Raw genomic sequence first — 576,716 nt, 5'->3', positions numbered from 1 at the left:
ATGAGGGGATGCCCTGGGTGTTCCCTGGCGAGGTAAAGACTGAATTGTTGCAGATGGAAGGTGTATACTGTGGGAGAGGGAATGGGGATGGCTTCTGTTTAAGAGAGTGGAAGATACCAGAGAGGAGAAGCTTATGACTACAGAGAGGGCAAGAACCTCATTAGAACAGTCTGACCAAAAAACCCTCCAAATTTCCTTATATAATGAGCATGTAAAAGGGTTGAAAACTGCAAATTAAAGGATAAGGGACAGAAGGAGGGATATCAACAAGGAATAGAACATCAATTAGGAAGAGTATCTAGAGAATTTAACTGGGTAGTAAGAAATTTAAGTCTACTTTAACTCTCACGCCGGGTGAGGTGGCTCAAGCCTGTAATCCCAGCACTTTGGGAGGCCGAGACGGGCGGATCACGAGGTCAGGAGATCGAGACCATCCTGGCTAACACGGTGAAACCCCGTCTCTACTAAAAAATACCAAAAACTAGCCGGGCGAGGTGGCGGGCGCCTGTAGTCCCGGCTTCTCGGGAGGCTGAGGCAGGAGAATGGCGGGAACCCGGGAGGCGGAGCTTGCAGTGAGCTGAGATCCGGCCACAGCACTCCAGCCTGGGTGACAGAGCGAGACTCCGTCTCAAAAAAAAACAAAAAACAAAAAACTCTCACTGTGGGGAATTTGGACATAGATTGAGTTATGTGGGAGGCTCTTAAGTGTGGGAGGGTTAAAAGCAAATATTTTTTGGCCTTGGCATGTGGGATAGACCAGGCAAAAAGCCCTGCTGGGCCTCCAGCACTCCCGTCCAAGAGTGCGGTGTAGAGTCTAGACTCAGGGATAGAAGTGGGGAAAAGGGGGAGGGAAGAATTGGTGGTCCTGATGGCAGCTGCTCTCAGCATCCCAGTCTCCGTGGCTTCCCCACCACAGATGATGAGAACAGAATCACAGGTTCTGTACTGCCTCAGCCTTGAACAGTTGGCTTGATCATGGCTTTGATGGTCTTTCACTTGTTGGTGAGATTCAGCTGTCTGTTGTGGCAGAAGGAAGGGGCAAGAGGACTCAGGGATGGTTTGAGTTTCTTGAAGCAAATCAGAGGACTTCTCCACCTGATACGGGTATTTCTGGAACAGCTCTGCGTGCTCTAAAAGGATCCTGAGGGTTTCCTCCATTAACATGAGGAGACTGCCCTTTTCTCAGGCCCAAGTTACAATTTAAAAAGCATTTTTGGGGAACAATTAGAAATCTGAGCTCCGAGTTCTCTGTGTTAGTGATTGGGAGACAGCAGGGACTATGCTGAACGTGCCTGGGAAGGGGAGAGCAAAAAGGAGTCCTGCCCTACTCCAGGCTGCCCCACTGTCTCCACCCTCGGGATAATTCTCCATCTTGTGAGGATCACATACAGTCACAGTGTGCAAGTGTTTTGTTGTATGTAAATACTATGCATTGAACATGGAAGGTGCCATTATTATTATATTTTCTTCGCAGTATTTTTATTCGTGTTGGTACTTGTTGGATACTCTTGGGCCTTGGAAGGACAGGTCCTACCAGGCTAGAGGCTAGTTTGGGTTCAGAAAGAATGAAGAAGTGCATTTTGGGGGCATTTGCGGCTATATGTGTAAATAAGCCAAGAAGGAAGCAGATTGAATTTTTGTGTGCTAGCTAATTCTGAATCTTGCAGCTCTCCTTGGTTATCAGGAGCCACCTATGGGATATTTCTGCCTTCATCTCATTAACTGATTTATTTGTATTGTGGGCAGATGCTCTTAAAATGAAACAGTGGATTTTTTTTTCCATATCAAATTCTAATAACTGCTATAGGCCATTCAGGATTGGCATGCATTTGGGAAAGTGGATCATTACTTGTTTTAATGATGAACAACTATGTAGTTTAAAAGGAATTAGTGTGGTGCATGACCCTTGAAGCAAATATCATATGTAAAAATTCATTTTTACATAACATATACATCAGGAATGAGTTTTAAAAAATAAACCATTTCTGGCCGGGCACGGTGGCTCATGCCTGTAATCCCAGTACTTTGGGATGCCGAGGCGGGCAGATCACAAGGTCAGGAGTTCGAGACCAGCCTGACCAACATGGTGAAACCCTGTCTCTACTAAAAATACCAAAATTAGCTGGGTGTGGTGGCGCACTCCTGTAATCCCAGCTACTCAGAAGGCTGAGGCAAGATAATCGCTTGAACCCGGTAGGCAGAGGTGGCAGTGAGTCGAGATCACACTGCTGCATCCCCCGCCTAGGCAACAGAGTGATCCTCTGTCCCCAAAAAAACAAACTCCCATTTCTGAGAGCAGTTTGAGGTTCAGAGCAAAATCGAGCAGAAGGTACAAAGATTTCCCATATGCCCTCTGCCCCACGCATTCATAGCCTCCCCATTGTCAGCATCTACCATCATATTGGTAGACATGATGGTAGATACATTGACACATTGTTATCACTCAAAGTCCATAGTTCACATTAGGGTTCACTCTCATGTACATTCTGTAGATTTGAACAAATGTATAAAAACGTGTCTCCACCATTATAATGTCCGTGTCAGAGTTTCACTGCCCTAAAAATCATCTGTGGTCCACTTATTTATTCCTTCTTCTCCCAGGATGACTCCTTTTACAAAATATCGAATATACCCTACCAATGGTATACCAATATACCCTACCAATGGATTTATAATAGGTTTCCTTTAAATATCATCTCTCAATGCCTTTATTGCTTAATCTGTTTCACATACTCCATTTATTCATCTGGATACTACCAAGCAAGGTGTTTATTTATTTATTTACTTATTGTAATAAGGCCCTTTAAATTTAACACAGCTTTTGTTACTGCTAGTGAAATTTTGGTAAAGGAAATATCACTTCAGAACAAAACAACCCTCCCTAAAATAACCCCTGCCACAAACCTCCAAACCTCTGGTGTAATAAAGAGTTCCAAACTCAGCCCCCATTTTTTAAAATTTAAAGAAATAATGTAATATGCCTACATTTTTCTACTAGAAAAGAATTGGGTATCCTTGAAATTTTACTGTCGTGGGGTTTGACTTGTGAGCCATTTTTTTTCTTGGGACTTTGACAAGGTCACCTTTTTACTCCTGGTTGGCATCTGGCCCTTTTCTGTGTGTTGTGTGCAGGGTACTTGTGTGAGAGCCACTCAGGTCTATGGTGCACTGGTTTTGAAGGCAGTTCCCTTCTCTCCCTGCAAGGGGAGGAGGGAGGGTGGCCTAGGGGATGCCAGGAGCCCAGGGCAGCTCCTCCCTGCCTGAGCAATACAGTCAAACTGTGTTTTGCTGCAAGGGGGCCTTGGTTTCTAATGTGAATTTGAGGTGTGTCCTCTGAATCATTTATGGAGAGGGTCAGCTTGCTCCCGCCACACTCACTACTTCTATGGCTCCAGTCTTTGGGAGGCATTCTGTGCTCTAGGCAAGGCTCCTAGCCACGATTTTTAAGTACAAGGCTTCTTCTGCCTGCCTGAGAACTGTCTTTTCAGCCAGAGACTGGCTGCAAAGCATCCCTGTTTCCCAGGGGGCAGGGCTGGGAATTGCATGCTTGGGGAGCTCAGACGGAGCCCAGGCAGGCCTTGGGCCTCTTGCTGCCAGCCCAGCTTCTGCTTTCTGAATCCTATTACCTGCCGTGCCTACCTGCTTCACTGCCCCTGGGCAGGTGTTACAGGGGCAAATCTAAACAAACCCGTGAGGCAGAAAGAGGGTGTTCTCCGTCCTCCTTTTCCCAAGTTGAAAAACCTTTGTAGCTCCATTTTATGTTGCCTGCAACATTTTAGAAAATGATAGGGTAGTAGAGCTGAATAGGTTGTTAGCAATGACCTATAAATATCCCTCTGTTATTACTGCTTTCGCTGCTGGCAGGGTTTAACCCGGGATCCATGGAATCCCCCTGCTGTCTGCAGACAGACTTCAGGGGCAGGTCAACCTCCTGAAATACTGGGCTGTGTTTGTGTGTATGTGACTGTGAGCATTTCTCAGGCAGGACTGTCATTAGATTCCCAAAAGGAACATTAGATTCTCAGGCAGGAGCATTCATTAGATTCCCAAAAGGGTCCAAGAAATTTAAAAAAAGTGAGAAAAGATGACAAACTACTGAGCAGGTTTAAAACCCCAGTACCCATACACTCACACACTCACACACACACACACACACACACAGAGGTTTACAGATAAGGAAACTGAATCTAGAAGAGGCAGAGTGACCACCAGGGAAGTGCAAGGCTGGGACTAGAACTCCTGTCCCTAACTGGTCCGGTGCAGCGCTGTTCTGTTAGCCTGTGCACAGAAGAGGCCTGTTGGGCTGACTATGGGATGGCAAAACTGCTTTAGAACACGCTCTACAAGTTCTCTGGAACATACATTCTGGATAACTCATTTTGCAGCTTGGGACAATTCTCTCTTTATAAGACCTTTATTCATCTTTCTGCCCATGCTCCCACTGTATTTGTTGAGTGGGTGAACCTCAGTGGAGAGTGCTGTATGGAAGACAGGTTGGTAGCTTTACGTAGCCAGTTATTTGAACTAAAGAATCATGAATCCTTCCTTTTCCTCCCACCTTGTTCCCCTTTCCTCACCCTCGTGACCTCAGATCTTAGGGCAGTTGTTAGCAGCAGGAGGTGACCCAGATCATAAACCACTCCATCCTTGCAAGCTACTTTGGCAGTTCATTAGTGACCCGAAAACTCAAAGCGTAAATGCTTCAGAGCCAAGGTAATTTTTTATAAAATAAGTAATTCTTGTAAGGGTAAAAATTTCTCCTAATTTATCTGATTTTCAAATTTGGATATACATTTTAAATGTTTGAAGACACTTATTTTTAACTGTTGGGAGATCTAGCCCTAATTTGGATTTATCTTCTATTTCGTTAAGATGTTATAGAATGATAGTAGATCCAAATGAGATAGTTGTTGAATGCAGCAACTATCTACGATCTATGATCTCTGATCTGGGCTAGGTCCAGAGAGAGGGGTGGGTAAACGGTTTATATCTGGACCATAGAGTTTGGAAGGCCTACTGATAAGATATTTAAGTAACTTGGCAATGAAAGGAACATCAAAGAAAAGGAAAAAATGTGTCAAATTAAGAGATACTTAAAGGACTTTACTTGTTTAGCGAAATGAAAGATCAATTCAAGGTGTATCTGTCTAGGGATGACTTTCTAAAAGAAGTACATTTGTTCTGTCTTAGGTAGTTTACTGATTGGTAAAGATGAAAATGAAAGCATATTCTAGGAAGAACAATGCAAGAAGCTGGTGTACAAGTAGAAAATGCCAACATTTTATTGTTTTAATTATGCTAGTTTTTCAAAGGAGCTTTTTTAAAGATTGCTATGCAGTGGAGTGTTAGGTGTATTACATGCATTATTTAGTTTAATTCTCATGACACAAGGCCGGAACTATTGTCAACTTCACTTTACCGGCATTATTGTTAACTTCATAAACCAAGGTTTGGAGTATGGAAATATCTTGCTCAGGCTTGCACAGCCAGGGTTCAAATTCAGGGCTGACTGACTCCAAAGCTCTATTGCCACAATGCCATACACTGACCATTAGGAATGGAATGAAGGTGTTGTGTTTATAAGAATAAAGGGAGACAAAACTTTCTGGGATAGTTGGAGGATGTTTAATGCAGACTCTTTAGATAATGGGGAGATAAAACCTGACACAAATGGGGCAGATAAAACTTGACACAATTTTTAAGGGAAGTTGCCATGTATATTCTCTGAACTGGGTGAAGAACATTTATGTTGTGAGGCAGGGGTTCGATCCTTTTAGGAGATTTCTTTCAACTCTGAGATTCTGTGATGTTACCTGAACCCTTTGGCAGAAATATCCTTTAAGTCCGAATAACTATCTCCATCCTTATTGCTGATGTATCACAGCAAGTGATACCAGGAGCCTGTCCTTCTAACAAACTCTTGGCATGTTTCTACAGGTTTAGTGCAGGAGACCGTGTGTTCATAGTGGATGACCGTCTGCGAGCCTCTCTTTATCTAGCTTTAGAGGCTGATGCAAATGAGGCAGCATGCTATAGTAGAAAGTGCCTGGGATTTGGAACTGGCTGAACATGGGATGGAATGTCAGTTTCACCTTTCATCAGCTGTGCATCTCAGGGCAAAATAGCTAAGTATCCTGAGCCCCAGTTTTCTCATCTGTAAATGGGGACATGTTTACCTTATATTAGGAAAACACCCAGCTCATTTTCTGAAAATCTAATATGTCAAGTACTTAGTCCATCAGACAAGTCTAGCACCTAATCCTGTCAACATCATCATCCATGATCATCACCATGATGGTTTTACACTTGTTACAACCTCTCCATACAGTTGGATTGTGAGGCTCAAATACCTCTTTCCTAGGATAAACAAGAAGGAAAAAATTCAGTGAATTTGAAATAAGAGTACCCTAGTTCAAGGTCTCTCAGTAGGGGACAGAGATCTTGGACAATGGACTAAAAGCCAATTTACAGGATTGTCATGAGTATTGAGTGAGGAAAAGGCTATGAAATTACTTTGTAAACCCATAAGGTTTGATTCAAATATTAGACAGAATGGTAAAATGTTGTTATGCCATTGCGTTTTGAAGGAATTAAACTAAAATCCCATAACCCTTGGGTTCACATGAGTAGTACTTTGCTAAAGCGTTTGCAGGATCCAGAAAGGCTTCCTCTTTGAGGCTCACTTTGCTCCTCTCTCTGGTTTTTGGCCTTCAGGACCATAAGGCCCCTCTCCAACTGGCTGGCATTAAAGACGGGCCCACTCTGGCCTGATCCTGGCACCAGCAATGGGATGTTGACCTGTCTGTTGAGTCTTGGAGCCCACCACTGCTAAGGAGACCCAGCTGGAGCTAATTTGCTGGGCTGAGTCATAGCATGTGGTTGGAACTGGTTTCTTTTCCATCACAAGGATCTCCCTGAGCCTACTGAGAGCTCACCACTTTGCTAAATTCCTGGGTGTGGGTGGGTGTTTAGGCATAGTTAGGCTTCTGAGGAGGATCCTTTTCCAGAGGGGAGGTTATGATACACTTGATAACAACTGCGAACGCTTCAAAACTGTCTATCATTAGGGCTAAATGGTTTGTAATATGAGAATTACTGCAAAATCCAAAGTGGGGGGAGTTCAGGGAAAGTTAGCAGAGTTAGAGAACATTTATTATTGGTTATCCAGGGGATGTTCATGAAAACATTCATTAGTGCTGCTCAGAAGAAAGAAAACAGAGTGTCAGCAGAGCGGGCCAACCTGGGCAACTTCCATGGGAAAGCCTGGCCAATCAAAGAGAGCCTTGCCTCGGGATAGAATGGGATTCCAGAGCTTTAGTGGCCAGCACAGCAGATCGGGACTTGACCTTGTAGTTCAGGGAACAAAACTGTAGCTTGGAAATACAGGGACTGTGGGTTTACCTCTTGCATTTGCATGTTGCATTCGGTTATTTATTTCTCTTTTTGTTAACTTAGTTTTGTCTTGAAAGGATCTCTGTCAAACAGTTGCAGAGTAGTCACCATCAGGCAACCAGGAAATTTGTCCTTGGGGAGCTAGTTAGGCAATCAAATGCTGACTTAGATTGTTGTATAATCAGGAAGTCTGGTTCTAATCTTAGCCTTGCCACTGCTCTGCGCCTTGCTGCCCAGAGTGTGGTCTGTGGAGTCACAGCTTTACCTGGGAGCTGATTAAAAATGCAGAATCTTGGGCCTGCTTAGACCTGTGAATCAGAAGCGATGGCTTAGGAGCCCCAGGTAATTCACCTGCACATAAAACTTTGAGCATTGACCTAAGTGGTAAACTCTGGTAGGGCATGGGCATTTTCTAGTTTCTTATTTATTATTTTGTATCTCCAGTGTCTATCTGAAGTTTAACACACAGTAGCTGCAAAATCCTTGAATCTTCCTCTTACCTTGGGCATATTTGAACTTCTGGGATCTTTGTAAGCTTCTAGGGACTTAACTGTAAAGTGGTGTAGGGAGAGGAGTGTTGAGTGGAAAAGGAGCCAGTGATTGAGAAACTGAGGTGACCATAGAAGGACTGGTGTTGTGAGTTTTGTTGTTGTTGTTATTTTTTGTAGAGATGGGGTCTTGCCATGTTGTCCAGGCTGACCTTGAACTCCTAGGCTCAAGCCATTTGCCTACCTCTACCTCCCAAAGTGTGGGAATTACAGGTGTAAGCCACCGCACCTGGCCTAGGTGGTAGTTTTAATATAGATGTTTTTAACCTACTAAGTCAAAGTCTATGAGGGTGGCTCATCAAATTTGTATGTTTTTATTTATTTATGCCTTTACACCACATTCTGAAAGCAAAACTTTTGTGTTTTTGAAAGTTCCTTTCATGTTAAGGAATATTTTTTACAATATTACATATAGTAAAGAAAATGTAAGAGTTCCTCAAGAGGAAATGGATAAATACAATGGAGTAGAATTCAGATGTTTAAATCAATGAAATAGGGCTACATGTATAGACATAAATAAATCTAAAAAATTTTTTTCAATAAAAGAAAATTGCAGAGGATATATGAGATATGGTACCATTTACTTAATGTTTTAAAGAAGCCTATGTATAACAGATACATGCATATGTAGTAAAAGGATAAAGACCTGGATGGGAAAGATAAACACTAAGTCTGGCTAATGGTTAACTTTGAGAACGATGAAGGGAATAATGGGAGCTTTAACAGTCCTTCATGTTTTATTTTTTGAGAAAAAGAAAAAGCAAAAAAAAGATTACAGCAGCAAACATGTAAAAATAAGATTTTTAAATTTTGTATTTAAATTTTTAAAAATTGTATTTATTTATTTTTAAGACAGAGTCTCACTCTGTTACCTAGGCTGGAGTGCAGTGGTGTGATCTCGGCTCACTGCAACCTCTGCCTTCTAGGTTCAAGTGATTCTCCTGCCTCAGCCTCCTGAGTAGCTCGGACTATAGGTGTGCACCACCGGCTAATTTTTGTATTTTTAGTAGAGATGGAGTTTCACCATGTTGGCCAGGCCAGCCTCAAACTCCTGACCTCAGGTGATCCGCCTTCCTTGGCCTCCCAAAGTGCTGGGATTACCGGCAGGAGCCACCAAGCAAGCCTGGCCAATTTTTTTTTTTTGAGACGGAGTCTTGCTCTGTCACCCAGGCTGGAGTGCAGTGGTGTGATCTTGCCTCACTGCAAGCTCCGCCTCCCGGGTTCACGCCATTCTCCTGCCTCAGCCTCCTGAGTATCAGGGGACTACAGGCGCCTGCCACCACACCCAGCTAATTTTTTGTATTTTTAGCAGAGATGGGGTTTCACCATGTTAGCCAGGATGGTCTCAATCTCCTGACCTCGCAATCCGCCCGTCTCGGCCTCCCAATGTACTGGGATTACAGGCGTGAGCCACCATGCCTGGCCTTTTCTTTAAAGACAGGTTCTCACTCCATCGCCTGGGCTGGAGTGCAGTGGTACAATCATGGTTCACTACAGTCTTGACCTACTGGTCTCAAGGAATCTTCCTGCCTCACCCTCTCAAGTAGTGAGGACTACAGGCATGCACCACCATGCCTGGCTAATTTTTGTATTTTTTTGTAAAGACTGTGTCTCATTATGTTGCCCAGGCTGGTTTCAAATTCCTGGGCTCAAGTGATCCTCTTGCCTCAGCCTCCCAAAGTACTGAGATTACAGGCATGAGCCACCTAGCCCTGCCCAGTTTTTTGTTGTTTTTTTTTTTAAAGGAATGACTACATAATTGTTCATAATATGTATAATCTTTCTGAATGCTTAAAATATTTCATTATGAAATGACTAACCCAAATTTCCCTGGTAATCGTGATACAGGCAGTTGGCAAGTGGCCTTAAATACTCCTAAGGACCTTCCAGTTTGAAATGTATTTGTACTCAGACACCTCTCTCCCTGATCCTCTCTCTTGTTCTCATAGACAATCATGACTATTAGGACATACCCAAGTCCTGTAGCTTCCCTGCATTCTGTCCTGATGAAATGCCATGTCCCGTGTTTGTGATGTCAGTGAATTTCACTGTTCTGACTCTTTAGGGACCTAGCCTGCAGGGGCCTTCTCTCTGCTGTTCACTTTGCTTCTTTATTTTTTTATTTTTTATTTTTTTTGAGACTGAGTCTCGCTCTGTCGCCCAGGCTGGAGTGCAGTGGCGCGATCTCGGCTCGCTGCAAGCTCCACCTCCCGGGTTCTCGCCATTCTCCTGCCTCAGCCTCCCTAGTAGCTGGGATTACAGGCAGCTGCCACCACGCCCAGCTATTTCTTTTTTTGTATATTTAGTAGAGACGGGGTTTCACTATGTTGGCCAGGCTGGACTCAAACTCCTGACCTTGTGATCTGCCCACCTTGGCCTCCCAAAGTGCTGGGATTACAGGCATGAGCCAGCACACCTGGCCCTATTTTATATTGTTATTATTATTTCTAATATAGTCAATAGCAATGATTCTAAACCAGGGGTGACTTTTTCACCTACAGACATTTGGGCAGTGTCTGGAAATATTTTTGATTTCACAACTGGGGGAGTGCTACTGGCATCTAGTGGGTGGAGACTGAGAATGCTACTAAATATCCTGCAATGCACAAAACAATGCCCACTCCTGCCCTTCACAACGAATAATCCAGTCCAAAATGTTATTAGTGCCAAGGTTGAGAAACCCTGCTCGGAAGATCCTCATACCATGAATATAGACCCATCAAGGAGGGAGAGTGGACGGGACTGCAGCTCCTTTAGAGTGGGACAGTGTCACAGCGCGTATGGGAATCCCAGGGAATTTATATGGGCTAGTTCTATATTATGTCCAAAGCATGATGGGGACTGGAAAGTTCATGGTATTAGAGATGAAGGATGGGAGGATATTAAGGAAAAACCAGAGAGGAACAAAGTCCAGGCCATGGGGAGACTAGAGAGAAGCCACCTCTAATATTTTTGGGCATGGCACCTTAGTGTAAACTGCACCTTCCTGCTATAGAAATAGAGGATTGCTTATTTAAACATATTAATATTATCAGTGCAAAATGTGGTAGGTCATGACAGCAAGGACCCCCAGTGAATCATGCCTCCCGCACCGTCCACACTCATCTGCATTGTGACTCTGCCATTCCTCTCATCAAGCAGTGGAGTCTGTTTTCCTGCCCCATGGGCGTGAGCTGGCCTTGTCCCTTGCCTTGACCAAAAGAATGTGGAGGGTGTAATGGTACGTGATGTCTGGGGCCACTCAGCTTTGGTTTTTCTCCCTCATGGAAGATTTCTGCCATCATGGGAGGAAGTCCAGCCTGATCTTCCCTTTTGAGAAAGAGGCCCAGGTGTCCAGGGGTCCCAGCCCAGCGCATTCGCAGCCAGCCTTCCCACTAATGTGCTGTGTCAGGGAACCCAGATGAAATCAGCTCACCCATCCAGCCTAACCCACTGAGGAGTGAGAAGTAATATATTAATATTATGGTTACCTTCAGCCACTAAACATTGGGGTGGTTTGCTACACAGCATGTGCTAACTGGACATTGTGTGTGTAGAGGGGACTTCATATCGAGCATGGACGAGGTAATTTGCCTTAGAATATGTGTGTAGGGTAACTATCACATCATGGTTAAGAGAAACTGAGTTCTTCCTCCTTTGTTTCTTGTAGCACTTCTCAGAACTTCTGGATGAGTTTTCCCAGAACGTCTTGGGTCAGCTCCTGAATGACCCTTTCCTCTCAGAGAAGAGTGTGTCAATGGAGGTGGAACCTTCCCCGACGTCCCCGGCGCCTCTCATCCAGGCTGAGCACAGCTACTCCCTGTGCGAGGAGCCTCGGGCCCAGTCGCCCTTCACCCACGTTACCACCAGTGACAGCTTCAATGACGGTAAACTCAGAGGAGGAGGAAGACCTGGACCTTAGCCCCTTTGGTTCTGAGCTCTTGAGGGTGCCGAGTGTGTATTATCTTAAAGAGGGTGTCAGCACCCTTGTTAGTGAGATACCTACAGTGTGTAAGGCCTTGTGCTTGGGCTGTGGGGAAAAGCAAAGAGGCACAGGACCCATTTCTCTACACTGCTCAGGTCCCCTGGGGACTTGCCGTAGCTGAAGGATAGTCATTACTCTCTCGTCCTGTGGCTTCAGCAGCAGAACAGCCTTTTGCAAATCAGCCCGGCCTATCTGGCTGGTCATTCCTGCCAGTACAGTAAGTCCATTGTTTCAAGGGGTCATGCCTTTTTTTTTTTTTTTTTTTTTATGAAAAAGAACCATTCCTCTATAGAAGCTTCTTGGGCATCCTCCTAACCCACTTCCATCATGTTCTATTGACCCCATGTCCCCCACCCCAGATCTTAGTGGACATTCCTAGACTTTCTTGTTGGTTACCCTTTCATGCCCATCATCAATGCCATGAGTGTGGTATTTGTTGAAGGTCTAGTTTTTCTGACCTTGGAGATATTAAGATGTTTTCACCATTACTCTACAGCCCATAATTGGTAAAAACTGTATCTTGTTCCAAACTCTCCAAGGCATATATATATATATCTTTTAAGTGTAATTTTCTTCTTTTCTTTTCTTTCTTCTTCTTTTTCTCTGTCCCTTCCTCCTTGCCTCCCTCTTCCTCCCTCCCTGCCTCCCTTCCCTTCCTCCCTTCCTTCTTTTCTTTTCTTTCTTCTTCTTTTTCTCTCTCCGTTCCTCCTTCCCTCCCCCTCGCTCCCTCCCTGTCTCCCTTCCCCTCCCACCCTTCCTTCCTTCTTCCTTTCCTTTCCTTTCCTTTCCTTTCCTCTCCTCTCCTCTCCTCTCCTCTCCTCTCCTCTCCTTTCCTTTCCTTTCCCTCCCTTCTTTCTTTATTTATTTTCTCTCCTTCCTCACTTTCCTTCCTTCCTCTCTTCCTTCTTTCCTTCTTTCTTTTTTACACAGGGTCTTACTCTGTCATCCAGGCTAGAGTGCAGTGGTATGATCTCAGTTCACTGTAGCCTTGACCTCCCGGGCTCTCATGTAGTCATTCAGCCTCAGCCTCCCAAGTAGCTGGGGCTACAGGCATGTGCCACCACACATGGCTAATTTTTTTATTTTTTATTTTTTTGTAGAAATGGGGGTCTCACTATGTTGCCCAGGCTGGTTTCAAACTCCTGGGCTAAAGTGATTTTTCCTCCACAGCCTCCCCAAGTACTGGGATTACAGGCATGAGCCACCATGCCCAGCTTTAAATTTAATTTTCTATGTTTTGTTTTCTTAGAGGGATAACCAGCTATTTTAGTACTGTAAATTTTTAAAACTACATTTCCTACTGCCAGTCCAGCATATGCCTTCTTCTTTCCAGGAGGATGACATGGTGAGGAATACTCACTAACTTGACCTTCTTGATGTTAGTGTTGACCTCTTGTTCTTATACCACTGTACGTATGGCAGCATCTTTTGAAGATGGCTGCACCTATCAACCCATCCTCTAGGGATCTGTGCTAATGCTGTCCCTCCCCTTGCTCCCCACCCCCCGACAGGGTCTGGTGTGTGATGTTCCCCTCCCTGTGTCCATGTGTTCTCATTGTTCAACTCCCACTTATGAGTGAGAACATCTGGTTAGTGTTCTGTTCCTGTGTTAGTTTGCTGAGGATGATGGTTTTCAACGTCATCCATGTCCCTGCAAAGGACATGAACTCATTCTTTTTTATGGCTGTGTAGTATTCTGTGGTGTATATGTGTTACGTTTTCTTTATCCAATCTAGCATTGATAGGCATTTGGGTTGGTTCCAAGTCTTTGCTATTGTAAATAGTGCTGCAGTAAACATACATGTGCATGTGTCTTTATAGTAGAATGATTTATAATCCTTGTGGGTACATACCCACTAATGGGATTGCAGGTCAAATGGTATTTCTGGTTTTAGATCCTTGAGGAATCGCCACACTATCTTCCACAATGGTTGAACTAATTTACACTCCCACCAACAGTGTAAAAGTGTTCCCGTTTCTCTGCATCCTCACCAGCATCTGTTGTTTCCTGACTTTTTAATGATCGCCATTCTAAATGGCATGAGATGGCCTTTTATTGTGAGGCCAAAGCATTCACCATTCAGTTCCCCCAGCTGGGGCTTTGTTTTCTTTATAGCCCTTAGGCTGTGACAGGCCATGCTGGTAATTTGCTGAGAACAGGCACGGTGGGTCAGATGTATTTTACAAAGGGTTTCTGATCCACAGCTCATCTTTTTTGAAGTACCAATGTCTTCCCTGAGTAAAAGTCACTTTCCTAGGCCAGCAAAAGCACTTTTCTGAGACAGCAAACACGGGATACACTTTGGGAGGCCAAGATGGGCGGATCATGAGGTCAGGAGATTGAGACCATCCTGGCTAACATGGTGAAACCCTGTCTCTAATAAAAATACAAAAGAAATTAGCTGGGCATGGTGGCAGGTGCCTGTAGTCCTAGCTACTCAGGAGGCTTTTTTTGGTCACCAGCTTTTTTGTGAGGATACTAGTCATTTAAGATGTGTGAAATCAGAGTGAAGCAGTGTGGATGAGTGGATGGGGAACTTGCCCAGCAAAGCTTTGTCTGGATCTATTTTTCTGAGTTGTGTGGATGGGCAGATGTTTGGGAACATAATTATTTTATTCATATGAACCCCAGTTTGCATCCCCCTTAAGGTGGCGATCCGTGGGGTGGGGGAATCAATCCACGAGTATTTCTCCCAAATCCAAGTGCTCTGTTAGAGCAGATAACACCCTGATGGAGAAGGATGTTATGTTAGGCAATACATAAATATGTAGCATGTATAGACAGCTGTATACCTTAAATTTAATATTCTTTGTCTGCTGTATGGGGATAATAGCTTAAGCAAAACTAGGAGTCCTTGTGTTCAGTGATGGATGGGGAATTAATATTTCATTATACCTGGGAAAACCAAGGATTCAGCTCTCCCTGTCCAGTTGTACTTAGATTAAATACAGTTCTTCTGCAATTGCTTCTAAGCCTGGAAAAAGAGTGATGACACACAGTTAAGTGGAAACTCCTTCCTAATTTATTAGAGTTTTTCTTCTTTTTTCTCCCTCTGCCTCCTGCTTCCCCTCTCTCCGTCTCCTTCCCACTAGAACTCTTCTCTTTCCCTCTTCCTCCTTTGCCCTTTTTCTCCTAACCTTCCCTTCCTCCCTCCATCCTCCACCTGAACCCCAGGGCAACTAAAAAGGGCACGCGCAGATGTTCTTATCCTATCATTCTATCACGGACCTCAGATGGACTGTGGACCCCTAAAACTGTATATAAAAATTTGGGCTATCTATATTTGTTAATTTTTTGAGAGTTATTGCATCTTTTCTTAGATTCTCAAAAGAGTTTGTGACCAAAAAAGTTAAAAATAACTGTTTCAAGATTCCACAGGAGTCATCTATCTCAGGGGGACTTTGAGTGTGGACTTCTGAAACACTAGAGCTAAGGAACTTCACGTGGCCCAGCAACCACAGGAGCCAACCCTAGAAATGTAGGTGCAGGCTTCAAAACCAGCAGAAAGACATCCTACATCCAACTCAGCCATTTCTCCCTGTGATTAAGGCTGTGAACCAGACGCTAAGCAGGGTTTTCTGTTCTACAAAAAAGGCAACAACAACAACGAAACACCAAAAAAAAAGGAAGAAAGAAAAAGAAAAAAACGTGTAATGAGGTTAAGGGAAAAAAAGCAGAAGCATCCAAGCAAAATATTTGTGATACTTTTATGCTTTGAGAAACAAAAGCTTGCATTTGAATGACCAAGTCTTGTACCTCACCACATGGAGATTGTCTTTATGAGTTACTGTATTTCAGTCATGTTCCTTTGTGTAATTCAATTGGGATGCTAGGTATGCATTTGCATTGTCCTTTAATATTGGTGTTCTTCCTAAAGAAGAAACTCTGTGGTGCTGGATGAGGGCTGTTCAGAGAGAACCAGACATGGCCCCTATCCTCTAAGATGATACAAGAACAGAGCTAAAGATTATATAGACTATCAACAGACCTTAGCATAAAATATGCTAATACAGAAGTGGTCTAATACTACCTTTGCATCACAAATGTAGTTAAGGGTGGAACAAAGGATCGTTAACTATGGCTGTCCCAGGTCTACAGGGACATGGATAAGAATCATCTTCCTCCTGATGAATTTAGTAGGGCTCTCAGTGGCAAGGGATGGCTGGATAGGCTGGTTCACTATGATACCTTAAATTTATGGAGCTGTGTTCTCAGGTGAGAATGAACACAGTAGTCTGTGAGGTAAAGGTGAGCGGACATTGCTGGGGCAAAGTCACATGGGGTAAGTGAGACAGCCTGGAGGAGGGCAAGGACTAGGGTTTGATCTCTGCCTGATGGGAAGCAGGGACTGAGAAACATAGGATGACGTTTTCTGGAGCTTAGAAGAAACACAAAAGATCTCATGGCTGCCATGTGAGAACAGGGAAGGTGTGCACAGATACAGTTATCCAGGGAGAAGAGGAAAGGTATATGTAACGTGATGGCAAAGAAAAAATGGGTTTTGAAATGATTTGATGAAACCTGCAGCAGGAAAAGTACAGGATCGAATATGCTGAGGAAGGGGCAGAGGTGAGTCAGAGGTGACTTAGGTTTTTGCTTTGCAGTGTTGAAGAGATCTTGATGTTGACATGGTCCATGGAAGCGAGACTTGAAAATCACAGAAATGAGGTGCATAGCGGTGTCTTCATCACATGTAGTGTGAGCTGATGACAAGAACATCAGTCTGAATCATCGTAGAGTAGCCAGACTCAGGGGTAGAAGAGGAAGGTGTGTGTATCTACCGAGAGAGTCACCGGGTCCTCTGTCCTGCACGGCCAAAGAGAGAACCTGAACAGTGACTGGGGAGGACAGGCAGAGGACCAGTTGACCTCTTCCGTCTGAAGCTTGGGTTTGTAATACACGCTATTTTGCTGTTCCTCCCCGTTTTTGGTGTTACCTTTTACTTTTTTCCAAACAGATAAAAACAATAATGATGTTTCCCCTTTTTATTTTTTGAAAAATAGTAAAATAATGACTTCTCTACCTAGCCATTGCCATGCTAGATTAGTATAAGAAAGCAATGTTCACATTAATCTAGCCATTACAGTTACTTTGGATATTCATGAATGAGAGTCATAACTTCTTCAATGAAGAAGAAAGGATGTAGTAAATATTTTCTATTTTTACTATTATCACCACCTCTTCATGCCATTCAATAGTGAAAGTTATTTCAGGAACGGGGCCAGGGGGAGATAGTCCTCTAACTTCCATTGGAGCATGTAGTGGGCTGTAGTTTAATATGATTCTGACACATTTAACTGAATTCTTGCCCCTTTCCCCAGCTTCCAGAGCCCAGCCGTTATATTTTTCCTTTAAGAGAATTTTACATTAAAAAATTGGTCAAGATGTGCCAACTCCTTTGAAAATTTTCAAAGGGCAAACAAATGAAATGCTAAAGGATTTAGATGAGGCATATTTATTTAATTTAAACAATTTTCTTTTCACTTTAGATATGTTATGTAAATAGTAAATGGATGTACAGTCAGCCCTCACTGTTCTTGGGTTTTGCATCCTATGAATACTGTATTTTCAATCAATGTTTGTTTAAAAAAAATCTGCTTGTGAGTGGACCCGCACGGTTCAAACCTGTGTTGTTCAAGGACCAACTGCGTATGTGTTTTTCTCATGTAAGTGGTAGTACGTCATCTGATTTCTCTTTTTAAGAATAAATGCCCATTCTCTCTATGTTCACATGTATATAAGTGTGTGTGTGTGTGTGTGTGTGTGTGTGTGTATTGTAAACCGAAAAGTATCTGATACAGGTCTCAATCAATTTAGGAGTTTACTTTGCCAAGGTTAAAGACATACCCAGAACAAATAAACACAGAATCACAGAAATAATCTGTGGTCTGTGCCTTTCTGCAAAGATGACTTTGAGGACTTCAGTATTTAAAGGAAAAGTGGCTGAACAGGAAAGAAGGGAGAGTGTGGTAATCCACATGTTGCAAGAGAGAAAAGGAGCAGGTGGGGAATAGTCCATTACGCATTCATCTCGTGCTCAGTAAATCAACACTTTTCATTAAGATAAGATGAATGTTAAGCTGGGTGCTCATGACTGTGATCCTAGCACTTTGGGTGGCCGAAGCAGGAGGATTACTGGAGCCCAGGAGTTTGAGACCAGCCTGTGCAGCAACACAGTGAGACCTCTTCTCTACAAAAAATAAATTAAAAAAAAATTAGCTGGACGTGGTGACGTATGCCTGTAGTCCCAGCTACTTGGGAGGCTGAGGTGACAGGATCCCTTGGGCCTGGGTGGTCAAGGCTGCAGTGACAGAGCAAGACTGTCTGAAAAAAAGAAAAAAAAAAGGTCAACATGGAGTGTCTACTTGTGGAGATCTTTAACCTTTTATCTATAATTGTGCTTAGGAATAAAAGGAAAGGTAGTTTCTTGCATGACTCAGCTTTCAGCTTGATTTTTCCCTTTGGCATAGTGGATTGGGGTCCTGAGTTTTTATTTTCCTTTCATTATATATCAAGATAATGCCAACTCCCAATTTAGGGTTTTTGGTTGGTTGGTTTGTTTTTTCCTTTCTTTCCTAGGAACCTGTATCCATTCGTGCTTATCTACGTGGCACATATGGAAAGGATGGAACACCTGCATTTTGGTGTTGCTGTTACCTTGGCTTTGAGTTCGTGTCTTTTTCAGTCTCTTTGTCCATCTCGATGATTTGATAACTTGGCATCTAGCCCCATTGATCATGGCTGCTCCGTTTTGTCTTTGGATGTAAAGGACTTGCTTCTCACCACGATGGTGGCTTGTTTTTATTTTTTTGGCGACAGCTAAGTGGTGAAGCTGAGGAAATGTGCCAGTTTGACCTTTGACAGGAAGCTGTTTGAATCAGCTGGTATGGGGGGGCGGGGGTTGTTCTTATTCTTCACACTGTGGACTGCTAAACTTTACCAGGGATGTTTTTCATCTGAAATGACACTTAAAAGACGTATAAACACAATGCAGAAAGAACATTTTTATTTTTTCCACTCGGTATCTCAGCTTCAAGTTTTAGAAATTAGAGGGTGTACAGTGTCTACTGACTCTTACGTTTGTAGTTTAGCCAATAACTAAGACATCCAAGGATAATTCCAGTTCTAAGCCAGGGTAGCCCTACTGTTCTTTTTGCCAATAAAGTAAAACTACAAAAATAAGGTCATGGAGAAACATTGTGTTACATATTCTGCTCCTTCTCCTAGACTCTGTCCTTCCTTAACCCTCACTTCATAGATTACATTTGTCATTTTGTTTTCTGTGATTTGGTATTTATTTCCATTGAGTAAGAAAGTACAAGCCAACCTCCAGTAGTTCAGAATAAAAGCTCTTTTCTTTCATTTCAGCTACCACTGGAATGCTGTTCTCACCAAACTACTTACTGGCTGACTTTCTTCATATGAAGTCATTTCATATTTTATGATGTAACTAGTAGGTCCGATCAGCCAGTCTACAAATATTTATTGATATGATCCATAGTTGATGGTTCAGAGGAATTATTTTGGAAATGAATGTAGTAATTTTATTGTAATAGATTCTAATGTAATGGGTTTCATTTATTTTTCATACATTCGGCTATATTGTATCGGCCAGCTCTGTTGCGGCATAACAAACCACCCCCAAACGCAGTCACTCAGTCATTTATTATGGTAATCCACGTGTCTGTTTCTGCGTGGGGGTCAGCAGAGTTGTTCTGCGAGTTTCAGCTAGATTCACTGGCATCTCTGAGGTCAGCTGACAGTTGGCTAGTCTTGGCTCAGCTCCTCTGGGGGTGACTGTTCTCTGTGGCTGTCATCTTTCTCCTGAGATAACTAGATTATCCCAGCTCATTCTTCTCATGCTGATGGCAAAACTGCAGCAACCTTAGTTCCATCCTGCAAGCACATTCCAAAACTCTGCTTGTATTAAAAAGCTCACATACTATTGGTACATCAAGCCACAGAACCAAGCTGTAGGTGGGGATCAGCCCATGGTAGGAGGGCACTGCAAAATTCTAAGACAAAAGACCTGGAAGGAGGGAGGAGGAAGACCTGGAGCCAGGAATGCAACGTGTTTACATAATAAGGGACTCATTGACTCTTACTGAGTCAAGGGCTTCTAAATGGCCCCTTGGGCAATTGGAGCCTCTATCCAATAATTACCATCCTAAGCCATGAAGTAGAGCAGGCCATGTCCCTGTGTGTTCATCCAAAGACAATAGTGTCCCAAGATTGGAAATCCAGAAGTACTATAAAATTTAAAGAAAAAGTCATGCATGTTCTGAACGATTATCCAGAGATGCTTACTATTTGACATATTTCTTTTGATTCTTCTCTGTCACTTTCTTCTTTAATAGTATATAAATTTATATAGAGAGTTTTTGTCTTAATATTATGTCTTTCCTTTGTAATTAAAAAGGCTGTATACATGTAATATTAATGTCTGCGTAAATATTCCATTGTATGGATGCACCATAATTGACTTAACCTTTCTCTTGCTTTTTAATGTTTTGGTTATTTTCAGTTTTTGGCATTATACACAATGCCGCAGTGAGCATTATTTATGCATAATCTTTATCCACATAGAAAGTTTTCGGGTTAATGGGAAGATTACTGGCCAGAGTGCAGAGATCTGGGTTCTGCCACTAATTTGCCATGTGACCTAGGCCCAGGTGTCATTTTCCTCATCTAGAAATGATAGGCTGGACGTGGTGGTTCATACCTGTAATCCCAGCACTTTGGGAGGCTGAGGCGGGTGGGTCACCTGAGGTCAGGATTTCGAGACCAGCCTAGCCAACATGGTGAAACCCCATCTCTACTAAAAATACAAAAAATACAAAAATTAGCCAGGCATGGTGGCACACACCTGTAATCTCAGCTACTTGGGAGGCTGAGGCAGGAGAACTGCTTGAACCCAGGAGGCAGAGATTGCAGTGAGCTGAGATCGCGCCACTGCACTGCAGCCTGCGTGACACAGCAAGACTCTGTCTAAAAAAAAAAAAAAAAAAAAAGATATTTGAGCTCGATGGCCTTAAATCTCTCTATAACTCAGGATCAAGGACTAAATTGCTATATTGGAGTGGAAGCACGAAAGCAGCGCCAGTTGTTTGTCCTCAAACAAGCTCAGGGGAGAAGAGGCCACTGCATTGGGCTTCTCTCTTGGAAATGTAGTTGTCCTTGAGAGAGAAAGTTTCCTTTTACAGTTCAGGTACCATCGCTTGCCCTGCGGTTTCCATTCCCTGAGGCAACACTGATGATATTTGCACATTTGTAAGGAAGGCTATAGGACACTGGGCATTAAGAATATAAATGGTCTTGACTTGTTTTATGAATGTGCATGCTTTGAGAATGGCTTCGCTAGATTGGAAGAACTGATTCTTCAACCATCTTCATTTTGTCTTATAATTTTTTGTATTCTTTTTTTTTTTTTTTTTTTTTTTAAACTTTTGCCTCTTCTTTTGTTTGCCTTGTGAATTAAGTTTCATCACAGTCGCCTTCACTGCACAGTCAAGGGACCTGGGCTTATCTCACAATTTCCTGGTAATTGTGTGCGACCTTTTTCTCAGGGTTGCTTCCTTACCATCCATTTCAGCCTGTACTGAGGCTATATTTCATCTTACCGTCTTTCTTCCAGCCTCTGCCAGGGATAAATATTGCTCAATGTGGGCAGGCTTTAAGTGTTGACTTCAAAAAGCAAAAGCATGGCTATGCAGGGTGGCTGACACCTGTAATCCCAGCACTTTGGGAGGCCGATCACCTGAGGTCAGGAGTTCAAGACCAGCCTGACCAACATGGCAAAATCCCATCTCTACTAAAAATACAAAAATTAGCTGGGTGTCGTGGTGCACACCTGTAATTCCAGCTATTCAGGAGGCTGAGGCAGGAGAATCTCCTGAATCTGGGAGGCGGAGCTTGAAGCGAGCCAAGATGGCGCCACTGCACTCCAGCCTGGGTGACAGAGCAAGAATGTCTCAAAACAAAACAAAACAAAAAAAGCAAAAGCATCACCATGTCATTGCTGAATGGAAAAAATGAAATCTCTGATGTCTCTGGCTCCCCAACCCTTCTCTGACTGTCCTAAGTGGGTGTTCTTTGCAGCAGACAGTGTCTTCTAGCTCCTAAACTCCTTTGGGGAGAGTCAACAGAATCTTTTGGCTGGTGGTCCAGTTGCTTCTTCTCTGGGCTGAGCTGGGGCACGGTCTGAGTCCGGTACAGAGTGGTCTCCCTCCTCTGGCCGCCATCAGAAGGCCCTTTGTTCCCCCTCCCTCCCCTTCCACCACGATATGGCCCACACCCCATGAAGGATGGAAATCCCCGTCACACCATAGCACTCAGCAGCGCCACTCTAAAAGCAAAACATCATCCTCCACCAGAAGGCCTGCCCATCCCGTCTTTATTTCACCTCGGGAAATAAATTGAGGCTGGGATAATTTATCAATTATAAGCTGGATTTAGGGGGGAAATAATTTTCCTCAAATATGAACCTGTTTTTGCCCTTGAAGGAAGTTGCTTATGAAACACAAGTTTAATAATCTTAGATTTTAGTTCTTAGTTTCTGCATCTACCCTTCCCTTCCTGCTAGCGGTTCTGAATGATTGTACCGTTTCATAAGAAAACTGGAGTCACATTCTTAAATGTAAAATAAATTTATAATGTGAACGACTTGGCTCTCCTAACAGTCATGGGTCACTAAGTATGTGAAATGTGGTGTATGTGTTTAAGCATTTTGGTAAAGGAGCATGTCTTTGCTTAATTTTAGCCTCATTTTAGTAAAACTGGTATCAGCTAAGGAATGTGGCCTTTAGCTTGCTTTGTCTTGTTCTGTGGCTGTTTCCAACCCTCTCGTCTTTCCCTTTCCTTCCCTCCTCCCTGCTTTTCCAGGCAGTGCTGAGGCGCTAGCCCCAAAGTAATTTGTTAAGAAATACAGGGTACCTCTTAGACTCTGAGAAGAGTGTGCATTAAGTGGCGGAGGCACTCTGTCTGTTCTCTAGTCTTGTCTCTCGGTTGTTAGCTATCTCCAGGCCTGGTGATGATCAGGAAAGACCAGACAAGACCCAGACTCACCAAGATGCAGCTGTTTTCTCTGGAAGAGTATTTAGTCCATTTCAGCAAAGGGCAGATGGTTATTGCAAACCAAAGTCTCCCAAAGGGCTGAGCAAAGTCTCTGGAAGTCTAAGTTAAGGTTTAAGGCCTAGGTGGAATCACAGTGAAAACAGAAGGGAACAAAAACAAACAAAAAAAATGGAGTGAGAAGAAAAAATATGAAAAAAACCAAGTATCTTCCCTTTGGGCAGAAGGAGAGAGAGACCTACTCACCATGCTCTCCCATCGTCTCCCCTTGGTTGCCAACCATTTGCTTGCTTCTCTCTCTCTCTCTCTCTCACTCACTGGCTTGCTCTCACTCTCACCCTCACTCTTTTTCCCTCCCCTCCCCTCTCTCTCCCTCTCCCTCCCTCTCCCTTCCCTTTTCCTCTCTCTCTTTCTTGACAGGGTCTCACTCTGTTGCCCAGGCTCTGGAGTACACTGACGTGATCACGGCTCACTGAAGCCTGGCCTTCCTGGCTTAAGCAATCCTCCTGCCTCAGCTTCCCAAGTAGCTGGGACCACAGATGCTCACCCCTGCACCTAGCTAATTAAAAAAATTTTTTTTTTTTGTAGAGACAGGGTCTTGCATTGTAGCCCAGGCTGGTGTTGAACTCATGGGCTCAAGCAATTCTCTTGCCTTGGCTTCCCAAAGTGCTGGGATTATTTGTGTGAGCCACTGTGCCCAGCTGCTTCTTTCTTTAATGTTTTTAAATTTGCTTATTTATCTGTTTTTGATTAGATAACACATTTACATGATTTGACAACCAAAAAGAGTAGCTCATTACATATTCAAAATCCTCCCTCCTATTCTATTCCCCATCAACCCAGGCTTCTTCCTGAGAAACGCAGTTTCTCTTTTCTATGGATTCCTTCCAGAGTTTCTTTAGGCACACTCACATGCAAGTGAATACAAGTATCGATTCTTACTTTACTGTTTACATCTATCGATCTTTTCTCTCACATACTTCATTTTCTTTTATTCCACTCTCAGTAATCCTTCACTGAGCTTTTTTGGGGAGAAAAACCAGTGGTTGTTTGTTTTGCTTATGCCTGATGCCCTGAACAAGTTCACATGTGTGCTTGTCTTTTTCCTGCAGATGAGGTGGAAAGTGAGAAATGGTACCTGTCTACAGACTTCCCTTCAACAACCATCAAGACAGAGCCAATTACAGACGAACCACCCCCAGGACTCGTTCCGTCTGTCACTCTGACGATCACAGCCATCTCCACCCCGTATGAAAAGGAGGAACCTCCTCTGGAAATGAATACTGGGGTATGCTCAGTTTTCTTCTGTATAAACAGGTTGGATTAAAAGATACAGGTAGATCATTCTCCAATAAGGTGTTTAATCTTTTTGGAGTTAGTGGCTGTGTACATTTAAGGACATGCAACTTTGTATGTGTGTATATACATATGTATACATTTAATAAGGGTATGTTGATTTGGTGCCAGCTTCCTTTAAAGCCATTGTTTGGAAAAAGATAGTAGGTAAGCTGATTTCAGTCTGTCTTTGATTACTGTTACAAAATAAAAAACACAGAAAATATCTATGGTAAAAAAAAATTCTCTATGGCACTGATTTTTAAGCAGTGGAAAGGGAGTGATTGAGGTGATGACACAATCTGTGGCTTACAGTGCGTGGCTCCTGGGAATGTGAGCTCCTGTGTAGTATTTTACTTTCCTAGTGAGATGCTGAGTTGTCCTTACTCAAGTCCGGAACCTCCCACCTATTGATTCATATAATAATATGAATATAATAACAATATTAATAACATAATAATATTAATAGTAATAATAACACTTATTATTATGTTACCCGTGGAAAGCATAAGAAATCAGGATTTTTTCCTTACTGGATTCCATGCCTACTGCAAATAGAATTTAATTCTACTCTACCTTCTTTCTGGGTATGTCCAGTGTCCGGCCATGGACCAGCATCATATTTGTACATCTTCTTGCAAGTGTTGGAAGCCTGTCTTAGCTTCCCTTAAGTTCAAAGCCTCGGGTTATAAACAACAACTTCATTAACATTCCTTAAGTCAGATTTCTTTTTTTTTTTTTTTTGAGACGGAGTCTTGCTCTGTCGCCCAGGCTGGAGTGCAGTGGCCTGATCTCAGCTCACTGCAAGCTCCGCCTCCCGGGATCACGCCATTCTCCTGCCTCAGCCTCCCGAGTAGCTGGGACTATAGGCGCCCGCCACCTTGCCTGGCTAGTTTTTTGTATTTTTTAGTAGAGATGGGTTTTCACCGTGTTGGCCAGGATGGTCTCGATCTCCTGACCTCGTGATCCGCCCGTCTCGGCCTCCCAAAGTGCTGGGATTACAGGCTTGAGCCACCGCAACCGGCCTATTTCTTATGAGCAAGATAGAGTGTCTACCTGCAGCTGGGCATGGTGACTCATGCCTACAATCCCAGCACTTTGGGAGGCGGAAGCTGCAGTGAGCCGAGATTGCACCACTGCACTCCAGCCTGGGCGACAGAGCAAGACTTGTCTCAAAAAAAAAAAAAAAGAAAAAAAGATACAATGTCTGCCTCTTCAGAATAAGATAACACTGAATCAGTAGACTCATAAAATGTCACTGCATACTCACTTGTTAGTCCATCTGTGTAAATGATGAAGGGTTATAGACAGAGGCCTCTGCAAGTGTGCTAGGATTCCTTTCTCAGTAACTACCTGAGTCTCTTTATTAGACTAGGCTGTCTGGGTCTCTATTAGTCTCCTTGCTCCACAGGATTTTAGTTATTTTATTTATTACTTTTTTTTTTTTTTTTGAGACAGAAGTCTCACTCTGTCGCCCAAGCTGGAGTGCAGTGGCACGATCTCAGCTCACTGCAACCTTCGCCTCCCGGGTTCAGCGATTCTTGTGCCTCAGCCTCCCGAGTAGCTGGGATTACAGGCACCTGCCACCACCTCTGGCTAATTTTTGTATTTTTAGTAGAGATGGGGTTTTACCATGTTGGCCAGGTTGGTCTCGAACTCCTGACCTCAAGTGATCTGCCCACTTCGGCCTCCCAAAGTGTTGGGATTACAGCCACACGCCTGGGCTAGTTGAATTATTGTAAAGCATGTAACTAGCAAAGCTCGGAGGCATGGCCTTGCTCCCGTGTATGGGCCAGGTAACTTTTCTCCTTTCCCTACCAGGCATTTCATGATTAGATATAATCAGTCATTAAGAAGCCTTAATAATAACATTAATTATTAATATTAATTATATATTATAAACATTATTAATAATCAATATTAATAAAGTTATATAAGAGAAAGGATGTAGTTTGGTGCACAGTCCCTACCCCAGGGCAAGCTGGTGGACGCCTGTGACTTTTTAAAATTTAGTTCCCGTTTTCCATGGTGATTGACTCGATTTAAGTGCATTGTGGCTATATGTAATTTACAGGCTGCTTTACATTGCAGGCAGGGAAAACTCCCAGGCTGGTGTGAGGCTGAACTGGGATAACAGACCCCTGGCCCCTCCTCATTCTGCTAAGGTCACCACCTCTTAGAAGGTCTCTTATTTTCTTTCAGAGATCAAATGCACAGTTATGCTCTACAGCTAAATTCTGCAGTCTTGGGAATCCTGACCCGTATCAACTATTAGTCGCTTTTTAAAGCCCCAAAGTGGAGTGAGGATAGAGGGAGTGGAAGCAATGTTTGGTTCTTCCTTAACCCAAACTGTGTATAAAGAATAAAGTTAGCAGAATGATGCCACACAAAAAAAGTACCAGAATATTTTGTAATAAAATGCCTTTACAGTACTACAAAAACTTAGAAAAGAATATTGATATAGTCTTGGGCTTGAGCATTTAACTTTCAACTTTAGAGTTCTGAGCGTTCTTTTCTTTTTCTTTTTTTTTTTTTTTTTTTTTGAGATAGGATCTCATTCTGTTACCTAGGCTGGAGTGCAATGGTATGATCACAGCTCACTGCAGCCTGAAATTCCCGGGCTCAAGTGATTCTCCTGCCTCAGCCTCCCAAGTAGCTGGAACTACAGGTGCACGCCATCACGACTGGCTAATTTTTATATTTTTGGGGGAGATGGTGTCTCACTATGTTACCCAGGGTGGTCTCAAGTAAGTTCGGAGGGTCCTGTCAGCTGTAATGCCCAGTTTGGCGATGAGAAAAAGGTTAAGAACTAAAATGACTCCCTGTCAGGGAAGCTGCGTACACTCAGCTATTCTCCAGGATAGGCAGGGCTGTCCCGAGAGGAAGACACAGGTGACAAATAGCTCTGCTGCGTGTGTCTTCAAGGCTGTGATTGGTTTTTAAAACTTGTGTTTGAAATTCTTCCTCCAGGTTGATTCCTCGTGCCAGACCATTATTCCTAAAATTAAGCTGGAGCCTCATGAAGTGGATCAGTTTCTAAACTTCTCTCCTAAAGAAGGTCTGTCTGCCCTCCCTGTGTCCCTTTGGGTGTGGAGATGGTCTCTGAGTCTACAGAGAGGGAATATGGTGAGAGAGCTGGGATGAGTTTGTACCACAGATGTAGCTGACTTTATGAAATAGCTCTGTTCTTAAAAAATAAAAATTTTGCTTCCAAATAAAAATTTTGCAAGCTAAATATTATTTTCCCATATATGCACTTAATTAAGTTTCGGCTAAGTGTTACCATATTTTACTTCTAGCCAGGGTGATATTTTTCAAAACCTTTATGGACTGCTACTACAAACACTATCAGACAAGAGAACTGCAGCTCTTACTCATCCAGGTGTGAACCCTGTAGAACCCCACAAATCAACAACCATCTACAAAGGCACCTTGCTTATTTTAAACAACTCTAGTTTCAACTCTTTGTGAAGTAAATTCACAATTAATTATGCGGCCAATTCATTGTTTGTAAACATTGACTTTGGATGACAGCCATTGCAAGGAGCCCCCTCTCTATTTGGTCATGTTCATAGTTTACAGTTGTGCATCTTTTTGGGCTTCTTGACATCCATCCATCTAGAATTAACACGTCCTTGAGAGGTGGTCATACTTTTTTCTTTTTTTTGAGACAGAGTCTCACTCTGTTACCCAGGCTGGAGTGCAATGGCACCATTTCGGCTCACTGCAACCTCTGCCTCCCAGGTTCAAGCGATTCCTGTGCCTCAGCCTCCTGAGAAGCTGGGATTACAGGTGTGCGCCACCACACCCAGCTAATTTTGGTATTTTTAGTAGAGACGAGGTTTTGCCACGTTGGTCAGGCTAGTCTTGAACTCCCAGCCTTAGACAATCTGCTTGCCTCGGCCTCCCAAAGTCCTGGTATTACAGGCATAAGCCACCACGTCTGGCCAAGGTTGTTATATGTCTATATTTTTCTTTCTCTATGTCAGTTTCTTTCTGAGTTTCTCTTTGTTCTCCTGTGAAGCCCATAGCTAGGAACGGATGCAGACCCCTGAGCCTCATAAAGTCTAATGAAACTCTCTCTGCCACCTTGTTTATACAGATTCTCCTGTATAGGTCCTGCTCTTCTCACTTCTGTGCCTTCGGTCATGCCCTCACTTCCCTTTTCATTCCTACTTTTTATTTATTTATTTTTTCTGTGAAACAGGGTCTCATTCTGTTGTCCAGGCTGGAGTGCAGTAGTGCAGTCCTGGCTCGCGGCAACCTCAACCTCATGGGCTCAAGCGATTCTCCCACCTCGGCCTCCCAAGTAGCTGGGACTATAGGCATGCACCACCATGCCAAGCTGAATTTTGTATTTTCTTTAGAGACAGAGTTTCACCGTGTTACCCAGGCTGGTCTGAAACTCCTGAGCTCAAGTGACCCTCCCACCTTGGCCCACCAAAGTGACAGGATTATAGGCATGTGGCACCTCATCCGGTCCCATTCATACTTTCAGTACAAATTTTGAAGTACAGTTCATTACTTTGGTCAACAAATAAGAAATTGGCTTATACAGTTGTCACCAAAAAGGTATATGTGCTACAGTATATAAACGTGAGGATATTTACATATGAGCACTTCTCATGAAAATATCAGCTATCTTCTTTCCATTAGAAACTAACTCAGGATTTGGTTTGTAACAATGTAGTCAGGGCTGGCCCTTTATTTGCCTTTATTATCAATAAAGACATGATTAAATTTTAAAAGTTAACAATACTGAGTAGAATCCATATCGAGACACTATTTCTTTGCACTGAGTGACAGACAGTAGTGCCTTGCAGCTTCATATACTGCTTCAAAGTAATTGCTTTCATTTGTATAACACTAGTTATTACTATCAAATGCATCTTACTCTTTTAATTTTATGCTTCGATGTGGTTCAGAAGTGTCATCACCATAACAATGAATCCCATAGTGGCTTCTGAATCCAGGGTTATTGGAGGAGAAATGTTTCAAGAATAAAGTAAAGGACAGCCCTTCCTTATTATCCTGGATAAACAGAGATAAGGAAATTCTATATCCTTGACTGCAGCAATTTCTAGGCAAAGTAGCTTGTTGTCCCCAGACCTTGCAGTAACCCAAAAGCAGCATTTCAAATGATATTTAGAAATCTGATCCTGAGGTGCCTCTGGCCAGCCCTGTAGCTCTTTCATAGGTAGGAAAGACAAGATTTAAGTTGCTTCACTTGCTTTTCTCATCATTCTCTTTCTGTCTTTTGTGAAGGGCCCTCTGCTTAGACGGAAGAACAGTATTAGAATAATTTGGCCCCTACCAAGTGAAAGGGACAGGGTGGCTTTAGGTACTTTAGGTACATTCTTGGGAATGTAACAGCACAGAGCCCCTATTAGGTTCGTCTGCTTCCTGTTTTGTTTTGTTTTTAAACTATGAAGTGCCATAATATTCATGGCATTCAAGAAACCTTGATTAACACGCTTAGGACTCCTCCTTCTTAGCCAAGCACCTGCATATTTAAGGCATGTGGTTCCCTTCCTGGGCTGCCTGCACCCGTGGCAGGAGTAGTGGGAATAGTGTGACAAGGATTATTTTAGCATATTCTTTAGCTGTAAGAGTGCCCACAGAGACTAAAAACCCCAGGGACCTCTTTGGCAAGACTGGCAGAGAAAAAGGGAAAGAGGAAACATCTAGAGAAAAGCTATATGTGGCAGAAAGAGAAAGAAAGAGTGGGAGAGAGACAGGGAATGGCAATGAGAGAGAGAGAAGAAAAAATAGCATGCCGGGGCCGGGGGACCAGGCATCGCCTGCTGTGGCCTCGGCTATTCAGGTATTCCTGTAGGAGAGAGCTGCTGATTGCTGCTTATCCTCTCTGAGGGCAGTGTATTAGTCCGTTTTCATGCTGCTGATAAAGTACCCGAGACTGGGCAATTTATAAAGAAAAAGAGGTGTAATGGACTCACAGTTCCACATGGATAGGGAGGCCTCACAATCATGGCGGAAAGCGAAAGGCACATTTTACAAGGCGGCAGGCGAGAGAGAAAATGAGAACCAAGTAAAAGGAGTTTCCCCTTATAAAACCATCAGCTCTCATGAGGCTTATTCACTACCACAAGAACAGCATGGGGGAAACTGCCGCCATGATTCAGTGATCTCCCACTGGGTCCCTCCCACCACACAGTGGAGTTGTGGGAGCTACAATTCAAGATGAGATTTGGGTGGGGACACAGCCATACTGTATCAGGCAGCTATGAATGAGGTCATCTTTCTTGGGTCAGTTGTTGTGTCTCAGGAGGGCCCTTCCCGTCCATAGTACGTTGGGTAGTCTCCATTGGAAGAAGGGACGAGGAGGTGATGCGCTGAGGCTTCTCATGGCCTTCAGCAGTTGGTTCCCTGGCCGAGCAGACCTAGCTGTGTGGGCCATGCCCACCGTGGGGCTGCCGTACAGAGGACTCATTGTCCTGGAGGCTCCAGGAATGAAGTGTTTACCTGCAGTTATCTCCCTTGGCTCAGTAGCAGTGGCTGGTACAACAGAAATATGCACTGTTCAGAAAGAACAGTGAGAACCAAGAGTGCTTTCATTTCAAGGAATCCTGGTTGGATTCCTCCTTCAGAAGCCCATCTCTGCTGCCCTGGAGATGCCTGATGGACACTGGCCAAGGCTCCATAGGCCCTGGCAGAGAGGGTGTTGTGCCTCCCTGAGGAAGGGCGGAGACTTTACAGGAGAAAGTCTCCCCACTGAACTCTCACTTACTTTTCCTGTGCCCACTCCCCCATCTGAAGATGGGTTTCATGTTTTCTGAATGAAGAATGCCTGGCGTCTTGCCTGCAGGCATGACCACGCACATTGCTCCAGAAACAATCTGGCTTTTTTCAAAGCAGCCACTGACTTTTTGAGATGGAGTCTCGCTCTGTCACCCAGGCTGGAGTGCAGTGGCGTGATCTTGCCTGGGTTCAAGCAATTCTCCTGCCTCAGCCTCCCAAGTAGCTGGGACTACAGGCTTGTGCCACCACACTCAACTAATTTTTGTACTTTTAGTAGAGATGGAGTTTCACCATGTTGGTCAGGCTGGTCACAAACTCCTGACCTCATTTGATCTGCCCACCCGAGCCTCACAAAGTGCTGGGATTATAGCCATGAGCCACTTCGCCTGGCCCCTGGTTGCACGTTTATTGGTTTCTTGTATACACTTCCAGTGTTTCTTTTTGCCAATACAAGCAAATATGGGGTCCATATCCTCTTTGTCTCTGTTTTCATGCAAAAGGAGGACTCCTGTATCCAGCCTCTGCACTTTGGAGATCTGTCTGTGTCAGCTCATGGAGGCCCCTTGTGCTTTAGTTCACTGTCCCACAGATCAGTTGTATCCTGATTTGTGGCTCTGGGATGGATGAGATGTGCTTCCTTTTTTGCAGCCCCAGTGGACCACCTGCATTTACCGCCCACCCCCCCGAGCAGTCACGGCAGTGACTCAGAGGGCAGCCTGAGTCCCAACCCACGCCTGCACCCCTTCAGTCTGCCTCAGACCCACAGCCCCTCCAGAGCTGCACCCCGGGCCCCCTCCGCCCTCTCCAGCTCCCCTCTTCTCACGGCTCCTCATGTAAGTATGCAGCGGGCGTTCCTGGACCAAAAGGAACCTTCTCCATTCATTCCCATGGGGCTGTATCTAGAGCAGGACCACTCAAGGCTGTTTGTTTTTCACTTTTGTCAAGAAGTTTCTGATTAATGGCCAAAGCGGAGTGATGTCAACCCTAAAGAACACTTTCCAAGAACTGCCTGCACACCTCACCTTTTACTACCACAATTCTCTTCGTTTTCACATGCACACTTCCGGTTTTTATTCGTATGTTTATTTTACAGAGCTATAGGCATGAGGAATAAAGATTTGGGGTTTTTCTCCTCAAAGTTCTATCATAAATATTTGTGTTAATGATCCTCGTGACCTATGTCATAGGAAATACCTTTTATATTTTAAATAAGCAATTTTTGGTGAACTTAAAAATTACTATGAGATTAATGTCTTTGATGCCTAAAGGTCAAAAACAGTTTAAGCCTTTTCTGTGTGTCATATGACTCTTAACCCAGAAACTCAGATCAGACATCAAGACCCATCGTTCATCCCTCACATACATGAGGACACCATAATGAAGAATAGATCATTAACTTCTTATTGTTCTAGGAGTGAATTGATTTCTATGAAATTGTAAAAATTATAATCAGCTATTTTGAATTTACAGTATCACAACTAGAAAATTTAAATGAAATGAGATGTTTAAAAATTCTGTAAGAACCATCCATCCATTAATTAACATAACTTTGAAAGTTTGTATTGATTCCATCCCTGAAAGTTCTTGATCTGTAACCACATTCTTATATTTCACTGTTACTGAGGACAAGGGAATTCACCTTTCCACTCTTTCTTCACCTTTTCAACTGGAACCTGACTTCACTCCTTGGATTAGTAGAATAGCTTGTATCCTATATACCTGTGTGTACTACTGTGATCTGTCCATTCTACATGTTGATGGAGGAACTCTTCCCCATGTCAGATGCTTGCACAACAACTATGTTGTGTTTCCCTATCATCTATTGGCACCAAGCCGTGACACCTTTACTCATTATCAGGTGTCCAACCCTCCGCTGCTTCAAGAACTCCTTACCCACACTAGGCAGAGTGGCTTCTTCAGTGACTTTTCAAAATACTGCCTTTTGCTTAGAATGCACTCCTCTCTCTTATGTAAATCATCCCCTTTCTTTCAGGAGGCCCAATTCAAATCTCATCTCCTGCCCTAAACCTTTCCTGATTACACAGCTCATAGCACTGTTCTCTTACTTCAGATTTTTAGTGCACCTTTAGCTAATGTATTATTTCATTTTCATGCTGCTGATAAAGACATACCCAAGACTGGGCAATTTACAAAAGAAAGAGGTTTAATTGGACTTACGGTTCCATGTGGCTAGAGAAGCCTCACAATCATGGTGGAAGGCAAAGAGGAGCAAGTCAGGTCTTACATGGATGGCAGCAGGGAAAGAGAGAGCTTATACGGTGCAATTCCAGTTTTTTAAAACCATCAGATCTTGTGAGAGTCATTCACTCTCACAAGAACAGCACGGGAAAGACTCACCCCATAATTCAGTCATCTCCCACTGGGTCCCTCCCACAACACGTGGGAATTATGGGAGCAATAAAATGAGATTTGGGTGGGGACACAGAGCCAAACCATATCCGCTAAGAGTACAGTTTAGCATTTAATTACTCTTATCCTTTCATGGGTATCAATTCAGTCTCACAGTCTTGATCACAAGCTACTTGAGAGATAGTCCTCCATGGCATTTAGTATGGAGCTAAAATGCAATAGGGACTCTGATTAATTATAAACACGCCATTCTACTGTGGGGTCCATGAGATGGGCTACTGTTCTTGTCTTCATTGCTGATGGACAGTCTGAGACTGCTAAAGCCAGAGGCTTCTATGGAAAGAGTCTGCAGGTGTGTCCCTGGGTGCTCTGCACCCTTAGCTAAAAGTGGAGAAGTGACTCCTGGTGTGTAGAGAGCACCTTATAAAATTGCATTTTCAGAAGGAGAACAACAAAACTGTTGTACAAAGCAGGGCTGCAAATGAATCCTTCATCACTCCAAGGCCAGGAAATCTCTAGGGTTGTGGGAAATGACTTCTCTACTTTTTCTTTTCATGTTTTAGCGAGCGGGGTGCTTCCTGGGAAATAATGGGTGGAGGTTTCTTTATTCTTTTCCTTGAATTATAACCCCTAGGTTATAACACTCACATGGGAGTGTCTTCCCCATCTTCCCATGCCCTTCAAAATACCCATCTATCATCCAAAGCAGGTGGGGCATCCTTGTCCCAGAGCCTTCTGTAAGACATTGTAACAGATTCTCGTCACCCCATCGGGAGGCTATTCTTCAGTGGTCCCAGTTCTTTTTCTTTGACCCTTTTCTGCTCCTTGGTCTGCACAGAAACTGCAGGGATCAGGCCCTCTGGTCCTGACAGAGGAGGAAAAGAGGACCCTGATCGCTGAGGGCTATCCCATCCCCACCAAATTGCCCCTGTCAAAATCAGAGGAGAAGGCCCTGAAGAAAATTCGGCGGAAGATCAAGAATAAGGTGAGCCTTTCAAATCTAGGCACTTCTAGAGCAGAGACACGAGCAGAATCGAGTCAGCATCCCCTTCCCTGCCTTCCCAATGACCAGCACTACCCCATCCCATGGCAGAGACTCCAAGGCCAAGCCCCTCCCTTCCCTAGGCCCTGGGAGGAGCATCCTCACCACGTGCCCCGCTCTTCCTCCAGCCCATCCCATCCCTCTTGAGGCCAGCAGACTCCCAAATCAGTGTCTACCTCCTTGGTGCCCACGATGATACATTCAGGGGTGGGAGGAAGCTATTAGAATTTCCATGTAGTTTTTCTTTAAAATCTCAGCCTTTTAAATTTTGGGCTTATGATATATACAATAGTTTCCTCTAGTAGACATATATATGTATTATATATATTATATATGTATTATATATGTTATATATTATATATGTATTATATGTTATATATTATATATGTATTACATATTATATATGTATTATATATTATATATGTATTATATATATAAAAATACAGCATATATGTATATTATATATATAATACAGATACATTGAGAGTGCTTGGTTAATTTTTTTTTTCTTGTAGGGTTTAGTGATTACAAAACTTCTGCAGTTTGCTGGTCTGTATTTGGACTCAGTAGTGTCCTACCCCTGGGCCGCTCAGTGCTGAGCAGGGCTGATGAAAACCAGGGGGATGGCTGAGGCACAGGCCTACCGGGAGGGTGGGGGCAAAGAGGGAAGGAAGACAAGAGCTTAGTGTCACTCTATCCGTGCGCAGAACCAGCAGCAAGTTGATGTATGACCAAGCCCCAGCTGTCTTATTTTATAGATGTAGTTCAGCCAGCAGAGGTCCGGGAGTTAAACTCACTTATCTGAGACCACACTGATGGTTTGTGAGCTACATGTTCTGGCCTGGCTCCTTACTCAGTGTCCATTTTTTTCTCTTCTTTTCTTTTCTTTCTTTCTTTTTTTTTTTTTTTTTTTTTTTTTTTGATACAGAGTCTCACTCTGTCACCCAGGCTGGAGTGTAGTGATGTGATCTCAGCTCACTGCAACCTCTGCCTCGCAGGTTCAAGTGATTCTTCTACCTCAGTTTCCCAAGCAGCTGGAACCACAGATGTGCGCCACCATGCCTGGCTAATTTTTTTGTTTTTGTTTTTTGTTTTGAGACGGAGTCTCACTCTGTCACCTAGGCTGGAGTGCAATGGCACAATCTCGGCTCTGTGCAACCTCTGCCTCCCGGGCTCAAGGGATTCTCTTGCCTCAGCCTCCCAAGTAGCTGGGATTACAAGCATGCACCACCGCGCCCAGCTAAATTTTGTATTTTTAGTAGAGATGAGTTTTACCATGTTGCCCAGACTGGTCTTAAACTCCTGACCTCAGGTGATCTACCCGCCTTGGCCTCCCAAAGTGCTGGGATTACAGGCGTGAGCCATTGCGCCCAGCCATTTTTTTGTATTTTTAATGGAGACGGCGTTTCACCATATTGGCCAGGCTGGTCTCGAACTCCTGACCTCAAGTGATGCACCCACCTCAGCCTCCCAAACTGTTGGGATTACAGGCGTGAACCACCGTGCCTGGCCACTCAGTGTCCATTTTACTGGGGGCCTACTTTGTAGGAAAGTAGGTGTGAGTTTGGCAGCTGGAAACCCAGGAGGACAGAATAGGTGACTAGTTGATGAACCAGCAGCTTAAACAAATGGCAAGCAGCTTGCAGAAGTGAGCGGGGCTTTAATGACTTCTACACTAACCACCTCCTGTCTTAACTGGTTTACTCACAGAGCTGGAAGTTAATCATTCTCCTCCCACCCCTCTCTCTCAGATTTCTGCCCAAGAAAGTAGGAGAAAGAAGAAAGAATACATGGACAGCCTGGAGAAAAAGTAAGCCTGCTGGCAAACTGTTGTGTTCATCGGGTAGTACGGGCAATATGCACTGAGAAATGTGGGTGTGTGGAGAATCGGGGAGAAGCAGTTCAATTCCTCTTTCTGGCCACCTTGGAAACCCGGTGGTTTATCAGCTATATTTTGCCTGCCACCTAGTGGTTATTTGGAGGAGATGTCTATAATAAAGCAAGAAAGAAGTAAAAGCACCTTAGTAGGTGCTTGAATCCCACCACTGCCAGCCAGGACCCCGGAGTCCTCAGAGACTTCCTTTCTAACACGTACAAATATTAACATTCCTGCACATTCCTGAAACTCCTAGCAGGAGAAACCCTGTTTTAGCCAAAAGGAGCAGTGCTACTTAATCAGCCCGCATTGGCGAAATTCCCTCACGCTCTAGAGAGGGCACGCAGGGAAAGAAAGATGTCAGGTTGGCGGCCTTTATTTTCCAGCCACTACAATTCATGTTTTTTTGCAAAAACACTTGAAGGCAATCTTTGTTCTTTTAAAAAGTCTATAACATCAGGCGGGCTGTTAGAAAAAGAGGAATTAAATACAGTTTTGTCTTAGCCCTAGAAGTTAGTTCTTCAGCTAACAAACTTAAGACCTTTTTAAGATGGGCATGAGGCCCCAGACCCAGGAATGAACTTCATGTGGATCTGGGGAAGGGAGTGGCTGGTGGTTCCTGGCTGTTTCTCGAAGTTACTATTTAAAGTCTAGTGCTTCTATCACCTGACTTAAGTACTGGTAATGTAGCATTAAGCATAGTCAGCGCTCCATATCTGGGGGTTCCGCGTCCTCAGATTCAACCAACCATGGGTCTAAAATATTCAGAAAAAAACCTCAATAGGCTGGGTGTGATGACTCATTCTTGTAATCCCAGTGCTTTGGGAAGCCAAGGTGAGAGGATTGCTTGAGTTCAGGAGTTCAAGACCAGCCTGGGCAATGTAGCCAGACCCCCTAAAAAATAAAAAAAAAATTAGCCAGGCATGGTGGTGCACATCTGTGGTCCCAGCTACTCAGGAAGCTGAGAGGGGAGAATCCCTTGAGCCCAGGAAGTTGAGGCTGCAGTGAGCTGTGATTGTGCCACTGCACTGTAGCCTTGATGATAGAGTGAGACTCTGTCTCAAAAAACCAAAACCAAACAACTCAATAATAATAAAAAAAAACACTTCAACAAAAATTAATACAACTATAAATGCAAGATAACACATATTTACATAGTATTTATATTGTGTTTGGTATTATAAATAACCTAGAGATGATTAACATATACTGGAGGATATGTAAAGGTTATATACAAATACTACACCATTGTATATCAAGGACTTGAGCATTGGAGATTTTGATATCTATGGGGAGTTCTGGAACTAATCCCCCCCGAATACAATGGGATGACTGTAGTTCCATGCTGTCCCCCGTTTTCTATGGGCATCCAGGGTTAAGATGTTTCTATGAAAATCTCTTTATTGTCTCTTTTGGGCATGTGTGCCCCAGCACCGGGATTCCTTGTCCTGGGCTCTTGTCCTCCCTCTTGTCCTGCCCTTTGCTTAAGTCTCTTCACTTCTTATCAGTCCTGGTAAGAGTGTAGCCGGGAGTGTCCAGATCATTGTAGTATAGAGGGAGAAGTATGATGGGCATTGAGAACACTAGGGAGGAGGTGAGAGGAAAGAGGGTTGTAACACCCTAAAAGAGGGTCATATTTTATACCGTCCCTATTCATCTTGCATTATTCAGGCACTTGTCACTCAGCTCCCTCTTTTTTTTTTTTTTTTGAGACGGAGTCTCACTCTGTGGCCCAGGTTGGAGTACAGTGGCATGATCTTGGCTCACTGCAATCTGCCTCCCAGGTTCAAGTGATTCTTCTGCCTCAGTCTTCCAAGTAGCTGGGATTACAGGCACATACCACCATGCCCAGCTAATTTTTGCATTTTTAGTGAGATGGGGTTTCACCATGTTGGCCAGGCTGGTCTTGAGCTCCTGACCTCAAGTGATCCGCCTGCCTCAGCTTCCCAAAGTGCTGAGATTACAGGCATGAGCCACTATGCCTGGCCCCAGCTCCTTTTCTTCTTTCTTTTCTTTCTCTCTCTCTCTCTCTCTCTCTCTCCCCTTCCTTTCCCTCCCTCCCTCCCTCCCTTCCTTCCTTCCTTCCTCTTTCTTTCCTTTCTTTCTTGTCTCTCTCTGTCACCAGGCTGGAGTGCAGTGGCTATCTTGCCTCACTGCAACCTCCGACTCCCAGGTTCAAGCGATTCTCCTGCCTTAGCCTCCCGAGTAGCTGGGCATGCCACCATGCCCAGCTAATTTTTGTATTTTTAGTAGAGACGGGGTTTCACCGTGTTGGCCAGGATGGTCTTGATCTCCTGACCACATGATCCGCCTGCCTCAGCCTCCCAAAGTGCTGGGATTATAGGCGTGAGCCACCACACCCGGCCTATTTTTTTTTTTCTTAAGTCTCTTCGTCCTTCTTTCCATACTTTCCCACACTTCCATGGAGTAGCAGATCCCCCCAACCCTCATTTTCCTCATCCCCACCTACCCTAGCTCCTGGCTTAGTGTTTGCTCTATGGATAATAATTTTCTTCTTTCTCCCTCTTTTGTAGAGTGGAGTCTTGTTCAACTGAGAACTTGGAGCTTCGGAAGAAGGTAGAGGTTTTAGAGAACACTAACAGGTAAGTGTCACTGGGCTGAGAGCTGATCGTGCTGCCAAATGGAAGGTGGGGAAGAAAGAGGATAGAATCCAGAACCAGGGATGGAAGAAAAGTAAAGGAGGTCACAGTGAAAGTGCAGATGTGCTGAGATGCTCAGCATGGCCAAACTCTACCCACCCGCTCCTGCTACACACACACACATATGCACACACGCATGCACACGTGCTACTCTCTCACACACAAACACATATGCACACATGCTGTCATATTCACATCCTCAATACACATGGACATACTCTCATATGCACACACATGCACACATACATGCATATTCTTTACTTTTCCTAAATGATATAGCATTGAAGAAGAAGGTGATCATGACAAGGACTATTACTAGGGGGTTAAAAAAGAGGCTTAGAGGAGAATAAGATCAACAAGCCTGATTCTCCTGAAAATGACATCAAAATTTAGAGGTGAACAAGGAGGCACTGGCCACTTCGTTATAATCCAATTTTAGTAGCAAATGATACTTACTAGTTTAAAAAAAGAGAAAATCATTGGTGTTTTTTTTTCTTTGTTTTGAGATGGAGTCTCGCTCTGTCACCCAGGCTAGAGTGCAGTGGCATGATCTCGGCTCACTGCAAGCTCTGCCTCCTGGGTTCAAGTGATTCTCCTGCCTCAGCTTCCCAAGCAGCTGGGACTACAGGCATGTGCTACCACGACCGGCTAATTTTTGTATTTTTTTTAGTAGAGATGGGGTTTCACCATGTTGGCCAGGATGGTCTCAATCTCCTGACCTCATGATCCGCCCCCCTTGGCCTCCCAAAATGCTGGAATTACATGTCAGAGCCACTGTGCCCAGCTGAAAATTGTTTTTTAAATTTGTTTTTAAAAATTAACTAGTTTGTTAATTAATTGCATTTCAAACCCATTTTACAAAAATTATAATGGTACCAAGTTGATAAATTCCTCTGGCACTTACTGTGCCAAGTGCTGTTTTAAGCACTTTACAGCTATGAACTCATTTAGCCCTATGAGGTGCCATTATTATCATCCTCACTATATAGAGGAGGTAACTGAAACTCAGAAAGTTTAGGTGATTTGTCCAAGGTCACACAGTAAATGCTAAAGCTGCATTTGAACCCAGGTGATCTGGCTCTGGAGTCTCAGTATAGGAGGAGTATATGGAGGTTTATGTCTGGGTCATACGCAAGAGGAAGGGGTGAAAGTGCAGGGTTAAGAAACTGGCTTTTGGGGAGTTTCATCCAGAATGTATGTGTTCATGTGCACACGTGATACGTACCTGTGCTGTGACAATTATTTCTTAGTCAGAGACTCCTGTCACCCTGAGTGTTAGAGATCCAACAAATTAAGCAGAGAAAAATGAACTTACTGGGTAAACAAAAATTTAATCAGATTAAGGGTCAGCATTAATGCCCAGTAACAGTTGTGCAAATATTAAGGGATCAGTTTAAATCTCTTTGCATGTTATTTGATAATAACAAATGAATTTAATTCCCATTTCCTGATTCTTTATGGTTTGTTGCTCAAAAAGCTGGCTAATATAGACATAAGCTAAAACTACCATCAGTGGGATCCCCCTGAAATTTTCTCTGCATTTCTGGGAACGTGTGCTCAGAGAGCAGTCAGGGACAGTTCACCGCAAGTGCTCTGTAAGACAGACTGCCCGAAGGGAGGAAGCGCCACCAACTTAGCTTGGCATTACCTTGATCTCAGGAGGCAAGGGAGCTGGTTTCACTGCTTGCCTTTGGCCGTTCGTCTCCTGGGGCTTCCTCTCTTTTTATCTCCACTTCCTCTCCCCTGGGGGGATTGCCTGAGGCGGCTCTGGTTCTCTGGATCCTGCCCAGCCAGCATCTGTATCCAAGTTTTTAGCATTCTGAGCAGATATCCCGGCACCCATCCTGGCACTTGCTCCTGCAGCAGTCCCATGTTCCTAAGTGGGTGGGACAAATCCCGGCCAGGAATTCGTGAAAAGGGAAGAGCAATCTGTCAAAGACTTCCTTGGAGTTCGCGTTCAGGTTTCGTCCTCTACAGCCTCAGTGTCAGCTCTTCCCTCGGCCACATGGGGGCAGCAGAGGCACAGCAGGGATGTGCTGGGGGCAAAGTCGGGCTGTGTGAGGGAGAAGGACCGATCCACCACCTTGCCTGGGCAGTCTCTCCTCTCCTCTGCAGGTGGACTGTGCTGCTTGTTCGTTCGTCCCTCCCTCCTCCCTCCCTCCCTTCCTTCCTTCCTCCCTCTTTTCTTTCTCTTTCTTTTTTCTTTTTCTTTTTTCTTCTTTTTCTTCATTTCTTCCTTCCCTTCCTTCCTTTCTTTTTTCCTTCCTTTCCTTTCCTTTCTCTTTCCTTCCTCCCTCCATCCCCCCTCCCTCCTTTCCTCCCTCCTTGCACATTTTCATTTTTGTTTGCTTGTTTGAGTCAGATATCCAAATAAGGGCCATGTGTTCAAACTGTTTGATCCGTCCATTGTATCTTTTTGTCTGTACGTTCTCTTGAATGTCTTTGCTGTTATCTAGTAAAGGCCGAGTCAGTTGTCCTATAGAGTCTTCCGTGGTCTTCGTTTACTTGTAGTATCCTTGCGGTGTCTGTTAGCATAGTCCTACGCCCACTACAGACTCTACTTTGTTTGGTTTCAGTTTTCGGTAAGAATTCGTCATAGGTTCCACTACACGCCTCGATCAGAAGGAACATAAAATTTGCGTATTTGGTTCTCAACAATGTACACTTATTAACTAGAGAGATCAATACATTAGGGGTTTGAAAGTAGCCTTGTAGAATTCTATCGTTTCTCCTCCAGTTATTAGCAGAATATTTTTGTAAAGCGAGACTCTTCATCATTAACGAACATGGGTGCACAGGTAACTCTATAAGATGCTGATTTCATTGTCTTTGGGTATATACCAGCAGAGGGATTGCTGGCTTATATGCGAGTTCTGTTTTTAATATTTTGAGGAACCGGCCGGGCGCGGTGGCTCAAGCCTGTAATCCCAGCACTTTGGGAGGCCGAGACGGGCGGATCACAAGGTCAGGAGATCGAGACCATCCTGGCTAACATGGTGAAACCCCGTCTCTACTAAAAATACAAAAAATTAGCCGGGCGAGGTGGCGGGCGCCTGTAGTCCCAGCTACTCGGGAGGCTGAGGCAGGAGAATGGCGTAAACCCGGGAGGCGGAGCTTGCAGTGAGCTGAGATCCGGCCACTGCACTCCAGCCTGGGCGACAGAGCGAGACTCCGTCTCAAAAAAAAAAAAAAAAAAAAAATATTTTGAGGAACCTCTACACTGTTTTTCATAATGGATTTACTAATTTACATTACCACCAGCAGTGTGGAAGGGTCCTTTTCTCCACACCCTTTCCAACACTGGTCACGCTTTGTCTTTTTTATAATGATTGTACTAACAGATGTGAAGTGATATCATGTAAGGTTTTGATTTGTGTTTCTCTGACGACTAGTGTCAGTGAGCACCTTTTCATATACCAGTTGACCATTTTTATGTTTTCTTTAGAGACGTGTCTATTCAGGTTCTTTGCCCATTTTTAAAAATTGGGTTTTGTTTTTGTTTTTGCTGTTGAGTTGTATGAATTCCTTATATATTTTTAATATTAACCCCTCATGGTTTATATGGTTTGCAAACATTTTCTCCCAATCTGTGGGGTGCCTTTTCATTTTGTTAATTGTTTTTTGTTGTTGTTGTACAGAAGCTTCTTAGTTTGATATAGTTTTACTTGTTTATCATATGTTTCAGACTTAAGGAAGATGCATACATAATATGTGCTCCTTGTAAAAATAATGTAGAAAAAAATAGAATCCTTTCACTCAGAACTGTCTTTATGTTTTGGAATATTTTATGTGTACGTATTTATATTGTGCATACTTCTTTGTTAAGAACTATTTCCATATAACAAAACACTGGACATATTCTCATACATTTCTACAGGATCTTTGACTCACCATTAAAAATAATCTACCTTGGTCAGGTGCAGTGGCTCACCACTGTAATCCCAGCAGTTTGGGAGGCCAAGGCAGGTGGATCACCTGTTGGTCAGAGATCCAACATGGTGAAACCCCATCTTTACTAAAAATACAAAAATTATCCAGGCATGGTGGCAGATGCCTATAATCCCAGCTACTCGGGAGACCGAGGCAGGAGAATCACTTGAACCTGGGAGGCAGAGGTTGCAGTGAGCCGAGATTGTGCCATTGCACTCCAGTCTGGGTGACAGAGCAAGACTCCATCTCAAATAATAATAATAATAATAATAATAATCTGCTTCATGCTATTGGGATCTTTAGCCTTCCCTGATAGGCTGCTGTAACTACATGTGACCAGGGCTAGTTTAGCCACCTGTTAAAGCAGGGAAAGTTTTTTGTTTGTTTATGTGTTGTCAGTGTTATTAAGGTATAATTGACAAAATTGCATATTTTTACAGTATACAATGTAACGAGTTGATGTATGTGTATATTGTGAAATGATTATCACAATCAGGCTAATTAACACATCCATCACTTCACATAGTTACCTTTCTTTTTTCTTTTTGGTGCAAATGCTTAAGAGCTACTCTCTTAGCACATTTCAAGTATATGATATGGCATTTTTAATTCTAGTCACCATGCTGTACAGTAGATCCTCAGAATGTATTTACCTTATAACTGAAACTTTGTACTCTTTGACCAGTTCTCCCACTCCCAGCCCCTGATGACCACCTTTCTATTCTCTTGTTTCTGTGAGTTTGACTTATTTTTTTTTTTTTAGGTGTAAGTGATACTATACAGTATTTGTCTTTGTCTGGCTTACTTTACTTACAAAGCAGGACAAGTGTGTTGATGTTCCTCTTCCCCTTGGCCTCCTTCCCTGTACTCTGTGCCTTCCCTTGACTCTAGGAGTGCAGTGGCTCCGTTTGGCTTCTTCTCCCATTTCTACCTCTTCAAGACTCACCTCTCCTCGTGGACAAAACTTTTATGGTAGTAATGGCTGGCAATGGATTCATCTGTGATCTTCCCACAGATAATTGTAGCAGGGACCTCCTAAGGTCATATAAGACCAGTAGCTTTTAAGGCTGGGCGCGGTGGCTCACGCCTGTAATCCCAGCATTTTGGGAGGCTATGGCTGGTGGATCACCTGAGGTTGGGAGTTCAAGACCAGCCTGATCAACATGGAGAAACCCCGTATCTACTAAAGATACAAAATTAGCTGGGCATAGTGGCGTGTGCCTGTAATCCCAGCTACTCAGGAGTCTGAGGCGGGAGAATCACTTGAACCTGGGAGGCGGAGGTTGCGGTGAGCTGAGATTGCGCCATTGCACTCTAGCCTGGGCAATAAGAGCAAAACTCCATCTCAAAACAAACAGACAAACAAAATCAGTAGCTTTTAATGTATTTTGGCTCGAGAGGGAAGTAAATAAAAGCAGGGCTGCCTCACTCAAACGGGGAATGGACCTAGACTTCCTCTGACTGCTCTTCCCCCTTTCTCTTTGTTTTCTGCCAAGGGCCTCTGTGGTACTCAGAGAACACCACGCTAACCAGAATGACTGATGTAAGCATTGGCAATGCCCTGCCCTAGAGCCAGCCATGGGGAACTGGTGATTGGGGCGCTGGGCAAGGGAAGACGTCGGGACCCCTTTACTCACATCGCCCCATGCAGGTGACCGGTGTTTGAGCTGTGTGCAGGGCTGGGCTGGGGAATGCACACCTGTGTGTGTGTTCCTGTTGGTGCTTCTCATATTATCATCCTTCAGAGGCAGCTGGATGGAAGTAGAACAACTTTGATAAGTGAACAGGATCCTGGGTCACCAGAAATGGGGAGTGGAGAGGCCTTGGGGGCCATTGTTTCATGTGGCGTGGCATGGCATGGCAGGGAAGGGGAGTGGCTGTTTCATCACTGACCAAATGGAAGAAAATGATACCTCTTTACTTTTTTTCCACTCCTATACAATACTCCACAGGGGACTTTCCCATCTACCCAGATGAAAATTTGTGCTCCGATTATGAGTCAATCCTGAGTTAGTTTTTCTTTCTTTTTTTTTTTTTTGTACTGGACTCAGCGGCAGCCACCTAGCCTATTACTGATTTCTAGGTGAAAAGACCTTTTATCTGAGCCATGGGAACTGGAAGAGGACAGGGCTGGGAGAGATGAGGAAGTCCTCTTCATCTTTCTTCGGTTTTTCTCTGGGAGCCTCTCGGAACAGAGCTGAAGTGTGTGAAAGCACCTTCACACTTCCTTTGCTGAGGTGATCCGCTAATTGCATGCTATCAGGAAATGTGTAAGATGGGAGTGAGATGGTTTCCCAGGGGGCCCTCCTTCCTGTGCTCCATCAAGAAATACATTTTCACTTGCCAGTGTCTGGGCAGTGCCCGTGTGTGGCTGCTAGAGAATCCTTCTGGCTTTTCTAAGTGAATGCACCTCTCTAAGCTGCAAGCTCTCTGGATGGCCCCACCCTGGTCTCATCCCTAAGAAATCTTGTCATTTTTTCCCACTGGTATAGTTTTCTTCTGCACGAGTGATGCACATACACTGGCCGGCCCATCACTTGTAGGCGTTTGTGGCTCAGTTTGCTCCATTTATTACTTATTTTTTTATCAGGCTTCTTCAGGGCTGTGAGCCGCAGCCTCTCTCCTTGAGCATGGATTTGTAGAATTGTAGGAGCTTAGACTTGATTTACACCTTAGACATCATTGTATTGAACTGCTAATCACTTTATTTCACAGAAGGAGAAACTGAGGCCTGGTGGGGTTAAAGTCATCTAAACATTTAGAGCTAGAAGGGGGTGAGAACTTGGTCACTTAACTTTTGAACTGGCCCTTACTTCGGTTTCTCTTGCTGCTGTGCCTCTTGCTCCTTCAAGGACCTTGCCCCAGCAAGAGCCAACTTAAGACCTAGACACAAGGGCCCTTGATTTGGACTCAGTGTTCTAGAGGGCCCTGTGCTGGCTGTCCTTTAGCCATGTCCCCCTCCATGGGATGCGTAGTTGGCAGGAACAAAGGGATGCGTCCATCTGGAGTTCTCACCCTAGCCCTCTAGAACTTACCCTACTACCTAGGATCTTGGAATTCCCTGTCCAAAGGTCTTAGCTCATTTCCAGGGCCTATGTGGACTTCTACTCCAAATCTGTTCTCTGAAGGGCAAACCTGGGGACCAGCGGGCACCAATGAAGCCAGTGGGGTAGACAGAGACAGCTCTTTGTGAGGGCTGCATATGGAGTTTGAACCAGGGCTGGTGTGTGCATGACATCCTTCACAATATGTCAGCTCTGGGATTCAATTTAGCCTTATTTGTAGAAGACATGCGATTCCTGGGTCAGAGACAAAGGACTGTATTGCTCAGCAGGCAGTATGAGCGGAAGCGTATATGTATCAGTTCTCCTTGCCCCCAGGAGCCAGGACAGATCCGGGTGGATGCTGTGCTCTCAGTGGGGATTGTGTCACAGCTAAGGAAGCCTGAGCTTGGAGAATCCACTGCTTTTATAGCAAGCAATCAATAAGCCTGCTTCTTGCCCAGAGAGAGACATTACCTCATCTGTTCAGGTTACCAGCTTCATAACAACCTTGAGAGGTGGCCCATCATAAAAGAGCAGTGAGAGCCTTTCCCTCTTGGCATCCCCAGCAGAATGTATAGGAACACAAGAAGACCCAAGAGACTGTCTCTCTCCAATGGAGTGGAGCAGGCTGAGGCCTGGGGTAGTTCTGCTTATACTACCACATTTTGGCAAGCAGCCCTGGGAAGTCCAAGAATTCTAGTTCAAACCTGGCCATAGAGGGAGCCGGAAGGAGCAGGTGTTGGGTTGTTTGGCTTGGAGTAAGGCAAGGAGAAACCTTAAGATGTGTGGCATGGGGACTTCATTTGTACACTTTCCTCGGACCTCACAAGTAAGGGACATGCTTGCCTGACATTTATCTCTATTGTTATCAGAAATAAGAATTCTTTAATCTTTCTCTTTGATCTTCCTCTTAGCTATAGTCTTTAACTCTACTTTTCTTGTTCTTGAAAATCTCTATATGGTTCCTGTTAAAGGTCTTTCCAGCCAAGTTTACTGGGCTTTGACTGGATTCTGGCTCTCCTGGTCTGTTTGTTTAGCCCACACAGCTGTGTCTGTTTGCACTAATTTTGTGTATTTGTTCCCTACACGCTATTACGGTTTTCTGTGTGTGGGTTCATCTCTTCTCTCTTAGACTGACAATAACTGGCTGAACCCACCCCCAGCTGCACACAGAGAAGCTATTTGAGGACTGATAAATGACCCAAGTTCCTCTACTATACACTTTTACCTTGGTTTTAATTCACTTTTCGTTTCTCCATTATCTCTAATTTCTGGTTGTGCGAAGAGTATGAACTTTCTTTTCACGTGGAAATATTTCAAACTTCAAAGGATTATTGGGCACTAAACTATGTTCCCCAGAGAGATGAGAAAGGCGTTTTAGTGTAATTTAGTGTAAAGTTCAAAATTCCACAGCCTCAGGTTTTGTTCCTCGGCCAGTGTTTGTTCCTGGGTCGGTAGGTAATTTAGCATTTCAGAAATGCCCTCTGCTTCCTGCAAAATCAAGAAGCCTCTTGTAATGTAGCAATTAACACAGGAAGAAAAAGGAGAAAATTTATACCCCCTTTTTTTTCTTTTAGGCCAGAGCCCCATGAACAACCTTCAAAACTTAAGTAAAAGACTGTAAACATAGGTATTTACTCAAGGTTTAGGAGTCTGAGCTGATATGGTTGTCTTTTGTGTATGACACACTTTAGTATTTAAAAGTCTTTGAGATTGTTCATGATTTTCCTTACATATCCTTATGAAATGTGTAGAACTTGTAATTATTAACATTGTATCCAGCCACCTCCCTGCCGTCCATCCCTGGACTTTGAGGTAGAGGTTTCAGCTGTTGGACACGCCCTCCTCACCTCAGAATCTCCCAGGCACTAACTGTACATGTGACTCAAGTGGGGTGGGAAGGGATTCAGGGGGGATTTTGCCTCAGAAGGACATGGATGCTCACCTCTTCCATCATTAGGCCACCTGATCGTCGCTTGAGTTTTGTCTTTTTTTGAGATGGAGTCTCACTCTGTCACTCAGGCTGGAGTGCAGTGGCATCATCTTGGCCCACTGCAACCTCCGCCTTCCGGGTTCAAGCGATTCTTGTTCCTCAGACTCCCAGGTAGCTGGGACTACAGGCACACACCACCACGCCTGGCTAATTTTTGTATTTTAGTAGAGACGGGGTTTTGCCATGTTGGCCAGGCTGGTCTCGAATGCCTGACCTCAAGTGATCCGCTCACTTCAGCCTCCCAAAGTGCTGGGATTACAGGCATGAGCCACCATGCCTGGCCAAGTTCTGTGTTTTTTTTTTTTGTTTGTTTGTTTTTTTATTGTGTGCTCTAGATAAGTGACACTCAAGCTTTTTGGATTGTACAATTATTTTAGTTTATGCAGTGTCAATGGTACACCAGACATACCACACGAACATGTGTGTATACACATACACCTCACTAATATGAATGCTGCACAAATCAATAGTTCTTTACGGCATACAGTGCCCTCTGATATTGTGTATTCTGTTTGATTCCATTTCATTAAAAACATATACCAGTCACAACCCAATTGATTTCACAAACTCACGAATGGTTCATGGTTTGGAATTTGGAAGTTATTGCTCTAGGTGCTTCCATAAGGCTGTGAAAAAGTTCCTTCATCTCAGAAGGTGGGTGATATACCCAGGGAATAGTTTACAATATGTGCACCTGCACACACCACTTCCCAGAGAGTTCCATTTCTAAGCTGTGTTACAAGATTTGATGAAAGTATATCTACAGAGAGGGCCTAAGTTGAAGCTCCCAACACAGCAAATAATTGGGAACCACCACTTTTTGTTTTTTTCCCCTGGTCCTGGTTTCTGACTCCAGTGAGAAATTAGGTTCCTGAATGTTCAAAGTCCAACATTCAATACCTGTATGACTGTTCTCATTCTTTCTTTCGTAAATAAGGAAACACATACAAAAAGCAAAATTAAACCAAAGACAAAGAAAACACGAGACTGTTGATGCATTTCCCAGTTATTGTAAGATTGTGTCTCCCACTCTTGGATGCTTCTGAATGTTTTGCCCCATTTCCTTTGATGCCTCCCAAGATATAGGGTGATGGTTTATTTTGGGCAAGGTTGGCAGCTGCTTTCGACTGCTCTTTTGCAAGGAACTGCATGAGGATAGCCACTGAGTTTATTTTTACATCTCACCACAGGACAGAATCCACATTTTCAATCAAGTGTTGGACACTCCAATTTAACAAGTTGTGAAAAATCTGTTGGCCCAGATAAACGTATGCTAAGAGTATTCCTTTCTCTAAATTAAGATTTTGTTCCCGGAAGCCCAAGAATTCATTAAGGCCATAATTAGGCATGATCACTGATGATTTAAAATACAATAATAAAGAGGAAGTTTATGCTGAGCTTCGTAGGCACCATTGGATCTGTCCTGCGGTTGACTTTTTATAGCTGTAGTTTAAAAATAACTTTTCCATTTCATCTGCTGGCTGCCTTTTCTCCACCCAGCCCTTCATGTAAGTAGGGTGGGGGTTGTCATCCAAGCTCCCATTGCCGCAGGCAATGACATCTGTTTCAGTGACATCAGAGAAAGTGCCACATCATCTCAAACCAACATATCAGTTATGAGGTCACAGGCTTTCCCATAAAAAGGGCTGGCCTCATCTGTCATCAGTGAAAAGAGACAGCAAGCACCCTTCAAACATGTATCTGCTTCAGCAAACCCGGAGTTACCCTGGGAGGGGGCATACTCTCATGATTCCATTAGCTGATGTGGTCAAGGGAATTCATCTGAGTAGCTGCCGAAGCTTAGAACTTAACTTGATTAAAGGCACATATCTGTCGTCCTCTGATTGAAACTCAGGTGTCTTTGCTTTAGAGCCAATCCTCCTGTTTTGATCTATATGCATCAGCTTAGCAATTCTAAAGCCATCTCATCAGCTTTTTTGGTGCTTGACAGAGGGACAGATTTTATATTTTCCATTTTTCTAAATAAAGCCCAGGCTTGTCTTCCTGACACCTTAACTAGGCAAGGAGTACCCTTGATTCTTTTATCTATTATCTGCATTTTATCTTTGGTGTACCCAGAGAAAATACCACACAATAGTCATTTGCCTTGATGGGTTCTGTGTCGTTGTTACTGAAATTTTGTTAGTATGCATCTTCTTGCCATTGGAATGGGTTTTATTGTGGCTCTTCCATCTAAGGCTTAGTCTCTTTTAATAGTAATATTTTCATATTTAATGGTGGACATATCTGCCAGTTGGGCTGGTGTCAATATAATGTCACTGGAGTTAAGAAAAATATACTTAAGATATGCTTTATTATTAATTTGAGTAGGTTATTGATTAGGGTACCATGCTGTGCCACGTTGGAATGTACACAAGCTATGGGGTCAGATAGGTTTTGGTTTACATCTTAGGTCCTCTACTTATTAGTTACGTGACTTTGAGATGATTATTTAATATTTTAGTGTATGTAGTTCCTGGAACTCAAGTAGTAGGCACTCAGTACTCTGTCATTGTTCATTTTCTTTTTTATGATGAAAAGGAGTGTTTCTGTTGTATGGATGTGTATGAATTTCCCAAACTTTATTGGATCATCGAAGTCTGTTTGGATTTTGGTTGAATCCAAAATCCAACACTGCATGAAATGCCTCAGTGTTGCTGATTGACGGGGCCTTGCGCATGTTGTCATTTCCACCATCAGTTCCTTTTACTTTCTCCAGCACCAGTAGGAGAACCAATGGCAAACAGTACATTATTAGTCACTGTCGCGCTTTCCACCAACATTTCGCACTAAAAATGTGTATTTTAAACTACATGTTTGCTCATCTTAAAGAGTTAGATTATAAACTGTTAGAAATCAGGGACTATTAAACAACCATTTTCATTTGCAGTGGATTCAGAATATAATCATCTGGAGTTGGGAAAGGATGTGTCTGCGAATGCCCATGAATGCCAACCAAAGTGCTGTGCAGTCAGGAAACACCAGCCCTCCCTGCTCTCTCCAGCCCGTCTTAAAGGGTCCTTCTTCCCAACTTGTAGCACTTCACACCTGTAACTGGGAAAAGGGGGATTCCAATTTGAGCCTAAGATATTCTTTCAGGGGGCTTTGGATATATCTGGCCTGCTGCAAGTCTGTTTTCAGGAGGTACTGGGGAGCCTCCTGGGAGACTGTTCTTCCTAGGGGAAGGGGTACCAGGCCCAGAGATCTCAACCAGAAATTGGAAGGCAGGACTGATTCCAAGTATTGTGTGGATTTTTTTTAAAGCTATTCATGCTCTAAGGACCAGGCAAGGGGTAGGGGATGGGTAGGGAGGAAGTATGGGCTGGCCGCAGGTCAATAGGGATTGTTGGTAAAAAATGGAGTGGTCCTTCCCCTTTCAGAACAGCTTAAGACTTTAGAGCAAAAGTAACGTGCTTCGGTACCATCTGGAAAGGTACTGACTGAAGCCTGGATGGAGAAACGTTAACCCACTCATGCTCAGAGCATAGCTAAACTTCAGCACCTTGAGGCCACCAGCTTACGGGCGGCAGGAGTGCCCAGTGGAAAACTGAGGTGCCAGGAAAAGTGGCAGCCATCACTTAAAGAAGGAGCTCTTGAGCAGGCCAGGGTAACAGGAGACCGCTTTTCATAGCTTAGCAGGAAGGAGAGACCCGCTCCTACGATGGAGAGTGGCCAGCAGTAAGAGGACAGGGTTTGTGCCGTGTGGTCTTATCTGTGGGCTTACCTGTAAATTTACCCGAGGACTTGAAGAGATATCAGCAGGGAGCACCCAGCGAGGGCTTTGGGGCTGGCATTACAGGTGGTAGACGGTCAAATATATGCTCCGACCAGTGAAATCTCACTGTGAGAATGAATGCACACTCGGGCAGTGGCTGTGCAGAAGGAAAAGGCAGCTGTGCTATTGGGTAGAAAGGGAATTTTCTGGGGAAGTCCTGGGAGAACAGAGAAGACGCTTCATGAAGAAGGAAAGGTGCTGCATCGTAGAACCATTTAGCTCAAACTTTCTTTAAGTAGAATTTAAAGTAATTATGCTGTTGAGTATTTCTCAGCATTAAGTAAACATACAAAATGCTTTTAAAGAAAATGGTGCTGGGCGCAAGTGGCTCGTGCCTGTAATTCCAGCACTTTGGGAGGCAGAGGTGAGAGGATCTTTTGAGCTCAGAAGTTCCAGACGAGCTGGGCAACAAAGTGAGACCTGTCTCTACAAAAAATAAAAAAATACAAAAACTTAGCTGGGCATGATGACTCATGCCTGTATTCCCTCCCGGCTACTCAGGAGGCTGAGGCAGGAGGATTGCTAGAGCCCATGAGGTTGAGGCTGCAGTGAGCTGTGATCACTCCGCTGCACTTCAGCCTGTGTGACAGAGCAAGACTTTATCTCCAGAAAAAAAAAAAAGAAAAATTGTACCTGAATACATTTAAATATAAACCAGGTCTAAACTATATTCAGTCATACTTCTATATAATCAGAAACAAACAAAAATGTACAATTAAGTACAAAAAAAATCTTCACATTAAATAGAACTTAATTTAGTGATATTAACTCATAGAATGAATGATCTTTTTGTTGCTTAAATTAAAATCACTATACCTGGGAAAAATGTCATGTAGATGGAACCGTATAGGAGTGGTTTTTTTTTTTTTTTTGAGATGGAGTCTCGCACTGTTGCCTGGGCTGGAGTGCAATGATGCAATCCCAGCTCACTACAGCCTCTGCCTCCTGAGTTCAAGTGATTCTGCCTCAGCTTTCCGAGTAACTGGGATTATAGATGCCTGCCACCATGCCCAGCTAATTTTTTGTATTTTTAGTAGAGATGGGGTTTCACTATGTTGGCCAGGCTGGTCTTGAACTCCTGACCTCGTGATCTGGCCAACTTCGGCCTCCCAAAGTGCTGGGATTACAAGCGTGAGCCACAGCGCCTGTCCCGCAAAGGCGTTTTGAGTCCAGAAAGCTTCTACTCCGTGTGCTGAGGGTTGCTCCAATTCACCCACTACTACTAGCCATTTGAACTGCTGAAAGCAAAACCATTCTTGTGGCCAACCTGTCCTTAATTTGCTTGAATTGGGAGAACTTGTTTCATTGGTACTAGCTGGGGGCGAAGATGCAAGCCCAGGAAAAATCTGCTTGTCCTTCTAGCACCTGAATGCTATTCGGGGGTAGACTGTGATGAGAAGCAAGTTATCTGTGAAAGCCCACAGTGTTCTGTGAATAAATGATTTGATGATGTTTTCCAATGAACTTATGTGGCTGTCTAACATTGTTACATCACAGCATGCATTTTCTGAAAATCCTTGAGACCCAAGAGAGAGCATCTGCTCATCATATCTTTCCACTTTGCCATATGCACTGGGTTTGGGGGTGGGGGATGAGGGTAAGGAGGAGCTTCAACTCTTTACACCACTCACACGGAACTCATCCCGGGTGCTGTAACTCAGGAGGGTGTGTTGTCAGATCCTTTTCTACGCCTTGCAGTGTTCAGAATTTGCAAAGAATTTTACCATCTGCTCTTTCTGTGTGCTGATGTCACACAGAGCAGAGTATATAAGACTGTTCTTATCCCTCAAACTTTGCCTTTTAAGGAGAGGCACAGTTGTCCAATTTTAGGGATAAAATGTCTCCTTTTTTTTTTTTTTTTTTTTTTCCTACTCTTGCTCTCTTGTCTTTTTCCTGGAGAAAGGCTAGAGTCTGTTTCAAAGGATGGTTTTAAAGACCCCTGGCTCTGGGCATGAGGGTCCAGTTGAGCAGGCATCTCTGTTCTTTCATATGTTGGCTTCTTTTCTGACTCTGGAGTTGCTGTGAGCCTTTAAGAACCATAGGCTTGAGCTGCAGGTGGCTGTTTGCCTCTCTGCCCTAAATAGAGCTGTGCTTGTTTTTCCTCTCCTTTCTCTCTCTCTTCCAACCTGCCTCTGAATGCCTCTTACTCTGAATTGGCATTTCCAATTACAGCCCCCCACCCCTGGCCACTCCTTCTGTTATTCTCTGCTGGTCATTTTTTATTTTTCCTTCTCTTTGCCTTTGTCCCTTTTTTATGTTTTTGTCAATGTTTCTCATCTCTTGGTTAAATGAGTTCTTCTTTTAGTCAACATTTTCTTAGTCTGTTCAGGTTGCTATAACAAAATATCATAAACGAGTCACTTATAAACAACAGAAATTGATCTCTTACAGTTCTGGAGGCTGGGAAGTCCAAGATAAAAGTGTTGGGAGATTCAGTGTTGGGCGAGGGCCTGCTTTCTGGTTCACAGGAGGCAGCTTCTTGCTGTGTCCTCTCATAGTGGAAGGGAAGCACTCTAGTCTTTTCAGCTCCTTATAAGGGCACAAATCCCATCAATGAGGCCTCCACTTATAACTTAATCATCTCCCAAAGGTGCTGTGTCCTAATACCATCACATAGGGGACTGGGTTTCAGCATAGGGATTTAGGAGAGACACAACCATTCAGACTTCAGCCACCATCCAATCAGAGTGTTCCTTTTCCTTTGTTCTCAATCGCTGAGAAACAAGCCACAGCCTGTCAGGGGTAATGTGGAGGCAGCTACTTCTAACTCAGGGCAGTGCAAGGACAGGACCTTCAAGTGTGAAGGCTGATTCTGAGCCCCAGTGAGCTCTGTGACAACAGTGCTAGAAGGCACTGGTGTTCGTGTCTTCTTCCAGAGGAAACTGTCCCTTGGGGCTCTGTTGAAATGCAGGCATGAAGCCACGGCAACCTTTCTGGGTCACATGGGGAGATCAAAAAGCATCTCTTCTCTGTCAGACTCCCCTCACGGCTGTTGTTATCATTGGCAGGACTCTCCTTCAGCAACTCCAGAAGCTTCAGACTTTGGTGATGGGCAAGGTTTCTCGAACCTGCAAGTTAGCCGGCACGCAGACTGGCACCTGCCTCATGGTGAGCTTCCCAGCAGGGTGGTGCCGTGACCGCCCCTGGCCTGGCCCGTCTCCCCTCTCCCTCTGCTTACCAAGGCCAAGTGCTGTGCAGCAGGAGAAACCACTCGGAGGAACTCCACTCTGAGGCTGTTCCTCGGTGAGGCCTTCCGGTGATGTTACCCGTGGGTGCAGCCCACCGGCCTGAAGAGGAGCGTCTGTGTCCCTGGCTCTCCCAGGGTATAAAGCTGTGCTGTCCAGGGCCTGGAGTCTGCAGCCCCTCGTGTTCTCTCTCTCCCCACAGGTTGTGGTGCTGTGCTTTGCTGTTGCATTCGGCAGCTTCTTTCAAGGCTACGGGCCCTATCCTTCTGCCACCAAGATGGCTCTGCCCAGCCAGCATTCCCTGCAGGAGCCCTACACAGCCTCCGTGGGTAAGACAGCACGTGGCAACTTGGGCAGGGTCTTGTTTTATTTCCCTGGAGCTGGGTTTCTCAGCCTTCCAAAAGGAATCTTCTGTGAAAGTTCAGTGTTTAAAAAGTGGTAAAAGTGGAGCTTCTCCCTTAGAAGAAGCAAGTGGGGGTTCCCCTGGGGCCCCTCATCCGCTGGACTGAGGCATCACTGGGAATTTTCTAGAGCTGGACAGAGCACAGTTTGCAAACTACTGTTCTAGACTGTGCTCCCTGATCCATTCTGACATCTAATTTTTGAGTTCTGATAAGGGAGAGGGAAGTACATGAGGGACAGAGTCTGTCGCTTTCTGTGACGTTTTAAGAGAACTGCTGTGTTTCTGCCTCCACTGAGTGGGATTGTATGAGTAATGTAATGTAATGTATATGGTAAGGGCTTGTAAAGTGAAGTTAAAGAATCAGCAAGGTCAGGGCCAGGCGTGGTGGCTCACGCCTGTAATCCCAGCACTTTGGGAGGCTGAGGCGGGAAGATCATGAGGTCAGGAGACCAAGACCATCCTAGCTAACATGGTGAAACCCTGCCTCTATTAAAAAATACAAAAAATTAGCCAGGCATGGTGGCGGGTGCCTGTAGTCCCAGCTACTGGGGAGGCTGAGGCAGGAGAATGGTGTGAACCTGGGAGGTAGAGTTTGCAGTGAGCCAAGATCGCACCACTGCACTCCAGCCTGGATGACAGAGCAAGACTCCATCTAAAAAAAAAAAAAAAAAAAGAATCAGCAAGGTCAGGAGTTCAAGACCAACCTGACCAATATGCTGAAACCCCGTCTCTACTAAAAATACAAAAATTAACTGGGCGTGGTGGCGCACGCACCTATAGTCCCAGCTGCTTGGGAGGCTGAGGCAGGAGAATCACTTGAACCCGAGAGACGGAGGTTGCAGTGAGCAGAGATTGCACCACTACACTCCAGCCTGGGCGACAGAGCAAGACTCCATCTCAAACAAAAATAATCAGCCTGCCTTACAAAACCTTAGGCCCAAGATCTAGAGAATTTGGGGACTCAGGTGTCAGATAAGAAGTGTATGGTGTTCTCATCTAGAAATAAAGGGATGGTGAGTAAGGAATACACACACAAATTCATACATACACCTATAGGAAGAAGCGTGGGGTTAGGTGGTACAGTAGGAGGTTTTGCATTCTAAGGTTTCAGTTATCTGTAGCCAGTGAACATACCTGCAGTTCCCTTAAAATAGCTGAATACACTATAATAAGAAACGCTACCTGCAGCCAATAAAAATGCCTGCGGTTCCCTTAAAATAGCTGAATACACTAAATAAGAAACATTACCTGCAGTCAATGAAAATACCTGCAGTTATGTGAAAATAGCTGACTATACCGCAATAAGAAATTTTGAGAGAGAGAGGCCACATTCATGTAACTTTTATTGGAAGATATGGTTAGAGTTGTTCTATTTTATTATTATTGTTGTTAATTGCTTACTGGGCCTAATTTCTAAATCAAACTTTATCATAGGTACATATGTATAGGAAAAGGCATATAAACCCTATATGCTGTATGCCCATATATAAACCCAATATGGCTTTTCCTGTAATATATACCTTATATCATATACATAGGGTTCAGTTCTATCTTCGGTTTCAACCATCCACGGGGGTTCTTGAAACGTATACCCCATGGATAAGGGGCTACTGTATTATATTTGGGATAGGGAAAATTTTGCCATTTGGAAACATCTGTGGCCTTCACCAGGCAGGTGCATCTCTGCCAGGTATGACAGAAGTGCTGGCATTCCAATTAAATAATTTCAGTGGCCTGTTGGGAATTTTTCCCCCTAAGGAACTCTCTCTCTAAATTTAATTGGAAGCATAGTTTCTATGTCGTGGAAAATTGCTACAGAGCCATCTAGCTGTGTGACTGTCCTACAAAACAAAGGAGATTGTCTGTCCTTTGATGTATGGCTTTGGCTTTGTGTCTCTTCTTCACTTTCTAAATGAAATGCCCTGTACCTCATCCCCCTGCCAGACCTACTCACTGGGGATGCTTCTTCTTTTAGCTGGGTCTGGACATCTGCAAGTATTCCATTCCCATTCTCCACGAATCATGTTCCCTAGATGGTTATGGCTGGCAAGGAGGGGAGTTTTATATTTTCAAAGCAGTGGGGGTGGTAGTTTGCCTTGTGTTTATTTGCTTTTCTATTGTTCTTCCAGTACCGTATAATTGGTATAATTTTTCAACGCACAAACTCCAAAGCTCTAAAGTCTTTAGAGAAAGCCAAATCCTGTTGGCACCCATAGTTCTGAGCAACAAGAACCCACACGTTGTCATCTGCCACCAGCCCTTAGTACCTGGTGTGAGGAGATGTGTTGGACCCCCGTAGTCTTTTGCTAACACCTTGTTATTCTGCTCTGTCCTCAGTGAGATCCAGGAACCTGCTGATCTATGAGGAACATTCTCCCCAAGAAGAGCTGTCCAGCCCAGGCTCAGCTGGGGAGCTGGGGGGCTGGGACAGAGGTTCCTCCCTGCTCAGGGTGTCAACGCTGGAGTCCAGGCCGGATGTGGATCTTCCCCATTTCATTATCTCGAATGAGACCAGCCTGGAGAAGTCAGTGCTCTTGGAGCTGCAGCAGCACCTGTGAGTCATAGAGACACAGAGCCAACTCCTCTAGTGCACTGATGGTGGGTTATGAGTCACCAACCTGGAATGTGAGGTCAAGACTCTCCATAGGCCTGGTTCAGTCCCTCAGCTCTCTCAGGACCTATTTCCAGGACCTGGGACTGCGGAGAGTCTGTTGCTGGCCAACAGCTGCCCTGAGTAGAGATGGGGAAAAAACCCAGCATGAGCTCCCCTATGTCTGCTGCATCAGTGGGTAGCTGGCGTGATGGCATCAAGAAGTGGAGGAAGGGCTTGAATCCCTTCCCCCACTGTCTCCACCCTCCCTTCCAAGCCACACAAGTGAATGCACAGCCCAGGTAACCACAATGTGTTTACTGTGCAAATCCAACTTTAAGACATGTTCTGTGGCTTCAACTAGGGAGTAGATATATATTGGGCTATATGTCAATATATGTTTATGATTTATATGTAAATATACATATAATTTAAAGCTATATGTATATTTGTTATATGTGTTAAAGCTATAGCTATTATAGTTTTATACTTATAAATGTATGTTGAGGTACCATTTAAGAGGCGCTGGACATGCATTTCCACATTGAAAACAACCTCTATTTGGCTCCAATTCTACATGAGTTGTTTCTCTTAGGTAGTTTCTGGGAAAAATCCCTTTGTAAACATAAAGGCTTATGCGACGACAAGGTATTGTTATTGTGGTAGGGGAGGTCCCTGGGCTTGCACGCACGCTCCTGGTTACGTGTGGCATGGTTGGTGATTTAGCTGAACTCTGCTCCTGTGCTTCCCAGAAATGAGGCCATTCCAATGTAAATGTGAAAGATTTTGTTTCAGATTCTTCAGCTTTCATCCCCTAATTCTGCAGGGGATGGTTTATAATTAAGTACTTTTATGTGTGTACATTATACATACATATTTAACATTTACTAGCACTTACTATTTTAAGCACTTTATAGATGTGAGGCAGGTTGAGTATCCCTTCTCTGAAATGCCTGGGACCAGCAGTGTTGTAGATTTCAGATTTTGGAATATTTGCATTATACTTAACAGTTAAGCATCCCTGATCCAAAAATCCAAAATGCTTCAGTGAGCATTTCTTTTGAGCATCATGTCAATGCTCAAAAATGTCTAGATTTTAGAGAATTTTAGATTTTAGATTTTTGGATGAGGGCTAACAGTATCATACAAATCCTTTTAGCTATCCCAGGTGGTAAGGCATCATTATTATTCCCGTCATAGAGAAACTTCCCAATGTAGCCACCGCTGGGCTCTCTAGAAGACCCAATTGCCTTCTTACTTGGCTCTGGACACAGTTTCTCTCCTCTTAGCTAAGCTGTTCGAGGCCCCATTCAAATCCCATTTGTTCTGTGATGTCTCCTAGATAACAGAGCCTCCTCGCCTCCTCTGAATGCCTACAGATTTTCCATGTCGTTACACAGTTTAATAATGTATTGATTTTCTGTTATGGATTTATTATTATTTCAAATAGCTCATTGTTAAAAATCTTTGTCTGGATTATTAACTCTTCTAGGCCAAGGATCGGCTCTTATTTTATTTTCTCCTTCCCTGAGTTTAGCATAGGGCTAAACATCCTAAGTAAATAGAATAATTTAATGCATCTCATAACAGGTGATTATCAAGCCACCATGCTTATCCTTAGTAGGACTGGGATGCCTTGGGTGGGGATAAAGGCAAGAATGTGGACCAGTGGAGAGGCTGGTAGCAGGGGACTTTGGAAATAGAGAATTGCTACTAGGAGAGAAGAGGACAAGAAACATGCCCAGGCCATCTCACCAAGTTACAACCCCTGAATGATTGCATCACACTACAAAGCATGAGAATTGTAGCTAACAGCTGGTGACTAATACTTCTTTTTCCTTTTAATGCCTTCACAGGGTCAGCGCCAAACTGGAGGGAAATGAAACACTAAAAGTTGTAGAACTCGACAGAAGAGTGAACACCACTTTCTAAAGAGGCTGCCTGCACCCCGTCCTTTCCCTTAACTCTACTTTTACATCCCCAAACCACCTTTGTCATCAGCTTTTCCTCTTTGCCACCGGATCTTCATGAAGACATGGGCAAGCATTAGTGGCTTCAGATGGGAGGCCAGCCTGGGACTTGCCCTGCAGTGAGAGAGCATCTCCCCCTGGTCCATGCCCCTCCTGTGCAGAAGGAAGCCTGCATCCCTCCCTTCCTTTCTCTTACTGCCATAGGAAATTATTTTAGGGGCTGGAAGTGGGACAAGCAGGCTTGTTTCCACCAACAGTGCCAAAAAGATACTGCCTAATGTGCACCTGTGAGGCGTGATCCGCTCCCGCTTTGGAGACGAGATGGCTCTTGTTCAGTCAAGACCCCAGACTCTGGCCACAAAAATGCCATGATGCCTGTTGGTATTTGGCAAAGCACTGACCCCTGTCCTCCCTTGCTCGCACTGGGGTCTCCCGTGTGAACGTACCCGATGGCAGCCCTCCACCCACTCTGCCCTCTGGGAGCCCTCGCTGGATTGTCTCCTGCACCAGCACTGGCAGACGAGGGCTCCCGTTCATATTCTCAGGCCGCAAGTGCAATGCCTGAGGGGATCAGGCTTTTCTACTCCAGGCAAACCTGCCCCATCTTGTCGCTTTTAGGACCTCCCACAACCTGGTTCCCCACACATCCATAGTTCTGCCTCCCTGGCTTCTCCTCCCCACTTGTAAATAGTATTTATTAGCTTGCCGAGGCTTCCTGCTAGCAACCACACTGAAGAGATCAGTGCCTCCTTTCAAGCTAGCCAAGTTTTCTGCTAGCCTTCAGAGCGAGGAGGGCACCTTAGGCTCTGGGATCCCCTGTCTTTCCAGACAATGTTTTGTTTCCTTTCCTTTTTTTTTTTTTCTTTTAACTGGAATAATAACCATTGAAAAAGAAGTTCCCTTAAGCATGTATATGTCTGCCTCTAGGATGAGCTCAGAGCGAGAGATGGCACCATGCCTCGCTCAGGCCCGGGGCTCCCTGGCCACAAGCTTTTTCTATCCTGTTTTCGTGACAGAGAAGGGAAGCCCTGTTCCTGACAACAGACTTTTCAGACAGCCTTGCTGGCTTGTCTTTCCACACCTGCCTGGCCCCCTCCTCCCTCCACACTTCCACTTTGTCCTCCTCGTCCCCTGCCTGCACAAAGCACGGTGGGGTGGGTGACATTTGTGTATCCACATTCTTACCTTTGATAGTCAGGTTTGGCTACTTTGCAGCTCGCCCAAAGAGATACAACGTAACCCCCAACCTACTTTTAGTTTTTGTTTTTTTTTTTTTTTTTTAATGATTAAAAGTAACTTTTGTAGTTTAAAAAAATCTTTCCTCTTTCATACAAATAAGAAATGGAAATTGCCTTTTTATTGTATAATGTAGAAGACCCTCAAGTGTTTTTTTCCCAGCTTAGGAAAGATTTTGTGTAAGAAATATGCATAGAGTTTGTATTTTATTTTTAGGAGCAGCTGAAATGCCTTTGGTTTTGGCTTCTCTCTCTCTCTCTCACTCGCTCGCTTTCTCTCTCCCCTTCTCTCTCTCTCTCCCCTCCACCACACACACGTCATCTGCATTGTTATTGGAGCCTGTACTTAGAGGGATTAAGCCCACAACCTGGCTTCCATTCCATATCAGGTACAGGATTTGATGTTATTAACATTTGTCATCGTATCTCATAAGCGGGGCCCTGCCTTGTCTGTCTAGGCCCGTTTGGGGCTCCCTGTGAGTGATTCCCCTCTCTCTGCTATGCTGGAGAGGGTTCCAGCCTGGAACGCGGCCAAGTTCATCTTCTCACTGTGAGTGGAAGCTGGACTGGGCCCCTGTAGTCCTGGCAGCCCTGTTGTCTGGAGGGTTCTTGTTGTCCCTCACATTAGCCGGGGTGGAGACTGTCTGGGCTGTGCAGGAGCAGGGTTGCTAGCAGGTTCTGCTTCTGCTTCTCTCTGCTCCACTGTCTGCAGGCCAGATCCTGTTGGGCCTGGCTGGTGTCTGGTAGCCAATGGGCCTCCACTGACCCATCCCTCTCTTTTAAACTGTCAGGTCATTATCAGGCATAGGCAGCCATAGGGCCCAAAGAAGGCAAAAAGATAAGATTTACTTACTTAAGTAGATTTGGGCAATGAGGAAGGAAAGGTTTCAAATTTAAGAGCAGAAGTGAGAGAATGAGCCAGTTCATGTACCTGCTGCAACTGAACCAGAGTGGGTTTTCAAGGCTCCCGGGTGTAGAGTAGAAAACGTGCTCTTCTGAATGAGGAGGGAGAAGGTAAAGGAAACTTCTAGCCTTAGTGCTTTGTGCTTTGTCCTTAGTGCTTTGAGGATTTTATTTTCTCCCTTACCTACCCTTGCTTGACATCACTCTGTCTAGACCTCCAAACAGCGGGACTCTTTCTCTGGGAAACTGTCCTTCCAAAACGAAATCTATGTAGAAACATGGGACATTAGCCAGAGAGCTCAGATGGCCCTTTTAAGGGGGCTCCAAGAACCAACATCACTGCTCTTTTAGATAAACCTCTGCCCTCTACTCCTTGCTTGAGTGAGTTAAAGGAACTAACAATTGTCCCTTTAGGAGGACACAATGGGGTCAAGAGGACGCAGAAGAGTTGTATAGCACCAGATTGGTTCCAAATAATTAATGGATGTGTGCGCATTTTCTGTTCAGGAATTAAGACCAGAATATCAGTGGATTTGTTTTCCCCATCAAGTGGCCTCTTAGACTAGTCATTAACTTATGATTAGCTCTAAAGATTTCAAATAGTGGCAGACATTGGCTCCTGAATGTAAGTTTTGAGAAATACGAGTCTGTCAGAGCGACCATAAGCAATAAAGAGTAAATCTCTTAATTATATTTTTCATCATGTAAACAGGTTTCCCATTTCCCTTTCTTAGATTGCACCAGTGAAAGAGCTATCTTGCAAAGATTCAGAGAACTAATTTTTCACTGGATAAGACCTGCGTAACCCAGACCCCCCCAGTGTGGTTCTTTTCGCAGCTCTCGACTTTGCACTTAAAAAGGGATATTGTAAATGAAAGGCTGCAGTGCCAGTTTTAAGAAAGAATTTCTGTGAAGTGTGAGGACTCTGGAGTCTAGCTCACATAAAGAGAGTGTTATATAAAAATCCGACAGCTGAACTAGGTTGCTCTTTTTTGGCAGGGAGTGGGGATGAGATTTGACACCAATATGGGCAAAATTAGATAACCTTTTGGTTAATATAAATGATTTTGATTTGGAGCCCTGATTTGTAGATTGTGAAAGCAGCTTTTAGTTCAACTTATTCACAAACCCCCTATAATTACCATGTTTTTTTTTTCTTCCTAAATCTCTCGGTTCAGCTTGTGAATCTTACGTGCCCATGAAGTTGGGATGTTGAATTGGCTCTTCTTTATTCTGGCAGGGAGTCAATGTCCAGCATTTTTTCACAAGTGTTTTATTAAAATTGTTTTCCAGCATTTTATGACTCTTCCCTCCCATGTCCTCAGACCCAGCAAAAGCGTAGAGGCAGAATCAGAGGCCTCTCCAGGCCAGCTCCTCTGCACACATGTCATACAAGGTGTGAAACTGAGCACAGTCCAGAAATGGGGACATCCCACCCCCAGTTGAATAATGGCCCATTCATGCTGACCTTGCCAACACAGAGAGGGCAGAGATGCACGAGAAGACCTTCATCCTCCCCTTCATCTGCCCCAAGTCACTACAGTTGGTTCTGTTAAAGCCAGTCTTTAAGAAACCTGGGTTAAATCCACCAGCCCTTCTGCTCGCTGGGCTGGCTGGACCTGTGAAGCCGTGGGCAGGTAGTGCCCTCTTGAGAGTCATTTTGTTTGGCCACCTTCAACTGAGGCTGTCCATAGACACATGCTAGGATAGGCCCCACTGGGAGAGCAGTTACAGGAGGGAGTAAGTGGTGGTGATGTGGGGGCTGTGAAGGATCCGGAGACAAGTCTTAGATGTTTCATTCATTCATTCATTCATTCATTCAGTTACTCCTAAGCCTTTTCAGTTTCATAAGGAAGAGTGTTGCCTGAGGCCCTGGGGAATATCAGGGAATAGAAGGGATTGAGGAAACATTAATAGTTATTCAAAACACCCAAATGCCTATGCTTCTCTCTCCCTCCTTCTCTCTCTGACACACACACACTCACATTCCTCCCTTGCATGCTCATTTGTGCCTTAAATGTGCCTTATATGTAAATCCAGGATGACTGAGGAATCCCTCGTCGCTGGGAGATTTTGTATATATTCTTCCATTACTAGATTGAGGTGGGTGTGGGGGAAAGAATTTTTTCCAAAGGCTGAAAAGTGGTTTCCTAAAAGTGAGCCACTATCAGATTTGCACATCAGGAGAAAAGAAATAGGGTTACATCCATTAGGAAAATCCCAGTTTGCAGGAGTGCAATCACATCAGAAAAACAACCAGCCAGGATTAAAGGTATTATAAATCCTCACAGTGGAACATTTCTCAGGGCAAAGGAACCCGGCCCATTTGAAGATTAATGTTCCATGCCTTTGTGGTCAAAGGGTCGGTACTTAGCACAGGGAAAAACTCGGTGGTGTTTTGTTTTGTTACTTTGGACAACATAAAATTCAGGAATGTTTTATTTAGTCTTGGTTTCTAGAAGGAAGGGAAATAATATTTCTTGAGCATTTACTAAGGTGTTGGGAGCTGTGCTAAGTAAGTGTTAAGTCTTTCAGTTTTATAGATACAGAAAACAAGGGTGACTCTTTACCACAGGATGAATAAAGAACTAAGTAATGTGGGAAATGCAACAATTTCCGGACTAGCTGAGCCGATTCCTTCCTGTTATCACACTGTAAGCTTTCAAGTTCTCTGGGCAGGAATTATAGCACCTGTCCCCTGCAATGGCCCTGCTGTGCAATGCTCATTGCTTCCCTTCATGCTGGAGCAGCCCCCCAGGTGTCCATCTCCTACCTTTTTGTTCCAATCTTCTGTAAGTTCCAGCTAGCAGGCTTTACATCTGGGGAAAGGAAAACCAGGGGTTTTAGCTCTGTTCTCTGCTCCCATCCTTTGCTCACCAGCTGAGTGAGAACATGAACTTTTTGCACCATGTACCCATGGCTTACACTACTTAGAAAATCACCTTTTCGGATAAAACACTTTCTGAGTTCATGGAGAACACCGGCACTCTTTGACAAAACTGTGAGTGACCCTTTTTAAACAATGCTGAGCAGACCCTGGGCTATAATCAACAGTGAGCTTTAATGTCTATGCTGACAGTTAGGTTTTGCTCTTTTTTGTAACAGGTTACGTAGACCAGCAGTGTTTAAATCTAAATAGGTTGTGAGTCTGTTATCTGTCCTATCGCGTTTTTTAAATGACTTTTTATTCTTTATTATAGCTAAGTAAATACCAAAAAAAAAAAAAAAAAAAAAAAAAAAGCTTTGTAGGACACTTGTACTTAGTTTGGGGAAAAAAATAAATTGAAATTGTTATGCTTTTGTATTTCCATTTCTTGCAAATAAATATTTTTTCTTAAATAGTAAGATGTTGCCCAGTCTTTACAATCTTGGTACTATTTTGAAAAGCATTTTTTTTTATGAGCATGGATTTGTGTATGTGTGCCGAACGAACCATTCTTTCCTGGATATCTACTTGGCCTGAAAGAAGAGCCTCAAACCAGCAATCGGCATGTTATATAGGACTGAATCCAAGCCTTAGTTGGAGGACTATTGCGAATGTAATTGTTTTTTTCAGGCAGCCACGGGAAGAAAAACAGTATCCTCTAGCGACTTCTGCAGCCTGACTGTTATTTTTGTTGTCTCCTCTAACCATTCCCTAACTAGATTTCAACTGTCTGTGGATTTGATTTTGCTTTCCCCATCTCTGGTTGCTTGAGAAAGATCCTTTGGACTTGAGCCAGAAAGGAATGATCCTTCTTCCTACGAACAGTTGCAGAGGATGTCTAACAGATTCATGCTCCAGAAATTCTGATGAAATGGTTGATAAAGGTCAATGCACTCAAGCAGAGTAATTTTCATTCCATTACAATGTCTGGATCCAAATGTAGCTTTCTTCACTCAGAGACTGGGGGCTTCGTTTAGTCTCAGACTGACTTGGGATGTTAGAAACTAAGGCCAGGGACTGTGCTCACTTGGAAAAACGAAACAAAATGTGGGATTTTTTGGTTTGTTTCTTTTGTGTGTTGTTTTTTCCTTAGCAGCATGCCCAACCCTGCCCTGGCCTTGAGGGTACATTGATCTGCTCTATCTTGTCCTCACCAGAGCACCTTGGCTTTCTGTTGTCACACAAGGGGGCCTTTCCCTTCAGAGGCTTTGATTATCATGCCCTACTCTTTCTTTTATGGGGAATCTGTTTCTGAAGCCCCCCACCCCCCAATATGCTGATATCTTTTCAGTGGTGTGTGGAGAGGGCAAATACTCACTGATTTGAGAATGTTCTGTGTTAATCATGCCTTTCCATTTTCTAAATTTCTAATGCTTTGACATCTAGGGCCTTGCTGACCCTGGAGGAGCCGCCCCTGCCAGGGCTAGCCCATTCCTAGCTTAGGAGCATGCCTTTCATATACAAACCGACCTGGAGCCCATAGCCCAGCCACCTCCTCTGTGCCCTCTCATACTCTGGGCCACTCTCCTCGTGCCCTAAGTACCCTAGGGCCAGGTACCAGACAACTAGACACAGTCTCTAACCCCGCAGCCTACTGAAATTACTCAAACTAGACAATCCAAAGCCTGTGTACCCTGCCTGGCCTGTTTTTTCCTGTGTAAACCACAATAAAAGCCCTTGCTTGCATTTTCCCTTCGTTCCTCCTGCTTCTTGACCCACCCTGGTGCTTCCCCATGTGGCCTTGCGTGACATCCCCTCTCCTCTTGGGGACTATGAGTAACAAGCTGTCTTTTCAATGGCCTCACCATCCCCAAATAATTGTATCATAAAAATCTGCCGGCCTCGCCATACCCGAATAATCATACCATCAAACCTGCATTTTAAAATGAATATCAAATGAGAGGCTGATCCCAGACTCGTGGGCATCTGGGGCTTCACAGATGGGCCTGCTGTGATTTAGCTTGAGGGAATACAGATCTATTACCTCTTTGCACACTGGTTGTCACTTTTGTTCTGGAGAGGAAAAGTGAGATCTCCAGGGAGTAGTGTGGCTTGTTCATGGGAAGAGAAAGCAGGGTCTAAAACGCTAGTCCTGTGCTCAGGTTCCAAGTTAAGTCATACTTGATATCTCTGACAATGAGTGCCATAGAGGCAAGGGAACACCTGGATACAGTGGGGGGAAGAAACAACTGGGACTCAGAAGATAGAGGTGTATGGGTTATTGCACTAGTTATACCATTAACTTGCTGGCCTGGAAAAGGAGACACTTATTGAGTGCCTACCATGTACCAGGAAGTTCTCATGAATTATCTTGAACTCCTGGGTTCAAGTGATCTTCCCACCTCAGCCTGCCGAAGTGTTGGGATTATAGGCTTGAGCCACTGCACCAGGCCAGTTTTCATGAATTATCTATGATCTTATTTAATTCCTCCAAAATCACCCCCTTCGTGGGGATACATATACCACCTTTAACATAAAGTTGAGGAAACCGGAGTTCCAAAAGAGTGAGAAACTTACTCAAGACCATCCAACAAAGCAGCTGCAGATGAGAGGTTGAGTCCTGGGCTGACACCAAGTCCACAGTCTTCGAACTACATTCCACAAGGTTGTAGGGCATTTAAAAATTATAGGTTAACTTTTCAACATTCAAAGGATTTTCATAAAATTCCAGATTTCCATCTTCTCTTGAAAGACTGGGAGACACAGCAACTTCCAGAGCTGAAAGGTATCGGCTCCCAGGACGGCGTTGTCATTTCTGGTGGCCACATTTCCCCACACCCAAGCTGGTTCACTCATTCATGGTACTTACCTGGTCCTTCTGTCATCTGAATTCACCGCCTCTGGTTTAGATGGTGGCTGAATTCTGGGGAGTGGCGACAGGGAATAAAAGGAAAGATCCTGTGTTGGTGATGGAACTAAGAGGTGAGGAGGGCGGCTAGTTTCACCCTCAGAGGCCTGAGCAGGAAGGCAGCTCGGCTGTGAGCTGTGGGGTAATGTGCACATTGGAGACCTCTCTTCTCACTACCTGAAAGAAAAACTGAAGTTTGTGGTCTGGTCTGGTCTGGTCTTCCTATTCTCAATGATGAATCTTCTTTAACCTCAAAAATTATATCAAATAGATAAACTACATGCGTATGTATAAAACAATTCCCTGACCCATAGATAACTCACATGGATACATTGGTGCGCATTTCCAGACTCCCAATAAAAACATGAATATGAATATAAATGAGTTTTTTCATATTTAGTTTTTGTATAAAAACAAAATCATTTTGGACCTATTGGTTTTATGTCTTATTTTTCTCCACCAAACAGTATATCATAAAATCATTCTATGAGAATCAGTATTAATCTACAGCAACATTTGTATTGTCTGAATACTATATTATTTTATATAAATTATTATAATTTAACTATTAAATAACATTGGGAATTCGGGGTTGCTGTTTCTTTTTTTTATTATAAACATGCTGAAAAGAGAAACACAGTATACTAAAGAATCCTAATGATGTCACATGTCTAGGACCTTGTCCCTTACAGCAAGTCTGTCTACGTGTTCTCTGCTGGACTGGCTGATCTTCCATGGGGAGGGTGGAGCAATCACTGTTGTCCCTGTTGCTCAGCTGAGAAATAGAGGCCGTAGAGATGTGGCTGGCTCCACAGTAGGTCACACAGTGAACGAGTGCAGAGCAGATCAGGAATCGGCTGTCCTGACTTCCATCCTTGTGCCGTTTCCATCAGCCGTGCCTCATCTGGGCAGGGAACACTCGCTGTCCAAGTCATCCATGACCTTCCATGGAGTTTCATTTATCCATGAAGTGAACCTGCTTTGCAAGGTGCCAGTGCCATGCTGTTTTTCTTAGCATCCTCAGGATTGAGTTGTGACCCCGGATTTGAGATACACCCGAAGGAGTCTGTCTCTACAGAGAGGGAAGAAGAAGGAAAGTGGTTCAACTCAGTCATTTCCTGCAAACTAGTCCACGTCACCGTCTGAGAGTCTGATTCCACGTGATCCCTCAAGTTGATGTTGTCTTCCAATGGTCACAGCTGTTGCTAGATAGTTTGGCAATTTTAAAGACAAGTTCTGGCCCCATGAGGAGCCCATGTGTTCTCCTCCTCCCTCTATGCTGTTGTTTTTAGATGGAGGGACAAAAATATCCATTGAGGAATACCATAAAAGCTGCCAGAGAGGCTGTTGTACTGTTCTCTGAGAAGTCTGTTTCAAAATGTTTAATGTTTCTCAAGTGAAAAGAATTTGGGAATTGAGGCTGCCAGTTCATAACTAATGTCCTCCCCAGTATCACTGCAAAACAGATGGCAAGTTCAGCTTCCTAATGGGTACATGACAGCTTCTCTATGCCTGGGCTAGTTCAAAGACAATATCTCCTTGTAAAGGAAAATTCTAAATGTAAAGCAACCTACATAGTATTTAGAGATCGCTGGGACAGGAAAGGGATCCTCAATCCCCCACAGTGTTTCCTTTCTTGGGTTATTTATTGTTTAAATTAAACTTTCAGTGGTTGATACAGCTTTTTATCATGGGTTGAGATAGTTTATATTGTAACTGAACACAGAAAATACAGTTTAGATGGTATTTTTGCTATTGCACAAATAATTTCATGCAACTGCACTCCAGGGGCAATACTTGACTGGGGGATGTACGTTGAATTAGGACAGATGCTGTAGAGATAGTCAGCATTAGAGAGTGCCATTTACGGAATAATCGGAAAATACTGAGGTAGAAACAATGCCATTGGGACCAATGACAAAATTTTCCTGTAATACAACTAAATGAAAAACATCATTATGATATTGTACATAGCTTAAAATATTAGAGAATTAAAAAGCTCTTATTGAAAAACAGAGGTACATTGTTTTATCTCTTTTCCATCCAAAGTCCTACTGCTTGGAAGTAACCAATTTCAATTTCTTTTCACATTGATCTCTATGTTTCTAAGTAACATGTTTATGTTGCTAACAGTTGATATATCAATTTTAGACATTTACTATTAGCTTCTTATCATGGTACATAAAAAGTTGACCACACACACACACACACACACACACACACACACACACACACACACACACATTTCTGTGTCCTATTTTCCCAATAGTGTGTTTGCATTAATATAATGACATAAATGTTGTTCTCTGCTGAGTGATGTATTATTTTATTAGAATTAGGTTGCCTCCCTTGTATACATTTGCATCTTTCCTGGGATTAATAGTTGCCTCATTTTTCCATTTGGTTAGTGTGTATATGGCTCATATTTAATATACAGAAATGATTATTTTTAAAAACTCATTTATCTTATATAAGTATTTATTATATTATATAAATAATATAGTAAATATATACCAGCTATGTCAAGAGTTTTAGTGCTTATTATTATATGTTCTTGATAGTTAAATGAATTAGATAATCTATCAACATTCTTTTTTTTTCCTTTTTGAGAAACTCCTCCAAGAAGTCTCTAGTCACCTGGTTTAATCCATTTGCTTTGTGTCAGATTTTACAGCTGTTATTCTAGGATTCCCCTTCACAACGGTAGTGGGAAAACCCTTTCCCATTTGCCCTGTTGGAGTCCCTGTGTCCTGGATCACATGTCTTGTCTTTTCTTGGTTGCTTCCCTTGTTTAGTCGGAGTATGTTCTGTATTAGCTGTCTACAAAAAGCTTCATTGGTGGTAAATTACTTGATTCTTGCAAGGCTCATAATATCTTATTCATTCTTACATAGTTGATAGTTTGGCTGGGTCTAGCATATTTGGCTGAAAAAATCTTCCTTCAGAATTTTGAAGGAATTGCCCTATAATTTTCTATCTTGCAATGCTCTCATGGAGAAGTCCAATGCTATTTTGATTCTTGTTTCTTATGATTTTTTTTTCTCTATTTCTGTTGTCACAAAATGATGATCTACCTTATGGAGGGTCTTTTTCGTTTGCTGTATTGGATCTCTCATTCTGAAGACTCGTGTCTTCTGGGAACATTTTCGAATAATTTCTTTGATAAATTTCCTTTCCATATTTTTAGAATTACTGAATTGAGCCCTTATATTTCTTATATTTTTCTCCTGATTTTCTATCTATTCTTTTTCTTTTTTAGATTATCATTTCTTCTACTTTAACTACCAGTTTTTTAATTAAAATTTTGTTCTTCATTTGTTTTTAATTTCAAAACTCTTTTTTCTTTCTACAGTTTTTCCCGTTTCTAGCCCTCTGTTCTGAATTTTAGAAGCAATGTCTTTTACCTAAGTGTATTAATTATAATGTATTGAAATTTTTCTGATTCCTGCTTTTTTTGTTGTTGTTTTGTTTTTTTGGGTTTTTTTGTTTGTTTGTTTTTGAGACAGAGTCTCGCTCTGTCACCCAGGCTGGAGTGCAGTGGCATGATCTCAGCTCACTGCAAGCTCTGTCTCCCAGGTTCATGCCATCTTCCTGTGTCAGCCTCCCAAGTAGCTGGGACTACAGGCGCCCGCCACCATGTCTGGTTAATTATTTTGTATTTTTCATAGAGACGGGGTTTCACCGTATTAGCCAGCATGGTCTCAATCTCCTGACCTCATGATCTGCCCGCCTCAGCCTCCCAAAGTGCTGGTACTACAAGTGTGAGCCTCCGCGCCTGGCCGATTCCTGCTTTGTTCTAATTTTATTTCCCTGTTTGTTTGTTTGTTTTGGTCTCTTTATTTTGTATTATCAGTCTTCCTCAAATATCTGAATAGATGGATATTGCTGTCCATTCACAGGCATCAAATAACATTAATGATGCACAATGACTAATTGTCTTAAATTTGTGTCAGGGTAAGTGGATTTTTTTATTCTTTTAGTCTAGTGTTTTTCAAATTGAGGGTCAAAAGGTTGAGAAATCAATTTAGTATGTTTTGAATAACAATTTGAAAAGGAGAAACTAAATGAAATGAGATGGAATGGGATGGGATGGGATGGCCTGGAATTACACAGAATAAATAGAAATACCAGAGTACATCTAAAAGAGGTTAATATTGTTTCATGTAACTTTCATTTCAGTCCTGTATGTGTATGTGTAAATGTTGTTCTGGTTCACAATGTAAAATTTATGTCTTTCTGATGGTCACAATAAAAAGGCTCGAAGTTCTCAAAAAAAAAAAAAATATTAACGAACTGATTGAACTCTCTGTAAAGGGATAGGATGATAAGTTAACTTTTGTTAGGGTTCTCAAATGGTAGTATATGAGTACCTGGGGCCATTTAGTTTTTCAAGAGGAGAATGTTTCATGTCCTAACTGGGGAAGGTGCAGGTATTCTGGGATCACAGTGAGCAATAGAGCCAGGGGGAGTGAGTCTAATCATTCAGTATACAATTTATTTAATCCTATCTTTGTCCCATACTTCACTTTTGCTCTCTTTTGTCTCTGGTGGCCTAAACGCTGTTCATTTTGATTGCCTCCATTAAAGAACCTCCAAGAATTTTCAAGATGATTCAACACTTGCTTTTACCGTTGCCTAGTTGATGTAATCAATGAGGAACACCAAGGACAAGCAGTTATTGAGTCTCCCCTGCTCAAACTCCATCTCCCTTGGACATTACTGAGCCAGCAGTTGTCTTGGATGCTGTTTTCATTGCTGCTCTAGAGGTGCCTGAGTTTTTGCATAAACGAGAGTAAAGTAGCTCTCCATGTCTAAAAGAGCAAATGTTACTAACAAGAGCTAAAATTTTTGTTAAAGTTTTAAAATACAATTTTCAAGCTAGGATCAAAAGTGAATGAGAAGCTGAACATATCCTGGGGTAAAAGGGAGAGATGATAACATGGCAAAAAGAGCCCTCCCAGCAGGACTCCCTGGCACACCTCACATTCCCTTATCCTTTCCTGGATGCCTGATTACAGCAGCTATGCAGCCAAACCTGGGGGTAAAGTGGGTGGTAGCAGATAGACTCAGAGTGTGGGGAATCTCTATATTTAGGTCCAAAACCTTACCTTCCCAATAATAGATTAAGGAAGCTCTGGCTTGGCAATGTATCTGGAAGTTTGTGTTGACATGTTGGAATGTGACTGTCCTCAAGTGACCGCAAACTTAGAATCTGTCTCAAGTCATTGGAAGCAAGAATGTGACCCCACCTTGAATTAATCGATTCCCATATGTGGTATTTCATCCTGTTCTGGGTACCACATTTTAAAATGCATATGATGACATTTCTTAGGTACTGACAAACTCTTATCAAAATGGTTGTATCAATTTACACTTCCACCAGCAATATATGTTCCTATTTCCTAAAACGCACACCAACGTTTGTTGCTGGATTTTAATTCTTGCCAGTTTGATGGGCATAAAATGACATCTGGTGGTTGTCATTTTTATTTAAAGTAAAACCCACTCTTTTTATTCTTTGGAAACACATGATTTTTATCATTTTAATGCATATTCTACTTAAACATCTAAAATTGATCAGTACATCTCCTCCCCTGAATAGCTTAAGGGTCTTAGAATGTTTTAATACTGAGCAACTCTCCCAGTTTCATGCAATTTCTGTGCAATATTTTAGTTGTACAGTTGACCCTCATTATTCACAGATACCTTATTTGTGATCTCATGTAGTCATTAAAACTTACTTATAACCCTAAAATCAATACTGGCAGTGCCGTCATTGAAACTCATGGACATGAACAGAGTGGCAAAAAAATTGAGTTGCCTGACACACATGTTCTCAGCTGAGGTTGAACAAGGTGATGCCTTGGCTTCTTGTTTTAGCTCTTTATAACTGTAAGCAAGTATCCTTTTCATAGTTTATTTAGTTGCCACATTTTTCCCAATTTTGTGCCTTTTGTTGGTGATTTTGTTATTTCGAATGGTTCCCAGGCATAGTGCTGAAGTGTTGTCTAGTGTTTCTAAGTGCAAAATGGCTACAATGTACCTTATGGAGAAAATACGTGTGTTAGAGAAGCTTCCCTCAGGCATGAGTTAGAGTGCTGCTGGCCATGAGTTCAATGCTAATGAATCAAGAGTATGATACATCCAGACAAAGGTATAGGAAATGCCAATCTGTTCCTGAGGCCACTCTGGAAAGTGTTAAAATAACACCTATAGTGAGTGATGAAGCTACAGAAAAATTTTAAAAGTGGCTGTATTTGTGGATTCATGAGATGAAGACTGATTTTTTAAAAAATCGTAATGGACATTATTGTTGTGACACTGAAGGCCAAAACAAAATGTACGGTTATATCACCCAAGGTCAGGAAAATGTCAAAGTCTTCTCAGCTGGCTGACTGCCTCACAAATTTCAAAAGTGATAAGGCAGGAAAAAATGTTAAACTTGCAGGCAAATAAGCTACTTATAGATCAGGAGGCAGCAGAAGAATTTTAAAAATACCTGCCAAGTGTTATACAGGAAAAGGGCTAAGTGAGGGTCTTGTTCTAAGCCTTAATTTGTCTATAATTGTCTTTTATTCTTCCCAGTTCTTAAAAGATAGTTTTGCTGGGTATACAACTGTAAGTTGACAGGTATTCTCACTCAATGCTTTGATTGCACTGTCTTCAGGGTTTCAATTTTGCTGTTGAAAAGGCAGTTTTTCTAGTTCTTAATTATCCGAAGTTAATCTGGCATTTTCTCTGGCGTCCTTATAATCTTTTCTTTGTCTAATAATGGACTCAATGATGTGTTCATTAACCTCTAAAACTTGAGATTCATTGCATTTCCTTAATCTGAGGATTGGTATATTTCATCAATTTTGGAAGCCCTCTGCCATTATCTTTTCCATTATGACTCTCTCCCTTTCCTTCTGTTACACTTATGTAACTCTGATTGCTCTTATTAGGGACCTCATTCTATCAGTAACATCTCTTAACTTTTATATTTGTTTCCCTGTGGGCTATTGCTTTAAATCTATTGAACTGCGAGGAGTATGGTCAACTGACAGGCTGTCAGTTCCTTCAGGCTCTTCTTTAGAAGACACAAGTTGCCTTTATCAAGGTCACTGGAAAAGTTAATATCCTGTTTCTGAGCAATGAGAAGATATAAAGACCCTGACTGTTTCTTCCCTGTGCAGGACAATTCTGCTAGGAAATACTCACTTCAGGTGTCTCTACTGGATTGACCAGAGTTTGTTAGGACTCTATTTCAGTCTGACTGTCTGCCAAATCTTGCTTCTTTCTCTATCCTGCCATAGATTTGAATCCTCAATACACTGTATACACCAGGCTCAAATTCAGCATCTTATTCCAGAGAATGCAACCTGTGTCACAGCAGACTAGACACAATCGTAAGGAGACCTAGCAAATTGGAAACAATCCTATAAATGCAGAGGCAATGCTGGTTGACTTATGAAGCCCTTTCTAGCCCTAACATTCTAAAATCCTAGATATATAAGGGTCCTTCATTATAAGAAACAGATTTGTCTTCAAAAGCAAGAGTAGAAGTCATAGACAGAGATGGAAAAGAGAAAATCTTTAGATCAGTGTAAGGAATCATAGATGAATGAAGTGGTTCCACAGTGGAATTCTGACCTAGAGACATACTACTATTCTAGAGTTTTTAAGGCACAGATCCTGGAGCCAGACGCCTAAAGTTCAAAACTCTGACTTTGCAATGTACTACCTTTATGATCTTAGAAAAGTCTTATCACTTCTCTGCTTCAGTTCCTTCATGTGTAAAATGGTAATAAAAATGATACCTACTTTACAGGGTTATTGTGAGTTTAGAGTGAGTGAATATAAGTAATATGTTAATAATTGGCACATAGTATTTATGACATAAGTGTTAGTTATAATAATTATTATTGTTTGTGTAAAATTTCTAGATAGAAATCCTCATGGAGTAGAAATATACCTATAATTTAAAACTTTCTATGAATCCCACTAATACCACAAAACTTTTACAAATGACCCAACCCACTGCACAGAAATCTCTCCCCTCTGGAAACTACTTTAACACCCATTATTTATATTGCAAGGGCCTTGGGGAACCATGCTACTTCAATATTTGTTCTATTGTTCTATTTTTTATTTATTTTTATTTTTTTGAGATGGAGTCTCACTCTATCACCCAGGCTAGAGTGCAGTGACATGATCACGGCTCACTGCAACCTCCGCCTCCTGGGTTCAAGTGATTCTCCCATCTCAGTCTCCCCAGTAGCTAGGACTACAGGCACACACCACCATGCTCAACTAATTTTTGGATTTTTTGTAGAGGTGAGGTTTCAACATGTTGGCCAGGCTGATCTCAAACTCCTGACCTCAAGTGATCCACCTGTCTTGGCCTCCCAAAGTGCTGGGATTGCAGGCATGAGCCACCAAGCCAGGCCCAGTGCTATTTTATCAGGTTCCTAACACTTCGTGACGGGTACCCAGAGTGTTGGGGCCAGAAGAAACCAATAAGCTTTCATGTCAAAGGTTTTCAGACCTGGCTATACGTTAGAATTATCCAGAATGTTTTTATCAAAACGTTGATGCCTGGGCCCCACTCCAAGAGATTCTAAATAATTTGTTCTGGGGTAAAGTTCAGACATCAGTATTTATGACATGCTTCTGTTGAGACATTCACTCACATTTTTACTCATGTAAGCATTCCCATCCAGCTTAATGGATATGCATGTACACACACACAAAAAAGGCAGGTAGGAAGGAGGAAATGAATTTGTAGATTTTTTTGACATGTAAAAATGGTTAGTTGAATAGACAGGTAGACAGGTATGTAGCAGAAAACAAGTACCAGGAAATAAAAATGGTTCAATAAAATTGTGGGTGGAATGGAGAATGAGAGAGAAACCAGTGAATTCACTAGAGGTTCCAAGAATTCCTCAAAACCAATTATGATTTTTTTCTGCTGTTAGTTTCAAGTAATGCCCTGAATGATTTGGGGACCTCATAAGTTGAGCACAGATTTTAGGCCCCCCAATTTTTCTACTTTTTGCATAAGCCAGTGGACCACTGAAATAACTGTGGCCAAACTTTGGAACTTGGTGGACAGTTAATATAAGATGATACCCAGACTAGGAACTTGGTGAACAGTCCAGATAGCCACACCAGAAACGATGATCCTAGTACTAAAAGCTGCAAAGGAGGCATGCCTTTTAGTCAAGGCCCTGAGACAAACGCCGCCATCTGCGTGGGTGCCTTGAGCAATCAGCTAGCTGAGCTAGTGGACCTTTTCAGAGCAGGGGCTGAAGAGCTTTGCCAACTGGAAGAGAGGCTGCTTGTCTGTGCTTAATCTGGCAGGAACTCTTAGCAGCAGAAGGATATTTGGAGGTCTCCCCTCCTGACCAGACTTTTTGCTGCAGACCCACTGAAGAGAGGAATGACACCTTCCTTACCTTCACTTCTTGACTATCCACATCTGCCTGGGAAGCCCAACAGTCTGACTGCACTGGTGCTTAGGAAATCACAGGCTGGTTGGCCTATGTAGGCGAAGAAACATCACAAGCTATATTAGGAGGCAAGAGATATTAGAAAAGGGGAGCTCAGGTGAAACAATCAGATTAGGTGCTTCTGTGGAAGCAGAACTAATGGAAGAACTGAACACAATGTTAATAAAAATGTAATTGGGGATCAAGAGAAGATGTTTGCTTGAAGAACAAATTAAGAGTTTCTGGAATCAAAAGAAATTCTGAATTAAAAAATTTATTGGAGGATACAGAAAGTTTATTTTCTTTTGCTTTGTCCAATAACAAATCTACTGACATTCCCATAAGATGGTAATTAAGTCAGCCATTAGCTTTTTCCTTTTCAAACTCAAAAAACATCTCTCATTCCTTTCCTTTTCCCCATTTTAATTTTTTTCAGTAATCTTCATTACTTGTCTCTTAACGCTCTTAAATCTCTCCACATCCTTTTTAAAAAAGTAATAATGATTTGAGCAGCACAGGGAAGCCACTGTGTTCCATGTGATTACATGTTCCTACAAGAGGTCAGAGGCTTCCACATCAGCAAATGTCAGAGTAGCATTCAAAACTCAGTCAGCATTCGCAGATACAAAGCAAAATGCAAAGTCATTTTGGCAGCTCCAGTGCTGTGGGGAACAAACACGTCTCCTTTAATGTGAGTTACAACTTTCTGCATAATGTCTTTCCTCCTCTTCCTTCCTACTTTCTTCCCTCTCAACGAACTGAGACAGAGTGATTTTAATAGTATCTTTTCTGCTATTGTTATTTAATGTTTATTCAGTAATGGAGCAGGAAATACATCAATGAGCTCTTGACTATCAGACCACAGTCATCCATTAGCTTTGATGAAGCGATCATTTGGAAGGAGTTCAATGTTCAGATTGGCAAGCACACCCGTGAATTTACTTTCTGTGATGGAAAAACATCAGAAGGATCCATATCTATTCCTGAGAGCAAGGGAACACAATGGTATCTTTAAGAAGTCCTGCCGTTACTCCCTGTGAAAGTGCTCCTGATACCATTGCTTTTCTTCCTTTATGGTAGTCACAACCTGGAGAGAAAAGGGAGGAATAAGAGAAGGAGGGATAACACAGAGAAAGAGAGAGAGAATTTTGTTTGTTTCTCAGGAGAAAAAAATGGAGCAGATGAGTTGTAAGGGCCTCTTTCAGGATGTTTAGGGCAGCAAAGTACATGATAAGGTAGAGTCGGCCTCAAGTCTCCAGTTCCTGCCTCATTCATATTTATTAGATTCTTGGAGCAAGGATGAATCTTGGAGAACCTCTCTTTCAACTTTCATTTTAAAAATAAAAGAACTAAATATTAGAAAATTTAGATGACCTGCTTGAAGCCACACAACTTCTTGGTGATAAAGATAGAGCAGCTAGGGCTCCAAATTCTCATCAGCATCCTTTCCACGACCAAGTCCTTCTGAGATAGATCATTGACTACGACACGTTTGGTTTAGGTTTTCCTGTACTTGCTTTGTTTTATTTTAATTTTTAAAATTTAATTTATTTATTTTGAGACGGAGTCTCACTCTGTCTCCCAGGCTGAAGTGCAATGGCGCCATCTCGGCTCACTGCAACCTCTGCCTCCCAGGTTCCAGTGATTCTCATGCCTCAGCCTCCCCAGAAACTGGGATTATAGACGTGCACCACCACACCCGACCAGTCTCCATTCTCTAGCTCAGGGCTCCAGCAGGAGGTGTGAGTGCTCAGGGGTTATGATCTGAATACTGGTGGCAGCAAATGGAGCACTACTTGTGGTGAGCCGACAGAACCTCCCTTCATGTCTCAAAATGGCCCATATTTGGCCTGAACTCATTTTCTGTAATCTGCAATAATAATATCCTCTCTAAACCAATGAACTGACTGGTGCAGACTCCGAAGTATTAACACTCAGGAAGCCTTAATCAGTCATTCAATTCAGCAACCTCTGAAGCAAGCAATCAATTGATTACTCATAATTTACTATCCTGGGCAGAGCGTTATTGGGTACTGTCGGGGAAGCAATAGAACCGTAAGGCTTCTTGCTCTCAAGGAGCTGACACTCTAACTGTCAGAGACAAATAGAAAGCAATGAAATGTTGTATTTAAGCATTAAATAGATAGTAAGGGCAGCGTGGTATAGAGTAGTGTTCCTCAACCAATCCCAAGAACCTCTGCTATTTCTCTTCAAAATTAAAAGTTTTGTTTTAATTTATATGGTCATTTTAAAATTAATAGAGTAGCGATGTATTCTGTATCACTTAGACTATTCCTTCCAAAAAAATTGCTCTGTGATTTCAGGGGCCACATTTGCGCTGATCACCAAACAGCACTGTTTTGTGACTGCGGGCTAATGAGTAAAGGATAGGAATGGAATTATTATGTAAATGTTGCCTTTGTGCTACGAAAGGCCAAATGACATCATGACAGCCTGTGTGAGCAGAGGCTCCACTGTAATGGCTGCATAGAAATATGACAGGACAACTGAGTGTTCTCACAGCACCTATCTAAAAAGAACCTGCTCTGGGGCAAGCAGGTGAAGGTGGTGATACAATTCAAGGTAAAACAACACTATCTATCATACAACATTAATATCCGGATTTCAAGTGTTTGGGTTATATACTCACGTTGTATTTGAATGTTATTTGGTTTTTATTATTGTATAATTAGGATTGTGACTTTTAGGCTTATTTTTGTAAAACACACTTGATCAAAATTATCATTAAAAGAATTTAAATGAATCTATGAGACTCTGTAAGAATTTCTTTTTCCTTTTAGAGAGTTCGGTGTACGACCGAAGATTGAGAACCAGAGGTATAAAGTATGAATCAAATAAAAGTTCAAATAAATGCAATGAGAGCTGCTTTTGAGTCCTTTGGGCAGCTAAAGCAGTGTTGTAACAGGAAGGTTCAATTACCACAATCCAGTTAAAGACCTGACTCGCTTGAAACAAAGTGGGAAATGTAAATGTTTCCATGTGAGGCTCCCTAATGGTGAGTTGGCCTGGATGAGTATTGCTGATTGCACTGGGCTCACCAGAGCCTCTGAGAATAATAATAATGAAAGCACACCTCTAAGCATTCTGTTTTTGCTACAAGCAAACTCTGGTCCTAAGAGCATGAGCATTTGTCCTCAGAAAACTTTTCTCACTCCAATCAGCATCATCTCAGGGACAGAAAATGGAAAACTCTGGCAAGTAATTCCATCCTGTAATTCTGCATTACCTTTGATTAATGAACAGGGGAGGGCAAGCTCCGATGAAATCTGGTGCAGGGATTGGCATCACAGTGTAGATGACTCCATCAAGAAATTATTTCTTTCCTTGGTTTGCAATTGCTTCTACCTGGCTCTTAGTCAGTTGGGCCCATCTTCTTAGGATAATTTATTTTCCTTGCTCATGGTCTGAGACTTAAAGTCAGAGATGAATTTCAATAATTTGTGGCCTCAGCATAAATTTATTTTCATTATTTCCCATAACATAGTTTTTTACCCTTCTTTCAGAGGTTTTCCACCACTAGTATTCCTTTTTCAAAAATTCTATTGTAGTTAAGAATACATGTAAAATTTACCATCTTAACAATTTCTAATTGTATAATTCAGGAGTAATAAGTATATGCACATTGCTGTACAACCAATCTCCAGAACTTTTTCATTTGCAAAACAGAAACTCTGTACCCATTAAATAACAACTGTTTGTTTCACCTTCCTCTGGTGCCTGGCAACCACCATTCTACTTTCCATTTCCAAGAATTTGACAATTCTAGATATCTCTTATATGTGGAATCATACAGTATTTGTCTTTTTGTGACTGGCTTATTTCACTTAGCATAATGTTTTCAAAAATCATACAACTTGTAGAATGTGTCAGGGTTTTCTTCCTTTTGAAGGCTAATTAATATTGCATTGTATGAATAGATCGCATTTTGCTTATCTGTTCATCCATTAATGGACACTTGGGTTGGTTTTACCTCTTGGCTATTGTGAATAGTGCTGCTATGAATATGAGTATGTAACTATCTCTTTGAAATCTTGCCTTCAATTCTTTTGCATATATATGCAGCAGTGGAATTGTTGGATCGTATAGAAACTGCCACACTGTTTTCCTAGTGTCTGCACCATTTTACGTTCCCAACAGCGCACTAAAGTTCCAATTTCTCCTTATCTTTATTAACTCTTTTCTTTCTTTTTTTCTTTCCTTCTTTCTTTCTTTTTCTTCATTCTTTCTCTCTCTCCTTCCTTCCTTCCTTCCTTACTCTCTCTCTCTCCTTCCTTCCTTCCTTCCTTCCTTCCTTCCTTCCTTCCTTTTTCTTCATTCTAATGGGTGTGAGTGATATCTCATTGTTGGTTTTGATTTGCATTTCCCTAATGATTAACAAAGTTGAATATCTTTTCATATGCTTTTTGGCCATTTATATCTTTTTATATATCACTTTGGAGAAACATCTGTTCAGATTTTTTTTCCATTTTTAAATCAGGCTATTTATTGTGTTATTGTTGAGTTGTAGGAGTTCTTAATATATTCTGGATGTTAATTCCTTATCAGATGTATTTGCAAATATTCTCTTTAATTCCATAGTTTGGCTTTTTACTCTGTTGCTTGTGTCCTCTGATGCATGGAAGTTTTTAAATTTTGATATATTTCAATTTGTCTACTTTTACTTTTGTTGCCTGTGTTTTTGGTGTCATGTCCAGGAAATCTTTCCCAAATTCAATGTCGTAAAACTTTTCCTCTATATTTTCTGGTAAGCGTTTTATAGTTTCAGGTCTTCGGTTTAGATCTTTGATCCATTTTGACTTGATTTTTTTTTTATGTGGTATAAGATAGAGGTCCAAATTCATTCTTTTGCATATGGATGTCCAATTTTCCCAGCATCATTTGTTGAGGAGACACTGTTTCCCCATTGAACAGTTTTGACACTCTTTCCAAAAATCATTTGACCCTGTGTATGAGAGCTGATTTCTGAGCTCTCTTATTCTATTCCATTGGTCTATATGCATGTCTTTATGCCAGCACCACATAGTTTTGATTAATACAGCATTTTAATAAGTTTTGAAATCAGGAAATGTAAAACCTCCATTTTTTTTTTTTGAAGATTGTTTTGGCTATTCAGGGTCCCCTGTGATTTCATATGAATCTGAAGATGAATGTTTCTATTTCTGCAAAAAATGCCACTGATATTTTGATAGGAATTGTGTAAATGTGTAGATTGCTTGGGTAGTATTGACATTTTAACAATATTAAGTCTTTTAACTAATAAACAAAAATGTATTTACATTTATTTGTGTCTTCTTTTATTTCCTTAAACACTGTTTTGTAGATTTCAGTATACAATTTTTTGACCACCTTGGTTAAGTTACTCCTAACTATTTTATTCTTTTTGATGCTATTGTAAATGGGATTGGCTTCTTCTTATTATTTTTTTTGCATTGTTCATTGTTAGTATATAGAAATACACCTGATTTTTTTGTGTTGAGTTTGTATCCTGCAACTTTGCTGAATTTGTTAGTGTGAGTAATTTAAAAAATAATAATTGGTGAAATCTTTAAAGTGTTCTACACTTAAGATTATGTCTGCAGACACAAATAATTTTACCTCTTTCCTTCAGTGTGTAGCCTTTTACTGATTTTTCTTGCCTAATAGTGCTGGCTTGAGCTTCCAGGACTGTGTTGAATAGAAATGGCAAAAGTGGGCATCATTGTCTTGTTTCTGATATTAGAGGAAGAGCTTTCAGTCTTTCACCATTGAGTATGATGTGAGCTGTGAATTTTTCATATATGGCTTTTATTATGTTAGGGTAGTTTCCATCTATCCTTAGTTTATTGAGTTATTTTATTGTATTATTCAAGGTTGTTGAATTTTGTCAGGTTCTTTTTTATATCAATTGAGATGACCAAGTTTTTTCCCTTCATTTTGTTAATGTGATATACTTACTACATTGATTGATTTGTTAATGTGATATATTACATTGATTGATTTTCATGTGTTGAATCATCCTTGCATTCCAGAAATAAATCTCACACAGTCCTTGTGTAGAATCTTTTTAATATGCTGTTGAATTCTGTTTGGTAGCACTTTGTTGAGGATTCTCTGTCAATATTCATCAGAGATACTAGTCTATAGTTTTTTTGAAGTGTTTTTGTCTGGGTTTGGTATAAGGTTAATGCTGGCCTTGTAGAATGAGTCTGGAACTCTTTAATTTTCTGGAAGATTCTGAGGATAATCAGTATTAATTCTTCTTTAAATGTTAAGCAGAATTCCCCAGTGAAACCCTTTTGGTCCTGGGCTTTCTTTGTTTGACAGTTGATTAATAATTCAATCTCATTACTAGTTATAGATCTGATTCATATTTCTATGTCTTTCTGATTCAGCCTTGGTAAGTATGATATATATTCTTAATTCAAGATCACCCTTGCAAAACTTGTATTTGACTACCAAGAGATTTGATGTGCTAGTTATGGAAGTTTTGAGCACCACTTTACGACATACAGATAGGAACAAATTAAATTCTATTGGGTTTTTGTGTTATTTAAATTTGCCTAAAATTTCTAGAGCTACTTATGATTAAACTACTTCAGGATGGTTGGATTTAACTCTTATCCCACCATTTCCCTATTTACAACCAATTTGTTAAAATTTTAAAAATTACACCTCAGCAATATCTTTCAAATATTCATTCCCTTTCCTAGCCCACTGTCACTTCCTTATATCAGGTCCTTAGTATATCTTGCACAGACTACCTCCATAGCCTCATAACTTGTCTTCCTGCTTCTTCCTGTCCAGCTTTGTCCTCCACACCTTGATACATTTCTGACACTTATATATGATTATATCATTTTTCATGCCTAGGAATAATCCATGTATTTTATCTTCCTATTCCACAAAGTTCAAAATCTTCAGAATAGAACACTCTCTCCAAGTGTCTGTAACTTGCCCCACTCTAGCCTCATCTACCTCCACTTCTTCCTTGCCACCTACCCCCATTCCAAATTTGTTCCATCTCAATGTATTCCACATTCTATAGAACACCCGAGTTTTTCATTTTTCTGTACTTTTGCAATGTGCTGTTTCTGGGTGGTAAAGTTTCACTCAAACCTTTAGAGATAAGGCAAAAATCATTTCTTTACTGAGACTTCTCAGATGCCAAATGTTATGTCCTTCAAGGTCATGCCCTAAGGCACTTGTAACTTAGTAGAATGCAAGTACTTATGTCAATATGTCTTAAAATTATTATCCTAATGCTCACCCCATAAAACTCTGACCCTTTAAGGGTAGGATATGTCCCCAAATTATCTTTGTATAGAGTGCCAAACACAGTGTCCAGTATATCCACAGTGTCCAAGCACAGAGTACCTAGTAGCTAGCTACTTAATGAATGCTTTTTTTTTTTTTTTTTTAAATATACAGAGTCTCACTCTGTTGCTCAGGCTGGAGTGCAGTGGCGCAATCTCGGCTCACTGCAAGCTCTGCCTCCTGGGTTCACGCCATTCTCCTGCCTTGGCCTCCTGAGTAGCTGGGACTACAGGCGCCCGCCACTGCGCACAGCTAATTCTTGTATTTTTAGTACAGATGGGGTTTTACCGTGGTCTCTATCTCCTGACCTCATGATCCACCTGCCTCAGCCTCCCAAAGTGCTGGATTACAGGCGTGAGCCACCGCGCCCAGCCATGAATGCTTATTTAATGAATGTTTATTCTGGGGGATGAATAACATTGAAAAAGACCTGAACTTTATTGCTCTTTCTCCACTGACTATTTATGTGACCTTGGGTGAGTCATTTATCTTCTCAAGGTCTGTTTCTTCATTTGTGAGTGAAAGATGATGACAGATAATCTCCAACATCCCTTACAGCTCTGACATCTTATTATTGCCATTTGTATTTATGCAAAAGACAACCTTAATTATTAAAATAACTTCATTGTCCATGACACTCAAGGAAAACAAAACCAAAACCAAATGTCTTTACCTTATTTGACTTTACACTTCACGTTCATTCTTCAGTGGAAGCATTCTAATCTCCATGAGCACGCCCAATTTTACATCTGTATAATTAATTAAAACGTTATATGTCATTTGTCTAAATCTATAGCTCTGTTTAAATTTTTCCAGTGTTCCAAACCATAGGTTTATAATACCTCTGTCCCTGGTGGAGGCACAAGAGAAGATATATTTTTAAATAATACAGTATTTAATAAAATAATATTTATCATTTAAAATGTCTTACAAGTATATAATAACACTATAAATAATTTAAAAATTAAGAGTTATCTTTAAAGTCAACTAATTTCCTGTTTTGTGCTCCTTTTCTTTGTTGATTCAGATTTTATGTAGTTTCAAGGATGGTATCACTTAATGTTATATCCTAGTGTTTTCATTTGGCACATCATCAGCAATTTGTACTATTTCTACTTAGACCCATAACTGTTATTTTGGAAGTCTGCATAAGGTTCCTTCACTGGACATTGAAAAATTTACTTAATTATTTTCCTATTGTTGACCAGTTAGGTCACTTTCTTTTATTTAACATTATAAATGATTCTATAACAAATATCTTTCTATACTTGGAATCTTCTTTACTTGAGATTTTTTTCTTAACATGCATTTCTAGAAATGAGATTATTTGATTAAAGAGTAATATTGCTAATTTTATAGTTAAGTTTGGAAATTATCCACACAAGTATAATTTTAGGGGCAATATAGTCCAAATATCTTATTTTATATAGATTATGAATATTTCAATCAATATATTAATTATTTTTCTGAATTTATTGTGTCATGTAATAAGAATGCATTTGGCTGCAAGTAGAGAAAAAAATAAATCCACTTAACAGTGGCTTATACAGATCAGAGTTTAATTTCCTTACATAATAAAAAGTCTAGCAGTAGGTGGACTGTATTGGGCTGGCAACTGCTCAAAGAAGTCATCAAGGACTAAGGCCTGTTACATTTTCTGACTCTTCCATGCTTAGTGAATGGTTTTCATCTTCATGGTTGCAAGATGGTTATTATACTTGTGGGCACTGAGCTCCTCTCTAAGCACGAAGAAGGAAAAGGGCAAAGGACTGAGAGGGCATATTATCTTTCTGTACTAATAAAACACATCCCTAGAAGAAGCTCCATTTGATTACTTAGGCTTTGATCTCCTTGTTCAGAACCAGGTCACATAGTCACACTTCACTTAAGGGCAGTGGAAAAGAAAGCATTTCATCTTGTACATCTCTATATTCTAGGAAGATGAAGAAAGGGAATGTGAATGACTTTTAAGTTAAAAGGTCATGGCGTTTGCCACTTGACTTTCATTACTCTACGTAAAAAGAAGTGTAGAAGAAAGGAAATGGTTTTCATTTATTACAATTAAATGGTAATCTCTTTCAGGGAAGTTATCTAATTGTATCCATCTTTGAATCCTTAGCATTAGCAGAATGTTCATATAGAAAAGGCTCAAAAAGTTTTGTAATGTGTTGAAACAGTAAATATATGTTCCCTGCAAATCTAAATGGATTAATTAAAAAGTCATATTAGATTAGCATCATTTTCCTTGATAGCATTTCTTGTCTGATAACTTAGGGAAATGCAACAAAAAGAATATTAGGCATAGTTTGCCAACAAAACTTTGTACACAAATACAGGAATGCGGATTCAATGAGAGTCCAGTTGAATGTTTTAATATGGATTTTAATAACTATACACAAAAGTTATTAAATAGTGGAACATTAGAATGTTTAGCACCAAAAGAGTAGGGTCTTTAGTTTTTTCTCACTGAATTACTGGTATTTAGAACAGTATATTACAATTACAAGTAGACATTTACTAACTGCCTGTAAAACAAATGACTGTCAGAATGAATTAGGTTTCTAGGAGTGCATTGCACATTCTGATGCCAACTTTATCCTTTTTGGGAGGAAATTTATTGGTGACTTCATTGAGTTTGTTGCAGATCAGGTCTGCTCTTGATAAGTAACCAAGAAAAATAGTGAATGCAATGAATGACAGACTCTGGATCCCAAATACTTTTGCATGAGAGAGTGAGAGTCAGAACACAGCAAGAGGAAATTTAGTGGGAATGCAAGCTAATTCCTCAATTTGCCCCCCACAAACTAGCTGCTCAAGTACAGAATCATTGTAAATTATATATATGGTTTTTGGTACACCAGCAGTTCGAATGAGGAATAATGATAAAAAAATGGAAAGCACTTTATGACAGAAACTGATGAAAATGACTAGGTTGTCTTAGAAAGTAGTGACTCTTCTGTAACTTCAATTGTTTAAGTCTAAAAAAAAAAAATCACATGAAGAGATGCTGTGGGCGCATCATGCATGAGAGAGGGCTGGACTGGGTAATCTAAAGATCTCTTCCCTCCTAGCAATATAATAGTTCTACTTTTAGTTAAATCTAGCTTAGACACTGCCTGTTGAAATCAATTCCTATCAATAGAACCTAAAATATTTTTCTCCATACTAATTCAGCAAGCTCCCACTGTAGCTTCATATTTTTTATGGCCATGATATAAGTCTGACAATCTTCAACTCTAGGTTTAACACAGGCATAGTTTAACACAGACACAGTTATATGTCAGCTAATGACTGAGAACGGCAGTTTAGGGAGCAAGAGGCTTCTCTGACATGTTGACATGAGAAGTAAGACCTGAATGATAAGAAGAATCAGAGTGTATAAGACACGACTTATGTCCCCAGAATGGCTGGCCTCCATCTATTCTCTCACACCCTTGTGTCTTTGCTTGTTCAATGGCCAGCCCAAGCCACCATTGCCATTGCCATTACCCTGTATCCCATCTGTGCCAGTGACCTCAGCCTCCCCCAGTGACTGGATTCCACTGAGATTGCATTAGAAGGAGACTCACAAGTTTGGTGCTCAGGTGCAATCAGTCTGTATCCTTAGAGGTTCCTCCAATCACTAGGGGATCAAGGTTCCCTAGTAGTTGCCATAAAGAGCCGGTAACACAACCTGGAGGTGAGGGTGAATTAATTAGTTCTCTAAGGGACAAACTTCAACCAGTTTTAACAGGAGACAGGAAGACACTGGCAGGGAATCTCCACTCTCTTCTGTGGACAGAATGTTTCTAGGTATGACGACGTAGGTCCTGTCTGGAAGAAGTGCTGGTGACCAAGAAAGCAGGTATGTTGTTTTGTGATGCTGTAGTCATTCATAACTCACCACCTTGAATTTACTTTCCCCTTCTTTTAAGCCTTGATTCTCTTTTTCCTTCATTCTTGAGTCCTGGAATTACAACTTCACATAAAGCCTTGGCTTGTAAGTTTTGCCTCAGGATCTGTTTTCTAGAAAACTCAGGCAAAAACAAACACAATGCAAAAATATGAACCATAGTTCAGGAACTGTGCTCAGGTTCATGGAGGTGCTCAGGTTTCTGCAGTACATTCCCAGGGGCACCGCAGGATATATTAAAATTTTGAAGGAAACTCAGAGATACTTATTTGTTAGACACCATGCATACTACTGGCTCAATGTAGTTGATAGTTTCAACACTAGATTACACTACATTCTTTCAGTGACATCATTATATTTGCAAAGCTGGGTTTTGGTGGTTGCAATTTAATGTGGTATTAAAGAGCAATACCACATGAAAATTAGTGTGGAACAGGAAATGAAGGTGGTGGTGACTAATATAATCCTAAGATGTGAGAGGTTGTGTCATGCCCATTACTATCCCACTGGTGATTGTGGCTGCTTACAAATGAAATACAAACCTTTTTTCTTTCAATTTATGTTTTTTTCAAATAGTTACTAATGTTGTCAAGAAGTAAATGTTTATTGGATTGTTAGCACCTGAATACTTAATAAACATAAGTGTTAGGTTCATCTTCATAAATCTCAGCCTAGAAGTGCCACGAAAAATAATTACTGAGACATTCAGTAAGGGTGGTGTGAACTCAGAAAGTTTGGGAACCTCTGAGGTGGAGCTTTATGGGGAGGCAGGAATAAGCTTAGCATGTGATATGGTTTGGCTCTGTGTCCCCACCCAAATCTCATCTCGAACTGTAATCCCTATATGTCAAGGGAGGGACGTGGTGGGAAGTTATTGGATCATGGAGTTGGTTCCCCATGCTGTTTTCATGATAGTGAGTTAGTTCTCATGAGATCTGATGGTTTTATGAGGGGCTCTTTCCCCTTCATTCTCTGCTCTCTCTCTCCTACGGCCATGAGAAGAAGGTGTTTGCTTTCCCTTCACCTTCCGCCATGATTGTAAGTTTCCTAAAGGTTCCCCAGCCATGCGGAACTGTGAGTCAATTAAGTCTCTTTCCTTTATAAATTACCCAGTCTCAGGGAGTTCTTTATAGCAGTGTGAAAATGGAATAATACAGCATGTATGAGAAAAGGGATGTTAGGAGAGCTGAGTGAGAAGGTGAGCGACTGCAGGGATGGAGGAGGCACAGGAGAGACCAGGTAGGGCCTTGTAGGCTTTGACAAGGAAGCTCAGTTATCATTTCTGTAAAACATGATACATGCAAGCTTAATTCTGGAAACTACTTCTTCTTTTCTTCCTCAGTGACAACATTTTCAAAAAGCTCTATTATCTTTCCCTGGTTTTATACATAACTGAGGTCTCCAAAGTATGCATATGCATATTTAAATGTGTCACTTGCTTTTTAAAAAACATGACTATGTGTTATTTCTGGAAAATTCCTGAAGTTCCTGAAAACTACATAGATTTAAAAATGTTAGATATAATGTTCTCATTATTATTTGGTCTTGCAGTCTTATCTAGACTTAAGTTTTTTTTCTTCTTTCTTTCAAACTTCACATTGAGGCCCTTTCATCAAGTCTAGCATTTAGGAGACTCAAGTTTGGTATTTAAGACTAGGATGATACCTCTTTTAGATTGAACAGTAATTAATAATAGAAAGGTGAGTTAAGCAGCTCACCAAATGGAGCATGGCTTTGGGCCCAATGATGGAAACATTGTCCATCTGAGGTCTGAGATTATACTTTCAGGTCCAGACACTAGATGTTTCAATACACCCAGAGATGCTCATTTTCTTGGTTATATACTTATGTTACTCAAAATCACATGCAATGCAGTTTCAAAGCACAATGTCAATTTATTTTTGTGATTAGAATGCTTTTGACCCATTTTCAAGGATTCCACTTTTTAGTGTCAAGGAAACTAAGAAGCAGGATGAATAATTACAAGGTTACTTGGCATCACTGAAAAATAGAAAGGAAAATAAATTGTCCAAGAGAATGACTAATATTTTAAGTAACTTCTCAGGAGGCCACCCCACAACAGAATTCATTTGTCTTTTGCTGGAATTATTTGTGCTTCCCAAATGTCTCTCCGTCTTAAGTTAGAGTTAATGTTCAATGTCTGTTTTTTTAAAAACCCAATATTCCTCTGATTAGCAACCCATTAATACACTATTTAAACATACGAATACACACTTGACAGGTCAAGCTGGCTTTTCTGATAGGCTGGGAGACATCCTGTTGGTACGTATTTATTGAATCAGGCAAAACCTCAAGATTCTAGCTAGAGCCATTCAACTGCACTTCACTGTGACCATTTTCTTATGTATCTTTCCAGAAATATTATATTTCTATAGATCTTATTTTCTCCATAAATGATAGCATACTACTAAACACTCTGAGCATGGTTTTTCTTTTTTTGTTAGCATCATATATTCGAGATTGTTTTATCTAATGAATATTAACTTGCCTTATTTATCTTGACAACTCCAGAGAATTCCATCGTTTGGATGAATAACAATTTAGGTGGTTTTCACTCTTAAATTCCTTGTGTATACCTACAAGTATATCAGAGGATGAATTTTCAGAAGCAAAATTGCTTGGTTAATTAGATTATGCATTTCAAAAATGGATAGATACTGTAAAATTTACCATCAGAGAGATTTTACTAGTTAAAGTACATCAACAATTGGAGAAAACATTTGTTTTCATATCCCCCTCATCAATACCATCTATTATCAAACTGTTCTGAAAAATGACATCTTTTCATTATGTTCACAATGATGTATATTTCTTTTCTCAGTCAATAAACACTTCATGATGGTCTATAATATACACACTTATGCTATTATGTTATCTGTTTATTATTATTGAGAATGTAGTGATAAACACATATAGCCTTTATATACATGTGGGAGAAGTGCACACAGGACAGTTGCAGTGGTCCAAGTTTAGTACAATGGTGCAGTGGGAGCTATGGGAGGTACGTCCATCACAATCTAGAAAGGAATCATCAATGGAGGCTTCTAGTGGGGAAAAACATGGGGCGAGACATGTAAACTAAAATCCGATGGAGGTATAGAGTAGTTGGCTTGGCAAATCTTACGAATAGAAGAAGCAAAGAAGAGGAGACAGCAGACTCACACATGCAAAAATGGGAATGGAGAGAGCAGAGAGCGTGTGGGGTTTGCACACAGAACAGTTCAGAATCTCACTGTCATGACAGTATGAAGGGAAAGTGGGCAGTACTCCACCACCCACCAATGTAGCCCTCAAAATCAGTTGAGTTGTTTGAACTTTACCCTAATGGCAATATGACATAATCAGAAGATTTTTAAGTGGAGGCGTGAAAAAGCAGAAGTATCTTGGGGCTCACACTTGAGATTGGATTGGGGAAGATACCGCTGAAAGTAAGTGGGAGTAGTGAGGGGGCTGTCCCAGTAATTGCGTTCAGATGACATTTGCTTGATTTTAGGGATGTGCTAGATATTCATGGATCTTGCTGTTGAAGCACCTAATACACCATATTCCTTTCGAAGACGGGTGCACTAAACCGGGGTGAAGCACAAAGACCACTGAGCAGCCTGGCTTGACTACTGGCTTTGCCAGTTTGTCCTCACACGTGTTCAAACCCTTGAGAGGTGCTGTGAAAACGTAGAGGTGGATGAGGGAAGTGCTTATACAGCACTTACCGTATAAAAAGGAGGGCTTCATACTTGTTAGCTGTTTTTAATTTTTATTACTTTTCCTCGTTGCACACGGAAATGTCTTTACCTTTATCTTACTATAAGGTACATACAAGGAGAATTACAGAACATGGGTGTTAGAAGAGGTTTGACGTATCTGTTCATTTTCCTAATTTTAGCGATGACAAAATAAAGGGAAAGAAAGCAATTTAGATTTTTGCCAGTCTTAAACTTCTTTGTTCATGGGCACACCACGCCAACCTGAAACTGTTCACTGGTCTGGTTCTCTTATCACCACATACGTGTAGGTTTATAGTTTGGTTACGAACACCACCTTGTCTTAACCGTAGATCGTTCCTGTGTTTGCCGACAGCAGCGATTTCTTGTGTGGAAACCCCTAATTTGGGAAACAATCTGTTTTAAACACTGTGTAGCACATCACTCAAACCGCACAGTTTTCGATAATCTTAGAAACAAAAACTGGGGTTGAGGCGGACAGTTAAATTCTGCAGACACCACAGGCTTGGATTCGTTTCAGCAGTCGGTCCTAAGTGGTTTGAAGCCCCTTCTGGGATGCCTCTTCTCCTTATCGGAACACCGCAGCGGCGCCAGGCGCTCGGTTCCTCAGGACTTCTGCCTCCTGGATTTCCTCCGCCTTTCTGCTTCACCGAGGGCCCTGTGATCCGATCCCATCGAATTAACCGCTGTTTAGCGAGCTTCTGCTGCGCGTAAGGCAGGCGCCGGGCGAGGAGCAAGGCGGGGACGCGGTTCCGGGACGCAGGGGTCCCGGCCCCAGTCCTGAGACCGGAGGTGGGCGCTTCGACTTGGCACCCGCCGACGAATTCGCTCTAAGGTTCCCACCGGCGGCGCTCCTGCTACCTCCCCCCTCCTCTAAATGCAGCTCCCGCTACCTTCCCGCGCCCGGGGGCTGCTGCCTGGCCCCAGCTCTGCTCACTGGAGGGCGGCGGTGGAGAGGGTGCCGGCCCAGCGCCGGCAGCCGGGCTCAGGACCAAGGTGGGCGCCCGCCGGTCCTGGTCCTAGCCTCGCGGTGCAGGACACAGGGCGCGGTCACTCGAGTTCCCCGGACCCTCTCCTTCCGGATGCTCGCTGTCCTTGCCCTGGCGTCCCCAGCCCGGGGGCTCAGCCTCTCCTCCTCTCTCTCCCCCTCCGCCGCAGCCCGTCGCCTCTGGGTAGAGTTCAGGTTCAGCTCGGGATTTCGCTCGGGATTTAGGAAGGGGCCAGCGGGGCTGGAGGGCACGGGCCGGCGCGGGAGGGCGCGGGAGGCGGGGAGCGGCGGCCTCTGATTGGCCGGGGCGGGGGAGTGAGCGGAGTTTCCCACAATGCCCCGGTGCGGTGCAGCCGCGGATGGATGCTGCGGGAAGGGGCTGCCATTTGCTGCCCCTGCCAGCGGCGCGCGGACCTGCCCGCGCTCCTGCAGCCGCCGCCGCCGCCAGCGCCGCCAGCCCGCCCGGCCTCTGCAGCGGGGCCGCCTGCGCTCCCTCCGCGGCCGCCGGAGTGGGCGCCATGAACCCCAGCTCCTCGGCGGGAGAGGAGAAGGGGGCGACGGGCGGCAGCAGCAGCAGCGGAAGCGGCGCCGGGAGCTGCTGCCTGGGCGCCGAGGGCGGCGCGGACCCGCGGGGCGCAGGGGCAGCCGCGGCGGCGGGGGCCGCTGCCCTGGACGAGCCCGCGGCCGCCGGCCAGAAGGAGAAGGACGAGGCGCTGGAGGAGAAGCTGAGGAACTTAACTTTCCGGAAGCAGGTCTCGTACAGGTAGGCGCGGGGAGCCGGCAGCCGAGACAGGTGCGCCGCGGCGGGAGACCCACTCTTCCCCCAGCAAGGGGCGCTTCCGCGGAGTTGGGCACCTCTCTGTTTCCAAGCCTCTCTTTCCCCCTTTTCCCCTCTCCTCCCGGGGATGTCTGTCCTCTCCCCATCCTATCATTCCAGGCTGAAGGGAAGCAACGCCGGCTTTGCCCTGTGGCAGGAGAGAAGCACTGGGTCTCTAAGGTCAGAACAACAGAAATTTGTGTGTGTGTGTGTGTGTGTGTGTGTGTATGTGTGTGTGTGTGTATTTCTCTCTCTCTTCCTTTTCTCTCTGTCTCTCTCTCTGTCTCTCTCTCTCTCTCTTTCTCTCTCTGTGTGTGTGTGTGTGTGTGTGAGAGAGAGAGAGAGAGAGATGAGAGAGAGAAAGGGTTGCAGACTCAGTGATGCTTAGTTTCCTTAAGAGAAGTCGTCAAAGTTGCCCCTAAGCAGGTGTCATCTTCAACCACCCTTCCCCCACCTTCCAGATTTCGCTGGATGAACCTTTGGCACTAACTTGATAGCTGAGATCACTCCGACAGGCAGAAAAGAATAGCACTATACTGAAGAGAAATCCTTACGGAAGTTGGACCTGCCTCGAAATCCCTCATGAAGGAAGAGTGGGTTTATGTCTGTAGATGCGCCACTGGTTATGGGGGTTCCATGCCTGCGTGCTCCTTGCTTCTCTCCTGGCTGGAGGAGAGTGTGGGGAGCCCGCTGGCAAGCTAGGGGTGAAGGTGAGAGTAGGGACCATATTTGCACCTAAGGATGAGTGTGGGAGCCCTTTACACAAGGACAGTGTGGGATCAATGGCCTCTAAATTAGGATAAAAGATAACCCCACATTGCATTAGAATCCAACAACGAGGAATTAGGATTTATTAAGGTCTCTCTCCCACCTCCCTCTTGCAGGCAAGAATAAAGATATTGACAGGTCTGGAGAGTTGTCGACACTAACCCTACTGCTTGTTGATGTTAAAGGTCGAGGTGATATGCAAGCACAGGTTTACAAAGATGTACACTTGCTGGAGCTCAGACAGTTTCTGGAAAAGGGGTCAGTGAAAACATTCTTGTAATCCTACTCTCTCTGAGTTTGTGTTCCCTTCCCAAAAACCATATAAAGTATGAAGCCTGTCACACCATGTGTTGTTATGTAAGCAAACGCAGATGACAGAGGTGTGTGGGTTTGGGAGGGTGTGTTTTATTTATGGGGGCAGGTGTGTGAATCATTGGGATCCCCACAGACATTGCCTGGCCTGGAGGCCACAGTCACTAGGGCATGTGCTCTGTGTCTAAGTGTTGACTTCTGATGACTCCTAAAACGCTTTCCTGGTGAGGTTGTTGCTTCTGCGTTGCTCGCATGCATTTTGTTCGCTGTGCGCTGAGGGAGTTCCCCACCTGAGTTGTTCTCTTAGTTACTCACACAGATCAGGTCCAAATTGATCTTTCTTTTTATACTTTGGTTTCTAAAAATAGACAGATGATGGGGAGGGGGTAGCTCTAGGGATGTATGCTAGGACACTGGCAGTTCTACTTCCTAGTTATGATGGCCTGTCTGGCCCTTGGGGGAACAGGGACTACATTCAGCCTAATTTAGGAGCAGGGAGTTGGAAGGGGGTGGTGATTACGTGAAGCACAGTGTGGGCTGCTCCTGGCTCATTGGTATTCATCAGAGTCCTCATTGGGTAGGAATACAAAGCCAGAGTTTGCAAGGGAAATCATTTCAGCTTGCCTCTTGGCAGGGGTCATTCTCTGAGCCTCCTTTTTCAAAATGTATGTTGTGTGGGGTTTCGCTTCCTGAGTTGCATGCTCACACATGCACATGTAAGTGTGTACACACACAAGCATAGACATGGACACAGATGCAGCATGTTTCTATAGAAGAGTAATAACATTGCGTCTGCTTTACAATCCATACATAGAGGTGGATTCTACTTCATGAACATCATTTCCTTTTAAATAAAGCTTTACAGTCTCCAATTCCTGCATCAGTGTCACCTCAGGTGGCTGGTTAAAAGTGCCCACCACCCTAGCCTTACAGAATCAAACTGTCTGTGGGTGGGCATTCTTAACAGGCTCCTCAGGCGGTGTTTATGCAGACTAATATCTGGGGATTGCCACCCTATTTTGCCCCCAAGACTAAACAATTGATCTTTGAACTCATAAACCCTCCCCAGCCAAAGCAGGCCAGTCAGTCTCAAAGTCAGAGGAAAAGATGGTGAAAAGGAGATGCTTCCATCTGGAGCATATTTGTCCCTGGGTAACAGGAAAGTGTGTCCATTTTGATTACTGTTTCTTATTTGTTTTGGAGTCATGGTGAGTGGCCTGCCCACTCATCATGGCGGCCATTGGTGCTGGACTCCTGCAGCTGGGCTGGCTGTTTTACTGTGGGATGGACAAAGGGTGTGTAAAAAACGAGCAACTTTGTCAGGAACTGAGGGTGGGCTCCTCAGTGAGGACCACACCACCTCCCTTCTGGGGGCACCTGAGGACGGTGTCTGGTGGGAGCTTATGGAGAGAAGGCAGGAAGACACACAGAATGGAGTCTGAGTGAAAGGGCTCAGTTAGGGTATGGAGCATGGCTGCTTGTGTAAGGGGGATCATTTGAGGTGGAGGAGTGGAGATTTGCAGGTAGGCAAAAAATATCTTTTGAAGAACATGGATATTTTTGGAATGAAACTTGACAGGCAAAAAGAAGGGGGCTTTGGGAGAGAGGGTGTGTGTGTGTGTGTGTGTGTGTGTGTGTGTGTGTGTGTGTGTGTGTGTAGGGGGGTCTCATCTGCTCCTTCTGTTGCTAAGGAACATATAAGCTAGGGTTTAAAAATAAATGAGGAGTGGGTGGGCATATGCAGTGACTCCTGTCTTTTTAGGAACCAGAGCCCTTTACAAAAAGCCTTTAAATAACCATTTCTGGAGGCAGATTATTCATTTTGCTTGACTTTTACTTTGTTAAGTAAAATAAACTCCTTTCTATACTCCTAGATTTCCCCTCATTATCTTTTCTTTGTTGGCTTTTTTTGAGAACCATTTTTCCCATGAGAATTTTTTCCTTTATTTCAGAATCTGCACCCCTAGAGCAAATAGTCTCTGTCGACTGTAAAGCTGAAGGTTTGAAAAGGCAGTGCAAGTGAGCTGGTACTTTTCTTTTAAAATTACTACTTCGTTTTTCTTTGCAAATTATGGTGCTGCAACAGATACATATGTGTAAATGACTATATAATGTGTAGGAACTGTTTTTTTTTTTTTAACTGCTGTAAGAATTCTCATTTAAGTCAGTAAAATAAAAAGCCTTCAGAAACACATAAGGGAGGGGAAGGAGAAGGTAGCTGAAGTTTATTGTCTTTCATGCAACAGGCACTGGGCTAAGCCTTATTGTATATTCTGTCTTAATTAATCTTCGTGACAGTCCTATGATGTGATTATGACTATTTCCATTTTATTGAAAATGAACTTGAGGCATAGAGCTTGAGCAGGAGGCAGAATTTAAACACAGATGACTCCAAAGGACTTTCTCTTTAGACCGCATCACGCTGCTTCCCTAAACATTTATTTTAGGTTTGAACTCTCTCTCCATGTGTGCATATGTGTATGCACGCATGTGTGCAGTGTGAGTTATCTTCCCCTCATCCATAATACATGACAGCTCATTATCTATTATTATTATTATATATTATTGCATACTTTTTTTGGATTGTGGTCTTTTGCCTATATAATTTTAGGGAACTCTTCTACTACCTCACAAATATAAATGAATATAAGTTCATGATTGCAAATATATTGGTTTTTCTTCTGAGAACAAAACCACCTCCATGCACCTGCTATGAAGATATCCATGTTAGAGGTTTATATGCCTTTAAAAAAATTTACACAGGGTTGTGTAGGTGAACCTAGGTCCAGTGAAGAGCTGGCCCATCGGTACCTCTTTGGGCAGCCCAGAATGAGGGATGAAGTACAATTTTGCTTGTCAGTAGGTCTGGGCAGACCATGACTTATGAGATGTTGATGCCTGTGATTTAGTTTCTCTACTCATAAGCCATGCTGGTAATACCAAACCTTCCTTAAATGGAGTTTTTGGTATGAGATAGAAATAGGAGCAAGGAGTATTAAATGCCTTAGTTTGGGCAACCATGGAAGAAAATGATCTATATTCTTTATAGGTTGATGATTAGAATGTAGTATTTTTGTTTTGTGTTTTGTCCCACAAAGTAAGGTTATGTTATTACAAGAAAGATATCTGAGGAGTTGGAAGCCACGTAGGATAAAATGGATATTGTTCTTCCTTGCATTGTAATCAATAGTGTACGGGGGAACCTTTCTTCTGCTGAATATCAGTATGTAGCATCCTCTTTTGTAAATCCATTTTATTTTGTTTTTATCTGTGCTTTGCACATCTGTTAGATTTTTAAAGACTTTAGGATCAGATTAAAATCTTGGTTCTAATTTAATTCCTTTCTCAGTAATTACTTATGTATTGACTGTTACTTCCTCAGTTAGGATACACACTGGGGAAGATTTCAATTCAACCACTGTCCAGAGTACTTATTCTGTTCTAAGTGATCTTTTAGAGGCTCGGTTTTTACCTGGGAGATTGACACTATTGGGTCCTGTGGAATCTGGGGATAGGGAAGTTGAAGAGAGGTCTTTGCTGGTGTTCAGTTCTGCTGTGGCAACAAACAACAGCATTGCCTCATGGGGCCAAGTTAAATTAGACTAGAGCTAGCTCTTTCCAACACTGCACTTTCTAATCTGAGGAAATGAGGGTTCCCAGTGAGAGCCCAGGGTGTCTACACCCTGTATGTTCATCTGGCCTGGGATCTGAGAACATGTTCCCTCCACAACCCGAAGTTATCCTTGAAGCTGAGTACCTTGAAGTGACACCAGAAGCATCTGGAAGATTGTTGCCTACACGTTGGGCTGTGACATTTGCTTTCTTCCATGGGTATGCGTTGGTAACACTGATCCTGTGGAGACTAATTATTTTTCCTGAGGCCCTATAACTGTAGTTTTGGGACAGTAGTTACTGCAAATAAATGATGGCATGTGAGCTTTTCTTACAGTGGATAACTTTGAAGGAAAGGTCAGAAGTAAAATGAAATCTAAGCCATAAAACTTTTTGTCATTAAAATTTAATTTGCTCAAAATGCCTATAAAAATGGGCTAATTCTAATTGTTGGAACTGATGGAAACCTATTTCAAGGCACAACAAACAATGCAGATAATTGGAGAAATAAAAATACCAAGCTAAGTCTGTTTGCCCATAATGCTTCCACAACTCATTTCTGGCTTGTTCACCAGGAAAGCTCCTCGATTGGTATGAGCTCAAAAGCATCCACTTGGGGTGATAGGTGGCTGGTCTTCCTCTGTCCTCACATGGCACTTTCAAATAGCTTTGTTAGGACTGAAGTGTCATTTTCTGGTCTGGGACTTAGACTAGGGTTTGGACTTGGCATCTTTCTGCTAATCTCAGACAAGCTATGTAACTCCTTTGAGGCTCAGCCAATGTATTTCTAAAATGAGATAATAGTAATACCTAACTTACAGGTTTGTTAGGAAGATTAAATGAGTTACTTTATTTGAAGGACATGGCATAGTGCCCTGCACAGAGTTAACTTGTGTACTTATTACCATTCCCCAAACTAAGTTGTTAGCTCCTTTGAAGGCAGAACTTGCACCTGATCATTTGAATCGATGACTCGGATTTTTCTTGCTCGGTAGGTGTTGGATAAGTATTTATTGAATAAATACATTTCATTGGCATTTTAAAATAAATTATTACTGTTATTCATTCTCGGTTCATCTCAATTGCGAGTTTCTTTTCTACAAAGAAACCTCTGCCTTTTTCTTATTTACACTTTGTCCAGCAGCTCAGGACAGTCTTTCTGTTTACAGCTTCCTGTTTGCATACCTGCATCAGCCATTTAGCCAGCTGTTGGAGGCTGGAGAGGGGTGGCAGAAACTCTTACTTAACCAGCTATTTGCAGCTTGTCAAAGAAAAGGCCTTAATTTGCCTTCTGAGTAGCACTAATTAGCTCTCCGGTTCTCTTTCTGTCTGTCTCATCCCTTTCCAAGGGGCAGCATTGATTTTCTCCTCAGGGAAATTTCTGTTGACTTTTCCTTCAGTGATTAAAACGTAAAAATGCAGAAAAGGGCTACCCAGCATTCCTGGAGTCCTGACCATTGTCCAGCCAGCCGGAGGTCACTCCAGCCACCTCTGTTCTATATTACTTCACTCCCCCTTTCCTTCCAACTCTTCTGATTGACTTTGGTGAAGAAGTTATTTTAGGAAGAGTGCATTCATCTGCTCAGTGACTCTAAGCTTTTGCTTTGTTTTTAACCCACTTAATAAAATCTTTGGAAAAGCACCAGCTACTTTTTATTCATGTACCATACAGAGCACTTGAAGAATGGCTCACGAATGTCCTGACTCCCATAGTGTTTGGGGAGAGGCAGTATGAGCACTGCTTGGGTTACTTTAGAGAAAATTTAATCATCTTGTGTGTGCCTATTAGCTGAAGGAGGGGGCTGTGATTGGGTAGAGGTGGGAAGAAAGGTCTTTGCATATGAATGTTAATGTTCTTTCCTTCCAGCCCTGAGTTTTGTGAGCCTTTGAAATAAAGCAAACAGCTTTTTTTCTTTTCTTTTCTTTTTTTTTTTTTTAAGGCAACAGCTTTCTAACGGGCTTCTGTCATTCTTGCATCCAACCTGAGTTTTGCTGAAATGGAAATTTGCCTTTAGTTTTCTAGACTCATAAATAATGTTCTGATAAAAGAACCAATTCTGGTTTAAGCTGTAATATTTATAGCCTGGCTTTTGTTAGATGTTGGGAATAGCATTCAAAACAGTAATATTTAAACCACAATTAAATTTCATTTTTCTTACCTTTCAATTACTTGAGAGGTAGAGGATAGTAGTGGTGAAGAGCCCTGCCACCTGGGTCTAAAGCTCCACCTCTGCCTGCTGTGTGCCTGCACAAGTTACTTAACCTCTCTGTGTCTTAATTTCCCCATCTACAAAATAGTGATGATAGTGGTACTCATCCTGTAGAATTATTTGACATTTAAATGAGTCACAAAGTACATGCTATATGTGTGTTTGTTAAGGTGGTGTTATCTATACTTAAGTCCGGTTAAGGAGCAGATTTGTGTATTATTCTTCAAAATACAGAACATCAGTCAAATGTCAGCAGCTGGTGATAAAATTATTCAGGTAATATGAAAATGAGAGAGACATAGACTTAAGAAATTTAGCTGACAGGTTTTGGCATTCTTTAAGATATAGAATATGTAATTTTTATTTCGTAACTTATTAAAACACAGTTCATTGTTACTAGGGGATGTGAAAAGGAGAAAGCTGCTTCTTAGTGCTTTGGAAATTGGAGTGGACAGAAGGCAGAGGTCGGAGGAGACAGGCACAGTCAGTGTGCAGAGGAGTCAGGTAGCAGCAACCCGAACTGCCGGCTGGTCATCTGAAAGCAGGAAGCCAGACGTGGAGGGTTGGGTGAGAGGGGTCTCCGAGCTTTGCAGTGTCAGGAATGGATAAGCTGATAAAGACCGAGGTACTAGAAACAGAGTTGTCCCCTGTGATTCCAGGACAGAGGTTATTTCTCTTCTGGCCTGTCTTGATGATGTCTGCTTTGTACACGCAGACAATGGCCGGCTGGCATGCCCTGGCAATCACAGAAAGAAGCTTCGCAGATGCTACCTGCCCTGGATTATTTCAGAAATGGAAGGCGCAGCCTTCTGGGATGTTCCATTAGTTATTTCAACCAGGCCAAACGGCAGAATATATTTTAAAAGATGTAGATGGTTATTAAATATTTGTTAGACAAGTAAAACTGCTCAGGACTGTGAAATAAATGTTAAGGAGGTGAATTCATTTTTGTTTTCCTTAAAAAAGGCAAAGATAAGACAGTTGGACTGCTTTTGTGTATCATGTAGTCTTTCAGGAAATAGCTGGAAAATAGATTCCTTGAAAGGACCAAAGTACATTTTTAAAATGTGTCATTCCTTTGTACATGGGAAAGATGTCAGGTTTGTAGGGAAAAATACATTTTTGCTTTTTAAAAAAAACTTGAAAGCAATTTGTTGAAAGATAAAAAGAGCTTTACATAAGCTTATATGGAAGCGGTGGGAAAGGGTTCCTTGTATTATTTAGAGACAAACTTCTGGAACATTCCTCAGGCTGAAAGGCCTGAGATCTCATCATTGTCCTAATGGATGTGTCAGAGTTTGAGACAATCTCTTTCAGACTGAAAGCATTCTCTTTAAGAGTTTTGAAGGAAGAGCCTGTAATCCCAGCACTTTGGGAGGCTGAGGCGGGCGGATCACAAGGTCAGGAGATCGAGACCATCCTGGCCAACGTGGTGAAACCTTGTCTTTACTAAAATACAAAAAAAATTAGCCGGATATGGTGGCGCATGCTTGTAGTCCCAGCTACTCAGGTGGCTGAGGCAGGGGAATCACTTGAACCTGGGAGGCGGAGGTTGCAGCGAGCTGAGATCAAGCCGCTGCACTCCAGCCTGGCAACAGAGTGAGACCCCGTCTCAAAAAAAAAAAAAAAAAAAAAGGTTTCTCCCTTTTAAATCGGCCCCCTCTCAATGCAAAGACTAAGGTGTGGCATGTTTCTTTTCCTTTGTAATTGAAGCACCGTCCTCAGCATCTGAAGTTACACAGGAAGCTGCCAAGCATGGGCTTCCCTGACAGCGCACAGCCTTGGGACTGCTTGGCTTTCATGGCTGTCTTCATCAGCTTGGGCTGTTGTAACAAAGTCCCATACGGGCGGCTTCTAAACAACAGACATTTCTTTCTCATCGTTCCGGAGGCTGGAAGTCTGAGATCAGGGCACCAACATGGTCAGGTTCTGGGGAGGGCCCTCTTTGGGGCTGCAGACAGATCTCTTCTCATGGTGTCCTCACAGGGTGGAGGTAGTGAGGCTCCTGGGGGCCTCTTTTTAGAGGGGCACTCATCCCATTCATTAGCACCCCACCCTCGTGACTGAATCACCCCCAGTGGCCCCACCTTCTAGAACCATCACACTGGGGGTGAGAATTGAGAATTTCAACACGTGACTTTTGGGAGGACATAAACACCAGCCCCCCCGCCTTTTTCTCACAATATCCCAGGAAGCCACAGGCACCACTCCTCTTGTCCTTCCCAGTGGCCTCTGAAGGCCATTCCCAGAGGCAGCGAAGGCCATCCGTGCACTTCCAAGCTTTTTGTAAGTGCAGCTCAGAGAAGGAAGAAGCTTTTCTTGGTTCAAATACTGACTGCAATGATTAACTTACCTCCCTACCTGTGAATATTAATCATTGTAAGTTACTGATTTTGCCAAATGCTTACACTGTATCAAGAGTTGCTAAATATTTTACATTCGGGATTTCATTGAACCCTCAATCAAGTAGGGACTATTATCATTTCCATTTTACAGAGAAGGACATTGAGGCTTAGCATTTAAGTAACTTGCCTGCAAGTCACAGAGCCAGTTAAGTGGCAGAGTTAAGATCTGTGCCCATATTTGCATATTGCTTATTACTTCCCGATTGCAGCTTTTCTTGTCCTCTTTTCACCCTTTCCCATTACCCTTTCTGTGTGCAAATAGCCATATTTTCACAATCTAGTGGTTTATTAGACCAAACTCTCTTGAGGAGAGAGACCCATATGTTTCATCTTCATGGACCCAGCCAGACCTCACACAGGACATAGAGAAAGGCCTTGACAAAGGTTGATTGACTGAGTGGATGAACATTCTTTTTACGTCTAAGCATAAAACTTAGCTCTGTGAATAATCATGTGCTACTGTCAGTTGTAGGGAGGCCAAGATTGAGCTTTCCATGGTGTTTTTTGTAAAAACTATATGAATTTTCCATTGCACGAGACCCGGGAATAAATCCAGTTTCCTGGGGCCAAGAAATGATTATGGGGATTATAGACTGGTATTGCTCCTTCTAAATTCTACCTTCAGTACAAGACCTTGTGATTTGTTGTAATCATAGTGGAACTTGAAGGGAGGTGATGGTACCATGCGTTGGGGTCCAGTGAAGAAGCTCGGTTTAACTTATGTGCACTTGACATGTCCGAAATGGTGTAGTCAGCCCCATTTGATTTTTACAAAAGATATTCTTAGAAAAGTCTGGTCTTTTACCTTTAGCTCAAGGACCTGTTTGAGCTGCAAGTCTTTGCAATATGAGTTTTTCCATAACAACATCCTTCAGAATTCATAAGTATGTTCATGAGTGCAGTTAGAGACACCTAGAAAGTTCCAAAGGAACATTTTGAAAACCTGAGTCATTCTTTCTCATTTGAAGAAAACTTTCAGAATTTCTTAGGAAAATAAACCTCTACTTCAAAAATAAATGCCCAAGCTATTTAAAGATTAAAACAGAAGCTTTCTATGAGCCAGCGTGGAATTACTTATAACAAAGTCTAAGGGATTTTTTTAAAGACAAATTTCTGGAGATTTCTTAAACTGTTATACTGAGTAAATTTAGGCACTTAATAATAATAAAAATGTGTGCGGTGCTTTCACGGCTTACCATTTATAAACTCCTTTCACATAATCTAACTTTACTCACAAAACAATCTTAGGCAACCCCGTATTGTTTTCATAGGCATTGTACGTTTAAGGAAACAGTCACAGTAGCTAAGCGACTTTCCCAAGGCCACGTGCCATGAGGGACATTGCCAGGTTCAGGCTGGTTTTCGGATCTGAAGTCTCATACTCTTTTCACTGCAGGATGCTGTTTCCACACATGAATCTATGGAAAGATAGCACCATTTCCCTCTCATTAATTTTACTTACTTGAATTAATCTCACTAAATGGACAAAGTTGGCATCAATCACTAGCTGGCATTCTAAATCCATAGCGCATCGACAACGAGGATGACCTCATTGCATTGTCATTACCCTTCCTGTACACATGAAAACATGAAACTGCAAGTGTGATGGTATATGTTTAACACTCCTCTTACTGGAGAAAAAGAAAAAAAACAGGTAGAGGTAGAGTTAGGCTCTTTCTTTGCATTAGTTGCTAAGCAGCAGCCATTTCATTGTAAAGGAGATTCAGTTCAAGTAATGGCACAGGTATTCCAAGAATAGTATTTCATTTTTATAGCAATTGCATTTCAGGCCTCCAGAAAGCATATGCTTCTGTGGCTCAGTGATTTTTAGGGGAAGAAATAGCCACCTTAACATATTTGTTGAACATATGGAGAAAATTCAATATAGCTGATCACCTAATAACCAGACTTCCATGAGGCGCATGCAGTTCACAGGGGCAGCAGGTTCAGGCTACCCGCAGTTTGAAGGATTTGGAAGTCTCCAGAAAATACTGTTGACAAACAAGTACATTTTGAGGTGGTGTTTGACATTCACCAATACTATCTCAATGAAATACGCTGGGTAATTTAGAATTCTAAGGGTATTGAAATAATATGGTATAGAACAAAATTTTGTTGTTGCAGCCAAGGGGTTGGGTGGTGCCAAGATTTCATTGTATTGAGCTTTTGCTGGCAGCTGAAAGCTCTTCAAAATGAAGATAGAAAATACGGTACAAGTCTGTTTTACCAGAGACTAGGATTGCAACCCCTGCCTTTTTTTGTTTTCCATTTGCTTGGTAGATCTTCCTCCATCCCTTTATTTTGAGCCTATGTGTGTCTCTGCATGTGAGATGGATCTCTTGAATACAGCAAACTGATGGGTCTTGACTCTATCCAATTTGCCAGTCTGTGTCTTTTAATTGGAGCATTTAGCCCATTTACATTTAAGGTTAATATTTTTATATGTGAACTTGATCCTGCCATTATGATGTTAGCTGGTTATTTTGCTTGCTAGTTGATGCAGTTTCTTCCTAGCATTGATGGTCTTTACATTTTGGCATGTTTTTGCAGTGGCTGGTACCTGTTGTTCCTTTCCATGTTTAGTGCTTCCTTCAGGGGCTCTTGTAGGGCAGGCCTGGTGGTGACAAAATCTCTCAGCATTTGCTTGTTTGTAAAGGATTTTATTTCTCCTTCAGTTATGAAACTTAGTTTGGCTGGATATGAAAATCTGGGTTGAAAATTCTTTTCTTTAAGAATGTTGAATATTGGCCCCCACTCTCTTCTGGCTTGTAGAGTTTCTGCTGAGAGATCTGCTGTTAGTCTGATGGGCTTCCCTTTGTGGGTAATCCGACCTTTCTCTCTGGCTGCCCTTAATATTTTTTCCTTCATTTCAACTTTGGTAAATCTGACAATTATGTGTCTTGGAGTTGCTCTTCTCGAGGAGTATCTTTGTGGCGTTCTCTGTATTTCCTGAATTTGAATGTTGGCTTGCCTTGCTAGGTTGGGGAAGATCTTCTGGATAATATCCTGCAGAGTGTTTTCTGACTTGGTTCCATTCTCCCCGTCACTTTCAGGTACACCAATCAGACGTAAATGTGGTCTTTTCACATAGTCCCATATTTCTTGGAGGCTTTGTTCGTTTCTTTTTACTCTTTTTTCTCTGAACTTCTCTTCTCACTTCATTTCATTCATTTGATCTTCAATCACTGATACCCTTTCTTCCAGTTGATCGAGTCAGTTACTGAAGCTTGTGTATTTGTCACGTAGTTCTTGTGTCATGGTTTTCATCTCTATAGGTCGTTTAAGGACTTCTCTGCATCGATTATTCTAGTTAGCCATTCATCAAATCTTTTTTCAAGGTTTTTAGTTTCTCTGTGCATGCACACATATGTTTATTATGACACTATTCACAATAGCAAAGACTTGGAACCTACCCAAATGTCCATCAATGACAGACTGGATTAAGAAAATGTGGCACATATACACCACAGAATACTATGCAGTCATAAAAAAGGATGAGTTCATGTCCTTTGTAGAGACATGGATGCAGCTGGAAACCATCATTCTCAGCAAACTATTGCAAGAACAGAAAACCAAACACTGTATGTTCTCACTCATAGGTGGGAATTGAACAATGAGAACACTTGGACACAAGAAGGGGAACATCACACACTGGGGCCTGTTGTGGGGTGGGGGAAGTGGGGAGGGATAGCATTAGGAGATATACCTAATGTAAATGATAAGTTAATGGGTGCAGCACACCGACATGGCATATGTATACATATGTAACAAACCTGCACATTGTGCACATGTATCCTAGAACTTAAAGTATAATAAAAAAGAAAAAAAATTTAAATAATAAAAAAGGAGTAATAATAATAAAAAAGAAAATATGGTGCAAGACGAGCATAATTCATGGAGCTCAGTTTATCAGAAGGATCTGAGTGCAGAGGAGGATGTATAATACTTAATGTCCCAATGGGTACGTGTGTGAAGGGGTGATGTCAACATACAAAGCTGTCAGGTGCTATATTTTTCTGATTGAAATACTACTATTAATTTTGAAGGCAGATTGATCTGTGTGTGGAAGCCTGAAAGCTTGGAAGCCCTTGGCCCTGCCTTTTAAGGCATTTCGGCCATCTCTGTGGTAATTTGCCAAACTATTGTGAAACTTATGTGTATCTATACAAATGTATTTTCTTCAGATAACTGCTTCATGGGAGTTATTAAGGGAGCAAACTTTGTTGTTTTCTAAGAGTGTGCTGCATAATACTCCTCCTCACAATTCCCCTCAAGATATTTGAGAGAAAATGCCCTTTTCCGGGAGCAGCTGGGATGCCTGGAAGCTTGTTTTTAATTTCCAGTAAGTTGCCCTCCCATTTAAGGCAAAGTACTTCTTCCAGGAACTAAAAGAAGTAATACATGGATGAATTCACAAATGGTGAATGGTTATTCCCACTGTGGTGATGAGTTCATTAGTATGGTTGGTTTTAGCATCTCTCAAACAATGAATGCCTCTCGTACATGTTTCATCACGCACTTTTACAATGACTCAAAACAGCTTTAGCAAAACAGCACTTGTGTTATATGAACCCATTATATAGATGGTGAAATCAAGACAAGGAAGGCTGGGGAGGAGAGAGCTAAAACGTTGACTTCCCGGCCTGGTATGAAACCCACAGAAGTGCAAGATCCTAAGTGTCTTTCAGAAAAAGCGTATCTGGGAGGTGCTCGATAATATACCTTCAACATTAATATGAGGTCTTACTTGCCAGGAACTGTGAAGTGCTTTACATGTATGGTTTCAGTTAATTCTTATCACAACTTTATAAGGTAGATGCTTTTACTATCCATAGCTTTACAGAAAAGGAAACTGAGGCACAGGATAATGAAATAATATGTCAGGGCCTCACTACCAGCCAACGGTGGAGCCAGGGTTTGAATTCCAGAACTCCCTATCTAGTGCACTTAACCATTATTCTGTGCTATATTCCTATATGCATCCAACACCCTGTTTTTCCTTTTAGGAATGACCTCTGTCCTCTTGTGTGTAGCCTTGTGGGGCTGTACATCAAGGTGCCTGGCTCTCCACCATGGTAACCAATAAGGTCTTTGGAAGCTGTTGTAGGGGGCTTCCTCTTACCACCCTGATAATACCTTAGGGCAAGTATATGACTTGAGCTTGGACAACCAGCCTCTCTTAGACTTGGACTCTTAAAGGATTGTCAAAGGGATTGCCAATTTGTTCATATCCACTGGCAGTGCCCTGGTAGGACAATTTCTGCTGCTCTGGTTCCTGTCTTTATTCTAAGCATGTGTCGTGATATGGTTTGGCTTTGTGTCCCAACCCAGATCTCATCTTGAATAGTACTCCCGTAATTTCCACATGTTGTGGGAGGGACCCAGTGGGAGGTAATTGAAGTATAAGGATATGTCTTTCCCCTAAGGATCTTGTGATAGTGAATAAGTCTCATGAGATCTGATGGTTTTATCAGGGGGGTTTCCCTGCACAAGTTGCCTGCTGCCATCCATGTAAGACATGATTTGTTCCTCCTTGCCTTCCACCATGACTGTGAGGCCTCCCCAGTCAGGTGAAACTGTAAGTCTAATAAACCTCTTTCTTCTGTAAATTGCCCAGTCTCGGGTATGTCTTTATCAGCAGTATGAAAACAGGCTAATATAGTAAATTGGTACCAGGAGTGGGGTGCTGCTGAAAAGATACCTGAAAATGTGGAAGCAACTTTGGAACTGGGTAACAGGCAGAGGTTGAAACAGTTTGGGGAGCTCAGAGAAGACAGGAAAATGTGGGAAAGTTTGGAACTTCCTAGAGACTTGTTGAATGGCTTTGACAAAAATGCTGATAGTGATATGAACAATAAGATCCAGGCTGAGGTGGTCTCAGATGGAGATGAGGAACTTGTTGGGAACTGGAGCAAAGGTGACTCTTGCTATGTTTTAGCAATGACTAGTGGCATTTTGCCTCTGCCCTAGAGATTTGTGGAACTTTGAACTTGAGAGAGATGATTTATGGTATCTGGTAAAAGAAATTTCTAAGCAGCAAAGCAATCAAGAGGTAACTTGGATGCTGTTAAAGGCATTCAGTTTTATAAGGCAAGCTGAGCATAAAAGTTCAGAAAATTTTCAGCCTGACAATGCAATGGGAAATAAAATCCCATTATTCAAGCTGGCTGCATAAATTTGCATAAGTAATGAGAAGCTGAATGTTAATCACCAAGACAATGGGGAGAATGTCTTCAGGGCATGTCAGAGGTCTTTGTGGCAGCCCTTCCCATCTCAGGTCCAGAGGCCATGTGAAGATGGTTTCATGGGCTGAGCCCAGAGACCTCTTGCTTTGTGCAGCCTATGGACTTGGTGTCCTGTGTCCCAGCCACTCCAGCCATGGCTACAAGGGGCCAAGGTGTATCTTGAGCCATTGCTTCAGAGGGTTCAAGTCTTAAGCCTTGGAAACTTCCACATGGTGTTGAGCCTGCAGGTGCATGGAAGTCAAGAATTGAAGTTTGGAAACTTCCACCTTGATTTCAGAGGATGTATGGAAACACCTGGATGCCCGGGCAGAAGTTCACTACAGGAGCAGGGCCCTCATGGAGAACCTCTGCTAGGGCAATGCAGAAGGGAAATGTGAGGTTGGAGCCCCCACACAGAGTCCCTCCTGGAGCATCACATAGTGGAGCTGTGAGAAGAGGGCCACTGTCCTCCAGACCCCAGAATGGTAGTTCCACCAACAGCTTGCACCATGCACCTGGAAAAGCCACAGACACTCAGTGCCAGCCTGTGGAAGCAGCCAGGAGGGGGGCTATACCCTGCGAAGCCACAAGAGTGGAGCTGCCCAAGACCATGGGAACCCATCTCTTGTATCAGCATGACCTGAATGTGAGACAAGAAGTCAAAGGTGATCATTCTGGAGCTTTAAGATTTGACTGCCCTGTTGAATTTCAGGCTTGTATGGGGCCTGTTGCCCCTCTGTTTTGGCCAGTCTCTCCCATTTGGAATGACTGTATTTACCCAAGGTCTGTATCCCCATTGTACCTAGGAAGTAACTAGCTTACTTTTGATTTTACAGGCTCATAGGCAGAAGGGACTTGCTTTGTCTCAGATGAAACTTTGGACTGTGGACTTTTGAGTTAATGCTGAAATGAGTTCAGACTTTGGGGGGACTCTTGGGAAGGCACAATTGGTTTTGAAATGTGAGGATGTGAGATTTGGCAGGGGCCAGCAGTGGAATGATATAGTTTGGCTCTGTGTCCCTACCCAGTCTCATCTTGAATTGTACTCCCATAACTCCCACATGTTGTGGAATGAGCCCAATAGGAAGTAATTGAATTATGGGGCGGGTCTTTCCTGTGCTGTTCTCATAATAGTAAATAAGTCTCACAAGATCTGATGGTTTTATAAGGGGGAGTTTCCCTACACAAGCTCTCTCTTTGCCTGCTGCCATCCATGTAAGATGTGACTAGTTCCTCCTTGCCTTCTGCCGTGATTGTGAGGCCTCCCCAACCACGTGGAACTATAAGTCCATTAAACTTGTTTTTCTTCCCAGTCCTGGGTATGTCTTTATTAGCAGCATGAAAACGGACTAATACAGATCATCAGTCTTTCTATTCATTGTGAACTATCCAACATCTTCCTGATAAAATTCCTTTTGCTTAAGTTAACTAGGTGGTTTAAAAAAAAGTCTAACTGATAAAATATCATTGGCAAATAGCCCACCAGCCTCTGCTTGTGAATGTCCTCAGTGCCAGAGAGCTCTTGGATACATTAGGGGGATAGTTACACCATTGGTCAGTTCTAATTGTTAGAGAGTTTTTGTTATAGGATAAATGAATATATTATCATTTAGTGAATACTTAGTATGTGTTAGGCGCTTTGTTGCCTCCTTCTTGTCGTTCTCTTGTTTAATTCTCACAACAACTCTGAGTAGTTATCACTATTGTACAGATGAGAAAACTGTGTCTCACAGAGGGGAAATAATTTGTTTTAAGTCAAAGGGCTATTAATTGATGGAGTCAATTAATTTGATTCAGACTCAGTTCTAAGTCACCCAAAGCCCCTATTTTTTCCCATTACATTCTGCTGTCTTCATGTTGAGTCCGAAACTCACTCCTTAATTTTTTTTTTACAATTTTAATATTACATTGTACTTCTGGAGGACATTCAGGATAACACCCTTTCCGTTTCTGTGTAACAGGTCAAATATTTGAAGTCAAATATTACATGCCTCTTTAGCTCTTGTTTCTCTAGACTGAACCATCTCCACTTCCATTCTATCTCTTATACAAAAGTGATTTTCAATCAACTTCATTTTTCTGGCTCTTTCTAATTTGACAGCATCCTGGGTTATCCATGGCTTTCTTCATAAAAATGGAGCACTAAACTAGAAATGTGGTTCAACCAAGGTCACCATTAGCATATATGGTGCCTTTGTTCAAATTAGAAACAGGTTACAAATCTGAGATGCATGAATTTACAAAAGTTCTCCTGCACTCCAGAGCATAGTCAGATCCAGTTAGGACCTCTCCTGTGGTGGGGGGCACTGAGGCTGGGTTTCTGTCCCCATCTGCTCCTCCTTTGGATTCCCTGGTGCAGGATACAGCTATACACCATAGGCATAGCTTTGGGGATGTCATTAGCTTGCTGTGACTGTTGGTTGTGGATATGGATTAGTATGGGTGTGGACCAATTGCTGTGAAATTCATTCCAAAAGTTGAATATCCAGACTTCCAGTTCAACAAGTTGCTGATAGTATTTCCAAAGTTTTGCTTAGGTTGCAACCATTTCACTTAAGACTGGCCGTTTTAACTTGGCTAAATGTTTACTTGGCTTGTTTCCTACTTTTTTCAGATGCCAAGCCCTTCTAGAATGTTCCACATCCATCCCTTCCTCTGTCCATCCATCTGTCCTTCCTTCCTTCTCTTTCTCTCATTTTTCCTAAATAAGAAGGGGCAAGCTGTCTCTTAAGTTCTATTTACTATTATCTCTATTTTTCAGACTTATGCCTGCATCGTCCTCCTTTTGACCCTGCTGCTAGTGGAGAAATGCCTGTGACGAACTCTTCCAAAAACTGGCTTAAGCTATTTGAGAGGTTTTGGCGAACTTTCTTTCAGTGAGTTGACACAAAGCCAATAAAGAAATCCCTGTGGACTTTGGCTAAAATTATATTTGGTGGCCAAGAAGATTACTTATTTTATCCAGAGGACAGCATTTTACTATTTCAAGTACAAAGGCTGTACCATTCAATACAGTAGGCACTAATCCCATGGGCCTACCAAAACTAATTAAGTAAACTAAATTTGAAATCCGGTTCCTCCTTCACACTAATCGCACATTGAGTGCTTAAGGGCCATATGTAGCTAATAGTTGTGGTGCTGGACAGCACAGATAGAGAACATTTTCATCATTGTGGAAAGTTCTATTAAACAGCACAGCATTGTGGGCTTAGTGTCAAGATACTAATTTATCAAAATTACAGAAGCCTCAAGCCAGCCATCCTTGAATGATAACCTTGAATGATAAAGTTCTTGAATTATGAAGTCAAGTTCCCCAAGTTAAGAAGTTGTACTTTCTTTTTTATTCTTTTTTTTTTGTTGTTGTTGTTGAGATGGAGTCTCACTCTGTCGCCCAGGCTGGAGTGCAGTGGCACGATCTTGGCTCACTGCAAGCTCCGCCTCCCAGGTCCACGCCATTCTCCTGCCTCAGCCTCTGGAGGGCTGGGACTACGGGTGCCCATCACCACGCCTGGCTAATTTTTTGTATTTTTTAGTAGAGATGGAGTTTCACTGTGTTAGCCAGGATGGTCTCGATCTCCTGATCTCGTGATCTGCCTGCCTTGGCCTCCCAAAGTGCTGGGATCACAGGCGTGAGCCACCGCGCCCGGCCAGAAATTATACTTTCAGGGTGTAACTAGGAAGGTGAGAGAACTGTAGACAGGAAAGGGAGGGAGAGTCCTCTTTGGTGTTCCCCATCATCCTGCCTGTCCTGTGTTCCCCTCCACACCACAGTGGTGACTGAGGATAAGGGTAAAGACAGAGAGTTTGTCTTCTCTTTCCTTTGCAAACTGCGTCTTTCTCTGCTTTGCCAGACGTATTGAGCATTAGATGTAAGAGAATGTGTTCTGTAGCTTTTGGGTGGCCTAGCTGTTTTGCCATCTAAAATAGTTCATCTTGTGGTGGCTGCACTTGGAGATAGAATAAAGGTTATGGGAAGAGCGTTATGGCTTCTCTAGCAATTAATTCCTAAAATTTGGGTAAGAGGATCATTCAAGATGAAGGATATTAACTTGGAATGTGGACGTGTAGCTTCAAGTTACGTCTGTGTCACAGAAATTGTTTCTTATGCTCTTATATTATTCTTAACATCAGTTCCCATCATGTTCAATAAATATTTATTGTAAATTCACTAGGGAGGCATAGAAGTAAATGCATGGACTTACACTTTTACTGTGGCTCCCCTGGTTCCTAGGGGAGAGACCTTAGGAAGCTGTGAAAAGAGCTTCAAGGACAGAGCAAAAGCCCCAGGAGAATCTGTTTGTGTTTGTGTGGATTCTATCTGGTGCTTTGAACTGCCAATATTGCACACAAGGGTGTTCTAAAAATAACTCAAGTAATGTGCATTCTCTGCTGAAGGGAGTGAGATAATTTGTGAGGATGATGAGAAATGAAAAAAGGAGAGAAGCTTTAGAAGATGAGAAATGAAATACATGCATCTCAATGGTCTCTGAGGCTCTTCCACGCACTGAATGCTTTCGTTGAAGTCTTGGTATTGAAAGCTGGGAAAAAGTACTTTAAAAAAAGGCACCACTGGGAGAACATTGGGGTTTTCTCACCTGTTTTATAGCATGAGAATTCCTCTCGATAAAAACTTACCTATGTTGTAAGAATAGATATGGAATACTAATTTGTTATATGTGCAAAACACTACTTCAAGCCCTTGGTGAGGAATACAAAATTGAATAATAAATGATTTTTACCTTAAAGTTGTTTCAAGTTGCTTATTGGAGAAAGAAATAAAAAAATATATAGCCCACTATGTACCAAATACTATGCTAAGTGCTAGAAATAAAAGAGAAATAAGAATCTCTGTTATCAAGAATTTATGGCTTGGTGATAGAGAGAAGCAAGATACTGACCTGTCTACAGGGTGATAAATACAAAGATAGCAGGCGGTCAGCAGGCAGGATGGGGGAGCTCTGAGAGAGGGCACTTATGTCTGAGTGGAGAGTGGAGGATCTGCAGCCAGTGATGGTTAAATGTGCCTCGAAGGAGGAAGAGAAGATAACCAGATGGAGAGAGGAATTAAAGGACTTGTTCATGTCATTGATTCAATGGAGAAAACATACTCTGGGTTCTAAATGGCAAACAAGAAACAGATTTATAGGACACGGTCCATTTGCTTCTAATCTCTCCTGAAAAGCTCTCAGAGTAGATCATTTGAATATTTGAAGGAATGAAGGGTTTTAACAGGTTCCACTAACTTAGAATTCCACACATAAATGACCTTTACTAGAAGTTATATCTGTTCTGTGCTTTGTAGACATCAGCAGCTTGAACAAAGGTAAAGCAGCAGGCATAGCATGATGCACATGATTGTATCTGGATCTGGGTGATAGGAACACAAAAGTGGGAGAGGTTAGCTCTGTTTGGGAGAAGTTTCCTTGGAGCACTGACTTTAAAGGGTTGGTGGGATTTCAATAGGAGGAGATAGGGATACAAGGAGGGAGAGTATGGAAAGTGTTCCAGGCAGCAGGAATTGTATGAGAAAGGACACAGTGGTAGAAATGTATGACATATTTGTGCAGCAGTGTGAATAGTGATGAAGTAGTTTGGGTTGAACATAAGGATAGAGTGGAAGATAAGGCAGGGAAGGTTAGTTAAATGCTCATTATGGAGGACTTTGAATGCCATCAGAATAATTTGGATTTTGTAGTTAATAGGGAGCCATTGGAGGTTTTCGAGCCTATAAGTGATGCTCCGTACTCAACTGTGGGGAGGTCCTTGTTTTCTCTGAAGCCATTGCTGGTTACCCTGCAGCCAGAGTCGCTGTTATAGCTGCAAATCATTCCTGTGCAAGTGACACCTCTACCCTGCCCTGCCTCCAGACACGCCAGTATAGACAAGAACTTTTCTTTCTCCTCTAGCACATGAAGAAGGAAGGGGGACCCCTGTTCTCTCTGCAGGGGCCATGGTGGCTGAGAACCAGGCTCTTCTCATGCTGTAGGAACAACAGGAAGTAGGGTGAGTTTCTAGTCTCAGATGAGACTAGAGTTTGAACGTGAAACTCATTTTTACATAAAGGAATGTAATAAATGGTGTTTAGATTTGATGCCATTCATTAACACTTTAGCAAAATAACATTGTCCTAAGTTCTATACATGTAAATACACAGAAAATTCTGGAACGTGGCTTGCCTCTGAGCTGGGCACTTTCTAAACTGTTTGCATAGGCCGAGCGCGGTGGCTCAAGCCTGTAATCCCAGCACTTTGGGAGGCCGAGACGGGCGGATCACGAGGTCAGGAGATCAAGACCATCCTGGCTAACACGGTGAAACCCCGTCTCTACTAAAAAATACAAAAAACTAGCCGGGCGAGGCGGCGGGCGCCTGTAGTCCCAGCTACTCGGGAGGCTGAGGCAGGAGAATGGCGTAAACCCGGGAGGTGGGGCTTGCGGTGAGCTGAGATCCGGCCACTGTACTCCAGCCTGGGCGACACAGCGAGACTCCGTCTCAAAAAAAAAAAAAAACAAAAAACAAAACTGTTTGCATAAACCCCCCTGCGTCCCCCTCCCCCCACCAAATCACATCATTGGACTTAAAAAAAAAATGAAGTGGATGGTTTTTTCCCCCCAGATTCCAATACCTAGAAATCATTGAACAAATGAATAGGAGAAATGTGTGTTCTGAATTTATTAGAAAATAGTAGTCAGGCAGCTTAAACATTGTTCACTGTCAGAGGGCTGTGTTACTGTCTAACACTGTTACATGAATAGAGATTGGCTGGACCAGTTAATAGAAATACAGATAATTTTGCAGCTAAGAAAGATTTGCTTTTAGCGGCAAACCACACACTCTTTTCAGACATAATCTTCAGTAAATGGAGTGCAACATTGTGGAGGAAAGTCAGTGTGACCAATTCTGACTGCTGGCTTTCAGGCCTGTTCCAGAAGGATTAGGACGATGGCCGGCTTATTCTCTGCATTATGTACATGCATTGCAATGCCTGAGAGTTGGCTCACCCTCTGTATTTTGGAGAAATCATCTTTTTTTCTCATATAAATGGAAAATAGAGAAACATAGAAGAGAGAGCAACTTTGAGATCAAAGTATTATTAATAGGCAGGAAGAACTAGAGTCTCGGTTTAAGGCCACCCAGAGTGGTCTTAGACCCCCAGGCCCACATGACCTGCCTGACTTGGAGATACAACCTACAAACTGATTTCGTGATTAAGAAGTTAAAAACTTGATTTTTCAACTAAATCCATGGTTGATAATCTGAAGACTACTAAGCAATGTCATAATTCTAGTCAATAATACTAAATTCAAAGATGTAAAACTTCATATTTTTTTCTTGTTACTTGATAAAGGCAGTTTTATTTTAAATGAAAAAAAAAGTGTGTCCCACAATTTTCTTTCTTGATAGCCTTCATTCAAAAAGCTTTAGTTTTCATTGCCCTAGATTGACAAGGACATAAACAAATTCAGAAAACAAGTCTGTTAATGGGTCACCATCCGTCCATGTTAGAAAATACTACTACCTACCACTGAGTGTGTGTGTGCATGTGTATGTGTGTTGTGGGGGGTGCATGCCTGTGTAAATGGGCATTATTCGTGTCACTTGCTAATCCTCGGATAGGTCTCATTCTCTCTGATCCCCAGTGTCCTCATCTGAAAAATGAGGCTAATGATACCTATTTCCCAGCATGGCTGTTGGTGCTGAATGGAATAATGTGTGCACATTGTAAATTTTATAGCCCTATAGTCATACAAGTTATTGCTGTCACCACCACCGTGCTTCATCACATGTATGCCATCTGCCATGGGATAATGTGAAGACCCTATAAACTTCTCAGGGTAATGAAATTTCTTCACACCAGCTCTGGAGCATAGGTTTATAAATGGTACCGATGGTTTTGGAGATGTGCAAGTGCAGTTATGTGAGGGTTGGCCAGCTTTTGGGTTTCATTTTTAAATATAATATTTATTTAGCCAAAGTAATGTATAAGCAAGACTTAAGGCATAGCTCATAGTTAGAACTACAGAGCTTTATTGTGGAAGACAGTGGGGCAATTCCTCAAAGACCTAAAGACAGAAATACCATTCAATCCAGCAATCCCATTACTGGGTATATACTCAGAGGAATATAAATCATTCTGTTATAAAGACACCTGCATGCATATGTTCACTGAAGCACTATTCACAATAGCAAAGACATGGAGTCAACCTAAATGCCCATAAATGATAGACTGGATAAAGAAAATGTGGTGCATATACACCATGGAATACTATGCAGCCATAAAAAAGAATGAGATCATGTCCTTTGCAGGCATGTGGATGAAGCTGGAGGCCATTGTCCTTAGCAAACTAACACAGGAACAGAAAACCAAATACTGCCTGTTCTCACTTATAACTGGGAGCTAAATGATGAAAACACATGGACACGTGGAGGGAAACCACACACACTGGGGCCTTTTGGAGGGTGGTGGTGGGGAGGAGGGAGAGGATCAGGAAAAACAACTAACGGGTACTAGGGTTAATACCTGGGTGAGAAAATAATCTGTACAACAAACCGCCTATGTAACAAACCAGCGCATGTACCCCTGAACTTAAAATAAAAGTAAAAAAGAACATCAGGGCTTTAAATAAAACTCCATAGTTCCATTTTCTCTTTTTTATTTTTATTTATTTATTTTTTTGACAGAGTCTTGCTCTGTCCCCCAGGCTGGAGTGCAGTGGCACCATCTTGGCTCGCGCAACCTCTGCCTCCCGGGTTCAAGCGATTCTCCTGCCTCAGTCCCCCAGGTAGCTGGGATTACAGGCATGTGCCACCACGCCCGGCTAATTTTGTATTTTTAGTAGAGACAGGGTTTCTCCGTGTTGGTCAGGCTGGTCTTGAACTCCTGACCTCAGATGATCCACCTGCCTTGGCCTCCCAAAGTGCTGAGATTACAGGTGTGAGCCACTGTACCCGGCCAGTAGTTCCATTTTCGATGTCTCTCCCATACTCTCATTTCTTCAGAGTTGCTATGATATATTAACTGTTTCTTCTGGATTCTGCGTTTGTATTTATACATCACATGCTACTAGCCACTAAGTGCTGTTTGGTAATTTTTCTTAACTGTCCCTTCTAAGGTGAGGATTTAGTAGTTCTCTTTTTATGCCACCTTTATGTATCTCTTCTTCTATCCTTCCAATACCTTCATATTACAATTTTATTTAAATCGTTAATAAATGCTTATATTATCGTGACTTTGTAAATCTTATCCATAGCTGAATCACCCAATGTGCTATCAAACTTTTTCTTTCTTGTATTATTGGTCTCATTTTAAAACTTATTTTCATATGGACTTACTCATGATTCTTCCACAAAGTTCTTAACAGAATAATAAATGTTTTATTGCATTTAATTGTATCAAATAATGAGTCAGTTTCATGGTTTTTCTTGTAGACTTAGCGCTTCTGGTTCCTTCCATCATCTTGCCCTGTCTGCACTGGTTTTTTACATAGCTTCCGTTCTTCTCCAATACCTTGACATTCTTCTGGCATTTTCCTCAGGCTGATCCTCTGACTTCCAGATTTTCTAAGCTCACCTCTTTTCTGACTTATGCCTTGTTTGATGGAACAAACCATTTTAAGAAGGAGAAGAACAACACCGGCCTCCTCGATGAGGTTTTTCCCCAGGAACTTTCTTCCTATTTTTAGGTGACCAAGTTGGAAAAGTTTTTCAGGATGTGAAACATCCCGCGGGAGCTTCTTTGCAGAGGGTACATGGGAGTTAGATATTTAGAGTCCTTTTATGTCTGAGAATATAGATACATTTTACCTTCACACTTGACTGAGAGTTTTTCAGGTTATGGAGTTCTAGATGGGAAATAATTTTACCTCAGAATTGCGAAAGCATTTCTGTGTTGCTGCTGTGCTTACAGAGCCACAGCTGAGAAAAATTGCATCCTAATTCTCAATAACTTTACATCTTTTTCTTTCTCTCTGGTTTATTTTTAACATTTTTCTCCCTTTATATGTATTGTTTAGGAATTTCAAAACTGGTGTACTTTATATACGTACATCTATTCATGGTTTGGGGACCTTTTTAGATCTCTTTGCTTTAAAATTTTTTAATGCCAAGAAATTTTCTGGTATTTTTTTTGGGGGGGGTTGGGGGAGAATATTTTCCTCCTCCCCAATTTACCAGTTGCTTTTTCCTGGAATTTATATTAAATAGCTAATATATCTATTGAACTATTCCTCTGAATTTTTTTTTTCTATTAAAGTTCTCCTTTACTTTTTATTCTGCTTTCTGGGGGATTTCCTCATTTGTTTGCCATCCTTTCACTGGATTTTTAATTTTTTTGTGATCATACTTTTTATTTCTACAAGCTCTTTCTTGTTTTCTGAGGTTCCTTTTTGTTTTATTTTATTTTTGTTTCATAGCTTTAATATCTTCTTTTATTCATTGAGGGTATTAATAATAATTTTTGGATGTTGTATTCACCCTACATTAACTCTGTTTTCTTCAAAAATTTTCTTCTCTTCATGCTGATAGCTTCTTTTTACATTGGAGACTATTCAAATGTCTGATGATCCAGTAATATTTAAGAGAGAGGCCCCAAAAGGCTGAATGGAAGCTCGGTGTGCATGTCTGTGACTTACGCTTCACTGTGGGGTCCTGGTTTGTTTTATTGAAAAAACCCTAAACTTTAAGCATTTTCTGTTTAGTTTCCTCAGAGAAGAATCCTCCACTTTCCTTATAAGAGTTCTATGTCTAACTATCTTTTTTCTGAGGCTGAATAAAAATTATTATTATTATTATTATTTTGGAGACAGAGTCTTGCTCTGTCCTCCAGGCTGGAGTGCAGGGGCATGAGCTTGGCTCACTGCAACTTTCACCTCCTGGGTTCAAGTGATTCTCCTGCCTCAGCCTCCCAAGTAGCTGGGATTACAGGCACCCACCACCATGCCTGACCAATTTTTGTATTTTTAGTAGAGACAGGGTTTTGCCATGTTGGCCAGGCTGGTCTCGAGCTCCTGACCTCAGGTGATCCACCTCAGCCTCCCAAAGTGCTGGAATTCCAGGTGTGAGCCACTACTCCACGCCCTGAGGCTGAATTATTATTATTCAGTGGATAGACTTTCATCTGGCTCTCTCTGCTTTTAGTGGAGGGTCTCACACTCAAACCCAGCTGTGGTTGTATTTTCTAGTTCTCTCTGGTGTAGCTTTTTTAGAAATTAAATCTCCAGTCTCATAGCTGTGTGTGTTACATGGGAGTAGCCACAGCTGCTCAGAATGGGGGTTGAATTACTCTCTAGAAAGGATTTTTCCTGTTTTTGGCTCCTCCTCACATTGGCACCTTCAGCAGTACCTGATGCCTCCAGTTCCTGAGCTTTTCTGGATCTCTGTGGGGTGAGCCCACCTCTTTTTGTTTGCTGCTCCCTCCTTAACACATTTGATTTCCGGATTTCTCTATTCTGCCTGCGTTCAGCTCACTTCTCCGCTTCCAAAAAGGTTGTCGTCATCTGTCTCTTTTATTGTCATCTCCTGTTTTCTTTCTTTCTTTTTTTTCTGATGTATGTCTTTTATTTCCTTGACTTTCATCTTAGTGGGAGTTTCTGGAGCGAGCTGGGCTAAAAGTATGTGTCCAACTCACCATAGTGACCTGGAAGTTGCTTATTCTGTTTTGCTTTACAGCAATAGAAAAGTTAACATAGTCGTATATTTCTTCAGAATTTTTAAACAGACAATGTTGTTCTTAGTTCCTCTTACTTCTAAAGGATTTTTAAGAGTTTTCTTAGGTATTTCGTCTTTCCCAATTCTCTGTGACCGGGGCGAATTGGTAATTTTACATCTTTTTTTTCAAGCATTCCAAGTAGAGGAGGCACCCCCTGTGACTTCCAGTGGCATTCTGCAGCAATTAAGTTGCATTCATTCAGCTCATCATTTACCTTGCAGTCATCAACTCCTTTCAAAATATCCCTTTGATTGTCAGTAACTACGAAGGTGGAGCCGTTGGTTTCTTCCAGGAACAATGCTCTTCTCTGTAGCCCGTGTTCTCCCAGTTTTCTGGGAAGCCCTGAGACTTGTCATTCTCCTAGCAGCTCAGATGTCATTCTCCTCAAACACCCAGAGTTCATTTAGCACCAACGAGGTGCTCAGTGTGGGGTTTCTGAGGGACTGTCACTGGGGAGAGGCTGTTGCTAATGAGGTGCAAATTGGCAGCAGCTGGGGAGGAGCCGCTCTCTCCCGCTAGGGCTGCGCCCCAGGGGAGGAGGGGAGGGTTGTTCTGACATTTTCAGAGGAGGTTGGTGAGGGGCTGGAACTGGAGACTCCTCACCCTTTAGCAAGGCCTGATGCCTGGCTGGGGGAGGCCCTTGCACCTTGCTGGGAGGCTGGTCTGTTCTCACACAGCCCCACCTCCAGAGTGCTGCCAGCTGGCTAATTTCTTGGCTGGCTTTTCTGGCTGGCTTTACTTGCAAGCAGGAGAGGCCATGATCAGACACTGGGTTTTCCCAGACATTGGAGAGACAGCCAGGAAGACCCACAGCCCCCAGAGACACTGTCCTTGGGATTGGTATGCTAGAAGGTTATGAGGTTGGGGTTTGGTGGTGGAAGAGAGATCACTGTAGCAACTGTTGAAACAAGAACGCCCATCCGTCTCCCCCAAGCATTTGTCCACCTGTTCTGCCTGGAAGAGCCTCTTATGCATTAAACTGTTCACCTGAGTGCTCCCACAAGCCGTGCTTCTCTGCTTCTGCAAGGTGCAGCGCGCTCACAACCATTTTCATCTGCAAGGGTCTCTGCCAGAGCTGTGGCAGAGTTGTCTGTGGGATGAATCAGAAACTATGTTCTGATGGAGAGAAAATGGAGGGCAGTGGGTGGATGTGGAATGTTCAGTAAGTAGTTAAATGGCTTTATGTCTCCTGGTCTGTCTGACAAAGTGTGCTGACTGGGGCCTCCTGCTGTGAGATTCGTTTGGGTGATCTTGAGCAAATCTCTTAATTTCTCTGACTTTAGCATCCTTCATCTTTTTTCTCTTTATCTCATTTTCTCTAACTTTTTAAGGAGCACACTGAGTGCTAGCTTAGATGCAAGGATGAGCGAAATGAATCAAATGCAGTCCCTGTCCTCACAGAACTCACCTTCTGGTGGAAGAAGGTGGACATATAAATAACATAGACTTACACATGATGAGAAATGCACTATGTGAAAGGCATGCAAGAAGTGTCATGGGATGATGAAGGAAGGGGCAGTGATGCTCTCTGAGAGGGTCAGAGAATGCCCTACAGTGGTAGTGACATTTGAACTAGTTGTTGAAGACTGATTCCATAGGGGGACAAAGAATAGTAATGGAGGTTTGAAGAAAACATGGTGTATTCTAGAAAAGGTGAGTTTGTTTGTTGACACTAGCATGCATGTGCAGGATGAACTGGCAGGCTGTGAGGCTGGCAGTGGACGTAGAGTGCTTGCCATACAATGAGTTTGGATCTCACCTTGTTGGGGGTGGGGAGTTGTGCTGGGCTGTGCAGAGAACCATGATCATTTGCTAAATGAGTAGGCTGGGCTATATGATCTTTTAAGATCCCTTGTAGTCTAAAGTTCTTGGATTTTCTGTGTGGGTACAAAGCTGTGGGTCTGGGAACACAGCTTCGTTGAGGAGTGTTATCTGGTGTAACGTCTGTGAGTAGGTGTTTAAATGTGGGCTGTACTCAATAGCTATATTAAGAGGTAGCATCAAGCAGGGAGTGGAGCACCAGGTTCCCAGTTAAGCTGGAGTTTAAATATGCAAGTCTTGTTTCAGCCTTTGATCATGCTTTTGACCATGGCTAAAGCACTTGATCTGTCAAAGAGCCTTAGGATCATCACCTGTAAAATGGAAATTTCCACTTCTGTGCAGTTGGGAGGGCTTTTTGTAGAAGCTTTATTTGATAATGATTTTTCTGTTGCTTAGGTCATTTGAGGGGAAAAACATTATTTTAAAGTTTAACATTATTTCTAATTGTCTTATAAACTATCAACATACATGGAAATAGAAGTTATCTGTGTATTGATTTGTGTGTAATACACTTATGTTGAGTTTTTCCTGAGTTTTTGATCCATAGATGGAGTAGGAATCCGGTGGGAGTAGGAAATATGGGCAAAAAATGGTGGGAGGGCTGGGCGCAGTGGCTAACGCCTGTGATCCCAGCACTTTGGGAGGCTGAGGCAGGTGGATCACCTGAGGTCTAGAGTTCGAGACCAGCTGACCAACATGGTGAAACCCCATCTCTACTAAAAATACAAAAAAATTAGCTGGGCATGGTGGTGCACAGCTACTTGGGAGACTGAGGTAGGAGAATCGCTTAAACCTGGGAGGTGGAGGTTGCAGTGAGGTGAGATTGCGTCATTGCACTCCAGCCTGGGCAAAAAGAACAAAACTCCATTTCAAAAAACAAAAAAAATTTCTGGGAGATAGGAATATGTGCAAAAAACGGTGTCTCAGGAGCTCACTTCATGAATGTACAGATATACAAAGCTTTACTGAATGGTCCACTTGAGCCATCTGAGGGGTACACTTGTGTGGTTAATGACACATTTCTGGACTCCTAAGTATTAGTTGATGCTTATTGAACTTTTGACCTAGAGGATTATTATGGAATGGAGTCATGTGATGAGCAGTTTGGGCCAACTTCAGAGCAATTCTAAATCTCTGAGTTGCCTGTTTGCTTTTGGGTTGGGTATATTTTCTTCAATTTTGTCTTAGAAGGTTTTTAGCTTGGTAGCCTGCCAGCTTCTCAAAATATTCCCAGTTAGCTCATCTTTGTAACCAAATGGAATAAACATTTTCTGTATGATTCTCATGCTGTAAGACAATGTCATTGATAGTGTGTAGCCAAGTAAGGGTGAAGCCAAGAAGAATATTCAAAATATGGAGCAACGGGTAAGGTGTGAGCATGGACACTGGTTGTGGATGACTGATAAATTCATACTAGTACATAGTGTCTGATGTTAGCCCCTGCTGTGGCTAAGAAGGCCTGGGACACACATGCATAGGAGTAAAACAGATGTGACATATTAAAGACAAGGCAAGAAAGGATAAGAAATGCATGGGAAGGTACCTTTTAGCATTGGTCCCACTCAGATACAGTTTGCATTCCCTACATTCATAGGACTCTTATCATTGAAATAATCCACTGGTATCTGCAGGTTGGTTTTCCAGTAGGAGCAATGGTCAGTGTGACCCACCAAATATCTTCACATCTGGTCGGCAAGGGTTTTATTGATCACTAGTGAAATTATGACCTTGGTCTATGACTATAGGACTATATTGGAAGGTGAGTCACAATTTGACGACAACAGTCTTTACTTTGTTCTGTACACATAAGAAAAGTACTCATTGAAGAGTACTTTTTCCTGATTCTGAACTCAAACGTTTTGTTGTTATTGAACGTATGTCGCTTATCACCTTTAGTATTATTTGAGAGTTATATGTATATATATCTTGTGGCCTCTAAACAATTGTTAAATCCTGAGGGCAAAGTAGTTAATTCATTCAATAAATATTTATTAAGCACCCAGTATGTGTCAGGCACCTACTGTGTGTTATGGGCACTGAATACAAATGAATTAGACAGTGAGGCACTTTGAATTGATGACACTTTGAATTGAATTGATGAAAGGGAACTGTTCAGTTGAAGAGGGATGGGAAGGGTCTTCTACAAAGATCAAGAGGTAAGCATAAGCAAAGGTATGGCCATGGGAAATGACCTGGCTGTAAGGGAAATGAAAAGCAAGTTGGTAACCCAGAAATATAATATGATCAATTGGGTCAAGAAGTGAGACTAGAATGATAACAGTGTTTATTACTTAAATTGTCATTTAGTGTTACTATTCAGTGAGGGAGATTTTGTCACAACTCCCAGGATGTTACTGGCATCTAGTGGTTAGAGGTCAGGCTGCTGATAAACATCCTACAATGCACAGGATGGCCCCTCACAACAAATAACTCTCTGGTCTAAAATGTCAGTAGTGCCAAGGTTGAGACTTCCTTCTTCAGATCTTTTTACATTTGGATTGCATCGTTCAGGTCTTAACTCAAAAGTTCCTTCTTCAGCAGCTTCCTTACCCCAATTGTCATATAAAAATTTGCCTCTCCTTCTCTGTCACTCTCTATTACAAAACCATGTTTTTTGTCTTTATACCTTTTGATACCATCTAATGTTATATTATACATTGGTTTATTTTTATTATCTGTCTCTCCTCTTTTAAAATATAAGCACCACAAGGTCTTTGATTGGTTCACTGCTGTATCTCTACAACTTAGAATAGTGTGAGGCACATTGGAAAATGCTTGGAAAAGTTCAATATATGGGTGTTCTAAGTGGAAGAATGACATAGATTCTGAGTTGCTGGAATAATAATAGTAGTTAACATTCATTTTTACCACTGATACTAGGCACTGTTCCAAGTATTTTGCATGTATTAACTCAATCCCCAAAACAACCTCCAGGGGTAGGTATATGATTATTTCCGTTCTACATATGAACCAACTGAGAAAGAGGTTATTTTCCCAAGATGTACAGCTAGCAAGGGGCAGTGTTCAAGAGGGAAAATGCCCAAGATGATCTTGTGTATTTATTCACACATGCTTTTTGTGGCTATTAGTCTGAGAATGCTACGGGGAGTTGGGGGTTAAGGGACTTGAGAATTGGATTTGAGGGGTTTCAAACAATGCATCCCAAAACATAGATGGATGGGAAAAGTAATGAACTAAATGTTGGTCATATCGCACTCAAGGGACTTGTGAGCCATCAAGGTGAAGGCTAACATGAAAAGGATTCTCTCATTCAAGAGAATGGTCTCAGATGAAGTGTGGAATTTGTAATGGGAACTGAAATCATGAGAGCAGACTTGATTATTTAGGGACAAGTTGATGATGGGAAGAGAACCAAGGAACACCCCGACATCACATTAATATGTGAGGGTACCCATAATGAAAATAGGAAGAGCAGTAGAGTCACATTTCAAGTTCTGCTTTGGGCACAAGCTTCTGTGTAAAGTCTCCTTTCTCCCTTGTAGAACTAATCTTTTCTCTCTCTGTTCTACCTACAGTATTTTATATTTTCAATGTGTTAAGTGACATAAGGGAGGTATTAGATAATAGCTAGTGCTGTGAGTCACCTAAGCCCGCAAACTTCCACAGGCCTGGATTTTCATCTTCGTTCACATCCGTGTCCCTAGCATGAACATCCATGGCTGACATCTAGTAGGCTTTCAATATTAATAAATAGATGATATTAAATATGTGAATTAGAAAATGTTTATTGGGAGACTAAATGTATCATTTCATTAGAAAATTTGTATGTAACCCACATCAAAAGAAGAAGAAGAAATTTGTAGAACAGTGAACTTTTCTGTTGTTTTTTCGATTTCAAAATAAACTCAACCCCCAACTTCTTAGACAAGCCATTTAGCTAATTTCTGAAAGGGAGCAGCTAATCCAGCACCAAACCCTGTGCAGAAGCTGGGCCAGCCACTCAAATTCTCATTCTGAGAATGACCAGATGTGTTGGCTGCACATATGGAAGACAACGCTCTTGAATTCTCTCTCCTCTCGGGTGGCACATGGTGTCTTCTCTTTCTAGCTGCTCCAGGACGAAGGAGGGGGGATGAGTTTTTAAAAGATTCAGGGGAAGGAATCCAATTTCTGGAAATATCCAAGAAAAGTAGTAATAAAACCAATAATTCTACTTTTATGAACCAAAGGTCAATATTATTTAGTGCTTTTTTATTTTTTACTGGGAAGCAAAAAGAGAGCCGATCTTTTGGGTAATTATTGGTATTTCCATGTTTGCAGCAGGATTCAAGTTATCCAAGGAGAAGCATAATCTTTCATTCCCCAAACTGGAGATGTCTTGAGTAATCCAGTGGCAGGAATTGCTGCTGAAGGAGTGTATTTTCTTTTAGTTCATCTGCCTTTTTGACCTAAAACCAGTGTACCTTTTTGTTTTGTTTTGTTTTAAAATATATGTGATATACGTGCATGGTTTGTCTACGTCTGGAATATTTATAGGCTCATATTCCTTTCTATACTCATTCTCTGGCAGGGGTGCTTATAACATTTAATAATACCTACAGAGTCTGGGGTGTTTCTTAGTCTCATTTCAAACCTCAATGTTTGTGCCCGGTTGCTTGGAGCAGCTCAAGTCTCTGAGGTTATTTTCCCAAGATGTACATCTGTCAAGGGGCAGTGTTCAAGAGGTATAATACCCAAGGTGATCTTATGTATTTATTCACACATGCCCTTTTTGGCTATTAGTCTGAGAATACTATGGGGGGTGGGGGGTTAGGGGCTTTGGGAATTGGATTTGAGGGGTTTCAAACAATACACCCCCAAATATAGATGGGTGGGAAAAATAATGAACTAAGTGTCAGTAATTTAGTTCATTATTAGCCTCAGAGAAGCCAGAAGCTGTCAGATATTCAAGAGTATGAGAGATTCACCCCTTCGAAGAGAAGGGGAGTGGATGACGGAATTTGAATCCTTTTTTGGCATTTCTCTACTTTATAAGAACACATGACGGTGTTCCATTCCAGTGCAGAGGAGCTGTTCTTAACTCTTAAACAGAAAGCCCTGCTGTTAGAGAACAGGCTTCGTGAAGGCTCCTGTGAGTGGGGTCATCCTGCTCTCTGGGTGGTTTCCTCCCCTCATTCCTCACCTTCACCCATCACTGTACTTGCACATCCATCCCTTCATTCTGCTCTGGAGATCCTTTGGAAAGGGAGAATAGAAAGGGCAAACCATCGATCGATAGAGGCAGTAAAGCTGTCCTTTGGGGTTTCACAGTATGTCCTGTACTATTTTTGTGTTTAGCAAAAATCCATTTTGCCTCATTATGAGCCCGTTTTCCCTTGGGCTTTCACTTCTGAGATTATTTCAAGGGAAATTATGTCTATATATTAGTCTCATTTGCCCACATCTCACTCAATAACTATTAGCATTATTAGATATCCTGAACCAGGAAGTTGCATTTTGCCAGCACTAAATGCAGCTTGAAATTCTAAGATTCAATTTGGAGAAAAATCACTACATTTGAGTGGGTTAGAATCTTGCCAAAAATGCATTTTTCCATCTGTCTCATGGCAAAAGCTCTTTTAGGATTTGAAATTTATAGCTAAGGACTTCCAGTCATCTTTGCAAAGTGGTCTGGAACTAGAGAATATAATCAGACTGGAGGTACTTGGGAGCAATCCTCTGAGGTGGAGGAAGAAGTTGACATCAGTTTCTTTCTGTTTTAAGTTTGTTGAATGGTAGACATCCTCAGTATCGAATACTGTGAAGTCAGCACCCGCACACTTAACACCCAAGGGGGTGGTTCACAAAGTGCATCCACAGCCCTGCCACGCCCAGTGTGACATGACTCGACGTGATGATTATGGTCACTTTCACTCTTTCCTCCTGACCTGAATCTGCCTGGGAATATGAACATTGGGTTCATCCTTACTGACCTAATTTAATATATAGGAAGAAGGCTGTCAGCTTGCCAAACCCAAACAAGAAATCAGAGGCCAAGTCAGGAGCTGGTTTTCAGCCTCTTCATGGATGTGACCTGGGAGAAGTGATGCTCCGGAGAGTGACTGTCTGCACTTTGTCTTAGCAGTGCCGATACCTGTGAGCTTTAGCGCCATCACCAGTGAGCACCGTACCTGGTCCCCCTAAGTCTGTTCCTGTGTGGGTGGACCCTGTCTCTTAGGGTTGTTCTTGGTCTTTACTTTCTTTAAACAGAGGAGCTCCCTTCCTTCTGATTGCATATCAGCTTGTGTCTCTGGCATATTTTCTCAGGGTATTGTTTGGGGCTGTGCTTTATTGACATCTTCACCATTTCTGCTGTTCTTGCAACTGATGCTTACTGTACTTCGGTGCATTGTGCAGTAATGATTTGAGAGGTGCAGTCTTCTCTTTTACACATGTAAGACATCCTGTATTGTTATTGCCTCAAATATGACTGTATGCCTAATATTACACAAAGGTGCAACATAGCTTAGTGGGTAGATCGCAGGCTTTAAAAAGTCAGCCTTCTTGGGTCTAAATATTTACCACTTTCTAGGTCTGCGGAGTCGGGCAAGTGATTTGAAATCTCTTGGCCTCAACTTCCTTCTTTGTAAAATAGATATATTAGTATAATCTGTCACTTTGTTTTATTGTGAGCGATGATTAAATGAATTAATATATGGAAAGGGCTTGGAATACTGCCATTTATGCTTAAAATATCAAATTTTAGTTACAGTGATGATGCTGGGGGCTCAGCATAATGACCTCAAAATTGCTCCTGAAAGAGCAGGGTTTCTTCATCAATCATCCTGCCCTGGCACCTTCCTGTCCACTCAGACTTTAGAGAAATATAAAACAAAACTAATTAAGAGGTTGGGTGTAAGCTTTGCTACAGTTAAATCCCTCCCGTCTTTATAGGATATAGAACCCAGATGACAATGATGATAGTCAACATTTATTGAACAATTGCCATGTACCAGGCCTGTCCTAAGCCAAATATGTAATCATATTTATTCCTCATAAAAACCATACGATGAGAAGCTTATCTCTGTTTTTTAGTTGAGGAAACTGCAACTCAAAGACTTGGAGCTAGATTTACACCCAGGTCTAACTATGAATAATCATTATGAACTTCCTGCTTTACAATAGACTGGTTCCCTTCAAAACAGGGAGCCTGAGGGAATGGAAAGTGAAGGGCATCTCCCTGGGATCTAGTCCTTCTGAGATGTTGGACTTTGAGCAAGCCACGTAACTTCCCCAAAGTTCAGAATTTTAATCTGTAAACTAAGATAACAGTTACTTCACAGGTTGTCGTGAGGGAGACAAAACAAGCTAAAATATATAACAAAGCAGGCAAAGATGTATCCTTCGAGAGTCACTGCCTACCTAGCTTTGTCTGGAGCAATTAGAAATTCTAAATATTCTGTGTTATGTACATAAGTATTTAGCACAGATGATAAAGGTTGGGCAATTCATTCTGAGATTAGGCTGCAGTTCTTCTTCAGTATGGAATCAGAGCTCAATTATCTTTAACCATTGTGATTTGGGGAATAGTTTTGGTCCTAATTGGTTGTACATGATGCCTTTGTCTTCAGAAGTCTGATCAATCAGGGGATGCTGCACCACAACCCTTATACTACGTTTTCGTGTTTCTCAATGTCGAGAGACTTCTGCAACAGATTTCAGTTCTTTCTGATGGCTTTGAAAAATGCTACTAATTCTCTGTCTTTCTAACAGAGTATTTTGTGTTTGTTTTCTCCTGAGGTCAGAAAATTACTTTGGGGAAGTTGACTTTTGTGAGCTGTGAGTATGGTGTGTATGTGTGTGTGTGTGTGTGTGTGTGTGTGTGTGTGTGTGAGAGAGAGAGAGAGAGACAGAGAGAGAGAGAATTAAATCTGTATTGTTAGTTCTTGGTCGGAATAGAGCTTAATGGATCTTCCCATTTGTGAAAACCCCATAACTCTTCCAGTGTAATATCATTAAAGAGCCTCCTGACAGCAGTAGGTAAGGAGTAGCTCTGGGGTGTTACTTTTTAATCACTTTAAGCCCATTTTCGTGTGTTATTACAGAACCATCCCTCTTCTTTATCACTGTATCTTCCAACAGCACGCCATTGCTCCAGGACCAGAATTCAGCAACAATTTTAGTTTTTCTGTTGACAATAAATATGTTAGCCTGTCTGATCAAGGCTGATGCATGAGTTTGATATTTGGGATTATTTCCATTCTACATCCGAGTACGTATGTAGAATGTACTACATAAGATTGAGCCAGCTCTGCCAGCTGTCTGTGGTCATCATAGGTATGCTTCATCAAATATTCTGGCTCATGGTAGGTGTACTTCCTGCCTTTGTATATTTGAGTGGGGCCACCTAACCAGTTCTGGACAAAATGTTGTGATTGGAAGTGATGTGTGTCACTCGTGGGATGGAATGTTTACTTGCCACAAATAAATAACTAAAAAAAAAAAAAAGCTTCTCCAGGGATCTCTTTTCCTTCTGCCACAGTTACAGCTTCTTGATTGTCAGCCTGGGTCCAGAAAGCTGCAGCCAATTCTTTATAGACAGGCAGTGCTAGATAGACATAAACTGTTGTTATTTTAACAAGTGAGATATGTCTTATGTTCCTACAGTATAACCTACTTCATCTCGACTAACACAATGATCCATAGTCAGGGACATGTGCTTTTTGGTGAGCAGTCAAGGTGTGACCTTGATGTCTCTTGTTTTCTCTGCTTTGTCCTTACTGTGAAGTCTGTCTAGCAGTCTGAGAAAATTTAAGACCCTAATAATAGATGTTTTGGGGCAATGAAACTTAGTACCTTTCATAGTTTCATTTTCTTTTCCTTAATTTTTTTTTCTGTGTCTCCTTGTACCAGCCATTAATGTTTTGCCTGGCACATAGCAGCCACTCAATAAGCGAGTGATGAATGAATTTGTACAAAAATCCGTTGATTGGTAGGGAACAATTAGCATTAGCATTTTGGAAGTATTTTGATTCTTCCTGAACTTATTGTTGTCAATTACTCTTTTACTGAATTCGACCCTAAGTCGTACTATTTTCTATTTCCAGGGCTGCCGTGATGAGAGGTGGCTTTGGCCTATCAGTAGGTGCATTGGCCTCTGAGAGATAGCAGCACAGGAGACCTCAGCCTTCTACTGCCTACACTCAGCAAATAGGAAATATATGGGGCTCTTGGAGGTGAAAGCAGAAGAACCTGTTACTCCTGCGCCATTTTATGGCCAAGGCCATAGCAGTCAAACTGCTGCTGACTCTGGAGAATTTTTTCACCTTTTTTTTTTCTTTTTTTATAACTTATGTGGATTTTTTTTTTTTTTTTGCAACTGGGTTTTGCTCTGTTGCTCAGGCTAGAGTGCAGTGGTGCGATCATGGCTCATTGCAGCCTCGACCTCCTCAGCTCAAGTTATCCTCTCACCTCAGCCTCCTGAGTAGCTGGAACCACAGGCACATGTCCTCATGCCTGGCTAATTTTTGTATTTTTTATAGAGACAAGGTTTTGCCATGTTGCCCAGGCTGGTCTTGAACTGAGCTTAAGCAATCTGCCTGCCTTGGCCTCTAAGAATGCTAGGATTACAGGTGTGAGCCACAGCGCCTGGCTTGTAGTTTTAACTAAACTAAAACTTCTCTGACCCTGGAGAATTTCCCTGTCTCTAAACTTACACATATCAGGACATGCCAAAGTGTGTATTTTATGATAAAGTGATAAGAAGGAAAGAGACAAGGGTTAGGACAGCCTGAGACTGCAGGCTGATACCCAGTGGCAAAATACTAGTCTCTTAAACACTAGGCATGTATCCTGCCCAATTAGAGATCTCCCTGGAATCAATTCCTTCTCTCCATTCCTCCTGTCATTGCTTCAGATCAGGCTTTCAAATCTGTTGATTACACTATTAAATTAGAACTGTGTCTGAGACATCAATAAGTATGAGCTATTATTATCTTTATTATTGCTATTCTGCAGCCTCTTGTTCCTGTCTCCAGTTTTTCTTCATTCCAATCCATACTGTGTATCTTTTAAAAATAGATCAGTTTCTGTCATTTCCCTGTTTATAAAGCTCTCTTGCCTTCGCTGCCTAGAGGATAAAGCCCCAAAGTCTGAGCTCATTGTACCTCTTCAGCCGTGTTCTCACCCATGTTAGCTGTATCTGAATCATTAAGGAAGCTTGTCAAACTCTTTATGCCCCAATGCTCTTCTCCAAGAGATTCTGGGAAACTTCTGGGTGATGGGGAAGGGAGATATGACACATTCCTGGGTAGGGGTGTGTGGAGTTTGAGAAAGCTCCCCTGATGATTCTGAAACCACTTCTTCCTTACTTAGCCATCCCCACGTCCACAGCTAGAAGCTCTAATGTTGCCATGTGTAATGTTGGTTCCAGCCACCAGGCTTCTGGACCTCCTTAGTCTCACCATGATCTTTGACATCTTCATGGTTTGCAAGTGTATTCTCATCACCTTTTATGTTCTTCTTCCTTTTTCTGCTCGGGTCTCTCCTATGGTTTTTAAAGATTTCATTTAAATGTTAGTTCTTCGGCCTTTCCTGACATTCCCAGATGACTGTTTTTCTCCTCTCATGGCATGCTGCGTTGACCTACATCATTATCCTTGTTATATTGCAGCCTCATTATTTGTGCCTGCTACTGCCTGGACAGTGGGGGCTAGGGGAGGCAGGTGCCTGGTTCTGTAATCTTCTGCCAGATTTGGACTGAGTTTGGTGCATATTGGGCACTTAATGAGAAGCACACTTTATGAGGCAGCACTGTGTGATGGTTGAGTCTGGGCTTTGGAGCCTTCCCTCCTGCGTTCCTTGTGACAAGTAAATGAAATACTGTAAACAAGGCACTTAGCCTAGTGTCTGGCTCTTAATAAATGCACAATAAACCGCACCTACCATTTTTATGAAATAAATATTTGATGATTAGTAAGTCTGTATAATTATCTCATTTATATGCTGTATTAATTACACTAATTTCCAGGATGTATAGATTTTTCATCCAGATAGTTTATATACCAGCAAAATGGGGAATAACAACACCTGACTTATTTACTGGAAAAATATTGGTTGCTGTGGAGATGATTTACTACGTTGTCCTTGCTCTCAAGGAGATTACAGTTAAAACACACCAATATCAACACGAACAACTATGAAATAGCAATGAGCCAATCACAGCAGAGATCTTAATTGGCTTCGTAACAAAGTGTGGTCTGCAAGCCAATGGGAATGAAGGGGGAATCATTGACTCCCAAGAGACGAGAGTTGCCTTTTTGCGGGACACAGTCATACACACACACATATTCACTCTGGAGGAAAAATGGTGGCAAGAGGGTGTATGATTTGATGAGTGGGGGAAGACACTGGTCAAGGGGAGAGGCAGGCAGGTGAGAGTCTGGGCTGAGTCTGGGTTGGTCCTAGTGTTAGGGCCATGCCACTCAAAGTGTGTTTATGGACAGCAGCAGCAGCAGCACCACCTGGGAGCCTGCTGGAAATGCAGAATCTCAGGCTGGCCCCATTATTTTTTCCAGTTTCTAGTTTCAGGGCTTGCCTTGATAGCCTTGGCCTATCAATAGCTGCAGTGGCTTCTCTGAAAAAGCAGCACAGGGAACGCTGATGGATTATAATCTGCTTTTTAACAGGGTCCCCAGATGATTTGTGAGCACATGAAAGTTTGAGAAGTGCTGGCCCAGGGATGTGCAGTGACTCGGATGGGGCCCCTATGTAGGGCTCTCCTGTGAGCTGCTGGAACAAAATAGAGGGTCCTTAAAAGCATATGCACTTCCACTGTAGGCTTAAAACTGCAGAAACGAGGTAGCTCATGCATAAATGTAATAATTCTTTGTTCCAAATGTACCTAGATGTCATTATGAAAAAACATAAAATCCATTTGGAACTGTTACTGATTCCTAGTAGCTTTTTGCCATTAGACATTTTCCAGGCATCCAAACCTAAAGTAACATGGATCTTGGATGAAGGTTTTTGAAATGCTTTATATTAAAAAGTGCTTGTATTTGAAAACCAGTAAACAAGTATTTGGGAACCAGTATATGTTCTTTTAGTATTGCATATGCAGAATATTTTAGGTCTTCACAGATAGACTTGTGACTCAAAAGTAAAATAAACTGTCTCATAATCACACAGAACAGATCACTGACATATATGGCAAGCCGTTGCAGTGACCCAGGATTGAAAGTTTAGCATAGTTCTTAAATGTGTGCCTCATACTGCGTCAGCTCCTTATTCCTAGGGCTCATAGTGGATGAAGCAATTACCTGGATGGTCCTATTTCTTGCCCTTTCCCTGGTCTTCTGCCATTTAGGTTGGTGGTGATGGTTGGGAAATGGGGGTGGCAAAAGGGCTATCTATGGATTTTATACAGTTCTTATTCGACTTCTTGGTGGGTCACTGGCCTGGATGCTGTCATGCATGGTGGGGAGGTGGGCAGATGAGAAGCCCAGCTCTATTGCCAATCTCAGTCTTGAGCATAGAAGCAAAGGTTCCGTTTCTGATATTTTTTTTCCAATCATGTAGCATTGACACTGGAATCAGCTAGACCTGCATTCAGATCCTGACTCCATCACTTAAGCTGTTGTGTAACTTTGGGCTGGTTACCTCACTAACCTCTCTCAGACCTCTCTGAGTTTCTTCATTTGCAAAGTGGGGAAGCAACACCTGACTTAGATGCAATGCAAGTTGCAAGTTATTCAGCATTTACTCATGATCAGTGAGAGTCACTGATACCTGGGTTGTTCTCATTTCCCCTGCCTTCTAAAGCCATCAGGTGGGGACCTCCATCTACCAAACAGATGCTAAAGAAGGATAGGCACAGTGAGTGGAAAAAGGAGGTTGAACAGTTGTTTTTGCTCCCAAGTGTTTCATAATAAATGAGGTTGAGAAGAGAAAATAAAATACCCTGTCCTCTTGCTCGTGCTCTTATCCGGCTCAAATGCAGCCTGTATTATTTAGCGTCAGAGAAATTATCTTCTCATGCTTTGTTCAGACCACTCCAACGCGTGGCCACAGTTCTGACACTGGTTTAGCCTTGGCTGACCTGTACGAAGTCAAATAAGTTCCTTTGCCTTTCTTAACCTCAGTTTCTTTATCTTGAAAATGAGAGCATGAACCTTTGTGATCTCTAAGGTATTTCCAATTATTCAGTTCTAAGAGATTATGCCCATCTGAGAACAAGTGGAATTAATGTAATGAAGGGAGCCTTCAAAGGAGAAATGCTTGAGATGGGAGTAAGAATAGATGCAAATCATGCCTGTTTTTGAACTCGGGAAAGCTTTCATATGGCAGGGTTTTATATTCATCTGCCTGGTTGCATGCTTATGCACTGCCCTTGTTTGGCCTTGAAGAACATGGTTTTTTCCATTGTTTCTGGTGGAGATAATCACAATGACTATGTCACATCTGCTTGGGAAACCAACCACGGCTGCTTATCTTTGGATTCTTGTCTGGGAAGCTCTCAAACCAGTAGTAGTTTGCCTCAACCATTCAGGGGTAGCTCCTCTCTGGCCAGGACCTTGTTATGCCCTCCCCACAGACAGTGTAAGGGATGGTAGGCATTCTTTCTCCATTCGCTCCCATGCCAGAATCAGCACTGGTGATTGTCAGGCAGGTAAGGAGAACGCTGTCATGCTCAATAGAGATGTCAGACTAACGTGAGTCAGCTCTAGCTTCCCTCAAGCACAGCTGGAAGACAAAGAAACAGATTTACTGGAGATGTGCACAAACTAGTGCCTATTATGTTAAAAAACATAAATAAAACGATGGAGAAGCATACAGAGAGAAATTATCTTTTAAAAACATCTTGGCAAAATAGCACTCAATACACATCAGTACAATAGTGGAGTCATCCATGTGTGTCAACCTGTAGTTCTTAATGACAGGGATGTGTAAACAAGTAGGTAATAAGCAGCCCAGCTGCTTCTGGGGTTTCTCTTAACTTACTTTCTTTGAAAATGAGTTGGTGGAAATACAGCTGAAAACACAGACTCAGAAAATGAATGAGTCATTTAAGTTGAACATAAAAAAGGAGACCTGGATGAGGTTTTAGAAGATCCATTCAACTCCGTAAACCTACGAAGTAAGATTAGACTAAATAGATTGAAATTTTACTCTACCCTCAAAGGATAAACATCATTTTCCATTTCTTTTTGTAGATAGGCAAAGCTCTGCTGTGAATCATGGTTTTAATGCGGACTTCTTTACAGAAAAAGAAATATATCCATTTCCTTTCCTTTCCTGTGCCCACCCAAGCTTGTTATCGAAATGAGTGCCTCTGTACCCTCTGTCAGCTAGAATCAGTGTTTGCACAAACACCAAAAAAGTTTAAATCTTTTTATGTTTCTTCAAAGACTTCAAAACTGCTTTGCCTTTGTTCTTACAGATAATTTATAATAGCTGGTCTAGTTTTATTTATGTTAAATGGAGGCACAGGGTCAAAGACTTATTAAAGGGATAGAATGAGTGAAGGACTTCTCTTCTGAAGAAGAAACAGGGCATCAAGCCAGTAATTAAATCTTATTGAAGCAGAGAAAACTAGCCTATCTGTATATGCCTAGAATGTTCTGAGTGCTTTCTTGTAGGATCTCTTTATAATAACTGTAAAGTGGTAATTTTCTTCATTTTCCTGAAGAGAAAACTGATGCTCAGAGAGGCTAAATAACTGCCCAAGCTCACATATCCAGTAGAGAGTGGGGAAGAGACGGAAGTCCAAAGGCAATGCCACACTGCTTCCTATTTAACAATATCAAACTCAAGCATTAAGCTCCTGCTCTATGCCAGGTGTTTGCTGCGTACTGGAGACGTGAGGATAGAATGGGCCAAGCACTTACTGTTGAGTGCTTCCCATAGCATGCGCTCAGTATTTGCTGGTTGTCACTTATTCTCACAAAGGATGTCCCTCAGTCTAGCCTCGGAGAAGATAATTGTGCAAAGTGGGCATATTTGTTAGCTTATTTTTTCAGACAATGAAAAATGCATGCCGGGACTACCTCACAAAGCTAAGATGATATAGTGAGCGAGTGTTAGGGATGGGACCTGGGTCCTATCCAAATAGGGTGTGCATTTAGCCCTCAAATCCTTGCTGTGTTCTAATGTCCATTTAAAGCTTGTTAAATTCTCCAGGATATTTGATACACACTTACTTAATATGCTACATCTGCAGAAACAGTTGTATTTTAATTGAAGCTCCTGGAGGTGAAACTGCACTTTTGTAAGAAATTCTTAAATAAGTGGAGGAAATCATTGTGCTCAGGAAAAGTTTTCCAGAGACTTCAAAATGACATTATATGTTAAGGCTGTGTCCAGTTAACATGCCTGTCTATAAATGTGAAAGGTGGATTATCTTAGTAGACAACATAAAGAAAAATAACATCAAAAAGAAAGAAAATATACAGGTAACAGGTGATCTGAATAATATACATAACTAAAAATGTGAAATCAGTGGATAGGATTCATATGAGGGTCTTTTTAACATGCTTCCTGATATCAGAATCATAAAATACAGTTCTAGTCTTATTACTTTCTTGTTTGAAAATCTTTTGTGGCTCTTTGTTACTGACTCTGTAATTTGTCTAAACTGTATATTGGAATGTAAGGCCTCTGAAGAGGGATCACAGCCCCCTTTTTCAGACTTACCTCGATCTTCTCTACAACCCAGCAAAACTGGTCTCCTCACTGTGTCCTGAATTTCCTTGTTTTGTCTCACCTGCGTTCTTCTCTCAGCCTGCGCCCCTCCATCCCTTGTCTCCAAATGTAGAAACATTTAATTGCTCACTTATTTCTCTAGGATGCATTTATGGATCTTTCCTTAATGCAAGCGACCTGCCCTGGCCTTTCCTCTCAATTCCCTTTTGTAGTGTTAATATTTGCATAGTGATTCTTACTTTGCTTTTTATTCATTATTTTTAGTGCTTGTCTTATTTTACCTCCTAAACTATAATTTTCTTGAGAGTTTTTCTCATCTTTTTTTATCTTTGTAGCATTTGGCATAGTGCTTCACGCATTGTATTAATGAACCTCAGTAGATATTAGTTAAATAAAACTCAATTAAATAAAGGTCAGAGTAAGATATGCAGTTGGAACAGCCAGGTGTTAGACTTTCTCAGACTCAGAGGTGAACTGCTTCCCAGCAAGGGAAGAGGTTGGAGGAGAGAGGCCGGTAGGAGAGGAAGGCTATCCTATAATTTGGCACTAATAAAAAATTTATTCTGGAAAATCTCAGTTTTTCACAAACAATCTTTCACTTTTCTCATCATGGAGAATATCCCTTTATTAGTCAGGACCTTCTGCAAATTAATGGGCAAATCTCATGTCCTTATAAAGCTATAACCCTACTTATGACATCACAATTGGTTACTTAGTGATGATTATAATTGTCCAAATAGAGGATTGTTATGATTTGAGGTGCAAAACAGCTGGAACAAAGAAAGTCAGCAACAAGTGGACATGATGTAGTAAATTTGCAGCTGGAAAAGAATTATTCCCAGAAAGATATTAAAAATTATTTTAATAGTTTTGGGGGAACAGGTGGTTTTAGGTTACATGGACACATTCTTTAGTAGTGATTTCTGAGATTTTGGTGCACCTGTCACCCAAGCAGTACACTGTACCCAACGTGTAGTCTTTTATCCCTCAGTCCCCTCCCACCCTTCCCCCTGTGTCCCCAAAGTTCATTATATTATTCTTATATCTTTGCCTTCTCATAGCTTAGCTTCCACTTAGAGAACATACAATATTTGGTTTTCTATTCCTGAGTTACTTCACTTAGAATAATGGCCTCCAACTCCATCTGGGTTGCTGCAAATGCCGTTATTTTATTCCTTTTTGTGGCTGAGTAGTATTCCATGCTGTAGTTATACCACATTTTCTTTATCCATTCATTGGTTGTTGGGCATTTAGGCACATTTTATATTTTTGCAATTGCGAATTGTGCTGCTATAAACGTGTGTGCTTGTGTCTTCCAAAAATGCATTTTTTTTTTTTTGCATAAAGTTTTCCACTAAGTGATGGGGAGCACATCCTAAAGTTGAAGCTTTTGCCACGGAGAGAGAGCTGAGGGCTGCAGTTCTTTTGGAGGATGCTTTTCCCAGTCACAAACCCATACTGATTTCTTCCTTTCCTTTTTTTTTTTTTTTTGAGACATCGTCTCGCTCTGTTGCCCAGGCTGGAGTGCAGTGGCCGGATCTCAGCTCACTGCAAGCTCCGCCTCCTGGGTTTACGTCATTCTCCTGCCTCAGCCTCCCGAGTAGCTGGGACTACAGGCGCCTGCCACCTCACCTGGCTAGTTTTTTTGTATTTTTTTTAGTAGAGACGGGGTTTCACCGTGTTAGCCAGGATGGTCTCCATCTCCTGACCTCGTGATCTGCCCGTCTCAGCCTCCCAAAGTGCTGGGATTACAGGCTTGAGCCACCACGCCCAGCCACAAACCCATATTGATTTCTTCCAGAACATTTACTAATCCTCTCTCCCCTGCTGTCACCCCCTTGGGTGCAAGCCTGTGCATATAAACACACTCCCTTCTTTCCCATTCAGGATATGGAATCTTATACATCATAAAAGAGACTAATCTCCATCCTGATTCATAGGACTGTCAGCAGATGGCAGAGAGAGTGATAATGCCACTCACTATCAGGTCATTCAGAACTATTATTTATTCTGTGGAGAGTGAGACTGAAGACTGAAACCTAATGTTTAACTTTTCGAAATCACATGGTTAGAAACAAGAGGGTCCCAAGCTTTCTAGTCCTACATCTAATGAACTTTTGTTGTTTTGTTGTTTATTTTTGCACTATACTTTATGGCCATATAATGATGTAAAGGACACAGTTGTTTTATGAAATCCATTCCCCCTTACTCTTTCCTTTCGAAACCTTGATCTTTTTTTTCTCTTTCTAGCAGCTCCTGAGATTCAGGAAAGCTGATGCTATTTCCAACTCCAGGGAGCAAGAAAGTATAATATTTGACCTTCCAGCCTCTTAGCATCAGCTGGTACTTCCTTCTCTTCTCTTCCTGAGCCATGAGTCATGCCTCATCAAAAGTTTCCCAGGCTCCTGAAGTGGAAATGACAACTCAGTGGATAAGAGTGATTGGAAGAGAAGTACAAGATTTTATTAGACAGTATAGAACAAAACACTTTGCAGAATGAAAAATTGCAGAGTGCTGACACTTGTTCTACAGAAAGGGCATCAGCACTTAGATCACTGCTGAACAACATTCATTTTGGGATGAAGCTCTAGGAGAATATTGTTTAAGGTGAGGCCGAAATATTTGCTTCAAATTCTACAAAATTCTTGCTCTACAGAATGATGAATTATTTAACTACCAAACTTTACTGAGTATGTAGTTATTGAGGATCAACTGGGAGATGCACAATTGGGCATTATGAGCATTGGATGGAGCCTCGGGTGGGGGCAGAAAATGTTAAAGTCATACATGAAATATCAAAGTGCACAACCCAGGAATAGACTTCAATATCAACAAGATTTGGCTCAGCTGAATCTCTGTTTTGCCAGTCTTTTCTGGTCTAGTTTTATACCTGTTAAACATGAACATTCAAACATTTCACTCTCTGTTAGTTCTTGCATTGCTATAAAGAAAACCTGAGACTAGGTAATTTGTAAGAGAAGAGGTTTAATGGGCTCATGGTTCTGAAGCCTGTACAGAAAGCATAGCACTGGCATCTGCTTCCGGTGAGGCCTGAGGAAGCTTCCAGTCATGGCGGAAATCGAAGAGGGAGCAGGTGTCTCACATGGCAGGAGAAGGAGTAAAACTGAGAGTTGGGGGGAGGTAGCACACACTTTTAAACAACCAGATCTCGAGAACTCACTCACTATTCTGAGGACAGCATCAAGCCATGAGGAATCTGTCCCCGTGACCCAAACACCTCCCACCAGGCCCCACCTCCAACACTGGGGATTACATTTCAACAGGATATTTGGGTGGGGACAAATATCGCAACCATATTACACTCCTTGCCTGTAACCAGTGAGAACCCACTTGGCTGGTATATCACTCCAGTTTGTTCTAAGGATGTAGTAGGAATTTGCCAATTCTGTTGAGCAACAATCTCACCTCCAACCTTGCCATATTCTATAGGGGGGAAACTAGAATCCCCAAATCTCTTGGGTACCTGAGATTTCTTATTCTCCTTAAAAGGTCCTGGTTGGCCTAAAGCAACCATGCCTCCTACCCCTGCGACCTCTGGTATTTTCTTCCTGTTTTATTTCTAACAGTTGTCTAGAGAGAACTGTACTGAAAAACAGAATCAGGTGATTTCTAATGCCGTTAAATACTTAAAATTAGCATTGAGCTAATCATTATAGAGGAAAATTTCAAAAACTTCAATATGTGGTTCGTAATCTCATTGAATTAAAAAGCTGGCTAAAGATTCAAAATGGATGCACCTAATGGGACAGCAAACAATATCTAAGTTGTATGGGAGATGTTATAACTAATCTCTCATTTGATCATTCTTTCATTCAAGCATTTCTTTGATTGGCTGGCTTATGTCAGAAACAGATTTTGATCAGTTTTCCTTAGGAAAGCATGTGATTGACTTTTTAACCAATCCAGCCCAAAATGGACGAACTGTAATATCAAAATAATAACTTTTAAAGGAGTAAATTCTAGGTAGAATAACTGTACTCAGTATGTTCTTATGAGGAGTTGGACTGATTTTGTTAATAATGGCATTATGAGATACAATTTATATACCGTAAAATTCATCCTTGTAAAGTGTACACTTTTGTATATTTTAATGTGTTCACAGAGTTGGACTATCATCACTACTTTCTTGGCAATCTTTTAATCATCCTCAGAAGAAATTCTGTACCCCTTAAGAGTCACTTCCCCATTCCCCACAGTCCCTGGCAAACACTAATCTACTTTGTATCTATATATTTGCCTATTCTGGGCATTTCAAATAAGTGGAATTATGCAAATGTGAGTTTTTGTGACTGTCTTCTTTCATTTAACATAATAATTTCAAGGTTCATCTATGTTATCGGATGTATCAGGCCTTCCTTCCTTGTAATTGCTGGATATTATTCAATTGTATGAATATACTACTGTTGTGTTGAATAGAAGTGATGAAAGAAGACACCTTCTTTTCCTTATCTAAGAGAGAAAACGTTAAGTCTTTTACTATTAAGTGTGATGTTGGCAGTGAGTTTTTTTTAAAAAAATAGATGTTCTTTATTAGGTTGAGGAAGTTCCCTTATATTCCTAGTTTTGTTGAGTGTTTTTTAATCATTGACAGATGTTGGGTTTTTAGAAAAATGCTATTTTTATGTCTATTGAGATGATCATGTGGGTTTTGTCACTAAGTCTATTAATATGGTATATTATATCGATTGATTTTACTGGGCTAAACTAACCTTGCACTCCTAGGGTAAAATCTCCTTGATCATAGGTATAATCCTTTTTATATGTTGCTGGGTTGGGTTTGATAATATTTTGTTGAGGATTTTTGCATTGATATAGAGTCTGAACACAGTGGCTCATGCCTATAATCACGGCACTTTGGGAGGCTGAAGTGAGTGGATTGCTTGAGCTTGGGAGTTCGAGACTAGCCTGAGCAACATGATAAAACACCCTCTCTACAAAAAATACAAACATTAGCTAGGCGTGATGGTGCATACCTGTGGCCAGCTACTCAGGAGGCTGAGGTGGGAGGATCACAGGAGCCCAGGAAGTTGAGGCTGTAGTGAGCCATGATTGCGCCAGTGCACTCCAGCCTGGGTGATGGACTGAGATTCTATTGCAAAAAAGAAAAAAAAGCGGATATCAGCCTGCTCTTTTCTTTTTTGTGATGCTTTAGTTTGGTTGTCAGATCGTGATAACACTGGTCACATAGAGTAGGTTGAAAGGTTCTCCTTCCTCTTTCAGTTCTCACAAGACTTTGTGAATGAGTGGTGTGAATGCTTTAGATGGCTGGTAGAATTCCCCGGTGGAGCCATCTGGGTCTGGGCTTTCCATTGTGAGAACTTTTAAAATTACTAATTCAATCTCTTTGCTTATTATAGGTCTCTTCAAATTTTCTATTTTTTTCTTCAGTCAGTCTCAGTCGTTTATGTCTTTATAGGAATTTTTAAATTTAATCTAGGTTATCTAATTAGTTGGCATATAGTTGTTTATAGTATTCCCTCATATTTCAGTAAGATCAGTACTGATGTTCCCCCATTTAGTGATTTGAGTCTTCCTTCTTTTTTTCTTGGTCAGCCTAGCTGAGAGTTTTTCAATTTTATTTATTATACTTTTCAAATAATCAACTTTTGATTTTGCTGATTTTCTCTGTTATTTGACTCCTATTTCATTTATTTAGGCTCTAAGTTTTATTATTTTCTTCCTTCTGTTTGCTTTGGGTTTAGTTTTTCTTCTTCTAGTTTCTTAAGGTGCGAGGATATATTATTTGCTTGAAATCTTTCTTTATATTTTTTCTCCATTCTTTCATTACTGTCTCCTTTGTGTTAAACATGTGTTTCCTAATGTATCATTTTAATTATCTCTTCCATTTATTTTTGAGTTACTTTATTAGTGCTTTTTTCTGCTGATTACATTTGAAATCCTAAAACAATCTAGTTCAGGTTAATATCAACTTAATTTTAATAGTATTCAAAAACTGCTCATATATAGCTCTGTTTCCTTCCTTCTCTTTTGTGTATTGTCATACTAATGACCTCTTTACACATTATAGCTATATCAACTTTATCTTATAATTATTGGTTTATGCTGTTTCTATTTAAATCTGATAGAAGAGTTACAAACAAAACTTATTAATACTGTCCTTCATATTTACCTATGTGGTTACCTTTATTGGTAGTCTTTATTTCTCCATGGATATTCAAGTTACTGTAAAGTGTTCCTTCATTTTAGCAGAAGGGCTCTTTTTAGTATTTCTTGTAGGATGGATCTTCTTATCATGGGTTCTCTCAGTGTTTGATTATCTGGGAATATCTTAATTTCTCATAAAATTTGAAGAATAGTTTTGCTAGATTTGGTCTTCTCGCTGACAGACTCTTTCTACCAGCCTTTTAAATATGTCATTCCTACTGACTCTGGCTTCCATGTTTTAGGATAAGTCAGCTGTTAGTGTTATTGAAGATTGCTTGCATGTCATTTTTCTCTTGCTGATCTCAAGATTCTGTCTGGTTTGGTTTTTGACAGTTAAATGTATAGGTATGAATTTCTGAGTTTATCCTATTTGGAATTCATTGAGCTTCTTAGATGTATAGACTGATACTTTTTATTATTTAGGAAATTTTCAGACTTTATTTTGTCAAATACACTCTGTCCCTTTCTTTCTTTTCTCTCCTTCTGGAACTCTCCTTGCATGTATGTTGGTATGCTGGCTTATGTCCCACAAGTCTCTGAGGCTTTGTTTATTTTTCTTCATTCTTTTATGTTTCTCAAACTGGATGATCTCAATTGCCCTATCTCCAAGTCTGTTAATTCTTTCTTCTGTCTGCACAGTTGTGCTGTTGACCTCCTTCAGTGAATTTTTCATTTATGTTATTTCACTTTTGAACTCTAGAATTTCTATTTGGCTCTTTTTTAAATGATTTCTATTTCTGTTGAAATTGTCTATTTGGTGAGACATCATTCTCATATTTTCCTTTAACTGTCTAGGCAAGATGTACTTTAGTTCTTTGAACATACGTAAAGCTTTTCTTTTGAAATGGATTTTTGCTCTGTCGCCCAGGCTAGAGTGCAGTGGTGCAATCTTGACTCACTACAATCTCCACCTTGCGGGTTCAAGTGATTCTCCTGCCTCAGCCTCCTGAGTAGTGAGGATTACAGGCATCCACCACCACACCCAGCTAATTTTTTGTATCTTTTAGTAGAGATGGGGTTTTGCCATGTTGGCCAGGCTGGTCTTGAACTCCTGACCTCAAGTGACCCACCTGCCTTGGCCTCCCAAAGTGTTGCGATTAAAGGCGTGAGCCACCACACCTGGCCTTAAAGCTTTTTATTTAAAACTTTGTGCCGGGCGTGGTGGCTCAAGCCTGTAATCTCAGCACTTTGGGAGGCCGAGACGGGCGGATCACAAGGTCAGGAGATTGAGACCATCCTGGCTAACATGGTGAAACCCCGTCTCTACTAAAAAATACAAAAAACTAGCCAGGCGAGGTGGTGGGCGCCTGTAGTCCCAGCTACTCGGGATGCTGAAGCAGGAGAATGGCGTAAACCCGGGAGGCGGAGCTTGCAGTGAGCTGGGATCTGGCCACTGCACTCCAGCCCGGGCAACAGAGCGAGACTCCGTCTCAAAAAAAAAAAAATAAAAGTAAAACTTTGTGTAACCCCAATATCTAGGCTTTCTCAGGGGCAGTTTCTATTGGCTGTTTTTCCTCCATGTGTATGGACCATGCTTTCCTATTTTATTATGTATCTTATTTTTTGTTGTTGTTGAAAACTGGACTTTTAAAGTAATATAATAGAGCATCCTTGGAAATCATATCCTTACCTTTTGTTTTCGTTGCTACTCCTTGTAGTAGTAGTTGTTGATTTTGTGTGTTTGTATGTTTTTTAGTGACTTTTAAAATTCTGTAAAGTCTGTGTTCTTTGTTGTGTGCAGCATCTAAAATCTCTACTTGGTTAGCTTCGTGGTCAGCTAATAATTGGACAGACAGTTCCTTAAATTTATTCAACCAATAAGTTTCCCACTACTCTTTTGTGGAACTATATGTGTGAGTTAGAGGATGCAATACTTTGGTAAGTTGATAACTCTACCTTAGCCTTTACTTCCTGCTTTGTCAGCCAAAAGTGAGAGATTGGGGTCTTCTCAGGTCCTTCCTGGGAATACGCACAGCTTGCACATATGCATGACTTTCCAGATTCCCAAGAATATGTCAGAACTTTCCAAAGCTCCTGTGGACCTCTCATTTCCCATAGTTTGATTTTTAAGTTTTTCGATCAGCTTCTTATTTGCCCCAACAGATAGAGTCACCTCAGGCAGCTGTGATGTTAAACAATTCCTGATTCTTTTGGAAAAATCCCCTGGGTACAGGGATTTCCTCACTGAGTAATAGCTGACTTAGGTCGAATAAAGATAATCCCATGTGAATGAGGCTTTCCCAGGGAGCTTCCAGATAATTACAATAGTGATAATTCTCTGAGGATGGGCCTTTTGTGGGAGATCCAAACCTATTCTCCTCTCTCCAATAGCTACTAGACCACTGTTTTCACAGCTACCATGTTTCTAAAGCTGCTGGTTTTCAAGGGTACTGCAGAGATAGGGAAAGGGAGATGGGAATAGGAATAGGGTAGGTTTAAGTATCACAGAGCTCACTGTTCTGCAGAATAAGCCATTTTTATTTCAACCTTTTGATTAATTTTTAGAATTCTGAAAATGTTGATTTTGACAGTTTTTGCAACTGCTCTCATACTTTTAGGGAGCACCATTCTGTCTAGAGTGCTTCTTTTTCCTAGGTAGTTTTCATATCAGGACTGACTTCCTTTGAGACATAAATATCAGACTAAAAAGTTGTTTCGTGAGTACAGAATCAGAAAAATGGAAATGGATGTGTTAAAAAGGATGTAGCTGGATGATGAAGTCTGGTGCTTGTCTCCTCTTTAGGAAGATTGATATCTGTGTCTCCAGGGGGAATGGTATATCTAATATTTCTGTGAACAATAACCACCACTAAATATTTATCTTAAGCCTTGAGATCATGAAATGAGGATGCTGGTGGTATTTGCTGCTGATAAAAGTGGAGATATCTGTCTCAACTTAGAAACCTGATAAAGCCAGCAGAACACAACTGAGGCAATAGAGCTTTGGGATTGACTGGGGACTCTTGAGATACACTTGCTATCCACTTGCTACTTGAAGTATGGCTCAAAAAATACAGCATCAGCATCACCTGAGAACTTGTTAGAAATGTACAATCTCAGGTCCCACTCCAGACTTTAGTTCTTCATTTCAACAAGGTGATTTATGGGCACATTAAAGTTTGATAAATACATGCCTGTAGTATATTTACATCTTTATGTGGTTGTCCTGGGAGGATTCCTGCAATTTGCTAGCTTCATCTATTTAATGTTCATTTGTATCAACTTAAATTTCAGAAGGATCTGCTCCTAAAGTCTTGGAGAATATCAATCTTTGTAGTCTTGTCCTTCTTGTAGCTCTTTATGGTAAAAATAAATAGTTGAGCTTCAATAATATCAGAGAGGGAGAAAATCTGTGCAGGCTGGAATGATTCAAAGGGCATTATTTGAATTGGGCTTTGAGGAAAGGATGGGGAGAAAGTGAATGCATGTCATGCAGATGAAAGAATATGGGCCAGCCTACAGAGGTGGGAATTATTTATCATGTGCGGTAGAGGTCTAAACTGTAATGTTTTTGAGAACATGCATTATGTCTTGCTTATATATATATATATCCTCAGTGACTGGCATTTCATAGATGCTCTATAAATTGTTTTCAAACTGAATAGTAGGAAGATTAGTTTGACTCAAGGTGAGGGTTTATATAAGAGTTATGGGAATTGATACAAATTTATTAGCATATGGCTAGATGATGGTGACCTTGAAAACTTGGTAGGAGTTTGTAAATTTAAATTTGTTGAGTAATCTTCAGTAAGGTATGTGGGAATGGGAGAGGACTAATTTGTGATTATTAGAAAATTATTAACAGATTACATAACTTTGTTCAAACTCCAGAAAATAAAGCCCTTCAAAATCTTCTTGGCTCTTCCAGATATGTGGATCTTTGAATGAGAACATATAGTAAGAATCACATTAAGGAGAAAAAAAAGTTGAAGAAATATGGTAAACATTAGTAGCCCATTTTAATGTTTTAGATAAGTTCTTAAGCAGGGGAATGACATGTGAAAATGGTGTTTGTAAGTGATTAAAATGCAGGCTGGGTGCGGTGGCTCACGCCTGTAATCCCAGCACTTTGGGAGGTCAAGGCGGGTGTTCAAGGTCAAGTCAGGAGTTCAGTACCAGCCTGGTCAACATGGTGAAACCCTGTCTCTACTAAAAATACAAAAATTAGCTAGGCATGGTGGCGTGTGCCTGTGATCCTAGCTGCTCAGGAGGCTGAGGCAGGAGGCTCTCTTGAACGCAGGAGGTGGAGGTTACGTGAGCCGAGATCACACCACTGCACCCCAGCCTGGGTGACAGAGTGAGACTCGGTCTCAAAAAAAAAAAAAAAAAAAAAAAAAAAAAGGCAGCAAAATGCTAGATGGATTGAAAGAGAATGAGTCAAGTAGACCAACTAGGGCTTTTTTTCATTATCTGGGGATGAAGGCAGATGGACAGAGACCAAGGTAATGTCAGGACAGAGGAACATTGCTCCTTGATGTCCCTGGTATTATAAAGGAGAGATGTGTAATTAAGCAGTTTAGCTCTTACCCTAAAAAGAAAAAAGAAAAGAGGAAAGAGATAAACTATCTGATGTAATAGCAATAATAGCAACTATTCTTTACCATCCTCATAAGACAATGGTGAGAATTAAATGAGTAAATACTTTAAGTTGCTATATTAGTCTATTTTGCATTGCTATAAAAATACCTGAGACTGGGTAATTTATAATGAAAAGAGGTTTATTTGGTTCATGGTTCTGCAGGCCATATAAGTATGGCACCAGCCTCTGCTAGGCTTCTGGTGAGGCCCTCAGGGGACTTTTACTCATGGCAGAAGCAAAGGGAGATCACACATGTCACATGGTGAAAGAGGGAGATGCCAAGTTCCTTTAAACAACCAGCTCCCAGGTAAACTAATAGAGTGACAAGTAACTCATCACCAAGGGGATGGCACCAAGCCATTCATGAAGGATCCAGCCCCATGACCCAAACACCTCCTGCCAGGCCCCACCTCCAACAATGAGGATCACATTTCAACATGAGATTTGGAAGGAACAAATATCCAAACCATATTAGTTGCCTAGAAAAATGCCTGGCACATGGCAAGCACTCATAAATGTTAGTGATAAGCTATTGTTACCTGGAAGAAAGAACCTCCTGGTGCTATTGAGCAGCACTTCTGTTTCTCAAAATCAGCACCCAACACAGTGCTTATTTGTAATAGATGCTTAATAAATGTTTAATGAATGGATGAAGGGGAAATAAAATATCCCTCGATGTAGGAATGAAATATGTTGATTATAGGGTCACATTTTGCTGTTGATTTCTATTATACATATAATCCCCCAATGGAGGATTGGGGGAAAGTAGTTATTGATTTCTCATATTCTGTTCTCCAAACTAACTTTATCTCTATTTCATTCTCTTTGTCTCTTTGTCTACGCCCATCCTAAGGGATTTCCATCTCTATGCTCATGATTCCTGGAAGCTAGCTCCCTCATCTGTGTTTCACAGCAGGTGATCAGTCAATATTTGTGTTAATTGTTAAACCAATATATTCTAGACCTATGGCTTATGCCTCAGAGCAGTGCTCTCAGGGAAAAAGACACTCTCTTTTCTCTGCTGTATTTAATTCAGTCGTTTTCAATAGTTCATCCTTTCTGAATGGCCACTGAGATGTTTGTTACAGCCAACTTAATGAGTTGTGGCTAAACTGCTTTATTTCATGTGGCTGAAATGTATTCAACTGCACATGTGTACAGAAGGCTTAATCTCTAGACATTTCATGATAATTTGACAGCATAATTGAAGTGAGGGGGAAAGGATTGAGTGGTTTGTTTTGCTTACATTTCTTCACCCACCACTAAAATAAAATATTCTCTGAAGCAAATGTCAGGAACTTCTTCCACCACTGTCACCATGTGACAGTGAGTTAGGGAATGGAATTAAATTCATTATCTAGCATCTGTTTCCAAAGAGCTAAAAGGTTTTTTTGTTCATTACCAGAGCATCTCTGCAACAGAATAGAGACCTTCTCATATACAGCTGCAGCTGAATTTCATACTAAAGAAATCTTGTAGGATCTGACAAATTTTAAGGGACATAGCTCTGCTTGAAAAAGTCTGTAGAAACCTGAAGTCCTGTTCTTCTAATTGCCTTGGGTCCTTTTATTTAAAGTTGGCTTGCCTTTTGTAATGAAACAAGTCTTTTCTTTAGTGTTTAATAGCAATGAATCTCAGGGGTGGAGAATCATCCTATGTCAGGACCACTGACCCACCAAAATAATTAATCAGGCACATTTAAGAAAGGGCAACCTAATTTGGGTCACTTGCAAGAGAAAGCAAAACCATTAAATAAGTATTCTTCTAGTTCATATGATGGCCAATTGAGGAAGATGAGAGAAGATATAGAGGGGGAGAAATAGAGTAGATAAGAAGGAAAGAGAGAAAAACAGGAGAGGTAGACATACACACATAGAAATCAAGAGGGATAGAGAGGAGGAGATTTGTGAGTACCGAGGTGAGAGTTACTGAGGTGTGGTGCTTGTCACATGCCATTGCTCACTGGGGCTGGTTTCCTTGCTAATGAGTTGCTTAAGCCTTGCTCACAGCTCCTTCTACAGCAGTTTTTCAGGTGAAAAAAATTATCCTTTGGACTGTAGCAACACTGACCCCAGGGGTGCCTCTCTGAGAGAACAGAGAAAATTAAGCCAAATGCTGAAGGTTGCCTAATCCTTTGAGGGGAATGCAACTCATATTAATGGAATTATTATTCTGTGGGAAGTGCTTTTATAGGTTATCTAATTTAATCTTCAACAAATCTAACGACAGGCACTGTTATACCCATTTTCCAGGTGATAATACAGTCATTAAGTGCTTTGTCAGGTAACACCACTAGTTACAGGGAGAGAACGGGATTCAGGCGCCAGCCATCTTCTGAATCCTGCTCTTTCTGTTTCACCAGCTGCATCCACGTCTCTTTCTAGAACTTAAAGAAATTTCAGAAAAATCACCCAAGTTTGCAAATTGGTAGAAATTGCTCCACACCTCAGACTGATAATAATTTGCTTTATTGATTAGTGCGTCATTGGGCCCCATGCCAGACATCTGAGCTTTTTATCTATTTAAAGTAGAGCTAGCAGCCAGTTGGTTGGAAGTATTGTACCTACCCTTCTTTGACAGATGGCTTTCTATTTGGCTTTTGAAATTCTATAAGAAAGAATTTCACAGTTTCTCAGAGTAGCTTATTGCAGTCATATCCAGAGTCAGTCTTCAGATCGTGAATACATTGATCCCTTTTCTCCGGCTTTGAATGCAGCATACTGTCATACGCCTGGGCGAAAGAGTGGTTCCAGTGTGTGTGTGTGTGTGTGTGTGTCGGTAATACACAGTCTGTGACATAGTCAAAGAAGACTATCAATAAAGAGTTGGAAAACTATGGCCCATGGACCAGATCTCGCTGGCTGTTTTTATAAATAAAGTTTTATTGGAACACAGCCATGCTTATTCATTTATGTATTATCTGTGGCTACTTTTGTGCTACAGTGACAGAGTGGAGTAGTTGTGACTGAGACTGTGTGGTCTTCAAAGGCTAAAATATTTATTTTCTTGTTCTTTACTGAGTAAGTTTGCAATCTGTGCTATAGATTAACATATCAACTAGAGAATTCTTGAAAAGAACACAGCATGAATATAGCAAAACTATGGTGTTACCTAGGTAATAGTACTATGAGGAGCTACTACAGATAATATTTTCCAAGTGCCCCTTGTTGTGTTTGGGGGAATACAAAGAGGAGGTTTCTCTTACTTATATGTTGAAAGAACTCCTTAGAATAAGGTTGGAGAGTTTCTGATAGGAATGTTGCTTGTGTATTAAAATATAGAATTGTGCTTCTCCATTCTGACTGTGGTTCTTGTCCAGGCAAGTTTGGAAATTTGTGACTCCTTGAAACCATGCAGGCAGCCAAGTGTTCCAGCTGATGTTTTGTGTTTTTTTTTTTCCTCCTTCATTTAAAAATACACTTTGTGGAATGTTTTCTTTTTTCACTGCTCTCTAAATATTCTGTTTTGAAACATTTAATTACCCTGGTTATTTATATGGAAAGGTTTGATAATGTTTCTATGGGAGTCTGTTATTTATTTCTTTTGCTAAATTTTATCTTATATTAGGGGAAGGGCTGAGGTTGGTTACTATGGCAACATTCTCAAAACTGCAACAATCCCATTACGGATGCTAAAACTATAGTCATTCCAGTGGGAGGGTGGCATTGGGAGTGGGTGGTAGTCTTTTTATTTTTATTTTTATTTTTTTAAAAAAAGCCTCTCCCACTTCCAAATCTTTTGCATTCATTTATTTTAAGCTTTGCAGCTTAGGGTACTAAAATGAGAAACAAAAAGTAAAAAAGAGTGTCATGTCTCTCTCCGTTAAATTTCTGTAGTTCTTTATTAGCTCCTTTTGTGGGGATACCCAGTTTTCTGCCTACTCTTTTTTTTATTTATGCGTTCATTTAATCCCCAAACTTTCAATGAGACCTGTGTTACGGATGAATACGAGAATCCTTGTTCTTGTTTCTCCTTTTAAATTATAAATTCTTTGAAGCCATTAATTCACTTCACTGTAATTCATTTAAACAAATACTTATTGAGCAATTTACTTTGTATCAAGAATCATACTGGCATAAGAAGATAAAAAAGAAAAAGGGGATTTTGTTGAAGATAAACGTTTTGTTTTGCTGGGCAGCACAGGGAAGGGCACATAGTGAAGCACAGAGATGATCGATATAAAATTTGATACATGCTTACACAGAGGCACTTAATCCACTTAACTCCCCAGCCTAGAAAGCATAGAAAAGACTGCAGGGAGGTGATATTTGGGTTACCAGATAGGCATTTTCTGGTTAGGGCCTAGATGTGTGTGTATGTGGCAGGGGGATGGAGGTATATATATATGTGTGTGTGTGTGTGTGTGTGTGTATTTGTGGGTGTGGGTAGGTAGGGCATTCCATCCAATCTAGACCAACAAGAACAGAGATATAGAGGTGAGGAGTCCTTGGCCATGAGCAGGAGAACTTAGAAAACACATGGATGATTGGTAGAAGAACAGTCTGGAGACATAGCCATCAAGAGAAGTCATATCTGGGAGATTGGATTTGGACATTGGGAACCATTGAAAAGTTCAGAAGCAGGAGCAATTGAGTGTTCCAGTTTAGAAGTAGAAGACAGTGGCCGGGCGCGGTGGCTCAAGCCTGTAATCCCAGCACTTTGGGAGGCCGAGACGGGCGGATCATGAGGTCAGGAGATCGAGACCATCCTGGCTAACATGGTGAAACCCCGTCTCTACTAAAAAATACAAAAAACTAGCCGGGCGAGGTGGCGGGCACCTGTAGTCCCAGCTACTCGGGAGGCTGAGGCAGGAGAATGGTGTAAACCCGGGAGGCAGAGCTTGCAGTGAGCTGAGATCGTGCCACTGCACTCCAGCCTGGGCGACAGAGCGAGACTCTGTCTCAAAAAAAAAAAAAAAAAAAAAAAAAAAAGAAGTAGAGGATAGTGAAGGGAAGGGAAGGGGGAAGATGGGATTGGGAAGAGATATGGAGACTTGTAAAAATGTCAAGATTCACCTTGGGACATGATGAGTTTTAGATGAACCCCATCAAGTTGGACTGTCCAATAGGCAACTGGAAATAGGGCTCCAGAACTGACAAGAAGGGTGGATGGGACCCAGAGATCTGGACATGATCAGAGAAGGCTTTGAAGGAGGAGCAGGAACCTGAAGAGAAATTACACATTATCATATCCCTGACATGCTGTCTCACTTTTAGTAAAATATTAATTATTTCTAAAAAGTAGATTCTGAAGTATTGATGTGACCAAAATATTTTTTTAATTTTTAATTTTTTTTATTTCAATAGGTGTTTAGGGAACAGGTGGTGTTTGGTTACATGAATAAGTTCTTTAGGGGTGATTTCTGGGATTTTGATGCACCATCACTTGAGTAGTGCACGCTATACCCAGTGTGTAGTCTTTTATCCCTTGCTACCCCGACAGTTTCCCCCGAGTTCCCAAAGTCCAATGTGTTATTCTTATGCGTTTGTGTCCTCATAGCATAATAGTGTCTAGTTTCATCCAGATTGCTGCAAATGCCATTATTTCATTCCTTTTCATGGCCGAGTAGTGTTCCATCTGTATATATGCCAAACTTTCTTTATCTACATTGATTGATGGGCATTTGGGCTGGTTCCATATTTTTGCTATTGCAAATTGTGCTGCTTAAACATGTGTGTGCAAGTAGTTTTTTCATATAATGACTTCCTCTGAGTAGATACCTAGTAGTGGGATCGCTGGATCAAATGGTAGATCTACTTTTAGTTCTTTAAGGAATCTCCACACTGTTTTCCATAGTGGAACTATGTACTAGTTTACCTTCCCACCAACAGTGTAAAAGTGTTTTCACCGCATCCATGCCAACATCTATTACTTTTTGGTTTTTTGATTATTGGCATTCTTGCAGGAGTAAGGTGGTATCAAAATGCAATTTTGATTTGCATTTCCCTGATCATTAGTGATGTTGAGCATTTTTCCATATGCTTGTTGGTCATTTGTATATCTTTTTTTGAGAATTGTCTATTCATGTCCTTAGCCCACTTTTTGATGGGATTGTTTTTTCTTGCTGATTTGTTTGAGTTCTTTGTAGATTCTGGGTATTAGTCATTTGTCAGATATATAGATTGTGAAGATTTTTTCCCACTCTCTGGGTTGTCTGTTAACTCTGCTAATTATTTCTTTTGCTGTGCAGAAGCTTTTTAGTTTAAGTGCCATCTATTTATCTTTGTTTTAGTTGCATTTGCATTTGAGTTCTTGGTCATGAAGTGTTTGCCTAAGCCAATGTCTAGAAGATTTTCCAGTGTTGTCTTCTATAATCTTTGTGGTTTCAGGTCTTAGATTTAAGTATTTGACCTATCTTGAGTTGATTTTTGTATAAGGTGAGAGATGAGGATCAAGTTTCATTCTTCTACATGTGGCTTGACAATTATCCCAGCACCATTTGTTGAATAGGGTGTCCTCTCCCCTCTTTATGTTTTTGTTTGCTTTGTTGAAGATCAGTTGGCTGTAAGTATTTGGCTTTATTTCTGGGTTCTCTATTCTGCTCCACTGGTCTATGTGCTGATTTTTATACCAGTACCATGCTGTTTTTGTAACTGTGGCCTTATAGTATAGTTCGGAATTGGGTAATGCGGTGCCTCCAGACTTTTTTGTTTGTTTGTTTTTGTTTAGTCTTGCTTTGGCTGTGCAGGCTCTTTTTTTGGTTCCGTATGAATTTTAGGATTGTTTTTTCTAATTCTGTGAAGAATGATGGTGGTATTTTGATGGGAATTGCATTGAATTTGTAGATTGCTTTTGGCAGTGTGGTCATTTTCCCAATATTGATTCTACCCACTCATGAGCATGGGATGTGTTTCCATTTGTTGTGGCACCTATGATTTCTTTCAGCAGTGTTTTGTAGTTTTCTTTGTAGAGGTCTTTCACCTCCTTAGTTAGGTATATTACTAAGCATTTCATTGTTTTGCAGCTATTACAAAAGGGATTGAGTTCTTGATTTGATTCTCAACTTCGTCACTGTTGATGTATAGCAGAGCTACTGATTTGTGTACATTAATTTTGTGTCCTGAAACATTGCTGAATTCATTTACCAGTTCTAGGAGCTTTCTGGATGAGTCTTTAGGATTTTCTAGGTATACAATGATATTATCAGCACACAGCAACAGTTTGACTTCCTCTTTACCAATTTGGATGCCCTTTATTTCTTTCTCTTGTCTGATTGCTCTAGCTAGGACTTCTAGTACTGCGTTTAATACAAATGGTGAAAGTGGACATTCTTGTTTTGTTCCAGTTCTCAGGGGCAATGCTGTCAACTTTTCCCCATTCAGCATAATGTAGGTGGTGGGTTTGTCTTGGATGGCTTTTATTCCCTTAAGTTATGTCCCTTCTCTGCCGATTTTGCTGAGGGTTTTAATCATAAAGCGATGCTGGATTTTGTCAAATGCTTTTTCTGCATCTATTGAGATGATCATGTGATTTTTGTTTTCAATTCTGTTAGTGGTGTATCACACTTGTTGACTCATATATGTTAAACCATCCCTACATCTCTGGTATGAAACACACTTGATCATGTGGATTATCTTTTTGATACACTGTTGGATTCAGTTCACTAGTATTTTGTTGGAGGTTTTTGCATCTATGTTGATCAAGGGTATTGGTCTGTGGTTTTTTGTTTTTTTGAATGTCCTTCCCTGGTTTTGGTATTAGGGTGATACTGACTTCATAAAATGATTTAGGGAGGATTCCTTCTTCCTGTATCTTGTGGAATAGTGTCAGTAGGATTGGTACTAATTTTCTTTGAATGTCTGATATAATTCAGCTATGAATTTGTCTGGTCCTGGACCTTTTTTTGTTGGCAATTTTTAAATTACTATTTCAATCATGCTGCTTGTTATTGGTCTGTTCAGAGATTCTCTATCTTCCTGGTTTAATCTAGGAGGGTTGTATATTTTCAGGAATTTATCCTGAAATTTATCTCCTCTAGGTTTTCTAGTTTATGCATGTGAAGGTGTTCATAGTAACCTTGTATTCCTGTGGTATTAGTTGTAATATCTCCAATTTTGTTTCTAATTGAGCTTATTTGGATCTTCTCTCTTCTTGGTTAATCTCACTAATGGTCTATCAATTTTATTTTTATTTTCAAAGAACCAGCTTTTTGTTTCATTTATGTTTTGTTTTTTCTGTTGTTGTTGTTGTTTCAATTTCATTTAGTTCTGCTCTGATCTTTGCTATTTCTTTTTTCCTGCTGGGTTTGAGTTTGGATTGTTCTTGTTTCTCTAGTTCCACGAGGTGTGTGACCTTAGATCGTCCATTTGTGCTCCTTCAGCCCTGTATCAATGCTATGAATTTTCCTCTCAGCACTGCTTTTGCTGTATCCCAGAGGTTTTGATAGGTTGTATCACTGTTATCAATCAGTTCAAATAAGTTTTTTTAATTTCCATCTTGATTTGTTTACCCAATGATCATTCAGGAACAAGTTATTTAATTTCCATGTGCTTATATGGTTTTGAGAGGTTCTTTTGGAGTTGATTTCCAGTTTTATTCCACTGTGGTCTGGGAGGGTACTTGATATAATTGCTATTTTCTTAAATTTACTGAGTGAGACTTGTTTTGTACCCTATCATATGGTCTATCTTGGAGAGTGTACCATGTGCTGATGAATAGGATGTATATTCTACAGTTGTTGGGTAGAATGTTCTGTAAATATCTGTTAAGTTCATTTGTTATAGGGTATTGTTTAAGTCCATTGTTTCTTTGTTCACTTTCTGTCTTGATGACCTGTCTAGTGCTGTCAGTGGAGTATTAAAGTCCCCCATTATTATTGTGTTGCCATCTATCTCATTTCTTAGGTCTAGTAGTAATTGTTTTATAAATGTGGGAGCTCCAGTGTTAGGTGCATATGTATTTAAAATTGTGATAGTTTCCTGTTGGACTTGTCTTTTCCTCATTGTATAACGTCCCTCTTTGTCTTTTTTAACTGCTGTTGCTTTGAAGTTTGTTTTGCCTGATATAAGAATTGCTACCACTGCTGGATTTTAGTGTTCAGTTGCATGGAATATCTTTTTCCACCCCTTTACCTTAAATTTGTGTGAGTCCTTATGTGTCAGGTGAGTCTCCTGACGACAGCAGAAACTTGGTTGGTGAATTCTTTATCCATTCTGCCATTCTGTGTCTTTTAAGTGGAGCATTTAGGCCATTTACATTCAATGTTAGTATTGAGATATGAAATGCTATTCTATTCTTCATGCTATTTGTTGCCTGAATACCTTGTGTTTTTTTCACTGTGTTATTGTTATATAGGTCCTGTGAGATTTATGATTTAAGAAGGTTCTATTTTGATGTATTTTGAGGATTTGTGTCAAGATTTAGAGCTCCTTTTAGCAGTTCTTGTAGTGCTGACTTGGGAGTGGCAAATTCTCTCAGCATTTGTTTGTCTGGAAAAGACTGTATCTTTCCCTCATTTATGAAGCTTAGTTTCACTGGATACAAAATTCTTGACTGGTAACTGTTTTGCTTAAGGAGGCTAAAAATAGGACCCCAATCCCTTCTAACTTGTAGGGTTTCTGCTGAGAAATCTGCTGTTAATCTGATAGGTTTTTCTTTATAGGTTACCTGCTGCTTTTGCCTCACAGCTCTTAAGACTCTTTCCTTTGTCTGGACTTTGGATAACCTGATGACTATGTGCCTAGGCAATAATCTTTTCACAATGAATTTCACAGGTGTTCTTTGAGCTTCTTGTATTTTAATGTCTAGATCTCTAGCAAGGCCGGGAAGTTTTCCCCCATTATTCCCTCAAATGTATTTTCCAAACTTTTTGATTTCTATTCTTCTTCTGGAACACCAATTATTCTTAGGTTTGGACATTTAACATAGTCTCAAACTTCTTGGAGGCTTTGTTCATTTTTTAAAATTCTTTTTTCTTTGTCTTTGACAGATTGGGTTAATTCGAAAGCCCTGTCTTTGAGCTTTGAAGTTCTTTCTTCTGCTTGTTTGATTCTATTGCTGAGACTGTCTAGTGCATTTTGCATTTCTTTGTGTGTCCTTGATTTCCAGAAGTTGTGATTGTTTCTTATTTGTGCAATCTATTTCACTGAAGAACTTTCCTTTCGTATCCTGTATCACGTTTTTGATTCCTTTAAGTTGGACTGCACCTTTCTCTGGTGCCTCCTTGATTAGCCTACTAATTGGCCTTCTGAATTCTTTTTTTGGCAATTCAGAGATGTCATTTTGGTTTGGATCCATTGCTAGTGAGCTGGCATGATTTTTGGGGGTGTTAAATAATCTTGTTTTGTCATATTACCAGAATTGTTTTTCTGGTTTCTTCTCATTTGGGTAGACTATGTCAGAGGGAAGATCTGGGCTTCAAGGCTGCTGTTTAGATTCATTTGTCCCACGGGATGCTCCCTTGATGTGGTATTCTCCCCTTTCCCCTAGGAATGGGGCTTCCTGAGAGGTGAACTATAGTGATTGTTTTGCTAGCCACCCAGTGGAGCTGCAGAGCTGTGAGCTGGTACTGCAGAGTGTCTGCAACGAGTCCTGTGATGTGATCCATCTTCAGGTTTTTCGGCTGTGGATACCAGCACCTGCTCCGGTGGAAGTGACAGGGGAGTGAAGTGGACTCTGTGAGGGTCCTTGGTTGTGTTTTTGTTTAGTGTGCTGGTTTTGTGTTGGTTGGCCTCCAGCCAGGAGGTGGCGCTTTCAAGAGTGCATCAGTTATGGTCCTATAGGGAGGATGCAAACTTGCCCCAGGGATACTTGGTTAGTATTCAGGTGTCTCAGGTGGTGGACAGGGCCATAGAGCTCCCAAGAGATTATGACCTTTGTCTTTGGCCACCAGACTAGGTAGAGAAAGACAACTAGGTGGGGTCAGGGTGGGGCGTGTCTTAGCTCAGCCTCTCCTTAGGCGGGGCTCACTGTGGCTGCTGTAGGGGATGGGGATGTGGTTCCCAGGCCATTGGAGTTATGTTCCCATGGGGATTATGGCTGCCTCTGCTGAGCCATACAGGTTGTCAGGGATGTGAGGGAAAGCCGTCAGTCACAGGCCTCACCCAGCATCCACACAACCTGCAGCCCTGATGGCTGGTCTCATTCCCATCATGCCCCCATGACAACACCGAGTCTGTTTCCAGGCAGCTAGTGACCAGGGCTGAGAACTTGTACAAGAGCATGAGCCTCCCCATTGAGAAAGCAAGCAGACTCACAGTTTTTTGGTGTCTCAGGGAGCCTGCAGAGGTGATCTAGTTCGTTCCTTCAAAGGGTCTGTGGATTCTCTCAGCTTTCCTGGTATGTTCCTACAGTAGTTCTTGGAGCAAAAGTTCATGATGTGATTCTCCACATGCTGTTCTGTCTGTCTGAGCAGGAGCTGCAGGCTAGTCCTGCCTCCTATCCACCATCTTAATTGACAGTGGTAACCAAAATATTTAGAGCCATTTTGACAGATTGAGAAATCACTGCTATGATTAAAATATAGCACTTGGGATGACCATGCTCAACTCATAGGATGCCATCATCAAACAGCCTTGCTTTCTCCCTCCATTTATTCTTTAAACCTGCACAGTGGGGCATGTCCTTCCCTGGCAATTCTGCTTACTCTTAGGCAATTAAAAAAAAACCAACAAAACATTCATATTCAAAACACATATTCAAAAACATTTCAGGTACAGATAATTCAGTACCTGAAACGTCCAGCATTATGTAATAGCACAAACACTGGAGTTGATTTAGAATTGAGCTTTCTTCCCTCCTCCAACATGGGCCTGCCCCAGCCCTGCAGTCATGGAAGGAGAGTGGTCAGCTTTCCTCTTTCTCCTCAGTATTCCTTCACCCCTTTTCTTCTCTTGGCTAGCCTCAGTCTCAGACCCCATTAAATTGGGTTGAGAGAGAGGAGTGGGGAGGAAATATAAGGGAAACAGTAAAGTGCTTACTTGACTGCGATGAATTGTTAGTCTAGTTTCAGTGCTTTCTGAATCTAGCAGATATGTAAGTTGACTTCTCTGTGGAGTTCTTTTGTGTATTATTTGCACAAAAAGAGCATACCCTCCCCCCATTGCTGAGGGTCTCATATCTGTAGTTCTCTGAGACAAAAACAATGTATTGCTACTGGGCTACACCTTTCCCAACCCTTAGGCTTCTGGCCACACCTCCAGCTAATTTCTGCTATGCCTTTGGGTAGTACCTGAACAATCCTCATATGGCTGTCTTTGGTGCACAGTCCACACCTTGTTCATGGGAGACACTCAAGCATCCTTTGCTCCTGCAGACTCTGGGAGTGCAACCACCTCTCCTAGATCCACCCACAAAACAGCCAGCAAGCCTGGATGCTATCACATGTAGATGTCAGATGTGGTTCAGACACAAATCTACTTGCACCCGAAGTGCACAAACTACTGAGGACAGATGTGAAGCCCTCTGCCTGCCTCTTTAAAGTCCCTCTTTCTTGACTTGAAGTAAAGCAGCAAGCACCACTAACCACTGGCCCTCCTTGGTTGAAGGATTTTTGGCCTCTCAACACATCAATAGCTTCCTTGAACAATCCCTCCTAAAATGTCCAATTCTTGATCCTTTTAAAGAGTTCTGAGTTTTATAAACAGTTTATAGCACCTTTTTTGGTAAATTTTGCAAAAGGTCTAGCTCTTTTTAAAAAATTGTTTCTTGATGCTTCAAAGAAAATATTCACTGAAACATCATGTTACATGAACATCATTTTTCTACCCTCATTTAAAAAAACTTTTCCAACTAGTTACAGAAAGAACTTTGTGACATGGATATAGAATTGCCTGCATCTAGGGATTGATTGAATGGATGACAAAGTGAAACCACGCTTTCTTTATGAAGGTTGTATTTTCAACTTCCTTATAGGCACCATTCCTTTTCCAGAGTGCCCTTAGATGAGCAGCTATGCATCTAACAGGAATTGCTTACAATGATCGATTTCCCCTACGCTCATGACTCCCAAATCTGTCTTTGTAGCCCAGACCTCTTTCTGAGATGCAGATCCATATATCTGATAGCTTACTTTACTTCTCTGATCAAAGTATTACAAGTTTAGCTAACATCATCATTACTCTAAATACCATTCCTCATTCTGAATATCTATTCGCCTCCATGTAATTTATCTTTAGTCTTAAGAAATGGTACTTAGAAACCCTTAGTTGTTTAAATCAGAAACTTGGGAGTCATCTACAGATTCTTGTCAACCATGCGACTTTAGCAATCTGGTGATGTTTATGACCACCTTTCAAAATAGTGTTTGTAAGAATACAGGACTACTATGGAAACCGATGATATGGAAACACAGTTCAGTTGTGAATGACTTGGAATTCACGAATTGTTTTCTTTCTCATCTCTCACATTGATTCAGTATATCATTCACAGATCATCTCCTGAATAACAGTCAAACTCATTTTATTTTCTCTATCTTCACTGATACTTTCTTACTTCAGTCCTTCATCATCTCTTCTGAATGACTGCAGTTTTCATTTAAAAAATAGCTTATACTGATAAATTTCAAATATATACAAAGGACACAAAATAATATAATGTACCTCATATTGCCATTACCTAGTTTTGCTTTCCCACTCCCCACACTATGATAAATGATGAATTTATAGACTTTAAGTAAAACTTATGAACTGTCTTAGTCTGTTTTTATGGCTATAACAGAATACCACAGACTGGGTAATTCTTTTGTCAAATGTCTGTTCAAGTTTTTATTTTTGACTATTTTTAATTGTTTAAAAATGTTTATTAGTAGTTGCAGGAGTTAAAAAAAGTCTGGATACAAATCGTTTATCAGATTCATCGATGGTAAATTGTTTTTGCAATCTGAAGCATACCTATTAATTTTCTTAATGTAATTTTTATAAGCAAAACTTTAAAAAATGATATTATTTTCTGTGTCCTTCTGAGAAATCTTTACTTATCTGCAAGTCACGAAGATCTTCTTCTGTTTTCTTCTAAAAATTTTGTGTCTTAGCTTTCACACTTAGGTCTATGATTCATCTTGAATTAATTTTTATGCTTTCTATAAGATAAGAGGTTGAGGTTCATTCTTTTTTTTCCATATGGACATCTAGCTGTTCCAGCATAATTTGTTGAAATGACTCTCCTTGCTTTATTGAATTTCTTTGGTGACTTTTTCAAAAATCAATTGACTATAGACTTGTACTATTTCTGGACTCTCTATTCTGTTCTGTTAATCTATTTTTCTGTCTTTATGCCAATACTACCCTGTAGGTTTAAAGTAAATTTCAAGTCATGTGGTATAAATTCTCCATCTTTTTTCTGTTTTCAAGATTAACGTATTCTGGATCCTTTACATTTCGAAATAAATTTTAGAATTAACATGTCAATTTTTATTTTCAAAAGCCCTGCTGGGGTTATAATTGGGATTTCATTGACTTAGAAGATTAACTTGTATGTATAGTTTATTTTTTAGTCAGTGATTTGGGAGAGAGATTTATTTGCAGATTTTAGGGCTCACTGCCTTTGTGACTTCTCCCTATTCAACATATTCCCCCTAACTTTCTGTAGTTTTGCCTTCCCCTAAGTTATCTGATACCTTGATCAAGTAAGGAAACTGAGGCTTTCTGTAACCCCAGCTATGTGCAAATTGGGAGTGCTCACAGGCAAATATTTGTAAACTTGCAAATTTCATTCATTGCAGTTTGTCTTTTAATGGTGGTCTCTGCTCCAGATTTTGCCTAACCATGTTCAATTTGTAGTGCCTTTGAGTAGTTTTTTAAAAATTGTCCAGATCTAAAAATTGTTATCTGTGGAACAATTGTTCTGACCTAGCTGCTTTGCTCTTAACAGAAGACAGAGAACCTCCTTCTTGCCGCCTCTTTCATCTCCCTCTGACACACCTGCCCATTGTCCCCTAAGTAATCTTTCAAAAAAGCAAACCCAAGCAAACCATTTTCTGGTAGAAAGCCCATCAATGAGTCTTGGCGTTGCTTTCTCTTTACTTTCTTATCTTCCTTTTTTAGATTCCTCCTCACTTATCCCATGCACTCTCTGGCTTTATTGAACCATTTGGCATTCCCTAGACATACCCTTCCCTTAAAAGTCTCCCCTTCTTGGGCTTATATCATGATCCTGACTAAAATGCCTGTACGTTCTTTGTAGCCTGGCTAACTCCTGCTTCTTCAAAAGTCAGCTCAAAGCACCAACCCATTGGAGAAAACTTCTGGGCTTTATTGAAGTGGGCTACTCATACTTTCATATTTTCCTATTGTTTTTGTTATGTTTTCTTATGTTTTTGTTATGTCTTGTTATGTTTTAGTTCCTATTGTTTTCGTTATGTTTAGAACTCATCAACTTGTATTTAGTTGTTTAATCACTTATTACACTGTGAGCTGTGTATGCCTTGATAGGATCCATGTCTTACCTGTGATTGCCAATTGCCTAGTATTCTTGTTGAGGAAATAAGGGAGGGTGAACGAACTGAATAGTCACAGGATGGTTGCATTTTAGGTGTATTTATGACTAAATTTTAGGTATCTGGTCATTCCTAAATATTTTCCCTTTGTCTTCTCACTCATGGCACTGGATATTTAAATACCAATATGCGATTAACAAGATAAAGTTAGAACCACAGAAATGCCTCAGTTATCCAGAGGAAAGCTTTCCAGGAGCCTCACAAAATGAACCAGGTGAATATTTAAAAACATATTTATATAAATAGAAGAATTCTTTAAAGAGAATAAAAGACATTGATGAGTCAAAAGCAGTGACATAGTAAATAACTAAAGAGTCAGTGATGCAGATATTTCACCTGCTGAGATATGACTTAAAGTTTTATGAACACAAAGGAAAGGGCTGATTCTGATTTCAAAAATGAAGCAGCTCTTGAAGCTTTAATTTGTGTGGCCACAGTATGACACAGAGGAACACTGAGGGAGCTAAACCATAGCCGTCGCTGCTGTGAGACACAGGGAGTCAGAATCCTTTCACATTTTCCTGGACATGTCAGCCTTTCTTTGTTTCTTTTTGACTGCTACATAATGATATAGGCATTGTATACTTTTTATGGAGATTCTTTCTTGGTGGAAACCCAATTTTAATTACTGTTTTCATGTAAGTTATTGTTGCTGAGCAGACAATGCCTTTTCCACTTTTTAAAATAATGCCATAGAATTCCCTATTACTACGATGCATATACACTAAAGTTTCTCCCGCCTCACTCTTTTTTGAAGAGATGGGGGTCTCACTCTGCTGCCTGGGCTGAAGCGCAGTGGCATGATCATAATTTACTGTAGCCTCAAACTCTTTGGCTTAAGCAATCATCTGCTCTTGCCTACTGATTAGCTGGGACTATAGGTACGTGCCACCATGCCCAGCGAATTACAAAAAAAAGGTTTTGTTTTTTTTTTTTTTTTTTTTTTTTTTTTAGAAATAGGGTCTTTCTATGTTGCCTAGGCTGGTTTTGAACTCCTGGCCTCAAGCATTTCTCTTGCCTCAGCCTCCCAAACTGCTGGGTTATAGGCATCAGCCATCATGCCTAGCTTTTTTAAAAGGCCTTTTCTTACAATTATTACCTCATTACTCCTCCTTTTCTCTTGTGTTTTTCTTCTTCTTCAGTCCATTTTTGCTTTGAGCCTCTCCCACATACACCTGCTGCCTCGAATATCTGTCATTTATCACAAGGGCTTTCTCCTACTGTCATGCTTTAAGACACTGATAATCCACTTCTTCCATTAAGTTACCCTATACAAATCATAGATGGCCGATTGCATGGTTGTATGAAATAGATAATATAAAATGAAAAACAGAAGTTTCTTCTTTAAGTACACCTTCCTCAGATATACCTCTTCCCCTACCCTCAGAGGTAACCACACTTAACCATTTTCTGTGTTGTGTAATCCTTCTGTAGTTTTTCTAAGCATCTATGAATAAACACACACACGTGAAGTAAGATGATGGTCAAAATGTTTAACCACTGCATGGTAATGTAAAACTTAGCACTTAAAAATATGTTCTATTCTTTAGGCAGACCAAACTATATATAATTGCCTACCAGGTGATCTATGTTAGAGGTTAAATCATTCATCAAACTATTCCAATAATTTTCAAAGCATTTATTGATTTTTAATGGGTATGATCTTTTGTTTGATGCAGCTGTCGGTAGCTAAGTGATGGCCTTGTATCAACCATGATTTGAAACAGGGAAACACATCAATCTATTCCAATGATTTACTCATTGCATTGTACTGCCACTTGCTTCTTTCATTTAAGAATATACTTTTGGCTGGGTGTGGTGGCTCACGCCTGTAATCCTAGCACTTTGAGAGGCTGAGGTGGGTGGATCACCTAAGGTCAAGAGTTTGCGACCAGCCTGACCGACATGGAGAAACCCCATCCCTACTAAAAATACAAAATTAGCTGAGCGTGGTGGCACATGCCTATAATCCCAGCTACTTGGGAGGCTGAAGCAGGAAAATCACTTGAACCCAGGAGGCGGAGGTTGCAGTGAGCCGAGATCATGCCATTGCACTCCAGCCTGGGCAACAAGAGTAAAACGCCGCCAAAAAAAGAGAAAAAGAAAAAGAATATACTTTTGATATCTTTCCCTGTGAGAATATAATAAGTCTACTTTATTGTATCTAATGATAGGATAGTATCCCATAATATGGATATAAGTTTATCTACCAAGTTCCCTACTGTTTAAATGTTTCCAGTGTTTTGCTATTACACGTAATGTTGCTGAAACATTCTCTTACATCATTGTCTGCTTCGGTGAATACTTTTGTAAGATAGACTTATAGACGAAGAATTGTCGGTTCAAAGTAGATGTGCCAATCAAGAACTTGCCCACTTATAAGTAACTACACACATCCCGTGTGCACATGCACTGACATACATATTATCACCTGAAAATATAAACCCAGATGCAAACACAGATGAGCACTAAATTAATTCTAAAATTCATTTGAGGATTTGGCACCATGAAGTTTTATAGCCACATAACCTCAGGTAGACAAGACAGGGGAATGGCAGAGGTACATTGGTAGAAAGTGAAGGAGAAGAAGAAAGGTTGGTGGTCCAGAGAAGTCAGTATTTCCTTGTCTGGAATGAGTGCCTGCCTATCAAATTTTGATAAAACTTCTTGATTGTCATCCTTGTTTCATTATGGTCCTCCCAGGAATGTTTTGCATTTTTCTAAGAGTTAAAGATCATAGCTTCATGACTTAATCTTTGGACGGGTTTTTCCCACTTATATGAGAAGAACTAATAATGCCACATGGAGCACACCTTTTCAGGACTCCAGGAGTCTAAAAAAAAAGAAAAGAAAAATGAGTCAGAACTTCTGCCTGTGAGTCTGAGTCAGCTTAGTGTGCTAAAAAAAAAAATAATAAAAAAAAAAAAAAAAAGAAAAAGAAAAAAAAAACATGTGAGGAGACCTGCCTGGAAAAACTGCTGAATGGAAAGACTTGAGAACGGCTTATAGATATTGATGGCAGATGAAGAATTTTCATGTCTTTTCAGAAATGGTTAGCAGCCACTCATAACAGTCCTGTGATGTCACAGAAATCTTGACTCCTGCTTCTCCTTCTTGTTCTCCTTTAAGCCCTTCCCTCCTCCTTTTCATATAGGACCTTAACACAAGAGGGTCAGGAAGAGAAGAGAAGGGTTGCTCACAGGAGGAAAGAAGGCAAAGGGTAGCTGTTACTTTACCTGGTGGGCCATGTTTCGCTACGAATCAGGTGGTGTGTTTGGAGGAGATGCCACTCGGTAAGGGAGGCTTCTTGAGCACTCGACGACTCCTGGCAACTTAGAATGTGGGACCGCTGGAAGGAAAAGCACCCCTGGATGGGACGAAGGTTGAGTTCAATTTTATTTTTTACTGTGTGTGTGTGTTGGGGGAGGGTAATGGGAAACGTGTGTTTTGCAGACACATTAACATAAGGAGAATAGTGGGTGCAACTTTATTATCCTCATTCACATAAAGATGGACATTTTAATTTTTTTTTAACAGTAGGAAAAAACCTTCTGAGTTGATTTGGTATAGTGGAAATTGCATGGAAATGTTTAGCTTCCTCTGTTTTCACAAACATGTAACCTTCTAAGAAAATCTCTCTTTGACCTATTTCAAAGTTTGATTTTTTTTTTTTTTAAACAGTTTGGAAAATAGGAAATAACATGAATTTCCCCTTTTCCAACAGTGAAAATGTTTTTAATATACCTTTTCATGTTGCTCTGATTATGATTGTAACTTTTTTATTCAATCCTGAATCTGTTAGATTTTAACATTATATAAAATTATAAAACACTGGCCAAAATTAGTCACCCAGGAAATAGTATAAGGGACCCCGTTAAGAAAGTAAGTTTAAGTGACTGAAAAAGTTTGGTGACATCTCACTGAGGCGGACTTGCTTATTTGTTTGTTAACCTCAGAAGTATTACCATACATAATGTCTATGGGTTTAGATATATGATTTTTCTCGCCTTCTAGACATCCACCTTGTTGTGATAGAAGGAACATGGATTTAGAGTCAGGCAGCCTTGGATCTCAATCACTTTACTCCTTCTGTGGCCCTTAGCAGGCTATATAGCCTCTGTGTGCCTCAGTCTCCTCATCCATAAAATGAAAATAATGTCTACAGGTTAGTATTGTAACAAGGGATCATTCAGATTAACTTTGGAAAAGCTTTCTCCTATGAAGCATTCGGAAAACATTAGTTTCTTTCTTTTCTTTTCTTCTTCTTCTTTTTTTTTTTTTGTAGTTTGGTTTTTATTATTGGCTTGGTTTTCTTTCTAGGCCTTGGGTTCTCCTTCACTTTATGTAGAATATGATCTTCTTGCAGTAGATAGATTTGAATCCTGCCAACAGAATTTTTCTGAATTGGCTTGTTGTCTTTCTTTATTTACCAATAGCTGCCTATTTGGTTCAGCTCCCTGATCCACATCCTGTCTCTCAATTCCTGTGTGCCCTCACAGATCTATTAAAGCATCCTGAGAGGAGGGTCCCTCAGGGTCACCGGGTTTCAGGGCTCCAGCTTTTCCTGGGGATCAGAATACCCCTTCAGGGGCCAACACTCTAAGGCAGTGATATGTTTCTCTGGCCAAGCGCCTGATAGTATCTTCTTGACAAGTTCATTATTTATTCCCCCTTACTGGTGTGAGGGTTTTCCCAAAGTGTTCTGTCTTTGCAGAGTTTTTCCTACCCTTCTGTGCTATAAATGTGGTACTATTTTATGCATTTGTTTTTGCTAATATGAAATAAATCCCATTATAAATAATTCCAAGGATTTTGCAGATGATTTCACGGTTCAGAATAAGAGGACTGTTCCGTGAATCATGGAGCCGCTTTGGTACACAGTTTGTAGAAGTGAAATGTGGTGTAATGTAATTGACCCATGGGTCCCTTCTTGTACAGTGTCACTTGCTGAGAAGTAAGCAGAAAAGGCAGTGGATTCCTGCATCTGGCAATTCACCCCCATCCTGCACCAGTAACTCATAGAGCAGCTTATTCCATTGTGACACTGACTCACCCTTCCTCCCTCCACCCCCATTGTCTAGTTCTGATGTGTTCTGTCCCCACTCATTCTAGGGTCACACTGACTTATACCTTCTTCATCCTAAGTGGGGAAGAAAGCTTGTCTGTGTTGATGAAAGTACGAAAATAGAAATGCCATAACTTTTAATGCAAACAATATATGTTTGTTGAATGTATGAATACAACAATTTGGAATAACTGCTGACAGTGTTTCCAAATATTTTGGGTCTATTTAAGTAAAGAGACATGAATAATTTGAAACTGGCATTCTTTTTCTTCTTCTTTTTTTTATGAATTAGCAATACATGTGATGAAACCTTCAAAACAAATTCTCATAGTTAAGAGTGGTTGCCTTTAGTGAGCAGGATGGGGAACAGATCTGGGGGCTTAGGCCATTCACTGTAAACCATTCTGCAGGCTTTCTTTTTTCTAACCAGATGTATGTATTACTTTAATATTTTCTGATACCTCCCTTAAGTAGGCCCAGTCCAGTTTAAGTGCGATCTCTTGAGTGCCTTGTGTCGGACACTGTGCCGGTCACCCAGGGCTCTGGGGTGAATCAGGAGTGGCTCTTGCATGTGAATTCACAGTCTAGTTGGGGAGACAGGACAGACCAAAAGCAGATGATATTTAAATAATATGATGCTGCCTAAGAGAGAGGTAGCCATGGAGTTAAGTATCTTCCTCTCCATTTTATTCGGCCTTTTGTTTTAAAATTCTACCTTTATGATGTGTGTATTTCAACGGAGTTATGTGTCATAATTTTGGATTTAGTGGAAAAAGAACAGATGAGATTTTCTTGTTACCTTAATTTTCCCAACATGGAAGATTCGGGAATGAAGGAGACTGCAAAGAGTGAGGCCTAAAAACCAGTCATGATTTTTATTTTGCTACTTTCTTTACGGACACGAATGCACACAGTGTAGAGCAGCCTTAACTCTGAATTGGAACAAGGTCGTGTAAGTGCCAGGATGTTATTTCCAGAAGCCCACAGCTGCCAATTCCCACACCCAGTGATTTCCACTGCCTTTTAATGATTCTGGAATTCCCAAGAACAGTGTCATCTTATTAGAAGGTATTTCCCAGTTCGAATTGGAGACAGACCAACCATCCCTCACAGGCTGAGTCCTTCTGGTTTTACTGCCAAAGCTTCCAGACTCACCCAGGGTCTGTTAGACATATTTGAATGAATCTGTCACATTGTTCAGTAGTTAATGAGGCCGTCCATGAAGACCCTAGTGGCATCACTTTGTTTACCAACAATTGTATCAAGTCATGATGATTTTTTTAAATGTCATTGAAACATATCATTAAAATATTGTGGAGATAAAGATGCATGTTTATTGGTATCTGTCTATTCCTTTCTCTTGTTTAAGAGAGAATTTACTTAAATGTGTACAAAACTGCTTTCTGGCATACTTAATTTTATGGGTTTGTGATTTCCACATCATTAAAAGTATCTGGAATACCTATGATGCAATGTGACTCTTGTTTCCACTAACTAGTAGGTAAATGCTGTGTTAGAGATTTTAAGAAAGTTGGCCAGGCACAGTGGCTCATACCCGTAGTCCCAGCACTTTGGGAGGCTGAAGCGGGTGGATCACCTGAGGTCAGGATTTTGAGACCAGCCTGGCCAACATCTGTCTCTATTAAAAATACAAAAATCAGCTGGGCATGGTGGCACACACCTGTGATCCTAGCTACTCAGGAGGCTGAGGCAGGAGAATCACTTGAACCCAAGAGGCGGAGGTTGCAGTGAACTGAGATCGCACCACTGCACTTCAGCTTAGGTGACAGAGGCGAGACTCCATCTCAAAATAAATAAACAAATAAATAAAAATAAATAAATAAAGTATGAATATAATTGCAAAGATAAAACATAAACCCAGATTGGGAATAAGAAGCAGAATTATACCAAAATGGAAGCTGACGATCACGCAGATTCACTCTTTATTTACTCATTCAAGGCTTGCCTCACATACCATAGATAAAGCAGGTAACTCTTTCTGATTTTTTGGTTCACTTCAAGACTATATGATATTGAGATTTTAAATAAATAAGCTAAAAAGGTCCTAAAATGTTTTATTAAAACCCACAGAGTATAATTTATTGATTTTTATAAAACTAATTCTTTTTTTTTTTTTCTATTTTCCTTGTAAGTTCTGGGATACATGTGTCGAATGTACAGGTTTGTTACATATGTATACGTGTGCCATGGTGGTTTGCTGCACCTATCAACCCGTCATTTAGGTTTTAAGCCCCGTATGCATTGTCCTAATACCCTCCCTCCCCTGCCCCCCACTCCCAGACAGGCCCTGGTGTGTGATATTCCCCTCCTTGTGTCCATGTGTTCTCCTTGTTTCACTCCCACTTATGAGTGAGAACATGCAGTGTTTGGTTTTCTGTTCCCGTGTCAGTTTGCTGAGAATGATGGCTTCCAGCTTCCTCCATGTCCCTGCAAAGCACATCTCATTCTTTTTTATGGCTGCATAGTATTCCATGGTATATATGTGCCACATTCTCTTTATCCAGTCTATCACTGATGGGCATTTTGGTTGGTTCTAAGTCTTTGCTATTGTAAATAGTGCTATGGTAAACATATATGTGCATGTGTCTTTATAGAACAATGATTTATAATCCTTTGGGTATATACCCAGTAATGGGATTGCTGGGTCCAATGGTATTTCTGGTTCTAGATCCTTGAGGAATCGCCACACCGTCTTCTACAATGGTTGAACTGATTTATACTCCCACCAGCATTGTAAAAGTGTTCCCATTTCTCCACAGCCTTGCCAGCATCTATTGTTTCCTGACTTTTTAACAATTGCTATTCTGACTGGCATGTGATAGTATCTCATTGTGGTTTTGATTTGCATTTCTCTAATGACCGGTGATGATGAGCTTTTTTTCATGTTTGTTGGCTGCATAAATGTCTTCTTTTGAGAAGTGTCTGTTCATATCCTTTGCCTACTTTTTGATGGGGTTGTTTGTTTTTTTCTTGTAAATTTGTTTAAGTTCCTTGTAGATTCTGGATACTAGACCTTTGTCAAATGAGTAGATTGCAAAAATTTTCTCCCATTCTGTGGGTCGCCTGTACACTCTGATGGTAGTTTCTTTTGCTGTGCAGAAGCTCTTTAGTTTAATTAGATCCATTTGTCAATTTTGGCTTTTGTTGCAATTGCTTTTAGTGACAAAACTAATTCTTAATTGTTATCACTCAGTGAATGGTACTAGTTTGATCTTCCCTTGCTGATTAATCCAGTTCTTTCCCATTCCATTGAAACCCATTTCTTTGACTCAGATAGCTTTCCCTTTAGTTCCAAATTTTCAGGGACATTTAGCACCAAACTCTTCTTACAGAACTTTACCCTCAACCGCCATTGCTGGATCTGCTACAGTCAGAGTTGATCTATCGAGTCTAACATGTCCTGGCTGCTTTTACATTTTCTCCCATGTCTCTCTTGGGTGTCGCAAAAGCGGCAAGGGATTATTATCATGTAGTAGGGCTCCGTAATCAGAATGCGAAATCCCTATGCATAAATACTGTCTTTTCTCAGAATTTCCTGACCCACTTTCTATTTTTTGAGAAGACAAAATTGACTTTTTTTTCTGACTTCTTCAGAAATCTCTTATAGTGACTGGTATTTTCATCTGCTGGCACCTCTGACAATGACTATTACAACGTGCCTCAGAATACAGAGTGCTAACACCTCAGCTTCTAAAAGAAATGCTTCCTCTGCAAGAATCTGTTTCTCTGATGAAGCCGCCATATAGACCATTGAATAGGAACTGCGGAAGACTCCAGAACACAATTTGATAGCCATTCAGCCAGGCGGCTGCAAGTTTTTTTCTTCCCGAGTGTGAAGGAGGCAGCCCAAAGAAGGTTGGCTTTGCAGGAGGAAGGCAAGGATACAGGGAAAAAGGGGCCAGAGAAGGGCAGGATGGGCCAAAGATTCAGGGCACCTTATGTAATGAGGCACAGTGTGATTCTGCCTGGGGTCTGTGCGTGCATGCAGTCGGGTTGCCTCCCTTTCCCCTGGAAATGTGCCCTCTGCTTACTTTTTGTTTGGTTTTAAAGCAGCTGGAAAGGATATTTTTTGCTCAGAATTGGTGCTTAGCTTTTGCAGAAGCTGCTTCTTGAGAGTCGTCTCTTGTCATCCCTCTGGGTTTTAGCTCAGTGTGACGAAGCTATTTAAAATATGTGTGTTTTTAAATGATTCTAAAAATAAAGTATTCACATTGTTATGCCTCACTCCGTCCCTACTATTGAGTCCTGCTCCCCTGACAGCAACTTCCATTTCTCTATCTTATCCTTCTGGTATTTATTTACATCCGCGTTTCTAAATACTATGTTTATGCTATGATAATTTGGTTTGCCGATTGTAGACATTATCTATTAGGTTGGTGCAAAAGTAATTTCGGTTTTGCCAAGTTGATAGTATTAGGTCGGTACCTAATACTATCATCTTTCTATGAGATGGTACCATTTTAGATGAACATCTTGTGTCCACTTAACATACTCCCTCTTTCTGTAGCTTCCTTATATATGTACATCAAAGTTCTTGGTTAGATTAATGATCAGATTATTTGTTTTGTTTGTTTGTTTTGTAGGGAAAGGATCTTGCTATGTTGCCCAGTCTGGTCTTGGAGTCCTGGCTTCAGTGATTCTTCTGCCTCCCATACTGGAATATTATGTAATATTTTAAACAATAGCTCACCTTTATTATGTATTTTCTGGGTGAAAGAAAGAAGAGCTTTAGACATGTATTAACTAATCTTCATAGCAACCATATAAAGCAGATACTGTCATTCTTTCTGTTTTGCAGATATGGACATTGAGACCTGGGTTAACTAACTTTCCAAAGTCATATAGGTAGTAGTTGGTGGAGCCAGATTTCAAACCCAAGTAAATCAGGCTCCAGAGTCTACTTTTAACCACTACACTTTTTAAATGATTAAGGTTTTATAAATACTATTCAGAGTGGAGCCACATGTATACTATTATCTCTTCTCCCTCTTCTCTTCTCTTCTCTTCTCTTCTCTTCTCTTCTCTTCTCTTCTCTTCTCTTCTCTACTCTTCTCTTCTGGAACTCTTACTAGATGGAAGTTGTATGTCCTGAATTTATCCTCTAATTTTCTTTTTTCTTTTTTTTTTTTTTTTGAGACGGAGTCTCGCTCTGTCACCCAGGCTGGAGTGCAGTGGCCGGATCTCAGCTCACTGCAAGCTCCGCCTCCTGGGTTTAAGCCATTCTCCTGCCTCAGCCTCCCGAGTAGCTGGGACTACAGGCGCCCGCCACAACGCCCAGCTAATTTTTTATATTTTTAGTAGAGACAGGGTTTCACCGTGTTAGCCAGGATGGTCTCGATCTCCTGACCTCGTGATCCGCCCGTCTCGGCCTCCCAAAGTGCTGGGATTACAAGCCTGAGCCACCGCGCCCGGCCATATCCTCTAATTTTCTTACCTTTATCTCTTCATTACCTTTGACCTACATTCTGGGAGATTGCTTTATCTTTTAACTCTTACCAAAGAGTTGTTTTTCCCCTGTGACACTTTAAAATCTCAGTAGCTGTTTCTTATTTTTGTCATGTTCTTTTATTTTTCAGTTCTTTCTTCCTATTGAGTACTTTCGCCCTGTCTTTCATATTGGTAGCTTTCCTGCAATGGCAGGAGATCTGCAGCCATCAGGTCACATACGTGAACAAGGCTCTGAAGAGCTGACAGGATACCTTCTGTGGGTGGCCCAGGCTCTTCTGGTAGTGGCCCCCCATCAGGTCACATACATGAACAAGGCTCTGAAGAGCTGACAGGACACCTTCTGTGGGTGGCCCAGGCTCTTCTGATAGTGGCCCCCCGCTGCAGAGTGGTCTAGGATCACAGATCTGTACAGTTGGAGGATCCTCAGATGTTAACATCTGGAAGCTTTTCCCATGGGCTGGCCAGAATCTCCAGAATAGAACCACCCAGACTTGTTCCTGGGGCTACACACCTGCTGCAGGTGTTATGGGAGCCAAGTTTGGAGCAGGAAACAGAAAGATCTCATTGTGAGTGTGGACTTCCACTCCATTCTCCATTTTCAGACTCACATTTACCCATGCACCACCCTCACCACTCTGCAAGCCCTCCCTATTTGAGTCTCTAGTTCCTGAGGATCCCTCTTTCAATTTCTCCTCTCCTGCCTTAGGTGTGCTGAGTGGGAAGGAGGAGATAAGGAAGATTCTCTCTGCCCTGGAGGAAGTCCATGACACTTCCAATTCCTCCTCCAATTCCTCAGCTTTTCTGAGGGGCTCCATGCAAATTGGCTTGTCTTTTCTTGGTTTTGCTCTTTGAGAGTTGTAGCTTTCTTTGTGCTAATAGGTTAGTAATAACTTGTCAATTCACTTTCCATCTTCTAGAAGACTGTTAACATTTATTTCTACCTCTCCATTTCTCTGTGTCCTTGTGGAACTTTACTTTTTTAAAAAACTTAATTACTTTCATTATGTTGGAGGTTGGGAAGAGAGTAGAGATGAACATCATGTTGACACAACCATCTTTAATGGAAGTCTGATTATATCACTATTGGAAATGTTTGTTTCTTAGAGTTTGCTTCATTTTCCCGTTAGACTGTAGAATCCCATAATATTTGTCTCAGAATAACCTGAGGGTTCACTTTTCGTTCTGTTTGAGCTTTGCTGGTGTATACCTTTCTTCATTTCCTTACAAGTCCTGAATAATCTTGTTCTAGCTCTTTTCTCCTCTTATCTTCATCTGTAAATGAAAGGGGCTGAGAGTTGGTTTCAAGCAGGAACTAGATCTGACATTTAGGAAATCTCCTGTTCAAGTAGCTTCTCTTGGCCTTTTCCTTTCAGTGGTATTTCCTGAAAACCTGACTTGCCATACTGATTTAAATGCCTGATACCAGTGTAAGGTATAGATGTGACTTCTCCTAGGAAAATAGATAAAGCTTTGGGGGTGAAATTGACAACAGAGTGTATCTCCTTTCTCTCTTTAGCCAGTGGGAAGGTTGGGTGACTTGGGGCTGTGGTCTTCCAGGAGGCCTCCATATGGTGTGCTGCCTGTCCTTAGAGTCCATCCAGACCTGAGGGCTACTTAGCTGAATTTTTTAGTAAATGATGTGGGATTCAGTTGCATCATCTCTATGAAGACTCTCATGTTGACTTATCATTACATAGGGCTGATGGTGGCAGTGGTTCTACATCTTGACAAGTGAACGCTTTCTGCAGGAAGGCTCTTTGGAAGACTGTCACATCACAGACAAGACAAGGAATATCATTAGTGAGGTCATTTTAAAATTCTCAGATCTTGGACTTGCTCTGGGCAGTGACTTTGCCAGCAAGTTGGAAGAGGGCACCAAAAGTATGCTCATCAAATTTGTGGCAGACACAAAACTGGAAAGGATGGCCAATGTAATCGATGACAAAAATATGTCTCAAAATGATGTGGATATGCTGGAATGCTAGGTTAAAAATAACACAATGACATTTCAAAGGGATAAATGTAAAATCTTATTTTGGAATAAAAAAATCAATGATACATAATGGTGGGAGAAAAAACTCTACTGGCAGTAGTTCTGGTAGAAAAAGACACTGAAGTTTTATTTGACTAAAAGCTCAATATAAGCCACTAAATCTGACTGAGGCAACTAAAAAGCTGCATTAATGGAATGTTAATGTATTGAACTCAGGAAGTAACACCCGTCTTCAATGGTTGGACCGCACCTGGTGCCTCATGTTTGCCCAGAGAAGGGCAATTAGCAGGTGCCTGATGGTCTGGAAGCATGTCTCAGGAGAAACCATGGAAGAAACTGAGTATATTTAGATGGAAAAGAAAACTGTCTTTTCCTTATTAACTGTGAAACTTAGGCAAGTTACCCAGAAGCCCCTGTAGCCTCTTGGATAAAATGTGGAAGGGGACCATTTCTCTGTGGTATAGGTAGGGGTAGAAAGCAGGAAGTACTGGATAAAGAGATTGGAGAGGTAGGAGGTGGGGATGGGACTGAGAACATATTCATAGCTCAGGATAAGGCATTCACGGTTTATCCTGAGCTGCAGGAAAATAATATGGGCACTGTATGATCTTTCAAATCAGGACATTCAGAGTGAAAGCCAGGTTTATTCAATACAACAGGACAAAAGGTACAAACCAGGGCTGTTTCAAGTACCCTAGACAAACCAGGAGGAAAGGCCATACTGCCGAAGAGCACTGTCAGTAGAGGACATCTGCCTTTTGGGGTGGTGAGTGGCCTGCCTTTGGAGGCATCTAAGCAGGACTTGAATGAACTTCTTTTTTTTTTTTTTTTTTTTTTTTGAGACGGAGTCTCGCTCTGTCGCCCGGGCTGGAGTGCAGTCGCTGGATCTCAGATCACTGCAAGCTCCGCCTCCCGGGTTTACGCCATTCTCCTGCCTCAGCCTCCTGAGTAGCTGGGACTACAGGACTACAGGCGCCCGCCACCTCTCCCGGCTAGTTTTTTGGTTTTTTTTAGTAGAGACGGGGTTTCACCGTGTTAGCCAGGATGGTCTCAATCTCCTGACCTCATGATCCACCCGTCTCGGCCTCCCAAAGTGCTGGGATTTTGAATGAACTTCTCTTGTGGACTAGCACAAGAGAAGTTGGGTGGAAATGAACGAAATGAACTTTCAGATCCTTATTAAGTACTGCTACAAAGGATGCTATGTTTTGGGGATATATGAAACAAGTTAAACAGGAGCCATCCTGGCTCTCTGCAAATTCTTTTAGATGTGTATATTTGGCAAAAAGAGGGCAGAAAAAGGAACTCTGACCCTTTCTCAATGTAGAACTTCCTTCTGAAGGATGAAATTAACTTAAAGGTACAGAATCTGTTCACCTGGAGCAATAATTCTGGTGTGCTCTGGAAGCTTTTTAAAAACATGGCTTCCCAGGGGGCCACCCTGGACTTAAAGAGTCAGAGGAGGGGAGGGGCACTTTAAGGAATATGGTCTGTCCTAGGGCAACACCGTTCACATCTAGGGTGAGCATCCACTTACTGCATATTTATTAAATATTTGCGGGCTCTGTGCCTGGATCTGTGATAGCATCTGATCTAAGTCAGTGTAGGAGCCATCACTTGACACTTTTAATGGCTTAAAATAAACGTCGTGACAATAGCAAACACTGAGCAAATGCCAAAGCAGGTAGACAATCTGTCCCTTATTTAGTGGTCTGTTTTTCAGGCCTAGACTACCTTATCCTTACTGGTTAGAAGTATTATAGCCTGCTTTGCTAATTATTACGAGAGACTGAAAATTGCTCTATGTGGAGGGTGAGGTCTTATTGGAGACTTGGAGCAGACAGGCATGGCCTGAAATTCTCTCTGGATGAGGAAGGTGTAAGGAAACACTGGCCTGAGCTACATGAGTCATCTTTTTAGGCCAGATGAATTACATTCTAGGTACAGAGAGAAGCTATTAAATTACTGTTTAGAATCTTTGGAGAATCATGGATAATAAATCGGACAGGAGCTGGAAAGCTGAGATAGGCAAACATTTTCTAGGTTTTCAAAAATGAGAATACTGTGGATTTCACACACTGTAGATGAGAGAATCTGACATCATTTCCATAAAACATTCTTGAACAGGTTATGAAACAGGCAGTTTGGGAGTCGTTGGACAGGAGATGAGTGATCCCTAAATGCAAACACTGGCCCACTGAGAATGTTAAGCCAAAGCAGCATGATTTCTTTTTGGGAAAATTTAAGTTGCAAAGCCCTAAATAGAGCAAATACAGCGGAGGTGGCATATCTAGGATCCTGCAAGACTTTTGATGTGCACGTCAGTTCACACCCGTAGCTTCCTGGACAAGACTGGTGCATATAAACTGTATAATAGGACCTTCAGATAGTCAGATAGCATCATTCTTGTTTGAATGGCCTCTCCAGTGTTTCACAGGCAGGCAGACATTTGACGGTAGTCATTCTGTTGCCTATAAAAGTTTCCAGCCCTTTCTAGTCCTTACCATACCACTTGAGTGAATGAGTACCTAACCAGAGAGAATTCTCATGTGGGCTCTGTACCTTGGCCCCTGATTTGACACTTTTCATCAGCAGTTTAGATGAGAATAAAGAGAACATGGAAATCAAAATGCTAAGTGATATGAAATTGGGAGGGAAAATGAATACTTTGGATGAGGCCATAAAGTTTTGAACAGATATGAATAGCTGGGCAATGGAGCTAAAGCCTACTGGAATCATTCTTTGTCACTCACTCCACAATATGAAATTCCCTATTTGTCTGGAACAGACTAGGTTCTGAGATCAGGAGATGCACTTGCCATAGCAGGGAGAGCAAGAGGCAGATGTATCCTGTAATACTTTGGTGGAGGTCAGCCCAGGATGCTACAGGAGCACACATGAAATGGATTTCATGAAAGCTTGAGGTGGTTGAGGGCTTGGGGAGAGCTATTGAACCAAGCAAGGAGATCAGATATCTGGGGAAGGTGATATTTGAATGGTTTTGAAAAAAATGAGTTAGCTGTGATCCATGCTGGGGTGAGGGTGTTCTACATTCAGGCAGCAACTATAATGGTGTCATAACCAGGACCTGGGTGTGAGACAACATGGAAAACCAATTTGCAATGCTCATCAATGGCAGAGAACTGGAAGAGAGAGAGGTGTTACATATTTTTCTCACTTTAGTGTTCCCTGCTGCTGGAGTATAGAATGTGAGAAAGACTGTAGGGATACTCTAAAAAGGAGCAGTCGTAACATAAAGGGCATGCTCTTTTATCTCAGAGGCCAGCATTTTCCAAACTTACCTCATCATTAGAATCACTTGGCCCTTGTTACAAATGTTCTCAGGCCACTTTCTTGGAAAATCTGATTTCAGGTGTGTCAGAGTGTGTCCCAGGAATCTATTAAGAAGATTGCTAGTTAAGTTTGGGATATACTCTTATAGACCATGGGGAACTATTGGAGATTTAATATCGGGAATGAATATGGTCATATTGGCATTAAAGTGGGCTGTTCTGGCTACCGTATATGGAATGATTTGAGAGGGGTAAATACTTTTGATAATCTAGGCCAGAAATCATGAGTGCCTTAAAAACATCAGTAATAGTAGACAGCTATTGGCTTGAGAGAGACTGAAGTGGAACCAAGTGGGTTTAATTACTACCTGGACGTAGAAAATGAGGGATGAAGACGAGGTGATTGATGGCACCAGTTTTCAGGCTTGGGCTTCTGGGTGGTGCCATTTATTGGGATAGAATCTTGCTTTGGTCAAGTTGAGTTTAGGCTGCTGGTGAGACATTGAGGTGGAGATATTCAGTAGGCAGATATATGGGTCTGGAGTCTAGGAGAGAAGTTTGCAGGAACATACAGATTTGCGAGCCCACCATCTACTATAGTAGTTAAAGTCTTGGGTAGAACTCAGATTGCTTGGGGAGAATGTTTAGATTGAGAGGAACAGATGGCCCACAACAGGAATCTGTGGACTACTCTATGAAAGAAAACTAATGAGGCTTTCAAATGGGAGCCCAAGGGGGAAAATACAGTGAAAGAAGAAGAAAGAGGAGAACATGGTGAAGGGTGTCAAGAGGAAGAGATCGCTGAGTGCTGCTGAGGGGTTCAGGTAAGAAAATAGTCATTAACGATTTCTGTGTACTTTCTATGAGTGAGCACGGCTGTGATTGTTTTACAAGTGTTGCCTCATTTAATCATCACAATAACCAGGTGAGGTAGCCCTTGTTATTTACGTCAAGGAAATATGGCGAAACTGAAGCAGCAGAAGGGGTAAATAACTTGACTAAAGGCACACAGTTGATAAATGCCAGGGCCAAGATTTGAACATAAATGAAAGGATGCCAAAATCCTGTGTGTTGACCACCACAATCACTTGTTAGGAAATGCAGTGGTAAAAAGGCTACAAAGGGCCCGCAGAATTTAACGGGGTAGTCCTTCCTAACCTTGGCTCTGGCATGGTACTGAAGCAAACCACTGCACGGTGGGTTGAAGGCAAAACGAAGAAACAGACAGAAAGGGGAGATGACTTTCCAAAAAGGTGAGTGGCCAGTTAATCAGAGGGTAATATGGACCAACAAGGGATGCTGTTTTAAGATGGGAAATTGTGTTTCAATGCTGAGAGGAAAGAGTAGGTAGAGAGAAATTGGTTTGAGATTCAAGAGAGGAAATTTTGGTTGAATTAAGATCTCTAAGGAGGCATGAGATAACAGAGTCCAGAACAGCCTAAAGGGAATTGCCTGGACTACAGGTGGAAATGTCATCCCTCTGGACCGGAAGGAAGGAGGGATATAACATGAGGAGGCAAGAGGAGGGGAAGGATTATCTCTGTGAAGCAGGATGTCAGGTCTTATTCTGAGGGGTGGCTTGTTGGGTGAAGTGGTATTAGTCGACCTCAGCAGGCCTGTCAAATAACTTTAGCCATCAGCTTCTTTTTGCCAACTGAGATGGTTCCTATTGGACTTCCCCCTTCTGGCTCTCCTTTCTCCTTTTCTCCTCCATTTCTGGAGCCTGTGTAGAACCTTCGTTTTCAAGTGCTGCTTGTTGCTGTCATAAGTGGTGCTTTTCCATTCGGGAACAGAAAAGAAACTCTCCTGATAAAATCCAGTAGACTGGAGTGGGGTGAGGGGAAGGAACAGTGATTACTCTTCTTTCCTTTTATCCCTCAGGGAAGGAAGGGGACGAGGATGGGGTGGAGGGAAGTAGTGAAGGCCACAGAGGTGGGAAGAACCAGGAGGTGGGCTGGAGCAGAGCCAGCATGTTTAGCAAGCAAAGCAGATAAAGATTAGAGTAACCATGACAACAGGCTACTGGCAAAGGCGCTCAGCATTTGGGGAGGAAGGAGGGAGGTGTAATGGCTTAGCTGGGTATAAGCCCAGAGTTTTGGAAAATGCCGTTTCTTCCCGCAGGGCTCTGGGCTGTTAGAGAAATCACCATAGTCACCAACAGTGAGCGCGAGGGAAAGAAAGGAGAGGGCCCGCAGGAAAGATTAGTAGGTGAGGTGGGCTGTGCCGGTTCAAAGAAACAGGGAGTAACTCCTCTGGAGGCACAGAAGAGGATTAGGAGGATTCCACGTTGATTGCCTCAGTCTATCTGTGTGTCTTCTGGGTACATACATTTTTCCATTTAACTATTTTCTCACACTGGTGAGCAAAGGTGCCACAACTAGTATGCATTTTTGTTTCTAGTTTTTCAGGATACCACATTTTTTACTTCTGGACAATGAGGCATGAGAATATCAAGAGAATATCAAGACTCTTTTTTAAATTTTTTTCTGAGGATGCTCAAAGTGTGTGTGAGGCAGGAGGGACGAAGAGAAACAGAGAAAGGGAGAATGAGTTCATATTGGTGTAACCTCTTCACCCAGCCTAGGCCTGTAATTAGTTAAGAGTTTCTTGGAAATCTTTTACCCTTGTTCTATTGCCAACCACTTCTATAGCTGCTTGAGAATCTCTATCAATAAGAATGTAGAGGGGCTGGCCGTGGTGGCTCATGCCTGTAATCCCAGCATTTTGGGAGGCCGAGGTGGGCAGATCACTCTGAAGTCAGGAGTTCGAGACCAGCCTGGTCAACATGGTGAAACCCCGTCTCTACTAAAAATACAAAACTTAGCCCGGCATAGTGGCAGATGCCTGTAATCCCAGCTACTCAGGAGGCTGAGGAAAGAGAATCGATTGAACCTGGGAGGCAGAGGTTGCAGTAAGCCGAGGTCATGCCATCGCACTCCAGCCTGGGGCACAAGAGTGAGACTTCGTCTCAAAAACATAAAGAAAAAAAAGAATTTAGGGCAGCCATAGAAAAGAATGAAATTATGTCATTTGCAGCAAAATGGATGGAGCTGGAGGCCATTATCTCAGTGAACTAAGATAACTAAGTGAACTAAGAAACAGAAAATCAAATATTGCATGTTGTCACTTGTACGTAGGAGCTAAACAGTGGGTAAACATGGACATAAACATGAAAGTAATAGACACTGAGGGCTCCAAAAGCTGGGGGAGTAGGAGAGGGAGGGGGTTGAAAAATTACCTATTGGGTACAATGTTCACTGGGTAATGAGTATACGAGAAGCCCAGTCCCCACCAGTATACAATGTACCCATGTAACAAACATGCACATATATCCCCTGAATCTAAAATAAAATTAAAAAAACTTAAGAAGAATATAGATACTTTGAAAATCTGTGAATATAGTTGTTCCTCTGTGAGTAAGCCCAAAGCACCTATATGGGAAAAGTAAAAAAATGGTATGATTACAGACAAATGGTGCTTTAGGTTTGAGTATCTATCTCCTGATAACACCCAGTGTGATCTTGCCCAAAAAAGTACCAACACTGTTGGGGAAAGACATATCAGACTTTTCCTCAGTCTGATATGTCAGACTGAGATATATGTATGTATGTGTGTGTGTGTGTGTGTATATATAATTATTATTTTTTTGAGACAGTGTCTTGCTCTGTCACTTAGACTTGAGTGCAGTGGTGCAATCTTGGCTCACTGCAACCTCCACTTCCCAGGTTCAAGTGGTTCTCCTACCTCAGCCTCCCAAGTAGCTGGGATTACAAGCACCCACCACCATGCCCAGCTAATTTTTGTATTTTTAGTAGAGATGGGTTTTCATCGTGTTGGCCAGGCCGGTCTCAAACTCCTGACCTCAAGTGATCCATCCACCTCGGCCTCCCCAAATGCTGGGATTACAGGTGTAAGCCACTGCACATGGCCTCTGAGATATGTTTTTAATATGAAGTGTATCACAAACATGGCTTTGAGAGGAGAGTTCACTCCCTTTCTTTTCTACCAGACTACCACTTCGTTGCCTACAGAAATGGGTGCTGGAGCTACCACTTGGGCCAAGACCTGAGGCTCAGAATAAGCCTCAGGGAGGTGGGAGCCCCATAGCTCACCCGGGGGCTCATGGAACCCCACTGGTTCCATAGGTGTGGGTGTCACAGATATCATTGCTAAGATTTCTCCATTTTGCTTGAGGAGGGGGTAGTAAAGTGGATTCATTTCCATTTCCAAATCTCTTCCAAATAAGCGTGTATAGCCCAATATATTGGAAAAAGAAGGTTCTTTTGTACAAAGGAAACTTAAACCAGGAGATACAGGACTTGAGCTTTGTTCTAAACTGTCACAAGTAGCTGTAAAAAGAAAACATAAAGAAGACTGATTTCCCCAGGGTGCAGAGGAGAACAAGCTCTCTCAAAGTTGGAAAGAGTGTGTGTGATTCTCCAATTTCGCTGTATGCCTTAAACTACTTTTTAAACATCTACTTCTGCCAGGTGGATATAGTTATCTTGTTCTTCTCAGCCACATTCTAACTCATGAACACATAGATCTGGCCAGCAGTGATGTCAAGTGCCCAGTGCCCTGGGGAACCGGCTTGGCATTGAGATTTTATAGGTTAAGAGAGATTTCCTGAACAAATGTTGAGCTGGTTGCCAGGTTCTGGCTTGAACAATTTTTTTTTTTTTTTTTTCTAATAGGAAGTAGAGGTGGAGGGACAGGTGTTGAGGGTCAGATAATGGGTACGGTTTTAGACATTTTGAATATGAGCCATTCCCTTCTAGCGGGTCAGGAGAATGGTCTCTGACAGGGAGCGAATGTTGGGACTCCTTACCATATGGGAGTAGCTGGGGCATGAAAGTGGATGACTTCTAGGGAAATCACATGGAGAAGAAGAGGGGCTGAACACAGAATCCCAGCTAACACCAACGGTTAAGAATGGGAAGATGAGAAGCCTGGGAAGGAGAGGGTGTAGGAAAACTGGATGAATCATACACAAAAGTTAGATGAAGAAAGAGTGGTAAAGAGAAGGAAGTGGTTACCAGTGTCTGTGGCTGAAGAGCAGGACTGAGGAACGCTAAGGGGTTCTGTCTCCATGGGGATGGTATTGCTGACTGTGGAGAGAGATTTTTCCGGAAGTGGGGTGGGGGAAGCCCGAGGACCCAGGCTGAAGAAGTGGATGCAACGTTAAGTGAAGCAGAACACAGAGTTGGTACCCAGGGCACCAGTGGTGCTTTGAAAAGTCAGGGGCAGCTTTCATGCCTTTATTTTGGAAAGGATTAAAAAAAAAAATCCTGGAGAATGTTTACTGAGAAATTCCAGAGAAGAAACAAATACTAAAGGGAGATAGTAAAAAATATAACCAAACAATTATATACTCCAAAACACATCCAAAATATATGGAACCCACATGGTTGAGAGAAGAAGGCAGATAAATATATCTGGGTGAGAAGTTGAAAACTAAATTGTGGGTAGGTATTAGTGGTCCTTGTGTGGTTAGGACTGGTCTTTGGAATGGAAGGGCAAGGGAAATGTGTTGGGCAGTTAGCCTTAGGAACACGGTACTAATCAACTCTTAAATCTACACAATGTAGTCTCTGAGGCAAGTTCATTTTAAAATTGGAACTAAATTTTCTTTTTTAAACCCACAAGTCAAAATACTTAGTCTTTTAGATCGTAGAGATGGATGAAGTTAAATAGCTCTTTAAGAACAGCACTGCATGGAAAATAACTAGGTTTACTAGCTAAGTTTAGCATATAAAGCTCTTTACTGAATGGCTTCTTTGTCAACCCGAGGCTGGAGGAGTTCAGTTCCTTTTTATTTGGTGAATTCCTTAATTGGATTTTGTTTGCCGATCTTACTTTCTCACATTGTAAGATTTTAATAAATCATTATAATCATTCCCTCATGTCTTGCAAAAATAACCTTTCTGACGGTTCCCGAATGACTTTTTTTCCTCTGTGTTTGCATCATGGGATTATTAGTGTAGCTTACAAATGAATCAGAAAAGGGCTGTGCAGCCGAGGGTATATTTCCATCATTTTCTAGGCGTGAACTTGGAGCATGATAACCAGGAGCCTGTGAGGTCACGCTCGTCTGGGAGGGCACAGCAGGTCTTGGCATATTATCTCCTGTCTGGATTATTGATGAGATCCACTGCTTGGAAACAGAAGAGAGATCTCCTATCTGCTTGGTTATTAAAGCCTCTGCAGGAAACAGGTTTATTGGTGATATATGTACACTGGGGCTTCTGTTGCATTCTCAGCTCAGATTCTTTTGTGTCTGTTAACTGTTGATGATTGCATAAGGAAGAACTTCTTATTTTGTTCAACTGAAGTGTTTGGTGAATGTCTGGCTCAAAATATACCTCTCCTAAGAACCTTCCATGACTGACCTTTTGCAAGGCTGAATGACTTGCTTGGTTACCCATTTAGGAAGTGGACCAGGGACCCAAGTCGTTTTCTTTCAATTTTCAGTGTTTTGCAGTTTGCTCTTTGGCTTGTAGATGCCAACACTTAGAGTTTGTATAGTCAGTTTCTGCGATCCTGAGATGTAATTTTGTTTTTTTTTTTTTAAATAATTGCAGGTGGTTGTTTCTCCTTCTACAGTTTCTGTTTAGCCTCTTCCTCATCCATTATCCTTCAGGCTGTGTCTGAAGTGGGCATAGGAGAGAGTGCCCTTCCCATGGCCTGCACAATGTTCACAGCCCATTTCCTGTTGATGGCTCTTTTGGAGAAGTTGGGGTTCTCTTGGGGGATTGGCAGTTACAAGATTTTTCAGACGAGACCTGTGGTTGATTTGGCAATTATGCCCTAAGAGACATAAGAGCATTCAGGTCGATTTGTTGCCACTTCGTTCCATGTGTGAGTGACCAAGGCAAAGAACTCAACTAGACATAGAAGCAACTTTTAAGCCTGAAAAGCTCACTTGTCTCGATTTTCTGTTTCTTCCTCCTCCCTCTGCCCTTAAACTAAAGGCAACTAACTATCTTGAGACCATGTGAAAAAATAGGCTTGGATGGAAAGGTATACCCTTAATCTAATCTTTTCCATGGATTGGCCCCCTCATTTGGTGGGGAGCTGTTCATGGGACATGTTGAAAATGACCTTACATCTTTATCATTTTTTAATTTATATTTCGTTCCATATTGAACTGTTTTTTGCTACTTATAACAAAAGGATTCCTGATAAATGCCTCCTGAGTTTGGAGTCCTATTTTATTCTTCCTCTCTGTAGCTGCAGGATCTAATATATACCTAATTTATAATCTGTGTAGGTGCCAATTACATATGTAATTGTGTGAGTATATGTATATAAAAACTTAGAAGCCGATATGCCCCTGAGAGCAAAATAAAGAAATAAAGTTCTTAAAACATACAAAGAAAAATATAATGTAGGAGAAAGAAAGCAGACGTTTTGAAGTATGCATTGTTTGAGCTTTTACGCATCTGTCAAACAACCCTGAAAGTTCCAGCACGTGTGATATTTTAAATTTTGCTCCCAAATGGAGAAATGCATCTTCCCAGCCCTCTGCTGTGAGTCAAACCACTCAAGCAGGGCTGTGGCTGTCAGTGTGAAGCCAGCTCTTCCAAGGACCCAGGGGAAGCTGCCATCGCTGCCATTTCTGCCTCTGCCTTTCTTTGCTCAAAAGTTGGCAAATGCTGGTCATGTCGTGGATCTATTTATAGTAGGCACACGTCTACCCACCTTGTTCTTTTCTTAGCATCAGCTTGACATGCTATCAATTATCCATGAGGTGAATGACAACACAAGGGAAGTTATTTGAGGCAGGTGCCCCGAGGTGAGAGATGCGGGGGTGGCAGAGGTCGCATAGTGACAGCTCCGAATGAAAAGGGTAAAACAAACGTCCCTTGCTGCATCTGGACGGTGAATGATTGCAGACAGGTTGGTGGGAAACCCTGAACTGGTCACACAGCGGTCTCCCACTACCCTTCTTCCCTGTGCCTGCTGATGTTTGAAAAGCCCATTTGAAACAGACAGGGGGCCGAACCTGAAGATGTGATCTCCCTCCAGTGGAGGTCATTTTTGTTATTCTCTTAAGCCATAGGAGGGGAGGACACAAGGATCTCCTGAGGACAGGGGGTGGATGTGGCAAAGGCTGATACTCTTCCTCCACGTAGAAGCATTTCTGGTGGGAGTGAAGCAGCCACTGGGGGATGAAAATAGGGTGCCCCATTCCTCACTGCCTCTGAACCAGCAGGGAGGCTATTCCTGGCAGCAGCAGTGCACCTGCCCCTGGCCCACAGTGCCTCCCACCTCCCTTACATAAGCCCCCTGACCCTCTTGGATTCTAGACTACTCTGTTTTTGCTCCTCCTCACTAACAACTTAGTTTCCCTTTGGGGGAACTACTACTTCTCCTTCTCCTCCTCCTCTATCCTCCTCCTCCTCCTCCTCCTCCTCTTTTTTAATGTTGTAATAGAAACATTGATTGCCCATTTCAGTGGGACTGGCTACCCTGGTGTCTTTTTCTTTTTTATATGCCATTAATTTGGGGCTGCTCTGCGGGAGCTAGTGGCATTTACTCTCAAAGCGACTCTAACGATGATGCTGATGTTATTGTTTTAACTCCAGGAATTGAATTGCTCATGGCAGTAGAGGCGACTTCTGCTTTGTCTGTAGCCTCATAGATCACCCTTCCTGTCTATGTCCTCTGCCCACCTTGGATTTTGAATGTGAAGCGAGAGAGAAAGATTGAATTATGGTCAAAGAGAGTGGAAAGCAAATTAATTAAACCTCTATCAGCCTTGCCTTCAGATATAAACTGACTCAGACTTTACAACCCGTTCCTCTGTAAGTTTGCTCAACTCCCCTCCTCCTGCTCCCACTCTGTTCCATTCCTTTGGGCAATGAGGTACTAAACTGCCTCTGTGATATGTGTGTGTGCTGATTCCTTGGGGATGGAGCAGCTGTGCCCTGAAAGGCCTGGAAACCCTCGCAAATTTCCTAAGTACATGTGGTGGGCACTCCAGCAGTCGCTGGCAGACTCTCCCAGGGATCCCGGCTGAGTTTAATACTGTCTGCCAGGCTAATCCACTTTCCGGGGCAGTGTCTAGCACCAGAGTCTCTCTGTCTGCAAGTATCTTGGCCATTTAAATGACTCCAGGTTCCTGGGGATCAGTTTGCAGCCTTTGTTATCTTTTGGCAGAGCCACCTTGCTTTTCCTTTCTCATCTTCTCTGTAGTCAGACCACTCAAGTGTAACTTTGTTTATTATTTAGGGACCTCATGGGGAGAAATTGAGATGATTATCCTGGGTACAGAATAACCAGCTCTCAAGTGGGTATTGTGTGTGTGTATGCACATTTGTATGTACTAGCATGCACTAGTAACACATGTATGTTTGTGAGTGATAGTGGTTGTCTCGGAAGGATGAGTAGGGTTTGGATGAATCTCTTGCAGGAACCAAAACAGGTGCAAAATACCCGTGTCAGAGTCCTCAGGTGGCTGGTGAGTGGAGGTGTAGCAGGACAAGCAGCAGATAAAACCCCTCAGACACTGAGTTAAAAAAGGAAGGGCTTCATTCAGCTGGGAGCTTCGGCAAGACTCACATCTCCAAAAACCGAGCTCCCCAAGTGAGCAATTCCTATCCCTTTTAAGGGCCCACAACTCTAAGGGGTTCCGCGTGAGAGGGTCGTGATCGATTGAGCAAGCACGGGGTGCGTGACTGGGGGCTGCATGCGCCAGTAATCAGAATGGAACAGAACAGGACAGGGATTTTCACGATGCTTTTCCATACAATGTCTGGAATCTATAGATAACATAACTGGTTAGGTCGGGGTCAATTTTTAACCAGGCCCAGGACATGTCGCTGGGCTGTCTGCCTGTGGATTTCATTTCTGCCTTTTAGTTTTTACTTCTTTCTTTGGAGGCAGAAATTGGGTATAAGACAATATGAGGGGTGGTCTCCTCCCTTAGAGGAACTCCTACATTTTGTTCTAAGTTATAACCAAAAAAAATGAAGTTTATAAATATGAGGCCTTTCTTTTCCCTCTTTGTAGACTAACGTTTGTGAACCAGGACCCCCTATTGATACCTTTTTGGGGATTGTGGGATCTTTTTTTTTTTGTATTGTTGATTTTGCTATTTCTGAGGGATGGGAGTTCACCACCCACACTTTTGTGCTGTTACTATTTGACCACCTCTTCCTCTTTGTTCCCCCCACAACTTTTATTATCCAGAGAGAGATCTTTTGGAATAGGATAGAAGAGGTTTCTGGGGATAAGTTCTGGAAATAGCCAAATTTTTAGTCTGAAGGGCATTGTAGTAGGATTTATGATTCTGAAATGTAGTGATTGTATGTAGTTATGTATTTGGGTACACAGCCTTATGTACATTGCATTAAATACATTTAAATAATTGGATAATGCCTAGATATAATTAATAAAGTAATGCTGTTTTGTTTCTTTTGTTATCATGTTATTATTTTATTTTATATTATCTTATGCTTGCTTTTTGGTTCTGAGGTTGATTGCAAGGGTTAGAAAATGACAGCGTACAGGTCAATTTTTGTAAATAAAGTTTTATTGGAATGCAGGCTGGCTCATTTGTTTATATATTGTCTATAGTTGCTTTTGTGTTACAATAGCACAGGTAAGTAGTTGTGACACAGATTATATGGTCAACAAAGCTTAAAATATTTAGTATTTGACCCTTCAGTACAGGTTTACACCCTCTGGTTTAATTTACTCTTTTCCTTTACATACTTTCAAAAGTGCTGGAACAATACTTTCAAACGGGCTAGTGTCTTTAATGGAAGAATGAGTCATTATCTGTACTCAAGGATATTCTAAACCAATCAGAAAAGCCTGAGAGATACATCTGAAATGTGTATAGGAACACATATGATAAAAATATATGAAAAGATACTCAGCAGATGTTTCTCAGATACCACCAAGTACAAGATAGCTTCTCATGTGCTATGAGAGGTACTCGGTGAATGGAATACCATCTTATTCTCAGAGAGTTAACTGCCCAATAGGAGAAATCTGCCAAAGTAACAGAGATGTCTGATAGTGACTATAGACAATATACATTTTTATAAAACTGAAAGGAGGTAAAATGACTTCTGTAGCCTAGTCTATGTGTAGAACATTTGGAATGGAAATTAAGAAACTGTAGTGATGACTGCTGCTTCTAACAGTAAAGGAAATGTTTATGTGTAGCTTCCAGATGTTTACTGAAGTAGAACCTTAGTAAGTTATTTGACATGAAGCCCAGAGTTATAACAGACACAAAGATGCTTCGTTTCAAGCCTTAGATAGGAACAAAAATATGATTAAAACCAAAATCAGCCTAGAACTAGAAGTGGCCTTTGCAGATCATCTACTAATATCCTGCTCATTTTGCAGCTGAAAAGACTGGGGCCGAGAGATCTAGTTGTATAAAATTGTCTCTGAAACCTAGGACTTTTGACTTCCTGGTCTTTACTGAATTCCAGTGTAATTTTTTAAATTTTCAAGCCAAATTCTCGATGTGGAGAATATCTTAGAATTCTCAGCATGAAGTCTTTCGCTGCCTTAAAGACTTTCATTAACATGCTGTTCCTTTCCTTTATCCTCCTGAGTCCCCAAGGTCACAGATGTGGCAGTAAAGTATGGAAAAGCCACTCAGGACTCTGTCTTCTCCACAGCGCCTTGTTGAACTGCTTATGGGGGTGATGTTCAGGGGCTGGGCTAGGGCATTCTACTAGAGTGCCCAATATCTTTATACAGATGCTGATTGCTGCCCTGAATATCCACAGCAGGAATTTTTTTGAGAGGGAGATGAGTGTGAAACGGCCCACAGGTAATAGAGGGTGGGAACCTTGAGTTTCCTTTTAACTGTCAATCAGTAATTCTTTGTTCATTTATTCAAGTATTTATTAAGCACCCACTATGTGCCAGGCTTTGTTCTGGGCACTTGGGATACAGCAGTGATCTACACAGGATCCTGCCCTTGAAGGCTTTGCATTTCGGTGTGCTTCATGGTGGAGGAGTGTGTTTTTCATGGTGAAGCCATTTGGAATCTGCCAGGTTGAAACGCTGGACCGGGAGTAGGAAGACCTGAGTCTGGGCCTCAGCACCACCCCCTCACCAGCTCTACAGCCCTGTGCATCTCATTTCTCTGCAGCCAAGTCCTTTCTTGTTAGAACCTTCATCTCGGCTCCTCTAGGTCAAGGGTATCTTTCTTCTTTATTCTAGTGCTTGCCTCCTTATCTGGCTTCCCCACTTCTTGGCCTTAGTTTCTCCTGATATGTTCTTCTGTCCGGTTGCCTCTTGCTGGGTCTCCCTGATGCCAGTTGTGTGTCCCTGTACAGGTCTCTGCTCTCCTGTGACAGTATGTTCTGCCTGTTTGTACTTTCCCAGTCTTTGCAGCCACTTCTGCTCCTACCTACCTACCCCACTGAGCAGGTCTAGCTCCATATCCTGGATCCCACCCATAGGCTTATCCATAGCGGGGAGAGTTCCACCCCTAGCTATGTCTGGAATCAGGACTTGCTGCATGTTGATTCACTCATTCAGCAGTGTTTATTGAGCACCATTCCAGGTAGGGATGTGATCAGAAAAAGATAGAGATGTGATCGGAAAAAGATCTAGTCTTGGTGCTTGTAGATCTCATGTGAACCAATGAGGAATCAGAATTGAATTTTGATTAAACTCAGGGACCCTGATTCCTCAAGCAAAATGATAAATTTGGAGTAAACTTCAACAACCCTTTAAGCTCAAACACTCAGTCTACAAAATTTCTCCATTTCAGTCATTTCTCCCTAGCCCTTAAATCTTTCTCTGTCTACAAGCTGCCTGACTAACGTATTCAGCTAAGGTTATAAAAGCAACCAGCCAAAGAGAAGTCAGAGAGTGAAGATGAGAGAAAAAAGCCAAGAATGCCATAGATCCTGGATCAGGTGGGCCAGCTAGGGGAGCAAGGTGGGAAGTGAAAGCTTTTTGATGCCTGAGACCAGTGGTTTGAGTGGGGAGCTTGCTTGGGAAAAATCAGCAGGGTCCACAGAAATGAAAGGGGATGTCTACCAGGAGCAGCTAAGAAGAGCGGGGAGGGAGGACTGGGGGGCTCCTGGTCCTCACCTTGTTTTAGGGTGCTGCCCTTGTGCCTTTTTCAATTAAAGAAACAAACAGCAGCTATTTGGGGTTTTGAGCATGGAAAGGCAGAGGACAGAGGAGCTGTCTATGTTAAGAATCTGGTTTTACTATTTATTGAAATAAAATGGCCAGAGCTTGAAGGAAAAGGTAATTAGATTTATAAATAGTTGCCGATCACTCTTGTGAATAGTATATTCTGTTGTCTCCACAAATAATCCTGGAGACATCACCTGCATGTCAATATTTGGTTCAGAAAATATAATCACTGGTTGCTGTTATTGTCTACAAGGCATGATACTAAATTATCTTGTCATTCAACTCAGTTTTTATCATTATCTCTTAGTAATTTTATTGGAAGAAACCAGTAACTTGTAAATCATAAAAAGATGAATAATCCCAGTTATAAATTCCTTCCCTTAACAGATGTCTTTAAGACCACCTGACTTAAATTCTCAATGCTGACTAATTTTTTTCTAATGGTTTTTAGAGAGCTGCATCATGATTTGTGTGATGGGATATATTTGGGAATTGTGGATTTAAAATGGATTTCTGATAGTATATTGAGAGTGTATATTTTTGGAAAAATTGAAAGCAGAGAAATTGAAAGCAGAGAAATATACAGAAGAAAATAAAAGTTCCCCATGGCTTTCCCTTTTCCAAGAAATAATACTAGACTATAAGAGGACTGTGAGGGCAGATACATTGTCTGTTTTATGCTCTGTGCCTGTGTCAAAAAGTGCCTGGCAAATAGAAGGGACTCAATAAATAGTTGTAAGATGACCAAATGAATATTTTGTGCATTTCCTTCAAGCCTTTTTTTCTATAGATATATGTATGAACACTATATAATAATGATTACTTTTATATCTTTAAATGTTCTATATTTCTGTTTTATATTCTGCCTCTGTTTTTTTTAAAACCACAATAGATGTGTTTATATAAGTTTTTCGAGGGATCAGAAGAAAGTATAATACAAATAGTATTATATGTGGAGTGATTTTAAATGTTTTGTTTATATTTTAATAGTTAGTGACTAAGAAATTTGAAGTCTGCCTTCCTCCTTTGCCTTAGTTCCTCATCTACAAAACTGTATTTGTAGAATTGGCACTTAGGTACAGATAGCCAATGTTCAGGGATGTTGATGATAAAATGATGATAAATAGATTGGATTAAGAGCTTATGTACTAGAGTCAGAAGAGCCTGAATTTGAATCTTTTCCCTCCCACAGTGTTAGATTATGTGACCTTGGGCAAGTGACCTTGGACAAGTCTTACCTTTATAAATCTTATTTCCTTGTCTGTAAAATGTGTTTGCATTTGTTAGGATTTGCTAGAGTGTGTTGCCATAACAAGTCCTGGAATCGAATCAATTTAGCACAACAAAAGAGTGTTTCTTGCTCACACAAAGTCTGAGAAGAGCCTGGCTAGTGGGTGGCAGTAGGGGTTTAGGTTGCCTACTCCTTGTGGTGCTGCCATCCCATCTAAACAGATCTTTAATGTCTCTGCAGCAAAGGAAAAGGAAGCTTGGTGATAGTGTTACTGGTAGAAGGTGTCCAGGTTCTTGGTGTCTTGAACAAAGAATTGGACAAAACACACAAAGCAAGGAAGGAATGAAGGGTTTAATACACTCCATAGTGTGGGAGCTGGCCTGAGTATAGGAGCTCAAAGACCCCGTTACAGAATTTTTGGGAGTTTACATACCCTCTAGAGGATTCCACTGGTTACTTTGGTTATGCCTTATGTAAATGGAGAGGATGTAAAGTTACAGTCATAAATGGAGAGGATGAAGTAAAGTTACAGTCAGTTACAGAGTATGCCCTATGGAGAGGGTATTTTCTGTTATAGCTGAAGTGTGAATCGGCCTTATGTTCCCTGCCTTCAGACCCTATTTTCCTGCCTCAATGGCACACTAGCTCTTGCTGCCTCGACATTGAAGTTACACATTACATATTACTTCTGCTCACATTTCATTGTGCAGATCTAGTCATATGGCCACACTTGAGTACAAGGGCTGAAAGTAAACTTTTTGGGTGCTTAGGAAGAAGAGGAGACCCTGAAATAGGTAAACGCTAGTAGTTTTTACAATGGAAGTGAATAATAGTAACGTCAATCAAACTTGGTGTGATCTAATCCCCTACTAGCCTGTGATTTAAAAAAAAAATAGGATTACACTTAAAAAAAACCCCAAAAAACTAAATTATTAGGCCAAGGAGCTTCCCACTAGCAATTTGCTAGAAATAAATTCTCCTCGAAATGCCTTTTAATGATTTTGAGGAATTCCCAGGGTCCTGACTCCTGGGTATTTTCAAAGAGATCTTTTAGGTTTCCCCATTCTAGTCCCTTCATCTCGCCCCAGGCTAACTCTGTTTTGAGAGGACTTCTGTGTTGTGCCTGTCTGTCCCCCATTGGTGGCCAGTGCTCTCCCTAGTTCTTTTCAGGACACGATAAGGCTGAGTTTATGACAACGTATTAAAGTCTTGAGGATAAAGCCAGCCAAACCCAAGGAACAGCTTACACCTGATACTGGATGGGTTTGGACTCACAACCTCAGATCTACACCTAAACTTCAGAGTTTCCTTTTCTGCTAATTCTTAGCTCAGTTCCATCTTTTCCCTGCCACAGGGAGTAATTCAGGCCTGTACATGCTTGAGCATCTAGACCCAAATGGTTTGCCCTATTTCTAGGCTTAAAAAACAAACAAACAAACAAACAACACCTCTGGATTAGTTCTTCCCAGGATGGCTGCCAGTGGGAAATTCATTTTCCAGGGGAGATTTCACAGTGTGGCTTGCCCTCCCCATCTCTGAATATGTAATGCAATGCTTGACAGCACTTTACTCTAAATCTAGATTATTCATGTGCAAATCATGCCACTATGGAGACCAATAGCCTATCCAGATTGTGCTTTGTCAAGTTTGTATCACCTTCATGTGACCTTTCTTCCAGAAGCTGATGAGGGAAAATAGGGCTTTACCTCTCTCTTGATATTCTAGGTCCAGCTTCATCGCCCAAAAGCAGATGCCTGGACAACTTAAGCACAGTCTTTCAAGAACAATCCAGGCCGGGCGCGGTGGCTCAAGCCTGTAATCCCAGCACTTTGGGAGGCCGAGAAGGGCGGATCACGAGGTCAGGAAATCGAGACCATCCTGGCTAACATGGTGAAACCCCGTCTCTACTAAAAAATACAAAAAAACTACCCGGGCGAGGTTGCGGGCGCCTGTAGTCCCAGCTACTCGGGAGGCTGAGGCAGGAGAATGGCGTAAACTCGGGAGGCGGAGCTTGCAGTGAGCTGAGATCCGGCCACTGCACTCCAGCCTGGGCGACAGAGTGAGACTCCCTCTCAAAAAACAAAGAAAAAAAAAATCTAGAATGTCAAGCGTCAAGCGTGGGTCAATTTTAATTTAAACTTTGGGAACCAAACCAAACCAAAAAAACCTCCAAAACAAAAACAAGAAACAACCCTGCCTCTGCACACACAGTTCTGTTAGCGCAGCCAATTCCGTCGTAAAATAGATACAGTAGCCCCCCTTTATCCATAGGGGAATGCATTTCAAAACACCCCATTAGATGCCTGAAACTGAATTGAACCAAACTTGTTTCCTGTCAATTGTGGTACATTTCTATTTATGTCTTCTACCCACAAATTTAATGCCTTTTCCATCTTAACTGAGCACTTGTCACACACTGTGGCCATAATTTTTGCAATTTGAGGTGCATCAGTAAATCTAGAACAAATTTATTTTTCCTTCTTTACGTTTTCACCAGTGAGATTGGTCTTACTGTAGATCTTAGTAACCTCAGTATATGATTTTTTTTCTATCCTTTTTAAGCTGAGAACTCTCATATATTCACTGAAAGAAAGCACTTTATCGCTTCTCTTCGGCATATCTGAATTGCCACCGTCACTACTCTTGCATTTTGGAGCCATTATTAAGTAAAACAAGGGTTACTTGAACACAAGCACTGGGATATTGTGGCAGTTGATGTGATAACTGAGCCCACTCCTGAGTGACTGAGGGGAGGTAGTGTTGACAGCGTGGATACTGTGGACAAAGGGAGGATGCACTGCCTGAGCAGAAGGGAGCAGGACAGTGTGAAATTTTATCATGCTACTCATAATGACACATAGTTGAAAACTTACTGTTTATTTCTGGAATTTTCCATTTAATATTTTTGGACCGCAGTTGACTGGAGGTAGTAACTAAAACCTTGGACAACATGTCTGAATAAGGGGGACTACTGTATTTGTGTTTGTCTGAAGGTTTTATACTGGGTTATTTATTTGGATGTAGTCTTCCTCAAGGAGGAGAGAGAGGTACTCACTGCCTTCCATCTACATAAACAAAGGGGTCATCAAAGTAATCCTTTCCATAACACCGGCTTGTTTGTATGTAACAACAAAACAAATACATTCTTCACTTTATAAGGCAGAAACCCACAAACGGATGTTTTTACAGCTTGACTACAACTTTTTTATTTTTATTTTTAAAATGTTGTTTTATATACAGGGAGCATGTGTACAGGTTTGTTACATGGGTATGTTGCATGATGCTGAGATTTGGGCTTCTAATGATCCTAGCATCCAAGTAGTGAACATAGTACCCTTGTCTTGTTTCAGTTATTAGGGGGAATGCTTCCAACTTTTGCGCATTCAGCATGATGTTGGCTGTGAGTTTGTCATATAGGGCTCTTATTATTTTCAGGTATTTTTCTTGATACCTAGTTTGTTGAGGGTTTATATCATAAATGGATGTTGGATTTTATTGAATGCTTTTTCTGCATCTACTGAGATGATCACATGGTTTTCTTTTTAATTCTATTTATGTGGTAAATCATGCTTATTAATTTTCATATGTTGAACCATCCTTGCATCCCAGGATTAAAACTGACTTTATCATGGTGAATTCACTTTTCGATATGCTGCTGGATTCAGTTTGCTAGTGTTTTATTGAGGATTTTTGCTTCTATGTTCATCAGGGATATTCACCTGTAGTTTTATTTTCTTGTTGTGTCTTTACCAGATTTTGGTATCAGGATGACACTGGCTTTTTAGAATGAGTTAGGAGGAGACCCTCCTCGATTTTTTGGAATAGTTTCAGTAGGATTGGTAGCAGCTCTCCTTTGTACATCTGGTAGAATTTGGTTGTAAATCTATGTGGTCCCAGGCTTTTTTTGGGTGTTTTTTTTTTTTTTTTAAAAATTACTGATTCAGTTTATTTTCATGTTATTGGTCTGTTCAGGATCTCTGTTTCTGCCTGATTCAATCTTTGGAGGTTGTGTGTTTTTAGGAATTTATTCGTTCTCTCAAGATTTTCTAGTCTGTGTCTGTAGAGATATTCATAGTAATTTATGATAATCTTTTGTATTTCTGTGGGATCAGTTGTGATATCTTTGTCATTTCTGGTTGTACTTATTTGGATCTTCTTTTTGTTTGTTAATCTGGGAGCAGTCCATTAATCTTATTTATCCTTTCAAAGAACCAATTTTCTGTTGACCCTTTGTATGGTTTTTGGGTCTCAATATCATTTAGTTCTACTCTGCTTTTAGTTATTTCTCTTCTTCTACTAGCTTTGGGATTAGTTTGTTCTTGTTTTTCTAGTTCCTTTACGTGTGAAGGTTAGATTGTTAATTTAGGACTTTTCCATCTTCTTGATGTAGACGTTTTGTTATGTTGTGTCTCTGTTTTCATTTGTTTCAAAGAATTTTTTGATTTTTGCCTAAATTTTTTGTTGTTTACCCAAAAGTCATTCATGTGCAAGTTGTTTAGTTTACATATATCTTTATGGTTTTGAAGGTTCCTCTTCGTATTGATTTCTATTTTTAATCCCTCTGTGGTCCAAGAAGATGCTTTGTATAATTTCAATTTTTTAAAAATTTATTGAGACTTGCTTTATGATCAAGCATTTGGTAGCTTTTAGAGTATGTTCCATGTGCAGATGAGAAGAATGTATTTTCTGTGGTTGCTGGATGAAGTATCCTGTAGACGTCAATTAGATCCAGTTGGGTCAGTGTCCAATTTAAGTCCAGAATTTCTGTGCTAGTTTTCTGCCTCAGTGATCTGTCTAATACCGTCAGTGTATTAGAGGTCCTCTACCATTATTGTGTGTCTGTTAAAGTCTTTTCTTAGGTCTAAAAGTAATTGTTTTATAAATCTGGGTCCTCCAATGTTGGGTATGTATATATTTAGGATATTTAAGTCTCCTTGTTGAATTGAATTCTTTATCATTATACAGTGTCCTTCTTTCTCCTTTTTTACTCTTGTTGGTTTAAAGTCTATTTTATGCAATTCAAGATTAGCGACCCCTGCTCTTTTTTGTTTTCTATTTGTGACTTCACTATAATTTTGAAGTCCAGTTCCCACTAGAACTTCCTTTTGTTAGATGCTTTGATTGTAATAAAACATCCTTAGATTTTTCCATTTTTATCTTTTTATTCATTATCTTTTGTAATTTCATTATGCATAAAATTTTAGTGGTTACTTCTGGGATCAAGCCTGTTAACTCACTCACACAATTAACTTTTCCTTTCTGACTTTATTTTTTCCCCCGGTAGCTGAGTGCCTTTCTTGCCGTAACATTGAGTAAAACATTGGCTATTTATACATCTAGGCTTTCATTCTCATAAGTGTGTTTTAAGCATGGGTATTAATCTCATTATGTGGGTCCAAACCTGTGTCTGGCTTGGAAATGACTTATGGGTGCACATGGGTCTGCATGTTAAGGTCTTTTGTGGCTATGGGAGTGAGTGGGAGTGACAGGAGCTACTGTGGGCATTCTTGTGTACATCTGGCCATAGCAGTGGGTCCCAGGCTAGATCACTGGCACTTCTTTAATTAAGGCTCTGTTTCTGCCCACAGCAAATTTGAGGTTCTCTGCTGCTTTTCCTATTGCAGAGGGGGCCCTACCTAGGAAGGATTTTGAAGTTCTGTTTCTTCCTTTTTTTTTTTTTTCCTTTTGGATGTAACAGCTCACCAACCACTGCCAGAGCTGACAGAATTGGAATGGCAGTAGGTGGGTGGGGGGTGGGGGTGGCAGGAGGGATGGCAGTCATCAGTTTGGGAAGAACCTCTGGGCCAAAGAAATGCCTTTGGCATATGAGAACAGTGTGAGTTTATCTCTTTTCCTGTTTGGAAGAAGGTACACTATAAATCTGACTTTACCCAGGAACAGTTTATGGGAGATCATTATTAAAGAATAGATATTTGATTTTTCCATTGGTTTGGAGAGACTAGGAGTCAGGCACTAAGGACATGCTGTGCGCTGATAACTTTTCTCCAGCTATACATGAGGCTAATATAAATTTTTGACAGGAATTTTTTAAAGATAATTAAGAATTTTTTTTTACATTGTATTTATAGATGTAAAGCACTAACAAATAGAGAGCTTTATTATTAGAAAGCAACCCCTATGGTTTTCGGCATTGCTAGAATCAAGAGATTATATTCCTGTTAACTATTGACCATGCTTTTCCAAATCACCCACTGTTGCACATTCATGAAATTGGAGTGAGCATACAAATTTGTTGAGAGAATTATCTTAACTAGATTCAACCTCTGTGCCCATGAGGGACTGTCATTCTCAGTGATTCAAATAGATATTTGGGTACAGGTGGTCATGTTTGGTGAGCTGGTTTCTGTGCAGATTCAGCACCTGTGGTTTGTTTCATCTTATCGTTCAGACACAGATGCTCTTAGAGCACCGCATCATGCATTCCAGTGAAATCTTTCCACCGAAACCATAACCTCTGTGATCCTAACAGAAAGGAGTCAGTGTACGGAGGGACATGACATATTCAGAATCAGAAGCTGGGGGAAGCCAGAAGGAACCTTGTGGGATTAATTTTTTTCTTTAAGTGTGGGTAATGTTTTTCACATGCCCTCTTTTCAAACCTCAGCACTTCACTTGTCCATCTGCATTTTCTCTAAGTATTGCAAATGTCAGGTTTGTGTGAAGAGGTATCTGTAAAACTGCTGGCATGAATAATGACTCTGATGTTTGTGTACAGAAGAGCGTGCCTGACTGTAGCACTCTTATTGTCTTTTACTAATTAAAATCAAGAAGATGTTTCAGCAAGACCTTGCCTGTGCATAGCACCTGATGGATTGCTTTTCTCCTTTTGGTGTTTCTGGTTTGGTGGAAAGGCAAGAAAGGTGAGCTGAATGACTCGGAGCAAGGAACAGTGGTGATGTCCCACCACTCTAGGACAAGCACTCCTTGGCCTATTTAAATTTATTTTTCTAGTTCTCAAAATATTCCAGAAGAAATGAAGATTTAGCCACCCTTTTTATCAGTGAGGAAATTCAGGCTCAGAGAGTTGAACTCATTTACCTAGTTACTCAGCATGTGACAGAATTAGGATTTGGACCCAGAGTCACTTCTAAAGCTTATTCTACTTCCAATCTTATAACTACCTTAAAAACAGGGTGTGGCTGTAGAGACCAGCTTTTGCATGAGAAAAACCTCATTGTTCATGAATTTAGTTTGTATTGGATGGTTATTTTAAATTATAGTCATGGGCTGAACATTATGTCACCAGCAAATCATAGCCGTTTTCCAGAGATATTTCCTAGGTTAAATATTCACACAACATTTGAACATACTGAACAGCCAAGCATGTTGCTAGTTGTTATTGTTGTTTTTGTGCGGGGATGGGGGGTAGGGGAGGGGATTAAAAGTATTGGACTGGTCTGGCTAATTTCTAGTCTCCATTTCTTGCAGACAGCCTCTGATTCTCTGGTTTTGAAGTAGGGAAGTGTGATTGTGGGGAATCCCGAAAGTCGGCTTGATAGCTTTATGCCATTCACCTGCCATTGCTGACATACTTTGGAGGGGACTGAAGTAGAGGTGCAAAGCAGTCAGGCTGTAGGCCCAGGGAGCTTCTTCTGAATCTGACCTCAGGGGTCCTCCCTGTAGAAATTCCTCACACCAAACATCTTGAATTCGTGCCAGACAGTACTGTTTTAACCTCACTTTTTGCCCAGAATGATGGGAATAAAATCAAAATAGAGACAGAGGAAGCTGGTCTTTCCCTAGAATTGATAAACCAAGATATTTTAAACTTATTCCCAAGAATGCGGATTTCTGCATGTATCTCTTCAGGTTGCATACATGGAATTTGTGCTTCAATTTGTCAGAATCCTGAGTTTCCAAATCCTGGTATATAGGGGTTTAAGTAGGACAGATACCTGGATTTGAATTGCTGCGAAATACAGTGGTAGGTTGACTAGCTTTATTCCAAGAGAGTGGGGTTGGTAGTCTTTGTTGCCATGAGATGGTTCACCTTTTCCCTACCAACCTTCAAAGACATGGTGGAGTGGAATCACTGGGCAACACCAGTGGGAATAATTCCACCAACAGTAGTTCTCACTTAAGAGACAGACCTCAGGTTCAACCTTTTCTTGACTGCCAATTCTATTCTGCAAGTGGCAAAACTAAACTGGAAAGTGGATGATCACTTTCATATGCTCTATTGACAAATAAGAAAAACAAGGACCAAAAAACAACTTTCTCTGGGCAGTCTGGGGGATAAAAGCTGCTGGGAGGATCTAGTGTACACATGTGTGTAGCACTTTTTACATTTGCTAAACCCTTTTATAGTTACTCTCTCATTGGCCATTCTGACTATGTTGTGTGCAGGGCAAGTGAGTTCTGTTCTTCCCACTGGAGAAGGGCTATCTAAGGAAGACCCATGGGAAATTAGCAAGTAAGCCAGGGCTGGAGTTCCCAGAGAGGCCCTGCATGAGGTCCTGTAGGAAGTCTCTAGGATCTCGAGGTCTGGCCGTTATTTTTCCTCTTTGGCGGATTACACTGTAACTCTGAAAGAGCCAGGGAAGCCTAGCTTGTTTGTTCTGTAGAGTTTTCAACATGAGAGGAGGCTTAGAATTTATTTTGTCCATCTTTTCATTTTAGAGATGAGGAAAATGAGACCCAGGGAGATGTAATTTCACAGGTCAAATAGTCCTATGGCGCTGGGTAGACAATAGGATACCTGATGTGAATGCTGAAAAATGTGCCTTAGGAGAAAACAGCCCTATAGGCAAGCTGAGGTTGCTAGGTGCAAAGGAAGAGATGCCCTTCTTTCAGGTGGATATAGATCCATGCTGAGACACGTGGCTCGGAGTGCTGAGCATGGGCTGGATTTCAGCTCCTCTTCCCTCTATTTTCAGTCCACAAACTGCATACTCTGTGAAGTGGCTCTGCATGGTTTTGCTGGTTCACTTAAAACATATTTGGATAAAAAACATTACTGAATGAGGGAGTCAGCTTTCCATTAGGTAGAGGAGGTGTCCGTATGTCTACTAATTGCCCTCATTTGGCACAAATCAATGAGACCTGAGGGATGAGGGATGAATCTGTGTCTTCTTTTTTATGGTTATGGGCATGAACAGTTAGGATGAAACCAGACCTGCGTGTGCTGATTTGGCTGATGACGGATACTTTCAAAATTGTATCAAAGAAAATAGACAATGAAAGTCTGGCAAACTTTACAATGAGTATCTAGTAAATTGGATATGAAAAGGAAAGGGGGGAAAAGACCTCTTCCTCTCTGAATTTCTAAAAAAGTGTTTACATAAGACAGAGCTAGATAGTTTGAAGGATATTTTCCAAGCCCAAACAGTAGGAGAGGAAGTTTTCTCTGGGAGCTGGAATTTGAATGGACAAAGTCGGGTTGGCCTCAGTGGTTAATGCTTGAAGTTTATAAACACATCTTTTTGTTTTTAGCACATCCTACACATGCAGTTTATTAATATGGCATTTTATATTGAAAGGTAAATATCACCATACCATTGTGAATAATTCTTTGGTGGTGAAAATAGCCCTATCTTACAGTGACTAGATCCTTCTTATAAATGCTCTTCAGGTAGCCCAAAGTTCTCCTTTGTATAACCCATTATAAATATAATTATGTATAGGTACACATTTAATATGTGTGTCTCCTAGTAGCTTAGAGTCAGTATAGCACAGCAGCTAAGGGTCCAGCCCTTGAGATCTGCTTTCAAATTCTACTTTTGACACTTAGTATCTACATTACACTGATTAACTTAATCAGTGTCATGTGGTCCTACTAACTGCATTAATTTGTCTGTATTTCATTTTGCATCTACAAAATGGCAACAAACATAGGACATATTTTATAGGGCTATATACTGAATGTATTAAATGAGAAAATCCTTGAGTATTGTTTAGCACTGTGCCTAGAACATGAAAACTCTTCATAAAGCTTGGCTATTAGTCTTGCTAAACAGTAAGGACTGTTTCTGACTTATCAACCTTGTATTATCCCCAGTTCTTTGCGCAGAACTTGTGGCACACAGACTAATTATAGATACTGTTGAATACGTTAATGTTCCCATTTTTTTCTTAGCTCCATTGTGGTGAAGTCTCAGATTCCCACGATGTGGTTGTGTGCAGTTAGGTTCCATGTGGCCAGGGCTCTTCTTCAGTTTAGTGTATTTCTTCTGACACGCTTTGCTTAACTCCAGATTTGCTTTTGCGTGAAGATGGTGATATATGGGAGGCATTGGTTCTTATCTTCTTAAAAATTGACAGCTAATGTTTAGAGGCATTTCAAAATACAGTATCCAAATAATATGTAGGGAAACAGGAGACGTAATTTGGGTTGATAGGAAGTGCCTTGGGCTCAAGTCAGAGGTTCTGGGTTCCATTCCGAAGTCTATCAGAGATGAGCTTTCATGTCACCTGCTTAAAGTTAACTTTTTTTTTTTTTTTTTAAATGAAAGGACTAAAGTCCATTATCATCAAGGTTTTTACTTGTGTTTGTATTTTATGACAGTGAAAATTTACTTTTATTAATTCCTTAAAGCATGGAACAGATATGCCTTTATGTTATAGATAGAATGCAGATTCAATTTCGCAAATAATGTTTCTTTGTATTCCATGGAAACTTGCTGTTGAAAGTTCTCCTTCCCATGAGTATTTCCTGTAAATCAAGGATCTTTTCTAATACAAATAGTTATCTCATGTCTCTGCTTTGAAAATTTGTATGAATTTTTTTTTTTTTTTGGTAAAATGAGGCATATTTGAATGTTTTCAAGTAAAACTAATACCATTTGGTGAGCATGCACAGGCCCAATGTATGGAACTAAGTATTTCAATGTTTACGATTTTAAAACACTGTCATATTTCATGCCATCCAATCATGTTTAGCTTCAATAGTTTTCCGTCCAATTTTTCGAAACCTACCAGACTTGATTTTTAAGAGTTGGGTCAAAGATTGCTCAAACTTCTGATTCAATCTGGCTTATAAGAGATAACAAAGATTATTATTTAAAGCCACAGTCATTAGTGATATGAGGGTAGATATGAAAAAAACCTGAATAGACTGCTTATCTCTTCCTGTGATCTGTATGACTTCTGATTAATTTAATCATGGTTCTGTATCTAATGTTGAGGGCCTGCAACAAGGTCTTGATTGACAAAATCTATTTTCTCTTCATACTCATTCAGGCTTCTTGGAAGCTAGGGGTTTCTGATTAAATTGTGCTATTTTTATAACCCACAGAAGATCCCATATGGTCAATTTCAAGTTCCCGTTACTTTCAGTATTTTTCCTAGATGTTATTTCGCTTAGGGCAAACAGGATGCAATTTGTGGGGTGGTTGTTTGACCTTCTCATATAAAAAGGTTGTAAGTGTTGTCTCTTTCAGCTGTCCATTTTAGAAGTTAAATTTATTGATTGCTGAGCACTTTCATGCATTCTGTCATTTATTCTTCACAGCAACCTGAAGAGGTAAGGTCTGCTATTAATCCCATTTTGCCTTTGCAAAATAAGCTGTAGAGGAACTAAATAATTTGCCCACTGTCACACAGTAAGAAGTTGAGCCATGTCTGAAATTCAGGTTTATTTGGCTCCAGAACCCCTCCATTAGCCTTAAAATAATATGCCTCATGCAACCTAGCTTGATGGCGATCGCATACTAAATATATTTTATTACTGGACATGGTTTACTGCTGTTTCCAGCATTCATAACGATCAAGTTGCGAAATCTGTTTGGACATTTATTAAGAGATTGGAACTAAATTAATGACATCTTCTCTGAAATGTCTCTTGGCTTATCTTAGGAGAAATTAGAATGAGCTGACGCAGGGAAGAATAGGAAAGAGCTGTGTGGAAAATTACACAAAACACTGTGCTCACCAGTGTTGAGTAGCTTTGTGTACAACGTGTGTGATCTGTGTGTGGGGCCCTGTGTCCAGTGCTCAGACTATGGTCCTTCTGTCATTTTCAGTCACTGTTCATTGATGTACACTCACTGTTCAGGGAAGTAAAGTCCACAAAAGCATCCAGTGCCACTGACATAGTGGATGGTAGCTAGCACAGGCGTTTAGTGTGGCCATTAGCCTCAGCTCTTGCTCCTAGTAATTTTGTTTCTAGGAATCGTTGTTCTTCCCTGTTGCTGGGCCTTGGTAGGGTCCACTCTGGTCTATTCTAATCGATGTCCTTAACTTTAAATTTGGAGTACTAAGAGTTGAAGTTTTGCTTCGTTTCCTCGTGGAATTGCTTTGGGGTCCTTATGCAGTTCTGCTCTACTTTCTTTGTAGTGACCAGTTTTATATACTGGCACTTCCGAATCCCAAGACAATGACTTGCTACTCAATTGACATTTCAAAATCTAAGATGGTACCCTTGCAACCAAGAAAATATAGTTTATTTTATAAAAGAAAAAAACCATCTACCTCATTATATGCATCAGATATACAACTAAACTGTGGTAAATGCTTGAACACCAGCATCTTCAGGGTCCTGGAGAGCACAAAAAGGGCTACTTGGCCAAATATTACAGATGATTCCTGATTTGACTATTGGGGGATAAGTAAAATCTAACCAGATAGAGAAAGGTGGAAAGAGTATTCAAGCAAAAGCACAGGATGAACAAAAGAAGGAAGCAATGAATTGATGGTTAGCAAAGCAAAAGCAAAATACATTAGTACTACTAAAACAAAAGTATGAGGCAGAAGGTAGCAAAAGATAAGTTTGAACATACAGGTAGAAGCCCTAAAATGCATTGCCAAGGAGACTGGAATTTATTTTAGGTTATAGGGTACCCCCTAAAGGGTGTTAAATGGGACAGATGTGTTTTTCACACAGATGAGTCTAATTTCAGCATAAAAGATGGATTTCAGGGCCAGTAGCTAGAGTGGAAACAGGGAAATCAGTGAAGAGATGTTAACATGGTACGAGTGTGAAAAGAGAAAGGAGTCACCCAGGGTAATGGTAATAGGGATGCAGAAGATTTTTCAATTATATAGAAGGGCAAATTGACAGGCTGTCATGATCAGTGGTGATGTGTAAAGGAGAGGGAGTAGTTGACAAATATTTATTGATCACGCAGTCTGTGCCAGGCACTTTAAAGGTCATGAGGCATAGAAGTCTGGATTTCTAAAAATCTACAGAATGACTGCAAGGTCTCCCATTGTGAATTCCTTCTCTATTGCTGCATTGGAAATTGTCCTAAAGCTTAGTGGCTAGAAATAACATTTATTATCTCACCGATTTGTGGGTCGGGAATAGAGGAGTGGCTGAGCTGGGGGTCTCTGGCTCAAGGTTTCTCTTGAGGTAGCAGTCAGTTTGTTGGCTGGGGCTGCCATCATCTCAAAACTTACCTGGGTTAGAAGAATCTACTTCCAAGGTGGATATAGGTCCCTAGTCACAGGGGCCTCTCTGCAGAGCCAGTTAACAAGAAGGCAGCTGGTTCTCCCCAGTGGAAGCACTCTAAAAGATACGAGGAAGAGCACACACGTCAGAAACTGCGGTCTTTTAAAATTTTCATCTTGGAAATGACGTCACCAACCACTCCTAGATTCCTGACCTGCAAATCTGCGAGATAATAAATGTTATTTTTAGTCACTAAGCTTTGGGGCAATTTCTAATGCAGCAATCGAGAAAGAATTCACAAGGAGAGACCTTGCAGTCATTTTGTAGATTTTTAGATTTTTATCATCTTTTCCCTGATCTCCCTGTTCCCACTCTAGCTACTGGCCCCCAAATCCATCTTTTATGCTGAAATTAGACTCACCAATACTTTTGTTGTATTCTGTTTATTAGAAAGGAGTCCCAAAGTCCAGCTCACACTTAGAGGGGGGAATTATACAATGGCATAAATGCCAGGAGACAGGAATCCGCAGGGGCCCTTTGAGAGGCTTCCTACCACACCTGTATGACTGAGTAGATGGCCGTGCATTGATGAAGATTAAGAATGCAGTCGGAAGAGATTTTAGGGGGTGAATGAAGAGACTTGTTTCAGATAGAAACTATTGCCTATTCAAATGGATATGTGCAGCAGCATTAGTAATGGAGAAGTAGATTGGAGGGTGGTCATTGTTTTGTAGGTAGCATGTGAAACCATCCAAGTGATGACTACCTTACCTCCTTACAAATCATTGCTCAGAGGCCACCCTTTCAATGAGGTCTATCTTCACTAATCTCTTAAAATTTTAACTCTTTTTTCACTCTTAATATTCCATCTCCACTTTTGAGTTATGCATAGCACTTACCATCTTCTGTCATGCCAATGCTTTACTTATTGTTCATTGTCTGTTTCTTCCACCAGAATGTGAGCTTAATGAAAGCAGAGTTCTTTGTTTTATACACTGATGTACACTTAGTGCTTAGTAAAGTACCTGATGTATAGCTGATACGCAATAGTTATGGAAAGAAGGATAAAACTTTCTAAAAGTAGTACACTTAAGCCTAAGGTGGAAGTAATGCAAGTATTCATTGATGGATGGGTGGATAAACCAGATGTGGTACATACATACAATGGAATATTATTTGGCCTTAAAAAGTAAGAGGATTCTGCCACATGTTACAACGTGAATGGGCCTTGAGGACATTATGCTAAGTGAAATAAGCCATTCACAAAAGGACAAATACAGTATGATTTCTCTTAAATATGGTACTTAGCATCATCAAATACATAGAGACAGAAAGTAGAATGGTGGCTACCGGGCACTAAATGGAGGAAGGAATGAGGAGTTATTGTTTAGTGACTGTAGAGTTTCATTTGGGGAAGATGAGAAATTCTGGAGATGGTTGGTGGTGATGGTTCCACAACCATGTAAATGTAGTTAATGCCACAGAACAGAGCAATTAAAATGGTTTAAATGATACATTTTATATGTATTTTACAAAAAAAAAATTCCAAAGGTTGTGGACATAGTAATTAAGATGAGGACTGAGGAATGCCTATTGGATTTGCTGAAACAGAGACCGCAGTGAGAGCTGTTTCAGTGGGACGCTGGGAGCTGAGATTATACTGACAAGTGATTGAGAAGTGAGGGGGATGCAAACTAGAGGAGGCTTCTTTGTAAAGAATGGGTGGGATCTGAGACTGTTTCAGGCTGGGAGGAGGAGAAGTAGTGGGGTTCATGTGTGTGTATGTGTGTGTGTTGTGGAGACTGTGGGGTGGGGAGGCCACGTGGAGATACAGCTATTAAATAATAAGTGAACAACAATATGAACAACAATACAAAAGGTGGGTTAGGGGAAGGGAGGAAGGATACTGAAGGAACCTTTCCTGTCTACTTGTATGGAGGAGTGATGTCTGAAATTTTCCAAATAGCCAAAGTTGTGACACATGAGGAGGTTTGGAGCAAACATTACAACAGCTTGGGATAATTATCACAGTCTGCACCATTCTGACAGTGTCTGTCAGAACCCAGGAATAGCCTATAAGACTAAGCTGTGCTGAATCATGGAAAGAGGTCAGCGGTTTAGGGCAGTTAGGACTGCAGGTTCTAGGGCAGTTATCATCATGAAAGGCTGTGATAAGACATTAACTGTTGAATATTCTTACAGCATATCGTATTTGTAATAGACTCTGAATTGGAATATTTTGTTATAGCAAGTATATTGTATGCAAAGTACTCAGGCATTGCAAATCAGGCAAGGTTGAAAACACCCCAGTATTACTATAGGTCTATCACACAGATTCTACAACATGGGGAAACTCAATTTAATACATTTTCATTGAATACCTATAAGCCTGCATGGTATGAAAGGCATACAAAATGTATATTTACTATATATATTGAAAAGTGATTATATATACTATTGTGAAACTAGATTACTATTTGGTCTACCAGCTAATATTTATGTAGATGGTATTAGCATAGCTATTGCCACATAGGCAAATAAATCCATGTTACAGATGACAGAATTGCAGGTTTTTTCAAGAATTGCTAGTGGATTTTAAAGTATTATTGGAAGGTGAAAACTTTTGCTCAGATACAAAAGTGTTGTAATGAACTAAAGATTGCTGCATAAACATGCAGAAATTTATTTAAAGTTACATGGTCCTACTAGAGCATGGGCAGTTAGTCTAGAGAAGGTCCTGATCAAGCACAGTGTAGGACAGAGAGCTTGTGTGGGTTTTTTTATGTGGGGGCTTGGCAATTCTGGGATTAATTTCAGCAGGTTCCTGAAGGTCAAGTGGGCCAAGCTTCAAACAGAAGGCCTGTGGTTATGTTTATTCAGTGGCGAGGCCAGATTTAGGAAGCCGAGAAATCAAACATTATGAGGAACAACTACTTCCAGAAATCAAGGTCAGGCAAGGGCAAGAATGCAAGGAGAAATGTGAGTCAAGATAGTGTCATTGCTGTCAGAATACACATGTGGGCCTGATTTGAGGAGGAAAGGGTTGGTTCTAGAGTTTCTTTCGGAGTGAGAGGTTTACTGTATATGGTGGTGCTAAGGCACATAATGATGATGAAGATGATGATGATGATGATGCCGTAATGATAAAAGCTGCCATTTGTTAGATCTGTGCTATGTGCCAAGCACTGTTAGTTTAACAAATATTTTTAGTACCTAGTATGTGCCTACATGCTCGGGAAACAACAATAAGCAAAACAGATAAAATTCTTGTTCTCATGAAGCCTATGTTTAAGTGGAGAGAGACAAATAATAAATCTGTAGGCAAAAATACAATAATCTAGAGAATGATAAGCCCTTTGGAGAACACAGAAGAAGCAGAGTGAATGAAGAGGGCTTGGAAGAGGGTAAATAGTTCATGTACGATGCTTAGGAAAGGTCTGGAAATTTGAACAGAGATACAATACTAGTATGGACACAAGCCAAGCCAAGTTTGGGGAAGACTTTGAACAGAGTGAGAGCAGGTGTGAGGGCCCCATGGTAGGCAATTACTTGACAAGTAAAAGGAATAGCAGGAGGGCCATTGTGGCTGAGGCAGAATAGTAGGATTCTTTAGAGCTTTTGCTTGTGGCCATCTTACTAGCGTTGCCTTTGAACCTAGTGAAATGGGAAGCCATTGGAAGCTTCTCTAAGCATCCTGAAACTTAGGCTATATTATCCTCAACGTACTTATATGAGATGGGTAAAATTATTATGTACTTTTTACATTAATGAAAAAGCTGAGACATGCAGAGAGTTTATGTAACTTGCCCCAAACCAGCTTTGGAATGAGGATTTTAACCTGGGGAGTGATTTTAGGTTGCACAGAAAGGATGGCAAAGGGACACAAGGACATTTAGGGGGGTGATGAACGTGTTCATTATCTTGACTGGCTGGTTTCATGCATGCATATGTATGTAAAACAGTGTGCTTTAAATGTGTGTGGTTTATTGTATGTCACTGATACCTCAGTAAACTCATAAAATATGTTTTAAAATGAGGGAGAGGCCTTGATGGAGTTTAAAGCAGAGAAATGGCATTCATATTTTGGGAAGGATGGGTTAGAGATCAATTAGAAAGCCATTACAAAGATCCAGGAATAAACCAGTAAGGAACTGAACCAAGGTAGAGTAAAGAGGAACAAGAGAGGACTTTGACTGTAAAGATGACAAGACTTGAAAGGTGATGAGAATGAGGCATAAGAGAAAGAAGGAATTGAGTATAACTACCAAGTTGGCTGTGTTCAGAGGTGAACCATGGCACCATTAACCAAAATGTAAAATATCAGAAGGGCATCAGGTCCTGGGAAAGGTGATGACAGGTGTAGACAGACTATGATCTGGTTGTCATGGCATATCCAGGACAGGAGGTAGTTTAACTTAGGGAGACTTCTGGTTGAGAACTAAAGATGTGGGAGTTGGTATGTGGGTGGCCTATTAGAGCTACACGCATGAACGCTGTGCCAGAGATAAGAAGGGGTGGAAGAGAAAGCTCGAAAGCTCTGGGGAGCACAGATATTTAAAATGAGACATAGAGAAAAACTTGGTCTGCATTGTGCTCTGTATCTCATTTCATACTCACGGGAAACACTGATCGCCTGTCATAACACTCTTTCCTTCAGATGTCTGTCGACACAGTGTTGGTAGAAACCACTGCATTTGATCAGTGTCAATGAGCAAGATGAATCCTCTGTTCCACCCCTGATTTTAGTATTGAACGTGGAGCCATTAAGGAGATGGAGTGTTTGAAGAAGTTAGTGGAGGCCCAGGAGATAATCATGTCTTAAAGGCCAAGAAAATTTCAAGAAAAAGAGTAAGGTACAGACCTTACTCTTATAAGAACTGAAACATACCCATTGTTTTGGGCCATTAGAAGGTTAATAATGACTTTGTGGAGTGTGGTTTCTGTGGCTTGAGAGGGCAGAAGTCAAATTATAGTGGATCGAGGGATGAAAGTGAGGACTGTGCTTCCTGGAGGCACAACTTGGAAGTGAAGAAGTAGGAATTTTATTGAAAAAGTCTGTATTCTTTTTATAAATCTCTTTACAAATCAAGGAGTTACGTTAGTTTTTATAGATTGTCACATTTATTTCTTAAATATAGGGAGATCCTTGGAGTCTTTGCTAGGAGACTTTTGGGCCACAAAGCAGATGCCCTTGTTTCTGGGCAGTATCCTGACCTGAAGTCTGGGACAAGACTCCCTGAGCCTTAGAGCCATCTGGGATGGATTCCCAGCTGCTGGTCTACCAGCCTTTGCCATCCCAGAATAAGAGAAGTTGCACATGGTGCAGAGAAAAGTGAGAAAACTGAGTCTTCTATAAAGAGCACTGCTTTATCCTGAGATTATCTTTTTGTCTTATATTTGGGTTAAAATGTCTTAATATTATTAGGCAGTATTTTTCCTTTTAAATACCCCACTTAGCAAAATAAGAATTTGGCACCTCTCTGAGTTACTGTTTTTTCTCAATGATTCTAATTCCTTAATTCCTTATAAAAAGCCATCTTTTTTTGTGTTTTAAGTTTTTATCTTCTCTGGGCCAGAATTAATTTAGACAATGAGAACTAATTAGAACAATGATATTGTTAGTCCTCAGGAGCTACAGGCAGATGGCCTATCACCCAAGAACTCCAAAATACAGTGCATGGGGTTATCCTGATAAGGAGATTATTCTTCCTGAAATTAGAGTTCAAAATCAATCATCGTCAATAAGTGTGTAAAGTCACCTTGAGGATACAGAATAGCTCCCCTGCCAGCCAGATTTAACTTTCATGTGATTAAAAATATTACCATGTCTAATGAAAGAACGTATTGATGAATAATGAGGTTGATTGGCTATGAGAACATGGGGAAACCATGGGGGAAAAGCTGGTGATATCTATCTGAGCACTGGTTAGACAGGAGGGAATGATGGCAAATGGGGGCCTGTGGATAGTTAGGCAGAGACCAGATGGGCCCACTGGATTGGAGAGGCCTGGCTATGTGAGCCTGATGTCACCCCTTATCCTCAATGCATCCAGCTTTCCTTCATCTTTTCCCATGCCTACTGTTTTCATTTGACAAGTAGGAGGAGAATACAGTAGTGCTGGGGCTGAACTATTGCTTCTCATACAGACTGAAAATTTAAGTCCCTGTGTGGATCATTTCTCGATAGAATATTTTAAACTGGCATTCTGGATTTATCGCTCAGTCTCAGCTCTGGAAGAAAAATTCTTTAATATGCTGACAAAGTCTGGTTTCTGAGCTTATGGTGCTGAGGTCTGATTGAGCTTCTTGTGCCTTTAGCTAGGAGGACCCTGGCTTTCCTTAGATGGGAACAGACTTTGACGTTGCCACTGTGTTGGACCACATTGTGACTTGCTGTAATTTTTCTTTTAAAGTTTCCTCCAAAATTACCACTTTAAAAGAAACACCAAATTAAAAACACATTTATTGACCTGACATTCTGCAGAAAACTGTGTTTAAGAATAACTTTTGCCATTTTTCACTAGACAATTTTTAGAATTTTGTCATTTCAACATTTTTTTCTTTGTTTCTCACTCCAAACTTCTGTAAATGTTTTATTCACTAAATTTTGTTCACACAATTGTAGATAGTCTTGTGATGATCGTCTCCAAGCCAGTTCCACTTTCTTTGTTTTTAATTCTGCTCCGATGGATTATTTGTCTTGAAGATCTTGAAAGAAGTTGATAAAGAAGAGCTTAATCATAGCAAAATTTCTTAGATTCTTAATTCGGACCACAAGCAAAATAGTCTGTTTTAAGCTTCTGCTATGAAAAATTACATGGATTTTTTCTCATGGTTTGCAAATTATTTTATTCCTAAGGCTGAAGGCTCTTGATGTGATGGTGAACATCTGGGAGAAAAACTTAAGAAAAAATGTAGTCATTTGAATGTTTGATGCACAGTTTGAGAAGTTCACAAATTTGTAAACGTTCTGATTTTAGTCATTTGAGTTCTTCCCCTACTTCTTTCATCTGCTCTTGTCATTATGTAAATAGAGTCCTACAGAGGGGATGGAGAAAAATTAGTTTTTGTCCAAATATCCCTCTCTTTTGCATTTGATCAGAGTGCTCTCTGTTGTTGACGATGGGTGATAAAATTATGGGCAAGGAGAAGCTTTGCAGAAGGGCAAAAGGAGTAAGCTGGGGCTCTGTGGGTGTTGCCTAATTGAGTGGCTTTGCCCAAAAATCTTTTTCTTTTTGATGATAACTTTCTTGTGTTGTTGTCATATGACATATTTAGAAATGAAAATAAAATGAAATATTTGCTTATTGAACATCTGCTTTTCTCCTAGATGGGGTCACAGTCTTCAAGTTCCCTGTTTATTTAGAAAAGATTGGTTGGCACTTTCTTTCCCCTTTCCTCCCTTTTGTATTACTTTAGATATCTGATTATTAATACCATCTCTGTTAAGGAAAAAAATATTTGTTTCCATGGAAATAACATTAGGAAGTGGCTTTGGGAGCTAAAAATCTTCTTTTAATGAGAAAACTATTTTTTTCTTTTGCAACTCTTGAAAACAGCATCCTTAACATACAATATACACAAATAGATGTTTTGATAAAGAAAATAGATCCATATAAGAAATATTTTATCTGAATTTACATTAGACCTGCAATAACATAGTAGTAAATTGATACTAGGAAGCCATAAAGTCATGAAAGTTTTACCAGCTTAAGAGAAGATTCTCTTGAGGAAATTAAAACAGAAGAAGTGATATATCATAATCTTTCACAAATCTGTATAATCAATAGCAGAGATCAATAGTAATATAGCTAAAAATCTTTGAACCCTGAAGATATTTTTTGAAGGGACAATGTTTTAGGAATTCTTAGCTCATTCTTGGCTGACGTCTCCATGAAACCAGGGTTGTTTGTGATTTTGCTTCATAGGAGAATCCTTGATCACTCTGTGGAAGAACTTGTAGTTCCAGAAGAAGAAAGCTCATGATCATAGAATGTGTGATTTATTAAATTAGAATCTGCATTTTGCTCAAATTTTGGATTTCTCAGATCTTTTTAAGAACAAACATCATGATCCAGTACCATTATATTTTGGTTAATAATTTCGGTCTAACAGAGTTGTGTTTGGTAACTAGGGAATTGTCTTACCTGATTTTCTCAGAATAGTGACCATGAGAAAAATATTTTGGAATTGGACTTGGATTGGAAGGGAAAAGTGGAGGAGAGGAGAAATCAATCAGAAGCGTTTGCAGCAATCTATGTGGATGTGGCTGAGATTGGCCTGTGGGGCAGAGGGGATGCAGTGAATGGACAGCTTCAAGATATATGGGGGAGAGAGAATTGACTGCATTCATTGATCATTGATTGTGGAGGTTGAGAGTGATGAAGTCCGTAAGGAAGATCCCTAGCAACTGAAGTGAGGAAAGGACCATTGCCTGAGAGGGGAGAAGGACCAAAAGTTTAGTTTGGTGCATGGTAGTTATAAAGGATCTTCAGGGTGAGATATAGAGCAGGTAGTGGCAGATAGGAGTTGGGGTTTAAAAGAGTCTCTTGGTCCCCAGACAAGGCATGTTAAAATAGGTGACATTTGATGAGCTTTGTGTATTCTATTTAATAACTAATTTTAGATACTGTACTATATGACAGCTATAAAAATAGGAGCTGATGTATCTGAAAATATCCAAAAAGAAAAGGAAAGAAATCAGGTTGGGTCTAATAAAAATCAGTCAGTAGATTTAAAGAGAAGAAGAGAGTTAGGCTCAGAGAGAAATGTAAAACTCCCAATTTGGTCTCTTTCAGTTTCATTTACATGGAAATCTATGCTTGAAAGGGAAATACAGACGATTTTCAGAAGTCAGGAAACAAACGTACAGGAAAAGAATGGAAAGTCAACTGGGTTTCCCACCACTTGTAGTTTTCTAAGGTTAATTAAATCTATTTGTATTTTATAATGAGAAAAATATCACAACTTTTTTTTTTTTTTTAAATACAAGCTACCATTTTTTAAAGTGATTTGAAATAGAAACACCTCTGCTAGGTTCTTTTTTTCATGCTGAGAGGACATTTCCCAGCAAGCCCCAAGGCTTTATTGTTGCCCTGTGATGTCTTCAGGTCACCTCAGGGACATAGTGGTATAATAAGGAAAACCAAAGAGAGAATGGTAGAGGCATGAAAATGTAATGAATAGGGGGAAGGTTGATTGGACCAGGCAAAATCTGGTTATTTTGACCCTTTGTCAAGGCGGTCCCAGGTGTATCTCTGCCCAGAAGAATGTATTTCAAATGTCTTCAGCTGTAGACTTCTGAAGCAACAAATGATTCCACTGATTTATCATTTCTCCTGTAGGTTGACAAAATTTTGTTACTCAAGATGCAGGGAGGAAAGAAGCATAAGAAGTAGGCATGAAAGAGAAATCACAGGCTTGGGAGAGAGTGGTATTAAAGATTACAGGGGGGATAATATCCACAGAATACCTGGGATGAGTTCCTCAGGGAATCCTTTTCAAACCTTCTCACCCTCCCCACCTCATCCCCTTCTTACCTCTATATAAATAGCTTTGCCCTTTTCTCCTCTGCTTGTCCTCCTCCATCACTGGCTGCTGCTTTTTAGTCTCTTTGCTAGAAACCATCTTACCTTCTCAACTTCTAATTGTTGGAGAGCTCCCGGGTGCAGTATTAGTATAGCACTTCTTTTCTTCTCTATTCCCAGCTACTCCCTACTTGGCTTTCATCTGTCCCTGTAACTTTGTATACCATTTATATGCTGCAGATGTTCAAATGTACATCTCTAGTGCTTGCCTCCCGTGAGCGCCACACTTCCTACTTGATATTTCTGCTTAGAAGTCTTGTAGGCCTCTTAAACTCAATTTGTTCAAAACCAAATGCTTGATTTCCACATCCCCAAACACTTGGTCCTCTGTCAATGTCCCCATCTCAGTAAATGTACCACCATTTGTCCTGGAACCTTGAGTCATCCTTGACTTTTCTTTTTTACTAATAATTCATCATAATTCACTAATAGTAATCCATTAGCAAGTGGCTCTGCTTTCAAGATATACCTCGAATCTTACCACTTCTTACCACCAGCACGGTTACCACTCCAGTCCAAGCCATCACTCTCTGGACTGTTGTAGTACCTTGTTAAATTATTTCTCTAGTTATACCCCTCCCCTTTCACACACATTCAGATATGTTCTCCACGTACCAGTGAATATGGCTCTTGAAAACATAAAGCTGTTTATATAATTTCCTGGCTCAAAAACTTACATCGGTTTCTTTTTGCCCTGAGAAAATCCAATGTCCTCACCATGTCCTGTAAATGCCTCTGGCCCCAGATGCCTCTACAGCTTTATCTCCTGTTGCCTCCTCCCTTGCTTGCTGAGGTCCCACCTCACCCACTTTCTGGCTGTTACCTGCACAAGCTAAAAATCTGAGGGACTTTGCATTTCAAGTTACCTTTGTCTGGAATGTTCTTCTACCAAATATTCAATTGGCTGTCTCTCTTTCTCTCTCTCACCTCATGTAGGGGTCTGCTTAGAGGATGTCATGATACCTTATCAAAAGGATGTCATGAGCCAGGCAAGGTGGCTCACCCCTAGAATCCCAGCACTTTGGGAGGCCAAGGTGGGCAGATCACGAGGTTGGGAGATAGAGACCATCCTAGCCAACATGGTGAAACCCTGTGTCTACTAAAACACAAAAAATTAGCTGGATGTGGTGATGTGCGCCTGTAATCCCAGCTACTCAGGAGGCTGAGGCAGGGGAATCACTTGAACCCAGGAGGCGGAGATTGCAGTGAGACAAGATTGCACCATTGCACTCCAGCCTGGGCGACAGAGCAACTCTGTCTCAAAAAAAAAAAAAAAAAAAAAAAAAAAAGGATGTCATGATACCTTATCAAAAACAGCATCCTTTGCCCTATTCTTGGTCTTGTTCTTCATCACTGCTGTCATGATTTCACTCTATATTGAGAGTATATTTGTTTGGTTGTTTGACTCATCTCCTGGGCAGTAAGCTGTCTCGAACAGGGGCATTGTTGGATGTTTTTGTTTTATGCCTACCATCCCGAAGACTTCCTGCACATGAGCCATAACTATTAGCTCCATAAATATTAGCTGACTGAATAGCAACATCAATAACCAAGGGAACTGGTTTTTGATTTGCATGGCTTTTTATTTTGACAGCCTTGGAAACAACAGTGAGTCTGCCGAGTTCTCAAGCGTCTAGCATGGCGCCTGGAGCAGAGTTTGCACATATAAATGTGTTGGGTAAATGAGTGAATGACGAAATGAATGCATAAAGTCACATTAGTACGTTAATCACCACTACATCTTCAGCTACCCTTTTAGACCCATTCATTATGGCAGAGTTACTAGGGCAAAAGAACTTAACCTTGTCTAAGGGTTCCATGAAGCCCTCCCTGAGGAGGGTACTTAATCATCATCATCATACTTAACAGGTTCTGAGCACTTACTATGAGCCATCTACTGCTTTACAAACTCTAACTGATTTAATCCTCACAACAAATCTATGAGGTTGATAATATAATTAGTCCCATTTTATAGATGGAGAAAATAAGGCACCGAGAAGCAGATTCACTTATCTCAGGATAGGTAACTAATGGTAGTCTGTTTCCAGAGCCTGTGCACTTAACCACTCACTATGCTATACTTCTAAGCTGAGGACTGAGGATGGAGTATTAGCTGGCTCGATGGAGGATTGGACTTAGGCAGAAGTTAGCATTCTGGGCGAACGGAACCGTATGTGCCAAGGGCCAGATCATTGCCAGTTCCATGAAGGACATGACAGGTTTAGTGTGGCCAGAGCACAGAGTGGGCATATAAGAGGGTAAGAGCTGAACCTGGTTATTAAGCAATGACCAGATTGTATAGGCCTGGTAGGCTGTGCTGAGTTTGGCCTTATCTTAGGCAAAGGGAAACATTAAATGGTTTTAAGCAAAAATGTTAGGTGTACAGATTTATATTTTTAAGCAGTCACATTGGTGACCCTGTAGAGAATGAGAAGATGGGCTGGAAAGCAAGCAGGTGGAGGGCAGGGAGACCATTAGGAAGGTCTCACAATAGTCCAAGAAAGGGATAATGATGACCTGGACTACGGTATTGGTAGAGGCGTTGGAGAGGTGGTATAGATTTGAGGTAAAATCAACAGGCCTTGTGACTCGGGGTGAAGATGTGGGAGGCGTACAGAAATTGAGGATGACTCCCAGTTCTCTGGCTTAGGAAGGCAGGTAGAAGATGTTATTTATAGGGACCAATGAATTGATCAATTCACTTCTATGGTTTTATTCTACAGATAGATTAGTTACTAGTACACACAAGCCTTTATTTACAAAGGTATTCATTGTAGGATTGTTTGTAGTAGGATTAGAAACAATATAGTATAGGGCTTTGCGCAACACCAGGGTCTGCCATTCACATAGAGTACAACATGGAGGCCTCCCTGAATTTGCACAACTGATAAATTAATTACCGAATTACAGGATGTCCAAGCCATGGAATATAATACAGCAGTTAAAAAGTAGGATGTGAGTCCTTGTGGACTGGTAATGGTTGCCAAGATATGTTGTTATGCAAAAAGGTATCCTGTGATTTGTTTTATGTAAGTCTATTCATACACACACATATTTACACTTGTAAACACATAACATAGTTCTGGAAAGATACATAAAATTTTGTAACAGGGCTGCCTCTAGGGTAGAGGATTGGAAGACAACAATAGTAAAAAAGCTTTTTTATCCTGTCTGATTTTTTATTTTGTGGGCATTACCTGTTAAAATAATAATATGTTAAAAATACATCAAGGAGATTTGGTAATGCAGTCACAGTTAAGTGATTAGCCAAACAGGAATAAAGCAAGCATGACACTAATTTGTAACTACCTTTCCATTGAAACACTTCTGAAACAATAAAAATTTAAACCATAATAATAAATCCCAGGGCAAAATTAAATATGAAGGTAATAAATGTGGGGCTTTGAAATAGTTTGTGGGGGAGGGGGACAAGATAGGAAGTCTTATTAGTTATAGGATAAACAAATTGTAATGAAACATTTACATATAAGATAGTTTGTAATAACATGCAAGTATAATTAATTTCCCTGAGAGATAAATGTACACATAAAGGATTAAGACTTAGGAGAATAGAAAAGAGCTAGATGTAAAAATACAATCACAGAAACTTTAAATATCTCATAATTTTATCAAAAATTCCACCTGGCAAATTATTATAAGGACTCAAGATTTTTTTCGAGTATGAAAAACCTTAAAATTGATGAATTTTAGATTGCACTTCTAGTTATAATATTAGTTGCTTATGAAGTATGGGGACCTCAGTGTCTGGCAGGCGGGTATTATAGCTCTAGTGTAACTTTAAGGATTTGCTGTGTTCACCAGGGCATGTGAGAATCCTCAGCAAAATGAATGCACAGTATAAGCAAGAAGAATAAAGTGAAGGAGGACCAGAATATTAGATCAAATTTGCCATTCTGGCCTTCTTTAGATTCTTATGCTGCACGTAATCATGCTCTTTTGAGAAGAGTCAGGCTTCACCAGCCCTCACTTATCTGTGCAGCCACAAAAGTGCTTCAGGACCAGGTTGGTATCTTTGTTTATTCAGAACTTCCTTGGATTCTGGGTGAATTTAGAATTGGAATTAGTTTATAGTTGCAATGGTAAAATTCACTATTGGCATTACGTGGATGGCAGAAAACCTTACCAAAAAAATGGCTTGAGTAACAGGAATGACAACGTAAAGGTAAATTCCAGCTAGAGAGTACTTATTTCTCCTTACTCCTATCCCATCTGTAATAAATCAGTAACTCAAACTATTGAACATATAATACGTATATATCTTTGTGATCAGCACGCACCCCAGGTGATTCTGATAGCAATAAAGTTTGGGCAGCATGGTGCTGAGGAGTGACGCTGCCTTCCCAACCAGCCTCAGATGAATCCTGTTGAGTACTTCATTTGTGAATCCCTTCCTCAATATCATTCTGCTTGGGGGCCTATGGAGGAGCAAAACTCTACTGGAAAACTCTGATGATTCTGCCTAGAAAATGATAGGTTCGTGTTCCAGGGGGACATGGACACATATTACCTCTAAATTCTCTGATCTGTTGACCAAATGCAGCAAGGCTAATCGAGAAAATCATCTGGTTTTAAAAGATATTCCTAAAAATGTTGAGACAGTTGCAACTAATGCTTGGCTGCTGCCAAGATTCCTGCTGTGGAGGGGACTTGAAGCAGAACACGTCCCTCACTGCCCTTTGTGACCGTAATTCCATCAAGGGATTCTGGCAGCATACACCTCAGACACAGAGAACGTTTGACTGCAGCGATTCCAAGGTAGACTGTGAAGCATTTTCGGACACGTTCGACATGAACTCCAGCTTTATACCCTGTTTACATTTCAGAGTCATCTATTAAAGGTGGGTATGAGATAATCAATGGATACAGAAAATCTAGTTCTCCAAGACATTGAAATATTATGTGCCAAGACCTAGATCCTTCTGCTGACCAAAATATCGATGGCGTGAAAGACTGTGCCCTTTGTATATTTCACTCAGATGGACTTTATTATACTGAAAAGTTTGGTCCTTTTTCACGGTGATCACGTTGGCCCCAAGTCCCCCAACAGGAAGAGTTTTGCTAATGGCAGGCAGCCTTTAATCTTATATCACATGGTCTGATTCTGCCCTTAAGGAGTCACCTGGGCCTTGGAGAGGAGGCAGTCTTCTCCTTGGTTGCCCAGGACTGGGAGACCTGCTAGTCTATCCTAACGACTGCTGGGTTCACGTCAAGGATGACGAGTCCCCCAGAACTGTGACTTTTCTTATGTTGTCCACATTTCAGAGGCTTCTCTTCCACATGTGCCAGCAAATGACTGCCCACAGCAAGTCTCTTGTTCTTTCGAGGCAGTGACACTGAGCCTGGAGCTGTGTGGCTGGAGCCTTGAATATCCTAGGAGAAAGCTCTTGAGTGGACCTGAGTCAGAAAAAGCCTTTGGCGTTGCCCCTCCCCTTTTTGTAATAGTGCCTCGTTCTCCTTGGCTGTGGTTCCTTTCTCAGCCTCCGTGTTGGCATGTCCATTACACCCCTGGCAGGGTAGGCATTTCTCCTCCAAGGGGCTATCTTTGGGTTCAAATCCCAGCCCCATTGTTATTTACTTACAATTTGGGACAAGTTACATAACCTCCGTGGGCATCATTCTCCTCATCTATAAAGCTGGTCCAATAACAACAACCACCACAACAATAATGTTACTGCCAAGGGTTTGCTTTTTAAAAACCTCCCATATGCTGTCCGACAGAAAGTGGATGCCCCATTGCTCACTGCTGTTATTATCAGGAAGCTCACAAGCCATCCAGCCCACCAGGCTGGTTTTTGTTTTAATCTTCTTGAGATGCTGTGAGTGGGCAGCACCATTTGGGTGAGTCATCACTCCTCATTCTAGGTGGGACGGCACTCTAAGCACATTCTGCGAAAGCAGCCGCCAAGCAGTACTTCTCTTGTCCTGGTAGAAGAGAATAGGCCTCATGATATCTCCTTCCACTGGGTGGGTAGTATAATTTGCAACAAGGATTCTAAGAGGAAGTTTAAATCAATCAGAGGCTGTGTATGTGGAAACAGTGTGATTAACGTGCTGAGATGTTTTTCTACCCAGGAATAGCCATTAGGCACAGGCTTTTTACATAAGAAGCCTTTGTGAGAAGGTAAAGCATGAGCTCCTGTTCCAACCCCTTGTAAGAACTTAATCTTTTTGTTCTCCATGCCTCACTTCCCACCCCACATAATAGTCCTCTTTTCATTAATTTTTATGGCAATTCAATTTAGTATTTTCAAATATACAAATATTAAAAATAAAAATCATCATAAAATATTTCCATGAGTATGTACACATACACATAAAAATATACAGTGTTGGCATTACCGAGTGGTACCTGCTTCCGGTTGTAAACGAACAGACAGACATATGTTTATGCCTTGCAAGAAGCTCCATAGCATCTTATAAAATGTTAATATCGCTTACAATGTGCTTACTTACTCAGATTTTATTTCATTTTTCATTTTCCTGAGAACTGTTCCTTGTAGCCAAAATGCCAATTACTCACTTTAAATAGAGTTCTAATTTCTTGTAAGTCACAAAGAAAAAAAATATGCAATTTTTCCTCTTCCTTTTCCTTCTTGAGAGCCAAAAAAGGCATGTCTGTGCCATTTCTTCTCACGACTGAATAATAGGCCGTCCCACATCCCACCAGCTCTTAACCATTACACTGAAGAAAGCCACTCTTTTGACATTTTCCCGTGTATGGGATAACATTTCTTTATGCAGTTTTACCCACATTAGCCAGTACTGTTGTCCACCTTCTATGTGCTGGTCACTTTGTGGCCCAAAGTAAGACAGAGTCTCTGTCTTCTGTAATCCAATCAGAAGGGTCAGAAAAGCGGGTTTACCTTATAGTACAAGTAGAATAGGATGAGTTCCATAAGAAAAGATAAAAGTCAGTCTGAAAGGAGAGAGTAAGGTTACTGGTGAGCAAAAGGTTGTTGATATCAAGTTCTGTAAGAGTCAGGTAGGAATGGAGTAGAAAACATGGGTAGAAAAATTTTCGTAGGCCAAGAGGTGGAGCTGGTTGTTTGTTTTTCACAGAAGGAGAGGCAAAGGAATAGGTTAGCTGTGGCACTGTGAAATGTTTAAATAGGAGGAGAGAGAGGTAAAGGAGGTGCCTACCTTGATCTTAGAGAATTTGGACAGAAGGTATTTTGCACAGAAGGTGGGAGTAGAGATGAAATTTGGGACTTGAGGAGAGAACCTTTCTTGGTCAGTGATGACATGTTTCTTCTTGGTTTATCTTTCAGTCTTTCAACACACCCTGCATGTGTTCAACGGTCTACATTATTGTTTACTTTTAAAGATCATTAAGAGAATAGTGATTTAATTTTTAATTACCTCCCTGCTGAGTTTTCCTTCACTGGCATCTCTGGCTTTATGTTTGAGTTAACCGATTCTGGATCTGGCTGTCTTCTGGTTACTGGTATAAAGTAGAAGTGAGTGGCAGGTTGTTATAGCAATAGAATGTGATAGCAGTTGGAGATGCCTGTGGGGATTGGTCATGAGTTTGAATCATCAGCAAGGTCTTTCTTAGGAAATTTTTACAGTCATTTAAAGGCCTTTCTTGCAGTTTTTATTCTGACAATGAATCTTTTTATGAATGTTCAGATTGTCTGACGATGTCGCAAAATTATAATAAGACAGTTGTAAGAATGTTCCGTGATTCCCAGAGAATTATAACATTGAATTTCCTATTAAAGTTGTGAATAAGAAAGATTTCGCAGAAACCGGATTGTTAATGCAATCTCTTACACAAAAGCATTGGTGATTCCCTTTTGTCTGTGAGCACCTTAGTAGGTCCTTCAGAGCTTCAGACTTTTGCTCTCAGCAATCCAGCTTCATGCCCTGTTTCTTTCCTTCATACTCCCTACATTCTGGGCTCAGTGGGTGACTTTTTGTAACCAGCAGAAGACATTCACCATCACAGCCCTGGGGCTTTGTCCTGCTTTCCTCTCTTCACAGCACACTTTGAACCTTATTGTTTATCTGCTAAAATTCTTCTCAGGCTGAGCTCCTCCTCTGTGAAGCCTTCCCCACTTCTGTCTTCCAGGCAGAATTCACTCCCTTTCCGTGCTCCCCGAAGACTAACAATACCACTAATATAATAGGTTTGGGCTTCTATCATGGTTGTATGGTTAGTCATCAGGGAGCACAGAATATTTCTGAGTTATACATGCTTTTCCCTGTCGCTTTGCATACCCTTTGTTCTTTTGCATGCTATAGGGCACTGCTGTGTGTGCTCACACTTGCTTATTCTTTTAGGCATATGTCATAGTACCACCCTAAATGAAGCTGGGACTTTAATAATGACACCATTTAACACCCGATTGGTGGTCTGGATGATGTTAAAAGGAACAATGTTCCTGGACTTTAAGAGACTTTCAAAATAGGAGGCAGAGGGCAGTGGGTCTCATAACTTTCCACCCTCCGGCACCGTCAGACTGACACATCGTTTTGGCCAGCATTTCTCAATCTAGGTTTGCCAGGAACCTAGATTTTCATAATACAAATGTCTAGGCTTCAGAGCTTCTAATTTTGTAGGTCTGGGGATGACAATTAAGAAAATGTTTCCCAAGCTTGGCTGGTGACTCTGTACAGTGGACTGAGAAGAGTTGATCTCACTGTGGCTTTAGCCCTGGCTGCACATTTGAGTCACTGAGGGAGGTTTTCCAAATATTGAAGCCTCGTTCCTACCCACACCATTTAGATCAGAATCTCAAAAACCAGACCACTGGTTTTAGGCTTCTCTCCTTCTGCTTTTCACCAAAAAGCAAGATGTAGAAAAGAGCAGTAAACAGAGGGGTGATTATATTATGGGAAACCACAGAGAAGATTCAGTGTAGTCCTTTTTATGGTGGTTATTTTTATTTCTGTTTTCTGACTAGGAAGGAGGAATGGAGGATAACAATATGAATGCCTAGAAGCTAAGGAAAAAGTCATTTCAGGTGGAAGCATTCATACTTATGAAGGCATAGAAATGAGCAATCTACTTTTCCTGATGGAAAGACCATACATGTGGATTCATGAGGGACACCCTTGTATGAAGGACCACAGGGAGGTGGTGGGTAGGGAAACCCAACATCTAGGTGGAAGATAATGGATTCATGTTGGAGAGAATAGGTAGTTACTTTCTTTCTAAGCAAGGAGTAATTTTAGAGATAATACTGAGTTTCAGTAAGATATCTTATTGCTATGTTTAGGGTGCACTGAAATAAATGGTAACACAGCAGGGTTTTGTTCAGGGCCAACTTATGTGATAAGTGTGACATGGTGACTGCCTTCTGTTCTGCATGTCCAATTTGATAAACCAAGATCTACCATGGGATTTGGGCAATCCATACCTTCCTGCCGTCTCTCTACCCCTGCTTCTCTTGCCCATCTTCACTTCCCTATCCCTTTCTCTGCGAAATATGCCATTGTCCTCTATTTAGGGTAAACGTCTAAAAATAGGTATAAAGAAATAGAAGAAAAATAAAAAAGTAGCAATGATGGGCACCCACATTATAAAAGATGTAAATTGTTTTAGGGAAGACAGAATTGTTTAAAATATATATTTAAAAGCAGATATGTGTTAGATGTTTTTAAACATATTTTTACCTTGAAAGGAAAAGAAAATAATGTTAAAATTTTAGATCTATAAAGGATATGAATTTGTGACCAATATTGTTTTAATTCAATTAAGGATAATTATTTTAAAACTGGAAAAAGGAATCAATATTGATAATAGCAAATAATAAAAAATCAGAAAGAATCTATTTAAAAAAACTTTCTTTGAAGAGTGAAGTTTTCTACATTCAAATAAATTATACCCACAGATAGTAAGAGATCCTATAAATTTGGTCGTAGGACTATGGTCCAGTAATGTCTGAGAAATAGTAGAAATGGGAAAGTTTCTGAAAAATTGGTGGTAAGAAAATATCCGCATTCAAAATTGGACAAGCGGCCAGGCACGGTGGCTCATGCCTTATAATCTCAGTGCTTTGGGAGGCTGAGGTGGGAAGATCAGTTGAGGCCAGGAGTTTGAGACCAACCTGGGCAACATAGTGAGGTCCTATCTCTGCAAATAAATAGATAAGTCAGAGATGGTGATGTATGCCTGTAGTCCTAGCTACTTGAGGCGCTGAGGTGGGAGGATTGCTTGAGCCCAGGAGTTTGAGGCTGCAGTGAGCTATGATTGCACCATTGCACTCCAGCTTGAGTGACAAAAAGAGACCCTGTCTCTAAAATAAAAATTTTAAAAAATTGGGTAGGTTAACTTACAGCTTAATAAGTTAACGACAGCCTCTATAAAATTATCCTAACAGTAATTAAGCAGATGTTTTATGTAGAATTAGAAAAGAAAATAGTGGTCATAAAGAGCTAGCATGGGTTCCTTAAAAATAAATATGTATTATGTGTCTCATTTCATTTATTGGATGGGGTTATTATAGTGATAGATTTGGAAAATTCCATGGACAACTTGCGTCTAAATTTCAGCAATGCATCTGATAATATTTTGTGATTTCCCTATGGTTAAGGTAGAAACATATAGATAGACCAAAATTAGGCGAAATCACACACCCCACTCCACCCTATGTGAATATTATAAATTGATTCCAAGCTGGAGCCAGGTATCTGTTTAAGCAGGGATTCTGCAGTTGATTCTGTCCTTGTTGCTACTTTTATCAGTGACAGGTGAATCATACATGAATGCTTATCAGTTTATCAACTTGCTCTTATTCTCCTCTGGGAAGGACAGTTGATACACATGGCGATAGAAACCAGATTTAGATATCCATAGACTGGAACGATGGTCCCATATTAACTAATATAAAGATTATAAGTTTAGAAACTGGCAATTAGTCTGTCACCACTTGTGCTCTAGGGTGTTTGTCTAGATCTTTGTTACTTAGAAATTCTAAGCTGAAGCTGGCTGACCATTTTTCAGGATTCTTTGCAGAACGAGTTGCTAAGTGGTGAGGAAGCTTGAATTTGATTATTTGCTAACCCTGAAAGTCTATTATTCTTTGGAATTACTTGCAGAAACTCTTTTATGAAACATATCATCATCTCAATTGTTTATCATACAGCTAACTCACCTATATCTCATCCATCAAACTTAGTTTCAAATACCTTGTTGCTGTCTGAATAAAATGAAATCTATCCTCAAAAGATGAGGACTGTTAACATTCAGAATCTTCCAAAGAGTGCCAGCAGGTTCAGGAGACATTTCCAAAAGAGGAATCTTCAATGCTTTGAAAAAGATACTGTAATCTCAGTAAAATACCATTGGCTATTGGGAGAGATGTTGTGTGTATTTTCTAGGGTGACAGCTTTGACTGAACAGCAACAATTTGACTGTGTAAAGACTTACATATCTTTCTATTCCTAATTTTATGATGCTTAAAAATATTTTTATTATTGCACATTCTTGAGACTGTTACTAGAATTTGTTAATATGGCACGCTTTCAATTATAATTAGAACACAAAACATGAAATGTTCTAAATGTATAATTAGAATAAATCTGTTGCTTGGTTAAAATATTTTTATTGAAAGAGAATGTATAGTAGGATACAACAAAATATTTGGAAATTATAAAGGATAATAACCCAACAAATATCTGAGTATTCCCCACCTGTTTTAATAACAAAGAGTACCCATCATAATAACCTCTGAAGTCTGTTGCTTATTTTCGTTAGTCTATTCCTGACCATCCCCAATAAGCCTGAATTTTTCACTTATTGTTCCCTTTCTTTTTATTAATATTTAACCAAATATTTGTATCTTTAATAATGATAGTAGCATAAAACGTTCATATAGTGATTTCTATGTGCCAAACACTTAAGTACCATATATTCTTTTAACTCAAAAGCAATCCTCAGAAGTAGGTATCCCCCAGCCGGGCATGGTGGCTCATGCCTGTAATCCCCAGCACTTTGGGAGGTGGAGGTGGATGGGTCACGAGGTCAAGAGATTGAGACCATCCTGGCCAACATGGTGAAACCCTGTCTGTACTAAACAAAAATTAGCGGGTTGTGTTGGTGGGCACCTGTAATTCCAGCTACTCGGGAGGCTGAGGCAGGAGAATCGCTTGAACCCGGGAGGCGTAGGTTGCAGTGAGCCAAGATCATGCCCCTGCACTCCAGCCTGGTGACAGAGCAAGACTCCATCTTAAAAAGAAAAAAAAAAGTCGGTATCCCCATTTTACAGTTGAGAAAATTGAGATATATAGAGATTAAGTAACTGCCCAATTACATAGTCAGTCAGTGTAGTAACCTGAATTCCAGTTCAGGCAGTCTGACTGCAAATTCTGTGCTCTTCCCCTCTGTTCCATGCCCCCTCTCAAGAATACATAGTATAGCTCTATTTGCATTTAAAATGTTATGTAAATGAAATACTACTGTGCAATCTGCAGTTAACAGTTTTAGTCACCACTGTGTTCTTGAGTTTCATCTGTTTTGTTCTGTGGAACTGTATTCATTTATTTTCATTTGTAAAGAGTATTATTTCATTGTGTGATTATATTGCAATGTATTTATCTGTTCTGCTTTCATCTGACATTTGAGTTGCTTTTATAGTTTTCTATAATAAATAGTGCTGATATAATATTTTAACTATCATCTTGTGTGTATATACCAGAGATTATATAGGGTGCATATCTTGGAGTATAATTCCTGTGTTGATGTGCACCTTCAATATTCCTATAGAAACCAAGTTGTTTTCCATAGTGATGAACCATGTTGTCCTCTTTGTGACGGTATGTAAGCTCTGTATCTTGCCAAGAGGTGATGTTGTCACACTTGAAAATTTTTGTCAGTCCGTTTAAAGTGGTAGAGGAATGATGAGGGGGAAAGAAGAAGAGAAGGGGGAGGAGGAGGACAGGGATGAATTTCCACTTCTCTGATGGATCTGAACATGTTTTTGTTTTTTACTATTAATATTTGGTTTCTCATTTTGTAAACTCCCTGTTCAAGTCTTTGGTTCACTGTTTGGGGGAGGGTGTTTATCTTTTTCTTATTGGTATCTATTAGTTGTAGAAAACATCTTTTATTTTGTGGCTAATCTTGTTACCTTTTTCATGGTGTTTTTGAGGAACAGCATTATTTAATTCAATTGAATTTATAAATATTTTCCTTTTAGGATTTCTGGATTTGTGTGTGTGTGTGTGTTCTATTTATTTAGTAAATACTTCTGTTCACTTTGATTTTAAAAAGATACTTTCCTATATTATCTTCTAAAACTTACATAGTTTTGTATTTCACATTTCCATGTTTAATCTACCTGGGATCAAATGTATATATGCTTTGAGGTATAAATACAATTTTATTTATTTTTTCTATAATGATAAGCAATTATTATGGGAACATTTGTTGTAAAATGTATCTTTTCTCATTATTCTGCAATGCCAGTTCCGTCATAAATCAAGTTTCTATGTGTTTTTTGGTCTGTTTCTGAGTCTCTTTGTTAAGTTGGTCAGTTTATTTCCTTCTCAATACCACACTGTATTAATTGTTAATGGATTATAACAGGTCTTGATAACTGCTAATGCTATCCCTACTTCCAAATCTTTTTCAGGGGGAGTCTTGACTCCTTTTGTTCTTTGCTCTTCCTTATAAATTTTAGAATTAGCTTGTCAAGTTCACTCAAAAGCCTGTGGGACTTTTGATTGAAATTGTGTGGATCCATAAATCATTCAGGGAGAATTGACATCTTCAAAATATTGAGTCTTCCATGGCATGAACACAGCTTTCCTTTTGTTTGGGTTTTAATGACTTTCTAATGTGTTTTTAAATATTGTCTCTACCCAATTCTCTTTTCAGTTCTCTCTGTTCTTTTTTTGAATCTCTAATAAACATGTTAGATTTACCTTTTTTCTCTTTTGTCTCTTACTACTTTAATAATTTATTTAGATCTACATTTTAATTTACTAATTTTTTCTGTTTGCTATTATACCCATTTATTAATTTTAATTATAATTTTCCTTATTAAAATTTATTTTTGTTCTTTTTAAAGTATTTATTCCTTTGTTTAGTCTCTTCTTTAGTCTTAGTTTTAACTCCATCTTTTACATTTTAGCATTAATCATAATTATTTTATATTCTATTTATGATAATTTCCATTTTCTGGAGTTTTTACTGGCTTGTACTCATTGACTCTTTTTGCTTTTCCTGTGTTTGTGATTTTTGATGAGGATTTCATGCGTCTTGGTCCTTTTTTGCAATTCTTTGAGACCTGGGTTGAAAATTGGTTTCTTTAGAGAGGATTTGATTTGCTTCTCAGACATGCAGGGAAATTTATCAAGCCATAAGTATTTGGATTGCAGTCTGTTGGATAACCTATAGAACAAAGGCATGTAAGGGCTAGCGTGTTGTCAGATACCCTGGAAAGATGTTTTTCCTTCCATCACGTAGTGCCAATATTCAAGACGAACATTTTTCTTGTAGTCTTTAGGATGAGTGGAGGCTTTAAAATTTAGTCTTTCTTTTTTGCTGACATCACTTTAGACAATATGCCAGAAGTGTTTACATATAAATGCTTCTTGACTGTATCCTCTCTCCTCTCCCTACAGACAAAACTCTGTGACTCCCAGTACTCAGTGGCCCATAAAAGCGAGAGGCTCTAAAATTTAAGCTTCCTTCGTTTCATAATAAATCCATCCCTGCTTAAGAGTGGATATTCATTATTTTATCATATCAAGTACACTGAAGCTTTAAAAATAAATATTTTTATTAAACAAAGTAGTTTGTCGTCTCATATTTCCTGTAAAATGTTGTCTTCTCTTTTACAGTTGAGGAAAAGAAGGTTTGGAGCAGCGAAGTGACCTGCCCAGAGTCATAAAGTTAATGCGTTGAATCTGGTTTTCTGTCCAGTCCACTTTCCACTTTACAATGCCAGTAGTTCTCTATTTAGTTATAATAGATGCCTTTTTCAAAACCTTTTCTGTGTTCTAGGGAAAGGATACCTTTAATATTCTTACTTAAGTGCATCTTCATGGCTTCTACTCGAGGTCACTTTAAATCCTGTTTCTGTCCCCTCCTCATAGTGGCCTTTCCCAATCAACATAATTCCCATTTTCTACCACTTATTCCCATTGTTCCCTTCATAGCAGATCTATCTATTAGCAATAATTCATGCATTTGCTTCCTTATTTATTGTGTGTTGTTTCCCCTGCGATCATAAGCTCAGCAAGAAGAGGGACCATGTGTGTTTTGTTTACTTCTGTACAAACAGCAACTTTGAGCCTAGAACGTAGTAGACACTGAATAAAAATATTGAATGTCTAAAAGTTTGATTCTAAAGCCCATTTATTTTTGCTAAATATATTTATTGAATTGGATGTTTCCTGTTATCTTAGAATTTCAGTCAGGTTCCAAAGCTGAACTAAGTGTCCCACATTCTAAGTTTTGAGAGCTGCCAGTGGTTAAGGTCAGACATTTACTGGGAGGACTGAGATCAGAAAATTATTCCACCAAAGCTGTCACTTCCACTCCTGTAAATTTATATAAAGGGAGAATGGGAGAGAGGATATTGCTTTTTTTGGAGTACAATCTAAAGCAAGTTTAATTGCTTCCTTTACTCTAAATCTGCCACTAAGAGTAGGGGGAGAAGCTCAAAGAGAATATTAATCCAAGTTATACTTGTCTCAAAGAAGGCACTACAGGTATTTCAATCTCCATTAGGACATATGCTTAGCCAGGCTTGACCACCTGGCTGTCTGGCAGAAGAGAAGAATCTGTAAAGAGACATCTTAGTGGGGTACTGCCAGGCAGGAATAGGGCACAAGTTGGGGTTTACTTCAAGTTCTGGTTCCCAGAAAGTTTGGAAGACTGATTCCATACCTGCTGTCAGGCTCAGATAATTGAAACTTTAGGGACAGGGGTTCAGTCTTGCTAGTGTCCTCATAATTTGGGGAGAATTGGAGGCAAAAAATAAAACAAAACAAAATAATGCCCTGTGTACTAGAAGAATGGATCATGATGCTACCATCCTGGGATTAACTGGAAGATCTGACAAGATCTTGGTCAGGATGGTTGTATTAGTCTGTTCTCACATTGCTCTAAAGAAACACCTGAGACTGGATAATTTATCAAGAAAAGAGGTTCAATTGATTCATGGTTCTACAGGCTGTACAGGAAGTAAAGTGGCTTCTGCTTCTGAGGAGGCCTCAGGAAACTTATAATCATAGCAGAAGGTGAAGGGGAAACAGCCACATCTTATATGACCAGAGCAGGAGGAAGAAAGAGAGGGTGGGGAGGTGCCATGCACTTTTTTTTTTTTTTTTTTTTTTTTTGAGACGGAGTCTCACTCTGTCACCCAGGCTGGAGTGCAGTGGCCGGATCTCAGCTCACTGCAAGCTCCGCCTCCCGGGTTTACGCCAATCTCCTGCCTCAGCCTTCCGAGTAGCTGGGACTACAGGCACCCGCCACCTCGCCCGGCTAGTTTTTTTTTTTTTTGTATTTTTTAGTAGAGACGGGGTTTCACCCGTGTTCGCCAGGATGGTCTCGATTTCCTGACCTCGTGATCCACCCATCTTGGCCTCCCAAAGTGCTGGGATTACAGGTTTGAGCCACCACGCCTGGCCTGTGCTATGCACTTTTAAACAACCAGTTCTCACAAGAACTCACTGTCATGATGACAGCTCCAAGAGGGATGGTATTAACCCCTGAGAAACGACCCCCATGATCCAGTCACCTCCCACCGGGCCCCACCTCCGACACTGGGGATTACAACTGAACATGAGATTTCGGTATGAACACAGATCCAAACCATATCAATGGTCAGTGCTGGGAGAGCTTTGTGGGTCAATGGAGCACACCAAAGCTACCATCAGTCCAAGACAATAAGCTCAATGTGCCCTTATGGCTTGCCAAGGCCAGTGATGCTGCCAACGTTATCCAGTCAGTTGAAGACACTGCCTTTTCCTTCTCTTTCCTTCTTCCAAAATGCTAGAGGAGTCCACACAGGTGAATAGAGGTACTTATGATAAGCAGACCACCCCACTCCCCAATTCAAAGCCACTTGTACCACAGGTCTAAGGGAGGAGTGGTGGCATTTAGAATTAGAAATGAAAAATGAAACAAGATCAAAATGAACAAGACTAACCAGCAGAAATCAAATGAGACTGTTAGGGGAGACTGTTAGGAAGGAGAGTTTTACCATGTCATGACTGGGGAAATAGTTGTTGGAAAATAAAGCTTTTTCTCATTCATAGTCAGTGAAGTTGAGAGTCCACATTAAACTATTGAAATAGTTCTCTCTGGAAGGTCAATAACCTAGGACTGGGTCTTAGGAGAGAATTATTTAAAATAAGGGTGTTTTGGCCGGGCGTGGTGGCTCACGCCTGTAATCTCAGCATTATAGGAGGTCAAGGGGGTGGATCACGAGGTCAGGAGATCGAGACCATTCTGTCTAACACGGTGAAACCCCGTCTCTACTAAAAATACAAAAAAGTAGCCAGGTGTGGTGGCACGTGCCTGTAGTTCCAGCTACTCAGGAGGCTGAGGCAGGAGAATTGCTTGAACCCGGGAGGTGGAGGTTGCAGTGATCCAAGATCGTGCCATTGCATTTCAGCCTGGGCTACACAGCGAAACTCTGTCTCAAAAAAAATAATAATAAAAAATAAAAAATTAAAATAAAATAAAATAAAATAAATAAAATAAGGTGTTTTGGTACTTCAGTATACCACCCAGTCTTCGATTTCCTCTTCTAGGTAAACACTGTGGTATAAGACCTAACAATTTGTTTTAACTGGAACTAAAGTCCAAACTTCATATTTTCCCTTGGTGGTCTACATATTTCATCTGTGTAGCTATTTTAATGTACCTAGAGAACAAGGAAAAGGAAATACATCAAGAGTTACAGAAAAGAGGAGACCCCAGTGGTTTGTATCTTTGGGTAAAAAGGCCCTATAAGGGGGCATTGATGAATTGTGGTATAAACAAACCTTGATCCTGGCAATATAGTAGATAGCAAATAAGTACTTTCCTTTAAAAAAGATAAATATTTCTGAATATTGGCTAATCTGAGTAGTGATTCCACTATTAAAATTTAGTGTAAGACCTGAGTTTTATTAGAATAGCATGCTTGGTGCCTAGTAGGAATGCAATAAAAATTAGCTTAAAAAGATGAGTTTCCAAATGATTGTTTTGTGGCTCATAAATAAAGATGCTTGTAAGTGTTTTTATTATTTTGCTCCTGACCCTCCCTCAGGGTTATATCTTTACTGCATGTTCCATATTTAATTTCATGATCACATTAAATATCAGAGAAATAAGAAACAAGTTATGTTCATGGATACTGACCTCCATTGTTTAATAATAATAGCTATCATTTCAATAAATATTTATTCTTTGTCTATTAGTTTACATGCCTTATTCTTTTTTGTAATTTTTATTAAGGCATATTTAAATGCAAGTTATGAGTTTTGCAAATGTGTACAATTGTATAACCTATATCTTTATTAAGATATCAAACCTTTGCATCACCCCAGAGAGTTAAGTTATGTGCCTTCCCAATCAGCCACCTCCCCTCCACTCAGCAACCACTGTTCTGATTTTTATTGCAATAGGTTAGTTTGTCCTGTTCTATAACTTTATGTATAATACATATACAATATTTTCTTTTTGTGTCCCATTTTTTTCAGTCAGAATAATGTTGCTGAGATTCATGCATGTTGTTGGAAGTATCTGTAGTTCATTCTTCTTTATTCCTGAGTAGTATTTCACTTTATAAATATACCGTAGTTTCTTTGATCCATTCTCCTGTTGATAGACAGTTGAGTTGTTTTCTTTTTTCTTTGCTAGTATGAATAAAGCTGCTATGAATATTTATATATAAGTTTTTATATCTAGGAGTGAAATTGCTGGGTCATATTGCATATTTATGTTTAAGTACATTAAAAACTGTCTAATAGTTGTCAAAGTGATTTACTATTTTATACTTCCACCAACAATATATGAGAGTTCTTGTTCTTCCACATTCTTGCCAACATTTATTTTTCTGTCTTTTTATTTTAGTGAAATGAAATCACATTTCATTGTGGATTTACTTTACATTACCCAGATAGCTAAAGTATTGAGCATTTTTTTCTGGGCTTATTTTGCATATTTATAGATCTTTTGTGAAGCATCCACATAGAATTTCTTTCTTCATTTTTGATTGATAGTCATGCTGGATATAAAATTCTTGGTTGACAGTCATTATTTTTATTTCCTTTCAGCACATATAACATATCATCTCACTGCCTTCTTTCTGGTCTCCATATTTTCTGAAGAAGCCAGCCATTAGTGTTAAGGATGCCTTGCATGTGATGATTTATCTTCCTCTAGCTTCTTTCAAGATATTCTCTTTATCTTTTACTTTCGACATTTTGACTACGATGTTTCTAGATGTGAAGGTCTTTGAGTTTATCTTAGAGTTTGTCGAGGCTGTTGAAGGTATAGATTAATGTTTTTCTTCCCCCTCAAGATTGGGAACTTTCTGTCATTTCTTTAAATATTCTTTTTGCCCCCTTTTATTCTGCGATATCCATTATGAATATGCTGGTATGCTTGATGGTCTGCCACAGGTCTCTGAAGATCTGTTTTTTCTTCATCCTCTTTTTTTTTTCCTGTGTCTCTAATTGTACAATTACAATTCATCTATCTTCAAGCTCACTGATTCCTTCAGCTACAAACTTCAATCTGCTGTCAAGCACCGATAGTGAATTTTTGCTTCAGTTGTGATATTTTCAACTTCAGAATTTCTATCTGGCTCCTTTTCAATATTTTCTCTTATTGATATTCTCTATTTGATAAGACATTGCTCTCACAGTATCCTTTAACTCCTTAGACATGATTTATATTAATTAAGCATTTTTAATATAGGTGATTTTATTTATTTATTTAGAGACAGAGTCTCACTCTGTCACCCATGCTGGAGTGCAGTGGTACAATTACTGGGTTCAAGTGATTCTCCTGCCTCAGCCTTCTGAGTAACTGGAACTAAAGGTATGTGCCACCACACCCAGCTAATTTTTTTTAACTTTTACTAGAGATGGGGTTTCAACATGTTGGCCAGGCTGGTCACAAACTCCTGACCTCAAGTGATCCACCTGCCTTAACCTCCCAAAGTGCTGGGGTTACAGGTGTGATCAACTGTGTCTGGCCTGCAATTTAAAAAAAAAGTCTGATCTTCTCCAAAAACAGTTTTATTGATTGCCTCATTTCCTGTGTATGGATGATACTTTCTTGTTTCTTTGCACATGTCATAAAATTTTATTTAAAACAGGACCTTTTAAATAGTATAATGTGACAACTCTGGAAATCAGATCTCTTCAGTGTTTGTTTATGTTGCTGATTGTTAATATTGTCATGCTGCTTGTTTATTGACTAATTCTGTAAAGTCTATCTTGTATGTTGTGTATGGCTACTGAAGTCTCTGGTTAGCTTAGTGGTCATCTAATGATCTAATTATTGGACAGATACTTTCTTAAATACCTGAGTACAGTAAGTGTCCCCAACTTTTTCAAGTGGCTCTGTATGAATAGTGGGGCATGTCTTCAACACTCAGGCATGGGTAAAATGGTTTACAACTTTGCATTGGCCTTCACTTCCTATTTGTGTAATGCCTCCCTTTTAGCCAGAAGTGAGACATTAGGGCCTTCTCAGATTTTCCCTGAGCATGTGTACAGTCTTATACACGGTTTGGATTTGTGTCCCCACCCAAATCGCATGTCACATTGGAGGAGGGGCCTGGTGGAAGGCGATTGGATCGTGTGTGTGGATTTCCCCCTTGCTGTTCTTGTGAAACTGAGTGAGTTCTCATGAGATCTGATGGCTTAAAAGTGTATGGCACTTCCCCATTCTCCCTCTCTCTCCTGCTGCTATGTGAGGAAAGTGCTTATTTTCCCTTCCGCTATGATTGTAAGTTTCTGGAGGCCTTCCAGTAATGCTTCCTGTTAAACCTGCAGAACTGTGAGTCAATTAAACCTCTTTTTTTCATAAATTACCCAGTCTCAGGTAATTCTTTATAGCAGTGTGAGAACAGACAGCCTTCTACCTGTGCATGGTCTTCTAAATTTTTAGGAATATGTTGAAACTTTCTGAAACAACATATGTGTACAGCTTAATTTCCAGCTTTTCCTTTTAAGATTTTTTACTTAGTTTCTTATTTGCCCCAGTTGTTATCATCATCTTAGGCCACCATGGTGTTAAAAATTCATGACTGATTGTTTTCAACAAATGCCACTGGTGGAAGTGCTGAGTGGAGTCTGAGCCAGATCAAAGAAAAACAAGCCATAGAATGGGGGTTTTCAGAGAATGTCAGACATGTCAAATTATGACAGTTGTCTGAGAATAGTTTTTTGGGAAGCTCCAAATGTATTTTGCCTTCTCCAGTGGCTGCTAGGCTGCTGGTTTTTACTGGGATCAAGGAGCTGTTGGTTTTCAGTGCTACTATGGAGCTGGGAGACAAGGATGGGGATAGGGCAACTTAAAATGCCACAAAAATCACTGTTCTTATTGGGGTTTAGTTATTTTTCATGACCAAATGCTTCTCAGATTATTTCAGGATTTCTTGAAAAATAATCTCAAGGGTTCTGAGGAAAACGATTTTGCCCATCCTTGCTGTTGTTTTTACTGCTTTTGTGGAGGAGCAGCTTTCCAGGGGTATGGCTCTGCTATTCCTGCTAGAGGCACAGAAATAGGAAGGAGGTGCTGAATAAGTAGAAGTATTGCTTGACATGTCTTTTATGTCTTTTGGTAAGTAGATGTTAATTTTGATGTAGTTGAATTCATGAATTTCTTCTTTTATGGTTAGAAGTTTCTGCATCCTATTTTAAAAAAATCATTGCCAACTCCAAGGTCATTCAGTATTTTTTTTTTTTTTAGTGCTTTCTTTTAGAAGCCTTATAGTTTTAACTTCCAGGTTTCTATCTGTGATCTCTCTTGATGTATTATCTGTATAATGTGACATAGGGTCAATATTATATTTTCCCATGTAAATACCCTTTTTCTTTCCTAGCATCTTATCTTGAAAGGACCTTCTTCTCTCCATTGGATTGTTTCAGTACCTCTGTTGAAGTTGTACATGTGGGGGTCATTTTTGAATCTGTGTTATTTTCAATTGATCAAATGTCAATTCTTTCTTTAATAGCACATGTTCTAGATTTCTATAGCTTTATAGTAAGTCTTGAAATTGGGTAATGAAAGTCCTGCCTCCAACTTTTTCTCCTTTATCGAGGTTATTTGGCTATTTTATGTTTTTTTTTTTATTGCTATATAAATTTTTAAGTCAGCTGGATTTGGGTAAAGAGTATGTTGATTCTAAGTATCAGTTTGGAAAGATTTGATATCTTAGTATTAGTAGTACTGATCTTTCAATACACAAATATGATATGTTTATTTATGTCTTTAATTTTTGTCAATGATGTTTTATAGTTTTCAATGTAAGGTCTTACAAGCATTTTATTGTATCTGTCCTTTAATAATGCATGTTTTTTTGGTGCTATTGTTAACGTATTTTTAAATTTTTATTTTTTAATTTGTAGTTGCATATATACAGAAATACAGTTGACTTTTATATATGGTATCTGTACACTATGACTTCAAACTTACTCATTCTGTAGAATGAGTTGATTTTTGCAGATTAGTTGGAATTTTATATAATCATGACATTTGCAAATAAAGATAATTTTACTTTTTCCTTCCCAATATGTATGCCTTTATTATTATTATTAACTTTATTTTCCCTCTCTTTTCACACTGGCTAGAACTTCCATTACAATGTTGAATAAAAGTGGTGAGGGCAGACTTCCAGATTTGTTTCAATGTTAGGGAGATGATACTCAGTTCTGTACCATTATGTATGATGTTACTTATAGATTTTTTCATATGTAATCTTTATCAGACTGAGGACATTTTCTTTCCTTATCATTTTTATTTTTTTGCAAGTAGGCCTGCAGGATACATGTGAAGTGTTAGTCTAGTTAATGATGAGTTAGTTGCTAGGGAGGTAGGAGAAATTAAAAGAACAAGTATATCTGCAGGCCAAACTGGATGGGATGAACAAAGACCATATAATAGGAATATAGACAAGCTGGGCTGTGTTGAAGAAACCAGACTTCTTTTTGTGGCTCTGCTGCCAACTTCCTATTAAACCTTAAATAAGACACTTTATTATTTTTGTTACGTATCTGAGACAGAGTTTCACTCTTGTTGCCCAGGCTGGAGTGCAATGGCACGATCTGAGCTCACTCTAACCTCTGCCTTCCAGGTTCAAGCAAGTCTCCTGCCTCAGCCTCCCAAGTAGCTGGGATTACAGGCTCCTGCCACCATGCCTGGGTAATTTTTGTATTTTTAGTAGAGACGGGGTTTTGCCATGTTGGCCAGGCTGGTCTCAAACTCCTAACCTCAGGTGATCCACCCATCTTGGCTTCCCAAAGTGCTGGGATTACAAGCATAAGCCACTGTGCCCTGCTATGGCACTTATTTTTTACCTAGCACTAAAAGATATAGCTGAGAGCCAGGTTGATTTCAGAAAGAATTTGGTAGAGTTACAAATGTGTTTTAAAAATTTGAAAAATAAGAAATGTAAGAAGAGATTGATAAGGCTGGACTTCCTTTATCTGCTATAAAAAAGGCTGAGATTTAAATTTTTTAATACTACTTTTAGTTCACTACACCAGGACAACCATTCATCTGCTCTTTTGTCTCTGGGTACCTTCACATCCCTTTTCTCCAAAACCACATGCTCTTGATTTCTTTAACTATATTGCAGGTCTTGAGATCAGGTAATGCTGTGTTCCCTAGCTCTACTTTTAAGTAATTATTTTGCTAAAGTATCTTCATCTGAATCATCTGGGACGAATTCTCTTTCCTTCCAGGACCTTCACATCACTGATACAAATTGGCGGTGTGTCTCCTCAACACATAGGTGTGCTCTGGGGTCTTCGTAGGCTTAACCGTTGTGCCTAGGGCTGACATCGAAATAAGTAGTTAGGTCTTTGCCTCTCACCACAGACCTCCCATTATATCTATGACACTCTGAATTACAGCTTAGGAAAATAATTTTAACTACTTTGAATGTCATTTGACTCCATTCCTTAGGATCATGCAGGATTTTTTCATTTTTATGAACCCCTTTTGAGAACACAGATAGCCTTATGAGGGACAGTTGCCTTCAGTTGACAGCCTTGGGTGGGGGTTATCTAGTCAATGATACCATCAGTTTTGCAAGATTGTGGTTGTGATAGTATAAGCATCCAGGTGAAGTTGAAGCGGGGGGAAGGGACCAAGTGTGCTAGCATCGAAATTGGGAGTGGGATGCTAATGATATACTTTTCTTGTTGTCAGTTTTACTGGGAAGAGCCCTGTGGAAATTTAAATCCTTTCCCCTAAAATTTCTTTGAAGTCCCCAAAGGCTTATGTTCTTAAGGTTATTTCTGTTCCCAGGCTAATGCTTTTCCTAAATTTGTTCAATTCTGGATTATCTTTTTATCTCAGTAGGCAAAATCTATTCTGTATTCATTGACCTGGATATAAAATTCAGCTCCTTCTCCAATTTCCATATTCATTAGACCTCACTGCCTTTAAGACAAGAAGTAGACTTCCCTGAAGATACAAGTCCAGGTGGGAAATATGGAGGAGACAAAGGAGGCATTTCCATGACAGCGTACAACAACTTCCAATTGAGCATTAGACTGTGTTCTTAAAATGCTCTTTATTCACCCTATACCAGGACATTTGCCTGGATGTTTATGCCCCCTCTCAATTCTAAAATCCTAATCCCCAAGGTGATGGTGTCAGGAAGTGGGGCCCTTTGAGAGGTGAATAGGTCTTGAGGGTGGAGTCTGCATGAATGGAATTAGTGTCCCTTTAAAAGAGACCCAAGCAAGCATGTTTGCCCCTTCCTCCATGTGAATTGAAATGATACCTTCTATGACCAGGAAGTAGACCCTCAGTGGGCATTGAATCTGCTGGCATCTTGATCTTGGGCTCTCCAACCTCCAGAACTGTGAGAAATAAATGTCTGTTGTTCATAAGCCGCCCTGTCTATGGTGTTTTGACATATATATCAATAATGATATATATGGTGTTAGATATATATATAGAGCTATATATATATAGATCTAACTATATATATAAAGCTACATAAGGAATTCTGATTAATAGTTTGAACCATGAGTAGTGAGAATAAAATTATTCTAAATTTTGACAAGGGAAATGGTTGTTTTATTTTTTAAGATGTTATTTTACTGGAGCATGTTCTAATTAGCCTCCTCCAATAAAAGCAGAACCTTTTTATTTAGTAATTGAGTCTCATCTGATACTCTGGGGTACTATAATTTTGTTGTTTCTGTATATTTGATTATTATTAATAATCCAAAACTGATAGAGGTGCTGATGGTTTATGTTTCTGGAAGGCTAGAAGTTAACCTGTGAAAAGCTGATGTTCTATGATTTTATAGGCTAAAAGAGAAGTTAATGCCACAGAGGTTAAGATCTTATTAATTCATAGAGTGTGAATTACTCTTACATCTAATTTAGCAGTAGTTTTAAGCATTTCTTTCCTGACTTTTATAAATCTCGATATCTTATTTATACTTTGAATTTGCATTTGTCTTCTCTACTTGTTACTTTACTAATGAGTTAAATAAAACTTGGCCAGATGCTCACTGCTATGTGTATGAGAATGATGTTTTTCATGGGAATGTGTTTAAGTATTATTAGTTTATAAAGGGTAGCATTATCATGGGAAGGCACCCAAGGTTTCATGGGGGCAATTGGAAAAGAGAAGTCAGCATTTTGAAGTTAGCCAAACCCTATCATGCTAAATTCAAACTTCAGGTGTGGTTTTGAAGTATTTGTATTTGCTAGGGTTGCCATAACAAAGTACTACGCATTGAGTGGTTTAAACAACCAAAATTTATTGTCTCAGAGTTCTGGAGGCTGGAAGTCCATGATCAAAATGTCGGCAGGGTTGGCTCCCTCCAGGGGCTGTGAGGGAGAATCTCTCCTGCAGCTGCTGGTGGTTGCTGGCAATCTTCAGTGTTCCTTGGCTCATAGAACACTTCCTTGGCTCATCACCCCAGTCTCTGCCTTCATCTTCACATGGCTTTCTCCCTATGTGTGTGTCTGGGTCCAAATCTCTCCTTTTTTATAAAGACACAGTCATATTGGGTTAGGGCCCTGTCCTTATGACCTCATCTTAACTTGATGACCTCTGTAAAGACCCTATCTTAAAATATGGTAACATTCTGAGATACTAGGAATTGGGACTTCAACATAGGAACTTTGGGGAGACACAGTTCAGCCCATAACAGTATGATTACTTTTTCTCCATTCTCAAGGATTACTTTTTCCCTCAAGTGATACCATAAGGAGAAGAATGTCTTTAACTCTGGAGAGAATCTCAGTTAAGTCATCTTACCATGTTTTAAAATGAGATTTGTTGCCACATCCCACGCCAAGCCTGTACCAGTATTGCCTTATGGATGTGGTTAGGAAAGATTACACTTGGGAAGTAAATCCTGTCTGAGAGATGAGTTCACAAGTTCTCAGGGGCATTTAGCTGCCAGGCCATTTTTTACACATTAAACAAAAAAAAGAAAAAGTCTTTTGGGCATTGCATTTATTTACGTGAATATAATAAATACTTCCAATGGCATTTGGATTGCATGTTTGCACGTGTTTAATATGTTGGTAAATCTGAGGAAAGTGCACAGTGCTTTCTGATTTTGTATTAGGAAGATGGGTGAGGCAGGGAAGAGGAATGATTCCTTAGGCAACCATGGAATTATTTACTGACTAAAAGAGGAAATCTTCTGTTTGAATAACCCCTTTGAACTGCCTGACACGTGGTGGAAGCTTGTCAATGTTTGTTGAATGAACAGAAGTGTCCAGGGAACTTAGACTATTTGAGAGCAATCAAAAAGCATATATTTATTCAGAGATTTACCATGTACCTAGCTTTGGCTGATGCTGTGGGGGCCTGCTGATGGGTGTACGAACAATAATAGCAGCAACTGTCGTTTGTGCTTACTCTGTGCCAAGCATCTTGCACACATTTTTTTTCCACTATTCTCTGAGTTAGGCACTATTTTTATTTTACATATAAGGAAACTGAGGCTAAAAGATATCAAGCTATCTATGTTAATTGATAAGGTAAGGTGTGTGCTTTACTTCTACACTCCAATCAATGCCTACTAAACATGTCCTCTTGCTGGTAGAAGTTTGCATTCTTGTTCTAGAGATAGGAAATTTATAATTAGGGCAATTAGAAAAGTAGTATAGAAAAGGTGAATTTTTATAGTATGTCTGGTTTGCTATGTATATGTGTACTGTCAGCATTTTATGAAAGTCTCAGGTTGTGAAATGGTTAAGTATATAACTTCTGGAGTTAGATGCCTGCGTTCAAATCTTACTCGGACCTCTTCTTACCTGTGTGTCCTTGGACATGGAGCTTACGTGTTCTCCATAAGCTCCATTGAGAACATTTATTATTTAAAAAATGGGAAATTTATTATAAAATAGGGATCATACCTTATTATTGCAAGGGATACATAAAATATATAAAATGATTCAGTGACTGGCAAAATGTATTTTCTGTTCAAATGTAAGCTTCTCAAAGGTGGCAATGATTTGTGTCTGTTTTATTCTTGTATCCTACATATTTAGAACAGTGCTTGGCATCAAATAGACATTTGGTAAATTCATTGTTGAATGGATATATTTCAATATGTAAATGCCTGAGCTTAGTCACATTAACAGACATAATAAAGTAGTCAGATGTTTGCACATCTATGTGGAACAGTGGTTCGTAGCTGGGATACACATTAGAAATACCTGGAGGGCTTTGAATGGACTGCTTCTTAAACCCCATGGTAGGCAAAGGTTGAGTACCAATGTTGGAGAATCACTGTGAAGGTAACAAACATAGAATAATACTGGTATAGTATGTTGAAGATTCAATACCGAAAGTGATTTTCTGAATGACTCCAGGGGATGAGTTTCTTAGGAAACAAAACATAGCCTTTGGTTCAATAGTAATTGCATCCTTCAACATTTCAATGTACATTAAAATAAAAAAAAATACTTTGAGTTCATATATAATATGGAATAGGATTTAGGCTCAAATAGTTATACATGGTTTGTTCCCTGACATAAATCACTGGTGAAGTTTGTGTGGGGCTTGGGACAATTTTTTTATTGTGTGGGCTATCGTTTGCATTGTAGACATCTTGTCTAAGTCAACCAAAAAGCATTGTGAGCTGCTTTGAATATAAGCAAAGGTAGTGCCCATATGGTGTAAGAAAAAAGACAACAACACACAAGGTGATTAAGAACTCTCTTGGGGAATCAAACCAAGACACTGAGTAACTTCTTAGACAGCTGGTTCCTTTTCTAGAACAACAGGTAAGTTCACCAGTCTCTAATGTGTCAATCTTTAGGAGGTGTTCTGGATAAAAGAATACCTGATTCTCTGGTGCTTTTCTGCTCTGCAAGAAGAATCCTGATTCTGTTCTCACGTGCAGCATCACCCAGAGAGGGAGCTGGCAGATGGGGATAGATAGAAAATGGGAGCCACATAAACCTACAATCAGACTGAAACTGGAACCAGAGGAAATTGAGAGAAATTTGCAAACTGGGTAATTAGAAAAGGGTATCTCTGGCTAAATAACCACTTAGTTGCATGTTTTCCATAAGTTTTTAAATTTACATTTATGAAGAGTATATGCCACATGTTTCATTAAACACACTGTAAAAATGTTAACACTATGATATGCCCTTTACGAGTATGGCAAAGGGATTCCATTTTAATGTTGACCACACAAAGCCGTTTGACGTCTCTCAGGCTTCTTAACACTGGATTCTACCTTATTTGCATTTATTTTTAAAGAGCTGCTTTGAAGGATTTCTGACTCAGGCAAGAATATCACTGAAATGTAAGGCCTGGGATATAATTCAAATCATCCTAATACGGTTTCTCAACCCTTGATCTAATCAGCAAGCTGTTTTGCTTAGCTTCTTGGTCAAGTTCATTCATTCACTCAGAAAGCGTTTCTTGAATATAGACTGTGTCTACCCCAGGGCTGGAATGTAATAAGATTAGTAGATGGATTGAGCCCTGTCCTTTAGGAGTTTATAGTCTTATTGAATGAAGTGAAGAAAATAATATGATGCTATTTAAAATGTATAATGGCTTTTACATTTTAAATATGTTAGAGCTCTTTCAGGTAATTGATATTAACTTTGACATTGTATTATTGAAACTGCATTATAGTATATTTTCTTTTCACATCTATTTCACAGTTAATATCACAGTTCTTTTCAAAGAAGCATTTGTGATTATCACCATCCCCTATGAAGAAGCATTGTTGTGAAATTAATAGAAAGAATCATTGGCATTTCATGGTTTTGCTGACCGTGGGCTTGAGAGGATTCTGAGCAGAAGGAAAGCACAATTTGAAACCCCATTGATTTTTTTAATAGGAACAAATTGCAGCATAAAATTACTGCCCCCTCATCCCACTCCCAACCACACACCAAGTTCTACCAGACTCTTAAGTGTCATCATCTACCACCAAGATAAATTCAAATAGAAAAATAACTTTCACTAACTTTTATTTGAGGTCTGAGATATAATAAAACTATTTTCTTATTTTGGAAGAAAATGTGTATACATGTATGAATTATTGGAGAAAAGGATTTTCTCCCATGGTTATTTAAAAGAATGGAAAGTTCTAATCAGAAATTATTTCCTACACCCTGTTGTACCTAAATATATTTTTCTATTTGTATGTCCTTTTGTGAGGGCAATTAGAGTTACAAACTGGCAGCCACTTTCATGTTTTTTACTTATTTTTTCTCCTAATTAATATTTATATGTATAGACATAAAACCAACCTTAAATTTGTATCCACAAAGAGAAATACATGATCAACAAAAGGCTTTACTTGTTTCTTTTCCCAGGCTAGAAAGGAGTGTGATTTGACTGTAATTTCATTCAGGGTTAAATGTTTGTATGTCTCTTATCGTATAGCCACATTGTCTTTCAGAGGCACACGTGGCTTGCATCCTTGAATCCTAATTTGATTATTTCAGCAATTGACTCCTCCTGGCAGTCCTAATTAGGAAGAGTAACCAGATTTTGGTGGTCAGAGTCTACAAGTTCAGATGAGTTAAACTCATTTGTCTTGTGCTTTCTACTGGTGCCTGACAGTAGAATTTTATTTTCTCTCTTAAAATTTTTTTTTTTAATCAAAACTGTCTGGGACAGTTAATGAAAAAATGAAAGATCTGTGTTTTTCTCATTAAACCAAGATTTAGGAATTCTTCAGCCATTCTAAGAGTTTGCACCTGGGTATTTTTTTTTGTAAGGACACTTAATTTAGGTTGTGGTGACTGTTAAGGAATCAAATGTAGAACCTGTGTATTCCGACTCTGCAGAGATCTGATTTTCTTATGATGAAAACTGTAGCTCAGAGTCCCCATACGGAGCCCTTCAAAGCCAGAGAAAATCTTAATAAAAATGCTAAAGAAGTTCCTTCAACATAGGTGAAGGAAAACTGTTTTGAGATGAAAGATCACTGTGTAAGATTCTCCCACTGTTACTTTCTTATTGCTCAATGATATGGAATATGCTTTGGGGTGAGGGGCCGAAATTGATGTTGCTAATTGTTTGCCTTGGTGAAAGTGAGGAACGAGAATATTGTGTCATCATTAAAGGCCTCCATCTTCATAATGACCCTTTCGGGGATTATATAAAACAAGTACATTGTCTGCTACCCAGTGGGAGCTTTTGAAAGTAGGCTACCAGCAAGCTCGATGTGATCACTTCCAACTACTGAAGACCTACCCACTATTTCTGGGACTTCCTGTATAGGAATACAAGAGACTTAAAAAAAACAAAAAAACAAAACCAAAGGTCTAGACACTTGCTGAGCTCTCTGACATACTTGGTAATTGATTAATGGTTGCACAGTCCTGGATTCGTTACTGGCTTCTACTCAGCGTTTCCTTGGGCTTGGGGACTACTGTTCATCTTGCTCAACTTTACCAATTATTTTTTTGGAGGGGGTTTGCAGAGGTCACTGAGCAGGACGGAAAGACTATGTGCCCTTCAGGGCGCAAGAAAGCTTTTAAAGTCTGCCCCTGTTCCTTCCCCTTTATATGGGGCAAGTTTCTTTTCCTTTGGGGTCTCATTTGTGATGGAATTCACCACAGATCTGGCCACCACTGCTTTCCTTTTCTCCATTCCACTGTCCGGAGCCTTGTTCTTCTCTGTAGTCCGTGGGGTTGGGAAGTCTGAGGATCTGGGCCTTTCTGGGGATCCAGGGTGTCTGCAGGCCTCATCTCAGAGATGGCAGATTCTTACTGCAGTTTTCAGGTCACATGAGAGAGACTAGCTGAAGAGAGCCAAATGAAGATAAAGTAAATAATGAAATTGCTGATGTTTTCTTTAGAGTGCCCCTTGATGGGTTTTGGAAAGTTGTGGTCCCAGCTGTCTAAATGTACATGTTCCCAGAGAGCAAAGTTTAAGAACTCTAGTGCACAGAAGAGAACCTTAGGAGTGTGTGTAAATGCAGCTTCCCATGCCTCACCCTCCAACTGATTCAGGACTCAGAGTTGCAGCATCACAAGACCCTCCTGATTCTATTTCAGGTACTTCTCAGACCACACTTAGATACTATTGTTGAGGGAAAGCCCCTCGCCTTTCTATGGAGCGACTTAGTTAAATCACAAATCAGAGCTCAAGTTTAAGCTCTAGACCCTTGTGAGACATTTTTCGTGAGGCCGTTCAGAAACTGAACTTCCACGATTCCTGATGATCCCACAGATCTCCCTAGGTGATCCCTGCTTTTTTTTTTCTTCTTGCTGTTCTTATTCTCACCACTATGCTCTAACTGCTCCTCCCTTCCCTTTGCTCAGCAGTGATCATATGTGCTTTGCTAAAGTAGCCCCTCTTGTTTCATTTCTTTGCAGATCAGGGATGACTATTCCAACCTCTCCCAATTCATACCCTCCTTTCTGACCTGAATTCTGTTATGTTCCACTTGACAAATCTAACATCTAATTAGCATTTAGGCTTTATCTTATTGTGGGTCTTGGTAAGATATTGGATGTGCAATTTCTTGGCAGATGCAAAGCAGTCTTTTCCCATTTAGAACCTCAAGCTCATGTAGTCCTCTGCAGGGGTAAGGAGGATAGGGAAAGGATGATATTCTTGAGAGGAGAGTAAAATAACAATGAACTTTCAGCTGTAACCAGCTTAGAGAGTGCTTTGCCGGCAAATGGAGGAATTTCAGTAGGAGACCTCACGAACCCATTTTTCTTGCTTTTAGTCTCTGGCAATCTTAAAGTTGTTCAAGTATGGTCAATGCCCAAACCCTAGGTCTTTTTCCATAAATGAAGAGTCAAGACCTTTGTTCTTTCCCTCTACTCTGAATAGAGGATTATATTTTAATTTTTGGTTCTGAAGCATTATTTCCCCACAGTGGTCCCCTCGGCCTCCCTGTCTTTTGGGACTTGCCACCATCTGTTGACACCATGCACTTTAGAGAGGTATATTCCAATACATTGGTAAAGATTTTCAGATGTGGAAGAGGCTAACTCAGGCACTGTTTCTACCCCATGGGAAATTTCGAGCTCTGTATGAGATTCTGATGTTGGTTTTTCTTTGTTTTTGTTTTTGTTTTTCTTCTTGCTGCAGGAAAGCAATCTCCCGGGCAGGCCTCCAGCATCTGGCTCCTGCACATCCCCTCAGCCTTCCTGTGGCAAATGGTCCAGCCAAGGAGCCCAGAGCGACTTTGGACTGGAGTGTAGGTGTCGCCTTTTTCATTTAAACATCACTTCAGTGCATGTTTTGTGTCTCTCATTCTCAGGATTCCTCTAGCTACAAGGAAGACTTGCTTAGTAATTTTCAACATTGCCCGCTGACCTGTCCTCAGATACCTTAGCTGTAGCTCCATTTCCAAACTCCTATGAGCATCGCTCCTTTATATGAAGTCAGATGTGTTCAAGACTAAGATAAAAGCTTCCTGAATCATTTGAAGTACTACTGCAGCTGTAAGATTAAAAAGTACCTCGTGCGCATGCTTTATTGGTTTCTGTCAAGTTGATGATGAATAGAGCCTACCCTTAATGCAACATCACACAATCTAAGTTTTGATTTCCTCAGCTTGAGCTGAGTTTTTCTGGGTGCTTTTTCCCCCAGAGAATTACAGGCACTTCGTGTCATTCTATTGCTTTTCCTTCCTCCCCTAACCCAAAGGTAGATGGGTCTTGCATCAGTAGGTTGGGTATAGTATATGAGCTGATGTTAACATTTTAACCATAACACACTCACAAAAACTATTGACTTGAAGATTATAGTCTGAAACTCTTTAGTTGATTAAACACATTTATTGAGAGTCTTCAATGAGTCAAGTTCTTGGCTGAGTAACTGTTTCTAACTGTAGACCCAAAGGCTTTGTCCCTTCCTGAAGCAATGTGAGGAAAAGGTATCAAGGGACAGAAGGGCTTCCCTGAAGTCCTGCCAGCCTTCCCTGATGATGAACCTTGTTTAGAACTTTTAGTTAAATCTGAATAGAAGGGATAATCCGTGTTCTTTTTCTCCATAGGAAAGAGAAAGGTGGGGTGGGGGAAAGGAAAACCATGCCATGATTTTATATCCTCTGTGTTATAACATTTCTTCCTCTCCTCTCAGCACACACTTAATATCCTTATTTTACAACTTGGATGCATACCAGTGTAAATTCTGCCCACGTTTATGAATTGCCTGGCAAAAGGCTGGATGTATTTGAACTACAGCTTCTCTCTTGGTGGAGATATTGTTATACTGAGAGTGTTCAGATGCCGCCTGAGCCTGTTGAATTGGTGTATAGAAAGAATATTCCTTTCCTGGAGTTTTCTTCTTTATTCCAGGACAGCTATTTAATAAACTCTTAACCCACAATAGAGTATATTTGCACCAGTGTTTGCATAATTAAAAATAATTAAATGCATAAACATAAATAAAACCTAAGAAGGGTATGCATGGAGCAATGATGAGAGTGTGTTGTATATCAAGGAACCGAAAGAGTTAGTTTAATATTCACGATGTTCCAAACAATCCTGTAGTCTGCAGCAGCAGGGCCTTCTTTGAGGTGAGAGATTCTAATGAGGGGAGTTTAATCACTTAGAGGGGAACATTCATTAATTCCCTTCTCTGCCCTTTTGTGTGACATTAGATAAGTCACTGATTTCTTTCAGCTTCAGAGTCCTCATCTGTAGATGGGGATAATTGTGGCTCTATTTCATGGACGTTGTTAGGATCAAATGTGACAATCAGTGAAAAAGTTTTTTTTTTGTAAACTGTGCAGCCAGCAGATTTATTTATAAAAGTAATTGATGAATTCACTAATTCATCAAACATTTGTTGAGTTCCTGCTTTGTACTAGAATCTATGTTGGTTACTTGGGATTGTGAGGTGAAGAAGATACGGTTTCTGCCTTCAAGGGGCTTAGAATTCTGTGGGCAGAAAGGAAATCAACATGAAAATACAGGGTAATGATGCCTAGAACACAGGGGTCAGCGGGCATCACTGGAATGCAACAAAAGGACATTCCGTTCCCATTTGATGTTGGAAATAGTTATCAGAAAGTGCTTTTTAAAAGAAGTGTCCTGCCTGAGCCAGAGCTTGGCTGCAAGGTATTATTTTCTGATTCCTGTAGAGAGGTATGTACTCTAATATTTCATCAAAATGGTATTTTTGGCCAGTAGTGGGAGGCTGCAGTACAGGATGAGGGAAAAACAAATAGGAATGAAGGCTGGGTTTGTGCATAGTGATCTTTTATCCCTCCCTCTTCTCCCCTTTTCTTTGATTGTGGGTACCCCATCTTGGAGGTCTGTTGAAAGTATGGCATGACACAAAACACTTAGCTAACATTTAACAATGGAGGGAAAATCGAAAGCCTGTCCTGAAGACAGTCCATCTAAGGGCTTAGATATTGATGTGTAAGGAGTTATGAGATGTTACTCTGGAAAAAACCCAACATATTTGTGAGCTGATTTTGGTGTCAGCAAACAGAAACCAAACCGTAATCAACACACTACACTCATTTATTACAATTGTGTAAAGCGTTTGTTTCAGAAAAGAGGAAAAAGCAGATTGTTAAAAGCATTTCAGTGACTTTTTCTTTTGCTAAGACTTTAGATTTCTTGTATTACTTTAGTATGCTATTCTGTTCAAGGAGCCAGCCAGGGATTTCTTTGTTCCGTTTAAGGTGCAAAAACAGTCACCTCTCTGTGCCATTCCCTCTCCTCCACACTCTTGTTTGGTTCCCTCATCTCCTACCATTAGTCTGCTCTTCTGGACTCAATGTATGCAAATGAGCAATCTTTACTCAATTCAGTATTACTATTTATTGAGCAATGATTAAGGTTGGAGCCTCTTTGATTCTTTCAAATAAAAAGGAAGGTGGCAGGAGCTTATAAAAAGGTGGGGGGAACTCCAGTCTCTTGCCTTTGATAAGGTAAAGGGCCCCAGTAGTGCTACGTTGTGCTTCTGAGGGTCTTGACCACACTGGCAGACGGGGTCCAGCAGGGATGACGAGGGTCCTGTTTTTCCCTTTCACACCCAGCTTGACTCTTGGGTCAAAATTCTCTCTGCTCTGTAATGCTTTGGCTCAGGGGAATGAATGGGGGTGACCTCAAAGGCCTCTACTACTATGATTCTCTGGCTTATGTTACTCTATTCTTCTTCCTTCATCTGTAAGGAAAAAGATTAAAAAAACTGTTCACGGTGTGTCTGAAGTTGTAAAGTCAGAGTGAACCTGGAATTAGGATCTTAGTCCCCAAGTTTCTACTTACTGTGGAATCCCAAAAGGGCCATGTTCTGACACTAGCCTATGTGCCACAGTCATCTGAAGGCACACAATTATTTCCTAAATATACTTTGGCAAAATACTTTGAGAAGTCTGTTTGTGGGGTGCCTGAGATACAGGTGAGCACTGATTTAGTGTGCATAGACTGTAGGCACCTGCACTTCTTGGCCGGGAGGATGCTATTATAGCAGACAGTTTTTATGCTTTGGATACATGAACTTAATAATTTTCTTTAAGCATTCCAGTTTTGTGTTCTCATTTCCCTGTTTGTGATATATAGACTCTCTCTCTCCTTAGTTTTAGCTTGTTTCTCCCAAACATTCTCTCCTACTGTGTTTTACTCAAGTGGCTTATTATGACTTTTAGGATTCTCTGTCCCATATGGGCTCATTCTTTGAAGATTTTTTGCCAATAGATATTTACTGAGGCTGCCTGTGCACCGGCATTTCCCTCCGTGCATGGCAGGGATAGAACCTGTAACGGTGTGTGGAGAGTATCTGGATTAGTCTTCAGTATGGTGCCTGAGTCTTCTATTGACAGCAGTGGACACTGGGATCAACCCAGTATGAAAATTGCTATTTCCTCTAGAGATTTTCTTTCTTGTTCTCTGCCAAGCCAGGCTCATCTTTTCAATCAACCCGATTCTATTTATCTGACGTACTCTTTGTATCCTCACAATACCTCTCTGTTCGTAGTGCATTGTCTTACAAACCTTAGAACCAAATTAGTGCTTTTGGTTTGACTTTCTTATTTGTGGCTGTCAGATTTCAGGCTGCTTCAAAGGAGGGGCGATGTTTTCTGCTTGTTTTCTCTTCACAGTGGAGAGAACAGCATCATAGACCTCGTAGCTGCTTGGTTACTGATGTCAGGGGATGAATTGATTACAGTTTTTCTGCTCAATCAGTGAGAAGGGGATATTTCGCTGGGAGTTGACAGGCACTCAGATAATCTCCAGTTCTTGAAAAGCTTGGTGGGCATGACGCCAAAGTCTGCTTGAAAAATAAATGGATTTATGCCGTTTTAATCCTAAGTAACTCTCTTTAAATTTCCTTCCTAATTCAACGCATTGTGTTAGATCTTAAGGTGCACACAGTACTTTGGCCTTCCTACTTTTCACAGGGGCATCATCTTGTCACCTCCACAGTGACAGCCTGCAGCAGCTGCCCCCTCTGACACTGGATGACGCCTGTCAGCCAAGACAGTTGGGGTAAAACAAGTTAAATTACTAGAAAGGAAGGAAGTAATGCCTAAAAAGGAAAAAATATTCTCATCTCCTGGGATGGATTCCAAGTTCCCAGTTTAGAGTGAATTAGTCCATTTAGAAGCATGTCTGTTCCACAGATAATGTGTATCTTCTTTTAAATGTCACATGTCTCCCTTCCAATGGAGACTTCATTTGGACTTCCAGCACTCTTCCCTGTTTGTAGTATTGCAGCAGAGAGCCCGGGAAGTACATCTCCCATCTGTCCCCACCGTTTCATTTGTTTTTGCCCATTACACTGCCTAAAACAACCCCCTGAACAGCGGTGGAAAAGCCACCAAGATCTTTCTTAAAGGGCACATTGGTTTTAAACCCAGCACCCTTGATTTCATTTTATTTTCCTTCCTCATTGGCAAACTTTCTTTAGTCCTAAGAGCTGTGGAAAACAGAGCCTCAACACAAACAAAGCCAGATCTTCAGTTCAAACCACCTTTCCTTCCCTTTAGTTGACAATGCTAACAAAGAAACTTTCTCTGAGGCAGATAGAAACATCACACAGTTGATGTACTGCCTCACAGTTTGGTTCAGGGACAAGATTAAGGAACCAGAGTCTTCATGTGGGATTGCTTTAAACTGGGTTATGAAACTAGGTCATCTTATCTTTAGAAACCTTGAATGAAAAGCCAGGAGGAGGCAGGGGTGTGTGTGTGTGCATGCGTGTTTGTGCGTGCGTGCGTGCTCGAGTGTGTGTGCATGTTCTCACTTCAGTCCTGTTTCCTGTGAGTCCTAGGAGACCTGGACTTTCATTTCAAGCTTCAGGCCCTGCCCTTCATCAGGTCTGAGTGTCATCACCCACAGCCCCCATGGCGCTACATCTTTCCCCACTCCCAGCCGCATTTCAAAAAACTGAAGTCAGAGTAATCGATAAATGAGACTGTTTGTTGAGCAGAGTGTAAGGAACTACTCACTATAAATCAGTGAAGATCCCAGTCCTTGTCAGCCATGTAAAAAAAGGGACAGATTGACCTCGATTTCACGGACCCTCACCATTCCTTTCTTAGAATGGGGGAGTTTTAAAATCAAATCACGCTGGCTGCTGAGGGAAATCGTGGAATCCTGTAACTTCACAGACCTGTGAGAAGTGTCTCGATCTAATCTGCTGCCTCTAGGCAAGTGATTACCTGAACAAATGCTGTCCAATAGAAATAGAGCTGTAATGATAAATTTTCTAGTAACCACACTTTAAAAAGTGAGAAGAAATAGGTAAGATTATTTTTTGATTCCATATTTTGTTTAACCAAATATATTCAAAATATTATTTCAACATGTAATCAACATAAAAATTATTAGTGAGATATTTTACATTCTTTTTTCACACTAAATCTTCAAAATCTGCTGTGAATTTTTCAAAGAGAAGCACATCTCAATTAGTGCTAACCACATTTTAAGTCCTCAGTAGCCATGTGTATATTGTACAGCACAAATCTAAAACATCCAACGTGGTGTGTTATCAATTCTTGAAGATCTTCAAGGGGAGGTAGTCCACTCTTTTTCCTTTTTGATTTTGTAAGGACATTTACATAGGATACATATTTATAGTACTCATTGTTTCAAAACATTTTTATAAGCAAGTGTCTTCATTTTGTGTGGAGCATACTCTTTATCTGTAGTATTCAGTCTCAAACATTCACCTCATCTTTGTCTTTTTACCTATAACCATTACTAGAATTTCAGTAGCACTTGAGCAGGAAAACATGCCTATATCTAGAAATCCATATTTATGTCTATTTGGGTGAATCTCCACTCTTAGATAACTAGATCTGTCAATGTAAATCTATCAATGTAAATATATATAGTTATACAGACTTGTCTCAGCACTCACAAGTGGAGAAGTGTTATCTTTGTTTAGAAGTAGGAGAGTTATTTTTCTGTCTGGCACAGATGGATACTCTTTGAGTGGTGTACTATTTGAGATGGTATTTCAAGATACATGTGTAGAGAAGAGAGAAAGATGTTTCCAGGTAGGGACAGTAGAATGAACAAAAACGTGGCGCCAAAAAGGGAAGTGCGAGGTATGTTTAAAGAAGAGTGACAGGGAGCCCAGTGTGTTGGCATACGCCTGTAATCCAGCTACTCAGGAGGCTGAGGTGGGAGGATTGCTTGAGTCCAGCAGTTTGAGGCTGCAGTGAGCTGTGACGATGCCACTGCACTCCAGCCTGGGCAACAGAGCAAGGCCCTGTCTTTTTTTTTTTTTTTTTTTAAGAGTGACAAGGATAAGAGAGTGATTGATGCTGTTATTGGAGTCTAGCATGCCAGCTGGAATTTGGATTTTATCTTATAAATAGGGAAACATCTAAGCATTCTGAACAAGGGAGAGGCATAATCATGGCTGTCTTTTGGGGGAACTAAATTTATACTAATGTAAAATAAATCAGAGAGGGTGTCAGAGTTCAGAGCAGAAGAAATCAAGACTCCGAAATTTTAGATGCACTGTCCAGCGTATAGTAAGTAACTGGGGGGTATAGTCAGATAATGAAATGAAACCTAGACAACAATAAAAGCAAAAGGAAGAGGCCTGCATTTGCTGGGGGTAAATGAGGCTCTGCAGCAAGTAAAAGACTCAAATGTATAATGGCTTAATACAAGAGAGGTTTATGTCTCGCCTATGTGATAGACCAAGACTATTCCAGGTGGTTGGGTGGGGAGTCAGGCCCTTTGTCACACAGCTATTCAGTGACCCATGCTGAGGATCGCTCTGACATCCCACCAAGAGGATTCCAAAAGGCTGACTTCCCAATTGACCAGTGAGATAAAAGACCATGGAGGAATGCATGTGGGAGGATTTAATGGAACAAGTCTGGAATTTCTGCTTCTGTTTCACTGTTCAGAATTTGGTCACATGGCCACACCTAATTGCAAGGGAGACTGGGGAAATAAAGTCTGACTATGTGTCTAGGAAAAGGAAAAATAATTATTTTGAGGAATGGCTAGCAGTCTTGGCCACAAAGACCAAGGAGAGAAACGTGGTTAATGTTAACATCTGTGGATTAGGAGGAAGAAGGGAAACTAGAGTAACGGCGACACCAATAAATATAACGAACGTCTATTAACTTCTTGTTTTATGCGGAACATTGGGCTTTACGCATTTTTATGTTTAAACATCACTGTAGTCCAGTAAAGGAGGTACAGTGATTTTTATGTGACTGATGAGTAGAAGAGGGTTTAGGGAAGTGAGAAGGGCCCTAAGTCATATAGCTATTAGGCAACAAGTCTGACTCCAAAGCTCATGTTAGTTAACATGGATCTGGAGAAGGGTTCATGAGAATTGTAGGAAGAAAACAAAACTAGTTCATTTGTCTACTGCATTCTTTTGCTAATGCCACCCAGTCTAGACAACTTTATGCAGGATTCAAGAGTCCCTGAGACTATCCCCTCTTCTGACATCAGTTGCAAGTTCGGGAACCCCCAAGACTGCACTCAGCTTCAGTAACTCACTAGAAACACTCATGGAACTCCCTGAAAGTTGTTAATACTCACATTTACGGTTTATTACAGTCCTTTCCAAGTAGAATCATGGTTCACTAGCTAACTTCTCCTAGCAACCATGTGCTATAATATACATGGCATAGTGCCAAGCAGGGAAGCTCATTTGAACCTTGATGTCCAGAGTTTTAACTGGGGGTTGGTCCTGTAGACAGGGTTGACTGCCCATTTGGTTGACATTAGCCCCTAGCCCCTCTGGGAGTCAAGTTGATACCTTATGACCCAAGGCCCTCAGACAAACAAAACACTCTTATCAGGCAGGACGTTCCATGGGCTTAGAGATTACTTTCTTGGAGCTGAAAGCTCATTGCTTTATCAGTAGGTTTTGACATTTTACCCACTGCTACATTTTAGGCTTCACTTTCTAAAGTAGTTGATGGAATTTGGCTGTGGTTTCCCTCATATTGGCTGCTGTTATTATGCATTTAGTTCCGTCTTCTCTGGTAGATTTTTCTCCATTGATTAACACAGAATCTCAGTGCCTGGCACCAGTGTTACCGAATAAAGGATTGTTGAATAAGTTAAAGAATAATAAAATGAAAAAGCATTATTCTGAATAAATGGTTATAACTTAGAGTTGGAGAAAAGTTCCCAGTAGAATATTTTAGATTGTGTGGATTGATTTCTTCAGGATACCTTGTAAAGAAGTGCTTTTCTACTTTTTAAAAAAATGTCATCATCCATCGCTATCTGAAAACTTTTAGATTCTGAACCCATAGCTATGCTTCTCTTTCCTCTGCTGTTGTCCCACAAGATTGACTGTGAAGTGAAGCCTATTTTCCCATTGACTTCCTTGAAAAAAAATGGAACTTGCAACAGGGAAAAATTACAGTAGAGAAGAAAAAGTTTTGGTGAACAGATGTCCACCCTTTGATGTAGAGGGCAATGATCCTGGTCAGTGTTGCTCTCCCTTTAGGAATGGTTTTGAGGCACTCAGAGATGTGGATGGTGCACTCCCACCCCAGGGGCTCCCTGTGTTATGTCCTGGAGCCCTTGACACCTATATCTCTAGTGCCTTTTACCTTCTCTTGTGCCTTCCTGCCTCACTTCTGCAGTCCAGGACTTGGACCCACCTTTCTTGGATCCTGAAGCACCTAGGTCACATGCCACAATACAAATTTGGTTGTTCTCACCCCAGAATTATTTGAGTCACTAGGCCCTGAAAGGAAAAGGTGTTCTATCTGATTCTGAAGAAATACGTTTATTTTAAAAGATGGGTGACACTTGGTATTTTTTCCCAGCAAATGTCATGGAGTGTAGGTTCCTGTTTTTTTTTTTTTGAGTCAGAATATCGATCCATTGCTCAGCCTGGAGTGCAATGGCACTTTCTCAGCTCACTGCAACCTCTGCCTCCTGGGTTTCAAGCAATTCTCATGCCTCAGGCTCCTTAGTAGCTGGGATTACAGGTGCCTGCCACCATGCCTGGCTAATTTTTGTATGTTTAGTAGAGGTGGGGTTTCACCATGTTATGCAGGCTGGTCTCAAGCTCCTGGCCTCAAGTGATTTGCCCACCTCAGCCTCCTGAAGTGCTGGAATTATACGCGTTAGCCACTGCTCCTGGCCATTTGTTGTATATTTCTGCTTTGCTGTACTAAGCTTTGAGATTCAAAGGGCTATGGTGTGGACACTGCTGGAGTAGGTTATAATAAAAGTGGCTCATGTATAAGATGAGTTTTCATGACATGATTGTATTGAAGTCATCTGCGCAGGCTGCTATGACAAAATGTCATAGACTTGGTAGCTTAAACAACAGACTTCATTTCCCACAGTTCTGGTGGCTGGGAAGTGCAAGGTCAAGGTGCTGGCAGATTCCAGTCCTGGGTAGAGTCCTCTTCATCACCTGCAGACAGTTGCTTTCTTGCTGTGTGCTCACATGGCTTTTCGCTGGTGTGTACATGTGGAGAATCTCTCATGTGTCTCTTCTTATAAGGACACTAATCCCATTATGAGGGCTCCACCCCTGTGACCTCATTACTTCCCAAAGTCTCATCTCCACATTCCATCACATTGAGGGTGAGAGATTCAACATAGGAATATATATATATATAAAGTAATAATTTTTTGTTTTTGAGGTGTAGTCTCACTCTGTTGCCCAGGCTGCAGTGTACTGGCCTGATCTCGGCTCACTGCAGCCTCCACCTCCCAAGTTCAAGTGATTCTCCTGCCTCAGCCTCCTGAATAGCTGCGATTACAGGCACCCACCACCACACCCAGCTAGTTTTTGTATTTTTTTTAGTCGAGATGGGGTTTCACCATGTTGGCCAGGCTGGTCTCAAACTCCAGACCTCAAGTGATCTGCCCGCCTCAGCCTCCCAAAGTGCTGGGATTACAGGTGTGAGTCACCATGCCTGGCCAACGTATGAATTTTGAGGGGATACAGTTCAGTCCATAGCATCCCCCATAACAAATAATTACATGCCCATGTACATCTGATGAGTAAGGTAAAAACAAGAGTAATTTTCCTGTGAGACATGGGGACTTAGTCTTGTTTCTTTATGGTTAATCTAATACAATACTTTTCCTAACAGCTCAGAGCCCGTTTTAAGCGAATGAGCAAAATATACAATTAATATATAAATGTATAATTTCCAAGGTAGTATCCCATAAGAAGGAATATGGAATTCTATTCATCATACTATTAAAAAAAAAAAGGTTTACTTCCCCCTTTCCACACATTTCTGTAAAATAGGATTGTTGCTCATCAGGTCATACATTCTAGCAGCTCTGTTCCCCATCCAAAGTATATGAATATTTTTAGAAGCAATAACATTTAGTTTGAAAAATTGAGAAGTAATTGGGTGAAGACCTTACTGAATTAGTAAGATGTGAATTAGTAGAAACTTATTATGCTTTGAGTACACAGGAACTTAGTTTTAAGAAGCCTCTGCCCTTAGAAATATAATTTACCTGTTACTGGTATAATTGTGTTTTCAAACTGTCTTTACTTAAAATACTTTAATGCTGTCGTCCTCTTTTTTAGCTAATTTGTTAAGCTTATTCACTGAGCAAAGTCAAATTTTAAATAATTTTAGTCTCAGTTGTCATGAAATTTGCAGTGGTGGACTTGGTGAATAAGGTTTGACATCAAACTGTTTCGAGGTGTTTTTTCCCCGTTTGTTGAATATGTTTCAAAAATGACCACCTCCATGGATAAAGCAGCTATAAACCTAATGTCTATTTTAGTTATAGCTCAAAGTTTTTCCAAACACATTTCTCCCTTTTTAGAATTTCAGTAGAATCAACTCTAGCAGTACTTTGAGTGGTCAAATGAGGAATGTTTAGGCTCCTTTGTTTCACTAACTTTCTTGTATCCCAAATTTAAATTTGAAATAGTCTTCCTTATCCCTGGAAAGGAAAATTGATGTCAGATGGGTCTTTTCCTTGCAGGAGAATGCCGTGAATGGAGAACACCTGTGGCTGGAGACGAACGTCTCGGGAGACCTTTGCTACCTTGGAGAGGAGAACTGCCAAGTCAGATTTGCAGTGAGTGTGGGCTCTGTGTTGTTGGGGGAAGGCCTGCGGATCTGAATGAATAGAGGGGTCACCTTGCCTAAATTTCCAAGGGGAGGTCTGAACGAGCCTGTCCTTGTGAGATGGAAAGCTTCCCGGATGTTTTCAAGGTTTACAGAGAGAGAGTTTCTCAAGTTAACATGGCTTTCAGGTTGTCGCTTGTAATGGTTTTAGGGTTCAATTATGCAGGCCAGGCCTTGGTGTCATGTGTTACTTTATAATGATGCCCAGGGTAGGTTTTTGTGTGTTGGTGGTGGGGTAGAGGGTAAATGTGTACGAAGTAGTGTCTGCTTGTGGAGGGTTTGTTTGGGTGAGGCGAAGGCCTGGGTGTGGAGGAAGGGGCTCTGTCGGTAGGGGAGTGGCCACAGTGGGGCCTTTACTGATGGGTGAAGGTGGAAAGACAGGGAAACATCTGTGCTGGGAATGGGTGTAGGCGAACAAATAATCCAGACTAAGTTCTGGAGGATCCAATTCTAGAAATAATGTAAACAAACAATCAACAGTCAGGTCAATTGGAGTAACGTTTGTTATTTAAAATTTGCTTTGTGTCCCTATTTAGAACAATCTATTTAGAGGGTTAAAATTCTCTTTATGTTGTGAGGTAAGTGTGGCTGCCAGGTGCTGCACTGTGGAGATATCAAAACCATAGTGTTGAGAAATTGAACTTAAAGTTTGTGTGTAGTTTTAAATGATGGGTCCAAACAGAGAGTAATGGGAAGCTTAGGATAGTAAAGAAGAAAGAAAAGATGTATTCTTTCTTATTTGGGGAAATGAGCACCAGAATTCATATAATGCTTTTTTAAAAAAATATTTGTTTATTATCTGAAAGAAATATTTGCAGCAAAATGTAGGGCCTTGAAATTGCGAAGGAATATGTGTTTGTTAATAACTAATATGGAATAAATTGAGTTTCCATCAAAGCTTATGGAAGAATGTGTATAGCCCCCAATGATTTTAACCAGGCTGCCTGAAAGCATAAAGTCCCAGAACCACAACCTTTTTCGTTGCTTTAGCTGTTTTAACTACTGGTTTGTAAGTTTCATTTGGAGAGTTTTGAGTGTTCTGGGGAGAACAGGGCCTGTTTAAGTGAAGTTGGGAATCAATGTCAGGGAAAGACCCAGATGAACAGGCTCTGGATTGGAAGTCGGGAAACCTGGAGCAGAATCTCAATGTTACTGCTCAGAGTGTGACATTGAGAACTTGTGACCTGTGGGCCTTGGCTACCTTCTAAAATGGAGAGTAGGATTAAATTATTTTTAATTTTGTTTGTAGATCTGTAATTAATCATTTGCATCTCTTCTAATTTTGTTGTAAATTTAGTTGACTTAAATATCAGGATTTCAACTTTATGCATATGTATTTTTAATTAAAGTATAATTGCATGAAATTTGATTAAATTAACCAAATCCATGAGAATCTCAGCTGTTTGGACTAAAATGCTGTAAATAATGAATTAACATTAGGGTCTTAGTTAATTGCGTAAACACTGGTCTTGGGATTTAAGAGAATATAAAATGGAAAAAATGAAAGCCAGTATTACTTGCATACATACTTTTGAACAATTTCTATGATGGACTATGATTTTTTACAGAGTTATCCCTTATTTCCAAATTGCTCCCTTTAATCCCTTTCTGTTACTTTTTAGGGGATGGCTACCTCTCTTGACAAATATATGAATAGATACATATATTCTCCTTAAACCTTCTATCAGTAAATAGCATTGCTATCCACTGAACGATTATTACTTGTTCACTAATACCTTTAGGCCAGGAAAAGCAACAAAGGGAATAAAGGAAATTTTAGCTAGAAGTAGGAAGAAACAGAGTTGAGAACATTCCCAGTTTCCTTCTGAAGCTTCCTCGTAATTTCATACCAGGTACTTGGCCCTATTAACTTATATTACAAAATGTCTGAAAGATGAAGAACTCTCCTGCAAAAAAAAAGTTGATTAAATGAAGGAATAAATCAGTGAGGAAGCTGAAGACCTAACTTCTGTAAGTTTCTTAAAGCTCAGTTTCTTTGCCTATGAAGTGGGGGAAACGCTGTTTTGAGGATTTGGTGAGATGATACATAGAAAGGGCTTACTTGGCTCAGCAACTGACCTAATGAATTAAAGGCAAAAAAGAAAAAACCCAGGAAGGACGAGGACTGAAAATTTACAAAAGAACTACCAATTGCCAATAGATATCTGAAGAATACAAAGGCATCCCAATTAAAACAACTCGGGGTCAACTTCATGTGCCTATTAAATTAGCAAAGATTTATAAAATGGTAATACTTAACTGCTGGTTGGGTTAGGCTGAAATGGACAGGCGTATCATCAGCTGCCAGGAGTGTAAGTAGATACACTGTCCTTCACAAAATTGGCAGTGTGTACTGAAAGCACTGAAAATCCTCTCAGTCTCTCTCCCCACCTCACACTGTGAGGTGCGTGTCATCTCTGGGCATCCCATTTTGAGAGAGACATCAGCAAGCAGCAGAGGACCCAGAGCGGGGTGCCCAGGTTGGCTTAGGGGATGGAAGCTTGTTGTAAAGAAATGTTAGATTACATGGGTTACAACTGAGTATTAGGAGCAAAGGCAGGGAGATGTCTTCCAGTATTTGAAGAGTTAATTTGAAGAAAAGCGAAGTGACTTGCTATCTGTTGTTAAAAATGGAAAAGTCATAGAGGTAGAATCCACCGACTCTAGCTTTATAACAATAAACAAACATTACCTGGAAACCTAACAATGCACGCTCCTGTTTCCCTTTTTGCTCCAAATCCTGATTCAGTATGCTTGGAGTTGGACTTGGGAGTCTGTGATTTTTTCCTTTTTTTTTTTTAAGATGTTGTCTTGCTCAGCTGCCCAGGCTGGAGTGCAGTGGTGTGATCTCGGCTCATTGCAACCTCTGCCTCCCGGGTTCAAGGGATTCTCCTGCCTCAGCCTCCTGAGTTGCTTGGGTTAGAGGTGCAAGCCACCACACCCAGCTAATTTTTGTATTTTTAGTAGAGATGGGGTTTCACCATGTTGACCAGGCTGGGCTCAAACCCCTGACCTCAGGGGATCCACCCGCCTCGGCCTCCCAAAGTGCTGGGATTACAGGTGTGAGCTACCACACCTGGCTGAGAGTCTGTGATTTTAATAAGCACCTCAAATAATTCTGGTGCAGATGGTCCGCAAACCTAACTTTGAGAAATACCGTATGATAAGAAAGCACTTAGTCAGTCCGAGCTTCCCAGTAAGGGAACAGGGTGCCTGGAGAGATTGACTGGAGGGATGTGTGTTTGTGGATAACATGGTTGGCCATCTTTCAAGGATGCTGTAGTTGGGGAAGCACAGCTGCTTTGGGCAAGAGGTCAGACACAGAGTTCTCCAGGCAAGTCTTTAGTTTAAATGCTCTGTTTGCAGTTTTCTTAGAACAACAGTTTTTTTTTTTTTTTGGGGGGGGGAAGTATGCATAAACAGATCATGTATTTATATTCTAATTTCTTTTAATGAACCACCTTTGAAGAAAGCCTACCTGTTGGGGCTGGGACTAAATTACCATAACCAGGTACTACCTGCAGGCTCCTAAACAAAATACAGGCAGAGTGCTCAGGGGAGGAGTAAATCCATCATCTCCGATGTGCCTTTCACTCCTTTCCTATTTTAGCAAAGCAAATATCACAAGTAGAAGTTAAGAGAAGGAAGAAGTCAGTGTGGGTTGAAGCAGACAGGGGCAGCTTCATGGAAATGGGGTTCAAGCTCAGTTTTGAAAGATGGGTAAGATTTACATAAGTGAGTTTGAAGAAGGAGAGCATTTCGGGCAGGGAAGAGGAACATGAGCAAACTCAGAGGTGGGGCAAGCTCTGTACAAAGGAGGTGGCAGTCGTGAGCCGTGCATGAGCATGTGTCAGAGAAAAATGGAAATAGGTTTTTTGAACCAAAACTTGAAGTGCATATTATAAATACTTGTGGGCTTAGGAAGTGTGACTATATAATACATTGTCTAAACCAAGACACTTTTGAGGGTGAAAGTGGCTGCTGTTAATAATGATCTATGTAAAACTAAAACTGTTCTGCAAAGCCGGGACCTCCTGCTGCCATGTGGATTGATATTTGGGGACTGATATTGGAGGGTACTGAAAGCAAAGCAAGGCAGTGACTTCCAAAACCCTAGAACAGCTGCAGGAGAGTTTGTTCCCAAGTGTCAGGGCTAAACCACGTGACCTTTCCTATTCTACAGTTCTCTGGTGGCAATATTTAATACTGTAGAATACCTGTGAGCAGATACGTAATGGAATTAAATTTGTTCCCAAATTGGCAAAGGTTAACAAATTAGCAACTGTTTCTTTTTCTGGTCTAGATAAAATAAAAGGATGCAAAAGTAATGAAATTGAAGTAGAAAGATCACTGTTTCCCAACCTGCTTATGGGCACAGGAAACCTGAAATAAAATTCCAGCCAGAATCACTGTCGTTTGGTGACATTTATTTTTATGTACATTTATTCATTTATTCACTCATGTATTCTGCCAGTGTTTGTGAGCTGGGTTGAGTCCCTAGTGCCTCACCATTTAGTGGGCACAGCCAGATGGAAACTGTTCTCATGCTCGGGGGCTAGGCTATACAAACATGTTTAGCCAAATATTTGTACCTAAAGAAGCTCACCCCTCTGGTAGTAATCCCTGGAGTCCATACCAGTAGTGTGCATCTACTCAGACTTGAAAGAAACTTGCCTACTTTGATATGCAAATTGTACACCCACCGTGGTCATACGGACCTGAATAGGCACAGATGGGTAGCATGGGCGGTCCGAAGGAAATAGACTTTGTGTTGGACTGACCTGGGTTTGAAAATCTGCTGTTCCATTTATGTACTGAGTAAAATTGGGACATATCACTTTGCCTCTTTTTGCCTCAGTTTCCTGATTGAAAGTATTGCTACTGAGATAGACCACAGTGATTCTTACTTGTGGATGAGCATTATAGTCAATTATGCCATTTTACCTTTTAATCTTACCTTTAAAGTGTTGGTTCCCATTCTGAATATACCGCATCAAGATCTCTGGGGAGTGGGACTGAGCTTGAGGTCAAAAAACAAACAACCAGATCTACAGATGATTGTGTTCACTGTCAGGGTAGAGAGACAGTGATCCACTTCAGAAACACTGTCAGGACTGAAAACCACGGCCTGGTTCTCACATCTGGTGTGTAGTGGCTGCGATGGGCTAAATAGTGTACTCCAAAAGGTATGTTGAAGTCCTGACGCCTCAGGACTTCAGTACCTCAGAATGTAACTTGATTTGGACATAGGGTTGTTGCAGATGTAATTAATTAGGATGAGTTCATACTGGAGTAGGGTGGGCCCTAATCCAGCATGACATGTGTCCTTATAAGAGAGGACACACAGAGATACACAAAGAGGGCCATGTGGTGATAGGGGCAGGAATTAGAGTGATGCAGCTGCAAGCCGAGGCCTTCCGAGGATTGTGGCTCTCCCCGGAAGCTAAGAGACAGGCGTGAAATTCATTCTCCCTCCAAGCCCTCAAAAGGGTGTTCAGCTTTGTTGAAACCTTGATTTTGGATTTCTGGCCTCTAGGATTGTGACAGAATACACTTCAGTTGTTTTAAGCTACCCAGTTTGGGTTCCCCACAGAACACCCATTGCCGTTTTGTGGGATCTTAGTAGTCAGTGGAAAAGTATATGAGAAATGCTCACACAATGTTTGCGGTTTTCCTAGGACTCATACTCATCATCTCTGATCCGTAACAACAACCTTCTGGGGTGGTCGTACGGGGCCGTTCACTTCTACCTAAAGATAAAGAAGAGTCAGAGAGGCTTACTCACTATCCAGAGCTTTATGACTTTGCTTTCTTAGGGCAGTGCTAGGAAGCTAATATAGCAGCCATTCTATAAGTCGAGTTACCTTATCTAACCAAGCAGATATCACCATTACATAGGCTCATGCACACGTACGCATACAGGTGCGTCTACAGCAGTCTTGAGTGTTTAGGTTGAGTGGTATGCGGTTGCGGTGTAAATGAGCAGATGGGCAGGTTGGTGTCAGAGGCTGGGAGCTGTGGGGAACAGAGTAGGTAGATGGTGAGGTGAGTGAGCATGTAGGTTGTGTAAGAGGAAAAATGGAACTGTCATACTTCAGGATGCTGTTACCAGATATATCTTCTCTATTTTTAAATGTGCTCATGTCACCCTCTTTTCGTGGACCAGCTAATAGGTGCTGCTTTGCTTTTGTTATTGTTTTGTTCTTGTATTTTGCTTTAGTCATTTCCTTGTAGATAATGTTTGGTGAAAATGGCTTAACCCCACCTGTGACACCTGGCCTTAATTCTAAGGTTCCTTCTAATGTTGCTTGCAATTTGCCAAATACAGTTTTATTGAGAAAGTGAATGAATTGTGTCACAGAGGCCGTGTGATATAAGAGTTGGAGGATTGTAGGGCAAGAGCTTCACAGATCCAGAGACAAAAAGATCTAGATAAAAATGCAAGTTCTTCTCTGCCTGTCTAAGCCTCAGTTTCCTCTGTAAAATAGTGGTGATTAAATCTACCTCTCAGAATCAGTAGAGGGATAAAATCAGTTAACAAATGTTTGTATTCATTTTCCTCCTCTTCTGTACTTACTATGGTTCAATGTCATGGAGCTGAACAAGCTAATTGCAGATTTGGTTGGACTTTGGCTTAACAAGGCCTTACATTTGGGATGATTCTGTCTATCCCAACACTAAGACTCTTACACCTTCACCTGTCATTTTGCTACTGTGTGTAGCATCCATATTCTTACCAAGTCATGACTGGGAACAACTGAGTGGGACAAATCAAAGTAACCCATTCTGTGATCTCATCTCACAAGCTGTGTCTTCTTATTGGTGAATCAGAAGCCTCATCATTGTCTGTAATGGGGTATCACAACATTCACTCACAGGAATGCTGGTCATGTCCTTAGATTCTTGGAAGAAACTTTCAAGAAGAGTACAAGGGTCATAGCTCTCTGCCCTATTTGAAGGAAACTTGCAGCTTTCTGCTGTTTAAAAATGAAAATGACTCTGAGTCCAGTTATAACTTGTCTGTTTCATCTCAGGAAGAATGAGCACCAGGCAGCAGCTTGTGAAAATGCTGGTTCCTATGCATCTGTGTGTGTGGGTGAGAAGATGAGAGAATCAGAGCCCGATGTGCATTACTGGGGACTTTCTGGCCATCTGTGTATTCGGGTCTAGCTGGTGTGTACCACGGAGCACCAGCATGGACTTAGAATGCACCAAGATCTGCCTGCATGTTGCTCCTGCTCTGTCAGCCTCAAATGCCAGTTGTCTGGCACAGCAGACTCATGATCTGCACCCCAGATGGCAGTTTGGCTGAGCTGGGTGCAGGCTGTCAGAGGGAACCACGTGTGTGGCAATAAAGCCCAGGAGGCAAAGCCAGCTCTCTTGAGTTGTTTGGGTGCCAGCCATTCTCTGCCAGGGGCCTTTTTCACCATTAGGATATTGAGGATCTAATGAATCAAGATGACTCATGGAAAGTGTAGCCATCAACAAAAATAAGAAAAGAATTTTCACTGACACGCTCTCTGCTACTGAGTTCCTGGTCAGTGGATATGAGAGAGGGAGAGAGTGGGGTGCTCTCAACAGTGGAGGTAATGTCGCCCTTTAGGTGTCCGGCCTGATAGCTCAGCATTTCCATGAGATTGTCCACGTGCACACTTAGAACAGTGTCTGGCACATGGTAGACCCTCAGGATATGTTACCTGTTGTTACTATGACAACTGTCATGGGGATTGTTATAATTATTCTTTGGTACCAAGTGCTGTCTGTATATTAAAGGGGAATCTAGTGCTGATACTTCTCACTTCATGTAATGGGGATAGTGACAGTATACGTAGGCGATGAAGCCAAGGGATCTTTAGGATTCTGTCACTTCTAGGTGACCCTGGATCAAAAGCCATTGTCTATTTGCACAGCCCATTTTATTTTTGCCCAAAATTGTGTTCTGGAGAACACTAAACTTAAATGAAAACAATATACGGCATTATACATTAAAAGGAGCTCATGACTATACATTTCAAAAACACGGAATGACTTTAATACATAAATAGGTCCTATGAAGCTCAACGAAAGATATAAGGTATGCAGGATTTCCTACTTTTTTTTTGAGGGAATGGGAGGATTGTGGAACCCATTAATTTTCCCACAGAACACCCATTGCCATTTTGTAGGATCTTAGTAGTCAGCGAAAAAGTATTTGAGAAATGCTCACACAATGCTTTGCAGTTGTCCCAGGACTCATACTCGTCTCTGATCCATAACAACAATATTTTGAAGTGGTCTTATTGGGCTGTTCACTTCCACCTAAAGATAAAAGAAAAAAAGAGTCACAGAGGCTTACTCACTCTCCAGAACCTTATGGCTTTTTTCTATCTTTGTTCTTTATACTAAACTTTGTTCTTTATACTAAGTTCTTTTGCCTTTATACTAAACTTTCGTTAAGCCAAAATGCCTGTGTCTTATTTTATTCTTAGAGTTTGAACCTCTGAGAATAATGGTCGTCTCTTCTGTCATGACAATTTTAGATTGAGGCTGCATTTGTGTGTTTGTGTAAGGGTGTGTGTTTCTGTGAAGCAGTTCTGTTGTTATTGGATATTGTATGGTCCTGTCACCTAGTAATAAAAATAATTTGCATCTGATTTAGCATAAGGTTTACATGTTACCTAGGCAATGCCCAGGTGTACAGAAATGGTTTCTCTTTTTGTAGTGTTTTCCAGGGGCAGGGACCCAGAGCACTAGGGTTTAACCAGTGCTCCTGTTGCTCAGAGGCACTCAATCTTGATGGAAGCGTTATTTGCATTATCGGTTACTCCAAAACCACGACTGGCCTCCACAGTTGGTATTGTTAGAAGGTTGTTTCCTGCCTCATTGATGAGATGGATATTCAGAAGGTGGTGCTTTAAAAACACGAGGAAATGGAAAATCCTGCATTGATGCCTTCATTAAAGGAGGCGCAGGTGATGTGTTGATGAAACGTGTGAGCTTTGGAATCAAATGACCTGGCTCTGAATCCTGATTTCCAGGCTTTGAGTTGTGTGACACTGGTCTTTGTTTTAACCTCTTTTTCTTTTTCTTTTTTTTCTTTTTTTTTTTTTGACAGAGTCTCACTCTGGAGCCCAGGCTGGAATGCAGTGGCTCGATCTTGGCTCACTGCAAGCTCCACCTCCCAGGTTCATGCCATTCTCCTGCCTCAGCCTCCCAAGTAGCTGGGACTACAGGCACCCGCCACCATGCCTGGCTAATTTTTTGTATGTTTTAGTAGAAACGGGGTTTCACTGTGTTAGCCAGGATGGTCTCGATCTCCTGACCTTGTGATCCACCTGCCTTGGCCTCCCAAAGTGCTGGAATTACAGATGTGAGCTACCGCGCCTGGCCCGTTTTAACCTCTTTAAGTCTAAGTTTTACATCTGGAAAATGGGATAATACTGCTTCTTGTGGTGGTTGTGAAAATTAAATGAGTTAATGCATATATAACAGCAGGCTGGCAAATCATAGGCACTCAATAAATATTGTCCACTATAATCTTTGCTCCTTGAATGATAGTGGTTCCAAGAAACTGAACCCAAAGAGACAGCCGAGAGTACTAGGTTTGGAGAGTCTTAGAATCACCTGCTACCTCAGTTTCCTCGTTGAAAGTTGAGGACTGAGCTTGTGAGGTGAAACAACTAGCCCAGCTGACAGTCAGGCTGTGTCTCCCCTCTATTCCTTCCCCATTCTCTCAACCTTTTATAGCACACACCACTTACTAGCTATCATATTTTTAAAAATTGTTCGCTTATTTATCTGTCTCCAACACTAGAGCGTAAGCTCCATTTAGCTCAGGGACTCTGACCTTGTTGTCCTCTCCGGTATTCTCCACACTGAGGTTAAGTGACTACACTGAATAGTTACCCTGTGTGACTTAACATTGAATGAATGAATGAGTTCAATGAGGTGCTTGTTGAGAGAGAGACACAAACACACACAGACACCTGTCACCAGATCAACCCTGCCATTTAAGTATTGTTATATTTACAATCCAGGATGTCTGAATTCCTGCCTCATTTTTAAGGCTCTTTAGAGGGAGATTTAACACATGCAGGTAGCTGTCTTGTGTAGGGTTTTATGCCCTGTTTAGCCAGTGCCATACCTTTTGCAGCACATTTTATTTCATTCTCGTGGAGAACAGAGACTGCTTTTTGCCATCTTGGCACACGGGGTCATGGTGTGGTTGTCATTAGTCAGCTCCCCTAGGGATCTCATGAGAACAGATCATATGAAAGGGCAGTCACGTTAAATATCATATTTCTTATCTGTCTTCATCAGTCTTGGTCCCTCAGTCTACCACTAGCAAAGAAAAGAGAAACACAGTAAGTTGTAACACATAGAGTTGGCTTTGGGTTAGAAGGACTTCACTTCCACTCTTAACTAGTCTTTGTTGGACAAGTGGCACAGTCTCATAGGGTCTCAGTTCCCTTAACTGTAAAGTGGGGAAATTGTGCCTACTTGGCATGGCAGAAGAGAGCTGTGTTTACAGTGTAGGTAATGTGTATATTATACAACTAGCCTCCTGGCAAATCTCTGTGGGTATGATGTCCTCATTAAAAAATGATATGGGCGGGTGTGTATGTGTCAGTGAAAACATTACCAATTGGAGGTACAGTGTTGAGTAAACAATCACTGAGATGTCTGTGGGTCTTCCGGGACTAGACTGGCTGGAAGACTGCCTTAATTATGTCACCAAATCGCTTGGAATGTGAAAAATGGCAGTGAAAGGATAACAAACTTACCACAGCTTCTTAACCAGAAATATAATATTCCATATCAAAGCAAATATCTCTAGATTATTGGTTAGAAATATTAAACTGTGAACTTTAAGAAAATAATTCTATTTCCACATAGTAAACTGATAACAGAAACATATCAGGATTCATAATACAAGTAAGATTGTGTTTATGGTCCTATCACACCAGCAAGGACTGAAAAGGCAAAGTGTTTGGGATTTCCTAGTTTATGCTAGGGCTCAAATCTCTGTTGTACCCATGATTTGCTACCTCAGAACTAGAGAAAGCCACCAAGACATACAAACACCATTTTTTATTAACTTGTTTTTGCTATGACTTCTGTAATAGGTCTAGCCCATCTTCACTCAAGTCTGTCTGCTTGAAATTTGTGAATGCACATGCGTCTGTATGTGTGTAGGGCTCTAATGGTATGAGTTTCTACTTATTAGTGTCTGTGTACCTGTAATTATGTTTATATCCATATTTGCATGCACATCAACCCTTCAGTTACTCTACTATAAGACACGTGGCAACTTTGACCTACTGGCACAAATAATAACCTTGAAGAGCATGTAAAAATATGACAAGGAACAGCCACAAAAGCACCTGTAAAGAGCGAAAACCAGGAAGATTGCATGATGAGTTGAAACTAGTGACTGGCCGTGGTTGTATGCTGACTTCTAAGCTGAGAAGCATAGAAAAACAAATGGGGGAAAAGAAATAAGAGAAAAGACAAGCAGGCAAATTTTGAAGAAGCAGAAACAAGAAATGAGGGCAACAAAGTACAGTGCACTTCAATAATAAGAATGATGAAATATGAAGTGTCCTTGGGTAAAATGAGGGCCAGGGTGAGAAATAGAATTATGGATTTTCAAGGATTTCTTCAAGTTCATTAGGCTGGAACACTTTTTAATGTATCATGACCATGAGGGAGGAGGCAGAAGGAATACCTGAGCTGCATGGTAATCTAGATGGAGGGGCACACTGAGTATCATTCCCCATGACTCTCCGCCTGGCATCTCTGAGGGCATCAGTTTGTTAGTATCATTTCATTAGACTTGTGCAAACCCAAACTTATCGGGCCCTTCACCATGCTTGTTATAAAGACTGGCTGCAATATTTGTTTTATATCTCAATAACTGTGCCTGAATTGTAAGAAGATTTCCAAAAGATGGTAGCAGTATGCAGTAGTCACCCAAATGGATTCCAAGGTGTAGACTTCTCCTAAGATTCATGTCATAGCTTTCTGTTTTTTTGTTTGTTTGTATATATGTTTTAGAGACAGAATTCTGTCGTGTCACCCAGGTTGGAATGCAGTGATGTGATCCTGGCTCACTGCAGCCTCAAACTCCTGGGCTCAAGTGATCCTCCTGCCTCAGCCTCCTCAGTATCAGGGACCACAGGCTTGCTGTAGCTTTCTTTTGAAGCCTATCAGAGAAACTTTGTGCCTATGACTTTCTTCTCATTAAAAAGAAGTATTAAATCCACTAACATAAGTCACATGTAACCATTTAAGAGTGTGATTTGGTACAAGGGTAAACTGTTCAGATACAGACATGTACCTTTTTCCTCCCTTAAAAAGAATCCTGTACTGTTTTGACCGTAGTTTTTACCAATCTTAATGCAGTGCTCAAAACATGATGGGTGTATCATTCTTTACAAGCAGTCATCAACTTTAGCTTTGAATTAACGCAATCCTAGCAATTTGGTTCTTACCAAATTGTTTCTCCTGTCAGCCCTGATTGGCTGCTTCTCAGAAAGAGGAAAGTTTTTTTGTGTGTCTTTCTAGTTCTTATATTCAGCTCACAAAGTTCTTTTTTTCCCCTTGGCTTTCTGCTGTAAGATTTTGGTTTTCTTTCTCTACAGATGAAAAATATAAAATACAATAGCTATGTGGGAAATAGACAACTTTTTATTTCAGGTTCAAACAACAACACACAGGCACTGCTCTTCTTTCTCCCAGTAGGTCTCTCTGGAGGTCATGGAATTGACCCTGCCTAGGTGGGGTTCAGCCCAGCATCTAGAACCTCCCTGCACATCTGAGGTTACTCGGGGGAGGTGCTAAGAACATAAACATAAACACTTCATATGCAGAGTGCTTGTGATAATGTGCTCCTCAGAACAGAACAAAACACGCTGTTCGAGGAGCATCAAGTGAGTTTTCCTGCGGTACTCGAGAGGCAATTCCGACCGTAACACAGCATGAGACTGTCAGGTGTGCAGTCAGCCCAGCATACACACGAACAGCAAAGCTGACCAAGGGGTAGGTTTGAAGCCCTCCTGAGCTGCTGATGATTCTACTGAAAGACTTAAGGACAAAGTATGAGGAATTCACGCTGACCTTAGGGGAGGCCGGTGTGGGGCTAGGAAGAGGGCTGTGTGCTCTCGGTCACTCGTGCGTCTCTGCCTTTCCTTTTTGTTCCATTCTTGTCACTTCAGTTTAGGCCCTCATCACCTCATATGGTAAATTATCACTGTGGCCTTTGAATTTCTTATTCTCTTTCAGAAAAAAAAGCCAATGTCTTAACCACGACCTGCAGCACACCATGATCTGGCCTGCTGTTATCATCTGGCCTCATCTCCACTTCCCCGCTCTGGCCCTGCCACTCCTTAGCATCCTGACATCTTCATGCCTCTGAGCTTTGCACTGGCTGTGCCTTTGCCTAGAATGCTTTTCCCTCAGATATCCACGTGGTGAACTCTCTCACTTCCTTTGGGTGTTTGTCAAAATGTTCAGTGAAACCTTCCCTGGCCAACCTGTCTACAACTTCAATTTTCTCCTACTCCTGATATTTCTTATCTCCCTTTCTCTTTTTAGTTTTCTTTTCAGTACTTATTTCTGTCAATATATTATATACTATATTTATCTCTCTTGTTTGTTGTCTGTCTCTCACAGGAGAATATAAGTTCTATGAGATCAAAACAGTTTTTTAGGGCTGGGCACAGTGGCTCATGCCTATAATCCCTGGTTCTGTCTGTTTTCTCTCCACTCCTGCAACTGTTCCCAAATAAATATTCCAAGGTTTAACTAACTTGTAAACATAGGTGGCATCACATGAGCCACAGTAACACAGATGCAACTGTTTTTAACTCTACGCAGTCTGTGTAAGACCTCAGTCTTCTGCAAAATAGCCCTTCCATCAGATAGTCCTGTGGGTCCTCAGAAGACATCTGACTTATGCTCACAAAAATATTATAGTTGTTCAGCTATGATTGTCATGTGGCCTCTATGCTCTCTTTCTTTTTCTTTTTCTTTTTTTTTTTTTTTTTTTTGAGACAGTCTTGCTCTGTCACCAAGGCTGGAGTGCAGTGGCACAATCTCAGTTCACTGCAACCTCCACCTCCCAGGTTCAAGTGATTCTTATGCCTCAGCCTCCTCAGTAGCTGGGACTACAGGTGCCCGCCACCATGCCCGGTTGATTTTTTATATTTTTAGTAGAGACAGGCTTTTGACATGTTGGCCAGGCTGGTCTCGAACTCCCGGCCTCATGGAATCTTCCCACCTCGGCCTCCCAAAGTGCTGGGATTACAGGCGTGAGTCACCGCACCTGGCTGCACTATTTTTTCCCTATTGTGGGCAGAAGGCTTCCATTCCTCAAACACTTTGAGGGCGCCTCATTACTGCTGCTTTTGGAATTGCTCATTGCGAGAATGTCTATGTCCTGGTGGGGGTTTTGTCTCCTTATGTTTCTTAAATCCAGCGATTTTTCAGACCAGGGCTGGTTGAGGGGTTAAGTGGGGAGAGAGCCCTATGCCAGAAGTCCTTTCTCCTTTCTTCCCTCCCCTTTTCCTCTCAGAATAACTGTGTCAGGCAGTGTTCTCGGTGCTGGAATATAGCAGCATGGAAACGCACAGAGAAATGTCCACCTCTCTGTAAGTGTAATTTTGAACCCCGTGGTTTCTGGGGAGTAGTTCTGTTTCCCCTTCTCTTGCAGCTCCTCATGAGACAGCTCCTCTGGCTTCTTAACACAGCCAGTGTACCTACTTCCCAGGTTTGAGGGCATCCTACTCTACCTGCTGGCAACCCCCAGACACACCGTTCAAACTCAACCACCAGCCTTGAGCCCAGTGACTCCTGTACATAGGCACCCAGGAGCCCAGGAATTGTCCCGCAGTGGACATGCCAAAGCAGGTCTCCATGTCTTTTCAGAGGCATCGGTGCCTACTACATAAAGAGACTTCGGATCTTTTTTCTGCTGGAATGCCTTTGATTTTTTTGAATGTACGCATTTTAAGCCTAAATTCAAGAATTTGCGTTCTTTGCTAGACCCTTTTTACTGGTTCAGCCTCAGATTTTGCCCTCCTCTAGATGATAGCTTTTCTTGTCTGAGCTGTTGTTGAGCATGTAGCCATGTGTGGCTCTCTCCTGTTAATAGCCTTTTCTTCCAAGTCCCTCTTGTCTCCTGAAGTAGCTTGCCAGCTCTTCCAAGGACAGAAGCTTCCTTCTGTTTATATCCTGCACAGCACTCACATAGTCTCATACACATAGTGATGGTTAAAATAATTGGTGAACTAAATTTCCATAAATATATTCTGGAAAAGTCAGCAGTAACAGATTGTTTCAGCCATATGGAAACTTCTCTTATGTAGGATACCTCAAACCGTCATGATTCCAGATACCTGGCATCTACAGATTCAGGAGTATTGGTGTATATCTGAGCATTGCATGAGTATTTTGATGTATCCTTTGTAAGAGTCTCCAACTCAACTTCTTGTTGTTCCTGCTGCTTTTCTTCCAGATATTCTGAGGTACTTTTAGCATCATCCCTTATCAAGGGTGTTGATTGTTGGGGGCTGTCTCAGAAGGTTTCAGCCCTTACCATGTCCTTGTCTGTCCACAGATCATGTTGCACAAACACATGGGGTCTTGAAAAATGAAGGCCTGCCTTCCAACATGGGCCAGCACTGCTCAGGGTCTGGGCTAGGACCTTTGAACACGGAGTGAGGTCTCTCTGTAATTGAACCTCTAAGGAGAGGTCTGAGTTTCCACTTGGGTCACAGACTCCTCCGGACATGTGGCATCTGCTCCTTGGTCTGGAATCATGAGATCATGTTGTCATAGACAGAATGAATGGTATACTGAGGATAAAAGGAGTGTGCTGGAACTTCAGCTAGCCACCCTCCTGGCTTGTCCAAAATATTCTATATTCTCTTGAAGAAAAAGAGAAGCCTGCATGAGTGATAGTGGAGGTCAGGCTTTGGCCCTGAAATCATATTAATGGAACTTTCAGATAATGTCATTCTTCATTTTTCCTAATGCCAATTTATAGATTGCATCCCAGACTCCCCAGAGAAGTAGAACTTGCCAAGTATGCTTGTCATTTCTTCTAATTAGGTTTTTAAATAAATCAAAGAACTCTTGTTTTCATTTACCTTGGATTATACAGCAACAATGTTCTTGTGTATGTTGCCAGAGAGGCAATGCCTATTGAAAGGACACCAGATTCCTGACATTCTAAGAGCTTAGGAAGGCTCCTCCCCTCCGCTTTCCTAAGCATTCCATTAGCCCCACCATTTAAGAGGAGGAAAGGACAGTTCTGCCAGGGCTGCATGGCCCCTCCTTCCTACCCATCTCCAAAGTGCTGCTATGGAGTGGGCTTTGTGGTCTAAAAGGGAAGGAGAAGGGAGGAGGAGAGCACTCCCCTGGCCTTTCTTGCAGTTTTCCCTTTGCCTGATTTTCAGCCTTCCCTCAGTTTCTAGTCCTCGGGGTGAATCTTCCCATCTAGGAGGCTAAGGGGTAGAGAAAGCATGGGGGATAAAGCTGGGAGGCATCTGGGGATAGGCCCAGCCCAGCAACCTCCTCTGTCCTTCTTCCTGGCTTCTCACCATGCGACCCCACTCTGGCCCTTTCCCCAGCATGCCGCCATCTGCCCCCTTATACACTCACAGTATTGTTGGTTTCTGTCTGAAAGCCCCTGTCCTGGCTGTCATCCCTTTGCTCACTGTGGCCTCATAGCTGGTGATTCCTTGCATTAGGTCCGGGAATTCTGGAGTAAGGTGTCATGAGCTCAGACTTTGCCCTGGTGTTTTTGGTCCTGCAGCAGCCTCTGGTCTCTGAGCTCTTCTGAGATGGGGAGACTAAGAACAGGTTGCCATGCTGGTTGCTCTTTTCCCACTGCCTTCCCCATGTCCCATCTCTGATGATTCCACCTGTAGAGGTGGGCAAGCGCAGTGGGAGATCTTAGGACCGCAGCAGAAGCTATGTGGTCAGCAGGCAGTGCAGTTGGCCCCACTGCAGGGAGAAATAAGGCTTGCCGTGTGCCTTATTCAGAAGCGGACAGCCAGCCTGCTTCTTGGGTGTCAAACTTCTGACAATTGGGAATGACAGATATTTAATTTTACTTACCTTGGGGAGCAAAAAGGCCCCAATCCTTTGATAAATCATAGGTCTGTGAAAGCAGATAACCCCAGGCCCTGAAGGACCCACCCCCTTCTCCTTCCCTCCCCTCTTCTCCCTCTTCTCTCCTACCCTTTCCCATCATTTCCCCTTCTCTCTTCTTCATCTTTATTTTTCATCATCTTTCCCTTCCTTCCTTTCCTCTTTTTCTCTGTCAAACTCTCTCAACTCCCACCAGATATTCATTGTTACTTAGCAGAAATCACATATCTTGCTCAAAGGAAGAAAAAAAAAACAGCTTTCTTGGTACTTATAGATCAGGGACTTAGGTAAGGGATGTAGTTGGGTGGGATAGGATTCAATATTAATCTCTTTATTAGGGACAATTGTATACTCTCTACCACTGCCTGCCACTGATCCCTCTGTCCTCCTCAGTCCCCATTGCCTGCTCCAGTGGTCTAAAGCTGTGATGGTTTTTCTCTCATGCCTGCTGTGAGCTGAAGATTGGTGGAGAGCTGTCACTACTTTGAGTGCCAGCAGCACCTACAACATGGGAAATATGTAGGATGTGTTTTCTCTTATAACCACTGTGTGGCTGCTGGTGAGATCGTGCCCACCATCCTAAAACCGAGCATATGTTTTATTGTGTTGTTATTTAAGTAAATGTTGCTCATGTTTTTATTAGAACAGTGTAATATAATGGAATGTGATCTATACTGTGCTCCATAGTGTCTTAGTTTAAACAGATATGTTTCTCGCTCTGCCCGCCCTGCACCACACACCTGCAAGTAAGTTTCTTTTGAATATCAACACCAGGAAAATCAGGGAACCCTTAGTAAAGGTGCTTAGGTGCTATTTGATATTTAAGGCAGTAAGCTCAGTTGGCCTTTAAATTCATTGATGAGAGCAAATTACTGTTTTTTAAATAATTTTAATTTTTAAGCATGTTTCATGTTCTAGGCAATATTTATTTGTTTAAATTATGTTTTTGTGCTAGGTTCCATAACAACTATGTCCCAATGTGAGGAATAAGACCTTACCTACTGAATGCTTCTTTTTTGAGACCGAGTCTCACTCTGTCACCTAGGCTGGAGTGCAGTGGGACAATCTCAGCTCACCGCAAGCTCCGCCTCCCCGGTTCACACCATTCTCCTGCCTCAGCCTCCCGAGTAGCTGAGACTACAGGTGCCCACCACCACGCCCGGCTAATTTTTTTGTATTTTTAGTAGAGACGGGTTTTCACCGTGTTACCCAGGATGGTCTCGATGTCCTGACCTCGTGTTCCACCTGCCTCGGCCTTCCAAAGTGCTGGGATTACAGGCGTGAGCCACCGCACCCAGCCCCTACTGAATGCTTTTAAGTGACTTTTCTTGGTTTAATTTATCACCTTTCATAGAGAAGGAAGCACTGGCTCATATAAGTTATTTGGGGAAAAGTGAATATTTGTAGTGTTTACAATGTCCAGATTCCTGCATCTTACCTTTGTATATAGCTGGGAACTTCAAAATAGAAAATTGCAACTTCACCAAGCATAAAATTCTATGTGTTTTGGGCAATTTCTGTTCAGAAGCTTATTATCCAGCTACTTCAGATAACTTTAACCACTTGAAACATAGTCATACGCCACAAAGTCAGTGGTCAAAGTTTCAGATTTGCTAAAACAGTTTCCATCAATTAAGGAACTACAAATCTATTTACTTTGCTACTATGGCAAAAGGCCTTGGACCTTTACTCAGAATTTATTTACTTAATTTTACATATGATTGTAAACTGTAATTATCTGATTTCTCAAATTAAAAGCTGTTAAGAAGCTGCCACTTAGGAAATTGAGAGCAACAAAAGACAGCGACACTGACTCAAAACGAGCTCTACCCAAACAGAAGGACGGGAAAGAGAAAAATGACTGTTCTGTATAGTACAGTGCATCATGTTGTAGTCTTTATGAAGAAAAATTTAGAATATGGTCTATATATTCTGCCTCAAAAGGCACATAAGTACGTAATATATTTTAAGAGGATCTTTTAAAATCCAATATAGTTCAGTTAAAATCAGTTTTATAACTTACAGTACTCAACTCCATATATTATCATCTGCAGAACATTGCACTTCAGTTATTCCATTTGAATGTTCGTGCATTTACATGACGTTCCAGAAAGCTGAGAGATAACATATCTTAACTCACCGGTTCTCAAATTCCTCTAGCCCAGATCCCTTGTTCAAAAGATATTTTGACTCAGAATCTTGATTTGTAAAACAAAGACAGGAGGAGGCATTCCATTTCATTGACTGCATGAGGCTTCCTGAGTTTTCTCGGTGCCCTCCTCCCATCCTCAGTGACTTTCATAGGAGCCTAAGAAATCCCTGGAACTCCATAGAACTTAATGCAGAGCATAGTGTCAAGCATGAAGCTAGACTAGGACAGGAGTTATTGCCAAGGAGGGAGGCTTTTCAGGCATCCTTAAATCACAGCCCGTAAGTGGTTGCCTACCTGTGGTAATATTGCTTTGCTTATCCACAAAGTAATTTGCTAGGAGTTTCATGGGAAATGAATAGACTGGAATCAACTCCAGTTTCCTTAGTGTCACTGTAACTCTGATTAGCAATGTGACTCAAATGCCCCATGCATTTTCTGCAGGTGGTGCCAAAGCAGTGATTGGCACCAGGATATCCATAGGAAACAGAAGGGAAACCATGATTTGCTTATGGATGCTCTACCCTGTAAAGCAAAATAGAATTTTCTGATTGTTCTTTTGATTGCTACTGCTGTGCTACTGCAATTACTGCTCATGTTTTCTTGTTGTTCCTCCCCCTCCTTCTTTTTCTCTTCTTCTTTTCTTTTTTAGTAGTAGAACAAGACACTGTTCAGTAGTGTAGCTAGATGCTTTGGTTTCTTTTATCATTGTTATGTGCCAAAGCAATTGTCAAACTTATTTCATGTGCTACACCGTGTTCTTCCCTCAGGAAGAGGAAATCCAAGAGTGATAAAAGCATCTGCAAGCAGAGTAAAGGCATCTCAGTCAGTGGATTTCTTCTACAAGTTTCATGGCAGTGGTACTGCAGTGTTTTAGGTTCTTTGTAGGTGGCTGATAATGTGTAAATACCCCATGTTGAATGAAGTCAGCTGTCCAAGACCTATGAGACTGCAGTTTCTTTCCTGATCCTACCCCTCCAAGGTGGTGGTTTGCAGCTCCTCCAGGAGACTGGAGTCTCCTCTGGCCGCAGCAATACTTTATTTCTTCTCACCTACCTGACACAATTGGCTCAAAAATTATACCTCAGCAGGGAAACTACTCGGAAGGGGGAGGTTGCCAGCAATCTCTAAGAGTATCTTCCTTAAGGACAGGAACTCAAGGCCTTTCACACTTGGATGCTTTGATAGACCATTTGATAGATAGGCTTAGTTATAGTACATTACTTTCAGGCTCAAACACAGAAATTATTCATGCAAATCCTCCTTCCAGTCTGTCCTTTGTAGACAGGGCTGAACTTTCCTATCTTAGATCGTGTACGACACTGGCAGTCATGAAATGTAGATTCCGCTCATTCATCTCTCTCCATGCAGTCCATTTTTTATCATTAGAGAAAAAGATAAACTTTAAAAAGTTTTATTGTATTATAATTTTAAACTAGTATTGACTGTCAGAGAGGCCAACTTGTGTAATGCTTATGAGCATGAGCTCTGAAGCCAGACCACCTGGCCCTCCTGTGCCTTAATTCGCTGACCTTGGGCAGTTTTCTCATCAGTAAAATGGAATTAAGAATAGAACCTGTTTTATAGGGTTGTGAGGGTTAGGTGAACTACCATTCGTGAAGTGCTTATAAGAGCACATAGCAGATACTATATTCCTTTTTAGCAGCTTTTCCTGCTTTTGTTGCTATTCTTATTATTGTTTCCTGGGTGTAAAAGCTGAACTTGCCTTCTTTTCCTTCTGGAAGATTTGGGCAGAAACCCAAGTAACTTAGTCTAGACTCATGCCTGGGATAGAAGCCTAAAATGACTGGCCCCTGGAAATCTAGACACTTTTGCAATAGGGAAAGAATGCCTGTTTCCAACTTAGATCTAAGTTTGGATGTTGGTCTTGCCCCTTAGCTACTTGAGCGATAATGTAGAAAATATTTTAAAATGGAAGAGAATAATGCCTATATTGTAAGGTGCTGAAACTTAGAAATGACAGAATAAAGAGCTGGTTCTTATTATATGCTCAAAATATTGGAGCTATTATTATTATTTGAAGAGACAATCTAGCCCACCCTAAGTCATGCAGATATGGAGCTACTTGGTGATTGGAGAGACTGTTGATAAAGTTTATTTAATATTTAAGATGAAGTTTTAAATTTGCTTTGTAATAGAAATAATTACAATATTTGGTGTATTTATGTATATATTATATATGCCCACTTTAATACTAGGGAACTCTTCGGAACTCTTCAGAACAGACTGTTAACATTTCTTTCTTGTCTTTTGAATTGAATGTTATAGAAATCAGCTCTCAGGAGGAAGTGTGCAGTCTGTAAAATCGTCGTCCACACCGCCTGCATTGAGCAGCTAGAAAAGGTAAGAGTGCGCCCCCTGCTGCAGCTTTGTTACATTGCAAGTATTTGGTCTTCAGAGGCCCAGTGTAACTTTCTAGTTCCAACTTTTTGAAAACAGTGCCCTTAAAAAAAAGCTGGAAGTCCAACATTATTACCAGATTAATAATGGAAAGACAATGTTTTAGGGTCATTCACTCTCTTGTTTGCTGAAGTGTAATTTGATATCATTTTACGTTGACTCTTGGGAAATGGAATAACAGTTAGATGGAAAAGCCTGGAATTCTCTTATTATATCATCTCAGTTCAAGCATTACTATTCACCCATAGGCTCTTCCACAAGTTGTTTAAGAAGGAGGAAGTTCTATAAGCTTTTTATAATTGTTGTTCACATATATCTGACTTGTGTGGTTTACTTCTTCTCAAAGTGCCTGGAAGGGAGTGAGCCAAGCTGGAAGCCGGCTCTCAGTCTGCTGGGCAGTGCTCCTCCTGTTGCTGCTCAAATGTGTGGGTGGGACTGGAAGTGATATCCTGGTGGTGTCGTACCTCCAGAATAAGTGGATTCGGCAAATCCATTTATTTGTTATTTAGGGAATGGGAAAGGCACCAGTAGTGAGTTGCCTGCCATCCTTTTCCCTTTCACACTTCCTACTCCATTTTTATGTGTGTTTCTCTGTGTATTATCTATGTTCTTGAGCTGTCATGGGTAAAAGCATTGAAATATTTTAGTCCCCCATGACATTCATTTAGTTTCACTGACATGACCAGTTGATCCTAGCTGATGTCTTATGGCAATGACTACCAACATGTTATCTTAATATTTTCTTTTCTGCCCCAACTTCACTTACTGATCTCTGCCTTCATTCTTTTGCTCCTTTCACTTTATCGAGTAGCTAACCAAGATGTCAATGTACCTACTAGGAGACCTCCACATCTAAAAGAAAAGCAGTGCTGAATCCTTTTATAAAGAATAACTCCGGGCTGGGCACAGTGGCTCATGCCTGTAATCCCAGCACTTTGGGAGGCCGAGGCAAGCAGATCACGAGGTCAGGAGATGGAGACCATCCTGGCTAACATGGTGAAACCCCATCTCTACTAAAAATACAAAAAATTAGCCAGATGTGGTGGCACGCACCTGTAGTCCCAGCTACTCAGGAGGCTGAGGCAGGAGAATCGCGAGAATCGCCTGAATTCAGGAGGCGGAGGTTGCAGTGAGCTGAGATCGCACCACTGCACTCCAGCCTGGGTGACAGAACGAGACTCCATCTCAAAAAAAAAAAAAAAAAAAAAAAGTAACTCTCTTGTCTTTGAATAGTCATCATAATACTAAAAGAATCTCAAGTTTATATTTTCTATTTTTACAATCAGAAACCCAGCTGAGTAGTTTCAGCTGCCAATATCTTTCCTCTGGCTCTTTCTTATCTCAGTTTCTCAAATTTGTGGTGTAAGAGCATTATTGTTTAAAGATACTTAGATTTCATTCTTGAGAATGAAGGAAAGGGGTTGGAGATATAGAATCACCTGGGATCTCAGTTGATTATCTAATGCGATGATTTCAAAAGACTAAGAAGAGTATTGTTCCTTGTTCTTTAAAGGTTTTGCTTTTCAGTCTTAATATCTATCACTGTTTTTTTTTTCCAGGTAATTCAGTCTAGTCTGATGCTTATCTCTAATATAATATACTTTTCTTTTTGAATGACAGATTAATTTCAGATGTAAACCAACATTTCGAGAAGGAGGCTCAAGGTCACCAAGAGAAGTGAGTATTTCAGAGCTTGATTTCAAGTATCACCTTTGATTTCTCATTGATTCAGTGGCTTCATAGATATTCACCAGGGAATAAAAAATAAATTCTATCTCTCTCCATTGCACGCCAATGTTTTGTTAACACATCCATAAATACAACCAATAAAATCTCCAAGTCTTTTCAACATGTGCACACTGGACTTTATTCTCATAAAATGTACTGGGGAGTTAAGGTCTTACCAAATGAACCAGAGACTAGAGGAAGGCGGTAGTGGTAGAATTGAAGAGGCAAGAAAGAAATAGACTTTATTTATTTATGTATTTTGAGACAGAGTCTCGCTCTGTCGCCATGTCTTCTGGTTGATTTTACGTGCATTTTCCAATTTTGAGTGGGTATAAGCTACTCATGGGGCAGCAGAGTAACTGGTTATTCCTATAAACCCTGGAGTCAGGTGGTACGCTTTTAAAACCAGCCTTGATGCTGTGTGATCTTGGGCATCTCACCTAAGCTCTCTAAATCTTGGTGTTTTCGTTTGTTAAGTAAATGAATAAATACATCATAAGCTAGAACTATATTCAGTTCTTGGTCTCTGACCCTCCAGTCTGTCGTGAAGATAAACAGGTAAAGAGGAAATTTGAATGAAGAGTTGTTACTGATGTGTTAGTGGGAAGCAGAGGTATGACAAGAGGAGACAGCACATATTTGTTCACATTTTATTTAGAGGAGACAGTGAGCACAGTTCAGGCAAAGATGAAGAAGGCAGGGAGGGTTCTCAGCCTTCCTGTGTTATTCTGGACAGTTTAGCTCCAGGCCCAAAATTGCACTCCCCAATCAGCGAAACAAAAGCCCGCAATGAACAGAACCTGTCCTCCTAGAATGTAGTTCCGCCTGCCCAGCAGTCACTCACTGCTTCCTAAACATTACCATCTTATACGATATCCTCCTGAGCACAAAGTCCAGTAAAGATGATTTCTGATCAACGTATTTTCTCAGGGAGATGAGGTTCAGTTCCACTTATAGATTTACTCCTTGGAAACCTTCCCGGATGGTCTACTCCTCCAATCAGCTCTGTGTAGTAACAAATAGGAAAGAGAGGAAAGGGGTCAGCGAAGGGGCTTCTCCTGAGGAGCTAAGTTAGTTGAGAGGAGGGTGGTTAGGAGGTGAGTGGTGAGAGCCTTCTGGATAAAAGGAAGAGCATGCAAATCCAAATGAGAGACTGTACTGAGTAAGACATGAGATCTGAGATAGCAAGAGCTAGATCGTGAAGGTTCCTGTAAGCCATGCTGCAAGTTGAGTGTTTTATCATCAGGATAGTTGGGAGGTGAGCATTAAACTACTTTAAGCCAAATATTGTTCAGGCTGCAGTGTGGAGGAAATACCATGCAGTTCAAGAGTTGGAGGCATACAGGCAACTTTCAGAAGCCATGCTAGTAGTCTAGGCAAGAAATCATGGTGACATTGAACTAAGAATAATGTTGGTAGATATGAGTTTGAAGGAAACAAAATTGACAGGATATAGTAACTGATTGAATTTTGGACACAAGAGGAGCCCAGACTAAACCAAGCTACTGCTACACACACACACACACACAAAACAAAACAAAACAAAAAAACTGAAAAACTGATTAGATGTATGAAAATGAGTTGATGTGAAAATGGGGTGGGGGAGGTAATGACTTTAGTTGTAGAACTATGAAGTGTGAGGTGTCCCTGTTGTCCTCAACTGGAGATGCCCAATAGAAGGTTGAGTGGGTATATGAGTTTGGAGCTTATGAGGAAGACTGGACTGGAGGTCAGGCATTGTGAGTCATCAGCATATTTACACAGTAATAAAAGCTGTGGGAATAGATGAACGTGGAGAGTGATATCTCAGAGGAGATATCTGAGAATTACAAACGTTTAAAGAGTTGATGAAAAATGACAACATGAATATGAACGCTCTAATTGTTAGCGACAAAGCAAAAGGATGGGAAAAAATGTGGAAAGAGAGTAGGTTGGGATGGAGGTTGTAGAAAGAGAAAAACATAGTTGTCCTCATCGATTGTCTTCTCCCACTGTGTTTGTGCAGCATAGCAGCAATAGGAAGGTTGTGGGCCATGCGCAGGATGAGGCGGGCAGGAGAAGAATGATAGGGCTGCGGTGTCGTAGTGCCACCCAGAGTGCAGACAGCGTGGGCCAGAAGATAACTCAGTGACAACTCAAATGAAGGAGGTGCTTTATTTAGGAAACTGGAAGGGATAGTTTCATGTTAAGATGGAGTTTATGACTTTCTAGCCTGGGGATTCATATACCTACCTTTAGCTTTCTGCCCTCCAGTGTGTATTTCTCTCTATCGATAGGTCAGTGTGGAGGCAGGGGAAGAGAGAGAGACAATTTTAATTGTGCAATTTTTCTAATACAGCATGTTTTTGGTTTTTATTAGCCTGTACCACTTCTCTGAAGCTAGACCTTCCATAAGGGTTTTGGATATTCTCCCTTGTCTTCTTATCAAGGACTTGAAATTCCTTCCTTTAATATGTTTTCATCACCCCCCTCTATTTCTAGATAATTTCTACCAGCATAAACACACTCTAATAATTTCTATCTTTAAAAAAAAAACCAAAAACACTCCTTAGCCACCAACTGTGTCTTACCTACTGCTCTAGTTGTCAGTTTTGTAGTCACTGCCAAGCTTCCAGAAAGTGTTAACTATATAAATTATTTTCAGTATGTCACTTTCTAGTCATTGTAACCTGTTCTAATCTGATGTCTGCTCTATCCATTTACTGAAATTGCTGCTGCTTTCAGTTTGCCTATGATCTCCTATATGCTAAATGTATTAGGTGTTATTTATTTTTCTGTTCTTCTCAAAAATATTCAAGATACTACATATTCCATCCTTCTTGGAATGCTCTCCTCTCTTGGCTTCCCATATCACCCTTTCCTAATTTTCTTCTTGCTTCATTGGATAGCCCTTTCTATTCTTTTTCGTTGCTTACTCCCCCAACCTCTGCAAATCCCTCTGAGCTTAGTTCTTGTCTATGTTCTCTTCTCTCTGCCCACTCCTGTTAGAGGAGCTCATCCGGTCTCATGGCTTCAAATACCATGTGGGCTGACAACTCCTAACTTTACATTTCCAGTCTGCCTTTCTTGGAGTTCCACTTGGCATGTCTTTTGAATGTATCACAGTCATCTAAAATATAATACATCAAACACTAGACTATTCCCATTACCATAAAAATGATTTAAGAAAATCCTATGCACCTCAGGAAATGAGGTGGCTGTTGATCTGGCTTCTCAGTTGAGAAAACTGGGGGGTCATGTTTATTCCTTCTCCCATAGACTCCCCACATCTAATTCATTTGCCCGTCCTTTCAATTTTTTAAATAAAATATATTTCAAATCCACCCAATTATCTCCAATTCTGTTATCAGCACCTTAAACTAAGGTACTGTGACCTCTCCCCTTTGGCCAATGCAATAGCTTCTTCATGACTCTTCAGTTTTCACTTTCAGTCCACCCATGATTTAAAGAAGTAATCTTTCAAAGTGAAAATTAGATTATGAGGTTGGTGCAAAAGTAATTGAAAGTAATGACAAAAACCGCAATTACTTTTGAACCAACCTAATATAATTTTCCCTGGCTTAAAACTCTCCACTGGTTTCCATAACTCTTAGAGCGAAAGCAAACCCTCTGTCTTGGCATGCAAAGGCCCACGTCGTCTGGCCCCTGCCTGCCTTTCCAGCCTCCTCTAGCTCCCATATAGACTTTCTTTCCATTTGTGTGGCACACACAAAGATATTCCTCACCTTTGGATATTTGTGTATTTCATTGCTGTACTGAAAATCTCTTTGCGTGACTGTTTCTTACAGTTAGGCCTCAGTTCAAATATCATCCCCCTCAGACACTGTCTTAGTCTGTTCAGGCTGTTGCAATGAAATACCATAGACTGGGTGGCTTATAAGCAACAAAAATTATTTCTCACAGTTCTGCAGGCTGGAAGTCCAAGATCAATGTATCAGCATGGTCCCATTCTAGTGAGGGCCCTCTTTGGGGTTGCAGACTGTGTTCTCATTGTGTTCTCATTGTGTTCTCATGTGGAGGAAAGAGGGTGAAAGAGTTTTCTGTTGCCTCTTTTATAAGGACCCTGATTGCATCCATGAAGAGTCTATCCTCATTACTTGATCACCTCTCAAACACCTCACCTCCTATTACCATTGCATTGGGGTTTAGGATTTCAACATACAAATTTGGAGGGGACACAAACTCCAGTCTTTTGCTGAGGTCTTCCTTAACAACCACCTTTAAATACATAGTATATTGTTCTTTATCAAAGTATCTTGTTCTTTCTTTTCAGGGCACTTTGTATACCATAATAATTTATGCATATTACCGTTTGCTTGTCTAAAGAATGTCTCCCATCTTTAGTGTAAATTTTGGGAGGTCACTCATAGATTTTGTCCTAAATTAATTGCACCAAAATACAGAGTATGTGATTGATGGATATCCGCTGACCGAATACATTTACAAAGGTATTCATTTCTCTCAAAATGTTTAGGAACTCTTAGTCTAAAAGGACATTTTGAAGATGAAACTAATGACTCACTGACTATAACCCATTTGATATTCTTAATTAAAAATTAAGAATTCTTACTACTACTAATTTAGATGTTTACCTAGTAAATATTTGCTTTAGAATTAGTTTGACCTTAGTTCGAATTATACCTCTGCTTCTTTTCCACTAAGTGGTAAGAGTTTCTGGAGCACAGATTGTTGGTCACTATGCCCTGGCATTTGCATAGTGCCTGAAGTGTGACAAGTTTTAAATAAATATTTGTTGGAGCCATCTAAGTTGAATCTTTCTGGATCTCCTTTTTCTTAGTCATAAGCCATGATGGATTGGGTTATGATTTCTAAGATCCTTTCAAACTCTATAAAATATATATATACATATATATATATATATATATATATATATAATTTTTTATTTCCATAGGTTTTCGAGGAACAGGTGGTATTTGGTTATGTGAGTAAGTTCTTTAGTGGTGATTTGTGAGATTTTGGTGCACCCATCACCCGAGTGGTATTTACCGAACCCAATTTGTAGTCTTTTATCCCAGTTCAACTGGCTGTTTGAAAATAGCCAAGCAATTGTATTATGTATTTTTGCTAACAATACTGAATATAAGCCCTGAAATAATGCATTACCAATACTTTAACACCCATAAGTAATAGCCCTTTCCTTGCCCAGTGCTTGAAGTTGTATATGAATAATTCAGAAGTTATTGATGAGCAATAAAAAGGTTTTATGATGTTAGAAGCCTTGCTTTGCTATCTTAACAACAATGTGTCAACACTCACATTTGCAGTGTTAAGGATCCTGAGTCCAATGTCAGTTCAACAACTTAGGAGCTCTTAATAATGGTCAAAAGAAAAGAGGGTGAGAAATGAAAGCATTAGGGATATAAGGATTAGAAAATATAAATGATTCTATTGTAATGTTATTTTCCTTATTGATGAAGACAATTGATGATCCTCCCCTCCTCCGTGGTAACTATGTGATTTAATTGTCAAAGAAATTAGGTGGATAATTCCATTCAGTTCAACACACGTATTGGATGTTTGCTTTGTTCAAACTATCATTAAGCAGCAGTAGAATAAATTTCTATTGGGCCTATAAAGAACTCTGGACAGAAGGGTGCTGGACATCTCAAATCACAGAGTTATGTTTTGGAGACAATTACTCATTTTCCTCTATGACAGTGATTTTGTATAAGTTAGTTTATCAATTCATGCCTTAGTTTTTGACTTATTTTCTAGGAAGGATGATATTAAAAATATTTAACAAATGGTAGAGCCATAGAGAATAATATTTAAATAATTTTTAAATGTTTTTTTTATTCCCCAACTAAACTATATGATATTATACATCTGCTTACCAAATTATATACAGTAGTCCCCTCTTATCCATGATTTTGTTTTCCAAGGTTTCAATTACCCAAGGTCAACCACAGTCCAAAAATATTAAATGGAGAATCCCAGAAATAAACAATTCATGTTTTAAATTTCATGCTGTTCTGAGTAGTGTGTTGAAGTCTTATGCCATCCTACTCTGTCCTGGGATATGAAACACCCCTCTGTCCAGCGTATCCACTACCTGCCCATTCATCACTTAGTAGTTTTCTCAGTTATTAGATTGAAGAATCATTGTCTATGTAAAGTTTGGTACTATCCATAGTTTCGGTCATCCACTGGGAGTCTTAGAACATATCTCCTGGGAAGAAGGAACAACTGCGTGTTGCAGTAAAAATGAGGAAGTCAGTCTTAAGATTCCTAAATAATTGTTGATATATGGAAAGTGTTGGCTGACTGTTTTGAGTAGAGCCGTCACTTGCTAAGTGATCCCATGAGTCAGCCATGATTTCACACAGGTAATTGCATCGAATGTTTCCAACATGTTCCTTCTTAAATTGATAGTCATTAGCTGATTTATAATCTCAATAACTACAGATTTTTTTCTGAACATCAATGATATTGTTCATTTTCCCTCAGCTTCTGCTACACTAACAGCAATTATATTACATTTTTCTATTCTGTATGATACTGTCTGACATTTTTATATATTCAATATTTCTACTACTGTCATTGAAATCATTCATTGGCGTGTCATGTTGAAGTAGTGTGAGCCCTGTCTTGCGGAACAGAGGAAAGGCACAGTGACACAATGGTAAGAGCACAGATTCTGGTGCCAGCCTGTCTGGGTTTGGACCCTCACTTTGACCTTTACATTTTAAGTAATGACTTCTATGCATTAGTTTCCTTTTCTGTAAAATGAGAATGATATTGACCATGGAAGTCAAACCCTCTGATAATGTGTGAATTGGGATATGCTGCAGTTGGCAGCTGGCTCGGGTTCTCCCTAATGCTTATTCCTAAGCAGGCAGTGGACTAAGGTTCTCATCTTATACGTTGAGTAGGCAGATGCTAAAGGTGTCAGCAGTAGCCTCAGCTGCAAAGTAAAGAGGTGGAGGGTCCAGTACCTTCATCCTCAGTAGAATGTTTGCACTAAACTGATGGGATAGATACTGATAACTGGGCAGGTTATTCTGGAATTGCTGTCATTTTCTTGAAAGCCACAGCCAGCCACAGGATCCAGAATTGTCCATCCATGTGGATATTTAAGGTTGTACAGACAACCACCACCAGCTGGGCCCAGCCCCCAGCATTCTGAGATTCTTTGGGGGAACCAGTAACATTGCTCAGACAATATGATTTGTTTTCAGAAGAGAGAGATCATTGGAATAGGATCCAGGAGACCTATTATGTCAGAAATTAACATTGTAATTGCTTAATATTGAGGAGGTAGAAGTGGTCTCTAATGTTGAGGGGATGCAAGGGAGCAGTCAGAGAGATGCTAGGGGCACTAAACTGCAATTTTCCAATCAACATATATTTCAATATTTCAACAACTCATAGGATTTTACCGATACATTTCAAATAAATGGCATCTCTACTCATGAAAATTCTCATGAAGATTAAAAGAATTATTACTTATAAAATATTTCTTAAAGTGCATGGCTCATAGTACACAACAAGTGTTAGCTTTTATAATTAGCTTCTTTCTTAGAACAATCTAAGCTTGTGTCTTTGTTTTATTAAACTGTGGTAGTAGGAAAAGCGAGACAAACATTAGACTAAATTGTGGGACCATTGTGCTTCTTTATATCTGATTATAGTTAAAAGACCATTATTCCTCCAGGGTCTTTGTTTAGTTTTAGTTTAAGTGGATTTGACATTATTAAGAGAAATAGAGGTGGCATTTCAGTATTGATAATGCTAATGCTTATTAACCGTATTCTTGTCACTCTGAATTTCATGCCTTGATATATAACTTTTTTTCCCTCTACACTGATCTATTTTCTGTCCATCTGTACTTACTAACAGAACAGTGCCTGGCATGTAGGAAAAATTTAAATAATTGAATACATGTTAAAGTGAATATATAAAAATAAATTAATATATATTAATAAATTGAATATATTGAATTGAATATATTAATATATTAAATATATTAATATATATTTTAAATTGAATATATATTTATATATTAAATTGAATATATATTAATATATTAAATATATTTTAAAGGGAAAATAAGGACTATGGCTAGACCCTACAATAGACATGTTAGTATTAGATTAAGTGTGTTTTCCCAGAAAAGGGCAAAAGAAAATAATGAACACTTTATGGGTATTGTTGTCAGAGGGATGAATTGTTTGTAAGTTATGAGGGCTTGCCTGCATTCTTAGTCCTGAGGATGACTTTCTTGTAATGGTGAATGGTGCTACTTGACTCTGCCCCAGGAGTGCTTGCCTACTTGGGAGGAAAAGGATTTTCTGTGTTTCCTACAGTCTGAGACAAAGATAGACCTTGAAAGCTAATCTGTAATAGTTCATGGTACCCAAGGATGGTTTAAACACAATACCACTACAGAAACATCATCGATATGCTTATATCTCTTGTCCTTGACATCTCTTGCCTTCAGCTTTTCTCTTTCTTCACTCTATCTAGTTAGTAATTCTCACATCTATGTCTTGTATTAGGAGATCTATTTCTGAGAGTTTGATCTACATTATCTCTAGCTAGAATGTTTGGTGTGGTGCCTGCCTGCCACAGATAAAGCACTACATACCTATTTGTTAAATTGAGTTGGATATTGTTGTTTCAGCTTCTCCCCTTCACCTTTCCACTTTTCTTTGGCCATTTCTTTTACCTGCCTCAGTTACCTCCCAGCTCAAGGTCCTCTACTGTGTTCACAAATCTGCAGAGTGTTTGACTAGTAAGACGGTAGAGTAACAGAAATCTGGTGTGGCCAGTTGCCACTAGGAAGACGTGGAGGGAAGACATGAGAAGTGGAATCTACAGATATGAAAGATCTTTGGGGATGGAGAAGTAACTTCATTTGTCCAAGTAGATTCATGTTTATTGTTAAACAAGTCATACTCACAAATATTTGTTTCTGGGCTCATATCGTGGTTTATATAAATCAATAGTATTGCCACATTAAAAATGAATATTGAGGTTTGCAAATTAAAACATATTCAGTCAAGTGCAGTAGCTCATGCCTATAGTCCTAGCTATTCAGGAGGCGGAGATGGGAGGATGGCTTGAGCAGAGGAGTTCGAGGCTGCAGTGAACTATGATTATACCACTGCACTCCAGTGTGAGTGACAGAGCAAGGCCCTGTCTATAAAAATAAAGTTTTAAAAATATTCATTTAATTTTGTTTTCCCACAGAATTTTGTACGTCATCACTGGGTGCACAGGCGTCGGCAGGAGGGGAAATGTAAGCAGTGTGGTAAGGTAAGAGCCCAGTCACCTCATGGCCTCGCAGGAGGCTCCCCAGGCCTCTGCAAGCACCTGAGGTGGATAAGTCCTGTCCCTGAATCCAGTGTTCACTACATCAGTTCCTTTTTGAAAGACCTTACTTGTCCAGGTCTCCTTAAGAGGCATTGTAGTTGTTCTAGAACTCACTGCATGAGGCAATGGTGTTAATAAAAAGAATTAGCACATTTTAAGATACATGGATGCATTCTTACAGTGAATTTCATTAATGATTTTTGAAAATATAATTATTTTGTGAAAATACCCTCATGAAGACAACTGACTCATCATACTTTGGTCAATAGCAGCAAATCAATGGGTTTGAGTAACACGATGTATGCTGATATAAAATTGTGTTTGGGCAGAACTGTTTAGGACAGCATGGTCAGCAGCTAGAAATGTGTTGCTTCCTTGGGACATTATCCAGTTCCTAGAAGAGATGCCCTTTTTATTTGTGGTTGTTTATATCTACCTCCTCTGTCATCATGGCTGCTTATAGGCCCCTCAGGATGCAGCGCCACTTGGAAAAGTGAGCTGGGGTAAGGGGTGGGGTGTTATGACTACATACTATTAAATGCCGTAGATCCCATGTGTCATTGACCCCAACAGATTTGGGTTATAGCTTTTTCCAATGTACAAAGATCTACTTTAAGGATGACGGGGTCCTCTGGGAGGGTTAAACTGGTGGTAAATATCACTATATGTATTTATAGTGTGATTTACCACCAGTTTTTTTAATGACATCAGTAGTAAACTGATGGTCATCAGTAAAGGAAAGTTTGGATTTGGCAGAGGGCAAGATAATTTGGGGGGAATATATTCCTAAATAATTATTCCTCTGTTTGTTTATTCATGTGACTCCTTTGGGTCAAGCATTGGTGTGAGCTGCCCAGGGCAGCATTTTTGACAGCAGAGCAATGCAAGAAAATATTGGCTCCCTGAGGTAGGGTTGTGGAAGGTGAGGGAGGGAGACTTGGAAAAAATTGCATTAATTTTGCTGTTTTGCCCAGTGCCTGGGAAGAAAATATGCTGTAACCATTGGTTATGAAGGTCTTCTCTGGAAGGCTACACACCTTAGCCTCCAGGGCATAGGCTCTCATTGTAACCAGTATTTTGTCCTCCAGTTCAACCAGGTGGCTCTCAGTTGGTTCTCTTTTAGCTGGTAAAGAGGATGAACAAAACAGGGTGAAAGCAGAGCGAGGTAAAACAAAGTAAACAAGGCGGAGGGGGGAGGTGGAAAGATTTGTACCGATTCTTTTTGGCCAAACATGTTCTGGGGAAAAGGAGGTCACACCTCTACTCTCCCATGACCTTTCTCTCTTGGGTCCATCAACCTCTTCCAAGCTGTTGCCTTGGGGCTTATGGATTTTCTTTTACTTCAAGAATCATTGACTGTAACTTTCCCATAAATGTGCATGTGTGTGTGTGCATGCATGTGAGGGTAAGAGAGATGCTGCAGTCAGGCAGGCATAGCAGTTTTTTTTGGTCAGAGATGTAAAGAGTAGTAAGAATCTGGATGAATAGGTCCTTCACTTTGAAAAAAATATCTTCACTGGAGCCCCGTAGCTGGCACCACCTCAATAATGTAAGCCATAATGGAGTGGGAGGGATTTTATTAAAAGAAAATCAATAAACATTTTATACTTTGAGACAAGTGTTCCCTAGTGCCATATTGCACTCTCTTCTGGCCTCTTGTTGGCATGGTCAACTGAACAGAAAAAACTGGGCTTCCTCCACCCTCAGTTGCTGTGTCTCCTTTCCTGCCAGTGTTCTCAGCCAGCCATCGTGCCGTGCGCACAGCTCGCTGCAGGTCTGTGGTCAGTGGGGAAGTCAGTGATCCAGCTTGTCACGTCATGTTTCCAAAATACTGCACTATTATAGTTATCTTTTGTGTTTATAATCCAGCTTCTCCATGAATTCTTCAAGACTCAAACAATTATGGGATGGGTGGGATTGTCTCCTTGCCAAATAATAAATTACCCTTCCTTGGATTCCAACTTCCACCCTGGACAGGAAAGCTATGGCTCTGTTTCCATTTACAGATTAAGTAATGAAAATTCACTCCAAACCTTGGTGCTATGCATAATTTTCATCAGTAGTGTTGTACATTCTTATTCATATTAATAGACTTTTAAACCTCACTCCATCCCCCATACACACACACACACACACACACACACACACGCACGCACGCACGCACACATACATTATTCTGTAATTTACTCATTGGGATGGAGTGAAAAATAATTGCCTCACTTAGCAAAACTTTTTTTTTTTTTTCCCAACTGATGGCTTGCAAACTTTACAAATTTTTTAGAAAGTGTTTATGGTTAAAGAGTGTTTGTGATTTCCATTTCTACTTTTAAAATAAACAATAAAACGATGTTTGGACTGATTTTCTCTTGCCTTAAATATGTGTTTGGCTGAGTGTGTGTGGCACTTAACAGAGATCAGATGAGATAACTCATGATTTGATTGCTCAGTTCCTTTAAGGTTAGCTCAATGCCTCAGCCTACTAGGTTTATAACCCTTCTGCAGTTTTTCATTGTCATTCATAGTCCTTGATTACATAAGAGTCAGGGTCAAGGCACAAAACAGACGAAATGCTCATGTTCAAATTATGTAATTTGATGAGAGTTTAATGAGGAGAATATTTAAAATATGTGAAAAACATCGGGGGTGGGGGGTGGGGAGGGCGGAACCACGAGAAAAAGTGGAGCACACTGTGACTAATATAGAGAGCTATGGTCAAGCAAAGCCTGAAGAGGTGAGGAGATGGAGAGAACCCCTTCCCAGGAGCTGCAACTTTTAGTCACAAGACTCAGCCAGCCTGTGGTGACCTACAGACTGGGGAAATACATCCCTAGCTCCACCTACCTTCACTTTCTAGTGGCCAAACCCAACAGAAACCAGAGCACAAGGGATTCTTTGATGCAATCCATAAAAGCCAACTCTTTCCAATGAGTCATTGAGTAGAGAAGGATAGAGAGTAGAACTGAAGAGGCAGATGGAATGGATCTAGCATGTATTGTTTAATGCAAACCTGTAGTCAATCAATGGTTGGAGGCAGAATACATACTTTTGCTGTAAACATGTCTCTGATCTTCACTAGATCTATACATTGCATTTATTCAATCAAAATTTATGAAACACTAAGTTGTCTATAGTACTTCAAAAAATCTATAATCAAAAAAGTATAGTAATGATTATGGCTATTTTGACTCTTCATTTTTTGAGGGAAACACACATCCAAACCTAGCATTATGGTAATTGTGAAAATATGTTTCTAAATCACTACTTGAAAGCTTATCTTTTGTTTCTTCATATGTAAAATTTATAAAAATAAGCTAACTTTTTGAAAATCAAAATTAAAAAATTTCGAACATCAATTCTTGAAACCAGTTTTAAATGCAGTATACACATTGAATATCCCTTATCTGAAATGCCTGGAACAAGAAGTTTTTTGGATTTAGATTTTTTTAGAATTTTGGAATATTTGCGTATACATAAGATGCCCTGGGGATGGGACCCAAGTCTAAGTATGAAATTCACTTATGTTTCATGCTACACCTTAAACACAAAGCCTGAAGGTAATTTTATACAATATTTTAAATAATCTTGTGCATGAAACAAAGTTTTTACTATGAGTTGTCACACAAGGTCAGGTGTGAAATTTTCCACTTGTGGCATCATGTTGGCACTTAAAAGGTTTTGGATTTTGAAGCATTTTGGATTTTTGATTTTTAGATTAGGGATGCTCAACCTGTAATACATAGTTAAACTTTGTCTACATTTTTTATGCAATTCAGTTCCTGTATTAGGCTATTTTCACGCTGCTGATAAACACATACCCGAGACTGGGCAATTTACAAAAGAAAGAGGTTTATTGGACTTACAGTTCCACGTGGCTGGGGGGGCTTCACAATCATGGTGGAAGGCAAGGAGGAGCAAGTCACATCTTATGTGGATGGCAGCAGGCAAAGAGAGAGCTTGTACAGAGAAATTCCCGTTTTTAAAACCATCATAGCTCACGAGACTCATTCTCTGTCACAAGAACAGTGCAGGAAAGACCCGCCCCCATAATTCAATCACCTCCCGTCGGGTTCCTCCCTTGCCATGTGGGAATTGTGGGAGTTACAATTCAAGATGAGATTTGGGTGGGGACACAGACAAACCATATCAGTTCCCTAACCAAACATACTACATTAATATGAATTATTTGTCTATAAATAATATGTATTTTCATATATAGTTTACATAGCATGCAGTGTTTTTTAAAATGGGAAAACATCAAAACTATATTTGTAGTAAATATTGTTAAAAAATAACTTGAGAATGAACTTAGGGTACAATATGTAAATTATACACAAAAATGCCAAAGTGTTTAAAACTACTTCATGGGAGTGCAGTTGGGATATTACATGGGTAGGGAAAGGGATTACGGAGTATAAAAATAATGGAAAATACTGACTTGGGCCTTTTAGGAATGTCCCCTTATCAACTTAAAGCAACATACTCTACTAATCTGAAAATGTGTACCCTGGGAGTTAAGGTTAAGGACAGGGAAGGGAAGTTTAAGGGTGAGGATTCATGCACTGGTTGGGCGGGTTTGGTTATTTGCCTGTGTGTTTGTGCAGCTATAGCAGAGGAATCCTCTCCCGGTAGCCCCAGGAGGATTATGAGTAGGTAGAGAGGGGGCAGTACAAGGGCAAGGAATCTAGGATGCTCCATAAAGCCCCTGCCCACATGACTGCTGGAGGCCTGGCCCTTCTCTCCTTGGCTGAGTATCAAGAAAGGGGACAAGGACAACCACTGTTCTACTCTCTGCTCCTATGAGTTTTGACTATTTTAGATTTCTCACACTAGTGGTATCATGTAGTGTTTGTCCTTCTGTGTCTGTCTTATTTCAGTTAAGCATAATATCCTTCTATAGATTCATCCTAGGAGGGGGAAATGGGGAATTACTAGGCAAAGGGCACAAAGTTTCAGTTATGCAAAGTGAGTAAGTCCTGGAAATCTATTGTACACCATAGTGCCTATAATTAACAATACTGTGTTGAATACCTCAAAATTTCCTGAGGGGGTTGATCTACTATTAAGTCTTCTTACCACCAAAAAAAAAAAAAAAAAAAAAAAGAAAAAAACCTAATAATAAATAAACAGGGCAGGAAAACATTTTTGGAGTAATGGATGTGTTTTTGGCATGGATTGTTGTGATTCAACACAGTATTGTTAATTATAACAAACTCATCAAGTTGTATACATGAAGTATGTACAGTTTTTTATGTAGATTATACCCCCAAAGAAGTTTTTTTTAAAAGAAAAGAGGATGGGGGCTAAGGGGTCCTTGCTGCAGTCCCCAGTTTTCGTCTGTAGAACCATTTTGCTACTGTCACTGCTCCCTGGGTCTTTGATGTGGTCAGTATCCTGGTTATCGCAGTGAATGCAGTGCCCTGGTCACTCTGGGGCCCTTTGTTCTTTCTTCAGTAGTTTCCCCCACCCAACTACCTTCTCCTGGCTGCTGCTGCTGGGCCTGCTGGTACTTGTGAACCCAGATGACCTACACGGGGAGCAGAGACCCAAACCTCAGGCCAGGTTGGCAATGAGGACACTTCCTGTCATGGTGTTCAGGTCCCAGGTACACAAGCAAATGATCCCTTTGCCCCCTGATCATGATGGGGGACATGGTCCCAAAAGGTTCCAGGTACACAAGGTTCCAGTCGCAAAAGGTTCCATGTACACAAGCAAACGGCCTCTTTGTCCCCTGATAAGATGGTCCTCAGAGACAAATGGCTTCTGTCCTCCTTCCTCACTTCCTCAGCAGGGCTGATTCTACTTCTACATATTTACCCTCCTATTTGGAGAATCTGGCCCAAGTCATGTGTCTCATGATAAATCTCCGGTTTTGATTTCAGTCTTTTTAAGGGACTGATCTCATCGCATATTTCATATGTTCTTGCCCTCTCTTTGTTGCTGAATTTGATTGAAGTATAAACTAGATATTAGCAAGTAAAAACATTTTATCAAAGTGACTACTTCAAATATAGTAATTTAGACATAGATGAACAATCAGAAAAGCAAATCCGAACATTTTAAAAATCTTTGTGTTCTTCTCCTATTTAGAATTATTGTCAGATGAGATCATACATGTAAAGCAATGTATGGTAAATGTGCACCTCATATTTGGATGCCAGTTGATGAGAGCTACTTTCTTCATGAAAAGCAAATCAATTATAGACTATGTACAAATAATAAAATTTTAGTATTTTTAAGAGAGAAATTAGAAACATATAACTTCTCTGCCTTTTAAATTAATAAGGCATATAAAGCTGAGAAATTATAAAAATATAACGATAATAAATATCTCTGTATAATATATATAATCAACATGTTATAGTTATTTACATATGTATATATGTATATCTATGTGTGTACGTATATATATGTGTGTACACATACATATATGTGTGTGTGTATATATATAGTCTTGCCAGATTAGAGACTGAAAATTCATAAAAGGGCAAAAGTTATTTACATATGTATATATGTATATATATACCTGTGTGTGCACCTATATATGTATGTGTGTATATATATGTGTGTGTGTGTGTGTGTGTATATATATATACATATCATTATTCTTGCCAGATATGAGACTGAAAATTCGTACAAGGGCAAAAATAGAAAAAAAAGAAGCATTGGGGAAATGAAGAAAATAATGACATTTAAGAGAAAAATTGGAGGAGGAACATGAACAAAAATGTATATGGAGAGGAAAGAAGAGATGAAGAGGTGAAAGTTGAGAAACAAAGGGACAGAAAGGTCCAGAGAGCTGCCAGCAAATGAGTAACAGTATCTGGAGAATGAAAAGGAGGAGTTCTGAAGCCACCAAGCTGATATTTACTAGTTGAGCTGTGCTCATTCCTGGGTCACACTGGGATTCCCTAGGGCAGGCAGGCTTGGAAAGGGGTAAGGGAAGCAGTTCCCAAATCCTCATTCACCATTTGTCTCTTTATTAAAACCTGAGTCTGACCTGCCTGAGAACACTTTTGTGATTCTCCGCGCTGACCTCCCTTTCCAAGTTGCCTTTCTTCAATCCGCTTATGACGGAAAGCATTCTTCTCCCTCTTTGCCCCAGGTGTAAAAGCCTAGGGATGTCAAACAGACATATGAAATACTGATGTCAGAAAAAAAGTCTCCTTTAATTAAAAAAAAGAAATGAAATATGATTTCAAGGAAGAAAAAGAAATGATATAACTTTCTCTCTTGTTAAAGAAAGAGCATGTTTATGTATTCTTTAAATTGACCACCATGGTGATGAGCAAAGCCGGTGCTTAGTTTATTTATAATCCAGGCAGAGAAATGTGGGCTGAATAGTTAGCTGAGAAGCAAAAATCAAGGTTTAATAATTGGAGCTTTCACTCTTTTTTTTTTTTTTTTTTTTTTTTTTGAGACGGAGTCTGACTCTGTTGCCCAGGCTGGAGTGCAGTGGCCGGATCTCAGCTCACTGCAAGCTCCGTCTCCTGGGTTTGCGCCATTCTTCTGCCTCAGCCTCCCGAGTAGCTGGGACTACAGGTGCCCGCCACCTCGCCCGGCTAGTTTTTTTTTGTATTTTTTAGTAGAGACGGGGTTTCACCGTGTTAGCCAGCATGGTCTCGATCTCCTGACCTCGTGATCCACCCGTCTCGGCCTCCCAAAGTGCTGGGATTACAGGCTTCAGCCACTGCGCCCGGCCGGAGCTTTCACTCTTATAGGGCAGAATTAATCCAAAAGTATATCCACAGTTGATTAAACAAGTCAGGTAAGTCTAAAAGTACCTTCAAGTTGGTTTAACAGTTGGTTAGGAAAGTTTTTTATTTTGATGAAGTTCTACTGAACAGGTATAATTCTTGTTTGTTAGTTTCAGCTGGTTAAAAGCAATTTTGGTTAAACACAGCATTCCATTTTGATATCTACTAGGAAAGTGGTACTGTTGAGAGGACATTTTTCCTTTTACATGGAAAATGTTTCCTTTTTCATGTTCTTCTCCAATAAAAAGATAGGCATATTATTACCTTTTCAGGTCCAAACCATTATTTTAGCTTGGGGTTCCCAAGAAACAGATTCTGAGTTGAGATTTATGTGCATGGAGTTTATTGAGTGATCTCAGAAGTGATACTGGTAGGGAAGTAAAAGTACCAGGACTGGGTAGAGGGAGGTGTTGAACTGTGGTGCAGTCACAACAGAGGCCTTAGTCAACTCCAAGGGGAACTGGAAGAGCCCTTCAGAGTTGCCTGGCCTTGACCCACAACTGGGCGAGGACTGTCCTTGGCTGATGTCTTAGTTCATTTTCATTGCTATAAAGTAATATCTGAGGCTGGGTGTTTATAAAGAAAAGAGGAATGTGTGACTCACAGTTCTGCAGGCTGTACAAGAAGCATGATACCAGCATCTGGTGAAGTCTTCAGGAAACTTCTGCTCATGGTGCAGGGGGAGGGAGGAGCCCTGAGTGTGAAGATCACATGGCAAGAGAGAAAGAAGAGGGGTGCCAGTGTCACCCAACAATCAGATGTCACGGGAACTAATAGAGTGAGAATTCACTCATTACTGTGAATGCAGCACCAAGCCACTCATAGGGGATCTGCCTCCATCACCCAAACACCTCCTAACGGTTCCCACTTCCAACACTAGGGATCAAATTTCAGCAGGAGATTCTAGAGGGGACAGATATCTAAGCTGTATCAACTCAAGTGACTTTTAGGCTCAGGGCAATTCCTGAAGATGGGAGGGTGACTCATTTGAAGACCTTCAGCTTCCAAGACTCCTCTCAACTGAGGGAATGAGGTGAGTGGCTCAGGCCTGAAGCAGAGTTACCTGGGTGGAAAGCCACAGTATTCAATACTGTCCATTCCTGGTCCTACTCAGAATCCCTTGTTTTGTATCACACATTTTTAGAGCAGCTCTTCCAGGGTTCTGATTGGTCGAATTTCCTGGGAAATATAGAAGAGGAAGGATATGGGATGAACTATAGCCTCCATGGTTGCAGCTGTCTTACATCTGCTGCTGATGTTCATCATCTCTCTCCTCAACCACTTACCCTGGATTCACTTCACTCTTAACTAATGCTTCTGGTCTAGCTGACCTACCTGGTAGGGGGACCAAAGACCCTTATCTCTCAGCAGTCTGATTCCCTGGTCTTGGCTGTTGCAGTTGTCTATTTACTATTAAAATTGTTCAGAGCCTTACAAAGGCTGCCCCAGTGGATTGCCTAGTTACCATATGTATTCTTCCAGCTTCCATTGTCAGATAACAGCTAGATCTGTGCCTAACGATCAGGATCAATTACTCCTGTCAGGATGCTGGCTCCTTTCTGTGCCTGCTAGTCTCTTAACACAAAAATTCCAAAGTAACTGGGTGCAGTGGTAGCTTAAAGTTTTAAGAGCTCCCTGTTATGTCCCATGATGAAGAAATTCTCCATCTGGGATTTAGACCCTCAAAGCCCAGAGCTGTGGGGACCAGAAGCACAAACTCCCCAAGTGGGCCACAGTAGGCCTAACCACTGCTACTTTCACTCACTGGTTTCTGTACTTACGTATTTTGTCATGGAGAAACAGCACCATGAAATGATCATAGATTTAGTGAGTAAACATATTGAGTCTGGTGGATGGTGCTCACAGGATATTTTCTCAAAGCTGAAGCCAGTGTTAAATTTTCAAAAGATTATTCCATCTCTCTGTCAGGCCTGTGTCTTCTGGATGGTGTAGGCCATGATAGGTCCAGTGAATCTCATGGTCACATGCACGCTTCTGCACCTCTATGCCATAAAATAATTTCCTTCATCTGGCACAATGTTGCACAGGATCCTATGCTGGTGGGTCAGACATTTCGTAAGTGCTTGCGTAGTGGCACTGACTGAGGCCCTGAAGAAGGGAGAGGTAAGCCCATATCCTGAATATGCATTGATTCCAGTCAAGATGAGCTGGTGCCCCTTCTAAAGTGGAGGGGGTTCGGTGTGATTAGTTTGCCTCAGAGTAGCTGGTTGTTCTCTCTGAGGGATGGTGCCATATTGGATGCTCAGGTTTGGTGTCTTTTGCTGGCAGGTTAGAAATTCAGCAGTGGCGGGAGCTGGCTGAGTTTTGATGACTGGCTGTGCATGCTATTGGGCCCACATATAGCATCCATCACTCCACCATGGGTACTGTACTTACAAGCCCATTGCACCATCCATCAATGGGATGGCTTATGACACAGTATGGTACCTGCGTTATGTCTAAGATTTTAGTTCTTACAAGGGGAATGCTCTCTGGTAGGAACTGATGTGCAATATCAGGATTTTTCACTCTTTGTACTTACTTTCATATGTTCTTCCATATACCTCTTCCCCAGACCTCCTGTTTCCCTCCAGGGCCCTGGCCAACCAGCCATGCCATTTATCACTGCCTGTAAGTCATTATATATTCTTATGTCAAGCCATCTATCTTTTCGCATAAATGGGATGACTAGTTGCTTCACCTGAAGTTATGCGCATGAGGAGGATTTCTTATTATTCCTGTCTCTAGGGCCCACTCCTGAGTAGACTTCAGTGCAGCAGTAGTTTGCTTTTGGCCTGGATGTATATAGCAAGTTGATTCATGCATGAATGAATCTCAGTATTTTCCTCCTCTTTGAGCTGGTCATTCAGTACTCCCATTTTTCCATAGCTGAGTTGAATGAGAGACCTGGTACTGTAATAATAGTGGATAATGTGGGTGATCTGAGCCACCTACTCATGCATCCCTGGTACTGCTTGTTCCAGATCTCAGATGGTCCCACTTACTGTAACAATGGCTTAAGCTGGGCTCATTCAACCTTGTGACATAGTGATCCGACAGAATTCAGCTCATGACAGCTGATGATTCATGGACAGGTATTTCTCCACCAGAGCACGATAACCTGCCAGAAAATATTTTTGAAAGGTATATAGTTCCCTCTTGCAGATAGCACAACCTTGTTTCAGAATCCTAGAGTCTATGTTGATTTTCCTATTGGTGCTTGTTATAAACACCACAGGACATCTTTTCTCCTTCCCTAAACTTCTAATCACATGGAGTGACAGGGATTCTTTCATTGCAGGCTGGACCTGCTGCAGCACTGTTTCCTGCTCTGGGCCCCATTCTAAGCTGGCGGCATTTAATGCCATCTAGTAAATGGATCACATTCCTAAGTGTGGAATATGCTGCCTCCAGAACCCAGAAAGGCCAAATAAAGTGCTGTGCTTCATTCTTAGTGGTTTAAATTAGGAAATGCAATAATTTTTTCTTTAGATTGGAGGGGATATTCTAGCATACCTTGGACCACTGACCCCTAGAAGTTTCATTGACATGTGGGACCCCTGACTCCTCACCGGGCTTATCTCCCACCTTCCTTCTCACCAGGACCTCTGATGTACCTCTCACTTCTTGCTCGTCTGCTTTCATGTGATGCCACTGATATGGTGGACTGGATGATCTTCTGCAGAATGTTCACACAGTTCAGATTCCTTTGCATTATATCTGGATAACATTTGAAAGAGTTGAAAGCCTTGGTACATGCCTGTAAAAATGTACTGTTAACCCCGAAAGCAAATGCAAATAGTTTTGAATTCTCCTTTCAGAGAGGGATGGAAAAAATTCATTTGCCCAATCAGTGGCCACATGTCATGTACTTAAGGCTGAAATATTCCAAATTTGGCACAGTGGCTGCAAATAGAATACCCTGGGTTGAATTTGTGATATTCAGGCACCATTCTCCAGTCTCTGTCTGGTTTTATAGCATCTCAGCTGGTGAGTTAAATGGGGATATGTTGGAGTACACCACCTCTGCCTCCTGCCTCCTTTAGTCTTTAAGGGTGGCCCTTAGATAATTTTGGAAACATAAACACAGTACTATTGTCAGAGCTTTCAAAATTAATAGAAATGTAATACTTATTCCTTCTTAAGAATGTGACGTTGATTTTGATATAGTTATGACTAGAAGGATGGTTTGAAGGTTTCACTTGGGCTTCCTCTTACATAACAGACTAAGAAATCAGTCTTAGGGTTGTGCCAGTTTCCACATCTGTTCACTTCACTTACACAACTGAGGACAAGGGAAATTAATACTGATGGGTTTGTGGGACCAGTAGACTCTCTGAAAACCAGCCCTGGTCTAGGACTCCTGCCTTTTTTTTTTCTGAGACGGAGTTTCGCTCTTGTTGCCCAGGCTGGAGTGCAATGGTGTGATCTCAGCTCACGGCAACCTCCGCCTTCCAGGTTCAAGTGATTCTTCTGCCTCAGCTGCCCGAGCAGCTGGGATTATGGGCCAGCGCCACCGAACCCGGCTAATTTTGTATTTTTAGTAGAGACAGGGTTTCTCCATGTTGGTCAGTCTGGTCTTAAACTCCCAGCCTCAGGTGATCTGCCCACCTCGGCCTCCCAAAGTGCTGGGATTACAGGCGTTAGCCACTGCGCCTGGCTGGACTTCTGCCTTTTGCTTGTTTGTTTAACTGGGCCTCATGTTTGTTTGTCTGTTTGTTTATTTGAGATAGAGTCTTGTTCTGTCGCCCAGGCTGGAGTGCAGTGGCATGATCTCGGCTCACTACAGCCTCTGCTCCCTGGGTTCAAGCAATTCTCCTGCCTCCACCTCCTGAGTAGCTGGGACTACAGGCATGCACCACCACAACCGGCTAATTTTTTTGTATGTTTAGTAGAGACGAGGTTTCACCATGTTGACCAGGATGGTCTTGATCTCCTGACCTCGTGATCTGCCTGCCTCAGCCTCTCAAAATGCTGGGATTACAGATGTGAGCCACCATGCCCAGCCTGTATCTTTATTTTCATAGGGGACCATTAGATACCTGGACTGCTTCATACCCAGGGTATACGTGTCAACTTGTACACTTGTCCATTAGTCTTTAGAATATTTGGACATTTCTCTCTCTCCTCAGTGTACAACTACCCAAGTTAATGGATGTAGGTCCTTTTAATTAAAGACCAGAAAAGTGTTGCTGTAGACTGTTGATGTGTTGTTGTAAGATTCTTCTCCTGGGGACTTACCCTCTCCTTCAATCAATGGATTCTGTGTTTGAAAACCGGCTTAGGTCAAGAAACAGAGCAAAAGATTGTGACTTTTTATTGCAACGTCATCCCTCATCTCTCTTGATCACCCATTCTTGATGTCTTCTGATTCTATTAATTGAGGACTATCTCTTTCATCTGATAATCCATATTTCTTGTAGGGATGTCATGCTATGTTAACCATTTCCATGGCTCTCTAGGTCAAGTCCCCTTGGCTGCAACTTCAATCTTGCAATAAGTGCCTTCACTTTGTTTTGGTGGTTTAGTGCTGCCATAGAGTCCATATTATTTTAGAATTCTATAATTCCAATTACTGTCAGAGTGCCCAATCTGTAAGGTGTTTCCTAGCATTGGGGCTAACCTACGAGGGAGAGCCACCTCTGAACTTTCCAACAATGTTGGTGCTCTTCTCACCAGCACATTTCTTATTGCTTTGGTAAACGGAGTGTCCTTTGGGCCTCTGGCAGATCATAGTCAACTGATGGGCTTTTCAGCTGTACCTAATATAGCAGCTTTAGCCTGCCTCATTCTGAGATTTGGTTTGCTTCTTCCTCTGTCACTGCAATTCAGACATTTCTACTTCACTTAACATGGGTCAATTTTTTTTGTTCAAGTTTTCAAAAGCCACCCTAGTGTTATCATCATCTTCTAGGGTTCTTGATAATGTGTTAAATCCTCTATTAGAGGTGAGTGCTCCCACAATGCAAAATTATCTAATTCTAAGTCCTGCCCTTTTTCATTCTTCACCCTCAGGATCCAGTTCCCCCACACTTTCCCATTCCTGCTAGTACATATTGATTAGGTCCTGCAGTTAGTTCTTTTGAGATGTAGTTTTTTTTCACTCTTAGCAGCCTCTTCACCTTCCCTGATCAGGCACATTGCTCTGCAAAGATTATTAGATCATTTGAGATACTACTGGGAAGAGCAGATGTAGTAAAACCCCAAAGTGAAGTCAAAACTATTTCTAGAGAGCAGACGCTTTTCTCCGTCTAAGGCATATATTACATGCTAATGTCACCTTGACATAAATTCATGAAGCAAGGAGGGGTACAATCTGAGTAATTCTGGGAAATTTTAAAGTCTCCTTCTCAGTTGTCTGGGAGCTAGTGTAGTGAAAGAGTCTATGTTTACACAAAAAGGAAGTGTAGATAATTCTACTGGCAGAAGAGCGTTTTCCGCAATCAACAAGCTAAGCGTAAACAGTAAAGACAATTATTTCCTGTAATGTCACACCATCGGCAAGATTATACGTTAGGTGGCTTAACTGATTTATCATTGGTAACTCTGTTGACGTCAATCCTATCTTTCAAAAATATTTAAATTATTTTAACTAGTCTTTTTTTTTTTTCAAAAAAAAAAAAAACCCTGCTTGGTGAATATTATTAGCATTAAAATGATAATTTTTATTGGTAAGGTTATGAGTTAATCAGAGGTGGAAATTAATTTTCATGGATCGGCATTATCATAATGATAGCTAGTTGCCTCACTAAGATAATACTTTCATAAACCTTCCTGGTGTTCTAGGACAAAGATATAAACCCAACAGGTAAAGGTTCATATATAATTTTGGCCTTATTGAATATAGCACTATCTGAACAAAATATTTTTGTCCTAGAATCAGGATAGTCATAGCAATATGAAATATAAATATCATAGCTAAAGACAGTTAATGTAAATTACAATGTAAATCAGTTGCGGTTGTTATAGGTGTCTGTCTCAATTCCACGGTCTTGGGTTAAGTTGTCTGCTTCCACGAAGGCATCTGCTTCCGAAATGAAGATGTCGTGGAAGTTATGCCTTAGTTGTTTCATACAGCATGGCACATTTGTGGTAAGAGTTGTTAAGTTGTACTGAGAATCTTGTGCCTTAAATTTTTGATGTTTTTCCCCAGAAGACTGAATGATCTATAGCTTGTAGCAGGAGCCTTCAGATAAATGAATGGAAAAAGCAAAACCTTTCTCAGGATGATGGGGTTGATTGGCTTTGATTAATAATATATTGTGATTACCAACAATAATAGAATGGAGGAATTTAGAATACAGGGGGGTAATAAAATGTCAATCTATGGGCATAAATCCTTGATTCCCCTGGAACAGGAAGATATTATAGACAGTGAGGGCACTGAAAACTTTCAGTCTTTTATTAATGCCGTAAGAGATATTGTAATTAAATCCAAGAGACAAGCATTTAGATTTTTCAGAGATGATTCTAATAAAGTAACTATCTAGATTCACCTAATTCGCAGCACTGTCAGAAATTATAAAGACATTGTTTATTGTAATCCAATATAGATGAATATATATGTTTACGTTTTGAAGATCTTAAATATTTATAACAATTTTAAGACTAGTAAAATTTGTATAGAAAATTTAGGAAATTTAGATAACTTAGGTTTTCTTTTTTCTGAGACAGAGTCTTGCTCTGTCACCCAGGCTGGAGTGCAGTGGCCAGATCTCAGCTCGCTGCAAACTCCACCTCCTGGGTTTATGCCGTTCTCCTGCCTCAGCCTCCCGAGTAGCTGGGACTACAGGTGCCCGCCACCTCGCCTGGCTAGTTTTTTGTATTTTTTAGTAGAGACAGGGTTTCATCATGTTAGCCAGGATGGTCTCGATCTCCTGACCTCGTGATCTGCCCGTCTCGGCCTCCCAAAGTGCTGAGATTACAGGCTTGAGCCACCGTGCCCGGCCAACTTAGGTTTTCTATGAGTAAATAAACCCTAGTTTTGCAAAATCTAGAATATTATGCTACCATTTTTACACTGTGAGAAAACTATGGAAAAGGCATATTATCAAACCAGCCTAATTTTCAAGGATTCACATTAGTCACATTACCAGGCACGGGTACACGTATCAGTGGAAAACTGGGCTGAATAATTTGTTCAAGGAAAAAGCCAATAATTTGTGTATGTATTAGGTAGTTGGCTTATGGTGGGTTTTGCTAGTTAAAAACTGAAGGCTACACTCTGGATAACAATCTGGACAAGACAGATGTAGTCCATAAGTCAGTAGATAGTTGTTTAAAACAAATGCCATTTTTTAATCAGCAAAAAAAGTTTTCAGTTAGGTTGGTGTGGGTCTGTACCTGGGTCATGTGAAGGTCTCAGTTGCTTATCTGCTTCCACTGGTGGAACGCCCAAACATCACAGTTGTTTGTCAATTTTGGAGGGTTGGAAGTGGTTACATTGAAACACCACAACCAGTCTGAGGTCTTCTAGCAAAGTGAAAATGGAAAAATGTTCTTGACACTAGTGTGTACCAAATCACTATGTTATTGCTATCCCATAGGATACCTTTATATGTGGTCCAATAGTTTCATTTTAAAATTTTCATTTTATTTTGCTAGAAATTTAACTTTGCCATTAGTTAAACTTAAGATAAACATTTTAGAGATGAAATATAAAATATGTAAAAGTACTTTTTTCAAAAATCATAGGAAGTATTTGTGCAAAAATGTTTGGAGTTCTGTGTTTTAAGATAAATATTAATGAAAGCAAATTGAGTCAGTCTTATTTTATAATTCCGTGGGTTTGTCCCTTGTAATACTTTATGAGCCTTGGACATGCTAGTGGATATGGAGAGGTTTATTTTGTTGTTTAAAGTTTTGGAGGCAGGAAGAATATCAACTCTTGTGTTGGATCAAATCAAATCAAATAGGGAATCAGCCTATGGTCAGAATATTCTCTCACCCTAAACAAAGTTAAATACAGAAATAATGAAATAAATTCAGCTTATTTTAAGTCAAGCCCTTTTTTACTGGTTTCAGCCAAAGCTGTAAAACTGAGTGCCATTTGGTACCTGCCTTAGATGGCAGAAGAAGTCAGAAGGCAACAAAGCTTTAGCGCTCAATAAACCTGGTTTAAACTTTATTCCAAAGGTTAAGTTTGATTGAAAAATCCCAAAGAACAAAAAAAGACCTAATTCCTCAATGTTCTTGGTATTTTCAATTCTGAAGTCAGTTGGATCCAAAGCATCTGACCTCCCATCCCTATTTTCCTCTTTGACAGTGCTGAACTAAACAGCTCTTAAAAATCATAGAGTCAGTTGAAATTCAGTCAGGGCATCTGTCAGTACCATAATAGCAGATTTGCTCATTTAAAAATGAGCAATTTGGAATCTGGTTCATTTTGGCATGCTGAGAGCCTGGCCAAAGTCTTCCCATAGCAGGTGGTTTAGTGGGAACTTGGTTCGTGAAGGCTCTGATGTGCTTCTATTTATACCTCTGTGTTAGATGATAAGCCTGAAGCTATGGTTGCTGTGAGTCTGCCAGACAAGAATCTAAAACAAAGCACAGAGTTGATTACCACTGGGCTCATTGCCAAGGGTCCTGCCACAATACTGCATAAGTGTAGTGCCCAGTGCCCCAATTGTGATTGGCCTTATTGTTTGTTTCTGGTGTCGGTCTAGCTGTCAGTACCACAGTGGATTGTATCTGTTCTCTCCCAGAAACCAGACGGCTAATGTTTAGTGGTGAGGTGGGGCTAGATACACTCACCCTGTATCATTGAGTAGAGCATCACTTAGTCACATATTAGACACCAGAAAGCTTTCTCAGCGAGATGGTGGAAGAGGTTCCTGTTCATAGATCTTAGCAATAAAAGCACTCCTTAATTTTATATAAACACACATTAAATACAAACATAAGTAAAGTGTTATAAAGATTTTTAAATGCATGGCCTTATTTGATGCTTATAACCACTTAGTGTTATAGGAGAGGTTTCTATTATCATTCTCATTTTCACATGAAAGAGGAAGTTAGAAGAGTTAAGTGATTTGCCTAAGATCACTCAGCCAACAAGAAGATCCAAGAATGATTCTGAGCTTTGCCATCTCTCCTCAGCTTTTGTTTGATGCACAGCCATCTGATATCTAAGTGGAGAGAATGGTGGCCTGGTGATTGCATTTAAGACTTATAATGATAAATTTAAAACCGTAACATTTAGCAGACCTCTAGTTGTGGCTACTACTGCTGTTGTGCCACAAATTCTAGTGTATTGATTTTTATCCATGCAGCATTTTAATATTGTGGACTTAAAAATGAACATTAGAATCCTACCGTCTTTGCAGTGTCTGTAGGGGTTAGTTTTTTTGCCTGGAAGGATGCTGTGAGGAAATATATTTTCAGGTGGTTTGGGTAAGGCTTATAATGTCTGGATAGCATGAAGTTGGTAATTAGATCATGATGGAATAGCAGCAATTTTTTTTTGTTCAATTAATCAGAAAATATCAGGCATGCCTATGATGTTCAAAGAACTATGCCAAGTTGCTAAGAACTATACAAGGACTGACTGCCTTCAAAGAACTTACAGTTCCATTGGAGAGATAATACATGTGTATACAAAATAACCAGCCACATAGGGAAGCTATTTATAATGGCAAGGGTAGCTACGAGGCAAGGCAAGTCTGTAGGAGGAGAGATCACAGTGAGTTGAGGTGATTTTGGGAGACTTGTAGATTTTTTAGTGGAAGCCAAATTTAGATACTGTATATGAAATGGGGGTAGGTTTCTAGATGGTATGTTGGGAATGAAGAAACAGCCATATATAAAGAAATAGCACTATAAAAGAATAAAACATATTGTGGATATGAGTAGACCTGTCTCACTCTGGACAGGAATTTATAATACAAAGGAGTGGAAGATAGATGTCAGAAAATTGATGGGAAGATTATGGGTGGCCCTGAATACCTGCATGAAGAGCTTATTCTGCTATCTGTAAGGAAAGAAGTGTCATTCAAGTATTTTGAATGGGAGGCAGAAACTTAGAAAGCATCATTTTACCTGGTGGCAGTGTCCAGGATAGAGTGTGGAATAAAGGGAACAACAGACTATCAGTGGAGGGACAAGTTAGAAAATGGAGCAAAAATCTGGATGGGAGGTGACCATCAGCAGAAGAAGAAATAGCAAGAGTCGTTATCTTGGAGGAGAGGAGCATATCAAGGGTCCTCAAGACCACCCCCGGTTCAGTGATTCACTAGGAGGACTCACAGGACTCAGTCTGTAGTGCTAACATCTATGGTTTATTACAACACAAGAATACAAAATAAAATCAACAAAGGGAAGGGCTCATGGCACAAAGTCTGGAGGAGGCCAGCCACAAGCTTCCAAGAGTTCTCTCCCAGGGGAATCACACGGAATGTGCCTAATTCCTCCAGCAATGTACTGTGAAACACATGTGGAAGGAATATTGGACTCAGTGTCCAGGGTTTTTATTGAGGCCTTTTTACATAAGCACCCTCTGCATTGCACATAATAAAATTCCAGACTTCCAGAAGGACAGCAGAGATTCAGCATAAACTACATTGTTTGCACAAAACGTTTCTTTTCTTTTTTTAAAAAAATTTTAATCTAGAGACAAAGTCTTACTGTGTTGCCTAGGCCAGTCACAAACTCCTGGGCTCAAGCGATCTACCTACTTCAGCATCCCAAAGTGCTGGAATTACAGGTGTGAGCCACCATGCCCCACCTGTGCAAACAGTTTAGGCCCAATGAGACACTCTTAACTGTGCTGACAATTGGAGAAATCTTCCTGAAATCCAAGTTCCCAGATGCCAACCAAGGGCCAACCTTGCAAGCAGTTTTTCTTTACTTTTTAAAAATTTTTTATTTTATTATTATTTTTTTTGAGATGGAGTCTTGCTCTGTCACCCAGGCTGAAGAGCAGTAGCACGATTTCGGCTCACTGCCACTTCCAACTCTTGGGTTCAAGCAATTCTGCTGACTCAGCCCTCTAAATAGCTAGGATTACAGGCGCCTGCCACCAAGCCCAGCTAACTTTTCTATTTTTAGTAGTGATGAGTTGGCGAGGCTGGTCTTGAACTCCTGACCTCGGGTGATCCACCTGCCTCAGCCTTCCAAACTGCTGGAATTACAAGCATGAGCCACCGCATCCAGCTGCAAGCAGCCTTTCTAAGAAGTCTGATTTGCTGTGTTAACTCTTTTCTGCACAGGGTTTTTTGAGAAGGAGGTATTGATGGATACAATTTTCAAAACCCAGGAGAGTCTGATCTTAAGGTCATGTCTCTGGAAGTGGTAGTTGAGGTTGGAGCAAAAGTAGTGAAACCAGTCCTGGTCGTCTGTCCACATACAGAAGACTGGAGAGGTAGAAGAGAACTGGGACGGTGTATTAGGAAATCAAGAGAGGATAGAGGTTCAAAAGGAGGAAATGCTTGGTAGTATATAAAGTACTGCAGATGGGCAGGGATTATGGGCACTGAAAAATGCCATTGGGACATCATTTAATAATGTTGTAATGGATTTTCAACTTAAAAATTATCTGTACACATTAAGTCAGACTTGTTTAGCCAGTGCCTTGAATAGCTTTCCTGCCTATCACATCTTTCTGTTTTCTTTGGATCACCTTACAAAAGCTCTGTTTTAACATTTTTTATTGTGGCTTTGAATTTTTTGTTTGGGTTTAGATTTCACAGGCAGAGGGAAATGGATGAGCTTTGGGAAGGCTAAAAAAATTCTTTGTGTAATACTACTTATTTATCTCCGGCCATTATTTAGGGACAGCAGCAGCCGAAAATCACCTCTTCTTGATGGAAAAGTAATTCAGTTTGTTCCTTTAAGAGGATTGGGTTTACCATTTCATTGATTTCATCATTGCTTCCTGGTAAAGAATAAAAATTAAAAGCTCCTTGTTTTGAGTAGAGACATCTCAAGGGGCTTATGAAAGTGTCTGAATTTACTACTACACCCTTGGACTTCTCCAAGACCCTGAGTTCCAGTTATTGTCTCTGAAATTTCATTTTTTTTTTCTGGGTTCTCAGACGCTAAAGGTGTATAGAGCCTCTAACATGAATGATTTTTGTTATACAAGACCATGTGAACCAATAGTGGCTTTTCCTTTGGTTGTAATAAAAATATATCAGAACTATATTTATTTTTTCAAAAACCTCGTTTTGTGTGTTTGACTTTGAGTAGTAGTGGGCTAGGAAATACCAGCACCTCCTCTCTCTCTCACTCGAAATGCTTCGGGAATAGAAAATCATTGCAGGCAGAAAGTGGAGAGTGTGGTGCTCAATGTGGCATTTGCAGTTCTACTTCCCTCCAGTGGTGGGTGACAGTTCTGGCCTTATTCACGTCATTGCACTTCAGGAGGGCAAATGTGTGCTGTAACTGAGTTGGTTTTAAATTCTCTGTCTCTTGTCCTAATATCCCAGGGCTTCCAGCAAAAGTTCTCCTTCCACAGTAAAGAGATTGTGGCTATCAGCTGTTCCTGGTGCAAGCAGGCGGTAAGTTTGGGATGAAATAAAGCAATGTGGGCTCATGTTTTGTCGGAATACACTTATGTCATTATTTGAGTTCCTCCTTGGAAGTAGAAGGCATTCCTAATTTAATGTATTGCTTTTCTCATATAGGATCCTTGGAGGAAGAAAGACAGATTGAAACTATAGAACAATAGCATAGATGAACTGGGATACACTAGAGAGATAAATTAACTTCTGTATTTTATATACATTGAAGCTTGGGGTCAAAGACTAGAAAATCCTTCCCTAATTCTAACACTGGGACTAGAATTGAGGACTTCTTACTCCACATTTTCCCCCCAGTGCCTCTATATTGTTGAGAACTCCTCCTATATAGGAAGGTGCAACATTAGAAGCAAAGCAACGTACGACATACGAGGTCCCTCCAACACGGGTGGACACGAATCCTGGCTCTTCTGGTTTTAATGTTTAAAGTGCATGACTTTCTATTTTGGGGCTAAGTGTGAGGATAAGAAGAGTGGTTCTTGTATGCTTTTTTAGGTTTGGATGTTGTCTGTATGCTCACTGAAATGTAGCTCTTTCTTACATTTTAACATATATATTCATTAGGATCTGATGGTAACGTCCCTATTTACTTTTCTTCAATCTACCTTTTCCCCCACTTTATTTAGAGCCTAATTCCTCTGTCTGTACCAGATGCTACATTTTCTTATTTGTTTGTAACCGTGTACCTGTGCACCTGTTCTTTCTTTTACCAGATAACATATAGTCTAACCCAGGTGTTGGCAGACTGCAGCTCATAGGCCAAGTCTGGCTGCCATCTATTTTTGTAAATAAAATTTCATTGGAATGCAGCCATGCCCAGTTATTTATATATTGTCTGTGGCTGCTTTTTCATTTATGTGTTGTCTATAGATACTTTTGTGCCACAATGGCAAAGCTGAGTAATTGCAACAGAGGTGGATGGTCCCGTAAACCTAAAATATTTACTCCCTGTGCCTTTATAGAAAAAGTTTGCTGATGCCTGCTGTAATTTCTCAATCTCCCTATTCTTTTGAATGAGTTGGAATATATAACCCCTTCCTTGCACGGGGGACCTGCAAAGGAAAGGCTGTGGTGTCTTGGTGAGGTTAAAGGATTGCAGAAAACCCATGCCACTACACACATCGTGCTAAACACAGGCCATGGGGCTGGAACAGACGTATTTTGTTGAAACATATGAAATTGACGTATTGTGGGTCAAAACCATTTAAATTTTGGCAGTTCCATATAGTTCAAACTAATAATATCTCTAGCCCCTACATGTCAAAAGAACCTGCCGTCACTAGATAGAGACTCAGTGGTCTGGAAAGCTCAGCGTCACTGCATCACAATCCTGCGACATTTTTTATTCCTGGCATTTTCTTTCACTTTCAGTTAGTTGTTGCATAAATAATCATTGCACATCTGTTCAAGAATGTGTGCACAACTCTAAGGCCATCCTAGACCTTGAATGAAACTCTTTACCAGCAAGGCGTTATCTCCATTTGCGGTGCAGGGGTTCCCAGTGCTGCTATCTTTGCTCCTGGTTCTTCTGATCTGGCGAGACCCCACTGGTGGGGCAGCCTTCTGGGCAGCAGTGTGCTCAGATCGGCTGCATCTGCTCCTGCCCTGTGCAGCTACCAGGCTGTGGTGAGATGGTCTATCCAGATTCAGTTAATTTGGAAACTCAATCTCACTTTACAATGAACATGAGTGCTCTCTTTCTATTAATCTGTAGTCCAACTGAATCACTACAAAGGACAACTTTCACCTGACCATTGTGGTAGAGCTTTGGTCAGTTCCACATATCTTTGAATTTTCCAGTTTCCCACATTGTAGAGGGCGATTTTCGTAGGGACGATAGACACAAAAGATTTGAACACAAATTACAGTGGTGATACGTTTTCACAGTCCAGGTGAACCCCTTCTAGGATATTTGATGTCAGACAAGCAAATAAATATGTGACCCTTTATGGTACAGGAGAAAGAATATGGGGTTTGGGACCTGGATTTCCAGGGATGCGGTTTTGATTCCATCATTTAAAAACTGTGCAATCTTGGATGTACCTCTGAGTCTCTAGAGTGGAGATTACTCAAGTATTCATTGAGAGACTTGACATAGGCAGTCTCTGCGATCCCTAACATTTTAGAAATGCAGTGGTCATACATTTGAGGGTTTATTTGAATTGCCAAGAAGAAAAAGCAGTTTTTAAAGAAGGTATTCAAATGTTAATAATATTTCTCTGGTATATTTGTTTGCAGATCATAAATAACTGGTGGCAGACAGAATTATTAATTATTTTATCAGTATTTTATACACAACTGCTTGATTAGTAATTAGCCACAGGATCATAGCAGATCTTGAAGACATGAAGACATGAAAACAAAAACCTCTCTAATGTTATGTAATGTAATTAGAGTGACCATATTTGCCAGATTTTTTTGGAGACGGTCCTAATTTGTGTTTGTGTTTTCAGCATAATTATTATCAGTGATACTTTTTACTTTTAACATTGTTGCAGTTAAAATGCTAAATTATGTAGTTAGGTGAAGTCTAATCTAAGAAGAAACTGAGGTTAAATTTTTAAAATCACTATGATTAAAATTTAAGGCCTATAATTATTGCATAATGTTAATTTTAGTTTTCTTTTTCAGAAAAATAAATGTTACTACACACCACTATCACATTATAGTCACACAAAAGATGGTTGAAAACTTGACTGACCTAAGGTCACCAGTCTGGGTGTCACTGTTGGGGTATAGAATTAAGACCCTTATACTGTGGTATTGTTTCGAGCATTAGCCTACATTTACTTCCTTTCAAAAGCAAAAATCACTTTAGACTTGCCAAGAGTAATAGGGTCATTGTATATTTTTTAGCAGTCCCAGACAAACCCAATAGAAACGATCTCTTTGTACTTTGTTACTTCTGGGGTTTTCAACTCTGTAGAACAGACATCATGCTTCTTTCCTGCCCTCTCTAAACTGGAAAGACAACCTGGGAGGGTTTATATCTATGATAGGGAAAGGAAAGGCAGGTGGTAGGCATTGCCTTTCTGTCTGTTCATTTCCTTCTCAACGTTATCTTAAATCAACCAAGTCCATGGCCAGTGCAGGTCAAGGGAAGTGTGTGAAAATTTTGTGCAAAATCAGGATTAGTAGAACCCTCCAAGACTCTAAAACTTTAGTAAATATTCCATGCAACAATTAGAAAGTTTTAGCAGGCTTCATCCTACTAGACTGATTTCTTGTCATCAATGTTATAAGTTTGTAAACCGGAATAAATTTGAAATCTGGTTTCTAAGCTCCTGGGGCTGGCTGGGTCATGATGAGGAAAGCATGTCCTCAGTGTGTGTCTGTGTGTGCATGTGTGCATGCATATGTATTTTTGTGCATGTAATGAGTGTGTGTGTGTGTGTGTGTGCGTGTACATATTTATCCCTTCTTGCCGCAGCATTACTCTTTGACCAGAATTGTTTACTGGCCTATTTTTCTCTTTAGTTTCACAATAAGGTGACCTGCTTCATGCTGCATCACATTGAAGAACCCTGCTCCCTGGGGGCTCATGCTGCTGTTATTGTCCCACCCACTTGGATCATTAAGGTGAAGAAACCTCAGGTAACTGCCAGGACTCTGGTGCTGCTGGGCCAGTGCAGAGAAAAATGAACTGCTGCTTCATGCTTTTCTCCCCAGACTAGTCTTTGGGTTCCTATGACCTTTGTTCACTCATCCCCAAGGCCCTGTGCTTAGCTTCCACAGTTCATCCCATTGGCCCATCTCTTTCCCCGTGTTGGGCTCTCTCGTGGAATCAACCTCCGCATCCTAATGAATTCAAAGTTCTAGAGCAGGAATGTTGCCTCCTCATTCATGTGCTAATGATGTTCTCTTTGATAGGTGCTCTTCCAAGTTTCACTGAGTACTAGTGGTGGGTACAGCTGATGCTTATACAACTCTGTTCTCTTCCAACCTGGGCATCCCCAGAGGGTTAATATGAGGGCAAACTGTGCAGGCTTCATGGTTTGGTTAATATTCCTGCCGCTTCCAACCTGGAAGGCAGACCATGAGTCATGACCTTCCTGAATACACAGGCCGGCTTAGAGCATGACATTTTTTTTTTTCTTAAGGCAAAGTAGAATTTATTCTCTTAATATCTAATCTCATTCTGTGTTCTCCCCAGTGCACTTCCTGTCCTTGTGAGTCTCCACCTCAGTATTCAGGGAAATCTTAGTGGTTTCTTGACAAGGTCATAATCTTTGAAATAAAATGTTTCTGCCTTTGTACTATACATCTTTGACAGTTATCTTCAAGTTATGGGATGGCAGATTTTTAATGCTATGGGAAGAAAGATTGTACCTCCCTTAGGGTGCAGGTACTTTAGGAAGTCTTATCAAATGCAATACCTTTAAATGACACAGTAGCCCTACTTCCTGCGGTCTCCAGACTCATCACGTAATTCATTCTTGTTGACTCAGGTTTATGTAAAAACTGGTGGATCTGGGATACTGTTTTGCTTTGTGTATTTTATATAAAGTTTAGACTCTGTTGATGAGTAATGTTTAGGAATAAAATTATAGTGTATGGAAGCCCTTGGGATATTTATTTCCAGAGGCAAGTATAGTATCTACATATTAAAAAATGAGGAGCCTAGTGCTTCATTTTATATTTTAGAACCAAATGCCAAGATATGTTAAATGAGTTGCCCAAGGTGATAAAACAAATTAAATATAGTATTGCTATTTGAAATTCAAGTGTACTAAATTCCAGTTTTTATTTTTAAATCTCTTTAACATTTCTTCTTTTAAATTTTTCTAAAATTTGGTAATCTCTCCAAATCTTTACATTAAACATTCATTCAGTGAAATCCACATCCTTCCATTGAAAACCTTGATTGTATCAGGAAGGCTAGTTTAGTAGGCATTGCGATAAAATACATGATCCTTACTCTTGAGAATCTTGTTTTGAAGGGGAAACTTCATAAAGAAGATGGGTTTTGTTCTGCTTTGTAAAAATGGGTGAGATTTAGGTCTGTAGAGTAGAGAGTGAGTAGCAGGCACACAGGCACAAGTACTGTGTTCAAAATTATATCTGTGGAACTGTGAGTCTAGTTTGACCAAAGTGCAGGGTTTATGCAGAGGGTGTGTGGGAGATGAACACACAATTGCTCAGGCCTGACTGTGGAGGGATTTTTTTTTTTTTTTAAATAACCGTGAACTTTATCCTGAAGTAGAGGAGTTCCTTTTAAGCGAGGAGTGATAGAGTAAGGTGTGTGTGTGTGTGTGTGTGTGTATATATTTATATATATAGTATTTTAGAAAGAAACAAGTAGCAAGAGTGTGTAGAATAGCCTAGTGGTGTGGGAATTTGGAAGTCTGTGGACACAACAGTTAGGAAAATCAGGAGATAATACCAGTTTGTAGGGAAATTGCAAAGTTTACTTTTCTAAACCTTAAGAGACCCTTTTTTAATGGAAATTTTCAAGCAAATGAAGAAAGAGAAAGATTATAATGAATCCTCTAGCCATAAACTTTTCTGCCATTCTTTTTCATTTGTCTTCTGCCACGTCATGTTTTCATTTTATCAATTACCTTTTGCTTTTGGGATTCACATGCAGCTGTGAGAAGCAATACAGAGGAATCACTTGCACCCTTCCAAAATTTCCCTTCATGGTAACATCTTGCAGGATTATAGTACAAAATCACAACCAGGATATTGGCCTTGATTCAGTCAAGATACAGAACATTCTGTCCCCACAAGAATCCCTGGTGGTCCCTTGTCAAGAGCCACATCATCCATTTCCTTCTGGCCTCACCCCGTGTACCCCATCTTCCTGGAAGTGGAAGCCCCCTCCTTTTTCTTTAACTAGAGTATTTTAAAACAAATCTTATACAGCATACCACTTAGTCTGTGAACACTTCATTATGCTTCTGTAAAAGATAGCACTAAAAAAAACCCCAAATGCCACTGTCTCAGTCATGTTAATAGTCCCTTAAAGTTTTTTCCTGTTGTCTAAAATATATCTTTTTTTACTGTTTTTCAAGTCAAGATTCAAAGTTCACAACTGCCTTTTGTTGACATAGTTCTTAAGTCTCCCTTAATTTAGAACAATACCCCTTCTTATTTCTCAGGCCACTTACTCGTTGATGAAATTGGGTTACTTTACCCATAGGATTTCCCATATTTTGATTTTGTCTGATTCTTACCATATTTCCAAATTATTTCTCTTATTGCCCATATTTCTTGTAAACTAATATTTAGACACAAAGACTCAATTATATTTAGGGGTTTTTTTTGGTAAAAGGGATACACTGGCAGTGCTTCGTATTTCTGTCATATTGCCATCGCAGGAAGCGGATATCAGCCATTTCACTCTCAGTGACGCTCAGATCAATCAGTGGGTTTAGGAACTGTCATCCTAATCCATCTATCATAAAGTTCACCATCAGCTTGCCATCCATTGTTATCTATCAAAGATTTTTGACAAAGTCTATTATTGCATTAGGGGTTGCCAAGGAGTCGTTTTCCAATTTTCACTCATTTTAGCTATGATTTTTAGAAGAGACATTTCCTTCATCCTAACAAATACATGACAAATGTTTGAGTATTTGCCTTTACTTGTAAGTTTTCAGAATAATAAGCTGATGCCTTAGCAACCCTTATAGGATGTAGTAGTGGTTGTTTTTTTTTTGGAGAGTATCGTTGTGAAATTGCTTAATGATGTTTTTATGTATTATGTGTTTTTCAATACGATGTCATCGTTCTTCTTCTTATGTTCATACTGTTTCACCTCCAACCAGTTGGAACCTCTGCCACGTGGAGTCTGTCTCCATTTGTTATGAGCCATGAGGTTTTGAGAGCTTCCTTGGTTTTAGGAACAATACCACGTCCCAGGATCATTTAATGCATTTCCTGTCCATACCTGGAATCAGCCTTTCTCTAGAGTCTTGGTTACTTTTAATGGGATATGGGATTTACAGCTCACAGTCTGGATGCAAAGTCCAAATTCATTATTCAACATGTACCTTTTTATTGCCATCTATGATTCAGGACAATGTAATAATAATAATAGTAAGAAGAGAAAGAAACAATAATGTGTTGGGAAAATTTTCAGTATTTTACATTCAGTATCTTATTTTATCATCAGAGTACCCTATGAGAAGGTATCCTGTTATTCTCACTCTATATCTGAGGATTGTGAGGCACAGAGAAGTCAAGTAAATTACCCAGGGTCATACAGTTATTAAATAGTTTGAGATGGGACTTGGACCCAGGAATTTTGATTCCGAAAACAAGCTCTTATTGGTATGCCACACTGCCTCACTGTCTTTCTGTAGCCAGCTTGCTGAATCAGATGTTTTACAATTTTAATAGCCTTTCCATCAAGTAAGTTAACCAATGAACCATAGTGTATTTAAAAGCTGGTGTATAGTGAGCTATAGGGGACAATGCAGCAGTGGTTAAGAGCTTTCTGACTTTTGAGCCAATACTACCTGGGCCCATAATAACCTTGCTGTAGCCACTTAATAAATTATGTAATATTGAACAATTAAACTCTTCTGTTGAAACTCTTCTGACACCAATGTTAAATTCTATAGACATAAAAAACCATGAGGAAGAAAACAAGGAGAAAAGTGATTGTGTCTGTGACCTGTTCATAGATGACAGTAAAAACTCTAGTTTATAGTGTGTAGATCATGGGTGGCAAATGTTTTTTTTTTTTTTTTTGAATGAAGTTTTGCTCTTGTTGCCAGGCTGGAGCGCAGTGGCGCGATCTCGGCTCACTGCAACCTCTGCCTCCTGGGTTCAAGCAATTCTCCTGCCTCAGCCTCCTGAGTAGCTGGGATTACAGGTGCCTGCCACCACGCCTGACTAATTTTTGTGTATTTAGTAGAGACGGGGTTTCACCATGTTGGCCAGGCTGGTCTTGAACTTCTGACCTCAGGTGATCCACCCGCCTTGGCCTCCCAAGTGCTGGGATTACAGGCGTGAGCCACCACACCCGGCCAATGGGTGGCAAGCTTTTAGCCATGACTTGGAGGTAGATATATTAGAGAATTCATTTAAGACATTGGGAAGTGACTAACAAATGGAAAATTTGGAAGGTAGGTGGAGAACAGCAGAGTAAAATGTTTTTGCAAATTTGAGGATTTACATATATATATGTATGTTTCTATATTCTATCATACTGCTTCAAAATAAATAATAGAGAAGATGTTCTTAATTGAATTCAGTTAATGTTTATTTAACTACATTCAGAGATGCTGTTGTATGCAGTAGAAGGTCCAAAGATGAATCAGACGTGATCCATTTCCACAAAGAGTATACTCAATAGTGGGGAACATAGCTAGAACTGTCTAAGTCACTGGGCAGAGTGTTTGTGGATTTTGAAAGAGGAATTCAGCCATGTATAAATCCTTAATAAAAGAGTGCCTCCTACTGTCTTGGAAGATTTACTTTTTGGTCAGTATGCATCTTTGGGAGAAACACACCTAGGATGGTGAGGGGAAGGGGCCAGACAAGTTGCTTAAATCAGCCATGGTCAGCATCCAAGGTGGTCTAGCTATCCAAGGTGGAGAGTGGTCAGTGCTACCTAAGATGTATAAACACAGTGTGAATATGAAGCAGTATGGAGCATTTTCGGTCATGGGGATCAGGGTAGGCTAAATGGAAAATATGCCATTTGTGGTTAGCCTTAAAGGATGTAGGCAGTGTCGGTGAAACAAGGACTGAGAAGGACAGTAGGAGTTGATAGAACTTACTGAGAACAGTTAAGATGGATTTTTATATAAAGTCAGCTTTATTTGGTATATTTGTGTCTAAACAAATGACTCTAGAGAGGAGGAGTAAAGGAAATCTATTTGAGTGTATTATGGCCAGGAGACATGGTTTATAAAGAGTTGGAATTAAACTGCATATTTCATTTTTATTCCACGCACAACTGTGGAATTGGCAGCTGTGTGAAACCTTGATGCTAAAGGGAGTGAGGGCTGCTTGGGTGATTTGCTGGGTTTCATCACCTCATTATTTAGAGAGATGAAGAAGTTATTTTGTAGAAATAAAAAGATGATGGAAGATAGATGATTTTAAATAATTCAAATGAAAACCCAGAATTTAAGAATCAAGCCTGAATCTGTTGATATATTTGAAGTCCAAGTTATATTTAAAGTTACAAATGTCAATGTTTCTCTTTCGGACTGAAAATATCACTAGGCAATATTTTGATTGGACAGGCAGATTAAAGATGTTCAAATACCTGTGCATATACTGGGAGCTGATGGATTGAGACCTATGTGAATTTTCTGTGGGGTCAAGTTGTAGAAGACCACAGTTGAGAAAGCGTTCACAGAACTTATGTGTCATGAGATGACACCATTGGAAAAATATCGTGCACTTGATCCCCTAAATTTTCCAGACTGTCCCTTTCTTGTAACTTTCTCATGAATCTCACTGGACTTCTCCTATCTTCTAAAAAGAATATAAAATGGATCCTCCATGCTCTTTCCTTAATATAGCCTGTTGTGACTTCATAATACTGAGTGGGAACAAGCTGGTTTCTTTGAAAGAATGATAGGGTTCAATCTTTTATTGTTTAGTTTGTAGTAATGTAAGCAATACATAAATATGCTCCCTGTAAAAATTAAACATTTCAGATAAGAGAGTCTCCTTTCACCAGCATTTACAATGATAAGCATCTCCCCTGTCTCTTCCTATGATATATGCAGAGTTTTTACTGTGCATTTGCGTGCATGGAAATGCACCCACAGAAGAAATACAGAACCACTTTGAGTGTAAGGGTGTGTGTTTTAAATAAATCATTCTTCACACAATGCTTTCAAACTTGCCTTTCTTAGTAAAAAAAAGATTCTTGGGAAAAGTCTATATTACTATATGTAGACTTAACTCATTTTTAAAATTGCTGTATATATCCTATGCTGTGGATATATCCCAGTTTATTGATCCCTCTGCCTACTGGTGGATATTTATATTGTTTCTAATGTTCTACTTATCAACAATGCTGCATTCATTTCTTCCTAGCCCTGTATGAGCTTTCTTCATAATAGTCTCCCTTTTTTTGTTTATCTCTTCTGGTTAGGTAATCTTCTTAAAATGCTGGGAACCCATGAAATGTAATAATTTTGTGCAAGGACCAATAATATCCTGTAAATTAGCCTCAAAATTGCCCAAACCATTTCCTTTGGTGAATTCTAAAGCTTCATTAGTCAAATAGGCCTGGCTGGAGCTGTTCCCACCCTGTCCGTAACTTTTGGAATAAGTTTTCTTTATCTTTCTGCCTGCCCATCCTCAGAGCAGCCTTTGTTCCCTGGCCCAGTGGGAGCACAGCAAAGTAGAATGCACTTTCATAGACTAAGTCCATTACTCCCTCTCCTACTGTCTACCAGAGTTTTATCCAGTATATGATGGGGGAAGACTTTATTTGAGATGACACAGAAGAGAGAACAGATCTCTTCTCTTGAGATCTGTTATTATAACCAGTCATTTGTGATCTTATAACCTGGAAAAATCCCGGAAGCCTAGTAAGAGGTAGTTAAGTTTCAGTCACAGCTGAGTGATTTACCCATAAGTATTTCTTAATAGCCCAGCAAGGAGTCATAAGTAAGATCAGGCTTTTGTTGATAGGATTATTTCTGTGCAAGGTAAAATTATCCTGGTATGAAGTACAGGAAAACAAAAAGCCTTTTTCTTTAGGTCTTTAACAAAAGAGCAGGCACAGAATGTCTAGGGGGCGGCTACTGTTGGAATCAGAAGAATGCAAAAATCCAAATGAGGGTACAGCATTTCACTGTGTTTTTAGTGTTGATCTTGCAAAGCGCATGCCTTGTATCACCAAGTTAGCTACCCTTGGTATAATAGAGATGGTTTGTTTTGGAACATAGGACAAGTGTTAAAGGTTTCTTGCATATATCACTAACAATTCTACACAGTAACTTATTGACGTAATTTTGACATTCTCGAAAAGTGTGCTCTTTTGTTTAACTCTCTCAACAATACTGACCCAGGCAGGATAAGCAATCCTGTAGATTATCCAGAGTAGGTGATTTATTTCATCATGGTCAAAACATATACAAAATCTGTCTTCACACCCATCTGTTCCTAGAGATAGAGATAGATACATATTTATACAAAATAGAGATATGTATTTATACAAAAATAGAAGGGAACCATGGGATTTTGAGGTGTGCTGTGAAATTCCTACTATTTATCTTTTGTGTTTGACTATCCGTAGGGCTGTAAGCTTACTCAGAGCTCACATAGATGCGCCCAGGTACTGTAAGTCAACCACTGTGCTTGGTCTCTGCCCTGTTCTTGTCCTGTGAACTGAAGAAGGCCTCAAATGCATTTGGTTTGGTGAGGCTAGAAGCACTTGTATTTGCTACCTCTATGTTTAAAAAAAAAAAAAAAAAAAAAAAAGCCCATTTTGTGTGTCTGTTCCCTATAAGAATTGAGTTCTTTGCCTGCTCTGTTTTCAGACATCAAGCCTTACTTTAATGTGTTTTTCTAACTCTGTGCTCCCCATACATACTTGATCATCAAAATCACCTGAAAATACTGTGAGTTCTATGATCAGACAAGTTTAAGAAACAATCTTAGCCTGATGTGTGAGATCTGTCTCTTGGAGTTTAATTGCTGAGTCCTGTCAAGGACCCAGGTCCATAGCATGATCCTGCAAGCACTTGGTGTCTGGCATTGCTCTTGGCAGTAAATGAATTAAAACTACAAATAAGTTAGGAGGCAAGCATCACTTCCCAAGGATCCTTTCCCAAATCAGGAGAGGCTCAGTAAGTGCTGTGAATCATAGTAATATTTATTCATTATTTCAACAATGATTTGAGTGTACACTATATGCCAGGAATTTGTGCTCAGTGCTGGGGACACACAGCTGAGAATGAGGCATTGTTTAGAATGAGCTAACATTTACTGAAGTGCTTATGGTGGGATGAATACCCAGCTAACTGCTTCACGTGCCTTTGCTGGTTATAACTTCGTAACTGTCCCATGAGGTGGGTAGTGTCACCATCATTTTAAAATTAAGAAACTGTTATTTCAGAAGTTTGACTGACTCTGTCAAGGTCACGATCTCATAACAGGGAGATTCAGAGTCCATACCGGACGTATATTCCTGTCTCTGTTCATCTTCTGCTTAACACAATCTATGTGTCTCCACACTTTCCTCTTTCTACAGCCATCACTCCGTGATAGAATCGCCTGGTGAACTTTTAAAAAGTATCCTTGCCTGGGCTTTACCCAAAACAGATGAAAGAATAGTTGATGGGGCCCAGGCATGAGCATTTTTCAAAGCTCTCTGGGTGATGCCAATGTGTAGAGATGGTTGAGAAGCATTTCGAGCATTGTTAATTGACATCGAATACATACTGCTCCTGCCAGCCTCATGGTTTCTAGCATTCTTCTTAGATCATTTGGCTGATTAAATGATTAATGATTCCAAATCACCTTTCTTCCCTTTTAAACAAACAGAAATCTATCAAAATATAGCAAATACTTTCATAATGCAAAATGTTCCTCAGTGAGGGACATGATGAAAGACCCATTTAACTGGGAATTTAGAAACTTGAAGATCTATTTTCAGGGGGAAGTATAGTCAACAGTGAGTGATGAGGAATGACCTGGGGTCTAGAGCACCAATGAGCTCCTGGATATCTCGTTTTCTGATGTGATTCTGAGATCCTGAGATCTTTTAATCTGTTGGGGAAAGAAAACCTTGGGACAGATGGTAGTTTTTGAAAATTTCCCTCAACCCTGGTGAACACAGGTCATACATCAACTTATTTTTTTTCCCCAAATCCAAGTCAAAGTAAAATAAAAGCTAAATAGGAGCTTACTAATTTGGATGCCTTAATATATGTACTTTATACTAAAGATTATTTTGAATGCTCAAAGAAAAAAGAATACATTAAAAAGTAGAAGAATAGACATTTGCATTTCTTGAGGCTGTTGGACAACTTTACTCAAACAATGCATGCATATATACTTATGTAAACTTTTGATTTAAGAATTCTGCGTTTCTTGCTGTCAACACTTTGTTAAACATCTATTATATGGTCAGTAATATCTTGCCTTTTAAAGATAGCAGTCTAATTAATCATTGACTCTCCACTAATTAAATCTGTTTTTATCTTGTCTTCAATCAGTGGGTTGTCACTGATCCCTATGACAGGTTTTACTCAAAGCATCTATATCAAATGTTAAGGGAAAATGGTTAGTTGAAATAATCACAATATTGTGGTCTATAAAATTTCTAGAAAGAGAAAGACAAGGAAAGTAAATTTGGGGGTCACTGTATTTCAACAAGTTTGAGGCACTTTTATGAGAAGAAAAAAATCAAGGCTACCTGGGAGGGGGGAAACTTTTTAAACCATTAGGTCTTTAGACAGAGAAAGAAAGAACAATGACTTCCACCCCACTGTCATAGTGATTTAAGGTGAGTATTATCTTTGCATTTTACAAGTCAGACAACTGATAGGACAGTTGGATCATAAATTTTCGGTAGGGTCCAGAGTCATTTTATGACTATTACTAGAAAAGATCATTACCAAAAGAGTAAACTGAGAAAAAAAAAAAAAAAGAAAAGAAAAAGAAAAACGTGAAAAATGGCCTCCTTTTTTACATTTCCACATAGGTGATCTCCATACCAGGAGATGAACTTGAACTTGGTTGGGCGGGAGACGAACCTGGTTGGGCGGGAGACTGGAGCCCCTCAGAGAATTTGGGATTCTTCCATTTTTACTGGGAGGGTTGGCAGGTATAACATGTGTTGTTATGTGAGTCCATGAGAGCCTCTGGGGTTCTTACTCCCTGCCTCTCCATGTGGTAGAGAGTCAGTCGCTTACTCTGAAGCACTCAACTGATTTCTGTCTGTGGCTTACCCATGAACAGTGGCTTGGAAGTGTGAAAGCATGAGAAGCATGCAGTGGAACAGCATGCGCTGCCGCCATCTTCTACTTGGTTCTGCATGGGAAAGCTCCTGGGCTGGTTGCCTCTGGGCTCAGGCTTTTTTCTCTCTCTCCCTACAGAACTCACTGAAGGCTTCAAATCGGAAGAAGAAGAGAACAAGCTTTAAAAGAAAAGCCAGTAAAAGAGGGATGGAAGTAGGTGTTTCAGAGTTTTATTCTGAGGAATTTTCACTTTCTTTCCATAACCTACTCTGCCCTATGAGATCAGATCTAAGTTGATTTTTCTGATCTATCTTCTACCACTGCTTTCTCCTCACTGCACTCTAACCACAATAGAATTCTTTCTGTTATTTTTAAAAAAACAAACTCTCAAAACTAACCTCTGCACTTGCCTGGAAATATTATCCCCAGGATGATGATGATGAAGATCAAAGCTAGTATTTCTGGAATATTTGGAGTTTACAGAGTAAAATAAAAAGCCTGGCTTAATTCTCTGGAGCAAATGATAACTTGAGATACTGTCTTCCAAGTCTTACATGGAAGTTGTGTTAAGAGTCAGCCCTGGGAAACAAAATGTAGGGTTTTTCCACCTCCCTTGCCTTGGGGTTGCGTTTCAAGCCATGGATGTGTATCCTAACAGTGCTGATCGCTTCTTTCAGCAGGAAAACAAAGGTCGTCCTTTTGTGATAAAACCCATCTCTTCTCCTCTCATGAAACCCTTGCTTGTATTTGTGAATCCCAAGAGTGGAGGCAACCAGGTGAGTCATTTTTCATGATTTTTAACTGAGAAGTTTTGATAAGTTCTTGAAGACACAACTCTCACGGCCAATTAAAATAGTACCACTAGGATCCAGGCTTTGGAAGACACCGGTTTCTCAGGAACAAGGTTATTGTTTCTCTGATAGCTTTACACATTACAGGGCTGTGTAAAACCTAGATGTTCTATAATTCGTCTGTCTGCTTCCATATAAGACTCTAACAGAGGCACTTAAACCTAACTACTGACTTTTTCCTTACAGATTTTCAAGAAAGGATATTCCAGAATTTCTCTTAGTTCATATGTTTCAGGATTCCTCAATTCTTGTAGTTAGGAGGTCCTTTATCAACTTCTTTTTATTTCTTTCTGTTGCCATTTAGATACAACTACTTTCGTCCCTATCCTCAGAGAAGAAGGAAGGATGATTCATGAGTCATGATAATCACTACCAAATACCACCAACATTATAGAAAATATCAACTTCTTAAGGTTTCACTTGGTCCTAGCCCAAATTTGATAGTACAGATAGTTATCTCCTTTGAGAATAAAGAAATTGACTTAGAAAAGTTAAGTCTTAAGGCATGCCTAAAGTCACACTGCTCTTTAAAGGACAGAATTTGTTCTTGAGTCCTGGTCTTTGTCTCTTCATCCAATTCTCCTCCCACTCTCTGAGGCTTCTTATCAATACTCTTCTATGGGCTTTAATTTTCTGTTATTTTCGTCTGAGTTTGGATGAGAAAATATTTTCTTTATCCATGAAGTATATATTTTACATTTTGAGACAAGATTCCTTCAGGTTTTACAATAAACAACTGGAGATTTGAAACCCTTTAGTCATCCCACATAAGGAAGGTAAGTTGTATAATTAGAATTGACCCAATGGTCCAAGATGATGCTCTTATTACTAAAGACAATGGGCATTGTCTGGAATGTATTAATTACAATAAAACTTCTCTTATGGGAGCTTATGATTTAAATGAAATATTATTCTTCCTTTCATCTCTTTCTTCAAAATTCTTAAAAACTTATGATAAAAATGTGTATTAACATTTTGTAGAACAAAGAAAAGAGTTTGTGTAAGCAAAGAAACCATTTGCTTTCAAGACCTGCATTTTTGAGTTGCTGAGAAATCTTTGTGGAGTAATGATGGCAATTCTAAGACATCATTAGAGGAGGACCTAGACATTGGTTTCCTTGAAATGAGGTTTAATTTTCCCTGAACCATACCCACTCTCTTGGGCTAGTATCTCTATGTCCTATCAAAGGTTAGAGATGCAGTTGGGAACCATGAAACATGGAAATGTAATTGGTTCCATGATTTTGGCCACCTGAGCACAACATATTAATTAGTTTCAAATATATTTTGTCATGACAGTCCACATATAAGATGCGTTTATTAAATCATTATAAGCTCTCTTTCCTAGGGCACACAAAAGCTTGTAAGTTATCTATTTCTTTAAGGAGCTGATGATCCAGTTAAGACATAGCCTGTTCCTATTCCAGTCTATGTATAAATTATTATTAATGGGGACTTCAGAGATTATCTAATATTACTTCCTATTTCACTAAATAGAAAAGAGAGGTCAAGGAAGCTTAAAGTGAACTTTTCTAAAGACATCTTGTTTGTTAATGACACAAAAGGAACAAATGGAAAATGATTTAAGCAACATTAACTGCATGTGACTTCTAAATTGAGTGGCTCAGACTGCAGTGCTATGGTATTTCAGAGGTAAGCAGTGACTTGGGAGCGATAAGGAAATGGTGTCATGGACATGGCTGAAATCAAAGATGGACACTACTTAGTTATGTAGAGGAGAGAAGACTGGAAGGACTGTCCTTTTCCTGCTCTTTACTGTGGCAGATTCCTGTGTGGCAAATTCTTGTTCATCCTTCAAGGCTCAGTGGTGCCTTTCTGAACCATTTCTGGAGATCAATCATCCTGTCCACTATGCCCCGATAGCCCTTGGTACACATTTGCATGATGTGAACTGCAACATAACTGCTCTATGTGCATCTTCACTGTTGGGATACAGGTCCATCATTGAATCTGTGATTGCTAGAATACAGCACATAGTTAAATAATTGTATAATAGGATTAGAAGAACAGATGTCATGATGCCGATTATTCATTTTGAGGACAATATGATGAGTGGTGCATGCATATTAAGTTATTGGAAATGTGATTAGATAAAGATCAGAATGATCCTATGGAATCATGTCTCCAAGAAACAGGATACTTCATATTGAAGACTTTGGATTTATGCAATGGAAACTAGTTTTTTTGCTGTTTAAAATATTTTAGGTTAAAAAACCTTTTGGCTTTTGAACAGAGGAGTAATATGGTGGAATGTAATGTGCATATGACTTGGTTGGGAATCGTGTTACAATGCAGATTCTGCTTCAGTAAGTCGGGGTGGGCCGTAAGATGCCGCATTCGTAACAAGCTCGCAGGTGCTGATACTGCTGCTCAGAGAACCATACTCTGGTTAGCAGGAGCTTACTGTGATCAATAGAAAAATAGATATTTTTTGTTAAATCCTGAGTTTTGCCTTTTCGTAATTTACTTATTCTATTCACCTGCTTTTAACTATAAAAGCATTCCTGTCTCTTTCCCTCTTTGAAACTTAGGCTTTAGACTTTTTTTTTTTTTTTTTTTTTTTTTTTTTTTTTTTCATTTTTAACTTGCTTAGTCTTCTGTTTTTTAAGTAAATGACTGGGCAGTATTGCCACCTACTGGCAAGAAAAATAGCTTTTTTCTTTATGTAATGTTTTACTTGTGTAAGGAAAACATTTTGAAGGAATGTATTGGGATGAACATATGTAAGGACTGCTTCTATGTCTTTCTTTTAAGAAATCCCATATTTTAAAACTCTTTAATTTTTTTCTAAATTGATACATTATTTTTTGTACATACTTATGGAGTACATATGCTATTTTGATACATTTATGGCATGTATAATGGGTATTTAGCACATCTATCACCTCAAACATTTGTCATTTCTTTTTCTTTGAAATATTTCAAATCTTCTAGTTATTTTGAAAGGTACAATATACTGTAGTTTAGTATAGTCACCCCACTGTGCAAACACTAGAACCTTTTTCTTCTATGTAGTTGTATGTTTGTACTCACTATCCAACCTCTGGTCATTCCCCACCCCCACCACACCCTTCCCAGCCTCTGGTAACTATCATTCTACTCTCTACCTCTGTCAGATCCACTTTTTTTAGCTCCTCTACATATGAGTGAGAGCATGCCAATTTTTGTCTTTCTGTGCCAGGTTTATTTCGCTTAACATAATGACCTCCAGTTCTATCTTTGTTGCTGCAGATGACAGGATTTCATTCTTTTTTATGGTCAAATAGTATTTCATTACGTATATGTATCACGTTTTCTTTATCCATTCTTCTGTTGATGAACACCTAGGTTGCTAAATCTCTTCTTTTAAACTTCGCAGTAGTTGTCTCTTTGTTTTTCCAACACTCTTAAGGTAGAGATGACACTGGGTGTTTTGCAAAGCTGTAGAGCTTGGTAGCGCTGCTGCTATTGTATTATTGGGATTTGAATTATTTGAGGAATCAGGGACCAAAATTTCAACTTTTTTTTTTTTTTTTTTTTTTGAGACGGAGTCTTGCTCTGTCACCCAGGCTGGAGTACAGTGGCACGATCTCAGCTCACGGCAACCTCCACCTCCCGGGTTCAAGCAATTCTCTTGCCTCAGCCTCCCAAGTAGCTGGGATTACAGGCATGTGCCACCACACTAGGCTAATTTCTGTATTTTTAGTAGAGACGGGGTTTCACTGTGTTGGCCAGACTGGTCTGGAATGCCTGACCTCAGGTGATCTGCCTGCCTCGTCCTCCCAAAGTGCTGGGATCATAGTACTATGCCCAGCCAAGAATTTCAACTTTGAATACCTCCTTCTGTGGAAAGAGATAGTAAGTAGAAGATAAAGTTTACTCCAATGCAATCCCCTCCTATATGTGGAAACTTTCGAGTACTAGAGAAATAGGCCCCCTCCCTTACACTTCTGTTTGCCTTAATGTCAAAACTTAGATTTTTCTTTGAGGTCCTGGCCTCATTAGCATATTTCTGAGTTTTATAGAATCCTGTGATGTTTCTCAGTATTTCCTGCTTTCACACTGGCTCTCCCTCACGTTCTCTCATGACTTTCTCTTCCAGTGACCTAGACTTTAACTTCAGGGTAAAGCAACGTTCTGACCTCTAGGATGATTCTAGCTGATCATCCCCCAGAGCCGAGGGATCCAGACCCTGGCTTTGCATGCTGTTCAATGTGGAATCCTAGGGTAGAGGTATGGCAGGAGTTGGATCCTTGGATTAAAAGCCCCAGGTCTTTATCAGTAGGGTGATCAAGGAAGAGGTATCCAGTCTGTGGACAGACTCATGCCAGCTGAGTTTACACCACCATTTGGGAATAGGCTTTCTCAGACTAGGGTCACCCCTCCTAAGTTGGGGGCCAGTCACATCAAGGTGAGGAGAAGTGGAAGACAGAAAGAGTAAATAACTTCAGATGAGAAATTTTAGTCCCAAAACTGTTTCTAAATAATTGGACAAACAACTTTAATGAAGTACTTACTTTTCTTCAGTACTGGAAACTTCGCAACCGAGTGATAATTCAAGGATAATTATGTTTAGATAAAAGTTTAGGCTCCTAAGGTTTAGAGTAGGCAGGGAAGAGGGCAGAGGGCAGTCAATAGATGAGGACACTTGTCAAAATCTAACCTCAAGATCTTCTTGTCCAGCCAGCCTCAACAGATGGAATTAAAACAACCAAATGATGAATCTATGGAAAGTCCTGTTTCTGAAATCATAATATTGGTGGGAGAAGTGGGCAGCTAAGACCCAAACTAGCCCCTGTGATAGGTCTGGCTCCTTAGTCTGTAGCCAGAGTGATGCATAAAAAAAGTCAGTTTGGAGAAAAAAAAAGGTGGTCTGAATCTCTTAATTAAGACTTTTCAATGACTCCTTGTTTTCTATAAATCTCAAGCTCTGAAACTTCATCTATTTGGGGTGGAAAGAAAGACTTTACTTATTTTTCAAGACACATTTCAGATATTTTACTTACAATGCCTTCTAATCTCTCAACTCGGGCTAAGAGTGTTTCCTCTGGGCACTCATCCTCCTCAGCAGACATCTGTATCAGAGAAGTTCTCATCTTTAGTGAATTAATTTATTTTGTTTTGCTCTCCTTCCAGTAGATTCTGAGATCCTGATGGTACACATGGACAGAGTAGGGGCCCAATACGTATTATTGAATAAGTGATGCATTCTGTTGGGATTGTTTGAAGCAGTTTGAAATAATTATTTCTTAAGCCCTTCCTCTCATTAATGTATTTTCCTCTGGCCTTTCTTATCGTCTGGGCAGTTGTTCTTTCTATAATCTAGACAATGCCTGCATGATATAAACCAAGACTTAGTAACATAGCAGAGTTTCAGCCTACACTAGAGTTATGGTGCTTTGATGAAGATTGATGTGCTGTTTGAACGGATCAATTCTTGATTGCTTCTCCACACCCCCAACAACTGTCATTAGGTTTTCCTTTATGAATAATGCACAGAACTTCCTTCTGAGAGCAAGATCATCTCTGTCTTGTTCATCTGTGTATTTCTCTGTATTCTCTTACCTAAAACTGTGCCTGTCACATAGTAGGTGAATGAATGACTCTTGTTAAATCCAGCCACTTTTTGGGAATTTGTATTCTCCTGTTGTACTCCCTTGCCAGTACCTGCTGCTTGGAAGAATAATGTTCTTTTCACTCCTTAGGAATACCCATTCTTATAATATCTATAAAACTTCTGTGGTCGGTGAGGTATATCTACAACAGCATGCATGGATTGGGATTGGCATATAAGCTGTTTTTTTTTTTTTCGTTTAGAGAAAATTGCACAAAAGTTGCAGTTTCTGTGTTTAGCATTATAGCATGTGATAACTATGAGAGTGTTGGAGACTTGTTAGTGAGTGACAAGTGTCTAAATGAGCAGATTTAATTGTACTATTGAGGAAGAAACAAATTACTCTTCTCCTGGTGAATTATTTGTGTAACCATTCAGTTACATTTAATAAATTACCTCTATTAAAGCTTTAAAGTGACTTAACCTAGAGGTAACAGCAGAGTTAATATAATTCGTTTAAATGTGTGAGTTAGATCTTTGTTTCTCCACCCACTAGGTGGAGCATTTTTTCAATGCTTTCTTTTAGACACTTATCATTTTTGGTAATAAATACCATATTTTGGAAAGAAGATTACTTTTTAAAATATGTAGTCATATCATGCCTGAATGTCAACTTCAACAGGGTAGCCATGCCTGGCTCTGCAAGTTATCTCTACACGATTGCAGGAATGTTATTCCAATAGACTACAATAGAAATGGCACCTCTGCGGCCACTCAGACCTTTTAGAGAAATTCAAGTTAAGGAAAACAATCTGTCAATGCTTTTTATTTTTATTTTGTGGAAGATGTTAATTACCTAGTAATGTTTGCATGATAGGGAGGCTGAAACTGAGATGTGCACTCTCCTATAGCAAAGGTGGAAAGGAGTAATTAACATCAACAATTCAAACTACTCTAGGAATCTAAAACTGAACACAAAATTTTCTTTTCTTTTCTTTCTTTCTTTTTTTTTTTTTTTGAGACAGAGTCTTTCTCTGTCGTCCAGGCTGGAGTGAAGTGGCGTGATCTCGGCTCACTGCAAGCTCCGCCTCCCGGGTTCACGCCGTTCTCCTGCCTCAGCCTCCTGAGTAGCTGGGACTACAGGTGCCCGCCACCACGCCCAGCTAATTTTTTTGTATTTTTCATAGAGACAGGGTTTCACCATGTTAGCCAGGATGGTCTTGATCTCCTGACCTCGTGATCCACCCGCCTTGGCCTCCCACAGTGCTGGGATTACAGGCGTGAGCCACCGCGCCCAGCCTGAACAAAGAATTTTCTAGCAAGTCAGTTGGAAATGTTTTATAAATTAGTTGGTAATTAAAATAACTCCTGTGTTACCTATTAAACATAAAAGATTATTCAAGATAATCCCAAACATACTTCATAACAAGGCTCAGCATGAGAAGAGGGAAAATGATCCAGTATTTAGTGTGTAAATAGATCTAAATCTGCTTGAATTTGATAGGAAGCAAAATATGTCATTTGGTGAAACTGAAGGATTCGTTGTAGTTATTAGATAGAGTGTGATTCCTAAAATTATAGCAAGCACATGATAAGGCAGAACTTTTAAATTATAGGTTTGGCTGGTACATGCAACAAAAGACCTGCACTGGCCTATGTAACAACAGGAGTAACAATGTGATAATTATAAGCTACACTTTACCGCTCACATTTGCAAGTGTAATTTAATGAATAGATTAACAGGCTGCAAAAAAGAAAAGGATTAACATTAGCAAAGGTCTGTTTTGTGCCACATACTGTGCTAGATACGTGACTGTTACTGATTGATTTAATTCTCATATTCACCCTGGAAGGTGGACATCCTTTCTATTTTATATACTGTATTTCTGCAAGGTTATAAATACTCATGATTATTCAGAACACTGAAGTTAGTTTGACCTCAAATCTCATACTATGTCTGCTATACTAGGATGACTCTTAAATACAGTTTATTAGTTAAACAAGCCTTGGAATATTTTAAGAAAGAGCAATTGTGATATCTACTAAAACAACAATATTTTGAGCAACAAACTTGGCTCAACTGGTCAAATATTATTTGCTATGAGTGATAAAATGGGGCATCCTGCTCATTTTTAAAGCTCTTTTGGTATTGCTTGATAAAAAGGTTCTTCTTGAATTTCTTGTTTGCTCAATCCACTTTAAAAATGATCTCTAAAGTGACCTTATGTCTGCTATAATGATGATCTCTATAAATGTCACAGTTACTTAAAACGCCCCAAAAATGTTCAAGTGAGAGAGAAGTGTTTGGCTTAAACAAACCGGTATAGGCATGGAGATTGAAAATGTCAAAGTAAGCTGTAATCTTACTAAGGAAGTTTTATATATATATAAAATAACTGGGACCCTGGGATACTTTTGCTTCAGTTAGAAAAAAGTGTTTCTATAAAATTATATTGGCCGGGTGCGGTGGCTCACGCCTGTAATCCCAGCACTTTGGGAGGACGAGACGAGTGGATCACGAGGTCAGGAGATTGAGACCATCCTGGCTAACACGGTGAAACCCCGTGTCCCCTAAAAATAAAAAAAATAAAAAAGAAAAAAGACCAGGTGTGGTGGCAGGCGGCTGTAGTCCCAGCTACTCGGGAGGCTGAGGCAGGAGAATGGCGTGAACACGAGAGTCAGAGCTTGCAGTGAGCCGAGATCACGCCACTGCACTCCAGCCTGGGGGACAGAGCGAGACTCCGTCTCAAAAATAATAATAATAATAAAATAAAATAAATATGTAAATACAATTATATTAATACTTAGCTAATGCTGCCCATATTTTATATTATACAGACAATAATCTGCACAATAAAGTGAAAATTAATGTCAAATTACATAGGTTCACTAATAACTTTTCTGTATGGATTTTCATACATTAATGATAGTAAAATAAATATTCATTAAGGGCTTGCTGCATTTTAAACACTGTAATGTACTTCTCAAAAATTATGGCTTTTAACCTTGCAACAAGTCTGCAAACTGGGTATTCTTGTCTCTGTGTTAAAGAAAAGGTGGGTTGAGCTAAATGAAGTTAAGAAACTTGCCCAGAGTTACACAGGGGATAAACATCTAGCCTGACATTCAACCTACGTATATCCATGACCAAAGCTGGTGATTTTAACTACACTTCTATACTGCTTATAATTAGATATTATTTTATTTACTTATTCATCATTCATTCACTCACTCATTTTTATTTGTTGAGACAGGGTTTCACTCCTATCACTCAGGCTGGAGTGCAATGATGCGATCTCGGCTCACAGCACACTCCACTTCCTCGGCTGGGACTAAAGGCATGCGTCACCACACCTGGCTTATTTTTGTATTTTTTGTAGAGACAGGATTTTTGTCATGTTGCCCAGGCTGGTCTCAAACTCCTGGGTTCAAGCAATCCACCTGCCTCAGTCTTCCAAGGTGCTGGGATTATAGGCATGAGCCACCATTCCCCGTGTATTATTTTAAATAAAAGGATTGATTTTTTTAAATGAGCAGTGGAAAATTTCTTCCTATTATTGCCTTTTTGTGTATTTATTTTTTACAGGGAACCAAAGTCCTGCAGATGTTCATGTGGTACCTGAATCCACGACAAGTCTTTGATCTTTCTCAGGAAGGGCCAAAAGATGCGTAAGTCTGGAAATAGTCTCCATGGTCCATAAGTATTTTAGGCAAGTGAGCACTTTCTGCTTCATTATCTGATTACCTTGTGAGGTTTTTCCTGACCGTCTGTCATCTACTTTCTCACCTGTATCTCCTTCCTTTAAAACTTCATCTAAAGTTCTCTCCTACTCTTTCTTGGCTTAGTTCCCTTCAAAACATATCTTCTCAGCTATTAACTCAGGATACGTCTAGTGTGTTTGTTACTTACATGTGTGTAACTGCAGACTGTTCTCCACAAATCTGTGAATTGAGAAAGGACTCATTGTTTTTCTATTTCTTCATGTACAACTTTGGAGATGCACATTAGTGGGAATGTAAATGTATGTCTGTGGAGGGTGGAGACATATTTGTTTACAAACATTTGAACTGAAAAGAGTGTATGTGTGCGCACGCGCGCCTGCGTGTGTACGAGAGACAGAATCAATTGATTATACCTGAGGACTCTGCACAAGTGTGGGGAAGACATATTAATTCCTGCTCAATCCCTTTTCTGAGCTTCTCAGAAATCTCATTCCCTGCTTTTGTTAGAAGTGTTTAAAACAAAGTCTAGATTGTAGGTGACCCATATCCTGTTTCTCCCCCTTGGTGGAGAGGCACACAGTGGAAAAGATGGACACTTCTGCTGTTCTCTGTCTCCCTGTTTTAAATTCATGGACTAGGATAGTTCAGATGTTATCTGATAAATGTTAGAACACAAGGATACCATTTATTTTTTAATAAGTAACAATGTCAGAAGGTGATTTCTAGATAAATAGTATTATTGTATAAAATGGATAAATTACTTATTTTAAGCATGTAGGAGATTAGGAAATATTAAAATTAATTTGTTATTTTCTTAATGTATAAATTTCTTTGCCAGTTGAGTTTGCTGCAAGATTCTTTCTCTCTCTGTCCCTATAATACACACACACACCGCCCCCCCCCCCATATATTTATTTATTTTCTATACTTTATTGTGCTAAGGCAAATCTACTATCCTGGGATGTGCCATTTTAGGAGCTTATTTTCTTAAGATTTTATCACTTTAGTTAGACCCTAGAGAGACACTTCAGAGGTCACCATAAAGAACATGGTAGGACAGGAAATATTTTCAGAAGAAACCCATATTTTGTGATTTAAATAGGTGATATTTTCTCTATTACAGCCTCTCACAGCTTCACCTAAGCACAAGATTTAGCAGGAGCAGTGTCACTGCATTTTTCTGAGAGCCAAGAGGAAAGACAAAATGATCTTATTTCAAGCAGGGAAGTTTGAAATAAAGAAAAATCAGTCAATCTTCCCACTTTGGGTTGGAGGTAACAGTGGTGTGTAAGTGACTGAGCTGAGAGACAGACTAGATGGAATCGTAGATGTGATAGTAATGATAATGGGGAAGCCTCCCCATCTCGCTGAAAAAGATTTCTTAGGATTAAGAGTAGAAATTGTAAGTTAGAAAAAGTAAATACATCCAGGGAAAGCTAGTAAATATAAAGAGGGGGTATGTAAGGACTATTGATTGTCAATTAATGATGATTTTCTTGGGGAAAGGAGAAGAGGAAATGATGGGAAAAGGGAAAGAAAGAAGTCGAAACTAATGAGAAAAATAACGTTGACATGTAATAGAAGTTATGGGAAATAAAACTAGGACATCCTAAAATCCCTTAAATTCCAATGTTGAATTATTCATTCAAAAATAATGTCTGATGCCTACACCTGTTCCACTTGCGGGAGTCATTCCTCCTGTGGTTACTTGGGACCTATGATAGTATTGTCATCCTCACGATTATACATTTTCTCCAGTGGACACCACCCCTACCCATGTTGTCCTCTGCTTTCTCTCTGCTCTAGCCAGTGAAATGTTCTTTTGTTTACTTTTTCTTCTATTTCCTCTACAGGCTTGAATTGTATAGGAAAGTACCAAATCTGCGAATTCTGGCCTGTGGTGGGGATGGAACGGTAGGTCCCTGAAAGAGAATCCAGTTCTCTGCCAATTCTATATTTCTTATTGTTTTCTTGTGCCACTTCTTTTTATTCATTGCCCAGTCTTTCCAATCCCCTAACACACACAGATCTCTCATGTGAAACATAGCCCCTAAGAGTAACAAAGGACTTTGTTATTGTCCTTATGAATACATACTTGATCGTTCTAACGTGTGCTTCACTCCCTCAACTGTGCTGTATTCTTTCCTGTGCCATGAAGTAGGGATGTGGTCAAATCATTAAAATGAATATTATAGATAAATTCCTTTTAAAATATAAGCTGACCTGTTTCCTTTTTTTTTTTTTTTTTTTTTTTGCCGAGACAGAGTCTCGCTCTGTCACCCAGGCTGGAGTGCAGTGGCGCGATCTTGGCTCACTGCAAGCTCCACCTCCTGGGTTCACGCCATTCTCGTGCCTCAGCCTCCCGAGTAGTTGGGACTACAGGTGCCTGCCACCACGCCTGGCTAATTGTTTAGTAGAGCGTGGGTTTCACCGTGTTAGCCAGGATGGTCTCGATGTCCTGACCTCGTGATTCGCCCGCGTTGGCCTCCCAAAGTGCTGAGATTACAGGCATGACCATTTATTCTTAATAATTTGGCCATAGTAGGGAGAAATACGTGGACACAATTGAATTATTACTTTTTTTTTTACTAGTGGAACTAAAACTCAGAATATTGACTGTTGTTTTGCCCTAAAGATTATTAATTGGTCCTATTTATATTCTTTTTTGTTGATACATTTTACATGTATATGGACTATGTGTGATATTTTGTTATATGCATAGAATGTATAATGTCAAGGTTTGGAGGTATCCATTACCTAGATGATAATTTCTATGTGTTGGGAACATTTCAAGTTCTCTTTTCTAGCTACTTTGAAATACATAATACATTGTTGCTGACTCTGCCATTGAACATTAGAACTTATTCCTTCTATCGGACTGTATGTTTGTATTCGTTTATGAAAAAAACGTGGAATTGGGCTGAAGGTTAATATCATAGATATATTTTTTCCTGTTTATTATGCCTCATCTGTTTTCTTCATTTGGCCTCTACTTGTAGTGATATATTTAACAAAGTAAAGAATTGAGAATCATGACATTTAGATTGTATTGTCTGGTTCTTTTTCTTCTGGATTTGGAATCTGATCTCATAGGATCTATGATTGTATCATGAACTATCTTTAGCTTTTCTCTAATTTCTCTAATTAGAATGTTTTATTCTCAAAGGTAGCAACAAAATCTTCCAATACTATCTCTCTTAGCACATAAGCACTTAATGTAGGGTTGGATGCACATTATATACCAATAAATGCAATCACAATGAAATAGAACTGTGATTTTTATCGGTCTTTCAGATACTCTGTGGAGAATAAAAACAATGTTCAGTTGGGAAAAATAGTCTTTATCTTTCTTCAAGGTTTATATTACACAATATTAGTTTATAAAATGCATTATAATGTCTTACAGCAAAGAAGCCAAACCTATTTAACTTTTTAAAATCCAACGGTTTTCAAAATTATTTGGCCATGGAATTTTTTTCCCACACAATACCAATTTTCAATTGATTTTATCGTTCTAGGGAGACATATTTAAGGGATGTGCTAGGGCAAAATTTCCCAACTTTCTTTAGTAAGAATTACATCCGAATGAACCCTCTGAGGATGGATATACTGTGTTCTTCCTAACTCAAGCATCCCCCAGCTTAGTTATCTTTAATGAAAGGGTAAACTCATTGTGATTCTGTACCATACCCATAGTTATCTTCCTTATTTTAGCATCTACTTGCCTTCTCATATGACTTCAGATGTCACTCACATCTTTTCTCCTTTTCTAAACCTCAGTGACAAAAACAGGTAAGTTGAGGATGTCGTCCTTCCTCTTTCTTAACTCAAATTCATATAAGCTACGCATAACATCCCCAGATCTTGGACTTCTTTGTTGCCTTGGGTGCTCCACCTCCCAGGCCTCCCCTTCTCCATGGAACCTCCCATTCTACCTCTCCCTCCCTCATTCTCTCTCCTTTCTTCTTTCTTTTCTTTTTTTATTCTTTCCTTTTTTTTTTTTTTTTTAGACGGAGTCTGGCTCTGTCACTCAGGCTGGAGTTCAGTGGCATGATCACTGCTCACTGCAACCTCTGCCTCCCAGGTTCAAGTGATTCTCTTGCCTCAGCCTCCCGAGTAGCTGGGACGATAGGCATGTGCCACCACACTGGGCTAATTTTTGTATTTGTAGTAGAGACGAGCTTTCACCATGTTAGCCAGGAGGGTCTTGATCTCCTGACCTCGTGATCCACCCGCCTTGGGCTCCCAAAGTGCTGGGATTACAGGTGTGAGCTGGGAAGACATGCCCGCCTGTCTTCCTTCTTTACTCAGCAGATATGTGGAGGAAGCACTGTGCTAGGTCATGTAGTATTGAGATACTCTCTGCAATTAGGTGAATATTTGAAAGTATGGGATTCCAATGAATAAAGGATAAAGAGGAAAGACAGCCAAGTCCACACACTTGTGAAACCTATAATTATGGGGTCTGAGCCAAAGTCCAAAAGGAAAATAAATGAAAAAATAGAAGAATAGGACAACCACCAGTCTGTTCTGGCAAGTAAACAAACCAAAAAAGGAGTTTCAAGAAAGAGGCAGTAGTTAACGTTTTTAAGGAGACACTGAAAAGTTACCATTGCATATGGAGTTTCAAGAAAGCAGTTTCAATAGAGTATCTGGGGCAAAACCCAGAATGATGAGTAAGTAAATGTTGGTACAATCTTAATAAATTCCTAATGGCCAGATCCGATTACAGTTTCGAATGTCTGTGATCTCTCTGATGCCATTGTCAGCCTCTTGACATGTAGACTACCTCCTTCTACTTTTCATATCCAGTCTTTTCAAGCAACTCTTCATTAATGATACCATAATTTATGAGTATTCCATAAGGGTAACTAATTTTTTTTCATGTGGTAGGTACTTTTTCCTCTTAGGGACATTATCTATATTTTAACTTCTGTTTTTACCTCCTCTGATGTAATTCACAAATGTACTAGTCATTTACACTTGGGTGTCCCATGGCCACTTGCATTCAGCATGCCTAAAATAAAAGTAGTACATTTACCCTAGAGTTGGTGCATTTAGACTAATTATTTTTGTCAGTGGTAACATCTGCAGTTAAAATACTCAGAATCAAGACTTTGCTTATCTGGTACCTTATGTAAACCCAAGTTTAATTTACCTTGTTAGAATAAGAGGTTTTGTGAAAAACATGGGGTATATGAAATGTTTATCATGGTATGTGACTGATATTTTTTTGTTTTGTTTTGTTTGTTTTCTATCACTGTAGAAGCTGGCAGAATGCTGCCAGTAAAGTGACAAAGCTCAGGGAGAAATCAGAAATTAAATATTTTTGACTGACTAGGATGAGGCTGTATTACCCCATAACCAAATTAGTTTAAATTAAGAGTATTATTTAAGATATAGAAAGTATTATTTAAGGTATAGAAAGTTTGCACTACTTTGGAAAAAAGTTCTTAGCCTTCAATATTAGCTACTTTAATTGTATGTTACTACATGAAAGGCCAGGTATGGTGACTCACGCCTATAATCCCAGCACTTTGGGAGGCTGAGGTGAGCACATCACTTGAGGTCAGGAGTTTGAGACCAGCTTGGCCAACCTGGTGAAACACCATCTCTATTAAAAATACTAAAATTAGTTGGGCATGGTGGTTCATGCCTGTAATCCCAGCTACTTGGGAGGTTGAGGTGGGAGAATTGCTTGAACCCAGGAGGTGGAGGTTGCAGTGAGCCAAGATTGCACTACTGCACTCCAGCCTGGGTGACACAGTGAGATTCTGTCTCAAAAACAAACAAACAAACAAAAACAAAAACAAAACTAAGGAAGCAGAGGGATACATTCCCCAATAATGCACTTGGAAGTAACCTTTGGCAGGTTCCTTAACCTCTTTTGAGACTTCCTAAATCTACAAAGAAATGCATTCAGATCTCTAAGGTTCTTATAGCTGTAGCATTATAGTAGTATAGACTATTGTTCAAGATAACTTTAATGCAAGCCACATTTGTACAATTTTGAATTTTCTAGAAGGTACTTTTAAAAAGGTAAAAAGCAAGTGAAATTAATTTATAATATATTTTATTTGTCTAAAATAGTATCGTTTCAATATGTGTTAATTTATAAACATTAAGATATTTTATGTTCTATTTGTACAGTCTTCAAAATCTAGCATACATTTTATACTTACAGCACATCCAATTTGGATGAGCTATATTTGAGTGCTGGATCACCACGTGTGGCCAATGGCTGCTGCGTTGGGCAGTGCAGGTGTAGTCTCTTTGTTACTGGCTTGTACAATTCAGAGGCTGTCACATAGTTACAGCTGTCAGATGGTCTGATTCCATTTTCAGATCTCTTGGCTTCAATAAAATTCAGCTAACTCAAGAATGATCTCAAACCTTCATGTTTGTAAATGAGAAATAGCCTGTCCTTGGTCATGTGATAAATTTGTATATTCTCACTTCCTTGGCCACGTTGACACCTATTCAACTCCCAATGGCTGTCACCCTGCTGAAATATTGACGAGCACATGAACTGATTTCCTCAGGTACCCTCATTATGGCTCCTTAAGGTGTGACCTATGGTCCCTATCTATCTGGCTCCTGACTTTGGTGAACTTGGCTGGATCTGCAAGTCTACCTTTAAACATTTTAATTATTTCCGAAAGGCCTGATGTTAAATTGACTCCAGCCATCCACTTCATGCTTACTTCTTGTTCTATTGGCTTCCCTAGATGAAAAGACATCTAAAATGGTAGGTATCCCCATGCCCTGACTCACCACAGCTAATGCAAAGAAAGAAGTATGATTTTCCTTTAATCGATATGGACAATCATCTCTCATCCTAAGCCCCTTTCCTCATTCATCCTCAGCCTAGTTATATTTCATAGTCTCTCATGAGTAAGCACACAGTGTACCCTCAGTGTGGATTCTATAGTGTTTCAAGAAAAGGTCATATTCTGACTTTTATCTTGATTTCTTTTGGGCTAATTTTAAGCACATTTCTTTTAACATATGTTGGCTTTATTAAGTGCAAACGTACATTAAAGTATCAAAAGGAGGAATCATCATGCACATATTCAAAAGGGTTCCCCAGTCATCCAATACTGTGTGGTCATTTTCTTTCAGAGTTCAGCAAAACTCTTGTTTTCCTTTGATTTCCCAAAGTGAGTGTCCTTCACTTTTTGGCCTGCATGTACTACAAGGCAGTGCAACGTGCATCTGTTTTGTTGGAAGAAATATCAGTTCGCTGTCATCTCCACTCTTCAGCCACCCCCATGTTATACTGCAGAATGAAAATATTGCTCAAAATGCACTCGGTAAACATTCAGTGACAACGAATGCTAAAAACGGCCAGATGGTGGCAGCATTGACCAGCTGCTGCTGTGCATGGCTGCTCAGGGACAAAGCGGAGGACCTGGTGTTCTCAATCTGTCAGCCCTGCTTTTCCTAGGAAGGAAGGAAAGAACTTTGCAAGCTGGGAAATCATTAGGCCCAATCGGGATAACTTTCTTCAGTTCTGGTGGAAAATATACCAAGTACAATATGTCGCAATTAATTAAATAACGTAATTGAAAGGGTGCCAGGTGAGCCGGTGGAGATGATTTGGGAAAATACGAAAGCCGTGGCAGAGTTCCTGCCCATGGAACCTTTCAATGTGCAGTGTGGACTTCAGGTGGAAACAGGTTCTGGATTACTGTAAAGACAGAGCTTCCAGTAACAGCTTTAAGATCTTTTGTAAAGTTTTTCTCTAAGGACAAAGACACAGATTGTTTCCCAAGATTTTTTTATGTCTCCTGCTATTGTAAGTGTGTATTTGTTTCCATTTTGTTTTTTGTAGCCCCTTTTTACTGCAGGGCAGCTCTGCTTTCACTGTTCTTTATAGTCTGCAAAAGAAAGGCTTCCTGATTTGATGGCAGCCAAAGGTGGGGCTGATTTGCAAACTCAGGGCTCAACTTAAGTGGAGAAATGGGAAGAGGACATTTTGCTTCTAGGAAACCGGGCCTTTATTGACGAAGTGAGAAAAGAGGAAGAAAATCTAGCTGAGTCATAGTAGCTAATGTTAGTTTAGCATTTCCTGTTTGTCAGGCACTAGCTAAGCAGTGTCTACACATGAGTTGATGAAACAACTCTAAAAGACAGGCATTATTATTACTTTTGCTGTACAGATGTGAGAGGAGCTTGGAGAGATTAAATGACTTGCCTAAACTCACCAGCCAGTTTGTGGTGGGGCTGAGCTCCCTGCTGCTCAGTACCCCACACTTCTGCGCTGTGCTGTCTTCCGGGGACACCGGCTGTTGGGGAGTGCTGATAGAGCTGCTGGCTGAGAAAAACTATTCAGGAGCTGTGGAGGGGGCGATATAGACCCACCTCAGCCAGAGAACTATTAGCCTAATGTCGGTTGTCTGTGGGAGAATTTCAAGACAAAACAAAATCTGTGCTGTGAAAGGCAGGAGGCCTTTGATGACTCCAAGGGTGATGGAATGATGAAATGCAAGATTTTCTGCTTATATTCAGGAGACAGTGACATATTTGATCATTTGGCTACAGAAAAAAGGAGAAAATCTATTTATCTGGTTCATAAAGCAAATCGATGAATGAGAGGCAAAGCACCTTTACATTCACACCCTGTGTACTTGTGCTTTTCTGCATAGACGAAGGGTAAAAGGAGAAGCGATGGTGAGAAATCCAGGCACCCTGTCGACTCTGCCTTTGTGAGGAATCATAGTTCAGTATCACGAGAACTCCTGACAACCTTCTCTGAGAAAACAGATAGGAACACAGCGTAGAAGATTTGAATGAGAGCTGTTAGAAGACAGCATCAGCTGGGCGCCGTGGCTCATGCCTGTAATCCCAGCACTTTGGCGGGTGGATCACTTTGAGCTCAGGAGTTTGAGACCAGCCTGGACAACATGGCAAAAGCCCCCCGTCTCTACAAAAAAATGCAAAAATTAGCCAGGTGTGGTGACTTGCACCCGTAGTCCCAGCTGCTAGGGAGTCTGAGGCTGGAGAATGGCTTGAGCCCACGAGGTGGAGGCTGCGGTGAGCTGAGATTTCACCACTCCAGACTGGGCAACAGAGTGAAACTCTGTCTCAAAAAAGACAAAAAAAAAAAAAAAAAAAAAAAAAAAAAGACACAGCATCGATTCATAGAGGTTGTGGGACACGTCACGTACTTCAAAGTCATTTGGAAATTGTTTCCATGGCAGTCAATTAACCCCTAACGTTCCATCTGTTTCAGTATTAGCATTCCTCCTGCAATGTGAAATTGTTTCTTTGCAAGCTCATCTTCACAGAAAGTTGCTTTATTTGATTTTACTTTTCTATCTCTGAATCACTTTGGTTTCTAGTAATATTGAATTGTTTTCAGGACTTTCAGATGAGAGCTGGGTTTTTCTATAGATTCTTATGACTCGATCCTGGGGAGATGACAGGTGTATGTCATTGGGCTTGTGGGAAGTCGGGTCGAGCACTTACCAGAGTGAGGCTTTCTGGGCTTCTTTCAGCCCTAGCAGGTCTCACCTTTCTGTGGGCCATGACCTTAGACTGGTTTTCACATTCTGCCCTCCTTTCTTCCTCCCTGCTGAGAGAGCCTCGTTCCAGGACAGCTTGCTGTCGGTCGGGGACGCACTTTTATTTCTCCATTATCAGGCAAAAGGCAACATCCTGGCTTCCTCTGTTGTTTGCAAGACCAGGAGCCAAGCTGAGCCAAGCTTTTACCCCGGCTCTGCCACTTTGTATTTATTTCTGGCCCTTTGAAGCTGTGTCTTTTCTTTTTCTTTTTTCTTTTCTATCATTGTTATGTCTGAGTGAAATGGGATATTGAAAGTGTAAACTCATAGCATTTTCTTTACCCAGAAAAGAGAGACATGTTTCAAGCGAGCATAAGAAAAATGTCTAATTTAAATCTGCCTGAAAGAAAATGGGCTGACTTGTAAGTACAAATCATAAAGGAGAGGTTGAATGATCGTCTCTTAGAGAAGCTTTAAAGAGAATGCCTTCTTCTTCCTTATTCGGAAGGGGTGGTGAATTAGATTTCTACTAAGTTCTCTTGTGGGTCTGTGAGTCTGGCTCTATTCAGGGCTGTTGTTTCTGCAGTTGGTGATCCCAGATGGTGGGCTTTTTCTGAGTGTTTATGTCCTTTTTATGGCCTTTAAGACCCCTTCTTGCAGTTTATTAGAACTGTCTACTTTTACTGTGTTTAATTTGTGCTTTTAGCAGTGCAGAAACAATGTCAAGTACAAACATCAGAACTAATTTAGCATCAGGCATTTTTGTTTGGACTTCAGTAGCAAGCTTTCTTGGTATTGCACGTAAAAGAAGAGACTAAAGAAGCTCTGGGTCAGAATCTAAGGGTCTGTCTCGGAGCAAGTTCCCCAGTTTAGGGAAATGGACAGACTTTTTGACATTTATAGGTCTGGATTTTTAGTTACCACACGGGGTGAACCGTGTGGTCTGCCTTTTTAGAAGATAAACACAATTTTAGACATAATTGGTAGACAAGCAAGTTTTACAACCTGGGAAGTCATCTTTGTGGAGGAGAAAGAATTTTAGATGGAAGTCAGGAGAACCAGCGTTACCATGACTCTGATACTTCTAATCATTTAGTCTTGAGAAAATTACGTGGTTTTTTTGCACCTTAGTTTATCAATCTTCAAGTTCACTGAATTTGATTAAGCAATGTTTAAGGTTTCTTCATCTCCACAGGTTCTAAAAATCACATGCCACTGCTTCCAGGAGTGTCTGGCCGTATCCAGAAGGGGGTTAAGGCTCCCTACACCTTAGCAGTTAAGGGGTTGGCCACTGGCATTAGGCATTCCTATTTTTGAATGCCATTTCTATCATGTAAGCCATGTGATACTAAGGAGGTCACTTACCCTTCCAATTCTCTGTTTCCTTATCTATAAGATGGAAATGAAAATTATATTAGTATCTATTTTACAGATAATGTTTTAAAGTTTAATACAAGAATTCATTAAAGGACTTTGCTCAGGCATGGCACATAGAAAGGCGTCAGTATGGGCTGGGTGCGGTGGCTCACGCCTGTAATCCCAGCACTTTGGGAGGCCGAGGCGGGTGGATCACGAGGTCAGGAGATTGAGACCATCCTGGCTAACATGGTGAAACCCCATCTGTACTAAAAATACAAAAAATTAGCCAGGCATGGTGGCGGGCGCCTGTAGTTCCAGCTACTTGGGAGGCTGAGGCAGGAGAATGGTGTGAACCCAGGAGGCGGAGCTTGCAGTGAGCTGAGATCATGCCACTGCACTCCAGCCTGGGTGACAGATCAAGACTCCATCTCAAAAAAAAAAAAAAAAAAAAGGCATCGGTATGTCCATCTTTGTCTTACTGTGAACTTCTTGAGAGCAATCTTTCTACCTTATCTGTCACAGTCTAGCTCATTTATCTCTTATTTTGATTGCTTCGTTATGGGTTTTATATGAAGTAGTGTTCAATAAATGAATGATCTAGTATTTTCAAGAAGCATGACTCATACAAATATAGAATGAATACATGTCAAAAAATTTGCTTAGCTCTTTAATGAGGGAACCTACAAGATAGTAAAGCTGATTTATCAGAACTAGAGAAAAAGAATTATGTACTTCATATCAAAATAATTTTTCTAAATTTGATGCAAAACTGATCAAAGTCCTATGACAGAATAAAACTATAAACTTTAAAGCAATCATCTCTTCTTGACATTTGTGTCTCTATAGGACGGAAATCTATGTTAACCTACAGTTACACAGTTCTTAGATAGGTCTGTGAAACACTATTTTAGTATGACATTATAAGGACATTCAAGTCCTTTTTTGCCATTTCCAAGTTTTGGTCAATTTTTCTAATTAGTTATAAGACTAAACCCGAAGTATTATTTATCTTAGAAAAAGATTAAACAGGTATATGATTCTAGTTTATAAGTATCAATTTCCTGCCTAAACTTATAATATATACTAGGTCTGTCCATAATTATGTTTTCATAATGTTTCATTAAGGAAAATAGAGGGATATTTAGGAAAACACTATCAATTTCCAAGATGATACTATAGAGGGCAACCATTTAATAAGTACTTACATGGGCCATGCACCATGTTAAGTGCTCTATGGACATTTTAGTTTAATTAGTAAACAATCGTGTGAGGTACGTATTATTATCCCCATTTTGAAAATCAAGTAAATGAGTCTCAGTGAGGTTAAATAATTTAGTCAAGATTATGCAGCCAGCATGAGTCAGAATTGAAATTCAGTCTGATCCTGAGTTTTACATTCCCTCCTGTGCCCTGTTATACTACCAAAGTCTTAAACTCGGAGAAATTTACAAGCATGTTTCTAGTTAAACACACACGAATGGTTTTAGTTTTGCTTATATGACAGAGCATGTGCAAAATGGTCCTTTTTCTTTTAACCATTTTAAAACTGCCAGCGATAAGCGACCTTTCTGTTCTCTACTCACTGAATTAAAACATACATGTTTTAAAGAAAAATAAAATCATTCTGTTTAGCTCTTGGAAGCCTCTGTTTCTCACACTGTTTTCTTTGTAACTTATTTATCTTTCTTATATCTCTTCTGGCCCCCGATATGCCTGTAGGTGGGCTGGATCCTTTCTATCCTGGATGAACTGCAGCTGAGCCCTCAGCCTCCCGTGGGGGTCCTTCCTCTGGGGACTGGGAATGACCTGGCTCGAACTCTCAACTGGGGAGGGGTAAGAACTGCTCTCAGGGACTGCCCATATCATCAAACAACAAACCGAATTCCAGATCCACTGATGTTCTAATGGAAGCGGGGGGTGGTAACTGCTGCTGTTGTCCAAGGCATAAGTTAGAGTTTGGAATCAAAGTGCCCTTGAGCCCTTATTTGGTCTGGTAGCTTCTTCGGTTTAAACTTATAATCAGCTAGAAGGGAAAGGAAAGCTTAGTATGAGAGAAATAATAGTGGTTAGTACATAGGCCTGCGGCTTTTTGAGGTATCCACTAAAAGATAGTTCATGAGTTTGGCCTCAAGTCTGTGTGTAAAAGGATCATACAGACTTCAGTTAATCCAGACTCTCAGCCCCAGCTATGATAGCAAATCTGGTTCAACTTTACAAGCCTGACTTGGGAGAGTTATGACTTTTTTTTTTGAACATTTTTTTTTTTTTTATTAGTGCCATCAGAGCTTTGGCTGTATAGGTACTTACCTGTCCTTTCCACAATGAAGCCAACTTCAGGCAAGCTTGGGGGAAATTGTTCTGCAGTTGCTAAACAGCCATTTATTTCCTTATGTATTTTATAGTACTAAGATAGTAGGAAGGCACACTATATATACATACGCTGTGTATATATACATATACATACACATATACATCCCCACCAACATTTATTTATTTATTTTTGAGACAGAGTCTCGTTCTGTCGCCAGGCTAAAGTGCAGTGGTGAATCTCGGCTCACTGCAACCTCCGCCTCCCAGGTTCAAGCAATTCTCCTGCCTCAGCCTCCCGAGTAGCTGGGATTACAGGTGCCTGCCACCCTGTGCAGCATTTTTTTTTTTTTGTATGTTTATTAGAGACAGGGTTTCACCATGTTGGCCAGGCTGGTCTCGAACTCCTGACCTCGTGATCCACCAGCCTCGGCCTTCCAAAGTGCTGGGATTACAGGCGTGAGTCACTGCGCCTGGCCCCCACAAACTTTTTATCTGCTCATAGGAGAGCATTACCTGGGCTGGGCTTCGTGAAAATTATATTCAGATGCTTAGCAGATGTTAGTTGACCTTTGGGCAGATTAATCTTCCACAGGTCTTTTTTTAAAGTAGGTAGTGTAGAAATAAAAAATGTATTTACATGGGGCAACTAAGGTTATTATCAGTGTTAACTTCTCCCTTCCAAATCAGTGCCTTGAATATTCCAAATCAGTGCCTTGAATATTGAGGACAGTCTATCTTGCTGTCAGTCATGGATCTTCAAGGATTAAGTAGCTCCCTAACAGGGCCATCCCTCAGTGAGACTTGCCTAAGGTCTTGGGAAGAATGGTGTCCTCCAAGGAGGTCAGGGAGAGGTGGTTGAGAGGGAATGTTAATAGACAAACATTGTCAATCCTATCCCTCCTTGATTCTTTCCTTGCCTCTCCAAACACATTTGTTTTGTGTTTCCCCCAAATTCCTCTAGTGAGAGCCACGAGGAGTCCTGTTTTTTACTCTGATAAAAGTAGCCATCCAGCCTCCAGTATGACCCTTAATGTGTACCGGTGACTATTGGTTCTTGCTGTTGGCAAAAAATATTCCTGAGCGCAAACCAGCCAGAGCTAGTGTTTCTATGTATCTTACAGTATTGTCTCAAATATACCTCAAGGTGAAAAATTTGCTCTCCAAACCTTGCTAATTACAAAATAAACAGAATATAGCGGCTTGGCTCTTCCTTGCATAAAATAGCATTAGCTTCGCTGTTCTCCACTCTAGACAGCAATGGATATGTTCTCTGATTCCTCAGGGCTACACTGATGAGCCTGTTTCTAAGATCCTGTGCCAAGTGGAAGATGGGACAATTGTACAGCTAGATCGCTGGAACCTCCATGTGGAAAGAAACCCCGACTTGCCTCCAGAAGAACTTGAAGATGGCGTATGTAAGGTTAGAAAGTTTTTTGTTCTTCAGAAAGGAACCCTGGAGCATCGGCCTGAGCTACACGAAATAAATTCCTGGCTGGAGAGTCATGTGCTGATGAATTCCTATGAGATAATGTGATAGTGTTTGAGTTGATGGCTACTAGGGCTATGGGTATAGTAGTACCACCTAATGATTCTGCCCCAATGACCTCTAAAGACCTAGATTCCATACCTGCTTCCAAAGCTCAGGGAGCTCTTCTCTGTCTTCAGCCTCTGCACTAGAAAGGCATGTATTCTGTCTTAATCATTCATGTTAGTAGCAAATAACTTATGAGAAGATGAAGAAATATGTTAATTTGGAAGCAATGGGAGCTTATTCTTTCAGTAGAAGTACAAACTCCTGAGATTTCAGGCCTGCTATAAAATACATCGTATGTTGAGGAAGTATTAACTATGCCAATTTTATCACTTTGGTGGGACTTGAAGATACGTCAATAAATGTTTTGACTTCATGTTATTTAAAAAAAAATGACTTAATTTAGATTCAAGCTGCATGTGTGCAAGTTTGTTTCATGGACATATTACATGATGCTGAGGTTTGGGATATGATTGATCCCATCACCCAGATAGTGAGCATAGTAACCAACAGGTTTTCAATGCTTGCACCTCTCCTTGCCTCCCCACTCTAGTGGTCCCCAGTGTCTATTGTTGCCATCTTTATGTCCAGACTTCATGTTTTCTTTTAGTGACTGAGCTTTTATTTCAACCAAAAAGCCAACCAAGGGATATATTAATACTGTGAGCCTTCAGTTGATCCTTCGGTTCTAAGTTATGGCCTCAATTTCAGATAAATTTGGGAGGCTGCTGAGTAGCCACTTCCCTCATATTACTTTCCACTTTCCTTCTGTGATTGAAGTTTCAAACTCTGTATGTGTAAGAATCTCCAGGTGTGTTTGTTAAAATGCAGATTACAAGGCCCAGTCCCCAGAGATTCTGATTAAGTAAATGCAAGTTAAGGATCAGGCATCTGGACTTTAAATAGTATCCCAGTTATAGTGAACCATGCCATTTATTGAGGCTAAGATTTCATGGATGTTTCAGGCTTATAATAGATTAAACCCCATATCATTTTAGATTTAGATAAAACCAACACCTATTAGCATCCTGATCCTGATCAATTTAATTACATATATTATAATTTAATAGATGTTCAGGTTTCTTACTTGGCTAAATGAGATTAAAACATGTTTTACTCTGTCTTTATGGTTTTTTCACCTAAACTAAGATCCTGAAATTCTAGTAGATTTCTAGTAGATATCATGATTGCTCAGCTGAATTCAAGTTTATAATGTCACAATGTTGTTTAAACAACAAGTATCATCTTGAGATGTGATGCTTTTTTATAATGTGTTTGACTTATAGAAATTGGATAGAAAACAGCTGAAATATAAAGAAGAGTACCATATGGATATTTTAAGTTTCTTTTCCTACTAAACTTGGAATGGTTAGATGTGCAATAGAAATCCATATTTAATTCTCTTTCCAACAGCTTAAGAAATGGAAAGACTTCTTGGTGTAGCCAGGGAACACCAATCCAGATCAATCCAGATAATTAAAGGGTTTTTTAAAAAGGGGTTTTTAAAGAGATGTATGGGAAACTGGGGCAAGTTTTCCTGGAAAATATAAATAACTTAAAAACAGACTAAAGTGGGATATGATTTAGGTGATGGTGACCAGATGTTCTCCTTAGCTATCAGTAGATGTTAAGACGTGGGTTAGAATTGTGGCCAAAAGAACATAAATGGTAGAGGAGATGAACATGTCTGTGCTTTTGGCAGGATCACCAACCCATGCTGTCATTACTAAGAACTGGTATTTTGTTTAAGTGCAGGAACTGGATATTCTCAAATAAGAAGCCTGAAGAGTGAGACATGATTTTGGCATTGTTCTATGTGTTTAGTTTCTCTCCTGGTCCTTCATTTAGTTGAGACCATTTCTAAGAGTTCACTTGGACTCTGAATCATTCATTACATAGGCTTTGAATCAAGAGCTTCCATGTGGGGTCATTCCTTACTTTCATTAGAGACCAAGCCAGTCCAATTTTCTTTTTTCTGCTTTTATATCTCTCTTGCTCTCTCTCTTATTTCACTTTTCTCTTAATGAAAGAAAATTCTCCTTGTAGTGAAACAGAAAATCTTGCTGATCAAGGGGCATATGAAATACTGTAAAAAACATACTTTTGAAATCTTGAGGGTTAAAACACTTATCTCTCAGAGAAGACAGGTACAGTTCAATTTGGGACACAAACCAGATAATTAGCTGGAAACATTTCTCATCTTTATTTACTTTAATATTTACCTTTCACTTGAGTTGCAGAAGGAAAAGTGGGAGAACCAGCCATTCCCATTCTCGCATTTTCCACATGCTTTCTTAATTGTTGTAACATTGAACTGAAGCTTAAAATCACATTAGTTTTGCAGATTTAATGCAGGATTTGAGGCTGCAGAGTTCTCTTCATTCAACTTGCACTGGTAACAGCCAGAGACCCAAAGGACTCTAGGAAGGAAAGTTAAAGCTTACATTGCATCTGTGTGGCTGTGTTTTCAGATTTCATGGTCATAATAAAGATATAAGGGTTGATAGATTAAACGAGAACTTGAATAATACTAATATGTATTTTTGTTGTTGTTTTTCTCTCTAGGCCAGCAGTAACTGAATGAGTCACATTGTCCTATTTTTTTTTTTTTTTGTGAGACGGAGTCTTGCTCTGTCACCCAGGCTCTAGTGCAGTGGCACGATCTCGGCTCACTGCAGGCTCCGCCTCCCGGGTTCCCACCATTCTCCTGCCTCAGCCTCCTGAGTAGCTGGGACTACGGGTGCCTGCCACTATGCCCGGCTAATTTTTTTTGTATTCTTTAGTAGAGACGGGTTTCACTGTGTTAGCCAGGATGGTCTCGATCTCCTGACCTCGTGATCCGCCCGCCTCGGCCTCCCAGAGTGCTGGGATTACAGGCGTGAGCCACCGTGCCTGGCCACATTGCCCTATTTTTTATATGACTTATGTAAAAAAAAAAAAAGTGTGTGTGTGTGTTTGTGTGTGTGTGTGTGTGTGTATGTGTGTGTGTGTATATATATATATATATATAGAAAGAGAGAGAGAAAGATAAAATAGGTGATGGGTAAACAAGTTAAATATTCATTTTACATTACAGTATTGGTTTGCTGAATATAAATTCTTGAAAAAAGTGTATCCACTGAATAAATTGGTTAGACATCATCTTTACAATTGAATTTACTTTCTAGGTTTGCTTAGTGAATTATTCTTTGTAACTATTGCAAATATATATCCCTCAGCTTAACGAGTTCCTGTTATTACAGCATCTATAAGAATGGTTCTTATTTAATAATTTGTATTTGTAGCTCTTATTTCTTATACTATTTATGATTCTTGAGAAAATTACTTGATTTTAGCTTTCACTAATGAATTAATCCAATAATTTCCTGTTCTTTCTACATAAGCACCCTCCACTTCGAGTTGTGGCTGATCTGTCTCTTGGGGACTTCTTCAGAGATAGGGGTCCGGCTTTAGGTTTTATTCTTCTCTTTCTGCCTGGCCACACACAATTTTGCCTCTGTCTTTGTTTATCATTACAGCTCCCTCTGAATGTTTTCAATAACTACTTCAGCCTTGGATTTGATGCTCATGTCACACTGGAGTTCCATGAATCCAGAGGTGAGGACAACGTCCCATTTCCATCTCCCAGGGAGGAAGTTTCTAGCAGGTGTTTTGCATGTTCCCTTTTGTTTGTATATCACTTACGCGTTTACAGTGGGCTTCAGTGCTGTTTCATTTTAACCTTCAGGATGACTCTGGGAGCTAGACAGGACACGAGCTTCTTACAAATGGAACCCTGAGACCTAGTTGCTCAGACAGATGGAACCCTGAGACCTAGTTGTCCAGGGTCTCAAAGGCAGTAAAAGGCAGGACTAGATGTGTGTTCCAGGTCTCAGGATTGTTAATCTTTGTGTTCTACTGGAAGTTCTGAAGTGAGTAAAATACTAAGAAGTGATAGAGACGATTACTGAAGTCACTAGGATATTCTTTAGCTTCACAAAACACTATTAAAGTGCAACACTACATAACCAGAGCCATTGAAACATGGTAGCAAAAACAAAAACGTCCCCACTGTATAAAAGAAAGAGGCGTCTTAGAACAATGGAGGAGCTATAGGTAGTTTAGGTTGAAAGAATAGGATGTAATGGTGATGGGATTAATTAGGAAGGTACTAGGCATCCCCACTGAGTGATACAGAGGTGTGAATGAAACCATGTAGTGATTTCGGGTACTAAAAGAGATGGAGTCAAGATTAGGGGAACACAATTTTTGAAAGAGAAGACAAAATAATGACATGCTATTAAATATTTCATCAATATTTTCTTATGCCATTTAGAACTGAGAAAGTTTAGGGTTTTGACTTATGTTTTGTAGTCCCAATTGATCTCTCTCTCTCTTGCTTTCTGTCTCGTTCTCTCTCTTAAACTCTCTTATTAATATAGCTATACTATATATCCATGTCTATGCCTGTGTCTATATCTGTATCTAGTGCCTTCTGACTATATATAACCAGAACCATGCTAGGATGTAGATTATCAAGAGACTTGTGAGATAAAGTCATAAATGAGAAGTACTTTACTTTTTTCCCTCCAGGTTATGTAAGAAAGGAAGTGGTGTTTAGAGTTTTTGCATACTTTGGAATTTGAAATAACAGAGCACTAAAAGCCAGAATTCAGATTTTCAGATTCTGGTAATGACATGAAAATTCTGATCATGCACTTGGGCACCAGAAGTCAAAAGTGATGCTACAGGATTAAAAACCACTAGAGTATAAAATACAAGTAGGAAACAGATATTCAAAGTCTCTTACTGGATCCAGAAATGTTAGTAGACTTTGACCTTCCTGGTTTCACAAGGTTTTGAGACGACAGACTCTGTAAAGGTCAAATTCTGTGCCAAGCAAGAACAATACTGTTTGAAGAGAAAGTCATAGTTTGGTATTCCTCTCTGATTGGCTAGAAAATCACAGCTAGAAGGGATGATTGATAACAGAACCTCAAATATCCTGAGTCAGAAACACTTCCACTTTCCCCCTCCCTGCCTTAGACAGTTCTTGGATATCAGATATTCAGAGGGACCTACCTTAGGGCCAACATTTATGACCTGATACCCTTCCTATATTTAAGGAGAGTTAATTTGGGAAGTAAATGGGGGATTTTATTCTTCATTTCTTACCCCATTTTTTGTCCCATATTCTTTAGCAGAATCCGGATCCTAGGCTTCTTAATAAAATACCCCAAACTTCTTAATAATACCTGTAAAGTAACACAATTATCACTAATACATGGATTTCCAAAAATAGACATGAAAAGAGGTCTAAATGAATAAGTGGCCAACAATGAGCTCATTCAGTGAGCTCATTGAGCTCAAGTGAGTCTCGTCTTTAGTCTAACTAATCTGGAAGTTTTTCTAATGATTCACTTCCTTGTACTATGATGAAGTTTCTATGCATCAGAGTGAGAAGGGAGGAGGGAGAGACCCTTACATGGAAATACCAGGCTTAGAAGAAAATTCTTTTGGGGAAAGTGTTTTTCTCTTTTATTTTAAGCTGTAGGACTATTTTAGAGTGGAATATGCAAATTGTTGTGTGTGTGAACGTGTACATTTATATGCGTGTGATTATAAAACAAAAGATGTTAAGCATTAATCTTTGTATAGTCTAGTTTATTGCTGAGGCGTATTGTATTTTGATGCAGTATGAATGGAATTGTAAACATTTCCCCTGCACGTAAATCAGAGTCTTTGAGGAAAATCAGCCACTGAAGGGCTGCTAAGGGAGAATTGATATTGATTGGAATTAATAGGTACAATATTCATGCAGGTGAGATAGAGGTGGTAAAAAAAATAAATATCTATAAGATATTGGAACCAGATTTTGCTGATAGACCAGACGTATGGACTTTTCAGTAGCTGTTAATCTGCTTTTTTAACATTAAATTAAAAATTATTTGTCTATGAAATATATAATTCAGTGAGTAGTCTTTTTTTTTTAACTGTTTCTGTTCATTTGTATTTTCCCCTTATTTTTAACTAGTTAGTCAAGAAATCTTAAGCTGAGCTATAGAAGAAAAAACAGGATAAGCAAGACCACATTTTTAATTGTGGCAAGCTTACTTATTTTGTCAGATAGTGAGTGGCTGTTCTCAAACCAAGAAAACTCATAGTGAGACTTTAAACTGTTTTCCAACACAGGCACTGTCTACGACTTCATGGATCATTTGCCATAAAATACCTGAAGGGTAACGCAAAGGCTCGTGAAAGCTGTTGTGAAAAAATAGCTTGGATAGTAGAATCTATGAGGTATTAGTCAAGAAAATGTAGTACTTTTAAGTTGAGAATTATGCCAATATATCTACATAAAAATGGGTAATTCATATAAATCTCATTAAAGGAGAATTTTAAAAAATTTAACTGTGGAAAAATTTTTTAGCACAGATATAAGTATAGCCCATCAAATGGACACTTCTCAGCATAACTACACATATTGTATTTCTTTTAGAAGGAATAATTAAACTGGCATTAATTCCCATTTTTATGTCTATTCCAAACACAAGCCAAATTCAAAAACATGTTTAATTACATTTGGAAACTGCATACGTAGCTTATGGAAGTCATGTCCTATGAAAGTCAAAGTAAATAATCACTTTTCCACCTCCTTCCACCTTTCCCTGTTATCCCAGCCCAGTATCCCTGTGAACCCTCCAGTTTTTACAAAGCATCTAGAGTGTCTCCATCTTTAATGTGCTTGAGAATCACCTGGAGAGCTAGTTAAGCCCCTCCACAGATGTATAGACTCCACATTCAGTCATTCTGACTCAGTCAATCTGGCTAGCACCTAATCATTTGCATTTCTAACAAGTTCACAGTTAATGTCAGTGATGCCAGTTTGTAGCTACACATTTATAGTCCTGGATTACTATAGTCCCTGTAGCACTGGGCCACTGTACTAACTGGCCTGGAACTAGGGGAAAGAAGATAACCAAACCATGGGATCTATTGGATCTGTAGGATGGGAGGGAGTTGGGGAGGAAATGGGAGTGCTAATCTAAGTCGCTACCTTTAATGAGGTCTCCATAACAAAACTACCTTTCCTCTTTCACAGAAGCAAATCCAGAGAAATTCAACAGTCGTTTTCGAAATAAAATGTTCTATGCAGGGGTAGGTATACATTTTATTTTATAATTACTACATATTACTTAGTGCCAATGCACTGTGTAATAAAGTTGCAAACTACATTAGAAATAATCACATATACATTTCGTTTATATATGTCTGTATATGGTTACTGTTTAATGTCTGGGCTTAAGAATGAAGGTGAGGTGTATTTAAGTTAGCTGTCAGAAAGAGAGTTGGTGTTCCTCATCTTTGAGCTTGTAAGGAAGCCCTGAGGCTTCATGTTGAACAAGAGAGGATGCTATTCAAAGAGGAATGTGAGAAACAAACATCAAAGACAATGTAAGAAATGGGGGAATTGTGTAGACTGAGGATGTCTGAAGAATCTTAGGGAAGAATGTAGTTTTCACCAGGGTGCACACATTGACGTTTGGATTAGAAACTGGCAGAATATGGGGTGTTTTTCATGGATGCATATGTGAGATTAAAGAGGGTGCCTTTTTTTTCCTTCTTTTGTTTCTCAGGCACGTTCATAGAAGTAAATAGAGAATGGAAAAAAAAGGCATCCAAAATACCAGTACGGTTTAAATTTATGCCACTGGATAGGAGGAGTTTAACTAAAAGGCGTTTGGAAGCTGCATATGTAGTTTATGGAAGTCAAGCCCTGTGACACTCAGAGCAAATAAGGAAAAATCTTAGTGGAAAGACTGTATCAGCACTTAATGGACAAGGAAAGTGGTCAGAATAGGTTGTCTAAATAAACCTTCCAATGACCCTCAGATTGTCTACTTTTTCTCTCTCATTCTGTGCTCTTAAATTTTATAGTGGAACTATAAATTATAGTTTGGAGACAAAGAAAAATTTCAACTTGACAACTACTGCACTGCTTTACTTTGGATTCTGCAGAAAGAGAACATGTTTAGACTTTTTGCATACTTTGGAATCCTTGGAATCTAGGATATGGAAGCAGGGATTTGGTATAACCATATAATTACGAATTTCTTCTTCTTTGTTTCCCTGTGGTATAGGCAGCTTTTTCTGACTTCCTACAGAGAAGTTCTAGAGATCTGTCCAAACATGTTAAAGTTGTTGTAAGTATTGAATATGTTGATTTATTTCATTTGGATATGACATGAATGCCGCAAAAAGTGAACTCCCAAATACTTAGTTTATATATTTAATCACTGGACTACATAGAACTTTGGAGATCATTTTGTGTAGTTCATTCAATCTACACTTATGTATCAGGCACTGTCTTAGTTGCTGGGGATGAAGATAAATGAAAAGACTAGTTTCACTCCTGAAGAAACTCACAGTTCAGTTGTGAAGAAGGGTCACATAAGTCACTTCAGAACAATAAAATTGTTATTCAACAATGTGTACAATATGGTTGTGGCACAAAGGGAGAAGTGATAATTCTGGCTATGGTGGGGTCAGGAAGACCTTTATCAAAAAAAAAAAAAATGATGTTAGCTGGGTCTTAAAGCATAAATCAGTTCTCTCCAAACAATTATCTTTATTCCAGGATAATCTGAGGAGTCTCCGTTTTAGAACGAAGTATTGATTTCATTATTTTGTGGTGACTCACTCTCCCACCTGGTTGAGGTTCCTCACCGCTGGATGGATTTTTGTGTGTGTGTGGTGTTTCTTCCTGAGTCTGTATATCAGGTTGCGGATATATGCTGCTTGGGGGCAAGGGAGAGAGAAATTTATCTTTCTCTAGGTGACCCATTCAAAAATAGAATAAAATTAGGTATTAAGAAGGATATTAATGTTTCCTTATAGTAACCCAGTTAAAACAAGGAACGAACATGACCTTGTTGCACATAGTTGTGTAAGTAAATGACAGAATGAGAAAGAGAAAAAAATATATAGATGGAAAAGAAGGGATGAGAATATCACAATGCTTGAATTTATCATGTCATATGTAAAGAATAAGAATAATTTTGACGGGCTGGGTGTGGTGGCTCGCGCCTGTAATCCTAGCACTTTGGGAGGCTGAGGCAGCTGGATTGCCTGAGCTCAAGAGTTTGAGACCAGCCTGGGCAAAATGGTGAAACCCCATCTCTACTAAAATACAAAAAATTAGCTGGGCATGGTGGTGTGTGCCTGTAGTCCCAGCTATTCTGGAGGCTGAGACAGGAGAATCACTTGAACCTGGGAGGCAGAGGCTGCAGTGAGCCGAGACCACACCACTGCACTCCAGTCTGGGCAACAGAGCGACACTCTGTCTAAAAAAAAAAAAAAATTTTGACAAGACAGAACAGAACAAAATATATACATGGAAATAGAGAAAAATACATCATCTTAAACTAATGAGAATATGAAGAAATATAAAGATCATGAAAATATAAAAATTAAAATGTGTAATCACCAGTAAAGCATGTATAAGACATGAATCTCTCAAACTAGTTGTAACAAGAGACAAAGGCCTTTACCACTGCTATTAACAACCCTTGACATCCCTTTCAGATGTTTCAGTTCTCATACGATAAAAGTAAAAAGTAAGTATCTTTTAGTAGTGGAGACTCTTGAGACTGAAATATGGCCCATTGAACTATGAGGATTATTATTTTGATAAAATCGTGGCCATCAAATTTAAGTAGCAGCCACCTTATATTAAACTGTTTCTTCAGCTGCCTGCAGCCTAGCCAAAATTAAACTTTACTGCCCTCTCCAGTGTGTTTTACATTTACAGGCACATCTGCAATACCTGCCAGCAGACCCAGTGATTGCTGGGCGGTGGCCATATGGAATGGCAGTGTACTGTGCAAGTCACCGTATTGATATCAAACTCTGTACACTTCCTAACTGCTAGAGAGTTTTCTCTCTCACATCTCAGTCCCCTTGATGATACATGTCTCATGCGTGGGTGACTTTATAGTAGAGTCTAAAAGATGCTTGCAGAGAGGCCAAAATGGCAGCAAATAACTAGGAAAGATGTGAAATCAGCCTATACATGTAATGTTAAAGGTGGAATATTTATATCAATTGTATCTTCTCTTATCAGGAGGAAAAAAAGCATTATAACTATGTGTAAACATCTGGGATTTAGCTAGGTCTAGCTTTGCGAGGTATATGACTTTGGGGAAATCCTTTAACAAACTTTCAGAGGAGTCTGCTTTCTTCATCTGTCAAATAGGTGTAAAAAGACATGTCTTTGAAGCAATGGTTTTTGACCATTGTGCTGTGACATAGAGGGATACAAGGGTACTTTACAATGACATCATTCTATGTTTTCTTGAGTGTGAGATGAAAAGGATGGAAGGTTAGCAAGAGTGATTAGATGTCTACCCAACAACAGACTATCTTTTCTTTGTGAAGGTGAAGTCAGTGTTTCTAATGCAATAGCTAATAATGTCTCATAGAGATACAAAATATGTATGTGAATACTAGACTGAGAAAACACAAAACAACAGTAAAAACCTGCATATAGCAGTATTTGTTCCATTTTCCATATTTTCTTCTTGTTATCAATATATGAGCTTGTACAAAGGAACATATTTTGCATGCAAATATGTCCCTTTGTGTGTATTTGAAATTGGGAAAAAGTTGAAAAATGGTATTCTAAAGGAATAGTACAGTTTATTGCAATTATATATATATATATATAAACTCTGTAAAGCAGTATATGGTGTAAAGCAGACATTTTCATATGATTTGATGAGTTCCCAGAATCACTAACATGTTTCCCAGAAGGGAAAAGTAGAAAGTTAAAAAATGAATTCTGTTATAAACACAATAATATTTATTACAATCTTTCTGCAATGCAACCATAATGCTTTGTACACTATTAATGTCTCACATCCTAGGTTTCAAGTTTTAGTTGCTTACAACATGCAACTTTGACATTTACCATGTCTACTTTTTTATTCATTGGCATAGTCATTTATAAACTCATTTCAAGTTCTTAAGTAAGTTGGAAGATGTTTGCTTAGTAGTTTAGAGTACTAGAAAAACACCTTTAATGTCTAGAATTTGATTACTAAGTTATATTTGAAAATAGTTTTTTTATTTAAAATTGTAAGATTTCTTGGAAACAGTTCTTTGAGAATACGCATGAAAATTAGGCTGTATTGAGATCAACTGGGAAAAAACGCAGGTGCTGGAGACAACTTGACCACTAGCAAAATCATTATACTTAGATTGAAGCTGATCCTAAAGAACTCTTTCAAAATTTGCAGGGAGCTTGGGGATGCTTTGCTCCTCTCTCCAAACGAGAAAGTAATGGGGAAATTCTGTGATAAGGGTATGAGGAAAGCAAATATCAGAGCAGGCTTTACACCTTTGACATTGCAAAGTCGATAGTCATGACTCGAGTTATCCTCTTTTGCCCTTTGTCACCAGTGGGAAATGAGAAAGGAACAGGAAAGACTTTCCCTTGATTTATCAAAGGATAAAGCACCAGCTGATCACGGAAGCCATGTTCAAGGGTCGTTGAGGCCAAGCTGGGCTGAGACTCTTGATTCCCAGGTCTAAACTCCAGGAAAACAGTGAATCTTAGAAGTCTAAAGTCTGAATGGCCAGGCGCGGTGGCTCACGCCTGTAATCCCAGCACTTTGAGAGGCCAAGGTGGGCGGATCACCTGAGGTCAGGAGTTCGAGACCAGCCTGGCTAACACAGTGAAACCCTGTCTCTTCTAAAAAATACAAAAAATTAGCCAGGTGTGGTGGCGGGCACCTGTAATTCCAGCTACTTGGGAGGCTGAGGCAGGAGAGTCGCTTGAACCTGGGAGGCGGAGGTTGCAGTGAGCCAAGATTGCACCATTGCCCTTCAACCTAGGCGTCTGTACAAGATTAAATTTGTAAGAACAAACCACGAATGAAGATCATACTAGTGTATAATAGATACCTTTTCAAAAGTTTGCGGTACATAGATTTTTTAAAAAGTCTTCAAAATATTTGACATTTTCAAAATAAAAATTGTCTCCAAAAACAGAGAAAATAAATCACTATATTTATGACTTGTTTGAATCAGATAATGATGGTGATGAATACTACTGCTTTAACTTGAGGCTTCTTTCTTTTCATTCTTTTACATATTCATAAATCTTTTAATATTGACACCATCAGTCTAGATAACTAATAATCATCCATTGTTAGGAATGATAGTATTTCCTTTGATTGTCAGACCAGAGAAAAAATCATTCTAATCAAATGGAGGTTTTGTTCTTACCTTAAGTGCAAACAAAACCAAGCTCTGTACCCTGGTCCAGTAAAGCTATAACCAGAATATATTTTTAATCATTGTGACCGGCATTCACTTAAGCAGAGATAGGGCAAGGAGAAAGAGACCATGGTGTGTACTATTGTCAAACTAGTTATCTCTGATAACTTTTTAGACTTGTGACTACTTCACAACCTCTTTTCTGTTTTGATTGTTTCAGTGTGATGGAACAGATCTCACCCCAAAGATTCAGGAACTGAAGTTCCAGTGTATAGTATTTTTAAATATACCCAGGTAAGCTCTGTTTGTATTGTTTCCTTGGTTTGACATGAACTCTGACTTGAGGTTGTCTGTTTTCATAACAGAAAAGTTTCAGGTGTAAACAATGAAGATCAGTTATCTAAATGGAAAATTAAACATTTCTAGATCTGATAATTCATCCTCTGATTTGGTTTATTCAGTGTTCTTTGTGGTTGGTGGTTTTGTGCATCATGTGGCATGCATTGTCTGTACTTACCCATCTTTAAGCAACCCAGGCACCCCTCTTGACTGGAACATCTCAATTTATTTCTAAATTACTGTTCTCCTCCTCTCCCCCTCTAAGAATGAGAGAATTGAAATACTTTTTTTTTTTTTTTTTTGTTCTCAGTTTCCTAAAATCTCTTAAACCATCCAGTCTGATTCGAGTGTGGAATTCATTCAAAATTGTTGCCAGATGATTGCTTTGAAAAATAGGATCAGTTAGAATATTGTTTTCTAGCCAGGATGTCAACTCTCCTTGGTGCTATTAACGCACCTCAGGAGAAGGGATATTTAAGATAACTAGACTCAAAATAAACATATTATCTCAGTGGCATAAATTGTGTTCTAGGCCCTGAAGCCAAGATTTTGGAAGGGTTGGATCTGTAACCATTTATTTGCCTGCCAAACAACTCAGACAGAAAATCTGCAAATACGTTGTATTTAGACTGAATTTAATTGAAATGAGAGTTGTATGTAAATCTGTGGCTAGGAATGATGGTCATAGTCTCCTGATTATTCTTGGCAGTGCTCAATATAGTCAGTTACAATTTTATTCCAGAAATATTTGCAGCTTAATTGAAGTGGAAGGCCTTGATTCTCAGAAAGCATTATTTATTACTTTGCTTTATTATTCTTTCCCTTGTCTTTCCTCTTTTCTCTCTTTTGTTTCTTCTCCCTCTTTCCCATCTATGTTCTCCTTCCTCTATTTCTTCAATTTCTTTTGTTTCCCCTTCTCTTTCTAATCTCTTATCTGTATTTCATCTCTTCTTCACTCTGTCTTCCACAGTTACCTTTCCCTTCTCCTGTGAGTACCTCTTATTTTGCTTATGTATTAATGGCAAATGCTTCCCACTTCATTTCCCTGTCTCTTTTCTACTGGCATCTTTCTTGAAGACCAAATTCTGAAACCACCTATAGACAATTCATGATATATCATAGAAAACAGACATACAAGAATCATAGTGAGAAATATAAATAATGAATGAAGAGAATGTTGGATACCACGGGATACTTTTGTTGCAAAATTATGGCCCATTTTCACAGCTTGGTATTTTGTAGATGATAAGAAGTGCATTTTCTTTTCTATTGGAAGGTGTGTACCAAGAATGGAAAACTGTTTTTATGTTTAATAAACGTTGGATGTAACTACAAACTACCACCTCATGATAGTCATGAGAAGGATGGGACGTATTTACTTCTGTCTTTCATCTTCTCTTGCAGATATTGTGCTGGCACAATGCCCTGGGGAAACCCAGGAGATCACCACGATTTCGAACCTCAGCGTCATGATGATGGTTATATTGAAGTCATTGGATTTACCATGGCCTCTTTGGTGAGCAAAACAACTATTTTATTAAAATGAAATGTATTTTAGTCACAGAGTTTATTCAATTCACAGGACTTTAGTTAACTTTTTCTCCTGCTTTATCAAGTTACAAATTTTATGAATTATAGAGTTGCTTAGGAAAAACAAGAAAAAAATCATCATTTATGTCACTAAGGAAACTGATGCATATTTGTTTGAATCTCAAGAATAAATGAGTATCACTTCTTATTTTTCCTGATTAATTTTCTACCAGAATGAAAACTTTTTATGCTAATTAAAAACATTACACCAGGCTGGGTGTGGTGGCTTCACGCCTGTAATCCCAGCACTTAGGGAGGCCAAGGTGGGTGGATCAACTGAGGTCAAGAATTCCAGACAAGCCTGACCAACATGGTGAAACCTGCCTCTACTAAAAAACAAAAATTAGCTGAGTATGATGTGCTGCCTGCAATTCCAGCTACTGGGAGGCTGATGCAGGAGAATTGCTTGAACCCAGGAGGCAAAGGTTGCAGTGAGCTGAAATTGTGCCATGGCACTCCAGCCTGGGTGGCGAGTGAAACTCCATCTCAAAAAGAAAAAAAAAAAAAAAGAAAGAAAATTACACCATAGAAACATCCCAGCATTGGCACAGAAGCCATAGCATTTTATACTTTTTTGATTAACTGAGGACTTTTTGTGTTTAGGTAAAAAAGAAACGGTAGCAACTTGTGGCTATCCATCTTACTTACGAATGAAATGAGCATCTCCATTGTCACAAAATATCTGAATATACAAAGACATCATTATTGTGATACTAGTGAATACTCAGTTGCCACAATATTGAGATCACCTTGTATTTTAATTTTGTTTGCTTGCATTAAGGAAGGAAATTTATAGTGTAAGTATATTTTCAAGCAGGTTTTAGTCATGCATTCCTGCTTCTTATTAAATGACGTGGGGACCAGTTAAAATTATGCTTATCATTTCTTCTTGTGTAAATCGGGCCATACTGAGTTTGTAATGCAAATAAAAACAAAGCTTCTGCTTGTCACCTTTGGTTGGCACATGATTTGTGCTGTACCTTATGCATGAAAGAAAGAAGGTTGCATTTCTTGTTCTAAACAAATCAAAGTAGGCATCTTTTTTACTCATCCTATGAATTCCAAATACTCTGCCTTAACCACCTCGAATTAGTGAAGTTTATTTATTTATTTATTTATTTTTATTTTTTTTTTTGAGACGGAGTCTCACGCTGTTGCCCAGGCTGGAGTGCAGTGGCGCGATCTCGGCTCACTGCAAGCTCCGCCTCCCGGGTTCCCGCCATTCTCCTGCCTCAGCCTCCTGAGTAGCTGGGACTACAGGCGCCCGCCACCGCGCCCGGCTAATTTTTTGTATTTTTTAGTAGAGACGGGGTTTCACTGTGGTCTCGATCTCCTGACCTTGTGATCCGCCCGCCTCGGCCTCCCAAAGTGCTGGGATTACAGGCTTGAGCCACCGCGCCCGGCCGAATTAGTGAAGTTTAACAGAAAAATCTATTGTGCTTATGGCAAGACTCTTCATCACCTGATTTTGTGATGGCCCTTGTTAACTCATTTTTAGAATAAAACAGTTGTCATGGTAGAAAAGATTGGACTGGGGTTGACTTACTTTCCAACGTTGTAACACACGTATAGCTCCTTTTCTCCAGAGCTTTTTGTGTTTATTGCAAGTGAAGATACAAGCCAAGAGCAAATAGGATTAAGTTCAGGAAGGATATATGCAGGAAAGAATTCCTGGAGATGATAAAATCATGCCCGTATATGATGGAAAAAACTCTCTAAGCTGTCCATTCGTGGTTTACTTGTTCTTTTTTCACTGATCCAGTGAAAATTTATTGAGTGGTTATCATATGCTAGAGCCACCTAGTTCTGACTGTGTGGTAGAAGGCTCTCAGGGATTGTCTGCAAGATGACGATCCCTTACCTAGGCCTGGAAGGCCAAGGGGAATATTCAATGTTTCCCAATTGACCTAAGGATCAAAAACTCTGTCCTTACTTGACCTGTAAAGTCGAGGTTCTGTCTGATTCTTTAGCCTTCCCTGCCCTCATCTTTGCTTTCTAGCTCAAGCAGCTGACAAGTGAAGCACAGCATCAACCCTCCCTTGTTTCTTTTGTACCACCAAGCCATTGCACGTGTGCACTCTCTCTCTGAAATGTACTTCAACTGTTTCTTCTGTGTTTTCTCAGACTATATCTGTGTCTTGCTCTTTTTGTAGTCTTTTCTGGTTTGGGTGTTTTTTCTTTTTTCCCTAACAATTGTATAATTAGTATAATTTTTATTATACTAATTTGTATATTTAGTATACTAATTAGAATATTACACTAATTATACAGGAGCAATACTAAAACTGGGTAATTAGTGGAGAGTTAAATGGAGGGCTCTTTCACAAATCGTGCACTAGGTTTATGAGAAACCAATTCTTGAGCTGAAGATGAAAAGGAAAAGAAACAATCACCAGTACCAGAAAGAGAACTACTTGGAAAGGGTCACCTGATAGGCGTGATATTTGCAAAGAGGAAGCAACCAACCTGTGCTTACCTGGCAGGGAGCAAGCCGGGGACATAAATACAGCGACTTCCTTCTGCACCTTGACCTCTAGATCTTCTGCTGGTGGGCCTTTATGGAGAAGTCTAATCGGAAGCCAGAAGACATGGGAGCCACTGATGCAGTCCAAATAGGTCAGCCTCACAGAGCAGAAAAGAGGGCAGGAAAGGCTGGAGAGGCAGCTGGGGCAGCAAATGGTGGATATCTATCATTTCGTTGTGGTGGCCAGTCCACAACAGGGAGCCTGCAGCATGCAGTTGGCAATGCGTGATGTGACTGACTGAATTTTACCAGGAGAAGAAGAATGGAACTTGACATTCTGGAAAAAGGAACATTTACAAAAGCAGGAGGAATTTTAGTGCTTTGTGGGAACTATAAGTAGTTTCATGTGGTTTAAATGTAGGTGAAAAGAGAGTGATTGCAAGTGTTCCTAAAGACGTGGGTAAGGGCCAGATCATAGAGTGCATCACAGCACTGATCTAGGAGTGTTTACGTCATTCAGCATTCTTGAGGAGTTAGCAAAATTTTTTAAAAAATAAATATTTATATGGGAAAGTTTCAGAGTAAAAATAGACAAAATAATACAACAAACTCCCAAGTGTCATTACTCAGCTTTTATAATTTTCAATTCATGGACAATCTTGTATTTGTCCCACCTAAAACCTCTTTCATTATATTATTCTGGAGCAAATCCTAGACATTACGTGTATACAATATATGTCATATATACATCTTATGCATAGCATATACATCATTTTATCCATCAATAATTCAAAATGGACTTTTAAAAGATACTTTCTTTTATAAACACAACTACAATGACATTATATTATTTTAAAAAATGAAACTAATACTACCTGAATATCAGTAAATATTTACTCAGAGCTTGAATTTCCAGTTGTCTCACAAATGTCACTTATTTTCTTATGCAGTTTCTTTGAGTCAGAATCCAAATAAAATTTACACATTGTGGTCGGTTGATATGACTTTAAACTCTCCGTAGTTTCCCCTCCAACTCTTCCCCATTTATTTATGGAAGAAACTGGTCATTTGTCCTGTCAAGTTTCTGAGTCTGAATTTTGCTTATAGGATCCCTGAGGCATTTATTAAAATGTGCTTCTTTCTTTTTTTCTCTACTTGATAGTTGGATCTGCATACACTACATATATTTTCCCCCAAATCTACTTTGTAAGCAGTGTTTTCTTTTTCTAAAAAGAATATGTAATGTTCGGCTTTGTTTCTCCTTTTTTAATGTTGACTGATATTGATGGTCAATGTTTGGATCTAGCAATCATTAAGGGTTGCAAAATAGTGATAATTCTAATTCTTTCTTTCTTTATTTTTTGAGATGGAGTTTTGCTTTTGTTGCCCAGGCTGGAGTGCAATGGTGCAATCTTGGCTCACTGTAACCTCTGCCTCCCAGGTTCAAGCTATTCTCCTGTCTCAGCCTCCCGAGTAGCTGGGATTACAGGCACCTGCCACCACCACATCCGGCTAATTTTGTAGTTTTGTTAGAGATGGGGTTTCACCATATTGGTCAGACTGGTCTCCAACTCCTAACCTCAAGTAATCCACCTGCCTCGGCCTCCCAAAATGCTTGGATTACAGGCATGAGCCACCATGCCCAGCCTGATATTCTAATTCTATCCTTCTTCATTTACTACTTGAAATATTTCTATGAAGAGAAATTTCACTTCACTTACTGTTTGATTACTTAGTCATATAGTTTGTGTAGGAAAGGCTCAATAAGTGATTCTTTTTCTTTCCTTATACATTTTCAAAATACTGAGTTCACTAGCATCCTCCAATGGTGACTCTGGTTTTAAATGGCCTTCAGTTTTTGAACAATAATCCCATCAAAGATTGGGATTTAGCTTCCCCTAGTATTTGGTTGGGCTTGTGACTACTTGGATGAATTGAATACAGTGAAGTAACACTGTGTACCTTCCTAGTCTGGGGTCATAAAAGATCCTTTCAGCATATGGGAAGTTTGAGTGCTAGTGATGATGTCTAATTAATAGGATTTTTAAAAAATTCAAGGTAATACTTAGTTCAGCTGTCTCTCTGCTTTCATTCCTTTAGTATCAATCATACTCATTTATTGAATACACTGAATCTACAAATTCTGCATCCCTAAGTGGGATGCTGCTAGGTAAAACTGTTAAGAAGTGAACCAAAAGAAAAGCCCTGTCCTCAGGGTGTTCATAGCTTGGTGTTATCAGGGGGACAAAGGAGTAAACAAGCCATCATAATCGGAGGCAGTAAATTCTAGGAGAAAGACTGGGGTGAGAGTGAAAAGAATTGAAATCAGAACACTGTTTGTAAAATGGGGATGAGAGCAATAGTTTCTTAGAGTAGGGAGGAGTCCCTGGGAGTGGAATTGCCAAGTGAACGTGACCATCAGGGAATTAGCCTAAGAGACCACCGTATCCTAGGAGAGGGTTCCAGTGGTGGCTCTGAGTAATGACACAGAGTCAGTGAAGCCATGGATGTGGAGAAAGGGCAGAGATAGAGTTCTTTAAACTGTCAGTGGGGAGGCTAAAAGAGATGGAGTAAAACAGGGTCAGACTTGTGCTTTAGAAAGATTATGTGGGTCAAGCGTGGTGGCTCACACCTGTAATCCCAGCACTTTGGGAGGCCGAGGTGGGTGGATCACGAGGTCAGGAGATCGAGACCATCCTGGCTAACATGGTGACACCCCATCTCTACTAAAAAATACAAAAAATTAGCCGGGCGTGGTGACAGGTGCCTATAGTCCCAGCTACTCAGGAGGCTGAGGCAGGAGAATGGCGTGAACCCGCGAAGTGGAGCTTGCAGTCAGCCGAGATCGTGCCACTGCACTCTAGCCTAGGCAACAAAGTGAGACTCAGTCTCAAAAAAAAAAAAAAAAAAAAAAAAAAAGATTATATGGGTGACATTGTAGAAGACAACCAGAATTTACAACTGGAGGCAGGTAGACAAGTCAGAATGCTGTCATGTGAGTCCAGGTATATAAATGAGAAGGCCTGGCCAGGTGTGGTGGCTCCTGCCTGTAATCCCAGCACTTTGGGAGGCTGAGGTGGGCAGATCACCTGAGGTCAGGAGTTTAAGACCAGCCTGGCCAACATGGTGAAACCCCATCTCTACTAAAAATACAAAAAATGAGCCAGGCATGGTGGTGGTCACTTATAATCCCAGGTACTTGGGAGGCTGAGGCAGGAGAATCACTTGAACCCAGGATGCGGAGGTTGCAGTGAGCCAAGATCATGCCATTGAACCCTAGTCTGGGCAACAAGAGCGAAACTCCATCTCAAAAAAAAAAAAAAAAAAAAGAGAGAGAGAGAGAAGGCCTGCAAGCCTGAAGTAAGAACATGCCAGTGAAGACAGAGGGGGTGGTGAGTTCAAGAGAGTTGTTTGGACCTAGTGATGTATTGTGAAGGGTACAAAGGGAAGAGTATACCCAAATTCCAGGAGGCTATCTTAGATAGCTAGGTAAAGGATAAATGCATTAAATGAGATAGAAAACATAAAAGAGAGAATATCTCAAAAGAAATACATTGTGTTTTACCTATTTTAAATTCAAAAGCTCTAAAGACATTTAAGGAAATATAGAAATGGGCAATTTGAAATATATGTTTAGAGTTTAGGAGATCTTTTCAGGTTGGAGAGATTGTTTTGGAGAGGGAGGGGTTCTGCCAGATCCTTTTTATTCTTCTTCTGTCATTTGTAGGAAAAAGAAATAATCGCAGATGGGAGATGGCAAAAAAGGAAATGGAATACTAAAATTAGGTCAATTATTTTTTTCTCTTTACATCATGTGAATAAGGTAATCCATATACATCATCAACTAGCATCAAATGCATGATTGAATCTCAGATTCCAGTGACTCTAATTGCTTCCAAGAAAGAGAATCCTATCTAAGAAAAGCAGAATTAAATGGAGTTTAAACCGTATGGTTTTGAACATTCTGTGCCCTCTAAATGTATACTGGCATATATTTCTCTATTTTCAGACACATTTTATCTTACTACTTGCTACTCATATAGCAGTACAGCATTGTATTTTTTTTTCATTCAGGATGAAATAATCTAATTTGCAGTCTTCAATTTCACATTTCTTGAACTAGTATATTGATTGTATTTCTAAGAAGGTAATTTATTTGAAAACTCAAACATTTGTTTAAGATCATTATGTGAACAGACAAATGTAGTTATTTGGGTATATGTGTATATATTTTTGCATATTTAATATAGCTATGTAACTAAAAACATAACCAGTAGGTCAAGCTTTTTAGAAACAAACTATTTTTCTTAGAAATTGATGTGTGTAGTAATTAAAGGCTATAAACTTTAAAAATCATGGAATACACTAATAAATATACTTGTACATTGCTTATGATTTAAGTAAAATCCAAAAAATTGAAAATTCAGAGTGGCACTTTAATAAGAGAGCTTTGAAATAGAATTACTGGAATGGGAAAAAAGGCTGTTTCTTTTAGACTCTTTATCTTGTAATTGCAAATTTCAAAGTAGAAGTCTTCAATTCATTTTACTGGTTGAAATACATTCCTACTAATTAAGATGATTCTTCATTGGGTGCTGGGTAACCTGATTACCTTTTTGGATTTTACACAGACCATAATCAGACATTGTAATTTGTATTTATTTCTGCCACAATTTTCTGCCATTATTGTTTCTAAGGTCCTTTCATGTTGAGTTTGCTTCTAAGTAATTTAAACTTCTCAAGACAGTTCCAGTTCAAAGCATTATTCAGTTAGAGGAATTGGGAACCTAATTTGCCATTCAGTATGAAATCCAAAGATTTCAGTCTCGTAAACTTTAAAGAAGGCACGTCCAGCTTTCTTTTTGTTAATTGAAATTAAACTGTGTGAGTTTCTTTATAGTTATGAATTATGAAAGCAAGAGGTTATTCAGTGAGCGAAAAGTACGTGGAGAAATTTTCAGAGTTGAAGTTTTACACTTACCATATATCTTTGTTTTTAGAAGAAAGGTAATATTAAATGTTTGCTTATTTCGATAATATACATAAGAACTAAAGTAAAATATCAGTTACAATTTTATGACTCATAAATAACTATTTATATTTGATGTTTCTAATTGCTTTATTTTTGCATTTTTAAAAATACATGAAACCATATTGTAGGGAAAACCCATACTAAAAATGGCTACCTACTTTTATTGTATAAATATATCCTAATTTATGTAATAATTATTTTATGCAAAGTTTCCTTTATGAAGCTTTTAGGTTTCTGATGTTTTCTATTGCAGATAATCCTGTAATTAACATAATTGTTTGTAAATGTCTCTTCACATTTCACATTATTTTCTTATGCCAAATCCTAAGGAAATTACAATGACATAAGCATTTTGAAGCCTCTTAATAAAATTATCGAATTGTTTTTTAGAAATTTCGTACTGTTTACTTGCCCAAGAGAGTCATATAGAGTTCCTGGATGAGAAGTGATTTACTATACAGAGTTCCTGCGGCCAGCCATGACTGTGGCGGTAGGGGTGGTGGGAGCCCTGCAAGGCGTTGGGGTCACTGAAGGCCAGCCAGCTGCATTCCAGGTGGCACGAGGGACCGCCCTTGTGCTCAGAGAAGTGATTTAAATACCCAACAGATGTTGAAAATGTGTTAATGGATAGAGACATAAATGATGTTTAAATATTATACTTGATGGAAGGGGGACAAAAATAAACTTCCATCCCTGAAGGAAATCAAGGAATTATGTATGTTTTATGCAGATAAAATTCTGGAACAGACAATTATGTCCTTACAAACAACATTTGAGAGTAAAGATAAGTTTATTTTTATTGTTACCATTTTGTCTTTTTTTAAAGGAAGTTAAATGTGGTTTTTTTTGCATATTTTAATGGGCTGTTTATCTTTTATTGTTGAAATAGAAGAGATATATTCTGAATATAAGTCTTCTGACAGATTTATTTATTAAAAATATATTCTTTTTGTTTATACTTTTCCTTTTTGTGTTTTTAGTGTTTGTTTTGATGAGCATAAGTTTTAAACATCCAGTTTTATGAAAAAGGCTTAATTTGTTTTAGAGCTTTTTGTGTGCTTCCTAAGAAATCTTTGATTACTCCCAGAAAGATTGGGAGGCCATTCTCCTATGTTTTCTTCTGGAAGATTTATAAGTTTGGCTTTTATATGTAAGTTTATGATTCAGCTCAAATTAATTTTTGTGTATTGTGTAAGATGTATATTCGTTCATAAAAAATGCATTTATTCAGTTTTTTTCCAGCACTATTTGTTGAATCAACTTTCCTTTTCTGTAACATTGCTTTGGTGCTTTTGCTTGGTGCCTAGGTTCTATTCTGTTTCATTGATTTGTTTATCCTCATTGCCAATACCACACTGTCTTAATTAGCTCTATGGTAACCCTTCAATCTGGTAATATAAATCACTTTGTTGTTCTAACAGTGCTTTCCTTATTCTAGGTCTTTTGGCATTTGCTTAGAATCTGCTTTAATCTGCAAAAAATTAGGATTTTGATTGGAATTGCATTTAAGTTTTAGATAATTTTGGGAGGAATTGGAATATTAACAATATGAATGTTCCAATCCATGAACATGGTATATTTCTCCATTTATTTAGGTATTTAATATCCATCAACAGTGTTTTGTAGCTTCAGTGCAATTTTCAGTTTTTTGCACACCTATTGTTAAATTTCTAATTATTTATTTCTAAGTATTTTTTAATGCTATTTTAAACAGTAATTTAAATTTTACATTTAATTATTATTGCTAGTATATAGAAATGAGTATATGTGTGTCTATATATACATACATATTTGTTTATTGACTTTGTCTCATAACTTTGCTAAATTCACTTATTAGATCCAGTAGTTTGGTTTTTTTTTTTTTTTTTTTTTTTACTAGATTCCTTAGGTTTTCCTGCATACACAATTATATTGTTTGAAATAGAGTTTTACTGTTGCCTTACATGCCTTTCCTTTTTTATTCAAAAAATTTTCATGCCACTCTAGAAAATTCTTTAAAATTTCTTTTACTTGGATGTTCACTAAGATGTTGAATAAAAATGGTAAGAATGCACATGTTTGTATTTTTCCTGATTACATGGGGAAACATTCCATATTTTTCATAAATATGCTTAATTGTAGTATTTTTTTATTAGTGTCCTTTATATGATTAAGGAATTTCCACTTAATTCCTACTTTCCTGAGAACTTTTGATCACAAATGAGTGGTGTATTTTATCAAAGGTTTTTGTATCTCTGAAATTGACATACAATTTTCCCCTTTATTTTGTTTATATCACTAATTTCATTAATTTTTAAAAATCTTATACTGATCTTGCATTTCTAGGATAAGCCCCTCTTAGTCTTGATTTATTATCATTGTTATACTGCTAGATACAGTTTACTAATATTTTGTTAAGCATTTTTGTGACTATGATTATGAGGGACAACAATAAATAAATTTCTTTTCTTGCATATCTTGATTGGGTTTTGATATAAAGGTTCTACTGGCCTTGGAATCTGAGACAGGAAATGACATTCTCTTCTGTTTTCTGAAAGAATTTGTGAAGACTGGTACTATTATCTTTTTCATTATATATTTCATAGAATTTCCTAATATACTCTGGCTTTGAGATTTCTTTAAGGCAAGTAGAGATATAGAATTATTCATATTTTCGATTTCTTCTTGAGTCAACTTTATTAAATATTTCATGAAACTTGTTCATTATTTTGTCTAAATTGTTGAGTTTATGTTTACAATACCATTAACATTTTACTGTCTGTAGGATCTCGCCTCCATTCTGGATACAAGTAATATATCAATTTACTTATCTTTTCCTCATAATCCTTTTTCTCTTTCTTACCTTATGCTCTTTTTTATTCTTTGATACGGAGTTTTGCTCTTGTTGCCCAGACTGGAGTGCAGTGGCATGATCTTGGCTCACTGCAACCTCTGTCTCCTAGGTTCAAGTAATTCTCCTGCCTCAGCCTCCTGAATAGCTGGGATTGTACGTGTCTGCCACAAGGGCCAGCTAATTTTTGTATTTTTAGTAGAGATGAGGTTTCACCATGTTGGCCAGCCTGGTCTCAAACTCCTGACCTCAGGTGATCTGCCCAGTTCGTCCTCTCAAAGTGTTGGGATTACAGGCGTGAGCCACTGTGCCCAGCATTAGCTTATACTCTTATTTCCATATGTCTTTTACATTCCATATGAGCCCCACAAATCAACATTAATATATTTGCTTTGAACAATTGTTACTTTTAAAGAAATTGAGAGATGAAAGACAAATACGAAGTTCTTTGTTACCCACCTGTTTCCCTTTCCAGTGTTATTCATTCCTTCCTGTTGATCCATGTTGATCCAAGTTTCCATCAGGCATCATTTTGCTTTAATTTCAATGATTTCCTCTAACATTTCTTACAGTGAAGTTCTGTTGGCAACAAATACTTTTAAATTTTATTTTTCTGAAAATGTCTTTATTTTATCCTTATTCTTTGAATTATGTTTTTGTAGATATAGAATTCTGAATTCTGGACTGACAGGTTTGTTTTTGTTTGTCTTGCTTTAGCTCTTTAAATAGTTGTTTTCTTCTGGCCTCCATATTTTATAATGAAAAGTCAGCTGTCATTTGCATCATTAGTCCTTTGTATATAGTGTGTCTTTTTTTCCCTGTTCTTGAGACTTTCTCTTTATTTGTTGTTTTTTAAAAATCAAATTTTTAATTTACGAGTAATAATTGTACATATTCATGGAATACATAATGATGCTTCAATATATATAATGTACAGTGATCCAATCAGGATAATTAGCATATCCATCATCTCAAACATTTGTCATTTCTTTGTGTTGGGAACATTTAACATCCTCCTTCTAGTTTTTTGAAACTAGATGTTACTGTCAACTATAGTCATCCTACAGTGGTATAGAACACTAACATTTATTTCTTCTGTCTTGTTTTAATTTTGTATCCTTTAACAAGTTTCGTCCTATCCCTCCCTTTCCTTTATCCTTTCTAGCCTCTAGTATCCTCTGTTCTACTTTTTACTTATATGAGATCAACTTTTTCTAGCTTCCACAAGTTAATGAGAATGTGTGGTGGTTAACATGCTGTTCCTATCTTATATTATTTAGCATAATGTTCTCCAGTTTCATCCATGCTGCCACAGGATTTCATTCTTTTTAATGGCTGAATAATATTCCATTGTGTATACATGCTACATTTTTTTTATTTTTTGTTGTTGGACACCTAGGCAGATTCCATATCTTGGCTATTGGAGCAGTGCTGCAATAAACATGGGGGTACAGATGTTTCTTCAGTATACTGGTTTCCTTTCTATTCGATAAATGCCCAGTAGTGCAGTTGCTGGATCATATGATACTTCTATTTGTTGTTTTTTGAGGAACCTCCATATTGCTCTCCATGGTGATTGTACTAGTTTATCTTTAGTTTTAAACCTCTTTGTAGCTGTATTACTTTCTTATTGCTGCTGCGAACAAATGACTACAACAGTGGCTTAAGACAACACACGTTTATTATTTTAAATTCGTGGAGATCAGAAGTCTAAAATGGGTTTGTAGGCCTGTGTTCTCTCTGGAGATTCTATGGAAGAATTAGTTTCCTTGTCTTTTTCAGGTATTGGAGGCTGCCTGCATTCTTTGGCTTACAGTCCTGTGTCACTCCAGCATCTGTTTCTATTCTTGCATTGTCCTCTCTGACTTTCATTCTCTAGCCCCTAATTTTTCTTTATAAGGACCATTGAGACTGCATTGGGTCCACTAAGACAATCCAGAATAATCCTCCTATCTCAACAACCTTAGTTTACTTACACCTAAAAGGCCCTTTTGCTCCAGGAGGTTTGTGTGGTTCCTGGGAGTTAGAACATGGGCATCTTTTTTGGTGGTTATAGTGGTGAGCACTGTTCTGCCCACCACAGTGGTTTTCTTTGCATTTATCCTGTTTTAGGTTCACTGTTCTCCTTGGACCTAAAGGTTTATTTGTTTTCCCCAACAAACTAGGAATATTTTTATTCATGTATTTTCTGCTCCATTCTCCCTTTCTCTTCTTCTGGGATTTTATTAAATGTATTTTAGATTGCTTGTTACTGTCTCACAGGTCAAGAAATAAAATAAAATGTTTCTGTCTCTGTTTTTCAGATCTGGTAATTTCTATTCGTCTATTTTTATCTTCACTGGCCTCTTTCTTCCTGCAGCTTTCAATTTGCTCTTAAGTTCACCCAGCAATAATTTTTTCCCCTTTATTATAGATGATGTTTTCTTGCTTCTTTGCTTGTCTTGTCCTAGAGGATGATACATCGTATGTGGCTCTGGACTGTGTTTCGTTGTGACTTAGTATGTACTGTCTTAGCATTACATTCCACTTAGTTCTCCACTTCCTGCTTCACAAGATAAAAAATCAGTCTTATATAAGGGACGAACACTACTGGACCACTATTAAAAGATGGATAGGGTATATTTCTTTTGTTCCAGAATTCTACAAATCTATTTTATTCCATTGCTCCAGTATATTTTGTTGATTGTGTCACTATATTGTCAGGACATTGCAGATTTTAGAGGAATGATTGTCTATATAACTACCTTTAAAGCATACAAATGATTTTTTCCCCAAACCGCATCATGAATACGAGTCTGCATCTCACTAACAGTTGTAAAACTAGACAGGTCCACAAAAGTGGCTTCTTTTTTTCCTGCTTCTCATGAACTCACTTTGGTAGTGACTAGAATCTACTTTCATTAAACAAAAATGAAAAAGTCACATGTATATAAGTAATCCCAAAGAGAGTGTTGAGATTTTTACAAGATATTTTCATAGAAAAATTTTTGACTTACAGTAAGTATGCAATAATTGCTACTATTTTTTAAATTTGCAGAAGGGAGGTTTTTCAAATGCAGTGCTTTCCTTTTTACTCTCTAGCACTTTAGAGTGGCTGGACAATACTACATCACTTATATAGTCAAGGAAAGAAACAGGGCTCTAGATGGGAGGAGGTGGAATTTGAGAACATGAAATTATAGAATTGTAGGTACAACATAGAATCATAAAATGCTAGTTCTGAAAGTGATTGTAGCAGCATACTGTAATTACTTTCCATATGAGGAAACTGAATTTATGGAATTATTTTTGCTATAAATATTTATTCATGTGGACAATCATTAATACCACCACTACTAATAGCATTTAGGCTCCGTACAGCATGTTTTACCATGGAACTTTAAAACACACCAGTGGGCTGGGTGCAGTGGCTCACACCTATAATTCCAGCACTTTGGGACGCCAAGGCGGGTGGATCACCTGAGGTCGGGAGTTTGAGACCAGCCTGGCCAACATGGCGAAACCCTGTCTCTACTAAAATTACAAAACAAAATTAGCTGCACATGGTGGCATGCACCTGTAGTCCCAGCTACTCAGGAGGCTGAGGCAGGAGAATTACTTTGGAGGTGGAGGCTGTAGTCAGCCAAGATTGTGCCATTGCACTCCAGCCTGGGCAGCAGAGTGAGCCTCCATCTCAAAAATAATTTAGTAAATAAAATAAAACAAACACACCAGTGCCTAGAAATCTTAATTATTGATAAAATGAAAAGAGTCTTAATGATAGAGGTTCCTGACAGTAAAATAGCTTGTAAAATGTGTCGAAAACTATGAATTAGCTGATATTGGTGCCACTGCAAATTATGTAAGTAAATTTCTCATTTTGGTGACGAGCTGAGTATATCAAAGAGGAAAAAATTCAATAGGAGATAGATCCGTTGAGGCTATTTAGTACAGGAGGCTAGTTATGGGATGTTAGAAGAATTGAAAAGAGGTCAACCCTAGATTAGTGTAAAGGTAAACTGAGGCTGGAGCCGAACCGGGAACGAAGACACAAGGCAAATGGCAGTGAGAATAGCCTTTATTAGGACTCGCGGGCGAGGTTCCTCGGTCCAAAGGTGCGGGCCGAGGAAGTCGCACTGAGGGAGGAGGGTAGGGGCTTTTTTATAGCCTGAGAGATAGGGAAGCTGGTTGTACAAACAGAGCCTGGGGGGCCTTGAAACTACTAGGGCAGGAGTCGAGTAAGGGTCATGAGGAAGGGGTCTTTGGAAACTGTCAACTGAAATTGCTGTTTACGAACTTGTGGAATGCAGGTGAGCTGCAGGTCATGGGGGAGTGTGGTTGCCCAGCCGGAACCTCTGATGTATGCAAGTCTGCGGGTGTGTTCAAAGAGGAAGGGAAGTCTTGAACAAAGGGCCTGCTACACCGGGTAACACCGCCGTGTTGGGTCTAGATTCCTGCCTAACAATTAGCAATCCATAAATGGTCCCTAGGGCTAGAGGGACAGTGGGAGAAGATGGTGTTATTAGCATCAGGGAGCTCAGGCTATAAAACAGAGGTGGAACTTGGGAGAAGTGGCCACCTGAGAGACCTGTTGATGGGCATGCTGGGAGGGTCACATGGCAGAACTAGAACTCTGGAGAAGGGAATCGCTCCAGGAGAGTTGGAGCCTCTGTGAGGACTGCCTGTCTGAGCTGGAGCCACAGGATTGGGTTGGCCTGGAAAGAGTGCTTCTCAGTAGGAAATGGAAGCTCAAGGAATTATTAGCTATTGCCAGACACTGATTGAGAAAAAGAGATGGGAAGAAATATTTACTCTCTCCTCTCTTTCAGCCCACTAATATTTATATTTGTATTTTTATTTCTTGTTCCTTTGTGTATGATGTGAGGTAGAATACTGATTTTATTTTTCTCTATGTAGTGAGAAATATTCCCAGCCTCATTGGCTAAATTATCCATCATTTCTTCAATAATTTATAATGCCACATCACCATAGTTCATATACTCATATCTTTGAGTCTGTTCTGTTCTCTGTATTCATTTCCACTGACTTTCACTATTTTAATGACTGCATCTTTAAGTGTTATATATCTTGGTATCTAACAGGGACAGTCGGCTATCCATTGCCCCTGTTCTTTCCAACTATCCTTAGTTATTTGTGGATCTTTATCCTTCAAAATTAATTATTGAGTCATTTGTACAAGTATATTAGTCAAAATTCTCCAAAGAAACAGAACAAAAGGGAGTGTGTGAGTGAGGGAGAGAGATTGAGATTTATTTTAATCTCATGTGAATTGTGAATTGGAGGCTGGCAAGTCCCAATTTGCACCAATTTCCAGGGTAGGCTGACAGGCTAGAGACCCAGGGAGCAGTTGATGTTGAAGACCAAGTCCAAAGGCAGGCTGATGGTCAAATTCCTCCTTGTTCTGGGAAGGTTCTTCTTTTTTCTTTTTAGAGTCTTCAGCAGATTGGATGAGGCCCACTCATGTTTGCTTTACTCAAAGTCTACTGAGTTCAGTGTTAATCTCATTAAAAAAATACTTTCATAGAAACATCTAGAGTGTTTGACCAAATATCTGGTTACTGTGGCTTAGAAAGTTGACATGAAATTAACATGACAACAAGATTCCTCAAAATAGTATTTCTCTTATTTTAATTTGAATTACATTGAATTGGTATGTTAATTTTGGAAAATTAACATTATTGGAGTATTGAATTATTCTGTCTGTGAATATAACATGCCTCTCCATTTATTTAAGTCTTTCCTTACATCCTTCAATAAAATTTTAAAATTTTCTGCATAAAAGTCTGTATGTATTGTTTTTGTTGATATTGTAAATGGCATTTTATATTATATTGTATTTTTGTTTATTTAATGCTAGAGTAGTAGAATACTGTTGATTTTTTAAGTTGACAGTGTATCAGCCATCTTTCTTAGGACTTTTAACACTTGGCCTGTGAATTTTCTTGGAATTTTTATGTATGGGATGATATCAGTAGAAATATTAGTAAGTTTACATTTTTTCCTTTAATTTTTTTTTTTCTAATTGTATTTCTTTGTCTCATTGTGTTGGTCAGTACTTCCAGTATTATGCTGAAAACTTTTGTTGCTAATGGATAACTTTTTTCTTGAAAGGAATGCTTCTAATTTTTTTTTTTTTTTGTGAATAATATTTTTTTCTAGATATCTTGGTAGGTGATCTTTATCAGTTACAAAAGCTATTTTCTACTCCTGGTTTTCTGTGAAAATCATTTTTATCATAAAAGGCATTGAACGTCATTTTTTTTTTGCTTAATCTTTTGAGATGATAATATGGTTTTTCTCGTTTAAACCATTAATGTACTAAAATTACAATGATGTATTTTCTGATGTTGAGTAATTCTTAATTTCTTGATTCTTAATAATAAACCATAATAACTTTAACTTCTATAAAAGAGACCACTGGCGGCAATTAGATTTTTTAAAGTGATTTTTGCATTTATGATTATGAATATAATTTAGGCTAAAATTTTTTGTTTTCTTGTACTGCTTTTATCTAGTTTTGTTACCTTAAAAGCTATAGCATCATATTTTCTAAAGCAACTTGTACTAAATAGACACCGTCTTTCCTTAACATTTGAATAGGACTGACTTATAAAACATCTAGCCTTTTTGACATTTTTGGGGAAGGGTGAGGGAGGAAGGTAAAATGAGGAAGATTTTTTGATAACTCTTTCAATTTTTTAAATTGCCCTAATCTATTTAATTTCTGTATTTATTATACCAAATTTTGCAAGTTATATTTTTCCCAGAAATTTCTTTCTTATCTAGGTGTTTTGATTTATTGTTTTCATAAAATTCTTGCATGATTTTCAAAACTCTCTATTATCTCTTTAGCTATCTCCTTATTTTATTTTTTTAATTTTATTTTTTAGATACAGGGTCTTGCTCTATTGCCAGGATGGAGTGCAGTGGCATGATCATAGCTCACTGCGGCCTTGAACTCCTGGGCTCAGAAGATCCTCCTCCCTGAGCCTCCGAAGTAGCTGGGAATACAGGCATGCACCACCATCCTCAGCTGATTTTTACATTTTTTGTAGAGATGGAGTCTGACTATGTTGCCCTGGCTGGTCTTGAACTTCTGGCCTCATGCAATCCTCCCACCTTGGTCTCCCAAAGTGCTGGGATACCTGGGATACAGGTGTGAGCCACTGCACCTGGCCCTTTCTTATTTTTAATAAAGACAATAATTTTGGCCAGGCACGGTGGCTCACGCCTGTAATCCCAGCACTTTGGGAGGCCAAGGCAGGAGGATCATGAGGTCAGAAGATTGAGACCATCCTGGCCAACATGGTGAAACCCCATCTTACTACAATACAAAAAATTAGCCAGGCATGGTGGCATGCGCCTGTAGTCCCAGCTACTCAGGAGGCTGAGTCAGGGGGAATTGCTTGAACTCGGCAGGTGGAGGCTGCAGTAAGCTGAGATTGCGCTGCTGCACTCCAGCCTGGCAACAGAGTGAGACTGTCAAAAAGAAAAAAAAAAAAAGAGAGAGAGAGAGAAAAGAGTTTTATGTTTTCTATTCTTCTTTGTTTAGTCTTACAGAGGTTTGTTTACCTTGATAGTCTTTAAAACACAAGCAGACTTTAGGGTTGTTGATGATCTCTTGTGTTGGATCTCCATGTCACAGATTTTTTTCCTTTGGGTCCTTTGTTCCAGGAATGAGGCTGGGGCTGATAGTGGTAGTGAGGAAGGAAAGGAGAGTAAGATTTGCTCTTGCTTCACCCCTCCTCCAACCCATGATTGCCTGTTATTTCCATCTGACAGCAAGTAGAATAAGGACTTGAGCAGTAAGGAGGAGGATACGCTTTGAGAGGGGTTGAATATTCCAGGGAAGAGTATAGTGTGAAAAGATGGAAAATCTCAAGACATAGCTGCAGTGCAAAGGAGAGCTATGGTCTTGGGGCAATAAATGGCAGTGGATGCATGAGGTCAGGGACTGTCTTATTTCCTCTCAAGTCACAGGCTACCAGAAAGGCAATATCTGAGGTTCTCACAAGACTAACATGTGCTAGGTTAAATAGAGAGTGGTTGTCACTAATAAATCAAAGTATTACTAATAGTAAATGATTCATTCTGGAAAGTCTTGGGGCTTTCTATTAGGGCTCTTAGGGCCTGTATCTTGTAAGATGCTAAGCCTAGACCAATCTGAGACATAAAATATATGTATTTCTAATAAGTTTTAAAAAATTACTTATACTCTAATTTGTTCCCAAAATAATTTAATGTGACTGTGCTGACAATAATGGAAATGTCTCTACCCTGAAAAGCTAATTACAGTAGTTCCTCCTGTGTCTGTGCAATCATCTTGGATTGATTGTGAAATGCCAGTAGGGGTGGCATTGACAGTTATTAACTCTACCTCTTTGTAATATTTGCTGTTATTTTGTTTTTGAGGCTGAGAAGATGGCTTAAAAGTGGTCTAGACTACTGTGTATGACTTCCAATACCAAGAGATTGGAAGGTATTCAAGCAATTTTCAGTCCAGTTAAACTCAGAGGAATGCCTTCTTATCAGGCAGGTTTTACATTTTATCTGTCGTTAGGCCTACTCAAGACTACAAAATAAAAAGAGTAAATTTACGTCAGGTAATAAGGCAAAAAGAATTTTAGTAACTTCTCACAGCATTCTCCTCTGCTTTCTTGCTCACCAGTCAGTTGGTGGGAAGAGTGTAATAGACTAGGAAGGGGCATGTGGGAACTTTTTGGGTGTTATACATTTTTTCCAAAACTTGGTCTCGATGGAGGTTAACATGTGTGTATAAAATATTTATTAAGCTGTATAATAAAATTTGTGTGCTCTATGTATATTATACAACAAAAATGTGTGATTTTTCTTTTATTTCCTAAAAGGATAAATAATACTAAATACATTTTTTTTTTACTAAGTCAGAAGAGGTTATATAAATGTGTTGCTCCTTAACAAGACTTTTAATATCATCTTGAAACTCCATTCTGTGGCTCCCATGATGAACTGAGTTCTTGCTGTCTTTCATTTTGATCCTCAAAGCTGCTTTGCTTTCCAGAATGTTTTAAATTAAGTAATTGTTGTTATTTTGCATTTTGTTGATCTTATACAAGTTAGAAATAGCTTGAGGAAGTTTAGATAAAAAGCAAACACCTATCTAAACATGAAAAGTAATCAACAATGTGCTGCATATTTAAGTATTAGGTAAATACAATTTAGAGGTTAATAAACTACCTGCTTTATCTCCTTCATATTGGTTTTGTTCTGCTTTCATTGTTGTTTAATGAGAATATATAACACAAAGAAAAACCTTTGTATTAAACTAACATGCTTAACTTTAGATTTGAAACATGTAAGAGCAAAAAGTGGTAGTTAATAGGAATTTATGGTAAAGCTCGTCATAATTGTGAATATTCAGTTTATTTGTATTAATGGTTTATCCAGGTTTCCTACTATGGTGGTGGTTAATTTTACCAATTTTACTATGTTTATCACAGACTCCTTGGTTATGTACAATGGACTTGGGATTTCCAGCTTTCTTTTTCTTTTTTATTTTTGAGATGGAGTCTCGCTCTATTGCCCATGCTGGAGTGCAGTGGCGTGACCTCGGCTCACTGCAACCTCCGCCTCCCGGGTTTAAGTGATTCTCCAGCCTCAGCCTCCTAAGTAGCTGGGACTACAGGCACCCGCCACCATGCCCAGCTATTTTTTTTTGTATTTTTAGCAGAGACAGGGTCTCGCCATGTTGGCCAGGCTGCTCTCAAACTCCTGACCTCAGGTGATCCACCTGCCTCGGCCTCCCAAAGTGCTGGGATTACAGGTATGAGCCACCACGCCTGGCCTCCAGCTTTCTTAAATAATGAGAACTAACTCCTTGCTTCCCTTTGACTCTTGTTTTTATAGGCAGCCTTGCAAGTTGGGGGCCATGGAGAGAGGCTACACCAGTGTCGAGAAGTCATGCTTCTAACTTACAAATCCATCCCCATGCAAGTGGATGGGGAGCCCTGTAGGTTGGCCCCAGCTATGATTCGGATCTCCCTGAGGAATCAGGCCAACATGGTACAGAAGAGCAAGAGGAGAACATCCATGCCTTTACTTAATGAGTGAGTCTGCTCATGGCCTACCTTGCTTAACACGAAGACCTTGGAGAGGAGAGTGCAGAGCATGTGCATGGTCTGAGAACCTCACTGTGTTGGGAAGAGGAAAAAAGTCCGGGAGACTCAGCAGTTCCTTGGTTTCTCTCATGGGAACATACAGAGTTTTTTCCCCTTGTTTATTGTACAGTTCCACACCCTTCTTTTAGTAGTTATTACTGTACATGAGATAGATGATTCTTCTTCACTGACCACTTGAGAATGTATTTATTGAGACTCTCAGAAAATCATTGAGAGGGATTCTAGGGTGGTAAACTGTGTTCAGGTAAATGTGTTTTTGTTTTGTTTCAGGGAAACACATAGTTAGCCTGCTCTTTACTTAGGTCGCTTGGAGAGTGTTGGTTTCTCCAGTCGTGGCTGGTTGGCAGAGCTGGTCAGTGGCTGGCCTCTATCCACATTGCATCTCTTTCTGCCTGCCAGCGAATTGTTCCCTTCCTGATGTTCCTATTTTGGGGTCCTGCATACTCTGGTGCTTCAACTCAGCATTGGCTTTCTGGGCAGCATCCTATTGTCCAGACGCCTGACCCACTCTTTCTACCCTTAAACACGTGGTATCCCTCCTGGAGTTTTCCTTTCTTAGGCATTTTAATAAACTGACTTGAGGTAAGGTAATAATGACTAGATATTTAGAATGCATATTCATTTTATAGTGTGTCTCACTCCAACTAGTGATTAAGTGTCTGTGGGGTTGGAGAAGGGGATGGATAATGAACGGAAGTTTTGGCATCTTTTGAATATTTCCTATATATCATGCTGTATGCCTAAGGCCATTTCAGGGCTTAGCCTTGTGTCATTCTCTGTCACAGTGAGGGACTCTGAAAGGTGCTTCTCCCGTTTGTGGCCTGTCATGCATGGTTATCTATTTGCACTGAGTGGCTGGCTTCCTTGTGGTGCCTGTAAAGCAAGGGCATGCTTTGCCATGCATTTATGCAGAAGTCCCTTGAATAGCCAGCAACACAGGTGCCCTCACTCACTACCAGCACTTCCTGTTCTCTCTCTGTGGTGGCACATGTTGATGAGCAGGATTAGATAGTGCTCTCAGAGTATTCCAGCTTTTGGCATCTGGGTCTCAGTTTGAAGCTGGGATAAAAAATCTACTCTGTCCTCTCCTTCCTTCTCTCCCAGAATCCAGACTTCCCCCAGAATTTTTCCTAGATTATTTTCCAGAGGTGTTTTTTAGTTACATGTCTTTCTTTGTTTACATTTTGCGTTTAGTGAAACTCCTGACTCATTCCTCATGCTGCCTGCCCTCCCTGCCTTTACCTTCTGTTAGGTTAAATACACAATTGCTGAGGTTATATTTTAGGAAACGTGGAATGTCAGTAGTTGTATATGGTTCATCAAATTTACCCTAGAAATGTTAGAGTTACGTGGACCATGGGTTTGCCAGAAATCTATGAAATACTAAGTGAAAGAAAATCTCTGAAACTGTACTATAGTCTCTGTTGTTGGGTCACTTTTAGATAGTTTGTTAAGAAGATATGCAGAAGCTAAAAGTTTTTACTATGTATAGGCAGAGAGCTCACAGTCTTAGGCCTGCTTCTTCTGTATTTAATAACCTTATCAGACATGAAATGGCTTTCAGCTGGTTTGGTTTTAAACAGCTTTTACCTTTGTGTTGAGAATTCGTATTTGCTCAACAACCATATTGTTAAGAATTCATTTGGCTTTCTGCACCTATAGAAGCACATAAAAAGAATTGTTTTCTTTTTGTACTCATGGCACACGTGATATATGATGGCACTTCTTGTAGCTCTTAGCTATGCAAGTATTCAAGAAGCAGCCTCAACTTAAAAATACTGTTACTGGCTGGGTACGGTGACTCACACCTGTAATCCCAGCACTTTGGGAGGTCAGGTGGCTGGATCACTTGAGACCAGGAGTTCAAGACCAGCCTGGTCAACATGGCAAAACCCCTTCTCTGCTATAAATACAAAAATTAAACAGGTGTGGTGGCACATGCCAGTAATTCCAGCTACTCAGGAGGCAGAGACACCAGAATCTCTAGGACCACAAGGCAGAGGGTGCATGGAGCTGAGATTGCACCACTGCACTCCAGTCTGGGCAACTGAGCGAGACTCTGTCTGGAAAAACAAAACAAACAAAACAAAAACCCCAAACAACAACAACAATAACAAACCCCAGAACTGTTATTTACTTTCTACTAGAGGCAGTGGTGCCTGCATCCAGGCCAGCCCATGCCCTCTGAAAGACTTACGAGAAATGGGAATAATAGTATAATTTTCATTTTATTAATGAATATTTATAAGACTTAAAAATAACAAAAATCTTTATTACTACTTGTGAAAAATTATTCAACACTGTATTTTCAGAAAATCAATACAGATAGCACATTTTCAAAAGAAAGCAAAAAACCCTAGTCACCTTGTAATATTTGCTTACTAAACCTTAATTTCTCTCATTCTAATCTTATTTACCTTCTGTGATTAAATATTTCTTTTGATTTTACCAGAAAACCTTGTTTTGAAATCTAAGGTCTTCCACTGGATTTCCAAGTGGAGTTTCAAGTTCAAGGTCAGCCTTTCCTTTAAGACTTTTCTATAAGTTTTCTTCCACCTTCTGAGTCCTTCAAGCCTTTCTCTGCTTTGGCCATCAATTGTGTGAAGTGTACCATTTCAAACAATGAAGAAAGAGAAATTCGAAAGACATTTTCTTTATTTCCTGCCTTCCTTTCTTCGCCTTTTTTCTTTACTCAAGGAGAACCAGTCAAAAATATCTTTAGAATTTTTAGCTTAAAAACCTCTGTGTGTGTGTGTGTGTATGTTTGCGTGTGTGTATGTGTGTTTGCATGTGTGTATGTGTGTGTTTGCATGTGTGTATGTATGTGTGCGTTTGCGTGTGTGTATGTGTGTTTGCATGTGTGTGTTTGTGTGTATGTTTGCGTGTGTGTATGTGTGTGTTTGCGTGCGTGTGTGTGTATGTGTGTGTTTGCGTATGTGTATGTGTGTGTGTTCCCAGTAAGAAGAAGGTGGCTGTTTAATTCATCTTTAAAAATTAGGCTCCTTTTACACAGCATGTTAATTGGATATTTGAGACGGAAGTGCTGTGGCTCCCTTAACAGCAGTTCCCTTTCCACGTAGATGCCAGTTATCCTTGTGGTTCTGCCCTTTCTCTGGGAGACTATATCTCTGATCTGTGTCTTCAGCCCAGAATTTTCTTCTAAAAATTGAAGACTGATACCCAAATATCTCAATTGACATTTTTACCTTAATGTCTCATAGTAACCTCAAACTACATGCTAGAAACTGGACTCATTAACTTTATTTCCTTGGCTTTTCTTCCCCACTATCCAGTGAGCCTATTCCATTCACAGTTGTACACAGGAAACTACCATCCACTCATTTGTCCTGTTCCTGGCCTCTGAGGTTCTCTCAGTCACTTCTACTTCTATACACCTGCTAGTCCATTTCTACATTGCTGTAAAGAAATACCCGAGACTGGATAATTTATTTATATTTATTTGTTTATTTATTGAGACAGAGTCTGACTCTCTTGCCCAGGCTGGAGTGCCATGGTGCCCTCTCGACTTACTGCAACCTCCGCCTCCCAGGTTCAAGTGATTCTCCTGCCTCAGCTTCACAAGGATCTGGGACTACAGGTGTGCGCCACCATGCCCAGATGTATTTTTGATAGAGACAGGGTTTCTCCACGTTGCTCAGGCTGGTCTTGAAGTCCTGGGCTCAAGTGATCTGCCTGCCTCCGCCTCCCAAAGTGCTGGGATTACAGGCGTGAGTCACCATGCCCAGCCAAGGCTGGGTAATTTGTAAAGAAAAGAGTTTTATTTGGCTCACAGTTCTGTAGACTGTACAAGTATGGGACCAGCATCTGCTTGGCTTCTGGTGAGGCTTCAGGAAGTTTACAGTCAGGGTTAAAGGTGAATGGGGAGCTGGCATATCACATGGTGAGAGAGAGAGCAAGAGAGGGGGGAGGCACCATACTCATTTAAACAACTGATTGTCACATGAACTCAGAGTGAGAACTCACTCACTACCCCAAGGAGGGCACCAAGTGTTTATGAGAGATCTGTCCCCATGACCCAAACACCTCTGACCAGGCCCCACATACAACATTGGGGATTCCATTTCAATATGAGATTTGGATGGGACACATGTCCAAACCATATCAACATCCATCAGGGTAGCTACCACATTCTTTGAACTCTATCTCCTATTTATTTCCCAAGTCTTTCACTCTCATCCCCTCTATCCTCTCTACTGCGAAAGCAGCCAGAGTTCAAAGGTCATGCGAGCTACCTCTCAGCAGCATTACTAAAGTATGCTTCTGACTGTTTTCTTGTTCCCACCCTTGCTGCCTTCACATAATCTGTCTCTTCTGATATACCAGTTAGATTGATCTAAGAATCCCAAGCCTGTGTTCCTTAGCTTTGCAGACCTTTTCGATCACTCCCTTCTTCATTCTCTTTGCTCTTTGTTCCAGGGAAGATTGCTGTTCCTGGAACAGTAGCCTGTCTCCTACATCGTCCTGGTTTTGCTTTCAGGTCCTCTTCTTGCAGTGCCCTCTGCACCTCTTTATCTTCTGCTAACTCCTCGCTCACAGCTTAGGACCCCATTGAATTACTACTTTTCCTAATAAGCCTTTTCTGTCTACTTCTAGCTGTTAGATGTACCTTTACGTGCTTCAGTGGTGCTCTTGGTTATTTTCATGACACTACTTACTAAAAACAGTGTAATCATGGATTTACTCCTCCCTTCTCTGCTCTGTGGGGAGGCCCTAGGATTTTCCTTTTAGGATTCCCAGTGTCGGTCATAGGTCCTGAGACACAGTCACATCTTGCATCAGCGACTCACACTTGAATCTATTCTGTGACGCTGTCTCTGCTGTGTTTCTCAGAAATTGCTTTCTAAGATAAGTCTAAAATTTTGTGAATATAAAACTAATCTCAAATATGTTCTGATCACATTGTCTTATAAATGAAAGATACATATTTAATGATTTCAAGCTATGGCCCACACGGATAGAAGGAATTTCCATGAGAAATAGTTAACTAATAGGGCCTCATGATGCCACTAGATCTTCATTTATGAAAAAGGAAAAATTAATGTTTCCTAAAAAATATTTCTTGGCTTATAACCCCATTTGCCATTACTATACACAAACTAAAAAGCTAGGTCCCACTGTGTCCAGAAGCTCCTCATTTATTTGGGAGCATATGTCATTTTATCATAGCATAGGAATCTACACAGAGTATGAACTCCAGTAAATACCTTCCCCACAAAAAGGAATAAGCAGATGTATCTAGGTTCATATTCGTATGCCAGTAACATGATAAGCTGGATTATGTTCTTTATTTGCAAGATGCCATTGAAGGAGAATAGAAACAAAATTACCCAGGTGTTTCAGGAGATCTTCAATGAACTATTAATAAATGGATAATATTATCCTTAGTTCACTAGTAATTAAGGCTTCATTGTTAAAGATGGTCGTTTTAACCAATGGCCAGATTTCTAGTCAGCAAACTTTGAATTGAGCAATCGAATTCCATCATCCTAGGCTGCTGAGACGTATTATATTGGTTGGAAATGATAGTACTTGGAGGATAACACAGACAGAGAGAGGCTTGGACTGGAGTTAACTCATGGGTGACTTTGTATGAAAAGTTATGTATCCTGCAGAACAGAGAGATCCAGGGAACTAGGTCTAATGTAGTTCCAATGAAACTCTTTAAATAAGAGAGTGGAGAGAATAATTATGTAAAGTCAACAAAACATTTTGGGTTTAGTTTCTTAAATTCTACATTTTATCTTTTCTAGCAGCTGCTGTAGACTCCATTATAAAAGAAAGGAGAAAAGGGAGAAATCTGTGGTTTGATTTTTCTCCCCAGAATGTGGGTAGAATGACAGCAATACAGTGATAAAATGAGACTTTCTTGGTATTACCTTTGGAGTTTTTAAAAAGCCTTTTGTTGTTCAACTGAAGGAAGTTGAAGTTTTGGTTCAGACACTTTTTAAGATGATTGTCTTTTGATGAGTGTTCCTATAAAGCCTGGGGAAACCTGATGGCTGTGTGATGAAAGGGTTAAATTGACTTTGAATCTTTTCAAAGATGAGTTTACCATGCCAGCCTACCACTCAATATGTAAGTGCGTGCCTTCTCTCCTTGGGTGTCCTGATGGGCCTGAGCAAGGGAGGCCATGATCATCTCCCCGCACCCCCCGACCTGCTGTCCTGCATCGACCCCAGCCTGGCCCCGCTCCAGTCTGTGACTTGCCTAGAACCAGCGCCTTCCGTGTGTCCTGTTGGCTTTGTTGCTATCACCTGCTTTTTTTGGATTATTTCCGTGGCTGGCTTGGTTTTCCTTTTCCTTTCCTTCGCTGTTTGGTGATGCGCTCATTTAATTTCTGTTTAAATTTTGTGTGTCTCTCTTTCTCTCCCCTGGCTTGTTCCTTGTCTGTCCACGCTGTCGCTGACTCTGTCTTCGCTGCTCATTCCCTGCTGCCTCTAGTATTCACCAGGTGCAAACTGCGGACCTGCGGCGAGTGTCTGCTCCCCCCGGCTCCTTCACCATGTGAGTACAGTGCCGTTCTGTTTCTACATTTTCTCCCCAGCCTCGTCTCCTCAGGGTTGGACTACCTGTGTCCCTTGCCTTCACAGGTCTGTTCCTCAGATAAGGAAGCCACCTCACCAGAATTGCTTTCTGTTGCCCTCTTTGATTTGAAATGGAGCTGTGAAGTTTTTTATGTTCTATGTGCTTCCATCCTCTATCTAAGTTAACAGTTCAATTTTTGGATGAGATACTTTAGGGCTCATGGTTGCCTGGGGTTGTGTAGAATTCCATACTAAGCATTGGCTTTTATGGAAAGTGCATAATACCATTAGACTATGTCATTACTTACAGCTCAGAGATAAGCTTGAGGAAGTGCCTGCAGCCCTCAATTTCTGGATGAAACCTTAAGATTATGCATGGAGTTTTGAGTGTGTGTATGTGCGTATTTCTATTTTGGAAGATCCATAGTTACAATAAAAGTTCAATGACCCCAAACTGTCACTGAGTTAGCAAAATGCATTTTTATGTATATTTAGGAGTTTCTGCTTAATGTAGTCCAGGGTATTATTTTTTCTAATGAAAACAAAAAATATGTTTTTTAGCATTTCAGCTCAGAATTATTTTGTGCTCTGGACTCTGCTTTGTCCTTGGTTTTCTCCATATCACATATGCTTGTCTAGCATTCATTATGTTTCAGGGACTGTTACAGATACTTTACATATTAATTAATTTACTCTCCCAACAACCCTTGGCCATATGTGGTGTAATTATCTCCCTTCTATGCATGAGGAATCTGATAGAGAGCTTAAGTAACTTGCCCAAGGTCACACAGTTAATAAATCATAGAGTGGGATTCAAACTCAGGAAGTCTGGCTTCAAAGTTCATGTTCTTAACAATTTGCAGTCTGCTGCCTTTCATCTGTCAGGATCCTCTGTATTTCTCAAGGCCCATTTGAATGATTACCTTTCCAAATAATTCTTCTTTGATTCTTGCTGTCAGAGTTAACTACATCCTCACTGGAGTTTATCATTCATGTATCTGTTACAGTTCTCAAGGTTTAATTTAGTGTTAATTACTTTAACTCTGTGTCTGTGTATTTCACACAGTAGACTTAGGCTATTTGAGATGATTGGCAATATCTTAATATGAATTTTGTGTTCCCAGCCCTGTTCAGAGACTTTAACATGAAGTATTCTGAAGCCAAACAATGATTGGTTGGTTTTCTTGGTGGAATGAATGAATAAAAGAATACATGTCTAAATAGAACTGTACAGTATATAACATCTGGTGGTATATATGACAAAGCAATTCCTAAAGTTCAGTTATATAATCCTATTTTCAACCCTTGTCTTATGCATACTAATTTATTTATTCATTAAAATATGTATTCAAAAACCTTTATTTTACACTTGCTCTGTGTCAGACACTAGTTTATGCTTTGTGTCTAGTGGTAAGCACAACATAGCACTACCTTCCTGGAGCTTACACTTGAGCAAAGAATCAATAAGAAAATGACATTTGATTGCCAATTTGAATGTTGTGGCTGGAGTAAAATTGTGTGTTCTATAAAGGCCAGTTCAGTAAATTGGAGTTTAAGGAGTGGCTGCACGTGATCATTATTTTTAGTGACTACATTGATCGTGACCAAAGAATTGAGAATGTTAACAGCAGAAACGCATATGATAGTCACCCTGTTTCTATCATGGGTTAAATTTTGGTTGTATTTACACTTTAGTCATATATCTTAAATTGGACTGGTTTATCTCTTTTTCCACAAGTGTGTGTGCTACGTACAGTGAAGTAAATGGTCATACTTGTTTCTCTAGGGTGCAGCAGGCACTAAGTTGTGGTTACTTTAAAACTTGAATGTTAATTTGAAAATATTTTATATCTACATATGATATATATTAAATATTACATGTCATAGATTTCCTACCCATAGGTAAAACATTTATATCATAAACATTAAATCAGGATACTATTTTAAAAATCAGATAATAAAACGTTATGGAATACAGCAAGGAATGTAGAGAAAAGTTTAAGTGCAATATATGCATTTTGCCTTTTTATGTTATAGCAGTGAGGATAACCTTGATTTACTCACACACCAGTGTTTGCTAATTTCAACAATGTTGAGAAAACCATGGTAACATTGCTTTGGTCCTGTAGAAGTTAAGAGCCCCAGTATCATGAAGTGAGTTTTTATATATTTTTGCGGGGGAAGGGAAGGGGATTGCAATCTCATCGGCCATTCTCTGCTCAGAACAACTCTTTTTTACAGATGATCTTTTCTTTGGGTGAACCCTCTCTTTATGCTGCTCTTGAAGCAGTTGTTCCTTCCTTGAGAAACTTGAAGTAATCTTTTTTTCTCTCTAGCTTTCAGAAGACTTTTTCTCCAGGGATGGAGTGCATGGTGGTAACAATGCAATGCATAAATTATTAGGAATTGCAACATACTACTAATGCCTGTGTATATGCAAAATTTCCAGTTTATTCAAAGAAAAATCATGAAATTTTATGTTTTGATCATATATGACAACATATGAATTGATGAATTTTAATCAATGGAATTTAGTGGTCTCATCCAATAGGACAAAACAAAGCAAATAGAATATTTCTCCCCAAATCTTGTACAGTGCAACTTAATGAATTAATACATTCTTTATAATTGATTGGCTTCATGATGAAGTAAAGTCCTCATTGGAAGACACATGTACACACTACATTTCATAAATCATGACTAGTCATGCTAAATGCTGTAACTGCCAACTCCTATTCAGCTAATGCCAAAAAAGTGTGAAACTGCAGAATGTGTCTTCTAGAACTTTCTTAGCCTTTAGTAGCTACCTCTCATTAGGTTCTATTTCCCTCCTGCTCTTCCCTCAACAAAATGAAATAATGTGTTCTATTTACACCTAATTTATTCATTGCTTTCATCTTCCAACAAACATTATTGAATGTTTACTTCGGTTACTAGATACTCTGTGGGATATTGGAGAAGCAGAGATGAGGACACTAAGGTTTCTGCCCAGGAGAAACGAACACACTAGGAACAAACCCAGTTGTGTTGCCTATGACAGAATTATGAAGCAATGCGACAAGCATTCAAGTAGAGGTTCTGGTTGTTCTTCCATATGAATGACTTTGTATTGAGTGTTTATTGTATTTGCTTTTATTTTTAATATTTAAAGTTAACATACTGTAAACCTGACTTTTCTTGTGTACAGTTCCATAAGGTTTAAGACATATAAAGATTCATATAACCACCACCGTAGTCAGGATATAGATCAGTCTGTCACCCCAAAAGAGCTGCCTCATGATGTATCCCATTGTAGCCAAACCCTCCCATCTCCCAACCTCTAGCAACCACTAATCATTATAGTTTTGTGTTTTCAGGAATGCCATATAAATGGAAGTATACAATGTGTGGTGCATTGTAGTTGGCTTCTTTGACTGAACACTACACCTTTGAGATTTATCCAAGTTGTTGCATATATCAATTATTTGTTCCTTTTTATTGCCCAGCTGTATTTCATTGTATGGATGTTTTAGCTTGTTTACCCACTCCCCCATTGAAGGATATCTTGGTTATTCTTCCAGTTTGGGGCAATTATCAGTAGAGTTCCTATAAACATTGATGAACAGGTTTTATGTAAACATAAGCTTCATGTCTCTAGGTTAAACATGTAGGAATGGGATTGCTGGGTCATATGGTTAAGTGTATGTTCACCTTCGTAAGAAACTGACAAACCGTTTTCCAGAGTGGTCGCACCATTTTGCATTTCTACCAGCAATGTATGACCATTCCAGTTGCTCCACATCCCTGTCAGCACTTGTACTGTTAGCATTTGGGATGCATGTGTCCAAGTCTTTTGATCATTTTTTAATTGGGCTGTTTGTTTTCTTCCTGTGAGTTTTGAGAGTTCATCATGTATTCTGCCCCCAAGACCTTTGTGTGCTTTGCAGGCATTTTCTCCCAATATATATCCTGTCTTTTCATTCTCTTGATGATATCTTTTGTAGAGTAAAACCTTTTGACAGAATCCAGATGATCATTTTTTTTTTCTTTATAGAGTTGTGTTATTGGTATTATGTTAAAGTACTCTTTGTCTAATTCCAGGTGAATATTTTCTCCTTTGCTTTCTCCCAAAAGTTTTATAGGTTTTCGGTTTTGCATTTAGTTATGTGATCTGTTTTGAGTTTTTTTCTACAAGATGTGCTGTTTAGCTTGAGGTTAATGTTTTCGCATACGGATGTTCAATCCTTTCAGCACCATTTGTGAAAAGATTCTCTTTTTCTATTGAATTGCCTTTACAACTCTTATCAAAAAATCAATTGGATGTACAAAAAGTCATCCCTTAGTATCCATAGGGGATTTTTTCCAGAGTCCCATTTCTTAGATTCTTAGGTGCTCAAGTCCCTCATATAAAACAGGTATTTGCATATAACCTATGTACATACTTTCATGTATTTTAAATCATCTCTAGATTACTTATAACATCCAATACAGTACAAATGCTATGTAAATAGTTGTTATACTGTATTGTTTGGGGAATTGTGATGAGATAAATAGTCTGTACATGTTCAGTATAGACAAAACCATCTTTTTTTCTGACTATTTTCAATCTGTTGTTGGTTGAATCTGCAGATGTAGAACCCACAGAAATGGAGAACTGATTGTGCACACACACGTACACACACACAGACACACAGATCCAATGTAAACTCTATTCTGTGCCATTGACCTATGGTTTATGCCTTTGCCAGTGCCATATTATTTCTTTTATTGTGCCTTTATAATAACTCTTAAAATCTGGTTTCATTATTCCTCCAAATTTATTCTTCATTGTCAACACTGTCATGGCTATTTGAGTTCCTTTGTCTTCCCATAAACATTTTTAGAATCAGCTTGCCCATGTCTCCAAAAATTCTACTAGAAATTGGATGACTGGAATTATATTGAGTGTATAGATCAACTTGGGGAATGTTGACATCTTTACTGTGTTGAGACTCTCAGTTCATAAATTCTTTATGTCTCTTAATTTATTTGATTTGTCCATCATTGCTTGGTAGTTTTCTGCATAAAGATTTTGTACATATCTTGTTAGATTTGTGCCTACGTAGTTCATGTTTTTGGAGCTATTGTAAATGGTATTTTTTGGTGTGTTTTTAAAATGTTTGTTTCCAATTGCTCATTGCTAGTATATAGAAATACTATGGATTTTCTTTTCTTCTTTTGAGACAGGGTCTCACTCTGTCACCCAGGCTGGAGTGAAGTGGTGCGATTTCAACTCACTGCAACCTCTGCCTCCTGGGTTCAAGTGGTCTTCCCATCTCAGCCTCCTGAGTAGCTGGGGACTGCAGGCACAGGGTAACATGCCTAGCTAACTTTTGAAGTAGTGTGGATTTTTATATGTTGACCTTATATCCTATTGGCCTTACTGAATTCATTTTTTAGTTCTAGGAGTTTGGTAGCATCCTCAGGATTTTCTCTGTAGTTCAGCATGTCTGTGAATAAGGATAGTTTTATGCCTTTCTTTCTAATCCGTATGCCTTTTCTTTCTTTTGCATTGTTGTCCTGGCTAGGCTTTAGAGTACAATGTTGAATAAGGGTGATGAGAGTTTCCCTCCTTGCTTTGCTTCTGATATTAGGGAGAAATCATTCTGTCTTTCACCATTAGATTGATTATTAGTTGTAGAATTTTTGTGGAAGTGTTTTGTCAGTATATCTGGAAAAGATTAGGGCATTATTTGTTCTTTATATGTTTGTTAGAATTTACCAATGAAACTCTGTGGGCCTCAAGATTTTTTCTCTTTTTAAGCAATAAATTCAATCCCTTTAGGAGTTGTAGGACTACTCAGGTTATCTATTTCACCATGAATGAGTTTTAGTTGTCTTATAGTGGCTCGAGGTGTTTGAGGAATTGGTCCATTTCATCTAAATTGTTGATTAATGTATGTAGAGTTGTTGTATTTCCTTCTCTCTTTCATGTCTGTGAGGTTTGCAGTACAAGTTTTCTTTTATTCCTGATATTAGTAACCTGTATCTTTTTTCTTCTTTGTCCATCTTGGTAGAGATCTATTTTATTGACTTTTTTGAGGAATTGACTTTTGTTTTACTAACTTTCTTGATTGTTTTTCAATTTGCAATTTTATTGATTTCTGCCCTTTATTATTTCCTTCCTTTTGCTTGATTTGGGTTTATTTTGCTCTTTTTTCCCCATTTTTTTCTAAAGTGGAATCTTTTATTTATTTGCTTCAGTATGCAGTTGACTCAAGTTCAGGCCACAAGTTTTGACTAATCTTCTAAGGGTTGTGGTTACAATGTTAGTTTTATTTCCAAAGTCTTTGCATTGCTATTCTTATCTGTGTGGCTTATGAATGACTAAGTTGCCAGTATGGGATCTGGGGGGAGGTCTACCCTGTAGTTCAGTTCCTAAAGTCTATGACCTGGTGTTTGGGGCTAGATTCATGTATTTGCAGCCTAGAGATAAACCCCCAAGAGTTCGTGAACATCTTTATGGAGTTGTTTTCTGAGTTCCTTCCTCTCTGCTGTCATCCCTGTTTCCTTCTGGTTTCTTGGGGCTTCCTTTGTTTGGTCCTTGTGCCAGAAAGGCTAAGGCTTTAGTTACCTTACTTTGCTGCATACTGCCTACAACTGTGTTCATGTCCAGGGCTAAGCAATGATAACAGAAAGAAAAAGAAGCAATGATAGTTTATGCTACTCTCTTGGCATCATAGCCCCTGTGATTAGAGGGGAAGCCCCACTTTCCTCCTAAGTTTAGGTGCCCGAAGGCTTTGTCATTGCTGCTGCCAGAAATAGTGAAAAGGCCTGAGTAGTGGTGTAGTGGGAGAAAATGGAGGGGGGAAAAAAGAAAAGGAGATCCTCTTCCATTTCTTTCAGCATTCAGAGTCCCTTCTTTTCTTAGAGCTGGAGCACAAGCATTTTCCTAGAGCTCTTTCTCTCTGCTCCTGGTGTCCCCTTTTGGACTTTATGTTGCCTGGAGTCCAGGCTGGGACTTACTGGAGGGAGAGGGGTTTGGGAGTTTACTACCACTTTGATAGTATCTTAAATTCTGATGTTCTTCACCAGTCTACTGCTATCGTTTACTTTTCAAAGTTCTCAAATAGCTGCTTTATGAATCCTGTCCACAATGTATAGCTGCATTCAGTGGGGAAGAAATAATGCTGTGTGCTGACCCAATTCACCAGGATAGGATCTTCCCTGCTTTTTGAAGCAGAGAACTATCGGACTGCATTCCTTCTTGCCCACTGCAGTGACTCAGCTAGTGTCATAGCTAAACTCAGCAAAACAACTCTGCAGAGAGACCAGTGTATTTTGAACTACAACTAACATATGTTAAGTGTAATATACCATCTTGCACAGCAGTTACAATTTAAACATAAACAGGATATAACCCACTGCTAAATTGTGTGGGTCTGCTTATTACCTTGGGAAAAGCAAAGTTAGAAACAGATCCACAAAACAAGTATGAGTTGTCATATTTGACCACTGAATATGACTCAGCATTCCAAAATTGCTTGTGATAAACTTCTTGGTAAGGATGAAAGTAAATTGATTTTTGTTCAAGGAAGAAAGAGAGTTTCATTAAAAGAAAGGGAAATATTTTTGATATATTAAAATATTTTTATGGTTCTGTTTTGGGTTGAGTTTAAGAATTTTATTGTTATGAAACTACCAACACAGAGCAAAGTACCTTTGATCTTCACAACTGAAGAAAACATAAATTAGCCATAGTTGGCTAAATGTTTGCATGCCTCTGGCCAGAGAAGTAAACTAGAAGATCCTTTGAAAAGCTTTCTAAAATTCTATAATTCTATTCTACAACTAGTCACATCAAAACTTTTGGTCTAATATTTGCTTGAGTTTGTGTAATATATTATGAAAGATCTCTTTATTCTGTTTACTTTGTCGTGTCCCATTAATTAGAAAATAAGTCTTGATTTGTGTTATTCAGAACCCTTTTTCCTTTCCTTTCCTCTCTTTATAAACTCTGCCACACCTTAACTCTTTAAGGAAGTGGAAATTTACATGCATGCCTTTGTATACTGTAAGGCTTACCTCTAAAGCAGCTGAGATGATCCATCAGATATGGTTTGCCTCAATGAATTAAGCTGCTGGTGGCTAATACACAACCTTCCTGAGAGTCTGAGAATGAATCGCACTCACGGGCCAGTGGAGCCTCCAGAAATGTGCTTCATGTCTGGGGCAGAAATCTGTCCAGATTCTGATTCATGGATTATAATTTTTGAGTCATAGCTCCTGGACCCAAAAACCAATTTTGAGGGTATCAAAGCAGCCTAAGTACTTCAACTTGTGTGATTAGGTTTGTCGGTCATGCCTTTGTTGTTATTATTGCATCCCTAGGTGATTATCTCTGAATTGTAGGATTATCGATAATTTTTTTTTGATTTCTATATTTTCTGATGGATTTCCATGAATGGGAGTATTTCTAAAAAGGGATGAAAAAGCAAAACACTTCATATTTTTGAAAGAACAGTAGAGAATTGCTACATTCATAGAATTGAAAGGCATGCCATTTGCTGAATCTTAAGGTCAGATAGTGAAGTGTAAGAGTTAGCCTCAGGCTACCTGGAAAGCAAAGATATTTGCTCTCTAAACTTCTGAGCAAAGGAAGATGCTAAACTTTGCCCATCGTCACTTCTTCCTTCCTCTCTCTCCCTTGGCTCCTGAATTTCTTGGGTAATCTTACTAATAATTTCACTTCAGACTGTGCACAGTTTCTTGACTTTCAGTCATACCATCATGTCATCCCTTCTTTCCTCTTGTTATGCCACTCTTCTCTACTAGTTCCATAAAACAGACATCTGCAATGGATAATTCCAAAGAAAGGAAATTAATGGTTACTTGGACTTCAGCTCATGCCAGTTTCCACACTTTATCTCTCAGTTTCCATGAGAGCCCAGACTGCAACTTTAAAAATTTTTTTTTGAAATTTTTAAATGAATTTCTCCCATGAGTTCCCTCACTCTGCCTGGTCTTCCATTGCACTCTGAGGGGTCTAGTGACACAAAGAAAATGGGTAGCGGAAGCAGTCCATGGGTCTGTAGCCGGAGCGTCTTCCTCCTTATTCTGCAACCCCTCTTTCCTTATGGTAACATCCTTCTGATTTGAGTATCTGGGGGAACCCTGCATTTGTCTGTGTAACATAGGCCACGTATTAACCTTTTGCATTTCAGTTTTTCAGATATTAAAAAAACTGCAGTTGGTTCTTGGAATTCCTATCAGCTTTGAAGTTCTGTTATGGTAGAATTCAAAGCATGACCTTAGGGTCATAAGAAAATCTGTCCCCAGAAAACCTGTAACATGAAGTGGATGAGACTTGCTATGGGACAAGACGGGGTTGTCCTTTGTTCTGAGTACTGGGCAGGGAGGCCAGGCCCTGTTCTGCCTTCGTAAGCATAATTCATGTCTCACTTTTCTGTCAGCAAGAACCAAAGTGGATTTTTACATTTAGCTAGAGACGTAATATGTACCTAAGCACCTTGCTCTGTGATCAAATTTAACACCCTACTAACTTCTAAGGTCACAATTGCTACTAGTCTCATTCCCTACATGAGAAGACAGAGAACAAGAAATGGTAGGAAACTTGCTTATGATTGCGTGCTGTAAATTGATAAAGTTGACATCATAGCCTTTAAGGCATTGACCTCTGCTGTCAGTATCACTTCTGGTCAATTTCTTGTGTGTGTGTGTGTGTATGTATGTATATTTATCTATATTATTTATATATTTTAATCCAATCATATTATATACACTTTTAAAGGAAACTTGGTATGAATAATAATAATTCAATTCTGAGTATTGCAAATGTGTGAATCTTTGGTGTCATAGGTTTATAGTTCAAGTGTTGTTATAAAATTTCAGAATGACAAATTCCAGTTAAAAATAGCACCGCTAAATAATTTGAAGTATTTTAGAATCGTAAGGAGTGGTGTTTGAACTGACAAACAGGCTTATCAGGAAACGTCATGCTGACATCCACAGTGGAGGAATTATTCCTGAGTTCTTATATTAGTAACAGTCAACCCAGAGCTTGGCAATCAGTCCACTTACGTAAAGGCGCAATACACTTAGGGCCCCCTCCACATTTAACATTCTATCTTGTTGCTTTCAAATTTATTTTTAGAGATGAATTATTCATGTCCTCATAGGTGTAGAAATAGTCTTACCACTCAGCACTTTTCATATGGTAAAAGGTTACTTCAGAAGTGCAGCGGATATTTACTGCAGGTTTTGTTGCTTGAGTGTGCAGGGAATAAGGGAGCTCTTGCAGAGAATTCAGACTTGGGGGTAAAGGCGAGAGTTTACAGGAAGGGTTGGGTATAGTACATGTGCCAGGTATGTTTGGCAGGGAAAAGGAGGGGGAAACATTTATGAAATTTTTAAAAAATAAAAATAAATTTCAAAAATAGAAATCTGACTTTAGAGATATAATTAGTCCAACAAATACAACACTTGTTTTTTAGATTTTTTCTATGTTTTTAATAGATAAGTGAAAATTAAGGTCTGAAGAGCCAGGGCAGGGATAGCAAACTGGCAGAGATTCTCAGGCCAGTTTGGAATTATTGAAAATTAAAAATTAGATTTCTCTCATTCTTCCATTATTTATCTTTTTATAAACACTGGTTGTAGGATTAGAACAAAACGAGTTAGTTCTTTTAGTGCAACTTTTTAGTAGATATCTGTATGAGTTTGCTAGGATTGCCATAACAAAGTACCACAGAGTGAGTGGCTGAAACAACAGAAATTTATTTCCTTACAATTCTGGAGGCTATAAGTCTGAATGAAGGTGTCAGCAGGGTTGGTTTCTTCTGAAGTCTGTCTCCTTGTCTCGTAGATGCTGTCTTCTCGTGTCTTCATATGATCTTCCCTCTTTATATGTCTGTCCAAATTCCCTCTTTGTGTAAAGGACACTAGTCATGTTGGATTAGGTTCCACTCTAACAACTTCATTTAAACTTAATTACTTCTTTAAAGACCCTGTTTCCAAATACAGTCACATTCTGAAGTGCTAGGGGTTAGAACTTCAACTTACCAATTTGGGGGACAGATAACTTAGTACATAACAGCATCATATTGGATAAATTTGATTGAATTTTAGTTACATTTCCTTTTGTGTCACCTTCTGAAGACTAAATTTGTGTATATTATTTGTATAAATATTTTACTTATTTAAAATATTTTTTATTAAAGGGTATAAGAAGAGCTGAAGAACATTACCCTGTTATTTATAACAGATTTTCCATATTAATTATATAGATACAATAAGGTTATTGACATCTCTGGACCCAAATTCACTTTCTGTAAAATAAGGTGGCTGAACACTATGTACTTTAAATTTTTGTCCAAATCTGAATTCCTAAAGCATGATTATAATTTAAAAAATATACAGAAATACATACAGACTATAAACGGGAAGGAAAAGGAATACTTTTGTTAGTCTTTGTGAGTAAAATATTTGTTTAAAAATGGACTCCCCACCCAGAAAACAAAACAAAGCAAAACAAAAGAACTAAATATTTTTAAATTGACCATTATAACTGCAATGTTATTAATGGATTTGCTGCATTCAGGAAGGAAAAAGAGACATTTCGATTTTTACTCCACTGACATTTATCCTCTGACATATCAACAAAGAAACCTAGATGTTTGTTTTGAGCTTTCCAAGAGTGTATTTATTTTGGATTACTTTGCTGAAGTGGCAATGGAGTGCGAGGTGCATTTCATTTGTAGGAAGGCTTCAATTTAATTATACCAATTTGATTGAGTTTTGCTGGTCTGTCATAACACCCTGAAACACTTACATGAAATGAAAAGAAAGTACATTTTAAAAAGCATAAAAAGAAAGTATTTGTTGATGCTACATTTAATTAATCCCTAGAACTCATCACAGTTTGTGTCAGAAAATGAAATTCTATAAATGATTCACGAAGTTCCATAGTTACAGCCCAGGTATTTGACTGAAATAAAAACACTTTTCATCTTGGGCCATTTTAAAAATTAAGAAAAAAAGATAAATAAAATGAAAGTACCATTGGAAGAATTACAAATGGAACAAAAAGGCCAAAGCTTTTCAGCCTTATAATATATTATAAAGACCTATAGTTGTATTTATTTGAAAAAGTAATCACTTAGACCTTACTGCTCTTAAGAAAGGTGGTTTATGTCCTCTAATTGGGATGTGATTGTGTCATTTGACTTGATGTTATTTTGTTGTCCAGGAAAAGTAAAACAAGTATGTTTTCTTGAGTAAAGGGTCTTGTCTTATAAATACATTGGTTTGCTGCCTTTAATAGAGACTTGGTTTATTTTAATATGGTAAGTGAAAGGAGAGAAAGAAACGGAACAAGCAAAGGCACTCCAAATTATTTTCACATTCTATCATGATATTATCAATAAAACCATTATTTTTTCTTTTTCATTGTTTTCTTTTTAATATTTGTGGCATCGAAATATCTAACTAGTTATTTTGTGTTTATTTCTCCTTCATCCAAGTAATTTATTTTATTTATTTACTTTCATTATTTTTTTCTGAGAGAGGGTCTCACTCTGTGTCTAGGCTGAGGTGTAGTGGCACTATTATAGTTGACTGCAACCTTGAACTCCTGGGCTCAAGCGATCCTCCCGCCTCAGCCTCCTGAGGAGCTGGGACAACAGGTGCATGCCACCATGCCTATTTATTTATTTAAAAAAAGTATTTAGAGACAATCTCACTATGTTTTCAAGCTAGCCTCAAACTCCTGAGTTCAAGTGATCCTCCCCAAAATACTGAAATTACAGGTGCCACTGCACCTGGCCCCAACTGACCCATCAGTCCACCCATAAAAGTGTATTTTGGAGAACTCTTTTTCTCAACCTTACTATCAAATTTTGTCAAAGTTATTTTTGCTGATGAAGAGTTGTTATATTGATATAATTATTGTGTCATTGTTGTAAGTTCTGTTCTAGAAATGTCTTTATTCTGTCATTTTTACGAAGACAAGACAAATGTTTCCAAAAAATAAGAGTAGTTTATAAAATCCCTTAGTCATTGGATCCGGAATTAGAGAAGGGTAATGAAAGGTTTCCTCCCAATTGGCTAAACGGGTCAAATTGGAAAGGAGGGAGGGTCAGGTTTAGAGGACTCTCAATTCTTCCTTCTTGGATTTCTGACAAGAAAATTTGGTCTAGTGGGAACACATCACAGCTGTAGATGGATGAATAGAATTATGGGGCCATCTATGTCTCTCTCCAGAGCCAAATGTAGCTCCCCACTGAGGATTCAGGACCTTGGCAAGCAATTGTCAACCTGACCAGGTAAAATATTAATTACCTACTAATGAAGAAAAATGAAAACAACAATTCTGCAATGATTTTTTCTCTGCTACTCAGATTTTAGGAAAGTATATACATTCATTCATGAAATGTTTTATGGGAAAGGCTAAACCCATTTAAGAAAATGCCTTTTATGCAATGCTGCTTATTGTCAGACCAATCCTTACTTTTTATTTCCCTTATAAAAACAAAACATGGTGTCTTCCCTTGACTGAGCCTGTTTCCTGGAAATGCAGATCTACTACCACACAATCTGCAGAGTAGCTTTTCAGTAGTAACGTGTCCTGTAGCTCATACATACCATTCTTTCTATACATAATTGGGTTATATGATTTCCCTATTTTAAGATAGCAATATCTATTTTTGCTTCATTGCTTCATGAATTTTGACTACTTTTTTTTTGGATATTTTTATTTATAAAAATTCAGAATCTTTGATTTTTTTCTATTGGTTTGTAGATGAAATGTATTCAATATTTAAAGATTATGCATAGTCTATTTTGGTTACAATACTGTTTTAAAGTTACACATAAGACACTCAAATACCACCACTTAATTCATTAAAGTGCTTAGAGTTACTAGAAGGTTAGCGACTATACCAGTAGTTAGAAGCCTAGTTTCGGTGTTCTTCATGGTAGGTATGCAAGACCACAAGTGTTTTCTTCTGTAAAATGACATTTTAAAAATACACAAATCATAACACCTCATCCACACCGTATTCTAGCAATGAAAGTGAATCGGTTGCAAATAAGAACAGGAAAATATAACAGTTTGTGATTGCAAATCCCGGGGAAGATTTTTAGCATTTTAAATAACAATTAAGTTTCAGAGATCCCTTTGATTTGTAGAAACTGAAAGCTGAAGCAGAAAATATCTGTCTTCCTGAGCACATGAGATCTAAATCCATTTTGATGGCTTAGGAGTAACATTGTCCTCTTATGTCTCATTGGTTCAAGCCCAACTGCTCCTTGTTCCGCTAAGTGTAGTGATGAATAATCCTCCCTCCAATCGGCAGTAAAAGAATTCTCCATGCTGTGAGAATTCCATCTGGTACCACTGATTGCAGGCTATGGTATTAAAAGTAACTCATGTTAGTGTTTTGTGATAGAATCTTTAATCATTTTTAATAACCAGGAAACCTTCATTACATGGATTTACTTCTTAAAGTGGAAATGATTTTGGCCTGATGTGATGAAAGAAGACAGCTTGAGTTTTTACTTGTTCCCATTCCAACTGTTCTTGATTTTTCTTCATCTCAACAGTTGGAATTTGCAGAATTCTCCTATGAGAATGCATGTTATCTGTATGTCTAATTTCCATTTGTTTCTATTTCCTGTGGTACTTACTTCTCGTTTGTCTTTTATTAGGATATTTGTCCATCTTTTACATTCCTTAAGCATGAAAGAATGTAAAAAGAGTGTGTGTGGGAACTTAAAGTCTAGAACTCTTACCTTAAAAGACTTTTTTTAAGGTTGTCATCTCTAATTGCCAGTTCATCAAATATCAGGGCAGAAGACGCCATCTTCATGAGACTTAAATTTGCAATAATATCTGATAATGAGTAGAAATTCTTCTCTTTTGTATTAAGCAGGGGCAAGCCAGAGGCTCAACTTGATACCGGAAGGTGGTACAGCAATACTGTAATGCATAATCAGTGATATTATTTCTTGTTTGTTGGTTTTAGTTATAGGAGTGGGTTTTTCCTTTGAATCAAATTCTTTTGAGTGGTCCCCATTGTGGCCAATGATTCTGGCCTAATCACACATGATTAGGTGTGATGAAGAATGTAGTCAGTTGTCAGGAAAAAGAATTTTTCTTATTGCAAATTTAGGAAGTCCATATGAGGATCAGTAATTTAACACATATTGAAAGCCTCATAATAAACATACGTTGTGGGAGATTTAAAGATGAATATAGTTGGGCATCCTGTCCTTGAAGAGTTCATGATTTACTGGGGAGAGTAAAATCATCGTATCATGATTACATTTATGTTTTAAACAGTGTGCAGTGTGAAGAAATTTTTGGATGCAGGGGGCCAATTAGTCTAGGTGCAAGATGATAGTAGCTTGGTCTAAAGGGGTTTTAGTGGAAGAAGCAAAGAAACATATGTATTTGAAAGATTTAGAGGAGGATAAATTGCAGCAGAAAGAAGGAGCTTCTGGAAACTTAGTTGCGAAACCAGAAGAGAGTTTTGAACTGAATTCCAAAAGTAAAGAGCTTCAGGAAGCAGGGAGTTAACTACAGTGGGGAATGCTACTGAAAAGGAAAGTCAGGTGAATTTAATATGCATGAGTAAAGGAAAAGGAGAAAGTAACAATATTGTATAGTCTTATGCAGAGGGAACTTGGAGATTCTGGGGCAATGAATTGTTCAGTGGCTTAAAAAATAAATCTGTGACTCTGGTAATAAAAAGTTATAACGTGGCCGGGTACAGTGGCTCACACCTGTAATCCCAGCACTTTGGGAGGCTGAGGTGGGTGGATCACCCAAGGAGGTCAGGAGTTTGAGACCAGCCTGACCAACATGGTGAAACCCCATCTCTACTAAAAATACAAAATTAACTGGGTGTAGTGGCACACTTATGTAGTCCCAGCTACTCAGGAGGCTGAGGCAGGAGAATCGCTTGAACCCAGGAGGCGGAGGTTGCAGTGAGCCGAGATTGTGCCATTGCACTCCAGCCTGGGTGGGCGACAAGAGGAAGAAGTCATAACACATGTATGTAGGCATGGCTCCACATAAAATTCCAGAATTGGATTAACAAGCCAGTAACAACAGTGATGAGTTCACTGCCACAAAAGGAAACAGGTGGTCAGAAGAATTTGAAATATCATTCAAGGTTGTTAGTCTGTTTATTTTCCTCTAAAACAAAAATGGTGAAACTCTATGCTTGTTAACCTGCCCTGCAGTGCCACTAAGGGAAGCCACTGCTTGCTTCGTCTCCAACTTTGCTTCCCTTTAAATACCATGAACACAACACTGAACAGAAAACACACTGTAGAATAACCGTGTGGTAATTTAGTTATGGGAGTGAGTTTTTCCTTTGAGCAAAATTCTTTTGAGTGGTCCCCATTCTGGCCAATGATTCTGACCTAATCACACATGAAAAATCTATCCTCAAAAGCATAGTTTTTATTTTTTTTTTTCATTTTATAAAGTTTTGTAAGTCTGTGGAGTACAAGTGTAATTTTGTTGCATGCGTAGATTACATAGTGGTGAATCAGGCCTTTTAGGGTATCTATCACCAAAATAGCATATGTTTTACCCATTAAGAAATTTCTCATCATTCAAGTCCCCCCAAGCATAGAAATTTATTACAAATTTCCATGGATGCTTTAAAATTTTAATTACAATGTGACTTTGAAGATCTCCAAAAAATTTAAAAAATAATTTCTGTTTCAGCCAATGTCATAAAAATTTATTGACATTTGATGCTCATAGTCTGTTTGCAATATTTTAACCATCAAGGCAGCAAATATTTCTTTGATATGCGTCTGGCTTTGGTGGTTAACATTTGCACTCTTTTGACATTAGTCTGTGTGACTGATTATTTTTGTAACTTAAAAGCCAATTCCCTAAAAATAGTGGTAGATAGGCTAATAAACACAGACTATGGAGAGGAAGATTTAGACTGTAGGAAGAATTTGCAAATGCTTAAGTTAGCCTGAACAAAGACTAAGCCACTTCCATTAGCATCTTACTGCTGGATGAGGATCAAGCAGAGACTTAGAATAGCCATTTGAAGATGCAGTCTTAGGGTTGTGTAGAATCAGATGGAATAGCAAATACTGAATTAGATGAGACTGAAGATTGCTTTTGACTCTATAATACTTCCATGATCTTATAAGAAGGACTGGAAGAATAGCTGCCTCAAAGAATTTGTAAGCTGTAACATATCCTATTACCTCCTCACAAATGGAGGTCTTAGAGACTGAGAACTTACTCAACTTCCATCAAGAAAGAATTAATAACCTCTGAAGGTACTTTTTCCAGGAAAACATGTTGGGCAGTGGGAGCGCATGACTGATTGCTGCTAATGTGATTTTGGTTTATGCTTGGTTTAAGAATCAAAAACTTCTGTACAATTTATTTCAGATTTCTGAGGCATTGTTTCCTACTCCAGGCAGAGGACAACTGAATTATTAAGATTCTGTCTGAACTTGGCAGGTGTCAGAAATTCATTTTAAATCTCTGTTCAGAAGCCTTGATTCAATTTAGTTTTATTGTTCAATGTAAAGAGGACTTCTTGGATACATTTTTGGAAAGGTTCTTGTCAGTGATACTTCAAAAATGTACCGGGATATGTTTCAGCATTTTAGCAGCAAGTTGCCAAAGGAAGCCACTGAGTAAAAATAATATTTAAATAAGGCTCAGCTTCAAGGACGTGGAGAAAAGGGGACCCTCTTACACTGTTGGTAGGAATGTAGGTTAGTACAACCACTATAGAGACCAGTTTAGAGGTTCTTCAAAAAACCAAAAATAAAGCTACCATATATTCCAGCAATCCCACTGCTGGGTATATACCCAAAAGAAAGGAAATCAATATATTAAAGTCAGTATATTGAAGAGATATCTGCACACTCATGTTTGTTGCAGCACTGTTTGCAATCACTAAGATTTGCAAGCAAGCTAAGTGTCCATCAACAGATGAATGGATAAAGAAAATGTACTACAGATGCACAATGGAATACTATTTGGTGATAAAAAGAATGAAATCCTGTCATTTGCAACAACACAGATAGAACTGGAGATCATTATGTTAAGTGAAATCAGCTAGGCACAAAAAGACAAGCGTTGCATGTTACCTATTTGTGGGATCTAAAAATCAAAACAATTAAACTTATGGACATAGAGTATAGAGGGGTGGTTGCCAGAGGCTGGGAAGAGTTGAGGGCGGAGATGGAGATGCTTCATGGGTACAAAAAAAAAAAAAAAAAAAATAGAAACAATGAATAGGATCTACTATTTGATAGCACAACAGGGTGGCTGTAGTCAATAACTTAATTGTACGATTTGAAATAACTAAAAAGTGTAATTGGATTGTTTATAACACAAAGGATAAATGCTTGAGGGGATGGATAACTCATTCTCCATGATGTGATTATTATGCATTTCATGCCTGTATCAAAACATCTCATCTACCTCATAAATATATTCACCTACTATGTACCCAGAAAAATTTAAAATAAAAAAATAAGGCCCAACTTGATAGTTGATAGAAGAATGTGATGATAGATGTTTGTGGTTCACCATTATTTAATTGAAGAACGGGTAGTTCTGAAATGGTTTACTTACTTTTTTGATGGGGACATCTACCTTTGGTAGGTTCTTCTGTCTTTTTATTTGTGTAGATTCTACTAGAGATAAAAAGTGGGTGCATAATTCAACATGAATTTATTTCCTGATCCAGAGATCAAAGGACAGAAATGGACCACCAAATCAGAGTCATGCCTTTTTCACAAAGGGAGAAACTGCTAGAAAGCAGCTAAGAAATGCTCCAATGCCAAGCTGTGCTATAGCATCAGAACCATATCTGGTGGCAGAGGAATTTGATTTCCTTGCATTCATTTGCTCATTTGTTCAAAAACATTTATTGTAAGCAATGTGGACTAGGCATTGTTCTAGGTGCTGGAGATGCCAAGAGGAGGAAGAGATTCATAGTGTGAATTCATAGCCTTTCACGCTGTGAATTCATACTATAAATTCATATTTTAATAAAACTATTTATAAAACAAGAGCCAGTTCAAATGAATTCTATTAGATTAGTTAGAAACATACTTCATTATATCTAGATTATGATCAGGTAGAATTGCTTGAAAGAAGTTAAGGCAATTCATTATTACTATTAAATTGGGGCTAAAGGGTGAAAGGCAGACAGAGTTATGCTTTTCTGTCTCATGAAAGAAAAGCAACTCTATATGAGTAGCAAATGCCTGGTGAAATTACAATTATTTATAAAAATCAATGTTTCTACATAGTGAGTGTTACAAGGGGCAAGCCTTACAATGAACTATCTAAGACATGTTAATGAAAACAGGATATTTATAAGGTACAAAATATAGAATGATTATGTAACTTTAAGAATCTTGTCTCAACATGAGTTAATATTTATTTCATATTATCTTTAAAAAGTAAAAAAATCTTGCAAACATTCACCATCCCTACTTGCATTATTATCCAAAAGACTGTGGATAGCTACATTCCACTGAATCTTGTATCCCTACTGATGTTGACAGATGCTCATTCTGCTAAGGTTTGCTGTCTACTAAGTGCTAATTAGAGCTGCAACTCCGGCTTCAGCTATGATGTTATTATCTAGGACTGAATAAAAAATATAAGGCTTGCGGAAATTGCAGAAGTGCTAGGGTGATAATAATAGTAACAAAAACTATTGTTGTTTTTGACCACTTATTATTTGCCAGGAAGGTGCTAACTGCCTTATATATGTCTCATTTAGTGCTCACTACATTCCTATTATCAGTCCCATTTTCAGATCACAAAATGGTTTAAGGAAGGTAACTTTAGCGTTCTGACCATTTAGATTGGAACTGAGTTTTTTGACCATACATCTTGCTTCATCCACTTGCTATCATGTCTTAATATTAAAGGATATCACTCCTATATACTTCATGTTTCCAGTGACAGAATGAGTTAATGGAGTTCGTGGTTTGAAAGTGACCCTGGCGAACCAAAACACTCAGCCCATCCACTTTATCCATAAAGAGATTAGGCCTGGGTCAGAGATTGAATGAGAGGCATCTCTTATCAGTCTGAGAGGAATAGTGTGTACTAAAGAAATTGATCAAAAGGAGGAAGACATTTGAGGGCACTAGGGAGGAATATGACTCTGATGGATTGAAATTCTCCATGGGAACAGTTGAGAAAGAAGCTATGGCAACATCTACAGGAGAGCAGAGAATAGCACAATTTAGGTGTAAACTGAATAGCAGTGAGTGTTCAGGGAGTTGTGTTGATGGAAAGTCAGTCCACCTCCCTTCCAAAATCTCAGGGTAAAAGGTGTGTATAACATGGATAAGGGAAGCTGTGGCATGGAGGTTATTGGAAACCCACCCAAGTGATTCAACAAGTACTCTTATTATGGTTCTTGAGAAAGTGCTCATGGGAGACATTTGGGAATTAAGTCCAGAGTCATGAACTTCCACTCTGCATAAGGATCTCAATCACAGTGTTGCAGAGAATTGGGGTAGTGACCTCAACCTGTTGCCTTAGTGAGAAGGCGACAGGTTTAGGCCATTATCCCAATATGAAAGGGAATTCACAGACTGCTGAATCTCTTCTAGGGAGTTTGAGATGTTCCATGGAAGCCAGGTTTAGAACCCCTGATCCAGAGCCTAATCAGTATGGCAGTAGCTTGTGGCAGATGTTGGCAGGAAGGCAAATTTATTTTTACCCAGGTTGTTTGTCTCTTCTGTGCTCTACTAACTTCCCAGACAAAATTTAATTTTAGCAAACTAATGGCAGTGCTATTCCACAGACTCCAAAGAACAGCTTTGTCATCCTCTGCCTTCAGTCAGCCATTAATGGGACACTAATATATTTTGACATAAAGGTACGAAAGTGAATGACTTGGCTTTCATTTAATCTCTATGCACTTCCCTCCACTCCCCCATGTTCTAGCTGTCTGTTTTCATGTTTGTAGTTGGCCTTTAAAAATACTAGGTGGGAGAGGACCCAGAAGTGTAAAATGTCATGCCCCCAGCCAAGCTAGACAATCTCCCCCCAGAGGAAGCCCAGCACCTTGTCAGATATGTTTAGGGAGGTTCCTTTATGTGCTCTAAACATCTTCCAGTATCTGGCAGAAGCAGCAAATGCTGTTGATTATTAGGTAGAACCTTATCTAGGAGAACAATTTTCAGAGTAATTATTATGATGATAATAGCTAAAATCTATTGAGCACTGACAATGTGCCAGGCATTTTTCTAAGCATATCACATGTATCAGCTCATTTAATTCTCTTTATATGCCTATGAGGTGGATACTGTTATCATCTCCCCTTTACATAGGAGGAAACTGAAGCTCAGAGTTTCCTGATTAACTAGGAACTGGGAGAATTTTACTTGAAATCTAGGCAATCTGACTTGGAGCCTGAGCTCCTCACCAGTTTGCTGTGTTGCCTCCCATACCTGCTGTTTACACCACGGTTGCAAATGATTCAAAGTTTTCCATTATTGACCCTAGGGTCTAAGGCCCTAAAATTTGCTGATGAGTCTCAACTGGGACATCTTTTAATAGGAGATTAAAAAAGAAAACAGATACCCTGCCCAGAAGACTGGGTTTAAGTAAGCTGCTGCTAGTGGGAAAGTGGGAAGTGTTGCAAGTTGTTGGGGAAGGATGGGAGCTGAGAGCAAGGGAGCGAATGTGTAGGAAGGTAGATGGGAGAAAGTGTTAAGCGGTGGTTAGAGAGTCTCTGTTTTCTTCTGTCTTGCTTAGCTGATCATTCTGGAGATGAACTGAGAACATATGTGAATTCATTTAGGATCTATAATGTTTGATTCAAATAATAGTGTCTGTTTTATGCCATGGTGTGCCCCCTGGAAATTAGGATAGAGTAGTGGGCGGCCAGAGGTTCAGGAGACAACAGTGCATGGGTTGGAATCAGAGGGCATAGATGAAAACCTGGGAGGTAGATGCATGTGGACAGAGAGCAGCCACTTTATGGGTTTTGAGAAAGGTGATACACACTGGTAAGCCCCAAATCGGGGAGCTCTAGGAAGCAGGGTCCAGGAACTGGTTAGCAGTCATTCTCCAAATCTCGTTTCCCATTTGCAAGTACTGCTCAAGTGAGGTCTTAGTCCTGATACCTCCAGCTCAGTAGAGAAGACTGAAGCCCACTGCCATTAGATTTACTGTTATCTCAAAAAATTGCTTAGATAGAGTTCATTCAACATCTGTCCCCACTCAACTTCTCCTTTTGGGGTCTGATAGGCCACTACATTCTATGGTTCCAGCTTCCCTCTTATCTGCTATATGTGCAGGAAAATATTTTCTAGTTACAATCTTTGCAGATCAGTTGAGTGAACTTGGAAATAAAGGGATTATTAGACACTTTTGGTGATAAAAATCTAATGTGAACACTGTGTGGTGTTAATTGCATAAATTTTTTCCTCTCTACTTGCATCTAATTCCTAACACTCTTTGCTATAGGCGTTATTTTTATTCTTGTCCTGCATTATTGTTTGTTTACATATGGACATGCCTTTAAAATGATATTAGTTCCTTAAAAATTATACTTGATATAAAATAATGCCCAGGCTTCACCACACAGAGATAGCAACTTGCAACAGCTCGTTGGACATGTCTCCATGCACTTCTCTTGCATATACAAACTCCTAAAGTCCACAATTGATATGAAGGAGCTTATGCCATATATAATTATTCATGACTTTTTCTCACTTCACAGCATGTTGTAGCCGTACTTCCCTCTAAATGAATAAAGACCTACACATTCATTTGTACTCTCTGCCCAGTGTTCTCTGGTTTACTTAACCACCCCGCCTGATGATTGTTTATTGGTAAAGAAAGAAATCTGAGCAGCATACAGAGATCATCAGACTCCGCTAATCCAGACTTTATAGCTTTGCTGTCAAATCCATGGGATTCTTGGTATTTATTCATTGACAAGAGAGTCTGAACTCCTCAGAGGAGCAGAGAAAGAACATGAAACTGGTGAGTGAAGGGTCCAAGGCTTTGCATTTAGCACTGCTGCTTAGCAGCTATGTGTCCTTAAAATCACTTGATCTTTCTGAACCTCACTTTCCCTACCTGTAAGATGTTGTGAGTTTTCATTATATTCAAGGTCTGTTCTGCTAACTGAAGGTCTGTATTTACAAATATACTGTCAAGCTATATCTCCCATCACAACTTAAATGCTTCGGCTTTATTCATCAATACCTTTTTGATGTCCAGCACGATGGTAATATAAAGTAAATACTCAACAAACACACTTTGAGTGATGGATCAATATAGCTGTTGAATCTGTGTTTTCAAATTTCCCCCAGAAATATCCATCTCTGTAGTTTTATACTGACTTTTTTAAGCCAGTGAACCTCAGACATTTTTACCTGTCTACCATCTCTCTTTAGAATTTGTGCACGTATATCTACACTTTTAAATAGCCACAGTTTAAATCTCTGTCTCACTGTGTGTGTGTGTGTGTGTGAGAGAGAGAATGTACCGTGTGTGAGTGTGCACATATGTATCTATAGTTTGCTATGTATGTGTTATTTTGGGTGAGTAAAGTAGGATTCCATATGGAGGGAGTTACTATACTTTGCACTAAAATGAGGCTTTAGACAAGAGAATGAGATTTTTTTACTCCCTCTTCCAGAGTTTTACTGAAATTAAATGAGTGTGTGTCTGTGTTTCTGTGTGTGTGTGTTTGAAGTGAAGTAGAGAGGGGTGTCCTAATATTGTAGACACAGTACTCCCTCCTTTCATCTATTCTTAACTTTCCTGTTTTCCTTCCTTCCCTCCCTCATTCTCTCCCTTCCTCTCTCCCTCCCTCTTTCTCTCTCTTTTTTATTTCTCTGTTTCCTTCTTTCCTTCCTTTTCCTCCTTTACAGGAAAAATTAAAGAATAATGCCATTCTTTCTACTTTAGTCAATGACTTTAGTCAGTGGTGACTTTTATCACCATTTAATATATAAAAAAAGAGAAGCCTCTGTCTGAGAAAATTCTCTCAACCAATGAAATCCCAGTATAAGGTAGTATTCAAAGACAAGTAGGTGTTGTGTTATATTAATATATTGAAGAAATGTATTGATCCATTGTGGTGGTGATGGAAACCAGATTATTTCACTCAACTAATGCCCAAGATTAGACCACTTTCAAAATATTGCTTAAGAAAATCAAGGAGTCGAGTTATAGACATTTAGGGAGTGAATAGATGTTCAGAAAGTTTGGTACTGCACCATTTTATTGCTTAATATGTGTCTGGAGTCAGTATTCATTGAATTCTTTCAAAATGAGTTACACATTTCATTATCTTCCTAAAGAAAGAACACTATATATATTTAAACATTTTTCTTCATTTTGGAATGCTCAGAGCCACCATCACAAGCAGTGTTTATTGTATTACGCTTTGACTGAGAGGTGCTGTCAGAGGCTATTGAGCTGTGTGGAGCTACTTCAGTCTCAGCCCTGTGGCTTCTGGACTCTTAGTCTGCTTTTTAAAGATAGTTTTTCCATCTCTCTGAGGGTCAGGCTGCCCCTGACCATGTCTTACTGTGATGTGCATATCTGTCTGTGGTTCTTAAAGCTCCAGTCCACCTCCCACTATTTCAGTTCACTGAATCTAATTTATTATGTAACAAGCACATGATCTTATTAAATGTTTTAAAACCTCAACAGAAAATACGATATAAAAGTGGTCTCCAAAGGCTCTTTCTGCATATTTCCATATTCTTACCTAAATTCCAGCAACTTTTGGTTTCTGGAGAAGTGTTCTCCAGATCACTGTTCAATTCTGATAAGGAACCCACCTTTCCAGTTTGAATGTGAACTCTTACTTCTAAACATGAAGAGATAAGATTGTCCTTAGTTCTTCAGGTGCATGGCTACCAATTCCACTCTCTCATTTGTATCTGATCACTCGGTTCTTGTTTTGCAGTCCCCAGTCTGTCCCAGATCGTCTGAGGATCCGGGTGAACAAAATCAGTTTGCAAGACTATGAAGGATTCCACTATGACAAGGAGAAACTCCGGGAAGCTTGTAAGTTGGATTGATTTCTTGTGATCAGCCTCTCTTCAGCTTCTTGATCCTCCTTGGTTTGATGGGTAGATTCATTTATCCTTGTGCCTGAAAATCATGGTTAGAGAAGTGAAGCGAAACGTTGTAACATGTGAGCTCCAAGTGATAATGTATGGGCTACAGAAAAAGGAACTGGAAGAGGAAAGCAGCTGAATAAAATTCTGCTGTGGATGCCAAGTCAGGAACTCTTGGCTTATTCACCACTTTAGTCTCAGATTTGCCTAAAATGAGGAAAGCAAAAAGTTGGTGATATCAATGGTATAGCACCATCCAGAAAACTCTTGAGACAACACAAATCTCTTCTTGGAGCCTGCGTTAGCAAACACTGCCCTCATTCGTCACATAGGTGTGGCAAAGAGGCACATTCAGCACTTCTAGATATTATGCTATTATATAAAGTCAGAGAAGGGCCCACAGGAACGTTGTGATGATAAAGTGATTCATTGATGATGAGGTGCCATTATTTTTGAAACCTACACTTGAGTCAACATATGAATTGCTTCTCATTGTATGTATTTTCTGTATGCTGCTTTGAATACATAGCTAATTGTTAGTTCATCTCACTAGTCAATCGGTATATGTTTTGGACACTTTTTACTTTCTGGTACATTCTGATCACTGCTTTAAATCTCTGTCTATATAATAATTTATGAGGTAATTGGTTAAAATAAGCCAGAAGAAGTTAAGACCATGAGAGTGTTAGATATTAGGGTTCTTGGCTCCTTCCTAAGTGTGGGGGCCAATAGTCAACTGCAATAAAGTCAAAGAAGATAAGGCAAACTGGTGTCCAAGGGAATAGCTAATGATGCTGATATAAATAAATGACTTTTATGTAGAACCAGAGACTTATGAACCCAGTCCCCAAATGGTCTCTAGGTATAGACCTCGCTACCTGTGTAAAAGATGAAAATAGTTAAAACTGGCAGGACTAATAGTAGGAAAGCCTTCCTGGGATGGTCTTTTCTGAGCTCTGGTTTCTGAGACTGATCTAAAGTAAGCTTTAGTGGATGGAAATTCTGAGGTCCAAGAATAATCCCAGGGTTGGGTACAGGGGTTCTACAATCTGAAGTTGGCATGAGGTGAGGAGCCATATCCCTGGTAGCCTAATCACTGAATCCACTAGAGAATTTGCTGTGAATTTTCTTTCTTAATTCTCTCAGCTGCTTCAGCTTCCTTAACCCTTTACATTGTTTTCCTTAGACATCAATACCTTTTGGCTTCTCCCCAGCCTTCTCACTTCCATACTTTACACTCATTTCCTTTGATAGGAAAGTCTGAGCTGGAGGAGGAGCAATTCCCCAAACCTCTAGATTTCTTCCTTCTGTAAACAACATATTACATTTTCTAATATAAATGAGCATATAAGTGACAGACTAGCATATAATCTAATTTGATCCATAAAGTGATGGACATATATTTTTGTGATGGGAAGTGTAGCTACAATGTAAGTTAAATTGACGTCTAAAGGTTACTAATCATAAAGAACAGTGTTTTATGTTCTTTCTTGTTTTAAGCTTCCAAACAAATAGCTAACAGTTCTTAAAAGAAGATAACAGATCTCAAGTAATATTTTGCAACTTACCATCAACTCTGAAGAAATTCAGTTTGGAGTGGGAACACATTTGAAATTTTTAGGTGAAATGAGATTTGAAGCTTATCTGTAGCTTTCAATTATCTGTTTTATCTTTTCTGTGGCATTATCTGTCCACCATTGCTGGAGGTAATTGTGGTTTGAGTTTTTCCAAGAAGATGACATTTTCTGGCAAGTGCTTTACTCAGCATATGTGATAAAATCTCTACGTGAAGAAACTTCTTAAGTCAAATGGGGGGAAGTGATGGCATAAAGGTAAGCCAAATAAATTCAACAGTGTCTTTGGGACCCCAAAGAACAAAGAAACCTCAAAACGGGGATAAAGGAGTTATTCTGAAGATTTAAAAACTCATTCCAATGATTTGGATTTGAAGAAATCAATAAAAGGATTAGAAGTAAAAGTGACCAACTCAGTCATTGTACTTTTTTTTTGTTTTGTTTTTTGAGACGGAGTCTTGCTCTGTCGCCCAGGCTGGAGTGCAGTGGTGCAATCTCAGCTCACTGTAAGCTCCGCCTCCTGGGTTCACACCATTCTCCTGCCTCAGCCTCCCAGGTTGCTGGGACTAGAGGCAACCACCACCATGCCTGGCTAATTTTTATGTATTTTTTAGTAGAGATGTGTTTCACCATGTTAGTCAGGATGGTCTCAATCTCCTGACCTCGTGATCTGCCCTTCTTGGGCTCCTAAAGTGCTGGGATTACAGGCATGAGCCACAGCGCCCGGCAGTGATTCTACTTTTAATATGTGGTGATGGTGCTTCTAACCTGTGGTTTTTCAGGAAAGTTTATCCTTTGAGGTTCTGGATTCACTCCTACTCACCTTTGCTCTTTAGCCTGGTTCCAGCTTGAAACAGAATACAGATTCATGGGAAGGCTGACAGGGCTCAAACTGAGTATAAAGAGAAAAACAAGTTTAAGTCCATCTATGAGGTGCATGCCAAAATAAATGTTATTTCAGAAGCATTAAGTGAAATTTGCACAACACATCTAGATAAAAGGGACTCTAGGAATGTACTCAGACCTGCATCCCAGAACAAAGAGAGTGAGTCCTCTTAGGTCATTCATTTATTGTCATCAAAGTCTGAGCTAGAGCAGTAGTGTGGCACTGCGTTTGAAGTTAGTTCCGTTTCTTGGTGGTGTACCAAGTGATATTTTCAGGCAAAATGTGGTTCTTCTCCATCATGTTTAGCAGAATCTTGCTCATTGTTCACATTAGATAATAAGCTCGCATGTTTGTCATGTAACAAAGCCCATCTTCTGTCCGTAATGCAGGGCTCCCTGATAATATTGGATGGCAGCCCTTTAAATTGCTTTGCTTATTTTAGCACAGAGAAAGATGACTATACTCTTTCAGATATTTCCCATTCCTCTTCCATTTAGCCCCATCTCACTGGGGGTCAATCCTTCTAAAATAATATCCTGGAAAAATTTAGTCCTTGTCAATCTTTCCCTCAGCTCTTGCTGATAAATTTCAGACTTATGTAAGACACTGAAAGTCTTCCTCACTGCAGAGAATTTACCAACCCTCAGATAATAGTTGTGGTTTGCAAGAGGGGACAGTCTATTCAACTTAAGAAGTAGAGCATAAAGAGAAAGTGGCCATATTAAAAAAATTAAAACAAATCTGTAATAATGATATCAGAAAATCACTCTCATAAACAGAAGTATACAAAGTGGGGCCGGGTGCAGTGGCTCGCACCTGTAATCCCAGCACTTTGGGAGGCTGAGGCGGGCGGATCGCAATGTCAGAAGATTGAGACCATCCTGGCTAACACGGTGAAACCCTGTCTCTACTGAAAATACAAAAAATTAGTTGGGCGTGGTGGCGGGCGCCTGTAGTCCCAGCTACTCTCAGAGGCAGGAGAATGGCGTGAACCCGGGGGGCAGAGCTTGCAGTGAGCTGAGATCGTGCCACTGCACTCCAGCCTAGGTGACAGACCGAGACTCCGTCTCAAAAAAAAAAAAAAAAGAAAAAGAAAAAGAAGTATACAAGTGGCAAGTGTGTCCTTAATAAAGCTTATAATAATATAATCTAGGCAAAGGATAACCTGTTTTTAAAAATCTGTTATATTTCTAACACCAGAATAGAATCATTGACATATGATACATTTTTAAAAAATCTGAGATAACTTGATATTCCCCCAAATTTAACTCTATTCCCATGCAGACTGGTTAAACTTCACTCTGGGCACCAGTTTATTCTGCACTTTTAAATTGCCATGATAATTTACACAGATCTAGGGTCTAAAACACAAGCAGTAAAGAAGAGCTTGGAGCCAATTGAAAACAGATGTAGTTTGTAAGGATAGGGAATTAACATTTTGTATATCAAATATAGTGTTTGACAATGCTTTCACATACATGATCTCAGTATAATTCAGTATTATCTGGATGTTTATAACATATAATGCATAATATATCAATAAATTGGTTAACATTAATGATACTAGGATTGTACCCTAACTAGGTATTTAGTTAAGCATTTGCCCTAATGGAATTTCCTTGTTTGGTGATTTAGTAGAAAAGTCAGAAATTTTGGTGTTTGAATCTCAGTTGCAACCTTGACAAAGTCATTTAATTTCTCTGATGATCAGATCTCTCATCTGTAAAATGAAAAGATAATTATAACCCCATTCAGTGCTGAGGGTTAAATGTAATGCTGTATATGGAACCCATGGTGTGAAGTCTGGCACATTACCGTGCTCTCCAAAAATGGTAGCTGTGATGCCTGTGGAGGTTGTTGTTGGAGAGGCCCTGCTGTCACAGTGCGCATCAGTCTGCAGGTCCATAAAGCCAGACTCAACGGAGGTCATAGAGGCTGACTTCCTCTATGCTGAGCTCTTCCTGGCTTGAGGCAGCTCCCTTCAAACTGCACACACCAGCTCCCCCAACCCACTTTCTTACTTTCAAAAATAGAATTGAAAATACTAGTAAATATCACAGAAAGATTATGGGGAGAAAGTGTAACTAAATCATTCAATTTACTTTTATTGTGTCTACTCGTATAAACATCTGCTGTAATGACACGATACTTAAATCTATGAAGCATGTAAATACTGAATGCCCATATAGGATGATCTGAAAGTTTACCTGCAGATTTCCTTCTGCAAGTCCTAATACATTCTCTGAAGTGTGCCATCTGTTATCCACCACTGAATTTTTTGAAACAAATTTTTATTTTGGAATAATTTTAGATTTATGAATAAGTTATAAAGGTAATACAGGGCATTCCTGTACATTCCTCCCCCAGTTTTTCTCCTTGTTAAACACTTTACATTACCGTGGTGCATTTGTCAAGGAAACCGATACTGCTACATTACTGTTAACTAAACTTTTGGGATTTCTATCCCAGGATCAAATCCAGGATACCATATTGCATTGAGTTGTCATAGCTCCCTAGTCTCTTCTGATCTGTAACAATTTCTCAGCTTGCTCTCTCTCTCTTTCTTTCCTTCTTTCACCTTGATGGTCTTGGGGGAATACTACCTTCTGTAGAATATCTTCCAATCTGGCTTTGTCTGTTGTTTTCCTCATAATTAGACTGGATTGATGGGTTTTTGGAAAGAATACTGTAGAAGTGAAGTAGGCTTTTTGTCCCATCATGTCTAGACTTATCCAATATCCACATGACATCCCTGGTGATGTTAACCTGATCATTTGGTAAAGGTGATATTTGCCAAGTTCCTTCACCATAGAGTTACAATTTTTTTCCCCTTCCCTACTCCGTTCTTTAGGAGTAAGTCACTAAGTCTAACCCACTTTCAAAATGAGCAGAGGAGGTGGATCACTAGATTTTAAAAATTGTTTCCAGTTTGCATATTTGAGCTCAACTGAGTTTGTTAACTATGCCAAAATGGTAGAGCCATTCAACCATTCTTGCATTTATACTTTCAATAATTATATATTTGTATCAGTTGTATATCAGATACCACACTAGATGTTAGTCATTGAAAGATGAGACTAGAAAATCCAACTTTACAATGTAATTTATTCAATGCACATTTATTGAGTCCTTACTGTGAACAGTAGTTGGAAGAAAAAAAAAAATTCGTTCCTGATTTTCTGGAGTTTTCTCTTTTTTAAAAAAAATGTGATAATAACTGTGATCGGGCTGTGGAAACATTCCATACCTATTTTTTCTAGCAAACATCATTTAAATAATGAAAGAAAGATAAAATATATAAGCAAGAATGAGAAAAGTCAGTCTAACCACTAATTAGGTGTGTGACCTGGGCAATGCATTCGTCTTCCTCAGGCTTCTGTTTCCTTATCTGCTAAATGCAGTAGTTAAACTCGTTGTTTCTTAAGAACAGACCATAATATAAAAAATGTTTAGTTTTGTAGAAATTACATAGGATTAAAAATTTTTTCACCAGCATATTTCCTTAGTAGAGTTTTTAAAGCTCGAACATCATTCATAATGAGTATTAGAAACCATGTAAGTACATTGTGCTTCAAGAGTTTACTAAAAACACTGATTTTTTTTTTTCCTATCAATAGCTTCATCTAAAATGGAATCTTTCCCCCTCGTTTAACAAGTTGACAACAGGGCTGTTCAGTAGAGATTAGGCCTCCATTTGGTAGAGGTAGGCTTTCCAATTTGAAATCTGTCTGAGGAGGTAAATGATGTCAGTTTGTCCTCTGAAGGGCATTGTCCTTCCTTTTTGCAAGTGTGTTTATGTTTATTCCTATTTTCACGATTTGATGTTTACCCAGAGTTTTGTGCTTAGTTTCTTTTACTGTCTTTTCCCATCTCTTGTCTGTATATTTATCATTTTATTAAAAAAATAATAATGTTAACACACATTGTACTATTGCCGTGAGCAAGGAAATGTCTTTTCTACATATATTGTGTAATTTAATTTACCCGACATCTCAGTGTGATAGATAGATAGTATTGTTATTCCCATTTCACATATAAAGCAATTGAGGCACAGAAAAACTGTCTACGGGGCTGGCATTTTGAATACTTATTTATCACTGTGTTTTCTGTTTCCGCCAAGTAGTACTTCTTATTTTTCATATAAATATCTTTAATAACATAAGTAAAAATTTGTATTTCAGTCTTTCACGATTCCATTTCAAATGTCTTCTTACATTTAAACTGACTTTGACTTAGTTTATCACACTCGGGTTTGTTGGGCAAGTTTCTGTTTTTAGATCTCCCTCCAACGTCAAATAAATCATCCATTCATAAATTCAACAAATATTAATTGACTGCGTACCTTATTTCTAGTACTATTTCAGAATACGGAAAAGTGCTTGTCCTGGAACTTATGTTCCAGTGGAGAGACAGACAAATGAATAAATAATACAATATGGCGGCAAGTGCTGTAAAGGAAAGTAAAGCAGAACAGTGACAGGGCATCCTGTTTTTGATAAGGTGATCAACAAGAGACTTTCTGAAGAAGTGACATTTAAACAGAGACCAGAACAAAAAGAGTGCATGTATATGTGGATTTCTAGAAGAGTATCCCCGGGCAGAGGAAATGGCAGGTTCCAAGGCCAAGCATCCTTAGTCTATTTAATGAATAGAAGGGATGCCCATGTGACTGGAACCTGCTTAGTTGAATGGAGATAGTCAGGAAGTTATTTTAAAGGGTCAGCACATGGAGGGGGCTTATAGGCCATGGAGAAGGCTTTGGATTTTATTCAGAGTGTGATGAGAAGATGTTGGAACTACTTGAGGAGTGTATCATGCCTGAATTTATTCTAGATAAATTTGGCTACTAGGTAGAAAATTTTCAGGTTGCAATAATGGAAATAGGATAGCTGGTACCAGGCTAATATGATACTCCAGGTGACAGGCAGTAGGAGTGAGGCAGTTAAAGTAGTAGAGTTGGAGAGAATCAGTTGGATTCTGGCTACATTTTGGAGGTAATGCTGGTAGGATGAGATGATGGATTAGCTGTATTGCATAAGAGTGCAAAATTCAGTTGCCTCTGAGGTTTTGACCTCAGCAACTTGGTAAATAGAGGTAGGGAAGATGCAGAGGATTCAGCAAAGGAGACCAAGAAGGAGCAAGACCAAGGAGGAGCCTATTGTTAGCTACAAAAACAGCAGGAGAGCTTGTTTGTTGGAATGCGAGAGAAGAAAAATATCTCATAAAAGCTGTCTAGCTGTCAGCGTTTCAGAGAGGTTGAGTAAGACGCACACTAAGAATTGGTAGTTGGATTGGGGTAGAGGGTAGTTAGTGGTAACCTCACGAGATTGTGGAGTGAAAAAGGTGAAGGTGCACAGAGAGGATTCGTGTGCAAATAGGCTCAAATGCAGGTCAGATGTGTGCTGCATAATGATATCTTGATCAATGATGGACTGTGTATACAACAGTGGTCCCATAAGATTTTAATACTGTAGTTTTACTGCACCTTTTCTATGTTTAGGTATTTTAGATGCCCAAATGTCACTGTGTTACAATTGCCTGCAGTATTCAGTACAGTAACATGCTGTACAGGTTTGTAGCCTAGGAACTACAGGCTATACGATATAGCCTACATGTGTGGTAGGTGATTCCATCTAGGTTTGCGTAAGTACCCTCTATAATGTTCACACAACACAGAAATCACCTAACGACACGTTCCTTAAAACACATCCCTTTCGTTAAATGCCATATGACTATAATTCACCACAGATTGCTCTTTTAAGGTATTTAACTATAAAACAAAGGAAAGAAATGGGATGATGACTGGAAAAGAATATAGTAGAATCAAAGGAGGATTTTTTTTTTCATTTGTAAGATAGTACAGCAAGTGTGTATGCTGGTGGGACCGATTCACTAGACAGAGAACTTGATTCAGAAGAGGGCCAACTGCAGCAGTGCCTTTGAGTAGGTGGGAAGATGGAACCTGGTGAGCACTGGAAGGTTGTGGGCAGGAGTGTGGGGCAGGTTCTCCCAAGTACAGCAAGAGAAGGCAGAGCCGTGAGTACAGATACAGATAGCTTGGTGTACTTGGTGCTAGGGAGAAACAGAAGTTCTATTCTGATTGCTTTTATTTTCTCAGTAAAAGAAGAAGCAAACTTACTAGTTGAAAGTTGGAAATGGATAGTATCAGTGTTCTGGAAAAAAAGAGGAAGGTTTGAAATAACTTGAGGAGAGAGACAGTGAGAGGGTTGGGCAGGATTGCTGAACTTTACTTTGGAAGTGGATCATTGAATTCATCACCGACTTGCCAGTTTCTGGCTGTCTTGGTTTATAGGTGAGCCTACTCTGTGTCTTTCTAATTTTAAAGGACTCTGATACCAGGGGAATATTGGGTGGAAATATGATCTTATTATTAATATAAACTTCTTTGCCATCTAATTCTGTTTATGACCTAAAGGCTTTCTTTATTTATAAGAAAATAAAACATGCTCTGGTGCTGTGCTGTATCAGAAGTTAATAATGTTAGATTTCATACAAGGAAATGGGCCTAAAGTGTTGATGATGATATTTGATCATTCCTTCACTGTTAAAACTTAGCCTTTGGCAATGACAGCAATCAATTGCAGGTAGATCGTTAAGTCTCTGCCCAAAAGAATATTTTCCCTTTTCATTGGTTTGTTTTGTGTAACACATACTCAAAATTATGGTCAATTCTTACTATTTCTTGACCAGCCTAGTCCATTCGGTTGCTATCTTAGCAGGTTGACTACTCTGGAATGTAAGCTCAGATGGTAGTTAGACTTCCCTTTGAAGACTTTTCTTCCAAGATCTTTGTATAAAATTATTACTTTCATTTATCTTGCTACGGTTTGAGTCATGCAGTGTTGGCCATTGCAGAGTCACAACTATCCTGTTTAATAATAAATAATAACACCCAATAATTTCATAAGGCTTCATGGTTTACAGAGGGCTGTTGTATACACTGGCCACATGCATCATCACAAGGGCACTTAAGATTGCCTCACACAGGGTTACATTGCTGCGACGGGATTTTAATAAGAAATTATATATTTTCTCTCTTAATCCAGGACACTTTCTAGTATACAGCCTACTTCTTTATAAAGACAAATTTAAAAGAATTTGCGGTCATAGTTCTTGTCATCAGGTGGATTTCTGGGGAAACAGACTCTGAGACTGAGTTTTGTGTGCAAGGATTTTATTGGGGATTTCCCAAGAGGGAACCACAGTTGTGCAGGGCAAGAAAAGCGGGACCAGGAAGAGGGAGAAGTTAGGCTTTGCTGTAGTCACAACAGAGGACTCCCGCAGGGACCCTTGGACCTGAGACAGCCATTCTGAGTTTTCTAAATTGAGGCAAGGGTTATTAGATACAGATCAGGCTCTGCCCTGGAAGGGGATAAACCTTCAGTGAGGTATCTTCCTGTCTGGAGAAGGACTCAGCTGTGTGCTATCAGCAAACTTTCGGCTTCTGGGAAAATGAGCGCCTCAATCCTAACATGAATGCAGTGCTTCAGTTCTGAAAACAGAGTCTTGCTATGTATTAACTCAGCACCTGATTTTTGAACTAAGGCCAGGAAGGAGCCACCCACAGACCAAAATCCTTGAGTTCATTCATTCAACTCTTCATTTAACAATGATCTATTAAACACTTACTATGTATCAAAGACTGTTCTAAGTACTGGAAATTCAGCTTAAATGAGCACTAGTCCTCAAGTTTTTCTCTTATTATATCTTTTGACCTGATTTCCCTGCTATCCCAAATTCAGGGAATTGGAATACAAGTTGATTATTCAGAAGCATCTGAATTAGCAAAGTAAAATGGAAACCTAAAAGGTGAATGCGGACCTTTCCTTAAAAGTTCTTGCTGATGAATTATTGCCAAGTCAAACATTCTCCATTTGGAATTTGAGTAATTAAAAGTGGAAACCTGAATATAAAGCCATCTCAATTTCTGGCTGTCACTTCTAGTCTGACGCTATAGTCAGCAGAGAAAACTTCAGAGTTTGATTCTCAATGGGATGTGTGTTTCTTATATATTCATCTCTCCCTTCACTGTTAAAATGTAGCCGTTGCTAGTAAGAGCAATCCATTGATTGAATTAAACAGAATCAAGGACAGAAGTGTAAGCTAATCTGAAAATAACATCTTTGCAGATTGACTCAGAACCACGATTTTATGCACTGGTTACGTGGATAAAAACGACAGGCTTTTCCTAGTTCACACTGGTGGAAAACAGTCTTTCTTAGTGCTGAGTGGGTTTCCTGAATCACTGGTCCACTGCCAGTCTCCTGGAGTCACCTATAAGCAGAATTAGAGATGTCCCCAGGCTGTCAGCTGCTAGGGATGTCTTTGTTTGAGACCGCCCTATTTCACATCTCATAGAAGTTGTCCATGTATAATTTGTTTACTCATTTAGATTTCCCGAAAGAGGCTTGGGGCCCCTTCAGCTGATTTTAGAAAATCTTTCTGTCATTAATTCTCCACATGTATCTCATCAACTCAGAAATTCCAGGCTGCGTGACTGAATGTGTCCCCAGAATCTAGTTGATGGTGACCTTGCCCTTCACCCTACAGTGTAACAGACAGCATCATGTAGAAATTGTAAAGAGATTTGGACCAGTGTATTTAATCATCATTTCAAGTATTGAAGTTTTAGGTTCGATTATGAATCTTTCCTTTCAGACATGTAATATTTCATCTTGATTTTTGAATATATTTAGGGATCCTGGCCATGTAGCCAAGATTCCAATGTCACAGTCAAGTCTTTGTTATCTCCCTCCCAAGTACTTAAGCACTAGTAGTAAATATCAGTAGTGGTTCTTTCTGTATCTGAGAATTTTACAAATATTCATTTCCATTGTCAAGGGCATACTAAGACCTCACAGTTAAAAGCTTATGTCACATTTAACACCAGGAATAAGTGCCAAGAAATTATATACATCATTATGTTGTACTAGCACTTTATTGCAGGCAACATTAGAAACCTTCTTTGAAATGGAATTATCTTCATCAAAAGTAGGCGTTTACATCATTGTCATTAAACTTACATATTCAGCTGGATGAGCATGACATTTCATAGCACTGTTTGGTCTGGACCTTTGGTTCCTACTATGTATTAGAAGAGAGGTATTTGGGCCTTCTGCCTATACTTGCTCCTGGATAACCACAGTCAATGCATGAACCGCAGTCATCAGAAGCAGGAAAAAGTAAGGCCATTACGAATAGCATCCACGATTGGATCTTGTGCTCCACCTGACAACTTTTGTCTTTGTTCAGAAGACCAGGCTTTAACATCGCCTTTTTTTTTCTTTCCCCCCTGGGATTTTCTTTCTCACTTCTGCCTTTCTATTTATCATGTCCCGAATGCTGATGATTTGGAAAGAGAGAAAAATAGAGGATCTGTTACTAACACCTGAGGAGTTGTGGGCTGGGCTTCGATGGGCATCTGGGGAGGTTAGTGTTCACTTTACTTCTCTTTCTTCTGTTCTTTGTTCTCCATCCTTCAGAATTTTCTTTCCCCAATTCTGTCTATAACACATCCTAACTCAGAAACCATTTTCTTATATGTTAGGTGTTATCAAACTGCCTTTGAGGCATTGATAAGTGGTCTTTGTCCTCCATCATCACAGTTTTAACTTAATTTTACATTATTTTCACAGTCTCTCTCTGCTGCCTTCTTTGCTCTTTTTCACTCTCTCCAGCTCAGCAGGCCACAAGTCCATGGTGTTAGGTAAGTGTATCAGAAGGTTGTAACCCCCACAGCTATGCAAAACGACTTCACTGTCACTCTTGCTCCTTTTCCCCCTTCCCATCCAATTGGCCACAGAGGAGTTGCTTCCTTGGCTTTCGTATCTCTCTCATATGCCCTTCCCTTCTTGTCTTTCTGCCACTCCTCTATTCCAGGCCTCACCATTGCTCAGCTCATTGACTACATTAGCTTCCTCACTCATCCTCCAGTCACTCATCTTATTTTTCATCAATTTGTCTTCCATATTACTCCCAGTGATTTTTCTAACATTTTGTCTAAGAAAAAGGTGGGGTTTTTTTAGGCACTGGGGTGAGTGAGTGGAAAAGTACTGGAAGATGTTGTGGGGAGGTGGGTCAATTGCCAACCCATTGTATCTAATTATTATCAGCCATCAAGTAAGAATTGTAGTTTTTTGATAACCTTGGCATATTTGAAACTAACAAAATAAAAGGAAAGATTCCACTTGTCTTTACATCCTCCCATAGGAATTTGTTTCTTTTTTCTTGTCCCCTGCCTCTCCTCCTTGAGTTTTACTTTTAGTTCCTTATTTCCACCATTCTTTTGACTTCCTGAGTAGTGTGAATGCTATCAGTAATGACATAGGTACTGATAATTGTTCTATATCAGGATGATCTCATCAGCAAAGTATCTGTCCATAGCAAACTCAGAACAGTTTCTTTTTCTTTTCCCTTTCTCTTGATTTTTCTGTAGCTAGTCATCTGTGTTTGCTAATTGTCTCTTATTACCAATAACTAGTTAGGCTCTTACCCACCCACAGAGCCTGAGAGAGAGGGACTCTGTCTTTCATGATGTTTACATTTCAAAAAATGACTTCTAGCTCCTGGAGAAAGATTCCTGAGTTGTAAAATTTGGCATGAGTCTGGGAGCAGATTTACATACATCGCAAAGGGGCAGAGAAAGGATTTACAATGGAAAGTTTGCTAGAGTAAATACTCTAAGAAACAAGTGTTCAGGCCCATATAGTCAAGAAGAAACCTGTCTAAAGTTCCATCATGCTGAGGGAAACATGAAGGCTGTTTTGGTCAGTATATATCTGGAACCTTCACCTTCTGTTGAAAACCTGTTGGTATCTACCCATCCTTTTGAGAATAAAAGCTCAACTTTTTAGTATAAAAATTAAACCTCCAGTCTTAGCCTCACCCTGCTCTACTCTGTACCTACCTGCCTTCCTAATTCCTGAATATTTCCTTTTCTTCTTTTCATGCTGTGGTTCCTTAGAGCCTAAGGGTGGTCTGAGATAATTTCCTTTTGTCTGAAAAACTCTTGTCCCTTTTGTCAAACCCCCTTATTTTCTTCACAACTCCTCGTGGAACAGTGTCTGGTCTTGGGGAATGTGTAGCTCTTCTGGATTCTAAACACATGGAGTACATGTCTATCTGATTCCTGTCACAAAGATATTATCAGTAGGATGTTTTCATGTATTCCCCTCCTCCTCTAATTCGGTAGACTCCTTGAGGGCAGGTACCATGTCTTACTCAGCATTCTGAAGAACTCCTGGCACTAGAGTTGTCCCTGGCACCACAAAATCCTTAAAACTCGTTTGCTAAAATGATTAAGTGAATGACTTATATACGTGAAAAATATTCTGGCATAATTCTTTCTATATACAATATATATTTACCAGATTAACGAAAATAGAAACCATGAGTTGCTATTCAAGATTATGAATGCCATAAGCATTTAAGAGGATTTTTTTTAAGTGAGTTGCATGTTCCTTATGTTGCCCACTTAGGTAGTATACTATCATGATGAAAAGCAAAATTGCATCTGTACTTGGAAACCCAAATTTGTAGAGAACCTGTTAGTTTCTAGAAAGCACTCAGAAATCTTACCCTTGAATAGAATCCAAGGAAAACTACATAATTTGCTTTTATCTTGTGGATGGCATTTTTAATGGACTATGGACAGGATCTGGGTTAACTCAAGCTAGGGAATCCAAACTCTACAATTACTTTTAATCATAAGGACTAGGAGTTGTGAAACTGCTGACAGGTCCCAGGCATGGCATGGCAAGGTATAAAGTTCTTGGGATATTATGTTTCCTTTTGAATGCTAATGTGCCCATTAGTTGTCCCCGCATTGGTTCCAGGTAAGCAGTGGGAAGTTAATGATGACAGGTGGTTATAAAATGGACCTGTGACCTACACCAGGGAAAAATTGGGTTGAATTATTGTATTGCAAACCCATTCTATCTAATTATTATCAGCCATCAAGTAAGAATTGTAGTTCCATGATAACCTTGGCACATTTGGAACTAATGAGGTAAAAAGAAAGATTCCAGTTATCTTTACATCCTCCCATATTATATTTCCTATAGACAAAGTATCCGTCTATAGGAAACTCAGAACAGTTTCTTTTTCTTTTCCTTTTCTCTTGATTTTTCTGTTTCTTTTTAACTAAGACTATTTTTCAGAGCAGTTTTAAGTTTACAGAAAAAGTAAGTAGAAAGTACAGAGAATTCCATATATCCTCTCAACCTTCCCCCACCCCAGCCTCTCCACACACAGTTCTTACCTTTATTAACATCTTGCATTAATTTGGTTCATTTGTTACTATTGATGAGCCAATACTGATACATTATTATTACCTGAATCCCATAGGTACATTAGGATTCACTCTTTTGTCATATAACTCTATGGGCTTTCACAAATGTGTAATGACATGCAGTCATTATTACCATATTGTACAGAATATTTCACAAGAAATACCTTGTATTATGTCTTTTCATTTCTCCCTTCCTCTCCCAAGCCCTTGGCAACCACTGATTCTTTTATTGCCACTACAGTTTTTGCCCTTTCCAGAATTTCACATAATTGGAATTATACATCATGTAGCCTTTTCAAATTGGCATCTTTCACTTAGCAATCTTCATTCAAAATACCCCCATGTCTTGTATTTGCTTTATAGCTCATTTCTTTTTATTGTTGAATAATATTCCATTGTCTGGGCATACCACAATTTATCTGTTCATCTACCGAAGGACATATTAGTTGCTTACAAGTTTTGGCAATTATGAATAAAGAGGCTATAAACATTCATATGCAGATATTTATGTGGACATAATTTTCAACTCCATTGGGTAAATACCAAGGACCTGATGCTAGATTGCATGGTAAGAGTATAGTTTTGTGAGAAGCTGCCAAGTTGTCTTCCAAAGCGGCTGTGCCATTTTATATTTCCACCAGCAATGAATGAGTGTTCCTATTGCTCCACATCTTCACCAGCATTTGGTGGTGGTAGATTTTTTTTTTCTTAATTTTAGTCCTTCTATTAGGAGTATAGTGGTATCTTTGTTGTTTAATTTGCAATTCTCTGATGACAGAAGATGTTGAGCATCTTTTGATGAGCGTATTTGCTTTCTGCATTTTCTTTTCGTCAGATTTTGTTTAGATCTTTCGCCCAGTTTTTTAATGGGCTCTCTTATTGTTGAGTTTTAAGAATTCTATGTATTTTTTAGGTACCAGCCATTTTTCTTTTTCTTTTTTTGCATCTCTTATGGATTCTTTATTATATAGGCTCCTAGATGTGGATTGCAGAGTTACAGAACACTTAGGAATACTAATACCTACTGTCAAAGTGCACAAATTTACACTCTGAAATAATTGATTTCATGACACCCTTGCCAGCATTGAATGTTATTTTTTAATCTTATTTTAAAAGAAGTGAATATTCTAATTTGCATTTATGTACTAAGCTTTCCCCCTGTATTCACTCACAATTTGTATCTAGGGTAATTACTCCTGTTTCAAGACAGAATGAATTAGATATGACATGAACCAACTACAACAGTATAAATGAGATGGTTTCTCTGAGTATTTTCCATTGCTCAGATCTGATTATTGGTTTGGTGAGCCTTGCTGAGACCAAGGCTAAGATTCTCAATGCACGTTCTCTCCAAGAGGTAGGAGAGTATCATGAGGAGAAGGCATCATTATGTCCACGCGGGACAACCGGCTTCCTTCTGGTGCAAAATTTAAGATCAGCTTTCTTTTTGTTTTTTCTTCAGTCCCTCCCCCAACCCCCTATCCCCCGAAAGGCCCCAGGGTGTGATATTCCCCACCATTTGTCTATGTATTCTCATTGTTCAGCTCCCACCTATAGTGAGAACATGCGGTGTTTGGTTTTCTGTCCTTGTGATAGTTTGCTTAGAATGATGGGATACCAGTCTTTTATCAGATATGTGTTTTGCAAAGATTTTCACTCAGTCTGTGGCTAATTTTTTTTTTCTTAAAACTGTCTTTTCACAGAGTGGAAGTTTTCATTTTAATGAAGTCTGACAACCATTTTTTTCTTTCATGGATCATGCTTTTGGTGTTGTATCTAAAATGTTATTGCCATACCAAGCTTATCTAGCTTTTCTCCTATGTTATTTCGATGTTATTTTCTAGAGAATTTTTTTTTTTTTTTTAAAGGCTATTGATGTGGCCGGGCGCGGTGGCTCAAGCCTGTAATCCCAGCACTTTGGGAGGCCGAGACGGGCGGATCACGAGGTCAGGAGATCGAGACCATCCTGGCTAACACAGTGAAACCCCGTCTCTACTAAAAAATACAAAAAACTAGCTGGGCGAGGTAGCGGGCGCCTGTAGTCCCAGGTACTCGGGAGGCTGAGGCAGGAGAATGGCGTGAACCCAGGAGGCAGAGCTTGCAGTGAGCTGAGATCTGGCCACTGCACTCCAGCCTAGGCAAGAGAGCCAGACTCCGCCTCAAAAAATAAAAAAATAAAAAAATAAAAAAAAAAGGCTATTGATTTCATAATACTATGTATAGGTTGATTAAATGATAGCAAGTACTTGCATAAACTCTATTGATTATGTTAGTAAATCTAAAATTGACGCTTAAGGAAATGTCAAATTTTTAAAATGTGTATATACATAGTGTTAACAAGTTTATTCTAAGATTACTATCTATATTTTGATGGTTTACCATATTGTTCAATGCCTTTTCCTATTTTCTGACTTTTTAACTCTGTTTTTATATCTATTGTTCTTTTCAGAAGGTGATAACCTTTTTTAAAAAGCCTCCACAATTCATACATATATATTTAAAACTTAAAGCCCAATCTTTGCAAACCCTGTGGTTTCTGAGAAGCTTTTCTCTAAGGTATCACACCTTCTTTTAATGATCCTATTGAAGATAGTTTGTTTGCACTTAGTATAGGTAAATGGCTTCATATAGCTGCAATTCTATTTTAACAGTAATTGCACTGTAATAGCAAAAATGTCACATAATTAAATCTTTTAAAAAAATGCTGAGCTCTCAGCTCTTTATTTCTACAGTGACATCTTGTTAAATACATCATGGTACCTTGCAGAGAACGAATTAACTGCTGTGAGTTTTCTCCCTTTTTATAAATTCCATTATCACTTCCACGTGGACTTGGTGTGAAAGGTGTGGCTCCTTCTGCTTTGGCTCGTAGGGCCTTTGCTTGTGTCATCAAGCAGGCAGCTGTGATTCCCCTCATCTCCTTGTAGGTTTGATTGATTCTTTTATTTACAAGCTTTAGTTTCAACTCTACCCTTTAGAGACTTTCACGCAACACATTATCTGCTATAAGAGGTTCTCACATATAGTCTGCTGAAATTGGTTTGGGAATTTGTGAAAGGGCAGTACATGTTGATAATAGAATTAAGGGTAAAAGTGGTGAATTAAATAAGGCTTAGAGGAGTGAATATAGGATGGTTTTTACAGGTAAGGACTTAATCTTAACAATAACCCATTAGGGTAGATAATATGATCTTTCTCAGTACATTGGGCCATTACATACTATATTGCAGAAGAACCAAGGGCAAGCTAAGCTCATTGAGCAAAATAATCAAAAGTATCTGGAATTGTAATTTTCCTGAATGTAGTTATTTACCAAGGATAATTAAACATTAAAATGAATGGTATGAGAATATGTACTATAGCAAAACTACCAAATTGATAATATCACAGGCTAACCAGACTGAAAACTAATACTGTTTAGTAAACACAATATCAAAAATCCTTGGGAAACACCTTTGAATATATTGTGCCTCTGATGTCATGAACTTTTCACACCTCAAGTGAGAACATGGATTTTGTCTTATGCTTAGTTTGTGTTAACTATCATTGAGGTCTTCATTTCAGTATTGGAAATTCTATTGTAAGGATTTTAATAGCAAAACAAGTCATAGTGATTTTCTGTAATAAACTTGATTAAATTCTAGGTACTCTTGTTATCTCTACTGTCCCAATAATAATTAGCATCAGCTCACAATTTGTAAAGTAAGCAACAATTACTTTAATTCTGTGACCCCTAAATTGCAGACAAGATTATATAGCAAGGCTGTCAACGGTTTTGATGAACTTGAGTCATGGCCTATAAGTTCACCTGGCCTATTGGAAAAGGAGAGGAAAGGGGAAACCTTTAAAAGTGACCAGATTTCTGCCAAGTATGTTCATGAGATTGTGTCTGACTTCACTGGTAGTTTCTGAGTCTGATGGTTCTGTTCCTTTGTCCAGTCCTGGAGATATTTCCTCACTGTTCACAGCCTTTCCCTAGTGCTTGTGGAGCTCTACATATGGGACTCATGATTCTATCCTCAGCTGCTGGTCAACCTGTCACCAGTTTCTGCCTTCACTTCTCTGAGCTCAGTGTTGAAAGCTAGTAGAAACTCCATCCTTCTGTGTGGCCCAAGTTCAATGGAAAGTAGGAATAGTTCGAAACAGGGGCTCTTGAGTTAAGAGAAACCTAGGATGAAAGCTGTTGTTCCCGTTTTGGTGGTTGTAACATTTAGGGCATGTTATCTATCTGAGACTCAGTTTCCTCGTTTTAAAAATAGAAATAATGATATCCACCTCTCAGGATTGTGGCAAAGATTAAATAACACAGTAAAACTGGTACATTATTTATGTGAATGTAGGTTATTTTTTCTCCTTTCTCCTTGCCCTCCCTTTCTTTCTCCTCCTCTCCTTCCTTGTCCTTCTTCCTCCTCCTCCATCCTCCTCTTCTTTTTCCTCCTGTTTCTCTTCCTTCTCCTCCTTTTTCTTATCATGTAATTAGTGTTATCATTTTCATGTTCATCCATATTTATTCCACCCCTCCCTAAATTTATCATATGACACAGTGCTATGCAACATGACACACAATTATGTATCTTTAATATCACATGGATTTGATCATACTCCCAGATCACAGACAGTGGAAGTCTGTTCTGGCTTACCTGGCTTTTCAAGAAGTGTGGAGTATGATTCACTCATGTAAGAAAATAAATTACTTCAGCTACTCTACTTCTCCTCTCAGTGCTACATCCTTGAACCCCCAGGCTTAGGCTCTGTATTAGTCTGTTTTCACACTGCTGGTAAGACATACCTGAGACTGAGGAATTTACAAAGGAAAGAGGTTTAATGGAGAACTAACAGTTCCACATGGCTGGAAAGCCTCACAATCATGGCGGAAGGCAAGGGGGAGCAAGTCACCTTTTATGTGAATGGCGACAGGCTAAGAGAGAGCTTGTGCAGGCAAACTCCCGTTTTAAAAGCCATCAGATCTTGTGAGACCCATTCAGTATCACGAGAACAGCATGGGAAAGTCCCGCCCCCATGATTCATTCATCTCCCACCGGGTCCCTCCCATAACACATGGGAATTATGGGAGCTACAAGATGAGATTTGGGTGGGGACACAGAGCCAAACCATATCAGGCTCCAAGCAGCTGTGCTCAGGAAAAGTGATCCTAGCTCAGTTCAGCATCTGGGAGCTCATGTAGTGGGCATGTGCATTAACCTCAGATTCTCATCTGTTGTGAATTTTCATTGGTCTCTACGCAATTCAGCATAAAGATGCTGTGCTGAAGGCTGTGCCAGAATAAAATTTGCTTTAGACATCCCTGGGTAGGGCAGTTTACCTCAGAGTTGGTCTACAAGGGTCTTTTGGCTTTCTTCAACAAATAATTAATTCCCTTGAGGAAATTATTTGACTTTCTTTTGCATTATACCAGCTGATTCAAGTTTTCTTAAAACTCTACACTGTTGATGGGAATGTAAATTAATACAGCCACCATGGATAACATAATGGAGGCTCCTCAAAAAAACTAAACATAGATTGACCATATGATCCAGCAGTCCCACTGCTGAGTATGTGTAGGTACAAAAGAAAGGAATCAGTATATGGAAGAGATATTTGGATGCCTGAGTTTATTGCAGCAGTATTCATAATAGCCAAGATATAGAAGCAACCTAAGTGTCTATCAGTGGATGAATGGGTAAAGACAATGTGGTATATATACACAATTGATTATTATTATGCCATAAAAAGAATAAAATTCTGTCATTCGCAGCAACGTGGATGGAACTGGAGGGACAGTATGCTATGTGAAATAATCCAGACACAGAAAGACAAATAGGGCATGTTCTCTTTCATATCTAAGGGCCGAAAAAGCCAGTCACCTGAAGGTAGAGAGTAGAATAGTGATTACCAGAGACTCGGAAGGGTAGGGGTAAGGGGAAGTGGAGAGAGTTTGGTCAATGGGTGTGCAAATACAGATAGAAGAAATAACTTTTATGGTTCTATAGCACAGTAGGTGATAGTAGTTAATAATAATTTATTGTATATTTCAAAATACTAGTAAGAGAAGATTGAGACTTCTTCAAACATAAAGGAGTGATAAATGCTTGAGGTGATAGATTGCTCAATTACCCTGGTTTGATTATTATGTGTTGTATACATGTATCAAAATATCACTTGGACCCCATAAATATGTAAAATTCTTATGTGTCAATAAAAAATTAAGAAACAACTCTAGGCACCTTTCATTGTAACCTTTAACAACATTGGTTTTTAAAGCTTTGGGCAATTCAGTTTCATATATAGGGTACCCGAGCTTGATTTATTACCTGGTTGTTTATAATTTGTGGTGAAATATATATTTTAGAAATTATATTCTGTTATGTTTTATCTTGGTGTATATAGACTTTAAAAGTTTTTTATGGATATAAGAGTACCACTGTGGATTGGTTGCCAGAAGATTTTGAATTTGCTGAGGATGAATAGTTTTAATTTATTCATTATTTGTAATAATTTGCATAACAAGTTCAAGTAGTCTAACTTCAAGTATAGAATACAAAATTAATTAGTATGACCTGTGGGCATTTTACTTCAAACATAAAATCCAGAGCATGCACATGTAAAATGTATAATGGATTTCTCAACCAATTAATTTAATCACATTCTGGATTATGAGACATTTAAACAAACAGGAAATCGGGAAAGAGGGTTAATGGAGGCCAGGTTAGTGAAGCCATAGAAGGGTGCCAGGGCAGGACTTATATTTTGGCTGGAAAGGAGTAATTGGTAATATAATTTTCTCAGGGCTTAATAGCACCAGTTAATTCCACAGTGTAGTTCCTATTACTGTACCAGAATTGGTCAAAGCTTCCTCATTGTTTTAGTCTGCTCGGGATGCCAAAACAAAATATTATACACTGGGTGGCTTAAGTAACAGACATTTATTTCTCACAGTTCTGAAGGCAGGAAGTCCAAGCTCAGGATGCTGGCATGGTTGGGTCTGCTGCGAGCTCTCTTGCTTGCTTACAGATGGCTGCCTTCTTGCTCTGTCTTCAAATTTGTGTGTATTAGTACAGGTTCTCTAGAGAAATAGAACAAACTGGATATATATACACACATATATGTGTATATATATGTATACGTATATATAACAGGACATCTATTATGGTGATTGGCTCATGTAATTATAGTGGCCAAGAAGTCCCACAGGATACCTTCTGAAAGTTGGAGGACCAGGAAAGCCAGTGGTGTAAATCAGTGCAAGCCCAAAGACCTGAGAACCAGGGGAGCTGGTGGTGTATCTTCCAGTCTGAGAGCCTGATAACTGGAGTGCAGGAGTGGGTATCACTGGTGTAAGTCCTGGAAAGAGAACCAGGAGCCATGATGTCAGAGGGCAGGAGAAGATGGATGTCTAAGCTCAAGAAGAAAGAATTCACTTTTATTCTACCTTTTTGTTCTATCCAGGCCCCAGACAGATTGGATGACACGATGACACTTGCCCACATTGACAAGGGTGGGTCTTCTTTACTCACTCCACTGATACTAATGCTAATCTCTTCTGGAAACACCCTCACAGACACAGCCAGAAATTGTGTTTTGCCAGCTATCTGAGTGTCCCTTAGCCAAGTCAAGTTGACACATAAAATTAATCATCACAATGTGTATATACAATTCAGAGGTTTAAAGATTAGTGGTAAAATAGGCACTGGTGTACCTGCCACTTAGATTAAGAAATAGAACAAGTACCACCCCTCACTGTTCTACTGGGATAACTACTTTACATTATATTTCCATTCTTTTAATAGGTATATATTTTACCACCAACGTATGTGTCCCTAAACCAGATATTGAATGGTTTTGAAAAACTAAGTAGCAGATCCAAATCCCCCTGTGTAAAGAAAAGGTGATGCTTTCAGTTTTAGCTTAAGGTTCCCAAGAAAGCTGAAAAGAGTCTCTAGTACATTGTTGGGCTTCAGTTTTTCTGAGAGTACACACGGACTCATTCTGAGAGAATTTAGTGGGCAAGGTAATGACTGAGCCCTGGGCAGTCCTTGGCAGGTGTTAAGTTGAGTTCTAGCTATCAAATGAAAATATTATCACAGGGAAGAGGCTTCTTTGAATTTTTCGGTTTCACTATGATCTAACTCTTGCTCTCAGGAATAGGTTCAGGCAGAGCACATCAGGGGGTGATATAGTGTTAATATATTTTATATAACACTCATTCTTATTACAGATTCAACTTTATTGGGGCAGATAACCCAGTAGCTTCTTGATAGACAATGGGTCCTTCATTCAGCTCTTGCACTTGTTTGATTGTCTGAGTTATGTGTAAAAGTCTCTTTGAAGGCCTTGTTTCATGGTCTTCTTTCCTGTATGGTTGCCTTTGAGAAGTTCTAAAACATTCTGAATTTTAGTGCTTTGTGTATGATCTGGTTTTTCCTTTCTGTAAGCTTGTAGATTCTTCCCTTTGTCCCCAGTACTCTTCAATTTCAAAACAAGATGACGTTATTTTGTTCTGTAGTTATTGTGCTTGGCGTTTGGTGGATCATTTCAGTTTGGAAACTAATGTTTTAGGAAATATTCTTCATTTTGCTTTTTATATTTATTCTCTATTTTCTTTTGTTTTTTTGAAACTCCTATTATGGGGATGTTTTTTGAAACTCCTATTATCGAGACCTCCTCGACTAGGTTTCTATTTTTTGTTGTTGTTGTTGTTTTTCTCTCCTACTTTCTATCTCTTTTTATTTTTGCTCTACTTTTTTAGAGATTTTCTCAACTTTATATTCTAACTTTTCTAATGAGGTCTCTATTTGATCAAATTTTTATTTTCAAAGGGTTTTGTACTATTTTATTCTCTGAATGAGGCTCCTCTTTTTTTCCTTCATATTCTTTGTATCATTTAATATTATTTTTCCATTTCATGTGTGGACCATTTTCTCTCAACTCTCTGAGGATATTAAAAACATCATGTTTAAAGTATTTTTCCCTGTGCAAGTTCATTTTCTATTTTAAAAATATTTTAGAATTAGGGGTATATGTGCAGGTTTATTATACAGGTAAATTTTGTGTCACAGGTGTTTAGTGTCCAGATTATTTCACCACCTAAGTAATAAGCATAGTACTAGATAGGCAGTTTTTTGATCCTCACACTCCTTCTTCTCTCTACCATCAAGGAGGCCCTGGTGTCTAGTGTTCCCTTCTTTTCATCCATGGGTACACAGAGGTGGGGAATATTTAGATCCTACTTATAAGTGAGAATATGTGATATTTATTAAATAGATTTCTGTTCCTGAATTAGTTCACTTAGGGTAATGGCCTCCAGCTCCATCCATGTTGCTGCAAAGGACGTGATCTCTTTTTTTTTTTTTTTTTTAAATGGCTATATAGTATTGCATGGTGTATATGTACCACATTTTCTTTATCCACTCTACCCTTGATGGGCATTTAGATTGATTCCATGTCTTTGCTATTGTGAATAGTCCTGCAGTGAACATACACGTGCATGTGTCTTTATGTTAGAGTGATTTCTGTTCTTTTAGGTATATACCCAATAGTGAGATTGCTGGGTCAAGTGCTAATTCTGTTTGAGTTCTTTGAGTAATTGCCAAACTGCTTTCCACAATGGCTGCAATAATTTGCATTCCCACTAACAGTGTATAAGCACTCCCTTTTCTCCACAACCTCACCAGCATCTGTCATGTTTTGACTTTTTAGTGATAGCCATTTGGCTGGTGTGAGATGGCATCTCATTGTGGTTTTGACTTGCATTTCTCTAATGATCAGTGATGTTGAACTTTTTTTTATGATTGATTGCCAGATTGAAATGTGTCTGTTCATGTCTTTTGCCCACTTTTTTTTTTGGTAAATTTGTTTAAGTTCTTTATAGGTGCTGGATATTACACCTTTGTCAGATGCATTATTTGCAAATATTTTCTTCCATTCTGTAGGTTGTCTGTTTATTCTTTTGATAGCTTCTCTTGCTGTGCAGAAGCTCTTCAGCTTAATTAGGTCTTATTTGTCAGTTGTTGTTGTTGTTGCAATGGCATTTGGCATCTTTGTCATGTAAACTTTGCCAAGTCTTATGTCCAGAATGATGTTTCCTAGGTTATCATTCAGGGTTCTTATAGGTCTGGGTTTTACATTTAAGTCTTTAATCCGTATTGAGATGATTTTTGTATATGGTATAAGGGAGGGGTTCAGTTTCCATCTCTGCATATGGCTAGTCAGTTATTCCAGCACCATGTATTGAAACAGGGAGTCCTCTTTCCATTACTTGTTTTTATCGACTTGGTTGAAGATCAGGTGGTTGTAGGTGTGTGGCGCTATTTCTGGGCTATTTTGTTTTATTTGTCTATTTGTCCATTTTTGTACTAGTATCATATTGTTTTGGTTACTATAGCCTTGTAGTATAGTTTTGAGTATTGTGATGCCTCCAGCTTTTTTAAAAAGTTATAATTGCCTTGGCTATTTGGGCTTTTTTTTTTGGCTCATGTGATTTTTAAAACAGTTTGTTCTAATTCTGTGAAGAATATCATTGGTAGTTTGATAGGAATAGCATTGAGTGTGTAAATTGCTTTGGGAGGTATGGCCATTTTGGTGATATTGATTCTTCCTATCCTTGAGCATGGAATGTTTTCCTGTTTGTTTGTGTTATCTCTAATTTCTTTGAGCAGTGCTTTGTAATTGTCATTATAGGGATCTTTTACCTCCCTGGTTAGCTGTATTCCTGGGTATTTTATTTTGTTTGTGGCTATTGTGAATAGGTTTGTGGTTTTTTTTATTTTGTTCTCAACTTGGATGTTATGTTGTTGGTGTATTGGAATGCTACTGATTTTTGTACATTTATTTTGTATCCTGAAACTTTGCTGAAGTTGTTTATCAGAAAAAGGTGATTTTGGGCAGAGATTCTCGGGTTTTTTATGTGTAGAATCTTATTGTCTGCAAACAGAGATAGTTTGATTTCCTCTCTTCCTATTTGGGTGCCTTTTATTTCTTTCTCTTGACTGATTGCTCTGGCTACAACTTCTAGTACTACATTGAATAGAAGTGGTGAGAGTGAGCATCTTTGTCTTGTTCTGATTTTTAAGGGGAATGCTTCCAGATTTTACCCATTCAGTATGATGTTGGCTATGGGTTTATCATAGATGACTCTTATTATTTTGAAGCATGTTCCTTCAGTGCTTAGTTTGTTGAGGGTTTTTAACAAGAAAGGATGTTGAATTTTGTCAAAAGCCCTTTCTACATCTGTTGAGATGATCATGTAGTTTTTGTCTTTAGTTCCATTTATCTGATGTATCACATTTATTGATTCATGTATGTTGAACCTCCTTGAATCCAAGTAGGGATAAAGCCTACTTGACCATGGTGGATTAGCTTTTTGATGTGTTGCTGGATTTGATTTGCTAGTATTTTGTTGAGGATTTTTGCATTTATGTTCTTGAAGGATTTGTGTGTGTGTGTGTGTGTGTGTGTGTGTCTGCCAGGTTTTGGTATCAGGATGATGCTGGCCTCACCAAATGAGTTAGGGATGAGCCTCTCCTCCTCAGGGTTTTCTTTTCTTTTCTTTTCTTTTCTTGAATAGTTTCAGTAGGAATCGTACCAGCTCTTCTTTATACATCTGCTAGAATTTGACTGTGAATTTGTCTAGTCCTGGGCTTTTTCTGGTTGGGCTTTTTTATTACTGATTCTGTTTTGGAACTCATTATTGGACTATTCAAGGATTTAATTTCTTCCTGGTTCAATCCTGGGAGGAGGTATGTTTCCAGGAATTTCTCAATTTTTTCCTGTTTTTCTAGCTTGTATGCAGAGAGGTATTCACAGTAGTCTTTAAGGGTGTTTTATATTTCTGTGGAGTAAGAAGTGTCACTTCTGATTGTGTTTATTTGGATCTTCTCCCTGTTTTTCTTTATTAGTCTAGCTAACAGTCTATCTTATTAGTTATTAAAAAAAGCAACTCCTGGATTTGTTGATCTTCTGAGTGTTTTTCACTGTCTCAATTTTCTTTAGTTCAACTCTGATTTTGGTTATTTATTGTCTTCTGCTAGCTTTGGGGTTTATTTGCTCCTGTTTCTCTGGTTCCTCTAGTTGTGATATTAGATCATTAATTTGAGATCATTCTAACTTTTTGATGTGGACATTTGGTGCTATAAACTCCTTGTAACAACATTTTAACTGTGTCCCAGAGATTCTAGTATGTCATGTCTTTGTTCTCATTAGTTCCAAATAATTTATTAATTTTCACCTTAATTTCATTATTTCCCCCAAAGTCATTCATGAGCATTTTGTTTATTTTCCATGTAATTGTACAGTTTTGAGTGATTTACTGAGTACTGATTTTTATTTTTATTTAGTTGTGGTCCAGCTGTGTGGTTGGTATGATTTTGCTTTTTTGAATTTGCTGAGGATTGTTTTGTGTCTGATTGTGTGGTCGATTTTAGGGTATGTGCCATGTGCAGATGAGAAGAATGTACATTCTGCTGTTTTGGAGCAGAGACTTCTATAGAAGTCTATTAGGTTCATTTGGTCAAGTGTTGAGTTCAGGTCCTAAATATCTTTGTTAGTTTTCTGTCTTGATTATCTGTCTAATACTGTCAGTGGGGTGTTAAAGTCTCTCACTATCATTGTGTGATTATCAATTACCTTTGTAGGTCTCTAAGAATTTGCTTTATGAATCTGGGTGCTCTTGTGTTAGGTGCCTATATATTTATGATAATTCATTCTTATAGAATTGAACCCTTTACCATTATGTAATGCTGTTCTTTGTCTTTTTTGATCTGTGTTGGTTTAAAGTCTATTTTGTCTGAAATAGATTGCTTTTTTCTGTTTTCTGTCTTTTTTCCATTTTCTGTCTTTTCTGTTTTCTGTCTGCTTGGTAGATTTTTTTTGTATCATCGCATGTGACCTGGGTCTCTTGAAGACAGCATACCATTTGATCCTGTGTCATTATCCAACTTGCCACTCTGTGCCTTTGAAATGGGGCATTTAACCCATTTACATTCAAAGTTAGCATTAATATGTGTGAATTTGATCCTGTCACTGTGTTGTTAGCTCATTATTGTGCAGATTTGTTTGTGTGATTGCTTTATAGTATCACTGGTCTGTGTATTTAGGCATGTTTTTGTAGTGGCCAGTAATGGTCTTTCCTTTCCATATTTAGTACTCTCTTCAGGACCTCTTATAAGGCAGGTCTGGTGGTAATGAATTCTCTTAGTATTTGCTTGTCTGAAAAGGATCTTATTTTTCCTTTGCTTTGAAGTGTAGTTTGGCTACATATAAAATTCTTGGTTTGAAATTCTTTTCTTTAAGAATGCTGAATATAGGCCCCTGATCTCTTCTCTCTTATAGGGTTTCTGCTCTAAGGTTAGCTGTTAGCCCGATGGGTGATGTAGGTGACCTGCCCCTTCTTTCTAGCTTCCTTAAACTTTCTTTCTTTCTTTTCTTCCTTGGAGAATCTGACGACTGTGTGTCTTGGTGATGATCTTCTTGTGTAATATTTCACAGGGTTTCTCTTCATCTCCTGGACTTGAATGTTGTCCTCTCTACCAAGGTTGGGGAAATTTTCATGGATGGTATCCTGAAATGTATTTTCCAAGTTGCTTGCTTTCTCTTTTTCTCTTTGAGGAATGCTGATAAGTCATAGACTTGGTCTCTTTAAATAATCCCATATTTCTCAGACATTCTGTTCATTCTTCTTCATTATTTTTTCTTCATACTTGTCTGAGTTATTTTGGAGGACTGGTCTTCATGCTCTGAGATTCTTACTTCAGCTGGTCAGTTCTGCTGTTAATAACTTGCAGTTGTATTCTGAAATTCTTGAGTTTTTCAGCTCTAGCATCTCAGTTTAGTTATTTCTTAAAATGGTCATTTCATCTTTCATCTGCTGTATCATTTTATTGTATTCTTTAGAATTTTTGGATTGGGTTTTAACATTCTTCTGAATCTCGATGATCTTCATTCCTGTCCATATTCTGATTCTATTTCTGTCATTTCAGCTATTTCAGACTGGTTAAGAACCATTGCTGGGGAACTAGTGCAGTCATTTGGAGGTAAGAAGACTCTCTGGCTTTTTGAGTTGCCAGAGTTCTTGCGCTGGTTCTTTTTCATCTTTGGGGGCTGATTTTCCTTCAGTCTTTGAAGTTGCTATCTTTTAGATATTTTTGGTTTTTGTTTGCTTTATTTTCTTTGGTGTTGTTGGGTGTTTGATTATGGTATAAGGTGGGTTTGGTCAACTGGCTTCATTTCTGGAATATTTTAGGGGGCCAGTGCTCAGTTCAACACTCCTGAGCTGTGTGCTTTAACTCTGGGGGGCTCATTTTGGGCCCCCTGCTTTCTTCTCTGGCTCCTCAGGGTTAGGAACCTGTTGCCCTGATGGGCGGTGACAGCCAAAGAGCTTCACTGGGTGGTGGAAATGAAATCTGTGCTCATTTGTACATGCCAGAAATAGCAGCGGTGTGATGTGCATGCTCATCAGCTGGAGTGGGGCACTGGTGGGCCAGGGGTTTCCAGCCTCCATACAGGCATTTGTATGTGGCAGTAATAGTGGGTGCGGTGGGGCACTGGCAGGTGTGGGGCTGATGGTCTCCATGTGTGCATTCACACTGGAGGCAATGGCAGCATAAGGCAGGGAGTGGGGCTGCTGATCTTCATTTGTGTACTTGTGCTAACAGTGGTGGTACAGCTGGGTGAATGGGAGCAGGTTGTGTTCATGCTGGCAGCAGTGGCACAGTGGGTTGTAGATACGTCCTGGCAGGGAAGGGTAGGCAAGGTCTTCTGGCACATACACACTGGCAAAATGATATGGGGGTGGCCTTGGATGAGTACATGCCAGCAAAGTGTTACAGAGGATGCTGCAGTGGTGGGAGGGTACAGGTGGGCTGACATGCCTTGGCAGGGGCCACTGTGCTGGAGCTATTTGATTGTCAGGCATAGTCTGCCAGCACAGGAGCTATTATGCATGTCCCTGGGAGACACCCCAGTTGAGCATTTGCGGCTGCACTGCAAGCAGGAGAGGCCAGCACACAGGGGTCACTCAGGTCAGACTGGCCCAGATCTCTTCAGGTCTGACAGCTCCCCTAAGGCTAAAGTTTCCTAGGGGAGCATGGGACGCCTTGGGGGATGAGCATCCCTGGTCATGCTTCACTGCAGACATTGCTGCCCCAAACCCTTTGGGCTCCAGCCAGCTGGAGCCCTGCCCCTACCACCTCTCTAAGTAACTGTCCTTTCCAGCTTACGTTTCTGTGGGGGTCGTGTGGTCTCCTGCTGCCAGGATTCTACAAGTCCATGGTGAGAGTAGGCCATTCCTTGCCTGCTCAACTCACCACTACCCCAGGGGCAACTGAGGGCCAGGAACTGATGTATGGTAGCCCCAGGCGGGGCTGCCAGCTTTCTCCCGCTTAAGCCCAACATCTGTGTCCTCCGTCTAGCCATTCTCAATGCTTTCCTTCTGAAGATCTGCTTAGAGTCTTCCTGATGTCCTGGTCCCTCAATGGCAGATGTTCCTTCTGGCTGTGTCTATTCAGCTATCTTGCCTGGAGAATCCCGTGTATTTTGATCTTTGGCTTCTGCATTAGAAAGATTTCTCAATTTTCTGATCACTTTTGCCTTTCACTTCATTATTAAAAGTGGGAAATATAAAAGCTGCCTGGAAGTTCTGAGCTCATGCATAAAGCTTACTGACTTCAAGCTTCAATGTGAGGAAACTGGGTGAACTGTGTCTTGGGAATGATGAATCAGTGCTGTCTTTAGACCTATGGGAGAGGTGCTTCAGCTTTAGATGTCCTGGATATGTACCATTTCTGGCTTTGCCCTGCTTCATGGGATGATGTGTCTAAAGTGCAAAGGAAAAGGGCTTGTCTAAGGATTTCTCTACCCTTTTCTAGACTATGCTTTGGATTCTTAGAATTCCTGCCCCAACAGCTCCAGACCTGCTTCTAGGATCTGCATAGGCCTCTTCTTCTGGTCTAGTCTCCCAGGAGTCATGTGGAGTGGGCGGGCATAGGACTAAGGAAGGCCTTCCTTTGGGGCAGCAGTTTGCATGGGCTTTGGAGAAAGCTTGGGGATATGGTCTGTAATGTCTGTATACATACGCACAAGGACTTTCGTGTTTTGAACAGATCCACGGAGTGGAAAGAGAAGGAGGTCTGACTGTGGACCACAAGAACTATGTTTTGTTCTAATACTCCTTGGAGTACAAGAATTATGAGTTTCAGCATCTCATTTAGGTAACTACAAAGGAATATTTATCAGGATAGGAAGATAGAACATATTTCACTTAACAGTTTTGGGAATTCACATTAAACTTATAAATATACAGAAATAGGGAATGCAGGTCTTTATGTTCTTGCCTTGAGCCTTATAAATGTTGGGAGTGGGCCTGTTCTCATGTTAATGTATTTCCTCATGGTTTTGTCAGATTCCATTGAGATGAGTTTTCAATGTTTTTCTAAGAAAGTAAGGTTCTGGCTGCCAGCTTTTAGGGAATTCAGTGTGGGAAGAAAGCTGGGGATCACTGCAGTCTTCAGATGATCAATTAATCTTCATTTTCTGTAAGGTAACTGCACCTGCCCACAATGGGTGGTGGATATCTGTTGATCTAACATCCGTTGCTTCTATCTTAACCACCTCCTTTAACCTCAGCTCCTGAGGCACGCGGTACTGCCAGTTTGCAAGCCTTTTGAGGGTTTTGCAGTACAAACTGTTTTGGTTCATGTCTATCCCCACCAGTGGTTTAGGATTTGACTCTAAGGGCTCTGAGTCAGTTACCAATTTTTCATCTACTTCATCTGTTGTTTTCTCCTTATTTTTGTTCATTCTTTAAAAAATCTATTTACTGTAGGTTAGTAGTATTTCTGGTGAGAGATTAATATGTGTGTTAAATCTGCCATCTTATTCTAGAACCCAGCTTGTTCTTTTCACTTAGAACTTGTGAATTCCATTTAATCCCTGTAATAAAAGTTCCATTATGAAGGTTGAGTATTGACTCATGCTTACTGGACCTTAACAAAGTCTCTGCTACCAAAATAAGATGAATTGTTGAGCTCAGGGATAGTGACACTAGAGCTCAGGTGATAAGTGCTCTCACTACTCCTAAGTAAAATAGAGGAAATGTCAAGGAAGCTTGGCCATTGGTTAACAATAGTGTAGAAGGAAGGTGGTAATTTTTGAAAAGTTTCTACTTTCTTTTCACCATGTAAAGGCCCAAATGGAAGTGTCAGGTTACAATATTTTTCTACTCTAGTTTTTTTTTTTTTTACATGGCAGAAAGAGTAGAAGTTAGTTTTAAGAAAACTGGAATATAACTTATTAAACTACTGCTAGCTAATGCTTGTAGTACTATGCTAAATTAAAAGAAAGATGATTGGGTATGTCTATTTTCTGGCTAAAGATGCTCAAAAGATAGTGAAAAGAGTAAGGGAGAATAAAAATTGATGTTTTGATAATTTGTTTTTGAATATAGTGTTGTATTGAATCTTCACAAAATGCTATATGACATCTTTTCTAAACACCATAGTCTTTAAATCAAGGCTCAGAAGAATTGACTAAGTAGCTAACTTGAGTAATTTGCAAGACCAAAGCAGTACTGGGATTTGAACCCAGCAGTGGATGACGGCAAATCCTTTCTGCTGCATATTGCTACCTTCTTGGAATAAATTTGACAGTTGTTGGTAATCATGCTATAAAATTGTGGTAGAGAATGTCTTTTTTTTCTTTCTTTTTCCCTCACAATTAACAGCTAAGTATTGCTCAATCAAAAGCAGTTACTCTTACTTTGCTCCTCAAAGAACAGGCAAAGTTGTAGATTTTATACCCATATTAGAGATGAATGACACGTCTTTGAAAACTTCTTGTTAGCTATTCCTCTTGATTCCATATCTTGAATATACAATCTCTAATTGTAGTTTAAAATGTCTGCTACCAAATACATTGAATTTATACTTGGACCAGACTAACTCCAAACACTGCTAATAGAAGGAAACCAGAGGTGTTGACAGGATTCCTGCATATCTATAAAATGTATCTCCTAACTTAAGTAAATGGATAAACATTGATTAAAATCTATTTTCTACTTTTGCACATTTGATATTAAGAGGAAATATCATTAAGCAAGATTCCAATGTGGATGCTCATGTTAATTATAGCTATATTCCATTTCCAGATTTATTATCTAGGTCAAAATTCCAACTTTTCCTCATTATTCTTCAAATATTAGAAATTCTATTCTGCTCTTATCTTGGTGGATCAACTTATTTCAGTCTTTACAGTAAGTCTAGCTGAAGATGATGAATCACTATTTTTAAGAGATGTCCTTATTGAATTTCTCTTCCTTTTGCTACAAAGAGGCATGAGTGCCATGCTGAAAACTTTTTGATGCTGCTTTTTATCTTTTAAAAGAAGGATAAATATTCTTTTAGAATGATTATTACTCTCCCAAAGATATGATGCTTACAAAAGTGCTCCTTATCCTCTGCTGACTGCCTCTTGCTTACCTTGCTTCTTGTCTACCCTGGAAAGGTGACTTGCACCTGAAAGACAGACTTTCTCTTTTGCATACAAACAGTCATTAAGCCCATCTTCCTCCTCCTTTTTATACTCATTTATTGAATATCTGCCATTTCTTTACTAGGCATTGGGGAAGTGAAGGTAAACAATCCACACTCACTCACAGGCTTCCATAGTTCCACAAAATCTTGGATGCCTTAAAGATTTATGTATGCAGGATTTTAGAAACATAAAGGAATGGGGTAGTGGGTTTGATTAGGTCTCCCTAGCAGAAACCAATCTAGGAGGTAACATTGAGATACAAACACTATTTTTTTTTCTTTAGACCACCTTTGCTCCTCCAGCTAAAACATCAAATGAGGCTTCATGTTCTTCAGAGAGCCTAAAATCTACCCCTCCGCCTAGGCAAGAATTAGCCCCTCTTTCCTATAGTTTTCAAATGACTAAGTTCATGCATTTAATTTGGTCTGTGTTATACTTATTATTTTTTTTTGTTTATATATATGCCTTCTCTACTACTTGGAGATTCTTCAAGGTTTTTTATGCATTTTAAATGTATCTTCTTCTGTGTATTATGAATTTTTAAGGTTCTAGTACTTTGTATTTTCAGACACATTTATTGATGATGGCTTTAAAAATACACTCAATGAGTGAATGATTGTAAAAAATTATTAGAGAACACCACTGCCTTATCATTTGCTTGCTACTTTCCAGTTGGTTAATTCAAAATTTTGAAAGTTTTATGTTAAATCATGGATTTAATAGTGTAATTGTACTTTTAAAACAAGAAATTTGTAGATACTTTTTTTTTTTTAAGTTTTGGAAAGAAGACTGTTTTTCAGTATTTCAGGACTCTTGTGATTATATCTGAAGTAGGTTCTATACACTAAAGCCACTGTGTGTGTTTGACACTACCTAAGTAGGATATTTTATAAGGTGCGTAACTTAGTCATGTCTTATTGTTTTCTGAGATCCTGCTGTTACCACACTTACACTGGCCATCCTTAACAGTAGTTGGATTTGCCTCTTCTAGAAGTTGTTTTTTGTTCTTTTCTTTCTAACATTTTATGCCTTTAGTTCTAGTATTGGCCACCAGGTAGCAACAGTGCCTTGAGTAGCTCAAGTCTCATAAATAGGAAGCTGTTGTAGACAGACAAAAAGATGAAGTTCTCTGCATTCAGGAAGGGAAGGATTAAGTGTTCAGAATCCTCAATTTTTAATTCCTCTCTGGCACTACGTCCTCATGTTGTCTATTACAAATGCAAGCATAAATTTATGCATAAGCATAAAAAATGCAAGTACAATTATCAACTGGCCATGAGCAGCCTCCCTGTTCTGCCAGTCCATCGTTACCGTGACAATTCACTTCATCTCAGGGCCACTGAAATACAATGAGATGAAGGACAGTTGGCAAGGGGCAACATGGATCATGCTAGGGAAGTGTGTGACAACTGCAAACAAGAAGAGACTGAAATAATAAAAAAGGTATAAGGAGAAAGTACTTCTTTCTTTTTATGGATATTATCTAAACCCATAATATTTATGAGATTGTTTTTTAACCATGAAAAACACATTTATGCTGATATAGAAAAATCAAATATGTTATTTTAGATTTTTCTTCTTCCTTCACCCTTAGCGATACCTCTGGGTATTCTAGTTGTGCGTGGAGACTGTGATTTGGAGACTTGCCGTATGTACATAGACCGCCTACAGGAGGTGAGTTTATTTAGCCCATTTCTTATTCTCAACTTCCCATTTTTGTAAACAATTACCAGCCATACATATTTGCTTCTGAAATGATGCATTTGGAGAGGAAATGGAAATGTGGTGGCTTTGTCCTTCAAGCATACGCTGTATGTCACCCTCTCCCACTGTCTCTGTTGTTCACTCCTCAGATAGTTGAAATGGGAAAGCATTGACTGGTTTAACTACAGGGTGCTGTTGCCCTGGTGTGTTCTGTAACTATAGCTTGGAACTTGTCATCTTACCAGACACATACCTGTATATTTGAGATGTTCAGAATTTCAACAGGGACTGCTAAATTATGAAAGAAAACAGTGATATGTAATGTTTTGTGTCTGACGCTTATGTCAGAGACAGCTAGATTTTGTAAACAAAAAAATAAATAAAACTTCTGTAGGAAACAAAAATCCTCTACATTTCATAGTAATTTGTCAGAACACAAAGAATAATCTATTATTTTTTTTTCCTCAATCTGGTCTTGCTTTAGAGAAACAGAGTGGAAGTGACCCCAATATATGGCACTCCCAAATGTGAACTGCACCAGCAAAGCCAGGAGACCCAAACTCATCCTTACAATTGTTGTTGGTTGTTTCTGCAAAAAAATTTGAGGGGGAGTTTTAACTGTCTCCATTCCACAAATTGCAAAAAGCATAAATGACGATTTCTTTATCATTGTTTTTTGATGAAAGATGTATATTAGAGCCACTTTTCTTGGTGTGGCCTAGACATTTGTATTTTTACAGCTGTTGGGTGGTACCCAGCTGATACCCCTTGATAAGCAACTCTGTCCCAGTCAACATGTTATACATAGGTAAAGATTGTAAATAAAGTCAATACATACTGTTTAAAATCACTCTGAATTGTAACCTCTTATCCCTGAATATTTGATTCTGTTTCTCTTGGTGGAAATAAATTCAGGTGGGAGGCACATAGTGATGTGAGAAATTACTGATTTTGAGAAATAGATGACAAATCTTGAATACTGATATGGATGAGAGAAAGATGGTCAACGAATTTTATACTTACGGCTTTGTTAAGCTATTTTGACTGAGGATAGCGACTTAAACAAGTTAAAATATATGAATTTTTAGTGACTCAGGTCCAATTCTATTAATATGTTCCCAAACTTCTAGTATCTCATTTCCCAAAATAATGTTTGTATTTTGCTGTGGAATCTCACTCCAGAAACCTGTAATGAAAAAAATGAATCATAATTGGTACCAAACCTTTTTACCTTTTTTTTTTTAAATTAACACTTGTAGAGCTTTGTTAACAAGACTTCACAGTAGAATAATATTAATACATGATTGATGAATTGACTTTGTTAAAATCCAACTTAACTAACTGAATAGCATGTTTATTGTACCAATATTCAACTAAAAGTAGGATTTTTTAAAAAGAGGCAACTCAACATATAAAGAGGAAAAGTTCTTAAAACTAATGGAAAGTACTTTGATGAAACGCTGTGGGAAATAGGTGTAAGGACAAAGGTACCCAGGATTGCTGACATCTATAAATAGAATCATGACACTCATTAGCAAGGAAGCCTAGGAGGCGTGACAATGGTGACAAGTTCGTTATAAAACTTTATGAAAGGAGTCAGGCTTTCACAATCTGCCAGTAAAACCTCATTAATTTCAACCCTGTTAATTTGCACTTCGTGATAATGTGGAGGTGGTTGGTGATTTTTCTCTTTGTAGTCTATGAAAACCCCTATTTGCTAAGCGACTTATCAGTATAAACAGTTACCATGACAGTATGTATCTGGTCTAAGGTAAAGAAAAGCTTCCTAATTGTTTAAGGGGATTTCCAAAGCCGCCTTCATAAGCCTAAAGTTCACATGCAAATTAAATATAATCCCCATTTACTAGAACAAAATTGCCTATCTTTTACTTCTGGTCTCCTCTATAGGAGATTGAAATAATAATATATCACTTACCTGTAAACACTATGTAGGACTTACGGGTTTCAATAGCTTAATGACCTTCTCTCAGTCCAACTTGGTTTGCTTTTATGATTTCTGGCATTACCTTCTTTATTTAACCTTTATGAATTTGGGTGTGTTGGATACTTTCCAGATGAGCATAATAATAGTAAATTGGGAGTTCAGTCGAGATCGAGTTGTGGGGCAGCTTCTTCAAACTAATTTTAAGGTATGGATTTTTTTTTTCCATTTTCTCATTAGGACCTACAGTCAGTTTCTTCTGGCTCCCAGAGAGTTCATTACCAGGTAACAAATAATTGACTCTCCTTGTTTCTTACCTTCCGGCCAAATGAAGTCCATCTTTCAATTAATGTCTCATTTTGATTTAGAGTTCACATCTTCCCAAGGGATAGAGTTCATTCTAAAAACCTAGTGAAAATGGTATTCTGATTCTTTTGTGTTTTCCTGATTTTGGACCACCCTAGTCTAGCACAAATTTGGACTGTGGATTTTCTCCTAGATCAGTTAGAAAAGGTTATAACATTGAGTGCTTTCGGTAACAAATACCAGAAAACTCAGCTGAAACTAGCTTCAGGGAGAGGGTCTCTTGGTTCACATAAGCAAAAAGTCCAGATCAAAGTGGATTTCTCATCCCATTTGGTCATGGCTCACTCTCCACTTTCCTGCTGGTCCTTCTGTTTTGTTCTCCTCTTCCTGTCAATTTTACTTCTGGCTTAGATGACCTTGGTCCAAGATGACTGCCTTTAGCCACTAGGACTATGTTTTTTCCGTCACCTCCAGAAAAAGAGAATTCCCTGCTTCCTACAACCATCAAGCAACAGTTTTAAAATGTAATCTGAGTGGTTCATCCTGGTCTTTTGGACAATCTAATAAACTCAGTCTGCCTCTCTCTATGGCCCATATAAAGTCCGTAGGAGAGCACTCTTATTCTTTGTCCCAGCAGACTTTGGGGATGCAGTTTCTTTCCAACTTCCTCATCCCGCTTGTGATGCAGAGATCTCTTCAGCCATCTTCTTACCCATTAGATTTCTCAGACATGATGTACATCCTAGCACACCGTATTACTCCAGACTGCACGGAGCCCAAACAAAGCTCTTCAACTGGTCTCATTAAAGCCCTTTTATCTGAGAGTCTCCTTACCCTGCCCTGTTAAGAGGAAAGCTATGTGGGAATCACAGCATGCCAACAATTCTCTCCAAATAAATCTCTTCAAACCCTTTATACTTCCATGTGGGGAGGAATGTAACTCTGCCTAAATTTATAAATGTGTAAATCCTGGTTTAGCACTTCACTTTGGATTTTTGTGTCTATTTTCCTATGCCTGAAATTTCCAATTTAACATCCTTTAGCATAAATAGAAAACACAACAATTTAAAGAAAACCTATACCTTGTAGCCTTCTAGGTAGCTTTCTTCCCCTACCAATCATACTCTGCCCTTGGCTGAAGCAGCTTATCTTCAGGCTTAATGGCAGGAATGGTCTTTGTGTTCTTACTTGTATGTTTATTTCTCAAACATCATATCCCACACTTCCAGAGTTCTTTCTTCCCTCTGTCTGGCCTTGAAAGGAAGAGAAGTCACTTAGGATATGTTTACATTAAGAAAAGAAACAAAAACAAAAACAAAATGAACTTCTTCTAGACTGTTTTTACCAACCACTAGAAGACAAATTTCCACCTAATTTTTTAGATAGAGCACAGCTTTCATCAGAGTGACTATTTGCATATTTACCCAGAGCCACTGTCTAGGTATAAATTTTATTTTAAAAAGTATAGTGCTTTCACAATAACAAAGACATGGAATCAACACAAATGCCCATGAATGATAGACTAGATAAAGAAAATGTTGTACATATATACCATGGAATACTATGCAGCCATAAAAAGGAATGAGATAATGTCCTTTGCACTGACATGGATGGAGGTGGAAGCCATTATCCTCAGCAAACTTATGCAAGAACAGACAACCAAACACCACATCTTCTCACTTATAAGTGGTAGTTAAACAATGAGAACACATGGACACAGAGAGGGGAACAGCACACACTGGGGCCTATTGTGGGGGTGGGAGGAAGGAGAGCATTAGGAATAATAGCTCATACATGCTGGGCTTAATACCTAGGGTATGGGTTGATAGGTGCAGCAAACCACCATGGCACATGTTTACCTATGTAACAAATCTGCAAATCCTGCACATGTACCCAAGAACTTAAAGTAAAAATTAAAATAAAAAAAGCATAGTGCTTTTAAAGGTAAGAGCTGATCTCTAACAATTGGCAGTAGTAGTTATAATACTATGAGGATATGGTTTTTTTTCAGAGTTTATACTTTTTCCTCTTAGACATTTTGAACCTTTACAACTTTATCAAAATATGTTAGATTTATCCTGGCTAGGTTTATGAGAGTACATTTACTTATTATTCCTGGCTTATACAATGTAGTCACTTTGGTGTGAGAGTTTAAACTGTGGGCATTTTGTACCACATTTTTTTATTCCCTATCTGCAACTATTCATGGAGATCAATGGATGGATAAGACACTACAATATGACTGAGTTATTTATTTATTTATTTTTGAGACGGAGTCTCGCTCTGTCGCCCAGACTGGTGTGCAGTGGTGCAAACTCGGCTCACTGCAAGCTCCGCCTCCTGGGTTCACGCCAGTCTCCTGTCTCAGCCTCCCGAGTAACTGGGACTATAGGCGCCCACCATGATGCCCGGCTAATTTTTGTATTTTTAGTAAAGATGGGGTTTCACCATGTTAGCCAGGATTGTCTTGATCTCCTGACCTCGTGGTCTACGGAACTTGTGATCTGCCCACCTCGACCTCCCGAATTTCTGGGATTACAGGCATGAGCCACCACGCCTGGCTGACTGAGTTATTTATTACATGTATTGTTTGGTGATAACACTCAGAAGGATTAATGATATTTTTCTGACTATGTCAAAATATTGCTGCATTATTTTGTTTACTTCAGTCAAATCTTGGTGTCAAAACTGCTGCATTACAAATGTCATATCAAAAGGTTTTGTGCACTGAACATCCAGGATAACAAATGCAGTGATCAGGGATGAGTGTCAGGAGTGTCACCTTTTCCCATATCCTTCCTTAGGACAATGAAGGAGTGAGCAGAGTGATAAAAAGCAGGGGCCTTTGAGCATGAAGGAATGGTTGGAACAAAAAAGATCCAAGAAGCCCAGAATTTGTTCATTAAACAGGAAAGAAAAAGAGACTGTGTTAGAATTAACGTGGCCAGAGCACAGGGAGAAGCTAATGAGGAATTTCCCGAGCAGGGCGAGGACAGCTGGTTGGAGCATGGAGCTGGGAGAGATAAACTTTCATGTTTGGCTAAGATTATCAAAGGAGGAATGAGTTGGAGGCATAGGAAATAGAGTTCTGGGTTAGCCATATTAGTTTTGATATGCCTATTAGATCCAAGAGGGTTGGTGAGTAGGCAGTTGGGTATATGAGTATTAAACTTCATTAAAAAATTCAGGCCCAGAGATAGAAATTTTGGAATCATCAGCAAATGGATGGATGGTGCTTAAAACTACAAGGCCGGAGGAGATCACTTAGGGAGGCGTTCAGTTAGAGATGAGGGCCCAGTGTTCTATCTGTATTTATTCATGAGTCAAGAAGAGTGCAGATTCAAGAGAGCCATTGGTCAAGAAGAATCATGGAAACTGAGATGAACAGCAAGGATGCTGTAAATCAAGGAGAAGGTGATATCACGAAAGCCAAAAGTGAAATGTATTTCAGAGAGGAAGGAGTAATGGACAGTGTCAAATGCCATTGACAGGCTGAAAAGATATGGATTGATTTTTATATTTTTTCTAGGTGTGCATATTATAAAACACATGGGATATAGGTGCTATTAATTTTTATGTAGAAAGTGAGTGGCAGGAAATTTAATACTAAATCTTTCATTTCTTAGTGCAGAAACTGATTATATCAGAATCCCCTAGTTTGTTCTGGTGGGAATAAGGAGTGTTATAGGTGAAAAAGCTATAAGAAACGTGAACAACGAAATGTCTTAAATGTCTTTTAATGAAGCTTCTTGTCTATGAGATGGCATTAAATATGCTTGGAGAATTAACTGTGAAGAGAATAAATTAATACCAGTATTTCTGAAAACTTGAGAAATTCCTGTCAGCTCACTAATTTGCAGCTAAGATTTTAGCTTACTGTTTTCTAAGACCAGAAAAAACTCAGGAGAAAAGCAGCATTTAGAAAGGTGTACATGTGCCCAAGACACCTTATTAGTGAGCCATATGGCAGTTTCTCGCCACTTAAGCATTTCATTGCTTTGGTTTCTTCCTTTTCCAAATTCATAGTGAATTGCCAACAAAGCACTGAGGCTCAAAAATGACACTTCTTATTAACCTAATAAGGCATTATGGGTTATACAAGAATGTGTTAGATATTTATAGCCTGTTGAAAATTCTTGCCTACACCATCTCTGAGGTCAAAATACAAAGGCCCCTCCATCCTAATAGCATTGATGTTACCTGTAACTAGTACGTTTTACAAGCAAAATGCATTGCACTTGCAGATTTAGGATATTCTTGATGTTGCCAAATGAACAAGAATTAACATAAGAATTGGACTCTACCTGCTTATTTGATAAGGATGCTTTCTGAGGCCACCTACTTTGAGATAATTCCTTCTCTGCCTCCTCCCTCGAAATCATGATACCCCTTCTTAACGCCAAATCACAAAGGTACTAAGGAATAGAGGCAGATGTGCCATTCTAGTGATTTCCAGCTGGGAAGATTTTGCTCCCTGTGGGGGACATTTGGCAATGTCTGAAGACTTTGAAATCTATTTGATAAAGGCCATGGATGCTATTAAACATCTTATAATGCACAGATAAGCCTTCTACCACGAAGAATTATCCAGCCCCAAATGTCAATAGTGTAGAGCTTGAGGAACCCTGAGTTACTCTGGCGGTTTTCAGTACATAAATGACAACCCCAGATAGGTATAAGACCTAGACGAGGAAAGGGAAAGGAGAAAGAAAGAGGAGGAGCAAAAAAAAAAAAAAAAAAAAAAAAAAAAAAGTAGGGATGGAGAACAGAAGGAGGCATTTATAGATGTAGTACGGTAGAATAAAGAGAGAACTAGGAGCAATTAGAGGGTTTTTTGTAGACACCCCGGGTTTCCCCATTTCCCAGGGTGATGCTTTATGGGGCATTAAATGGTAGGAATTATAACTTGAGATTTTAGTGAATACCATAGGATTCACCCGTAGGTGCAAAAATAGATTCAGCCAGGTGATTACCTTCTGTAAGAATTAATTCACTTAAAAATAGTACCAGAATGGTTGGAATGTTTAAAAATAGAGATAACATTATTGAAAAGCCTTTTCATTCTTCAAGGTGGTACAGGCGTCTTTCACTTTCATAAAAAAAAAAAAAAAACCCTCTTGGTCAGATCGGAGTCTACATTGCTTGTTCCTCCTATGATCTCCTTTGTTCCTACATGCCTGCTTTTCTGGAGTACTGGTCTGTATTGTATTCCATGAAAGTTGTGTCTAGTTCTGGGCAAACAGCATTTTCCTATAAATATTTCATTCATCCCCTTTCTCTTTATTCTGGCTGTCCTTATTCATCTCTCTCCTTTCTCTGAAATCTCTTCCTCCTCCATTTGTTTTCTGGCGTCCAGAAGAGTCCTTCAATAGATAGAGTGGAACAAGGTTTAGAGAGTCTTCCTGGGAATTGATTTATCTTGCCTGAGAGAGAAGGATGGGACCAGCTAGAAACTTTGGAGAATGCTATTCCTTTGGACTAGATTAAAGCTGTCAGCAATGGGTCAAATGAGGAATTAAGTAAGACTTGCCTAGGGTCAGGTCTGTTGTCCGTGAGGAGTGAAGGCAGTACTGGAGTTGTCATTATTGCTAATGGAGAACTTTCTCACACAAAGGGACTCTTGAAAATGTTAGAATATTACTTATTTCTATCTTCTACGCAACTGTCACTATTTCTTCATCTTCCAAATCTGGGTTGAAGAATGGCCATGCCATTTCTGTATTTCTCCACTGTAGGAGTCATGGGTGGTAAAGTAGGTTTGAGGTGAAGGGGTTTTGAGATATTAAAATAAACAATAGCAAGTCTATTTGGGGCTTTAGTTAGAGACATACATACATATTTGTATGCAACATTATGTTAAATGGATAGATGTCTGATGTGTGGGAGATGCTGGGACAGACAGATGAGAAGTTTGAATGGGTAACAAGAGAAAGTTTAAAGTAAGGTGATTATTCATTGACCATTATTAAATGAGGCAGGGATTTCCAAGCCGTAGAACTTTTGTTTCTGTTTATGTCCTTTTGCAATTTTATGAAAGAAAAAGAATTTCATTCACATTGAAGGCATAGTTCAACACTAGGTGAACATTGCTTAATTGGAAAACTTACTTGAGTGTGTGATGGGGCTGCTGTGCCTTCATTAAATTATGTGTGCATCAGCTATGAGCAATTGCATGTAAATTAAGGGTAACTTTGGCATATGCATGCCAAATAGTGGTTCAGATGATTTTCTCATCAATTTTATATAATTTGTGCCAGTTGGCTTTCAGAAATATATACACATGAGGAATGTCAGTTTTGTGTTTGTGCATGTGTCTGTATTTTTAGCACAAGAAGCAGATTTTCCATTAACATATATCAAAAGCGAAGATTCACGTATCAGGGATTTTTGAAATGAGCAGTTTTTGCTAATATTATTCATTTAAAGAGCATGTAATTTTAGATTATTGTATTTAAAATAGAAAGGAGCATGGTATATCTAAGGTTATGTCATTTGGCCTACATTACAGAGCAATGACAGTTGCATTCATCTAAATCACACCATTTATATGAAGAAAAATAACAGATCCAAAAATGGACAAGTCAAGTATCTTATCTCTTTGATGAATCATTGATTTGATCATGCAATTTGAGAGGACTGGGGAGACTAGAGGCTCTAAATTACCATTGAAGGCTGTAGATGTGATGGTTAGAGGCACAGCTCAGGTAATTATGTGACTGTCTTCTGAAATATAACTGCATTCATACAATCATATTTCTTAAGTATCTACTCTGTCAGATACTTTTGAAAGATGCATATTTTTAAGATTGTATTTTTTCTCTGTATTGGAAAATAGGTCACTGTACATTTGTTTAATGTGCAGCATTCACAAATCAAAAATACTCTGACCATTCATGTTCTTGTTTAGTGATGAGAACATTGCCGGGTCCAACCTAGAGCTTCCATGAAGCTAAGGTCTGTCCTGGAACCAATATTCGCCCTCTTTCAAGGAACCGTTTGTTTTTCTTACTTCCTATTTCCTTCCATGTCTAATTCATGGTTCACATTGCACTGCTTTTCACCCTTCTGCAGAGGCCAGAGGATGCCCCTGAATCCAGGAATCCTTAATGCCAGGGCTACCCAATCTGCTAGTCTTCCAGGCCCTCTGAGAACGGAGAACGTGTTTACCTGATGTGAGCTGTATGAATTAGTAACGAGAGTTACTTTAAACACGAATTAGAGAAAATTCAGTAATACCTCTCTATTAACATCACTATCACTCAGTTACACTCCCATTATTATTATTTTTTTAGTACAAAGAGAAAGGTGTGTAGATAGACATGATGCAGGAATTATTTGTACCCTGTGTACATAAGAACATATTCTTCTATGTGGTCATGACAGGGTAAGAATGTGCGAGCATAAAAAGTTTACACACCTTCACTGTAAATTGTGAATTCCTGTCTGATATTCTGCTTCTCTTTATTCCTGCTCCATTTTTAACCCATACAATATGCGTTTCTCTCTGATATCAAGGTCTTCATGGTATATCTCTTGCCTTTAAAAGCTATGTGTGTTCTGCAATCTGCCAGGTTTTATAATCTTGGTTTACTGTAGTTTTGATATTGTACATAATTCTAGACTTCTGCTTGGTTTTTAACTCGCCACCCAATGTATACCTTTATGGTGTGCAGTTTTGTTTTCCCACATTTATATAAAGTTCCACATATAGATGTACATGAATACATGTATGGGGATTGTTGCTTAAAAATACAACTGTAGCTGGGCGCAGTGGCTGATGCCTGCAATCTCAGCACTTTGGGAGGCCATCATGGGCAGATCGCTTGAGCCCAGGAGTTTGAGACCAGCCTGGGTAACATGGCAAAACCCCGTCTGTACAAAAAACAACCCCAAAATTAGCTGGGTACTGTAGCACGTGCCTGTAGTCCCAGCTACGTGGGAGCTGAGGTGGAAGGATTGTTTGAGTCCAGGAGGCAGAGGTTGCAGTGAGCTGAGATTGCACCATTGCACTCCTGCCTGGGTGACAGGGTGAGACTCTGTCTCAAAAAATAAAAATAAAAATTATAATAAAAATAAAAATGTATTTACAATTTGCATGTGCACACTATACATATTATACCACAATTTATTTTTAATGGTAATGTACCATGGAAATTACATCTTGCTAATAGGTGAAACTCTAACTCAGTCTTTAAAAATTATCACTCTATTCCATGGTGTTTATTTAACCCTGTTTCTATGGATAGACATTTTTAGGTTGTGTAGTATTGTTGCCATTGTTTGCAAACAATATTGCAATAAACTTTATGGTACTTCAAAGATAAAATCACAACAGAAATAAAAAATATGTCACATGCTAAAAACATACTAAGATTGGCTGTATTTGTGTGAAGTTTGTAAATTACATAACGCATACAGCAAAGTTACCCAAAATCTGTAATTGAATTTTTCTTCACATGGTTGTAGTCTCAGTTCCTATGTCTGGGTTGGAGTTGCCTATCGTTCCCATTGATTACCATATTCCTGTGGAATTCTTAGGCAGCAGGGAACACAGTGGTGGGAAGTGGGAAGACAGCAAGACTGAAGAATGTGTGGGAGCAGGAACTCTGAGCTACCAGGAGCAAACTGTCTGGTGAGAAACAGGAGGCTTAGTTTGACAAGTAATAAAAGTTGAATCTGTGGAAGATCTTTGACTAGAGTAGAGTGAGGTCTTCATATCCATTTAGATCATTCTAGTTTGCTTTCTTCCTGCTTTTGTTTGAGCTGAGTCTAGAAAATTCTGAGCTCTCAAACTTGATTTATACCGAACCTCACTCATCCTTCAAAACCTGAAATCATAATTCCTTTAGAAGCTATAAAACCCTGTACATGAGGTCATGAGCTCTGAAGTAAAAGAAGTCTGTACTCTCCACCACTGAATAGCTTGGGACGTCTGGGTAGTTTACTTAAACTCTCACAACTGAAGTTCTTTACTGTGGTCAGCTCTTAGATGTAGGAGAAGAGGTTCAGGAAGAATAGTGGGGTGAATTGCAGGAGAGGTAGGTAGAAGCTAGATTATGCAGCCTTCTTAATAACAAAACGAAGAAAGCCTGCACATACATAGATTTTGGGTTAAAACTAACCTCTTATTGAGACTGTAGCCTAATATTTCTAAATTATCTCTGTGGCAGTGTCCAGGTAACCCTAAAACTAGGGGAGATGATTATGTAAGACTTGAACACTCCAATTGTGAATTCTGATAGTAACATATATGGCTGAGAGAAATTGTATCAAGTATAAAATATTCAGTAGATGAAATAAAAAATGGAATACTCTAAGCTTTATTTAATCTATAGCCACCATTAATACAGAAGTAGAGCAGTGTTTACATGAAGTTCTCAGAAGCACAAAATGAGCATACCGTAAAAAGAAAAAAAAAAAAAAGGAAAATTACCGTCACCAAAATGTGGTTGTGATTTTTTTGACAGCTTGTCCAGATTAGTGTTTCTTATCCTTCACTGCTAGACAGTGGAGATGAGTCAGGGTAGAAGCTGTAGGTGGAAGACTAAGAGTAGGAAGGAATGAAGGACAGCCAGAGTCAAGAGCTACCTGTTCTACTTGACATAGTGACAGCTGGCCTCTGTGTAACTGGGTTGGATGACGCAGGATTGTATCTACTGGCACTTCTTGTCTGTACATCAGCGCCAGGACTCTTTGTAAACTACTGCTCCAGAACGAAGGTTTTTAGCCCCAAGTTTGAGACTTTCAAAGGAAAGGGCTTTCTTAAATGTGAACTGAGTCTTCCATTTGCTTTGCCAACAGTGAATTTCTTTTGCTGTCTTCTATTTTTTTTTTTTTCTTATTACCAAACTCTGATTCTTTTGGAAGCTGGCTCAAAATCCTTTTTCTAAAATTGGTGGCTGTTGGCAGTAACCAGGAAGTAAATTGAAATCATAATTAAAATAGTCATCCCTTGGGAAAAGAAGTTGAAACTTGGTAAATCAGACTTACAGTAACTCCAAGAATTGGAGCCAGAGAGAAGCATGCAGAGCATCTAGACTGGTTCCTAGTGTAGTAGCCACCCTTTAAAGACATGGTCCACGCTTTATTCTTTGTGACCTTCCAGTCACATGCCTTGCATTTCATTGGCTTTAATAAACATGCATTGAAAAGGTTGATCACAATTGTATCACAGGAATAAGAATAATGTATAGTTTTGTGACAAATGATGGCCCAAATTAGCAAGTGATAAGTTAATTTTGGTGAAACTAGGGTAATACCAAGTAAGCAGTTACTCTTGAATGGGGAAGGGAGACATCAGTAAAATAAAATGTTCTGAAATGTATGCCTGTTGGTGATAGAAGACATTCAGCCTTGAAGACAATATCCTGTATTTAAGACAATGATATAACATCTAATATTGTGAACAGAGGCACTGGATTGCTGATTAAGACAAGCCCTATAAGCATCAAACCAACAAATGGCGTGATTTCAGCCTTTGTTAAAAGCCACCCTGTTTTGTGTTCACTCATACAAATTTGCCCTGTTTATTTCTTTTCTCTAAAACTCAGAATCTGAGTGCAAATGTATTTATGGATAAATAGTATTGTGTTAGGGGTAGCACCATCTAAATGACCAGGTCTGAAATGTGGCCAGTGTCCCATGAGACCCTCATATGACTAAGGGCAGAATTGTTTTAGGTAAAATAATGTCTCAGCTGCCTAGCATGAGATATAATTATCTCTCGGATAATTCTATCTGCACATAAACACGTTTCCACTAATGGGTTAAGCATTTTATGTGTCATTAATTCCTCAAAAGAACCCTTATGTTAGATATTATTGTAGCCATTTTAAAATGAGGTATTCAAGGAACTGGATAAGAAACTATCCTAAACTCTCACAGCGAGTAGCGGGTGAGAGTCGGGCGCCAGGATTGTCGTGCCTCTCAAAGCTGGTGCGCATCCCATCAGCCTTCCACCGCCTCTGGGCTTGCTGCTTAATTGGGGCTGGATCACATACAATCTCTCGCCTTGTTTTTCCATCTCATTCATCAGATCTGTCTCCCCTACGATATTTTAACACCTCCAGGACAGGAACATTTTTTGGCATCTCAATTCTTAGCTTGTCTGTGATAATGATGATCACATCCTACAAAAATTTCAGTTTTGTGAAGCAGACTTTCTCACTATCTTTTTGCTCTGTTTCTCAACTCAAGTGAAATCCAACATCCACCACCGCCACCTCAACCACCACCAACTTTTCTGTCCCTAGCCTGCTCTTCACCTCCTATTCTCTCTCGGATCTTTGAGATATATTTTCAGCACCCATTTGTGCTTCATACCTGGATTTTCTTGTTGCTTATTTTACAGATTGCTGGCATATTTTGTAGGTATATTTTGCATATTGTCAATCTGCTACACTAGAACATCATTTTAACACTGACTTCAAAAAAATCTCCAATTTCTAGTGTCCCAATGTAGGTGAAGCATTTTCATCTGCATAGATATGTACATGGACTAGATTCAAGAGCAAATTTTTTTGAGACTTGATGCTTTTGTACATTTTATATATGTAGAATTTTTGAATAAGTAGTTTAATTGCATTATGAATCTACCCAGATAGTAATTACAGTTTTTCATTGAAAGTCAAATGACTTTTAACATAGAACCTATTATTATGTGAGTAGCTTTTCTTTAAGAACTCACTTTTTAAAAATGAACAAGGTGGAAAGAGCTTCAAAAAAGTTGAAATAGGGTGCAAATCTATTTCAGGGAAGCATTTCAGAGAAGTTAGAGCTCTACTTTTGCTTTTCTAACAACTCCCAAAATTGCAGTTTAATGTTCAGGTCACCAGGAAAGTATCCAATTATTTTAAGTAACATTGTCTTTTAAAATCAGATTCCTATGCCTTTAATTAATGATGTATTGTTTAACTTCAATTATTAATACCATCCAATGGTAAATATAAATACATTTTTCCTCTGTCTGTTTATAAAAATGAACATAAGTAGAAGAACATAAGGCACTGAAAACAAACACTTGGGAGAGACCATGGATGGAAATAAGCAAAAAATTGAGTTCTTCCATGTAGAAATTGACCTAGTTTTAGTCCGCTGCTAGGAGAATAGCCATAAGCTCAGAGAGCTTTTGTTGTTTGTTGTTTTGATATTACAATTACCGGTAACTTTGAATCGGTGATTCCTATTCTCATAAGGCATTTTACTGATCAGAATCTTCTTATTTTGCTGAATTCCCTCTGACCTAAATTTTTGATTCTTTAAATTAATAGCTTTTTTTTTTTTTTTCCCTCAGCATTTTGGGAATCTCAGATCACTTTGATAATCTAGAAAGCAGTGGTTTTTCTGTCCAGGAAAATGAACATACCCACAGACATACCAAATCTAGTGTACAATTTTGGAGAGTTCAAGAATTGTTGAACCTGTTTGAGGACCCATTAAAGTATTTTAAAGGGCTTTATAGTGACCAATGTGTTTTCACCAAACAAAATTATAATGTTATCATTAGACAAAACTTCTTTAAGAACATTGAGTTATATCAGATGTTTCTGTAGGTCAAACATTTTTGCAGTTTCCATCCATGGATCAAAATGTTGAGTAAATAAGTGAACAAAAGCGAACTACATTAATAAAGTCAGGCATGGGCATAAAACTCTCCAGACAGACAGCCACCTGCACGTAAAAAGATACACACCATCTGTATTTCCTTACCAACCTATGGTAGTTGTGTTGCTGAGGCAGTGCCTCAATCTGGATTTTATTAACCTAGACTAAATAACATCCAATATTCTGTAATTAGAATAGCCTAGAGATAGTGTGATGGATCCTTAGGTTTTTAAAATGATAAATCAAGCATTCCTGTATTCTTTCTGTTGATTTTTACCTAGGGAAATTAGGATATGTTTTTATAGTGTCCTCTGCAGCATATTCAACATCAAAATGCAGAAAGGGTCCTTGTGTTTTAGCTCCTTTATTCATAGAGAAGATAATCCTGTTTCTGTTTAATCTCTTTATTTATTAGCTTTCATAGTTGCCACTAAATATTTTGAATCACTTCCAAATTTATTGGTCTATAATTACATTTCTCACCCAAGTGAGAGACGTCAGCAGCTTTATCTGGTTTACAAAAATGCATTAAGTACCTTAAGTTCCTTTAAAACAAGATGTCACACATGTCAAAATATAATTCTCAAAATATTACACATAATTCTCATATAAATAGTTACTAAGCACATGTCAAGATTTCATTTAGCTCAACAATCAGGATGAAAATTCAGTTCAAAAAAGAGGAATATATATACACGTATATATAGAATATATATACACGTATATATAGAATATATATACACGTATATATAGAATATATATACATAATAGAGCAAGAGAGACTATATGTAACATATATTTTTTTCTATATGTAGTATATAGTATCTCTGTATCTATAGCTATATGGATATATTTTATATTTATAAATACAGATTTTGGTAGCATTCCTGAATGAGACCAGTTTTTCCTCTATCAATTATTTAATTCACAGAATTCATTTAGAGTAAAACTCCATACACTCAATGTTTCTAGTTTACTAAGATACCTCCCTTTTGTTTGGTAATGTTAGGTTCTTTCACATACATCCTCAGACTCATCTGAAAGGCTTGTTAAAACACATTACTGGGTTCCACCCATAGTGCTTCTGTAGACCTGGGATGGGCCCTGGAAATTTGTGCTTCTGACAAGTTTCCAGCTGATGCACACTTTGAGAACAAGTGATTTAAGCCCAGGCTTTATTTGAGGATCAAGTAGGGCAGCAGGGAGTGTTGAGTAACTACCAAGAAAGTCAGTACAACCTCTGATTGGGTCCTTATTACTTCTATGTTATTCCTGTTTTCTTCTCCTGTCCCCTCTGTACACACAAGATCATCCACACCTGCAGCTTCAGCTGCCACGTCTTTATTGCTGCCTGCACAGTCGCACCCCAATGTTGCTCCCTACATTTGAACATTTCAAATCCCTAATAAGGGCCAGACTCCCAGTGTCTTCCCCTCAGAGACCTGGCCTCCCTCATTTGTCCCATTTCTGTCAGTGATTTCAATTCCACTGCAAACCCGGGCTAGAATGCTCCAAATCACATGTTGTAAACTAGAAGGTGCTCTCCTTCCACCCTGGTTATCATTGACAGGCTTCTCTTAGTAGAGAAAATGTTTAATTTTTAAAAGTTTGGAATCTGAAGAGAAAATCCTTTCAGTTTTCAATCTGCCAGTTCTCTCTTCTGTTTCGTGGATATAGCCTTAATTCTTTATAAGAAATAAAAGCTTCTGAGACTTCAAGGAAGTTTGGGAACTGAGAATTGTAGTAAATCAGGGAAGCAAGCCAGTCCTGGCAATCTGTTGGAAGGGCAGTTTTTCGAAGCCCGGGAGGTCAGAGGCCAGGCTTCTAGAGGTCATGTCTGAGGCGTGTAAGTGAGACTTGGAGCAGGAGATAATAAACATAAGCTTCAGGCGTTTGGAAGGGCAAGAAAGGAGAGTTTAAGAAGATTTTCAAAAGATATATCAACTTCAGTTTCAGCTACTTGGGAGGCTGAGGCTGGAGGATCACCTGAGCCCAGGAAACCGAGGCTATGGTGAGCCATGATCACACCACTGCACTCCAGCCTGGAAGACAGAGTGAGACCCTGTCTCAAAAAATAAAATATAAATAAAATAGCAATAAAAAATAGATGTAACAAGATCAGCTGAGGGGAATGTATTTTGGAAGAGAGGGAGCTATTGAGAGCAGAAGAATTAATGAGTGGATTTTAATAATGCTACAGAAATAAAGTTCAAAGGAGAAAGAAAGATAGTCTAGAGTCTAAATTAAGTGATTGGCTTTGAAGAGAAGAGACATATTTTTATCCAAACTCAGAGGAAAGAATGATGGCAGTTATGTCAGGCAGACTTGATGTTAAATAGGGAGGGGTAATTGGGAGGTCACAGACGTGAGACGCCTAGAGAATGCTCAGGTGAATGAGCACGTTGCAGTTTGGGTGAGTGTTGGACAGAGTGATTTTGTCATTGGTTAACCTGGCACTACTTTTCTTCCTTGTCTACTCCTCTGTAATTGGGTTCAGTGGAGAAGGCTGAGGTTAGAGATGACCTCAAGGTGTAAGGTTGATTTTGTTCCCATGTAGATGAACAGCCCCTGTGTATGGATCGCTGCTGCTTTTTCTCACGTACTGTATGTCCCATGTGGCCAGTAGATAACGTTTGATTCATTCTCATTCTGTGCCAGTGCCTTAGACCTAGGTGTCAATGACAGCCAGCTGTCACTCGTTCCTTGGCTTCACAAAGGGAAAGAAAGAAATTCCCATAAGAAGTAAATGTCCTAAAATAGATTATTTATGTTTAATGGAATAATAGAAAATATTTAATGGAATAATTGAGAACCTCCTGGTAATTTTATGAGGGAGTTATTTTTAAAATTTCTATGTGAAAGAATTTCAAAGCAGAGCCCTTCTTTCTGTTCCTAGAGAAAAAAAAATGTGATTTGGTCTTCTCACCAGTGCTTTGTGTAGGAAAGGATGGCAGAATGCTGAGTGAGGGAAGCCCATCAGGTTATTGAAATTGAGCCACTAGAATGTGTGTGTCTCTTTCCAGGACCATGAAACCTCCTTCCCCAGGGCTCTCTCAGCACAGAGGCTCTCCCCTCGGTGGTGCTTCCTAGATGGTGAGTTCTGCATTTCTTGTGGGTATCATGGGAGTTGGGGAGGTTGAAGAGCAAGGCATCAATTGATAGGGGGGACTCTAGTTTTCCAAAAGATTTTTCAGAAAGCCTTCTTGTGACTCCACATGGCTGGTTTTTATGTGCGGAACAATGTGGACCTACTAATGTTGCCCTGTCCTTTCCTGAAGTCATTTCCCTCAACACAACTTGGTTAACTCTGGCTGAACTCAGCATCAAGTTGCTCAGGCTGATGTTTCCTTTTCATCAGCCCTCGTTTCTTAAAACTTGACTGCCTGCCTTAAATTAATTCAGACCAGTAGCTGGATTCTATAAGCATAGGATGGATACTAATTTCTATGTTGTTTGCATCTTATGGAACATTCATATTATTTTTATGAGACCATTATTGCAGTATGATGTATACATTTCTGGAGAAAGGTAGAAAAATTCAGTTGCATTCACATCTGCTTGGATCAGCACAACATATTGCATGCATAACACGTTAGTTATTTTATGGTTGTTTAATGAGTCTGTTTTTATCTCAAATATCTGTCTCCTAGATGCTGCCTGATATTACATTTCTATCCAATTACCCATATTGCATACCTTCTCACCTCTGTATATTCATGCTTACATACTACCCAATGTATCTACTACTCATTCTCTCTCTTGTTCATATGGAGACACGGTTTTCATTGCAGACCTCTTTTTTGTTTATCTGGGTGAGCGTCTGAGAGGATATAAACGTGAATATGAGTATGACAGGATTTGTGAGTGTATGAGCAAGCATTAGGATGGCAGCAGCAGAGATCTATTAAGATTTAAGGACTGTCCAGTAGCCTAGCATGACTGGAATGTAAGGGTTTTAACTGGCATAGTGGAAGAGAAGGTTATAACTTTGGTGCCAGATCACAGAACACTTTAAATGCCATAGGCATATTTTTCTAGTGTTATGAAGATGGCCACTTGTATTTATATGAGATCTAACCCACACAAATCATGATGCAAGTTTTTGTTAATGTCTCGTCAGCTGCCTCTGAGGACTTCCCTCCAGCTTCTTTATTCCATAGCAATGAGAAACATAATCATTTGTCATTCCTGAATTTGCAGAGGAACAACATGTATTTCAGAAAATTATGAAAATATTTATGTTATGTTCTATCTAAAGTCTTAGATAAAACTACAACTGTTGTGGCTAACAGTCTTAACCCAGATGTAGTTTCACTCCATAGGTTTATTAAAAAAACCTTTGAAAGGTAATTGCAGTCATGGTTTAAAAGAACAAAATAGAGTCAATTTCTCCAAGGCAGATTTTATTCTATTCTTAGATTTTAGAGAGCAGGGACGATGATTGGCTGGTTTCTTAGTTCAGTCCCCTTTGGAGAGAAGCTACTCATTAAGTGTTTGTGAATTTAAAATAATTACTTGCATTTTGAGTTTTTCTTTCTTGTGCTGTTTGTTTTGTAGAAAATCTACTTATAATATTTGGGTTTTGTTAGATAGATGTAAGTGAGAAGCACATCATTCTTTTTGGTTTGATTTTTTTTTTTTTTTTTGAGATGGGAGTCTGACTCTGTTGCCCAGGCTGGAGTGCAGTGGCATGATCACGGTTCACTGCAACCTTGAACTCCTGGGCTCAGGCAATGCTCCCACCTCAGCTTCCCAAGTACCTGGGACCACAGGGGCATACCACTATCCCCAGCTAATTAAAAAAAAATTGTTTTTGTAGAGATGAAGTCTTGCTTTGTTGCCCAGGCTGGTCTCAGACTCCTGGCTTCAAGTAGTTCTCCCACCTGAGCTTCGCGAAATGCAGCTGATAGTTCTTTCTAATATTAAGAATATTTAAAATAATTTCTAGAAACCTAAAATTTCTAATTTAGGTTTTTTTTTTTTCCTCATACCATAGATGCAGCTCAATCTCTTTTAGAGAATGCTTAAATAATTTTTTTGCTGTTTTGGCTTCCTTCAGACATGGCTCTAAGGATGCAGGTTGAAAGTGAAATGATTCATTTAAGACCACATATGGTCCCTGGCCTGAATCTTCAAGCCATTTTCCAAGATGGGAAGTCACTTCCCTGAGAAGTCTACGTAACCATAGCTTTTTCTAGCTTTATTTACTTAATAAATACATAGCAATTCCTGACTTTCTTTAAGATCCTGTGCTAATTTCAGGAGGCATAAAAGATTAAATGAAACAGATTTTTAAAGAGGCAAAGTCTCTTAGTCTCATGGTTATCTGTGAAGATAGTATGTATAAGAAGTTTTAAAAAATGTAAATGTGCATGGAGGCAGGGTCAATACATTCTGTCTGGGGTAGGGAGGTTGGGACTGAGAAAGGTTTTACAGAAGCAGAAGCATTTGAGCTAGTTCTTTAAAGACAAGTATGATTTAGATGGCAGAGGCAATGGCCAGGGCTTTCTAAGCCTTAGAATAGCAGTGGCAGAGGCATGGAAGTGCTGAAGTTTTCTTAATAGATTTAGGGACTGGCCAGGAGACTAGCACGACCATCATGTAGGGGTTTTGACCAGCATAGTCGAAGAGAAGGTTATAAATTTGATGCCAGATTACAGAACATTCTGAATGCCATCTGCATTTCTTTTTCCCCTAGCAACTTCTGCTGATCGCTTTTATCGAATAGACAGATCTCAGGTAAGTTTTTTTCCAGCCTGCTTGTAAAAGTGAAAAATTCCCAAGTTAATGTACTTTGTTGGTAGCTAATCTCATAAATTTTTCTAACAAAACACACTGAGACACTTACAAATTTTGGAATGGTATTCATAACCTAAGCTATGAGTCTTTTATTTATCTTCACATGTTTTATGATTTATGGACTCAAGATGATACGGCTTGATCTTGCAAATGAGTACAGAAAATAAGTTGACTTGTAGACATTATCACTAGCCTATACTCCAAATTTTCATTCACAAAGATATTTTTACTCCTTCTTAGCCAAATTTTGTATGTCTTTTTAAGCTCATTTCTGTTTAGCAAGTTTGAGGTCCCAAGTGTATAACTAGACTACTTAGTTTCAATTTGCCAATCACTAGAGGTCAGCGATGAGAAAAAAAATATGGTTTTGCCCAAGTTAAGAAGTCCTCCCATTATCTAATTATCCTAGAAAAAAAATGTACAGTATTGAACCTAATGATAAAGATGTTAACCATGCTGCTTAGCTTTGACCAGATGATGGGGTGGAAGTCCAGGCTATCATACGCTCTCACTGGGTCAATGGTATGCGGGTGTCACTTCTCTAATAGTATTTGGGAAGATGAGGCCAGCCATTTCTAGATATACCTAAAAAAAATCCTGATTAATTGGAAATCCTGAACCAAGGGGATTCATCTCTCCCCATCTCCCACTGCCTGCCATAGCGCAGCTTTGGGGAGGATCATCAGCTGATCAAGCTCTGACAACACACTGTGATCCTTTGACATGTTGGAGAATTTCATTATTCCTCGAGACCAAGAATACTTGTTTTGTTATTCTTCATGCAACAGACTTCTTGTTCTTCCTTAGGAACATTTGCATTTTGTGATGGAGATTTCCCAAGATGAGATTTTTATTCTGGACCCAGATATGGTGGTGTCACAGCCAGCGGGGACACCTCCGGGCATGCCTGACCTGGTGGTGGAGCAAGCCTCGGGGTGAGTGTGCCTCTCCTTGCCTGTGAGGCTGGCCTCAGGGTGACATCCATGTCTGGTTCGCCTTTGAGCTTGACATCATTGTAATGACATCAAATGATTTTGAAATGTAGATTTTCTTGTTGGGTTTCCTTAGAGTGGTTATTGTAAGTCTGTCTTATGAATGGCCGTGCAGAAACACAAAACCAGATTTGCACCATGTCCAAGCCTTCTTTTCTCCATCACAGCAACTCTTCCTAACAAACCTAGAAAACACTAGTACTTGTGTTTGTGCTTACACTTTTGTAGTAACTCTGTTATCTACATTAAAAATTGACACAGGTGATTTGACAGTTTTTCTCCTCTTCCTCCTCTTTGCTATTTCCAGGCTGCTGGAGACATGTAGATTGTATAATAACTATGATGTACCAAGCACTTTTTAGGAGCTCTGTCCTGTGTCTCTCTTCTATTTCTACCACCACTTCATAGTGACTTAATCATCTTAAGTGCTCTGTGCTTATTTTCTCATCTGTAAAATACAAATAATAATAATCCTCACTCAGAGAATTGTTTGGTGATTAAAAGAATTGATACAGATAAAGCACTTAAAGTCATTCCTGGCATTTTTAAAACACGCATTAAATAGAATGTTATAATAATAATCATCATCATCATCATTCCACAGTGACCTTGAAAATTTGGAACAATTATTCTTAATTCATAGATTAAAAAATTGAGACCTAAAGCGTTATGTTACTTGCCTAGTATTTCACAGAAAATAAGTAGAAAAAATGAGATACAGTCCTGGGCTGCCTGATGCCAGAGCCCATGCATTTAATGACCATCTTCTACCACCAAAACATAATTAATATTTCTAGGTTATTTCAGTAATTCAAAACTACTTATTTAGAGAATTTTGTGTGCCAGGTCTTAGTGTCAGCACTTGGGGAATAACAGTACAAAAATAAAAACAGATAAGAATCTTTGCCCTTGTGAAATTTAGTGTTTTACTGGTCTATGGGGCCTGAATTATTGAAATAAGAATTGCTCTAGAAACCATACACAATGTACCCAAATAGTTAATGCAAATGGTATACACATCCTCATACAGTATGAATAAACAGGCCACTAGGCTAGCACAACTGCAATGTCATTTTCATCCCTGTTTTCCCCTTGTCACTTGATTTACTTTTTTTTCACTTTTTTGCTTCACTGCTGCTATTTGTGAGTGGTTTCTCACTCTGCCAGGGGCAGTTGATGTCCAGTAGGTACCAAGTCTGGGGGGAGACAAGAGAGGCCACAAGTGGCTGTGTAGAACAGATAGAAAGCTGTTCTCAGGAAGCTAGAGCCACGATGTCAGAGCATGAGGGAAGGCTGACAGGCACAAGGGGTAGACTGATACACCCCTGGGAGCCCCAAAGGTGGTGGGGAAGGCCACCTTCGCAGGGCACATCCATGCGTCAGACCCATCAGTAGTGGGGAAAGAAGGTAGAATGTTCTGTCCTACTGCAGAAGCAGCAGGTGCTAGAGCCAGGTTAGCCCACCTAACCTGGCCTCTGGCTCTTGATCTAGTAAGGAGAAAGTCCATTCTGCCAAATTGCCCTGGTCTTTGCTCACTTGGTCATTCTCTTTTTCTTTTTCGTTTTCTTTCTTTCTTTTTTTTTTTTTTTTTTTTTTGAGACGGAGTCTCGCTCTGTCGCCCAGGCTGGAGTGCAGTGGCGCAATCTCGGCTCACTGCAAGCTCCGCCTCCTGGATTCATGCCATTCTCCTGCCTCAGCCTCCCGGGTAGCTGGGACTACAGGTGCCCGCCACCATGCCCGGCTAATTTTTTGTATGGTCGTTTTCTTCATGTCAAATAATGGCCAAAAGGAATTGCTTTGGCCTGGCTAGACCTCTGTTAGCTCTAGCTCCAAAAATAAAGGAGCCTGAAAATCCACCAGGACTTGAATCAGTGCCTTTCTTATTTCTCATCAGTTGCCTCCCCAGAACTAAACCAGGATCAGGGAAGCAGTGAAACAGGATGGACTTTGTTATTTTCTAATCTGCATTTCCACACTAGGTCGTCTATTACTTCTTATTCATGTCACATTTAAAATGACTTAATCTTGAAAATCAGTTTTCTCATCTGTAAAGGGGACAGAATCATACAAATAGTTCATGATTGTTGAGATAAGTGAATGAAATAATAAATATGTAGTATCTGGTAAACATTCCATAAAGATGAATTTTGCCTCTCACATTTACAGGCAAGATTCATCTTCAGAAAGTGGAGATGAAGTCACGTGGCTGACTTTGAATGCGTAACTGTCTGGTGCCCTTCTTTCTCTCAGGATCTCAGACTGGTGGAATCCTGCCCTGCGGAAACGCATGCTGAGTGACAGTGGGCTGGGGATGATAGCTCCCTATTATGAGGACTCAGATCTGAAAGATCTCAGCCACTCCCGCGTGCTACAGTAAGAGTCCTCTCGCTGTTCTTTTCCTCTGTGCCACTGTGATTGCTGGGAGAGGATGTACTGTGGGCTGTGCACCAATGGGCAGGATTCTCTTTTCAATGGCGCTCAGGCTGTCTCGTGCAGGTGCTACTCTGTGTTTGACATTCCATGCAACTTGCTCACTTTTATCTACCCCAAACTCTTCATGGAGCTCCACCTTCCATTTCTCTTGCTCCTGAGCCACCTTGAGCCCTTTGCATGTGGACCTCCCCATACTTTAAACCTCACCAGGGTCTTCTTTTCTGGAGTCTAGCGTTTATCAGACGTCCCTGTTTGCCACATCATAAAGACATGCATGAGAGTGATCATGAGTAGCTTGAAAGTGACACGTGGTTTTTCATTTGTGAACACGTTATCTTGCTGTTTCATTGGTCCTCAGTCCTGAGCCTGTGCATGTGTGCTCTACCCAATATTGCCACATGGTTTTGTTGGCTAAAGCTAGGTGCTGCCCATGTTGTGGTTGCAGTCTCTGTGGGTAAGCAGTAAAGCATTTGTTCGTAGATCAGAACAGTACATGTGCTTTCTTTTGAGGTCTGATCATGGTGAGAGTGTAGGATGCATGCTGAAGTTCCACAACAGTCTTGATGCCTTCGTGCTCAGTGAATCCACCTTCTTATCATCTCTCCTGGTGACAGATATATTCATGAGCTCCTACTCTTTAATTTCAGGCCAATCAGTCCATCTCAGAGGTTACACAAATCCAGTGTGTTCATGAAATTAGACTGGTTTTCAGTTTACCTGGGATCTTAATCAAATAGTGACAATGGCCTTGTAACCACACAGCCTTAGCCTTTTGATAGAATAACGAGATTACTAAAGATTCTTAGAAGCCTAGGGTTAACTAAAGAGGCAAAGGAAGTGCTTTGTTTCTGAAGGAAGACCAGAAGCAATTTCAATATTACGAAGGGGAAAGAAATGAGAAATTTGGAGCTAATTATTTCATTGGCAAAATTTCGAGGCACACACCCTGAGGGCAAAAGGAGACTGCATTTTAATTGCTTCTCTGTATTACCTCTTATTTTCTTGTGTGAAGAGGGGAAAGGAACAAAAATGAATTACTATGGATTTTTCTTTTTAATTAAACTGTGTTGTTAGTTTCTGATGGCATTTTGATTGCTTACAATTCAGGATGTTTTTCCATTTCCTTTTTATACAGAATTGAGGCTTGTGAACCAGGGTGAGTCAGCCACCCACGGATGGCTAAAAAAGTGGCCATTTATCTGTGGGCAGACTTATTGGAAAATTAGAGTTTTAATTAGCTACAGAAATAAAATTAAGCCTAGACAAACCAGATGACTATTTTAGTTGTACATGTATATAGTCTGTTTCCACAAAGCAAATATGAGCTCAATCTAGTTTTCTAGGTCCTGATTTTTCTATATGTAACATACTGATGTACATATCATGATAAATAAAATAATTATATATAAGATAGTAAATATTCTTCCCACGAATCACAAATAAATTTGCCACTTTACATAATAGCCAGGTTCTTAAAACCATATGTCAAAATCAACTCTTTCTGTTTATTTGAGTTATATTATCCTTTTAGGGATTTCTCTTAATTTTTGGTTGATCTTCAATTGACAGCTATAAGTTTTCACAGTCATTTATACTACTTTAATTCTAAAATGCCCTAGAGTAGTAGACACTTAAAAAAAAAACTTGAAAAATTACTTTGAAAACAAGCAAAGGGACATTCAAACATTCACTCATAGCCTATCGGCTTCTCCAGCTGATTCTCCAGACATCGTGCAACAAAGACAAGTCATCTCCACTAGGTTCGGTGTAAATTCCTGCCTCATAAAGGACACAAGCATATTAAAATTGCGTTGAATTACTTAAAAATAAAACTAAACTAGATGCCTTACCTCAACTTTTTAATTAATTCTTTATTAAAATTATTATGTCCATTTATTTCTTAGAATATCTTTTTATTTCCTTCAGACATCATCTCTGACACAAATACGTATAATTGCAGTTGTGGAAATAACTAACAATGTTAGTAATAACTAGTATTGATGGAATACTTCCCACTTGCTTTGTATCGTAATTAAATAATCTTTCAACAATTTTGAAATTTAGCCATTGCTTAACAGATAAGTAAACTGAGGCTACTAGAGGGTAAAATATTTATCTTAGGTCACTTCAGATGACAAGTGTGGTTTGACCTGAGGTCGGTTTGACTTCTGACTCCATGCTTTTTCCGTTGTCCTACACTGTCTTCCCAAAGGGACCATACAAAGTCAGCATACCAGAGCCACAGAGGTTTACTTTGGTTTCTGTTTCTCTTTTACATTTGTAAAGTGAAAAATCCTACAATATAGGGGTACTATGCATGTACATTAAATATACAACTGCAAACTTACCCAGAAGTAAATATGGCTGAGAATTAATTTTTAAGCATTTTTTCTTTAAAAGAAGAGATTGAAACAAAATATAATGGTGGTAAACTTCAGTTTAAAATTATTAAACATATATAAACTATGTTCTAATCAAAATGAGTATAAAAATTATATAGAAGGCCATCATGTACCAACCACCTTGATTTATTATGTCGTTGTTTTTCTATATTTGCATTATGTCTTTCAAGCCATAAACGACATAAAGTAGTGGAAAAAACATTGTTTTAGGCCAGGCGTGGTGGCTCACACCTGTAATCCCAGCACATTGGGAGGTCAAGGCGGGCGGATCACGAGGTCAGGAGATCAAGACCATCCTGACTAACACAGTGAAACCCCGTCTCTACTAAAAATACAAAAAATTAGCCGGGCGCGGTAGTGGGCGCCTGTAGTCCCAGCTACTTGGGAGGCTGAGGCAGGAGAATGGCGTGAACCCGGGAGGCGGAGCTTGCCATGAGCTGAGATAGTGCCACTGCACTCCAGCCTGGGCAACAAGCAAGACTCCATCTTGGGGAAAAAAACAAACAAAAAAAAAACCAAAAAACAAACAAACAAAAAACATTGTTTTATGGTTTTGTTTTGTACAAGTTGGAGTCTTTCTAATTGGAAAATCTGTAATCTGAGATGCTCCAAAATCCAAAACTTTTAAAGTGCTGACATGATGCTCAAAGGAAGTGCTTATTGGAACATTTTGGATTTCAGATATTTGCATTTGGGATGCTCAGCTGGTGAGTATAATGCAAGTATTCCAAAATCCTAAGAAAATAAAAATCTGAGATACTTCTGGTCCCAAGCTGTTTGGAGAAGGGATACTCAACTTGTATTTTTGTTTTCGCCTGTGTTATATAATGCATATATTTTGGAACTTGCCATTTCACTCAGCATTGTATTTTTGAAATTCATTCATATTGATAGATGTGGGTTTTTAATAATTTTTGTTATAGAATATTTCATCATACATATGCTATAAATTATTTCTCCATTTCGATATTGATTTCTAATATTCTATTATTTTTAAAAATGCAGCAAACTTCCTCTGCTCTTCTGTGTTGCAGAATATATATGCAGTTTCAGCTTCCTCGATATTGCAACATTTACCTTCCCAGTTAGAGTATTTATGAGTCAGTAATTGAAACGGCCCTGAACGCTTGTTGTAATAATCTAGGTATGATCAGCATCTATTGCTTTAAGCTTTAAGGCCCCAGTCAACTTGGGAGATAGGAAAGGTTCAATTTTAACACCCTGTTGACAGTGGCAAATAACTCACTACATAAAAAGAAATCAAAAGAGAAACTTTCAATTCTTAGAACTGAAAATACTACTTATTAGCATTTTCAAGACACTGCTAACGTGGTATTCATAGAACAATTTAGGACTGTAAATTCATTTATCAAGGGAAAAATGATTGTGTGCAAATAAGCAAAGCATTCAATTTGATAAATTGGAAAAAGAATCCCAGCATAAAGAAATGAGAGGGGAGAAAAAAAAAGATAATAAGAGAAATCAGTTACAAGGAGAATAAAGCAGACAGATGATGAACCGAAAATAAAATGTTTGGCCAGGCGCGGTGGTTCACGCCTGTAATCCCAGCACTTTGGGAGGCCGAGGCGGGCGGATCACAAGTTCAGGAGATGGAGACCATCCTGGCTAACATGGTGAAACCCCGTCTCTACTAAAAATACAAAATAGCCGGGCATGGTGGCGGGCACCTGTAGTCCCAGCTGCTTGGGAGGCTGAGGCAGGAGAATGGCATGAACCCGGGAGGCGGAGCTTGCAGTGAGCCGAGATCGCGCCACTGCACTCCAGCCTGGGCGACAGAGTGAGACTCTATCTCAAAAAAAAAAAAAAAAACTAATACAAAATAAATAAATAAATAATTCTTTGAAAAGATAAATAAGACAAAATTCTGAGAAGTCTGATTTAAAAGAAAAAAGTACTGAAAACAGAACTATACCCACAGTGCTTTCCCCATATACCCACAATGCTTTCCAAGTCACTCAGGGCATTTCTGTGCCAAGCAGCCCTTTCCCCTCCAAATTGCAATTGACCTGGCTCTGTTGGATCTTCTCAGCATTTTCCCATGGTTTTAAACTTTAAAATCGTCCCTTAGATCCATCAACTTCCCTTTTTCTCAGGCAGAGTGAGAGGCAATTAATATAAAGAGGATGAATTAGATTTCTATCATTACTGGAACTGGTTGCATTTTTATGGACTGTTTCCATTTAGAAACATTATAATTTTAAGAAAGATATACATATGCCTACTTATATGCAGGTCCTATAGGAAAGACTGTAATTCCAAAGTAGGATACATAATGTGTACAGTGTCTTCAAAACCTGTGAACATAATAACGAATATTTGAGAACCAATTTTGAAATGAATTGGTGAGAAGTGGTTGACTGACATTATTACTGCTAGGACCATAATGATTTTGTCTTTAAGTTAAAAAAAACATTTTCAAGGTTCAAGGAAGTTCTATTTAAAATGACATGATTCTGGAAATGTATTTGCTCTTATCATTAATTGTACCACCACGATTAGTGACAAGACTATATTTCATTTGGCAGAAGATTAATAAGGAGGGAATTAACTTAAATTTTAGCAGATAAAATCTATTTGAGTTGTAAGGAAGAATTTTGCCACTTGAGGATCTATGAGATAAGAAAATAGGCATGGAATGAAAACTCTGATGTATTATTCTTCAGTTTTCTTTGAGAAAAGGACTGACTCAAGTCTGAGTCAGATGGGTTAAGAGCAGGCAGGTAAAGGGGCTAGGAGACACTGCTTTTGTTTCTGAATCAGAATAACTTTTTTCTGGTTCTTAGATTTTGTAGTTTGTAAGAAACCCCCAAATGACTGAAAGAGGTGTACTTTTTCTCCGTGTCCCCAAGTCCTAGGCCTGAAAGAACTAAAACGGGCTGTCACACAAATAATATCTTGGCACTAGACTAAGACACAGGGGAAACAGTGTAGTGAACCACACAGAGGGCAGATATTCACTCCAGATAACTGTGTCTAGGCAGGTATCTGGTACCCTATCAGCTACACATGACTAATGGGTTTTTATGATTGGCAGAGGATTTCTCGCGACAAGGAAAGATAATGCTAGCAAATGTTTAACTATAATGTGTGAGGTCTGATTTGTGATTTCATTTGAATCCTAAGAAATAGCGTAAATGATTCAGTCCATCATGTATTGAACAAGTCAATATTAGGCACCTTCAGTGACTGAAGTCAGGCACTGAAGATATAAAACTAAAGAAGAAATAATTATTGCCCTTGAAGAGCTTATATTTAAAGGGGAAATATTAGACCAATTATTACAATTCCTACTAATAAGTGCTATTATGGATATATGCATAGAGTGTTCTGGAAACAAGATGAAATAGAATTTGCTGCTTTTTTTAGGTTTAACATTTTTACTTCTAGAAAGGATGAATATTTAAAGAATTAACGAAAATGTCAGCCTCAAAGAAAAAAAAATAGGCTTATTAGGGGTTCTATGTGTATTTTCTTCATCTTTTACATATGAACAGATAAGTATTTGTCCTTCCTCATTGTGTAAACCAGAAATGTCTCTCAAATAATGGAAAACACTCGATGTAGTTCAACATCCCTGTATGTTGTGTGTGCTTAAGGAAAATTGGTCAACCAAAATTATTTGGAGATATCAAAACACCTAATAATACTTTAAACTGAAAAGCTGGCCTTTTTAGTATAGTCTGCAATTGCAATTCTGAATCACTATATCAAGAAAATAAAGCCCAGAAACCTCCTCTGTTCTGAAAACTCAGATATGCTAGACTGATTATGAGTGAAATAACTTCATTCCTCTCTGGTCCTCAACTATTTTCTTTGTTCAGTTTCTTCTGGACATTAGGTTATGGCCTGAACCTAATACAAAGGGTAATTGTGCTTATTGTGAAAGCTTCAGGTTCTCAGCAGGAGGACAGACTATTGGACAGCGATTTTGATTTTGGAAATATTCTTTGAACGTCACAATCAGATAAGTGGGAGAAAATTAATCTTCTTAGTGGGATGCAGGTTTTGCTGAAATGTATCTTAGAGATGAAATCAGTGCTGTCAGGATAAAGATGGCTCCTGGCATCTGTTTCACTGAGATAGTTGGGTCCCATTTCTACCTGCCTTTGACGTCCCTACTTACCTTTGACTGCTCTCAATCTTGCTCACCCCGAATAATCATTCCAGCTGGAAAAATACAGGATAGCTGACATATGTCTACCTTTCTTCTTCTTTTTCTTCCTGACTTACCTCGAGTTTGAAATGAATTGGTGAGTTAGTCTATTTGGCAAGCACATAATAACACTCTGTTCCTATGGGTGTGTGATTTAATAAGAGATTTTGCTTTGTTATTTTTATAATTGTTCCTCAATCAGTTATGCATATGGAGGCCCTAAACCACTCGGAGGAAATGGATTTAAATTTGCCTCTCCAAGTTCAGCTAGTGAAAGAGTGAGAACAGAATTCCCTGCATACCAGATCTTATTTTTGAATGACATTAAAAGAAAAACAAACAAACTTACTTTAATGTTAAACATCCATTTTATTTGAAATAATCCCAGGAAATTCTTGCCTTTCATTGCCATGAGTTCCAAGTTTTGCCAATGATTAGAACATGAGGAAATATTAGTGTTAAGTGGCTTTCTTTTGACATTTGTAAAACTGGCAGCCATGTTTATTCACACTTCAGGAATACTGTGAATGTGAGGCAGTATTGACTGGATCCCTCTTTAAAGCATGTGAGTTCCTTGGATGACCAAACTGTGCATTTCTCCCTCTGTCTCCATAGCACTTTGCACCATACCTAGAATGGTAGGCATTCAACAAGGCAGGCTTTTCGGGTGAATGGAAGGATGTTCCATTCATACAACATCCCTTGATAGAAAAGGCGCTCTGTCAAACCAAAATAGATACATGTCTATTTATATTGCTATACTAAACCTAGTACTTATCAAATTATAACAAAATAATAGTGATAACAAAATAATATGTAAAATGTTGGCCATTTTTGGTAGGCTGTAGATTCCATTTCTATATTTCAAATTTGAATATAAATATGCTTGATCCAGGGAATTCACAGATCAAAATAATAAAGATGCACTTGAATGCCTGACTTGGAGAAATGTTGGTATTTCACAAGTGAGAAAGTTAAAGGTAAGTATGGTGGGTCTAGGAAGATGTAGGCACTGTTGGTGAGCACAGTGATAGGAAAAGTGACAAGGAAGAATTGTTTCCCAGGCACTCACCTCCAAAATAGACTGTTGGTCCATTTGCTGCATTCTCCAACTTCCACCAACTCTTGTTTTCTCAATGTATCTGCCTTAGGTGAATAATATGATTAAACAGATCTAAAGTATGAAAGAGCGATCATTTTGAAATACTTTCAAAAATATTTGCCTGCGCATCTGAAGTTGCTGGGATTTGGAGCAATCATCACTTACCATATTCAGCGTGGGGTTGAGGAATGTGAAGGGGATGTCATCTTCGTACTGGAAATGGTGGTGGTTGGGGAGTTATATAGGGCATGGGACTTCTTTGAGGTACTTCTGAGGCCTTCTGAATCCCCAACTCTAAGAAGATCAGAACAAGAGGTATCTCAACACCGTGCTAGCACTATGTATTTGGAAATCAGGGAGATAGAGACCACATTTCCCACCCCGCTGCCTTTTTCTTTTCTTTTTTTTTTTTTTTAACTTTTCCGGATGATTGTGCCAGGCATCACACGTAAGAACAACAATCCTCTAACAGTTTTTTCCAGTACTCTGTGAGATGCTGGTCTTAATCCATGATTCCCTTAGAATCTCCTTAAAGGTGGAAATGAAATGTTATAAGTTAAGTGCCTCCCACAGCTCTTGGAATCGAGTTAAGTACATAGCAGTTCTTAATATCTAACACTGGAGTAATTGAATTATTCTCACAGTCTGTCGAGCGCATTTTAATTTCTTGTTTTCAATATTACTATGATTTATCTGCATTCATTATTTTTTTTTTCACAGAGCTCCTTGAACTGATCTATAAGTGAGAAACTCTCTTGTCTTTAGACACATTAGAGTCAGGAGGAAGCAGACGCTGTTTAGATTCTGTTCCCACTCGCTCCTGAGAAGGGTGGGATGGGAGGAGATGTTGTCGGGAAAGCTTTTGGGTATGTTACAGTTATCTTCAGAGGTGCCAAAGCAGCTTCCAACCCCGCCTAGTTTTGTCTTCCATTTTCTAAAACTGGGATCAGAAGTCCTTATTTGGATTTCCTAAAAATAACTAGCTGTGGCTGAGTCCTTACTCAGTTACCACAGGGAGATATTGCATATCCGGGATCACGAGATAAGTGAGGTGCCTTCCTTATAAGCCCCACGTGCTAAGACTAAACGTGGCCCTCATGTGACTTGCCTTCACAATCCAGAGCTCCCTCATGTTTCAACTTATGCTTATAAAGAAAAAAAAAAGAAGTCCACATTCACAAAATCCAGATGGATTATGTCTCAACGGAAACTGTTGGCCAGGGTTCCCAGAGTCACTAGGATAAAGCCGGCAGCTTGGCTTTTTCTAAAGGGCCCTTCCTCCTCGCTCTCCGGGTATGTCTCCGTTGGCTGGATTTTAGAATAATGTGCCTTTTCTATTTCTTCACCCTGTTTTTAGAGATTGGGCTGGCAACTATATTGCAGAGACTGATTTCTAAAGGCAAGCCACCCATCCTTTATTGCTTCACAACTGTGCTGGGTTTAATTATTTCTTTTTTCATTTTGTCTACAAAATACTAAAATGCAATGGTCACATTGTCAGGATGAATAAGCTTGTGAAGCATTATTTTCTCCAACTCCGTCTCTTTATTTTATCCATTTCTTTTCTGTGTCCACTGTCCACTTTTGCCCATTCTTCCTCAATCTCTCTCCTCAGATTTCAAACTCCTTTGCCCTCATTTTGTTGCAGTTCTTAAAAGTTAACAGTAGGTGGCAGTACAATTTTAAACTCGAAAGACGTTCAGGAGACTCAGCAAACTGAGGAGGGTATACAGAAAGAACGGAATTGTAAATGCTAAAGGTAAAACAACGTTTTTTTTTTTTTAAAATTAGTTTTTAAACTTTTTAATTGACTGATTGCATGTATTTATTGTGTACAACATGATTTTTTGACATACATATACATTGTTGAATGTCTAAACCTGGCTAATCAATGAATGTATTACATCACACAGTTATTTTTGTGGTGAGAACACTCAATATGCACTCCCTATGCATTTTTAAAGAATATATTATATCATCATTGACCAAAGTCACCATGTTGTACAATGGATCTCTTGAACTTAGTCTACTGAACTGTAATTATATGACCTTTGACCAATATCTCCCCAACCTCAACAGTGCTATTTTCTAAAAGCCAAATATACCTAAAAATAGGAATCTATTTAAAAACAACAAGAACAACAAGATATTTCAAGCACTGCTCACACGGGGATCATCAATGCGTATATTTGAGTAGGAGAGTCTTAAAGATTGGGAAATTATGATAATAAAGGGAATTGGTAGAAGTTTGTAACAAATGAAGAACTCACCAAGCAGCCTTTATTATTTACATGCTGGAAATTATTTCCTTCCCTCCACACCAATGCTCATCTCTGTCTTCTTCCTTCCATTTTGCTCTTTCTGCACCCCTTCCCTCTGTTGGTCGTGGATGTTACCTTTGAGGCTGCTTGGCATTCCCTAAATGGGTTTGTGGCCACTTGAATAGAGAATGTGTTTGTCTTTCTCTCATTTCAATGCCACTCTGTGTGGTTGCTGTAACTTTCATCTCTCACTCTCATTCTCGCCTGCTCTCTTTTACTGTATGTGCTTTGTTCATTGTTTCAAGAGAAATATTCATAATTAGAAGGACCAAAAGCAAACAAAGAGAGGATTATGTAGTCGATGGAGATTTGCAGTGCTGTGAGATTTCTGGTCCAGTTTTACTTAATTAGAGATGCTTTGGGGCTAAAGTAATAATGGTGAAGATGTGACATAGATCCGTAGTCTCGCTCTTTCTCCCTTAGGTCCTCCAAATGCTGTCATAGGCCTGGCAAACTAGTTCTCCAGGATAGGCAAAGCACCCTTGAGAGATGCTCAAGGGAAGAAAGCTATTGCCCAGAGATGATAATCTGTAGCCATGCTTTCACAGTACAGTAAATCATACCTTTCCTTACTTGATTTAAGTGAAGACCTTGTCTACCAACAGTTTTAGGAAATAAATGGAATTTGTGTAGCATCGCCACTTCATGGTAAAACAGAAAAAAAACAAAGATGATGTTTCTGCAGTTGTGATGCAGACTCTTGAAATGTGCCTAGAGAGAATGCCCAACTGGGAAATCAGTTTTCATTTGGGACTACATAGGAGTTTCACAGAGGACAAGCATCATGGCTCAAGAAAGCAGGGAGGAAAGTCAAACCTGGGGAATGCTGACCAGGCATGAACATTCTTACATGTTCACCATAGGAAAAAGGTGTGAGCACATGATGGGAGGCTGTTCTATCCAGGAAAGACTGGATTCCACCCAACTGTGACAAAGGTAAATGAGAAAGTCCAGGAAACTCTCAGGGCTGTGGTCAGGAGAGCGGAAAAGAAATAAAAGTAAATGACTAAAACGAGAGAGAAAGAACATTCAGAGTTGATATAAAGAGCTTCTCTTTCTCTTCCTGAGTAGGATGGATGATCACCTGTTGTTTATAGAAAGCGGTCTTTTAGCTGTGGTTCTCATCCCCAAAGCTAGACAGTAAAGAGGAAAGACAGGCATGAAAGGGAAATTTAATAAAATATGCATATAGTGAGTTGTTTTCAGTGTGTGGACATACATGTGCTGCTTTGTTCCCCAGCAGGAACGTCACAACAAGGAGTGGTGTACTTATTTGTAGTGTGCTGTGTAGGGTGTAGAAGGAGCACGGTGTCTAGCTTGCCCAGCATTCCTGCTTTGTTTCCTATTGTTATTGCAGCATGGTAACCAGAAAATGAAGGGGCCTTGGCTATTTCAGTCAGGCCTGTGAATTGGATGAGTATCTCCCACCTCTTCTACTCCATCCAGTCTGTGGTCCTAGGGAAGTATCCTACTGCTGACTGTTTTCAGAATATGAATCTCTGCTCTCATGCCTATTCAGACACTGCTGTCATACCTGTCCTGCATGTCTATCTTACACCCATCTCAATGTGGTGGCCCCATCTCTTGGCCAACTCCCCACCAGGTGATGGTTTAGCAGTGCTAAGTAGAAGGTATATGTGTTGGGGACACTGGGAATGGAGACAGACATTCATTTGTAGATGATTCTTTACAGAAAGTAAGAGTCCCATGTAGATGCATCCCCAATATTTATCTAATCTATTCTCTGTTCTTTAGGAGAAACTAAAATGGATAATCTACTGACATCCTATCTCCAAAGAAGGAAATGATGTAGCCATTCTGAGGGAGGGCCAAGTAGGGAAGCCATGGGTGCTTTTGAGTTAAAGCTATGAGATTGGGGGGGGGGGTTGGAGGCGGGGAAGAGTCTAAAAAAAATAAAAGGAAAGAAAACAGGACAGTGTTATTCAAATAAAAAGGATATTGTGTTAGGATGAGCTTGTAAGTTTTGATCATTTCATGGAGATTACCAAGAAAGTGCACATGTCTAAAACCTATTGCAAAGTATATTATACCAGATATAAAGACTGAAATAGTCATGACACCCCTTATTTCAGTTCCAAGTTTATTGACTAAAAATGGTAAAACATCATAAGAGATGCAATACTTTTTGAAGACCTTTGCCTTCCCAAATATAATACTCATTTGCCTTTATGTATTGCTCTTCGCTGGTAGAAAACTGGGCACATTTTTCAGTGTCCTTAAGCCTTGTAACCGTAGTCCTTTAAGATCTACTTGAAAGATAAGAGGCTTTGAAGGAAAAATTGTGGATCGAAGGCAATCTAAAAAAAGTATCTTTGAGTTTCTTAGAGATTCTTTGTGTCTTAGTGATAATAGAGTCTAGATAGAATGCTGTCTATAATGCAGCAGCCACTAGCCAATATGTGCTGAATGTCTTGTGCCCTGATTTGTGATCTCTCTCTATATTAATCTAATAAAATGATTCATTCCAAGATATTATAGCTGTGTTTAGTTGGATAATTTCATATATTCAGACTGCCATGACAACACCCCTGTTCCACTGGAACAAACTTCCTTCCTTGGGAACCTGGAGACTCGTCTGAAGCTGACTGCCTCAGACACAGATTTCTGTTTTGTCTTGTTTTGTTTTCTCTGTTTCTTTATTTGAAGTTTGTGACTTTAAAAATTCAAGGGACTTTTGCTTTTGGGTCCATAATATGACTGTGCTGGTTGCAGTATGAAAATATTTTAATTTTTACCAGTTAAATTACATAATATTCTATCTTAAATAGCATTTTGTTTTCCCAAAACTTCCCTTTTTTTCCAGTTTCTCTGTGTATCCTAGTGTGAAAAGTCGTCTTTATTTTAGAGACAATATGGATATTCTCATAAGCAGGGTTAATATTGGGAAGGATACTTTCACCAGCAAATGTTCAGATCAAGATTCATGGAAGAGTAAATTCAAAACAAAATATATATGTATATAATTATAAATATGTAGCTACATATTATTCTAATGTTTTTATTTTTAGACGGAGTTTTGCTCTTGTTGCCCAGGCAGGGGCGCGATGGTGCAATCTTGGCTCACTGCAACCTCCGCCTCCTGAGTTCAAGCAATTCTCCTGCCTCAGCCTCCCAAGTAGCTGGGATTACAGGCACGTGCCACCACGCCCACATAATTTTTGTATTTTTTTTAGTAGAGACAGGGTTTCACCATGTTGGCCAGGCACGTGTCAAACTCCTGATCTCAGGTGATCCACCTGCCTTGGCCTCCCAAAGTGCTGGGATTACAGGTGTGAGCCTCCATGCCCAGCTATTATTCTAGTTCTTTAAAAATAATTTTAAAATTGACATAAAATTATGTATTGTATACAACATGGTGTTGCGAAGTATATATAACCATTAATTATGTAGCTAATTAGCATATGCATTACCATGCATAGTATTAATTTTGTTGTGAGAGCACTTAGCATCTATTCTCTTAGCATTTTTTAAGAATGCAGTGTATCATCCTTAACTATAGTCAGCATGCTATACAGTAAATCTCCTGAACTTATTCTTCCTATCTAACTGTAACTTTGTCTACTTTGATGAGCATCTCTCCCATCTCCCTCACCCTCAAATGCCCCAGCCTCTGGTAACCTCCATTCTACTCTCTACTTCTGTGAAATCAACATTTTAGATTCCATGCAGTATTTGTCTTTCTCTACCTGGCTTATTTAGCTTAACATAATACCCTTCAGGTTCATTCATGTTGTTGCAAATGACAGGATTTCCTTCTTTTTATGGCCGACTAGTATTTCGTTGTGTATATATACCACATTTTCTTTATCCATTTGTATGTTGATGGACACTTAGGTTGATTCCATATCTTGGTTGTTGGTAATTGTGCTGTAATAAATGTGGGAATGCAACTATCTCTTCAGCATGCTGGTTTCACATTCTTTTAATATTTACTTTTAATATTTACCATATGATTGCTAAATCATATGGTAGTTGTGTTTTTGTTTTGTTTTTTGAGGAAAATTCATATTATGTAGGTTGTTTCTTTGCGCTGGTGATTGTTTCCTTTGCTGTGTAGAAGCTTTTGAATTTGAGGTAATCCCATTTCTCTATTCTTTCTTTTGTTGCCTGTACTTTTGAGGTCATGTCCAAAATAATCATTGCCCAGACTAATGTCATGGAGCTTTTCCATTTTCTTCTAGCAGTTTCATCATTTGGAGACTTATATTTTAATCCCCTTTGTTTAATCCATTTTGAGTTGATTCTTGCACATGCTGTGTGGTAAGAGTCTAATTACATTCTTCTGCATTTAGATAGCTGCTTTTCCCCACACTATTTATTGAAAAGACTGTCCTTTCCTTATTATGTATTCTTGGAGCCTTTATTGAAAATCAGTTGGCTGCAAACATGTAGATTTATTTTCCGGCTCTCTATCCTGTTCCATTGTTTACTTGTCTGTTTTTATGCCAGTGTCATGCTGATTTGGTTACTATAGCTTTGTAAAATATTTTGAAGTTAGGTAGTGTGATGGCTCCAGCTTTGTTCTTTTGCTCTAGATTGCTTTGGCTCTTCGGGGTCTTTTGTGGTTTCATACACATTTTAGGATTGTTTCTTCTAATCTGTGAAGAATGTCTTTGGTTTTTTGATAGGAATTACATAGCATCTCTAGATTGCTTAAAATATGAACATTTTAGCAATACTAATTATTTTAATAAATGAGAATGAGATGTCTTTCCATTTATTTGTATCTTTTTCAATTTCTTTCATCAATGTTTCATATCTTAATATAGTTTTAATTATTATTTTTCTTCTCTTAATCTTTTTTTTTTCCACTGTGGCAGTGGTGCCACAGTGGAAAAAGCCACAAGTTTCTTTAATAACAACTAGTTCAAAGACTCTGGGCAGACTTTTGCTCTTTTCACCTCCCTATAACTGTTTCTTGATCATTTTTCTTCTTTAAGTTTACATTTCACAAATGCTCTATTTACCCCTCCCTCCCTCCCTCCTTCTCTCCCTCCCTTCTTCCGTCCTTCCTTCCCTCCCTCCCTCGTTCGCTCCCTCCCTCCCTCCTTCCCTCCATTTCTAAATTTCACAAAGATTTATTAATAATTTTTATCTGCTTTATGCCATCATCGTTTTAATGTGTTCTTTGCCTGTGTTTTGTTTTCTCCTCTGGTATTTTTGCATAGATGTCATGCTGTTTTTTTTCCATTATTATTTGTAATATTTGCATTGGGTGAGTTTTTTTTTTTGGTTTTTTTTTTTTTTTTTTTTGAGCTTTTAGTTTGGGATGGATGATTGGGCTTAGTGATTTGGTGTGCTGCTCTTAAGTTTGACTTTGTCTCTCTTATCTTCAAACTTTTACTTAGCAGCAACCTCTTCTAGGTTTGGGTCTACTTCTGGCTAGCAGGACACCCTGGCTCAAATTGGAAGGCTTTCTGCCATAGGTTTTGTTGTGTATAAAATAGTTTATATATCTTTAGCTGACTAAAATCAAAAGTATCTGTTTCCCTAAAACTTAGCTCTATTTTGACTGTACTTGGTAGCTCTTCTTCATGTATGATGGTTTTGGCTTATAAATAATTTAATCAAAGAGGGTATTTCTTTTACTGTTTCTCCTCCACCCTGTCATTTTCCATGGGTTTCAAAAAAAAAAAAATTGAAGGGCAGAGGAATTTTTTTTCTGTGTTACTAACGTGGAAGTTTTTCAGTTACAGTCTTTAACTTGACCTCTGCCTTTTAATTTGTCTTCTTGTTCTTTTATGGTTCACTCTCCACTGCCTGCTCATTCCAGAATGTGTGACTTCTGTGCCTCACAAGCTTGCTCCATTTAGCTTAGAAGGTAAATTGCAAGCACTTCACAGGGGCCCCACATGCCCTGTATGAAATGGCCCCTGCCACTTATTTTTCAAGTCCTTGCTTTTGTTACTCCTTTACATTCTAGCAATACTGAGTTACTTGTATATCTGTTAGGATTCTATGCAATTTCATATCTGTACTCCTTTTCACACACCTATTGCTATTCTGCCTGGAGTTCTTCTCCTTCCTAACTTACCTAATAAGCTCCTCTTTGTTCTTCAAAGCGAAGTTCAGATGATTCTTGCTTTTCTAAGCCTTCTTTCACACTTTTCATACCGAATCAATCTCTCTGTCCTCTGTGCTACCTCTTTGCTTCATATATGTTTTGATCATTATATATTTTTTACATTATAATCATTTGTTTACATATTTTCCTTTTTCACTAGATTATGAGTTCCCTGAAATTGTTCTTTGTGTCTCCTTCCCTTGGCACATGGCCTGGTAATAATAGGGTCTCAAGTAATAAACTGAATCAACATGAATGGAGAGAGTCAAACCTGAATAATAATGATTTAGGCTTAATAGGAGAAATATTTTTAAATGCACGGCTTGAAGTTTTGTTTTGTATTATTTTGCTGCATTTAAGCAAAATAAAATGTAGAAAGTACCAACATAAATAAAAACAAAGCAGAAACAAATATAAATATTCTGTAGCTAAAGGACTCATGATCAGGAAAGAAGTAGAGGACAGCTATAAGAATGCTAGTAATGGTTTACATTGTAAGGCCAGATACTTGCTCCAAGATAAAGTATACATAGTGGAAAAATAAAGAGTCTGGGATAAAACCACATGTCTTTCAGGTGTGGTGAAAAGAATAACCGGGGGGCTTTCCTGCATGCCTCAGTTATCAGGTTTAAGATAATTATCTGTTTCTGGGATTCAACCTCTGTTGTTAAAATAACTACTTATATTGCTGATTTCAGAATATTTCTTCTCTCCTGAGCTAGCTAGCTAGCTAGCTTGCTTGCTTGCTTGCTTGCTTCCTTCCTTCCTTCCTTCCTTCCTTCCTTCCTTCCTTCCTTCCTTCCTTCCTCCCTCCCTCCCTCCCTCCCTCCCTCCCTCCCTCCCTTCCTTCCTTCCTTCCTTCCTTCCTTCCTTCCTTCCTTTCTTCCTCTCTCTCTCCTTTCTCTTTCTCTCTCTCTCTCTCTTTCTCTCTCTCTCTCTCGACAGAGTTTTACTCTTGTCACCCAAGCTGGAGTGCAATGGCATGGTCTTGGCTCACTGCAACCTCTGCCTCCCGGGTTCAAGTGATTCTCCTGACTCAGTCTCCCAAGTAGCTGGGATTACAGGCACCTGCCACTATACTGAGCTACTTTTTGTATTTTCAGTAGAGATGGGATTTCACCATGTTGGCCAGACTGGTTTCGAAATCCTGACCTCAGGTGATCCACCCGTGAGCTATCTTTTTATGCCAATTTCCAGCAATAATGGATGATGTGCACATCTCAGTAGTACAATGCAGTAACTTGTTGCAGCGAAAGGTGAAATACTGAGTGAGGATGGAAATACTCCATATGTCTTAAAATTCCACAAAGCCAGGCATATGGGAGACATTCAACATGGAAACTCAACATGACTAATTTTCACAAAACAGTCTGAAATTGATATTTTATCCACTGCCTGGACATACTGCAGAATGCATCCCCTTGGGACTCTAACGGAGCCATCTGGAATTTTTCAGATTGAATATCAGTGCTTTGCTTTTGCAGAAAGCCAGCAAAGGCTCTGCTTCACAAGCTCTCCACCTGAGACATTTAGTTGTCCTTTGGCATGAATTTTACTTTCTTCCTGTAGCTCTGTGACAAATTAATTGCAAACAATCCAAGACACGTTTTTACTTACTTCTCATCAGCAAACACCAGGAGGAAAGATATTTCCTTGTGGCTGACTCTATTATGACCTAAACAGCTGAAGAAATTAGCTTATTTTATTTAAAATATAGGTTTTATTTTAGATTCAGCTTCTAATTTCATTTCACCTCTCATTCAATACTACCCCCCTGACACACTTTAGGTTTTCTAATTATTAAGGCAGAATGTGGGTGTCTCTGTTTCTGGGTGCTTTTGATGTCCTTTGGCTCTGAGAGTGTCCACATTATAACCAATTGGAGCTTCAAGCACATTCCCTAGGACTTTTTCTTGCAGCTGACCTAGGAGCAGGCAAACTTGTCCTAAAGATGGTTTGACAGTAACATGATGACTTTTTGGGAAACTCCAGAATGTGTCAGTCTGAATATCAGTGTGACAGAACTGAGATTAATTCAACTCAACACATTTTAATTAAGGGCTCACTTGTTCTAAATAAGATACAGCCTTAGTTTTCAAGGGGGTTACAACCCAGTGAGAAAGGCTGGTGTGTGGGTGATACAAAATAAGGGGATCCAATGGGAGGATAAATCAACCCTCACCAGGGAGGCCAAGTGATTTTCTCGGGCAGCGTTGACTTAGCGATTGTGGCAGGTTTCTGCTCACCACTCCCCATGTCCATCTCCCAGAAGCCAATTTTCTTTCCACCAAATCTTGGGAATCTGTAGTTTTCATGAAAAAGTCTACTTTAAGAGACTTGCACAGTGAAATAAGTTGATACTTTGCCACTCAGTGAGGTTCAAGGCCTTTTCTCCATTACCACTGTCTTTATTCTTTACTGTTCATTCATATAATAAACAATAATATTACTAACCAGTAGGTAAAGTCATATCAAGCATCCCCAAGTAGCTAAAAATTATCTTCAACCATTTTTGTATTGACTAAATGATTCTTGCCCTGAGGTTTATCTACATGTCTCATAAATATTAGTTATAGTAATTGGCAGCTTTATTGCCAAACTCCTGAGTTTATCTTTGGTCATTTCCCTGCTATGGACTTGAGTGAGCTAATCATTCAGAGAAGAGGACTCCTTCAAAATAGGGGAAGTGTGTGATGTCTTGCCTTTCCCTTCAAAATTTCAACAACTCTGAATATAACGTTATATGTCTCTCTCTTTCTCCCCAAAAAAGAATAAGTGTGAGTCAAAGCCATAGTCTTCAAGCTGGAGGTGAATTCATCTCCAAACTTAGGTCTATACTACTCAAAGTATTTCAACTAGTAGTCAACAGAGGGGAAGTAAGCCTTTTAGGGTTGATATGATTTTTCATTTGTGATCTGATTACCATAATTAGAGCAGAACTCACATATAGTTTGCAAAAGTTGTTGGTAAAGTTCTGTGGAACCCCAGCGATTGCCTTCTTGCCTCATGCTGTTTCTCCCATGTTCTGAGACATAAGGCAGCAAGTAGAGGGTCAGCTCACTCAAACATTAAATTCCGTGAAGAGTGGAAACAAAAACTGGTAATGATAAGGGTGCATGCCATTTCTTTTACCTCTGTCTCAATTTATACTGTTCAAGTAGATCTCTTTGTATCTACAGGCACCCAATCTAGTGCTTTTTTTTACATCCCTGGCATTTACACTGGAGCCGTGTCCTTGGGCAATACACATCACAGGATTTCATCTATACTACATTTCTATGAGTTCTCTTTTTTGTGTGTGGTAAATGTAGACTTACTTAAGTTTGTTGCAGCCCTAGGACACCATGCATAGACTGACATTTTAGTAACCTGTAACATCTAACCAATCCAGGTAAGAGTTGGGAATTGTTGATTGAAATATACCATGCAATCAACACATTAATTACACTGTCTACTATATTGACTTTCCATTTAATTCAATTTGGGGGTATAATTACCATGAAATAATTCTTGATTATTGCTATAATTATCATATAAAATATTGATCATGCTTATTATTTCCTTTTAGGTCACCAGTCTCTTCAGAAGATCATGGTAAGAATCATCTGTCTTATTTATACCAATTCAGGATTAAAACTTGACCCCGGTCTTTGCAGTTCATTGTAAGAGCAAATAATTGTTTAAGAAAATGTCTCTAAGATGTTGGCTTTGTGGTTTTCGAATGTGAAATGTCAAACACTTTTAAAAACTTAAATCACCCTAGCTGAATTTGATATCTTTCAAATCTGTTCCAACCAGTCTGGTTGACAAATATTGTGAAGCCTTAATTTATTCTGACTGATTTCAGTCCCATCAGCAGAAACTTTTTGTGGTTTTGGGCTAGTCCTGTAATTTTTATGACTCAGATTTTTATCCTTAAAATGAGAGTTTATGGTATGTATTCCCTACAGTGCCTTCCAGATTGGACACTGGGATCATGTTCCAATCACTCATTTGCAAAGAGCACTCTAAAGTCTGAAAGGAAGGCAAGCAGTCAGTGGTATTTGTTGTAATCCAGTTGAGATGAATTGTTTGCATTTTAAGATACAGCTATTTCACTCAAAAGAGAAAATATCTTGTTTTGTTCCATCTCACCTTTGGAATTGTTCATTTATCCAATCAGTCACAAAAATGTTAAGTGGCCACAATGAGTCAGTTGTGCTATACAGTTGTTTTACAAATATGCTATATGGAACTTTGGTTTGGGGCCCCTTTGTATCTTACTTGGACTTTGGAAATTCTCTCATAATTGGTATCCATACCTCTAGATTTCTTTTCCCTAGATCACTGTATACCTGGCTGGCACCAAAATGATTGCTTTATAGTAAAAATCTGCTCCTATTGCCTTTAGAATGAAATCTTTCCAGCCAACCAATAATTGTGTTCAGCTTTTCAATATTGTATTTTAACATGGACTAGCAAGCACTAAATAATGGAATATTTGTCTTCCTCTACAGCTTATTGCTTCATTTACCATCTTTTCCCTTCTTCTACCCATGATCTGTTTTCCAGCCATGTGACACTACATCTAATTCTACATCTAATTTCTGGAGCTCACCATCTTTTCCACATCTCCCTGCTTTTATCCATACTGTTCTCTCTGACAGGAGGCTTCTTCTTTTGCCACATAGACAGTTTCTACGCACCTTACCTCATCCTCTGTGAGGGCTTGCTGATCTGCTTATCATTGTGCCAAATATTTTCCTACATTCTAGGGCTTAATGCACAAATTTCATGCTTTATTTACCTGTTTTCTCTATTTGACTGTGAGTTCTTTGATATAGTTTCCAACAAATAGCAAACAATGAAAAAGTTTATTAAATGAATGAATTAAGAAAAGGGAGAAGGAGTTTTAGGCTGGCCTCTTCTACTGCTACATTGTGAAATCTGACTGAATACTGGAACGAAATTGTATTATTCTCTCTGAAGAATCATAGGGAAAATTATGTTCAGGCCCATTAAGTCAGAATTAGGTAGTCAATCACCTAATGGCAACCTGCTATTATGTGCTATTTTGCTGACTGCTGCTGGTATTACTAGGTGTTTGCACATTTATGTAGGCCCTTGGGCTGCCATGTTCACATTATAAACTAGAAGCTTGTGTTTGGTTTTTATTTTGAACTAGGATTCCCTTTAATGACTTTTGGTTGTCTTTGCCTTTCTGTCTATAAGAATTTATTCCCCATTCAGACAGAAATGGTGGCTGAGGGAAACTTGTGAATTATAATTTGATAATCCACTAAGACTTCTTAAGTGGTTATGAAATAATAGGGGGCATATGTCAGGGTCCTTTGAAGTCCTAAAGGGTGACTACTGCCAGAAAGACTTGCTTGGAAGATTAAGAGCACTTCAGAATTGATTATTTTAAGAACCTTATATGTGATTAGTTGAAGAAACATTATTGATATTACAGGTCCATTATAATTTCATGGCTTCAAAAATTATTACATGTTCATACCTCTTAGTTTGTTTCTGTGACTTCCAAAAATAGTTCAAGTACATAATGCAAAATTATAGTGATGATTTACCTAATCTTATGTAGTTGTTCATCATTTTCTAGCCCATATATTCTTGAAAAAAAATCTTTTTTCTTTATTGCCAGAATTTTCTATCTACCACTCAAAATATGTTTCCTTCTATTTATACATTTTTAAGAGCTCATATGTACTATGGCTAGTATAAAACCCCTTGAATGTTATAGCATCAATCTTACGTATTATTTGTACACAATAATGGCATTGCAATATACTTGTAAGAGAAGTGAGAAGTAGCAATTTTTCTTTCTCAAGTTTATTGGTAGAAAATTTAAGGCATGTTGTGCAAATGGATTGTGAAATTGGAATATAAAACCTATGTCTCTTGATTTTTTATTTTGTTTGCTTTCCTCAACTAGTCCTCCCTCTGTAATAACTAGTCACTTTGGCTCTAAGACAAGAACTTATTCTTGGAAAAATCTAATTTTGCCATGTCCAATAACCCTGGTATTTTTCGTTCTCATGGTACTCTTGCATAGAGAGCTTGAATACAGTGGCTTTGTCATTGACCTTATCTTGTTTGTTTTGTTTTCCTTGTCTGTAAGATGGGGCTAATCAGAAACTGTGTACCTCATGGTATTGTATCAAGTTCAGTTGAGAAATCATTTGTAAAATCACTTTCTGATTTGTTAAAAGCACCCCAAACATAGTATTCTCTAGCATTCAGGCAGTAGAAGAGGAAGCACAGATTTATCTGTGATGTTTTGCTCGGGACTACGTCCCACCCTTGAAAAGTTAAAAGAGGATGGGAGAGCATACCGTTTTTTCCATTTTCATTAAATTTTCTCTGGAAACCTTTTATTACATCGGGGTGAGGAGGAGTAAAATGTTTAATACACCATGTAGCTTATAGTGCCAGAGTAAAGGCTCAGTTGATGATTAGATGTGTGGTCATATAGAATTGGCAACACAAGGTCTAAATGACACATAAACTGTTTCTATATTTATATAATAGCACATCAGGGTCACTAAGAATAAAGGCTAAATTGTATTGAGTGCTTATTATGCAGAAGCACTGTGCTCGCGTGCTCCAACCGCCTTATGTCCTTTCATCTTTCACAAATAACACTCTGTAGTCGATGCATCACCCCCAGTTTCCCAGCTGCAAAAGCAGGCTCAGAGTGCTTAAATAACTTGCTTAAGGTCACATAGCTAGTAGGTGAGAGAGTTAATTTTCAGACCCAATTCTAACAACAAAACTCTTAACTCTCTTTTATCCGCCGTGTCCCTGGAAAACCAAAGACATGATTGAATGGAGAGAACTATGGAGATAATTCTTCCCCCCGCCCCTCCAACAAGAGTATATTTACTACTGTGTAAGTTAATTTCTTTTTAATGACAAAACAAAGCAGAACAAAAATAACAACTTGTCCCTCCTGCTGGGAATGATTTGTCCCTGTAGAAAAAGTAAATACAAATGTCACATTTTCTCATAATTAGTTAACTGAGTGAAACTGAAGTTTCAGGGAAACCTGCCATGCTAAACCCCAGTGGGAACATTATGTTTTAATGCTACATCTGGAAGCTGGAGCCCCACTCCTTGTCAGAAGATAAGCTTGGCAGTGATTGATTGCACTGTCCTCTGCGTTTCCCCTGTATTGAATGCCCATCACTTCATCATTTAAATTGCTCCTGGAGCCATCTCCTGGGCCCAGGCTGCTTCCCTGGCTCTGAAAACTCATCTTCTGTTCTGTCACCTTAGCCTGCTTATTTTACAGGCTCCTTGGAATGCTGCCCTTACTGCTGCTACCTGTGCCAGCACACTCAGGGCAGGTCATCTTCCAACTAATGTCTGTTCATTTACAAACTAAAAGGCATTAGTTGCCTCTCAAAAGAAAGTGCCAACAATCTGCTGCATGCCCCACTGGAACGTCTGAGGCAGGCATCCTTCTCCTGTCCTACCTCCTAGACCAGTTGTCAACTATGGCTGTCACATTCTAGGGCAGCTTTTTTTGTTGCAACAGTAACATAGTGAACATGAATTGCAGTAATGGCTATCTGGAAATAAAATTGTCACAACTACAATCGCCAGTGTAAAGTGTTCAAGAATGAATCCACTGTCAGGCTTGGAGTCGGCTGTACTTTTCAGTAAGTTACTGAGATAGTTTGGCTGTGTCCCCACCCAAATTTCATCTTGAATTGTAGTAATCCCCATGTGTCAAGGATGGGGCCAGGTGGAGATAATTGAATCGTGGGGCAGTTTCCCCCATACATGGTGATTAAGTCTCATGAGATCTGATGGTTTTGTAAATGTGAGTTCTCCTGCACAAGCTCTCTCTTGCCTGCCGCCATGTAAGACGTCCCTTTGTTCTTTCTTCATTTTCCGCCATGATTTTGAGGCCTCCCCAGCCATGTGGAACTGTGAGTCCATTAAACCTCTTTCCTTTATAAATTATGCAGTCTCAAGTATGTCTTTAATAGCAGCATAAGAATGGACTAATATAGTTATGCAATGAAACACACTGTGGCATGGCCCAAACTCTTTGAGGCATCAATGGCTATACCTCATCATTCACTTTTCTTTCATGTATATTACTGAAATAGATACTATTCATAAAATATATAAAATGTTATCTGCTCAGTTTAAATAATAAGCAAAAGGAACTACTGTGTACTTGGCCCTCAGACTAAGAGGTAAAACATTTGTAGGAATTGGGGAGCTTCATGCCATTTGCTTTCCTAATTATGTCCCCTTCCTTCTCCTTCAGAAATAACTACTATTCTGCCTTTTTGTTAATCGTGTCCTTGTTTCTTCTTATTGTTTTACTACATATATGCATATCTTACATATGAATGTATATGTGGATATATAACTCATATATGTATTCCCATATATGTGTGTGTGTGTGTGTATATAGTTTTACATATTTTGAATTTGTACAGATTGACTCATGTTGTGATTTGTTTCTTTTATTCGAAAGAATATTTTTTGTGATTCATCCTTATGGATGAGTGCCATATGCATTTCATCAATAGTTCATGTTGTATACTACTCTATTGTATGAGTATATAACAATTTATATATCCAATCTGCTAATGAATATTTACATAAATAGCAGGTTTCTTGGGGTTTTGTTTTTGTTTTGCTATTGCAAACAGTATCACTATGAACATTCTCTTTTTGTAACTCTTTCTGGTATACATGTGCTTAAGCCTGGGAATAGCTTAGGTTAGGTGGTAGATTATATACATATTTAACTTATAGCATTATAACAAATTGTTTTGCAAAGTGATCATTTTAATATACACTCCCAACTTCAGTGGATAAGAGTTCCCATTGATCTACATCCTAGCCCACTCTTGAAATTAACTAATTTAAAAATGTTTGCTAGTCTTGTGAAAGTATGAAATGGCATCTAATTTGTAATCAATGATTACATATGAGATCAAGCATCTTTTCATATAGGCCATTTGTGTTTACTCTTCTATGAAAGGTCTTTTTATTTCTTTTACTCACTCTTCCCCACATGGTTGGTTGTGTTCTTAATGATTTATGAACTTTTTTATGTATTCTAGGTAAAAATTGTTTGGTTGCCTATGTGTGTTGCAAATTTTCTCCAGTTTGTGGTGTATCTGTTTGAGCTCTTTTTGATGTCATCTGATGAATAGATGGATATTCTTTATTTTACTATAGTAAAATTATTGTTTTTCTATGGTTTATGCCTTTGGTATTTTTAAAAGAAATCTTTCAAAGCATAATCATAAAGATATTGTCTCATAAAATTTTTAGAGTGCTTTCTTTCATATTTAATAACTTGGAATTGATTTTTGTGGTTTGGTAAGAGGTAAAGGTCAAATTTTATTTTGATTGTGTTCATATACATAACCAGCTATTTCATTATCATTTATTTTCTGCACTGACTTGCAAAGCCTGTTGTCTCCCTGTAAATGTGAGTCTCCAGGTTCTGTTTTCTGTTATATTGATGAATATATCTATCCCTGTACTATTGTTTTAGTTGTTATAACTTTGGTATGAGTTCCGGTATCTGTTGGAGGATATATCCTGTAATTTGTTCTTCAGGAGTGACTTGGTTTATAATTGAGTTTTTCCTGTTTCATATAAATTATAAAATTAGTTTATCAAGTTTTGTGTTGAAATTTTTATGAAAATTGCATGAATCTATAAATTAGTATAAAGAAAATTGATATTTTTATGATAGTGCATCTATTTATTCCAAGCTACATCTCTTTACATTTAATTGGCTTTTTAAAATGGCTATGAATAGAGTTTTATAATTTCCTTCATGAATGGTTTAGTCATTTTTGTGTTAAATATATTCCTAGGTACTTTATATTTTTAGTGACAATTCGTATGTTGTATTTTTAAAATTATATTTTCTAAGTGGTCTTTGCTGGCATATTGAAATGCAGTTGAATTTTAAAATCTTGTTTCTTTATCAATATTCCTGATAAAGGTTTAAATTCATAAATTTTATCTCAAGGGTCTTTTTGTGGGAAGAGAATTCTATATAGGCAATCTCATCTACAAAGAATTTTGTTTTGTCCTTCCCAATCATTATGCCTTGTATACATATTTCTGGCACTTTCTGCACTGGTGAAAACCTTCAGTGCAGTATTGACTGGTAATAGAGATAGCATCATTAACTTTTTCCTGAATTCAAAGTGGATGCATCCAGAAGTCACAATTAAGAAAGAAGTTCACTGCCAGGTGGTCATGATGCAGGTGGCAGTACTTGTTTTGTGGATATTTCTTACAAGGATATTTTCCTTCACTCTAGTGTGTTAAATTCAACAGATGTTGAATCTTATTGAATACTCTTTTCTTCATCTTTAGAGATGACTTTTTTTTCCCTTTGGTCTGTTAATATGGGTGCATTTTACTACTTGAATTTTAAATAGAAATCAATATCATATTTATGAGAAGAACTCAAATTGGTTATAATATTTTTTGCCTTTATATATTGCTAGATTTGATTTGCTAATATTTTGTTTAGATATTTATGTCCATGTTCATAAGTGTGATTAGTCTTTAATTTTGCTTTCTATTGTGTAGTATGTATATGATCTTTGTAGCTTAAAATGAATTAGGAAGGATTTTCTCTTTTTATGATCTCTGGAAGACTTTGTATAATACTTGAGTTACTGGAATATCTCGTATATACTCCTATTATTCTCATTTTACAGACGAGAAAACTAGGGGACAAACTGATTAAATGATTTGTCCAAGGCCACATGCCTATTGCGTAAAAGGTAGAAGTAGGATGTGAACTCAGGTGATCTGGATCCAGATCCTTTCCCAACCATTTCTCTGTACTGCCTGTCAATAGCATTGCTGAAATTTGAGCTCATGTAATAGGAAATAATGATTTTGTTTGTTAAATAAAGACCGCATAATTGTATGAGGCCTTTTTATTGGGTAGAAAGTGATTATTAAAGATGGGAATTTTTTATTCATATAAATAAGAAAAAGCCTTGACACAGAAAAACAATTCAAAGATATATTTTGGATCCACTTCTTATAGCCCCATACGTCATAATCAAGAAAATAGGGATCCAATCTCCTGTCAATAACACTCATTTTTTTAAAAGGTAGAATTATCAAAAGGTAGCTATTCCCTTAAAGAGATTATCACAAGTAGGAAGATAATTATTATGACTATGATGAATATGAGTAAAGAAGATTAAGAAAGTTAGATACTGGCTGGGTGCCGTGGCTCACACCTGTAATCCTAGCACTTTGGGAGGCCGAGACAGGCGGATCACCTGAGGTCAGGAGTTTGAGACCAGCCTGGCCAACATGGTGAAACCCCACCTCTGCTAAAAATACAAAAATAAGCCCGACATGGTGGCACATGCCTGTAATCCCAGCTGCTTGGAAGGCTGAGGGAAGAGAAGTGTTTGAACCCAGAAGGCAGAGGTTGCAGAGAGCCGAGATCGTGCCACTGTACTCTAGCCTGGGCTACAGAGCAAGACTGCGTCTAAAAAAAGTAAACTTGACTGATGTTATAGATGGAAATATGTGCAGATCTTTAATTGCATTGCTAGGAAGAACTTACTGTATTGACCATCACAGTATGTCACTTTGCAATGACTTTGGGCTATCATTAATGTAAAGTTGCTGAAGTGTCCTTTTTTTGCCCCATATCAGATTTTTCCTATAGAATCCCCCTTGACTTTCTAATTAGATTTGAACTTTTTAGTGCTCATTTTTTAGGCTCTTTCTCTTCCTGGTTTAGCTCATGTTGCTTTAGAGCTTTAGAGAATTACTTCTACTCTGCTTGCGGGACCCTCTCTAGACCTCGCCTTTCTTGTCTTTATTCAGCCATAAGGTTTCGATCACCTCCTACCATCTCTCTGGCAGGCACCTTCATTGTCCTTCATTCAGGTCTCACCTCAATGCTCATTAATTTCCGTGTCTTGGAACCACCTCCGTAGATACTAAGGACAAACAAAGATGAATTTTCCTGACAACTTAAATGCCCATGATTTCTCCTTCCTTATTGCCTACTTTTTTTTTTTTTTTGAGTGTGTTCCAATTTTCTTTCCTCATGGGTAATGTTGCTTTTCTTATGTGACTATAAACTCAATGAATAGAGACATTGCCTTATTCTGTGCTGTGCCCTGGCACAGAACTGATTCTCTCTATACAAATCTTACTGTTAAATTTGCTGCAGTATGTGGTGTTGGCAAACAGAAACTTTCATTACAGATCTTTGAATCCCATTGCAGCCTCATTAATATTGTTCCCTCTTGTAGAAGATAGGTCACTCCTGGTCTTTTTCCAAAGAGATTCAGTTACTATGTGCTGAAAAGATGGCCTTTTGTGGTAGTCTCGCTGGGTGTTCCCTATAGACTGTGTTTTGAAAGGAAAAAAAAAAATGATAGCATATTTTTTCTTAGCCTGCTTTCACAAATCCTAGGAAAATAGATAATTCGTTGCTGATTAAGAAAACAAAACAAAACAACCCACCCTGGGCTTTCCAAAATCTGGTTATATTGCTTTCTATGTGTCCTGACCCTACTGTTATCGGTCATTTTCCTTTACTACATCTCATTATTGATTGTAACCGTATAATCCCTTGATTGTTTTGGTTTTTTTGGAATGCTTTGTTTGTGATAGTTATCTAGTTGTCTTTTGAAGGTTGATTGTAAGTGGCAGGAGGAGATGAGGGAATACTCTTTTTTTGTTTGTTTGTTTTTGTTTTGTTTTGTTTTGTTTTGAGACAAAGTCTCCCTCTGTCACCCAGGCTGGAGTGCAGTGGCACAATCTCGGCTCACTGCAACCTCCATCTCCCAGGTTTAAGCCATTCTTCTGTCTCAGCCTTCTGAGTAGCTGGGATTACAGGCATGCACCACCATGCCCAGGTAATTTTTTGTCTTTTTAGTGGTTTCACCTTGTTGGTCAGCCTGGTCTCCAACTCCTGACTTCAGACAATCCGCCTGCCTTGGCCTCCCAAAGTGCTGGGATTACAGGTGTGAGCCACCATGCCCAGCCAAGGGAATACTCCTTATTAAAATATACCTACAACATTGCGTTGGATTGCTTTTGGGGTTATAGAATATTTAAGTTAAAATATTAACACCTTATAGAATAAAAAAGCAACAGGGAAAAAAAGGAGTTAGAAAAGGAAGAAAGTTGATGTCCTATTCCTAGTTTACTTTGTTTGTTTGTCTTTTGAGATGGAGTTTCACTGTGCCACCCAAGCTGGAGTGCAGTGGCGTGATCTCAGCTCACTTCTACCTTTGCCTCTCAGGTTCAAGTGATTCTCCTGCCTCAGCCTACCGAGCAGCTGGAATTACAGGCGTGTGCTACCATGCCCGGCTAATTTTTCTATTTTTACTAGAGATGAGGTTTCCCCATGTTGGACAGGCTGGTCTCGAGCTCCTGACCTCCTGTGATCCACCTGCCTCAGCCTCCCAAAGTTCTGGCATGACAGGTGTGAGCCACCATGCCCAGCCCCTAGTTTACTTTTAAGTGGAAGGATGAGAAGGGGTCATCAACCAAGGTGATGCGTCTGGCAACAAATGAAGCTATCATAGGTTTCATTTCCACAGATAAGTCAATACAGTATTTAGGAATTGAGAAATCTCTGACTCTGGTCTTTGTGTAATATTCTATGATAGCAGAAACAGAAAATTGAATTGTGCCTATTGTTAAAAGTTACTGTGTTTATGATTTCTGCTGCATGAAATTATATGATCTGGGTTATATTAACACCCAGTGAAACCAAGGGGCTGGGTTGGTACACTGAAAGTTATTGTAATATAATTCTCATGTGAGGATAATTGTTACTATATTTGTTTTTAATTTGACTAGAAATCCTAATATTTAATCGAAAGTCTTTTCCTCTACCTAGAACTTGTTTTATCATTTTGGTGACCTCCTCTTGCAAATAACTGGCTGGTGACTGGTTTCCCTGAATTATGGACTTACCCTAAACATATCTTGTCATCATTACCAGTTGCAGAATATTAGAATGTGTTGTCACTTTTTCAGTTGGTTCCTAGAAGGTTAGTCTTAGATATGTTACTTTAACCTGTATATTGTAGTACTTTGAATGCATTTTTTGTTTGCATTTTTGTTTGCCCAGCCTGTCAATTATAGATGCTTAGGCCTGGACTGTCCTGGATAAAGCTGTTAAAATATTCACCAGTCCAGCCATCTTACAAGCTAATTAAGTCGACTAAATGTTTCCTTGTTTTGCCAGACCCGTTATGTCAATCCTCAATTTCTGGGTTCATTTTGGGTGCCCTAAATCTTAGGATGTGACTTTCTTAGCATCCTGTAACATCCATTCCCCAGCAAGCACAGTTTCACATAATACTTATGAGAAGTTCATTGCTGAAGCCTCTCCTTTACCTAGCAGAGCAACTTGATTTTCTACAACTTTCCTCATCAGAGCCAGAAAAGTATGGGATATGGAGACTACTAAAACTACATCCCTTTGGCCTGACCAGGGAAATACTGGGAAGGAAGGACCTGGTATTCCTACCTAATGACCCCGTAGTATGGTTTGACAGTCTATACAACCAGATAAGCAGACAATGTAGTACCCTGCTAAAGAGACGGGCTTTCTCATATCTCATAAATATTTCACATCCTGGGTCTACATGCTGGTTTTATTCCATATTAGCCATGTGGTCTTGAGCAAACTACTTAATGTCATTAAACCTCAATTTCTTCATCCTGAAAACAAGGATGATAATAATAAGAGTACATGTCTAATAGGCTTATTGTGAGGATTAAATTAGATAATATAGGCAAAGACCTAGCACACAGTGTGCTTACAAACATTAACAAAAGAAAGAGACAGGAAGAGAGGAAATGTGCAAGAGAGAGGGAGAGTAACCATCAATGTCAGACAGCCAAAATGGGCATATAGATTTTTTTATAAATAGACCTCATATGTCTCCTTTGCGTGGGCTTTTGGGATGATTAAAGCCTATTGTTCTCTAGGATTACTTGAAATACACATTTCCTGCAGGGTAATGGACACAGAATGACTTGTGTATTAGTTCATCTATTCTCACGTTGCTATAAAGAATTACCTGAGACTGGGTAATTTATAAAGAAAAGAGGTTTTGTTGGCTCATGGTTCCACAGGCTGTACACGACGCATGGATGGGGAGGCCTCAGGAAACTTACAATCATGGCAGAAGGCGAAGGGGAAGCAGGCACATCCTACATGGCTGGAGCAGGAGGAATAGAAAGCAGAGGGGGAGGTGCCACATACTTTTAAACAACCAGATCTCATGAAAATTCACTCACTATCATGAGAACACCGAGGGGGAAATCCACACCCATGATCCAATCACCTCCCATCAGAACCCACCTCCAACACTGGGGATTACAATTCAGCATGAGGTTGGGTGGGGACACAGATCCAAACCGTATCAACTTGTATCATTCTGAGTAATTGTCACTTTAACATGGGTGGTAGGGTTGGCAATTGCAAAAGCCATGGTTTGGAGTTGCTTGCATCAGGCCTGGGTTTCTCCCTGGAGCCGGCTGAGCTTGGTTGCCTTCTAAGGCCTCTTCTGCTCCCGGCTTCTACAGGCTTCTGAGCCAGGAGAGAACACTGAGCAATGAAACACAGGAGGAAAAATGAAAAATGCCACCTTTCATTTTTGGAAAGTATTTTGGAGATACCTGTGCCCTGCTGTCTAAGGAGTTCCTGTAGGGATTTCTGCTTACGAATTCCAGTAGATTGTTTTTGTTTGGGATGACAAATGGGGTTTCTATTGCTACACCTTGCCACAGACCCGCTTTTTGAAAAACACTAAAATCCACTTTGCAAGTGTATAAATACTGCAGGCAGGCAGCTTCCACGTTCTTTGGCAAGGGGACAAATGCTATTTAATAATGCAGGTTCCAGCTTTTCTCCTGACAATGCGAAGTCCCAATGATTATTGAAAAGGGAATTTGAAATCTGCCAGAATCCACTCAGTTTTCCTTGTCTGATGACATTTCCATCCTGTCACCCTCACTAGTGAAGACAATTGTTTCAGCCATCGAGAGAGAAAAAAAAAGAGGTATTTTGTAAGACTGCAAGAAAGTCATTTAAACCATGGCTATTTCTGTTAACTGTTAACTGTTCGCTTTGTTTCTCTGACCGTGTGCCTCTCTAGTCACCCTATCTTCCTTAACTATCCTGTGGGATTTTTCCCATTCTCAGAAAGCATGGTCTACCCAAAGCCATTCTTCAAGCATCTGAGTTCCCAGCTGTCTTTCTGCTATATATTTAAACTCCTAGTTCTCTTTGGGGAAGAGGGTGGCAGACTTGTGTGAGGATATAGTCTGAATGAAGTCTCCAAGTGATTTTTGTTGATGTTATAGGGGTGGGAGGTAGGGGAGAGGAGGGAGAGTCTTTGGCCTCACACTACCCTCTGAGTCCTGAATGGGGTTCTCTCAGCCATCTCGTTTTCACGATTTTCCTGACACACTCCTCCCTGACACTATTTCAGAGGTCCCTGTTATCAAATGGAAGTGCTTCTTATGTCTTTCTTCATTCTGCTAAGCTGCATGTTCTGTATAGAAATCTCTACCCCCAGCTTTTCTGCCAATGCAAATCTTCCTTTATGGAAAATTTCTTTTACCTTCTCTAGGAAATCATTCTCTACATCGCTCTATTTCTTTAGCAATCAGGGACTACGTTTGGATGTGTAAGTATACATGTATTAAGTTTCTAGATGTTCTTTTTTTCCTTAAGAATATATGAATTCCTACAAAGAATGAAGGTTTAGTCTTGATTTCTTTCCCTTCTCATCAACTGGGCAATAACATCTGATCTTTAATAAATATAATTGAAGACTTACTGATACACTGAAGCCTATTCTATTTCAAATTAAAATTTTATGTCTTGGGCATGCTTCAGAAGTAACCATTTATATAAGAATTCTTCTAAGGCGTGATGTTGCTTGATCAATTTAGCATGATATAGTGAAAGTTAAGATTTATTTTTACTTTTCTGAAATAAAATGCTTAATTTTTATATTCTTCCAAGTAATATCTGTCATATTCTTATATGGGGGAAGATTCAAAATTAGTGTTTTATTATAACCTTGTAGGGGTGGGTCTAGGGGAGGGATAGCATTAGGAGAAATACCTAATGTAGTTGATGGGTTGGTGGGTGCAGCAAACCACCGTGGCACATGTATACCTATGTAACCTGCACATTCTGCAAGTGTATCCCAGAACTTAAAGTATAATAAAAAAAAATAATGCAAATAATCTATATTTACAATAATGAGGGTATGCTCTTGACATTTTATTTATTTTTTAATTGTACACTTTTGCCATATGTGCATTTTGCTGGTATGTCCCTGAACATGACCTTTGCTAAATAAACTCCTTCCCGACTTTACTTTTGTTCCAGTGAGGGGTGTTTAGCTATTCTTCTTTTTGGTTTAAAAGGCTTTTATCTTACAGAGTGGTCAGTTTGCTACAAGGCACTGAGAAGAAATGTAATGTGCATCCTGATGACTGGATGACTCATAAGCTTATGATCTTTTTGAGCTCTAGTACGTACTCAACTGTACTTGACTTCTGACCTTAAACACCATTTTCCAAGCAGTCTTGATGTTTGGTTAAAACCAGGAACCATCCATTACTCTCAGGCCACATCAGACCTGCTTACAGATATCACTGGGTGAAACATGAGTACACTTGTTGACCCTCAGTTCCTTTCAGAGGCCTTGAAAGACACTGCTAAAACACATCCAGTGGATTCAGGGACCCTGATCGCAGGAAGAATGCCTGCTTGAAGTTGAAGGAAGGGGTAAAGCCAAGGCCTGAAGTTCTCTCTGTGCTTCTCTGTAAAAGTCACCAGAGCTACAGGCCAGCAGCAGTTCTCTTTTACGTGGCACCTTCCTCTCATCTGTGGGACTAATAAGGACTTTATTAGTGCTTCCATTTCTGTTACTCTCTCAAGATTATAACTTTATCATCCAAATGCCAGGAAAGTAAAATTAAACAAAGTTAGACAATCTAAACTCTCTGAACATTATAGGGATGAAGGACCTTCAGAGTACTAGAACTTCTTTAAAAAAATCTCTTGCATTGCTACATCAGTTTCCAACACACATATTATTTCATTCAAATGTTAAGAAGGGGGAAATAGTGTTACTGTGTATTGTAATTATTTTAGGTTCAAGATGAAAATGCTTTACAAGGCCGGGTGTGGTGGTTCATGCCTATAATCCCAGCACTTTGGGAGGCCGAGGCCAGCGGATCACAAGGTCAGGAGATCAAGACTATCCTGGCTAACACGGTGAAACTCCATCTCTACTAAAAATACGAAAAAAATTAGCTGGGTGTTGTGGCGGGTGCCTATAGTTCCAGCTACTCAGGAGGCTGAGGCAGGAGAATGGCGAGAACCCGGGAGGCGGAGCTTGCAGTGAGCCAAGATGGCCCCGCTGCACTCCAGCCTGGGTGACAGAGCCAGACTCCGTCTTAAAAACAAAAAAAAGCAAGAAAAGAAAATGCTTTACAAATATGAAAACTCCTCCCTGGATTTTTTTGCAAGCTTAATGTTTACCTAACAAAATAGTTAATAGGATTCTGCAATATTGATATTAAAAATGAAGTTATATTTTTCTAGTTTTAAGGGAATAGCTGTATATTACTTTAGATGGAGGTACTACATAAAAAATTTGTTTTCCCATTACATCCAAAGGTGATTGTATTAATTTATTGCTAGAGAAAAATTGATACTGAGTTATAGAGATTTTCCAGAAGGTATTTTAAGACCTTTTGCTGGTCCTTTGTGACTGGTGGCATGTATGTTACACAGCAGGCTGAAAGTGACAAGCTGTGATTCTGGAAGAGTATGAGCCCATTGGGCCTGTAACCCATTAGCTTGTTTTCACTAACCCAGTACTCAAAGCAAATTAATTCATCCATGAAGTTTGCTTTAACACTTATCTAAGGGTTACTATCCATGTTCTAGGAAGTAACAAGTATCATTGCTAATATACAGCTCTGATTTGACTCATAAACATTTCTGATCTCATGAGATAGTGGCAGTGGTGTTTTGCTGTGTTTACTAGATGCATCTAATAAACACCATGAGGTTTACAAAGAGATCTGAAGATATTTGTGACTCCAAAATTGATTGCAAGGTATAGCAGGGACCAGTAAAGTGAGCTTTCTTCCACTCCCTAGAATGTCTTCCTCAATCCAGAGTTTAAAGTGTATTGAAATGATATCCGGCTGAATCACCAGGTCAAAAGGATCAACCAACTATTTATTAGCACTTCATGTATTTTCTGTCCCATAGAGATTTCAGTGAAAGGTATAGTATGGCTAAAACAAAGAGAAAATAATGTCATCATGCTTATGACTTAATTACAGAAATGGAACTTAGACATGTGAAACAGTTAAACAATTTCACAACAACAGATAAGCAAATGGGATGCTTTGGGGAGACATCTGGTCCCTGTGCTGTTTATAGCCAATTCCAGCGGTGAATAAAGGAAGTGGAACGGACTGCTTTTGAAGGGAGCACATCCTGGTCCTCTGGCAGCAAGGTAGAGGTTTTCTGCCAGGAGGGAACACTAGATGGAGGTTGTTTGTTTTTTCTCCAAACAGAAATCTCTTCCATGCTAATAGGAGCTTTAAAAGGATTGCCACAGCAGATGGAAAGAACCAATATATATTCATGCATTTAATTAGCAGGAATTAATTGAATTGGGGGATTAATTCTGTCATTAGAGAGAAACAAAACCTATTTTTGTCTCCTATCTATGGTTACACACTCTAAGATGGATTTGGCACAGGTGGTGTTTGAATATAAGGCCACTGTAGTATTTAATGGCCTTTTGATGCCACTGATAGATTAATCCCAGGGATGATGAGAAGGTAGCCACGTGAGATGTGTGCTCTGCACCATGTTTCAGCAATGGAGAAGAAGCTGGTAGGTGGAGTGTGAGGGGTATAAATCTAGAATTCAGTGAGTGTTTGAAGGAGGAAAAAGGGGAGGAGATTGAGAGAGTCTCTTCTCTCACATCTGATTTTCTTTTTCTTTTTCTTTTTTATTGAGCCAGAGTCTCCCTCTGTCACTCAGGCTGGAGTGCAGTGGCACGATCTTGGCTCACTGCAACCTCCGCCTCCTGGGTTCAAGCGATCCTCCTGTCTCAGCCTCCTGAGTAGCTGAGACTACAGGCGCCTGCCATCACACCTGGCTAATTTTTGTACTTTTAGCAGAGACTGGGTTGTACCATGTTGGCCAAGCTGGTCTCGAACTCCTGACCTCAGGTGATCCACCCGCCTCGGCCTCCCAAAGTGTTAGGATTACAGGTGTGAGCCACTGTGCCTGACCACATCTGATTATTAATGAGAGATTAGGGACAGACTTACCTAAGACAGAATTTTTAATTCAATCCAACAAGCACTGGTTGTCTGCTTAGTCTTTCCCCTGCTTTTGTTTGTTCTTCCTGCTCCAAAAAGCTGTTCCTCCAGAAAAGCAGTTTTCAGCTTTTTAAATTTTTCTTCCAAGATACTCATGACATAAACCAGATGACATTGTATGCATAACGCATTCCCATAAGTGACATAGGTAACATTGGTCATAGCCCTTTCCCAACACTAACAAGTCAACACCAGCCCTCCGACTCAAAACACATCACAATTCAAATGTATGATGTGACAGTTTGTACTTTTCAAAAATAGCCATGGCATCTTCTCCCGCCTACACACTCATCTTGAAATGTGACTTTGATGCTCTTGCCATTGAAATATGGGATCTATGCTCTCTCTCCTTTTATATGGGCAAATGTGGGACTTCAGCAGGAATGATACCTTGGGATTTCCAAGGCAAGGTGAGTTGATCACTGGGCTCTCTTGGGATTGTTGCTTTTGGAGCCCAGCCACCATCTTATGAGAAAGCCCAAGCAGCACACGGGAAGCCCAGGAATCCCACATGAGAGGAACTAAGACTTCCAGCCCATACCAGTACCTAGTTACTAGCCATGTGTCTGATCATATTTAAAGTGGATCTTTCAGCTCTTAGTGGAACAGCTCCAACTGCTGCCAGGTGTAACAAAGACAAACTGTCTCTACAGAACCCTGCCCCAAATGCAGATTTTTGAGCAAAATAAATAATTGGGTTTTAAGCCATATATTTTGCTATGCAATAATAGTTGATACAGAGTTACATTTCATTCGAAGAATAATCTTAAATCTGTTCTAATATGTTAAAAACCTTCAGTATTTTAACTTTTATTATAACAAATAATTTGTCACATATCTTTTTACTGATTGTGAAAAGGTGTTCTAGGACTAGATGAAAATACAGAGGTCTTTAAATATGTATATAATTCCTTCTTTTTCTCACCTCATCTTGGACTTATTCAGTATGCCTATGTAAAATAATATTAATTACAGTCATTTTTCTTGAGCTGCTTCCCATTTATGCCTCATTAGCATAATTCACAGTGGTCATCCATACCAGTGAATGTGTGTTAGATTACCTTTGCTATGTTTAACGATTATACTAAATTTCATTTTTTGTGTGTGTGAACTGAGCTTTCACAGTTTGTTGCTCATGTACCATGGCTGGCTGCTCACAAAGTAGAAAAATTGGACAGAATGTTTCTGATAATGTAAATACAGGAAAAGCTATGCAGAAATATATATCTCAGAGAGTGAGCTATTGGGCAGCTATGGTATAAGCTATCTGGTAGCCACGCAAGAAGTAATGGATTGAATAAAGGCAAACTATGAAGACTTCAGTCATGATAAGATCAAGAGAATTATTTGTGGCACATTCGCCATGGATTGTGTCTCTGCTGGCACACACAAAAAGTTGGGACTTAAAACTGTAAATTTACTTTAACTTCATTTTGTATGTCATGCATTCATGCGACTTTTTCCGGGGGTTATTTATTTTCATTTTTGGCTGTCCTGCTCCAAGTTAAACAAAGGAGAAACAACATTGTATAGTGGAAGAAACTCAGACTTGGAGAAGGGAGGCAGCAAGTAAATGAAACAAGAGTCCTTTGTCTCTCAGCTGGATTGCTGACTAATCTGTGTGATCCTGCAGAGGTCAGTTCAGATCTCAAGCCCTACTTTCCTCATCTATGAAATGAAAGGTTAGACTAAGACCAAATACAGCTCTAGAAAGTGGAGTATTATTACTCCTCAAGAAAGAGTTGAGGGTCGTGACTCTTGCTTTGCACATGAAAATATTTAGGAGTAAAAGTTCACAGAACTTGGCAAAGCTAGATATATTTATGATTCTCAATGAATCAACTGATGTTTTTCCCTACATCTCTATAAGCCGTTCTTTGTTTAGCAATTTTTATATTTACTTTTATTTTTTTCTTCTATAATTTTAGGAAAAAAGAGTTAGATGACTGCTACTATGGACAGGCAACAATTTGGTAATAGGACATTATTTTTAAAACTAAAAAATAACTGAATATGAAAGATTAAACTTTGAAAAAATAGACATAAGTGCTCAGAGTTGTGATTCTATTTTGTAGTCAAATGCTGTACCACTGGGCTGCACCCCCAGAGTTGTGATTCTATTTTGTATGTAACAATGTAGTTATTTCAGTTGCTTTATTGAGAATCACAAATATATATATGGCTTTGCCAAGTTCTGTATACTTTTTATTCCCCAGTATTTTCTTCTGCACAGCAATAATTACAACCTTAAGCCATCCCTTCAGAAGTAGTCATATGCCAAATTCTACCTTAATCTAAGATAATTCTTTTTCTGTGTAATGGGGCTAAAAACATCAGTTCTCCCTGCTGCTCTCGGCCGATGTCCCGGTACCTTAATGATTAGGTTCTCTGTACCTTGAGCTTATTTGCAAGACAGAGCCTCAAAAGAACTGCTTTTTTATTTTTCCACTGATAGAACTGGAGCTTGGTAAACTAACTTGCCCAAGGTCATAGCAGTTAGTGGCACTCACAGGGCTTAAACCCAGGAAGTCTGAATGTAGACTCAATTATGGCATATCCCTTCCTAATAATAAGCTGGATTTTGTTTTGTACTTCTTGCCCAAATATAACTCCATGATGACGTTTTGTGTTGTACATTACTGCCTTCTTACTGCCTCAAACGGGGCCTGGCATGGTGGGAACAGGTGGGGATCTTAGACTCTTCCTGCTGCTAGGACAAAATATCTTAGACTGGATCGTGTATAAATAACAGAAATTTATTTCTCATGGTTCTGGATTCTGGGAAGACCAAGATCAAGGTGCTAGCAAATTGCTCTGTTTCAAAGACGGCAAGCTCTTACTGCATCCTCGCATAATGGGAAAGCGAATAGAAATGAAGACTGTGTCCTCACATGGTGGAAGAGAGAGAAAGTCCAGGCAGCTCTCTCAAGGCTTTTAGAAGGGCATTGATTTCCTTCATGAGGGTGAACTCTTCGTGACTTAATCACTTCCTAAAAGGCCCCACCTCTTAATACCACACTGGGGATTAAGTTTCAACGTGAATTTTGGAGGGATACAGACATTCAAATCACAGCACGATTCCACATGGTAGAAGCCATCTCTTCCTTCTGCACATGGATGTCTGAGCATTTCCAGACTCTTGGGAGCCCAGGCTTAAGAGAGGCTGTGAGAAGGAAGATGGCAGTTCCTTCCTGGAAGTCTTGACTTCTTAGTCCCAGCTTTCCGTCTTGGTATGTGTACTGGACAACAATTTATTTGAAGGTACAGCATAGAAGGAAAAATAAACCATTTCCTATGAAGTAATGATTCAACTTCTAACCTGTAAAAATGAAAAATTTCTCAGTTCCCTATCCCCTTACATTCCTGTCTTCATAAATTTCTGTGATTTAGTTTTCCAGGAAACTTATTATTCACATACTTAACAACTTTTATGTCCATTAGCAACTTGACTTTCCCTGCTTCTTTGAATTTTGGAGCATTGTTTCCTTAGTAGGAAGGAGTTTTGAGAAAGGTAAGAAGACAAGCTCAGAGCTCAAGAAACTATGAAGAATAATATTATAATCACAACAACTCGTTATTTGTTTTTAAGCTCAATCCTTCAGAAGGTTATTATCTGGAGTTGAATAATAATAGATTCAGGCTCTTTTTATGTGGAGGAAATCTTCAACAACAGTGTTCATAGGGAAGGACATTAATCAGGAAAGAGAAGTGAGCCTTGTTTCTAATAATGTTTGCATAATAGCTACCCTTGGGTATATTGCTTGACTGAAAATAAATATTCATGCTTTCCACATCCAGTACAATTGGAAATTATTCGTGGTTATGATTCTGTCATATGATCTTCTACCTGTTCAAGGGGACTTCAAACTGGGAGGCTGTTGGAAACCAAAAAACATAAATAACAATGCTTGTGAATGATAGGGGGTAGAAGTTGAAAGAGGCTGTAGTGTTGGCTATGGGGAGAAAAGGAGCGAAGAGTGGGAACTTAACTGTTTCCAGAGGGGGAGAAGCAGACTCACACTGACATGCTTAAGGACATTTATATGCTCTCCTGGTTTGCTTGTAGCTCTTCAATAGCTTCTCATCACCAGGAGAATAAAATTTAAGTGCCTTATCTTGGTGTCAGACTCACTGCCTGGAGTGGTTCCTGTGAAACCTTGGATCGCGTTACCTGAGACTACTCTCCACCTCAGATGTGACAACACAAAGCTCTTTGCAGATTCCCTCAGACACCATGACTTACCATTATCTCTTTGTTCACATCCTTCCTTCATCTTGCAAGGATTTTTCAAATCTTCTTTGTTAATTAATCTATGTATTATAGAAGAGTCAGCTTAAACTTCACCTGCTTCAGGAAGCCTTCTATGAACTCCACACCTAGTCAAGAGTTTTACCCAGACTGTCCTATTTTTATTGACTTATATATTTAGTGATCCTTAAAGAGCCTTTGTCCTGGGGAGTTTTTTCATCATCTTGCTTTATTGCTTACATGCACCAAATTTTATTACATAAATGCTTTCAGTTAATTAATTCATTTTTCTTTCCTTTTCTGTTTCCTTTCTCCTTTCTCTGTTTTTCTCTCTCTTTTTATTAACTTTTAAATTCTGACAAATGTTTCAATACAGTCTTGAGAACATAAGCTATTTTGTTGTTGTTGTTGTTGTTTTGTTTGTTGGTTGGTTTTGAGACAGACTCTCGCTCTGTGGCTCAGGCTGGAGTGCAGTGGCATAATCTCGGCTCACTGCAGCCTCCACCTACCAGGTTCAAGCAATTCTCTGCCTTGGCCTCCTGCGTAGCTGGGATTATGGGTGCCCACCACCACACCTGGCTAATTTATTTTTATTTTTAGTAGAGACAGGGTTTCACCATCTTGGCCAGGCTGGTCTTGAACTCCTGACCTCATGATCCACCCACCTTAGCCTCCCAAAGTGCTGGGATTACAGGCGTGAGCCACCATGTCTGGCCAAGAACAGAGGCTATGTTTTGAACTTCTGTGTGTGTTACAAGGCTTTGCATTAACTGCGCCCTCATGCAACTTTCCTAACCTTGCTTCTCTCCTATCAGGGACATTCTACTTCAGTCAGGAGAACATCCTATAGTATTAAAGTCCAGACTGATTTGTTTTCCTGGACCTGTGATTGCTAATACAACTGTTACTCGGTGTCTGTGGGGGATTAGTTCCAGGACCCCTTGCAGATACCAAAATCTACAGATGCTCAAGTCCCTGATTTAATATAGCTCAGTATTTGTCTGTAACCTATGCACATCCTCCTGTACACTTCAAGTCATCTTCAGATTACTTATAATACCTAATATAATGCAAATGCTCTATGTAAATAGTTGTTATACTGTATTTTTAAAATTTATAGTATTTTTTACTGTATTATTATTATTATTTGAATGTTTTCAATGTGAGGTTGGTTGAATATGCAGATGTGGAACCTGCAGATATGAAGGACTGGCTTTACTTTCTCCAGCCTCTCCTTCCCTGTCCTTCAATGCAGGGTTTTTGTTAAACACCATATCCTTGGCTCATTTATCTGTGCTTCTAATCTGATGGGTTCTATATTAACAGGGAGATGTCTGCCCAACTTCACATGCCAATTTTACCCTTATTGGTAGGCTCATTCTGAAGGTCCATATGTCTTTTTCATGTACTTATGTGCAGTCACAAAATACTGAAAACTGTGCCTTCTGTTTATATAACATATCTATTTATAAAACACTTTAAAAATTTTATCCTAACTACTGAGAGGTGAGCAGTGCAGCTGCTAACCTCATTTGCAAATGAGAGAATTGGTTCAAAACGACTGAATAACTTCCAAAATTTATGTGTCCGATAAATTGTAGTGATTAGAATTAGACTCCACTTGAGAGCCTTTTTCACATTACAAACCTGACAACAGTGGTTTTTTTCCCTGCCTATAGGCCTTGCAGAACCTAGTAGAGTTCTGTGCATGATGAACTCACTGAGGGCACTGGACACAGGCTCACACAGGGTCTGTATTATGGTGCTAATTTGGGCCACTATACCTCGAGAGAATTAACTTACTTTAAACCCCACTGTAGACATTTATAAAATGAAGAGTAAGACACCATGTATTCATAGGATTTTTTTTTAAAAACACTTTATTAATTCCGTTTCTCTTATCTTCATCTCTTTTTTCTTCTCCTTTTCTCTCTTTGTTTTCTTTTCAGTCAGTTCAACAATTAATTGGTGTTCTCCTACAATGTGCAAAGCAGTATGCTACGGTTCACAGGGGAATGCAAAGAGGATGCTGCTTATAGCTTGTTGTGGCGAGGAACTTTTCTTCTCTCTTTTCTGTTCTCCATTTTTCTCCATTCTTCTCTTCTTCCTACCTTCTTTTTCCTCTGATGTTCAAGTAGCCCTCATCATTTCCATAAATTTCCAAGGCTTCAGCTTTGGTCAAAGGGAAGGCACTCAGCCCAGGGCCAGTGAACGAGTTTAACATTCTTACGGTCCTTTGCATCTGCACACCCAGGGCTCATAAATACTCAATATAAAAGCTTTGGGGGTTTTGCTCTGTGACAGCTGGGGACTCCATGTAATTTAATGCATGATACAGCACTTTTGGCTAACTCTGTGTGAGAGACTACTCAAATAGGAATAAAATATCACTTTGCAAAATACATTTAAATTATTTTCCTTCTAAAACTTTGTGACTTTAAAGCCTTAAAATCTATTTTTTGAAAGTCAAAAAATAACAGATGTTGGCGAGGCTGTGGAGAAAAGGGAATGCTTATACACTGTTGTTAGAAATTTAAATTAGTTTAGCCACTGTGGAAAGCAGTTTGGAGATTTCTCAAAGAACTTAAAGCAGAACTACCATTCGACCCAGCAATCCCATTACTGGCTATATACCTAAAGGAAAAGTAATCATCCTACCAAAAAGACACATGTGCTCACTGTTCATCTTAGTACTATTTACAGGAGTAAAGACATGGAATCAACATAGGTGCCTATCAGCAGTGGAGTAGATAAAGAAAATGTGGTACATATACACCATGGAATACTACATAGTCATAAAAAAAATGAAATCATGTCCTTTGTAACAACATGGGTGCAACTGAAGACCATTATCCTAAGTGAATTAATGCAGAAACAGAAAACCAAATATCACATGTTCTTACTTGTAAGTGAGAGCTAACTCTTGGGTACTCATGGACACAGAGATGGGAGCAATAGATACTGGGAACTCTAGAAGGAGAGGGGGAGGGGGACAAGGGCTATAAAACCTCCTGTTGGGCACTATGTTCACTCTCTGGGTGTTGGGATCAATAGAAGCTCAAACCTCAGCATCATGCAATATATCCTTGTAACAAACCTGCACATGCATCTCCTGAATCTAAAATAAAAATTTTTTTTTTTTTTTTTTTTGAGATGGAGTCTCACTCTGTTGCCTGGGCAGGAGGGCAGTGGTGCAATCTTGGCTCACTGCAACTCTGCCTCTCGAATTCAAGCAATTCTCCTGCCTCAGCCTCCCAAGTAGCTGGGATTACAGGTGTGCCAACATGCCAGCTAATTTTTGTATTTTTAGTAGAGATGGGGTCTACTATGTTGGCCAAGCTGGTCTTGAACTCCTGACCTCGAATGATCCACCCGCCTTGGCTTCACAAAGTACTGGGATTACAGGCGTGAGCCACCGTGCCCAGCCTCTCACTCCTCTTCTACACCCCACATAAGGTGCATGAATCATTAGACACATCTATTTTTTTTCCCCTAAGGCTACATATTCTTAAAAGTAGTTTAAGTTACCTATTACCTCTAGGCTTTTTTCCATAAAAATCATCAGTAAATTATATGCCAAACATATGGTTTTTTTCTCAAGAACACAGTTAAAATAGACTTGATTCCTCTTTGCTGTCTCCAGTCTTCCTAATATTCATAGCAATAGGTATTTATCTATCACCACAAAACACACAAAAAGACTGGTGATTGCTTAAATCACAAGAGAGCAAAGTAGAAGGAACTAGAAAGAAGGAAGCAAGTGCAATCATGATTAGGCACTTACTCTGCATCCGTGGCTGGGTTAGGAACATTCATAGGACTTCATGAACCCTACTAAGTTTAAACCTGCTCTTTTACAAATGTGGAAACTGAGGCTCAGAGGGGTTAAATGATTTGCCCAGTGTCCTGTTGCTTAAAGTGTCAGAGTTGAGATTTGAACCCAATTGGTGTGACTCCAATTTTTTAAATATTTACTGTACCAAGGCTGGAGGGGGCACACATGGGCTCTAGAAGGATGCATGGAATGGGTACCTGGGTGGGGAAGGGCTAAAGAGGGGGCCTCAGTCGGTTTGACTAAGATATTTTCCTTCTCTGATTCCTGCCCCAAATGTAGAGTACTTATCCCAAATATGGATCCAACTTTGTGTAATATTTTAATGAGAGGGTCTTCTACTAATAGGACATCTCTCTTTTGTCTTTCACAGCAATTTTGCAGGCAGTAATAGCTGGTGATCTTATGAAGGTAAGATATCTTCCTACCAAATCCTTGGCAATGCTTTAAGAACTTTAAAACAACATCATTCCTCACCAAATTTCTGTGTTTCCATCTATCACTTATCATCCCCGTGCTTGCACTGGCTGAATAGAAGAGGCAAGATGTTCTTTTGAGAACTGAGCAGAGAGGGTGTTCAAGAGCACCAGGGTACTTGTCTCAGTTACTTAAAATGAACTGCATGTCCCCAGGCTGCAGTGTGCGCAGTGTGCACAGTGTGCCTGCCCTCTGGAAGCTGACATTCGAAGAATTTAAAGATTTCCTTTCAGGCAGGTATTGAAATGAATGCATCTGTAAGAATTACCTGGACAACACTCAGAAATGCATTCTTCAGGTCAGAGATTAATCTTTCCTTTTTATGGTTTTATACTTTGGGGATCATAGTTAGTCAAACAAGAACCCTGATCCACTTGGAACAGTTTAATTTGTGCTTATGTTTTCTGGTGAGTTTTGTTCAGAAGGAAGGAAGCAGTCACCACTGCCCTGAGGGTGAATGTAAAATCTGAAGTCAGACTTTCTGAGTTCGGATCTTGGCTCTGCCTTACACTGTCTGTGTGATTTCGTGTAATTATTTAATTCTCTCTGTGCCTTAGTTTTTTCATCAGTAAAATGGAATAATATTACCTCTCTCTTTGGATTGTCATGAGGAATTAATGTAATAATACATAGAAAGCTCTCAAGACTGTTCCTATTACATGGAAGGGGCTCTAAAATGTTAGCTATTTTATTAATATTCTGATAGTATAGATCTGTGTTTTTTTAATAGCTAAACATGGTGGAAATACAAATATTTGTTATATAATATAAACATCATCTATGAATATTCTAAAGTTATTTTTGGTCCCACATCATTTACAGGCATCAGGCTCATGACTTCCCATATGCCCCTGCAAACCCCCTGCTGGAACTGATCTGTTCTGTAATAATGACAGCTGCCTGAAGGCAGAGGCTACGCCTGATTCCTTAGCCTGTGGAGTAAGGTGCCATTGCAGATTGAGGAACCAATAGCCCTCAGAGAAAGCTGAAAAGTCCTACCCTCAGACATAACTTTTTTTAGGCACATCTGTTGGACAAACTGAAGGACACCTATGCTACATTTTTCAACAGGTTACTAGAAGAAAACAAATGGAGAAAATGTTGCAAACATCTTGATCAGCTGCCCCCTTTAGGCACGTAATCCTGAAAATGGTGCCTGTGCCACTGCACAGATCATAGTGTCAATAGAAATTGTTACTCAGAAGAGTGCTCTCCAAGCAGTATATTGATGAGTTCAGTGCCGTTTCTTACCAGTGGATTAAGCCCATACCATCCTGTACTCTGTGCACGGCCTTCCATTGGGTTTTGTGGGAAACAAAGGCATGAATATGATTGATTCCTGCCCCTGGTGGGTTTCTACACCAGAAAATCTGGCAAAGCACTGTACATTTGAAACCCTTCCATTTTATTTTCTATATGCTTTCAGTTTAGGCAACTGATTTCCCAGGATCCTGAGTTTATGATCACACTTTTTTTTGTACTTTTAAATAGAGAATCATTTGCAATGTGGGAAATCACTATATCCAGCTGGTTGTCTTATTATAGGTTGATGCAAAAGTAATTCGGTTTTTGTCATTTCAGTGACAAAAACTGCAATTATTTTTGCACCAACCTAATGCATTCTCTGTTATAATTCTTGCCTAAATGACTAAAACATGACTTAATAACATCTTATTATTTTTTGTTTGTTTGTTTTTCTTTTTGAAGTTGGAGTCTCCCTCTGTCGCCCAGGCTGGAGTGCAGTGGTGCAGTCTCAGCTCGCTGCAACCTCTGCCTCCTGGGTTCACACAATTCTCCTGCCTCAGCCTCCCGAGTAGCTGGGACTACAGGTGCCTGCCACCATGCCCGGCTAATTTTTTGTATTTTTAGTAGAGACGGGGTTTCACTGTGTTTGCCAGGATGGTGTTGATCTCCTGACCTCGTGATCTGCCCGCCTCAGCCTCCCAAAGTACTGGGATTACAGGCATAAGCCACCACGCCCGGCCAATAACACCTTATTTACTGAGAGATGGAATATTTACTGAGGGCTTAAGGTTTTACTTTTTCTCTTTTACATATTTTCTTTATTTTCCTTCTCAAATATTCATGCCCTCTTTCTCTTCTCCAACTTCTTTTGTTTCTTTCTTCTGAGTAGAAAGTGCAATATATATAAAGTATTAAATTGGGTACATGTGTATGTGTTTGTACAAGAGGGAGAGGGAGAGAAAGAAAGAGAGGGAGGGAGAGAAAGAGAGCAAGAGACTAGCGAACAGAACGTCTCTGGAGCCACTCCTGTGTGAAGGCTGTCACAAATAGCTCCGGGACAACTGGGCTGCAAAAAATGCCCATGGACTAACTGAATGTTCACGGTGTCTAGAAACAGCACTGGAAGGCAGGATCCAGGCAGTTGACCCTGAACAGGTTTGGTTGGGTCTATGCTGTTATCCTTTGTCGATCTCCCCACAAAGAAAGGGAGTGTCATTTTAAGACAATGTGGTTGAACAGAACAGGATTCCCTTTTAGACTTTTGTGGAAAGTTGCTAGCTACTTCTTCCTGCCCTCTTGCCCCCCAGTTTAGGGATGGAAGTCCCATATGTTCCTTACCTTCATTCAGCTACTGCTTTTGATCCATGCCCTGGGAGGCCTTCCATGGCTCTTTCCATCCCCTGCTTCATGCTTCCCTAGTGCTTCTCTGAGACATTTGTGATGTTCCCGTCCATTACTGTGTGACTCTTTACCTATCTGTCTCCCCCATGGGCTGTGAGGGCTTTGGGCACAGTGACTGAATTGTATTTATCTTCCTGACATCTAGCACATGACAATTCTATGGATGTATTTGAGTGAAGACGTGAACTCTGAATTTATGTTCTTTTTTTTAAAAAAAATAATTTTAATTGACAAATGATTATACATATTCATGGAGTACATAGTGATGTTTAGATACATATAATATACATTGATCAGATCAGGGTAATTAGCATATCCAACACCTCACACATTTATCATTTCTTTATGTTGGGAATGTTCAACATCCTCCTTCTAGCTATTTAAAACTATTTAATATATTATTAACTATAGTCATCCTACAATGGTATAGAACACTAGGACTTATCCTTTGCATTTATGTCATTTATGCTCTTTTACCTTATGGGATGTCTGATTATCTATAATGTGTACCATCTAACTTCTTAAAAGATAATGTGTTCATTTTGCTTATTACCTGCTGGGTTATTTAATTCTCATTTGTCCTAAAATTACCTATTAGAAGCTTCATGTAGGCACTCTTGTCCTGATATACTGTAATTTGGAGATGAGGGACTCTTTCACATTTTCTATAATGTTCAGTATTTTATAAAGTTAGACCATATCCTCATTTAGCCACCTTATCCTCAGGCTACAAAATTCTGTTGTTGTTGTTGTTGTTGTTTTTTCCAGTCTTCTCTCACATAGAAACTATTACATTTTCTGAATCATTTTGGGTCTCACTCTGTGCATCATCTCTAGCCTGTTAGGTATGTGTTGGGTGATTAACACAAGGTTTGCAGGCTCGGCTGCAGATCTGGATGAAGAAGGAAGCCAGGCGTGTGTTCGTGTGCGTGCATGCATGCATGCGTATGTGTCTATACTTGTATTCAGTGATCTTACACAGGAGAGACAAAGCAGCTTTGATATTTGGTATATAGTTTCATAAGACTAAAGAAAAACTGAAGGACACGGGCAAGAAGCTTAGCTACAGTCACCAAGGTATTCCTGCTTATAGCCATAATTACTCTTTCACTCAAGAGAATGCTAAGCCAACAAAGAGAGGCTTTTGTTTTCCACTCCACCCCTCACTCCCTTGAGACAGAGACCATAGAGACCAGTGCTCAGAAAATAAATGAAAAAAGTAATTCAGCATGATTCAGTTTCCCTAGCCTGTTCAATACTCACAGACTCTTTCCAGAGTTAGAAGAGACACTGGTCATCACTGTGAGTGATAACACAGTCCAGGAATGTTACTTCATCTTTTTGACTTTTCTCTATGTCCTCTGAGGCTAGAAACATTGTGGTTTGCTACATGACTCTTATTTTATTACCAGTTAGCTGTTATCCTTGTTCCAGATTCTGCCTGAGCTTCTTTTTGTATGTCTCTCTTGCAGCTAATAGAAAGCTATAAAAATGGAGGCAGTCTGCTAATTCAGGGACCAGACCACTGTTCACTCCTTCACTACGCAGCTAAAACCGGCAACGGGGAGATTGTGAAATATATCCTTGACCACGGTGAGTAGGCATAGTGAACTTACCAAGGATCACTTATCTGTGAAATCCATTGCATTTTACATTTTCTAAGATGCCCTTCATCCAGGCAGTCTTCAGAATGGCAGAAATACTCTCGAACTTTTAGCCGACTGCCCCTGCTTATTTGAGGCAGTCATGGTTGCAGACCACTGACACATATGGGCCATCCTAACCAAGCAATTAATAGAAACAGTGTTCATACCAAGTTCTTTACAGGCTATTTTTCAGACTAATTACTTTTTTAAAAAATAGGGGACAAAAATAAATGCAGCCTGGCATTGTGCACTTTATTTTCTCTAGAGCTCTTCTGTAAATTAATGGGTTGGGATTCCCTGCCTAATCCATATTTGTGGTTCATCATTGTGAAGATTCATGAGGATAATTTTTTTACATCTTTCTAGTTTCTCTCTTTTTTTTTTTTTTTCCTGTTTGATCTCATTTATCTTTTCCACCCAGGTTACACTTTATTCTCTTTGAAAACGTCTGGTACTATTGTATTGTCTGTGGCAGATCATACTAACCTTCCAGACTGCTTTCTAACTGGATTTCTAATTTGGTGCCAGATCGTTTGCAGGAAGTAGCATGCACTATAGCACCTGCCTCTAAAAACCCTTTGGAAGCATAAACATATTTGATGAATACTAAATCTAAACAGTTACATTCAACTTATCATGTTTCATAGTATTTCCAGGAATAAAGTGTAAAAAATACTGCCTAGCTAGGCTGTTTTAAACGAGAAGGAATGAAAGAGTCTAATTCTGCTGGACCTTGGTATACAGAGAGATTGGAAAAGTTTCTTTGAGCCCTGACAGTCAGCCTATGGCTGACTCCTTTTGCACCCAAATTCAGCCTGTAGACAGTAAGCATACTCGTAAACATTCACATCCTTTTTGCTCCTTTTTTTTTTTTTGCAATTCAGCAAGTATGTCTTATTCCATTCATTGATTCATTCATTTAACAAATATTTGTGTAGTGCCTAACAGGAGCTGCCTGTTATAGATGGTACACGCACAAAAATAAAATACAGTCACTGTTTTCAAGTAATTGCAGGCTAAAGAAAAAATAAGATCATGTGTATAATTAAATTTAAAACAGATATGTGGAGCTGTTTTAAGTCCTATGGTAAAGCCACAGATAGATAACGTAGCTACCATTTGTCAAGCACATATTTGCCAATTGTTTATAGTAGACGCATCCCATCATTTGATCTTCACAAGGTCCTTGCAAGGTAGGTACCAAACTGTCAATCATGTTAGACACCCCTTGCTTTGTCTTCAGTACCTTCTCACTGTTGAGATTCTGCTTGAACCCTTGCTCTGAAATACGGTGGAAAGGGTGGGTTGGAAAAAGGAAAGACCAGGAAAACAGAAGGGCTGTGGTGACAGAATTTCTTTACTCCTTGTAGGCTGGGTTGGATAATCCCAAACCCGTCTGCCCTGGAAAGCCTAGGTAGGTAGGATGTATTTTTGGTGCTAAGTCTGGGGCTTGTATCATTCCATCTCCTATTTCCCTGGCTATTCAATCTCTTGCAGTTAAAAGTATTTCTTTCTGGGCAAGAGTGAAGCCACAGTGCTACTGTATTCTTTTTCCCTGAATAAGAAAATATCTCAGGATTTCTACTGCACAAAGCTCAGGTGAGGGTTAGATGTATACTGTCACTTTATTTTTCTTTAGCTCAGGTTTAAAGTTCTCCTAGTTGCTGTCTTGTTGATCACTTCCAATCTACTCTCTTTAGTATACCCTTTACCCAAGAGATTGAATGCTTGCTTGGATACCTTAAGACATTTGGTGCCCACCTACCCTTTCTCTGGAGTTAGGTGAGACACTGGCCATCTATTTGAGTGACAACACAATCCAGGAATCTCTCTCTCCACATCCCCCCACCCATCTTTTCATCTTTCCTCAAGAAGCAGTATTTCCTCCCCTAATCCTTGGATCCTCTCTGTATCCACCGTCTCACTTGGTCTCATTTAGGAGACTGCAGTCAGCTCCTTTTTTGGATGAGGCTTTATTGAAGATGGACTCTCACATGTTTGGGGCTTTCAGCTGGGATGGCTGTGGAAGGCCAGGACACCTAAGCCTTTCTCAACACCTGGTCTTTTTTTCCCAAGATTCTTCACAGCATGGTAGTGCTGGGGTTCCCAGGGGTGAGAGTGGAAGCTGCCAGATGTCCTGAAGCTAAGTTGGGAAGTTCTGGTTGCTCTCTACTGTATACTGTTGGCTAAAACAAGTCACAGGGCCAGCCCAGACTTAAAAGGTTGGGAAACAGATTCCACTGTTTGATGGCCAGAGCTGTGAATAATTCATGGAGATATTTAATCTACCACACTCTCTTATGTCCCAGCCTCTGCAGTTTAAAGTGAGCAATGTTCTGAACTTCTGACTCACCTGGAATCCCTTAGAGCTTCATTTTTCTATTTGACTTTGGTTCTGGGTCCTAAGAACCCAGGTTTCATAAATAAAAATACAAGATGGCCAGGCATGGTGGGCCCATAGTCGCAGCTACTTGAGGCTGAGGCGGAAGGATTGCTTGAGCCTGGAAGGTGAAGGCTAAGTGAGCTAGAATTGCACCACTGCACTCCAGCCTGGGCAGCTGAGCCAGACCCTGTTTCTTGAAGAAAAAAAAAAAAAGGTAACAATAATGAAGGTTTTAGCATAAGTACAGCCCATGCAATATTTGAAATATGATTATACTAAAAATGAAAACAGCAGGGCTCCTCATCTGAGCTGCCCCAGGGACATGAGTGATGAGTCCTGGGATTATATCACCCTGACACAGTAGCTTTTCACTTCCTCTATTTCCTCTCTTTCCCCTGCCTCCAAAAATAGGGCCTTTGAAAGCACCGTTCATCCAAGCTCACAGGACTTGGAGTTTCTAACCCCAAATGTAGATCAGTGCACACCTACTTTGCCTGGCATCAATTCATCCGGCACATTAGTCTCTGAGGGCTTTGATCAAAACCTAACCTTCCAACACAAATCTGTTTCTCATCAACCCGCAGTGACTTTTGCAAAGACTGAGTCACACAATACCACTCCACCCAAGTGGAAGGACACAAAGGAATTCAGTCTTTTTTTGAGGGGTGGGAGTGCTTAGTCTTCCAATGCTTTGGTTAGATTTTATAAATTAATCAGCTTAATATTTATGCTCACTAGAAGAAACACAATATTCACAGTAATCATCCTAACTTCACTTCTAGGCAAATAATTCCTGAGGTCTCAGAAGGCATCCTATACCCTTCCTGCCTCACCAGGATCTCTAATCGCACAGGGAGAAAGACTGTAGAGATGGGAGAGCACAATCCATCTCTTTTGTTGGCAAATAAAATGTTATTATGATGTTCAGTCCAAGGGTCACTGCATTTTTGATGGATGGCAATTTTTAACACTTTACTACTATAGCTGAATATGGAGTCTCAAATGCAATTGATTCTTATTGAAATTAGTTGTCAACCTTGATAGACATTGTCAATTTCATTCTCCATGTCTATCTTAACTTTTTTATTTATTCAGAAATATGGATGTAAAATCATTTGATATAACCTAATTCACCTAATTCCACAAGAGCTAAACACTTCAGCTCAACTGTTGTTTTGTTTGTTTTTTAATATCTTTAGTTGCTAATTTAGTTTATATTAACCTTTGCATTTTATTGAAAACCATCATAGCAAAACCACTCCTCTCTTTTTGATGATAGAAACTCCTTTAAATTGTAGTGTTCTTGAAGTCAGGCACAAGTACACAGAAACTTGTCAATACCTTTTCAATTCTGTAATCACCTTCTTAAGGGTGATCTCTGTTGATTGAAATAGTCTCTGCTAACTTAGTAATGATGATAACTCTGGAATACCCTGACCTGACAAAGAAAACAGCCTTCCCAAGAAGCCTCAGTAAGTCTGAGATTTAGGGATGTATACCAGACTATGGCATTGTATTTTTAAATTAGCATCAGATTTGCAGTAGGTAAGTCTGATCAGTTTGAATTCATGTAAATGAAAATAAATAAATAAATAAAAGTTTTACATTATGCCAAAGATCAAGAAAGACATTCCTCCTGGTTGTTGAATATTGCAAATCTTTTAAAGCCTTTGTTGTTCATTTACTTATTTTTCACAATTTGGTTTATGTCTGTCTCATGGTTTCATATGACGTAAAAAAAATTGTTCAAAGACTTGACTGTAATGATGACGTTAGTAATAGCAGTTCTGAAGGATTCACAGGCTCTTTTCCAGGTGCACAGCTGATGTTGTTTGTGGCTCTTGAGTTGACACTTCGTTTGCTTCCTGCAGCCTTACTCCTGAGCCCCTCTCCCCTCTGCTCTGCCCTCTTCTTCATTGGCTCTGGTCAGGAGTGTGGGCCGCCACCATCAAGAGGACACCTGAACAAGAGTCCTGAGATTAGTTATTCTCTCAGACACAACAAGCAGCAACTGATTTCTCTTCTATGGGCTCTTTTAAAGCAGGCTGGGGGCTGTGCCACATGAGATGTGCGGTATGTTCTGAAAGCGCCATGGGAGGCTTGAATTTTTTTCAGCTTGCATCTTCTTCCTTTGGATGTCTTCTCTCATCTATACAGCATGCTGCTTTCCTTTATGAAAAACTGGAATTTGGACATTTAGAGAGTTGAAAAGAGACTTGGGGAGGAAGAGTTAACAATTCCACAGAGACTGGGAGAGAGACTAAGGATGCAGGGATTCCAGCTGAGATTCCTCTCAGTGCTTCCCGCTTTTCAGCTCCTTTCAACCATATTTTCTGCCCACTCCCTCCCCCTCATTTGCCCCTCCAAGGGACTTTTGTGTTGTTTCTTTCCTTCACCACCCTGCACACTCTGCTCTTTTGTTTTTATTCTCCCCACGCCTACCCCATTGCCTCCTACTGGTTTTCCTGATAGAAATCTCACTCATGCATTTCCTTTTTGATTTCAATGGGTTATTTTGTCTTCCCTCTTTTTCTGTCTTCAGTCTTTCTTTTCTCTTTTTTTTAACCCCCCTTTTTCTGCTTCTGGTCCCAGAGAGAACCGACCACCATCCTGCTGGGACAGGATGACAGTGCTGTTAGCATTCCCAGTGCCAGCTCTCCCCACATCTGTGCAGCTTTTGTCCTGTGGCAGGGGAGGATTTGGAATGGTCTGCTGGCAGCGTCAGGGAGACTAATGGGAAATGAGGGCCCAGAGAGAGGCCATGGGAAGTGGAAGGAATAGCAAAGGGGATTTGGAGGCATTGGTGTGGGAAGCAAATTAAAGGATGCATGTGACAAAAGGCACGTCATATATAATACAGATATAATATTGATGACAAAGTCACATCAGCGGGAGCTGGGGTATCCAACAGAAGAGCCTATGGAATGAATACTGGGCAACAACATTATAATTTGGAAGGCCTGGCTACTTAACATGATGTTCACTTTCTCATTTTGAAAGATTTGTGAAGTTTTGCTTCCTTTCGCATTCCCTGGGCGTCTCCTGAATACTGATGTGTATGTCCACTTAACAGAATTTTCTTTCCCTTAATTTTCAGACCATTTCCCATATAGCACAGTCTTTTGAATCCATGTTTCAATTGTGAATCTTTCTCTTAAAGTGATATTGGCTGGGATCCAAAATGATTTTAAAATGTCTTTTATTCATTCATTTATTAAAACATTTTAATTCTGTCCCAGGCACTTGTGAGGAAAAAAAAGTTTCTGTAACAATCACTGTTAACCTCTATTGTTCTAAATATTCTAAATGCATTATCATATTTAATTTTTACAACCCTATACAGTAAGCTCTCATCTCCATTTGACAAGTGTTGAAAACTGAAGCATAGTGAAGTTAGGTTACTTGCCAAAATTCATCCATACATGAGAGATGGTTTGTGTCCTCCATATTCCTAATACCAGCAAGGGAAATGAAACATGGATAAACAACCACAATGCAGGGTAGTGCCATGTGAATGTCATAAGCAGAGTTCAGGTGACAACTGGTCTAGGGTTCTGGAAGAGCAGTGGCCATTTTCATCTGAAATTTTCATGGAGAAATCTGCACCCATATCTCCTCAAAAGGGATTTTACAGTATTTTTTCTGATTCAGGTCAGCCAAAGGATGAAGGGGGGACATTTCAGTAAACCCTGGAAGAGACGGGGACCTGAGATTTCCTTTTCTATTGAGGAAACAACAGTGAATTCTCTGCTGACAACTTGATGGTCTCCCTTGAAATTCCTTAGGGGAGATGGCATAGTGTCCGCAATCAGAATGTATGTGTATATAAAACAAGCCCCAAACTCAAATGTTGCCCATTCATGTACATTGAAGGAATTCAGTTGTCTTTATTTTTATTTTTTTGAGACAGGATCTCGCCCTGTCACCCAGGTTGGAGTGCAGTGGTCCAGTCATGACTCACTGTAACTTTGATCTCCTGGGCTCAAGCAATCTTCCCTCCTTAGCCTCTGGAACAGCTAGGACTGCAGGCATGTACCACCACGCCCAGCTAATTTTTTTTTTTTTCTTTTTTTTTAGAGCTGCGGTCTCGCTATGTTACCTAGGCTGGTCTTGAATTCCTAGACTCAAACAGTCCTCCCACCTGGCCGTCCCAAAGTGCTGGGATTACAGACGTGAACCACCATGCCTGACTAGTCTTTATTTTTTTTCTCTCTTGTTTTTCTCCTTTCGTCTCCTTTCCTTTATTAGTGAGACTCAAATTAACTTTTCAAAAATCATAGGTGTTATTGTTTCTACACTAAAAGTCACAGGGTACAGTTAAACTCCACATTGTCCAGTTAAAGCATAGCTCACCGTTGGGCAGTGCAGGTTCAAATAAGGAGAAGAACAGCCTTGTCTTAGGCCTCTCCTGGCATCCACTCTCTGTAAGTCTTTCCTTGCTAGCATTATGCAAACAGCCATCTTAAAGGAGGCCACGAATGATTAGAAAACGTACCTGTGCTGTTAAAAATAGCTGCCCATTCCCTTCTGTAGTCAGCTGGTTGCTACTTTTGCCTCTTCTTGTCCAGTGTTCAAAACGTTCTGCTATTTTGTGATCATCTATGTTGATGGGAGAATAAGGAAAGATGAAGTGAATTAAATTGATTATTTGAGAGCCATTCCCCAAATCTTTAATTGGCGTGTTTTTTTGTTTTTTTTTTTTCTTTTTTTTTTTTTAGATATTAATTAAGAGCAAAAGTTTCTTACCTTGGTATTAGTGCCTCTGCCTCTCACCTCTGTCAGCTGCAGAGGATGAAAGGGTGCAGAGGGAGGGAGAGTGATGGGTAGCCGCGGGCATGCCTGACTCACAGACTGGATAATCAGGTCTGGAATAATTCTGGGTTGGCTGCATTTGTAGTGATTCTGGTCACAAATTGTGAAGAACAGACAGCTTTTTCCCTTGTCCCCACCTTCATATTGTCAAATTATTGCTGTGCTAGCCCAATTAAAATGCTTGAGGATCCCCTCACTTGCATAGAGCCTTAGACCCTGGATGACTGTGGACTCACCGTGACAAGGCTCTGAGAGCACTGAATGACAGTGCTGAATGAAGGAGAAAAGTAAACGAGGCCTCTGTTGCCTAAATAGTTGTGCAATTAGCAGTACCAATGGGAACAGAGCTACTGATGAGTCTAGGCTGCTCATATTCATGGAATTTCTTTCAAGAGGAGCAGCTTAGAATGTTCTCTGAAGGTGACAGGCACTCTTTAAGAGGACCATTGGGCACTTAAGCCCCTTGCTGACATTGTAAAGAGTGCCCTCTTGGCAGCTAAATAGGCCTGAGGTGCTTAGTGCTCAGGACATAGAATTTGAGTCAACAAGTGGCTTCACATGTAAGTGGGAGTAAAACAACCCTTTCATACCACCTTCCTTCACTGAGGATCCCATATCTTGACATAGTGTGACCTGTATCAGGACAGAGAATAGGACACTTCATGCTATTTAAAGTTGAAGCAGTACCTGTGGTGTGCCAGGCACTGTTTCAAACACACTATGTTTATTGACTCTTCTCTTTTTTTATTTTTTATTTTTTGAGATGTTGCCCAGGTGGGAGTACAGTGGCGCATTCTCAGCTCACTGCAATCTCCGCCTCCCGGGATCAAGCGATTCTCCTGCCTCAGCCTGAGTAGCTAGGATTACAGGCGCACACCACCATGCCGGGCTAATTATTGTATTTTCAGTAGAGACAGGGTTTCACCATGTTGGTCAGGCTGGTCTCAAACTCCTGACCTCAAATGATCCACCCACCTTGGCGTCCCAAAGTGCTGGGATAACAGGTGTGAGCCACCATGCCCAGCCCTCTTGAACTCTCACAACCCTGTGAGATAAATATTATTATTAATTTGACTTTACATGTGTGATAACCAAGGGCTGAGAGATTAATTAGACTTGGCCAAGACCTAGTCTGTAGTAGAGCTGGGATTTTTAACCAAGAAGGGATGGCTCGAGAAACCTCACCCCTGGTCACTGTCCTGTCCTGCTCTGCACTTTTGGGATGTGTGTGGGAGGATGAGGATCATTATTCATCTTTTCTTAGAATCACAGGACCAAGGAACAAAGAGCCATGAGTTAAATATTTGTTGTTTCCTTAATATAGGGTAGGTGCTAGAAGGATACAAAAAACAACTGAGGTGTTCTTGTATTCAACAGATATAGAAAAATTTCTTTATGGAAGGCATGTATTCAAAAAGTGAATACATAGTATGAGGGTAGAACCAAATAAGTGCTTTGGAAGTTGAGAGAAAGAATACATTCCCTCTGTCAAAGGTCATCTTTTGAGAGGACCTTGTCACAGACTAGCCTTTGAAGAACATGTCAGATTTAGACAGGTGGCTATTCTGGGTAGAAAGCCTGAAAAATACATGGTTGAGTGTGCAGTTACCACTTTAGCTTTTGTGAAAAAAGAAAATGGAACCCTGGGAACAAATTGAGGAAATGTAGTTCCAGATGAAGGACTGTGAGCTCCAGTGTTTAAATACTTGGAAGTAAGCGGGAGATATGATGTATTGGAAACCTAGAAATCTAGATGATGTAAGACCTTCTTATCTTTCTTAGTAACTACTTCTGCATGCTAATAATGTTCCAGGTAGATACCTGTTAGGAAGTCTATTTGTCAAATAGGACAAACAGAAAAGACAAATAGGAGAGACTTTGTAAGAGAAGATTCACCTGGTCCCAGTGAATAGCAGGTATGAAAAAGAAGAGGTCAAGATGATTTGGATGACCAGGAGAATTATGAAATCCCATAACATCACTGTTATATTGTCCTTGGCCAATGACTTTCATGGTGAGAGTGATAAGCTCTTCCACCCCTTCTTACTATGCACGACAAGTTAATTTTTAATAATAATGATATCCACCAATAAAGAGAGCAAATCCCCAGGATCATCTTTCTAAAGACTAAAATACTCAATACCTGACACTTACAAGCATATTTATTCATCCATTCAACGGGATATTTAAGCATCTACTTATCTCCAGGCTCTATACTAGGCACCAAGGAATGACACAATGCTAGACAAAGCATGGGCCAAAACGTTAAGGGGTTTTCTGGAGTCTAGTTATAGGGAGAGATAAATCAGTAGGTTATTTTAAAGTAGTTTGTTAAGTGTCATGATCAGTAACATGATCATATATCCCCCTTTGCCTGGGGTGGTCCCCACTTGTATGACAAATCCCATTACCCATTCAACTATAGGAAATAGGGTCAGTACATAAAGTGAGGGATTGTATAGGCAGGTGTTTAATAAGCTGTTTGAAGTGGGATCGTAAAGGGCTTTATGGGGAAAAAAGTCTCAACTGATACCCACAGGCTGAAGAGGGCAAGAGATGGCAGGGAGAGAAGCAGTGGTACAGAGCTAGAAAGGTGGACATTCCAGGCAGCGTTTGTAGACTGAATGGATTAATTCGTGAACACATAAAACATTGTGAAAGGGAAATTCACAGAATATTTCCATTCCTAAGGATGCATCTATAGTCATTTGATGTATATGCATAGTATTTCTTTCTGGTCTGAGAAGGGAAATTTTATAACAAGTGGAATTGTACCCTAGATGATATATATAATGTCGTACAGCCTTAATATTATGCTTCATAAGATGCCATCCCAAGCAACTTGTTTGAGAATGAGAAATGGCCCTGATTCCTAAACCCCACCTGATCTGCCCCTTTCTCCCTAGTTAGCCACTTAATTATTTTTCAGTTATTCTATTCCAGTTTTATTTCGTAAACTTGATTGAAAGCTTCTTGACAGCAGAGACCATACCATTCTTTTGTATCTACCATTCTGTACATATTGGTTCATGGAGACTGGGAGTTTGGTAATGAGGAGGTAGAGGGATCCTTTTATTTTTGTTTTTGTCTTATTATTTCTATCCCCAAATTTAGCCTTCTAAGGCATTTTCATTTTGTGACTATAGATTTTCTGTTAATATTTAGTTTTTGAGCTTATTTTTTGATGGTCATCTTGCTTTCTTCTTATTTAGGACCTTCCGAGTTATTGGATATGGCAGACAGTGAAACGTGAGTGTTGCCTTTTATTACATAGTCTAGGTTATTTTCTTCAGAACATATCTGGGAGAAGAATGTAATCTATAGGGCATATTGTAGGTAATTTTAATTTAATTAATTCAAAGTCCACTTTCAACTTTGTTCATAACTCTGCAGGGCTAATTGCCTAAATAAAAAATTACACAATAGAAACTGATGACAATTGTCATAATGCTTGCCTCCAGAGTCAGTGCTAATCATCATTTAGAGCTTGCTTCAAGCAATGTACTTCTCCACTGGTGCATCTTGGAATGCTGAGAAGTCTAAATAATTACACTTACCTTTTAATGTACCCATCACATTTGTTCTTTCTCAGCTGGAGTTTCTGAGAAAATGGGACCCTACTGCCCTGAGGCATTATGCACATGTAGTGACATAACTTCTCTCTGTTAGTCTAGAACAGCACAAGTTATGAACCACCACTGAAGAACTAAGAACATAGTCACTCTATCTTCTGTCTTCTATGGTTCAGGGAAGGGATGCTGATTGAAAAAGTCATCAGCTCTGGGATGGTGTCTAAACTGATGATAATGTTTGTTTTCAACCTTATTTCTAAAGCAGCAAAATAGTTACTCCTCCCCAAACAGGAACAAAGTTAGGCTGTGCAACTAATCCTGAAAGCCATATTTGAAAAGGTATAAAGATGAGTTGGTGTGGAGAGGAATGAGGTGGTGAGTAGCTAAGCACGTGGGAAGGAGGAGAAGTAGAAATGAATAGAATGGAGGACGAATGAAAAGCAGTAGGGCTGTGGAAGAAGCTGTGTATCACTCTATAGAGCTGGTCCACATGCCAGCACATCCTATTTGCAAGATTGTAAGTGGTGCCATTACTTACCCCTTTTTGCCTTCTCTAAAGGCTGCTATTGATTTTTCCTGAAATACTTTGGCATTAAGCATCTTGGTGCCTTTGGGCTCAGGATAGGAATACCCTCCTCCCTATAGAGCCTGTCAGTGATGGGGAAATAGCCAGTTTCCCTTGCCCCTTCCCACACTGAGTGGCTGGCCTCAAGCCTGCTGCCTCCTGGGGAGAGCCCTGGCTCTCAAACTCTCCCAGAGTCTCACTGTGCCTCTCAGATATCCTCTGTGGCTGCCCGCTCCTTCCACCTGCCACTCACACAGAATCTAAAGTGGATAGAGCAGAGTGGGTGTTGGCCTGGTGTTTTGAACTTGGGTTCTCAGGAGATACTCCACTGTAGGCCGAGTGACCATCAACCAAGGGCCGTGTGCTGTGCCTGAAGGGCCAGAGGCGCTCCACGCTGCTCCCTGTTCTTTCACCCAGTGCCTTTCTCACTCTACTCAAATGTATGCACAGAGAGAATGTCTTCAGTGTTCAGATACATCTAGACAATTAGTCTGTTTAATACTGCATTGACGATCACCTAAATCAAATGGTAGTAGCTTCTTTAAAAAATTACTAAACCTAGTTAATCAGCACTGTTTGGAAAGGGGGCTGGAGTCAGATATTATGATCAGGTGATGACTAGCTCAAGGAATTTTTAGAAATCCCCTTTCCCACCTCCCCAGAATGTACCCTACAGCCAAGATCTCAGCAGCCTATAGGGAAGGAGGCTGAGGAGCACCCGACATCAGCTCCCCTCACCCCATTCCCTGCTGCCTCCAACCCCTTTATGGGTGGTTTCCCATTTCCTCTTTGATTTAGGGGTGAGACTGCACTGCACAAGGCTGCCTGCCAGCGGAACCGGGCTGTGTGCCAGCTTCTGGTGGATGCAGGAGCATCTCTGAGAAAGACGGACTCCAAGGTAACTCGATGAGTGAGTGCAAACATCCTCCCACTGGGCGAGATCGCAGGCACTGTTGCCTTTGCTTGTGACCATAGCACGGACATCCTTTCTGTGCTTATGGAAGTGCCTGGGGCTTTGGAAAAAGGAGGAAAAAATAGAGTGCTTCATTTAGAGAAACTGTGATTTAAATGTATAAGCACAAAGGGAGGGCGTGTGCTTGCCTATGGGGCTTTATAAACCTCTGAACACGTTGGCCTTGGGACATTGGGGTTGTCCTACTGAACGCTAGCAGCCAAGTCGTGGGAGTTGAGGTCTGAAGCCCAAGGAGAGGGGTCAGGACCATGTTCAAAGACTTTGGCCTGACTACTGAGAAGCCCCTTTGGGGTTTTCCTTCAGTACTTACTCCAGTGTGGTTTAAATTCTATGATTTATATGGCCCCTTATATGGGTGCCAAAGGGATTATTTCCCAGCTCCCAGGACGGTGGGCTCTGGCTTTGAGATGGTTACAGTCTTAAATCTGGTATGTTTATGTAGTTCTTCATTTAAAAAAATTTCTTTCCATTTGTTTTCTAATATTCTCTAAAAGTTAACCTCAGAAATTAGATAGCATGGGAATTACTGTCATTTATAGCTATAGGAGCTAAAAGCCTAGAGAAAGTTACACATACCCTTGGACCAGTAGCTGAGCCTTAAATTAAATTGAGCTCTTTTGACGCCAGTCCAGTGTTGTTTCAGCAGGTTGGTGGTTCTCATTTGGTGCCAGAACACACTAGCCACATAACAAAATCGGTTTGTTTATGGAATCTGTTTGATTGAGGTACAGTGATTCCTGTGGCACTTGGCTAGAAATGTGGTTGGTTTCTCCACAGCAAAAGTTACGTAAATCTGAACTTCAGTGTCCACTTTCTTATAACTGTCTTAATAAGAGGGCAGTGAGGCCAGAAATGGGTAATGTGACATGTGTGCCAACCTTGATAGCATCAGCTGGCAGAGATGAGGCCTCAGGGGAAATTCTGTTCAGAAGAACTGAGAACAGGCTGCACCACAAGTTGTTTCAGTTTACAGAGAGCACCCAAGAGAAAGGGTTGAAAGATAGAGGAAAGGAAGAGTTGTAGCTTAGTAGAGTTGACCCAGGGCTCAGCCTATAAGATAGAAGAGAGAGAGAGAGAGAGAGAGAGAGAGAGAGAGAGAGAGAGAGAGAGAGAGAGAGAGAGAGGAGTTAGTTTACATAGAAGATCAACCCCATAGAGCAGGGGTGTCCAGTCTTTTGGCTTCCCTGGGCCACATTGGAAAAAGAAGAATTGTCTTGGGCCACACATGAAATACACCAACACTAGCAATAGCTCATGAGCTGAAAAAAATAAAAATTGCAAAAAAAATCTTGTGATGTTTCAGAAAGTTTACAAATTTGTGTTAAGCCTCATTCAAAGTCATCGTGGGCCGCATATGGCTTGCAGGCTGCGGTTTGGACAAGCTTGCCATAGAGGATTCTGATAAGCTCTGAGAGTTTTAAAACACTCTCAGTAGACTCCAGGAAATAATGAACCACTTAACTATAGAAACTTACAGAGAAGAATCTTAGTATATAGTTGAGGCCTTCATTATGCAGGTACCGAGTAGCTCAGGTTTTGGGCCCGTGATTGTAACCATGACACATAGACAGATTACTTAGAAACCTAATTAATGGCTTAAGCTCCATTAGATTTATGTAAGTGATAAGAATCTGCCTATGTGTAATTTTTTCTCTGGGGCCTCCTCAATCTGCAGTTCACTTTATGAAATAACTTTGCCTCCCAAGTGAACCTCTTTCCTTTCTGAGCCAGTTGTATTGCGTAGAAGTCTCTACTTCCCTGGCAGCCCATGAGCACCCTTGGTCTCTGACTGAAATCCCTGGCTGCCTAGGCATATCAAACACATTTGAGTTGTGTCCTGGTTTCTAGTGGTCTGTTACCTGTCTGGCTAGCTAACTGGGTACACTATTTCAAATGGCAGATAATTAGGTTGGTGCAAAAGTTATTGCAGTTTTTGCTACTAAAAGTAATAATTTCTCAATGTGATATTCTTCCCAGATGTTATTTGCACTCAGATGTTTGGATGTTTAACCTGATTGAGAAATAGACGACTTGTAGTCAGGATTAATGGAGCCAGGTTATGGGGTAGGGTTGGTCTTGCCGGAGCCACTCAGACCACAGCAGGGCAACTGCCTCTTTACCACACAAAGGCTGGTCCTACACTCAACTCAGATCATTTTAAAGACAGAGAGAAGCCATGAAAAAGAAGGTCAGACTGAACAGGAGTCAGGAGACCTGGCTCTTGAGCAGGTCTTCTTTTTTATCTTTCTAAGTTTCTGAATCAGATAAAGCACTCAATGTTCATGGAAACTTGTTTCTATTTTGTGTTGTGTATATGTCTGTTTTTTTTTTAAAGAAATAGCTTGTTTTTATAATTATAAACCCCTCACATAGAAAACTAGTAATGTAGGAAGATATGCTCCAAAAAGCCAAAAATTGCTGGAAACCCCACAACCTGGACCTAGATATAATTAAACTTTTAATGATCCCTCTTCACATGTAGATATGCCTGTTTTTCTCTCTCACTGTTTTTAACTACATGAAGTCATACATACATGATATCATACAACTTTTACTCAACGTTATATTCTAGAGATCTTACTACATGAAATAATGTAGCTATACTTCATTACTTTTTGAGGATTTTAAAATTTTGCCATTCTGTAACTTGACGCCAGGTTGAAGTTGACTGTGATAATTACAACTGAAACTTCTCCTGGAATTTTTTGGAGAGAAGCAGCATCCTGAGAATTTCTCCTATTAGAGATCAGTTCCTTAGAAATCAACTCAAAGGCCCACCTCAGCCACCTCTCTGAATATTTGAAACCTGGAAATTCCAACCTCATTATTATGGAAGTAAAGACACAATTATCTACTAAGGCTGCAAACAAGTTGAATAAAAATTATCATAGGAACTTCAAACTGGTGGTTAACTGCTAAATCTCAAGTAAATAAGTAAAATTTTAGAAAGATTCTAGAGCCATTGTTACTTCCCTTTTATCCTATCCCCAGTAGGCTATGTAGAGCCGGTTGGATTGAGGTCACCCGTATCTGTGGGGATAGCTGAGATGAAAGCTGAGAAGTCTGGGATAATATTTATAAAACTTGTATGCATTTGTACATGGAGCTATTTCTTTGGTGCAACGATCATGCCTCTACCCTTCCTTTGGAACTTAACATAACATTTTAAATAGCTAAAACTATATATTGAACAAAAATTAGAAATTTTGAGTGATGCTAAGTAATTCCTACAGGCGATCAAACGAATGGACACCCTTTCTCCCTTTACTGCTGACTTCTTATTCAATGACTTCTCATTAAAAAAATTTAATGACTCATTTTATGACTTCTCATTAAAAAAATCAATATATATACAAATGTGTGTGTATATGTGTCTATACAAATGTACAAAAGGCATAGTAGTCTGTAAGAAATTATATGACTATTTAAAATGTTGATGTAAAAAATTAATGACAAAAATTTATGATATATTACTAAGAAAGTTTGTAAAACAGTACATAAATAAGTTGTGGTTTTTTTTAAATAAAAATATGTATAGAGGCGTATAAAAGACAAAAGCTAGTTATCAATGGAAGGTTAGTAGTGGTTATCTTAGTTTGGTGGAATGATTAGGGATATTCCTTGTCTTCTTTGTGGTTTTCAAGTTTTCTAAGATTTCTTTAATCAATATCTACCTCTTTTGTATTGAGAAACTAGCTTAGTTTTCAGAGAGATGAAATAGCTATAAATTGGGGAGAACTTCACTGAAGTCTGAAACCAACAAAGAAACCTTTCAAATGTTTTATGACTATCCCTTCCTTTTAGTTTCTGCATGTTCATTTCCCAAGTTTAGAATAATAGAAAGAGTCCTAAACTAGAAATCTAAATGCCTGCCTCCGTGTTTTTTAAATTCAGTAATTTCTATCTCCCTATCTTCCAGAAAGGCTCTGGGTTTCAAAACTCACTTTATCCCACTGTTTCCTCCTGTGTACCGTTAACCTCTGTGAACTTCTGTTTCCCTAGTATAAACCCCACCCATCAAAAGTGATAAACTCTTGCCCTTTAATTTACCAATCGCACATGTTCAATTTAATGCTCATATAAAACAATAGATTTGAAAGTGTCTTGTAAATTCTAAAACACCAAACGTGAAAGGATCCTTACTAGCAAGTATCTTTGGGTAGCTCTGTTTCTGTGGTTTTTGTTTTGTTTTGTTTTGTTTTTGTATTTCATAACTAGTACTTGTCTCTCTCTCTCTCTCTTTCTTTCTCTCTCTCTCTCTCTTTCCATTATTTACGTATAGGGTAAGACACCTCAAGAGAGAGCACAGCAGGCTGGGGACCCAGACTTGGCTGCTTACCTAGAAAGCCGTCAGAACTATAAGGTCATTGGCCATGAGGACCTGGAAACTGCTGTTTGACCCTGGTATTCAGGCAAAGAGAACGTGAGCAAGCGTATCACATCTGCCCTCCCTGCGATCGGGCAGCTCCCCTGGAAGAAGCTGATGGAATTCATATATCTGTCTCTCTCCTGCAAGAATCTACCTGAGACCATGCCACTCGTTTTTAAGGGCTACCAAGATGTACAACAGAACATGATAGCCCATTGAGAAGGAGGCAGGATACCTGGAGATTTGTGGAATACAGTACGAGTTCCACAAAATTTGATCCTTATTGCTTCCAGCAAGTAGCATGAACTTCTGTGTTCACCTGTATAATTTATTTTAAAGATTCAAAGGATGTTCGTATAAACGGCACTGCTCCATCCTCCCCCATGCATTGATTTTTTTTTCCCTGTACCATACAATTCTACTGTAACTACCCATTAACTTTAAAAAAATATATTATCTCTTCTCTTTACATTCAGTCTTGGAAGACCACAAGATTGTCTGAAGGCCTTCTAAAACCCTCTGAATGTCCTGCAGAAATATAACTGTAAAACCACTTCCATTTCCAAGACTAAATATATCAAGACTATTTAGTGACTCTCTCTGCATGTCCCCACCACCCCCCAACCCTCCGTTTCATTATATAGGAGCTGGGAAGTGCCACATGGATAATGTCAACTTGTGTGCTATATTTTTGAGGAATGGTGAGGTGGCATGGAAGATGTCTGTGCTTGGAGGTACCTCAGAGAGGTAACCCAGGGGTCAGCCCAGGCTGCTGGGCTGTAGCCAATAGCCATGCAGGACTGGTTCAGCTTGGGCTGTCTGTACAGCTCCGTACTGCCTATGTGTAGCCATCTTTGCCTTTTGCTGCAATAGAAGATGAGCAAAGGATTAAACAGAGGCCCACAGCTAGTCTGCAGAACCACTCAATTTTAAGTGCTGTTTAAATTGCAGAGGAGATAATCATGTGTGGGAACTGTGGTTACAGGAAATGGAGCACTCTAACAATGTTTACTTCTAAACTTTGTTGAGTGATAATAGAAAGCACCCTAATTGACTTGAAAAAAACAAAAGCAAAAGCAAAAGTAGCAACATATGTCAACATATGTCACTGAAGTAGAAAACAGTCATTGGGATGTTGCACAAAGGCTAATAACTATAGACTGTTGGATACAGTGGTGAGAGGAGCCCCGTTTTAGGTCTTTCTTTTAGGTTTTTGGTTTTTATTACTCCAAGTAATCCTTGACCCAAGGACAAAGGTTTATTGTATGAGTTCCACTGCCAGATTTATGGGATGCCCAGATCATTCAGAAGGATGCTTCAACTATTATTTGTCAGGTCCAAAGGTCGTACTTGATAACCCCATTTTCTATGCATGGGGTAGTCTAATATATTATTTTATCTACTTTATTTTCCCCTTTCAGAAAGTCCTTAGTGCAAACTACCATGGGAATCTAGCCAGAAATGTCTGTCGGATAGTTAGAATTGTAACATCTAAACCTGCCACGGATCAAATGGTACTTACAGGTACCTCTATTAGGGACTCTGTGACACCTAAAATATCAAAAGAAAATGTCTGTCTTTCTGTCCGAATATCTACTTGACTTGGGGTAAGTCACAAATAAAAGTGGGCGTCCAAGGATTTTGCTTTTGGCGAAATCTGATGTGTCCTGAGCTTATTTTCATTTTGTCCTTGGACACAGCATAGTGTTTCCCTAATGTTTCTACATATGACCATGAATGATAGTGTCTCTACATTTAATTTAAAGGTCTAATGGTGACATTTTGCTTATCTGAGTCACATTTCGGTAACATATCATCATTTTGAAAGTACGGCTATGATGTGCTATATTAAATAGGAACAGCCTTTCAGTGGATGGGGATTTTATTACCACAGTCTCTCCATAGTCATTTCAAAATCAAATTGTTGGTGGGAGGATGGATTAGGTTGTGAGTAATCTACTTCCATATATCAGCCTCAGAAATGGAACTATCCTTTGGATGTTACAGGAGACACTGCAGCAGATTGTTTCCAGAAACTGGAAAAATATGCTCCAGGAGAATTTAATCATTGGGCTTTTGCTGGGGGATTTTTAGTTGGTGGGACTTTCAAGGAAATGTGATGACAGAAATATAATCCTTAAAGCAAACTGGAATCTGGCTTTGAATGGCATCTTCCATTCCCTGGTTTGGGCCAAATGTTTGGCCAGTCAGTTATCTAGCTGTTACTGCTGGGATGAAGAACTCTGTTTTCATCAACTACTGTCTCACATTTCTCTGTAAATAATTCCAAGTAGCCCAGAGAAAATTAAGGGTACAGGTGGCTATGGGCCAATTTCTAAATAGCTCCTATTGAAGACATAAATCTGTGGTATGGAAAATGATGAGTTAGTACTATAAGATTCCTGATGCATTTGGAAATTGTTTCAAACCAAAAAAAAAAAAAAAAAAAAAAAAAAGGCTTTAGAGTCCTGTGTTATTCATGGAGACCAATATTTGATATATCGCTTTGAAAAAAGCAAGTACCACTAGGACTTGGGATTTCCAAATTAAAGTGAGCAGAATAACCACACGTTTAATGGCTTCAACATTAAACCACTTCCTGTAGCATGTTTTAAAAATTGGTCCTGGGCTTTAAAAAGAGCTAAGGCCTTATGGTCTAGGAGTTTCCATCTCAGCTTAAGTATACTGTATCCCTACTAATAGGCTATCAGGAAGTAGAAAAGTAAGTGATCTAGTCCTGGTCTGAAGAGCCACATAACTTTAACAGAGATAAAAATATGCGCCTATAGAAATATCATTTCTACAAAGCCTACTGAGGCAGCACTGAAGAGGCAGCTAGCTTGGCTGACTCCTCTGTGTTTGTTTCTTTGTGTCATGGCACTGACTGCTTCGAGATTCCATTTTTAGATGAGGTTGATAGAGGAATGGAAAATGAAGAGTTATTAAAAGACAACATTCTATAACCTGAAAGGTAGTCATTTTTGCAAGCTTATATTTTAATATTGTGCATTTAACAAAATAGAACACAGTCATATTCAAGGACTTCATAAAGAATAAGAGAGAAGATTTGTAAGCCAAGAATGAAATAAATACCATGACAGGAATTTTGCTTTCAGAGTTTATGTTTCCTCTGTAGATGTGATAACCAAAGACCAATGCAAGTTTTGAAACAGAATTTAGCTGGCAAATGGACAGTGATGGAAATTAGTAATGACTGATGGAAAGCTGTACATACCTGTTGCTCCATATCCTTTCAGAATGGCCACTTTGGCAGATCTACCTGCGCTAGGAGCTCCTCAACATCACTTCATTTTCATTTGGACCTCGTGAGAGTCCCTTTGCCTAACAAATTTCTGAAATTTATTTATTTACTAGAACCCTCATAATATTCATGACTTAAAAAACATACAGCATCTTTATTTTTATTACATGTCAATTTTATTAATAATATTTAGGGGTTTTTTAGTTGTAAAAATGGCACATGCTTTTTATAAAATGTTTTAATACCACAGATGAGTATCACATCCACCGTCAAGGCATCCCTTTGTTCTGGTGTTGTGTCCCACTTCCCAAAAATGAATGCTGATGAACACTGTTGCTTGTACCTGATGTCAGAAATACTCCATTCATACACAAGCATGTATGTATATATGCATATACATTTACACACATATGTAGACATTTATTTATATACACATACAAGTATGTATACTATATTCATGTATATTGCATAAGTTTAGAAAAGAGCAAACATTTTAAAAGCATGCTGATCATTTGTATATGTGTAGTGAACACCAATAGGCAAAGACACGTTAAACAGAGAATTTCCTTTTTGTTTGTTTGTTTGTTTCCACCATTGCTAGGCTTAGATCTGTCTTGGCATTACTACAATTGCACTTGCCATTTTCTATTACCTGTGTCATAAAATTCATGACCAAGAGTTCCTGTAATTGTTTATGTTGCCTTCCTTGAAGCATAAAACCTACCATAGCCCAAGACTTATCTATGCTACGTTTGGATTTCAAGTAAAGGAGAGTTCTTTCCTCTGTGATGCTTACACCACTTTACAAGGCTGTTTGTAACACTAACACTCAGTAGGTTGCCTAATGATATTTAATTAGGGCAGGCTACTGCCAGGAAGGTGTAGTAACTTCAGTGTAGCATGGGGTCTGAGCAGCTTGTCTTCCTTCCAGAAGGAGTAGCTAATGAAATCACTGAGAACAGCATGATAGTTTATTCAATGATGCTATTTAAAAATGGGACTTTGTTAAAAGGGCTCATCATAACCATCAAATAAAACTACTAATTGCTCTATTTAAATGAATTATGTTCATTTTAGGAAAAGAAGCAGAAAAACATCTAATAAATTAGCCTTCTGATTAATCTTTAACACTTATTTAATATAAAATGGCTTCTGCCTGCATCTTAATTGAACCACCTTTGAATCTCTCAACTCCTTTCACTCTGAATCTCATACTCAGCTGATTAGAAGTCCTACAGGCCTTTCTCTGCCAGATCTCTCAGATCGACTTGGACCCTACCCTTTTCTGTATCCCAGTCATCCTTCATCTCTTGTCCCTCTAATTTTTGGGCCATAGCAACAGTCCTGCCCCTGGACTTTCTGCCTACTACTGTCAATAATTTTGTCACACAGCTGCAAAAATCTTCCCCAGATATTATGCTCAAAATAGATCAAAAATGAAATTACCCTCTTGGACAAGTATACCTTTACTTAAAGGACACATACATGTCCACTGACCTTGATCATCTTATGGACTTACAGCAAGCATGATTCTGAAAATCTATCAGGTTTAGCAAATATCTGTCTTAGTCACATGAGGGTACACAACCATGGCTGCTGCGTCCACATTCAACAATGTAAGCCACATGCCTCTTTGACGGCACTTGGAGGCCTAGGTTATATATTTTACACTTCTGAGGGCTATCTGTGGATTTTACACTGTCTTCTCACAGCTTAATGAGAAACCTGAAAATAAGAACCAAGAAAAGAGTCATGCCCTTGGACAACCTGCTCTCCCAGGACACTGAGATTTACTGACCAGGTCCCAGAAAGAAAGCAGAAAAAAATAATTCTTAGGCTCTTGTAGCATAGATTTTAAAGTAGAAATGTGAAAATTGGTATCTTCATAATGCATAGACTCCAGAGTCTATTTACTTTTGTATTCAGTTATGCATGTAATCATATGTCCATGAATCAGTCATACGTGCATGTATTTAATCATTATTTGAAAAATATTTGTCACTCTGATGCAGGCATCATACTAAGGATATAACAATGAATGCAATAGACAAAACTCTTGATTTCATGAAGCTGGCATCTAGAAGAAAAGACAAATTCCCATGTGATAAGTGCAGTGCAGGAGAACCCCAGGGTGTCCAGCATGGGCTGGAAATTCAACCAAGGCTTTATTGTACCAGCCACTCATTAGCCAGCAATGATTTTGTTCAATGAAAACATAAGTAGGAAGATAATAATATTTTGCATTTCCATTTTATTGGAGTCATAGTAGATTTCTAAAAATGTATCTGAAACTAAGATTTTAAAACAAGACTTAGAAACACTATTAAAATGAAAGCTAAGACTCATTTATTCTAGCTTTCAGGATAGAAATAGGAAAAATAAGCAGTTTTCAATGGGTTTTGACGAAATATAAAGAAGATGAAGTATAAATAATATGTAATAGTGGAGTGGATATCACAGTGTTGTAAACTTTCAGCCTCTGGTAGCATTTAAACAGATACCTGACCATTCTGAGGGCTGTTGTGATTAGGAATATGTGATTTGAGAGGGCTGAAATTAGATGCTGTGATTTTTCAAAAGCAATTTTTTAGTGGCTTTGTTGAATGCAGGATTTTATTTAAAAAACTTATGAAAATCTTGATTTTTGATTTGTTAAACATTGCTTTGTAACTGAGAATTTTTAAAATATCCAGGGGAATGGCATTAGTTATCAATTTTAAAAATTTTAAGCATAAATTTAAGAGCTAGTGAAAAGAAAACATACTAAAAGGTGTAATTTAATTAAAAATACTTCTGGAAGCTTATAAATTTTGATCAGTATTCTTAGTCATTGTCAAGTAAAATTCTATTAGAAATCTGTCTTACTGTCCATCCAATATAAAAAAAGTGCTGTGGTTTGATATTATAAGAGTTAAGTGTAATCTAATATAAATACAGAAGAAAATTCTGCCTGTAAGATATTTCAGAGCTAAGTAAATGTACATGAAAGGCAATCATGGAAAACTCCTTGGCTTCTACCACCAGCGTGGCAGCCACAAGGGAGGTCCCTACCCATGTAAATAAGAAAATAGTGATCCAAGTTTTCACCCAACTTTTGAAATTTCAATATTTTGAGCCAAATGCCTTCTGAAATGGGAGGCTTTGATAGTGGGAAATACTGAAATTATCTTTTTCCTCAAACCTTTAGTGAAACACACATATAGTTTTCACTCTATAACAGTTTAAACAAGTCAAATCTATACTGTTTATTAAGAACAATTTCAAGAATTAAAAAGTGCTTTAGCATTATGATGTATTGACACGTTTGAGCTTCAGTTGGGGTTCAAAACAATCCCAACTAGGTGAATAATGCGGATAAGACATTTTAGATGAATAAACTGAATCTCAGAGCAGTGAATTCAGCCTGTGCAGCTTCATATAGCAAATGATAGTGCTGTAGCCAGAACTGGGTCTTTAGAAATTACGTATTAACATGTTTTCCAAGTAAGTCATTTTCCATCATTGCCTTTAAGGATGTTTTTTATCAATTGTTCAGATTTCCATAATATAGAAGATGCCTCCATGAAAAAAAAATGTTTACCTAAGATTCCACGGAAAGAATGAGTTAGAAATAAGGGAGAATATGAAATCAAAAAGTCAAGTTTTTGCTATCGGAGAGAGGCTTGTCAGCTTATACATAGTTCAAGGAAAGAAAAGTCTAATGTTTGCCTACCAGGTTGGATTTCAAGAGAAGAAATTAACAGTGAGCATTAATAGCTTCTTTAATTTATTTGTGATTCTCAACATTTAAAAAATGTTAGTCCTATTTTTCTTCCTTAGAAGTCACTATTAGGATGATATAATTTCAGAATGCTGCAACAAAAAATGTTGAAGATGGCCCCGACATCCAAGACTCTATTGCTCTAAGTTTATGGGTGGGTATGTGAGCTAAGTGTTATGGTAATACATAGTCACATACATAGAGGCTTAATACACCTATGGAAAATTCTGGCGTATTTGAAGTAGAGAAAAACAGGCTTGAAATGTCCTTCAATTCAGAATCTCATACTTTAAAAGGGGCATTTATGGGCAGATTGGTGAATATGTAGAAGGAGGATATTTGATCTGGAAAGAAGACAAAATTGGATTAGTAATAGAAATATGTAGAGGAGATAGGTTAAGTAGGACTGTTAGTTTCAAGTTCTGCAGGGAAGATGATTTGTAGAATAAAAGAACAATAACACATGAAAAGGAGTTAGCTGTATTACTTATAAGGATTTATTTTTCCTAAACATTGCATCCAGAAAAACAGATTGGACTTTCTGGAAAACAGTGAAGTTGTTATCACTGTTTCTTTTAGTAGTTCAGTGAAGATTGAATGACTAACTCAAAGATCAAAAGTAAATCTTTAATTGTGAGAGATCTTGGACTAGAAAAACTCTGTGAGATTTTCTTGGTTTAAATGTCTGTAATTTTCGACTGGAAAAGAACTCAATTCAAGCCTGTTTTTTTCCCCAGGGTCCTGTCAAATACATAGCAATGAAGGAATTTTTTTAAAAAGCTTCCATCATTGCCAATATATCCCAAATAATTTAGTAGCAGGGATTTCATGACCCTAAAAAGTTGCCTTGCTTACACAAGCACACTTTGCTTTAGTAGAAACATATCTTTTTTAGGAGATTTGGGAACTGGCTAACAATTGCTGGCCAGTTCCCAAATCTCCTAAATTGGCTAACAATTGACAAAAATGTTAGCCAATTCCCAAATCTCCTAAAAAAGATATGTTTCTACTAAAGCAAAAAGGTAACAAATTCAGGAGTTAAAGTGAAAACAAAGGATTTACTGTTCTTTCGCCTACTTACTACCCATTTGTTGTTTGGGGTGTAGAGTCAGGACTGGAGAACACAATGGGAAATTATATATCCTCTACAAATACAGAGGCATGGAGGCGCCTTCTATAACTTTTTGTCCTGAAACAAGACTTAACCCCATATCAGTAGACTAATGTTTCTGTCATATTTCTGTTTAGGTGGATTACAGTTTTAATTACCCATCATCCCTTAACTCCGTAATACAGCTTGAGTTCCTAGATTTCAGGCTGACTGGGTGAGGGAGGAAGCCACTTGAGATAATTTTAAGAAACGAGTCCATATCCAGAGTCTTGCAGAAAAGACCTGCTTTTGCTCCACCTTCTTTCTTGTTCTACTTCTTGCCTCTGGTTTTGGGGAATAAAAGAGGTAAGAGTTATGAGGAAAGGAAAAAAGATTCTCAAAAGTAGTACAATAAGAAGACTCTAGTATTAACACAAATTCTCATGGTAATATCAAATAAATGACTGATAGTGTTAGCAGATATTGAAAATCAAACTCAGAAAACATACAGAAAGATTAAACTTGTTCAAAGTGGCTTGAAGGGGTATTGTGAAAATTTCAGTTTATGCAGCATGGAAGAATTAGATTATGTGTGGAACTTGGGGGAAGCAGGGTCAGCTAATAGAAGAACTTTTTAATGGAGCTTTCCAAAGGACAAGGTGGTTTTTGGAAGGAGTTTGTCCAACCTCTTATAATACGTTACGCCTGTCCACAAACTTGTTCTGGTCCCTGATAAAGTTTGAAAAAAGTAAGGAATATTTAGGGAGGTTTTTTTTCCCCCCACAAATGTAAATATATTCACTTAAATATTCAGAGACTGTGATGTTATTTTGGGTTTAAATATAATTTTCCTCTTAAAAATGATAGATATATGTTTACAAATTGTCTTTACTCTTTACTTATAAAACACACACAGATACGAAAGTCCTGTCAGTTTATCCTATTTTTTGTTTCAAAATTTATAGGTAATTCTCACAAATGTGTTGGTGAGGTTTATCACTTTTAAGATACCATCTAGCCTTGATATTTATTGTACCTTCTATATGCACCCAAATGGTTCCTGATCTCCTAATCTTCTGGAGATCAAATAATTTTTATTTGCCACTCTCCCCACCCATCATCGGTTGAATTGAGACTCTAATTACATACAACAATAATTTCCAATGCAAGTAGAACTTTGATGCTGTCCCTGACTTACCAATGATAAGTTGGGAAAGTTTGGATTCTTGCCATCCTGGGGAAGGAGGTTCAGAACTCTCATAGACAAAATATTCTACCACAACAGAATATTTTGCAAGACACATCTTTGAAAAGTTAGGGGCCAGCAAAGGTCTCAGCAAAGGTTAGCTTGGCTGTTTTTTAAAATTACCAATAGTTAAGTGGGCCACCATGAATCTGAATATTATACAGACCGCAACTGATTGAAAGTGAGGAAAACCATTCTTGTGAAAAATTAAGGAATAGAGGACAATGTTGGTTCTAAAAGAATGAATATATTTGATTTAATTTGATTTCTGAGTGGGAAAACGTTCCCAGGCATCCAGGGTACCCTTGGCTGTGGGTATTCCACTCGCAAAGGCTACATCTGTATGAAGAGTTGCAGTCACATTATAAAGGGCTTTTTCGTGATTTCTGATTCTGCCCTATCACATCCCAGAACCAAGCTTTTTCAAAACTGCCAGCTGGCAGGTGGAATCTATAAACGACTAGCAGCTGTGGCAGTAGAAAGATGAAGTTTTATTTCCAGGTAAAGAAGGATTCAGATAATACGAAGTGGAGGGAGGGTGGGTGGGGGGGGGGTGGGATGGGAACGGGAAGAATGAAGTTTTTTTGTAACAAAGTCATAAAGTATTTTTCCCTAATTTTCTTGCATTTCCTATTTATATAAAGTATCTTGATCACTGTGTTGCTCTACAGAGATTTTCAATGGATTTAATTTGGGAGACTGAACTAATCTCTGAAAAAGAAATTGACTAGTTACAGTTACTTTTTGGACACTTTTTCTGTATTGTGAATTGTGTGGAAATGTACAGAATAAAAATGAAGAAATATAGTTCATTTGTTTATTTTTTCTGGATCCTATAAGTAGTTGGTACAAATGCTATTTTTAACTATAGTTAGACTTTCAAAATCATGAGGTAAAGAAAAAGTTGACTATTAGAGCAGGCAGAGACTAAATGGGGTCCCTGATAAGGCAGGAGGTTTTTAAAAAATTAAGACTTCTGCTTCCGAAATGGACTAACAGGCCAGATTTGCCCTCCCACCAGAGTTTTTTTTAAACCATAAACGTGTATATATAAAACAATGATTGTTAAGACACAGGACCTTGGGGAGGGGGAGAAAGGCAGTGATTCCTGAGAGATGGAAAGCAAATGATATAAGCCCTTTAATCACCTCATTTTATAGACTTCAGAGAGTTTCTAGATAGTGATTCAGGGAGGGCTAATTTAGGAAGACCTAAGAAGTTCATGAGTTGAGATAGAGCTGAAGGTTTGGGAAATAGAGGCAGCTAGAGCTTATAAGAGATGAGTATCAGAGAGGGGAGAACCGTACAGAGAAGTAACCCCACAGATCTGCAGCGACTTCCTCATAAGTATTCAATAAAGTATTGATCAGTATATGTATGTGAAGAAACTACTTGAGACTGGAGAAAGAGCCATCCAAAATGATCTGAGGGACAGTGTCCAGTGCTCACAAAGGACTGAGAGTAGTGCCTATTGCCACTCGTCACACTAGAAAACCTCATAATTTGTGAGGCACTTAACCTGGTCTTGACTCACCCATGAGGAATAATTAACCATAGACTAAATGTTGCTCTAAGACTGCCTAATCATAAAAGCAGGAGCTGAAAAGACAAAATTGTTTCCAAATAATTGGATCTTATCTCTAAACAAATCCCAAGGATATAGAGGAATATAAATTTACCTAGCATGCAAAAAGAAACATTCACAACATCTGACATCCAATGTATAGTCATCCAAAGAAGCAGGAAAACATGACGTATCAAGAGGAGAAAATTAGCCAACTGAAACTAACCCAGAATTGACACACATGTTAGCATTAGCAAAAATATTAAAATATTTATATTCCAGATGTTCCAACAGTTAAAGACACGAAAAATATAAAAGAGACCCAAATGAAATTTCTAGACATAATTACAATATCTGAGATTTAAAATACACTGCTAAAGTTTAAGAGCAGATCCGGACACTACAGAAGAAAAGATCAGTAAACAGAAATGTACCAATAGAAAACATCCAAAATGAGACATGGAAAAGGAAAAGCTTTTTAACTATGAAAAAAATGCATTAGTAGAATATGGGACAACTTCAATTATTTTAATATACAAGTAATGGGAGTCCTAAAAGAAAAGAAGAGGGAGGATATAAAAACAATTTGGAAAAAAGTAATTTCTGGGAATTTTAGCACTTTTACTTTAGAAAAAAACGATACAAATTCAATAAACTCAACGAACTCAACACACAAGAAACATGAAGAAAACTAGATAAAAATATCCTGTAACTGGTCAAAACCACTGCAAAAAAAAAAAAATCTTATTAAAAGCCAGAGGAAAAAAACACTAAAATAAGAATACCGGTAGATTCCTTATCAAAAATAATGAAAGCAAAAAGAAAAGGGAGCAACATCTTTAAGGTACTAAAAGAAAAAAGATACTATAAAGCTATAATTCTTTAGCAACAAAACTATCTATAAAAATAAATGGAAAATAAAAACCTTTACAGATATATAAAAGTGGAAAGAGTTTAACATCCACAGACCTGAACTATAAGAAATGTTAATGAAAGTCCTTCAGACAGAAGAAAACTGTTACCATATGAAAATACATATCAACATAAAGGAATGAGGAGCAATGGACATTGTAAGTATTTGAATATATGTATATATATATATTTTTTTTCTTATTGTTATATTTTAAATAAATGACTTTAAAACAAAATATTGACAATATGTGGAATTTGAAAGTAAAGTATCTGACAATAGTAACATAAAAGAATGGCAGGGAGAAACAGAAGTGTGTATAAGATTCTTACATTATTCATGAAGTGGCATAATATTACTTGAAGGTAGACTGTGATAAGTTGAAGATGTATCCTATAGCTCTGCAAGTGGAGAAGCTGAGAAGTCCCATTGATTTAGGGACAGTTCCCAACAATCCAGTCATCAGTGCACAGGTTGTTAGAAAAACACTGACTGATGGAATGGGTCTTCATGAAAAATGTCTGAGTGGAAGCCTCCAGGGTTTCATTTCTCTACTGAAACAACCTGTAACCTTGGGGCCAAATTACAAGAATCAGCTATTTCAGAACTCTGGGACCTGATCAAACACAGCAACTAGGGGAATGATTGAGGAAAAGAGAGCCTGCTGAAATTTGGGATATGCAGAAACCTCTTTCAGACCACAGGCTGATGGCAAAGACAATGAACATTGGGACTTCAGTTACCACACACTAAGGAATACAGACTTTGCAAAAATGGTTTGGAAAATTCATCATACAAACAGATTAATACAGCTCACAACAAGCACAAGAAAGTAGTTTCTGAGGATGGAGAAAATCTGATTTCCAGAGTTACCACATTACGTTACTGAAAATGTCCAGTTTTCAACAACAACAATAAAATTGAAAAGCATAAAAAGAAACTTTCACTTCTTAATTAGCCTTAAAAAGAAGAGAAAATGATAAATTAAAAAAATATGGATTATTCACAGGGAAAAAAAGAATTTGACACTATCCCTGAGGAAGTTCAGATATTAATATTTATTAGTGGTAGAAGTCAGCTGTGTTAAATATGCTCAATGACTAAAGAAAACCATCAACAGAAGAAGTAAAGGAAATTGTCAGAACAATGTAAGAACAATGAGGGAATGTCAATAAAGAAAAAGAAATTTTAAAAAGGAACCAAGTAGAAATTCTGAAGCAGAAAAGCACAATAGCTGAAATGAAAATTTCACTAGAGGGGTGCAGTGGAAGATTTTGGCAGGAAGGCAGAGGAAATAATCAGCAAACTTGAAGATGAGACAATGAAAGTTATCCAGTCTGAGCAGCAGAAAGAGAAAAATGAACAAAATCTGAGGGAACAGTGAGATGCCACCAAACTTACCAAAATTTGCATCATGGGAGTCCCAGAAGGAGAATACAGAGAGAGAAAGGAGCAGAAAAAATGTATTTGAAGATGTAATGGCTCAAAACTCCTCAAATTTGACGAAAGACATGAACATATACATCAAAATAGCTCAACAAACATCAAGCAAGATTAACTCAAAGAGATTGACACCAAGACATATTGTAGTCAAATTGTGCAGACAGTCTTGAAAACAACAACAAAAATGACTTGTCACATACAAAAGAAATTAACAACTGATTTCTAATCAGAAACCATGGAGTCCAAAGGGCAGCAGGATGATGAAGTGCTGGGGAAACAACAACCAAAAGCCTGTCAACCAAGAAGTTTATATCTGGCAAAATTACTGTATCCTTTAAGAATAAGGGAGACATTAAGACAGTACCAGATGCACAAAAGCTGCGAGGTTTTGTTACCAGTACATCTATCCTACAAGAAATCCTAAAGGTAGTCCTGCAGGCCGAAATTCAAGAACAACCAACGGTAACTCAAAGCTATATGAAGAAACAAAGAACACTAGTAAAAGTAAATACGTAGATAAATACAAAAGCTAATATCATTGTACTTTGGGTTTATAACTCCTTCTTTATTCCTATATGATTTAAAAGGCAACTGCATAAAATAATAATTATAAATCTATAATGACCAATGTATAAATATGTAGTATATGACAATAACAATATAAAGGGAGAAGGACACAGATGATAGAAGCAGAGTATTTGAATACTATTGAAATTAAGTTGGTATTATTCATTATGTTAATTTTGATGATAGTTTCATGGGTTATAAATATATACAAACTGATTAATTTTACCCTTTATTATGTGCAGATTGTTTGAATGTCAATTATACCTCCATAAACTTATTTTTAAAAATCAATAGGTAGACTTTGTATTAAAGTACAATATATTTATTGTCATTACCCACTTTAGAGATGGCTTTGGTTTGTGAAACAGAAACATCTTTTCTTGGTAAGATTGTAAACCACAGTCTGCCTTAACAGCAATCCTAGAACAGGTTGTCAACCCTCATACAAACCAGTGACAAAGTTCAAATAAGGAATAAATGTTATCCCACATCAAACCATAATGCAACTCAGATTTGAGAAGAACATCTGGCCATTCACATTTCTAGACTTAAACACCATAAAATAAATATAACTGTCCATTTACTAAGAGTGCAGAGAAGTTTGGGACCTATTTCTTCATTTTAAAATAACTCATGAAAACTTTAATTCTAGGATCAAAGGACAAAATCATCTTTAAAAATCCCCTACGAAAAGAAGAATGTTTCTCTTTAAATGAACCTTCATATAGTTAATGATTTTTCTTGGATTACAGCAAAATTCATGCTTAGTGAGGTTTTCCTTTGTATCCATATGGTCAGGATTTGAAATCAGTAATGAACTATTATCCTCAAAAATCATACAGAAAGTCTTATTCAGATATCTTTAAGGATTCTGTTAGGGAAATAGCTTTGGAATGTAAAATATGCAATAAATTACCTCTCCCAAAATGCAGACCCAAACTCCAGATTGTGGGTACTTAGAGAAAGAACAGTGAGCAGTGCAACATTTTGGCCCCCACTAAAAATTAAGTATATGTCCTTAGCTTAAGTTTCTAAAGTTACCAAAAGGAAGTAAAAATTATTTAGGTAGAATAATGATTTTCCTCATATTTTCTTCTCAAGAACATTTAGATCACATTTTTACAAAGTCTTGAGCTTTTTAAATTGCAAAAGAATAAAGAATAAATCAGCAAAAACAAATGTATATTTATACAGTGTATGTCTGCTCATACACATGTATACACTATTTATATTCATGTATCTGTAAGTATATACCCATATGGGCACATATGTACACGTGTGCACGTACACACACACACACACACACAGAGAGAAACAGAAATGCAACCAAATATGAAAGGTCATCAACTGTATTCAGTGCTACTGGATCTCTCCATGAAAGCTGACTGCTCAACAGTTATTGAAGGGCTATGGAAACTTGAAGCTTGAAGAATTTTTCTTTGTTAAATGTCAGAGTCATATTAGGATTTACATTTTAAACTGGTTTATTTTAGGTTAATGTAGCCCAGTCTTTTAGAGACAGGAATCATCCAGAAACTTCCATTTAGCAGAATGTGATTAAGCCACCCAGGCATTCCCTAGGTCAGAGATTTTAAAATGGGGTCCTGGGATCAGCAATATCAGCATCTTCTGGGAATTATTAGAAATGTAGATTCTCTGGTCCTATTCTAGACCTGCTGAATTAGATACTCTGGAAGTAAGCCCCAGCGATCTGTGTTTTAACAAGTCTTCCAGGTGATTCTGATGCGCTCTGAAGTTTGAGAACCACTGCCCTAAAACAAAGAAATGCGAATGAAATGGTTCAGTAGACCATTTAAAAGTGTTAGCCTACTTCTAGTTTAAAAAAAAAATCTGATTTTATGATCAGTATAATTCAAAATATTGTTGGTAAAGACTCAGAGCAAGAAAAGAGGGAAGAGAAACCTATGAATGAAACGTTGCACATACTCATGTCTCCCTACTTTGATATTATGAGATGCCGGCTTACTCCTGTTTGTTTCTTCATTATTTAATTCCTTTGGTGCTACTTCATTTTCAATTTAGGAGCCCTACAATCTAGGAGCACTCACAGACTTTTACTTATTAAGCAGTCATTACAATTTCTGCGTCACATTTCCTCCCCAATCTCTGTTCACAGAAGCAATCACTACGAAGGTTTTATGTGAATCTTACTCTTAGAATTAAAAAAAAAAGTAGGGCCACGCGCAGTGGCTCACACCTGTAATCCCAGTACTTTGGGAGGCGGAGGCGGGTGGATCACCTGAGGTCAGGAGTTGGAGAGCAGCCTGGCCAACATGCTGAAATCCCGTCTCTACTAAAACTACAAAAATTAGTCGGGCGTGGTGGTGGGTGCTTGTAATCCCAGCTACTCGGGAGGCTTAGGCAGGAGAATCATTTGAACCCTGGAGGCGGAGGTTGTAGTGAACCGAGTTTGCACCCCTGCCCTCCAGCCTGGGCAACAACAATGAAACTCCATCAAAAAAAAAAAAAAAAAAAAAATAATTAAAAAGTGACAACATGTAGAACTTTTAATATTGCTACCAAATAGATTACAACTTTACAACTGTAACAATATAATTAATAGAAACTGTGCAGAAGGGAGAAGAGGAGATGAGGAAATGCTAAGAGCTGAAAATGAAGAACATGAAATTTCATTAGCATGGTATGTTAATAATGTATGCTGCAGAGCTCAGTAGCGTGCTAAAATTGCATCTTTTTTTCTGAAATATTTAAAGGCCATGACCCCAATGCAAAGGACATGCAATGTTCCTATCTTCCAGGTCAAATAATTTCTCTTACATTTTTAATTGCTCTAAGTTATACCACATTTTAGTTTGCTTTGTATTTGAACTCTTTGATGGTTTTATGAATTTTTTCCTCTGGGTGTTTGTTATTGTCTCTTTGTTCTTGTTAAATGATAAAAAACACATATATGCAAACTTTTTTTTCAACATGTGACTAATATCATTTAGCTTCCTGTTTATTTTTGGAATTGATTCCATTCTTTCTTCTGAAAACACTGGCTTGTTCTAATTTTGATGCATTGTTTCATAGGCATGGTATATACTTATCACCCTAGGATTTTCTTATCACTTCTTGACTCACATATTTCTTAGCTTCTTGATTTGCTGGAGTATAGCCATAAATTACTTCTTAAAACTAGGCCCTAGGGAAATAAATTTTCTGAGTTCTTACATGTCTGAAAATGTCTATTTTTTCCTTAGAGTTTGTCTGGTTTCAACATCATTTTTATCAGCAATCCAGAGAATTTTAATGAAGGAGAAGAGGGCCCATGTGCCTTGTGAAAAGTAGAAGTTAACTCACAAATATAACAGGTTAAAATCAACGAGTCACATGTTATAAAGCAAAATGATTATAAAAATCATATTGAACAACTTCACTTTATAGAGGAGAAGACTGTGATTTAAAAAGATTAAAACATTTCCTAAGACTACTCAGCCGGCTAGTGATAGGTAGACTTTACCAAAGCACAGGGACTCCTCATCTGCAACTTGTATCATAATGCCATGTTCAAATGCTTTGGATTCCACCTGAAGGCACTATTAAGGTAAATCAAAGAGATATTTCTGGTAAAAGAATATGCTGAGCCAGAGGAGACCTGAATTCCAATCCCAGCTCTGCTTCTGAGAAGCTGGACCTGTTTCTTCCTTTGCTTGGACCCATATTGCCTTGTGTGCACAATAAGAATGTAGGATTAATGGTCTCAGGAACTCTCCCTTCTCTCAAGTGGTGGAATTCTCTGAAGGGGATCTTTTAATAGACAACTAATTATAAAGAAGGGAAAAGCTTCAAAATTATCTATATTCAAGGACCTCACACTGGAAATCTCCACTAACACCAGCCCTCAAAGTGTATTGTTTGAATGATATTTGTCATAGCATTCATAATTGGTTGGTATTAAAATGCAAAATTAAAAAATAATATATCTACACTCTACAAGGGTTAAAGCCCATAGCCCTTGTAGACTGCAATCTCCTCAAGAAATTTTTTGTGTGTACTCATTTTATGCTGTGGAAAAGAGGACAGGAGAAAGAAGAGGAGCCTGAATGCTTTTGTCTCGGCTGTCTTAGTCAGTTTACCTAATTCTTTTTATTCTGACTATGAAATCCTAACCTACAGTTTGCCTCAATCCTTTCTTTCCCCTCTATCTTGTAAAGATAGAGTCAGCCCCATGTTGCTAGTTCATTGATTCTATAGGCGATCACTTCAAAGGCTTAAAAATAAAGCACTCAGTTTCATACACATGGAAAGGACCAGAATTTACACGGAACACAGATGCTTAATAACTGTTATGTGTTACAACTGCATGGAGGATGTGATAATGATAGGAGGAAAGGGGTTTCCCCTTCTCCGATCAGTCTAATTAGGTAGTGGGGTTTCTTTTCTGCTTGGCACTTTCTGAATCAGTTTGGACAGACCTACATCGCTATTACAAACTGGGTGATTTTGGTCATGAAACATTCTTTCTGAGCTTCAGTTTCCTCATCTGGAATATAGAAAACAATAACATCAACCAAATGAAGTTGTTGTGGGCATGAAATGAAATATCAGCCGGAAAAATGCTAAGAACAATGCTGAGTTCATAGTAAATGTCTGATAAATTGTAGCTGTGGAAATATGCTGGAGATGACTACATTGTTGAAAGCCTTATGATATTTCTAGAGCACTGTCCTTTATGCTGTGGAAAAGAGGACAGGCGAAACAAGAGGAGCCTGAATGCTTTTGTCTTGGATGTCTTAGTCAGTTTACCTAATTCTTTTTATTCTGACTATGAAATCCTAACCTACAGTTTGCCTCAATCCTTTCTTTCCCCTCTATCTGGTAAAAATGTTTTCAAAATGAAAGATGTATAGATTTTGACAGTAATAAGTAAGGTACAATCCTGAAAACTTACATTGAGAGAAAATGTGGAATAAATATGCCCAAAAGTTTGAAATGAAAATAGAAGGAAAACAATCATCAGCTTGTCCTAAACCTAGTTTCATAATATGTCAGTCTGTGGACTTCATTGCTTTAAAAAGAAACCACTGTGCTGTCTCTTTCAAAATGCAGGGACACACATCCCATGTTGACTATTTAGTTTTCAAGTCTTTGAATAGCTTTCTTATTCTAAATTTGCCTGTTTTGAAACTATCTTCATTCTTCTGAGAATCATCAGATTTCCAAACTCAGATGTCTTAGAGCCAAACTTTTCAAGATTGTTTTATAACATTAAAGCCTCTGACAATATTCTAGTTGTAGTGATATTCTATAGGTACTCCAGATATCCCATAGGGTTCAGTTTCAGTTTCTGTCTTGTCACAGTACTGGAAACCTATCTTTACATTTCGTCTATCCATAACTTTTCATCTCAGCTCTGGAATTACATTTCGCCTGTCTCCTCTGAATTTAGTTTCCTTGTACTTCTGCAGAAAGAAAAATGCCTCCTTAGCGCCAAGTTGAAGTTTTAAACGAGGACTATAATATGTTTACATGAATTAAGGTCTTTCCATTGTCACTGATGATGGGTATGAAATACAGGTTCTTATGGCAGTTTTCAATTACCTGTGCAGAAAAATCAATGGCAGCAGCTTGTGCTGGCTCAGTGAGCTGTTGGCTGACTGTAGGGACAGGTTTCAGCTGTTGTGTCTGCCAATGACACCATCATTCCTCCAACAGAGGCCATTAAGACTGAGATTCTCAACTCCTTTGGCAGTTGCCCCATTAAAAAGTACACACTTGATAACCAAATGTGAAGTGATTGTTTAGGTTGTCAAGAGAATGCTTATACGGAAAGTGAAATCTTCTAACCATAAACCAAATTTAATTCATATCTTTCATTCTATTTATCTTATATAAAAAGAAGTAAGGACTTAAGGTTGAATGAACAACAATACTAAATTTCATCAGAGTGTTCCACAGTAGTGCTAGTCATTTAAGAAGTCCACTCAAGAAAAATTGATTTCTCAGAGATTTATTAGCTCTATTGTAATTTTTATTTTTGAAAAACTAAACAGGCTGTAGTTACCTGGGTCATAAGCTGGTTTAGTGTACACCGTGATATAAATTGTTTGAACTAGAAACCCCAAATGGGTGTCTCTGGTTGACTCTTATTTTATGCCTCCAGTGAATTTTGCCCTTTGATGTTAATGTCCTGTATAGTCTTCTCACACTGACTTTGGTTTGTCCCTTTTGCTAGTCACTGGGGCCTGTCCTTCGGGTATGTGCCTTCTTATAACCCAGCACCATGATGAGAAAGCCCAGGCTAGCCACATGGGGAGACATGCAGGAAAAAATGCCCAGCCAGCCCGCATCTGTTTTAGCCATCTTAGTGATGGCATCATCAGATAGGTGGTTGAAGAAGCCATCTTGAATATCCTAGTCCTAGCATGTAGCAGAGTAGAACTGCCCTGACAAGCCCTGTCCAAACTGCAGAATCATGAACAAATAAATACTGAATTATAAAGCCACCAAGTTTTGATTGATTTGTAATAGCAATAGACAATTGAATCAGATTCTCAATATCTGAAAAGAGACAGCCCAATAGACTTGACTAGTTGTGATGCATCGTTTATGTTAGTGGGGTCAATTTATTCTGCATCGCCAAAGTCCCCATTTTTGAAAATTAAAAGAACAAAAACAAACAAAAGCAAACAACTAGAGTACAGAAAAGTTAAGCTAGAAATTGAATTTAAGTCTCACAGTCCCTCCCAGTATCTGCTTTATGTTGACTCTAGCGGTCTCTAATACTTTCATGGAAGTAGATCGTGATGAACAACATCTGGAACATAGTAAATGCTGAGTTAGTATGAATTTATTATTATTGTACTTTTTCTTCTAATGTTCATCTAAAGCCATCGGATCCATGATTATATCCACATCAGAGCATATAGTATATGCTGATAATAAAGTCTTTGAGAGGAAAAGGGTGAAGGGAAGGTCTGAAAATACATCGGTAGGATAATGGCTCCATCTACTTTCTCTCCTCATCAAAACAGCAACTGTATCAGTAGCTCCTCCCTAGAACAGAGTATTTCATCTGAATACTCTCTGATTCAAGGGTTCTGCTTCAAGTCTTGATGATGACTTAGGGAGCTGCAGTCTCATTTTTTCAGAGCACTTAGATTCCAGCTTATATTTTTTCTTCTCCCTTTATCTTTCTCTCTCCTCTACCCTTCTTTCTTCCCTGTTTATCTTCCTTCCTTCCTCCCTCCTTCTTTCTGTTTTGATAGAAAATCAATCAGTGACTTGAAGGAGTTTTAGGCTCCTAATGGAGAGCTACTTTAGACTCTTGGGAAGGAGGGAGCACGGGGTTATTTATGAGTTTCTAAATCCCGGGTATGTCAGCCTGAAAAGCCTCTAACTGTGGAGGGTGGGGGGGTCAAAAAAAATCACAATATTTAAGGTTAAACTACTAAAAGTTATTTTATATTCTATGTCCTTTCTTATGATATAGCTTTGAGGTTAAAAAAACAGTTTTGACATATTTTATCAAATTTACTATTTACTTAACGTGGTTAACCAGTAATATTCTAGTTACTGAAGTCATCATTATCCAAATCTCTGTAGTTGTAAAGATGCATAAAATCAAGAATCAAAAGTTGCCATGACCTAGCACCATTCACTTTTGAGCACATGGCTAATAAAATTAGTTTCCATTCAAAGAGCCTTCTGTTCCTGGCACAAACTTCCATCCTCAACCAATCAAGATCTTATTGATCAGTCTCTTGCTAATTTTTTGAATGCTGTAATGCCCTAACAACCCAATATACTACAAGAAAAGTCAATTATAGAGACAAATCATGAACTTTTAAAAAGATAGAGGACAATGATGGGTAGTCTGTGGATATGAGAATAATGTGACTAGCAAAGAATATGAGGAAATTTTGAAAAATTAATGAAAGATTTACATATAACTAGAAATATAATCATGCTGCAGAATTAAAATGTGAAATGAGGCGTATTATATTGTCCTATATAATGATGTTGGATGAACAGAAATGAAAATGTAAAAAATAAATTAATGCTTGATTTATTCTTTGGGTTAATAATCAATGTTTATTTGTAGTTATGATCTAAATTTGATAAATAATATAAACTATTTTAGTTTTGTTCCTCAATATAGAAATCCTTAATTTACAATGAAATTTTGGCCCCTTATATAAACAGATATTTTATGGGTTCCAATTATTCTCAGATAATGACACCCTCTTGTTTATACTAATGGTATATTTAAGATTCAACTGGCAATACAAAGAACAGAGAAAGATGACCACTTATTGAGTGTCTTTTATATTTTGTGATGTGCACTAACTACATATTACACTTATTTTCTCGTTATTAATCTTCACAGCAACCTTCCATGGTAAGAAGCTATCAAAAACCCCATTTTATAGATGAGGAAACCAAGGCTTAAAATTTAAGTAGCTTGTATAAAGTCAAATAGTTATGGTGTGAAAGAGAAGGAATTATGTTTGTAAGTTGTTTATTAGCGGTATTCAAGAAGGAACAAGTAAATAAACCACCACCTTACTGCTCAATTTCTCTGCCAGTTGAGAAATTAAAAATTAATGAATGAATAAATGAATAAAAATAAAGCAAGACAAAGAAAATAAGAACCCCAAATATTACCTTTATTACTGATAAATCTTATGTTGGAAATTGTGGTTGCTATGGAAGGCCCAGTAGCCTTCCTCTTAGTGACTTCTGGAATGAGGCAGTCCACAGGATGACGTTACACGTGTTCTCTAAATCTTCCCAACTGATATGATTTGGCTGTGTCTCCACCCTAATCTCACCTTGGATTGTAGTTCTCATAATCCCCACGTGTCATGGGAGGGAGCTGGTGTGAGGTAATAGAATCATGGGGGCGGTTACCCCCATGCTGTTCTTGTGATAGTGAGTGAGTTCTCATGAGATCTGATGGTTTTATAAGGGGCTTCTCCCCCTTTGCTCAGCAGGTCTCATTCCTGCCACCTTGTGAAGAAGTTGCCTTTCTTCCCTTTGCCTTCCAGCATGATTACAAGTTTCCTGAGGCCTCCCCAGCCATGCTGAACTGTGAGTCAATTAAACCTCATTATAAATCATCCAGTGTCAAGTATGTCTTTATTAACAGCATGAGAAATGACTAATACCCGACCTTGAAGTCCAAAAGAAATGTGAATTAGTATAATTGGGATTTTAAAAATTCATCAACAAGAGATATGGCATTGACTGTTCAGGAAAAATGAAGCTTTTAAAACATACATCCAGACTTTAATAACATTTCATCACACACACAGCTCATGTGCCATTATCAGAGATAAAACACTTGGCTGAATGAGACATTGATACGACTTATTGGGAATACATCTTGTGCTCTTAGTAAGTGCCTCTTCTAAACCGTATGATGAAAAAGTGCTTGAAATAGTATATTTCTCACCTACTAATTTTACCTTATTGAGCCAAAGAAATAAAAATGTTATCTAAAACAGTGGTCCCTGACTGTTTGGGCACCAGAGATTGGTATCGTGGAGAACAATTTTTCCATGGACTGGTGAGGTGCAGATGATGGTTTTGTGAGGAAACTGTTCCATCTCAGATCATCAGGCATTAGATTCTCATAAGGAGTGCACAGCCTAGATCCCTTGCATGTGCAGTTCCAAAAAAGGGTTTGCACTCCTCTGAGACTGGAATACCACCACTGATCTTACAGGAGGCAGAGCTCAGGCAGTAATCTTGATAGCTGCTCACCTCCTGTTCTGCAGCCTGATTACTAACAGTCCATGGACCAGTACAGGCTGTCGATGGCCCAGAGGTTGGGGATCCCTGATCAAAATACATAGTCAAGTTCACTGTATGTGAATTAGTGATCAATAGATCTTGAGAAGAAATTCTGAATTTGTGTGGGAACATCAACCCAAAAACTCAAAGAGACTGGAATAGAAAATAAAATGGAAAGAATATGACTGTTTTAAGAATGTTAGCACAGGCAGAAGCAATGAAGTGATCTGATGAAATGAATAGTAAAATAACAACTTTTCCATCACAGTAGCTTTTTATTAAAAAATAAAATCGCTGAAACTCAATACAGAAGAAGTACTGAAATTCAGCATTAAGTAAAAACAAAACAAAACAAAAAACCCCACAAAAGTTGGTACCAAAGACATTTTTGGGGGGGAAGAGAACATCATGTGATTACAATTTGTTCATCCTGTTAAAGGTAGGAATATCTGTATGTGCCATGCAATCACTGTAGCAAATGTGTTCATTGGCTGCCCCAAAGCCTTGCCTTCTCCAGCCCCATTTCATTTGCCTGGCTCTTATTACAGAGGCTGAAAAAAATTCTATCTATCTTCAGTTTATTCAATTTTCATTCCAGGTCAGGTCACATATGAAAAGAGGGTCTCCTAGGAGCTTTTGGGAGAATTTCTCCTTTTTCCATTAGAAAGAGGTACTCAAGAAGGAGCACTCTTAATACTATCTCCTGAGATGCAGCCATCATGAAACTATAAGGAACAGAACAGCAAGAAACTGACACCAAATAGGCTGTGAAATCTTTGAGATGCTGAATCAATGCAGCAACCACTTATTTCTGAAAGTCTTGCTATGTGAGGCATCACTATTAGCTAGGTTTTTCTTTTATTTAAAGCTGAAAACATTTCTAACTATTTCTAAAAGTGAAGGTCATATTTTAAAATGAAACTTATCATCTGAATTCCATCATGACTTTTCTCTGTTTCAAAAGGCAAATAAACACAATGATTTGTTTCCCACAGATCAAAGTGTTACATGATGTCAAACATATAATAAAAAATTTGGGAATATCACTAAAAAGAAATGGAGTACATTCTGGGTCTATCGGACTCAAACTCTAACTTGATTGCTTCTAGCTGTTTGACCTTACCTGAAAGTTAGTAATAATAAGAATCATTTACATCATAGGATTATTGTGAGAATTGCATGTGATATTTTTAAATTGCTAACCCCCATGCCAGGGAGATTACAATGATTTTACCCTCTTGTTATTATATACACTTGAATTAATTTGCAAAATAAATGTTCAATTTTTGTAGTCATTTTCTTTATATCAAATTGTATTTTTTTTCCAGTTTTCCAGAAAGCCTTTATTTACTTCTTAAATGTACTAATTTTCCCTTTCTTGACAAAATTCCCATGAGTGCCACATTTTTTTCTGAGTAGTTTTCAAATGCTTTAGAAGTAATCATTGCGGTCTTTTTACCTGTCTCTCTCACTCATCTACTTAGGATGAAACCAAATTAGTATAAGGGAAGTGGGGAAAAGGGTACATGATGGGGGTATAAATTAGCTGGAGGCAGTTATCCAACCCTACATATGTAAAAACAATTCCAGAGAAATTTCAAGTACCTAAGTAAGGGAGATTTCAGTGAGGGTGTGAAAATGGAGCAGAAGTTAGGGCACCATTGATCTTCTCACACATATAAACACAGGGCCAAAACAAAACAAAACAGCACTGGAAAGAAACTGACAGAAATATGTAAAACAAATAACAATAACTTCCCCTCTCCACAAAAAAAAATAAAAATAAAAAAAGCAGATTTTTGAGACATTGAAATTGCTGGCCTTGGGCAATAGAAAAAAATCTGCTTGCATGCCAACTAAATATTCATTAGGAAAATTATTAAAATGGTTTAGAGAACGGCATGGACAGTGTGAGTGGTAAGAGTGAAGAGTGACTGGAGTGGGAACAGGGATTAGTTAAGCTACCAACTTGATCACTTCAGTAAAGAAGATTTTTTGGTTAACAAAGACATGGCTTCCCTTTCCTCTAGTACACTTTGATGTAAGAAACCACCAAAATTTGGTTACTTCTCAGAGTAGGGGAGAAATTAAAGAATTAGTCATTAGCAAAGTTTCTCTTTTTCACTTTGGATTTAGAATAGAAGCATCAAAAGGCACCCCATTTAATATGGAAAACTCTAGTTTGGAAAGATTTTTATTATGGAGTTTGGAGCTTCTAGTATAAATTAATTTGGAGAGGCATTATAAATGGGCTGATTAAATAAATTGGTTCATGATTTTGGATTATTCATTGAAAACACACATAAAAGTTGAATATCAATTTGTCAGTTTGTGTCATGGTATATACTTCTAAATTTTTCTTGAATACTACATTCTCAACTTGGATCTCACACAAACATCTGAGCTCAACATTTCTAAAAGTGGACTCATTTCTAATATTTCAATTCTGTTTTCTGGCTCAAAGGTTGGCACCATCAATCACAAAGTGGGAGTCGTAGGGGTGATTCTTGATAATTTTGTTCTTTCAGCACTCATAGACAATCATTCACTGTTTCTTATCAATTCTTTTCTCTCTCTTCTGTTGTCCCTCCAGCAGCATTTCTGGTTTACTTACTTAGATCCCCAACATTTCCCACCTGGATTATTTCAATTGGCACCCATGAGATAGGAGGCTGGCGGGACTTGTTTCCTGGTCATGACCTCACTGATTTAAGCAGGATCTGGTCAAAACAGATACAGTAAAGAAGTCGAGGCCGGATGCAGTGGCTCACACCTGTAATCCCAGCACTTTTGGGAGGCAGGTGGATCACCTGAGGTCAGGCATTTGAGACCAGCCTGGTTAATATGGTGAAACCCCATTTCTACTAAAAGTACAAAAATTAGCTGGGTGTGGTGGCATGCACCTGTAGTCCCAGCTACTCAGGAGGCTGAGGCAGGAAAATTGCTTGAACCTGGGAGGCAGCAGTTGCAGTGAGCCAAGATTGTGCCATTGCATGCCTGGGCAACAGAGTGAGACTCTGTCTCAAAAAAAACAGAAGTCAACCAAACCCAGCAGATGGCAGTGACCTCTAGTTGCCCTCACTGCTCATTAGGATAAAGACACCCCAACTGGTACCATGACAGTTTGCTAATGCCATGGCAATGGGCCATGGCAATGGCCTGAAAGTTAGCTTATATGGTTCTGGAAACTCCATATCCCTTTTCCAGAAAGTTGTGAATAACCTGCCTCTTAATTAACATATGATTAAAACTGGATATAAATATAGCAGCCAACAACCCACACATTGACAATGCAGGCCACACTCACTATGGGTTAGCTTTGCTCCACAAGGAGCAGTACCAGTACAATAAGAGTTGCTTTCTCTCACCACTGGCTAGCCCTTGAATTCTTTCCTCAGTGAAGCCAAGAACCCTTCCAGGCTAAGCCCCATTGCCTGCCTTGCATCACAATGGTGACAATGAAGGGATGAGACAAGATGGCAAGGTGGCAAGACAGCTATTGGTGATTGGTGAGATGGTGAGACTGCAATCAGCAGTTGGCAATAAGCAAGGAGACAACATGTTAAGACCAGTGATCTGTGAGGCAATGAGTAGCCAGCAACAGATGATGAGACAGCAAGTGGCCAGCAAAAGATGGCAAGACAGATGATCGAAGCTGCAGAGCTCCAACACAGAGGCTGTAGATGCAGAGCTGCAATGTTAGCCAAAGTCTTTCCTCAGCGCCATTGGCTTTCCTGGCAGGTGGCGGCAGCAGAGCAGAGTGAACAGGCAAGTGGCCACAGTGCTGCCTCGTATCATACTCACCACTCTGGCCAGTTGATCACAGGACCATGCCCCAATTCCCTCATGGCAGCCAAGCCTGTCCAAGCCAAGGAAACCTGGGGAGGAGACTCACCTGAGCTCCACATTGGAGACTGGTTAGAGCCATTTTGGCTCATGTGGATTAGTGAGTGACCCCTCTGCCCCTCCTTCAATATTGGGTGAGCAGGAAATAAGGTCTTTGACTAGGTAGTCAATTTGAAGTCACCTGCCATTTGGGGGCTCTAGACAGAAGCACAACTAATCAGCTATGACAATTGGTCATTTCTCCTCTAATGACATTTTTTTTTATCAGTTATTTTATTTCCCCCCTGAAATATATGTTTTGTTTCCAGATTTTGCTTTGGCTCCCTGCTCCTGTGTTTGTATAGTTGTTTAAGACAGGATACCTGATTGTGAGAGTGTTCATTCCAGGATTGTGGGTTAGAGGCCTACCTTCACTGTTGGCCACCTTGTACATGCTCTGGAGCTTTGGCATTTTGACTTGGAGACCTACTCTAGGGAGGCATTGTGGGTTTGAGGATACCCACTCCAGGATCATTTTGATTCTTGTTTTTTTCTGTTTCCTTCCCTAAAGTCCAAAATGCTTAATCCTGCATTTTCCCTTTTCCTTCTATGTTTCGGTTAATGAAAATACTTCTTTTGCCATATTTCATGGAGAACACAGTAGTATCCTACTTCCCACTCATATTTCATAATCCACTTTCTTAATGCTTTGTTATCTATATTTACACATTCTCTGCAGGAAGTGGGAATTTGAAATGGAAAGTGATGAGAGCTAATTTATTTCCCCTCTCATTAGACTTAAAAAACTTCCATGTCTAGTAGAGATGCTTGTCAGACAAAGAAGCAACAGTGAGCATCCTGAAGGACCTGCCACTAGGGTGCCTTTTAGACAACTGGACCAAATTTAAATTAGAAGGTGATATGGTTTGCTCTTTGTCCCCACCAGAATCTCACCTTGAATTGTAATAATCCACATGTGTTAAGGGAGAGACAGATGGAGATAATTGAATCATGGGGGTGGTTTCCCCCTTACTGTTGTCAAGATAATGAGTGAGGTCTCATGAGATCTGATGGTTTTATAAGGGGCTTCCCCTTTTGCTTAGCTCTCATTCCTCTCATTTGCCTGCCACCATGTAAGATGTGCCTTCCCTCCTCCTTTGCCTTCCACCATGATTATGAGGCCTCCCCAGTCATGTGGAACTGTGAGTCCTTTAAATCTCCTTTTTTTTTTTTTTTTTTTTTTTTTTTTTTTATAAATTACTCAGTCTCAGATATGTCTTCATTAGCAGTCGGAAAACAGACTAATGCATCTTGAATAATTCTCATCTTGAATTGTAGTTCCCATAATCCCCACATGCCGTGGAAGGGACCTGGTGGGAAGTAATTGAATCATGGGGGTGGTTACCTCCATGCTGTTCTCGTGATAGTGAGAGAGTTCCCATGACATCCGATGGTTTTATAAGCGGCTTTTCCCCTTCTGCTCAACACTTCTCCTTCCTGCCATCATGTGAAGAAAGACGTGTTTCCTTCTTTTTTTTTTGCCATGATGTAAGTTTCATGAGGTCTCCCTAGCCCTGCATAACTCTGAGTCAGTTAAAGCTCTTTCTTTATAAATTACCCAATCTCAGACAGTTCTTTATAGCAGAATGAGAATGGGCCAGTACAGAAGGATTAAAAGAAAACAAACTCATTTTCTATTGTCACATCATTTGGGTCCAATACACATTGGAAAACCAAGAAATTAGACCCAAAAATGGTTGTTTATGTCATAACACTATTTTACAATTGGACTTATTATGTAAAAAGGAAGGAAAATGGGGAGGGATCCCTTATGTAATGGCTTTTATGGCCCTTTACTGGACAACTGTAGGATGTGTTTGGCTCATGTTACTTTCAGACACCAAGAAGCTGCACCTAGGTGACCCCTCCTAGTTATTCCCCCTTGATGTTCCATACTCCCCTGGAGCCTCCTCTGTCTCCCAATTCTAAGGGGAGGCCCATCAGTTCTCTAGTGCAGGATTCCACCACAAGGTCATCAGGCACCCCTTCCCCTTATCCAACTTGCCCCAGCCTATACCTCTCACTGCTCGAGGAAGTAAGCCTTATCAGTACCACCAGGAGGGGACCCCTATATCAGCCCCTAAAATGAAACCTGTGTCCATTGTGGGAGGTAGCTGATGGAGATGGGAGGGACAATCAATCAGAGTACATGTGTCTTTTTCTATGTGTGATTTGGCTTTATGCAAGGAGAACTTTGGCCAGTTTTTGGAGGATCCAGGGAAGTTCATTGAGGAGTTTGTTGAGTTGACTATGTCATCTGACTTAATTTCACATGATTTACAAAAATTATTGTCCACCTGCTGTACCATAGATAAGAAACAGAAGGATCTGAGTACTGTCCATAAATATGCAGATGGAGTGGCCACATGTAACTTAGACCATGCCAGTTATCATGTGGAAGGAGATACAGTTCCAGACATGGACCCTCAGTGGAAGTACCAGAGGGTTTCCAAAGATCTCAAATGCAAAAATCACATGGTAACTTGCTTAATAAAAGATACGAAAAAGCATGTAGTTAAGCCAGTTAATTATGACAAGATTAAAGAAGTAACTCAGAGAAAGGCTAAAATTCCTGTTATATTTTGAGGCCATTTGGTTAAGGCATTCAGGAAATATACTAATACAGAAACAGACTCCCAAGAATGGCAGACTTTCATGTGTATGCATTTTATCACTCATTCTGCCTCTGACATTAGGAAGAAGTCATCAAAGGCAGAAATGGACCTCAAATTCCTACGAGCCAACTCTTAAACATGGCCTTTAGAATTTACAATGAGAGCAGAGCAGAGGAAGAGGAGAAAATCAAAAGAAATAGGCAAAATACAATTGTTAG

The 576,716-nt window shown here is 39.6% G+C and overlaps 2 protein-coding genes across 3 annotated transcripts in view; both read left to right on the top strand.

Moving 5' to 3' along the window:
* The window catches only part of CREB3L2 (cAMP responsive element binding protein 3 like 2), a 128,264-nt gene extending 62,874 nt beyond the window's left edge, over positions 1 to 65,390 (top strand). Inside the window, exons 1-12 of one of the 2 annotated variants that reach the window (XM_077997474.1) lie at positions 7,584 to 7,734; positions 11,590 to 11,806; positions 24,088 to 24,263; positions 27,281 to 27,368; positions 31,718 to 31,902; positions 34,278 to 34,424; positions 36,233 to 36,291; positions 38,892 to 38,960; positions 54,768 to 54,867; positions 55,147 to 55,273; positions 57,685 to 57,901; positions 59,794 to 65,390. In XM_077997474.1, coding sequence (XP_077853600.1) covers positions 11,677 to 11,806; positions 24,088 to 24,263; positions 27,281 to 27,368; positions 31,718 to 31,902; positions 34,278 to 34,424; positions 36,233 to 36,291; positions 38,892 to 38,960; positions 54,768 to 54,867; positions 55,147 to 55,273; positions 57,685 to 57,901; positions 59,794 to 59,869 — 1,374 coding nt within the window. In that variant the 5' untranslated portion in view covers positions 7,584 to 7,734; positions 11,590 to 11,676 and the 3' untranslated portion in view covers positions 59,870 to 65,390. Of the gene's footprint in view, positions 1 to 7,583; positions 7,735 to 11,589; positions 11,807 to 24,087; positions 24,264 to 27,280; positions 27,369 to 31,717; positions 31,903 to 34,277; positions 34,425 to 36,232; positions 36,292 to 38,891; positions 38,961 to 54,767; positions 54,868 to 55,146; positions 55,274 to 57,684; positions 57,902 to 59,793 lie in introns of those variants that run through there. The other variant, XM_015134993.3, reaches the window with a different exon arrangement.
* Positions 65,391 to 93,577: 28,187 nt separating this feature from the next.
* Positions 93,578 to 547,464, top strand: DGKI (diacylglycerol kinase iota). The gene is made up of 33 exons (XM_015134986.3): positions 93,578 to 93,989; positions 250,769 to 250,877; positions 262,054 to 262,149; positions 283,774 to 283,848; positions 285,526 to 285,582; positions 294,847 to 294,912; positions 316,148 to 316,219; positions 319,718 to 319,834; positions 330,265 to 330,339; positions 330,804 to 330,902; positions 340,118 to 340,200; positions 342,108 to 342,168; positions 352,839 to 352,952; positions 354,712 to 354,849; positions 358,479 to 358,557; positions 362,042 to 362,097; positions 363,081 to 363,143; positions 367,439 to 367,512; positions 368,962 to 369,073; positions 389,359 to 389,558; positions 421,120 to 421,220; positions 456,160 to 456,239; positions 458,452 to 458,496; positions 474,144 to 474,213; positions 476,819 to 476,859; positions 477,727 to 477,854; positions 480,162 to 480,284; positions 499,997 to 500,022; positions 525,325 to 525,362; positions 529,547 to 529,667; positions 540,128 to 540,164; positions 541,851 to 541,950; positions 546,308 to 547,464. The coding sequence occupies exons 1-33, from the start codon at positions 93,586 to 93,588 to the stop codon at positions 546,422 to 546,424; spliced, it is 3,177 nt and encodes a 1,058-aa protein (XP_014990472.3). The 5' UTR covers positions 93,578 to 93,585; the 3' UTR covers positions 546,425 to 547,464.
* Positions 547,465 to 576,716: the final 29,252 nt, after the last annotated feature.

The sequence above is a fragment of the Macaca mulatta genome, chromosome 3 (assembly GCF_049350105.2).
Source record: "Macaca mulatta isolate MMU2019108-1 chromosome 3, T2T-MMU8v2.0, whole genome shotgun sequence".
In the NCBI taxonomy this organism is placed as follows: Eukaryota; Metazoa; Chordata; class Mammalia; order Primates; family Cercopithecidae; genus Macaca; species Macaca mulatta.
This window is presented reverse-complemented; position numbering and strand designations above follow the sequence as displayed.

Bases quoted from the DNA above. Each gene is read 5' to 3' on its own strand.
- DGKI (XM_015134986.3), top strand. From the start codon at position 93,586: ATGGATGCTGCGGGAAGGGGCTGCCATTTGCTGCCCCTGCCAGCGGCG. The intron at 93,990-250,768 runs GTAGGCGCGGGG...TTCTTGCTGCAG, and splicing joins CGGAAGCAGGTCTCGTACAG to GAAAGCAATCTCCCGGGCAG. The intron at 354,850-358,478 runs GTTAGAAAGTTT...TTATCATTACAG, and splicing joins TTGAAGATGGCGTATGTAAG to CTCCCTCTGAATGTTTTCAA.